Source organism: Paramormyrops kingsleyae, chromosome 11, assembly GCF_048594095.1.
Source record: "Paramormyrops kingsleyae isolate MSU_618 chromosome 11, PKINGS_0.4, whole genome shotgun sequence".
NCBI lineage: Eukaryota > Metazoa > Chordata > Actinopteri > Osteoglossiformes > Mormyridae > Paramormyrops > Paramormyrops kingsleyae.
The window spans coordinates 28,459,972-28,914,595 of record NC_132807.1 but is presented as its reverse complement, the minus strand read 5'-3'; the positions used below and the strand labels follow the sequence as shown (position 1 = coordinate 28,914,595).

Here is a 454,624-nt window from a genome sequence, read left to right as displayed (position 1 = left end):
TTGAACATTTTATCAATTTTTTCCCCCCATTCTAAAATACATTATATTCCACCTGAAATCCAGGGAAGTTAAATGTATTTTAGGACTGTACAGACAGTCTGGAAAATATTCAGTGTATTCAGAAAGGGTCTGTTCCTTTTATCTTGATGCAGCCTTAAACCACAATTCTGACAGGTACATTTAATCATGACGGACCGGATCACAGAAACTGTACCCAGATCAGAGTAATCTTTATTACATTACAGTTTTTCAGCTCCAGACACTGGGAGATAGAGCGGCGGCAAATCAGATATAAATCTGAAGTAGAAATGAAGACCGTCTGAGAATCTCACGGTCGCCAGGGAGACTCTTTCGGTCCCTGAGGCCTGGAAGCTGTAGCCACAATCGGGGGTGGGGTGGGGGTTTCCTCACAGCTCGTCATGACTGAAGGTATGCAAAACCAGGCGGGGTTACACACACAGACACGTAACCCCCCATCAGTGCGTGGATTAAATAACGATACCAGGGCACTTATCTTCTCACATCCCTGCAGCCACCCCCACCCCCAAAAACAGAAAGTCATTTAGAGGCATTCAATCTCAAAGACGATTGTAATCGTTATCCCCCCCGCCCCCCCCCCAAGCCAGCAGAGAAATTGCCTTCCCGTGTGCCGTACAATGCAGCTTCCGTGTCCAACTCCATCAGCATTAGCATGACAATGGCAGTTAATTCCACCATCGCCTCCCCCAAACACAACCCCCCCCCCCCCAACCGCATTGTACTGAAATCCCCTTTTTACAGGCATCTTATCGTTGAGTGCCACAAGCAGGCCTAGACCAGCAGGAGCACACGCACACCTCCACGGACGACACGTATGTGCACATGCCAGACTCCCTGTGGTGCACATACACACGCATATGTGCAGCTGCTTTGAGTTCATTTGCCCTTCCACTTGTCCCGCCTTCCCAGACCCAACCACCTGACCCCCTGTGACCTCCTGCCTCCAGATAAAGGTAAACACCTTCGCACTGGACACAAAGTGCTTTGTTTGCACGTAAACAAAGGGGCTAATTATATTGTCATGCCAGCAGAATGGCTACACATAGCGGAACCCAGTAAGAGTGTAAAGCATGCTGGGAAATGTTTGTAAATAGCCCCTATGTGTGATATTAATACTTGCTGTGTTACCGATTATCATGCGTGCCCTCGCCTGAGTCTTGCGTGAACCCTGTCAAATCCTCGCAGGTCTCTACTTACTGTGTAAACTACCCAAAGTGTGTGTGCTTTAGTGTCCGATATCAGACCTCCTTATGTTTGTCCCTTTACGTTTTGTTTGGTACGTGCATTAGTCTTTCTAGAGCTTAATAAAAGGACATTCTTTCCTCGTTAAAAGAAGCCTCCTTGTCACCTGCTGCCATCACAATGTCTTGGTCTGCCAAACACTAAAATATATTGTGTTATTGCATGTTGGTGACCAAAGTTTCCTTGACTCAGGTGCCAAGAATTGGGCTGCAATTTTGGGCTTGAGGAGCACTCAGGCTGCTGCTTGTATACATTTGTAAGATACATATATTATCTACATTTAAAGCACAGGTCAGTGGACAGAAAGGACGATCACACACATTCCAGCAGCTCAGGGTTAAATCAGAGCTCCAACAGCTCACAGTTACCTGTGGGAACAGACACATCTAGATGTTTTTTTGATGCGTGTTGTGTCACGCTGGAACTGAGACACAGTATAAATCACGTTCATGGGTCTCCAGCCAGAGATGTTTGGGCTATTTAGTGACTTTTACTGTTTTAGTGACTTTCACTTTTAATGCTTTTCGGTATTTACTGCAGAATCGATAACGTTTGTGCCACGGTGTAACAGATTACTCTTCATAAATGAAACCTATTGATTTTCCTACCCAGTCCCACAGAGAACATGGGGTCCAGTCCCACAGAGAACATGGGGTGGGCCACTTGGTTCCTCACTGTTTACCACTGACATGTTGTGGTGATGGTTCATAACGATGCTTTTAAAATCACTAGCCAGGGTATCAATCACATACCCAGCAGGGTTTTATGGTGGGGGGGGGGGTTTTCTGGATGCCCCCCCCCCACACACACACACAAAATTTGCTATGCCCCCTCTTTATAGACAGAATAAAATAGTATTTTCTAAGAATTTCATACAACTGTGCCCAAATTTTAATGGTGACATGTTTATCTGATTAACTTAATCACTATGTGGGGGAGAGGCTGGAAGAGGTGGAGGGACAAGAAGTGAGAGAATAAGGAAGGTTGCACAGTCTGAAGATCTGAGAATTTGGGGATTTGCTTTGCCAAATAATACCTCAGAAAATACAGCTGACTGGCCAATACAAAGCAGTTCTAGCTGGAGTATAATCTTCAGTCATTTGTTATTTGGAAAACTAACTCAAAGGTGGTGATAAGGATTTATTGAGACAGCTGAAATGGGGTGGGGGGGAGAGATTACCGAAGAAGAAGTGTAATTGATTCGGGGGTGCAAAATCATCCAAATTGTGCTATTGTCTATTATCACCGGCTTACAGCAGCACCGTGAAAAACACAAAGATTTCTGCAGCGTTTGTTGAAAAACCCATTTTCTCTCTCTCTGAGAAATCACAATGGAAATGCCCAGCTTAGAATCCATTCCCGGAAAACGACGCCAGATGGACTCGGCAGGGCCCATGAAGACGAGACACACCTGTCCTCGTCTAAATCAGCGCTAACTGGTCTGCGCTGCCACACTGACATTTAACAGCCCCGCCTCCTGCGTTATGCTAATCCCTAGTTACAAGTCTGATTCTGAGCATCCCCTGGGTAATATTGGCTACTTCCTGGGTCTCCAGCACAGCCGAAATCTAAGCCTAATGTTGGTGATGACCACTCCCATTGCTCTGGTGGCCCAGAATGCACACACACACACACACACGCACACGCACACACACACACAGACCTGTACTCATATCTTTGTGGGGACCATCCATTCATTTCTATAACCACAACAATGAAAACCTTAACTCCAACCAAGACCTAACCTTAACTATAAGTAACCAAGCAAAATACAAGACTTTTGGCTTTTTAAATTTTTTGATTGCAGATTTTTATAAAATTGCAATTCCCCTTGTGGGGACCGAAAAAATGGTCCCTACAACATCAAAATAAGTTTTTTATGACATTGTGGAGATACTTGGTCCCCAGAGTGCAGTGTATATCTGATCCACACACACACGCGCACACACACACACAGACATACACACAGACACACACATACACAGACATACACAGACACACACACACAGACAGACATACACATACATACACACACGCACACAGACACACACAGACAGACATACACATACACACACACAGACATACATACACACAGACACACACAGACATACATACACACAGACACACACACACATACACATACACCCACTTGTAGACATGCATGGAAAAAGACAAGTACAGGTATTATTCTAAAATTTATTGAAATTGTTTTATGAATGAGTAAAACAGTAATCACAGCATACATTCGGTGCACAAAATAAAACATAAGTTAACTAAAAGAGCCGGTCATAAGTACATTTAATCTATGCGACAGCAATCAGCAGCTGCCTTGGCTGACCTACCTGCTCACCTCTTACCGGCATGAGTAACGCGTAAGACGGCATATTGTGACTCAGCAGGTCATCGCACACAGAACGGTGATGTTGACAGCCAGCTCTACACCTAAGCTGTCGCCTGCTGGATAAAACTGAGCTCAGGAACACAGAGGTGGCAGAAAGGGGGACGGATCCTTCAGGCTGAGGAGAGGAAGCCCCCACATTCTCAAGCCCCATTGGTGGGGGGTGGGTATCTGTTTACCAAAGACTGGTTTGGGGGAGCTGCAGCCCACAGAGGGGGTTCAGGGCCCAGAAGATGTGGCAGCATGGTTTGTGAGGTGGAAGGGCATTGTAGAGTGTCTCTGTGAGAACCAGGTCAGTACAGATTAAGGCCATGAAGAGGCAGGCGCGAAGACACAGGCTGGTGTGAGAGAGGGAGACACAGGTGCTGAGCACATATCAGCGGAAAGAGGCATGTCCTCTTCACAGAGGTCTACAGGTAACAGAAAAAAATGAAGTGTGTAGCACAGCCTGCAAACAGAGGGTGCTGTGGAGCGACGTGCGTCCCAACAGCGAGTCACTAATGCAAGAAAGACTACAAAAATATAGATTAAGCATGTGGCCGTAGGGGTGGGTGATGAATAGTCAGCATGTCCACGGAGTGGGGGGGGGGCTCAGAAAGGTTTGGTTCCAGTAGGGACTGTCCTCAGCGAGCAGAGTTCCAGAGGGCTATGTGCTCCGGACCTGGGAACACACAGAAGCGTATGGAGTCAAACTTTTTAAATATGTGATGGCACAACTGAGAGGGAGAGCAAAGGCTCAGGGAAATCCGACACGCATCATCGAGAAGGCTCAGTATCAAAGGTTCATCTTCCCTGAGGGTCTGTGAGGTGCCAATCAGGAAGAAAATCATCAAGATTGGTTCATCACAAACTGCTGGTACATGAAGAGAATATTGTATTGTATTGGGATACATGATATATTTGTTGCAGAATATTAACTGGTTTGATTCTATCACATGTTCTACTGTGACATTAACAGCAATTTTTTTTGTGGCTAATCTCTTGATCTGCAGATATACTATACACTGATCAGCCATAATATTAAAACCACCTGCTTAAATTTTGTGTAGGTGCCACCAAAACAGCTCTGGCCCATTGAGCCATGGACTCTACAAGACCTCTGAAGGTGTCCTGTGGTATCTAGCACTAAGACGTCAGCAGCAGATCTTTTAGGTCCTACAAGATGTGAGATGGGGCCTCCATGGGTCGGACTTGTTTGTTCAGCACATCTAACAGCTGCTCAAGCAGAGTGAGATCTGGGGACTTTGGAGGCCAAGTCAACACCTTGAATTCTTCTTCACATTGCCCAGAGCCTCACACTGCCTCCGCCGGCTTGCCTTCTTCCCGTAGTGTATCCTGGTACCATCTCTTCCCCAGGTAAATGACACACACGCACCCGGCCGTCCACATGATGTAACAGGAAGCGTGACTCATCAGACCAGACCTCCATCTTTTATTGCTCCATGGCCCAGTCACACATGCCCATTGTAGGCGCTTTCAGCAGTGGACAGGGGTCAGCATGGGCAATGGTCAGCATGGGCAATGGTCAGCATGGGAACTCTGACCGTTGTGGTTATGCAGCTCCATACGCAGCAAGCTGCAATGCACTGTGTGTTCTGACACCTTTCTATCATAGCCAGCATTTACTTTTTCAGCAATTTGTGCTACAGTAGCCCTCCGGTGGGTCAGACCAAATGGGCCAGCCTTTGCTCCCCACACGCACCAGTGAGACTTGGGCACCCATGACCCCGTTGCTGGTTCACCAGGTAGCCTTTCTTTGACCACTTTTGGTCGGTACTGACCACTGCATACCAGGAACTCCCCACAAGACCTGCCATTTTGCAGATGTTCTGACCCAGTCGTCTAGCCACTGCAATTTGGCCCTTGTCAAAGTCGCTCAGATCCTTACGCCTGCCCATTTTTCCTGCTTCCAACACATCAACTTCAAGTACAGACTGTGCACATGCCTAAAATATAATGGCACCTTTGACAGGTGCCACTGTAACAAGATGTTGTTCACTTCAGCTGTCCGAGGTTTTAATGTTATGGCTGATTAATGTATGGCCAAAAGTATGTGGCCACCAGCTGGTTCTGCTCTCTGAAGCCCAGGGTTTTGATATGAAGCTGGGGCGTCTCTGTTGCTATACAGTAATAACTTTTCAACTTCTGCGAACGCTGAAACATTGAGGGTGGAATTTGTGGCCATTTCGTATAGGTATTGATGTTGGGTTATTGGGTCTATTTCTATGAGTTTGTGTGGCCACTGAACTATCTCCCAGATGATTCCACTTCACAATCACTCCACTTCCAGCTATAGCAGCACAGACATTTGGTGAATTGCCAAGTTGGAAGGCGCTCACCTTTCCTGTACGACCATCCACTGGACTGAAATATTTTTTGTTGCTGGAGAATGCATCCCTGCGCCAGCGATGGGTGTAGCCAAATTAACCAGTTCCTCTAATTAACACAGTCGTGTGTCCCTTAATGATGGGGATATGCTCTGAGCAATGCAGAGATTTTGTTGCTGTGCGAACATCATAGAGTACTTACTCAAACCACGATGGTACACCCTACTACACACCTAGGCTGCAGTACGCATTTCTTTGTAAGTAGAATGAGTATACTCTAAAAGAATGATAAAAAATACAGTATTGTAAATACATAAACTGGTAACATCATTCTTTATAATCGTCATGTATTATGTACTGTACATAATCACGTACTATACTTTTACGACTGGCAGACAGTGGGTTTGCTTACACCAGCATCACCACAAACACATGACAAAAGTGTAGCACTATGACGTTACAATGGCTACGATGTTACTAAGTTATAAGAATTTTTCAGCACCGTAACAGCATCATTTTATGGGACCACCGTTGTAAATATCGTCTGTCGATGACCGAAACATCATTATCAGGCATAAGACTGTATGGGTGCCGCATTCTTTGGGCCATGTAGCATTTATGTTTAGAGGTATAGGCTTGTTGATGTTACACCAGCAAGGTCGTATACCTTGGTTTGACTTATTATGCTGTTTTTGTTTAAACGTGATCTAACTGTTGTTGTATGTTAGCAAGCAGCGGCAGCAATAGAAGCTGCACATTTCAGGACAGCGGAGTTTACCGGAACGTTCTTCACTCTCTCCACGGCACTGGCAGCTTAATGCGCGTTGTAAAGATGACACCCTGCTGGCATTTCACTTTGAAAGGCTTTGTTACATAAATAAGGAACGTTATTATAATGCAGGGCTTGTTTTTAAAGATGCAGCCGCTGGGGTTTTTTTTAGGCTACGTCAGTTTGGAAGAGTGACTGAGGCGTAGAGATATGATTAATATGCGCATCCCAGGACAGGCAATCTACTTGTTCCCCTAAATATAATCTGTCAGACCAATATGGATGCCTGGGAACCAGTCAAGCAGCCGAAATGTACAGAATGTGTGCGGTTTTCTCCCTGTATGTCCGCCCACTTTAAGAAAGTCAAGGGGCTGCACAGAGCAATAATCACAATTACAGTCATTATACATAACTGCACTGGAACAATCAGCACAAATGGAGTTAGTTACAGGCACATAAGGTACCCTCCCCCTAATAAAAACCCCTTTACACATTAACACAACACTCATAACCAATTCCCAACACATGCAGACACATACAACTGAGCCCAAGCTGCACACACAAACAGACATCCCATAAAAAATCCCATATACATCCCATATACATCCCATATACATCCAACCTCTTCCAGCCACTTATTGAATGTATTGTTGAGGCGCCTGGATGGAATTCCATTCCATTGCAGGACTCATACACACAGACAGAGAAAACACTTCTTTACACACCGTGTAGTTAGAGTATAGTCTTCCTGTTAGTGTAGTGCAAGCTAAGATCGACCTTGGGTTCCTTTAAATCAGAGCTAGATAAGATTTTAACGACTTTGAGCTATTAGTTAAGTTCTCCCCAAATGAGCTTGATGGGCCGAATGGCCTCCTAAATTTCTTATGTTCTTATGACAGTTCAGCGGTATTACAAGCAGCATGGAAGGCAATTGTATTTCTATGGACTGCAGGAGAACGTTGGTGTGCCTAGAGGTAACCGAGATGATATTCTCATGTTGTGCTTGTTTATTCATCTTGTTTGTTTGTTGCTGTCCCCATATTCTGTCTATTTAGTCCTTATAGTGTGTTTATTGGACCATCGTCTTGCGTTGGTTTGTTACTCATGACAGTTTTGTTCCACATCGTGCTGGTTAATTCTCCATGCTATGTCCATTGGTTCATCATGTTGTATATGTTTGCTCGCTATGTTATGTTTGTTGGTCCCAAACGTTGTGTTTGTTTGTTTAGTGTTCTGTGTATTAGTCCCTATGGTTGTTTGTTTGTTTGTTTGTCTGGGGTTGTGTTTGTTGGTCCCTAGCATTGTGTTTGTTTGTTCAGTGTTCTGTTTGTTGGTCCCTAATGCAGTGTATGTTTGTTGAACCCTAACATTGTATCTGTTTGGTGTTCTATTTATTGCTGCCCAACGTTGTGTTTGTTTGTTTGGTGTTCTGTTTGTTGCTCCCTCAAGTTGCGTTTTTACGGGCTTGCACAGGGAAGCAGTTCTGAACTGCAGCAGGTGAAATCGGGTTTTATGATCTCTGTTCCTCAACAGAAATAAATTGTTTCTGTCAGAAGGTTCAGGGCGATATACAGGCTTTAAAGAACAAACTCCGAAGATGTCACCCAACAGCACAACTTGCATTAATATGCTCTTTGAGATCAATGTATCACCCGCCACAACACGAGCCACAGCACCCCACATTCTTCTTCATTTCCACTGTGACATCCAACACATAGGTGTTTACAAGTTGTATTTAAATGTGATCTGTCATCATGAGGAACTGATGGCTATTGATCACAAAAGGCACGAGTGTCGCTGATTAAAAGTGAAGGTTGCCAAAGTCCTCAGAGTTTGTTTAAAGTTTAGGGGCATGTCTAAAGTGTTTCTGCTTTTTCAAAAATGGGTGTGATAAAATAGCTTCAGCAGATAGCAATGCTATACTCTCATCAATTGCCCTTGCAGGCATATGAGTTTTGTTGAGCAATATAACTACATGGGAGAAGTCCTTACTGTACTGTGGGCTCCATCAGGGTCAGTCTAACATTTGTGCAAATAGACTGGCTGCATGTTCATGTCTGACTTTTGTATTAGAGATAGTAACATCCAGGTCTTATGTGGCCCGAGTGTGTTAATTGGAAATCTAGAGTGGACCTTTATACTTTTATGGAAAGATACCAAATAAGCGAAGATGGATGGATGTGTAGCTAGATGGAAATCAGCCTTTTCAACTGTGGGCATTGTACAGAAAATGCATACACCACTAACGGAGGAGAGAAAGTTCAGGTTCAGAAGGTACAAATCCACACCAAGATTTTGTTTCAACCAACCTGTGAGTATAAAGACTCACAATCATAGAGCATTCAACTGGCTGGCTGAAACAAAATCTTGGTGTGGATTTGTACTTTCAGAACCTGAAGTTTCCACCTCTTCTCCCTTGTATTTTACACATGAATTTGATGGTGGGTTCGCTGGGATTCATGTGAAGCAAATAGTCTTAGACCAAATATTTATACAATTAAATAAATATTGCTATATGTGTACATTGTTGTTGGTTCCTGCATAGCTGTTTGGCAGTCTGCTTACCGTGTGGATGTGGCAGAGATGCACAGGCACTCTGGCTATTACTTATTTGGCAAGATTGAGAATAAAGCAAATTACTCTACCCTGCAGGCTCTTGCTGCATTGCCCTTGACAGGGGAAGAGGGAGCAGAATGGGAGGCTCACCAAACTGGCAGATGTATCTGTTGCGTGTTTTACAGCGCTGGTCGTTCCAGTTGAAAGCGCTAGAAGCTTGCATCTCGACGCAGTTCCCAAAACTGCACCCAAAGGGTGAAAGGGAGACACCAAGTGGTGAAACAAGGAAACTGTACTGAAACAAAGGCAATGTTTTCTTTGACTATGCAGTAAACTGTTCCCTGACCAGGTTATGGTACTAACATGTGATTAATGCCAGATCATATAAATAAGGCAAAAATAAAAGATGCAGCTTTTAAAGTCCATGAAAGCATGGAACCAATCATATTCATTGAAAAGGAGCTGCATAAAAGGGCTGTCACAGAAAGGAAAGTGGGGGCCCAGAGTTTGTGGGAATTTTACTCAAACAAAAATATTCTGAGGGCAGAAGGATTGATTGGTTATCTTCAGAGAGATAACCAATCAGATTGTAGAGGAGGTGGGTCTAAGTGACTAGAGGAAGCAAAACCAAGACATCTGATTAGTTGGTCCCGCCTCCTGTAGTTGCTATGTAACCTCCTATAAGTGGCCAGACCACCCCAGACTCACCCTAGGTTGTCTGGCTGCCCAAAGGCAAAGCTGGTGAAAGTCGGCTGCTCTCCAGAGTCCCAGCGGAATGAATCCTTGGACGTCTTATAGGTCAGACCTGCAGGAGAAACATTGGTGGACACGCCTATAGGAACCCCACCTTTTAGTGACAGAGAAGAGCTGACAGCAGGCACAGGGGTCTTGGTGGTTGGGGGGTTCGGAGGGGGCTCTCACCAATCCAGAAGTTGCGTGTCTCAAAGTCCATGTCAGTGACCTCGTTAGTGGTCTCCAGCTGGCTGAGGTAGAACGCCAAGATGTCCTGAACCTTCTGGTTATGGATCTGAGCCAGAATTCCTCCTTTCTCCTGTGGGGCACCGGAGATCCAGAGGAACACCCTATCCTTCAGCTTCCCCCTCCACTTCCCTCACAGACAAACATCTTATCAGACCTACTGCTCGCTGCCAAGAAGAGCTCACTGATGTGCTTGCTCCTCAGTTACTCGGCTAACATGTAATCTTTACAACGGTCTGTGTAATGCAGTACAAGTGAAGCTGAGGCACATTATTCTGGCTAAACCAGGTTAAGCTGCCAAATCTTAACCAAAACTAATTAGCTGCACCGTTCATGCATGTGATTATTGCTCTGTACAGCCCCTTTAAATGCAGAAACAAGGAACAAACACCACACACACCTTCTGTCATACATCCTACAGGATGCCAGACATTTTCCATTTGTGCCTGCACTTTACATAAAACCCCAATTAGTTCCTTGTACCAATAAATATTAATGTCCTTTAATGCTTGGGCCCACCCCTGTGATCTTGTACAAGATAAGGAACTGGATGGATGGATGGATGGATGGATAATTCATTTTGTACATCCACTAAATGTTTTTTTTCTGTAAAGCAACTTGCATTTTTAGGTACAATGAGTTACAGTGCTGTGATTATCTGAGAAGTTCCAGATTTTACCGGAACAAAATGTAGGCACGGCCCTGTTGGCTCAATGCGCCGTTATCCCTGAGTCCCAGGTTATGCCTCTGAAGCAGAATATCTGGCGCTCGACTGGTAGATAATGCAGAAAACCAGATTATAGTGTGATAATGCGGCGGGAAAATGTGTGATTAATCTCCCAGCCACCGATACTGAGTGAAAAGCCTCAGTAAATGCGAATCACTCTGACAAGTAGCTAAGTAACTGCTTAAATGGCCCTTTTTACTGGGATAAAAGACCCTGAGACGACTGTACCATTCTGACGGGGGTGGGGGGGGACCTTCCCTGGCCAGAGCCTCACCTGGCAGCGGATTTTGGCCCCATAGTAGGTGTCTGTTTCCGGGGAGACCATGAAGCAGTCTCCGTCGATACGCACCCCACAGCTGTGGAACGGAAACTGGAGCTTCTCTGGTCGGGAAGCAGCATCAGACGGCACCACCGAGGCAAAAAAAACATGGGGTGTAGCCTCTGGAGGCTGAGTGGGTGCAGCACAACATGCACCACTGTGTGCCTGATAGTGGGACTTCCAGGAAACAAGGTACCCCCCCCCGCCCCCGGCCCGCGGCCCCGGCCCGCCTGTCACCTGCACACTCTGCTCCTCCGTAGCCCACATCACAGACACAGGAACACTCCTCCTCCTTGTATCGGCCGTGTACGCACTGCACGCTGCACCGCACTGCGGCACAAACACATGCCATTACACACTGAACCAATGCCACACCAGCATCAGAGACTAAAACACTGCAGCACAGACAGGCCATCACTGGAGAGTGAACAGACACCGCAGCACAGACAAACTATCATCAGAGACAAAGCAGACAGTGCAGCACTGACGAACTGGAATACAGCAGACATACAGAAAACGTACAGACGAGCATCATCATACTCTGACACAGCGGCACGGACACACTGTCACACGCAGCGGCACGGACACACCGTCACACGCAGCGGCAACAACACACTGTCACTCGCAGCGGCACGGACACACTGTCACTCACGGCTGTAAATGCTCTCTGCTTTTGCTACACAGCATGCTTATGATTAGTACAGAACACAGACATAGAGACGCACAGACAGCCTCGTACCCTGGCAGAAGCGCCCAGTGAACCCTGCGGCGCAGTGGCACTGGCACGTGGACACGTTCAGCTGCCCGTTCTGCCCGCAGCTCATGCGACAGGGATTCCGGGGAGTCTCTGAAAAACAACGTCACATGACGCAGCAGCCCTTCAAAGGGCTGTGGACCCAGCATATCTGTGGGTACGTCAGCTGTTACAGTCTGTGATGATAAAATCACACTTTATATCTTTATAAAATCCTTACACTTGAATCACTGAATGCATCTGAGGGGGGGGGGGGATTACAGGGGGACATAAGGGCGTTGTTTGCTTTTGAAAAACTTTTTTTTTTCTCTAAATTGTGGAAGTCTGCTCACCTAACAACACACTTCTTTGCGATGTGTGTTAATATTTGGCTAATGATATTTGGGTATAGTTTGCCATGCCTAAAAAAAAAAGATTTAAAGCTTTTATTGCTAAAGTTTTATGGTTCACATTACATAATTTGTATGTAATTTTCTCGTGATTGTTCATCACCGCAGTTCTAATGACGCTCCAAACAAAGTCCATGCTTTTGTACTTAATGGAGCCATTACTGTGTGTGGTGACAAGGCTACCACACCCATAAAAATCCAAACCCATAAAAAAAAGCATTTTAAAAATACGTTGTGTGAGACCATCACGGGTGCATGGGGGGGCTCACCACACAGGCCCCCCACGTGATCCCAGAGGCGGAAGCAGCCGGACATGTCGGAGGTGCAGAGCGAGCAGTAGGAACCCGCCTTGTAGGGCAGCACCATCATCCCGTTGGCCTCCCAGTTCCCCCTGCGCACAGGACAGTGACATGCCGGGTCACATCAGCACCAGCCAGACCCCAAGTCTGTCAGAACAGGTCACTGCGGACAATCCCACACACATTCTGGAGGCTGAAACTTCAGTTCGCTCTAAACACACTTTAATTCATTACTTCTAAAAGCCAATTAACAATTTATGAATGTAAACTAGTCTTGGATAAAATAAGTGTTATTTAAATAACTGTAAAATGCAGTGCACAGATCCAAACGCTAATGGAACATTCCTCAGAACTGGACGGCAAGTTATGGGACGACTGGGGAGTGTTTGATGTCCAGGGCGGCCTCTCACCCGGGCGAATAGGCGCAGACAAACAGCTCCCACTGAGAGGACCCGCTGGCACACAGGCACTGGGCACAGCCCACCTGGCTGGACGTGGCCCATACGAGCTGCGGGAACCAGGAGGGCACAGGCGGAGGGTTTTATTTCGGTCATGGCACAGTGTGCCGACTGCAGTGACGGTCAGGGCTGCAGCCGCCGGTGCTGATCACCTGCGTATAGTGCCTGCAGGTGCGGTTCTCCTGACACTGGCCACTCAGGTAGTTGTAGTCCTGCCCCTCCTGGAACCAAGAGTCAATGACCTCAGAGAAGGAGGCGGCCCCAGGGGCGGAGCGTTGGGCATTCCAGCCCACGTGATTGGGCATTGGGTCCCGGTGGGCAGGGTCTGGGTGGCAGGATTCTGCCCTCTCCTGGGCAAGCAGGGCCAGCTTCTCGCTCCACTCCTAGGGGTTGGGGGCACAGGGTGGGGGTAGGAGGGTGGTGGGGTCCCAATCAGAAAACAGCAAAGTACGTTACGGGTGGGTGCTCCTGACAGGGGCTGCGGACGGACGCTTACAGAGAGTCCCGCGGCCTGGCATCGGCACCGAGGAGCCTGTTTCCCTCCTCTGAGTGTCAGACTCGCCCCTTTGTGCCACCCAGGGAGACCCTGAGCACAGCTTTCTGGTACGACCTACTTAGCGTGACTGTCCGGTCCGTGGGAAACTAGGAAATGTCAGGATGTCAGGAACGAAACCACACAACATTTCCACACATGCCTGTAAACCATGGAATTTCTGTCTGGCAAGCAGAGCTGCATAATGTTGGCTCCAGAGAATCCCTGAGTCAGTGAGGGCTCGAGTCTGTGTCTGACATTGGAGAGCGGGACACACAGGCCATCCCACTATCGCATAACAGCCCCCCCTCCCTTCAGAGAGCCCCCTGGAAGCCTCAGGTGACCTATGTCACTTTTATTCGACTCAGCCCAAATTAGCCGGTAATGTGCAGGGAGACAGAAGTGCGAGATGATAGCCGGCGAACTCGCTCTCAGGTGCTGGGAACCTGCTAGTCCTGCCAAGAGGACCAGAACATGGGCCAACAGCAGCTGCTCCCAGCATGGAGACGCGGGCGGGCCGGGGGCCGGGGGTGTGGGCAGCTGAGCATCGCCTGGGATAGCAGGTCGGGCCGAGGAGAAACGCATTTCAATTATCTCCAGGGCGATGAGGAGATACAGGATCAGATTAGCCGGACCATTAGCACCCCAGTGACGGTGTGCCTTCCCAGGCTGTGCCGTGCAGAGCGCACTGCGAGCCGCCGGCTAAGTGATGCATTAGCAGGCCGCTTCCGTGACGAGGGTGAAACAATGGAAAGTCTGTTTAAACCTTTGCCTTTTTTCCTTGGCGCATGAAACGCCGCCGATTCGAAAGGAAGCACTCAGAAGAGTGACGGAGAATGTAAACAAATTTTTTTTTTTTTGCTACCCTTCACGCATGAAGACCGCACGAAGCAGAACGCGGGTAGGATCCGCCCTCCATCAGTCACGGGCGACTGGGTCCAGCGGTACACGTGTGCGAGACATGCTGATCAGGACGCGCTAACTCATCTGAATCGTACAACAGCACAGCACCGCATTCGCTGGGCCTGCCGCAGGGCCAAGAGGTGTGAACCAGCACCGGCTACGGTCATAGCAGCCCTCAAGATTATGGCAGGATTCCAGCTGGCTATGACTCAACCCCACTAACAGAAACATGAAGCAACTAAGACTTACAAGAATGCTGAAAAACTGAGGCTACCAACCCAAACACTGACACTAGCGGCAGCGAATGAAGGTTCAGAAAGTGTCAACATGACGACACCCTTGAACCATCACTGCCGATCCAGACTGGCCACGCCGTGGTGTCTTTGAGACCACTGAGCATGAGAGACCTGCTACGCGTTGCCATGGAAATTCCCTTCAACCGTCACTAATGTGGCGGGGAACTGCACCAAACTCCCTTGCGGAGCATTCTCCAGGGGAAGTGGGATGTCGGCAGAGATGCCTGGAGAGTCACACAAGTCATCAGACTGCACTGCGTGCAGTGGTACCGGTGACCTGAGGACACCGTGAGCCGCCCTCCTTTCCGGCTTTCTCCCTGTTCACACTGGACAATCTGCTCCGTCCTCATGCCCAACACCGGTGTGATGTCACAGGTCGGGCCGCTGTAGTTGTGCCGGCTGGTCGTACCGTCCCGCTCTCAGCACTTCATCTGGCTTCTCCTGGACTTTCTCAGAACCATCCAGTGACAGGTCCCCCCTCATATTTAATGACCCCCCTCCCTAAATCTCTCCAAGCCTGGTATTTTAGCCTGCCTATTCCAAACACACAAAGCAAAGATTACACCCATTTAACTCAACATACTGCCCTAAAAGCTAAAGTTGAACTTCACTTAAGAATGACACAGAACATTGCTGAAGGTTCATATACAGTTTGCCTGTTTGCCCAAAAGAAAATATTACACTGGCATTATTGAGATTATTAAAACATACACATAAGATCACCACTGATGACAATGACAATAATGGCTCTTCATTTGGACACGGGAACTTGGCAATGTCACTGGCATTGGAATGCCTTTCAATGCAGCAAATGTGTTCTACAACATCGATTGTCTAATTACTTTTTACGAAAACCAGCAGAATAGTTTAAGAAAACACATTCTTTCATCATAAAAGAAAGCGAAAATACATGCAGGAGTAGAAGATCAGAGAGAGAGAGAGAGAGAGAGAGAGCGTGGCAGCAACATTCTGGAGATGAAAAGACGGAAAGGTGATTAACCAGGGGGTGAAGAAGTGATTCTGTTCCCTTGGTAACATTTACCTATTAAAAACATGAATGCCGCCATGCATCTACTGGTCAGCTTGATCTGTTTGCTGTACTCATGTTCAGTATCAGCTCTTTATTTCTGAAACGGCAGGAGATGAGAGAATGAACTAAGAAGCTGCTTTCAGCTGCCAGCTCAGAGGAACCAGGCCTGGGACGGGCACCACTGAGTCAGGACACATGGCTGGTTAGACATGGCTGGCCTGTATGGTTTAAAGGAAGCTGTCTGATACCAGGGACAGGAAGTCTTCTGCAAGTAAAGCAGAAGAGCATCTTCTATACCCTCAGAGCCTACAGGCAGAGCATATTTCCTCAGTCCAATAAATGGGGTCGGGTTCAATGAAACCAGCGATGTTTAATACCCATTTACGCATTTCTGCTAAAGATGCTAGTTCAGATTCTGAGGTATTGATGGCAATACTCTCTGTTGGCATTTAAACCGTCCACCACTGGGTCTGAAACCTTCTCCCTTATTATCATGTCATTCATCTCCTTGCTTGCATCCCTATAGACTTGTGGCGCTTGAATCACACTGCTAAACTATTTACACATTACAGATGCGGTCAGCGTGATATTTACTGTAGTAATACAGGCAAAATATGTAATATCATCAAGGGGATAGCTGAAATGTCGGGACCAGAGCTCACACCTGCTCAGACAAAGGACAGTGTGTCAGCAGAGATGCTGTCCTTCACATATATTGCACAGTGACACCATGGTCTCACTTTTAAGAACAATAAGAGAGCTCCTCGCTGTATATTGAACTCTGCGTACATCAGAAGAATAACCCAAGTCTCTCCATCCCTTTGAAGTTTGAGTGCCAAGCATTCAAAGGACACAAGTCACCCTTTCCTCTGACATGCTCTTTGTAAGAACCGTGAGACAAATCGCTAGAAGAGAAATCAGTCAAAAGACAGCTGTTTTTTTTTTTTTTTAAATGAACGCCATCATTTTTATCTCATGAAAGGAGGGATGTGGCGAGAACTCTGATATCCTTAATGGTTTTACAGACAGGCGGAGCATGGTGTATGTCAGCGTAAGATCATCAAACGCAGACGGCCTGCAGCGCTTTACATCGCCAACACTTCAACCACGCATTTAATCTCGCCAACGATTCCACACGGCCACTTGCTTTAATGCACACTTCGAAGTTACTCCTAATTGTCCCATTTTATCAGTTTCATAGCAGCTCCCAGAGTGAAATACAAACTCCATAGACTCTATTATGGCTCATTTTCTTTTCTTGTTCCCTTGGATCCATGGTATAAATTGTGATGGTCTGACACGGAGCACAGAAATCTTGCCTGGCAAGGAGCCTTTTGGATTTAAGTTTAGCCGGCAGTGTACACTCACTGGTCACTTTATTAGGTGTGCGTAGCTCGTACCCAGCAGGACCCAGTGTTGGGAGGCATTTCATTTCAACGTTTCAAGCATGGTCCGTCGAATGCATCTTAACAAGACGGGCCCATGAAGTCATTTAATGATTTGCGGTTCATTTTGCATTTAATGACTTGTAGGTCATTTTTCTGTGATTTTTCATCAACGTATTCTTAATGATGGGGCCCAATATTTCAAGAGTAAAGTGAAGCCTTTCTACATGCCACTGTTGTACTGAGGTGGTCCTGCACAGCCATTCTCCTCTGATTAACAAGATCTTTTTGCTTATGGGAGTTTTACTTACACAAAAATGTTCTGAGGGCACAACACAAAATGATTGGTTCAGAGAGATGACCAGTCACATTGTAGAGGAGGTGGGCCCAAGCAACAAGGTGGAACCAATCAATTAGATGTCTTGCTCCCGCCTCCTCTAGTTGCTTAGACCCAACTCCTACAATCTGATTGGTTATCTCTCTGAACCAATCGTTTATCGTTCTGCCCTTAAAACATTTTTGTGTAAACAAACAAAAAAAAAAAAACAAGCAATATTTTTGCACGAAGAAATGGCACTGACTGCATGTTCTTTGCTCATACTGTTCTCTATAAACTCCAGGTATGGTACTGGGCGAGGATCCCAGCAGACTGGCTTTTCTTGAGACACAGGAACCATGTCTGGCACCAACAATCACACCATGCTTAGACCATGCATCTTAGCCATTCAAATGACTTCCCACACAGTAACTGAACCGGTCTGACCCTGACTGAGTGCCGTACGTGTTAAGTTGCATGCACATGATTCACTGTTTGGAGAAGCAGGTAGTTTGAATTAGCAGGTAGGCGTCCCCAGTAGGGCAGCCCCGCGTGGATACCAATAAAATCAAGGAAAGCTGAAAGCTGTTTGGCTCCACTGATACTTTACAGTGTTGGATGCTGTCGGGGATGATAACGTGCCCTAAATGTGCCCTTGAAATAATCCCAACAATTGATGCTTATTAACAATACATGCAGTGTAGCTGTTCATACAATAAAACTCATTATAATAATGAACAACGCAAACAATCTGGCAAAAAAATATAGACATCTCAATGCGACATTAAATTTCATCCAAAAATGCATCATTGATGACCAATCACATTTTAAATGACTGAACTCAAAGATTTCATTTTTGTGGTTTTGTAACTCATTGTCTGTATAATTTCTGCTTTGGTGCCGGAGTGGTGACCCCCCCAGCAAGGCAGGGCCAGGCGATGGACTCTCCTTTTCCTGTGAATTTATATTCTTACTCCACCCATGATCCAGCCGAAGTTCAGCGCTGCCTTGAGTGAGGAGGCTGGCCTATTAAAGCCGTGGGTCGGCTTATTGCGGATTCTCTGTCCACGTGAAACTCAGCACTCTGCTATGAAGGGGATGCACGCTTAATCTCACGTTTCCCTGCTGGCAGCACCGCTGATCCACCAATCATTTATATGCCGCTCGAGACGCACAGTCACCGCTGCAGCCAGATTTCTTTCCACAAATAGCATTTCCAAAGCTGAAAAAACACGGCTGCATTTCTGCAGATGTATTAAGCTACTAATAAGATTTCAGCACTTGAACCACTAACCTGTCTTTCTGTGCAGCCTGCAACTTTGCTTTGGCAGTGCTAACATCTTACAACCAACTCCATCATTTGAAATATTTTAAGGAAATTTAAATACTAGCATGTCGATGAACCATAATATTTCCAGGAGTGATGAAAAACTGGACATGTCTCAAAGCGGTGTAAATTCCACCAAAGGAAATGCTCTGATTTAACTTAAAATTGCTAAATCACTTCAGAAAAGACCACCTTCTTTTTTTACTAATAAATAAAATGCCACTAAAAACAAAAAAGGTAAACTATTACAACTGCTTTCAGTAAAGATTTATTTAAGATAAGTACAACAAAACGACCATGATTATAACATCAGAACACAGAAAAGGACGGTGGACATTAAACTCACACGATTCTAACACACGCTTGCTGTGCTTGCCAATCCAGTTCCTAGCGATTCCCTTACATCTTATGTATTTAAATCATCCTGCATTTTCAGTCACACTGAACAGGACCCCCCACCCCACCCCCAAGCCCCAAGGTTAGTGATTGGATTGTCTTTCAGCCTTCAAATAATTTAGACCTGAAATTCTGTACGGGAGATGGACTTTTACCAAAGTAATCAAGCAAAAATTAACGCAGAACAAAATCCAGCACCCTCTGGCTCCCCAGTGGACTGGAATTCCTTAAATAATTACGCTTGACTCAAGTTACTGAAATTTCATTTAAACTTAACATATATTTATGCGTACTAACTTTTCACGGTCAGAAGTGCATGTGCGCTGAAAGAAAGTTCAGATTTGCCTATAAGTTTAACTTTGTTTGTGCCCCTGATTTTAAGTGAAGAACCAATAATTGAGATTTGACAAAACAGCCATCATCCATCCATCTTATAACCACTTATCCTGGTCTAGGGTGCTGGGGGAACATATAAGCGTGTCTTGTTTTAAGGCTGTTTACCTTACATATGCTTTTAAATATGCCTGATATCAGGGACAAATATTTTGGGTAAATTATGATGAAAGGTTAACCACTATCACCAGTACCATTTACCCATAATTCTTCAAGTGGCAGGCATGTTACAAATGGTATCTTAGTGTCAAAAGCTATTTAAAAAGAAAAAAATGGAATGGAATTGCAGTATTGCGTAAGTTTCTTCCACTAATTGGCAAATATTTGGCTCGACAGACGGAGATTCCTTCATCTAAGGAATGAAAATAAAGGCAGGTGACCAACCATTTTTTGCATGTTTGCAGCCATAGGGGTGACCCGTGTCCTCAGCCGATTGTGCTGCGTTACAATCTGATAATGGTTCCTCAGTCCCAGCCCTAAAATAAAAGAAGGCGCGCGATTATTTTACCACTGGAAGGGATCCCCATGGTAACGGAATGTAGGGGGTTATTGGGGAGGAGGAAGAGGGGTGGGGGCATAACCAATTATGTATGAACTCATCAGAACATTGCAAATAAGGAGTAAATACGGTCTTTAATCTTTTATCATGTTGCCAGGGATTTCAAAGCAAAGACTGAAGGCAAATAACCATTATAAAATATCCATTTAACATTAATTTTAATATAAATTCATTATAATAAAAAGTAAGCCTAACAAAATAGTTTTAGAGACTAAAGCAAGTTTGGGGCATTCTTCCAGTTGCGGTCAGTATTTAAATTTAGTAAAGACATATTTCTAGCCAGTGAAATCTGTGAGCGAAAGCAGCCAAACTTTTTCTCTATTTAGAAACCGCAACGTCTCTCTGCCCAGCTTGCATTAAGGCTCCCCCGCCGTTAAAATGCAACGGTGCTGAAAGCAAGTGTTTTCTTTCTTACCCATGGCAGGTGGGTTCGAGCTAACTCGTTTCTCCCTCAAAATCCAGTTTCCCCGAGAAAACGACACTGGAAGAGTCACAATGAGAAGGAGAAGTAAGTACCCCGAATCCCGGCGAACTCCCATTACTGAGGCGGACATTACCACCAGCTACGACTTGTACGCGCAGTTGTGACACACCGCCTCCGCCGCCGTTGTCTCCCAGCCAATCCATCGACTCCCACTCAGTCACCCGCACGCATTTGGCCCGGCCCGCTTCATTATTCAGCTTCAAGAGGCTGACTGACATTGGTTACCCGCAAACCCTCACTGTACAGCCGCCGCAACAATAAGCATCGCTCTGGATTGTCTGCAAAAACAATGATGCCCTTGAGACTTAAATCCGGCTTTATGCTATTTTTCAATTTCGAGCAATATAAAACGTGGAATTTTAATCTAAAAATAATTTTGGTCTATCTTTATGGCGGTATATTTGTTAATTGGTTATTGTTGATAATGTCCATCTACATAATCATTTAATCTTTTTCGTTTCAATGATTAAAGTCAAAACATTATTGGCTTATAACATTATAAAAGAGATCTGAAAAAGCTATTCAAGTGACTGCTTGTGGAAGCATGGAAATCATTCCCACCAGACACAATGTGATATATAGCATGCTGTGGGATATAGCATATAAAGAACACTGTCCCATTGTGCCATACAGTCAGTATAGACAACCTGGTGTGGAATATAGCGTATGAAGAACAGACTACCAGGATGCAATTCATTTTCAAGGGTCCTATGCAAAAACCACTTGCGTTACTTGGTGAATGTTAAAATCAGACGGACGCCCTTTAACCAGTGGATGATGGACTATTGTGGTGTCATGAAAAACCATGATTGCAACGAACCTGTGTGAATATTCATTAATCAATTATGAGCTGATTCATTTTTTGCTGAGAGACTGAACAAATTGACTGATTCAAACAGATCAAACTTTTTTTGTAAATTTTGACTAATTTTGACTGTTTTATTGGTCAAGTTTGGCTGTTTGTTTGTAAATTACTTGAGCTTTCAGATGTTGACTATGCCTTTGGTTCGGCAGCCACTGGGGAAGTTAAAGGCCAACTGAGAGCAAAGACACAACAGCCAACTTTTGCATCTTGAGTACTGAGAAATGCAATCCAGGCCTCAACACGTACAACAGTAAGGAGCGAGAAATGGCAGAATCCATCACCTATCTTTGGGGGGGGGGGTGTGGAGCATATTGTAATAGGCTTAGAGCACATGGACACCCTACATGAACCCGTCACTGGGACAGAACAGGCTTGCACATTACGAGAGGCACCAATTCCAAGGAATGAATGTGAAATGTGCGGAAGCTAGAGAATCCCAAAAGGAACCATGCTGCACAAGCTGCCCCCCCGCCCCCGCCCTGCGAACTCCACATACACATGGGCTGGGATGAGAACCATTCCCACAACCCTGTCAGTCTGCAGTGCTACTTGCTGAGTCACCACACTGCAGTATGTAATAGAGGTAGCTGCCCCATGCAGGGAGGGGAGGTAGCTCCTCCGCTGTTACTAAAATTTTATTGTCATTTAAAAACACATTTCCTCTCTTCTCAGAAAAACTGACTATTGTGATATTATAACATGTATTATCTTCTGACCTCTTCATTTTTTTGGAGTAGCTAATATGAAGACGTCCTGGTGGGGCCACCCAGACTGTGGGCTGCTCACGAAGGCCAGGAAACACAATATCTTATATTTTATAACACTATAACTTGCTCAGTGATTCTCAGACTGTGGTGTTCATGATCCTGCCTGACTGTGGATTGAATATCGTGTGTGACACTCCCATGTTGGAACACAGTCCCCCTACAGCTCTGGTCATTTCTGAAGCTTTGATATCGATTGAGAGCAGCGCCTCTAAGCTTCACGTAATAAACACAAAGGCATTCCCTATTTGGTACGCTACGGCTGACAAAACAGAGAGAATTGCGAACCAGTTCTGCTTTCAATTAAGGCAGATCCTGCAAAGCAGAAAGCGTTTCACACCCTGTACTGGATTTTTAAGCAGTTGGTGCTGAGGACAACGAGAGCTTCCAGAGAGTTATGGACTAAACCGGTCCTCTGAATCCGAAAAGTGGGGAGTGAATACAGACTCTGTGCCACATTATTTATGAAGACATCATCCCTCTGTATCACAGGTGTTTTTCGGCAGATATCAGTATTACGTCCTGACAGTCTCTAGTATTCACCCTACAAAGCAGCTTGCTGCCATTTTGCACACAATCTGAGTTGCATAGCTTGCAGTTCATTGGATGGTCTTATATCCATATAAGGTATATACTCCTAATACTCCTAAGTCTAGAACCATTTGTTGAGCTGTCCAGCTGCTGCAGAGGGGCCCAGGCAGGTATGACAATGAACTCAGTGAATGATTCCACCGCGTGAGCAGTAACCAGAAAACGGAAGCAGGAGCACGAATACCGTGTGTTTTACAGATCGTTGCAAATGAACTCCAAGCCTGCAGTTAACAAGGTGGGATACTTACACTGAGAGGCTTACCCTGTAGAGGGCAGGCCTTTTCCATATTCTGGGTTTGAAACGTGTTTGTTCTGCATGAGGCATGGACTCTACAACTAGCATACAGTGCTGCACTCACGCCGAATAAACACATCTGGCATTGTAACAGACTGCAAGGCTCGTGAAATAGATGGGGACACGGTCTGAGTGCTGTTCATTTTGGCTTCTGTGCATTATATGCATATTCATTAAGTTTGTCCTTATAAAAACAGCCTTGTTAATACTAAACAGAACATACACATTCAAGTAGTGCAAACACAAATGTATATAAAAACCAGCCGCTGGACATAGTCACAATGCAGGGTGTCGGTCCTGCAAATTAAAGTTGTTTTCAACGTTTTGTTAAAGTCACTTATTTACAATTTTAACCTAATAATTCCATCCATACAACCATTTTCCAAACCTGCTTCTTCTACTCAGGCGTTCAAAGCCTATCCCCGATGCTACAGGCGCGAGGCAGGGAATAACCCAGGACGGAACCAAACCCATCGTAAATTTCATTTATTAATAAGTGCAATTATAGGTAGGCCTTATCACCCTGTAGGGGAAAAGTGATTGGAATTCACCACATAACCCTGTCATATAAAGAGCAGACACACATTACACAGACTGAATCACTTCTTGCTGGGTAGTCAAACAACAACTAAAAGCACAAAAATAATATTTCCAAACTGGAAATTGCATACACTTATATTCCTGGTACTCATACAATTGGATCCAAAATGATGTACATGTTTGGTTTTTTAGGTTTCACCAAACTAATTTGCTTAGTATATATGAAACCTTACGTAGGACCCCTCATGGAACAGTTCAATCCTTAGGTTTCGGTACCGTTGTTCAAATCCTATCCGAAAAACTGGGGTCCGGGACCCACGGTAGCGCCCTGTGACAAGGGGGCTACTCTGTCCTTCCGCATTATAAATCTTTTTCAGCCATTCGTATGCCAAAGGTAGGATACCGGGCGCTCTTATAAGGAGCGCTTTAAAACGACTGTTGGATTTTTTTTTACTTTTAGCACAGAAATACCACAACGAGGCGGTTTCTTATGGGGGGAGAAATTTGGCATGTGCTTTCCAAAAACGAGACAGAGAAAAACGTTTCGCCTCCTCCGTACTGCCTCAGGATGTACAAGGCGTCGTTTTAGTAGCACAAATGATTTAAGAGACACTCTGAATAGCGAAAATACGAACTCTCATTCGGGTTGATGCCACCTGAGTAGTCAAGACAAGTTTAACTTTTAATTTAATGTGCGCTTATCGACTGAACATCGGTAGCTGAGAAGGCATCTGCGGCAGGACAGTGACACAAGCAAAAATGAAAATGATTTGGATATACAGTGTCATGGCAATCTTGTGCCACAATGAGATGCAGAGCTCCAGCGGACAGGTGAGTGCATCGTAACCCATCATGACGGCTCATTCCGTGACTCCACGCGTCTTTTGTGTGATTCAACACTGGCATTATGCAATTACTGTGCAATTTGGCACAGCGGCAGATACTCGACGACTTCAATTAAGAATTATTGATGAATTTCTACACGATCGACATAATTATTATGTATCCAGTTTACTTTAAACGGCTGTCCGACCAGACTTCGATATTCGATATTGTAGATGCACCGCATAGTCCCGACACTGCGCGACACGGTGTAGCGCAGGGAGCGCGCAGCGCGCCCGTGCTGGTAGCGGCGCCGCTTAAATAGGACCCGCGCATCGGTCTGCCTCTGTAGCGCCAGGTTTGGAGGCAAATATAGCTTTCGACGCGATCCTTTTGTTTGAATACTTGGAAATGCCTCCAAGCTCCTGAATGCTCGGACGGGGCTGCTGTTGTGAAGATCCCCCGAGACTGACAGCTAAAAAATAGAACTGAGAAAATTAGTGTCAAATTGCGTCTCGCTCTGTTTTTTGAAATAGCAGCATGATCAGAGCAGGCTAACGTAAGCAATGCTTTCATGTCAAGGACAGATCTGTTTTTGGAAACATAACCACAGATAATCTCCCTAAGCTCTGACAGCGACCTGTGTTTCATTTTGGGGGTGGGGGCAGCTCTTTTTATTCAGAGAGGTTCTTGGTGTCATTCTCAGCCAATATACAAATAAGTTGTGGTTGTCTGACACTATGAAAGCTTTTTATTAGTGTGTAAAGGATAAAGGGATGTAAAAATGATGTGTCCAGGAAAATGAGGTTATGTGGTATCGAGGTTGGTTTTACCCGTTTGTCCTGAGCCAGAGCCATATTAACATGGTCAGACCCCCCCCCTGCCATTTTCTACAATGGTGTTGTTATGACCAGGGGGGCGGAGGGTGGGTGGGGTCTATGAAAGTTGTTGAAACAGGTTGGCAGTTAGCATTTTATTAAAAAAGGTTAGTTGATAGTGCTTATTTAGTAGAGACCCCTGCCTGCCCAGGAAACCCCATACACCCAAACTCCCCTGCTCTGAACGCCCAGGAAACCCCATACACCCAAACTCCCCTGCTCTGAACACCCAAGAAACCCCATACACCCAAACTCCCCTGCTCTGAACGCCCAGGAAACCCCATACACCCAAACTCCCCTGCTCTGAACACCCAAGAAACCCCATACACCAAAACTCCCCTGCTCTGAACGCCCAGGAAACCCCATACACCCAAACTCCCCTGCTCTGAACACCCAGGAAACCCCATACACCAAAACTCCCCTGCTCTGAACGCCCAGGTAACCCCATACTCCCAAACTCCCCTGCTCTGAACGCCCAGGTAACCCCATACACCCAAACTCCCCTGCTCTGAACGCCCAGATAACCCCATACACCAAAACTCCCCTGCTCTGAACGCCCAGGTAACCCCATACACCAAAACTCCCCTGCTCTGAACGCCCAGGTAACCCCATACACCAAAACTCCCCTGCTCTGAACGCCCAGGTAACCCCATACACCAAAACTCCCCTGCTCTGAACGCCCAGGTAACCCCATACACCAAAACTCCCCTGCTCTGAACACCAATATAACCATTTGCCTGTTCATTTTAATAACTCTCAGACAGCATTGCAGGTGTGCCGTAAACACGTTCTCTCACTTTCCCTGTTATGTATAATAAGGCCTCTTTGTAGGTTGGACTGCCATTGCGCTGACAGTCATTGCTTAGTTTAAACCAATAGCAACCAAAAAAAGTAACCAATGAAATGGGGTTAAACATGTGACTGACAGTATGCAAAAGTCCAACCCACTGTGGAATTCCAGACCTTGTTTCTCACATCACTACTCAACATTTATCCAGCTGCCTTTGCCTGAGATAAAGGCCTTCATTGACCAAACAGCAGCGACCCACAGTGATGAAAACACGACTTTTGGGTGAATATGGAATTCCTAGAACTTCCAACATTTTAGCAGGATTCCAGAATGTTTTGCGATACTGCCAACAGGGAAACATTATTGCTGAGTACAAACAAACTTCACCAGCACATCTCAGTGAAATCCTTCCAGAACTTAATCTAGACAGGCTATTTCACAAAAAAATCAAAATGTGTACTTAGGTTCTATTGAGTGAAAACAAGAAGTTGCTTTTCTTGGAGGGTGGGAATCCTTAAACTTCATTTCTAGTGAAATGAAGGGGTAAAACTGCTCTCCTGCTGCTCACCCAACATCACAGTGTCCCTCAGAGATCCAAATCTACTGGCAGGGGGGATAGGGTTGCCAGAGAGAGGGAGTAATTGGTCATGGCCAGCATTGGTATGAAGATACCAAGGAGCCTTTTCAAAGAACACTTTGATGAGTAGAAAAAAAAACTCACAAGCCGGGACACACAATACGCATTATACAAGAGGGACATCCCATCAAGAAGCCACTGCAAAATGCCAGACTGTACGTGTGGACGGGGTCTTTCCAAGGCACTCAAAACAAGCTGAATAATCGATCAATTTTAGCTTAAAAAACAGAATCCCGGTTTGAGAAGCACAACAAAGGAACTTTATTATTTCAGAATGAGACAGATAGGAGGGTCCATTTGACCTGTGAGGTAAATGAATGTTCTGATCTTCTGCAGTGGAATGAGAAGTGGGAAAGTCCAAGGCGCCTCTTACATGCAGCTTGGCTTTGATGTGAGAGGTGTGGCCTTAGGCTCCAAGGCTCATGTTTTTCTCCGAGCTGAATGCTCTCCCTGTCCTGCTGCGTGGACACACCACTGAGCGCAGTGTCCTGAGCGCCGTGCCCGTGCCTCGCACTAGCATCTCGCAAACACGAGACTGGTGTGAAAGCTGGTGCTGGAAGAGAGGACATACAGCAGGGAGCAAAAGGGGGCCATTGACACTAGATTCAGGAAGTGGGTTCTTGGCAGGCAGCAGGTCTTGCTTGCTCCTGTGTGCCGAGAGTCCAGGGCAAGCTATGCTGATGCACCCCTCTGGAGGATGTGTGACATATACCTACCCTCTGGAGGATGTGTGACATATACCTACCCTCTGGAGGATGTGTGACATATACCTACTCCCAAAAAGATGACTGATGGTTGCATCATTTTATTTGGTATCTGTGTATTGGGCCTGTTTCAGGGACATGGAAACTGGTGGGACAGGGGGATGGGTACCCCAAATTTAATTTGCCTTCATTCTCCCCCCCCCCCCCCCAATAAATACACCTTTGCATTTTAATTATGCTGTCCTCCCCTAATATCAAACTCTCTCCTGCACCATTGTGCGATGTTAACATCAACATCACATGTTATGCAGGTGTAGACGTAAACTGGGTGAAAACCATCAATAAGTTACAGTAAAACATTTTTACTCTGTCATAGAATACAAACCTTAGGAAGCTCTGAAATTTTAATGATGATTTCTTTTCAAGATTTTGCAGAATGTTTAATAAAAACTTGGTCCAAAGTTTATCATCGCTGCTTTGGCGTGAGTTCTGCTTGCGCTCTCTGAGACAATCATGATCATTTTCATCCTTAATATTGGACTCACACATAGACAGTGTGGCGCGTTTGTGAGGAATTTAACTAAAATGACTGAGGAGGAGAAAAGCGAACAAGATCCGGTCATGAAAAGACATTCGCCTTCAGCTGTATGGAAATATTTTGGATTCCGCAGAGACGATATTGAGCAAAAGCAAGTGATTTGTCAGCACTGCTTTGTATCTTTTGACACAATTGGTAGATAATAACAGGTTCTATTTGGCTATAATATATTTTGCTGCTCTTTTTTTGCTTTACAAATATCACAGTATTTCTTGCAGTGTGACTTCTTCCAATATCATTCTGTCCCTTCTGTGGGGTGACCAGGTCTCTCATATCAACCCCAAAATGTCTCCGCAGTCTTCTGTAAACCAGGTGTGCCCCCCCTGCCCCCCTCCCTCCCCGCGCAGGAGTGCTCCAGCACCCAGGAGCTACAGGCCTCGCTGCGGCAGGCCTACAAGCTGCTGTCGGCCCATGAGGCCTCCTACCTGCAGGGCCTGCGATCGCTCAGGAAGAAGCTCAGTCTGCTGCAGAAGGCGGCGATGATGGGACAGCCAACCAAACCTAGCAATGGTGGGCCCCCCCATTCCATCAACTGCCCTCAAGTCCTCTCCTTAAAACAGGCACAAGGCAGAATGACAATGAATATTCAGCCAAATAAATGAAATAATTATTCATTTTTTACATGAAAACTGTGCTAAGCACAGCTCAGCCCATGCGATGTTAACTTCACATGAGATGGGCTGGGGGTCACGGTTCTGCTCATGACATTACTGGACACTGATAGGAAACTTCAGGAGCTCTGTTTTCATGGTGTGCATGTGTTCTGCTGTTTCTCATAGCATCCTGCCCCCTGCTGGAGACACCCCCTAATGGCAGGAAGCTTGGCAAGGCCCTGGGGGTGGGCAACGAGGTGCACTTTCTGTGTGAGCCTGGGTACGAGCTGCTGGGCACGGAGAGTCGGGTGTGCATGGAGTCCCTGAGCTGGAGCGGCCAGCCGGCCCTGTGCAGGAGTGAGTGCCGGAGCCGCCCCCCCACCTGTCCGCCCCCGCCTTTGAAGAGCTTCCTTTTCGCTTTGTCATCCCCGTCATCTCTTTATCTTCTCCCCTTTTCTTTCATCTCTGTCAGCTCCCTGCCATCCTTCTCTTTCTGTTTCGTAGCCCTGAATTTGCACATTACGTGCATATTTTACGCGAAGACAGCGTATTTGCATCCAAATTCCATTTTCTGACTGAATTCCCTCACGCCTCCCTCGGCTGTCCAAGGAGAATAATGGCCCTGTACGTATACAGTTGCATGGCCTGCTGCTGTCTGCAACGCCTTGTTGACATTTGGATTCCGCCTCACCGAATTCTGGTCAAGGAAGAGGGGGAAGATCTAAAGACGATGTGCTTAAGTGCAGACATCAAAAACAAAAAGATATTTTCCATCTCTATTTTGGTTATAGCTTTTGCCTCTAATTAACTGATTTTTCCCAGACGTGGACGAGTGCGTTTCCGCGCCCTGTCTCAACGGAGGAACATGTGTGGATGACGTGAACCGGTTTATCTGCTTATGTCCCAAAAACTGGATGGGTCCTTCCTGCCAAACCCCAACCCTTATCTGTGAGTACACAGTGCTTCTCCTACTAATTGTGCCTCAGTTAAGCTGTACTGGGCTGGATTCCTTTCCAGTGTAGATCGATGGCACTGAAGCCTTGATTTTCTGTCAATTTCTATGTTTTGGTTAAGCTCAGCTGTACAAATGGACCTAAAGGCAATTAAATGGTTCATTTTCTGCCCCCACAAATTTGGAGTAAGTATATGTCTTTTGATGGACTGGCATCCCATCCAGGTTCACTGTGACTTTCTGCTGGACAGGCAGTTTTGGGAACTGGATGAATTTATTTCATCCACGTGCCAAGCATTGTTGACATTAAAATGCTGATATAAAATCCCTGTAACACTACTTAATGATGTAAGGTTATGCTGTTGTTGACCTACATGTAACTCACATGTAAATCGTTCTGAAAGTTTTTCAGTGAGTTTTGAGGGGAAAAAAAGTTTTCATTGACCAAACATTGCCTGGATGTGATGTTGATGCTATCTGTAGCTAATAAAAATGTAGTGTGAGTGATATACATGATTACATTCGTTTACGATCTCACTTTTAATGGCGACATTCTCCAGAGCCTTTTAGAGGCTGTGCTAACAGACGCTGAAGCAGACGGCATCCATTATATGCTTGTAAATAAGGAAAGGCAGGTATAAAGTTCATTTGCAGGACAGATGCTCTATCTGTCACCCTTGAGAAAAGGTGCTTAACCTGAAACACAGCATAAGCTACAAACAGCCCCTTTCAGGTCGAGAAGCTTTTAATCTCATGGTTGGGGGGTGGGGGTTGGGTAGTCTGATGCGATGAGCCATTATCTAGCAATCAGAGCAAGAACGTGATCACCCGAGTGGCTACAGGTGCTGCTCATTTGGAGCGATACGGATCACTACCTAAAGTGGATGCCGTTATGTTCCAGTCACCCATTCTGTAAGGCTGAGGGCAGAAGAGTTCTTGTTGTTTAATGAGGGTCCCTGATTGCTCCAGAGGTGTGTGGCAATGAGAATGGGGGGGCTGCCGGTGGTATACACAGGCTCTACTGTAACTCCTTATCCTGTATCCTGATTGGACGAGCAAAATCAATGTAGAGCTGTTTGAGTGTTGACTGAGGCCTCTGTATGTGAACAGGACCTGCCGGCTGTTTGGCTTCCAAGGGCATGTGGGTTTTTTTTTTTTAACCGGGACACGCTGACTCACATCACTCTTCCGTTCCAGTTCTAATCCTTTTAATTATGGTGGAGCTTGCAGCTGTGCTGAGGACAGGATGTCAGCCCCACCCCAGCAGCAGTGCATCGTGGGTCGGGGTCCACCTTTTTTTTTATCTGTTGGACGCTGTTGTGTTACTTACGTCTTCCATCTCCTCCTCCACAGTCTTCAGCACTGTAATCAATGGCTCCTCGCCCATCTCCCCATCCCCGCCTCCCTCGCCCTTCGTGCACCCGGCGCAGTGCACACAGCTGCAGGGATCGACCCGCTGCTCCTGCGAAGCCGGCTTCGCCATCTCTGGCCCGGACAACCGCCTCTGCACAGGTCCGACCTGGAACCATCCTACGCAGATGTACTATAACCATGCTATCACTGCAGTGCCTATGAACGAGAGTAAGAATCAGGCTTTCAAAAGGCAGAAGCACTGTGGCTTAGTGATTAAATAGTGATGCCTAATAGTGATGGCCGAAGCAACAACTCAGGAAATATTTGCTGTTTTTTTTCTTTTACCCCACTAAAGGGTGCTCTTAGGTTGCTTTGTGCCCTTTTTTGAGCAGAGCACCATCTAGTGGGGTGAAAAAATACAGCAAATGGTTCATGAAACATCATTTTGTCCATCACTACTGCCTAGTAAACAGAAGATCCTGGGTTCAAATCAAACCCCGTGGCCAACAGAGTGACCCCCAATTTCTTTGGGTATGCTGGTCAGCCAGGTGCCGTGACCCACAAACCTACTGTTATGTGCACCAAGCGTGATGGGTAGGCATAAACCCAGTTTACCAATGGGATAAATAAAGATTCTCTCTTCTGTGTGATTGTAGTAATAAGTATTTGATTTCCTATGCCACGTACAAGCCAGGTGCATTCTGGGAGTGTCCTGCTCCATCCACTGCACTGTTAGGGAATACTAAGGTTCGTTAAGGGCCAGGCAGAGATCTCTATCAGTGTCACTTGTATACCTTTGCATTATAGATGTCGACGAGTGCACACTGTTCCATGAGGGCCAAGGGGGACGTCTGTGCCTCCACAACTGTGTCAACACCCCTGGGGGCTACCGCTGCACATGCCCCTCAGGATATAACGTCACACGGGACAGCCGTGGCTGCAAGGGTCAGCATCATCCCCCTGGAGATCTTCCTATGCTAGCACATAGCTTCCTTTAGCCAGAGCAAACAGGCAATCAAAATGCAGGTAATATTATACTGACCGGCACTTTTTGTGTGCTATGCCTTAACCACTGTCTTCTCCGGCTGTGCAGACGTGGACGAATGTGCTGACAGGCAGCATACCTGCACCCAGGAGCAGCTCTGCGTCAACACTTACGGGGGTTTCCAATGTGTGCGTGTGGAGTGCCCCCGCATCAGAAACGCCACCTACTCCCAGACCTCAGCTACGTGAGAGCCGGCGCTCTGCATGGGGTTATGGCGTGCGGCAGGTTGCAGTGCATTGTGGGATTGGGGGATTCCTTCCTTCCTGGAGCACAAAACCCTCCTAAGGGTGCTGGTGCTTTTGGATTGTGTCATACTGAATGTGCACTGAGTGTGAATGTCCGTGTTCCATACTCAGCGGGTATGGAAGATGAAAGGATGGCACGTTTAGCTTCTTGTTTAACTTCTCTCGTGATCCAGATGAAGACTTAACAGCCAGAATGACACCCCGGTTCCCATGTCGGTCTCTGATCCAGGCGCTGTGAGCGGAACCCCTGCCCGGTGGATAACAAGGGGTGCCTCAAGGCTCCCAACTCGGTCAGCTTCCACTTCCTGTCGGTGGTGTCCAACCTTCCAGCCCCCCGGGTCTTGTTCCGGGTGTCCGCCACACGCATGCTAGGTGACACGCTGCGCTTCGGGCTGCTAGGGACACGCGGCCGGCAACACTTCACCGTGCAGCGCTCAGACCGCCAAACCGGACAGTTGATGCTGACTCGGCCAGTGGAGGGCCCCGCCACTTTGGAGGCCGAGGTGGAGATGAGCGAGCTGGAGAAGGGGAGCATGCTGGGCCGTTACATTACCCGGGTCACCCTCTTTGTCTCACAGTATCACTTTTAGAGCGGGGGGGGGGCGGGGTTAGTTATGGTGGGCGGAGTCAGGTGACTGTGCGCAAAGCTTCACACATATGTACCACACTTGACAGCCGAAAGACCGTAAGATGGTCTTTGCTTAAATGGCGGCAGCAGTTCATAGCGTCCAGCTGCCATTTGTGGTTGTTTGGGTGCCCCACAGACCTGGCTGAGAAATCTGTGGCACACACGTGCCTGGAGGGACTTTAGAAAAGCACCTCTGCCGCTTAGTGTGAGCAGTATCAGACTCACTTATGCATGTGACATACGAGTGTTTCCTTCGGTGCCAAAGAGACGCTTTCCCCTGTTTCTTCAAGGGCTGAGCTTATGGTTAAATGGGCCTCCCACCTTGGGCGGAAGGAACTTCAGCAAAAGTTCCTAGGTACAGAAACTCTATTGAAAGGGCAGTTATGGGTCACGTGAGAAAGCGTGTGCTGGAATGAACGTAGGCCTGCACATGTGTGTGACAGCTCAGCCCAACCTTTCAGCTGCACTCCAGACGGTGCCCTTTAACAGAAAAATAACACAGAAAAAAGGCTCTGGTGAGCTTAATTACATTGTTTTATTTCCTTGGTTAATACATATAATGCGATTTTTTAAAAACTTTTGGCCTCTGTATCACATTACTGTGAATAAAGTTAAAAAACAACCACAAGGCTGAAGTTGCAGGGCTTATTAAAAGCGCTGAAATGTGGCATTCATTTTTAAAAATGGCTGCCAGTTAATGTGGAGCGACAGATATGAGGTTAGAGCAAAGGAGCAGCTGTGTGTGACAGAGACGTCGTACGTAAACAAGAGCAGGACAGTACCGTGATATTGGGCTCCTCTGGCAGCAAGCGATGTAATTCTGTGGTTAAGGGGTGGGGGGTATTTTTGCTGCTTTGTGATTTTCTGTGCAAGCTGGACCCCCTAAAAAGGGAACCAGTCTTTACATAAAACTTTGCACTCTGACGAGGGCGAGGGCAGCAAATTTCAAAGAGTTCTGAGGGACTTCGAGCTCCAACAGACTTCCCCTTATGACGGAGGCGCATTTTTTTTGGAGCATTGCGTTAAAATGTTCCACCTCCCTGTCAGGCCGTGCGTGGCACTGGCCGTATGTAATCCGCACGTACTCACACGCTGAGCCTCTACACACCATCCCACGCAGGCGTTGCACACCATGAGAGCCCAGCTGTCCATGCAAGCCAAACTCCCTTTGCACAGTGGCTTATCAGCGACAGCCCCCCCCACCCCGAGGACAGGCTGCCATTGACGTGGCATGTGAGGGGTTAAAACAGGCCACAGTGACACAGAGGCAGACAATGTGCTCCAGTGGAGAGCGACGCCATCTAATTGCATGGTTGTGAGTCACAGTATGAGGCTGGTCAACCCCCAGCCCCCACCCCGATTATTACAGGATCCTGCCCTACATTCAGAGCAAAATACACAGGCATTAATAGCAGTGGTTGCAGTTGGGGAATGGAGGGGGGGGGGGGATTTAATGAAAGCTGAAACAGCATCAGATGCAGATTTCAGATCAGCACCCATGAGTCACGCGTCAAAAACTCCGATTACCGGCTGTCAAGCGAAGCGGCCTGTAAGATTTGTCCCAGTGACTCCAGACAATAGTCCTGGTGTCAGCGATGTCTACCAGCTGAAGCCCTCTGCAATCTCAGCCAATCACACCGGCTGGTCCCGATGACCTGGCTCGGGTAGAAACCCAACACCCGACCGCATGACACCAAAGAAGCGTTGCCCCCCCCCCCCTTTCCCCGGCCACAAAGCAGTCCAGTCAACATGGCAGCCAGGGTAACACAAGACGCGTCTTGGTGAACGTCATCTCCGCGTTCAGCTCCATCTGGGTGACGTTGTCGTCCTGAGTTAAGATCAAGCCAAGAACCGAAGCTCTCCAAGGAGAAGACGCTCCATACCAACAGCTGTACACACCAGAGCAGTGCTGTCCTTTATGCAAATACACTCTGAGTGCAATATTCTAAAGGCTTTTCCCAAGTTTAAAATTCCCAGGAAAACTAACTTTTCAAATACTTAGTCATGCAGAACTCAGTCCTATTAGCACTGTGGACACTGGTTTTGCGGTCAGTAGCCCCCTGTTTCTGGGGGAGGGGTTTCTGGGTCAGGAAGCCCTGGCAGAACCCCAAGGCTGGCAGTGCTGAGCAGGGGGTCCAGCACCACATCACAAAGAGAGGCTTGTTGAAGGCCAGCATACCCACCTTGCCCACAGAGCAGGTAACAGTGCCAGGCTGATGCCCACAGAGCAGGTAACAGTGCCAGGCTGATGCCCACAGAGCAGGTAACAGTGCCAGGCTGATGCCCACAGAGCAGGTAACAGTGCCAGGCTGATGCCCACAGAGCAGGTAACAGTGCCAGGCTGATGCCCACAGAGCAGGTAACAGTGCCAGGCTGATGCCCACAGAGCAGGTAACAGTGCCAGGCTGATGCCCACAGAGCAGGTAACAGTGCCAGGCTGATGCCCACATCCCAGGGAGGCAGCCAGGCTCTTTAGGTTCCTAGCGGGAGCCTCACTATACCCTGCTTTTGGCGTCATTCAATCAAACATAAGACATTAATTATTTCTGGATCATTAAAATCAGAGCAGTATTAGAAGTAAAATAAAATCAATCCTAAGAGTTGTCTTTTTTATAAGGAAGAAAACAAAGTTTTATTACAAAGAATTTTAATTACAATTAGTGACATATATTACTTGCTCTTTTCAGGTTTAAGTGTCCATTCAGCAGTACTGTGGATATAATTAAATTTGCTATGGATTATGGGGTAAAAGGGTGAACATACAGCTGCAAGTGATCACACTAAATTGCACGCAAAATAAAAAACAGCTAAATAATAAACTCTACTGTGTTCAGGAACAGGCTGCATAAAGGACGGATCTAATCCTAATCACAATGCTAGTGCTCTGGGTTATACTGCCACCTTGTGGTTACATGCTGGTGTAGCATATGCAAGTTTACTGCCCATCTCCACATTTAAATTTTACCACAGCAAACTCAACCAGGGGTATCATTTCAGTATTTTACAGGTTAAAACACAAGTTAAAGGTTCGATCAAAGTATAATCTCAGAAGATTTATAATTTGCATAATTTCTACCATCAGGGACATGTGGCATAACTGAGCACCTAATAGTAAAGAAAAAGAAAGTAATAATAAAATAATACCAAATCATACAGCACATGTCTACAGGGCCCTATCAACATCCAGTTCAAACTGCAGCAGAAATGTATCTATTTTTTCTTTGTTTTAGTTGCACTTTCCAGGAGAATTTCCCTTCAAACCCACTCTTGAAAACACACAAATGTCAATTGTGAAAAGTTTTATTTTTTTTTAGATCATATTTAATAGATGAATTTATTTCATCCACGTGCAATACACAAGAGGTCTTATTTTGGTTTGGGTCAACAACAGGTAACCATAAAAAGGAGCAAACTCTTGACAGAACAGGACACACACAAACACACTGCTAAACCTGTCCCACGAGTCCCCGGGGGGGGGTCCTGCTCAAAATCAGTGCATAACTGAAGCTCCTTCCTAACCCCCTGCACTTAGAGCAGGTACTGTAGGAGCAAAACGTCTGGGTTTTTGGTCACGGCAAATCTTAGTTTTACAGAGGCAAAGTCAGTAAGTAGGCTGTTCTGGCACAGCCCAGCACAGCTCCAATTTCAAGAGTGTGTTCTTTTTCTGTATTGTACCGAATTTTACCAAGCACGTCCAATTCCGTGTTACTGTTGGAGCTTGGTGATGAAGCCCAGGAGAAACACAGCAGGTCAGCCATAGTGCAATCACCCTTGGCTTCATACGGATTTGAATCCAAATCCAAACATTTGTGCAAAAAGCAGCAGGTTTCAGCAAAGCTGCTTGGTTGGCAAGAGATTTTCAGAAAGTCGAGTATTTCAAGTTAACATAACATCATTCAGCTTAACACTGATACCAACGAATCCTGCACATGGTGTTCAGGGCACTGGAGTCAGGAGAGGGACATTTGCAAATGGACGGCACTCCACAGAGGTCCTCGCAGCCCATCTACCATCAACGCTGTTTTAATGCAAGATAATAGTTTAAAATCACACTATTAAAATGTGAAATGACAACATACCAGTAGATTTAAGTGAATGATAAATTTAAGGATGTGGAAACAAACGAAAATGAAACAAATGCTTTATTTTTTTTACAATGCCATTTCTCAAAATATTCTTCCACAAACAACCACATCATATCTGAATGACATTTCCAAACAAACTCATTGACTGATAAACACACACACAAGACAGCAGGCAATTGCAGTGCTAGACAGCATAGTGCAGATTCAGCTCCACCAGGGCACCATCTCAACCACACTATGCTTGTACCTTCAAGGGCTGCAAACTGTGGCTGTTCATGACAAACAGCTCCCAGCACAGAAATCCAGCAAAGACCTTGAGACTATACTGGCGGTGTCTACCTATGAAAGACGAGCTTTGCCCATAGGGCACGGTGGCCCACAAAGAAACAATGTCTGCCCTTCCTCCCTCTGTGTAGTTTTCAAATGCCCTTGTTACTATAGGGGCAGAATGTAGGAATCAGCTGTTAATACAATACAATAAGTAGTTTACCTCCTCAGATCTGGTTCTGGAGAGCCAGAATCTGACGGTTTACAGACTTCCCAGCTGAAACATATCACAATCAGCTAATTACCAGGGTTAGTATGTACATCTGAGCAGGGAAATCCACAAACTCATCCGACTCGTGTTCAAGATGTTCAATAAACATGTTAAGTGCATATATATTCCCTTTTTTCTTGAGTCTGTTTGCTCATGCAAAATGAAATTCGATTAATATAGATTAAAAATGAATGATATTTAATCGTGATTAATCCACAGCAACCCTGTGATTAATCTGATTAAAATTTTAATCGTTTGACAGCACTAGTTTATATTAATCATCTCTGTGTGTATATATATGAAACTTTTGTCTTATTTTTCTTATTTGTTTCCATCTTCTTCCTGGAAGAATAGATATTGTATCTCAAAGGAACCTTCCTGATAAAATAAAATAAACGCCTAATGTTAAGGTGTGCGCCAGCCAAGTTAACATTTTTTATAAGTGTTTAATAGTCCATTGTTGCTGGAACGCGAGCTTCATTGACCTCGCGAAATATCTCATACAGACCGGGATGTCGGTCTTTAAGATGCTTCGGCAAATTTGACGTGCTACTTGACTTAATATCCTTAGGCTTTCCATGCTCGGCTGCAAAATACTTCCAAACGGCACTTTTGCCGGTTTTTTTTTTTATTATTAAAGCAGCTTGCGAAGTGCCTTCAACTGCAGCATATGCCATGATCGGCCAACTCGGTACGTGTGTGTTAACCAGCGCGAATGTGTTCAGCGGCTATTGGGAGGAGGGGAGGGGCCGCGCGAGTGTGTGCGCGTGCGTGCGTGTACGCGCTGTAGTGGTGCTGTGTGGCGAATGAGGCGAAAACCGCACTGTTGGTATCAATAATGGTGAAAATAAGTATCTAATCAGATACTAATTTTTAATATGAATTAGTATCTGAGAATCGATTTTTGACAGCGTGAGCTATATCTTCCGTGGTACATTTTTAGTGGTGCAGCAGTGAAAAAGGTCCCTCCCTAAACAGTTTCCAGCTGCGCTACTTTCCGAACGTTGTGTAGGCTATTTAAACCGGTATTGCGGTATAAGAAAAATTCATATCATAACAATAATAATAAAAAAAAAAGGTTTTCGGGATGAACCTTAGTGGCTATATAAAACTCCCAGGTGTAGATGATAGAAATTAACTTTGTCCTTAGGAACAAAACTAGCTAGCCTGATTTATCGCTAATGAAGGTTTCCATATATGACAAACCACAAGATGCCACTGCCTGAGCATGTCTGTTGAAATTAACTTAATTTAGAATGCCAGTAGCCTTATTAAGGGGGCTACTTTAACGGACAAGAACAAAAGCCCAATGAATTAAAATGATGTGAGTGGGATATAGGGCTTTCGAAGGAACAAACAGGCACGCTTAGGTCCCAACAGAAACACTTTATTAAAAATAATACAAAATAACCTTGCATTAAAATCAATACCAAGATATTGTATGAAAAGCAATGCAAAATAATCTCGTGTTACAAGTGTTATCAAATAGTATTATATATCATAGCCAATAATAATAGGTGCAAAGATACAAATAATTTTATTTATATATATTTATATATTTTTTAAAAAGCAATAATATATATAAAATGCTAATCATCATCACAAGCGGTGATAATTAATCCCAATAATCAATCAAATGTGGGCCGTTGATTGCAAACAATATTTGTTAATTCGCTCCCACAAAAAAGTAAATGTCCTAACAAATTCATTCAAGACCATGTTGTAAAAATGAGTACACCCCATTGAAAGTCTTAGGAGCAAAGCTAAATTTTAGACTTCAAAATTCTAATTAACAAGATATCAACCACAGGTAAGCCTAATTATTAAACAGGCATTTTGACTATAAAAGGGCATTAGTTCACAAAGAAGCCCCTTCCCATTCCATGCTGTCGGCGATGGCACCACATGGAACGGAAGAGTCACAAGACCTGGGAAAGAATAATTTCTTTACACAAGAAAGGTGAAGGCTACAAGATGATCAGCAAAGCTGTACTTATCAGTCAAAATACTGTAGCAAAAATTATACAAAAATTTAAGAAAGTTGGAAGTGCAACCGTCTCACAGAGACGTCCAGGCCGTCCACGGAAGTTAGCACCTTGACGGGAGCGACTTCTGATGAGAAGGGTTGAACAGGAAAATGATCCAAAACACACAGCTAAGGCCACTGTTGCATTTCTGAAGAACAGGGTGAAAGTGATTCAGTGGCCAAGCATGTTTCCTGATCTGAACCCAATTGGACGTCTATGGGGAATTCTGAAGAGCGTCACTCTCCATCTAGCATCCAGGCTTTAAAAGAAGTTATTCTTGAAGACTAGAAAAAGATAGATGTTGCAATATGTCGCCTTGAACTTGTTCATTCCATGCTTAGAAGATTTGGTGCTGTCCTTAAAAATCATGGGGGTTATACAAAATAATAGATATAGTAATTTTTGTTGTGGGGTGTATTCATTTTTGCATTACCTGATTTGAGTAAAACAGAAGATTTTGTAATCTAAGTTATATTATTAACCTTACTTTCATGTGCATTAGTTAAGCAAATGTTCTATAACTCTCATCAAAATTTTGGAAATTGTTCTTGTGTTCATTGAGATTTTGATTAAAATCATACTTCTGAAAGGGGGTGTACTCATTTATGCTGTTAATCCCAATAATCAATGAAATGCACAGGCAGTTGCAAGGCTATTCACACTCAGATGTGCCTTCATCACCTTCACACACGGACTGGGGAGCCCTTTTCAGTCCTGGCAGGAGACCAACATGTAAGTCCCGAGAAAGTGCCGGGCGATGCACACTCTATCTCACGGCTGAGCTCCGGTCAACACTGAGATCTCCCCCTTTCCTTTATACTAATTTTGGGCGCTGCATGCGGGCAGGGGATGAGCTGGCCAGGCTGACCCCTCCCCTCAGGCAATGCATTCTCAAATTTCCAATTTTGTCTGAGTACTGCTTGGAGTTTCAATCAGAAATGGTAAGTTTCCATAATCAATGCGTCCTCCTCCTCCCAAGGATGGGCAAGCGTTCCACACACCGACCGCTAGGTATGGTTTCAATCAGAGATAAGACAAGTATCTTTGATCAATGCTTTCCCTTCTCTCTGAAGACAAGGCAGGTGTCTCATACACCGATCAGTGGTGTGCAAAACATATTGGGCAACACCTTTCCTTCATCCTCAGGAAAACCCCTCAGAAAAACATGGTAAGCATCCTTGCACTGGGTAAAGCATCCCAAAACAAGGATTTTTCGGACAAGATACTCCTTTCATGAGAAACAAGTTATTTATGGAAAAACAAGTTATACAAGTGATCAGTAAGAAAAAACATGCTTATGCAGTTCAACCTTGACACAATAATATTATAGGTGAATCATGGATGACATATCTGAATCTCAGGATGATTAGTCCACACACGATCAGAATCAATCAATACCTCAATCACCTCATTGAGGTAACAGAAGGACAATGATTAATTCTAGGCGACGTAATCGTCCACAAGTTCATCCTAATACAACCACAAACTACAGATAACAGCGTACGAAGCAAAAGAAATGACAGACATTTAACGACAGCACTCAATAAACATCATGAAATACTCCGGAGTATTTTAAGATAAACACTCTTACGATGCAGGCCTGGACGAGGCTTGGGTGCGTTGAGGCCGAAATGATAATGGACGCTTCGTTCGGAGAAGAAAGGTAAAGGGCGGGAAAACCCCGCTCGTTACCTCCACTCTGCTTCAAGCTAGCTCCGGCAGTCTAATCCACCAAGCGTTCTCCAGCCCGTCCATGAGCTCCCACGACGGCCGAGGAACTTTGTGTGTCACCGGTAACACAAAGTGCTATCGGGATCTCCTTAGCCAGGGACTGTGCAGTCAACCAAACTGGCCCGTTCCGAACCAGCCGATCAATAGAGCGCTTTACACAGGGCTCACAACCCACGCTCTCGGCCCCAAATTAATATTCTCCGCCAAAGCTGAGTTATTACCCAACTGAGTAAAGCAGAACAATTTTTTTTTTCCCGGGACTCTACCCAAACAGCGATCACTCCACACTCCAGCCGTCTTCTCCCCCTCCTCTCCCTCTGAAAGGTACGTGTGGTCTGTTCGCTAATATTCTTTGCCCTTTATTTCATATGTAATTTGTGTAATTGTTTTAATGTTGGGGTATTAATTGTGTTTTATTTACATGCATCAGGACAGAGAGAAAGAGAGATGCCTTGTTAACTTATTTGTACCGGAAACACAGGATGGCAACAACTATGAATAAAACATATCTAATATGTTCATATAGCCACCTGCCCACAAACCTTTCAATATGCCAACAACTCAAGCCTGCACTCCAACTTGCCCACATATTTGTATTAAGTCTCCCTCAAGCTGCCTGTTCACTGGGCAGTCCTGCAAGGCTGAGAGGTCAGGGATGCAGGAGATCTGGGGGCATGATACTTATTAAATACTTATGATACTTATTAAAATGTCAGTTTATAGGAAAAAGCTATTGTACTTGTCTTTGGTGGTGTACTCATGTCTCGATTATGGTTTGTATAAATCATTCATTCATTGTTATGATAAAGTGCCGCTTTTGTGCTCTGCTTATGATATTCCCTTTCTGTTGTTGAGCAGAGCCATGGATGTAGTGAGCATCATTCTACTCATGGCAGAGAAGCTGCACGCACTGGGCACTACAGTGCGAAGAAATAATGAATGCTGTGAAAGGCTGGGGCAGCGGCTATCGGCGATGATGAAGGTGGTGGAGGCCACTAAAGTTTATGGCTCGGGGCCATATCCGGAAACCATTTCAAACTGCCTCGAGCAGCTAATGGACACCCTGATCTCTGGCCAGCATGTGGTGGAGACCTAGTTGAGGGGGAGGTGCGAGCAGCAGTGGAGGAGAAGAGATCCTGCAAGGCTGCGGGATTGAAGCAGCAGGGAGCTTGGACTAGATGGCAGAATGTTGAGAGGAAAATGACTTAGTCCAAGCTCTGGAAAGCCGAGCCTCACCACATTGGATTTCTCATTCAGGCAGTATACAATGTGCTTCCAAGCCCATCAAATCTGCACACTTGTGGCTAGGGCTGAACGATTCTGGGGAAAATATCTAATCGCAATTTTTTTCACAGACACTGCGATTACGATTTCATTTGCGATATATATTTTTTTATACGCCAAGCTTTAGTTCAATAAGTGTAATAAATTTAAAACATATGACGCAGCATTACTATATGAGATACCGTCAAAATATGAACTAGTCTAAATTCTAATGCAAGGATGAGAATTTAAATATGTGCTGTGTTAAGTTACATTAAGTAATAATTAAAACAATTGCAACAAAAAGAAAAACAATAGCGATCTTGCAGCAAACAGCTCGGTCCCATAATAACACTAGAACCACCTTTTCCCACGCCAATGAACAAGCAAGAACTATACTTCGGTGTATGCAGCCCTTTTGTTTGCGCTAATGTGTTATTAGTGTTAACAGCAGCAAATCTAACCCCTGATTTACACTGGATGCGTATCCGCTGCGGTGCGTTTCCGACACGACAGCCGCAGGCAATCGCCGCCAATAAAGTCAATGCATCAGTTTACACCAGATCCGCTGCGTTGCGTCTCCGCTAGGTCTCTGTTCCGTCACGCGTCCAGCAGTCCGTCGAGATGCGCATCAAGTCTATTTTTGACGGATACGGATCAAGAACGCAACACAGAGCGCATGCGCCAATTCTCCGTCACATCAAGGACGAGGAAAATTTAATTTTGGAGGTGGAGAAACACCGAATTGTCTACGACCCTAGAGATCCTTTTTACAAGGACAGCAGTAGAAAGGAGAAGGCGTGGAGTGAAACTTCAGAAGTTCTGGGATTTGACGGTAAGTTGAATCTTCCAATTAACTATGTATATACTTGATTTTTAATTAATGAAAGTGACCTGTACTGTGAAGTACTTGTAAACTCCTAATAAAGTGTTCAGTAACCTATATTGGATTGACACATTATTTTATCCATAGAAACATAGATAAATGTTATGTTAAATATTATTCTCCCGTGGTCATGTGATCTCGCAAACCAGCGGCGCGCCGGATCAGATACGCACCACAAACGCGTCCAGTGTGAATTGGCGGACGGCCTCGGACGGAATGCGAATGCAGTGCAGTCGCACCGCAGCGGATACGCATCCAGTGTAAATCAGGGGTAACACTCTCAACCAAAAAGCCGCAATGTTCATAATAGAGTGGCAGTTCTGAAATCGTAAAGCTGGAAAAAATTTCGAACGTAGTATGCATTTTATAAATTGTCTAATAAACAGACGTAGTTTATTGGTGATTTCATGTTGATCGAAGTTTCCGCTTTTTAACTGTATATGGTTATTCTCTATACAAAACAATTCAGGGGAAACAAAAAATGTATGTGTTCAGGGTTGCAAACTCATTTACAGCTCAGGAGCGTAATAAGTATTTTTTCGACACCGTGAATGCAACATTTTCTTCTGGTTTCACGTGTTTGCTGTTTGTGGGCGTATACTCCGTAGTCTGCGGTCACTTCTGATTGGTGACCATGACTGTCACATAGGGAGCCATGTCCTAAATCGCAGCCTTTGCAATTTACTAGTGGCGTTGTTTCAAATCGCGATTTCGATTTGAAATCGATCAATCATTCAGCCCTACTTGTGGCATTACAGACACCAGCATGCCCAATGTGTTCCAAGTGAGGGACCCTAGAACACATTATAAGCAGATGTACGAGGGCACTTGGAGAGGGAAGGTATCAATGGAGGTACAATCAGGTTCTGAGGACCATCGCGGAAGCAATCAGCAAAGGACTTGAATGGGCAAAGCCGTGCCGACCCTCAAAGATTATCATATCTTCATCAGAACTGGAGAGCAGCCAAATGCTGCCATGAGATCATCATCTGCAGGCATTTTGGCATTAGTAAGAGACTGGCAGTTATTGACGGAACTGATGTACCAGGGTAATATAGTTACACTAGATTAGTTAATTATTTCTTTAATTGTTGAATGTCTGAGTGATTCGTTTTTCTTTCAGCATATGTTTCAATTTAACGGACGAGTAAAAAAGACCAAAAACTGCAGATAACAGCGTAAGCAAAAGAAATGGCAGACATTTAACGACAGCACTCAATAAACATCATGAAATACTCCGGAGTATTTTAAGATAAACAGTCTTACGATGCAGGCCTGGACGAGGCTTGGGTGCGTTGAGGCCAAAATGATAATGGACACTTCGTTCGGAGAAGAAAGGTAAAGGGCGGGAAAACCCCGCTCGTTACCTCCACTCTGCTTCAAGCTAGCTCCGGCAGTCTAATCCACCAAGCGTTCTCCAGCCCGTCCACGAGCTCCCACGACGGCCGAGGAACTTTGTGTGTCACCGGTAACACAAAGTGCTATCGGGATCTCCTTAGCCAGGGACTGTGCAGTCAACCAAACTGGCCCGTTCCGAACCAGCCGATCAATAGAGCGCTTTACACAGGGCTCACAACCCACGCTCTCGGTCCCAAATTAATATTCTCCGCCAAGGCTGAGTTATTAGCCAACTGAGTAAACCGGAACAATATTTTTTTCCCCGGGGCTCTGCCCAAACAGCGATCACTCCACACTCCAGCCGTCTTCTCCCTCTCCGTTTCGCGCGCTTTCCCTCTCCTTCCCGCTTCCACTGTTGCCAACTCCTCAGCAAGGAAAATATAGCTATTGGTAGTGGTGGGCGGATCGATCCAAGTATCGATAATAATGTTGATATTGATCAATACCAGTTTAATAAGATCGATACAGTTTAAATTTCTCTCCCGAACGCACAACTGCTGCTTCCGGCAGTCACGTGACTCAACGCGCGAGGCAAGCAAACGCATGCTTGCGCGCGCCCACACATACACACAGTATACTATTTATAATAAAGTATTGTAATAGTGGGGGGCTGATCTATGCTTGCAATAATTAAACAGCATGGATAGTTCGGGGTTTAATCATTAGATGGTGTTTATTACACCCGTACTACTACAACCCACACACTCACACTGCCCACCGTGCTCGTCGCCCCGTTTACTCATACACACGGTGGGCGCACGCACAGATACACACTCTATACGTACAACAATAATCATTAACCACTATACATGACATAACACATGGCACTTATAATCACAAGCGATTACCGAGGACTATTTACAAGCTGGCATCAGTCCACCATATGCCGCGCCTCCGGCCTGTACCTCCGCGCTACAGTATTTATTTACTTATAAACTTTGCCCAAATTCTGTCCTGGGTTTTAACTAATTAATTTAAAACATCACAAACCACTTAAAGGTAATGAGAATTAATTCAGCTTTAGCAATTTGATGATGCATCCACCTTAATTATTGAAAACTATCGGTATCATATCGGCGATACTTGCCTTGTATTTACTTGGTATCGGATCGATAACAAATCTAGTAGTATCGCACATCACTAGCTATTGGTTGTCCCAACAGTCGCTAGAAGTCGCTAAATGACGGCATCGCCTTATTTGCATAATGTGCAATATGCATGTAATTGTAATGGACTCTGTAGGAGAGAGGAATAATGTCGTGGGAGAGCCAAAAAGTGGTTAAAAACACCATAAACATACGTTTAGAACTACATGCCAGCATAGAAGAGTGTTCATCCACAGCTAATGCCATGGTGGCCGCTGCCTTTTTCGCAGGATCAATTTTTTTAACAATTGATGGCAGTGTGGTTTGGGTGGAACTGTTACAAGGTTTTGCCTTTTGAGAATGTTTTTGAGTTGTCATGTGTTTTTTTTATATCACAAAGTTTGGCATAGAAATCAGCTTTACAATACAGGCAGCATGTCCGGATAGCATCTCCAATAAATGGCTTCAACCAGCCTTTGAATTCAGGGTTTGATTCCCACTCCTTTCTTTATTTCTGAGAGTACAGTTTAGACTGAGACATGATGAATGTTTAGCGTATGTCACAGAGAGGCGCACACACAGTGGATGAGGTAAGTCACTGAGGCTGTGTGAGTCAAATCTGTAGTTTATTTTAGTGCAGTCATTTATTTGACATAGAAAATTTTAAATTTACATCCCACCCTGAACTAAACCAGGGCAGGATCAGCCAGTGGAGGCTTCGCACATGCGCAATTCATTTGTAATTTAGACGCGGAGGGGTGAACATCTCCTGCTCTGACTGCAGCTGGGCGGGGCTGCTACGCGAGGACTGACCGTCTGAGTGCTTTGGAACAGGAGAGGAGCCCACGGCAGCACCCGCTGTTCGGTGAGGAGAGTATAACGATACGTGCTTTCACGTCAGAGTCTCCAAAAGTCTCCAATAACACCTGAAAAAGTCACTAGATTTGTCCCTAGTCTCTTTTTTGAAAACGAGTCGCTAGAGGGGTCTAAAAACTAGCTAAATATAGCGACAAAGTCGCTAAGTTGGCAACACTGCCCGCTTCCCCACACACCCCACCCTGTCTGATTGGGGTTCTAGCACAGAGTCCCAATCACATCACAGTCATTCTCTGACTGACAATACAGGGCTACAAATTTGGGTAAACCTCAACGAGTGTATCCAAATGATCTTTGTGCTAACTTTAAACGAAGCTGAGCAAATAAGAATAAAAAAAAATACATTACCACAGACTACACATGATTTTTGAATTGGCTGCCTGAGGACTTACAAAATCAGCAGAGGGTCGATGCATGATTGGCAGGCCAAACAGTTCGATGTTCAGAGCAACATCTAACACTACTAATGCTACAAGCCTTTTCCACTATGTTACTGTAGCCATGTTAATGTATAGTTGTTGAGTTTATGAAATCCTCCAGTCCTTTGTTTTATTTTAATTTTAAATGTACTTATGTATGACACATGGATTATTTGTGACTGTTTGTACTTGCATATGTATTTTGTTGGTTTAGTTTGTACTTTTTGGTTCCACCACAAAGGTTCCTACTTGAGTGTTGTAGATGTGGCAGCAATCAGCGACGCATTTTTGTTTAGTTTCAGCGCCAATTCCCGTTAGAATCCGCTTGGATTTGGCGCTGTGTAAATTGAGGAGAGGCTGTACGTCGCTGACTGCTCCGTTTATTTTAGGGAAATAAACTACGGCCTTCACAAATGCTACTGCGTGCCCGTTGTAGTTAAATCACCGATCGCTACATTAGCAGCACAAGAAATATTCATACAACCACAAAACTACAAATATTTATGATGTAGCAACTCATTGAAACAGGAGTGGATGAGTGCAGGAAGCAGATCTAAATGCCTTGCTAACAGCTCCAAGGACGACAGGGAAGCATTTGGGCCAACTGGAAGATGAATTTTAGGGGTGAACATGCAGACTGAAGCCTTACTCTCCGATGAAATGTGGTGTCATCTTAAGATACGCATTGCAAATCAGGTTGAAGAAACACTGATGCAATTCCTTTCAAATTACAAAGGCCTTTTCAGAATTCGCATGATAGACCACTGGCAATAGAACACCAGAAAAATCAAGTGTTTAACAGCTGGTTAAGATGGAAAAAAAAACATTATTAAGTTAATGGGATACATATCCAAGAGTGTCAGCAGAAGGCAGAAAGCCAGCTTCAACACAGTGGTCTGATTTCTATTTTGTGCAAATTTGAAAATGGGGGAAAGACAAGATCGTACAATTCTCACATTCTGCTACAGTTTGTTCACGTAGAATCCCAGAACCACAAAATTCCAAAAAAAAACAACTTTTCTGCAACTAGATTCCAATGTAAATTTGCTCTTGTTTCTTAAACCAATCCGAGCATTCTGGTTCTGGAGTTCCACATTGACAAAAAAACAAGCAGTGAACCATTCGGCAGATCTGGTGGTCAGAACATATGGATCACGCGTTGTGCAGTTTTATTCAGTACTGCGAGATTCCAAGGTGAAATGTCTTAAAACCAACACAGCCTTGTCCCCCCCCCCTACAGCTGAACAAAGGAAGTACTGGTCTGACTGGAGCGATTAAAGCCCCTGACTGAAGGAGTAAGCCACACTGCAATGACCAGTATCCAGGAGCAGCTTTTCAGTGATCAAATCTCTCCAGCGACCATATTCACTGGACAGCAACATTAATGCGTTTAACCTACTGCTGCTGCTGCTTCTCTCTCTCTCTCTTTCTCTCTCTCTCTCACACACACACACACACACACACACACACACACACAACAGTAAATAAAGTCCCCCAGCATTTTACAGGTTTACACCTTGCTTTGCCAGATACCAATTCCAAAAAAAAACATACCATATGAAAAAAAGACTAAAACTCACTAAATCCTGCACAACAGCAGGTACAGTATCTGGCAAACTTGTCTTCTATGTGTGCTGCACTGACTTCAGCAGATGGGTTCAGTCCTGATTTGTCACCCTGACGGTGAAGATTGTCTGGCTGCTTACCCCCCTCAGTGAAGGAGTGTTAAAAACAGGGAGGCAAGCTGGTGGACCAGGGGCAGTTGGAGAGCAGGTCTTATGGGTATTGCACTTTGGAAGGAGGAACTGGCTGCAGCCTTGTGAAGCCAAGAGGTCCTCTCAGCTCTGCAGAAGGGGGAGCCAGGAGCAAGCAGGGAGGCAGGTAGAAGTCCAGCCATGACCCCTTATTTGCCCTGGAAATTGCTAAGCTCCATATCATCCTTACGGCGGCGCTGCTGAGCAAAGAGAGAGCTGAAGGGGTACAATTTGGCCTTGGCTGGGTACCTCTGCCCTGCAATGTCCACCTCATAGTCACCACGGTTGATGAAGTCGGGGGTGATGACAGGAGGGGCGCCGGACGGCGGCGACACAAAGCCCAGGCACACGTGACGCTCCAGCGTGTAGCTGTAGGCGCTGCTGGTGGTGACGCCGGCCAGCTCCCCATTGCGGTAGATCGGTTCGCCCCACCAGGGCCACAGGTCCAGCTCACAGTCATGGTCCTCCAACACCAGCATGATGAAGCGCCGTGATACGCCCTCCTGGCGCTGCCGCAGCAGAGCGTCCCGCCCTAGAAAGTCAGTGTCCTGAGACAGGAAACAAGGAGGAACAAATGCAGAAGGGGAGCAGAAAGGTGTGAATGAGTCTCCGAATGAACCAGCGAGGACCGTGTCAAGGCCAAGGAAAAAAACGGGTGCCTGAGGAATCGTGTGAAATGGAGCAGGGGCACAATCACCTTGTCGAACTTAACCCTGAACTCACGGCCACACTCCAGGGGGGTGGTGAAGGTGTCCAGGTCCTGTCCCCAAAAGGCGAAGAACTTCTCGATGCGCAGGCTGCGCAGGGCATAGTAGCCGGCATTGCGGATGCCATATTTCTGGCCCACGGACATGACCTCGTTGTAGACATGGAGCGCGTACTGTGGCAGGAAAGAAAGAGTGTATGAAATGCATCAGCTCTGTGAGGCAGACCACTAACGGACACTGAGAATGTTCTAGAATGTGGAAGGAAGCCAAGCAGGAGGCCTCACCTCAATGGGGATGTAGAGCATGAAGCCAGGCTCCCCTGTGTGGGTCATGCTCATGACCCGGATGCCGTTGGCATAGCCTACGCTCATTTCCTGTTGAAGCAGTGTTATAAGACATGAGTCTTCGGGGGTTTATTGATCAGTGCACTTGACCATTCTTGTGTTCCTGCGTGTGACGTTTGACGCCATCTTCCATTGCTGAAGTACAGTTCGAAGTATGTTTCTCAAAATACAAAAAGCGAAGATCGCACTTGTGGTCTTGGAAAGAGCGGTCTTACTAACTTAATAATTAATAATTGATACTTTATTGATCCCCGTGGGGAAATTGTTTTTACGCCTCTCTCAACTTGCTCTTTGTAGAGCAAGCTGTCCGCGAAGGGCAGCCACCCATAGCTGGCTTTCTTGCTTCCCAAGATAGAACTTTGGGTGCAATGAACAATGGGGTTGGTCTTGTTTGGCAAGGATGCAATGAATGCATCCTTGATATTTTGGGCAGAGCAAGAACGACATCCAGGGATTTTTACTGTCCTCTGTACTTCAGTCCGTAACATTGGAATTGGAAGATGATATAAATCCGGAACACGGGAACACAAGTAGGGTCAAGTTTGTTGTACAGATGTACAGAGGACAGCAAAAATCCCCAGATGTTGTTCTTGCCCCAAATATCAAAGATGCATTGGCTGCATCCTCCCCAGCAAGATCAATCCCATGATTCATCGCGTACTAATTCATTCTTCGGAGGCAAGTTAGCAAATATGCTCATGCTAAGACCACAAGCATGATTCTTTGCAGTCTTGGTATTGAGAAACAGCAGTCCATCTTTACCACCCCACCATACACTGAAAAGGGCCACCATAACTGCTCTCCAGACAGTATGCACGTTAAAGGAATGAAGGGAGAAGCAGGCGCACCTTACAGAACAGAGAGGGAAAGTGCTCCGGGGTCATTGAGACGTATGACAGTTCGGAGAGAACATCCATCGCTCGCGGGCCAATGAGATTCAGAGCTGTAATGGTCAAAGGACAGAGGTCAATGATTCTGCTAAATTGAGGAAGGAGGGATCAAATGCCAACAGATCAGTCAACTTTCACCTGTGTATTTCCAGCTGACATCTTCTAGGTGGAGCTGTGGATCATTTGGCATGTGCTGTTTTATCCAAGCCCAGCAGCGTACCTGCTGGTCTGTGGGAGAGATGATGAAGAAGCTGGGGAAGAGACGAGGACAGAGTCAATGTAAAGGTCACTGTAGATGATCATCATTACCCCGTATTCCCCCCGCAGTCCCCTTGCGCCGACCTGTTCTTGTTGATGCGCACCACGCTGCAGTCGTTCTCGTAGCCGCCGCGCTCGTTCAGCATGCCTGTGTGCACGATGTGGCCCACTGGCACGTCCAGGTCATTGGCGCACAGGTGTTGCAGTAGCTCCAGGGCCTGGTCCCCAGTAGACTGAGAGGACGTCAGATGCCAAATAGGTCAAAATACGTCCCAATCATACCCATTATAGCAACATTATTGCTTCAAATAATTCTCGGCATGTGCAACAGTACCAGAAAAACCAACAGTAAAAAAAATCAGCAAGTTAAACAGATATGTGACCCCTAGATGGTCTTCCTCTTTTGTACTGCTGGCCTCAGCATGCGTTTAAAAGGCCTCAATACTTCCCCCTGGTGGACACTCACACTGAGCTCAAACTTTGTGAAGGAGGACATGTCGATAACGCACACGGCCTCCTTACAGCACTTGACCTCGGCACCCACGATGTCAAACCAATCCGGCTTGTAGAATGTTTTGCTCTGGTCCAGAGCCAGAAGGTCTACAAACAGGTAAGAGCCATCGTATCAGGGAATGCCTTCACCCACAACATTATTTGTTTAGTCTAATGACGGTGTGCTGTAAAAGGCAACACGGGAATACCAAGTGAAGGACGTCTTGTGACGGTAGTCTGTCCTCACCCACCTTTTCCAGCTGGAACAAAGTACTTTGCTCTCTCAAAGCCATGCTTCTCCATCCAGCGAGCGCCTTGCGCATCCAGACGGTCATACAGGGGGCTGGTGCGGAGCTGCCGGCCTGTCTGGAAGTCCCAGCGTGGAACCTTCAGCTCATACAGCAGGGCTGTGAGACAGACAGGCAAACAGACACATGCACACACTCACCAACCATTCAGTATCTGAAAGTCCTGTTAAAAAACAACCAGGGGCAGAGTCCTGCCAAGCAGCTTTTAGCAGTGTGCACTTGGCACACATCACACCATCGGTAGCCCTAGCTAATAAATGCCTTGAGACAATGAGCTTGTCGTTCCAAAACTGTTTCTATTACAATAACCCTAACCCAAAGTTTGTGAATCCTTTGGAGATTCCGGGATCCTCATCTGGTTAAACGGTTTTGATTTGATCTCCTTTTAAACACAACCCACAAAAGGGATGGAGAGGCATTCTACTGCACTGAGATACAGGGTATGATTGCCCATCCATCCATTTTCTGAAACCGCTTATCCTATTCAGGGTTATTCATATATATACAGCTCTAGAAAAATTAGGAGACAACTCTATATTTAAAAAAAAATCTGAATAGTTATATCCTGGTTCCTCCAGGCTCAAAATTTCTAAGACAGCAGTACACTAGAGTAAGGTGAAGCAGGAGACGCTGGGAACGACCAGCCAGGTAGAGGGAGGACGCGACTTCCTAATGCCAGTGTTGACCCTTTCTCATGAATCAGAGGATGACCTCAAGAGACCTTCAAAAAGAATGGGAAACATTAACTGGTGTGAAGTGCACTACTAGGACAGTTCATAACAGGCTCCAAGTAGCAGGACTGAAGTCCCATAAAGCAAGGAAGAAGCCCTTCATTAATGAGAAGCAGGGAAGAAGCCCTTCATTAATGAGAAGCAGGGAAGAAGCCCTTCATTAATGAGAAGCAGGGAAGAAGCCCTTCATTAATGAGAAGCAGGGAAGAAGCCCTTCATTAATGAGAAGCAGGGAAGAAGCCCTTCATTAATGAGAAGCAGGGAAGAAGCCCTTCATTAATGAGAAGCAGGGAAGAAGCCCTTCATTAATGAGAAGCAGGGAAGAACCAGGCTGCAGTTTGAAAAATATATATGTATTATTCATAGATGTGCACCCATAAATTGAGAAATCAGAAACAAAAAAAATTGTGCTGTGGTCCGTTAATTTTTTCCAGAGCTGTATATACAATTTACATATTTCACATCTATCCATTATTAAATCACTAATCCAATACAGGACTGGGGGGGATGGGGTGGGGGGACGGGGTGGGGGGACGGTGCTGAATCAGATATGGTACAGCTGGTAATTGGTACAAACTTGCCTGGAAATAAAATCAAAAGTGAAACATATGACTAAGCATGAGCACCATCTTGAACGACCAATGGAGATGAATTCTAACCTAAAGCAAGTAAAACCAACAGCTGGAAGGCAGGAGAAACCTAGATGGTTTACCAATCCACCAACTATCGTATCAAATGAAATCCAGGTATACTGAGGTACCCTGTCCACAAGAGGCTGGTCTTCACAGCACAGATCCGAGGCCTATATCACAAAGCAGGATTTCTCGCACAGCCAGACAGTTTGTTGGATTTAAGGTAGCTAGCCCAGTTTTCATGGACTTTATCTTTATTCGCTTACATTTAGCACAAACTACTGTAAATCTGACAAGCTATTCAGCAAAAATTCCAACTTAAGTCAAACAGGCCCAATCAACCTATAAACTTGAACACTGAGTAATTCCAAAAGGTCTAATAAATTTTCACAGCCGTAAAATAACCATAAGAATTTAATTTAGAATGAAAAATTAGACGGACATGAAAAAGAACTTTGAGGTATATACACTGCTGACAAAGAGCGCTAGAAAGTGAGTCACGCATGACACTGAGTGCCAAACACCAGTGTGACTCAGGAGAATCCAGACAATTAGCCTTTTGATGTCTTGAATTTGTGAACCACACCGGTATTTAAAACCTTTCACTTTCCAATTTTTTTTTAATACTGTTATTCATACGAAAATGTAATTGGTGTATAAATGCAACCTGACTTATTCACAGAAAGTGAAACCTGGACACAAATTATGGATCAAAAGTTATTCCAGTAATGATATTTCCATTATTTTCACTGGCCAAAAGCAGCAGTGCCGGCCAGCAGGCTGGCTAAGCGCTCGTGCTGCACAGCGGCCGTTTGGCAACACGCTGCAGCTACTCACGCATGACTTCCATGACGCGGTGCCTCAGGAAGGTGCGGCTGCTCTGTAGACTGCCAAAGCGCGTGATGTCCAGGGGCCACACGTTGGCTGTGGGGTAACCGTAGGTCATCCATTCAGCCAGGTACCTGGGAGCAGACAGACTCATCACACAAAGCTTCATATACAAACAGCCCTCAGACAGGTAAGAGGGTGAAGTGCAGGGGCTGCTGTATGAGCATTACTCTTAGGGCAGTGTTTCCCCAATGCGGCCCTTAGGGGTCAGGGATGAGGGAGTTTATCCTATACAATTGTTGAGCATGTGAGGCATACTTTGGATGCGAAAGAGTATCAAGTAGTTAAATGTTTCTGCTAAGAAACACCTTTGGGGACTGTAATTTACAGTGTGCAATGACAAATTCATATAGTAGTCGAGTTGAATTTGGATGATGCACACACAGCTGCTGTGATTCCTGCCCTGGAACGCTATTAACCGGTGGAATACAAGAGATCCAGCTCACCTGCCGGCACCCCCAGCGAAGGACAGCCCAGACGAGTTCATGCCAGCCAGGACAAAGTAGCCGTGGACTCCTGGAGTCTCCCCCATCAGACAGCGCATGTCCGGGGTGAACGACTCAGGACAGTTGACCAGCTGGTGGATCTCACAGGCGTCCAGGTTGGGCATGCGACGTAGAAGAGCACCTAGCATAGGTTCTGCAGGCACAGGAAAGAACGTCATCCAAGCGGCTGAGTATGTGGCCAAGTGTGTCTCTCTAATCCCAGATAGAAGAGACCAGTGCAGCATTAACCAATTTTAACTGCATATGTGAGAACACATGCCATTATTTGTCCGTTTCACAAATTACGGAGTAGATCAAGAAAATACCAGAACACACTGTCACGTCTGAACCACAAGACTCCTGGTTGGAGTAAATTACATGGCATTTTCAAGTCAAATTGGGCCTTTCATCTGAAACCACAATCAGGTACCAACAGGCAAAGCCTTCCTTACTTTCCACCAAACCTTCTGAGCAGATTCTATTGTTACATGGCACTGACACACTGGCAGTCAAGCGGATGGGTGGCGGTAGGGCATGTTGTAAGGGTGGCACGCTGGGTGACCCAGCTGAACACAGGGTCACCTCCGTCCCACACGCCAGGCCCCAAGGACACATGCTCCGCAAGGCACTGGTGCACAGGGAGGAGCGATAAAGCACCAATGCTAAACAACCTCCCCCACTCACCTCAAAATAAGCAGGCCAGGCACCCACTGTGCTTGTGTTTATTTTGAGCACTGCATATTCCTTCAGGAAGTGAGGAAGGCGCAGGCTGTAACATTGCACGAGCACCACACTGGTGTCAAAGTTCAGCCTGAATGACACACTGGCCGCGCTGACATGATTCCTCCTAAACGGACTTTTATTTCACCAAGAATGCTTAAAATCAAAAGTTTGTAGTATAATACTACCTAATAGCTTTGCACCAGTCATGAGTTACGAAGCAGAAGTTAAATTTAAATTCATAACGCTAAAGATTACAGTCCTACAGGGCTGTGCCAGGGAATTTGTTTTGTAGACTCTGCACTGACACTCCGGGAATCTGAAACTGACACCAATTCCAGATTCCACCTTTGTATCCTTTGTACCTGTATATGGGGAGTATCATCAACCAGTGATGTCACTTAATGTTGTTCTTACAGTCTTATTCAACGCAAGTCAGAAGGAAGCATGCGGTAAGAATTCATTCTACTACACAAGCAGAGGCAGACAGCTGAGGTCCAGAAAGTAAAAATCCAGACCAAAATCTTGTTTCAACCAACCAATTGAGTAAGAAGAGTCCCATTCACATACTCAACTGGTTTGTTGAAACAAAATCTTGGTCTGAATTGGTACTTTCTGAACCTGAACTTTCCACCTCCGCACACGAGACGATAAAGCTACACAGGCTGAAATGCCGAGGCTCCCCCTCCCTTTCACACCTGGCTTTCCTTACCAAAATGGTCCCAGTCCTCCTGCATGTTCTGGATCTCCAGCTGGTTCCTGCCCTCCGTGAAGATGGGTTTTGGATTCTTCTCAAAGCCCCCCGACAGGACCCCTCCCTGCCAGGCACGCACGTAGATCCTTCCGTCCATGTCCATCACCACTGAAGGGAGGAAGTTCTGTGCGTCAGCTGGTCCTCTGGGCCATGCACCGTGTTGGGGAAGCACCCCGAAGCGAGAAGCATTTCACGGCTGAGACACTCGTGCCGGCCTCTCACCTGGCGTGCTGGGCTGCAGGAGCGGCTGCAGCGGCTTGGTGAGCAGGTAGAAGTGCTCACAGCCGTGGAGGGGCACCGATACCTTCACCTCACTAGCCTGGCCCAGCTCGTACGCCCACTAGCAACACAGCACAGAGCTTGTGACATGCCTGGATTACGGCTGTCCCAAACCACTCACTCAAATGGCAACACTACCACTATCAAACTGGAAAACAGGCGACAATGACCACGTCAATCTAGGCAAGGTCTTAAATGTAGGCTGACCCGATAGTCCATGTCAGTGAGGACACTGACCCAGGACAGGATTTGTAAACCACTATTTCAATTAAAAAGGACCTGGATTTCACCTAAGCGCTGAGCTTTTACTGTGTGCTGATTGGCCAGTCTCCTATAATCATGCATGTGTCACTAATGTTAATGTGAAACAGCTGGATGAGTCTCTGAATCAAAGAAACAAACCAGTCAAAGCACCAGAAGAATTGAACTATTCAGCCAAGCAGAGGAGCCCTTCAGCTTTAGTTTGGAAAGCCTGAAGAAGCACAAAGTCCTCCCTGACATGTATTACCTGGTCACCCTACTTAAATCTGAGCTTTATGCTTTAAAAGAAGAACCTTTTTGGGAATGATTAAATCCATACCAAGTTACGTTTACTTCATTGTGAGTAAATTGTCTTAAATCACCAAGGTCAAAATAGACTGAAGCTTGCTGTACATAAAACTTCCTTTCTTTAACACATGAATCACGGCAGATAAAGGCAGTGGGCAAACAATAATGATAACGCACACAAACTAACCTGTCCTGCACAGTTCACAAAGTACTCGCACTCAATGGGTCCTCGGTCAGTCTCCACACCAGTCACGTGACCTCTCTCCACCATCACATGGTTCACACTCGTTCGCTCGTGGATCATGACCCCTGGGAGAATTTGGTGGCAAAGGTGTTTTTGTCAGAGCCAGCTGGGTATACCAAACCGGGCCGGCTGGGCATACCAAACCGGGCCGGCTGGGCATACCAAACCAGGCCGGCTGGGCATACCAAACCAGCCCCACGATCACACACTGACACACAATTGACTCACCGTGACTCGCCGCTGCCACCGCCAGGGCATGACTAACATCTGGAGGCGACACCACGGCATCCCCCGGCAGATGCAGCGCCCCCACCAGGTCATGGATGTTCACTAGAGGGTGCAGCTGTGCCACGTCTTTGGGCTTGATGACATTACAACTGATCCCTATCACCCTATTCACAAGCAAAGTTTACATAAGTGTTGGTTCATTAATAACATACTAATATATTACAGAATTTTTTTTAACCCTTTGACCAGTGACTTATTAAAATCTAATACATCCTGATACTGCATTAGCTGCGTCATGACTGGCCAAACTCACTTGAGGCGGGAGGCGAGACGCTTTAAGGACAGAAAGCGATCCTGGTTCTGAGCCAGACACAGAGAGCCAGTCCTCATGTAACCTAGGAGACACAGCCAGGTCAACAAGTCAACCTCTCACCTGCCCTTTCTATTTGATATGCAGTAAGCTTCAGTCTCTACTTTATATGCATTCAGACATACACGTTGCAGAAGCCTGGAAACAACAAGACTACTGTATTTATAATGTTTTTATAGTGATTAATTACCATTATTGACACACCACAGCACACAGTACACGACAATGAGATGTGTCCTCTACATTTAACCTATATATGACATCAAGACATAGCAATGGCAGCCATTATTTAGGACCCGGGGAGCAGTGCATGGGGGCGCTACCTAGATCAGGGTACCTCAGTGCTACCTTGTTAGTTGGGGATTCGAACCAGCAAGCTTTCGATCACATACACACTTCCCTAACCATTAGGCCACCACTGCCCAATCAGTTATACTGATAGATGGAGGTCTACAGCTGCCCCAACTCTCCGATACAATAAAACATTCAATGTCACAAAGACTGAAACTTCTACTGAAGCTGAACACCCCTGAAAGGCTCTTCTTATAATAAACAAGACGACACGGTGTAAATGTTACCAGTTTTCACGCCAGTTTCCTCCTCTAGATGCTCATAGAGCGTGTTCGAGTAGTCGGCCATCTTGCTCTCGATGGAAATAGGCTTGGCGACACTGACGATGCCAGCACACAGACGGGTGGTTCCAGCCCCAAGCCTGTCACAGACAAAGTGCTCCCCCCTCACTGACCGATGAACAGGCTGAGTCTTCACAAACACCAATCTTACTTTCCCATATAGCAGACCAAATAATTTTATTGCGAAAGGCAAGACACGACTCATCCATAATATGTACTCATATCTGTCTGATAATTTTGTTATTTTTCAGGTATGAGTTACACATCTCTATGTCTGGTGGAGCATTTCAAGATTCAAGCAATTTATTTATTGTCATGGGTACATAATGAAATTCTAATTTTGTTCAGAATTTTGTTGTGTACATGTATGAAAATAAAACTGTTTGAATCTCGAATAAGCATGATCCATTTCAAATTGTTCGAAGGCTACACAGCCATCTTACCTTCCCTGTTCGAGCAAGACCACCTCCGTCCAACCGAGTTTGGCTAGGTGGTACGCCACAGAGGTGCCTACGATTCCGCCTCCACAGATCACCACACGAGCCTGGCTTGGCAAAGGCATGGAACTCCCCTCCACCCCAGCAGCTGAACTCCTCGGGGAGCAACAAAGGCCACGCTGGGCCACTTCAGCCCCCCCATGCCTCACATCAAGCAGGAGACGAGGAAAGAAGACGGGGGACAGGGCCCGGGTGCTACGCACACAGCTGCGCATTCTGTCACCTGTGCAAAAAGCAGAACACGATTAACACAAGACTGAAATCTAAACATTTCTGCCCTAATAGGTCTACTGATAGTTAGGTTTAATGTCATGTAAAAAAGTCACCCTGGTCAACAGACACCACACACTAAGTTATACGTAGGTCAAAACAGAGTCTGCATAGAAAAGTGACTTGACAAAGAGCGCACAATGTGTCTGCTTAGACAAACCATAGTTAACAGTTTATATAACAGAAGTGGAATAATGAACAAAAGATGTCAGCTTAATTTTAACCCACACCCAGATGACATGTCACTTGCATCAAAGCCATATTTAACTAGTCAAATATGATCCAAAAATCAAACCTCTTTAATAACAGACAGTAAGCAGTTCGCATAACGGAATCATGTCTTGTAATCCTTCTAAAAGATTCAATAAAGAGACTGGAGGCCGTTCATAGCTGCCCTTGGCCACCATAAAGTCAGTACTTAAAAATAAGGTCGTAAACGGTCTTATGAAACTGTTATTCCGCCAAACCAGCTGGCCTCAGTTTCCTTAAAATCCTCCTCGACTTACCCGAATCTCCCCGCGGCCTTACCGCGACATTCTCTTTACACACAGTAAAGCAGCCCCGTCTAAGCTGCACTTTACAGAGGGCTGAAAAGCACAGAGGACGACGCTACTCACTCCTTCGGCCTAACAGCGGACAAAAATCCCCGGTTTTTTGTATCACCCTGACGCCCGGCAAACGCCGGGTCTTCACCGCTAACAAGCGACGTCTTCACCCCACAGCCCCGGACGCTCGCTACGCACCAAAACGTTTGCGTCTGTCTTTAGGACTACATTTTGACGTCACGGCACTCCGTTTAAGGAAAAAGAAATCCCCGCCTATCAGCCAATGAGAAGCGGCGCTCTGTTCGCACGCGTCGCATACGGTCTGCGACGTTTTCTTCTGTTATACTGTACGTAGTAGTTGTTTGGATATAAATGACAACTGCATATAAATGAAATTGATTATTAATATTTGCATTTTATTTTGCTTTTTCTTTTTGTGGAACACGGGGTGACAGGCTAAAAATACTCAGATGTGATAAAATATCTGCAGGTGTAACACTGCAAAACGATATTCGACTTTAGCTGGGACGTCCTGTCGCACAAGGCTCTTGTATAATGGTAAAGTGCGTATTTTACTTATAATACCCATAATAATCATAATACTTGATATCAATGATAAACATATGAGTTACGTATTTATGCATTTACCTCACTGTACTTTTGTGTACTCTGTCTTATGTAAAATATATTGCTTATTTAGGCAGTATGGGTGCAGTATACCGTATATTTTTGTATACAATGTATATGATGTTCGCATAGCGTCCAAGTCACCTTGCCTAGGCAGGGTATTGCCTAGGATGGGACACCAACCAATCACAAGGCACACGGGAAGAACATGGAAGCTCGCCACACATGGGGCCAGGGTGGAGACTCAAAGGGTGGAAATTCGAAGCCCAGTCCGAGAGGTGTGCGACAACAATGCTAACCAATGCACCACTGTGCCTCCCAATACTTATATTAATAATACTGTATTATACACTACATTTTTATGGCACACATTTTTTTTGAGAAAGCAGGGTCTGACTGTCCCTGGAATAACCTAATTAGAGATTAAGGGACAGGGGCCCAACATTGAAATTACTCAGCCACCCCTGGGAGCTCAACCAGCGACCTAAACACAGACACAGCAGCTGAACCAACTGAGCCACGACATAGAAACTTAATGTTACATCACCAGGTTAGTGGAAATGGTGCTTGGTGCAATTCTGTTGTTCCTTCTTATATAGTACAATAACATGCATTGAGAAGGACATGCAACATAGGTATACATTATATTACATGGACAAGGTGACATTCTGTGAGCAGATCTTAGACTACCGCTCAAAAGTCTAGACACACCTGCTTTTAATGCATTTGTCTCTATTTGATTTGTACTATTCACCTTATAGTAAAAGGCCTCAAGGCAATGAACTAATACATAGTAAGTATTTCAACAACCAAGAGAAGTGTTCAATGTCATTTTCTCAAATTTTAGACTCCTCAAATAGCCCCCTTCGATGACAGTAGTGTGGAAGGAAAATTGGACTTTGGTAGGCCTGGGAGCGGAGGCATATTGGGTCTGTTATGTCTTAGGCCTTAGGCAAGAAGAGATTGTTTTGAATGCTGTGTGACCTCGCTTTGTGATAGCTGCCTGCAGTTAGTTCCGCAGACCCTGAAGAGAGATCTGACCTTGGAGAGACAGACAGTGGAGTAAGGGGGGGGGGGAGAAACCACCTGCAGGAAGGGAATCGAAGCCGCCCCAACTGGTGCACAAGGAGTTATAGTTATAAAACAATCACAGTAGACAATGCACAATATGTTATGCGGTTGTGCCAATGTAATTGTTACGTTAATCATACTAATCATATGTTAACCATGTATTTGCAGTGATTTAATGACAATATGTTGATGCGTTAATCATTAATCAAAGGAAAACCAAATATTTATGGTGATTTAGTGTCATATAGTCAATATCTATATACATATTTCAAGTAGAGTCTAGCAGTCGACACAGATTCTGGTAAATTGAGCAAAATGGGTGGATTTTACCTTGCTGCCAAGGTGAACCAATAGAGCAGGAGGATTGTGTTTGTTATACGTTTGAGCCTGGTTTGCTGGTGTTTTGTGACCAATCAGTCCTTATAGGGAATTGGGAGTTATGGTTTATCAACTGGTTACTCTGTGTGCTCGGGGTGACTTGGTACCTAGTGCCAGAGTGTGACGGGAGCGCTTTGCTGGATTGCTCGAATAAAAGAGAGAACTTTACCTACCAACTGAGGAGTTTTATTCTAAGTGGCTCAACCAGAGTTATCAGAGAGGTTGATTTATAATTTAGCTACCACAGTATTGCAGCCTCGACATTTTCTTAGCCTCCTGGAATGTTTATCCACAGGTTTTGGGCACAGATTGGCTACTTTGCTCATATGCTGCATTCCACTGGAACTTGGAAGTCAGAAATTCTGAGTTCCTTGTCAGAAATTTCAACTGGAACCAGAACCAGAAATCGGAATTCTGACTCGGAAAGTCGGAGAAACCTCTGCAACCCCGACCTCAGAGTTCAAGATGCTTGAGCCCTTTATCAACGGAAGTGAAAACTGTGGTTGTAAACTGTTTATTAGCATTTATGTCTTAGTTGTATTTCATTAAATCAGTCATGCACACAGTACTGTCCAACCTCTATGTTTGGACATGTCACTACAGTGTTTGTATGTGCAAAATGTTGCATAATGCATTATCAACTGATATTGCTAACAATGGCTAACAATGAACCTGACAAGAAATGCGGCCTGTTTAGGAGAGGATCCTAATCCTGGTTTTTGAAGCAGGTCCTTGGTATTGTTAAATGGCTTTCTGACTTCTTGTACTGGAACACAGTTACCTCGGGTGTGACGTCATTTCCAGTTCTGACTTCCAGCCTCCAAGGTAAATGGAAAGTAGCATTATTCATTTATCCACCCAGCTTTGTGGGGTTTAGGCCAGAGGGATTGTGGGGGCCAAGTCATCCGTCGCAACACTCCATCTCTGCATGTTCACACTTAATGCATGACCTTGAGGTGTGCTTAGGGTTGTTGTCTTGTTAGAAAAACAAGTGATTTTCAGTAAGTGTGTCCAGACATTTGATTGGTACTGTACATGGGTGGGAACAAATAGGAACATACATAGTAGTTGCGCACATATAAAAGGTGAGTGTGAGTGCTGCACAGACAGAAATAAGTAAAATTGCCAGATACAAGTACCTACTGCTGAGTGTTGGGGGTGACGTAATTGTGCAAAGACAGGCAAGGAGCTGAAGTGACATATTAATTGTTCGATGTCCTGAAGGTGTACTTGAAACGGGAGGTTTTTGTCAGCATGGATCAGAGTCGCCTGCCAAAGGGAAGCAGCTTAACAGGTAATGTGCAAGTTGGGAGGAGTCCAAGATTCTTGTTGGCACATCTAGTGGTGCAGTGCCTGTAGACGGAGTTGAAAGAAGTGAAGTCATTGCCAGTAATCTTAGAGGTTTTGGAAATAATACATTCAAGTCTTAACCTGGTCTGTTGTACAGGCTACCATACTAGGCCTACTGCGTGTGCATGAAAATACACTATGGACAAAAGTATTGTGAGACCTGGCCATTACACCTACAAGAATTTTTATGACATCCCATTCTAAATCCATAGGCATCAATATGGAGTTGGTCCCTCCTTTGCAGCTGTAATAGCTGCCACTCTTCTGGGAAGACTTTCTACAAGACCTTGGAGTGTATCTGTGGGAATTTTGCCCATTCACCTGGAAGAGCATGTGTGAGGTCAGGCACTGATGTTGGACATGAAGGCTTGGATCACAATCTCCGTTCTAGTTCATCCCAAAGGTATTTGATGGGGTTGAGGTCAGGACTCCATTCGGGCCAGTCAAGTTCTTCCACACCAAACTCATCCAACCATGTCTTTATGAACCTTGCTTTGTGCACTGGGGCACAGTCATGCTGGAACAGATGGGCCTGCATACATATATATAAATATATATATTATGCATATATAAAATGTTGTCATACAAGTTCCTGTGAGTGTAATGGCCAAGTGTCCTAATTATTTGGTCCATAGTGTCTCTGTGAACACCAGATACATGGGAGCAGTAGGGTTGGGTATCGTTTGGGGTTTTTTCGATACCGGTGCCAAATCGATACTTTTAAAACGGTACCGGTGCCAAAACGGTGCCTGAACCGATACTTTACAAAAGCCACAAAATGATGGTGGATGACTCAAGAATACATTTTTATTGAACAAAAAATTGAATGCTTAAAATTGAACAATATATTAAAAGTTTAAAGTATATATGAATATATATGTAAATACAAAAAACAACAACAAAACATGCGCCACCTATGTAATGTTAATTTAACGTTACATTAGCCTATTACTAACCTGCGGAAAGCCTGCTGTCGTCATCATAATCGGTGGACTCCTTTTTGCTACGGCTGGTATGACTGGGGCGGGGGTTATCCACACCGATCGTGCCAGCTGTTGTCCGCAAGCTGTCAAGCACGGTGCATCCCTCTGCTTTTAAGTTTATTCCGTGTACCCTCAAATGTTTCATTAGATTTGACGTGTTTCCCCCTTTACACGCAACTGCTGTAAAACATTTGCTGCACGCCGCGGTGTTGGAATCCTTTCTTGTGAAATATAGCCACACTTTCCACCGTTTAGTTTTAGGCATTTTAACAAAAGTTGTTTAATTTAGCAAGCTAAGATAGCGGTAGACCACCTGCTGCCGTCAGAGCAAGTGTAACGTTAGTTGCTGCATTCACGCGCATCTCGGATGGTCTCATTTCCTGATGATGTCACGTGTGTGTTGATGGATCTTATGCTTATTACAACTGTGTCATCATAGCCCCAGAGAACAAATATTTCAATCGACAGTTCAGGCATCTCGTGTTTTGTTTCGGTCCGGTACATACCGGTTATATAGGTACCAGTGCCGTATTGGCACCGGTTTTCGGTACCCAACCCATGGGAGCAGTATGCTTTTGGAATATCAAGGCATGCATAAAAATGGTGGAGTTTAACAGGAAGGTCCAGAGTACCATCAGACGGATGCTGGCAGTTTTTTGTATTTGCTCATCTCATTGGGGCCCTTGAGTGACTTGTGGGCAGCAGCTGACGAAGGGACTGTTGCCATCTTATTGGTGGAACACATTTATTTAATAAATAAGTGTGTGTGCGCGCGCATGTGTTTTCAGCAAGGTGCTGCAATGACCTTTTAACCTTTGCACAAACATCTTGTTGTACAAGCTTTCATGGTAACAGAAGCCATTAGGTGAAGGTTGTCCAGAGAACAAGGGAACGATTTGCATGCACTTGGCAGTAACATCTAACTTGTAAAGCATTCTAAAGTAGATGTTAGATCAGTGGTCCATAATTTATTCTGTAGTTAGACTCATCTAGATCACTTACAGCAATGTACAACTGCAGTACAGTTCTTAAATATTTTACAATTGCAAAGTACTGCATCCAAATGCAAAATAGCCAAAGAAGTAGACAGAGTATGAAAACCTGCAGACCGTTTTTATTAATAAATTGTTCAATTATCTGTACAGAACAAAACCAAAAAATGTTTAAGAAACAAAATGCACAATGTTAATCTGTTACATCTCAGTAATACATGGTATAATCAGAGAGCAAAAAGAATAGCACATCCATGACTGTACACAAAAAAAAAAATTACAAAACTGTTTATCATCATCATCATCATCATCATCTTCATTATAATAATTTCAATTTAACTTGAGGAAGTCTCACTTTAAAACTGACAAAGACAGTAACTACTGATTTGTAGAATGACAATGGAATTGGAAGCTGTCTGTACAATGAGTAGAGGGGAAAACTGGTCAGTAGTGATTTTCCACTTTGGCTCCTGGTGTCATGTTGTCCTCTCCCCTCTGGAACAATTACACACACCCCCCCCAGTCACAGCTTTGGGGGGGGAGGGGGGGGGGATCACAGCCCACAGAATCTGCGCTCCTCCCCATTGAACAGGATCATGTAGGATGAAACCAGGGGCCTACAGGGGGGAAGGAAAACTCAGTCTGTGTGCCAGCATCTGGAAACCAAAGGACCAGGAAGGATAGGGGGGGGTTTAATGCTTTCTAGCTGATCAGCAAGACAAAATGTCTTCTTCACCTTTGGATGGAGTGTAGAGGGGTTTTTTTGGTAAGGGCCTCCAGAATGGTGTTGTGGCACTGATTAGGTACAAGACTTCCTGAATTACATCAAGTGCCCCTCCCCCCCCAGGAGGAGGGACCTTCGTTCCCTGCCCACCCAGAAGCAGGTAAAGACTTCATAGCTATAAAGCAGCTTTACAAGCTACAGTTAATGCAAATTAGACAGATAATGCTTCCACCTCTGCTGGATCACAGGTACCTTTGCGGTTTGAAGAAACCCCCCTTTTGCAAACCTTAAATTGTCATAGAACCCTAGACATTTTTCCCCCTAAATATAACGGGACCCTTCACACATACAACTCAGCAAAACAATTCCACTGTGCACCTTTGTACACTGGCAATCTTTCCATTGTTTGACAGATTCCAGTTATTTCACAAAGTATAACTGGATCATGTATCATCGCACCCAAATTCACTTTATATAGAAAAGCCCAAACCCCACCCCCCACAAAAAAAAAAAAAAAAAAAAAAAAAAAAAAAAAAACCTTTAGATCACCATGTAAGACTTGCACAGCATGGATTAGGAGGGGCCAGTCCGAGTAACAGTCAAATATACACTTCAGTGGTAGTGAGGCCCAGGTGATAGTCGCTCAGGTAGGCATACACAGACAGATTTCCAGTACTGTCATCATGGGAATGCAAAAGGAATTGTGTACATCCAAATTCCCATTAAGATAATTTAGCATAAGATGTCACAGGGATTGGGGAGGGGAGCCGATCAAATAGATAGGAGCAGTGACCATGGGGGGGGGGGGGTTCACATTCTACACAGGAGGTGACATACAAAAATGTTACTGTACAGCACACTGGTCATCCAAAACAAAAGGAGCAGTTCCTAGATGCCAGCCGGAACAGACATGCTCTGGCATCACCGTATTCTACTGGAGAAGCCAGCCCTGATCCAGGAGAGCCCAGAGTTTTATGCCAAGGTTTTCAGGATCCTGTTACCACTCGACCGAAATGTGTTCCATGTCTTGCGTCAATGTGTTTGCTCGCCGATGGTTTAAGACAAGTTGGATCTCTCTCGGGAAGGACTACAAAATTGCTCAAACCAGAAGAGCCGGCAGTTCTCTAATGTCCCACATCGTAGCGTGTGACCCCTTCGCAAACCCTATTTAGCAGTAAAACAAGACACTGACAGGCAGAAGGTATTTAAAAACAAACAAAAAAAAAAGTGACGTAAAGGCAACATGAGAACCAGCTAATCTCCCAATCATTAGTAAAAAATAAATAAGGCTATAGCCAGAGTTTTTATATGAAGTAAAAGTGTGCAATGATTGATTCTGTTAGCAATCAGAAGTATATATCCACTTGATTTGTCCCCCCCCCCCGCCCGGCAAACTGTATTCATGACAATCTGCAAAGAATCATGTACGATTTTAATGGAGAAAATGGCTGATCTCTGAAACTGGATGAAGTCCTACACCAACCACCTCTGCCTGCTCATGATTCCAGAGGTTAGATTGCAGGGAAAAAGTTGCTCAGTAAAGAGTCAAGCAAAGACAAAAAAATGCAGATGAAAATCCATCTTTGACATTAAGAAACACAGCTAACAAGGAAAAAAAAAAATAATTTACCTGCAGTTCAAAAGGCTGAGGGAAAAAGTGCCCCCACCCCCACAACACTGGAGGAAACCCTAACCCCCTCATCACACCCGATGTTTTCAGAGCCAGTGATCACTGCGGCAAGCCTCTGCTTCCAGACCGCTTCGTGTTATAGCCAGCGAACACCGAATCTGTGCCGAATCTGTCCAAACGGCGCAGGTAAAGTGCCGTCTGCAGTATCCTGGCACGGTTCCGTCTGTGGGCAGGTTCCGTACTGCCAGTCTCTGCTCAGTCCAGAACTGTCACACTAAAACTGGGCAGTCTGGCAGTCAACAGAACACACCGATAGGTACACACCTCCACCTTAACGCGATAAAAAAAATAAAAATAATCTAATAGCTATTCATTGAGGGGGGAGGATAATAAAAAGAACTTGAAAGCCCTGCCATCCTCCAAAAATATGACATTTTTGGTGCAAAATAAGGAGGAACCCTATATGCAAGCCAATAAAAAAAAAAAAAAGACTTTTTTATTCACTGCTTGTCCCATACTGTCTGTTGGCTAGAGAGAGCAGGATACACACAGATCAGGAGGCAGATACACAGCAGGGCCAGGAGACATGGGTGGCAATAAACCGGTGATCACATTTGTGAGCAGTCTTGGATTAGATTACGGATAAGGGGGGGGGGCATAGGGGTAACCCAAGGGGGCCCTCGGATGGCACAGGTGACGTGTAGCTTGTATGTCGCCCCCACGCCCCCTGATTTGTGGTGGAGGCTGAGACAACTCAGGAAAAGGTGGGGTGGGGGGGGGGGGCATGGTAGGTTGGGCCTTCGGCGAGCGGCTGACTCGTGGTAGTCCCCCCCGCCACCCTCTACCTGTCCTTCAGCTCGCGCGTGACACGTTTGGTGATGCGGCCGCACAGCAGGCCCACGAGGAACAGCAGGCACACGGCCAGCGCCATCATGAAGAGGATGTAGTTCTTAGAAGGCGAGAGGAGGACCTGTGTGGCCAGGTCTGAGAATCCCTCAGCGGGGGCCACCTGGGAAAGAGCAGGAAGACACAACGTGCATCAGGCGGTGCAGACGGCCCCGGGCACCTCCTATTGGGGCCTCAACACTGGCAGCATTACTTCTATCTAAGGGATGGGTACTAATTTTGGGGGAAGGTCATTAAAACTAAACTGAGTATCTTGAAAAGTAAACAGTACCGTGTGCATTAACAGCTCGTGCTTTAAACTGGAGGTGTACTTACAGAAATAGCCTTTTCAGAGGTTAAATTTATGGTTTGTGATATTTGAGAAACTGCTTTATGTTGAAGCGAAGGTTTTGCACTCGTCCGATTTCACGCCTTTATTTTTGTTCGGCAGACTGACCCATGTGACCCTGGAGAACTTCAGATTACAGACAAACAGCTGCAAGGGGCAGTACGTGCTTATACTGTACGGTCAGAATTCTCCTGGGGGGGGGGGGGGGGGGCGGGAGGGTAGTGTCCTGGGCTCACCTTGGCTGCGTAGCTCCACATGTCGATCCGGTCCTGGAGTCTCTTCTTGCACTCGGGCTGCAAACGAACCCTTTTATCTCCCAGGGCCTCCATTAGACAGGACATCTCTGGAGCAGAGGAAGGGAACCAAGTCAGTATACAAGCTCTGTATACCACCAAGCTCTACTCAGTTCAATTGCAAAAATATTTCTCCTCGAGGGGGTCTACTGCACCCCAATTTGCAAAGGCAGGGTGGCAATATCTACTGGATGCATGTATGATGAAAAAAATGACTTGTCAGCAGCCTACAGAAGGTGAGTAAATTGCAGTAATCTGATAAAATGTAGACCCATTGGCAGTGCCTCATCAGAGCCTGGTGCTGTACTCACGGCGCCCTCGGCCCGGAGGGATGGCAGCACAGTGATGCTTGATGTCCAGGGCGCAGGCTGTGTGGAGGACAGGGTCCACAAAGATATCTGCCTTACTTTCCTTCAGTATGTTCAGCACCTCCTGCAGGCAGAATGAGGCGGGTACAGTCAGTCTGGGGCATTTGCATGACAGCCAGGGAGAAGAGCCAGGGATCAACACTGACGCCATGGCAACAGCTACTCACCTTCTTACAGGGGTCGTGTTTGATCTTGAGCAGGTTGAGCTTCAGACACTCCTCCACCTGTCCCGTCTGCTCCTGGGCCGCTGCCTCCTCCGCACAGAGCCGGGAGATCTGACACAAAGGCGTCAAATGATAAATATTCCAGAGACAGTCAAGGACATCAAAACACCACATTTTATCACAAGGACAACTCATCCCTTAAAGTTTGATTTAAAGGTGCAAGGACTATGGATCAGGCCCCTATAAATAAGCAGTTACACAGAGAAACCGATGAAAATAATCTAGGAACATCCATCTAACAGCATTAACAGAAATGACAAAGGGATCAGTGCTTTCCAGGTCGTATCATCATGGTATGATGAACAGGGTGTGTCTGGATAAGCAGGCGCATAATAAGGAGAACCCAGGGGGTGGACTGCTATGAATGTAGCTCCTGGGAGTTTTACTTATACAAACAGGTTCTGAGGGCAGAAGGGAAGATGATTGGTTCACAGAGACAACCAATCAGATTTTACAGAAGGCAGGACCAACCAATCAGATGTCTTGGTCGCACCTCCTCATTGATTGAACCCACCCTCTCTATAATCTGATTGAACCCCCCCCCCCCCCCCCCTTCTGCCCTCTAAACATTTTTATGCAAGTAAAACTCCCATGAGCATAAATAAAACCATCTAGACGACTGCCCAAAATCAATGATACTTTGTGTCATTTATGCCATGCAGTCCAACTACCTCATCTGTACAATGCATCTGCAGTTGTGGGTCCAGCCTGTAGTCGAGGGCAGACTCTTGCAGAATGACTCTGATCTGGTCCTCACAATCAGGAGAGAGTCTCTGCAGAGAAACAGTCAACACATACTTTACTCAAGGGCCTCAACTCATCACCTACTGAAGACAGAAATGAGTTTTAAACTCAAAGAAGTTGGGAGTAGCATATGCTGCCAATCACAGCCTGGTTCGATCCAACGGGAGACAATGTAATCAATGAGAGGTGTGTAAACCCACTGCCAGTCTATGATCACCCCACCCACTGATTAGGGAGTCACCCTTCCTACATCCTCCTTCAATGCTGGATGAGGCCCAATCTGTCCTCACCTGGTCAGCATACTTGAGTTTGAGGCATGAGATGACTTGGCCCTCCAGCTCACTGTCATCAGTGGCCTTGTTCAGGACAGACTGGCAGAATTTGGGAATGTCTGCCTTGCATGCCTTACGCAGCACAGGGTTCAGTCTGTAGTCTGGAGCACAGGGGAAGAAACTTCTAGAAAGACCACCTTTCAAGCTATATGCTACAATCAATTTTGAACATAAATGGTGAAAAGCTAAAGTGGGATACAAGTTTACTCCATCCCGAAAGAGGGGTCGGTACCCGTGTTCTGGGTGATCTGTCGTTTGGTGATCATCTGCTTGCACTTGGGATCCATGAGCTCACTGTTCTTATTCTGCTTCAGGCACTGAAGCATGCTCTTGGCATCAGAGTCCGGGCAAAATCGCTGCAACATACAGAAGACACAAACTTGGTTAAGGCCTCAAAGCCTTAGGCCAGGCTCGCCCATTTGATTAAGGGTCAGAATGTCCTGCCCGGAATTCCAAGGCAGCAAACGGCATGGGTGTATCTGACAACAGCAATTACACTCCCACTTCCCATTGTCCCCCAAGTACAGGTTTTTGACTAGGGAAGTCCTTACCTTGATCATCTGCTTGCACACTCTCATGAGCTGGTAATCACGCTCGGGGTCCATCATCTCCACCTCCTGCAGCTTGAAGACCTTCTGGTGGCAAATCGGTGTTAACTGCTTCTTGTTCTCCTTCAAGCACTCAATCACCTGGGGGGTAAGATGGAGGCAGGAACTGGGTATTTTGGAGAGAGAGTAGTGCATTCCTCCCAGCCATCTTATACACACACATACACACTCACACCCCCCCCCCCCCCCCCAGAGAGCCCACCGCCCTACCTGGGCGTTACCAAAGGCAACATTTGGGCATAGTCTTGAGATGTCCTGCTTGCAAGATTCATATAACTCTGGCTCCAGGCGGATGTCCTCCGACTGAAAAACAAAAGGGATGGAAGATCAGGCCCTTTGGCTTCTACAGGAAGCTGCAAGAGGTGCTGACCATCTCCCTCCTGTTCTCCAGTGGCTAGGCTGACAGACGCATGTGCTTCATATCTCTATAAACTGAAGTTTCAGCTCAGGTAGCCAACACAGACATCTTCACACAAGGAGGGAGATTAGGGACTCAAATCCAGCACCCCAGCAGGAGGTTCAGCACAACTAGGACACCAACGAGTAACAAGACGGGTACCGGATACGAAGAACAGGTGCATTATTTTGTCCAAGCTTAATGAAATGCTTACAGCTAATCAGGGCTAGACACTTCTGTGTAGAATGAGTCAGTGTGATGGCATTCTGAAGACCCAGCAGGTTCCCCTGAAACTCACCATCTCCAGCTCCTCCACACGCAGCTGCTTACGGCACTTAAGGGCCACACGATGCTCCTTGGCATCCTGCAGGGTATCGTTCCTCACGGTGGTGCTCAGGCAGATGACCACGTCGATCCTGAGCAGAGCAGAGAGAAGTGTGAATGATGGAGATGCAGAATGCTTCAAGCCATAGGAGGGAGCACAGCGAGAGGCAACATATGGGAGAGCATTTTAAAAGGAAGTATAGTTAATGTATGGGGCTCCTAACAGCAAGGATAACCAATCACCAACAATCTGGACAAATACTGAACCAATCCCAAGCAGAGCTGAAACAGCCACAGTAACCAATCGGCACTCACTTCTTCTTAATATTGGGACACAGCTTGAGCACATCCTCCTTGCAGGCCATCTTGAACTTGTAGGAGAAGCGGAAGTCCTTCATTTGTAGCTGGCGAGTAAAGTTTCAGGTCAGTTGCGAGAAAGAGTGAGAAACTCACCCATCTTGGAGCATGGGTCTCCAGGCTGAAACGCTAGAGCTTAACTTAGGCTAAAAAGGGAAGTTTAAATATCATATTTTAGTGAGAATCAGACAAATTATTAGATATAAAAATGGTCACAGATGCAGTAGCGGATAAGGGCTTCTGAAGGTCACTGATTCCCATGCAACTGAAGTCAACACATGTGCTAGTGTCAATTTAGTTCCTTGTTTCTAAACACTGAATAGAGGGGGGTGGGGGCTTAACAAAAGGGCACCACACGACACCATGGCGTACCAGCTGGAAGTGAGTGACCCCCACTGCGCACTTCTCATTCATCTCCTTCTGGTGCTTGTTCAGCACCAGACATTCCATCAGGTCACCCGAGTCAATCTGGTTGTCGGCCACCTCCTAGGGAACAGGGGGCAGAGTGTGAGTGGGGAGGAGAGGGAATGGGCAAAAATGATGAGGAACATGGCACCGGTGAGGCCTCAACCATCCAGAACCGTGCCATTGTAAAGCCCTGAAATGGTGATGGAACCAGTTAACTTCTCTTGAATCAGCACGATTCTGTAAAATCATGTGCAAGAATCCTGAGGTGCTGGAACAATCAAACCCTTGACTTCAGGAAAAACTCATCCAATAGCATTCCAATGTCGATATCAGACCCAAATTAGGCTTCCTTTTTTTTTGGGGGGGGGGGGGGGGGGGGTGTCAGTTCATCTTCGAACCATTTTTTAAATACAGGTTAAGTTGTTGGTAGTCTAGTGGTTAGGACGCTTGCCTCTGGACCAAGAGATTGTGGGTTCAAATCCCTACTCTGGCACCTCCATCATTGGGTCCCTAAGCAAGACCCATAACCCCAACTTGCTCGAGGGGGAGTGATTTTAGAAAAATGTAAGTCACTCTGGGTAAGAGCGTCCGCTAAACGCTGTAAATGTTGAAAGGGGAACAACCCAGAACGTTGTCAGTCTATCACAGTCCGCACATGGCAATTTAGACACAAACGATACATTCAGACAAGGAGAAAAACTTCACACTCTCACAGCCAGGAAGGGAATCAAGCTTGCTAAACTGGAGCGAAGGCCACTGAACAGCATCCCTAAAGCAGAGTACAGAATAAAATACTGGCCTCAGGTTGCCTTTAGGGGAAACAAACATTTCTTATGCTGGTAAATGGCAAACTGTCAGACCGTAGACAGAATGCATTACAGTGGGACTGAGAACCCTCTGAATTGTGCTAAATCTCTTAATGCATCTACCATCAATTCCAACTACCACAGACTGTATAGCTAATTTCGGAATCCTGGTGACTTGTTTACACACCACTGTCAGATTAGACTTTGGCTAAACAAAAACAAGCGTCACAGCAATAAATAACTACTGTAGCTGAAGTGAGCGAGGGAGAAATTACACATTTCAAAGTGCACAACGGAAGCTGCTTATATGATTTATCGGCACAGTCGATCAGCGTATCTTCATGCAGGTGGATGTAGATCACGCTTCGAGGCTTACAGTGTGTGGCGTATTCTGCTGAGCAGCCAGCCAACTTTTTGGCCACAGAAATTTCACTTTGCTTACGTGGCACTGACAAGATATTTTAGGGATTTGTAATGATGCAAGTCAGACTCACTGCTTTCACACCCACACCGCTTTCCTGCCTGATTTTCGGCATCGCTCCAGAGTTCCTCAGTGTCTCTTACAGGGATAACAATGAAACTCAGGCTAACACTTCTGAGACTAAAGAGGTGCGAATGTTCTACCCAAAATGTGCAAGTTACACGGACATGCATTTAGAAACCCTGAGGCTGAATGTAGTTCACAGGATGAAATCACAATCTGGCAACTCCTAGTCAGCAGTTCTTTGAGGTGCAGAACAACCCAACTAGCAGAGGGGGGCTCAAAGCATGCGACAAAAATTGCCCGAAGGGAGGGAAGCCATCAACTTGGAGCCTGACCGAAATGAACAAATCACATAGAAGCAAGGAGGGGCCGGCAGGTGACTCACATGACAATGGGACTGGATGACAGGCTCACAAGCTCGGATAAGCAGGGCTTCAATCTGGATGTCCTGTAGGAGGGAGAGAAACTCAGAGAGGGGCCACGTGGCACCAAGAGCTGTCTGTACTCTGTCAGACATGAAAGACGTGAAGGAAGCCGACGGTCATTAGGGCAAAAATCATTCGCGATTTAATTTAATCAATCGAGAGCACAATTATTCATTGACTTTGGAAATATACTTTTATTAAAACTTTATTTTAAAAAATGTGACAAAAGTAGATTTCTTTGAACTCTAAATGGAATTCAACTGGGAATAAAAGGGGCTGGAAATGGATGCATAGATATAACAACAAGACAACCTGGGAGCGTCAAAATGAAATAGGCATAATTGTTTTAATCTTGATTATTTGTTTTGATAATCTTTCGAAGCAAATATCATAACTGAAATTAAAATTCGACTAATTGCCCAGCCCTAGGGTCTACCCAACCAATCACAGCACAAACTGGTCATTTCACACAAACCACCAGGCTCCAGGGAGGAGGGATTAATTAAAAATGACCATAACCCATCTAGAGACTTCAACAGCCCCCGGTCTATAGCACAGTCTGCTCCCTCTCCTCACCTCTGATTCCAGCTCCGTTAGGTTGCCCACAATGTCTCTGCAGTCCGTGCCCAGGTCTTCAAGGTGGTCCTGAAGGCACTCGAGCTCCTAGGGAACCCCAACACACAAGCAGACCATCTCAAAAACAGACTCTGGAGCATCTAGAAATCAGCCCTTCATGAGAAACTGAAGAGGGATAATATGTGGGAAGTACAGCTACAGTCACATGCTAATGCTAAAGGATTTTTACAGCTACAGTCACATGCTAATGCTAAAGGATTTTTTGCAGAACCAGCAGTGTGGCAGCATCAGACCTCTCCCACACACCTGCCCAGACTCGGTCTTCTCACTGCACCATTTTCCCAGGTCGGTCATGCAGCGCTTCTGTAGCTCGGGGTCCAGCTTGACATCGAGGGCCCTCTGGTGCAGGATCCTCTGCACCTCTACTTTGCAGTCACGGGACAGCTGAGGACGGGAACCCAATCAGAACGTGGCGGGGACAAGCTGAGCACATTTCCCTAGATCGAGAATCACGGAGAATCACCGTATGCATGCATTTCAGGAGCGCTCCTGGAATTCCACATTCTAGTTAACGTGCATTTGAGTCGGAATTACAGGAGCACACTGACCCAGCCCAATTTTTGCACACCCAATTATGTCCTGTGGAATCAGTGTGTCAAAAGTTGTGGGATTGCACAGGATTGGAGTTGCTCTGAGGCCAACAAGCACAATTAGGCCTTGTGAATCTCCACTTTCTTCAAGGCAGAATACCACTTACTAAGGTAGACTTGGAAGCCTCTGAATCCGGCTGTCAAAGTTGAGAAAACATTAGCGTTAAATGGCTCCCTTAATGAAGTGTTCTTGCTCTTCCTTACAATTAAAAGTATCTCATCTAACACTGTGCACTTCTGACTGTAAAGGAGACTGGAAACTGCCAGCTATGCTATAGATCTTTTACAGAATTGACAGCATTGTGAAAACCACCACCACAAACACCAAAATAATAAAATGACTCAAAACAAAACCAGATCATGGAGTTCTGCAACACTCTGTCATCGGCATTATGTACAGCCAGGTTTCCTCATTTATACAAAACCGCTCTTCAGATCAGCCGGAGCCACTATCGTGCTCCTTTCATTTTACTTAAAGCAATCATCATAATGCATTATAATGGTGAGTATAAGCCATTACAATGCATTATGAAGGCATTTATAGTGCATTACAGATGAGCTTCATAGAGCGTTTATAATGCATAATAAACACGTGACGTTATGCCTTATTATAAATAGTTGTAGCCATGTTTAACACTTTATGAATGCATGAAGACCAACAGCCAATCACAGCACTCCAAGCAACAGCTCTGCCCCAACATTGGTCAAAACTCTTAAACTGCTTATTTATTCATACCTAAGAGGAGGTTCCTTTGTCAGACTCGTCTTTTCTTTAAAGCTCAGCATCAGCAAAGCATGATGCTAATGAACTTTAGTCGACACTAAAATTAAATATCAAAAGCGCGGGATAAACGAACACTGAGAGGCAGACTTCTGCAGAAGAGTAGCTGAAGTTCGCATCGGAACACTGTACACAAAGACTGTCTTGGCTGCCATTCCTACACCCACTCTGGGAATCGTAACAAAAGCTCTCAAACGCCGCCTTTGTTTATCGAGTATCTTAATTAAGTCACTGGTGTGTAATCGTGTGCCGGCATCTGAAGCAGCTTTTCCTCTGGGCTTCCGTCCGCCAGCTGTACATCCGCCTCTATCTAAATTCTCAGTCGTGGGGAAAAAAAATTGTCTCCATTACGCTAACCTCATACTGAGGGTGAGGCTCGAGGGATTAGAGTTAAATGTTGAACTCCAGGAGGCCCCCTGGAGGAGACAATACGTCGCTACAGCAGTTGCCTGAAAAGCCGACCAATCCGGCGGCGCCACCTCACCCGTCTGCCTTGTTCCTCCGTGCGGTAGGCATGGCGGTACAGGCAGGAGAAGACTGCCCCGGGTGGCATGGCCTCGCTGGTCTCATTCCAGCCGTGCGTGTGACACAGACGAGCGGCGTCTCCCTGGCACTTCCGGTACAGGATGGGGTCCAGTCTGTGGTGGGGGGTGGGTGGGTAACAAATACATTCCAGCTTCCAGTACAACCTATTTAAAGCCCAATACAGCCATTGGTGAGCTGTACTGGAATCGGGATCATGTGACCAAGACTGCAGAATTAAAATGAAGCTAAAACAATTAATCTTACAAGGTAGTTTTTGACTACCACAGCCCTGGAAGAAAAAGCAAAAGCTAAATCTGCTGTATTTGTCTTAATATTTGATTCCTCACGCAAATGATTAACCCACTAAGGCAATATAAACCCGCTGTGTCACGGCAAACGACCCGTTTCCCAGCACATCGGCGTAACCCATTAATTACCATAAAGCTAGGCTAAAATAAAATCACCTTTTTAAATACCAGCTATGAATTTTCATGAGAACAAGAGCAGGACGACCTTCGAAAGCAAAAGATTCACAGCCCAAAATGTTGCAGAGGTGTGTTTAAAAAAAAAAAAAAAAACTCACTTCCAGTCACGCGAGATAAAGTACTGGAGCTCCAACAGCCTGTGCTCACAGTCCTCCACCATCTTCTCAGTATAGAGGTGCTCCATGAGACAAGAGAGAATCCTGCACACACAAAAAACATTTGTGAAAACGCAATACCGTCAGTAACCAACTGCTTTTAGATTTTAAAGGACCTCTCTGCTAGGTCTATATGAGATTTATTTTGAGATTATTTCCAGTGGTTCATTGTCTGCCGAAAAAAAAACGGCCTACACTACTACAATCAAGGCCTCCTTATCATGCACTTGAGTTTAATATTGCATGTTTTCCCCATACGATTGCCTAAAGGAGCCTGCTGTTGACATTACGGAGCTCAGCTTGCAGACACAGCAGTGTGCCAGGGGGCAAACATGCCACACCAGACGGCCAGCTTACATTTACAAGGTCGTCCTCACTAAATACAAGGTCGTCTACATGTCTGGTTGTAACCAGGGACACGCAGCCTGACAGCAGGCGTATAGACTTACATCGGATCCCCGCTGCGGATGTGCTTGCAGGCTGTTTGGATGACAGACTCGCAGGCCTCATTCAGGGCCCTGTCGATGCGGTAGTCTGCCCCAGGGTCTGCTTCCTGAATCAGGTTCTGAAGCTGGAGAGAAGTGGCATTAGGCCTCCGTATCACAACACTGCGACCACTAAGCCGCTGGGGGATCGATCCCATCATTACCAAACCGGCATGTCCCTGCCATCACCAACCCAGAACATCTGTACAGCATTTCATTAACCGGCGTTAATTAGTAGATATTTGAGATTACACTGCTTCATTTACACGTGTGGTTGACAATCATGAAGGCCAGCTGGTTGGGTGAGAGCCTAGACTTGAGGTTCAGTGACTGCAAAGTTGGCTGAAGCTGTAATGGGGGGGGGGGGGGGGGGTTACTCACTGAACGCTGGCACATTTCGTCCACGACGCCCTTGTCGCTACGGCCCACCCGCATCAGGCAGTGCAGGGTGCGGCCCTTGCGGTGCAGGCCGGAGCACTGGGTCTCGATCTCGCTGCGGCAATGGAGCACGATCTCGGGGCTTAGGGAGAAGTCCTCCATTAGCATGCGGCGGTAGTCCATCATCTCACCCTGGCACTCGCCGCTCACGACGCGGCCTGTCGCAGACCCACACAACACGCCAAGGTCGGCTCACTGCGCAGTGACTCCATCCCGTCCGCGCTTCGCGGCTCACAGACTGACCTCTATGCACGGCGGACTCCAGGCACAGAAGCAGGTAGGAGAGTCGGGCTTCGCGGGCTCGCGGCAGGTTTGCGTCTGCATTGCAGCGGTACTTGCGCAGGTCTGACTTGCAGGCCTTGGCCAGAGAGTAGCTGACCTTGTAGTCTTGGACAATGAGCTTCTGCCTGGTGGTGAGAGCATCCCTGCACTGCAGATAACAGCATGATGATTGGTTAGTCAGGGCCAAGTGATCGCTGACAGCCACACACAGATTATGTATGTATCCGTGTGGGAGCTCATTCCTGTGGGCATAAGGTCGTCATGTTTGGGTTAGGGTTAGGGTTAACGCCCACCCAGCCCTAACCTTAACCATAAGCAACCAAACTAAATACAAGTCTTTTGGCATTTTTAGTTTTTTGATTTTCAGTTATTTTGTTTTTTTATTTTAGTCACAGATTTGTATAAAAGTGAGTTACCCAAAAAATGTCCCCACAAGGTCTAAACACGTTTTTAATCACATTGTGGGGACATTGGTCCCTCAGTGTAACACACACACAGGCTGAAACTCACAGGACTACTTCCCATTCACTTCCACTGATGGAAAAATTCTAGATGGAAAATTGTTGTCCCGTCTGCAGTTTTGTTTTTTTTCTCTTCTTTTCAGGGTTTTACCATTTTGCCGAATCCCCCCTCCCTTCCCCCCACAAGAAATACTTTAACTGTCCCCAGACAGAGACCTCATCTGGAGAAGAGAATCTTTTAGACAACTTGCATAAAGTCAGTCATGCCTGACCAGCTTCTGGAATTACAGGGAGGGCATGCAGTCAAGGTCAAAAATGAGACACAGGAGCAGCTGCTATTAAATCTGTCACACAAAGACCATCCCCCCCCCCCAACACACACACACACACCTTTTCGGTCATGGCCTCCTCAAACTTGTGGTTGAAGAGACATTTGTAGACCCTGCCTTCTCCAGCTTGGGTCTGCAAGGAGATGAAGAAACCGGTACGATTTAAAACACAAAATCCACCTTGGCCCAAACACTCCAGCATGCACAGACAGCCAAAAGCCTCCCACTTCCAGGTACCAGCAGACCCCCTACACAGAGTGCAGCAGCAGGGCAGGATTCGCAGGAGAGACTGCAAGGCTGCTGTGTCCTCCTGCTCTCAGCTGTGTTGCCGCATCTTTCTCAATGAAAGCACATCCCTCTACAAGGGCTTATGAATGGAAAACGCTGCTGCTGCAAACGACTGCTTCACCACGCTGCAGCTGCGGGACGGAATCACGCTGTGGGACAATGCCGGTCCTTTTATACGCTTTCACGTGAAAAGGAATCCGTTGTGACTCACAAAAAAATGAACATATTCAGGCAGTACAAGTGTACCAGGGAATCAGGCTTCCACAAAGTCATTTATCAGTGATCCAGTACAGGGTAAGCTTCCTCAGAAGGTGCCTTCAAAAAGGTACTCAAGCACTATCACTTCAGGGATGTGGAACTTTTGGGTGAAGTAGATGCCAGTACATGTGTTGGTCAGTAAATTTCCATCACCCGACTTCTTATCTTCTTGGGTCTGACCGTTCCATCCCCTAGAGCAGTGGTTCTCAATCCTGTTCCTGGCGCCCTCCCTGCCTGAATGTTTTCATTCCAACCCTACCTTAATCAGGCTTATATGGTCCTTAATAGGCTAAAGCCGGTTACAGACCGAACGCGGCCTGCGCTGTGCTCACCCGCGAGGCTTCTGCGCAAAGAGTAGGCGTGGTTCTCAAAACTCTCTCCTGTCATTTTGGCTCGCGGTCAGTAGCGACTATGTATATTTCGAATTCAAAAAGACTCTGCGCTTGTGTGATATAGCTCTGGGAACTCAGACACGGACAATATAAGTTTTTCCTCCATTTTGTTTTCTGTGCCCGGTTCGGTGCCTTGTTTCTATTGATCGCGAGAGAGTTCATCTTTGACCACAGTGCTCCCCGAAGCTCCGTGAGCGGCGCGCGGCACGAAGGGCAGCGTAGTGCATGCCGCGTTCGGTCTGTAACCGCCTTTAGCCTGATTAAGGTGGGGTTGGAACGAAAACATTCAGGCAGGGAGGGCGCCTGAGAACCACTGCCCTAGAGATACCTAAAGCATGGTACCCAACATCAGCAAAGACAAGTCTGTAGTATGCAAGATTTCAAATGAGCTACGGAAGCAGGAAGTTGGACTGTAGGCCAGTCAACTGTGACACACAGCCTTGCATACAAACAGCTTTGCCCTGTAGCAAAAACACAATTAACAGGCTTGTGGTGGTGAGGGCATTTCTGCCAATCGACAACAGACAGAGAAGCCTGGCCATACGTTTTCGCAGAAGCGCTCACGGTCGTCACGACAGGAGAAGTAGAGGTAGCGGTCCAGGTGGAAGTCGTCAGAGGAGAGCTCAGCCACACGCAGGATGGCCTTCTTGCATTCATCCTTGACCTCTTGTCGTTGGCCCGGATCCTCCGCCTCACTGACCAGGCCCTTCTCCAGGCATGCGATCACCTCACCTTGCGAGTGGAGATCCTAATAAAGGGGAAATAGGGGAGGGGGGGGGGGGGGGGGGCACCTAATCAACACAAACTGTTTAAAACAGAAGCATTTAGAGAGTCACTGGCTCCAGTTTGTGCATCACTGGCTTCGCTACAGCTCTATGGCACTTTTCCACTGGCGCACAGGAACCAAGCCCTACAGTGAAGAGACTTACTACAGCACGAATCCAACTCACCCAGCACTGCTTGGTTTAGAGTGTGACACTGGTGTAAAACCAAAGCAAGGGAGAAGTCTACAGCCTAATTATATTTATTTTATATATATACTGTATACATATATAGCCTGCTTATAAAAAAAAAAGCATTTCATTTTCTTCAAAGCTTCAGTTGTAGTCTGAATACTTGTCTTTATATAATGTATGTAGCTTCCTATTTGCCATCACGGTGTAGTGTTTATCAAATTTTAAACAAAAACATTGAGTAACTATACACATTAAACAAAAATAAATAAACAATCACCCGGTTACATACAAGTACCAAATTATAAAGTAAAACATTTGCTAAATCAGCATATATATGCACCACTGCCTTCATGCAAGGTTTCTGGTAAAAAGCACAACCAGCCAATTAACGCGGAATCGTGTCAGAAGTAGCCACTGAAGCTAGATGTGGGCTAATAAAGTTAAGGAAAGTCAGGAATGAAGAATTTTGAAAAAACTGGTTGAGTTTTAAATCATCCGACAGAGTAAACTTCAGTATTATGAGAGCTTTGCCACTGTGTCACGATGGCACTGATGCACTGTCCCGTGCCCCTCCTTACTCTGGTACGTTACTCGGGATGGCACTGATGCACTGTCCCGTGCCCCTCCTTACTCTGGTACGTTACTCGGGATGGCACTGATGCACTGTCCCGTGCCCCTCCTTACTCTGGTACGTTACTCGGGATGGCACTGATGCACTGTCCCGTGCCCCTCCTTACTCTGGTACATTACTCGGGATGGCACTGATGCACTGTCCCGTGCCCCTCCTTACTCTGGTACGTTACTCGGGATGGCACTGATGCACTGTCCCGTGCCCCTCCTTACTCTGGTACGTTACTCGGGATGGCACTGATGCACTGTCCCGTCCCCCTCCTTACTCTGGTACGTTACTCGGGATGGCACTGATGCACTGTCCCGTCCCCCTCCTTACTCTGGAACGTTACTCGGGATGGCACTGATGCACTGTCCCGTCCCCCTCCTTACTCTGGTACGTTACTCGGGGTGGCACTGATGCACTGTCCCGTCCCCCTCCTTACTCTGGTACGTTACTCGGGACGGCACGGATGCACTGACCCCCACTCTCCTCCAAAGATTCTAGATAAGATCCAGGGTCTTTGTTCTCTGTCATGCACACGCACTTTTGCTCTAAAATGCAAATGTCTGGATGTATACAGTATAAATCTGCGGGCATCATGGGGCTGCAATCAACATGCGGGAGACTCCCGGAACTTCAGGAAGTCTCTGCACTTATATTTTAGTAGCTGGGAGCCTTGATGCTTTCATTTGTGTGTTTTTGTGTCCCGGATACAGGCTACAGGTTCACAGCTACAACATGCCAAAAATTCTTCTCTGGGTACTGCAGAACTGGTCATTTTAGTTTTGTTGTAGCACATAAGTTAAAGATTTTCGGGCTTTTTGCAAAAAAAAAATAATTTTTTTAAAATGCTGTTGATAATCTCCCATGTCTACCAGATGACAAATGATATATCAAGTAAGTGGAATGTAACAAAATGTTATTTACATAAAGGGACAGGAGATGGTATTCCTCACAGAATTTGGAAAACAAGACCATATAATAGTCACTGTCCAAAAAGTGAAAAATACCATGGTAATTTTTAGGTGATATTGCCCGCCCCTAAACCAAAGACACACGTATTTGCCTTTAACGCGGGATGTACACGCTATGTGCTAATTTCTGATAGCAAGTCTGCAAGATTCACCATCTTATGTTAGTATCTAGAAAAATTTGCATTTGCTTGCGTACATTTCAGGGTTCCCCAATTCTGGCAGAATAAATTTCCATAACTTTCAGTACCATAAGAAAAATTTCCGAAACACACAAGTTTGCTTTGATTTGATGATCATGCAGTTTCAGATAATACTACAATTTTCGGTAAGATAATAGCCAATCTACTTACCAAATAAACAGACGGTGCACAACTTTGTACAATGTGCAAATAGCGTTCAATTACGAAAATTAATCCCAATTATTAAAATTATATGTACCTTATGATTGGTAGAGGCAAACTGAGTCAAAAATAGGAAATTGGTCAATAAAATTCAAATACGTGCAAAAAAAAAAAAAAACTGGAATAGCGAGCAAAAAAAAAGCGGTCTCAAATGAAAATCTGCGCGGTAAAACGGATGTTTGCCAAGGTAGTTAACTATTGACTTCCGCTCGTACATTTCCGAACGACGCGGGAGACAAAAATGAACAAGGCTAGTTTCCAAAACTTTTCCTCTCTATCTAAAAATTGCAAAACTTATCCAGGGCCTGGAAAAATTATTTAAAAATTCCAAAACTTTTCCAGGTTTTCCATGACCACGGGTACCCTGACATTTGCTTTACAAACCCATAGTATCTATAGTACTTGTTTTGAGTAGGAGGTTGGAAATTTAAGTTCTAAGTTATCGGAAATACATCAATATCATGATGTGTGGTACTACCAATAATGAATAATGTATAAAACATGCCCTTTATTCCCTTTAGATAAGCCATGCATATCGACACAAAATTGCATCTCCCTGCACTTAGACCAATCAGATGGTGGTGATGCAACCAAATAATCAGGGCTGTCAGCTCGTGTGCAGCTCGGATAATTCACAATGGAAAACCGCCACCTCACAGTACAGCTGTGGAACAGCTCGGTTCTTGGCGGCAGTGGAAAAGCACCATTACTGTGTGACCAGTGGGTCCAGATCCTGGACATCCCTGATGAACAGGAAAACCCCCCTCAGACAGGAGTGAGCCACCACCGGCTCACATTGGACATGAAGGCTGAAGCTTAAAATGGTGAATTCTGTGAAGATGGCCAGGGGATACAACCACACCACACTCCAGAAACCAACATATAAAGGGAAGGAGGTTGCAGGGTCCCTCATCAGCACTACAAATCACTCCAGAACTCCCAGACATTAAATCAAAAAAGGAAGTAGTGACCCAAACCATTTCTTGGGCACATTAGTTATGAGTTACCCTAGCTAACCTTAATCTAGTCCAGGGTTCTTGAAATCCGATTCCAAATCCAGGCCTTGTTTTCCGTTCTCCCAGGCAGTTTAATAATTACGGATTCTGATTGGCCACAGAGGCTTCACACACATGGGTCAAGGAAGGCTGGAAAAGGAGCCGTGCTCAGACCTTGAGGACCGTGATCTGAACAGCCCTGATCTAGTTTCAAGTGTATAGGATGCAAAATTATAGGACATCATCACTGACTTTCACTTGCATTTCACACAGTATTATTACAAAAGATTTTTTGGGAGGAATTGCAGCCCTAGTGGTCACCACACCCTGCTGCACAAACCATAGACTCCACTCTCCTGTGACTGACTTATCCTAGGCTTCCTTTTGATGTCAGCAAACAATGCTGAAAATGCAGCTAAATCAGACACAAACAGGGCCAGACCGACCAGACGCTAGGGTCCCGCACAACCGGCGAGCAGTAGAGAGCAGAACGCAAGTTGGGCTTGCAGCAAATACCTTCTCCCCGGTGTTGATGCTGCCACAGTGCAGGGCATTGATGTCATCGCGACACTTGTCCATAAAGCCGCAGATCAACCGGTAGTCGCTGTAGATTATGGTGGTCATCTTGGTGATGTACTGGTGGCACTGATACTCCGAGATGTTGCTGCGATGATCCACCAGGCAGGACACCAGGTAGCCTTTCCCACGTGGCTCCTCTGCACATTCCTTGATCTGGGTCAAGCACAGACTCCGGTCAACCGTGCAACTGTCAGAGGAGTTAGACAAACTAACCTCTACACCAGTAGGAGATGTGAAGAATAGCCCTCAGTGCAGGCAAGTTAAACCCACTTATCACCTTTTATGAGTTCACAATCAATAGACGAGAGCTACTCATTTTCACCTGACGTGACCCATGCAAAGTAATGTTAAGCGAGGAGGGGGTAACAGCTGACCGCTAAAACAGCCTTCGAATGGTTGGCTGAAATCCCCAGTTTGCCCACAGGAATACTGCTCAGCATCATGATCTCTGTCCCCATGCAAACCTCGAGACAGACAGAAATAGCCCAAGCTTCTGATGCAGCCCTCGCGGAGGAGGGTGGTTCGTTAGAACCAGGGGATGTCCGGAGGTTGGAGACCTTAACTCTTCAGCCAACGGCAGCGTCTGAAAACTTCTCATCTTCTGTGGGAAAAGGAAAAGGGAAGGGGAGGGGGGGGGCACTCACCTCCGGGATGGTGGTCTTGCATACTTCCACAGCCACAGACTCAAACTTAGGGTCTGTTGTCAGATTCAACTTGTAGTTCCAGAGAAGCTGTAGGAACACATAAGAGGAAAAGCTTTCAGAGATTTTTTGTACTTTGCCAGTTTCAAAACGATTAAAAGCGCTGGCCATTTTGAATTTTAAAAACTAAAACATTTTAACAAGGAGAAAAGACTCCAGGATGGACCCCTAGTTCTATTAGACCCATCTGCAGCAGTTAAAATGAACTACTAAACCCTTATCTAAACCATCACTCAATGTCACGGGAACTGCTCAGAGACGGCTTATCGCATCATTTTGGTGTCCAAGTCACATGAGGAACAACTGGTTCATCCCAGAAAATGGACTGGTTTGTCCTTGGCCCTCTACTTTCTGTACACTCCCTGTTTATATCCAGTTACCAAGTCAGTGTTTTTTTTCCTACCACTTTTACACAGTAGACATCCAACTCCACTTTCCTGACAAAGGACACCGTAGTTCCACCTAACATTTCCGCATACCTCAGTGACATCGCAGCATGAAAATGAGGAATCGCCATCCTATAACCAAGTCCAACCTTCTCATCTTCCATGTCAAATTCACCATTCTCCAGGACATCACCGTGCAGCTAAGATCACCAACAATATCTCCATCTGGGTCCATCAAAAACCTAAGGGCACTGATGTATGCCCAGCTATATTTGATGACAACATTGCAGCTGTCTCCTGGTTATGTAGATTTGTACCCTAAAAGATCTTGTCCATGCACTTGTCTCACGACTAGACATTTGTGACTGACAGGGCTGCCAGTTGGCCGAATGACTGTCACGTGACGCCCCCCTCTCTCTCTTCATTAGCTAGCATAGGTCCTCACGTCAGCTTGACGGCCTTGCTGCTGGCTTTCCGAGCCATCATTGAAACGGCACCTGCCCCTCCCACTGAGTAGCTCATCAAGACCTACATTGCTTCTCACGGTTTCCAGTCAGCACGCCAACCCTGCATGGAGATCACACCATCAGGTGACAATACCAAAGCATCATGTTACTGCATTGTTGCATTTTATTATTACCGTACCATTTTTTTGAGCAATGAATTTGGGCATTAAGTCTCAACCCAAATTTTTAACATTTAGAACCGAAGAAAAATGTGGGTCCTAATGGTGAACTAGCCAAGAACCTACTGCTCTACATTTAACCAGTTTGGTGGGGGGGGGGGGGGGGGTGTGCAGGGTCCACACTTATTGAGAGGAGGGGACACTTGGGTGGGTGGAGTCCATCATCAGTGCCACAGAAGGCAGCAAAGTCTTCAGGTAAATTATGCAGGTGTCACCCTGGGGGCCACATCAGATTGGCCCTGCTCCCCATCCCCTTTAAACCAGGAACTGCAGGTTCCTCAGGCGGCTGCTTCAGAGACCAGAATAAATCGAGGTCACATTTGTCCCGTACTGGGATTTCATCTCTGCATCTGCACAATCGCCGCGTTGAGTCACGTAACAGAGAGAGCCGCCGTGGGATGTGAGATATTAAACTGACAAGGAGCAACACTTGTACCTTTTCACCAGCTTGGTGTGTGGAACATCTGCACAGGATGGAAAGCATCAGCTACTTAACACCACAGGCAACATAAAACTACAGTTTGACTGCTGACTTTCATTTCCAGAATTACACACCATATTTTTGAATGTTTTACATATACAAAAATGTGTTCAGTATAATAGTAGGGTTTTAGTAAATGGCCCAAGGCTGACAGAGGAGATGCTCATTGGTGGTTGGAGAGAGTCAGCAGCACAGTGACTGCTCTGCTCGTGCTGTGCCCACTGCTTCCAGCAGGAGGCAGTAGCCGTCTGGGAGGCTCCCACTGCCAATGATCATCTAACCCAGCCTGCAGCCAGGATTACTTTGCTCAGAACTGTTTGAATTTAGTCACTAGAGCTCATGAGATTTTAGGGTTGGGGGAGGGGATGGACAGAGAGAGAAGAGCAGAGCACACTTACATGGTTGCAGGCAGCGCTGATCTCCGATTCCTGGAAAAGAGGGGGGGAGGGAGAAAGTCAGACAAAATCGTAGACAGTCCTGGGTTTCGCATTTCTTAAGTGGGTGGCACAGGCTATGCACACATGGGTAACAAACAACACACAGGTGTAAAATGTGCTGGGGGGGGGGGGGGGGCACAGGTTCACCCAGTCAAGGCGTGGAACCATGACAGAGACTGGACTCCTGTGCGACCCTCAGATTGGCACTCTCAACCAACAGGGTCTGCCAGTTTAGGGGCAGCAATACCAGTAAGTCCTTCAAGCCATCTTGGCGAAATGGACGCAGGTATTTGTCCCCCCAAGCCAGTCACATACCCCACATCAAAATATGTAAGAATTTAGATAGTGGCCGTGGAGTACTCTGCCTGCCCAGCCCCCAGTGCTCACAAGGACAAGGCCAAAAGGAGGGGGGGGCAGTAATGGGAGATAGAAGGCTATTGACATCGAGTGACTGTAAACCACACTTCATACCAGTTTCCCTCCAGCATCCACACAGAGCAGGCCTTCAGAAAGATTACATCACTATACAATAATTACACCAACGCCAGCATGAGTCATAATGGGTGGTGATAGCAGCGCAGCACACAAGCAGAGGCAGCTCAAGCTCGACAGCCCCCCAGGTAGACTGCTGGTAGGAAGCCTCTACTCCATGTGCTGACAACTCAGAACCACGGATCACCAGTACAACCCACCCCCCCACACACACACCCCCCCCCACACACACACAAAACTGGAGCATCTTGGGAAAGCAGCTGATCTTGTTAAGCCAGTTCTTTCTAGACGGGCTTCATAGAAAACAAAGAGGCTCCTGTACATAGAATGTCATATAAACAAAGAAAATGCATTGCGTGCAGTGTGCTTAAGGTAAATAGGTGGAAGGCGGCTCCTGAGCTCCGCCTGGTCCCAGGCATGTACACGCACACTGAACACTGAATACTGAACACTGAACACTGAACACTACCGATCCACTTTCTGACTGATAACCCATCAATACTGGCTGGGCCAGAATATTCTACCCTGATAACTGTATTCATATCAGACTGGTTACAGTGATCTTATGGTTAGACTACATATAAACAAGTCATTGTTACTTCAAGGCTCAATATTTGCTTACAATATCCTCAGGATTCCAGAGCTTCAGGAAAAGACGACAAATTGAATGGACTGCAAACAAACCTAAAATTTTAAGAAATCACCTTTTTGCTGTAGAGCAGCGGTGGCCAATCTTACCCGCAAAGGGCCGGTGTGGATGCAGGTTTTCGGGGTGACCTTTAGGTCAGCTGTTCAAACCCAGGTGTGAGGACTCTTCAGCCAATCAGTCCTCTAATTAGTAATATAATTAGTGAGCTGCAGCGAAAACCCGCACACACAGCGGCCCTTTGCGGGTAAGACTGGTCACCCCTGCGAAAACCCGCACACACAGCGGCCCTATGCGGGTAAGACTGGCCACCCCTGCGAAAACCCACACACACAGCGGCCCTTTGCGGGTAAGACTGGTCACCCCTGCGAAAACCCACACACACAGCGGCCCTTTGCAGGTAAGACTGGTCACACCTGCTGTAGTGTGAAACTGGACAATGCTGACAATACAGTTTATTGCTGGGTTTCTTCCTCTGACTGCCTCACTGTGGGGAACAGGTGTCGTCGCTGGGAGAGGTATCGCCCGTCCTGCATCTTTACACGACTGTCCAGTACTGAAAATAAAAACGTGACCCATTTTATATCCATGGGGGAGGGGGTATCCTGCATTTCTTCAGATTGAAAGTGAAAATCCTAATTGCTAATGTTTGTGACTGTAAACACATGCATGTTCCACTAGATGGCAAAACTTCAGGTGGTGAAGTAAGTTCACAGCATTTCCTTTTTCAGTTAGCACAAATTTTCAGCACACGGGACCAGTCTGTTGTGTGTCAGTTTAAAATGACTGGGGGGGGGGGGGGACATCTTCTTGTTAAATGTTGCTGTGGAGCTGTTGCTCGCTCCCCCCCCCTCCCAACACATAAGTTGGTCTTGAAGCACCAAGAAAGGTAGTGTGTACTGCCACCTCAGCCAACCTTATGGTGCATTTGTTGGGCAGAGGCAGTCTTCTTTAATTACTACCACAGGATTGGTTGGAACTGCGTTCATTTCCATGATGGGAGGTCTGTGTGCTCGCCGTCAAGCAATATTCCTTATTGACAGTTCAAAGCTTCTCCTTTTCTTATTTGTTTAAAATTGTATATGCCAAGTTCATATATTTTATATGGCTGAGGTGTATTTTAAATCACAAAGGTGGCACCGATCACGTGACCAGTCACTGCTCTGCCCATCATCGATCCACATAACCGTAAAACATGCCGTTTGGATGAAGAGCATGACGTGCAAAATTTAAGGTCAACGTTTCCCTGTATTTTGGGCACCAGAGCTCAGACAGGAGAAAGACCTAAAGAACTGGATCACTGTCATTAGCCCAGCAGTCCACAAAGGAGCCGAGACAGAACAGAACAGAGGATGCAAAGTGGAAGGCTGGGGAACTTCTGAAGGGTTAGAGCAGAAGGGCAAAGCCTCAGGGGATATAACTAAGGGGCCCCTGGCTTTAGGCAAACTAACCATTTAGACAGCGGCTTTTCACACACGCACACTGTATGTATAGAGAACATTATTTCCGGAATAGCTGTTAAGCACACCTCACCACACACAGACACTGCAATGTATGTGAGGCACTCTTTAAGCTAAGTGTTAATGTAGCCTGAAATGCAAATTAATAATCTGCATTAAACAAACTAGAATGGAAGCCTGCGATTGGCATAGCTGTCACATGACTATGGGAGCCTGCTCAAGGTCTTCTAGCAGCTTGGGTATCAAGAGCACGTGTTTGTACATACAGCCAGTCATGTTTATCAAAGCAACAAAGCTGAACATACAGCCAACTAGTTCAAGTTAAAGCAAGAGGTACATCCCAGATCGCCCCTTCAGAGTTGTGTGCAAGTTGGGGAGGGGGGGGGGGGGGGAGAGGAGAGAGAGGGGAAATGGGACAGGAGGGAAGATCTTGATTTGATAATCACGTCAACAGCAGCCTGCAAATATCACCAAGTCCCACTGGGGCGAGCCGGTTTCCAGTTGCTTAAATGTCACCCAGTCGATCTTCTATCATGCAAATCGCTCATTAGCCTTGGTGTCCATCTGCTCAGAAAAGATGATGCGAACTCCACACAAAACCGTGCAGGGAGAACACGGCGCTTCCCAGTCGAGCGCCTGGAGACGGACCGGGGAAGAGCCCCACCCACTACGATGAACGTGTCACCCAAAGCGTTGTTTGTGTCACTTGAGTAGCTCAGACCAAGCCCTGGAATGTTTGTAGTTCAGCTTGGGAGATGGGGAGGGGGGAGATGGGGAGGGGGGGGGGGGACTCCATGACTCTCCCCCCCCCCCCCCCCAATCTAAGCACACAGTTACGCACCATCAGCAGTAGTGAACTATTTAAAATGGCCGCATTCAGGACTGACGTCAAGTCTTCAGTCCAAAAGTCTCTCTCACCACATTTCACTTCAGACTCCAGAGATTGTTGAGCAAGGGCAGCACATCAAGTTAATTAAGCCTCAAGATACATCCATCAATGTGCCAGAGCACGGAATCCTACCCGAGGGGTAGAGAGGAGGGCCCTGCGTGTAACGTCCAGGGAGCAGCAGGCCCGCAGCCACACCCACAGACGTGGCGACCGAAGGCATGGCCAGAAATAGCCGCTCCACTTTTAGAGGCCGCGGCTGGACCCAGCCAGCAGCAACGGCACTCCTGGGAAGTAGGGAGGCCTTCAGAAAAGCAAGGAGCCGCTCCCAAATTACGGAGCGAGTACAAGAAAATTTATAAACTTTGGTTAATTGCTCTTCCCACGCCTAAAGGCTTCCACGTTAAAGCGAAACCAGTCTTAACTGCCTGTAAAACATGAGACGTAAAGCCAGGAACAGGAGCGTGCGTTTTGCACTTTAGTCTGTTAATTTTAAAAAACCACTTTGATCCGTCTAATAGAACTGCTTTTCTGGTACAAGTGCACAGTAAGCAGGGCTATAAGCCCTTGAAGCACCAGCACATTAGGGAGAGGAGACCCAGACCGGCAAGCCGGCCCATTCCAGGGCACCAGCACTCAAACTGATATTTGAATTTTTTTTGATAAATATTGCAACATATTAAAGCAAAAAAGGGAGTTGAAATTTCACCCAAAGTAAACTACAGCCAAAAACTACTTATCTACCAGTAGACTGAGATAAATGAGCTGGTGTTGCGGCCAACACACACAAAGGAGCGCAGGCAAATCACCTGCTTTTGCTCAATATCGTCTCTACGGAATCCAAAATATTTCGATACAGCAGAATGTCTTCCAGTTCCTGTTCGCTTTTGTCCTTCAATTTTGTTAATTTCTCAAACGTGCCACTGTCTACGTGCGAGTCTGACAGCAAAGCCGAAAATGATCATGCGTTCTCTGAGCCGGTCATTAAGAGCTCATGCAAAAGTAGTGACATTTTTTTAAGTCACACTAGATAAAGGAAACAAAAAACATTCAAGATGGTTTCCATCGTGACAGAGTAAAAAATTTAACATAAGTTATTGATGCTCTCAAACCAACCATCCCGGCCATTACAATGAGACAGCTGCATATGTGCATGACATGCGCCGTTGATGTTGTTAACAACGTACGTCCTGCAGCCCTAGTCCAGATGACTGACACCCTTTATTGAATATTAGCTACAACTCAGAAACTCTGATGCAAAAAGCAGAACTTCCTCCAAAATGTGTGATGTTTGAGGGGGAGGGGGGGGGGGTGGGTGGGAAGAAAACCTTAATCTCGTGTGCATTAATTTGCAAGAGAATTGAAGAAGTGTCCTAAACCAGAGGGCCTCAACAACATAACAACCACAAACCCAGTAGCGTGTTGAATAAAATGAAATGAAGTTTTATTTGCCATGTACAAAAACAGGTACTGGAGAATGGGCTTCCTCCACATATTCCATCTTTTGCTCCTTTTCAGATACATACACATACAGAAGAGACCAAAGCTAGTAGTCAGAGCACAGGGTCAATCGTCTATCTGGCACACCTGGAGCATTTTTTTTTTTTGGGTGGTGGGGGGTGGTTTAAGGACCTTGCTAAAGGGCCTCACTGAGCATGGGATTTGAACCTTGCGACTACGACTGCATGATATCACATTGCGATTATATGACATGTGCAAATCACCAGGACTTCAGATGACTGCTGTAAACATTAATCTGGATGGCGGCTTCTCCGTACTATACGGATGTTTACTTATGCACACAATTTCGTAAGCAAATTAGCGGTACGCCTATGTTTAATAAGCGTGTTTTGTATTAATCTGCAAAAAGTCCCACCATGCCACCGATGTCATGTTTACCTTGTTTGACCACGATATCTCCTCTGTCAAATAATGTTACGCCTGTTAAGCCGGCCCTTTCTTCACTGCCACTTCAGTGCTTATTGCTTCCATAACATACCGAAACAGTAGCATGTGGCGTGCTCTGCTAACAAAATTGAATAAACATGATGATACGCTGAAATTACACAGATTACTAACCATACCCATATCAATGTTTTAGCCATATTACCTCAGGGCTAGACATAAGCCGCGGCACCGCGGCCAATGGCCGTCGTGCCTCTCAAAATTGGCCGCACGCCTCCTCAAAATTGAAGTACCTTACGGCCAAGATTGGCCTGCCTTTAATGTTTGTCTGGCCGTATGCCCCCCTTTTACCGAAAGTAACGTTCATTACACAAAAGACTTGCGCACGACACGGTCTACTTTACCTCGTCAACAATCGATGCATCTGTACTGAACCCGAACCCAACCTTCGATACGAGAAACGAGATCGACCCGCATATCTCGTAATTCCCAACTACTGAATGAACCGCAATGAATTCTGGACTAATACGATCATGTGTTCGTCGCATGATTGGCTGGTACGGTATGTATCGTCCAGCCTACTATGGAGCCACAGCAATGACAATGGTGCATCATAATCATCGGTAATCATCGTGTAGTTGTCGTCTGCTGCTTATGCTGTCACCATGCCTCGCAAAGATCGAGAACGTAAAAGAAAGCAAGCTGAACTCGCGGCTACTGCCGCAAAATGTTGCAAATTATCTACTTTGTTCAGGTAAGTGTCAGATGGTGTTGTAAAAAAGCATTTGCCGAGGCAGAGCAGATTTGACTCAGAGAAGTACCAAGCTCTGCTGGGAGGATATAGGACTGGTAGCGTGCAGTGTGCAAAAAACGAACGTCAAGTCAATTGTCATGTACACTAAAAGAATACGGGTGTTCTGAGCAAACAAATACAAAAATATTGACGGCTCCTTTATTGTTGGATTTTGTTTTTTGAAATAAAGCTATATATATATATATTGTCTAAACTTGGTAATTACAGTAATTTTGGCCTTGTGCCCAGGCTTAATGGCCTTGTGCCCTAGAAAAAATATGAATAGCCAAGGCCAAAGTGGCTGTGCCCTCCTAAATCCTTATGTCTAGCCCTGTTACCTATCTGCTTACCGAATCGTGGGCGCAAGTAGAAGGCGTCCTGACAAATGTATACGCCCGTCATCTAAAGCCTTGGTGATTATTGCGCATGCACCATAATCACAATTTAGCGACCTTCTGATCACAGGTAGAGACCTTGTTTGCTTTCAGGATCTGCAAGTGCAGATCCTAGGCAGAGAGAGGGCAAGGGCTGCCTTCCGTGGGCCACTGTCAGCTGCACAGCCTTTTATCATTAAACTCTGAGCTCACAGCAGAATGACAGGTACGGGAATCAAGTTACAAACCAAACATTTACCACAGAACAGGATTTAAGACACCTAAACCAAGGAGGGCACCTTCAATTTAAGGGCAGTCAGCACAAATGGAAAACTGAACTGTCACCATGAACTCACACACACACACACACACACACACACACACACACACACACACACACACACACACACACACACACACACACACACACACACACACTTTGGCCCCATCCTGTGAAGGAGAAATTTCCAGGTGTTTAATGCCGTTACTCTGCAGACCCTTGAAGTGCACTCGCTACAGATCTTTCTACAGCCCTGCATGATGCTGTGGAGGGGGATCCGTAGTCAGCACAGAAGCCCTCATTTGGTAGAGTGTTGGCTTCGACAGGCCGACATCAGCGCAAATGAAGCCAATTGTCCAAACTTAGGTGGCAACCAGTATTCCTGCCACCTCACTCAAACGGGCTCATCATGCTTACACCCCCCTCCCCCCAGTGAACCATTACAAGCACTGAAACTGCACACTGTCAGTTTGACTTTATCTAACATACCGCAGCCAGGAGCTGAGGAGGCTGGGGGGGAAAAAAAAAAATAGAAAAAGATACCCCAACGAAGAGCAGAGAAGCGACACAACAAGATTAGAATGAGTCCTCAGTCATCTGCAGCACTGGGAGACGGTGAACACCCAAAAAATGGCACCCCGGTATATTCTGTGGCTTTCTTTGGTCCATCGTAGATGCAAGACCCCCCCCCCCACACACACACACACACACACACACACACACACACACACACACACACACACACAGTTGCCCCTAGGCCAAGCTGTCAAATCCAAAATGTTTTGACCAAACACTACACTGCCTATCACACTCCCAGCCCCCCAGCACCACATCAACCTAAAAAACAAAACAAACCCATGAGTGAACAACTACAGGACTTAAGGCGGCACTTGGCTCTTCTGGGTGCCTAAACGTACCTGTAATTAAGAGAGAGCACTCATTCATTATAACATACAGAGGGAAGACTTAAACAGGAAAGCAGAGCTCGAACCAAAAGAAAAAAAGAAAAAAAAAAACCCAACCACTGATGATCTGCAAACTGATTCCTTGTTTCCTCCCCAAACAAGAGCTATGGTTTCAGATGGCGGAAGCACAGAGCAGAGACGCTTCTGACACAGGCGAACAGGTTAAACCAACATGTGGCTCACAAGGCGAACTGCTACAGGGACAAAACAAGCAGCATTCAGGCTGCTTACGCCACCGGCAAGGATGTAAAGACACGGCACCAGCCTCCCTCAACCTTAAACACTCATTTCCACCTCGGAGCTGTAATCAACTTACAATATATCCATAATTTAAGGGGGGCAGATGTCATGAGGTCTGATGAGCCTCAGTGAAGAGGGGAAGAAAATGATAGATCTCTGATTCATGCTAAGCTCATAAAAAGGGGGGGGGGGGGGGGGGGTTTGAAGTAAATGTCAGAACTGCACGTCCCGCAAATAGACATTCATTCAGGCCTTTCCTGGAGACAGGCATGGTGCAGAGCCCCCCCCCCCCCCAGACAGCCAAAGCTGTCATGCACAGACCTGGTCAGAACACCAGACCTGGTCAGAATTCCTTTCCCCCCCCTGTTAGGAAGACAGCTTCTTTGTAACAACCCCCCCCCCCACCACCACCAAAAAAAAAAAAGGGTTCCTACATTAAGCACTTTCAAAATGTGACCTTCACAGCATGCCCAGTGTCATTGACTGCCCCAGAACCTTCTCCATACTCACGGGCACACGGCAGACCAACCCTTCCCTTAACCTAGCTGTCAGGGGCTACCTCCATCAGATAGCAGCCATCTCCTTTGGAATGGTCACCTCAGCAAAGGCAGATCAGTCACAGAGGTCAGATTTCATGTTGTGTTACCTGTATTGTTACAAAGCAAAACAAAATACACCCAAGGGAATGAAGCAGTGTTGAAAGTCACCATCTACCAGTGCTTCTGTCCCTTAGGCATAATTAATTACAATCCTGCTACAGCACTGAACAAAAAAAATGTTTATTCCTATTCCTGGGTTACAAATGCCAGTACCATTGCTCATTCCAGTTATTTATTTTATTACTATGAAGAACACAATACTGTTGTTTCGTCTCCTCCCTTCATCATGCAGGCCTAACAGCACCCCACCCAAAATGGTAGCTCACAGCGCTGAAGCCAAGCCAAACAGGAACGCCAGTACAGCTGCCTGGTGACAGGCCGGGGGGGGGGGGGGGGGACGTCCCCGCACAGGCGTGTGCCGCTTCCGGTCAGTCGGGTTCGTTACGATTCCGTGTCGTTCCGCCAGAAGGATAGAGGATATACATCTGCAGGTGCCACTGGGTCCAGTTACCACATGCCAAATGGTCACAGGCTGCCCCACAAAAAGCCATGTCCTGGGGTATCTCTCACACACACACACACACACACACACACACACACACACTTCAACCATATGGTTGAATTATCTTCAAAGAAATTCTGGTTCCAGGCTTTGTTTAAACAATATATTAAATAACTCTGCTCAGGCATGCACACATCCTAGAGGCATACAGTAACAGGAGCCCGGCGTGTAGAGAACATGCTGACAGACCACAGCAGCCAGGGAAACGTCGGACCCAACCCACACCACTCTCCCTTATGTGGGAGTCGGGTTAGAGGCAGATGAGATCCAGTTACTGTGCCCTGGTCCCTGAGCTGCAGGTACAGAAAGATTCCCTCTCGGGAGACAGGCCCATACAAGCGGCAACGCCCTGGTCATCAGGGCCAGAGGGGCTTCGGGGTGCATCTGAAGGTCTCCTTCACACCTCACAGGTGCTGCACACTTACAGCGGGTGCAAACCGGTCTCACAGGCCACACCCAGAGCTAAGGGGCAATTCCTATACATCAAATTGCCACGGGTTTGGATTTTCACAGCATCATTCTCACCAAGCAGAAGGTAATATAAAACACAAAATACGACAAAAAACACTCCCACATCCTGTCGCATTATTCAGAACCGTCACCCTGCAAACAGCCACTACCACCCCCCCGGCCCCCAGAACTTTCGATACATCTGACCACCTTAAACACTGGCATTCACCCACAAGCCACCAACAGCCAATCACTTCCTGCAGAACAGTTTAGTGTCACTGGTTACCTTCAAACCCTCAGTTTTCAAGTAGTGTATTAAACAGCCACGATTACAGGGTCTGAGCATTAAAAATACAACCAGCCATCACCTCATCCGACATCAAAAGGACTGGTCTGGAACCAGAGTGTTCCCCAGAAAACAGAATCCAATTAATTATACGAAACTACACCAAAACCAGTAATGCTTAACCCAACAATGCACTCAATTAACACGCTGAGCCAAGAGAAAGGGATAGAATAAAAAGCTTTAATTGCAACAAAAAGAAATGCAGGACATTTTCTTAAGTATGTAAAAATTTCCATTTAGAATCATTACATAAGCATTTCCAGCACCTTATCTTGGCCTTCGTGCGCAGAATTAGCTAGTGTGGTACAAACTGCTAAGAGCCCCGTCATAGTAAACAGGCCACAGAGCATTTAAGCAGCTAGACACAGTAGGCATGTAGACAGAGAGACTAAACTGATTAAACCCCCTTTCCAGTTAAAATGCGAGGCAACCGAAAAGTAAATTCAGTCCATGAAATTGCTGGATTACAAGAACAAACGTGTAGGAGGTGCAGTCAAAGGTGGGGCGGGGGGCTTACGTGGGTCCACCCTTAAGAGCGGACATTCATAACAATGTAAATTCTAGCAAGAACCTCATAGCGCCCAGGCATCTAAATGCTCCTTCAAACAGCTTTCACGGCAAGAACTCTGCTCTTCAGCTTGCTTAAGTATTGCTAAAAATCTGACAGCCACAGAGGGAAAAGGGGGTTACATTTACAACTCTGTACAGGGCAGGGCCGTGCCGGGCTTGTGGCACCAGACAGAGTCAGTGTCAGGGATCATCCAGGTAAACTGCACAGGTTACCAGACAACACAGCAAGACTTCCTTCTGCCCCTCTTACCTGCAGCATGAAGGCCACGCAAATTAAGATACGTGCTGCTGTAGGCGACAAAGACTGTCGCCTGCAGCGAAACCAAAGCAGGATGCACTGCACAGAAGAGGCTGCGTGTGAACCAGGTCACCGTCACACAACCCTGAAAACACTTAGGTCATCCACTTAACTCTCAGACAGGAGCGCTACAGCTACAAGGAACAGGCAGGACGCCAACAAGATACATGCATAAAGCCAGCAAGGCAGAGGAAATACCACCACCACCCCCAACCACCTTGCAGGAACCTGAAAACATACTAACCAGTTAAAACTCATTTGTGTCTCAGAGGGAGTGTCAAAAACTAGTCTAAATAATAGGTTTTAACCAAAGCATAATGTCTTCTGGTTTCAAAAGGAATCCTTTGGGGCAAACTCACTGACGATGAAGCAGCCATGTCAAATACAAATAGATTTGACTTCATTCACACGTGGCTAAAATCATCACTACACATTTTAGAGTGTAGTTCTTGGTGTCTTGGTATATGCCAGGCCACCACGGTACAATTCACATTAATTAACCCCCAACCCCATACATGCACACACACAATTAATCGCGATTACAGATTCACATGAGTCACCAGATTCTGCCTGAAGAAGATCCCATTAGAGAGAATGGTAAAAAAAATAACGACAGCTTCAGGAGGGCTGCACGGCGAACTGGCCACTTCGCTCCTTTACATTTAAAACCATTTCTGTACAAATCGACCGTGCATGACCGGCATTCAGCATGACAGACGGTTGAAAGTTTATCGTTAACTTTTTTTCCTGGCGGATTTGTAAAACCGCAATGGATTCGAGCACCAAAGGCTGCAGTCCCAGTGACTTTAATCGGAAATGAGGCCCTGGGCATATAGAGGGGGAAGGCAGACTGACAGCCTGTAATAGCAAAAGAACCTAAATCCGACAGCAAAATGCAAGATATGCGATCGGCCATCAGGGTTTTCCAGGCCGGCGCTCGTGACGCAGAGGCTGCCGGCTCCGCCAGGCTGCGAGGCGGCCAAAGCGCACCGGGTTGGCCCACAACGGGCTTCTCCTCCACCGCATACATCCGCCAAACCGTCCCGGAGACTCCCCGCGGCTCACGGCCGCATCGACACCAGCAGTAGCTGTATGTACGCCACCTAAGCAACCTCCCCCCAACTCCGCCGCCATCCTCCTCCCTTCCCCGCTTCCTGCGTTTGCAGCCATCCCCCAGGCCCGACGGAGCATATATTCCCCCCACCATAAGCGCGCAGGAGCCCCCCAACTCACATCTTTCCTGTCCTGCAGGCACTCCAAAACGGCCAGGTTGTTGTTCCAGGTGTGTTTCGGACAGAGCCGGGTCAGGTCTTCTCGACAGGCCTCCTCCTCGGCCAGCTTCCAGCCGGCGGCCCGGCGGGACTGCGAGACCCCCGGCAGGTTCCCGCCGCCCGGTTGCTGCAAAATCCCGCGGGCGTTTCCGTTGCCGTTCTGCTGCCGTTGATCCGCCGTGGAGAATAGGCACGCCGTGAGAGACATCAACAGTAAGATAAGATGAACACGTCTACACGCCGCCATCTTCTGAGGGACTGCTACAGCGAGACGGGCGAGAACGCCACCCCTGTTTAAAGCGTCAGCCTGCGCCCGGTGGGCAGGCGCGCAGCTAGATCTACGGAGTGTAGATCGCGCCGATAGCGATGCTTAAGAAATATTTCACAGGGTATGCGCTACTTTTGCATTCATAATAGCAGTCGGATAACTTCAAAAAAAAGTTATTGGATTTTTTTAACGTTCGGTTCCCCAAGAAACCACTCTTCTAGGTAACTAGAGGTATCCAGGAGGAAAGGGCTGTGCAGCTCTAGTAATTGTATATCTAGTATCTGCCCCCAGTTCCCTTTATCCTCCTCCTCCTCCTTTTCTCCTCTTCCTGTGTGTTTTGTGGCTCTGCGGACCACCGCAAACAACATCCTGCAAATGCTTGCTGTATTATAAAAAGAAACGAAGGAAGTGTTTGCATGAAGTGGCGTATTTGTACGTGTTGTGTTATGATTTGGTGATCTCGGGTCTTTTAAATCCATATACATTTTTTCCAAGTGAATTAATTTGTGACTTTGGCGTAATTGTCAGATTACCATTCTACAGTGAATATAGTGTTTTTTTTTAATATTTCATATGTATCTCACGCAAACACAACTAAGCACTTAAAGTCCTATGTTGACCATAAAGTCCTATCTAGGTTGCGTCGTTTATGATTATGATTATCATGAAATTAAATATCTTCTGTTCGTTCACGCGTCTTCAGCGGTCTTGTATTGCAAGCAATGTAAAGCTGTGAAGACAGAAATATTGTCCTTAATTGACATTCAGAATAATAATTTAGCCTTAAACGCACTTAGCTTCGGTGAAAGGTCACACAAGAGAAACTGTAATAGAGAGATAGTTAAACTGAAAGATCAGCAACGTTACAGGCAGCGGTGTCACCTTGCATTTTATAAAATTCACATTTGTAGAAGTTCATAAATCAACTAGAATGAAATTTCTAACCATTATCGATCATGATATAATTCACGGCAGAACGCAAGTATTTAAAGTTTGAGTACCTGCGTTTGAAAAATATCTACATCTTCTGGTATTCCTAACAGCATTTATGTACTTTGGTTGGAAGGTGAATGAAAATAAATTACAGCAGGAATCGTGTTAAAACAAAAATGTAATATCTTCAGACATCAGAGAACACATCCCATTGAACATATGACCTGCCTTCGCACCGATGGTGACAGGAGCAAAATATTTTTAAAAAGGTCCCGTTTGTTTTCGCACAAAAGGTACTTTGAACTTGTTAAAACATGTTTCCTCATTTTGTAAATATTCTCTATTTAATATCATCAAATATCACACACACTTAGCTCTTGCAGGAGATATCCTTTTGCCAGATTAAACCTACCCTTCTGGTCCCTGGGAAGCTCCAGGTAGATTCTAAAAGGCACATCCTACCAGCCCCCAAACATCAATTTAATTGCTTTGTTGAGAAGATAGCAAAACAATGTCCCACTAAGTTTAAGTCAAGTGCCCATGTGACAAGGAACCATGACGAAATGAAAAGGTGCAGAATCAAGGAACCCAAATATGACAAGTGTCCCCAGGTGTTGTGAAATTTTTTTTTTTCTCTTCTCAAAGCATTGAAGGATGGAGAGATTTGCTTGTAGGTAGAGCAGGTGCCGGCAGCGTGGGAGTGTCACTGGGTCGGAGGTTTGCATGGTCATAACACAGCATATCACATGCGATACTGGTGGGGATTAGGGTTAGCTATCCTCGCAAGATACTGGTCACTACACAAAATCGTAACCGTAAAATAAAATATTTTATTGTAAAACAATAATACAATGGGAAGGAATACTTACATTCATACAAAAACACATACATATGTATAAATTTGTTTTTTTTTGGGGGGGAGGGGGGGTAAGGCAAAATCCGCAGTCAGGACCTTTACAACAACCTGCAAGGTGGGAGTTAAAAATAATCCCCAACTGGTCTGCAAATCCCTGCTCTATGGCAGTAACAGACCGGCACAGACCTGACTCATGGAGAAGTGGGTGAGAACAGTGAGAGTGGCTGTGATGATCTGGAGATGCTGCTTTTAGGGACACCTGCTTGGCAGGGGGGGTTTCTTCCTCTACCCAAGGAGAGTGATGTCATATTGGGGCATGGGGACTGAGTACTGCCACATGTCCTTGCTGGAACAATTTTGATTCTTCGAAGTGGCTAAAAGTATTTTGCCGCAAGATGCGAGTTAGACACCTCTACTTCAGCCACAGATCATTAACGAAGAGCAGTTTCCTCCTTCAGGCTACAGTGTCTCCAGTCTTCTTTAAAGGCCACTTGCACAATTACCCCTCTAGGCCCCAGATACTATCCAAAGTAAAAAGGACCACAGCACTTATTCCTTCAGGTTCGCAAAAACATTGTTAAAACCTGCTTTTACCACAACAGTGCATACTAGACCTCTTAAGTTTCTTATTTTCAGACACACTACAGCTGTTTCCCAATACAATCCTTGAACACCCACAGTCGGTCCACTTTTTGCTTCCTTCCAGCAGGGAACAAAAATGTGGAATTTCTGGTAAGGAGCTTGGAGGGAGCAAAACATGGACCAACTATGGTTTCCAAGGACTGGATTGGGGAACATTGCACTACAGTCCTGGAGGGAGCAAAACATGGACCAACTATGGTTCCCAAGGACTGGATTGGGGAACATTGCACTACAGTCCTGAAAATAATGACACTTCAGAAACCTACTTCTTTGAGGGATGGAACAAGGGCTCAGTTCAACATTAAAAATCCCAGTGCCATGCTGCACATAAACATTTGAACCAGCAGTAGGACCATCATTGGCTTTCAACTCCAAAACATGCTTTACTATAAGGCGTTTAAGTGTTTAAAAAGAAAAACCTGTGGTACAGCAAAAATACATACCAGATAAATAATATGCAGAATGACTGCCTAAGCTGGTGTTCCCATAATTGACTTTCGGAAACAAAAATGATTAGGTGTCGGGATACAGGGGCTGCTTGCTGGTAAGAGGCAGGAGAGAACCAAGAATAGAGATCTCACACCCAGGCCAGCGCCTCCATAGTGGCACGGATACTTGCACGCAATCCACAGCAGGTGACTTTCATTTGGGATCCTCTTGACAGCAGGACCACTGTGGTGTCTTAGAGATTCTATTTACAAGTCTACCTCAAGAAAACTCCTCTTCCGTGCAGCATGATAGAAGGCTGATGCAAACATGTCCACATCACAACTGAGCGGAACGGTAGTCTGCTGCCCAGTACAGACCGCTACCTTGGAAATGCGGTCCTCCACTCAAGATCAAAACACATCCCTCTCTCCACACCTGTTCCATAAACTGGGATCTTAGTGCATGTTTGAAACAAACGCAAAGGCTACTGCCCTCAGCCTTCTGAACTCTCAGCCATGGTCCAAGAGATCACTCCCACTTATAGATCTTCAACATCTTTTCAGTCAGGGAGGCCAGGAAGCTACCCTGGTTCACCTCAAAAGGACAGATATCCAGGACTGGCAGATCAGCCGGAAGCTTCTGGATTAGGGCCCTGCTACTTGCATCCCATACCTAAGGAAGAAAAGTGAAAATTTAAGGGTACTTTTGCAAATGGTGGGGGGCTAAATGCTGGAAGAATAGGGACTGTAAATTAAATTAGAAGGCTACAGGCTTGTTATATCACTAATATTCAAGCTCATACATCTGGTTGAGAAACCAGATTTTACACCACATGGTAACCTGCACAGTAACCACTAATTCAGATTTCTGTCATTTGGATTCAAAGCTCAGAGTCGTTCTCAACCTCAGAGTTGAGCAGGATGGCTCATACGCTCGTGGTTTCAGGGCTCTCACCATGGTGGAGCTGGAGGCCTCGTCCCCAGCGCACACCAGCATGGAGCCCTCGCGTGAAGGGCTGCGGAACACTGCGTTCTTGGTTAGCAGCTTGCAGGACGAGCCGGCGGTGAAGGTCTGGACCGGGCAGCAGAAGCAGGAGGGGTCCTGCGTGTCATCCTGTTGGGGTGTCCTGCTAAGCTCCATCAGAACACAGCGCAGGGTTGGGTTGGAGCGCCCTGGACCAAAAAGGAACCAAAACAGAGAAGTTGCTAAAGACAGTAGACTCCCTATCTTCAAGATCTCATTTACCAAGCACACCTGCCACCCACAAAACCCCAAACCAACACCACAAGTGTCTACAGGAATAGCTAAGAAGGACGTCCCCTTACGCACAACGATCTTCCCAGGCATGCAAACCACAGTAGTAATTGTATTGCTGCAGAAGCCTGTGAAGTTCAACATGACCAAATGCCAAAACCCAGATAAGAGACACCCCTGCTGTACACCAATGAATGAGGCAAGGAAACTATTACATTTTAATCCAATGTCATTGATTTGAGAAAAAAAAAAAAAACCCTTAACCAATATTGAGAAGGCAAAAGCACTTTCATCCACTGAACCAGCAGAAATGTATAATCTTTTCAGAAAGGGACCACGCACACACACAGACATGCACACAGACATGCACGCGCATACACACACACGCATGGACACGTACGCGCACACACACACACACGCATGGACACGCACGCGCGCGCACACACACACACGCGCATGGACACGCACGCGCACACGCATGGACACGCACGCACACACACACGAACATGTACGCGCACACACACACTCGCATGGACACGCACGCGCACACACACACGCACGCACACACACACACACACACGGACATGCACGCGCACACACACGGACATGCACGCGCACACACACGGACATGCACGCGCACACACACGGACATGCACACACACACACACGGACATGCACGCACACACACTCGCATGGACACGCGCGCACGCACACACACACACACAAATTCCATATAAGAACACTTGTCAGACTTGCAGGAGCAGAGGAAGGTAGCACTATAGATTTACAGGAATACTAGGCAGTTTAATGCGTGTCTGTATTGCCAAGACCCCAATTCTGACTCATTCAGTGGATCTAAAAATAAATGTATTCTGTTCTGCCAATGACTGAGCGGTCAGCCAGCTGAACCAGTCTACCTGAGCGACTGGTCAGCTGAGTAAAGGATTCTCACCAGGCCGGTAGGTGACCAGGCAGTGCCGGGTTTCAGGCTCCACCTGGATATCTGTACAGCCCCCCGTCTCCAGTGGAAGCACATGGGGCCTGTAAGTGCTGCTATTCACCTGCTCCCAGAAGCACCCCCCTTCCAGGGAGCCGGCGACGAGGCCCCCACAAGGGAAGGAGCTGGAGGCGGCCCGGGGCACATAGGACAGCGAGGCCACCGGACACCTGGAAAGGATCAGAAGTCAAAGGTGACATCACTCCGCTGGAACGCAAGACCTGTTCAAACACGCCAACATTTTCAGAACTGGCCCAAACAGGACACAATGTTGCCGTTCTTTGGGGAGTTGAAAACTGAGAGACTAGACATTCAAATCTGTTTCAAGTTTACATCCTTGGCTTAGGAGTAACAGGACAAAATTATTTTACAAAGAAATCATATTCCTCAACTAACCACTCTCCTGCCCAAGCCATACGACTTCCTTTCTGACCCAGTGAGACTCACCTGGAGCCCAGGGGTACCAGCTCCTGGACATGGGTACTGGTGTCCCGCGTGTCGTACACCAGCACGGAGCCGTTGCTCAAGCCGGCGTACACATAGTTGCTGTCATCCAGGCACCAGCAGCAGCTCCAGACCGGCCGGCCCGTGTTGTACGTCTGCACCACCGTGTTGGTCAGCAGGCTGCAAGATGCAGAAACACAAAGACAGGCTGTCAAACCAAGAAAATGCAAATCCTGATTTATTTGATGCCAACTGAACAAAAAATGAAATTTACAGGAGTCCATCTGCACCAGGCAGAATTAAGCCAATAGTACTAGACAGACAAGTCTTCAGGAACAATGGTAGTGTTTCTTTCAGGTCCACCAACGACCCACATATTGAAAGTGAACGAGCAACTGTTATGTTTGCTTGGATAAAGACACCAATGCATTTCTGGTTTTGCAGTTGGATAATACACGATTGCAACTGGTCCTTCATCATTCCATGTGAGCCATGATCTTTGTCACATCTGGAGTACCTACCCAGAGGAGTAGGAGCAGCCATTTTGGGTAAAAGCTCACACACTAGATCAGTGTTTCCCAATCTGGTCGTAGGAGACCCACAGTTGGTCCATGTTTTCGCTCCCTCCAAGCTCCCTGTCAGCAGTCCACATTTTTGCTCCCTCCTAACCCCCGGAAGGAAAAACATGGATTGTCTGCAGGTCCCCGGGGACTGGACTGGGAAACACTGATCTAGATGCTTGGCTGCACAGATTGTGACATGACTGCTTGACAATTTGATTAATGAAGAAAAGAAAATCACCATAATCTCACTATGGTTCTATATCCCAGTGACACATCTAGCTGCATTTGGAGTAGAGCCTGAACGCATAACAGGTGCAGCAGGCCCAGTACCTGGTGAGTTTGACCGTGTTGTCAAGAGCCGCGGAGAGCAGCAGGCTGTCTGCCTGCCGGTTGAAGGCCAGGCCTCTGATCTGCTTGGCGTGGATTGGCACATACTGACAGGCCTTCAGATTTACCACGCTGACCTTCTTTACCCCACATCCTGGCATAAGGGAGAAACAGCAACATCCAAAATCACCCCGTTTAATGACGGGATTATTTATTAATAGGGAACAAGTGCCAAGTCTATGATCACCAACAGACAAAAACGGCCAGTTCTGTTCAGAGAAGCTACAGTAGAATGAAAGTTTAAAGCATAACACGCCATGGAAAAGGATTGCCAAAAATGGGGGGGGGGGGCACTCACCCGGCACCAGGGTGGCCTGTGGTGAAGGCTGGGAGGCCAGCAGGCAGCTGAGGGGCTCGCAGTAGGACAGCACCCGGCACCCGCCCGTCTGACACAGCAGCACAGCCTTGGTGAAGACATAGTGACCACCGGCCGTCGAGGAGCCTGCGGGGTCTTGGTGATGGGAGGGGCCCACCTGGGAGGGTCCAGGACCCTGCGAGGAACTGCAACCCGTCTGAGCCATCAGACATTTCAGCTCCTGCAGAAGGAAAATATCGATTTACTTTTACCATCACTGATGGCATAACCATTGCTCTCCATTCAATAAGACCAAACTGGGCGAGGGACATCCATCCATCCATCCATCCATCCGCATTTCCGAGCAGCTAATGCACGGGAACTGAACCACAGAGACCAATACCTTGGGTCCACGGAAATACCTGCAGCTGTTTGCGCAGTTTCCCACACTCGTCCGTCAGCACCTGCAGCTGCAGCCGGCACTGCGCAGACTCCAGCTCGGCCTTCCTGCGAAGAGACTGCTCCTGCTCCAGGGACCTGATTGTGCAGAAATCCCGATTTTTAGCTTAAAAAATTAAAGGGTGCTGTAATATATGCAACACCATCACCTCAGGCTAACAGCCCCGTCCTCAGACGCACCATTACTGAGCATGCTCAGTGATCCACAGAGGGTAGGGTGAGGGAAGTGGGCCCCGTCCTCAGACACACCATTACTGAGCATGCTCAGTGATCCACAGAGGGTAGGGTGAGGGAAGTGGGCCCCGTCCTCAGACACACCATTACTGAGCATGCTCAGTGATCCACAGAGGGTAGGGTGAGGGAAGTGGGCCCCGTCCTCAGACACACCATTACTGAGCATGCTCAGTGATCCACAGAGGGTAGGGTGAGGGAAGTGGGCCCCGTCCTCAGACACACCATTACTGAGCATGCTCAGTGATCCACAGAGGGTAGGGTGAGGGAAGTGGGCCCCGTCCTCAGACGCACCATTACTGAGCATGCTCAGTGATCCACAGAGGGTAGGGTGAGGGAAGTGGGCCCCGTCCTCAGACGCACCATTACTGAGCATGCTCAGTGATCCACAGAGGGTAGGGTGAGGGAAGTGGGCCCCGTCCTCAGACGCACCATTACTGAGCATGCTCTGTGATCCACAGAGGGTAGGGTGAGGGAAGTGGGTCCCTTACCTCTTCATGCTTTCTTGCTCAGTGTTGTCCAGCACCCTTAGCTTGTGAGCATACAGCAGAACAATATCCGAGCGCTTAGCCTTCTTGTTACACTGTGGAGATAGAGGTGGGCTGGAATTCAGTGGAGCATACAGCAGGCTGTGGAAGCCAAATCTCATTTTTACACTCCAAAGACTTAAAAGGCTTCATCTGCACATCTGGTGTGCAGACCCAGCCCAGTATGACCACAAACAGCAGAGGCTTCTCCAGCTGTCATTAAACCACTAACTATCCCCACGCACCACGAGGGCAAAACAAACTGACGCAATTATGCTAACGAACCTCAACACCCAGCTGGAGCAAAGACCTGCAAGTAACCTCACACAGAACCTTCACTTCAGAGCTTAATTACGCTAAAGTTCCGTTACACTCCCCATATTACTTAAGAAAAAAGGGCTACAGCTAAAAAGCTGAACACTAAGGGCTCAGGATGACTTAAAAAGTACCTAAGACATGTACCCAGCAAAGTACCATAAATAACCGCTCATATATCACTGAACCCGGCCACCCCTGTAATGATGTAGCTGATGGTTCAGTCCGTTTCCAGAGGTGGGTGACATGGGGCGGGACCCCCACCTGGGGACACTTGGCTCCTTGCCCCTTCAGCCAGCGTTTGATGCAAGACAAGCCGAAGAGGTGGCCGCAGCGCAGCGTGGCGAGCCGGTGGTCCCCGGCTGTGGTCCAGGGTTCGAAGCAGATGGAGCAGATCTCCCCCTCTGTGTCCCGTCCATCCTCTTCCTTGCCGCTAGCAGGCAGAGCTGCTTCAGCCGGCTGAGATGACGGAGACAGACACGAGCCACAGGCAAAGACAAATCAGGGACGTTCCTGAGAAACTTTACTGCTTGGGAAACAGACAAACATTCAATAGTATCTTTACAGGTCCCTCTAACACGCAACTATTTAAGGACTTCAGCAAAACCTTTTAAAACTCTAAATTCTACATGTAACGCAAGACTGAGTATAGATTTACACATTTCCTGCTAAAGTTAATGATTAATATTTCCAGGCTAGGGCTTTGCTAAGGTCAATGATAGCTGACATATTAACTCAGAAAACGCTACCACCGGTCATCTGAACAGTTACTGAATAACCACCGCCAGAGTAGTCACAAAGCATTCTGTAGCCACATTAAAACAGAGCTAACAAGGTCTGCATCAAATGGCATTTGGCATGGATATACAGTTAAATAGCTATTAAACTGGAAAGACAGTGAAGTGCAGCAGCCGCGCCTGACCTGAGGCTCCTCTGTGGTTGCAGGTGGTGCCTCCTCGTTCCCCGCAGCGACTGCACCACCTGCAACACATGCACCACAGTTCATGCAGATAGTGCGTTAAACGCTTAAATTCGTATGAAATACCGAATATTCTGTGCATGTCAAATACCATTAGAGTTGTGTTTCTGAGAGGAGGGAGACGCATTTCTTGAACGTCGGCTGTCATAACAGGAAACGCATCGATCTGTCCTTATTGAGGGACATGACTTTCGCGAGCCTTGACACACTTAGTTAAGAGTAGTCCGCAGTTTATTTAACTGGAGAAATGTGAAATGGCCGTCTTGATTATTATTTAGGACATACTATTTATAACCCCCACAAAAATATCTGGAATTGCTAATTACCCTAATTGTCACAGGTGTCAACTGGAAACAGCCAAACTTAACAAATAGACTAACACATCTGTGCCTTTTAACATTCTATAAAGGCTTCTGCAAGACGTTTGTTGTAGCACAACCGGAGAAGCGCAAGATGGAATATTCTACATACAGCCCTAAAGGCAGCCGGTCAACAGCAGATCTACCCAATAGATCACAGATTTCAGTTCCTCGGGGGCCTCAGCCAACAAATCCCCTTTGTCGGACACCATATATGTCAATGGGAAAACCCCCCATGTTTTGCAGTGCTTGCATAGGTTAGTTTAAATGTTTCCATCTTCTCCATATTAACACAGTCCTGCACTCTCATGTCCTGCCTTTCCTTGTCAGTGAGGCTGTATCCTTGTAATCGTACCTTTTAAGGTACAGAAATGGACTCTAAGGAACATCCCAAAGGTACAAACAGCATTAATGTACCATCAATGGTACAGAAATGTTCCTCAGAGTCCACACCTACAACTAGGGTACAAATGGCAGACCCTTGAGGGTACAGCTCAAGTGGCAAGCAAAGGTACCAGTTTTTACCCTTTTTTGGGAGTGTGTGGTAATCATTCAACAGATACTTCATGGTTCTTCACACAATAAGCAGGACTTTAGGTGTTAGGTCCAACAGCACAACAAATTTAACATTCGTATAAGGCTGTTTCAAAGTTGAAAACAGTCATCATGTAATCACTTCTCCCTTCTACCAAATAAGTATATAAAGTCCAAATATGTCACTAAAGTGGAATTAAATATATATGACATCATCAGCAGTTCATAATGACTCATGACTTAAGTAAATTCATCTTGTTTGCTGAGGAGACCCCATAGGAAAGCATTCAGAGAGGAATAATACATTGTTTTAAATAGCCCAGCTGAATAAAATACATAGCTCAGATTTTGAGTTCAATGTTCCAGGCCAAACCAATTTCACTGGGATCAAACGGGGCTCCAGACTGACAAATCCCATTCGTGGCTCGTGCTCCTTAAAATTTAAGGAGCATCAGCACAAAATTTAGGCGCAACACTTAAATCAACAACGCAACACATTTAACTAAACTGTATTACTGTTAAATATTCAATTTACAGAAATAATATGTTTTATTTAGTAGGGTTTTAATGGAAAAAATATTTTTATTTGTATAGCGTATTTTCACAACATTACATTGTCTCAAAGCACTTTACATTATCCTGCCCAAAGCCCCCAGTGAGCGAGTCAGAGGTGACAGTGGCAAGAAAAATGTAAGATTTGAGTATCAATGCGACAGGATGGCACACAAAAGCACATACGAAATGGTGCTTTTTAAGACAAACAGCAAAAAATACATTTACAAAGGTTAGCACAAGGTATATGGTCAGTACGTTGTTGTCACTACAGCACGACAACCACAACAAAACAAGTAAACAAGAAACTCCTTCCTACAGCCGGTGCCTCTCCTTCCCCTCCTTTTAGAGGGCATTCCCCCTTTTCTTTTGAAAAATGAAATGATAATTTGTTTCATCATCACCAAAGGGCCAAGCGAGACCAAGTAGACATATGAACCAGACACTGGTCGATCACATATGGAAAGACATTGGGACAGAAAATGTGAGACTAAATACATCTGGACATGACATTTTTTCTGCTACAGAGGGGGCAAAAATGCCCTCATTTAGGTGCCATTTTTGCTTACGTGGCCACATCAGGACTTCAGCCAATGGACCAAAGAATTGTTGTGCACACAAGATATACTGTCAACAAAAGATATACATCCGTTTCAGGACGCTGTAGCTTCGTGATGCAGGTCCCTGATATTAGCAAATCTCTCATTAGTGTTAGAACCGCTGAGAGGTTGGTTCACGATCGGACTTTTACGACATTCTTATGGAAATGTCATCAAAGTGTGCATCATTAAGGTTCCACGCAAATTCAGGAAAAAGTTGTGTCAGAAGTAAATTACTAATGAAATGTTTTGGAATTCGCACAAATATATCTTATGTGCACTTTGATAATGCTTCAATATAAAAGCTGCCCCATGCTTTAAGGATATAGGTTTATTATAGATTATATATTCACATTATTATACACATAAACATCTGATTCCTTGGGCTGTCCGGGGGCCTGATCTCTGTCAGAAAATTCAGTCCTCAGTCCCTTGACTACTTTGCTCCTTTTACTTCACTTGTTCTAAGTCAGACATATAATTCACCATATCAGACAAACAATGAACCCCTTCCTTGAAATTTTAACAGATTGAGTTTCAGTGTTTATGATTAAAAGCCGAAATGTTATCACATGGTAACACAGGAGACAATACAGCAACCAATATAATGCATTACAGACTGATCCCTTTGCCCTTAAATGCAAAAGTTCTGTTTTTTAAAATCACACACAATTGTACCATATTGACATGGTTTAAAAAAAGGCTTTCCATAATGACATCGCACGCAGAACTGTCCCCAACCCGTGTTATGATGACAACCTCCATGACCTCTCTTCTAATCACTGATAGATTAAGATCATTGCAAATATCATTAATTACCCTCTTCCGATTCTGGGTCAAGACAGTAGACCGTAGCCCTATCACAGAGTTTTATACGGCTATCAAATAAGACACATTTACAGATCACTACAGATATCAAGCATCTATTAGGACAGCGGAGGTGGAGGTCCCGGGCGACCTTTAAGCAACTAGAGGCAGGACCAACCAATCAGATGTCTTGTTCCTGCCTTGGTTATCTATGTGAAGCAATCATTTTTCATTCTGAGGGCAGAACATTTCTGTGCAAGGACAACTCCTTGAGCAGTAAATGCAAAACGCTGTGACTGTAAAGGCACAAAGAGTGCAATGTAAAAAACCACGATAACAAATCATACCGACCGACAGAAGGTATAATGCAAAGTCAGATAATCAGCTTTTGAAAATGGTCCCTTTTCAACACAGCTTAGGCAGTTGCAAAGACAGCTAAACCTCTTCCTGACTATGTTTTCTACGTAGAAGATAAATGGGCATTATTTAGGGACCAAATATTAGCAAAGAAGTAAATGGTTTTGCTGAAAAAATGAAAATTGATTTGGCAAAGGAATTAAAACATGTTGAATGCATTTGTCTATTGGCCGATTCCATTAATAATGCAGTAACTGACCAGAAAACAAATTTTAAGGTATGCTAATGAATGTGGAGAACTTGTTACTAAACTAGTCAGCTGGCAAGATCCAACAAATGAGGTTGAACAGAAATCCTAGAAACTCTGGTCTGAGGTGGTTTGCCAACTCTTTGGAAAAGTTCTTTATTTCTTTTTAAAGAATGTCATTAAAATTGGACCTGGAGACAAATGTTCACTGACGCAAAGGGGACTACAGCTGAAAAACAAATGTCCTTTGATACTCAGCTTGTTGATGTAAATATCCGTTTCTAAGGTTTCAATGTTTCAACAATTCTCCCGTCTTAAATGTTAGTGTTCTCTTAGGAAATAGGCAGTTATCCTAATTGGCCTGCATGATATTGGAAAAATTTCAAGTACAGTGATACCTCGGTTCTCGAACTCACTAGAACTCGAATTTCTTGAAAGTCGAACAAACCAGTTTGACCTAGAACTCGATCTGAATATGAGAAGTCGAACCGTGAACGCTGACCTATATAAATTGTACGCGCCAGGAAATGAGTCATACTACAATGCAATTCTTACTTGAATTGATTAACCAAATAAAGTAGCACAACATTACAGTAACTAACAATAAATAAACCACTAACTTACATGTACTATTAGAGCATTTATGTCATTTATTTAAACTTTATTTTACCAGGTAAATTAACTGAAAATCAGTTCTCACTGCTTTACGTGATATTCCGGAGAAATAGCAGATTACGCATCGGAACTGCCTGGGATACAAACGTCATGCGTGTAACTAAACTCTTCAGCCAATAAGGGCAAAGGTGTGTCGTCACGGAGGCGGTTCCAGTTTGTGCAGCCGGGTGAGAGGTCGCAATCCATCTAACCGTAATGCATTGCGTCAGGATCAGAATGCGTTGCTTTAAGCCAGAGCTGTAAGCAAGTCGAACGCACCCAATGACCGGACTGGGGAAACAAACAAACGCGGACTTAATACAGAGGACTAATGACAACAACCAGAAACAGCTGATCACATGGGGATCCCACACGAGGTTAACGAGGGGGCGTGGCACACAGAAGGAGCGGACGATTGGGGCAGGACAGGGGTAATGTTGGGATAAGATCTTTATCGTTTTGGAAGCCATTAAGAAAAAAAAATGCTCTTCTTGTTTTATCCTGTTCATTTTGTGTTTAAACGCTAAAAAATAAAAATATATATATATATTTCGGTGTAATTTTTTTGGCCGGGAACCAATTAATTGGTTTTCCATTATTTCTGATGGGAAAAATTCGATCAGAACTCAAACTTTTTAGGATTCGATCCGGAGTCCGGAATGGATTCAGTTCGAGAACCGAGGTACCACTGTATTGCAATTGAAATTTTTTGTGATATTGTATTTGTAAAGCAAAAAAGTTGAAAATTCACCCAAAATAACCTACAGCCAAAACTATCTACCAACAGAATCTGTCAAATAAGTCGGTGGTGATGCTGCAAGTTCTGCCCGACACAAAGCAGTGCTGACAAGTCACTGCTTTTACTCAATATCGTCTCTAGGGAATCCAAAATATTTCCATACAGTGGAATGTCTTTTTGTGACCAGTTCTTGTTTGCTTTTCTATTCCTTGCTCATTTTTATTACATTTCTCATAAACACGACACACTGTCAGCAAGGGAGTCCAACAGCAAGGATTATGACTGGTTCAGACACCACATACAAACGCAGCGGCAGAAAAGCTAAGCTTTGTTTCCTATCACAAAGAAAAGATTTTTTGTTAAACTTACTGATGATCTCAACTAGGTGTGATAATACTGTATATTAACTTCATTACTAAATCACATAAGTCTTAGGTCTTACCTGATATAGCAGGATTCTGCGAAGTTCGGACCAAAGGAGTGTCAACACCCTCCAAAGACCGAGGTGGGGCAGCAGCAGGACTGCCCGGGTCTGTAATAACCTCCTGCTGCTCCTCCCATTGCACCTCCTCATCCCTGGCACCTCCCACCTCCACAGTGTCACTCACGCCGAATTGGGGCACCAGGGGCATACGAAGCATGAAGTGTGGAGGTTGAGAGAGGGTGGCCTGGTGACGCCCATCCAACCTGCAGCATAGACGACGTTAAACCTCAAGTGCTCATCTGCTAATAGGCCTGACAAATATAATCCGTATCCCGTCACCGAAAACCAGAGTCCGACAGACAGCTGTTCAAAATGTCACAGAAACTGTAGCAGGGCACAGCTGATGAACAGTGGCGTCCCAAGCCAATATCGAAGATAAGAACTGGGGCCGGGCCAGGCATTTTTACTAGATCGGTACTGGTTACAACAGCCCGATCCAAAGCCTGATCTGATTTCATTTCCTATGTCTGTTCAATTTTTCAAGATTGCAAGGTTCTGTCACACGCTGCAGTGAGCCTGAGGCACGTGGCTTGAAACTACAAACTACTGAGATGTCAGCCGTGTGGAAATTCTTTCAATTGGAAACACAAAGTAGCCCAACAGCTACCTGCGATGTCTGCAATGCCATCCTTTCCAGAGGAGGTAGCACCAGACCGTCGTTTAATGCAGCCAGTCTAATTAGGCTCTTGCAGAAACATCGTAAGGAATAATACTTTCAAATTCCGTATGTGTATGAAACAGTTAACAACAGATCGGATCAGAAATGGCAGATATAAATGTAGAATCGAATGAATCGGGGTACCAAAAAAAGTGGATTGCGACATCCCTACTGATAAGTATGATGATTCAACACAAACATTCTCAGTTTAGCCGAAAGACTTAAGCGATGCTAATTTGCCAGTCAGAGCTGTGGGCGCGGAGTCCTGCCCATTTTAGGGTTTCCCCTCATTTAACACTCCATATTCAACTCCTTGTACGAATTATCACACAGCTCTTGAGCTGAATCATTTGTGGTGGACCAAGGAAGGAACTAAGATATACAGAGTTCTGGCCCCCCAGGACTGCAGTTTGACACCCCTGGAGTAGCTGTTAAGACCAAGACGGTCTGTCGGCTCTATTGCGCCAAACTCGGATACATTTCTGGAAATGCATCTAACGTGCTCGCTCATTTCAGTCGACATCACTTCAGTGCGTCTGCTACTGGAGCAAGAGTGTAACAGCCGTGTTAGTCACCATGCATTTAAGGAACTTTTGCCAGGAAATTCAGAATGAGCTAAAAAATAACTACAGCCATAGGAGTGGTTATTGCTACAGATGTGTGACCATAGCTGATAGAAGAGAACATGAGATTTAGTTAGTTGTGATTGCTATGATATCTTTTTAATGTATTTTTACAATGTGCAAATAAGTGTCTTTTAGGTTTTGTTTAGTCACGTCAATAGTCAAATTGACTTTGGTTTACAACTGTTCCTATTTGGGCTTGCAGTTTTTATAACTTCAAAAGAAATAGTTTTCCCTGCTATATCGAAACTGCACCGAACCTTAACCCAAACATGAACTGTGTGTGCCGTTACACCCCTACTACTGACTGATCACAGCACAGGCGTACTCCTGCAGGTCACGCTACTCAATGCTATGTTGTAATTACCAACAGTCCCATCTAACATCATGCTAAAACTCCAAAGCCATTACACAGCAGAATAACTTAATGATACTGATAAAGAATACCCAAAAGATTAAAAATTCACACAGAAAGAGATCTGTAATTGTGCATTAGGTACATCAGACATCACCAAACATCACTCCTTCCAGCCCCCGTGGTACCTGGCAGGCCGTCCCCTGATGGTCAGGGACCCTCTCATGGCCCCCAATTGACCTGCAATCCTCTGACTGAATGCCCAGGAATTCATCAGGAGCTGCGGATCATGGGACTCGGGCTCATCATCCTCGTCCTCCTCCACCTCTGTGCTGCTTCCAGAGTCCAGGATGACAACAGGTTCAGATTCATCCTGCCCAGCTGCAGCAGTGCGTCCGGGAACAAAGTCCACCTCCATCTCCTCCATTATTGCGCTAAAAACAAACAACAACAAAAAACATGGAGGATGATTTAATCACCTGACAACCAACAGTACGACAATGAAAAAGATATTTAATATAATACTTCTACACTTTCCGACAGGTAACTATATTAAAAGTGAGACATTTAAAAAGTAAGGCGGTTTGGATGAGTTCATTTTGACAAGGCACTCCGCTATGATTAATACGTTGCTGTGCAGGTATAAGCGTGCTTTGGAAGAATATAATTGTAATAATAATAATAATAATATTCACATGGCTAACTAGCTACCTAGACATATAAACCAAAAAAATCAACACATACAGTGTTCAATTAGAAGCCGTGAAATAATTAACTGGAGAGACTGTTGATCTGAACCTAACAGATCAGGTCAGCCATAACAACCAGCCTGCTAACGGGCTAATGCTAATGGAACTAGCAGCGAGCACAGGCCTCTCCCTTCGGGGCGCTGCCAGTAATCAACGCCGAGGTCGCCCTGAGCGAAGCAGTGGTAGGGCCACAATAAGCCACTGGATCAGATAGGTTACAGCACTTCTACAGTTTACATGGCCGTCAGATCGGTCGGTTCAACACCGTTAGTTAGCTACCAGGCTAACGCGGGTTGCCGTATTAACCTCCCCGATAGGAAACGACCCCCATTTTAGGCATGCAAAACTTTACTTTAAGTCTTGAAATGCGGCCTTAAAGACCCCACGTCTTTCGGCTACCACGTTTCAGATGAGCGATGGCTGGTTTTATGGACCCATATGATCAGCAGAGGATTAATTCCCACGTTACAAGCCGAACCGGGATCTTCATCGCCACACTCGAATCTCCCCGCCAGCCCCCGATGTCCCGCCCACTCCAGAGGCCGGACTTTTATTGGACAATGCGAAACGCCAATCATCATAGGCACAGAAACAATGTACATCCGGTGTCTCTATACCCCAGTGTTTTTATAGCCTGATTGCGGAGCCAACTGGCCGTTGTTATCAGTTGCTTTATTCTGTCTGATTTCTGGCCTGCAGTTTTTCAGATATCAACCCCAAACCAACTTTCATCCGTAATGTCCCCGACATGTGTGCTTTTATGCAGCGGAAGGGTTTGAGGCACTGACATGACACAATGGCATGACACAATACTCCCATAACCATAATCAAAATTATCTTCCATTTGTGCTGCATTAGCCCTCTGCAGGTTTGTACCAGAAGAGCCAACCCGGCACCCAGTTTATGGTTTTTCCCTACTCAGACCACTCTGAGTAGGTATTCACCACAGCTGGCGTGTCACCCCACAGGCCTTCCCGTTTCGGAGATGCTCTGTCCAAGTCATCCGGCCATAATGATTTGGCTTTTGGCCCTTGTCACAGTTATTCAGATCTTTGCCGGGGTTCCCGCATCTGACGTGACGCTTACGCTATCTGACTCTCACAATCACGCAAGAAATCTTACGGCAAATCTATATTATTCCATTATAAACCTAAATTAGGTACATCAAAAGCGTTGAGGTAGTTTACAAACCCTACAGACTGTTTACAAGATGTAAATGCATGTGCATGTGTGTGCAGACTTGACTCCAATTGAATATTTTATTCATCATGTCGACTATGAATACCGAATGCTATCTTACCGTCTAATATATCCCACTTTGACATGCACCGTTTTACTCATCGGTGTATATTGGATATTTCAAATAAACGCTTTACAGGATTAATCCCCTGTATTATCTTAGTTGTTGTGTGTAGTATCTTTAGTCAATGTAACGGGGTCATGTAATGAAATTCAGTGCCACTAGGGGGCGGTGATGTAGCTTTTTATTTGCGAATTCTGAATGATTTTTTTTAGAAATTAGGAATGTTTACATAGTTGAACCTGCGCCATTTCCATCAATCTCCATAAAAAGAATGTAGCACTGTTTCTGAGTATGCAACACACAAATACTAAGTTTTCTGCCTAACATTTTTATATCAATTCAAAAATGGAAAGTTTAAAAGATTACAATAAACCACACAGTAAAAAAACAGGTTCTACAGATTTTATAGAAAATATTTCTTTCACTTAATATTAAACTGAGTTTAATTGGCTGTGGGCTTCTGAAATAAAGATTTTTTCAAGAAGTTTTTGAAACAAAGAAGAACGTGCAAAAAAAAAAATCTTTTGAAACGATAATACTGAAAAAGAGAATGAACAGCTATAAAAATACAACAGGTCACTTAAAGCTAATAGTGATGAAGTGTCTTCTTGCTGCGAGGAACAGGCAGGGTCTTGCGCTGGAACTTCGTTCAGCCATATCATCTCTGTGATGCCCAGGCCCACTGGGTCTCCACTCAGTCATTGTCCAACTCCTGAACCACATCACGTAGTTTGTCGACCAGCGCTGCAGCGGAGTAGAAAACAAGGTTATCTTCAGGTGGGTGGTTAATGATGACACTTGCCCAGTAGATGGCACTGTGGTTAAGGGCCCATAAATTAGTCTCCCAGCTTCCTGTGCAGTAGGATGGTAGTCCTATACCTCCGGCTGATGGCCTGTAGAAGGGCTCATAGGCACGGCAGGCATTGATCACATCCTTCAGGTTTCGGGGGCAGTCTGCTGGGAGGGGCTCCATGCTCCTCTCCTTACAGACTTTCTGGTCGATCTCGCGTGACTTACAGCCTGACAGCATAACAAAGACAGGCGTCCTGTACTGTCATCAAAACATGTAAACAGCAAGTATCCAGGGCCATCTTAGATGTAGCTTTTTCATTTAATGAGTGATAAGAACAATGATTATTCATGCATGAATTAATATTTCTAATGACTCTCCAACTGCTAAATGTACGTTAACACTTTTGCTTCAGGCTGTTTTAGTAGAAAGCTGAATATCATCCATATTAATGCAATTAATCAGGCAGGGAATAACAGAGGAGGCGGATCTCAAAGATGTACACAGATTTATATAATACATTTCTAAGCACATAGGAACTTAAATTCATTAGTCTCTGACCAGGACCTTTGAATGGAATCTGACGAGTAGCGATTTCCCACAAGACAATTCCGAAGCTAGAAAACAGAAAAAAAATTTAAGCTTTCAACTGAGTTTCTGAATGCTTTCTGTGGAAGGATCATTCCATTGTTTAAAAGCAGACATAGTAGGAGAGTAGGTTTTGTATTTATGGATCAGGGGTTGGCACTGACCTGTATATTTCACAGTTCTTGTCATAAGGGTGGTTAACATTCTCAATTTGCTGAGGGGAGCAGTAGATTATGGAACTGCCCTTCTTGTCTTTGTTGTTCTTCAGGGAGGTCTCAGTCTTCGCGAGTTCAAAGCCTCCCAGCTACAGAAGACAATGGTACAGCCCGCTGACACAGATCACACTGACAACGCACACATCAATCCTCCGATGTCACCCTTAATACAGTGCAACACAGAAATTAAATCACAACAACACTAATGATACTGTAACACAGAACCCTGATACATATTTTATATCCAATAATTTCTTGAGTCCTGGCTAACAGGCATAATTATAGTTGGCTTTTTACCCATGTGTACCTTTTGGTCCCTGGGACCCCTAGCCCTTTTCGGTCAGGATCTAAGGCGGAAAACCGCAGCACACACAGACACGTGCTTTCAAAGGCCCACCTTCACTCTGTACCCAGCATCCACCAGGAACTTGGAGCTGCTGACACACCCATGCACTTTAAACTTCGCCTCCGACTGGTGCAGCCTGCAGTGGAAACCAGTTAATCCAATGGGTAAAACAGTCCTGATGGAGCCTCATGGGGGGGCAAGCCGCTGCCATGAAGCCCAGCCGCACCTGTAGATGCCCTGGGCTGCGTCCAGGCTCATGCGAGCACGTCTGTCCCACGGCAGCCTGCTCTGTCCGTCCAGCACCTGCCTCAGGCTGCCCTTCTCGCAGAATTCCATTACGATGAGGTAGTTCGGGGAAGGTCCTGCCGCCGAGCGAGATGGGAACAAGATCAGAATCAAAATCTTTATTTGTCAAGTATCAATAACAAAAGTAGAAACTATTTTTTTCTTGGTGCCAAGTGGTGGCATGATGCATCAATTAAAGATGATGAAAGATGAAAACCTTGCAGGCACCTGGCAAACCCAGTACTAATAAATCTATCATAGAGGCAGCTGGCGGCACAGCGGTTAGAGGCGCTCGGGAAATAAATCTATCATAGAGGCAGCTGGCAGCACAGCGGTTAGAGGCGCTCGGGAAATAAATCTATCATAGAGGCAGCTGGCAGCACAGCGGTTAGAGGCGCTCGGGAAATAAATCTATCATAGAGGCAGCTGGCAGCACAGCGGTTAGAGGCGCTCGGGAAATAAATCTATCATAGAGGCAGCTGGCAGCACAGCGGTTAGAGGCGCTCGGGAAATAAATCTATCATAGAGGCAGCTGGCAGCACAGCGGTTAGAGGCGCTCGGGAAATAAATCTATCATAGAGGCAGCTGGCAGCACAGCGGTTAGAGGCGCTCGGGAAATAAATCTATCATAGAGGCAGCTGGCAGCACAGCGGTTAGAGGCGCTCGGGAAATAAATCTATCATAGAGGCAGCTGGCAGCACAGCGGTTAGAGGCGCTCGGGAAATAAATCTATCATAGAGGCAGCTGGCAGCACAGCGGTTAGAGGCGCTCGGGAAATAAATCTTCATCCTCAAGCCCCAACAAGGCCCTGCTGTTCAGTGCCCTGAACTGAGGCTATAAGAAAGTGTACAGCCAGCATGAAATGATAAACTGTAAAATGCTTTGGGTAATATTTCATTCTACATAGTTTTTTCATAATATACATTTACAACAAATTAGTTATTCATAAACATAATGAAATATAGAGCTGAGTAACAACAAAACCATTGAGTTGCCTTCAAATCTGTCTAATGACAGCGTCTAATGGCCTGTTCCTTAACCCCCTCCAGGTCAGTCAGCCTCCAGCTCACCGCGCTCATCCTCGACACAGATGCCAAACATGCGCAGGACGTTTGGTGATTCAAAGCGCCGCATGGTTTCCACCTCCTTAGTGAAGATCCTCCTTATTTCACTGTCAGAGTAAGACGGACATGTTAACAACCCTCTGCTGCTTCGCTGCTTTTCAAATGTCGTCTTTGTCAGACACCAGAACATAAAGCAGTATTATAAAGGTAACACTTTACTGGAGGGGACGCAAATAATATACGATTACACTCTTAATAAATCATGAACCAAGTCTTACCTAATATATTAATTAATCACAAACTATATTTATTCATGATTTGTACCCGAGTAGTAGCTGAGTTACTACTCTGTTACTAAGGAACCATATTGTAAAGTGTTACAGTACCTGGCACCAGCTGTCATTGTTGTCACCTAGCATGCAGTGTTGGGTGTCCCAGGGATACAGTGTCAGAAGCTGAACTTTGTCAGACAGTTTCTCTTGAGTGAAACAGCAGCTAGGTGACACTTTATAATACAGCTCCTTAATAACTTAGTAGTAACTCAGTTACTACTCAAGTACCAATCATGAACAAATATAGTTTGTGGTTATTAATACATTAAGCAAGAGTGAGTTCATGATTAATTAAGAGTATAATAGTATATTTGTGCTCCTTCAAGTAAAGTGTTACTGTATTAAAAATGCCTCAAGAACATCATATTATATTATAATATATCATTATTTGTGGTGGAACTACAATGTCAGTCCTCACACTAACATACTTGTGATTTAAGACATGAAATAAATTATGAAAGCTTCAAGCCACTAGACTAGGGGTCTCCAACTCCGGTCCTGGAGAGCTACTATCCAGTAGGTTTTGTATCCTACCTGGCTTTTGATGAACCACACCAGTTCTCAGGTAAATACCAGGAGCAGGTGTGGCTCATCAGAAGCCCAGTAGGACAGAAAACCTACTGGATAGTAGCTCTCCAGGACCGGAGTTGGAGACCCCTGCTCTAGACATATCACAAGGAACTCATACTCTGGGCTGCTCTGGCAGGTGAATCTCTTGATGGCCACAGTGAACTTGTTATATTCTCCCTTGAAGAGCTCAGAGGTTGTGCTCTTCACGATAGGAATCATTGGAATGCTGTAGCTGAGCTTATCTGGTTCGATCTCTCGGATGTCCTTCTGCTGGATGCTGGACTTCCTTACTGCCCCATAAGAAAACACGCATGTAGTGGTCTGATACAGCAGAGATACTGAACACATTATTCAAATGACTAAATAAATCAAGTCATTAACTAAACTATGAAGCACAGCTAGTAGTCAATTACACACAATCCAATAGACACAACACCACTGCCAAACTTGAGGAATAGTTACATACACGTGACTTTCAATGTATGCAAAAGCCACTCAAAATACTTTAAAAACAAAACGGCTAACAGTAATGCTTCAGAGAAAAAAACAAAACAAATGCTACGACCACTGAAATACAAATGAGAACTCACGAGATTCCAGTGAGGCTTTGATATCTTTCACATCTTCACTGGTGGATTTGGCGATGTCATGCACAGCATCTACACTCTCCTTCATCTCTTCCAAGGATTCTAGCACTGTAAGGAAAAAAAACTGTAAAAGTGCATCATCATGCCAAGCTTTATCTATTATTCAACTCCTATTAAGCTTTTCATAGTGGCTACCAAAGTTATATAAGATATATAAGTTATATGATATATCAAATTTTTCATTAAATTTTTTTAGCTTCATTTCAGTTGTTAAAGCAGCTCCTCGTGACATTTAAGCCACTTCAAAATATATGAAAATGACAAATATTCAAAACCGATTTGCCTGCTTTTCTGTAATCACCCAGGGCTGTAACATAACCTAACAGGACTGGGCGTCATCTCACACTTTTCCAGATCCAGGTCATCGACCTCCCTGTCCTCAGCATCCTCCTTCATGCACCTGACCTCCTGGAATATGTTCTCCAGCCGCTGCCGCTGGTCAATCTGCAGGGCCAGTGAGAGAACCTGCGCAGCGTCGTTGAGTTCCATGTTCAAGCTTTCAAACTCCTCACTCAGCTTGAAGGCCTTCCAGATGCGCTTCAAACAGCCAGTGGAGAGGAAGTTCTTCACCACATGCTGGGCGGACATCAGTGTGCGCTTCAGGTCATGAAGGCTCTTCTTCACTGATTCAGGATCGGGCCCCAGGCCATGAACCTTCACGATCTTCACCACGTGCACCAACGCTGCCACACGCTGATCCAGCCTTTTGCAGCGTTCCTTGTTGGCTTTCACCTCTTTGCACATTGCGTGCAGCTTCTCCGCTATGGTGATAATGGGATCTATGACATCCATGATTCTGCTCAACAACAGAAAGGGAATATCATAAGCAGAGCACAAACGCGGCACTTTATCATAACAATGAATGAATGATTTATACAAACCATAATCGAGACATGAGTACACCACCAAAGACAAGTACAATAGCTTTTTCCTATAAACTGTGACATTTTAATAAGTATCATAAGTATTTAATAAGTATCATGCCCCCAGATCTCCTGCATCCCTGACCTCTCAGCCTTGCAGGACTGCCCAGTGAACAGGCAGATTGAGGGAGACTTAATACAAATATGTGGGCAAGTTGGAGTGCAGGCTTGAGTTGTGGGTATATTGAAAGGTTTGGTTTGTGAGCATGTGGCTATATGAACATATTAGATGTGTGTTAATCATAGTTGTTGCCATCCTGTGTTTCTGGTGAGTGTCAGGTCTCTTTCTGCAATAACGTTTAACGACGGCATTTTCGGCCAATAAAATCGACTTTTCAATATGCCAACCTTTTGATAGGCCCACTACTCCAGCCTGCAGAGACTCACGTCTCAGAGAAGTGGCATAATAAATCATAATAAATGTGAGTACAGGCCACAGCTTGCTAAACCCGGTTAATGCTAAATTATGTTTTTTACTTTTCATGATACTTTAGCTCTGTACTGTTCTGTTGTATACACTGTAGCACCGGCGGGGCTCATGTCCCAGCATGCCCCGCGTGCAGTTGTAAATAGCCATTGTTGTGTTGTTGCTGTTATTGTTAATTAATAGGTAATTCCTTATTGTTGCGCATGTGTTTACATGTGTCTTGTGTGTACCTGGTCTGATCCTCGTGTGTAATTAGCTTACATAAATGTCCCACCGTGGATGCGTCTTACAGTTCGTTGTCTGACAACTTTGTGTTTCTCACATATTATTATGTTTGGTGCTCTTTGGGTGCCTGATGTAATCCTTGTACGGATTATTAATTGAGTGGATGTTCCCCGACAGAGTAGTCTTCGTGTTTCTCTGCTCGCGATACCTCCATCTGCCCGTCGCAGCAATACGTTATTTAAATTTAAGTTTTAATTGAAAACATGGTGAAATTGTTCATTTATATATGAATTTAGTCGAGACACGACATACACGTCTAAAATTAGTCTGCTTTTGGTATTATAAGACGTCCACAACGACCACATTTGGACTATAAATAGCCCATACATGGAGGTCCCACGGCCGTCAATACTAGAGGTTCATTAGACGTCAAAAAAAGACACAAAACAACCCCTTCAGTGGACCAAAATTGGGACGTCCAAAAACGACATATTAAAGACGTCATTCCGACGTCACTATGCGCAGTGGGATGTTCTCTGTGCCATGAACTATGGTATGGGACCTCTATTTAAAAACACAGGTTGATCAACACCGTGTGAGAATCATCAGTATCACAAAGCCCAGCAATGTTTGAGAAATCCAACACTCCATCTTTTAACAGCATAACTTTGTTAAAGTCCAGGATAAAGGATCACGACGCCTGATTTCTAGCCGGATAACTTGTCGTATTTAAGGTAGTCTGGGCCAAATGCAAGCGAACAAAGATAAAGTCCATCTAAACTGGGGTAACTTGAAAAAAAAGCTACTCGGCTTCATCACATGGCACATAAAAAACTTATTCAATCAAATTAAAGCCATCATTTTCAAGTCGAGAGAACAAAAAGACATAGAATATACGTTTTTCTGCTTCTCGCTCCTCGATCTCCCCTCCGCGCATTAAACAAGCAGTTACAAGCCTGAATTCCATTCATATTCAAGAAGCAAAATGCTTTCCATTTCCATACTACTGTCACTTCATGAACTACTCTTAAAAATTCGGTATGTAGCCTAGTAATAACACGGCGAATATAACTTTATTAAAGTGTCTATAAGATTTTGTATAGTTTTTCTATCTGTTCATAGTTACGGAAAACTGTCAGACAACAGAAAACAATAACGTAAAACAATTTCCGCATAATGCGTACAGGTAACTTATTAATTAAAACCGACCGAGCATAGCGTCCGATACCTTTTGTGACACTCCGATTGTCCTTTCCTGAAAACTAAATGTCTTCTTCCGCGTTTAACGTTATCCTAGCGTATTTTAAAGACGCTCCCACCGCTGAACCCCTCCTATAGTCGCCTCGCGCTGTTGCAATTCACGTCCCCTTCAGGCGGTGCTCATGCAGAATGTAAGGTAGTGTTTTCCTGGGGCTGTGTTGGTACAAATCCATGAGTCAGGTTGCGTGCAAACGTGTTTATCTACTCAAACAAGTCGGCTATGCTTACAAAGTATCCCTGTATTTTCTACAATTTCTTTGATTTATAATACTCAAGAAAACAGCATTACTCAACATAAATGTTTCCTGTCATATGACTTTCATTTTCTGTCATTTGAGCTTCTACCGGTCAGTGGCTCATATGTGATATTCAAGGTGCTCTGAATTACATCGATCGGCTTTTTCCATTAGAGCAGGGCCGCCCAATACTGGTCGATCGCAAATGTAGTGTGGGTAGATCGTATGGCATGAAAAAATAGAGGATGGATGGATGACGCGTTCAACCGCGCCAGCTGCTGCAAAACTCTAGAAAGCTACCGAGTCGCCTAGTTAGCCTCCAGTTTATTTCTACTAAACTTAAGGGTATAAAAATGAATGGGGGAACTGGACCAAGTAAGAAGCCAAAAACCTGCCACTTCCATACGGAACAGGAGGAGGACTGTTTGTTTTTCACCATGTTATATTCGAAGTGCATTTGCCTCATCTGTCAGTCTACCATTGCTATTCCGAAGAAGGGGAATGTGCAGCGGCATTTTCGGACTGTTCATAAAAACTACGACAGTAACTTCCCTCCGAAAAGCAAGCTGAGAAATAAAAAGGTGAAGGAACTAAAGTCCCAGTTCAATTCAAAAATACTTTATTTATCCCAAAGGGAAATGAATAATAGTAGTAATAATAATAAAAGAATACTCAATATTTTTATACATATAAACATGTTTAGCATTTTTATAGTAGGTAGATCATTTTGATTTAGTCATTTATAAGTAGCTCACAAGCTGAAAAAGTGCAGGCACCCCTGCATTAGAGCAACCGATATTTGTAACTATTTCCAGCAGTATCAGACTAAGTACAAATTTTGCCTGTTTTGAAATACAACTAAGTTGGAACATATATCTGATTATGCCTCAGTCTGCACACTTCACCTGGTTCTCCATCCTGACTTCTGACAGATGATAACCAGATCCACATATTAGCTGACCCTCCTCTCCAAAGCTTCACCAAGTGATCTTCCCACCGGATTGTTAACTCCACCAGTATGACTTGCTTGGTTGATTCAGACACATGATGGACAATGTCTGGGTGTAGCAGGGTGTGTCCAGCACACCCTGCTACATGTGACGTCGCCTCTACCAATGGCGTCCATGCATCCAGCTCGCCGTGCTGCCTGTGTCGTCTTCCTTGTATGACCCGCTCCCTGCCTTCTGGTTGCCTGGCGATTGGAGGGAGCGGTGGCACCGGCTTGCCATCTCCCCCCTGCTCCCCGTTCGTGTCTCAGATTTAACTGTATTTGACTCTCCCTGCCAGCCCCTGGAGGATGGGTCCCCCCTTTGAGTCTGGTCCCTCCCAAGGTTTCTTCCTTCTAGGGAGTTTTTCCTTGCCACTGTCGCCTATGGCTTACTCACTGGGGGCTTTGGGTGGGGATGCTGTAAAGCGCTTTGAGACAATGTAATGTTGTGATAATGCGCTATACAAAAATAAATTTGTTTGTTTGTTGTCTGGTCACAGGGTGGTGGCTGCAATGTGGTTAGGGAACTTAAACTGCTGTCTTAGTTCCACCAATAACTGCCAGTCTCTTACTAATGCCAAAATGCCTGCAGATGATGATCTCTTGGCAGGATTTGGCTGCTCTCCAGTTCTGATGAAGATATGATGGGCTTGGAAGCCCAGGGTGTCCATTAGCTGATCGAGGCAGTTTGAAATGGCTTCTGGATATGGCCCCGAGCCATAAACTTTAGTGGCCTCCACCACCACATGGCACTTTATCATAACAATGAATGAATGATTTATACAAACCATAATCGAGACATGAGTACACCACCAAAGACAAGTACAATAGCTTTTTCCTATAAACTGTGACATTTTAATAAGTATCATAAGTATTTAATAAGTATCATGCCCCCAGATCTCCTGCATCCCTGACCTCTCAGCCTTGCAGGACTGCCCAGTGAACAGGCAGCTTGTTAGTCATAGTTGTTGCCATCCTATAGATACCGACCATTCAAAAAACGTATCAGCGACGTAGCGCCGACGTACTTATGCTGACTGGGTGTTTCCGGTGAATGTCTGCGGCCTGTACTATGAAGCGGGGTTACTGGCTTTTCCGAGTAACTTGTCGGATTTAAGGTACCACAGTTTAAATGGACTTCATATTCGTTCACTTACAAGGGGCAATGGAAGGACATCTTCCATTCAGCTGTGTAGCGGATTTCAATCTGCGTTGTGTAGAATTTTCTTTTCCAAGTACTGTATGATGGACACGACCAAGTCAACAGTTATGAGTTTATTCCTGAACAGAGAGATTACAAATGTATACATATAAAATAAAAAGCAAAGAAAATTAGGGAGCAGACCACACATACCTTACACCCGCGCGCCATGTGTTGAAAGGAAAGAAAAATAGGGTTTCTTGCCCCTTGAACCAGGGATATGGATTAATCCATATCACAGAGGGGATAATTATGCAAGAAAATAATAAACACTCGTGACAGCACTTCAACAACAGAAATGCGGATTAACTTTCATAATTACGGGGTATCACACACCAAAAAAGCAACATCCGAAAGAATATAAATTAAAAAAATAAACAGATGTATCCCTTCCGATTACAAACCCCTCCAGCCACAGGTAAAAGTGACGTATGGACTGCGAAAATAAATAAACACAATTAAAGAAAAACGAATCACTCAGACATTCAACAATTAAACAAATAATTAACTAATCTAGTTCCACCAACAACTGCCAGTCTCTTACTAATGCAAAAAAAATCCTGCAGATGATGATCTCTTGGCAGGATTTGGCTGCTCTCCAGTTCTGATGAAGATATGATAATCTTTGAGGGTCGGCACCGCTTTGACCATTCAAGTCCTTTGCTGATTGCTTCCGCGATGGTCCTCAGATCCTGATTGTACCTCCATTGATACCTTCCCTCTCCAAGTGCCCTCGTACATCTGCTTATAATGTGTTCTAGGGTCCCTCACTTGGAACACATTGGGCATGCTGGTGTCTGTAATGCCATAAGTGTGCAGATTTGATGGGCTTGGAAGCACATTGTATACTGTCTGAATGAGAAATCCAATGTGGTGAGGCTCGGCTTTCCAGAGCTCGGACTAAGTCATTTTCCTCTCAACATCTTCTCCTCCACTGCTGCTCTCACCTCCCCCTCAACTACAGGTTAGCCATCATCTGAACACATGAATCTCTCTGCTGTACCACTTTTCTGCTCTTAATATCTTGAATTCTTCCTCCAAGGATTTGAAGGACAGTTGAAGTTTGTTGTTAGGACTGTAGCATGCAATGCTGTTCAGGCTCTTTGGCAGCCCCAGCCATCTCCTGAGATGACTACTGACCTTTCTCTCCAAGGTCTCTTTGGTTGAGAGTGGGACTGCATAGACAAGTAGGGACCACAAGATTCTGGGTAGGGTGTCATGAGTGTCATAATGGATGGTTGCCTTGCACAGATCTCATTCTGGGCCCTCTCCACTCTAGTTCAGCAAACTTAGTGAACAAGTTCATGTCAAGAGAAAATAGTGTCTTGGAGACAGTGCACCATGCAATGAAGCCAATCTTGACCTTGTCCCAGCTTGATGGTACTGCCCCTGTGGAGACCCTCATCCTGAATTGGTTGTAATAATCAGCAATAAGTTCTTGGATCCTGTTGGGGACGTGATGTTTAATCAATAGTCAATATAAGCTGCACCAGCCAGGTTACCTCTGTTCTGTGTTAAATCACTTTTAAAATCTGAAGCATTCTGGATAATTTAGTCATAACATTCTCAATGGTATAATGTTTTGGAAACGTCAATCTCATTATCTTTTGCATTATTCATTCTCGATAAATGAAATACATTTACATAAGGACTGAAATACTACTAAGGCAATAATAAAGTTTTTTTTAACGTATAACATCAGACAGAATATATATTTTTATTTCTACCAATTAAAGTGTTTGGTTTACCTACAACTCAATAGGATTAATTTAATTTTCAACTTCACAGATTTTATACAAGATATCACTTCGATTTAGTGAATCTGAAATGAAATTTGTCCTCTCAAGTAACAATAAATACAGCATGTTTCCTCCTTTGTTTGGTCCACTAATTTTATGCAACACATAGCTGTTTAAAGCACGTCTTTAAATAAACAACTAGCAGAATGATTTCCCTCTACTGCATGCCAAAATACTGCAATGGATACTTCCTGTTTCATAGCAAATGCATCCCTTGCACAATTTATTACACTACTGGGCAGACTTTTGAGGGACCGTGCGTTCTAACATCCTGCTACATCATCTGTGCAAATGAAAGGAAACTGTCACGGCCGCTGCCAAATGAGTGAATCTACTTGCTATATTATAATGCCGATTTCTTGAAAAACGGGATTGTGTGGGGAGACACAACTGTTTCATTTTATTCTCTTTTGCACATGCGGGGTCTTAAGAATGGTGAGGCTTGAAAGAGTTGAAATGTTCTGCGTATGCGTGAACCGGAAGGGGCCTGAGAGTTACAGATAAACTGTAACAATCAGTTATAGTTTATCATACTAATATAGTGAATCAGCCACCACAATTTTAGTATGTGTGAAACTAGTGATGTTAAGCTTGACACTGAAGCTCCGAGGCATGTGTAAAAAAAAAACGATACAGTGCGTTCTGAAGCAGAACTTCGATGCTTCTTCCATTCTACCCTAAACACGTGACCATTGTGATCCGAAGCTTCATTCTGTGCTCAACCATGTGACTGCTTCAGAAAAGTGAAAATGAGGCACGAACCTCAGTGACCCCAATATACCACGTACTGAAGACCCTTTGAGGTTCTGGGATATGCACCAGGCTGTGTATCCACACTTATACGAACTTGCAGTACAGTTTTTATGCACTCTAGCGTCCTCCGTTCCATGTGAGCGGGTATTCTCCAAAGCAGGAGAAGTGGTGAATAAAAAACGTAACCACTGTTGAACAAATACTGTTCCTGAATAATAATCTGTAGACTAATGGCCCCTCTTCAGTTACACAAGCACCCCTTCCCAGTTAAGTCAATGGTTTCCCAGTCCACAAGAAGTCACATTCAATTTACCAAGGACATTAATGTTCATGACACACTACAGACCATTAGAATTTTTGCCAATTGCTAAATATTCAGATTCACTGCACTCACTCAAAATTAAGTGTTATTTCCTTATTTGACCACTTGGTGTCACTAATGGTCACCATTTCGGAAGGCTTCGAGTACTGAACCATTTTTCGACACACTTGAAAAGGTAGCTTCAGTGCTTTGAAAAGCTTCATTTTGCCATCACTATGTGAAACTATTATGCAACACCAAGTGACCAATTATTTTGGATGGGGTCGTGGTAGGGTTACAACACACGACAGAGGTACACCCTTTATGGGATACCATTTCGTCACAGGGCACATACATACAGATGACTTTAAAATAGCTGGTGCTAGTGCACGATGCCCACTGGAAGATTACATTAGTTTTCTACTTCGGACTTTTAAAATAATACGTCACCTACTACAATATACATTATAGACTGATTACTTGGGAAATGTAAATCAAACAAATACCCACCCAAATGAACAGCTTCAGGTTTCCCGGAAGAACGCGAGAAGTGACGTACTTCCTGCGTTTGATTGGATGCGCAGGATTTCAAGATGTCTGCTACCATGGTGGAGCATGTTGTGGCTGATGCGGGAGCTTTCTTAAAAAAGGCACCGTTACAGGTGAGAGGGACAGCATTCTCGAACAAATAACTTTGTTTTACACGTGAAAAGATATTTATGAACTACTTATATCTGTTTAGTGCGCGGCCATTTGTTAATTTTTTTTTACACAATATACAGTTCTGTATCTTCTCGTGGAAATGTTTACATAATACACGGTAACAGTAAATCGATTTAATTCACAGCACTTCCTTGATCATTTTTCTTAAATATGTTTATACTTTGATAATGAGCTATGGAACAAGTTCATATAAAACATCTCAAACGGAACTTAATGTTCAAATCCTTACTCTATGTCCACACTGTCAGCTGTCATTAATCCCCCATCATTCTAACTCGGAATGTGATTGTTATTTACAGGATATCGGGAAGAATATTTACACCCTGAAGGATGTCGTTGAGGAAATACGGGACAAGCAGACCAGACGAAATCTCGCTTTTCTGCCATATAAACTTAATTTCAAGGAACCCTTCCCAGAATACATTAGACTAGGTGATCCGTTAACTTAATCTTATTGTTTAATGTCTAAAAATGCATTATTTCAATTGTGAGGAAAAACTTTAGACAGGCGGGACACATCGAAGTTTTCTTCTTTATTAATTGTTGTTTGTTATAGTGACTGAATTCTCCAAAAAAACTGGAGACTACCCCAGCCTCTCAGCCACCGACATCAAAGTATTGGCTTTAACTTACCAGCTAGAAACGGAAACCGTTGGATCTGCACACCTGAAAAAAGACCCGGACGTTAAAGTAAGTAAACCAGCTCATAGCGAAATAACTAAAAAGTTGAAAATTCATGGTATTAATAATACAGTCATCTGGTCACAGATCACTTTATGCGGCACACAGCGCCACCCAGAGGCCCCTGTTGACATTGCAGGGTTTCATCTTCCATCGAAGGTAAAGATGATCAGGCTAATCCAGTCAATACACTATGGGCCGGTTTCCCGAACTAGGATTAAGACTAGTCTTGGACTAAATTGCCGTTTCAATGGAGATTCACCATTGTAACTCAAAGCTAGTCTAGGCTTAGGCTTAATCCTTGACTGGGAAACTGGCCATATGAATAAAATTTTGCACTGATGATACTCAGTCCTTTTGACTTAAATATTTTTTGTAATGTATGCAAGTTAAAGTATTTGATCTGTAACTTGTTTTGTGAAGCCCTTTTGTAAAGTTCAGAGTAACACTAAAATGATTAATTGCATTGATCCTATGCAGGCAATACTGGGAAAACCAACTGCGCCCCCCCAGAGCGTTCAGGATACTGAAAGTGCAGAGTTCAACAGCTTCCAGTTCTGGAGGAACCCCCTGCCCGCCATTGAATCTGACCTGCTGGACCTGCTGGTGAGGAGAGCTGCTTATGGCCAGAATCGACATTGTTTGGGCCTTAATCGTACTGTTCCATCCAGGAGTGTGGAGCCCGTCCCAGGCAGCACAAGACAGAGTGCTTTATTTGAATTTTCTCATTCCCTGCAGAAAAGGTGTGATCTGCAACTTATTCTGCTTCTGGTTATGGATGAATGTAGATTGTTAAAATCCACAGTAACTTGCATTCTCATTACATATATATTTTTTTCTTTTACTGCCAGTAATTTGAGCACAATAGAAAACCAGTTGATATTCTGAAGATGTCAGCTGCTTACCTTGTCCCACAGTTTGGGGAGGGGCGGTTGTTTCACTGTGGGCATGATTATGTTCGGCTAAGGCTTTAATGCTGCAGTCGGTTCATCTCTCTTCAAAGGGACAGGATTTACAGCCGCAGTCTGAAGCGGAGAATGCTGAGGAAGTCGGAGGGTTCAAGGAGGGTAATGAATTGGACGATGAGGAGGAAGAGGATGATGACGGTGGAGGCTGGATCACTCCCCATAACATCAAACAGGTCCAGATGGACATGGGTGTGTTTGAATCTCCTACAGATATCAGAGTTGGCTGTGTGACCACTGACTTTTCCATGCAGGTAAGGCTGACTGTTCAAGCCTTTTAAATTACAAAAGCATGCTCTGCATTTGTCTAATGAAGATATTCCCTCATTTTCCAGAACGTTCTCATTCAGATTGGGCTACATGTCCTGTCTGTGAATGGGATGCTAATCAGACAGACCCGGAACTACATTTTGCGCTGCCATGCCTGCTTCAAGTGAGTTAAGCAGAGTGACAGCACATATGCTAAGGGTCTCCAGTAGACCGTAAGCTCTGAGTGGTTGGAAATGCTGTAGTGGCTTTTTTTTTGTCATCAAAATGATATGGCTGTCCATCTTAGAACCACAACAAACATGACCAAGATCTTCTGTCCGAACTGCGGGAACAAGACGCTGAAGAAAGTTGCAGTGACGATCAATGAGGATAGCAGCATGCAGATGCACTTCTCCAAGAACCCCAAAGTGCTTAACCCCCGGGGTCTGAAGGTTGGTTGGTGGGGGGTGTAAATACCAGAGGGAGGGAATCTGAGCCTCAGAAGTCCTGCGGTAAACCCTTTGGGTACAAAATTATACATTTTGTTTTACTCCCAATGCGATGGTAATGTACATCCTCTGGCCTTATTTCCGACAGCACTCCCTGGCCCTGCCGAAAGGGGGCAAGCACAGCAGCAATCCTCACCTTGTGGAGGACCAGCGATTCCCCCAGCAGCGACTGTCTCGCAAAGCCAGGCAGAAAACCGATGTCTTCGACCCAGATTACGTGGCCAGTGGCTCCCCTTTCGCCGAGAATGATATCTACAGCCGGGCCGCGAACCTGCAGCTGCGGGATTCTCAATGTGGAGGGGGGCGTCGCCGTGCTAACCCTAATGCGGCACGCAAGAAATTTGTCAGGAACAAGTAACGGCTGTTTGCAATGGGGGGGGGGGGGATGTAACTAGTGTCCTAAGGCCACCAGGTGTACTGCTTGTGATGCAGGGTTAACTTGGTTGTTTCTCAAACTCATCAACTATTCAGTTCAGTCCCCTAGTAATGGCTAAATCAAGCTTCATGAACCATTTGCTGTATTTTCTGACCCCACTAGATGGTGCTCTTGGTTAACTTTGGGGCATGCTTTGAGCCTTTTTTTGAACAGAGAGCACCATCTAGTGGTGTCAGAAAATACAGCAAATGGTTCATGAAGCTTCATTTGGCTGTCACTGCTGTCCCCCATGTTTATACTGCTGGACTAAGGCTAAAGCTGGTACAGGTTTTACTGGCTTGATTGTGCTGGAGGGAGGCAGACAGCCAGGTTGCCAGGAATTAACCTTCACGAGCTGCGAATTTCGGTCCAGAGAAACTTACGAGCATTAGATACTAATGCATTTTTTTTCAAGTTCTGAAATGTTTTGTAAATGTACACTTGCCCTTTTTAAAACTCAAAGCAATAAACCCATATTTAATATCAGAACTGATTTGATTAAATTCACACTAACAGACACAACATTGACCAATCAGCATGTTAAGTTTTTCCCACTTATCAAGACCCAATATACAATATATTCTTCAGTAGAGTCAAGCATGCTTCTCACAGTGCTCTGGAACAAACTGGACTTTTCTTGTGGGAAAGCCCATGTAACTTTATGGTTTCATTCAACAGTCACCCTGACAGCTCGGCAATCTCTCCAGCTGCAGATCCCTCCCTAACGGCTGTGAGCACAGTGTCCTCTGCAGATGTCACAGCTATCTTAGAAGCTGGGTCTAAGGGCATAAGGTCTGGGTTTGGCAGATCGCTCAGGTCAGCGACAGAAGAGTCTGTTTCCTTCTTCGGCAAGACAAACTCCAATGGCGCCAGTACCATGTCCACATTGATGCAGCCCAGACCATTGCACTTGTGGACCTGTGTTGGGGGTATACCTAAAAAAAAATAAAAAAGCCAAACAGCATATTGACAAATGCTCTGTGCTGCACGGCACATCTTATTCTAACCAGAGAGGAGATACCTGACCATCTTTTTGTGGTGTTTACCATGAACAGCCTGTAATAGTGGCTATGAATGCATGAAGATCTAATGAGTGCAACACATATGTCCTGCAGGGAAATTAAGAAAACAGGAGTGTATTTTGTGGTATGAAACCTAACTTTTATCCTACACGATATGTAGTATCAATTAATTTAGTGTTCTAAGAAATGCTTCCAGTAGCGATTTTGTGCTTGTGTGTGTATGTGTGTGTAACCAGGGCAACATCAGCATCAATGTTCCTACCGAGTATGAGAGCTAGCTGAGCAGGGGGGAAGACGATTTGCAGACAGCGATTGAGAAATGGCATTATGTCCTCGGCGAAGGCACAGCAGAACTGAACGAAGAGCTCGCGTTCCCGGCTGCTGAAGGCTGCCTCCTCAGCCCGGTGGAAAACCAGGATCAGTTTGGTCACCTGTGGAAGACTTTGGCTTAGACACCATAACACTACTCCATTGGCACATGATGTACAAAGCAGCTTAGGTGCAGCAGCATGAGTACTGCACAGACAGCTCTATGAAGCTCCTGCAAACCTGAAACCATATCGGTTTAATAAAGGAAAACATGGATCCTACCGATTGTGAATTTATTATTAGACTACTGTATTGCTTTTTGGTACCATCACAAAAATATGCACCCATTACCACACACGGGAGGGCCAAAGCCATTAGCATAAGCAGAATCTCACACAAACCTTAACGAGAGCATCTTCCAGGCATCTGGTGACACCCTGAGCCAAGGCTATGGGGCAGCACAGGCGCAGGTCGTTGAAGGCGGTCAGGATGTTGTTGAGAAAGCAGGCCAGGGGAGGGAAATCCAGGAGGGTCATGGGGGGCTGTAGTGTGCCGGGCTGCACACTAGGTGGCACAGGTGGGATGGTACTGCCTAGCATGGTGGGGAAGGAGATGAGCGTATAGTGATTCATGTCCTCCTGAAACTTCTCCACAGCCTCCTGCATCGCCCGGTGGAATGTGTCCTTGGCAACCTGCTGGAACATGGGGGCCAACTGGCCCCGAAAGTCTGCCCCCACCCGACTAAAGGAGAGACCAAAATACATGCACTGGCCCAACAGGGAGTCTAGGCGAGCACCGACTCCACGCTGCAGGTCCCGCTCCAGGGTCTCCAAGAACTCTGCTACCTTCTGGACCACCCAACCATGGAAAATGGCGCTCTCATTCACTGCCTGTCCTGCAGGGGCCAGCAGAGGGTCCTCGTCCGAGAAGATGGCTCGGTACTGTGTGATGATGTCGAAGAGATGCACGCGGCAGGCTTCGATGGTCTTGGTTATGTGGATGTAGGGGTCGTCGTCAGGGATAGCGGACAGGATGGAGCGCAGCCAACTGCCTCGCGTCTGCAGGAACTTCACTCTGAGCTCCGCCTCCGTGAACACATCCATTCGGCGGAGGTAGCCAATCACACGGAGGCAGACGGGCAGCTGGGCATTGCTGCGCAGCTGCTGCAGTAGCTGGCTCAGCATGAGCTGCGCAGATTGACGCACTTCATGCACAATGCTCTGTAAGAGTAAGAGGCACATCATTTATGTTTTAGGGGACAGTATGAGTAATGAAGACGGTATGTATGCTTTTGAAGTCGAGCCGTTTGCCTGTCACAGAATGGCTGCTACCTGGATAACAGGCAGGGAGGTGTGCTTCTTCTCCAGCCTCTTGACATAGGCTGCCAGCTCCAGGGCTTCCTCGTAGTAGCCGTTGCGGACACACGTGTCCATCAGCTGAGGGATCTCCAGTATCTCCAGGATCTCCGTGTGGCGATTCAGTGTCAAACTGTTCATGCGACGGCTGACCCCGATTTCCTCGGCTTCCTTGACGAAACCCCTGTGCCCAATGACACACAGCAGCAAAACTTATCAGCGTCACCAACTAAATTTGGTTAGCTGGCTGGACTGAGATTTTCCATTAGACACAAATCCGCACGCACGGGTGCTCGCATTTACAACAGTTGTATTAACTTTTACATAGTAAGTATGTAGGGCTTGCAAATTACCCGGGTTTTTGTTGTGGCTAATTCTAGGTTTATGATGGATTCCTATAGATTTGACGTAAGATTTCTTGCGTAAGAGTCAGAAAATGTGTCACGGCGGATGCGTGAAAGTAACTCTATAACAGGCATATGGCGGAAAACACACCACAACCGATTAGAAATGATAAACCTTTATTAAAAATTGTCTACCTAGTTGTGTCAGTGAATTTATATGTCAGTTGTCATAGTAATCCTTTCTTGTATTTAAATGATTGTATAGATGTATTATCACACACCTGCATTTTTCCCCAAAACTTGGCAGTTTTTCGAGTAACTTGGAGACGCTGCTCTCCACACGGCCGAAGTCCCGGTATATTTCCTCGGTGCAGTCCGCAGTGCGGATGAAGGTTTTATAGTTGGAGAAAGCCAGCTCCCGTGTCTGCTGCAGGATCTGCGCCCGCTCCTCCGACAGCCTCTCCGGTTCGCGGCTCAGCTTCTCCACGCCATACGAGCTCAGTTCCGACAAATACGCAGCAAAGTCTGGGTTCTCTCGCCAGTTGTCAGGAAAGCTGTCTTTGAAAATAGACGCTAGAATACTTTCATCTTCCACGTCCACAGCCGCCATCTTGGTAAGGTGCCACTTTTAATTTGTGCTGTCAAACTTTATTTACAACCTCTTCGTACACAGACAGGGAAATCAATGCAAGGAACGTCGACATTGACGTACAGACTCTACGCGACATATAATAAAACTTAGCATTTCGTTAAATACAGCATATTTCACGTCTAAGAATGTTAAATATTCACTACATTTTAGACCCCGCATACCGAATGTGTCGTCACACAATTGCTTCCTGTTTCCGGTTGGCCTCTTCCGTCTTCGGGACCCACGTGTGCCTGGTTTCTGCAGCAGTTGAGCAGCTAAAACCATTATTTTGTATTATACTGTACATTATAAACATGCGACCCTTAACGGATGATGAAACCAAGATCATGTTTGAAAAACTTTCAAAGTAGTAAGTGTCTGTCTGTATTGCTGAATTTTGTGTTATATTCGTGATACCTATTGTCAATGTGTTAACGTTCAGTTTGGAACTGTATCGCAATTAAGTGGCTTAAAAACAATAAGTTGATTGTTATCCCGAAGCCATGTACAATTATATCGAAATAATTTTGTCTTCTTAGTATTGGGGAAAATATTAAGCTGTTAGTGGATCGACCAGATGGGACATACTGCTTCAGACTTCACAAAGATCGCGTGTTTTATATAAGGTAAATACTAACACATTTAAATATACTATATTTAATTCACGTATTTCTTGTTAATTGGCGTTTCTCGTTGTTATATACATAAGTGTTCTCTACGTTTTTTTTTCACTAGTGAAAAGATTTTGAAATTGGCCACCAATATATCTCGGGATAAGCTGGTGTCAGCAGGCACCTGCTTTGGGAAATTCACTAAGACCCAGAAATTCCGCCTCCACATCACTGCGCTGGACTTTTTGGCTCCTTATGCAAAGGTAAATTAATCTTTTAAAACCCTTTTCTGCCGACCATGCAAAGTAGTCTCATAACGGGACTCGCAATGTTTAGACGTGTCCTGTTTTGGATAAATGACCTCTACACCGCAAAAGTAATTGGACACGTATACAAATCTGATTTGTTTTGTGGTATTTCTGTAGTTTAAAGTGTGGGTGAAGCCCGGGGCGGAGCAGTCCTTCTTGTATGGAAACCACATTCTCAAGTCCGGCCTCGGCAGAATTACGGAGAACACGGAACAGTACCAGGGAGTGGTGGTATACTCTATGGCAGACGTTCCATTGGTAAGGATTTTTCTCAGTTGTTTAGCATTGTTGCTACCAGCAGGGGCGTTGCTAGAGATTTTGGGCCCCATGAAAGCATATCATATTAGGCCCCCCAGTCCAAACCAATCCAGTTATTTTCCTAATTTTTTAGGGCCCCTGTCACTCAGGGGCCCTTGGAATCGTCCTAGCTTTCCTCCCCCTTACGGCGCCCCTGGCTACCAGTACATTAAACTAGCCGATATCTTCACAGAAGAGGAAAATGCACAAAACAGTGAATCACTCGCGATATTATTACTCTAAATGAATTAGTAAGTATACTGTTGTCTTGGAGGAACAGAGTGATATCAGTATACCACCTAGGAATGCTTGTTTTTCACTGAGTGTGTCCTCTCACTCCCCAGGGGTTTGGAGTGGCAGCAAAGTCCACACAGGTGTGCCGGCATGTGGACCCAATGTCCATCGTGGTGTTCCATCAGGCAGACATCGGGGAATACATCCGATGTGAGGATACTCTCACTTAAGACTGCAGTGAGGACTGGGGAGAGTGTGGAGATCCAGTCCATTTTGCACAAACGAACTGTTTTGGGATCGTCAGCATGGACAGTTGATTTGCGGCCGGTCTGCCTGGTGCACCTCCTATTGTCACTTTCTGCGGTTTCACCAGGAATTTCTGTCATAACCCAATATTCTTCTTGACTGAAATAAAACTTTTTTTTTTTTTAACGTAACAGACTGTTGGTTATCCTTCACAAATTCACTTCTTGGCTCAGCAGTTTGTGGTTTTGATGCCCTGTGAAATCTACCTAAAACCAGCTGATGTTTTGTTTAGGACAGTGGTTCTCAATGGGGGGGGGCACATAATTTGAGAAGTGTAGAAAAAAATAAAACATTGCTGGGGCTGGGAAGTAGCCAAAATCAATGTTTTTGCTATATCGATATTCACCATATTGAATCAATATTTTTTTCAAAATGAAATGTAGGGTGACACAATACTGTGTATCAATATACAATTTACTGTGTTAAAATTTGTTCTTTGCTAAGGATTTTAATAAAAATCAATAGGATGCAAACAGCACGTGAGCTTTGGGCATGATTTCAGGCTTCTGAAATTAGATTCATTTGCCAAATAGGTTTTAAACTTAGATTTTTGTTCATAAACATTCACCTTCTGTTTTGAGAGCAATGTCATAAATTGAGAGAAGGAGAGTCTTGGGGTCCATAAGGGAGTGAAACCTTGTATGAGTCATGTTTAAAAGAAATGACACTGGTAGTGTAACCAAATTAGATTATGTTTATATTAATAAATACTGACAACTTTTGTCATCATTGCGGAACGTATAGAAACGAAACGATATCGTAATCTGCGTAGGGGACCCAAATATGTTTTCTTGGACATAGGGGGTCTTTGGACGAGAAAAAAATGAAGAACCACTGGCTGGCTTTGGACACCCGGGAGGGAAACATCACAGCCCCCCATTTGTTAATTTCTCCATTTATTATTTATATGGTAGTAAATAAACAGCTCAGCAGAACTGAAACTCTGCATCGGCTTCAACCAGTCAGGCTGGAATCACTCACCCTGTGCCTAAACACTGCATCTGCTCCAAGAACAACAACCTCAGTGCCAGAAGCAGATATGACCTCAAAATGTCCCATGCACTATATTCCCAATGCAGGCTCCCTGTGGATGCAGAGTGATGTCAGAACTGCCTCCTCTACACTGGAATACAAGGAAACTGACTCAGTTAAGATGGACTTATATCTGAAGTTGAAGTTTCTGCGTGAAAATGTGGCAAAAAGAGCCGACAAATTAGGTCCAGGGAACATCACTCAAAAATATTTTCCTTCTTCCTGGGTCTAATTATTAGTACTCAATACGTTGCTTTTTCATAGTTTTGCTATGAAAACTCAATGCTTTCTTCCTGATGTCTGGATAACAGTGTAATTAACACTGAGGGTTTCCTGGAGGTGTGCAATGAATGAAGGTTTAATTAGAGGTAGGTTAGGCCATGTTGCAGATCCACCTGAATGTTCCTCTTAACATTGCCTTTGCATTCATTGGTGCATGTAACGATGCCATTCATCTGGACTGCATCGTAACGCTCCACATCTAGTCACGTTATTTTGTATTTCAAGCCCAGAGAGTAACACCTATATTGTATTTGCAACAGCCCTCTGAACATCCCAGCAGTGCTTTTGATCAGTGTTTCCCAATCTGGTCCTTGGGGGCCCACAGACGGTCCACGTCTGTGCTCTCTCCTGGCACCCATGTGTGAAAGAAATACACTACCTTCTGTGGGTGTAATTTTAAACCTACCAACTTTATTATGCAAAAGAATTACATGTTAGAAATACCATTAATGACAGACATTTCTCCTTAAAAAATTGCTGATAATTCACATTTAAACTTTACTGATAACACCTGGAGTGATTTTGATGAAAGTTGTCAGTGTCCCCTCGTGCAGCTGCTGCCAAGGGGGCCGGGGGGGGGGGTACCCCTTGACCTGGCAGGACCCAGAGACGGGGCAGCAACACACGAGTGCCAGAGGAGTCTGACAGAGTCGCCATTTAACACTTTTCTGTTTGGTTTAATAAATATGAGTCTTGTCCACTCTGATTGTACAAACAGCTATAACCTTCTCAAATCCCCAACTGCCAGTTAAAACAGACCAATGCACATTTTAATCTCAATAGAATTCATAGGACAAATTCTTATACTTCTGTAGCAATCCTTGGACACAGATTAAAGAAAAAACCACCAACATTCATTAGTAAAACAATTTACTTCATTCACAGGTCAATCCCATTAAGGTGATGTCTTAAAGGGGAGATATGACACAGAATAAATACTCATTGCTGCAGTTTCCACTCATAAATTGGCGATAAATTTGGCGTCACAGGCTGACATTTTCAAACATGCTGCATGAACATTGCTCCTCAGGAGTTCTTGGGACTCTTCTGGACCTTGAGGTCTGGGCCTGGTTTCTCGAAACCTTCTTAACGCTACGTAATTCGTAAGTTCTATGTTAAAAAATGGAACTTACGAACAATGTAGCATCAAGCAGCCTTTCAGAAACTCACCCCAGGTCTTTAATAAAATATGGTCAACATCAATACAGCACGAAAAATTCGCCGTTCGGACAGACTGGTGCACCCGTTATTAAAAGCTCTGCATCAGGAGATACAAGGGGTTAGATTTATGGGGGGACCATTGGTTTGCACAAGCTCCCTTATGTTCCAAATCTCCCACAATGCTTTGAGAGGCCTTGGTGGAACTCCAGCATACGGGCACCCTCGTACATCTGCCTAGGGACCAGGATGGGTTTTTCTAATCGGCAGCTGCGTGTGGCCCTATACAGCATTTCCAAGTCCATACCCGCAGCGCTGAGCACTCCTCTGTAAGGGATCGCAAACCAGCTGCTCTGGACAGAAATGGCTCATGGGCATCCAGTTTGGGATTTTTAACATCAGTTTGGCAAAGGGAAATTTAAGCTGGGAACCTGCCCTCCCATGTGCACATTAATATCCCCTGCCCTATTAAAATGTTAGGGGTAATGATGGACAAAATGACACTTCATGAACCATATGCTGTACTTTCGGACTCCACTAGATGGTGCTCTCTGTTCAAAAAAGGGCTCAAAGCATGCCCCAAAGTAAACCAAGAGCACCATCTAGTGGGGTCAGAAAAAACAGCAAATGGTTCATGATGCGTCATTTTGTCCATAACTAGTTAGGGGTAAAACAATCCATGTGACTAGTACTGATGGGGAAAAACAAGGTTCTATCCTCCACGTGTTTGAAACCACAAAGAGAGGTTTAATACACTTGCCTGTTTTTACCTTACTAGCTCGAGCTAGGTTAGTCCAGTCAGTGTCTAACAGAGCACTGTGATCACACTCATCCCAGTCTTCAAAACTTGCATTCTTCTATCCATCCCAAATACTGCCTTTACGGGGCTAGCCAACAAGGGGCCCACAATTCTGAAAGGCTATGGCCCCCCTGTCAGCCAGCATTTCATCTGAAATGTGGTCTGTCTGGTATTGCGGCTGTCCAGAGTAAACATCATGAAGCATCATAGGTGTCCTATTCATATACATCCTCTCATATATATATATATATATATATATATATATATTCCAATCAGCACATTGCTTTTTTTCTGGGTTAAATATCATGTCAATATAGCTAGTCATTTAAAATGATTCTCTTGCAATTACTAAAACAAAATCCATCTACAGAGTCGAATATGAGATGGATTAAAAAAAAAATTCAGACATGAGAACAGTCCAGTTACAAGCAGTGCCATACGCAAATGTGCCGAGCATTTCTTAGGGCAGTGTGTTCATTCACTACCCTCCCCCCAAAATCCCAGAACGCTCCGCAGCACAAACCGCTGAAGGGCTGCAATGCTGTCAGTGTCAGATCTCCAGTCAACCCCTCTGCTGCAGTCTCCGGCTGTATGCCTCCACAGATTGAACTTCGTCTTGAGAGCACCAGGGGGCGCCATGGAGTGTCAGCATCTCACGCAAAAAAAAACACCTTTGTGTAGTGCTTAGTACTACAAGTCTATTGGCACTGAACATGAAAAAAAAACTTCTTATTTTTCCCTTTTGTTCAGTACCACTTAAAAGCATGGAGCATTAAAGTCCCATAAAAGATTCTGTGTGTAGTGTGTGTGTGTGACAGAGAGAGAGAGCTCTACTGCCTCCCACACAGTCCTGTAGGACAGGCTGACCTCCTCCAGCTGTCTGAAAGCAAAGGTGCTCCCATCCTCCCCCAGCAGGAAAGCTCCCCCCCCGGAGGCTCACTGTGGCCGGGGGCGGCGGGAGAGGCCGGTGGGAGAGGCCGGCAAGCTTAGACCGCGAGCTCCGGGCCCCAGCGCGAGTGCGGCGTGAACAGGCGCCGCAGGCGGAGCCCGGCGAAGGGGTTGATCCAGCGCAGTGAGGGCTGGCCTCCGAACACGGCCCGCATGCCCTCCCAGCGCGTGCGGCGCTCCCAAGTGGGCTTCTCGTTTTTCAGCCTCTCGATCTCCTGTGGGCCGGACAGTGCGAGAAAGTGAGCGCAGTGAGGTGCCACACCTGCCGCCGCCCAGCATCGGCCGGCGAGAATGATCCAGTGTCCAGTGAGATGTATAAATAAAATAACGTGACGGCTACATACAAATGCTGACAGTGGTGTAGAACACTTTATAAGTATATATTTGTGTGTGTGTGTGTGTGTGTGTGTGTGTGTGTGTGTAAAGCGACCTTGGGACTGTGAAAAGCACTATATATTATTATTAAAATCACAACAAAGAAATTCACTGCAATAATTAATATTTTTAATAAGGTCCAAAATTAAAACTTTCACATACACATACCAACCTGTGCCCAAATACTGCTCAGGAATTTGTCCCCCCTTTCGATCCTCCTGGGGGGTTCGTACTCACCGTCTCGTCGTTGCAGATGGAGTGGATCTGCGTGCCGAACATGACGGCGGTGAAGGTGAGGAAGAGAAGGCCCTCCAGGCAGAGGAAGATCATAAGCAGCACAGCGACCGGCGGAGAGAAGTCGCTGCACTCTAGGAAGGAGGAAGACCAGAGGTCAGCCATGGGCCCTGAGGACTGGGCCGAACCAGCACAGCTCCATGTCCTTAGCGGCCTTCAGATGTTAGGAGGAGAGATTCATGAAGACAGGCATTAAATCCAAGCAGGGCCTGAGGGTGTGTGAACAAGCTGTATTTAATGACAAGCCTGGTCATCTCCAGTCCACCTTCAATTCTTTTTCTTTCCCTCCTTCCATCCATCCATCCATCCATCCAAACTGCACGGCTGCTAACGAACTGTCTCATTTCTGACGCTCTGCACAGCGTCACCACCGGCTGAATCCCGAAGACACGTACCGTTCCACTGCACTTTGACACAGATGAAGAACTGCATTCCACTCAAGCCAAGGGCGTAGATAGAAATCAGGGCTATATACATCTGGAGAGAGAGAGAGAAAAAGAGAGAGAGAGAGAGAGAGAGAGAGAGAGGGAGGGAGGGAGGGATAAGGAGGTCTGCTAGTCTGCTACACCTTGCAGGCCAGTGAACAGTAACACCTCAGTACGCTGCATTCATCTTCTCTGCATGTGGGGGGGGGGGGGGGGTTTGCTCCAGGGACTCCTCGTTCCTCATGGTGCAAGCCCGAATGAATCCATGGGGAGCTTAAAAAAAAATCACGCTGTAGGGCAGCACAGCTGCTGAAAGACCATAGTGCCGCGAGGGCGACCGCAGTGCCGCGAGGGCGACCGCAGTGCCGCGAGGGCGACCGCAGTGCCGCGAGGGCGACCGCAGTGCCGCGAGGGCGACCGTAGAGGGCTTATTACTGCACTGCTTACTTGACCCATTTTCAGCTACTCAGCAGCACAAAGGAGCCATCGGAGACACTTAATGTTTACCAAACAAACAGCTATTGCATTACAAAGAAAAGCAGACAAACAGGCTCCTACAAGCCTCTGATGTCTGAGGAGGCTTCAGCCTATAGGCTGAGATTTCATTTAAAAGGCATCGCTGCACTTGAAACGTTCTCCTGCAGGCTGCATCCGGACAGCCCGCTACTCAGATAATTAACTTGTTTGTCGCTTTCCTTCCCCGGGTCCTTATTTATATATTTAGGCAGTTATATTTTATCCAGTTTTCTGTTCACGCAGCAACATATTTCTGCAGATTTTTTCTGCATCGCATAAAGCGGGGCGCTTTATAAAATGTGGGCCGACAACTTTCAGCCTGGAAGTCCCTTTGCTTAACCGCTGCCATGGGCTACAAATGCTGGGGGGGGGGGGCGGGGGGTGTTAGCGGCACAGTAGTTTGTAGGCCTTAACAAAAAAGGGAAGTACTACAGGAGACTCAAGATCTGGCCGGAAACAACAGAAAGTCATCAAGTCACATGACATGTAGAGGGCGGGGCAAAGCGCTCACGAACCGTGAACAGGACGAAGAACCTCTGGTTGTTCTCCCCCACGCAGTTGTTGACCCAAGGACAGTGGTGGTCCATCTTGCGGATGCATCTCTTACAGATGCTGTACGAAGGGGGGGGGGGGAGGTTGACACAAGGGGGCATTTACTCACTGCAGACTGGACGAAAAAACAGCAACGCAGCATCATTCCACCGAGCGACACCCCCCCGCCCCGTGCAGTGTACCTGCAGTGGTGGGCTCTCTCCGGCTTAATGCTGCAGCACTTGGGACACTTATAGATGACGTCCCCGGGTTTCAGCTGCAGGCTGTCCATGTACTCCTTGGTGGCGTTGCCCTTGGGTACTGCCCCCTGTGTGAGGGCAGGTCACGTGTGAGGCACTGGGCTGAAATGGAGCCTTGCGACACCACACACGTCCTACTCTGTGGCTTAGGCTGCAGGGGGCACAGTGGGTGCCCTTCCTGCAGAAATTTAGTTTCATGATGGGGGGGGTGGGCAGGAGCGAGGACTCACATTCTCTTAGTCCTTGAAGGCACTAAGCAGTAGGAGGAGTTAAGCTTGTCTGTCACTAACAACAAAGAATGAACAAATCAGACTGTCCCTCATCCCTGCTGCACTGCGTAATTCAGCCTGGCTTCCTCTTCCTCACTTCCTAAAATCAGGGAGAACTCGAGCGTTACACCACAGACATACAGCCTGTCCTAATTAGGCGGTTTATCCGTGCTGACTGAACCACCGCAGGCTGGTGTTGCCCATGTGGCTACATGATGAAGAGGACGGCTGATTTACCGAAACTGACAGGGGCACAAATGTCGTTTAAGCTCAATACACCAACCGACTAATTCTGTCACCCGAGTATGTTGCAAGGTATTCCGAGTATGTTGCGAGGTATTCCGAGTATGTTGCGAGGTATTCCTAGCCTGAATGCCTATTTTGTACACTCGCGAAATGAGTTTAAAAAAAACCTAAGATGCAGTGGTGATTTTACTGAAAATGCAGTAGAACGACATTATCGATTGCACTAAAAGAGGGACAGCGAGTCAGACAGCACGGCAGCCGGATCCGGGCCGCTCACACAGCCTCTGCCTGCCTGCTGTTGGATCGATCCCGACGGTGATGCCAGTGTACTGCCAGTGTACTGCACAGAGCAGCCAGCGGGTAGATGGGCTGTGGCACATGTGGCGTCGAGCCCCCGCTGCACAGGATGCAGCACCGCGATCCACCACTTGCCATCTCCTGGGGCTGCACATTATAGAGCCACAGCAAACCCCGCGGACCTCCGACAGTGCCGACAGTGCACATATGACTCAAGCCTATTAAATATATAATTAATTGGCCAGTCCAGCAGCTGCTGTTGAATCCCAATTGCATCATTAGTATCCTTACTGATGCTGACTGCTACCCAGGCCTGGCTCCATGGGGGGTGGGGCACCCCCAGGCTGATCGGACCCCTCCCTAGCCTCTCCAAAGAGCCCTGTGGGCTAGGCTGGGGTCCTCCACACACGCCAAGTCTGTGTGTGTGTGTGTGTGCGTGTGTGTGTGTGTGTGTGTGTGTGTGTGCGTGTGTGTGTGTGTGTGTGTGTGTGTGGGGGGGGGGGGTCCCATGACAGATTCTTCCTTTTGCCAGATGGCCAGTCCAGGCCTGGGGCTGCGTCACTGTCCAATAATTTCACTGCACCTATTTTGCATTTTAAACTGCAATTTTGTCTTATCTGGCAAACTGATTGGTCATCAAAATTCTTTAACTTTCCATTTGTCCATTTTTGTTTTAAAATTCAGAATCTATCATGCTAGTATCCTAAGCACTGACTGATCAAACTAAACGAAAGACGAAGATGCATATAAAGCAGCGGCCCGGTGCTGTGCTAGCAGCCTGAGGTGCAGGGATCTCAGATACGAGTCGGCGGAGACCCTGAAGACCTGACCACAGCACAAACGTTCCGATGGCCCATGGAAACAGGTGGAAACAGGCAGATCCTGTGGGAGACTTACTCTCCCTACTGCCACTACTGCCAAGAGCAGCTCCCTGATGGATAGGAATCCCATCCATCTAGGGTAAAAGTCTCAGCATCATCACGGCCAGCTGCCACCACAGTGGGCAGCAATTGGCTGCAGTGGACAAAACTCCTATTGCTGTCGAAACGATTAGCCTGTCAGGCAGTTAATGTTTCTTATTTGAATCTGCGGAGACGCACCCTGTCCTGCCCTAGACTTTATACCCAGCGCATTCTGCCAATGGAATCCTTTAGGCCTACAGGGAGTGAAATACAAACACTACATCATGTGACCAGCCTTCAACCTGCCCTTACAAAGGCTATCTTGTAGCTGCCTCATTCAGGTTCTGCACCGACATCCTCTCTGGACAATCCAGTTGGCTCCACTCACCACCATTAACACCTCACCTCCGCCAAACCAATCAGATTATAGAGGACATCTGATCGGCTGGCCCCGCCTCCTCTAGTTGCTTGGACCCACCTCCTCTACAATCTGATTGGTTATCTGAACCAATTTTTCCTTCTGCACTCGGAACATTTTTATGTAAGTAAAACTCCCATGAGCCACAATTACAACATTCCAAGTCCTGAAAGGGATTTTTAGGAAGACTAGTTGAGCCAAAAAAAAAAAAATTGATTGGGGCCAATCAGAGACGCCTTATAATAAACTGAATCCCACACTAACTCACCGGGTCCGTCAGCATCGTGCGCAGGTGCGAGGCCAGCGCCAGTAAGGCCAGGCCATTGAAAGCCACGCCATTGACCAGGGAGTACCAGAAGCTTTTTGAAGGCAGAAGCATGACGAAGGTGACCACGAAGTCGGCATAGAGCACCAGGAACCAGGTGAGAACCGCACATATCATGCCGCAGCCATCCTGGATGAACCAGACCCGGTCGACGATCCTCGCCGACGCCCCGTGCGCTAGCTCCTCCTCCTGGCCCAGCAGGGGGCGGTGCTGTTCCATGTCATGCAGCCGGTGGCCTGAGGACTGCATTCTAATCTGGGGAGGGAACAAGGAAAGGGGGTTAGAGAAGAAAACGTTGGCAAAGTCACACCAAGGTCTCAGTATCCAGGTATGAGTCAACTAGCTGCACTTTGGACTCACTCAGGTGATGTCAGACTAGTCTTAAGCACCCTATGGCAGTGGTTCCCAATCCAGTCCTCTGGAAACCACAGTCGGTCTACGTTTTTGCTCCCTGCAAGCTCCCTGTCAAACTCAGGGAAACACTCCCCTACAGGGAGAGCCATTCATGTCTTACAGTAAGGACATACGTCTGACTGACAGCTTGTCTGGAAAGACTCTGGACATTACACCGAGAAAGAACTTGACTGCAGTATCAGCAAATGCAGCCCCATCATTAAAAAAAACAGACTTCTAGCGCTACAACAAACAAATATTTTGATAGTATATTGATTATTGAAACCGAATAATCGATTATTCAGATGAATCACCCAGTTACCAAATAACTCTTACTTGGTATCAGCTATCAGCTTTTAAATTTACTTTGAGGTTGTTTCAAGACAATAAAGCTCAAAACTTATTTTTAAAATGCAACCTTTTAATGAATGTTTCTGTTAATACAAAAGATAAATAAAAAAATCCAATATCCTGTTAAATCCGTCCTGTTAAAATTTAAAACCAAGGATAAGCAATATAGCAGCAGTTAAATGTGCCAAAACAGTATTCCATCTAAATCTAAAATTTAACACTAAGGACAGAAATGTGCTTTCTGTACATTGTGCATTCTGCTGTCTGTCTACACTTCGTTGCAACTAATCTCTACAGTCACACTTCTGTGTTGAAATGGAGGAAAGTCAGCATATGAGGCTGTTTAGGGCAAAATTACTGAAGCACTTGCACATACACATGCTGAATTGGTCCACACCACTGAAACACACACACACACTCAACACTTGCATTAGCCTATACTGTATACATGACATCAGTATAACAGTATAGGTTAATACAAAGCAGATCTCTCACTCTGTGGCTACATCTGTCACTCTCAATCGCTATCAATATGTGGGAGACACTGGGAACCTCTGGAAGAGGTAGTCACTATTTGCATGAGCTAAGACTTAAAACTTACGATAATATTAAACACATTCGATTTTATCTGAACATCAAGACACTAGAAAGACTGACTTAAGACAGCTATTTTGACCACCTTACACCCGACGATCGAGATGACAGAAACATGCTACTTCACGCAACTCCAGTAAAACTTTCATGATTTTGTCCGATGATGGATATTTTTCTGTGATGTTGAAATTTGGAAAAGTCGTTAGGTGTAAGACCAGCATTATCCAACTCCATTAACAATTCAAGTGAATGTGCTTTTCAAAATAGAAAATGTTACAGCTCATAACATGAGTTTTTAATATTAACATTAGCCAACCTGCTAGCTAGCATAACTGACTTGCTAAGATGAGTCTTCTTAATCCAGTGAGCCGACGTCTCCTCTCCAGATGCTCGAGTACAGAGGATGCGCTCCCATGCCAGCTAAGGTCAACTTTACAAATTATGCAACTGGCAACCTTTTTTTTTTGGAGTTTAGCGTGAAATGTTTGCAGACTTCTGAAGTTTTTGTTTTTGAAACTACCATCTCACTTTAACATGTGCAAAGGAGACTAAGGGGGGACATGACCCAGGTCTATAAGATTCTAACGGGTCTGGATGCTGTTCAGCCAAATGGCTATTTCAATATTAGTTTAAATACTAGAACTTGTGGCCGTAAGTGGAAATTAGCGGGAGAACATTTTAAAATGAATTTGAGGAAGCACTTCTTTACACAGCGTGTAGTTAGAGTATGGAATAGTCTTCCTGCTAGTGTAGCGGAAGCTAAAACCCTGGGTTCCTTTAAATCAGAGCTAGATAAGATTTTAACAACTCTGAGCTATTAGTTAAGTTCTCCCCAGACGAGATTGATGGGCCGAATGGCCTCCTCACGTTTGTAAATTTCTTATGTTCTTATGTCATTTAACTTCTCTCTAGTGAGCAGTAACATCAAAACATTTCAAATTAGTGCAAGAAACATTCATGCTGACAATACCAACCAAATTCAACTATTAAATTAGTTGGCAACTAATTTGGTTGTCGATTTTAGTCGATCAAGTCGATTAATTGTTGCACCTCTGCTGATTTCATCAAGAAACTTCCGGGGTCAACTTGAGTGTTCCTTAGAAAAGGGGCCCATAATGAAAGCAGTATGTAGCGTAGTGGAGAAGGAAGTGAAGCATAATGGAATACATCCGAATGGTTTTGGGTTCAAGGCCCTGACAAAAGATTGGGAGTCTTGCTCTTTTAAGATCATTTTTAAAAGTCTAATTTGAGGGCAAAATAAAAAAATAATTATGAATACAGATTAAAGGTGTAAAGATGCACAACACTCACAGTTCAGTACAAACATTGGGTCTGGGTTCATGGTTTGGTGCAATTTTGGTCCAGCACAGAAAAAAAGTTTAAATTTATTATTTTTTTTTTTTACTAACACTGCAAACATGAAGACAACTAGGGTCAGCTGGAAACCAAACAAAAGGCAACATGTTTGTTAATGTGTCTGAATAACAAAACCTAAAAGATTGTAAAAATAAATATGTAAAATAAAACTTAAAAATAAGACTGTCATAAAACTCATAAGTCACCTGCTCTGTAATACTGAGTAGGGGCACATATCTGTGACAACCAACAACTGTACAGCCATAGTTTTAGTTTTAGAATCTCTCTGCGTCTTTAATCTACACTTGTACTGTTTCCGCCGCGGTAACAGCCCCACAGGATATCGCTCTTATCAGCTCCTTTCTCTTCACTGGTGCAATACATTGGCCAACCAAAATGTCCCCAAACTACTGATTATAGTGACAAGGGGGAGTCTTTAAGCAACTTCAGCTTCACCACAACAAATTTAGCCACAGTTAGCATTCAATGCTGAACATCTACATCTGAATTTAGAACCTGCCTGTATCAAGAACAATCTGATTAATCTCCAAAAAGTGTTCCAAAAAGAAAATGATTTACTGACAAATATGTGTATCGTTACGGCCCGAATACAGGTATTTTTGGAGAAGACACAGAGCTGGGAGAACAGAATATTTTGTTCATTTGACCATAATCAGCCCAACCATACTATATATTTCTTGAATATCATCCCACCCCTGACTTGGTTAATTACTCAGCTATTTGCGAGAAGATAAGCTAATGAGAGAGAACAGACCCGCAAACCGCCGGCCGGAGAGGTGTGTGCCGAGGTCAGGGAAGACTGCCCCGAGGTCAGGGAAGACTGCCCTGATGCTAAATGTCTATATTTAGGGCAGATTTTCTTCCCAAAGCCAGTGGGAGGGCATGTAGTTTGGATAAACAAAACAGGGTGGAAATTTTGTAAATTGTGGGGACGGCTGTCCCAGGCTAAGGCAAAGCCATTAGGCATTAGCCTTTTTTCTCCCTCCCCCTCCCCTATAACTCCCCAAACCCTGGATCCCGTTTGGGTCTCTGTGTTCTTTCCACAGCGCTGAAGCTAAAACGGCTCTTCTTGTTTCACTACTTTGTAGTTAAAGTCTCCAAACACTGACAAAGTCCCGCTCCATCCTCCCATCGCCTTAATGCTTGGATCATGAAGGCTCACTATGACCGATTTAAGCGGCCGACTTCACCCAGGCCTGAGCTGAAAAGACAGAAGATGCGCTTTAATTGCCACTGTCGGGCTCTATTACCGAATACCTATGTTCTTTCAGAATGTGCTTAAAGACCCAAGGGGGTGTCTGGGGGGAGGGGGAGAGGCAAGGCTGTCCACAGAAAGACCATGTGGTGCGGAGGTGGGAAAGCGAATCAGCGATTAGGGCAGGCGAGACACTAACCGCCTTCACAGTCCATTTAACCACTTACTCCCTTGGCGAATACTCTGCACACAAAACACACAGGAGCATGAGGCAGCAGGTTTCCTCCAAGGGCATGTTTTATCCCAGGCTGCTCTGCTACACCCCCATTGTCACACCGACCAAACCTCTTCCTCCCAAATGACTCCACCTACTGGAAGCACAAGGTGTTGCATTTCCGTCAAGACCCTAGGAGTTGAGACTAACTCCTCCTCCCCATTCACTGGAAATTAGTTGCCACAGGAACCCATTACACGGCCCCCTTTTCCAAATTCATTGGGGGAGGGCACATTAAATATGAAACTGCTAGTTATCCATTAAGCATCTGGCAGACCAGTGAGGAATCTGCTCAAACGGGTGCAGTAGCAACACAGCCGGGCTCTCAGTGCCAACACACTGGAACCAAAATGGCGGAAACGCCTACGGGTACAAGCAGACAAAGACAGGTCGTGCAGTCAGGAAACCTCAGAAGCCGCTCCGCTCTTTCTCCTTGGCTATGCCAGACGGAGGGACGCCGTGTATAGATTTCATGGAGCCAATGCTCCGGAAAGGTCCTTGGAGTGTCCGGGCAAACTTGGGGCCCTGGGCGGCAGAGCAGCGCTCGCCATTTGGGGCCAAGATGATCCCTGTACACGCCACACGCAGGCAGAGCCTGGGGGCAGCAGTACAGGGGTCAGCAGCAACTAGAACTGCCTGAACAAATGCAGTTCGACGTCCCTGAGTGACCCCATCTTCGACTCCTTCGGCCTTCATACAGTGACTGATCCGGATATATGAACAAAGGATTGGAAATTGCACCAATGGGTAGACCTGTCTCAACAAGAATGGCAGGGCAGCAGCCCTTAACATCTTGCAATCTCCAAACCAATGGAAGCATCAACTGCAGAGACGAGAATAAACCAAGTCAATCAAAGGGAATCAGAGGAATTAAAGCAACCAAGTCAATCGATGCCATTTCAGTGATAATGGGTTTCTAGATCTGCTATTTGTGCGCCGCGAGCCTGCTTAGCACAATTTCTCACTGAGCAAACAGACAACTAAAATCACAGCCCTGAGCACCACACACAAGAGCTCCCACCTTTCCAGCCCAGTGCCTTGCCGTTCTACCTGCTTGGGTCTGCTTTCCTCAGAGCTTCCTTGAAGCTATTATGATAAGGGCCTCTATTCTCAGGCCATGTACTGGACATTAAACACATGCATTGTATCCATATGAGTCACTGGTGATTTCCCCTAAGAAAGAGCTGGCAGCTAATTAAGAGAAGACTCACTGCTTGAGTGCTCTTTGTGAAGGCAGCGCACCCCCAGCGGGACCCCCACCGACAAAGACCTCGGAGACACCACTGTGTCCTAGTACCTTCCAGATAGTGATTAAAGGGAAAGTGCAAATAAACAGAGAATACCAACACAGTCACATGGGCACACAGACACCCACCCACGCAAACACACACACACACACACACACACACACACACACACACACACACACACACACACACACACACACAAAAACAGACCCACCTCTGAGTCCAGGCTTCACAGTGACATGCCGTCTGTTCCACAGGTCTGGTTCAGGGTTGCCACATCCAGAGCCCAAGCACCTGTGGAGAGGCGGACCAGGGGGAGGGGGGTTACTCACACGGTGTGCTATATCTGCGCAGGGCAGGGCTCACTACAGCCCATCTGCTCACCGGCCCTCTCTCCCCGCTGCCACAGGCCAGCCAATCACATGGCGCTCTGAAAGCAGAACAGCTGGCTGGGGATTAAGAAGCAAAACTGTGGCTGTAAGCATGGGGGGAAATGGAAGCGGGAGGCAGACCCAGCTCCCCTCGCCCCCTCTTCCAGGACACAGTCATCCACACATGTACACGAACAGCAGTAAATGTCCCTTCAGCTTGCACTCTCACCAGCAGAGGATTAATAACAAACATAATGGAGGTGTGTTGCATCAAACCATCCACGCTGTTTTGTTACACATTTGTTAAGCAAAAAAAGGCAGATTCAACCACACAGCTGCGGCTTGTGTGACGTCTTCTAAGAGTCAGGTGGCAATCAGAAGGCGTCACAGGGCACCAGGACACATTCGGGGCGACGGCCAAGGCGAGGCGTACGGGGCCCGATCCACAGACCCTCACGCTGACAAACAAGTACTAAATGGCATATGGCAGGAGGCAGCGGGACAGCAAACAAGCTGATTAGCGCTAACTTTCCTTGCCTGGCCTGTCGGGGGTTTGCCCGTCCCGTTACCTATACCAGTGTTTCCCAATTTGCTCCAGACTGGGAAACGCTGGTCTACTGGGACTTGGGAGATAGCAAAAACATGGACTGTCTGGCAGGGAGTTTGGAGGGAGCAAAAATGTGGACTGGCTGCGGGTCCCCGAGGACCGGACAGGGTATAGCATCTGACTGAGAATCGTTGTCCTCGTCGGTGTCCCACAGAGGAACCACCACTGATCCCGAACCCTCGGCAAACCCTGATCCATCATGCAAGAAGCATCATATAAACACACATGTTCAATATTTGCTGATCTTACAGCTTTACACTGCATACGATTCCATCTTCCTGAGATTTGAGAAGTCTAGATGCACACCTTACATAAACACTTCAACAAGGAAAAGTGCACATACAAACCCACATACAATGGCCCAGTGGTAGAAGTTACAGAGGAATTCCAGTTTAGCTTTGAAGCCCTCAATTCATATTTCTTCAGATATCCTCCATTATTTGCTCAAGCACATATAAATCATTAAAAATGATACTAACAAGCAGACAGCACCCAGCCAAATACACAGCAAAGAACTTCCGAGCAAATCTCACGGATTGCAGTGAATATTCTGGCATCATCAAAAAACGATTTACGACATTGAGGAAAAAGGCTGGTCTTCAGATGAAGGCAGGTTTGCGGTAAATGAGGAGCCAGGGGGCCGGGAAGCGCTTCCTGGGGGTTACAGCGATATTCACACCCCGCCTTCATACACGTGTTCGTGTTTGTATTCATTTAATATTTATCATAGCATTGATTTATTAATCGCGCCGATTTGTCTGTTACCATTTCGTTTAACCAGACAGCTTGCGTCCCCCCGCGTCTTAGGCGTGGTTGCCATGACCTCGCGTCGCTTCCCCAGTGGACCCCAAGCGGACTGGAAGTCAAACATCCAGTTCAGCGACCTGGATTTCGGCTTCCTTGGGCAGCACGGCCGACACGCAGGGTGGGGGGAAGCTCATATTCTCTAATGCACCGAAACGACGCGGCGTGAGAACCACCCAAGGCGGCCACGACTCGCACCATCGGCGGCGCTTCTGATTGTCAGGACCCTGTTAGCACCGTCAGGAAAGCTGGCAGCGGCACGTCGGGGTGTTTCATCTCATACCCCCACCCTCGGTACGTGTGTCTCAAGTGCCACAGGGGCTGCTGCCAAGCGAACAAACCCATCATGCACCAAATAACGCGCACAGAACGACCCCTCTCCCGACAACCCACACCAGTCAAGTAAAATAAATTATTTCTAACGACGGAAGGGAAGCATCTCGGTTTTAAAAGCGGAACGGTGGAATCTGACCCCTAATGTTGCATGCTAATGATGCTAGCCTGCTCCAGTGGACCGTCACGTAGTAGGTAACGTAACTAAATACTCACAGCCTGGATGTGAATGCCAGGAGCCTGCGATAGTTAGGAAAAGCTCTTAATTTTTTGTTGCCGCTTCCCTCGGCCGTGTCCCTTTGCAGAGATTAAGTAAAAACGTTTTGGTGTGTGTCATTGTTTTTCCCCAGCGGTGGCCGGAGCGGACTCACACACTTCCGGGATTCTCTTCGGCTCTGCTTGGGATTGGCGCTTCGTATATTTCCGGTCACAATCGGCTATGTTCGGAGGACGATTCTGCAAGAGGTACTGCTTACTAAAGCAGGGTATTATGCAGACATTTACGCTGATTGCTCGTACCCTGAGGGAGTGTCTGCCTGCATCTGCACCCCTGATTGGGAATTATTACGAGCACCATCAAGAAATGTACCATATGAAAACAAGTCATGTAAATGCACCCATACATATCCTGGCTAGCATCTTTGGGTGGGGACCTCGAGGTTATCCCAGGCAGCAAAGAGCACGAGGCAGAGGCACATCCTGGACAGAATTCCAGGATGTGCAAGGAACACACGTGTCAGATGAATTATTTGCATAATTAAAATTAAACTAAATCAAATGCAGATTTTTTTCCCCTCATGTCTAACTACAGCTTTCGTGAAAGCTTGCCAGCTTATTTAAGGAAAGCTGAAAAAGCTCCACTTGAAACTGCAGAATGTAAAGCTGAGTATAGTGAGGTATGTTTTCCATCTGTAGGGAACCATGCAGCACTCAGTGCTTCCAATCCATCCTCAGATCAAAGTCCTACACTTACAATTAACATGTCAGAAACCTGCGTTTTTATTTATTCACAATCTACCTCCTACTGCTAAAAAAAATTCATCACAGTTGGGGCCAGGGATTATTACCAAGGTTTAAACTGCTTAACGGAATTTCTCTGCAACCAAAATAAGTATATAGGCATGTGCAAACATTTTCCTAATTTTTTATTAGATTTATAAACAAAAATATTCTACATAGGTAAAATTATTTTCAAAATACACATCAAAGTTAATTTCAACAGGGAGCTAATAATTTCTGTGCACAATTTTACTACTGCCCCATCTAATTTTTGTATGTCAAGAATCTAGCGAAGGCAGAATTTTAAATGATCCTGCTAGCTAATGCCAGGTATCTCCAAGCCCAGAGTATCCTTCAAGCTGATGTGTCCGAAATGACATTTGATCCTCGTTAAATAATGACAAAGGCAATTTTTTACAAATGATTGGTCGTCTGTTCAACCGGTGGGACATACATTTAAAAAATAAGCAGTCAGGGGAAAACTGAAAATGTTAAACATGCCCTAGAGCAGCCTGGCATTCAGCAGCATGGGTCAATCCATGCCAGGCACCTACAAGTCATTCTTTTTAAATACTTCAGTGCAACACAAGTCCATAAGATTGACACCTCCAACCTTACATGCCATTTAGGGAATATTCAGAGGAAACTGCTTCACAACAGTGCCCTCTTTGGATGTTCATGGCAATGCACAGCTTATCATTCACAAACCTGTACTGTAAGTACACCAGAAATATACACTCCCACAACACCAAATAAAAGTGAAGTGATTCTTCCTTTTACATGAGTTTATTATAGGTTATTTTGGCACAAAATTAAATAAGGCACATTCATTTGCTTAAAAATAAAATGACTAAATAAAACCGTATAAAAATAACCATGATTCTCCATCTGATTAGTGCAGAGAAATGACACCAATTTAACTACTTTTATAACAGACCACATCAAGTACACAGGAGAAAACCTTTTTATTTTTCACGACTTGACAAGTAATGTGTGCAAGATTTCTCTGAAAAGGGTCACCATCATTCTGTGGAGAGATCACTGCACATATTTCATTGAAATATGCAATACCTTTTTCCGCAAGACATTCGTTCCATTGCTATAAAGCCCCTGTTGCAGGTAACTGGTCAGTGGATATATTTTTTAACCATCACGCCAGCTGCTATTCTGTAAACAAACAAAAAAGCCATCCCCACGGTGACAGAATAAAAGGGGGGGGATGTGCTTTTATTTGCTGTTTAGCTGTAAAAATCAAAGCCCACAAAAGAAAAATGTTATTCAAACCGAAGTTACATCTCTGGTAAAGACGAATTTCAAACAAAATTGCCTTGAATGATCAAGAGAAATGTATTTTATATATTATTGGCAATGTGACGCGGTTACTGTAACTGGAACATTCAAGTTGGGTCAAAAACATTCAGGGAACTATGACGTCCTGTGATGATTCTGTGTTTTTCCAGTATACCGAAGCACTTCCTATGAAATGTTAAGAAACATAATGTGTGTCATATTATGTTTTGCAAGATTTTTTATTTTTAGTAGACAGTGCAGATTTGTGTGTTTAAGAGGTTGTTCTGCTCTCTCACTACACACTGGATGTGGTGTGGAAAGTGGCATGTGAGTGGGAGGCAGACACTCTCTCCTATTATACAGAGATCGTGGGTGAGATGGGATCCAGGCGGCCGCAGGCCTGCAGTAACACTGGGATCTCTGAAGGCTCCCTCCTGCATTCTCCTCAGGCGGCCGCAGGCCTGCAGTAACACTGGGATCTCTGAAGGCTCCCTCCTGCATTCTCCTCGGGCTGCCGCAGGCCTGCAGTAACACTGGGATCTCAGAAGGCTCCCTCCTGCATTCTCCTCGGGCGGCCGCAGGCCTGCAGTAACACTGGGATCTCTGAAGGCTCCCTCCTGCATTCTCCTCGGGCGGCCGCAGGCCTGCAGTAACGCTGGGATCTCTGAAGGCTCCTTCCTGCATTCTCCTCGGGCTGCCGCAGGCCTGCAGTAACGCTGGGATCTCAGAAGGCTCCCTCCTGGATTCTCCTCAGGCGGCCGCAGGCCTGCAGTAACACTGGGATCTCTGAAGGCTCCCTCCTGGATTCTCCTCAGGCGGCCGCAGGCCTGCAGTAACACTGGGATCTCTGAAGGCTCCCTCCTGGATTCTCCTCAGGCGGCCGCAGGCCTGCAGTAACACTGGGATCTCTGAAGGCTCCCTCCTGCATTCTCCTCGGGCTGCCGCAGGCCTGCAGTAACGCTGGGATCTCAGAAGGCTCCCTCCTGGATTCTCCTCGGGCTGCCGCAGGCCTGCAGTGACGCTGGGATCTCTGAAGGCTCCCTCCTGCATTCTCCTCGGGCGGCCGCAGGCCTGCAGTAACACTGGGATCTCTGAAGGCTCCCTCCTGGATTCTCCTCGGGCTGCTGGCTTCTCACGCCTTTCTTCTCTGGTTTTTGAGTTGGTGCAGACGAGTTCTAGAGCTGTTCCATAAATGCAATGCAACAGCAACTGCTTCTTTTAAACACCAACCCTGAGAAATACTGTGATTTCCAGAATAAGTGAGTCTATAAAAAGAAAAGAAACACAGAAATACACGTTGCCCATCTAAAACTGTTAAAACTGACTAAGTGTGTGGGGGGGGGGCAGGGTCTAGTGTCCCATTTCTTCCTTATAAGCTCCCCGATGTGGCTCTGGGTGTAACGCTACGCTACTCCGCCAAAGACTGCTACGACCACGAGGAGACATAGATGGGACGGGAGACGAGCGCAGGAGGTCCATCTCGCGTTGCTTTTCATGTCACTTCCCTTTTTGTGAAAGCGTAGAGACAGCGCTTTGGGGGGGGGGGGAAGAGGCAGATAACGAGGCCTTTCTCTGCTGTGGCTACGGGGCAATCGTGGGACCAAAGGTGCCTCGTATGTGACGTATATTTCAAGCACGTTACCCCACTGCGTGAGGCATGTTGGAGGGTAGTGGTCTGTGACTGATGAGATGCCTCACAGTGTTTTTGAAGCCACATTGTCCATTATGTGGCCTGGGGGCTCGAGACCACTGTGCTCCGGCTGCCCATCTGGCCAAGTTTCCCCATTGACCTGCTGGAGTGAGAGCGAAGGGGGGGCCTGTGGAGCGTTGCCAGTGTCCATGCTGCCCCTGCGTGCCAGTGCTAACCCCCCTGTGTGGGAGTCCTGTTCCAGTGCGACCGTGTGACTGCGACTCAGAGTCTTGCTGCGCGAGCTGGGCCTCTCCCAGGTGTGATCTTGGGCCGGGGGCAAGAGGCTGCTCTTCTCCAGCGTGCCCCCCCTTGGTCGAAGCCGCTCTCTCTCCAGTCTGCCGTCAGTCTGGCAAGAAGCAGCCAAGGTCTGGGGTCAGGGGTCAGGGGTCAAAATATCATATTCACACCCTCATTTATTTCAGCTTACACTTCTGTGTTTTGCATATGTGTCATATATATATCCGGCAAACAAAATAATAATTTTTTAAACAATGTTTTCAAAGCCGGAGCCCATGATGCCCTAATGACAACCCTTTGGTGACTCTGACTCCACTGAAGTCCCATCCAAAGGACAGGGCTGTGACCAGAACCTCACAGTTCTTTGTTTAATGCTGAAAACTCTTCCAGTGTACAAATATCAGTCAGATGGTCAGAAGGGACAATTACCTGGATCAGCGTCGCTGAATCCAGAGATGGGGCGGTCATGTCTCTTAGCATGGCTCTTTTCAGCTGCTGCACGCTGGGGCGGGGGGGAGATGACAAAGTAATCTCAGTCACAACTTCTTTATAATCATTCACCTCAATGCTGATTTACTTCTGGCTGTAAATGAGCGAATCATGGGAGAACTCAGGCTTTGTAGCCTGGAGCAACACTGCCATTCACTGCTTGGTTTAACACAAAGACAAGCAGTAAAGGAAGCAGTGAAGACTGGGTTAGAACAACTCACAGTGTCTCACAGTGCATGATAAACTCACCCACTGTCAGCTGCAAAGCCTCGTCGCTCTCCTCACTACTGTACTTACGAACAGACTGCCATAAAGCCTATTATATGCTGAAAATTTGAATACAATAGTTCATAATAACGAAGGCAGGTACTGTTTTGTGATGCTCGTGAAAACGTGTGGCTTGAGTGGTTCGTTGGCTTGAGGTACAGTGCTGTATGTATTTTGAGTGTTACTGTATTAAATAAATAAATAATTTGTAGAGTATTATTATTGTTCCGACTTACCTACACATTCGCCTTAAAAATAGACTTGTGGGAATGGATCTTGTTCATAACCCTGGTGACTGCCTGTAGTTTAAATGTAGACCTACTTGTTTTTTCCACCAGGAGGAGCCATTGAGCCATAAGTGCAATCACCTAGAGGAGCCATAATCCTATTTTCACTACCATCATTGTGGTAGAGCTGTCTATCTGTGCTGCCTGGAAGTGGACTAACACCCGTCTGAGATGCCCCCCCCCCCCCACCCCACCAGCTCTGCCCTCACCGTTGGATGGACTGCTCTGTGTCCCGCCGGCGGCCGCGGGGGTCGTCCAGGGCTTTCAACCGCTGCATGATCGATTGCGCTAATGATCGGGGAGAGGGAGCATTAGAGGACTGAGGCGGAGGCAGGTTCATGATGTACTGCTGACAGAGAACAAAAGCAGCGAGGAACTCTGCAGTATGAACACTGACACGGCCATGTCTGCATGCCCCAAATAAAGGCTCCCCCAGGACGGTTAAGTCATTCACCATTCTTCAAAAGAAACTGATGTATCCCCAAAAAACGTGAGAATCGATGCAAACACACGTCACACACAGAGCGCCTGCTGGAGACACAACCGCTAACTCGCCCATCACTAAAATGTCAAGCATTTTAATGAAAAACCGCCAACTGCTCCATGGACTGCAATAGGCTTCCTCCTGCTGGTTGTCATTGGATTGTGGCGGACATCAGCGCAGGTACTCACTCTTCCCCAGAGCTCCTCGGGGCACAGACAGCACCTGGATCGGGTTCTCCTCTGGGGAAAGTCCAGACGCTTTCTGAAGAATCCTCACAATCTCTAAGTTCTGTGGACGAAAGCAAACACGTCTGATGACACCATGCTGCTGGGTCTAATAACACAGTAGTTTTGCATACAGGTGTGAGAGTCTGAGAGTGTGTGTGTGTTGCATGAAAAATTGAGAAAGTGACCTTATATCTACGACTGAGTGTGTGTGGACGCAATGAGAGGATGTGTAAGTTCAGGTGTGTGTCTGCATCCTGACTGTCAGTGTTCTCTGCTCACAGGGTGTCCAATACTTGCAGAAACCTGAAATTCACTCCAGGTTAAAGTCAAGCTTCACCCTGATTCCCGTTTGGAGGAACCGCACCAGTGGTTCAGCCACGCAAATGGCAGCAATGAAGGAGAATCACTAGTGTTCACTTTCCCCTCACCGCTGTCCCTAACTACCACACATCAGGCTAGCAGGTGCACGCCACGGGAAAACTGAATATAATGTAACCTGAATAGTGACGTCACACTGGGTGACAATTCAGTATTTCAGGGCCTAAAATGCTTCTGCTTCATGAAATGGCTGACAGGTGCATGTCCAAGGCACAGCCATAAGGATGGAGAGGACCTAAGTCATGGTCCAGACGTAAGCCGTGATAGGCCGTCATCATCACCATCAGAGACTCAGTGACGTATGCAGCCTGACGTTAGCACACGCAAGCGGCTGTCTACGCAGAATTAATCACAGCCATCAAAGGACTGTTTAGTGTGGCAAAAGCTTGGCTTTGTGCTCCATTTGCAAGGTCATTTAATGCAATGTGCTTGAGGACAGCAGACAGGAAGGGGCAAGGAGAACATCTCCATTCTGCAAGTTCAGCAAGTGTGCAAGATCATCTGTCTTGGGGGGGGGGGGGATGCAAAAGCTTGCAGGAAGAAACCAACTAAGGGGGCTGGTTACAGCAAGCTGGGGGCACAAACCAGAAATGGTGACTGAGTTTCCCTTTGTGAGGACTGAAAAACGTCCCCACAAACTCAAAATAATAGGTTATCATCACATTGTAGGGACCAAATATATACATGACCACACACACACAAGCGTGTGTGTGTGTGTGTGTTTCAGCAGGTCCCCTCAATATAAATCTCTTTTTTTAAAAAAAAAAAAAAAAAAATCTATGAATGCAATCAAAAAACTGAAATGGCCAGAAATCTTGTATTTTGTTTGGTTACTTAAGGTTAGGGGCCGGGTAGGGGCTAAGGTTGTCATAGTTAGGGTTAGGGTTATGACCATTGAAATGAATGGAGAGTCCCCACAAAGATATGAATATGTGGACTGTGTATGTGTGTGTGTGTGTGTATATACACACACACGTGTGCGTGTATATACACACACACGTGTGCACTACCTTGCCCCCCATCTCCAGGGCACAGTCCAGGGCCGTCCTCTGCCTCTTGTTCCGGAGGTGGGCCAAGGCCCCAGCCTTCACCAGCAGCTCTACCAGGCCCAGGTGCCCGCCCTTGACGGCCTCGTGCAGTGCCGTGCTTCCCTGCTGGTTGGACACGTTCACCAACGCACCGCTCTGGGGAGCCGGACACGGGGTCAGAACCTTCAGCTGTGGCGGCCGGTTTAAGCACTAGCTTACCCTCCTCCAAACTTAACTGCCACCAGCTGTACTGTTCAAACTGCGCCAGGGGAACAATGCTGAAGTCTTCCCTGAAGCAACACACATGCAAACCCCTACTAGAGTTTGGCATCCCTGCCTGTAAAACCACCCAACTACCAGCATGTGTCACAGCGATTAAGCCCTGCCGCCGTACCAGCGACTTGCTGCAATACCACATGCAGCTATAGGAAGCTGCAGATGTGTAACAGCTGGAGAAATTGAAAGAAACGAAATGGGAGAATCACCGTGAGCAGGACCCTGGCCGCTTCGAAGTGGCCCCTGAGGCAGGCGTGTATCAGGGGGGTGTTGCCGAACTGGTCTCTCTTGTTCAGCTTGGCATTGCACTCCAGTAGTAGGGTCACCACCTGTGGGCAATCGCAGAGTCCGACTCACTATGAGAGTCCAAGGTCCATGAAGGTACCTCCTACTGAAGGGTATGTGGAAACTGGAGACCTTCAACCAAACCACGGCTGACTTATTAAAGTCAGAATTTGGGGTTCTAAATAATTAGACCCAGCAGAGGGAGGTTCATAGAGAGTCGGACCCCAAAGCTCTTCCTGAGTATGGCTCCGCCCCAGATTTGTTGATTAGCTGAATTATTCTGGCCACAGAACAGAACAAGAATAGCTGAAGTTCCCCATGAGACTGAATGACATGGGCAGGTGAGAATAGAGCGCTGAGGTGACCTGGAGGTGGCTGTTCTGGCAGGCCAGATGCAGCGGGGTGGCACTCTGCCCGTTGCGGGCGTTGACATTGGCGCCGTGACGGGTGAGCAGGGAGGTGAGGCCGGCGTGTCCATGCAGTGCCGCCACGTGGAGGGGAGTGAAGCCGTCGGCTGTGCTGCTGTTCACGCCCAGACCGCTGGCCTGCAGGCTGGACAGCTTCTGAAGACACACATGACCAGGAGTCCATCCAGATCACCAGAACGTTTACTACCCGATGGTGTTTCTGCATTGATGTCTTGTCAGAACAGCTCGAGTTACCAATTTAGTTATGCAGAAGTAGATCAGAGAGTCCAGCTACTCTCACATTACTGACAGTCGCATAACTGTACTAGACATAGTTTTGTGGTTGACATCACCAAATGCGTGAAGGACGGACATCTGCACAGACCTTCTGTGAGGGCTCGCACTGCGTGCACTGGCACAGCGGGTGGCACAGCTCAGTTTGTGGTGGTGGCGGTCCTGCCTCCTCGTCCTCCGGGTCCTCGTCCAGCCACTCCAGAAGGTACCGCACCTGCCGCACCGTGCACAGTTAAAGTAACGCTAACGGCACTGGCTGTGCGTGAAGGTGGTGCTAATGCACGTTAATGACAATGTGCGCGTGTTTAGGGAACGCTAACTATGCTGGGGATGCACACATGCTATGCTAACTGACAGTTGCTACGCTAACATGCAGACACAGACAACACACATTATTCTGTTATAAAAACTGTGCTACATTTTCATTGTCCCCTACTGGTCTTTTCAGAGTGTGATGTTAATGCCTGCTGTTCCTCTCCCTTCTTGCTCACTGGATTGGTCTGCAAGGGCAGCTGGCGCCGAGGTCCAGTAACCCAATTCCATCTTACTGCAAACCCACAGGAACGCAGCTCATGGCACCGATCACGGTAAGGTGCAGCATCTGGAGGTCCTTTGACCTCTGACCTTTGACCAAACATCCCACAGTAAATCTCACCTAGAGCCATTTAGAGGGGATTTTCTTGTAATCCTGTAAGGCTGAAATGGCGGCTTTGCAGCAGGTTATAGACCCACCCTGCTGCTTTCGCTCACTCACTACAATACTCACTACAATACTCCACAACACAGCTGTCTAGCCATTTCCTGTATGGGACACCCTACTACAATACTCCACAACACAGCTGTCTAGCCATTTCCTGTATGGAACACCCAATGTAAAACTGCAGGCTATGCATGTGCTTGTAGTTATTATTATTATTAACAACAAAACAACAATAATAATATTAATAATGATATTAACAACAACAAAACAACAATAATAATAACAACAATACAACCTATCTTGTGGGTATACCACATCAATAGAGTACTGTGAAAAACTGTAAAATACGTTCAAATTAGGCCTGGGTGGCATTACGATAATACAGTTTTTCTGGGTATACCACGGTATTACATAGAGGATACCACCCATGCCTAGGTCCAATAGGGCTGTGTTTGATGAATGTGTCATGTGACCACACTGCAGCGGCACACAGTCTCTGCTCCCATTTACCATGAAGCTGAGCCATGGCAGATGCTCCTTTGTGTAGGGGAGGCTTGGGGCTGAGGCCACCCCCATACACTGAGGCGCTAGTGCATACCCTAACAGAGGCAAAGTGGCTTCCGATCACCTGTCTCAGTCTACGGTTAAGATCACTGCCTCCAGAAGACCGTCTGGTGTGCATCAGGAAGGGGGAAGGTCAGTATGACTCACACCTGCAGCTGCACACCCCCCACGATGGCATACTGAGCCCTACAGAGTGCTTTGAAATATCTCAGCACCCCCTACCTCAAAGTCTGAGACCCTCTGAGAGGAACACTAACACCTGCCTATGCTCAATAACCACCAGCAGCCTGGGATTGCTCCTGTCCCCGGCTTTTACAGGATGACCCTTAGTATGCACTCTACATGGGCAGCCAAGCAGACTCTGTCATCTTCCTCGTTCAACAGTAACACATGTAACCCCGCCTGGGTTTCCTGCACCCCAGCCAGGAAAACAGCCTCGCAGTCAATCAATGTTGTCATCAGCTACTTCTTGTATTCTGTAGTGTAAGTTTGCCTCCACATCCATTTGGGGTGTGCACAGTATATATGTCTGTTTAGTGTGTGTGTCTGTGTGTGTGAGATGAGGTTTATTCAGGGTGGGATCTCACCATCTCCACGTCTCCATCAGCCACAGCCCGCAGAAGCTTCTCCACCTGAGCAAAAGAGAGTATGGAGTCAGAATGGGCGTCCCTTCGGCGCGTGCCACAGGAGTCAGAAGGGGCGTCCCTTCGGCGCGGGCCACAGGAGTCAGAAGGGGCGTCCCTTCGGCGCGGGCCACAGGAGTCAGAAGGGGCGTCCCTTCGGCGCGGGCCACAGGAGTCAGAAGGGGCGTCCCTTCGGCGCGCGCCACAGGAGTCAGAAGGGGCGTCCCTTCGGCGCGCGCCACAGGAGTCAGAAGGGGCGTCCCTTCGGCGCGCGCCACAGGAGTAAGAAGGGGCGTCCCTTCGGCGCGCGCCACAGGAGTCAGAATGGTCGTCCCTTCGGCGCGCGCCACAGGAGTCAGAATGGTCGTCCCTTCGGCGCGCCACAGGAGTCACAAGGGCCGTCCCTTCGGCGCGCGCCACAGGAGTCAGAAGGGGCGTCCCTTCGGCGCGCCACAGGAGTCACAAGGGCCGTCCCTTCGGCGCGCGCCACAGGAGTCAGAATGGTCGTCCCTTCGGCGCGCGCCACAGGAGTCAGAAGGGGCGTCCCTTCGGCGCGCCACAGGAGTCACAAGGGCCGTCCCTTCGGCGCGCGCCACAGGAGTCAGAATGGTCGTCCCTTCGGCGCGCGCCACAGGAGTCAGAAGGGGCGTCCCTTCGGCGCGCCACAGGAGTCACAAGGGCCGTCCCTTCGGCGCGCGCCACAGGAGTCAGAATGGTCGTCCCTTCGGCGCGCGCCACAGGAGTCACAAGGGCCGTCCCTTCGGCGCGCGCCACAGGAGTCAGAAGGGCCGTCCCTTCGGCGCGCGCCACAGGAGTCAGAAGGGGCGTCCCTTCGGCGCGTGCTACAGGAGTCAGAAGGGGCGTCCCTTCGGCGCGCGCCACAGGAGTCAGAAGGGGCGTCCCTTCGGCGCGCGCCACAGGAGTCAGAAGGGACATCCCTTCGGCGTGTGCTACAGGGCTAATCCCAGCCTTTAACACCATCACAATCCGGATTATGGGCAGCAGGACACACTATATGGATACACACTCACACCTCCATCCTGCCCTTAGCCCCAGACCATAGAGTGGACTTAGTGAGGTAAGTGCAAACTAATGGCCAGGTTGGTGTTAGATTTCCGGGACAGATGTTTCATAAATACTTAACGAGATTTAAGTGTTTAGGTTCCCAGAAGATGGTTCCCATAAATGACCTCCACCATCTTCTAACCCTTCAGCTTCAATGGGCTGATGGGAATGCTTCCCTGTAGCTGGGAGGTACTGGTTTATACTTAATAATTCTGTACTTGGCTGACTAATTAATATAACTTTCCTTAACATTTGACTGGATCTACAATCCTGGAGAAGAAACATTACACAATCAAACAGGGGTAGGGAATATGTGGGGCATCATTGTAGTTATTGGCAAAAATGCTAAAATCCAGTAGCACTGTAGCTTCCTAAACATACCTGCCTCTCCCATAATGGATGCCTCAACACATCATGCTAGCACTCAATGCTACAGTCACACATCCAGCTCTAAATCCCTGGTTGTGCTAAAAGGACCGGCCAGCATGGCCACCGGCCTGCTCAGGCACAGGGAAGGCCAGCTGCGGGTCCTCACCTCTTTATGGCGCACGCGGTCGGCGTCCGGCTTGATGTCAGTGTTGAGTGACGACGTGCTGGAGACGGAGGAGCGGCGGCTGATGCTGAGACTGCAGGGGGGCTGGGGGGACCGCCTGGGGGACTGGGAGAGAAGACCAGCTACAGCCGAGCCAGTGAGGAGGGTGGAACAGGGAGCTGCTGGCTCCCCAGAGCTTAAAGATATGAAACGGCCAGCTAATGAAATATCCCATCCATCCATCCATCCATTTTCTGTACCTGCTTATTCCATGCAGGGTTACAGGGGTCTGGAACAACCCATCGTAGGTCCACCCACCATTCACACCTATGGACAACTCCAATTCACCTTAACATGTTTTTGGACTGTGGGGGAAAGCTGGAGAACCTAGAAGACTCCTGACCCTGTCTGGTTATATTCTAGGAAACTTTCCTTGAACTGCAGATGAAAGGCAGACCACAACTCAGGCCCCCCTGCTGCCCCCCCGCGGGCGACCCCTACCTCCAAGGGACTCCTGTGTGAGCCGCTCCGCGTCAGCTCCAGCAGAGCCAGGATCTGCAGACAGCCGGCCGGGGAAAGGCACAATACCTCAACACGCGCTTGGTACAAATGACCCAACAGTGGCCACGTGGCTGCATGTACCACATCCAGTTACATACCTGCATTTCACTTGTTATTTTAATGCACCTGGCAGATATTCCTGTAATACTCAGTAACTTTTTACTTACACTATTATTACTAAAGTAACAAGTAACAAGAAGCCCAGTCCAGTCCAGTGATTCTAAATCCGGTCCGCAGGAACTTCCACATGGTCCACGTTTTTGAGGCAGCTGGGAGGAAGTAAAGATGTGGACCATCCGCCGGTCCCTGCAAACTGGACTGAGAAACCCTGAGCTAGCCTGACAGGTGCAGGCGGACTGGGTGGCTCACCTTGGCGTTGAGGGCGCACTGGAGGGGTGTGTCTTTGGCTTTGTTGGGGATTGCAGTGCTGGCCCTGTTCTCCAGCAGCACCTCGATGATGCTCTCGTAGCCCCAGCGAGCTGCGATGTGCAGTGGGGTGTCCCCCTTGTCGTTCTGCAGGTCCAGGCGGCAGGAGTGCAGGTCATAGTACACAAGAGCCTTCACGCACTGAAACAGAGCCACAGGCCGGCCAATCAGATCCCTTTGTTACTTTTCTGTCACCTTTCGCATGTAGACCTTTGCTCAGGTCAAAGGTCGAATCTCACCACCCAAGGCGTTTTTTGCAAATTGCTGAAACTGCCGAGAGTTCAACAGAGACATTTATGCGTAATGAAAAAACATGATCCTTCATTTTCTATTTACAAAAGTATGAGTATAGGTGCATTGGAATGCTTCTCTTCGCCTGCCCCATCTCGCTCTCCTTTGAGACACACACACACACACACACACACACACACACACACACACATACACAGTTGAGAGCGAAATTTAGGGCAGGTCAGGCTTTTTATCCAGCCTCCCTGGGGCATTTCTGGGCGTTAAGGGCCTTGGCCACGGGACCAATGGAGGGGTGCCTATCCTGCAGACGGCAGGACTCGAACCAGCGACCTTCTGACCTTCCTCTTAACCCGCTAAGGAGACACCAGCTCCTGCTTAGCCACACACAGCCCCCAGTTACTCACACTGGACTTCCTGGGACTTAAGCCAACAATCGTTTGTTTGCGAGTCCCAATTACCGTGAAAGAACAGAAGGTCAACGCACATGTCCTGTGTTTGCTGGAGGTATAAACAAGCATAGGTGTGTCAGAGAGAGGCAGTGTCATAATAAATAAGGGCACTCCAAGGTGAGGAGGAGCTGTGGGGGGGGCATGGGGGCTTACATCCTCGTGTCCATACATGCAGGCCAGGTGCAGGGCTGTGTTCCCGTTGTTGTCCTGGGCGTCTGTGCTGGCCTTGTAATGCAGCAGCAGCAGCTGGGACACGACAGTGAGGTCAGCAGGGGTTAGCCACCGGGTGCTGTGCGGGAGACCCTCCAGCAGGGGGCAGCCTTACCGTGACACCCTGGTATCCCTTCTGGCAGGACAGGTGCAGAGGTGTGAGGGCATGGTAATCAGTAGCATTGACCACTGCGCCCTTGGACACTAGCAGGTCGATCAGCTGCGACTGACCTGGAGTGACATTAACGGTCATTAAGAGGCTTAAAGAGGCTGAAACTTACACCACACCCTTCATAAAATTCAACACTCTGAACACTAATTAAAAATGATTTCTGGAGACCAAAAACATCAAAGTAATCTGATTTCTTTTTATTCCATCGAGATGCTAAAAATGAAAACAGAATCAATGTAAAATGGTGCTTCAAAGTGAGAAATGACCCCTCTGCCCACATTTAAACAAGAGCCGACATGAGGACCATCATCTGGAGCGGAGGTGTGACTCACCGCAGACAGCAGCCACGTGGAGCGGAGTGTAGCCTCTGTCGTCCCGGGAGAAGGGGGTGACGATGGAGGGATCGTTCAGTCTCCTGGGAAGCGACAAGCAGCCCAGTGACATTTAGAGGCGAGTGAAGGGGACAGATCACATTGAAACTGGTGCAGAAAAGACCAGGAACTGTGCAGAAATAAAAACTGGGCTGATGTGCGTTGACACGCACGCATGTGTGAGGGTGTGTGGGCAATGTACAGTAAATATTACATTGTGGAGACTAAATGTCCCCATCATGTGATAAAACCCTGTTATTTTGACCATTTCTTCACTTCCCACAGGGCGAAATACAATTTTATAAAAATCGGTGACTGCAATCAAAAAATCAAAAATGCTAAAACACTTGATTTGTTACTTATGGTTATGGTTAGGGGCTGGATAGGGGTTAAGGTTGTTGTTGTTAGGATTAGGATTTTGCCCATAGAAATGAATGGACGGTCCCCACAAAGATATGAATACAATCGTGTGTGTGTGTGTGTGAGTGTGTGTCACATGAGGCTTCTGAAGATATTTTGGGCTGTTCTTTGCTTGGACCTCATGACACAGCAAAGACAGGAGCGCGGAGATAAGAGCAGAGACGCTTTATTCAGCGCAGCCCTTAAGTAAGGCTCCCCCCAGCCTGACTGCCAGGTGCATTAGCAGAAGGAGACACAAACCCCCAGCCTGGAGCCAAAGGCCCGCATGTCTCCAGCCGCGAGGCAGATGCCGCTCCCCCCGGCTGATCCCCCCGGCGTCTGGGGGCCACACTCACCTTAGCAGACGTTTTCCAGGTGATCACCCACCTGCACCCAGCTTTGTCACTCATTTGGGCAGGTCAGTGCATTGTTATGGCACTTTGCACATTGAGCCACCCGGACACTGGGAGTGTACCAAATGAACGTGTGACGGGGGGGGGCTCACCCAGAGAGGTGACGCTCGCAGCTGTCACAGGAACACAGCGGGTGGCACAGGCCAGGGCCGTCCTCGTCACTCTCGCCCTCGCAGAGCAGACGCCGCACCTCTGCCTCGTTCCCGTTTGCTATGTGCTGGGCGGGGCACACAGCGTTAAGGCTGCCATTAGCCGTGTGTCAGTACGGTCCCCCCCCCCGCCATGCCAGCTATGGGTTCCTCCTGGGGCAGCAGCACACGCACACTGGAGAGGCCTGCGAGTGCAGCTCACCTCGAACAGGCAGTCGATGGGGGTGGCGGCGTTCTGCGACACCAGGTTCATCTTATTCCTGAGGAATGCTTTGTCGTTCAGCTCTCCGGAGCCCTGCCAAGCGAGAAGCCACAGGCCTACCATCACGACAGAGCCAGACAGGCCTACCATCACGACAGAGCCAGACATGGCAAAATTCCATTTTGGGGGGCCTATAGGACATTGTGTGTATAATGACAACTAATCACATTTTTTATAATGGTTAAAATGTGGCTTCAAGAAAAGATGATAGTATTTCAATAATACGGTGACCAAATGATGACCTACAGTCGCACCATTATCAGGCAGTAGGTTTCTAAAGATATAAAACGCCTTTGGGAGCATTCAAGAGAAACAGACGCTCTTCACCTGCAGAGTGAAGACTAGGCAGGCTGTATCTGACAGGGAGGGACACTGCATTAGAAAGAGGACCTCAGAGGGCACAAGCTCCGGACCAGAACCGGTTCTAACTTAGGTGAAGCTGCTGTCTTTGTCCCAGGCAACTGCGTGGGGCCGACACTTCAGGGAGTGTTCCACGTTTATGTTTTATCCAAAGTAATTTACAGTAGAGCGAAATGTTGCAATTTATGTGTCCCCCCCAGGATTTCAGCCCACGACCTTTGCATTGTTGCATTGCGAGCTACAGGAGCCCTGTTGTTTTGCTCTGGTGGGGAACCAAAGCTGGCAGACAGCCCTCCTGCCAGGCTGAACGTATGCCAGTCAGGCTGTTTCACCTCCTTGCCGCTGGTGCGGTCTGCGTTCGGAGCCGGTGCAGACCTCACACCTCGCCCGTCTAGGCTGGCAGCCACTAACAGAAAAGGCAGCAGCGTCTCTGCAGGTCTCACATCTCGTTGTGAGGTTATTTCTGCAGGAGGCCGCCGGACAGACCGCCCGCCGGACAGACCGCCCGGCCTCTACGCTATGCGGCGCTCATCTCTATTCTGACATTCAGGACACCAGGAGAAAAACCTATGACTGGCTACAACTGAGGAGGTTGCTGGAGGAATGTGCAAAGTCAACCAGGGTCATTCAAATTCCCAAAGACTCTGATTAAGTTAGATTAACTAGACCTACATAATGAAAGAAGCAAAGTCCACTGGCCCTTTTCATAAAGCCACACTTGGGAAGAGTCTGAGCGGAGTGATGAATGATGAAGGCCAGACACCTGGTCACCCTTTCCGAAGACTAAGGCATCCTTTTAATGTCCCTTCTAAATACACATACCTTAATTTCCTCTTTAGAACAAATTACAATTAGGCCTCTTACAAGCCATCATGAGTTTTATACTACTGAAAGGATTACACCTAATCCATGACGTTCTGTTGCAACCAATAACAATACGCAGCCACAGCCATGCCGCGTCAGGCCACGCCCTGGCTTGGCAGACTAACCGTGGGGTCCTGTGTGAGGTTCCCCTGGCTGACGTACACTATCGCCGCCTCGAACGACGTCATGCCCTGGCTTGGCAGACTAACCGTGGGGTCCTGTATGAGGTTCCCCTGGCTGATGTACTCTATCGCCGCCTCGAACGACGTCAGGCAGTAGCTCAGGTCATCCTTTGCCGAGTGACAGAACCGGAAGTTCTTGATGTAGCTGAGGTTGGCCATCCTGCAGGGATGGAAGGATCTTTAATAAGTGCTTGTGGGAGTTTTACTTACGCAAAAATGTTCTGAGGGCAGGACGAAAAATGATTGGTTCAGAGAGATAATCTATCACATTGCAGAGAAGAGGCAGGACCAAGACTTCTGATTGGTTGGTCCTCCCTCCTCTAGTTGCTTGGACCCACCTTCTCTCCAATCTGACTGTTTATCTCTTCTTCCTTCTGCCCTCAGAACATGTTTGTATAAGTAGAACTCCCATGAGCTTAATAAATACTGTATATATCCTGAGACATGCAGCACAGACAGTTATGACCTATGAAAGAGATTGCATGACTTGCCAATTAGGGATTTCCGTCTTCACCAGCAGATACAGGAGGACCGAGAGCAGATCATCTGCGCACATGGCTTCTATGTTGACTGCAGAAGATATGGAAGAGCTGTCAGCACGGATGAGACATAAGCCGCTTAAAGAAGCCGCACAGTCGATGGCAGGGTTCTGCTAACTGGATTTAGCTCGGCCTGCTGATTTCACTTCCCCGAGTCACTCACGCTGAGAAGCTGGTGTGGGACCAAATTGAGAAATTGCCTGTTCGACAAACACAGATTAGGAGCCGCATAAAGAGCACGTCTGTGAACGGCGGCTAACGGGTTGGCATTGCAAACACAGAAGGATGCATTCTGGGGAACAGCGGGCAGTTTGTCAGGCCGGCATCGGGGGCTAATTGCATTAGGGAGCAGCGTTTTGACTGCTGTCTGTGACAGCCCTGTAATAAAAGACCTCAGGGGCCTTGGTAATAGATCCCTGACTGACACTGATCTCTCCCTTGGGGCGTGCTGAGTGTTACCCACCTGTGCGGCTGGGGGACTGCATGATGGTGAGGACCACCAGCTGCAGGCAGAGCAGCTTGTGCTGTGGTGAGGTGCAGCGGTCCAGCTGGCTGAGCTCCCTCTTCGCGCGCGGGATGTTAATGCTGTCAGGGTGTCACGTGGAACATGGGGTCAAAGGTCTCATTGATGCATGTCTGACACCTTGCACACACAGACAGAGAGACTCTCCAACAGCCTAAACATTACACAGTGCCTTCTTCCTTGTTTGCCACTGTACCTAACAGAGAGCCAGAGGTGATACAAGATATTCTGTTACATTAAAGAACACACACATAACACAACAACTTATACAGGTTGCCAGATATATATTTAAATAAAATTTTATCTGAAAACTATGAATATATATATTAATTTCACCCTCACTTCAGTTCTTTATGAACAAACAGTGGATTCAGTCTAGACCAGTGTTTCTCAACCCGGTCGTCACACAGCCACAGACGGTCCACATTTCTGCTCTGTCCCAATTGCCAGGGAACTGGGAAAGAGCAAAAATAAGGACCATCTGTGGTCCGCGAGGACCGGATTGAGAAGCACTGGTCTAGACAGTTCCATGCCACCCAAGTGAACCAACAAGACTTGCGATTTTACAGCTGTAGCAACTGAAATCTAGTTTATAATCAGACTCTGTGGCACAGAGTACAGAGCACAGCCTCTGCTGAACACTCCCAAACTCTGGCAAACTCACCAAAATTCAGACTTCACACCCAAGTCTCTCTGCTGCAGATGCTGCAGACTTCTGGTGATTTTGTTGAAAGCCGCATCCTGTTAAATACAGATGTTAGCGCCCAAGGAGTCCGTGGCTAAACGCTGTTACAGGAGGTTAATGCCACTCTCAGGCACTGCATACCTGGCTTGCTTCAATACTTCCAACATACTTAAAGATGAAGTCATGGATACCATGATGAATGTACATCTAGGAAGCAAAAAGAACATCAAAAATAAGAACCAGACAGTTACAGTATATGCAAATGTGAACAAGAATGTCCGCATTTTAATGCACATAAGTGCCCCTAAGAGACAGAATGTAGAAAACCACACAATTGTTTTATGGTAAGCTTAATAACACAATATAATCTATTATGTCTTAGTGAATTATATGAACAAAAGAGTGAGAGAGAAAGAGAATTATCTAGAGCAGTGTTTCCAATGGTCCTCCTCAAGTTTGGTCCTTAGTGACCCACAGACAGTCCACATTTTTGCTCCCTACCAGGAGCTGGGAGGGAGCAAAAATGTGGACGGTCTGGCAGCGAGCTTGGAGAGAGCAGAAATGTGGACTGACTGTGGGTCCCCGAGGACCAGATTGGGAAACACTGATGCTGAATGTGGCTAAGTAAGATATATCTACCAATAGCCACTACAGGGGGGCAGTGATCTGAAGCCCATTCCAGGAAGGAATGAAGGTGGGACACACAGAGACCCCCAGGCTTCCACGAGGCACTTGGAGTTAACACTACAGTCACTGACATTTCAGAAATAAATTAAGAGTTTCTGTTCATCTGAATTGCATGTTTTTTTTGTCGGTGAGAATACAGCAGAACAGCCAGGCAGAGAACACAGAAAGACAGGCACACAGATTAAGGTTGGAACTTAAGCTGTGCAGTCAAACGCAGGGTGGCAGACTCACCTCCACAGCCTGCTTCAGAAGACACATCTGCCATTCCTGCTTAGCCAGCACTTTCTGAAACACGAAGGAAGGTCCCGTTATTCGCCCGGGGGGGGGGAGGCACTACAGCAAACCCCCGGGACACACAGAGAAGTCTGACTTACCAGCCGCGAGTCCCTCAGCAAGCACTGAAGACATTTTGTGTAAAGTGCATTCACAGAGTCCTGAGAGGAGAAGAAACACATCAGTACCAAAGACCACAGTGTCCGAACAGCGTTTTCCTCGTTATTAACTTTACACCATCGACATTAATGCGGCCTGACCGACTATGCTGACCGACCAGTACATTCCTCAACACAGATGAGTCACCCCACCTAGCCATCACCTCATTAGCAAGGGGCTAATGACTTGCCCAAAGGGCACTAAAAGACCCCCCCCCACCCCCCTACATCAGGCTGCAGGGGCATTCTAAAGCTCCAGGCTTGGATTTAACCTGCAAGCTTAACGGATGATCTACTTAGACATTCCCAACTCCTATGCTGGCGGCAATTTAGATCACAATTTGTTGGTTGACAGAAGACAGAAGCTCATCAGGAAACCCCCCGGGGGGGTATTTCTGCACAAATTCTCACTAAAGCTCTAAAGCCTTTTCACTACGAAGGACAAGTTGAGGATTTTCCCCACTGCTGTGACTATATGAGGCAGTGCAGATATTGTGCAAGTGTTAGGAAAGATGGCGTTTACCTGCTAACACCGGCACTACACACGTGCGGCGCCCCCCCGCCCCCCCCCTCACTTACGATGTGGTGCCGCAGCCCCTTCCGCTCCTGCTCCTTGTAGGAATGCCGGAAGGTGGTGATGAACTTGTCCAGCTTGTCAGTGTGGCGGCCCAGGAAGTCCTTCACGTCGTCCATGTTCTTCAGACAGCAGTGTGGGGACTGGGAGGTGGGAGCCGGGGGCATCTCTGCTGTCAGGGACATGGGTGACACTGAGCACACCCCCGCTCGCCCTGGGTGACACTGAGCACACCCCCGCTCGCCATGGGTGACACTGAGCATGTCAGAGCTGTGAGCTTTGTGACCCTTAATGTCTGTAGCATGTAACATTAACATGACTAATAACTATACTAGTGTACAGCTTACACAATAATAATTTAATACCATAACGTATTTTCAGTAATTCATTTCTATAGTGAAAACTCTAATCCCAGCATGACGACCTTAACCCCAACCCAAGTCCTAACCTTAACCATGAGTAACCAAATAAAATATGAGACTTTGGGCATTTATAGATTTTTTTTATTGCATTCACAGATCTTTGTAAGTACCTGAAAAATGGTCCCCACAACGTCAAAATAAGTCTTTATCACATTCTGGGGCCATTTGGACCACACAATACAATATAAACATCACAGATGGACAGACAGAGAGACACACACAGACACAGACACACAGAGACACACACACGCACACAAACACAGGCACGCAGAGTGACTCATGCCTGAACAGGCCATTCCAGATAACAGCTTTATGTGAATGGATAAAAAATTGATGGCCATTGTCTTAAGGCTTACTGTGACTTTGGTCGCAGTCTATGGGACGGGCAATACACAGGATGCTGTAGCTCTGCTCCAGTTCATTGTAGAAGGTCTCCTCAAACAGGATGGGAATAGAGGCCGGGGCCTGGAGGCCTGCTCCCAGTTTCACCATGTTATCCTGGACGACCACCTCCTGCAAGAGATCAGGTGATGCAATCCACATTGTCATACCACTCCATTGTGCAAACACCACAAAATTATCAACCTGATAGGGGGAAGACACAGATTATGGTCCCTGATAAACATCTGCTGAAGAAACAGGAGAAACTGAGTTACGGAAAATGTTCCGTAATGAGCTAAAGGAAGAGAAAAGAGCCGTTCCTGAAAACTAAACTTAAAACGCATGGCCATTTAGCACCGGGTTTAATATTAAATGGTAAATGGTAAATGGACTGCATTTATATAGCGCTTTTTACCAAAGCGCTTTACAATGTACGCCACACATTCACCCATCCACACCACACATTCACACACCGGTGGCGGAGGCTGCCATGCAAGGTGCCAACCAGCTCACCGGGAGCAATTTGGGGTTCAGTGTCTTGCTCAAGGACACTTCGATGGGGACAGAAGGACCCGGGGCTCGAACCTGCAACCCTCCGAATGGTAACACTACCTCCTGCACCACCATCGCCCATATTCATGGGTAACTAAAGGTAACTAAAGGTAGCACTTCACCAAGCGGGCTAGGTCCCAAAATAGGAAGGTGTTTACGTGCTGAAAAAGGAACAGTCCTTCCATGAACAGGAGTCTTAAGGACAGCGAGTTACCGTGGCCGTGTGCTGCTGAAAAGCTGCTCTTTAAATAGCCGGGAAGCACTTAGCGGCAGGCCGCGCTAACGCGCTAACACGGGCCTATACTTCACCAGTCGCCTCCTTCGCTTCCTGGCCCCTTCTGCTGCATGGCTCCTCGAGGCTCAGAATATTCAAGAATGGGCACTTAAGTGGAGCAGCCAGCAAGTGACAACGGATGTGTGGGGCAGTAGTGTCAGTTGGACCAGGGTGGGGACAAGGGAGGGATAGAGTAACACCCACCTTGCCATCCAGAGTGCGGTATCCCTCTTCCATGGGTTGTAAGACGTAGCCATCGAAGCGCGCCGCCGGGAAGGAAGCGGCCGGCAGGCTCCCTCGACACGGCACCAGCACCTGGCCAGAGATGGATTGACCAAGGATAGGAATACAGTTACCATTGATCCGCTGCTGCTTTAATCTGTGAATCTCTGATGTCCACAGGAGAGAAAATCCCTCTTAATTCTGGGGCTCACTGTGTAATGGATCAGCTGATGGACAACATGAATCATAAAGTTTAAAATGCCTACACAGTAGTTTTCTGCAGCTATGCATGCTCAGCTTGAAATAGCTGCTCTCCAGTCAGGGTCCACAGACACAGAGACACACAAGTGAAAAAATGTTCCCACTATGTCAAAATAACAGGTTTTTAATCACATTGTATGCGTAAATAACCAAGCAAAATTCAAGACGTTTGGTTATTTTAGTTTTTTGAATGCATTTGCAGATTTTGTCTTTTATAAAAGAGTGAGGTGAAAATTGTCCTCACAAGCTACAAAGTAACATATGATACCACACTGTGGGGATATTTGGTCCCCACAATGAGGTAAATAACACCACACCCACACACACACACACACACACACACACACACACCACCCTCTCAGCTGTGCAAAACAGACAACAATCTCAAGACTATTAAAACTCTGTAGATGCTCCAGGCAGAGCTGACATTTAAGGGGATCTATCACATGACCATGTCACATGACCATGTCACATGTCGCCATCAGCCTCATTTCAAACATCCCCAATGGCGTTTTCATTACCACCATGGCCACCTAGACTTAAATATGATCACTGGTAGAATATTAATACATGATTAAATGTTATTAATGCAACTACTTACAATTTTTAAATAAGTAATTTCACACTTTTACTGTATGGTGTACTGGTTACATTTGGTCTGAAAAGTAAAACATTACTGAAAAATTAGTACAGCTGCTGGTTACTGCATTATGCTTGATTTTAATACCCCACTGTTAACACAAGACAGAAAAGTGAACAAAGCACCCTATGATAACTGCTATCATTAATATTCATAACCTGTTGAACTAGTGGTATTATTTATGTTCTACTTGCTTAGCGGATCACCGCCCTTAACATATCTTTTACAGATTAAGTTTATGATAACAGGTAGCAGGTGAAGAATTGTCAGAGTAAATCCCAGGAAGGAGAGACCAGACAAATCCATAACAACAGACATTGTGACATATTCTAAACAATGAAATTACCATTTTAAAGGTGCTGTCATAGAAACCAGCTCCTAGCTTCGCTAATTTCACATGAATGCTTTTATAAAACTGGGTAATTGCTGTAACATTTAGAGACATTATGCAAACTAAAATAAACATGACCCCCCCCCCCCCCATTATTTGTGCAATATGGCAATTTCACACATTAAATACCTTTTACACTATGCAGTGTTAAATTTTAACCTAAAACCACGCAAGGAGGTACCAGAGCAGCAGACTAACTAAATGAATGGAAGTACAGAGGAAAGGCCTGTTGGAGATGAGATTAAATGCTGTGTCAGGTGAGATAATGTAGCCGCATTCTTTCACAGGGGAATTATGTAACAGACATAGCCTGCTTCCCAAATGCTTTAAAAATGCCATTCAGCCACGCACAGAGGGTCATCCAGCATCCCTGAAGTACATCTGTCCTGTCTTCTGACAGACAGCGCACGGTGGACACATTGGCACCCCCAGGCGAGAGGGCAAGGGTGTGAGAAAAGCAGGCTGGACTGAGGACCTCGGCCTCCTAGAACTCGCCCATCCCTCATAGATCAGATACACGGGGAGCACGTCCCCATGATCCTTCTATCAGGTTTTGGGCGATTTCACACGTCCACAAGCTGAAGAGAGACAAGGCATCCTGGTAGATTCCCCTACGTTTGTACAGGAATGAGGCTTTAGGTGCCTTTTCATGGTGAGGGGACTCACAATGCCATGGAGCTCCGCAACCTTACTGCATAGGTCCGGCCGCTGCTTCTCTAGCTCCAGGTAGAACGGGTTTTTCTGGACGTTCTCATCATACACAGCCATATGGACCGGGGACTCGAGCACCTGGAGCAAAGGGAGACCCACACACGCAGGAAAGTTTAGGACAAAGGCAGCAGATCCGGCTCTCCAGGGTGAGCCCTGCATATTGATCTTTTGTTTTTAGATAACATAAACTCTCCAGTTGACCCTGGACACCCAGAAACAGAGATCTGTGTGTGAGTTCCAGATTGCGGTTTGGAGGCTTTAGAGGCTCAGAAGTCCATATTTACCTCAGGCTGATGAGTTCGGAAAGAGTCTGTGTCTTTTCCCCATTCTTCACAATCGATTCTGTTACACACTGCACACAAAGTAAAGGGTGTGACTCGAATACTCACAGACTAAATGGAAAAACCAGCCTGACATATGGGATCATTCGAGCTCGAAATCTAGACAGTGAGATTAAAATCCCAAAAGCCGGCCAAAGACACAAATGAAGCATGACATCTGCTGCAGTGTGACATAAACAAGCCTAGAGGAACTGGACAGGCTCTGCTTGCTGTGTTCCAGCATTCTCTGAAGCAGCTCATCAAGGGGGCTTCTGTCTCTACCCTGACATCCCCGGCTTCTCCTAGTCCCCGGCATAACCAATTAACTCACAGGAAAACCAGACGAGAGGGGCATCTGCATGGGACTGGCGGAGGGGTCAGTCTTGAGATGACGGAGATGATGCAGAACTGGGAGTCTCTGGACGAGACCATGGTGTGACTTGTGGAGCGTTTCACAAAGGCCATTTATGACCTCTGGACCTCAAGGCATAGTCTACGTTTAACCCCAAAATATTTGTTAAACATGTGCCAACGCTGCAATCACTCCCTCCATACCCAAAACCTTCCCTCACCTCAAAGACCCTAAAGACTATGTCAGGGCTGTTCAAATCACGGTCCTCAAGGTCCGAGCCCTGCCGATTTCCCAGCCTTCCTCCACCATTGAGTCAGGTGTGAAGCCTCTAGCCAATCAGAATCAGTAATTATTAAACTAACTACCAGGGATAACTGAAAACAAGGCCAGGATTTGGAACTGAGGTCCAGATTTGAAGGGGGGGTATGTAGTTGTATTTTTAAAGCCATTCAACAGCAAAGGAGGTCTACAGCACAGCACACATGGTTCCAGCAAAAAAATCAAGCAGAAGGATCAAGTTATCAGCCTTACCTGGAAGAGTCAGAACTAAGAACAGAGAATGATGCCCTGTAGATGTGGAACGGCCTTTTCGCTTCGTCACTGTACCAGCTGTATAACAGGTTAGCTGTGTCCTGTGTTTACCGATATAAACTGACAAAGAATGCTACGGGAAGGGGCATGTCACATGGCTCTGGCTGGGAATCCATGCCCTTAAACATCTAAATAGATGAAGAGTGCAACACTGTGCTACAGATACAGCCGTTAGCCAGAGAAGGCTGACGCACTGTTTACATCCAGTGAGACAGCTGCACCTCGACCGGCGAGCGAGTGCCGCTGGAGAAAAGCTTTCAGTAAAATGGAATAAAGTGCTAATGCAAAAGCAAATATATGCCTCAGCCTCAGATCTTTTTCTTTAACCCTCAGCACCCTCCCTTTTGCTCCAGGTGTACAGAAGGGTACAGAAACCCTGCGCCAATATGGCACCAGTTCCCATGCGACCACACCGCAAGGCAGATTTCAGCGTTTCATTTTGGTGTCACCTAAATGCCTGAGCTGTTGATCGAAATATTTGCCCTCCGAAGCTCAGGCAACAGAAGCATCACTGCACCTCAAGTGTCGTCGCTCGTTAATGTTACACCTACTGTTAGCTAGCAGCTACCTTAAACGCGGCTAAAAGGCCTAACGCTAAACAATCTAAAGTGTGGCTGTATTTCACTGAAAAGGATTCCAGCACCAGGATGTTGTTATGTGAATTTGTTAAGTGTTTTGTATTTATATGTATATATTTATGGTGCTAGGTTAATATAAACCTATTGTTCAATTTTAAGTTCAAGTATGCCTTAGAAATAAAAAAGTCATTCTTTAATGTTGTCAACCTTCAATTTGTGCCTTTTTATTCAGGTACCATTTTGACACAGTTTTAAAAATGACATTTTAGCCCCGGTATTGAAAAAAACATAAACTACTGGCTCACGAAGTCATGTTAGCAAAAGGTACGGGTCAACCAACACACTGCTGATGCATGAGGCAGTTTGCGCACGGGGACGTAAACATACAACAACACAGAACAGAAATGAACAGATTGGTCCCAAAGATTTGCCCCATTGTCACTGATAATGACTCAGATAGCTGGATGGGGTATCGGACCGATATCCAATATCAGCATCGGACTGGTGCATCCCGAGCACCGTGTCATAGTGCTGATGCGTGTATGGAGAGGTTTGTCCAGGCTGTACTGCTTGGGTTCAGTCTCACCCATGAAGTCAGCCTGTACATGAAGCTGCTTGCCAGGGCTTGCTGATTTATCCGCTGACTCATCCAGTGGCTTCCACCAAGACAGAGTTAAAAAAATAAAAAATAGGCCACTGGTGACCCACAGTCACGAAACAGAATCCTATATAGAAGAATATTTCTACCATTCAAGGTGTGAGGAAATCTCCCAAAGAAAACACAACCCTCTCATCTTGCTCATCTTCATCCTTCGTAGGCACCGGGAGGGCAATGAGCATGTGCCCCCTGTAGGGGAGGAGGACTAGTGCACACTACACCCCTGCAAGGCCCCTAACCATTACAGCCTTTAAAGATAACCCATACAGAGCAGGTTCATGTCCCAGGTTTGTAGTTCCCTTAACCTGACCTGTTCCAGTAAAACACCCAAAGTCACTTTGGACAGTGTCAGTCTAGAACAGAGTTCTTCAAATCTGGACCTAGATTCCAAATCCAGGCCTTGTTTTCAGTTCTCCCAGGTAGTTAGTTTAATAATTACTGATTCTGATTGGTCAGAGGCTTCACACCTGACTGCCAGGTAAAGGAAGGCTGGAGAACCAGCCGTGATTTGAATAACCCTGGTCTAGATTCTAGAAGCTATGTAACAAACAAAACAGCAATAAACCAGGTGATACCTTGGACTGTCATACTGCTATTTGAGTATTAATTTTCCCCCTTCGCTGTAATTTTAATTAATTTCCCTGTATCCACCACATTTAGTGCCAGCCCAGAAAGCTCTGAGATGAATCTTCCACCCTCTGATATGTTAACAGCCAAGCACATTCCTTTCTTCACTCTCTATGGAATGTGTGACATGAGTAACACATGGTGCTGAAGCATGTCTCCAGCCACTGGTACCCAGTAACCAGCAGGCAGCTGACAGATCTGATGGAGGCACTTGGGCAGCAGTTACAGCTTCTGCACAGGTTGAGCAAAAGCTCAAGCATCACACAAAATAACATACAAGTATCTAAAAGAAAGCTTGTTCATACAAACACACTGGTGAGAAACTGAAGCTTAAAATGTCACATTCGTTAGTAGGAGCTGATTACTGAAGAAGCATAAGGGCATGGAGATTTCTGAAGTCAAGGTTCGAGTTTGGCTGGAGGTGCTGCGTTCCCCATGCAGAGCTCTAAACTACACATCCAGTCACTCCAGCCTTCCCAGGGACTGCAGGCCTGCCCTGGCCAGCTCTGACCAACCCCTACTGGAGGAGCCTCAGACCCACAACAGCCAGGATGGCTGCTTCTTAGAGAGCTCTCCAAACACAACAAAATTGCTTCGGCAGCAGGCGTTACCCAAAGGGGTAAGATGGACCACGCCTCCTATCTCACCATAAAAGACCAACTTTGTGTGGTTTCAGCTTTCTCTCCATTGCACAATGCTTTTGAATTTTTAACTGTTTGTCATATCTTTGGATTTTCAGGATGATCAAAATGTTAACACAAATGCTGTTAAACACATTGGATCGTTTTCATTAAGGTTTTCAATAATATTAAAATACGTAAATGACACTAACCCTGCCACCCCACCCCCCCCAAACAGCGCCTTGCTAACAAGCCCCCAGAGCATTAAAAAACAAAGGCACACCCTTACACAACAAAATTGCTTAAAAGTGGCTAAATATTCAATACTAAATTACCAAATCTATAGTGCTGAATAGTCTCTCGTGCAACAGACAGTTTTCAAAGTGCGAAAACACCTCATGCTGCTCACAGCTGCCGAAGGTTGAAAGCTGAGCAACCTTAACCCACTCCCCACCCCCCACCCTCGAAGAAAAGCTTCCTTTATAAAAGTGAAAGCCTGCAGCTTACAACAGGGAACAGAAACCATCCAATGCATTAACATCTATACTAGTCATGGCAAAAACCACAATGGCATCATGGATCATGTGCATAAGCGGGAATTATGTGCTCTTCTGGTTGCTGGGTGAAATTCTTTACACAAAACATTCAGCTGTTTATCTCAGCAGCTGTGAGGAAGACACTGTCTTCATCCCCCACGATAGAGCACCGTCCTAATGGTAAGCTGGAAGGTCTGGACACAACGAAGTGCTGAATCCATAATCAACATTCAAAAAAGTGGGATACCAATCATGCTCTTCAAAATGTAAACCCATGTGTGACACTCACAAAACACGCACACACATGCAGTACTCCTCAAATTCCATCCTGTTTACACACATACAGCATTCACCTTGCTCGACTGGCACACATACACAGCCAGTCAGCCATTAAAACTTCCTGAAAAGTTATTTCAAAGCGCCTTTTGTATTCACTTAATTGTCCCTAAACAATTTAACAATAATAATATAGGGAATAAATCCAATACACACCCAGCTTATGAATTTCTAAATTACTTTCACCACAGCAAAACCAAAGATGCAGTAAACAGTGATTAGCATCCAACACTGCAAAGTTACTTTGTATGTTCCTGTAATCTAGCCTTTGGGGCTCTTAATGGATGGGCGACAAACAGAGATGGACCAGTACGGGAAATGGTACCACCTGCCCAATCTGTCACCATCGGGGACAACTGAGGAACATCAAGTACAGCGGGGCAATATCATACAAAACGTTATGTTTGTCAGTAAACAGAGATTTCAGAAGAGCTGGAGTCTATTTTAGCTTCTCATGCTTCTATTCTAGCAATTACTGTAAGAGAGAAATTAGTTTCCACCTGAGCAAGCAAACATTACAGGATATTCTAAGAATCTCATCTGTGAACAGTAGTGTTACGATAATCAGCTGTCTTGGTCTTGATGATTACTGAAGCGTCTCACACAAATGCAATTTTCACAACTGTGCAATTTATTTGGCACCTGATCTCAATGTCAAATATCAGCAGGGCTATAACACACTGTCACAACAAAACAATAGAACCGATCATCTGCAATCTGAAACTAAAGCAAAAATTGGTTCAGCAATTAAAAATGAACACTCTGTGGTTATTTAAAACCCCTGCAGCCACATTCATTCTCTTCAACGTCCCCAAAATGTACGATGTACACGACACTCATCGTGCAAAGTGCATTTCAGTCATGCTAGGCTGTATGTTGTAACTGCATCGGTTAAAACTTGCTTAATACTTTAAGACAGCCGCCTGCCTCTGTGTGCCTAATCAGTTTGGCCTATTTATTTAGAAGAGGAATCCCCGTCCGCCAATAATACACGCATAAATATATAAATACAATATCTATACCTATAAACCGCGATGGCAAAAAGACGATGAGAAGGAAAAATAAAAATGGTTAGGCAGGGTCACCCAGGTGGTTATGGAGATAACCTGTCATCTTTTCCGACTTAACCTATAGAAATACAGTATGACGCGGACAACTTTTTCTCGAAAATTCACAGTAGTGCCAATATACGTGTAAAGCCACGGCGATGCACAACTAGCTAACGTGGGTGAGCAGCGGTTAGTTGCTGGTCAACCAGACAGCTAGCAGGCTAGCTTGGCGTGACTCAAAGTATCCTCTGCTCTATCTCGTAACAATTATACTTCTATGAAAACATTTACATAATACAGGTCAAAACTTTAGCCGGTATATCCAATATTCACAAACACACGACGTGCAGAGACTTACCTTTCTAGCTATACACCCCAGGTATACATAGCAATTTTTACACTTCTTCTAGCTACCAAAGTCATGTAAACACCGCAACCTCCGTCAGCACTATCGGTCTTTCCAACTTGATTTCAAAAGAGGGCGGTAATCCATTTTGAATGAAAGAGCATGACGACCAATTGTCGTAAAGGAAAAACGATGGCGCAAGGCCGTCCAATCAGAACAGAGTGTTGAGTGACAGTTCACATGTTGGGCTAGGTTGAGAGCCGGGCTGCTGAGCGCTTCCCTGCAATGAGCGCATGTGACCACACAGGGCGCTGAGGGGTATTTAAACCTGGACGGCGGCTGGCTGCAAGTGGACAGCTCCCTTCGCTGGGAAGGCTAACCATGCTGCGCGATACGGCTGAAGCGGTCGGAACTAGGCTGCCCTTGCGAATGGAGGGATTTGCTTTGTCCGCCACTGGCTCTACCTTTCCGTGACCACAAATTGAATTTATACATTACTAGTATTAATTATTATATACGTGTTCCAATTTACAAGCATCCAGATGCTTTAATACGCTTAGGTGAGTTTATGAGAGACTAGAAACACCTGTTACTGGACCTGCATATAGATAGTTAAGTTCAGACTTATTTTTTTTGCGCTCAAAGCGCAGATCACTGTTTATTTACTTTGAAGGCTAAAGCTGAAAGCCTTTTACGGAGCTAATTTTCTTCTGGTTTGCTTTGTTGATCTGCTTTATGAAATTGACTGGGAACATGGATGGAAGAGAATCGTCTACAACTACATCGTCTGGGGTATTTGGGCGGATCTGCGGATCCCGTGGAAACTAGAAGCAGACATTACAAAGCTTTAAAATAATATAAATCAGATAACGCGTTTGTTCTTGTGGAAGTCTCATACGAACGTTTTTCTTTATTCTTTATTGTTCGTAATAAACGGAAATCCACGTTGGCGAATAAAAATGGGGAAAGACGAATGTAAAACCATGCTGGATGCCCTGAATAAAGTGACTGCTTGCTACAGGCATTTGGTCATCACCCTCGGGAGCACCGCGGACTCTCAAAACCTGAGAGAGGAGCTGAAGAAGACGCGCAAAAAGGCACAGGAGTTGGCCGTGGCCAACAGGACTAAACTGACGGCTTTGCTGAAGGACAAGAGCATCAGCAAAGAGGAGCGCTCCGAATACGAGAGGCTATGGGTCCTCTTCAGCAGCAACATGGAGCTGCTTGAAGTGGACATGAAGCGATCTTTGGAAATCGGACAGGACTTCCCATTGAGAGTGCCCACCAAGCACCTCATTCAGACGGGGATGAATGGCAGTACTACTACCGTGGCGGCGAGAGCCATGAGCATCCAAAACATGAAATACGACGCGGACAATAACATCGACACGGAGGATCTGAAGGAGCTTGAGACCGAGATCACACAGGTCGGTCAGATGATCGAGGAGATGGAGATGAAAGTCCAAGTGGCGCCCTGGGCGGTGGAAGCCAAACAGGAGGCAGGTGCGGAGCTCAAGTCCACTGCTAGTGTGGGCAACTCCTCCGTGGGTGTCATTTCCATTTGCGAAGAGGAGCCCAAAGAAGTAGAGAGCGATGGAGGCATCATGAAAATATTTGCAGGAATCGTTTTCACTGCGGTTGTGTTAATTGCGGGCATTTTAGGCTACTTAATCATAAACCTCTGAATAAGCCGAACAGACTGTCTTTTCGCTTGGAGATTAGGCCCATTCTAGCAACATCCTGCTTTTTACTAGACAGGCACTGCAATGAAACGGGCTTTGAGAAGTTGGACATCATACGAGATCAGTGCCCATACCGATAGCGAAAAAAAAACAAAATGAGCACAAGTCACCATGTGCATATAATAAACAGATTGTTGTTCCTACATGCTTCTTAGATGCTCGTCAAACTGAAGGCAGGTATAAAACCATTAAAACGTTATCCTAAACGTCTGCTGTCGATCGTTCCAGTCTAGAAATATCTACGTGTAAGGGTATTGACAGAACCAAAATATCGGCCACTTCTGGTCTACAGAAAGCTCTGAGCATCCCAGTATGTCTAGAAGTTGTTCCATGTGAGTGCAATCGGACAATATGTTGTGCATTCAGTGTAAGTGTTTTGTCACAGCAACAACATGTTAGCCTAAAATGACCGCACTGTATGTCGCAATTAGTATCTGTGGTCTTACATGTTCGATGAGGTCTTCAGGTTTTATAGTGATTATTGACAGCCTGTTTCCTTTATTCCTGATGGCTTATGTTGTACTTATATGGATGCATAGATACGATGTTTCGGTTAAAAAAGTTGAGGAGCTGTACAGACTTTTTCCGTTTTAAATAGTGTATATAATGAAGTATATTTAATAGAATAAACAACATTTAATGACAAATCCAGCTGTTTGGGAATTTGATTTGTATAGAGGTTTGGTAGAACCAGTCAAAAATAAAAATGTTTTACTGTGGAGTATTAACATTAAACATGCATGACAAGGTCTTCAACTGTCAGTTTAGGAAATACATTACATCTAGATATAGATTTAACAGATCCGTCTGGCTGCCGTAGACTATATTACTGTCTTTTGTATGCCAGTGTACTGAAGTGCCTAGACATGGGACTGGGCGGTGAATCTGGCAGCTGATGAACTATGAGAGGAAGACAATCTTCCTTTTTCTCTTTGCACTTCTTGTGTTTGATTTTGATATTTCAGTGAGCCAGCATTCATGTGAAAAGATGCACCAAAACGTGCTTTGTGGAAATGCAACGACCTGCATTGCCCTCGTGTAGCTTGTTGTGGGAAAAATCAATTCTGGGGCACTGTAAATCAATTAGGAGGCTGATTTATAGAAACTGAATCTTTACAGAGGCTAGATGCTCTTTGACTGAGACCCCCTTTCCCCCTGGCATATATATCACGTAGAGAAGACTGAACCTCGCTTATGGTTTCTAGTTGCTGGAAGACACATTTAAAAAGTGCACTTAAAAGTAGACTGAGCTTCAGAGGTCTCTGTGTGCTTTGCCTCGTAATGTGATTATGTGCTAGACTTTCTAATGTTGTCTCAGGAGCGACTTTGTTTGGAACACCGGGGGGGGGGGGGGGGAGGGACTGGGCAGGACTGCTGCATTCCAGGGCATACACTGGGCAGATTGGCAGCAAGGGAGGGTACTGGATTAGAGAAGGCGTAGTGAGAAGGACCACAGAAACAGGAGAAGGGTTTTGAGGAATTAATTGAATAACTTGTAACTGGCCTCATTAAGGCTGCAGTGTGTTGGCATCTTGTCCTGGACAGAACCCAGTCTCAAAAGTTTTTAAGAAACGACTCAAGACTCATTTATTTAGATTAACTTAATGTGTATATTTTTCATTATTTATTTGTACTATTATTATAATTATTCTCTTTTTCACTACTTTTCTTCTTATTGATTCTAGCTTGTATTTTATTCTTTCAGTCTGTATTATTTTTCAACCTGCTATTACTATTTTACTTCTACTGTCTCTTTTTATTTTTCTTCTATACAGTAAATGTACATTACAAATACATTACAAATTACAAATACATTACAAATACAATTTCTTCTTCTTCTCATTATTATTATTATTAATAATAATAATAATAATAATAATAGTAGTAGTAATAATAATAATAGTAGGAGTCGTGTTTCCTGCCTTTCGTACACAGCTTCCGGGATCGGCCCTGGACCCCTGCGACCCTCCACTTGACAAGCAGATATAGAAAATGGGTGGATGGATTGATCTCATTAAGCGATTTGGCTGTGTTAGTGGCTTGATAAATTCCAGAACTTCTTTCCAACTTTTAAAAATCTGCACCTAAATCCTGTTTAAAAAAAAAAAACAGCTAAAAAAATCTTAACTTCTACATTAAGGATGATTAACAGGCTTGCAAACCACTGGGATTCTGCTAAACTGGGCCTCAAGTTAAGGAAGGCTGGGGTAGGCAAACCTGCATCCTGCTCAGTTCGTATGCAGTCTTGGAATCCGCTTGTGTTTTAAAACCTTCCAGGGCTGCGCTGCAGCAATGCTATTCACTCGCTATTATGTTACCTGGTCAGCATAAGCATCATGACAACAGCCATAGAAAGTGATGCCCTTAAAGTGTAGTAATGTGAACAAAAACAGCAAGTGTGCTCTGTGTAGTCAACCTGCATGTAATGTTACAACTGAAGAGACAAGGCATAGACCACAAGCACCATCAATATTTAAATCAAAGTAGGATGTCCATGTTTGTGCACACGTTTCAGCCACCTTGAATCATTTATAAGGGGATGGGGGAGGCAGAGAAGCTGGGGGGGGGGGGGCGGTGTCCCGCCTTATAAGGCACAGGTGGTAAATGACAGTGAAGATTGCTATGGGTGGTTCAGATGCCAGTATCCATACAGCAATTGAAGCTTATATTTAAGATGGAGTCTTATTACAGAACTGAATACAGATGAGGTTAGAACACATTCATTCAGATCTTTGTCTCAAGGATTTAAGAGCATTATAATCAGGGAGAACCCATTTTGAGGTGCCGAAGGAGGCGTGTGTGGATCCTGGTACGGCATTGCGGGGTAGCAGAGCCGACGCAAGCGGGATCTCACGCATCTGACATCAGCGGGCAGAGCCGGCAGCACATTTTCAGCTGGGTTGGTATGGCTACCATCCACAGCCTCAGCAGATGGCACCAATCAACACGCAGAGAAATTTCCACTCCCCCACAGATGGGATCGGGTGGGGGTGCTAAGGAGACTGACGCAGGACACTGTGAACTGTGTGAGGAGAGGATCTCTCAAGTGGAGTTTGAACAAACACCACCATAGACAAAGCTCATACATTTTGTTACATGGCTTATGTAATGTTATAGGGATCTCTTGTTAAATCTATCTGTATAAACTACAAAAAAATTCTTAAAATAGTTTTGGTATGGCAGAATTTCTGCTTCCTAACTTGATTTTTCTAGTGACATTAAAACATAAAAATTTTGTGTAGGCTTTGGCTCTTATAAATCTGGAAAGATCTGAATGGTCTAAGTAGGTTATTGAGCTTGATAGGTTTGTTGCACTATAAGAAAGGCTTTTGAAGGTGTAGTCAGTGTTGCAGCACCCCCTGCTGACAGAAATCCTGCTCATATCACAGGCAAGGTCCATAGCAATAGAGGGCAGTTGTTTTGTGTGACATGACACGGGCGTGTGTGTGGGGTGACCGGGTGCAGCTCCCCCGGAGGGCAAACACAGAACTGCACATGAAGGTATGTGCGTAAAAACTGCAGGATCTCTGTGTCTCAGATCTTCAAATGTCTAACAGGAGGATACCGGTGGGAGCAAAGGACACTAATATGGCGGGGCGGACCTCCGCAAAAGCCACAACCACAGCAGATGTTATAAAAGTATAGACCTCATAACACCCCAGATGTACATTTACCTATATACAGATCTTTATGTATAAAGTTATATTGGTAACCATACAGACTAAGACATGTACTTCAATCTATATAGACATGTTTTTATATAACGGTATATTGGTTACCATAGCCATCAGATATGTACATTTACCTGTATTAATAATGTGTAATAAAGGTTTCATATGTAACTGTGTCATCACATATTCATAGTTATGTGAAATGTAAGCTATTTTATTTTTCTAAGCCCATGTCTGTGGAGGTGGGGCTTGGCTCAGAAGGTTTGGTTGCTGTACCTGGGAGCTGATACTATCCAGTTCAAATCCTAGCGTTGGCAGAACGGCTGCTTCTGCTTTTTGGACAAAAGCATTGTCTAAATAAATAAAATGTCAGATGGACAGTCTTCCAAACGATAGTTCTCAGCTATCTTTAGTATTTGACGGAAATATATTTCTGCAGTGATTCTTCTGACAGGTGCATGAGGAAAATACGCTTAGCACTGTCCATTGGGGTTGTCTTAATGCAGTACAGTGACCTCCATACGCAGAACCTACCAAGAAACATACGTGTTTCATAATCACTTTGACTGCACACTCTGTCACACACACAGTCCACCAGGACCCCATGTGGATTCCACCCCCCCCCCCCCCCCCCCACCCACCCACTGGAAAACAAAAAAAGTATGACCATTAATAAATAATGCACTGGAGCTGCATAAGTATGTAGCCAGTGGTTACGGTGGTGATTAAGGATGCCGACTCATTAAGATTGCTGGCTGCTTGTACCCTTGAGAACAGTACTTCATTCCTCCAGTAAAATATCCATCTTTATTAATGGGATAAATTTGTAAGCCCCTTTGGGTAAAAATACCAGCCCTCACAAGCAGATTTAAAAACATTAATGAATAGTTTGTCTAACTGGCTCTAATTAGAGAGGCCTCCTACGTTGGTTATTTTAAGCACGCAGTCAAAGCGGGTGCACATAACGGCTCAGCGTACTTAGGTCAGTAAATGCAGCTTAAACGGCCATTTTCAGCTGCGATGCAGTGGACACTGCAAATCTAGCTCAGCAAAAACGTTATGCACATCTCTGTCAGGAAAAGAGTGGTATGCTTGAGCCCCCCCCCCCCCCCATAAAACTCCTCCCACTGATCTCATCATTTGCTCCCAGAGTGCACTTCTCCACCGCAGCGAGATGCCCGCTGTTGGTGCTGATTGCGCTCTCCTCTTCTCATGGAGGATGCAGTTACACACTTAGGCTTTCCATATGCACACAGTACACGTTCCATTTAAAGGAATGGAAGGTAAGTAGTAATGTTGCTGGGGATTTGAATCCTGCCTCCACACATTTCTACTTGCATTCCAAAGATGTACAGAGTAATTGGTGCCCCCCCGTACAGTTGTCGTACAGTTGTATATCAGTATTCGTCATTATCATAGCATTTTAAGGTCTGTTGAATCAAATTAAACCAATGTTTCTCAGCCCATTCGTCAGGGACCGCCAGTCAGACCACGTTTTTGCACCTACCAGGAGCTGGGAGGGAGCAAAAAACGTGGACCGGGTTGGGAAACACTGAAGTAGACTGTGCAGCAGCAGGACATCGCAGTCAGCTTCACTGAGGGATTCTCATACAGTATGACACGTCAATTAATTTATACTATGTTACTATGTCAACTATTCCAAAGTGTGCAGTTGTATGTTATGTTTACACAAATACTTCCAAAATACCAAAAACATAAAGGTGTTAAAAGCTGCTCTGTGCTGCTTCTGAAGCTGATCATATGAAATGTTATAGAGAAGATGATTATCGCTTTTCAGAAATAGTTGGAAAAAGATTTCATCATTGATCCTCCTTTTACTGATAGCAGATAATGTTTTACCTTTTATTTTTGGTATATTTCAACAGAAAAATGTTATAATAAAGTCTTTCTAGATTAATCTTATCACTGAATGAAACTGTAGCTGCATGCAGACATTACTCATGCCTCTGGTGATTTTGCTGCTGGTTGTTCTGTAACCATGACAGCACTGCAGAGATGAGATTTCATGGTTTCAGCTCACCTCTCAGTCAGTGAGCATTTCCCCACCTATCAGTGATTCACAGAAACTGCCTCCAGTGTCTTTGTACTGTAGCTCACCAGCCTGCAACAATGACCTTTGACCCTACACTTCCTGCCCTTGTCCTCTTCTAGAAAACCCACAAGCATTACAAACAGCAGATTCCCCCTCTTACTAGAATCCCAGAATTCAGGTTACCCAGTTTTCTTGTTTTAATCACATTAATTAATTTAATTCTTTATTATAAAATACTGTGCAGGCTGGAATAAGTGAAGAATTACAATGTTCAGATCAGTTTGGGAGATTTATGTAAATATAATGGGAAGTAAATACTGAAGCTTTACCAATGAAACACCAAAGATTCCCCAAGTGAGTAAATGAAATGAGTTTTGAAAACAAAAGACACAAGCTTTAGAAAGAGCTAATGGTGGGATGTACTGTAACCAACCAGCCCTGAATGTGTGAGACTATAGTGCTACTTATAGAGTCGACTGTTTAGGAAAAAAACACAAAAAAGCTGAAAAAATAATAAAAATCTAAAACATCTGGAACCTGAGTAAACTGCCCAAGACTAAACAACCACTGCAAGCAAACATGTGACTTTCCAAACCGAGGCCATCGTAGGGTCGACTCCCCAAGCACATATATGATATATTGTACTTATACAACTGCCAGAAGGTTCAGATCTGAATGGGGGGACTGTATAGATGTACTCCTCAGTAAGGAACTGACCACATTCTGTGCCAGTTAATTTGTTACATAAGAATCAATTAAAGACCCAAGACTATCATTAGGGTAGGTGTCATTCAGATAATGAATTCTCAGAAAGTTATAACCTACTGCCTCTGTGACCAAAATTAGTCACGCATGTTAAATCCCTAAAGGGTGTTAGAGGTTGGGCAGCCAGAGTGCTTGTATAAAACTGCTGTTCAGAGTGCAGCCACCTGTGTCACAAAGCATATCTATGAGCTCAATGTCCAGCCCAGCTGCAAATAAGACTCTGCTGGCTAAACCCACTGGAAAATTCATTTTTTTAATACAAATATTATTTTCTGTATGTTAGTTATTGTTTATATCTAATGCAAGTTCCCCTGGATGTAATGACCACATGATTTAATTGCAAAATTGCTTTGGCAGGTGCTAAGAAATGGTAAACTAGGCATTCAAAATAAGGATGGAACTAACATAATTAGAGCATAGACTATAATATAGGGGCTATATATGCTACAGGTCGATCCCAGCCATGTTTAATGCCTGACCTTTTGCTTTGTTGACACTGATGGTAAATGTAGCCACAGTGAAAGCTGAGGGCGTCTGAAGGGAAAGGCTAGAGTGTTTGGTGTAAGAGGAATCCTGTGGAGTGGAACACCCCCCTACCCCGGCTACAGCCAGGTGGGGTCTTTGCTTTATACAATAACCCTCCAATCTTTCCACTCTTCCCATTTTGAGGATGTCACCTTTTCAGGGCTCCTGCATCAAACAGAGGAGGTCCTGATGTCCGTTGGTTACGGTGGAGGCGTCCCAAGTATCTGCAGAAGACAAACTGAGATTTTGATGAAATGCAGCCACTCAGTGGCATGTTAATTAGTGCCTGGTTTGAATCAGTCACCATGACCACCAATTTAGCATGAGGTTGACAGCTAAGCACAAAATCTTTGACGATGTTGACACCCGCACTTTCAAGGGTCAAAATAGCTAGATTTTTACTAAGGGACAAAATCAGGAAGCAAGCTTCACTGCACACCAGTCATGAAGGTTAGAAATTATTTTTTGCAGCAGTTACAGTACTGCTTTGCTCATTTCAGTTACAGAGTTAAACCCAGTTAATGGGTTTAACCTTTTATGCTGGTAAAAGTGAGGACTTGTTGTTGTGAACCAGGCCATATATGGCATATACATTAAAATAAAAGCATTTTTTGTTTTTATTCTTAACATTTTTTGTCTGTCAGTTGAATGAAACCTGCACTTTCACAGTTAAGAATACAGCACATCTGCAATACGATTCTATTTTAAAAATTAGAAGTATATCATTTAAAATCAGTTAGATGCATATTTCTAATGCAAATCTGCTTTTCAGTTTAATATCTTCCAGAGTAAAAATGTATGTGTGTATGTGGGGGTGGGCAGATACAGCCAGTATGTAACCTGACACGCTTGTACAAATGGTTTTTTTCTGTGCGGGGTCAGCCAATCTGCGACTCTCACCGGCCTGCTGCTGTGACAGAAAGCCCAGCGGAGGAAGCCCCCATGGCGCCCCCCGGTGAGGGGGAGGATAACTGCGGTTTAGCGGGGCAGCATCGTGGTTTTGAAGTGCCTTCAGACATGCGGCGAGGCGCCTCATTACCGCGGCTGCCGGGCATGAGGCAGCTGCGATGCGGGAGGTGAATGGCAGGTATGTGAGCACCACAGGGATGCAGCCTGCCAGCGACTGGCAGGGGGGGGGGGCTGTGCCCTTGCACAATGGGCTCCCGGAATCTGCCAGGGTCTCCATGCCCCTCCAACACTCGTGCAAGTAACTAATTAAATTTCAGGTAATACAAATAAATAAATACATATAAGTCCTCATAAAGTAAATTTATGGTTAAAGGGTGTTTAAAGAAAAAACTGCATTCATCAAGTTGGAATTCAAGCTTGAACCAATTATCCCTGGGCTGTTGCATAGATGACTTGGTTAGCTCAAATCCCCAGCAGATCAATTCGATCAACTTTTGTAGGAACGCAGCGAGTAGTTATGCAGTGAGTAGTTATGCAGTGGTGTACAATACAAAGCCACCAGCCACCAAAGTAACATTTTACTGTTGTATCCACAAGAGGCCATAATATTAAGGGTCATATCTGTTAAAGAAATGACATCAGAAGAGTTTATCTACTGACAAATAATTGACCACTGTAAGGAATCTGAGAATTTCTGGTCAAAAAAATGGGTCTTGTATGTTCCTTTGGACAAATAAAATATTCTGCTAAATAAAATAAATATAACAGAAATGTGAATTTAAAATGATGCACTCCATTTTCTTCACATAACACTGTGACATATGAAAGGTTATCTGGCACTAAAAAATATAATTTTGAAATATTTCACATTTTCCTGACACTTTTAGCCAGAATGACTATATTTTACCTCCAGCACAGCGAAGTGAAGGTCTTTCAAAAGGCAAACCTTCACATGACAAAGAGATGCGGCGGAAAATATAACAGGAACACCTAAGAATGTATTAGCATTAAGTCCTGAGGTGTGTATAATGGGTTATAAGGCCATTCTTCAAAAGGTTATGCCTCTGGTACTCAGGGATCAAGGAAAGAGAAATCTGCACTCTGTTCTTCAACTTGGTGTTGAGGAAATGTAAACTTGTGTATAGGAATATGTATCTGCGCAGAACAGTGTCTGCACCATAGTACGCATCTGATCCTGTAAAACAGCTTCCAGTTCCTTGACTGTTATACATCGACGCAGAGTAAACATCAGACCTAATGACTCACATGAGACGGCTGCCCTTACGATTACGGATCCCCCACTATGTTTACGTTGACAACAGACACTGTGATTTGAAGGCATCTCTTGGTTTATTCCAAACATAAACCCATTTAGATATAGGGAAAAACGTAAGACCATCATTATTGCACAGGAATCCACATTTTGTGATCCTTATACCAGTTTACGTCTTTGTGCTTTGGCCTTGAATACAAACACCCCTGTGAAGCTGTTAATTGGCATTCTGCCTAATCTAACTCACCTTTGTAGCTATAATGGTGATTCAGTTACAGTAAAGTTTAATTTCATGTGGATTTTCCATTGTTTTGTCCGCCACCTGTATATAACAACAGAGTGATTCAGGTTATTATTTGAAAATAGAATTCTTTAGAACAAAGAGGTATTGTGGTGGATAAGAAAGCGGAAGGTGACCCATTTGTGCTCAGTCCATCGGCACCCCCTGTTGTGCACAGTCCATCGGCACCCCCTGTTGTGCACAGTCCATCGGCACCGCCTGTTGTGCACAGTCCATCGGCACCGCCTGTTGTGCACAGTCCATCGGCACCCCCTGTTGTGCACAGTCCAGTAAAGTTTAATGAGCCATTTCACAGTGCCTCATGGGGGCGGTTGTCACCTCCCCCTTCCAGGGCTGTGTCCCCATCTTCGTGTGTTTGTGCTTGCATATTGTCTGCTCATTTTCATATTGGTTTTCTCCCACAGAGCAAGGAGGTGCTGTCATGGTGACCGAAACCTGCCTTGACTATGTGACGCAAATCCCTGCTTGATCCTGAAGAAAAAGAGAAGGATGGAACGGTACAAATCGCTGTCATGGAAACACAGTGATGCTTTGCAAAAATCTCCCAGATGTGGAATAAAACTAAAATAAATGTAACCTTTCATTTCTTGTGAAAGGTCCCTTAAAAACAATGCATTAAACAGGCCTGCAAATGCACAATTTAATGCTTCAGCTAATCTGCATGTCTGCACCCCAGGCAGCGCATGCACTGCTGTGTACGTGTGCTGATGTCATGCACTCACTGACCTTTTCCTTCTCACTTTCCCTGGCTTCCTGTCCTCCCCCATTGATCTCCTCCCTTCCTCTATCTCTCTCACTTCTTCCTCCCACATAAAGAGACTAAAATATAGCCCAGGGTCTCAGGTTCAGAAGGTCCTGCCAAAACTGTCTTGCCCAGGGGCTCCTTCAGCTCCGGCAGACCAGCACAGTCAACCAGGCACTTCATCAGCCTCTCTTTCCTTTTCTTTTTTGGATAAGGAAATCTGGGTTATTATACAAATAAACTTTGATTTAGTTTTTGAACTGGTGCATTTGAATGTTCTTAATAGCACATTTAAAACTTCAGGAATTATACAGTTTTACAAAATGGCAATTCTTAGGGTTATTCATTTTTTTATATTGCACATCAATTGATTGTTCAATATCTGAAATTTCAGAGAAGAATCAGGACAAAATCTTCTCTTTCCAGATGCTTTTTTGCACATCCAAACCTTGTTGTTTGAAAGTGGCCAGGATGTGACCCTCTCATTTCTTCACCTCCATCTGATTAATCCAGTCTAAATGACTGTAAATCATTTGCTTTCTCACCTTGAGTTGTAGATCTTTTTAATGATGTCATTCTTTCATGTAAACATCAACACAATACCACTGAAATTGCAGGTTATTGTGTAAAGATGAAACACCTATTTACACTTTTTATAATTATACTGCATTCCTAGTAATGGTGGTCATGGTGACTGATCCAAACCAGGTACTCTTGAGACAATTAAGCTCTTTGTAAAGCACCAAATATCATACATGATATGGACAAAAGTATTGTGACATCGGCCATTACACCTACAGGAACTTTTATGACATCCCATTCTAAATCCATTGGCACCAATATGGAGTTGGTCCCTCCTTTGCACCTATAACAGCTGCCACTCTTCTGGGAAGGCTTTCTACAAGACCTTGGAGTGTGTCTGTGGGAATTTTTGACAGTTTATCGCGAAGAGCATTTGTGAGGTCAGGCACTGATGTTGGATGTGAAGGTCTGACTTACAATCTCTTTTCTAGTTCATCCCAAAAGGGTTCAGTGGGGTTGCGATCAGGGCTCTGTGCAGGCCAGTCAGCCATGGAAGCCCATTCCATGAAGCTCAGTTTTTGTGCTGCGGTTCATGGCAGAAGTAGTTTGGAACTCTGCAGATACTGAGTCAACAGAGCGTCGGTGACTTTTACATGGTACACAGCACTTGGCGACCCTGCTCTGTTACTTCACGTGGTCTTTCAGTTTCTTGTTGTTCCCAAACACTTCCACTTTGCAATAATAATACAGTTGACTGTGGAATTAGCAGTGAAGAAATTTCACAAAGTGACTTATTGCAAAGGTGGCATCCAATTACAGTACTAGGAACAAACAGTGCTTACACTGGTATGGGGAGATAGTCTTTGCTGACCACTCTTGAATTCACTGAGCTCTTCAGAACAACCCATTCTTTAGTGATGGCCAAATGAAGCTTCACAAACCACTTGCTGTATTTCCTGACCCCACTAGATGGTGCTCTCTGTTCAAAAACAAGGGCTCAAAGCATGTCCCAAAGAGAATCAAGATCACCATCTAGTGGTGCAAAAAAATGCAGCACATGGTTCATGATGACCTTCATTTAGCGATAACTACCATTCTTTCATGGATGTTTGCAAGCCTAACTGCATGGCTAGGTGCTTGATTTTATAACCCTTTGGCAATGGGTCTGAATGAAACACCTGAATTCAATAATTAGAAGGTATGTCCCAATACTTTTGTCCAAATTGTGTATTTAAATATTTGTATTTAGGTTTAATTATGAGTAAACATGTGTTTCCCTTGAAGTAATCTTTCCCCATGAACAAATAGTGGCAATAGTAGAACAAATTTTAAGGAACAGATTAGGTTACTGAAGGGACAAGTTTATAAGTTCATTGTATAAACAGAGCACAGAAAAGTGCACTTTTGATGTGTGTACACAGTGTTATTAATACAAATTCTAAATCCCACACAAGCAGATCTAATGCCTGGCCAGTTAAAAATCATTACCGAAATTCTATAAACATTTCATTAGAAGTGAAATATCACTTAGGGAATAGGTTGCAGTATGTTCTTCATTTTGATCAGACGGATGAAAAGCCATGGATTTTTGTGCTCATTCAGGTCTCATAAATGCCCCCAAGTCCAATCAGAAGCCCAGGTGAGAGGATGCAGTTCATTGATCCAAAGGTCCAGGAAATTTTCAGTGTCTGATGCTTGTTCCTAAAAACACTCATTTCTAAATTGCAAACATATTAAAAATATATATATCTTTATTTTTACAGCACCCAAACATATTGTCATATTGTGGTGAGAATGCAGAGGTATCTTTTCAATTTGTTCTCAAGTATACTTATGTTACACAAATATCCAGAGCTATTTATATGTATTTATTCCCACACATCCATCATTTAACCATCTATCAGCTAATAATACTACCTACAGGAAACTGCAGGATTATACACGACATGTTCATATATTGATTTTGGCTTCTTATTTACAAATCACAAAACATCCATGTAAAGAGCCTTGGGATGACTCTGTTGTGAAAGGTGCTATATAAAAATAAATTGGATAAATTGAATTTCCCTGATCAAAGAACAGCACAGCGATCCAGCCAAGCTGCCCCTGAAACGAGTAGCTCCAGCTCACAGCCGGGAGGTGCGTGTCGTCAGGGTGGAGCCAGTGGGTTTTGGGGTGGTACCAAAGGAAGGTCCAGGGAGGGGCACCAGATGCTTGTACTTGGGTGTGATGGTGACGAGCACGGCAGCGGAGTGGGGGTCGTGGAGGATGATGCGATGCAGTGCGTCGCCCTCGGCCTGCAGCTCCTCCAACCTCTGCTCTTTGCGCAGGATGATGTCAATCTGCTCTGAGCTGTCTAGGCCATCTGGGTACAGCACATCACCTGACCCCGGGGGGGGGGGCGCACATTTTTATGTTTAAAAAAATGCATCCAGTAATGAAGTTAAAACAGTTCTGGCTGTAATGTATTCATTATTCCCTAGAGATTAAAATAATGTCAAGTGTTTCTATTCTGGATATGTTCTGAACAATGCATCATCACAAAATGAAAAAACTGCCTTGGTAGGGCAAGGGTTCAGTGATCTTATTCAGAAAGGGCCGTTATGTGTGTGGGTTTTCGCTGCAACCCTTTAATAACATTACTAATTAGAGGACTGATTGGCTTTAATGTTCTCACACCTGGGTTTGAACAGCTGACATAAAAGTCATCCCAAAAACCCACATCCACACTGGCTCTTTGCAGATAAGATTGGCCACCCCTGTAATACAGTGCACTTACACAAACCTAGATGGTATAGCCTACTACACCTAGGCTATAAGGCAGTGTTTCCCCAAAACTTAGTGTTTTTGTACTAGGTCTGATTTTGCCACCTCGAAGACCTAACCAAGGCATCGCAGCGCGCCCTGGGCATGCGGCCACACCTGGCAGCAGGGAAACGAGGCAGTCCTTGGACACTAGGCGTATGGGCAGCCAGCGCTCACAGCCCTCCAGTCCCCGAACTGCAGCAAAGCTGTGCAGCTCCTGCAGCCGTGGGAAGCGGCACATGCGGCTTAGGTCGTAGAACTGTGGGGGCGCTATCCAGAACTCCCGGGCCTGATAGCTGTGCAGCACCTCCGAGGGCGTCGACCACTGCGGGGCAGACCGAGAGGGACAGTGAAGCGCCTCTGATTGTTGCCTAAGACTGCTGGGTCAAAACAAACAGTCCTGACATTACTGACTCTCACTCAAGTATAAATAAAGGTGACTACAACACACACGAAAGATTTTTAAAGCAGCACCCATTACTAATAACCAGGGACGCACATGACTGGTACGCATTTGTCGTACAAAGCGATATGCGCAGCAATTTCTTGGTGTATCAACGCAGAGGCACATAAAACAAGAACAAGAAATTACCATTCATACAACAAATCAAGTACGCCTTAGGCATAAAAAGTTTAAATGCACGGTAATTTCTTGTCATAACAGCGCAAAAGCGTACTTGTCTTATTTGCGTTGTCACGTCAAGAAATTGCACGTACTTGCGTATGAGTTACGTGCATCTTAATGCCCACAAGGCTGTATTGGAAGGCATGGGTGGACAACTTCACCAAATTCGATCAACAAGAAGCAACAGAAAGCGGTATACTATCCGCTTCTTTTTTCCCACGGGCATTCTGACATTATACCAATGAGCATGCAACACGGGACTATTTAAGCCTTAACCACAACAACAGAGTAAGTGGTTTTAAGCAAAAACGTGAAAGAGTAAGTGTCACTTCCCATTTTGCCCGGACCATTTCAAGTGACTCCCGTTAAAGGTATATATTTTGTGCTTTTAATCCAGAAAACATGAAGGGCCTACAGGCCCAAGGAGAGAAGCAAACGAGTCACCTTAAAATGCACAATTTCCTTTTCGTCCTGGATTGTCTCAGGGGCTTCTGGCAGGCAGCAGATGAAAAATGCGGTGTCGTACCTCCTCTGCTGCGCGTAGACGCCGCCGGGGGTCAGCCAGTTGCCCCACTCATGTAGGGCCCATATGTTGGGCATGCACCGCAGGGTCTCACACATCCGGATGAAATTGTCAGGATTTTCCATCACCAGCAGCCTCCACCGGGCCAATTCCTGCGTGTCCCAGGGCTGAACGGTCTCCGTCAGCGCCGGCGGGACCTGCTCGCCGGTCCGAACGGCGGACTCCGCCTCTTCCTTCATAGGCACAGCCAGGAGTACGCCGGCTTCCTCGAAGGTCTCCCTAACAGCGCATATCCTGAAAGCCACCTCCCCGGGAATGGGGGAGCCCAGCTCGGACCTGTCGGTGGCGAACATTGGAGGTCTCGTCTCGGGCGGCTGCCTGACGACTCCCAGGCCGAAGTTCGGATAGCGGCGAAACGCCTGGAAGACTCCCTGCCAGTCGGCGGAGAAATCCGACGGATCAACCAAGCCGCCGGGAAAGACGTACGCGTTGGGCATGAAGCCGCTTTTGCTGCTGCGCTTCAGCAACAAGACCTCGTAGTCAAAGGCCGACTTGTGGGGCCACAAGGGTGGGCTGCCAGCCGGTAAAGGCGGCGGGGAGACGGCGCGCATCAAGACTTCATCTCCCGCTGGCCTTCTGCGTCTCACTCCAGCAGCTAAGATGACGGTGGCCGCCTCCTTCCAGTGTTTTAATGCGGTGTTCATCTGGGCTTCACCAACACAGGGACGTCAATCACCCCTCTTGCTAAACTCCGTACAATATTTCAGATGTCACGGGGGATTTGTTTTGACAGAGGAGTTGAACGGAAACACCAAAGACATCCTCCAGATAAGCTCCCCGGACCGATGGAAACACCGATCATGGTGCTGCCACCTACTGACTAGGATGATAAAATACAGGCCGACTGATAATTAACTGAACATGATGTCTTTCCTGGGTGTCTCCTGCCTCGTACTACACGTTTCCGGAGAGGTTCCCGGCTCCCTGCAACCGTGTACTGAATAATGAGTTAGGAGATGGATGAATCATCTTTTTGAGCACAAAAACAGTTGTGCATTATATATTAATTTGCAATTTTTTCAAACACATTATCAATGTCAACTGTAGAGTTATTTGTTGTGCCTTTTAAAAGATGTATTTTAGGCTGGACTGAGAAGCAGCCGTAAATAGTAGGGGCAGTTAACCAGACCCAAAATCCTAAATAAATGTTATGTAAGAGCTAAGTCTGTAAATCTGTACTGTATGAAAAGAAATATTTGTGGGTACAGTAATAGCTTTAAACAAAATATGGCTTTGAACTAGAAAACTAGGATTTGTGAAAATGACATTTGCCCTGAAATTCCCCAAAGGCACAATTATTTAAGCTTAGTGTCACATGGTCACTTGGCACGGTTTCTTTGGAGCCCTGCTCCATTTTCTTCTACAAAGTGGTTTCGCAAAAGCAGTTCATGTTCGAGGATTGAATGTAAGGATGTAATTTTATGCCTTTGCTGCATACGCTGGGATCTCATCTCAAGCATGAGAAGCTGAGAGGTGTTAAATTTAAGGGAGAGAGGGTGAAACGGCACTCCAGAAAGAGACAGCTTCATTGTTTCCCCAGTCACCACTAACAGGGCTCTTTAAGCCACCTATTTATTGTTTTGACCAAACGCTATACTGGGAAGAGGTTAGGAAATCTTATACAGCTAGCCAACGACACAGATCACATTTAATATGCAATTGTATTAAAACATTTTCCGGAATGTTTTGAGCTGACCAGCAATCATTATTTTCTTCAGTTATTATTTGTGATAATGCAGTTCATTCCTCATTTACACTTAAATACATCTGTAAATGGACACAAATAAAAAACAATGATTTACTGCAATACCACCTTGTTTGCAGATTGTACTGGAGAGAGCACTAAAACTTCTCAAACTCTGAGAAAAATGACACACAAGGAACATGGTCCAAAATATAATTAATTATAAATCAACATGCCCAATTTTAGGAAATTACAAATGTTTAATATTCCCATTGCCAGTAACACAGTGACCAGTCAAACTGGATGACAAGTTTTAAAACTGAATAATTAAACACATAATGTAACAGATGGCTTTATGCCTCCCCTTTCAAGAAAAAACCACCCTGAACATCCCCGATAACAAAGGCATTCTAGTACAACTCGTACCCTTGTTAAATAATTTTTATCAAAATAATACATGTGAGCCTCAGTTATTAAATCTGTAGCATTTCTTAGTGCTGACTGAGAAACACCAGAAAGAATTACTTTAAAAGAAGCCAAGAAACATCAAAAGGTATAAATATATTTCTATCACCACATCAAAATGATACACTATGAATTATGAACGGTCTGTTAATCAAGTCATATGTTGCAGTTCAACAGCTTCCCCTTATGTCATAACCCAGATGAATAAATGACAGAAAACAGATCCCTGAATTAAAAAAGACAGAAGAAAAAAATACAGTGTAATATTCACTACACAGGCTAATAAAACTAATTGTATTTACTGTACATTAGCTATGCATTAATGTAAGGGATGAAATGAATTATCAGTTATTTGTAAGTAAATTTATATTAGTAAGATTTCAGTCCAACAATATTAAGCATCTCTGATTCAGCAGCTATGTATGATTATCATTCTCTCATTTCCTCTGTCATCGTGTGACTTTCTGCAGTCCATAACGAGAGGTGTGGTTCACATGCTTTATGAAATTCTTTCAACAGCTTGACTGAAGCACGTATATGTACATGAATTGCGAAAAGATCCTTTCTTGTAGAAGTTCCTTGGCCATTTCTACTTGCCTTCCTGTCACTGTAATTACAAATGTCTGTCTACACTTTTCCCACCTCATTCAGTCTTTTCTGGTGGAACTACTTCCATTAGTAGTTGAAGGTACTTGGTAACGGGTCCTGTAGAGGGAAAGGTTTTTAGGTTAATGGTGCTAACATTTAAGCTAAACACTGGTTCAAATGACAATAAACTTGCAGTTTAAAACCTTTGGTAACATTAACAGCACCTTCATAATGCATTCATTATGCAATCATAGAACACTGAGTGGACCTTTATAATGCATTCATTATGCAATCATAGAACACTGAGTGGACCATCATCATGTATTTATAATACATTTATAGAACATTCATAAGCAGTATGTCAGTATACCTTAAAAGTCATAAAAACATTGCATTCATAATACTGCTAATGAACAAGGCATGACAACTGTAATATACATTAATAACAAACATTATAATCATATAATCATAATGTTTGCTATTAATGTGTATTAAAGCTGTTAAGATATGTTATGATAGTACAGTATACTTACATGCTGCTTATGAATGTTCTATGAATCATAGCTGTCAAGTCTCCCGTTTTGGCTGGGGAACTACCGTATTTTACCCCTCTTTCCCGCCGTCCTCCCACATTAGTATTTTCCCGTAAATCTCCCGTATTATAATATAATTAAAAACAAATTCCTCTGCCTCTCCAAACTGAACTGTCAGTAGCCTCGCGAGAACTGCCACCTGCTGTAGCCTGCAGGTCATTTACAACATTAACCAGGTCATAAATGCGGAGGTTAAAATGACAATGCTGTGTGCGAAGAACACCGTTACTTTCACCTTCTGTGACGACTTCAACAAGGATACAAAGTCTGCAACAAATCTGTATAATAAGTCATTAGTGAATGCCAGAGAGCCACATGCGTGAACATGAGAAATTAAAAGAAAATGTGTAATGAAAATAGAATGTAAATGACAAGTGGTTATTTTAGATTTCTTCTACACCTGTCTTAAAATGTAAGGGATACAGGAGCTTGGTTGGGGTGGTGGGGCGTTTCGCGGCGGGTGCTGGAAAATTTACCTTATTTTCAAATCCAAAACTTGACAGGTATGCTATGAATGCATTACCAATGCATTATGAAGGGGGACTGAATGTTCTATGAATGCATTACCAATGCATTATGAAGGGGGATTGAATGTTTTATGAATGCATTATAAAGGAGTTAATGTAATGCGTTACCAATCCGTCTAACTAAGCAATTAAAAAAATATTTTAGTTTTTTTACATATATTTTTCCTAGAAAATGGTTCCTAGAACTGTTGTAGACTCTTTTCTGTTACTCTTAATAATGCTTACATGGTCTATATCATTACACTGGTCTATGTATTTACATATTTCTACATTTTACAAAAAACATTTCCAATACCACATTTAGGTATTCTTAAGAGAACACACTCATCAACATAAACACTAACCTTTGAGTTTAGGAGAATCAAAATGAATTCAAAATTCAGAAAATTAAAATGAGTGTCAATTAACAAAAGAATATCAGAATTTTCATTCAGGTAATTACTATTATCAGTTTTATTGGAGTAATTTAGTAATATTGCTTGGCAGTATCTCCAATAAGTTGATAGCCACCAGAGGTTTGTGCTTTTTGTCCTTCTACAAAAAGAAATGTCAGTGTTCTCACAGAGACATTATAAAACAAGGAACACTGAATCTTATGTTTGTGAACAGCAAATGCTCTGCAAAGATAAAATAGCTCTAAGTGTCCTCCCTGATATGGATTATCTGCTCAGCCTAAGTTAAAAAATAATTACATGTGCATTTTTTATATATATTCTCTGCTCCTATTGGCATTGACCAGCAGAACATTTGCTTTAGTGATAGTTGTATCCATAAGTTTTTAGTTTGCTTATTATTTCAGCTGAGTATTTCAGACTATTCAGATCTGTTACTTAATCCTACTGTCTGACAGCACAGGCAAGTGAGTGTTCAGCTAATGACAGGACAATGACGGAGTATTTAGAGGCGCAATGTGTAGGATGACTGGACAATAGGCGCTTTCACACCAAAGTTCTGGAACCTGGTCCCGGTTTGGCTGTCTCAACCAAGGACTTTTGTAACTTTTGTGTGTCACTTGCACGCCGCGCAACAGGAACTGGGACCGTTACATTAAATAATCATGGAAGACGCAAAAAGTTCGTAGGTTAAACTTCACACATAGTTTCATGTGAAACTACACTGCTACACACCAAAACAATGGAAGATAAGTCAGTAGTTAACAAATAACAAAGTAGTTATTTGTTAGTTATTGGGGAGATTTGTTGTGATCAAAATGGGACGCAGTCTTTTATTTATATTTCACTTAAACAATCTGCTTCATGTTAATTATGTTTCTTATTAAATGTGGTCAGCAGATTGATCTTTCGTTTTCCACAGGATAAAAAATTATGTAACGTTAATAAGCTCTGGCAAATGTCACCGCCAGCACCGGTAATATTAGACAAAAGTAAATTGTTTAGCGATCAAATTTTCTGATACAGAAATATGGAAAAGCAAGCTAAAATGTATTAAGTGATGCATTAAATGTAATTGAAGTACAAAAATAATTCCATCTGCTCAATTTTGCTCCGCGACATCTCTTCTTCCACACTGCGATGTAACTTCCAAGTTTTAGCGGTGGTGCTTGTGGTCAATCACCAGGGTAAAGCAGTAAGCATCTCCCCAGTAGTGCGTGTTTGAACGAAAAGTACCAAGCCTGGAATAGGTACTGAAAAAGGGTTCTGGAACTGCCTACAATTGGGTCGACTTCCTGTGGTGTGAACACGAGAAAAGTTCCTGGTTCCGGAAAAACGTTCTGGTTCAGGAAAAAAGTTCTGGTGGTGTGAAAGTGCCTATTATTCCACCAGAATTCAAACACTAGGAACCTGGTGAGATTTGAGTATTTGAGTACTCACTCATAACTCGTCGGGTCCAGCTCCATTTGTAGTGCACAAATAAGAAGTAAAAGATCAGACCACTAAAAATGAAGATGGCACAGTACAGGTACTCCAGCTCAGGCTGCTCGATGATGGGAGCAAGAACCAAGTAGCAAGACACAAGGAAGACCACTGCTGCAAGAAGAATGGGTACCTGTGCACAGTGCAAGAACAACAAGAACTTTAACCCATGTCTGATTCAGGTAATGCCATTAAAGTGTCTCGCATCAATGAAAAACATGCTTCTGGTGGTGTTTGTTCTACAAATATGTCAGAACCACTTCTGGAACTCCCAATGTTGATAGTAATTTATTGCATATTATGTATTAGGCACTACAGTCTGCAAGAAGCATGAATACGATAATTTACTTGTATTATGTACATGACACAAAAAAAAAACCTAGAAACTTTCTGTTTAAATGGGTCATTTTTCCCAGTAGCGGTTTAATGACATGCAAGACTGGGAGACACTGCACATTTCCTCCTGCCAGACTTGCCTTGACTGGTCTTCTGAGTTCCTTCCTGGTGAAGCGCATGACAATAAGGGCCAGAACCGTTAGACCATAGAAGGTCCACTGGGCGAAGCTGAAGTAGTTGATGAGCATATTAATGTCCGCAGGCATGATGTAAATTATGGACAGGATGCCCTGGAAGATTGACAACAGCATGCTTAGTAATTGTGGTTTAAAACTTAACTGGGGCCTCGTGATCAACCTGGATCAATGAAGACCTCCCCTGTAATTACCACATTTTTTTTTTAATCTAACCAGGTCTTTGACTGTACCAGGAACTAATCTACCATTATTTTCAACAACTTGGGTCTCAATGCATACCTAATCAAGGATCTTTTTTCTCTACCAGGGTCAAGTTGGTGTGATCACATTGAAAGAACAATAAAAAATAGATACCAAGGCAGGTTGGAAGGGAGAACTCACATTAAATATGATGGCGGGAGATGGTGTGCAGTGCCTTAGACTGATGTATGACAGGATCTTGACCATGTGACCTTCACGTCCTGCCACATAGGTCAACCTATACAATGAGATAGCAGGTTGTGAACATTCTCGACCTTGAGTGCATCACATATTGTTCTTGGTCAACCAGATCTAGTCCGCGATTAATCATTACCTCTATCCATGGTAACATCTCTTACCTGCCAGCGGTAAAGCAGCTGCCATTGGCAGCCCCAAAGGTGGAAAAGACCACAAAAAGGGGGACCACCCAGGACACTGGGTAGAGGACCCGATCACCGAACGTCTATGCGCCACAGAAGAAGGCATAAGATGGGACAAGAGTAGAACAGCTTGATTACAGGTACATGATAGACTTTCAAGCACACAAAGATAAGCCTCACAGCTAGTAGCTGTTAATTTGTGGTTATGTACACAAAGGCCTTATCCCTAAGCCTTACCACAGCGACTGCTGGGGACTGCAGCAGTTCTATAGGAGTCATGGCAGTGAAATATGCAATGTTAACAAGGATGTAACAGACAGACACCAGCGGTATCCCAATGATGATGGCCAGGGGTAAGTTTCTTGCAGTACAAGAGAGAAATAATATTCTTTAGTACCATGCAAACTTATAACAGGATGTTGCGGTCAGTCACATTTATGCATGTATTTTTAAATTATGTAATTTGACTGTAAACCTTACCTGTATGGGTTTTTAAGCTCCTCTGTAATAAAGTTGAGCTGATTCCTGTAGAATAAAATGATTCTTGCAGAAACATGTATTTAAAGGCACAATGACAACATAGATAATGTAAAAAATAGAACTGGCACCTGTTGCTCTTATTGTTTTATTCATTGACATTGTTTACAGCAAGTAACTGCTTTGTATGGGAAACATTTTTATTACCTTATCATTATTTTTCTATATCATCGTTGTCCAAAAGAAATCATGTGTCACCAAAATTCCATTATTTCAGGAACATGAAAAAATACATTTTCTCACAGTCTATGTTAGAAAATGAACTTAAAGCAAAGTAATGAGACAGCCTTCGCGCCCCAAATAGAAACCGATCTTTACACAGCTGTCAGTGAACAGTGTAACGATTTGAATGGACTTACATGGATTGTTGTCGATGAAGCAAATACTATATGTCATTGTCAAAAAGATACATACTAATCTCGCTATATATTCACAATTATATTTTAGTCAGCTATATAGCTATCAATATTAAGTTGTTTAAATAAGTATGAATAGTTCAGTAACACTTCACTTGAGGGGGCACAAGTAACATACCTGTAGTATCCACTATTGAGTACTACTCAAGTAAAAATGATGAACAAACATAGTAATGATGAACGAACATGATATCAGTACATAACTACCAGTTTATGGTTAATTAATTCATTAAGTAAGAGTGTACTACTACATTATTTGTGCCCCCTCAAGTAAAGTGTTATCAAATAATCCATAAAAATGACCATCATGAATGCAAAGGTTAACAAGTACTAACATATATACTAGTTTCATAGAACATTGCTTCATTGGCCAAACATTATCAGTAGTCAGAGGGTAATGGCCATATTCCATCTATAGTAAAAGGTTACAAAAAGTGGACATACGCGGTTTTCATCAGACAGTGATGATATCCTGGTTGAATTGCTGTCTCATATAATTTGATTACAGAAACTGATTATGACTGTTAAATAGTGTTATCGACTGTGACTATGGGACATTAGAAGAGGGTGGACGCTTCCAGGATTCATTGGCCTCAGTGGGTTTTACGATGTCTTCACATTATTTGCAAATATTCAGCTGAAACTCTAAATGGTATCTCAATGTTTCCCAACCCGGTCCTTGGGGACCCCCCCTGCTGGGAATTGGGAGGGAGCAAAAATATGGACTGTCTGGGGTCCCCGAAGACCCGGGTTGGGAAACATTGCTCTAAGCAACGGTCATGACTTTTGATAAAAATGTATGATGAAACTATGATGAAAGCTTACCAGCCATCATAGGCCCACAGGCCGTTGTAGAACGCCAAACCAATGGTGCCGAATGAGGGGGATGCACCTTCAAAGGCATTCGTCAGATTTTCTGTATTTCCTGCAACAAGAAACGATTGAAGTAAGACAGTCTCAGTCACCTGGGAATATCAGCTCCATTAAAAGATCTTAGGGATGTTCTATGTCATGCCAGTTGTCTTAGGTCACAGACATAGCATATTAGAATAACAGCCAAAAGAGAAATCTTAGATCTGAAACAAAACCACTCCTGTGACTCATGAGCAGAGGTGGAGATTTCAGGTCCAGAGAGTACAAATCCAGTCCAAGATTTTGTTTGAAGTTGAGCATAAAGAGTCACAGTCACAGAGTACTCAACTGGTTGGTTGAAACAAAATCTTGGACTGGATTTGTACTCTCTGGACCTGAAATCTCCACCAGACAGATACAAGGACATAAATCTCATTATCCAGCACAAAGGGTACCTTGTGCAAGCAGCACCATCCCAGCTATCACGATGATCAGGATGATGAGGAGCTTCGCTACTGTGAAGAAGATCTGCACATAGCTAGCCAGCTTGACGCTCAGACTGTTTACCAAGGTGATCAGCACTGGGGAGGAAATCCAAGTAAAGAGCATGCAATAGAGTATAGGTCTGTCATACACACAGACATTGTACATACAGTATATTGCATACTGTAGCTGTCCTACAGTATCAGTGAAGTGTGTATACAGTGTAACTTGACATTTAATAACAAAGGTTTGTTTCTTGAACTGAGTCAAGTTCATTTCCTAGAGAAGCAGCAGCAATCTTTCGCATTTCCATGGCAACTGCTCACCAGTGCCGTGCTCTTCAGTTAACAAATCCAAGCTGTAGTTTGCCTCTCACAAAGGGACATTGACCTTCTATCACGTGTAACTGTTTTCCTGTAATAAAGTCATTTGTTCGGCTCGGTCCACCCTTCCAGAGCCTCTGTCACCATTCACAGCACAACCTAGTGTTTGTAGGCTTATAGAAAACAGTGGTTCATTGTTCACTCTAATTACTGGAAATGAAACTAACTGAACACCGTTATGTCTGATTATTCATCTTACAACCTCTTATCTAGTCCAGGATATGATGACCCTGAAATCTATCCTAGCAAGCAGAGAGCACCAAGGCAGGAGAGATCCACAGATGGGAAAGACACACTAAAAGCCTTTCAGAGACACCATTTCATCTTTCTTTAGACTGGAGGAGTCCAGAAAGGAAACAGGAGCAACACTGGTTGAAAAAGACAAACAAAAACACATCGAGAACAAGGTGAGGATTCAAGCCTGCAGCTTGTGTGCTGGTGACTAAGGCATAATGCCAACTCAATTAATTATTCCAATTATTCCATATCTATTTCTGAGATCTTTTGGTGACACACAGTGATGTATGTCTTCGCATGATATTATAGTACGCCATTGAAGGAGTGAGAGGATCCAAAGGCACCAGTGTAATTTCAGTCTCTGTGAGTGTATCTTTGGCAGATTGCCTACAGTAAGGCATCATATAAACATATAAAACATTTAAACATTTAAATTAAATGAGTAGGACAATTAATATTATATGTTAAGTATAGTATAGTATTCCATAGTATAGTATAGTATAGTATAGTACAGTACAGTATAGTATAGTAACCACATTACCACACCATTAAAGTGTGATCACTACAGTGTGTGATGAAGGTTCAAATCATGTCAAAGCTGTAGTTTGCTAACCTGCTGACAATCAGTAACCCTCTGCACTTACTTAACAACCCACTTCTACTGGCGTCTAAGATTTATCGCAGCAGACTAAACAGGGACAGAAGACAATATACAACACCTGGAAATCCCCATCAATTACTGTCACTGTCTGCTACGTTTGGTATTTACACCCATGAATAATTAAAACACTTCTGTGCAGGATCTGCTTGGAGGTAAACAATCACAGAGCAAAGTATGCACACCCTTTGTACATTTGTTTTTTTCCAAAGCAACCACAAACAAACAAGCAATTCAAATTAAATGTACCATGAACTGAAGCATCAATCTTTCTTCAATAAATGATGTTCAGCCAGTATCCTGTGATTTATGTTTCCTACAGTTTCTCCTGGATTCACTTACAAATGCTGGCAGCTGCCTGACACTTTATAATGACTGCTGGCGGGGGGCATCCTGGGTAGAAGGGCACGGCGGCGTACTCGGCGAAGCTGAGCGCGATGATGGCAAAGGATGAAGGCTTCAGGACTATCACTGTGGTCCACGAGTAGAGGAAGGCCACAAGTGAGCCAAAGCCCTCCATTAAATATGGATATTCCCCCCCAGACTTGGTGATCATAGTTCCGAGTTCTGCGTAGCACAGAGCACCTGAGAAGCGGAAGACACAAACACAAACATACATACATGACCCAGTTAATCCACCGAACACTACGCACTTGGGTTTAGCAATCTGAAAGCATATTTGAAGCATTAACGTCTAAGTGATCCAGCACAAATCTTATGGGGCTCATTCTTATGTTCATTATTCACTTAGAGAAATGAGTGGCGATCTGTGGTCATTCATAAGGTGGCGTGATATCTACTGGTATCTGCGTTGGTACAGAGACATGCTGAAGGGTTTGTTTTTTTAGGGCTGCTGTGTGTGTGGTTGAGCCCGGTTTACTCACCAAGTGTTGCCAGAACTCCACAGGCAGCCCATACGGAGAGGCACGGCCCAACGGCACCCGTGCCGGACAGCACTGCCTTCGGGGAGATGAAGATCCCTGAGCCTATCATTGTCCCGACGATGAGGCATATCCCACTGAACAGCCCCACCTGTCACACAAAGGCATGGCTTTATTTAAACTCCCAGTGAATTGACTCAATCTCTCTATACCAGTAACCAAAAAGTTAGCAATATTGTTAGCTTGTCTCAAATAAAGCTCCAGAAATTATTCTTGTAGAGCACTTTCACTCATACCAATGCCAAAAACATAAGAAATAATCAGCAATAATCAGGTATGAAGATCTTCCATCCAGAGCCATTCAGGCTGTCTGTATGGGCACCCTGTGGGCCGGGTTGCCTCTTCGGAATTCCAGGTATGAAGATCTTCCATCCAGAGCCATTCAGGCTGTCTGTATGGGCACCCTGTGGGCCGGGTTGCCTCCTCGGAATTCCAGGTATGAAGATCTTCCATCCAGAGCCATTCAGGCTGTCTGTATGGGCACCCTGTGGGCCGGGTTGCCTCCTCGGAATTCCAGGTATGAAGATCTTCCATCCAGAGCCATTCAGGCTGTCTGTATGGGCACCCTGTGGGCCGGGTTGCCTCCTCGGAATTCCAGGCTTTTTGGTTCAAATTTGATCCCAGCTCTGAGTACACAGCCTACATCATGTCCGCATGTATTTGTTGGTTTATCCCATGTACTTTGGAATTATTGCAACATCAATAGTGTAGTAAATTTAAATGCCACCTCATTCAGTATGCAATCCACAATAAATCTTTACTGGAATATGCACTGGTTAATTGAAAGCATGGATGCAGCCATAGAGGGTTTTATACTTCTCTCTTGTTTGCATGAGTAAATAAACAAAAAAACTTAATTGGAACTTCAAAGGAACTATCTCTTGGTTCAGTTTTTGGACATTACAGAGTTACCAATTCTCTCTCTCTGTTTCATACACATTCACAGGATGCTTGAGAATAATTACTTAGGAAAGGACCTGCCACAGATCCTCATTTTAATGTAACTAACTCCTAAAAAAGTGTTGGCACTTTAAAAGTGATGTTTCCTGCCCTCCATCCATTCATTTCTATGGGAAAAACCAAAATCCAAAAATGATGACTTTAACCCTTTAACCCCTACCCAGCCCAAACCTTAACCATAAGTAACCAAACAAATTACAAGACTTTTGGCAGTTCTAGTTGTTTGATTGCATTCACAGATCTTTATGAAATTGAATCTGCCCTTTATAGGAACCGGAAAACACTTGGTCCCCACAATGTAATGTATATCAGACCCCTCCCCCCCCCACAAACACACACACACACCCACACACACAAACAAGCTCTCATCCCCACCTAAACACTCACATCCTTCTGTAGAGCTGCAGCCTTCACTTGATCCCCCCCGTATTGAGCCTGGGCGGGCCCATCTGGGTCCGTGCTGCTGTTGGGAGTTTCCCTGGTCCTCTTGGTGGTGTCACTCATATTTCCCTGATGGTCTCCTCACTAAAATGGAGGGACGTAACATGAGGGACGTTTCTGCACTCTCAGGAGCTCCAGGGATATCAGTAGCCAGAGCCACATGGAAGGTTTTCGCCCTGTAACCATTTATGTATGATTTAACCCAGATCTCTAGTCACTTTAAATACTGATATACTTTACATCTCAAAACAAACATGACGAGACACTTTATTACTAAGAGTTTAATTAGTTATTATTTATTTAACTGTTTGCAGCAACATAGTTATATAATTTTCTAGTGATAAATTCAAGTGATGGTCTGCCTGGGTAATTTAATACCCTGTGGATCCACAGATTTGTGTCTGTACGTCCTGAAGCGAAATGCTGGTGACTATAGCTGTCTCTCCTGTCCCATTTTGTGGGGCCCTCTTCCCACCTCTCTCTTGTGATCAACAGCTGGCAGGAAGCACTGCTTTGAAATATGTAAACATTTAAAGAGTCCTGAGCACAAGACTAAAACTGACTATCTGTGAAGCTGCTAATTTCATTCCTGAGCATATTCTTTTTCCAACAGAAATCCACGCTCCCCCATTAATTTCACAATTGGTTACTTACGCAGTTGGGATCACGTCGACCCCGTGCCTATCCCAAGATGTGTCAGTATGCTGTGCTGCAGAAGAGCTGCTTCCATTCCAGCAACCAGCCAAACAACGGAATTAATAATCAACCCTGCTCGTAACTCAAGTGGGTTAACAATTGATCTTTCACACATTTTATGGAAATTACTGCTGCGCTCAAAAGTATTTCTTAAGCTGTAGTAAACAGCCATTTCTTATCACATGACTATATTTTAGATACGGTGTTTTTGTTTTGACCTCTTCAGATGCAGTAGCCCTACTTTTGTATTTACAGTAAAATAACAAAACAATCACTACAGAAGTACAATTATACTAGTTATTATATCAAAAAAGAGCAAGCACAACACTCAAAAATTGTTAAATCCGTTGAAATTGTAAAATACTATCAAATATCTGAATTCTTGTTATGCTACAATATTGATGTCCATAATTAATATCCAAGCTCTTAACGGGTCTACAAATTGAAGCCTAATTAATCAATACCTTCCATGAATATATGTTAAATTTATCTCCTGTGCATTCAAACGTAAATGTTTTATATAAAATAAATCACTGCTTTGTAATACAATTTGCTGTTGATCATTTATCTATGGTTTATTGAAGAGTAAGATAGTTGACAGTACTGAGATGCTATGGAATATTATTTAGCACTATACAACGTAGAATATAATCATTATGATATTATGAAAAAGCATGCCAAATACCCATGATGTAATCATTACAATGTAATCAGTATAATGTAATCAACACAATGTAATCAATTGAGTATATTTGCACCTCGTGTTAGCCTAAGAGTTTCTGTTAGCTACTTTATGTTAGCCCTGAATGTATGAATATCCACCTTTATTAGTATTATACCTTATCACTACGTTGAAGGACAAATATATTATCAACCCTCTAGTTAGCCAATGTGCAACAAGCTGAAGCTGCAAAGTTTTGCTACTGAAGGAAGGGATTCATCTGAGTTCACCAAAAGTTCATGGCTGAGTATTTTAAAAAAACCAAGTGGAGATGGGTCGCACCACCATTATGTTTGGTCGAGGGACCAAACAGTAAAAGAAATGATTGACAAACTTATCACCTAGGGTTGTGGATTAAGGGAAAAAACAATGATTGTGAATGGTTGAAGGAATGATGATGCTCAAGTGACGAGATATTGTTAAATGATAAGAACTTGTATAAAAATTGGTGTAAAACAGTATTGGACACACTTGCAAGTGTCTGGCCTTGGTTGTAACCTCATTGTTGCAATAAAGACTGAATTTGGATCTACACAAGCAGCTTCTGACTTCTGATGTGTCTGCCTGAGGGTCACTCTAGTTACCTACACAGGATTGTGAATTATCAGGTATGTGCCTAACCAAGATGTATATTGCAGCAGAGGAGTAGGTATACTGTCAGGACCTCGGGGCACGGTACAAGCAGAAAAGGAAGGTGACAATCCACTTGCGGCGCCACAAGACAGCAGGGGTTTTATTACAGGGACTGAGAACACTGGAAACACTACAAACACACGAGGGGTCAAAATTATAAAGGGGTACAAAGTAAACTAATAGAACCAAAAAGACCTACAAGGGGGAATCTGGTAACACAGAGAACAAGCAGGGAAGCAAACATAGAACACAGCAAATCAGAATAATCACCATCAGGGAAGCAAACATAGAACACAGCAAATTAGAATAATCACCATCAGGGAAGCAAACATAGAACACAGCAAATCAGAATAATCACCATCAGGGAAGCAAACAGAACACAGCAAATCAGAATAATCACCATCAGGGAAGCAAACATAGAACACAGCAAATCAGAATAATCACCATCAGGGAAGCAAACATAGAACACAGCAAATCAGAATAATCACCATCAGGGAAGCAAACATAGAACACAGCAAATCAGAATAATCACCATCAGGGAAGCAAACATAGAACACAGCAAATCAGAATAATCACCATCAGGGAAGCAAACATAGAACACAGCAAATCAGAATAATCACCATCAGGGAAGCAAACATAGAACACAGCAAATCAGAATAATCATCATCAGGGAAGCAAACATAAAACACAGCAAATCAGAACAATCATCATTAGGGAAGCAAACATAGAACACAGCAAATCAGAACAATCATCATTAGGGAAGCAAACATAGAACACAGCAAATCAGAATAATCATCATTAGGGAATCAGGAAAACACAGACAATAACTCCACAGGGAATAGAGCAGAATCTTAAATACAGAGGGTTAGCAAGATAACGCAGGACAGGTGAGATGATCCTGCTCACGAAAGGCTTGGACAGTCGTGTGATGACATTGACACTAAACTGTCAGCGTGACATTTTTTCCAGACATTACTTCTACCTAAATATTACTCTGCTCCCTCTGGCTATCAGAATTGCCCTGTTCTCATGTGTAAGAGCCATAATTTGAGAAACGTAAAGGTCTCCATTATGGATAATTCATGAATTGTCTGTGTGTGTGTGTGTCTGTGTGTTTCACATTTCTTTATATTCACAGTATTACTGAACTTATGTTCTAATGTTATTTTCATCAAGAAATATATCATACTTTAAGATAAAACAAGATCTAATCCTGGGTATGTTTTTTTCATAACAATAAGTAAACATAATGGATCCATAATGGATCCTGGTAATAAAACAGCCAGACAGTGTGCTTGACTTTCAGTCTGCTTATCACATAAGGATTTGCTCGTATGCCCATCGATGCCGCTCTCCCCCAACCCCCGTTAATGGCCCCATCCTCATGGCCTGTCTAAAGCACGCTATATCTCTCATAATTATAAGCTGTTAAAATGACCCCCTCAAATGTGTAACATATCCCAGCAATGACCTGAGGTACCACTCTGTTAAGCACAGTATGATTATCTGACATCAGCTTCAACCAGCCTCAACCATTATATTTTGAAGATAACCTTATTCTTAGGTCTATTGCAAGACAAGATACAATTTAAGGCTTAAAATTCCATTCCATACATCTAACCATAAAAGCCATAAATCTCCGATGGCAGGGCTTCTCAATGTCAACAGGTTCACCACATCACATGTATACATTTATACATTAACACACACTGCTGTATCATCCAAAGTGGTTCACAGTTAAGCGGCCAAGGTGAAGATCCACCAAAGAAAAACTTTACCTGGCCGGAACGTCCTCCGCAGAGACACCCAGCACACGTCTCAGATGTGTCCTGCTGTGCTGCTGAGCGGCGGGTCTCTAACCCCTCAGAGGTAGACATACCAAAGGTGCTCTGAAAGAGGCTGCTCTGCTATTGGAGAGTGGGTGTGGGTGGAACCCCACCAGAGACAAGTGGACACAACTCACCCACACAATAGGCCTTTGTCGGGGATATCTGACACCTTCTGTAGCGGGCGACCCAGATAAATCAGGGGTAAGGGAGGTACTCTGCCGCAGTTACCAGAGTAGGTAGATAGAGATCTCGACATGTCTGAGAATTCATCGCAGTGCCCCCCCAATCAGATCCCTGAGTGGCACGCCCCACTGGCAGTGTTGATTCTCCTCCAGTGTTACAACATTCTGCATGGCCAATCCAAACATGGCGCTTTCTTGCTCTTTATCTATAATCAAGAGACAGCTGGGCTCTAATATTACAGTTTTTCTCGATTGCTAAAACACTATAACCAATCTTTTGAACTAAAATTTCAAAACCATAATGCTATTTTTCAAAAAGCACACCCATTTCCCTGAACTATAAACACTATTCCCCTGCTTTAACACATGAGTCAGATTTGGTGAACTGTTACTGCAAAACTCTACACACAAATGTCTAAATTTTTCAGTGCTTACACCATGTGGTCATTTAGAAAGCACTAGCATTCAATAATGTTAACTTAAGTCAGCAGAGTTTAAGCTCAGTTAGCACACAATTAACCAAGTGGAAACACTAGGAGTCAAAATATATCACACACCAATCAGAAACTTTGATGGATAGATAAAAGGGCCAAAGTCAGCTCATTCAGGTTTGAAACAATGGATCCAAAGAGATGCAAAGGAGGAGGTTGAGGAAGAGAAGTAGAAGGAGGTCCAGGACATCAGGGAGGACGAGGTGGAGGAGGAGGTGGAGGAACATAATTGGCCATCGGGCTATTGTAAATGTCCCTAGTCAGCGTGGAGGGAATGTCACTATGTGCGCAGCCATCAGCCAACGAGGGGGACTCCACCGCCATGCCATTCTAGGACCCTATAACACTATGCTTCTCCTTGCTTTTCTTGATGGTCTAAGACAACATATGTTCCAGCTGGACTACAGGGAACCAACACAGCCAGAGCAGCCTCACTACGTTGTTGTAGTGAGGCTGGATAACATCAGCTTCCATCGCGCTGCTCTGGTTCATGACTGGTTTACCAATAACCCAAGGTTTTCTAACATCTTTCTGCCTGCATACTCTCCCTTTCTAAACCCGATAGAGGAGTTATTTTCAGCATGGCGGTGGAAAGTGTACGACAGAACCTTATGTCCGTGTTCACCTCCTCCAGGCCATGGAAGAAGCCTGCCTAGACATATCAGTAGATGCATGCCAGGGGTGGATCAGGCATGCATGAGGATTTTACCCCCGCTGCCTGGCTAGGGCCAATATAACCTGTGATGTAGATGAGATTCTCTGGCCTGATCCAGACCAAAGACAGGATGCTGAGGTGGAATAATGTTTTTGGTGTGTGTTGTACTGTATAGTACATGAATAAAAATGTGTCACTGTATATACATTGGTTGCGTCTTTTGTGTTCATCATGTGAAAAGATTTTTGAGGGGAAGAACCACAAGCAACATAACTTGCCAGTTTTGGCAATATTGTTTTTAATTTATTGCACCAATGTGTAAGACTATGTTGTAGTGTGTGTGTTTTGAGGCCTTGTGTGTGATGTCTGTGGGCAAAGTTTGGTTTTTCAGCAACAGTGAATGGTTTTGAGTGTAGAGCTTCATTTTGACCTGAAAATACGATGTTTGGGAAATTGGGTGAGACGTTATGGATTTGTGTTTACTGTTTTGAGAATATGAGGCATAGTTTCAAGAAGTGTGTTTAAGCAATCGAGAAAAACTGTAAACCCGATAGAGGAGTTATTTTCGGCATGGCGGTGGAAAGTGTACGACAGAACCTTATGTCCGTGTTCACCTCCTCCAGGCCATAGAAGAAGCCTGCCTAGACATATCAGTAGATGCATGCCAGGGGTGGATCAGGCATGCATGAGGATTTTACCCCCGCTGCCTGGCTAGGGCCAATATAGCCTGTGATGTGGATGAGATTCTCTGGCCTGACCCAGACCAAAGACAGGATGCTGAGGTGGAATAATGTTTTTGGTGTGTGTTGTACTGTATAGTACATGAATAAAAATGTGTCACTGTATATACATTGGTTGCGTCTTTTGTGTTCATCGTGTGAAAAGATTTTTGAGGGGAAGAACCACAAGCAACATAACTTGCCAGTTTTGGCAATATTGTTTTTAATTTATTGTACCAATGTGTAAGACTATGTTGTAGTGTGTGTGTTTTTGAGGCCTTGTGTGTGATGTCTGTGGGCAAAGTTTGGTTTTTCAGCAACAGTGAATGGTTTTGAGTGTAGAGCTTCATTTTGACCTGAAAATACGATGTCTGGGAAATTGGGTGAGACGTTATGGATTTGTGTTTACTGTTTTGAGAATATGAGGCATAGTTTCAAGAAGTGTGTTTAAGCAATCGAGAAAAACTGTAAACCGGTTGAAAAGCATATCAACATAGCCATATTACAACATCTTTATTATCATTGTACATGTACAATGAAACTACGTGTTGAACTTCTTCCTCCAGTCACAGGTGCTATATAGACTTCCTGAAATGACAGCCCAGTGCTTAAAGACACAGACCTGTACACTGAAGATTCAAAAGGGGAGGTTCTGTTGTACCCTTCAGCACATGACTTCCTACAAGTTAATCACCAATGAAAAAATGGGCAAGAAATATGAATATCATCAAGTATCAGCTAATTAAACATAGGTAGAGGTGTGTTGTCGCCTATGGCTTACTCACTGGGGGCTTTGGGTGGGGATGTAAGTTCCTGCCTGTGTTCGTTTCCTCAGTGATTCATTGTATATGGTTGTGTAGGTTGTGTTGGTGTAGGTTGTGTAGGTGAAGGTTGTGTTGGTGTAGGTTGTGTTGGTGTAGGTTGTGTAGGTGTAGGTTGTGTTGGTGTAGGTTGTGTAGGTGTAGGTTGTGTAGGTGAAGGTTGTGTTGGTGTAGGTTGTGTAGGTGAAGGTTGTGTTGGTGTAGGTTGTGTTGGTGTAGGTTGTGTTGGTGTAGGTCGTGTAGGTGTAGGTTGTGTAGGTGTAGGTTGTGTAGGTGTAGGTTGTGTAGGTGTAGGTTGTGTTGGTGTAGGTTGTGTAGGTGTAGGTTGTGTAGGTGTAGGTCGTGTTGGTGTAGGTTGTGTAGGTGTAGGTTGTGTAGGTGAAGGTTGTGTTGGTGTAGGTTGTGTAGGTGTAGGTTGTGTTGGTGTAGGTTGTGTAGGTGTAGGTTGTGTAGGTGTAGGTTGTGTAGGTACAATGTTACTTGCCTGCTCTCGCCCCCACAGTGTCGCCTTGTTCCCTAATCTTGTTTCCTTTTGGTTTCTGCTTGTTAGTCCTTGTTAGTTCTATTTCCTGGTTGTGTCAGTATTGGTTTATTAACTTAGTATTTTTCTCTATTCATGACTGCTCGCATTCTATTTGGTTTTGTTGTGTGGTTTATTTTGTTATTAAACCCCTTGTGATCTTGGGGCCACCAGTGGATCGTCACTCTCTTCCTGCCCACAAGACGCCATGCTGTGACAGCAAATTCATTTAAACAAGTTGTCGTATCTATAGGCAGACAGACTGACCACAGTTAAGATGGACATCAGTCATATTAATTAATACTTATTGCCTTGGGTCCATATTTAGGACCTGGTGGATTGATAAAAATTATATGGGAACAACCCAGGATGGGGCGCCAATCTATTGCTGGGCACACAAACCATTTATGCCTATAGGGAATCTGGAAATTCAAATTAAACTTAGCATGTTTTTGGACAGTGGGGGTAAACCAGAGAACTCAGTGAAAAGCCCAAGACAACACAGGGAGACGCCTGATCCCCAGAGCATTCACTTCAAGCATACATGGATGGCTGAAGCACATGCAGTCATACCACCCAGCTCGAACCCAATCTGAGCAGGCCTGCCAGTCTGTGGGCACAGTGCCTGCTCTGTCCATCCACCCAGCTCTAACCCGATCTGAGCAGGCCTGCCAGTCTGTGGACACAGTGCCTGCTCTGTCCATCCACCCAGTTCTAACCCGATCTGAGCAGGCCTGCCAGTCTGTGGGCACAGTGCCTGCTCTGTCCATCCACCCAGCTCTAACCCGATCTGAGCAGGCCTGCCAGTCTGTGGACACAGTGCCTGCTCTGTCCATCCACTCAGCTCTAACCCGATCTGAGCAGGCCTGCCAGTCTGTGGGCACAGTGCCTGCTCTGTCCATCCACTCAGCTCTAACCCGATCTGAGCAGGCCTGCCAGTCTGTGGGCACAGTGCCTGCTCTGTCCATCCACTCAGCTCTAACCCGATCTGAGCAGGCCTGCCAGTCTGTGGGCACAGTGCCTCCTCTGCCCATCCACCCAGCTCTAACCCGATCTGAGCAGGCCTGCCAGTCTGTGGGCACAGTGCCTGCTCTGTCCATCCACTCAGCTCTAACTCGATCTGAGCAGGCCTGCCAGTCTGTGGGCACAGTGCCTGCTCTGTCCATCCACTCAGCGTACCCCGAGCAAACCAGCAGGTCCCAGGCCACTTGTTAAAATGAACTTGCACAAGGTTGTACTATTTTAGACGAAACAGAAAAATATGATGCATCGCTTGACTGAAAATAACAGATCGCTGGCGTTACTGTGATGACCTCCTCAAGAAGCAAAATTGTAAAGGTTACGAAACAGATTCACTGGAAACACTATGTGTTAGTTTAAATGTACCAGATTCTGATTTGTTATACATAGTTATTCATTGCAGAGGATACCGCTTCTATACATTTATGTGTATTTTGAAAATTACACATCGTGGTACTTCAAAGCATTCAACCACTCGAATTTCTTTAACGCTTTTCCGTTTGATTGCAGGAATTTACTTATTTAATCAATTGCTTTATTTGAAAGTCATTTGAACAGTGATATTTAATCAATATTTGTTCATTTCGGTGATTTCACTGATGTCTTGGTTTAGTATATACAGAATTTGTGTCAATGCATTCAGGTAAAAAATGTCAATATAAATATGCTATTTAGTACAATTGCCATTACTGACTAATCATCAAAATTAAAGTAAAGAATGATTTGGCTGTCTAAACGGCGTTATCCTTGGTCATCACATGATTATTTTATCCTGGGCACACTTGTACAGTAAGTTAGTGAGAGTGCACTTTAAAAAAGATACAACCTTCTACTTTTTTGCAGAGCAGTAATTTTTACCCGCATAAAAACTACGTATTTCGTGTTTTGCCGCATAGAGGAATAAAGCAGTTATTTTACTTACCAAAGTCTGGAATTTTACGGGACAAGTCGCAAGTGGGTATTTGCCGCGGAGCGGAGTGGGATGGCGACCCGTTAGCCTGCGTGGGCTGTAACTATCCACACTGCGACCGTGCGCGCTGCTCCGGGCTGCGCTGAGGCAGTCGAGGTAATGATTAATCTGTACTTTCCGAAGGCTATGTCATACACGTTTATTTAAATGGTATATAGCCTTGCATTATATGTCTGTACTTTGAAGAAGAGCAATTAAGAACGATGAAAATGAGTTGGAAACAGAATAATTTAAGATTTCCTATAAATAACTACAGACTCGCGGCTGGCTTGAGAAGGTCTGGTTATCACCCAGAAAGAGCAGGAGTGTGGAAAGAGAGGTCTGATGAAATTATACGAGATAAATGGGCGTGTTAAATATCATTCATCTTCGTTTTATTTATGCCAAACCTTTTCAGAACAACAAACAGAGGGGAGTACAAGTGATTCGTTTATGCGAGTAACTCATTTACACGTAAGAGTTAAATATTTCAACTTATCAAATTCTTGACAGTATTGGCAACAAGGAAACCGTGCAATTGTATCATATAAACATAGAGGGCAATGTTTCAGCTCGATTATGACCCTAACATGCGGCCCATCGTCATGGCAAAGAGCCTCTAAATGTACCTCTCTGCATCACAAATGAACACAAAGAGAACAGAACTTTATTGACATTTAAGTGGCCATTTCCAGTTTTGCAAAATTGATAATGGGTATTTGGAATATTTTTTGACTCAATAAACCGTTTTAACTTTACTGTATGTCTTGATTATTGTTGCCATTATTCTGTAGATATGGCTGGAATAGTGGAACCGTGGACATTAAATTCTCCCAGAGCTCATTCACATTTAGTAGGCTTAAAATAACAGGGTTTTATATCATAATAACCAAAATGATCAGACTGTTTACACATTTAGGCTACCTGATGGAAATTGTGCAGAACTTAAATTTCACCCAATAGTGGCCCTCACGAAAGGAAATCCTCTCTACTTCAAATTTCTAATTTACTGAACACTACAAACTGTACAGAAAGATCTTTGAAAGCATTGCACGCACTATACTGCATATAAACACATATAAGTGTGGTAACATTTGAGGGCTGGACAGTTTTACTGCTTTTTTGTTAAATATTTCTCAATCAATCAAAGCCTTCCGTGTTAAATGATTTTATGACACAGCGTTCCTTTCATTTAACCCATAAACATATTTCTAAGAAATCTTGCGGCTTCACAAGTGACATATCATTGTCAATTATGTCCATCTATGTCAATTTAAGCCCTTCATTACTGTACAGCTCAAGGCGAGGAAACCCAGTATGTTCAAACAATGTTTGGAGACTCTAATCCGACACCACGGGTAAGACCTGCTGCCCGGGCGTAAACCAATTTATACGACTGCATCTCCCTCTACAGGTATTCACTGTAAACTGCAGTTTCAATAAACTCATAATTACACAATGGCTCATTATAAATCGAACATTCCTTGGCACCATGCAGGTGGCACGTAGAGCACCTTACACTTGTTTGGCAGCAGGAACATGCTAACAGGTTAGCGTGAAGGATAAAGGCTAAAATGTATGTGTGTTCTTCACTCGCATTTGATCTCCTGCCGTTGTTCAAGCATGTTTGTGCCGTTAGCTTGCAGACACAAGAAAAGCAAGGAAAAGAAATATAGATCATCATTAACCAACAAATAACCGAGTTCACCATTAGGAAACACATCTCACCACTTCAGCTAGGCCTATAGCTCAGGTTATATTACGGTGAATGGCAGCATAACCTTATCGCATTAACATTTAATAAACAATAATAAAATTCCAATCAGTTTAGAAAACATTACCCACAGTTCTAGGGAACTACTGTGTTTCACTATTACAGTAAATATCCCATTATTAACCGTATCTTAGTTTCATTTCATATTGTTCAATGGGCATCTGTGTTTGGGGGGCGGGGGATGTTGAACTGCCTCAGTAAATCCACAGTTGTATAAATGGGAGATCGTGTAATATAAAATCTACCTTGTCAATAATTGAAGACGGTCACTAGATGTCACTGTTGCGTCTTCGATGTTCCCAGAAAGACCAGCGAAATTCAGCTTGTAATGTTTCTCATTACAACAGCCCATCCCCACCCTTGTTTTTGTCAGAATTATAGCAGGGCTGCCTTCATCCAGATGAGGTTACCATGGCTGCAGAGCTAACATGAAAAAAAGCTAATTGCACAGAAACTGCACCACATGGCAGGTATTTGCTTTTCGCTTTGCAGAATGCAACACATCTTCTCCTTCGTGGTTAAACGTGATGTCTGGATCATGTCATTTTATATGTGCTGGATTTGAGCTTGGGGTTCAAGCCCGGTTTGAGTAACATATGCAAATGTTTGCCTTTGCATGGAATTCTGGTTCATTGGCTCTGTCCTTCTTGGCCAGGGATGTGGACATCTATCTGTGTCTCCGTCTCTCTTTCACACACACACACGCAGGAACTCAAAGGTCACCACTGTCCTCATGTTTTTAAAATGATCAGTTTGCCATTTCAGTTTCCTCCTGTGCAGAATGAGACAGAGCCATGCAATCCGGGGAATTCAGAAACAGGTCATAAGTTTATTCTTGGGGGGTCTTTTGAGGGGTGCATGATCATCCATGGTGAATGGGGGGTGCATCAAAAAAGATGTTTGACTAAAAAATGTAGGGACATCACTCATGCTTTGGTGAAAAATGAAGTCTTGGTGAATATATTATCCCTCTCATAGAAAAGGACATTTATTAATTAAAGTTTTCCCTAAACCAAAAGCATTGACAGTTTATATACACCACCCATGAATATACACCCCTGCCCATAATCTTCTCTTTCCCTCTTCAGACTGGGCTCTTATGCTGCATTTCCTCCATAACTATGTAAATTGAGGAAAACCATTTATTAAAGTCAGTGAAGGATTCCGGCAGAAAAATGCGAAATGCTGCATATTTACTTCATCGGCACACCGACCTAAAATGTTTCCTTTATGTCTTTCTTCATTCATCCATTTTTAAATAAATAAAAAAAAAAACCAAAAAGCAAAATGTGTAAGAAAGCACTATCAAACTACTTAGGAGCTTTGAGATGTTATATAATATGGAGGATCCACAGGGAACACTATCCATGAAAGCAATACCCTGAATCAATACAAAGGTACTACTTCAGCGAACCCCCCCGTATCAGAGCTCCTTGGACAATGATGGATCTCCACTCTTTAAAACAGGACCTCGGGCATCCGTAAGTATGGGAGCCCATGAGCGGATGAGGTGGCAGAGCAGCAGGGGGCTATCGGGGGCGCCCTCTGTTGTTTTACATATTTCCGCTTTACCCTTTTCTCAGTCATTATGTCACCACAGGGGGCTCTGCTGTCTGTGACTGGAACCCCTGCGGGTTTCATAATCAGTCCCACGTTTTGTTATCAGTAACTGTATTATGCAGGAAAGACGGCAGATCTTCAGCGGAGAGAAAGCTGCTCTCACGGAAGAGATCAGCGCTCTTAACAGAGATTTTGGTGGCAATACCCTCTGTGTGTTATGTTCTGTGCAGGAGGTAGAGCTTGTCGCAGTGAGCAGGAGGTAGAGCTTGTCGCAGTGAGCAGGAGGTAGAGCTTGTCGCAGTGAGCCTCTCACCTCACGTGGCCCGACTTGGTCTGAAGCCACTGCGCTTTGCTGAATGCCACACTGAGCAACCCAGCAGCAGGTCGTGTCAAACGGCACACTCTGATCCAGGACGGCAGAATCCGACCTGAACATCAGAGAACAGTAACCCCAAGTGCACTACCCTAAATCTGCAGTAAGGATCCCGTTTGAGCTTCTAGAAGGGTAGAGGAAATGAAAGATAGCAGGAATCAGATCCTCAAACAGGACAAAGAGATAGAGTAACGTAAATGAGCGTAACATTAACCTTGCGGGAGGTGAATATTTATTTAGAATGATAGGACGAGCTGGAGCTGTAGCACTGAAATGTCACACAGCAGCCAGCGGCTTGGCTGTTTCATGTGAATACACACACATGCATATGTAGTCTGTTTTTCTCCCAGAATGCTTTGCGCCGAATCCACAGGTAACATGAGGCGGGGGGAAGGTGAGGAGCCAGGTTCTTTGTGTAAGACTTCCCAGATGTGTGTGCACTTTGAAGCATGTATCTCTCCAGAGGGAGAGCTCTGCTGAAAGCATAACATTCACCTGCCTGTGAAGCATCAGCTTTCCCTGTACTGGGGACGAAGCTGTTGGTTCAGACCTACAGGTAGGATTATCTTTAGGCTCCAACCTGAAGTAAATGCGCTCATCCAACCTATTTACGTTCACTAAGGAGCAGCTGATTGGAGGATAAATCGCCGCCTTAGATCAAGGAAACGATGATCTGAAACTCCTGGCCTGTCATCAAGCCATTCCTCCGGAATTTCCCCAGGCCTCAGGGGACGGTGAGGCAGCAGTACTCCCAGGCTGACTCTTCACAGCTCCTGGGCTCTGCCCCAGGCCAATGGATTGCATCTTCGCATTTTGACCATGAGCAACTTCTTGTGCCTCATGGGATGGGAACACAGAGAGGGGTCTGGAGTCGAGCCTCAACAACCTGTAGCAGCAGCTGGACCAGAATAAGTGGCTAGAAGAAGATTGGCTGGTAGGATCTCTGATCTGATCTCTGATCTGATCTCTGCTTCTGTGCCAATCTGACAGGACCAGTGACCAAACTCTGCACGACAGCCATGCTTTCCCCTCGTGGCTCTTCATTCCATTTGATGAAGCCTGCAGGATGACTGCCAGCGCCCACAGTGTAAGAGGTGTGTGCTGAGCTGTGATGAGTGTTGACGGGGGAAACACAATGAGGATTAATTACTAATTCAAAATCCCTCAAAAACTGGGTGGGGTGGACCAAAGAGAGTGAGGTAATCAGTATGTACTCAAAAGATAACCAATAAACTTGAAATGTAGCAGTGAGTAATTAAAAGCCCGATACTGTTCATTTGCAGTGAAATATAAAATGATAAACTGGTTCTCCATTGCAATGTGTTCGGGTTCCCCTCCCTTGCTTAGTCATGGCTTTTGTAAATGTGTTTGTGGCACTTATTACTTCACATGCTTTCTGTCATCGTGCTTCTTGCATCACTGTGCGTTTTGATCCAGTGCTGCACAAAACAGTCATTCTTGTTTTCTGAGGCAGAAACCTGTACTGTAGTCTTTTTGGACAAAATCATGCACCTGAGGAATGAATGGAAGTGTGAAATGTCCTTGGTTTTCTCAGACACCTTTACATTTATAAGGTCAAGCTTGATCTTCACTTCGTCAGTCTACCGTGTGACCAGTGTGGGACAGCTACTCCTCTGACATAATCCTTTTTAATCACCTCACTTGAAACCTGGCTTCTCTTCAATTTGGAAAATAGTCTTCAACTAGACTAAAAGGAAAGCTTAGCATTTGTGATGGTACTGCAGTTAATAATGCACTTAAAGCATGTCATATAGAGTGTGATGTTGTTGTAGTTGCTGTCTTGCCATTCCACCTGAAAAGTCTGGAATTGTGTTCTGGAAAGGAGCTGGAATCTAGTGCAAAAGGAAGCTTATGAATAGAAATCCAGGCAATTCTTCTCTCCCTCATCGGATGACTGGTTGTGTGGGTGGTCCGAGTCGGACTCAAACATAGGGCTGCGTTGAAGCAGGGGTTTGGTCCTGCCTTGGCCTGAAGCAGCGAGTGGTAGGTCAGTACTCCGGGAAGTCCGGCCTGGGAGTGGCCCTTCCGTGAAGTTCAGCATCGTAGCCTCTGCAGGGGTGGGCATCCGCTCAGCCCAGGACAGTGACTGGAACAGAGCCTCTTTGATGCGCTGGTTCTCCTTGGATGTGGCTTCCCAAACAGTCTCCAGCTCACCTTCCATTTCCCTGGAGAAAGTAAGATCACATGTGAGAGATGACCGTGTCACTATGATCTTTTCAAACCCACAAAAACCTAGGTGTTCTTGGCACCGTTTAGAGGGAGGTCATACACCCGCAGCTACTCTCAGCCCATACTGTATGCAGTACAGACAAACACCCCCATACTCATCTCTGGATCTTGTTTCCTTAGTGTGGAATGGTCTGCCTACTGCTGAAAATCGCAGAAACTGGCAGTCAGATAAATGATCTGTCCCATCAACCCTAAATACACATTGCAGAGCCCAGAGCCACAGCAGGGACGGAGTGTACACTGTGACAGGCTTTTCTGTAATTTGCCATAAATAAGCCACAGTGACTGCCACCATCTTATCAAGTGTGCTTGTTAGCCACTGCTGTAATCCACTGCTAATTGCTCACGGAGTAAACATCACAAGGGCACATCTTTTCGAAAGTGTGCTTGTGAGTAATCATCATAATCTGTAGGAAATCAACAATGTGAGAGCCACAAGTAGAGTGGGCCGTAACTGCTACGCTCCTGCCTGGTTCCACCTGTTGCTGCTAGGATTCTGCAGATGGCACCAATGTGAGTTACACTGTAGTCTCAGTGATCTGCAGAGCTACACTACTGTGGTTCAGTTACACAACCTTCAATGCCAGAGATAATTAACCATATGGATGTTTATTATCAACATCATCAATCACCCTCAAATTAACATATTCCTTTAAAAATGTCAATATTTTTACAGCTCTTTCCATGAGCCTTGGAGTTGGTCCTTGAAAGTGAGAGAAGTAACATTAATGAGGTCTGAACACATTCTGAGAACTATGCAAGGGCGTAACTTTGGCTGGAACACTGAGGGGGTCGAGGTCTCCACCCATTACTGGGGAAACATGATTATTGGGGGGGTTATATTGGCTGGATCTGATTATTGGGGGGGTCATGACCCCCCTAACCCCCCCAGAAATTACGCCCATGGCCCTATGCCTACTGAAGCAAGGACAGAGCTGAGCTAACGGCTAATGAGTAGCATCAGCCAGTCCAGCTGCTCCTTTCAGCCCAAGCCGAAAGTCGGCCGAAGTCGGGGGTGGGAGAGGCTCCGTTGATTAGTGACTGTGTGTAGGGAGAGACTCCGTTGATTAGTGACTGTGTGTAGGGAGAGTCTCCGTTGATTAGTGACTGTGTGTAGGGAGAGACTCCGTTGATTAGTGACTGTGTGTAGGGAGAGACTCCGTTGATTAGTGACTGTGTGTAGGGAGAGACTCCGTTGATTAGTGACTGTGTGTAGGGAGAGACTCCGTTGATTAGTGACTGTGTGTAGGGAGAGACTCCGTTGATTAGTGACTGTGTGTAGGGAGAGGCTCCGTTGATTAGTGACTGTGTGTAGGGAGAGGCTCCGTTGATTAGTGACTGTGTGTAGGGAGAGACTCCGTTGATTAGTGACTGTGTGTAGGGAGAGACTCCGTTGATTAGTGACTGTGTGTAGGGAGAGACTCCGTTGATTAGTGACTGTGTGTAGGGAGAGACTCCGTTGATTAGTGACTGTGTGTAGGGAGAGACTCCGTTGATTAGTGACTGTGTGTAGGGAGAGACTCCGTTGATTAGTGACTGTGTGTAGGGTTAACTGATGAGATATGGTCCACTGATCAATTCTATTGAATTGTTATGTCGGTGGATAAAACTGTTGATAATTATGATAATTGCACATTACAAGACAATATTAAGAGTATTGTTATGTGTATTTATTGTGTAGTTATTCGCATTTTCTTTACAATAACCATATTAGTTTTTCTAGTCTTTAAAAACCTTTGCAGTTAAGATGGCTTCCATGTCATGTGTATAGTAAAGCGTATTGACAGGTGTGTGGGTATGAAGATTTCTTTTAATTGGATTGGTCAGATCAGTTGTGGGGGAATGGGCAAAAATCCAGACCAAGATTTTGTGTTCAACCAAGCAGTTGAGTACTCTGTGCCTGTGACTTTTTATGCTCAAGTGGCTGGTTAAAACAAAATCTTGGTCTGGATTTTTACTTTCTGAACCTGAGCTATCCACCTCTGGAAAGGGCCATGTGTCATTAAAGGTTTGTAGGTTTGGGGAGGCCTGAGGTGCAGAGTGAGGTTTGTGTCCTTTGTGAGTCCATGTGCTCTACTGCGCTCTTCCAAACTTGAAGTCTGCTTGGTTTTTTGTGCATTCCTGCCTTGCTGGCTTGGGCTACTTGGCCAGCCCATGACAATCTTTTCTGTCTCTTTCACACCTAATCTGATGAAACAGCATAGCAGAGGGCAGTTTAGGTTTTGTATTAGTCTCATCTTCCTGTCACTTCATTCTTTGCTGCTTTATGGAACTTAGCAAAGGGAAACACACCCTTTTCATAGGCAGACAATACTACCGTACACTTTGTTCCAAACTGATCACATTTGTTATAGACCGATACTGGTTAAGAACTGAGTGTGAATCAGGGCCGCCCATGTCACACGTCTGGCCTAGGGAGCGGCCTGCCAGCGGCTGTAATTATTTCCGCACCCCGCGATGTATTCACAGCGTGGCGTCTCCACCTCTGGATGGAATCCAGGGGCGGAGACCACCGAAGACCTTCTCCCTTCCCCCAATGCAGATACAGATGGCAGGGAGAGAAGCAAACGCTCCTTTTGTCAGAGCAGCAGAGAAACAGCATAACTCAGAGATCAGAAGGACCCTCGTACCATCAATCCATCCCTCCATCCCTAAGTTCAACCACGCATGCATTTTTTAACCATTTATGCTGGTCAGGGTTGGGGGGGAGGGGGGGAAGCGGAGCCTATCCCAGGCAGCATAGGGCAAAAGGCTGGGGTGTACAGCCTGGATGGGATGCCAGTTCGCCATGGGACATATACACAGGTCATACACTCTCACATGCACAGTTGTGCACTACAGAAACTTAGAGACTCCAATTACCCAAACTGTACATCTGTGAGTTTTGGGTGGAAACTAGAGACCCTCATACCATCAACATCATTTTTAGGGAAGGTTTCTGGGGAGGGTGTGGATGTTTAGGGAGACGGGTGATTACGACACCTTCCTGAGTGATCCCAAACGAATAAATGAATGCTACACTTTGCTGAGTGTTCCCAAATGAATACGTAAGTACTGAGCTTTGCTGAGTGTTCCCAAATGAATACGTAAGTACTGAGCTTTGCTGAGTGTTCCCAAATGAATACGTAAGTACTGAGCTTTGCTGAGTGTTACTAAATGAATATGTGAGTACAACACTTTGCTGAGTGTTGATAAATGAATATGGCAGTTCAACACTTTGCTGAGTGTTTCAAATGAATACATGAGTACTATGCTTTAGGGAGTGTTAATAAATGAATACATGAGTACTACGTTTTGCTGAGTGTTAATACGTGAATAGCCGTTCAACAGTTGCTAAGAGCCACCAAAGACAATTCCTTGCCTCCGTTTTCACCTGCCGCTCTGCTGAAATCCCTCGAGATAATGCTTAAAGTGAGGTTAACTGACGTCTTTTTGCGGGAATTCAAAAAAAATACTTTTTTTGTTTAAATAAAAGGCCATTATTCCTGATAAGGGCAGTGCTGGCATGGCAGCTGAGGTTCAGAGAGCAGTCAAGGATGAGTAGAGGACCAGGTGCAAAGTCAAGTACCACCTTCCCCTCTGTCTGATGGGGCCCTTGGCAGGTCACATGACAGGACACTCCATGCTCCATAGCTCCCTAGAAGGCCACCATGCAGAGCAAGAAGATGGTAAACAGGGTGAACTCTAACTGACTGAGAGAAAGTAGATGCTGTTTCATCCAGCAGTTCATGAAGTACAAAATCTCTCTCTCTCTCTTGGGCAGGGATGTGGACCTATCTGTATCTCTCTGTCTCTCTCTTACACACACACACACACATACACACGTTTGTAATTATATCTTTGTGGGAACTGTCCATTCATTTCTATGGGGAAAACTCTAATCCTAACATGACAACCTTAACCCCTACCCAGCCCTAACCTTAACCATAAGTAACCAAACAAAATGCAAGGCATTTTTAGGTTTTTAATTGCAATCACAGATCTTTGTCGGGACCTGAAAAATGGTCCCCACAATGTCAAAATAACAGGTTTTTATTACATTATGGGGGGCATTTGGTCCCCAGGATGTAATATAAACCTGATCCACACACACAGACACACACACACCCATTAACATATCAAATCATTCATTAAAAACAATGTGAGAACTCCATAGACCGACTAATTAAGGGACCTTACATATATTAACCCAGTAAGCACCTTCCAGTACTTCATGCTCAAATACCTTTAAGTCTGCGTGCGAACTAATCACTATCCTATCTAAAGACCTGTCACACTTTCCCAGACATCGAAAGTAGAATTAAACTGCTTTTCTTTTGAAATGCTATATTTCTGAATTTCAGTCAGTATCCACTGTGTCTAAGGTCCCATTCAAAGAAAGACTGAAGCTGGCTGCTGTTCTCAGCAAAGCCGGTGTAGCTCAAGCATGGTGGCTTATCTCTGACTCGCACCCCTGCCTGAGCCTGATGATCAATGGGACCGTGTTTGGTTTCTCGTAGCTGTGGCTGCTGTCAGCCGCCAATGAGGGGAGCACACTGGAGAACGAGGTCGGGGAAAAACACTGAAAGTCAAGCGCAATTAGATCCAGGATCAAACAGGAGGTGGTATTGATTACTCTTTTTTTAGCTGGCCTGCGATAAGCCTTCAGAAGGGACACAGCTCTTTGGAAAATCAAGAGAGATTCTGGGACCTTCTTTGGACTCTAGCACTCCCATGGCTAACATTTAGGGACAGCGAGGTCCAACTGTATCCAAGAGAATAAGTAAGCGTGCAATGGCACCGAGAAATGGATCAGAGAAGCAGGTAGAAGTAGAAATGGTGGGCAGTAGGACCCAGGGGACCCACCCGCCCCCCAGGTGCGCGGCCATGAGCTGAGGCATGGACAGCAACTTCTGTCGTAAGGATGCGTAATCGGAGCTGACATCGGGAAGCAGGCACGTGATGCAGATGGACGCACATAAGAGGCACACGCTTAGATAAACACACACGTTTGTATTCATATCTTTGTTCTTTGTGGGGACATTTGGTCCCTAACCCCAACCGTAACACCCTAATCCCTACCCAGCCCCTAACCTTAACCATCCATCCATCCATTTTCCAACCCGCTTATCCTACTGGGTCGCGGGGGGTCCGGAGCCCATCCCGGAAGCAATGGGCACGAGGCAGGGAACAACCCTGGACGGGGGGCCAGCCCATCGCAGGGCACACTCACACACCATTCACTAACACATGCACACCTAAGGGCAATTTAGTAACTCCAATTAGCCTCAGCATGTGTTTGGACTGTGGGGGGGGAAATCGGAGCCCCCAGAGGAAACCCCACGACGACACGGGGAGAACATGCAAACTCCACACACATGTGACCCAGGCGGAGACTCGAACCCAGGTCCCAGAGGTGTGAGGAAACAGTGCTAACCTTAACCATTCGTAACCAAAAAAAATAGACCTTTGGCATTTTTATTTTTCCGATTGCAGTCACAGATCTTTGTGGGTCCCTGAGAAATGGTCTCCGCATCGTCAAAATAACAGGTTTTTATTACATTGTGGGAGACATTTGGTCCCCACGATGTAATATAAACATAATTCACACACCCATTAACATATAAAGTCATACATTAAAAACAATGCGAGAACTCCATCGTATATCCAATGTCCCTCTGCAGTCGACCTCATCCTTGCAGCCATTAACTAGCTCAATTTTGATTATTCCCTGAAGCACCATAGTTGGTGACCTTTGACCCAGAGTAAAAACACACCCACAAGGGGAGCAGGAAAGGCTGCAAGATCATCTCTCAGGGACATCCAGCCTAGTAATGCGGGATCAGCTGCGGCTGGCATGGCGTGACATCGTTGCCAGAAACTTCTAGAATTGGAGGTTTGAATCCTGAGTGCTACAGGTGGGTTTTCTCTTGCAATCCAAAGAAATGGACAGACCTCCCATCCCAGACCAACCCAGCCCTGTGCTGCACAGGATTGGCTCCCAGCCACCCAAAACTCTGCTAGGATAAGTATGGAAGATGGTATTGATGGGCAGTATGACCAAAAACTTTACATATAACTTGATAACTGGCATGTTTCATTAGATTATTAATGCATATTCGACTCAATAGTAACATGTTTTATTAGATTATCAATGTATATTCGACTCAATAACAACATGTTTCATTGATTATTTCCATATATTTAACTCGGTAACAATATGTTTGCTTAGCCAGCATGATTTTTATAAATATTATGATAAATCATTAATATTGGGAATTCTGCTTTACTGATATGTATTCAATGGCAGACCTAATTATATTACACATAATCCAAATTTTCAGGCGCAGACTGAAGCAGTAGATATGAATACTATCATGCTGAACAGTTATACATGGAGAATAAATGTGTTATAAAGTTAGAACTGTTGGTAAGAAGGTTACGCACAGCAAACAATATCATATAATTTGCTGTCTATTGAAGTGTTACTGCTGTTGTTTCAGCTCTGGTACGGCATGGCGGTATATAGAAAACGGGGTGTACAGGATGAACCAGAATAGCGTCCAGCACTAGAAGATGGATAGATGGAAATATATCTCCAGTAAGTCTCGACCCATTCTGCTCCGAGATATAACAAATTTGATATTCAACATGCGAAGCCTGACCTATATTTACCCAGGGATATAGAAAACCGACCTTGATGGAGGCAAACCGTAAGCTCGTAGAAAATAAATTGGTATCTCAGCTGCAAATACGGAAAAATCAGGGTATTTATAAAAAAAAGAAAAGAAAAACAGGATGAGCAATAATCTCAGCAAGTGCCTCTGAGGTGTGTTCAGTGGTCGGTTTTCTTTTAAGTGCCCTGCTGGAAGGGTTGGGCCCAGTTAGCTGGAGGCAAATGGAAGCTCTGGGGCAGCATTCAAACACGCCAGTATCACGCACAGGAACCCTGGCTGTGCATCTGCTGGCGTCGAAGCTGCAGCGACAGATTCCTGATTTCTCACACCAGGCCTGGATTTTCTGTTCATCAGTCATATCACTGTAATTGTGCACAAAAAATAGGACGTCAGAAACCAAAGCTTCAAGTCCAAATGTGTTAAGTAGCCCAGTTAGCAGGAGCAGACTTAGCGTGAAATATGCGTTTCACGGTGTCAAGTCTTGCTTCAGTATGAATGCCGAGAGCAGAGGAGAGCATCTGTTTCCACCCACATTCCGATTTCCTCAAGAATTTTATGTCATTATTTATTCCCTTGCATCTATTTCATATTGAAGATGACTGTATGAAAACAGACGTAAAAACTGCAACTAAAGCGCTGATGACAACAGGAAAACACGGCAGAATTCCAACAGGCCGGGCCCTTCAAAAGCGTCGACTCCCTGGGCCGTGTGCCAGGACGGTTTCTCTCAAGACGAATAACAACCTCGCGACGTTTCTGCTGCATGCAAAATGCACCCAGCGGAGGAGAGAGCCCAGTGGACCGGTCCATTCATTAAATAATAGCCCACAGTCCTGCGTACAATGGCCGCCTTTACCTCCCATCAAAACACAAATGGAATCAGTACAGACGGGCCTTTCATCATGATGGAATCACAGACCGGATTTTCTCCTCAAATATCAAGGAGTGGGAAAGTTTGTGCTGGTACCTGTGCTGGAGAAAATGGAGGGAGTCAATCGCTGGCTTTTTCAGACAGAACCTCTTTTAGGGGCCATTAAAGCTTTGTGCCCTGGTTTATTCTGTGACAGCTCCTTCCGGTGACGATGGTACGGGTCCCTGTTCTGCTCGACCCAGTTAATTTCCCCACCTGCCCCTGTCTCCCATACCCAGCCTCTCAGCTCTGTCTGGTGATAGCAAATTAGCTCTTAAAATTACTGTAAAAAAGATGCATAATCATGATGATAGAGAAGAGCAAGTTCGCTTAGCTTTAACTGGTTTATGATGGCTAATTAGCCAGTGGGGCTGAAATAACCATCTGTGAATCTGCGAAGAGGCCGATTTTTCCTCCTTCGTACCCTTTTACTCTAAATCAGTGTTTCCCAACCCGGTCCTCGGGGACCCACAGTCAGTCCATGTTTTTGCTCCCTCCCAGCTCCCTGCCAGACAGTCCATGTTTTTGCTCCCTCCCAGCTAGTCCATGTTTTTGCTCCCTCCCAGCTACCTGCCAGACAGTCCATGTTTTTGCTCCCTCTTAGCTCCCTGCCAGACAGTCCATGTTTTTGCTCCCTCCCAGCTCCCTGCCAGACAGTCCATGTTTTTGCTCCCTCCCAGCTACCTGCCAGACAGTCCATGTTTTTGCTCCATCCCAGCTCCCTGCCAGACAGTCTGCATTTTTGTAGCTGGGAGGGAGCAAAAACGTGGACTTTCTGGGGGTCCCTGAGGACTTGTTTGAGAAATGCTGCTCTCATGGGCTATGAATTGCACAACCCCCTTTAACTTTAATGGGCCGCCCCTTTTACATGGGCCAATCAGCTACGAGAAAGAAAAGCAATTACTGACCTGTGGCCGTTGGCGGCCCAAAGGGAGGACAAAGCCGGATGGCGGAGCCAGAGGAGAGGCGCCTGGGAGAGTGTGGGCATGGTAAGGGTGGCAGCATCCAGCTGTGGTGCGTGTGCAGCCAATGGCTTTATTTATTTATTTATTTTCTGACAGCCAGTTGTCGACGGGTGCCATTTTTGTGTTTGCATACACTGTATACTGTGTGTGCAGTAATAGCAGGTGTGAGCTACCACTAAGGTTTAGGGCGCTCAAAACCAGGGTAGAATTTCCAGAAGCGACATCATGAATATAAAATAATATAATTTAAATTATAGCAACATGGCTGTTATTAGGATTTTTAGCAAGAGTTTTCAGTATGAGCACCCCTCCCCAGGCTGAAATGGAACACCCCCATCTGAGACTCAAACTGGGCCTCATTCCTGTTTTCACATAGAGCCCCCAAACCCTTAAGTCCACCCCTGAGTGATAGATGCATAACACATAATTTTTTTTAAATTACTTACCACGGGTGGAAAATTCAGGTCCAGAAAGTAAAAATCCAGACCAAGATTTTGTTTCAGCCAACCAGTTGAATGCTCTGTGACTGTGACTCTTTATATACAACTGGTTGGTTGAAACAAAATTTTGGTCTGGATTCAGATTTTCTGGACTTGAACTTTCCACCTCTATTAATTACTAAGCTAAGCAGGTGTGTGTTTACATATACATACTGTGTGTGTGTGTCTATATGTATACATTTTGGTATGTCTGTGAGCAAATGTGTATGACATGCAGGAAATGAGTAGAGAGGCAGTCAGGTTTCCTCACAGTGCTGCGTTCAGGTACCCAACCAGCATCACTGGACCACAGCAAAGTGTTCAGTGCAGTGCAGTGCCGTGCCATGCCATGCCTCAGGAGAGAGTGCGGGACAGACAAAGCTTCACTGTGTGAGCTGCACAGCTGGCAAGGGGGAGATGAGAGAATGGAGGGGAACGGTGGGGAAGATTCGCAAACTGAGAGCCAACCGAGGTCAGTCCTCTTAGCTGTGTCACATGACCCCAGACAGGAGTGAAACACCAGCAGATCTCTGTAGGCCTCAGTCTCCTAGAGAGTGGTAAGGGAGGAACAAGACGAACCAGTACAAGGGTCTTTAGCTACTGGCTATTTCTGCAGCAAAGCAGCAACAATAAAATAACTAATTCGCCTTGAAAACATGAAAAGGCTTACAGTGCTTCAAGTGAGCATGCTTTGTGAGAGGATGGTGTAAAGTAGACTAATCCTGCTCAAATTAGGTTACCAGCTGACCCCCGCAAAGCAAAACCAGTACTGATACAGCATTTGCTACTTAGAGGGAATGAAAAATTGATCACAGAGGTCTTGAACCCACGCTAATGCACTTTACGGCCACAGGGAGCGTCCTGTATCTTTAAAATGTAGATACACTAAAACTAGCAGGGTCGGTCTTTAATTAAGAGGGCAGATAAATATTTCAGCTGCGGATTCAGTCAAAGTGCCTGTGAAATGTTGTTCTAGAACGTACAGAACTAGCTGGACACCAGACATGCATGTGATTGCTTACTTAACGGGGGACACGGATGGCGTCAGGGTCTAATTGCAGAGCTTGCTCCATCAGATGTTTGTGGGAGCACGGTCTGCTCACTGAACACAGAAGCTGATGATGCTAGCAGAGGCCGTAGACGGCATGTGAACAAACTGAGACCTTGCACGACGTCGCTATGATGTGTCACCACGGATCAACAGGTGACGTCATCGCTTGTGGTGCCCCCTTAGTTAAAGGCCCATGTCCAGCCTGCCGCGTCACTGGCAGCCTGAAGGCCTTGGGGGAGAGGCTAACAAACACTGAAATGCAGGATGAAGCAGCCCCCCCCCCCTTAGTTGCTCCCTGCTGTTTTAACTTACATGAGAGCCTCCACCTACACCCCCCAGCTGTGGCGATTCCTGCCGGTGCTCTGCTTTGAACGTGATTAGACCCAATCCAACTACTGAAGCACAAAGCCATATTGTAGCAGCCTGAATTATTCCAACATTTCACAGGGAAATGTCACATTTATCTTTGACGGATCGCATTCTTCTGGATAAATAATGGATATTGGCTCCTGATCATACATCAGTCACATGTCCCGCTTATGAAATGACCCCCCAGCACAGCACCACGATGATTGATGCCTGTAGAACCAGCCTCCCTCTGCTAAATTGCCTTCCTGAAAATGCCAGGCCCATTTGGGGCAGTGGTTCATTCTCGAGCTTGATGGAGCAGACTCCCCCCGAATCTGCTATGCTAATTACCCTCTGTACCGCAGAGGCACATCAGGCCGGCCGTGACTCAGGTCTCAATTACCTTTTACATGAGCGTCAATATACTTGATTTATTATTGCTTCTGCATCTATGATGTCAATATTTCCATGCTGTGGTGAACATCTTCAGCTGATCAAGCAAGGTTAGATCACAGGGGACGGAGTGCATCGATCGGCCATCTATTACAATTCTAGATCAAGCACTTACATGGTAGATTATGCTTAATGTCTTGATACTGACTGACATGATGTTAAAGAAGCAAATATCCAAGTTGAAACACCAAATCCGCCGTTTTTGACAATTCGAAAAACAACACACAGATGCGGTTATGAACTTAACCCTTTTCAATCTGTGTGAGAATGGCCCTGTGTTACCCATGGTGGGTGGGATTATTGTGCGCTGTCAATCACTGGCTGGTTTAACGGAATGGGAACCAATAAAGTACCTCACAGGAAGTGGGATAAATCAATCAGAGATCGACAGTGGATCTTAATCTCGCCTACTGCAAATCCCGTGGGCTCACTTCCTGCATTGGCAGCACAAACACCCTGCATTCATTCCAGCTGTCCCTCTCTCAAAAATGAGGGAGCAGGCAGTGCTCATTGGAGGAGAGGGTGGGGTCATCTGGGGATGTGTTTTAACGAGCCTTGACGTCAAGGAGCGGGGAGGATCAGCTGTCCACAGGACTGGTACGACCCAGACACTAACACTATACTGGGAGGGAGGGCTGTAGAGGAATATGTCTTCCTAATCGAGATAAACACAAGCCACCAGACGGTGCTGCATTTAGAACTGTTCTGGGCTATTGACCCCCCCCCCCCCCCACCCACCCACCTCTATGAGCTACAAATAGTTCTGGAAAGCTGCCAGGAGAGAGAGACAAACCATCGCATCACTCAAAAGCGGCGGAAGAACCTTGGTGATTCTGCTCCTGATCCAACAGCATAAATGGAAGGACTCCATCCTTCACTTCATCTACAGCTGTGCTGCCTTTGGTAAGATAAAAAAGCCACATGCACCCCAGTGAAAATCACCAAAGTCAAATCGATAAACGCCCTTTCATTCGTCACCGTCTGAATGTCGTATTCACTTAGTGATCCCAAAGCTGACACCTCAGACACCTGCAGGAGCTGCTCCTAACGATGATGTCACCCCGCTAAACCTGTCACTCTGAACCACCTGAAAGCATTTCCCGGTGTCATGGGGCGTGGCCTCGCGCTCGGGCTCCGTAAGACGGGCAGAGGGTGACAGTGAATGCTCTGGCTCCACAAGAGGTCACCAAGGCCTGGAATCAGTTAACAAGAGGAACAGTAACACCCCCCCCAGCAAAGAAGCATGCCAGGCAGCAGTAAACAAACAGAGCAGCTTTTTCTACACCAAATTAATGTATGGGCAGTGGGAAGAAAAGAAAGTCTAAATTAAATAAATCAACAGCACTTCAGGCAGAACCGGGATAATGTTTGGGTGCACAAGACCATTCACTCAAGAGGAGACGGCAAAATAGAGCTTAACAGCAGGCAAACCCCTGCAGGTCCACAGAGCCGAAGTTCCTCTTTCATTTGCATGGAAATAGAATGGACGGGGCGTACTAAAATAGCAGCGATGCAGTGCCAGTCAAGCAGAAACACAATCAATAAATAAGTGTAAACACACAGTTAAAAGATGCAATTAGACACTGTGACACTGGAATATTTTAAACCGCAAATATGCCCTCTGCATATTTTACAGGCAGACATATTTCAGATATACGTCACACACACGTACGTATTCCCATTAGGCAATGAACTAAGAATTTTGGATTACGCAATAAAGTAACCCAAAACTAGCGGACACACGACCAAAGTACAAGTAAGTGCTCTGGGTAATATCCCCCCCAAAACAGAACAGACAAAGCTGACATTGTATCAACAGGTGACTAAGTTACCCATCCGGGGTGTGGTGGATTGGTTTTGGACCGTACGTGTGGCAGTGGAACAGAACTGTACATTGCAGTGAGGCGGGGGTGTGAGGAAATGGGATAAGGAAGCAAAGTGTGGAGCAGTGACATGTGTGCTGTTTGGGTCTGTTCCCAGCATGCTCGCTGAGCAGAAAGGGGGGGGGGGCAGGTGCCCCAGGTCATCTGGGGGATGGCTTCAGGGGTATAGCCATGGTCAGGAACACGAGCCACAATACATATGCAGAGAAACAGTGTTACACACAGGCGGATACAAACAGGCCGAGATACACTGAGCTCAACTGGCAGTTGATATACAGCAGCATCGCTGAACTGGAGAACACATCCCAGAAATCCATTATTTCATGAATGTGGAAAAAAACGCAAAGAAAATATTTTCCAAAATAAACCCAAAACAACATAATGAGCATCACCAATAGGAATCTTAACACAGCTGTCAGTAAACGGTTTAATGTTTTAAATGGACTGAGGTGGAATGTGGTCAGAGAGGCAGATATGACAGTGTCAACAAGATACACACTAATCTCACTTTATATTCACAATTAACAATGATACTAGTTAGACAGCTATCCACATAATTACAATTAGCAACAAAAAGTAATCCATACCAATGACTACCATAAATACAGATGTTAACTAGTACAAACAAGTATACTAGTCAAATCAATGACTTCATAAATGAAGGTCACCGGTTCGAGCCCTGGCCTGGCAGAACAGTCACATGTCTGTGGGCCCTTGAGCAAGGCCCTTAACCCTCAGCTCCAGGGGCGCCGCGTGTTGGCTGAACCCCCCCCCCCCCCCCCAAACTATGGAGAGCATGATGGGGCAGGCAAAGACAAGAATTCCAATGAGCCTGTACTCATACTTGTGCAAATGGAAAATAACACATTCATTATTTTATTACTTATATGTCAAACACTGTCAGTAGACAGAGGATAATGGCCGTATTCCGTCTATAGCAAAAAGTCAAAAGGTGGACATACGCGGTTTTCATCGGACAGTGATGATATGTTAGATGTTCCCTTAAAGATGACTGAGATATTTTGAATCTGGAGAACATCTCAGTCTGGCCCTTCTGGCCAGTAAAAGCTCAGGGCTGCTCTCTGCCCCAGAGGTGACCTGCTGTTGTACCATTTAAAAAAGAGCTAATAATCTTTAACAAAATGTATAAACAGCCATTAAGTGTTATTAATGTAAATCTATATTAACTAAAGTGTATTGAATAAAGGAATGTGATGACAGCAAGATGTCAGTCTTTTCCGACCTCCTCCCTGAACAGGTTCTGCCAACCAGTTAAGCTCAGCTCAGCTCCAGGCTGCTCTGTTTCCAGGTCCGTTTCCATGTCGACTGGCGCTATCAAAGAGAGGCATGAAAACCACGTCTTTGCTATATTGTTCTCCGATCTGGCAGGGTTACCTAAATAAATTCCTTTAAAAGAAAATGTGACCCAACAGGACAGAAGGCAGCATAGCGATCGCACATGGCTGACTTACAGCAATGTGGCCGAGCTGGATTTCAAACTGGTCACTGATAACGTGAGCAGGTCTGGTGGCAGAAAACGTGCTGAAGGCCACCTGTTCATTGGGACTAAGAACGTGCTTCTCAGGGAGATTTGTCATGAATGGAATAATGCTGGAATACAAACGGGAAAGACCAGTTAGCAGTATCTAGGCTTTTGGTTCAGTTGTCGCATTTTTTCTGGTACATTCTCCAGGAATGTCATCACTAATACCAGCTGGCATTTCCCCATATACTATAAATGCAGTACGAAAAAAGAACATGAAGGACAAGTTCAACAAGTTGCCCACCGGATCCAGTAGAACAGCTCACTGGAAACCCAGACAGTGCCAGCCAGTTTGCTTTGCGAGACCGCTTCCATCCTCGGTTAAATTTAAAGGGATGCCCATAAAGATAATGTTTTTGGTGACATCACCTCGGAAAAGTGGCGCGCTTCATGACATCGGCGTAAGACGCGAGATCCATCGCAACGGAAGGCCGAAAAAGACACAGGAAAATTGCGAAGAAAATTAGAGAGAAGTAATATATGAGAGAAAAAGAGAGAGATACTAAGAATGAGAAGTAAAGCTTGTGATAAGATGAGAGAGAGACAGAGAGACAGAGAGAAAGAGAGAGAGAGAGTGAGAGCGAGCGAGCGAGCGAGCGTACGAGGCTGTGTGCGGCGCCTGCAGCTGCACTGGGCTCCTCCCCCTCCCTTCCCACCCCCCTAGCTGGCCTGTAATTGGTTTGTTGTGCCAGTGACTGCCGGGCTTACCTTTTTTGTTGCAGCACTTGGTCCAGAGCTTCCTGCTTGTCTCGCAGTAGCTGCTGGAGGTGTCGGATCTCTCCCCGGTAGGAGGAGGCCCTCCCCGCAAAGTCCTCCTCCTGCTCCTGCAGCCGGTGGCCCATGACGCCCAGGCTGGTGGCTGCCTGCCGTTTGTACACCTGTGAGAGCGAGGTCCGCCAGGCGCCCACCAGCACGATATTCACACACAGCGAGAGAGAGAGAGAGAGAGAGAGAGAGAGAGAGAGAGAGAGAAGCATGGCTCAGTTAGGGTGCTGGACTCCTCTGGAACACTGACCGCCACAGCTGGAATACCACCAACAACAGCTGGATTACAAGAACCGACAGTATGCAAGGTGAGGACACAAATCTGCCAAAACTTGTGTGTGTGTGTGTGTGTGTGTGTGTGTGTGTGTGTGTGTGTGTGTGTGTGTGTGTGTGTGTGTGTGTGTGTGTGTGTGTGTGTGTGTGTGTGTGTGTGTGTGTCATCTTTTACACGGTCCTGTGAAGAGCACCGGCATGTAACTATTTCTAAGCAGGAGACACTGGGAGAGCGACAGCGCTAAACGGACTCGTGCTGAAGACAGCGATGCGCGGCTGCTGGTTTCTCCGCATACGTGTCTCCCTCTTTTCAAAGCCTCCAAGTTTCACCTTCTGCTCCTTGGTGTCTTCACGGCACTGTTTGAAGAGGCTCACAGCAGGAATGCCTTGATGACGTGGCTTATCTTATACGCCGTTACGCTCGGAAGAGGGAAGTAGCCTATGGATTGCTGTCAGTCAGTTTTAAGGAAGTCGCCATGACCAGCGCAGAGGTGGCGTTCAGACTGAGCAGGGCTAATATCTTGAATTATCCCTGGTTCACACTGAAGTACAGGGCTGGGCAGCAATACTTATTTGCATCCGGAGACTTATTCTGAGGATGAGTGATGTTTATGTGCCTGTTGATTAAGCAGTTCTGAGATGGGGGGGGGGGGGGGGGGCCGAGGGGTGGATGAACGGGTGATGGCAGCTTAAATCACGGTGAACGAGATGCTAAGCAGGTCTAAGCCCAGCTGCCTCTGGTGTTTGGGACGCCGTGGGCGTGTCTGCCGACTCGCGTGTGCAACGTGACGGAGAGACATCCTGGCTTTGGCGCAGCCTGTTGAACCGCGCCGTCAGGATCGCAGAAACACAGAAAGAGGAAACCATGTGGACAGCGTGTCCTCGGCGGGGGGGGGGGCAGCCAGGAGCACGCGTGTAGGCTGCCAATTGATTACGGCACTAAGCCCACTGACTACAGAGCTGATTAAAGTCACGGTGGCGTGTGCATGTGCATCTCTGGGGCTTGCAGGTATCTTTCCATTTGGCTATCGATTAAGGAGTCGTGGCTGGGGGGAGCGTTAACTCACCCGTGACTAATCACTTTTGTCAGCTGATCTTTGGTTTGATACAATCGATCTCGCCGAGCTCAGTAAATAAATAAACATGCTTACTCGTCCTGAACATAAAACAGTACTAATAATTCACTGTCCAGTTAGGTGTGAAGCCAGCTGTTCCCCTTAACATCTCCTCGGTGCTCAGTTTAATTATCCATCTGCAGACAGCTTCATAATGTGTGGCGTTTAGACAGTACAGCCTCCTGTAACCGCGTCAGCTCTCAGGGAAGCCTGATGCTCACAGAGATGAATGTTTGTCTTCAGAATGTGCTACAGTCTGTCCTTCTCTATTCACTCACCAGATGTATCAATTACGCATCAATGCCGGTGAAGTCATTCATATCCTTTCATTACATGACTATGTCATAATTTACAATATCAAACCACAGATGACATTAAAGGCAGCACACTATACTTGTAGGAAAAACGGCGGGACTAAAAACCTTGTTAATATTTATCTGTGAGAGAATAACGTCAGAAAAAGGCAGTGGTTGGCATGGAGCCCAGACTCAGTCACAGGTTGCTATTGGGATGAACTGGGATGCAGGGTTAAGGTCTGAATGGAGCGCCCCCCAATGGCAGAGTAGGAGCACTGCACAAACACCAGTTTTGTGTCATGAGAGCCACTGAAGACTCTCATTCTTAATCATTTTATAACACGTATCCCTTGTTAGAAAATAAGAATTTACAACACAACAAATTTAAAAGACTTGTTAAGACGTCTTATACTATAAAAAGACATTTTACACTATAATTAGAACAGGTCTTCTGCAAAATGTAATTTAAGACGACTAATTGAAGTGGTTCTCACTTCAAAGAGTCATTCCATCACACTGTCAATATAAGAAAGCGCCCCTTAACCCTAATCCATTACGATATGCGAAATGAAAGAGGCAGCAGGGTAGAGACCTTAATGTGGGATTTATAATGAGCACTGGACACACTGGTCTGGCTGGTAGTTTCTTAAAGAAAGGAGATAGAAACTGACCACGCCTCAACACCCCCTAGAGAACATAAGAAATTTACAAACGTGAGGAGGCCATTCGGCCCATCAAGCTCGTCTGGGGAGAACGTAACTAATAGCTCAGAGTTGTTAAAATCTTATCTAGCTCTGATTTAAAGGAACCCAGGGTTTTAGCTTCCGCTACACTAGCAGGAAGACTGTTCCATACTCTAACTACACGCTGTGTAAAGAAGTGCTTCCTCAAATTCATTTTAAAATGTTCTCCCGCTAATTTCCACTTATGGCCACGAATTCTAGTATTTAAACTAATATTGAAGTAGCCATTTGGCTGAACAGCATCCAGACCCCTTAGAATCTTATATACCTGGATCATGTCCCCCCCTTAGTCTGCTTTGCTCGAGGCTTTTATTTAGAGGTGTAGTACCCCAGGAACCCGAGGTGTACCGAGATAACAGGAGGAAGGGTTAGTGGGGGGTGCATGGATACCCCCATGGTGGGAGAGGAAGGCATTGCATCAGCCGGCTTTGAGCCAGCAGCTTGACGTCAGACGTCCACAGGCACCCGGGGGGGGGGGGGGGGGGGGGGGGGCAGCTCACAGCTAGACAACAGAGGAAGAAGCTAACAGGTATTCAGGGGGCAGGGAGACCCGAGCCACACAAGGCCAATAAAAACAGGATGCGACACACAGAAGTTGTGAGAAGTCTTTGGTGGCCTGTGACAGTGACCTCACATGTGTCATTGTCACAGATGCGGTATGCAAATCATCAGATCAGTCCCCGAGCGGGACTAGCGCACGAGCGAGACGTGCATTTTCATCTGGCAGATGTGCACCTTCGTGAGCCAAGTTGCAGCATTTCACTTTATTAAATGATAAACGTGTATATTAATAAAATATTGAGAAGTTACACTGAGCCGTCGCTCCGATGCGCCAAAGTCAAAAGAGCGGCTGCATCATGACGCTCTGTGCATTAAAGTTTAAACAGCCATAAAAGCCAGGGAGCCATTGTTTACACGGTGCTTGATGTGATATTTCCCATCGTCTAGGGGCTGTGAAAAGTGTGGTACGAGGACTAGGCACAATAATAAAATAATAACGGTAGCAGCGAGAAAGAGAACAGCTCTGGGCCCACAGCTGATGCGGAGGGCGGATAAACGAGGCACAGCGAGTCCAAGTGGAGGTGGAGGCCCAGTTTGACCCTCCTGATGTTCTTAATTAAAAACTAAAAAAAATGTCTTAAACCTGAATAATCAATTGCTACAATTTCCTATGAAAAAATCCAGCTTTATGGAATGTATATTTTGATTTATGATCTCAGGTTAGATTTACAGTTAAAGGCAGGTCAGGAATGGCCTTTAAGATCAGCTGGTATGCTGTCAGTACTGCCCGCCTCTGTGCTGGAGCCTGGCACCCCTGCCAGCTGCGTGTGGCTTGTGGCATCATCATCTCCTCAACTACTACAGTTAGTGGTGGTGGCACTTAGAACCTCAGAGCCCTGGGGGCGACAGCTTGGCAGCACAGCGGCCAGAGCCCCTATAGAATTATTGTTCACCTGCAAAGTGCTAAGCCCGCAGGTGATCCCCGCAGCACTGAACTGTGGGTAACAGTGCCATTCAGAAGGGACAGTGAGGTCTGCAAATCTGTATAGTCAGAGGTGGAAAGTTCAGGTCCAGAAAGTACAAATCCAGCCCAAGATTTTCTTTCGATCAACCAGCTGATTACTCTGTGAATGTGAGTCTTTATGTTCAATTGGTTGGTTGAAACAAAATCTTGGTCTGGATTTTTACTTTTGGAACCGGAACTTTCCACCTCTGAAAATAATGATGTAGATTCGTTTGTGAGAAAAAGTTTCTGTTAGTGTTTTCTGGATTTCTGCATGAATAGCATTGTGGTCCAGTATTTACTAATATGGCAGAAATGAAGAGCAAGGCTAATTTAACGTCACACTAATTGAACATCACACACGTGCCTTTTCTTTGGTTTGCATTTTCATGTCAAACAGTTAGTGTTGGAAAAAGTATGTGAACCCGAACATTTAGTAATGACTGGAACCTCCTTTATTTGTGATAACCTCAACTAAATTGGGCAGCGATGGCTTAATGGTTAGGGAAGCATGCTTGAAATTGAAAGATTACAGGCTCGAATCCCCGACCAACAAGGTACCGCCCCCAAGCACTGCTCTCTGGGCGCTGAATTAGCTGCCCCCTGCTATGTCACGACATCACATATGGGTTAAATGCAGAGGTCACATTTCATTGTTGTGTGCTGTGGTGTGTCAACAATGACCACTGATCTCTAAATGCTTTACACAACTTCTGGTTATACCAGTGCAGCAGTCCGGAGATGTTTTCAGCCATTCTTCTACGCAAAACTTCAGTTCCATTCAGTTCATTAGTATTTTTCGGAAGGTCTGCTGTCGATCGTGCCACAAAATTTTAATTGTATTGAAGTGAGGACTTTGACATTCTTAAATACAGAATTTGTTCTGAGGCTCACTGTTGTTGAATTACATATATTTTGTTAGCCAACACATGCCCAAAGCAAGATATATCTGAGGAAAGCTTGAGATCAAAGAGCAGAGTCACCCAGCATCTAGAAAGCAGCGAACGTAGCAGGAGGTACGAGCCACGCTCAGGGGCCTCTGCTGATACATAACTGTACAGATCCGATCGTTGTCAGGTTGAATGACCCAACTGCTTTTGAGTATTAGCTTTGTAGTTTCCCAATACAGTTTGGTTTAGTAATTAGTAATTAGTTCCTTAATTACTGCAAGTCGTCTAGGCCCTAAGGCAGAAAAACAGCATCCACCATGCCTCACATTTACTATGGAGTCTTCGTTTTGCTATGCAGTTTTGGTTTTGGTATGAAGTCTTGGTTTTGGTATGCAGTCTTGGTTTCGGTATGCAGTCTTGGTTTTGGTATGCAGTCTTGGTTTTGGTATGCAGTCTTGGTTTTGGTATGCAGGTTCGGTTTTGTTTTCTCTAAACACAATGAAACTTTCAGCTTTCATTTCATCCATCCACGTGCTGTGGAACATCTCCATGTTGAAAAAAAAACAGCTTAACTGGTTTACGCCAACTTATGATAGTTGCTTCTGGTATGCTTTTGCATGATGGTTTGACGGTTTAACTGGCATACCAGCTTATGATTATCATTCTAGCTGGTATAGCTGGTCATATCAGCTTGATATGACCCACACCAGCTAGACCATCCAAGAGCAGCAAGAGTTGGGACATAACCATCTAAGACTGTCTCAGACCATCTTAGACTAAGCAAAAATGCAGATAATTCCTCATTCAGAAATGTTTTCTCTCAACTGTACTTTAACGAAGAAAGGAACTTTCAGAGTTCAAAGCATGATGGTTATTTGGGTTGAAGGGGAACTTCAAGTCAGACCCACTACATCCCTAACACAGAAATCTCAGATGAAATTGGTCATGACATGAGATCATTACCAGAACCAGTGTATTTCTCTAACTGGGCTGAAGTTCCTGCAGCCTGGCTTTGGCACATCCTGCAAGACTGCAGTGGGCCTCCCATCGCAGTTGATATTCTGAAGCCCTTCCTTTGTCACACAGATGCGGTTTAATTGTAATGTGAAGCACAGGGGAAAAAGTGGATACCATGACTGGATGTCAAACTGTTTCTGGGCTGATACACAATCCATTATCAGACATTAAGCACAGCACAACCATTTGCTCCAGGCCCATAGCCTTTCATCATGAGGAAACTCCCGCGGCTGGCCTTCTTGGTAGAGTGTCCCCATGAGGGCCACGGGAACACACCCCTCCCTTAAACACGCGGAGTGATCCATTACGTCCACCCCTCCCTTAAACACGCGGAGTGATCCATTACGTCCACCCCTCCCTTAAACACGCGGAGTGATCCATTCCGTCCACCCCTCCCTTAAACACGCGGAGTGATCCATTCCGTCCACCCCTCCCTTAAACACGTGGAGTGATCCATTCCGTCAGCAAAGCCAGCAAAGGACTGGGGGTGCCTGACCAGCTGGCTAACACCCTGCCTGGAATCCTCAGTGCTTGACTGGTACCCGTAAGTTAGACTCTTTGTTAAGTAAGGCCTTTCCTGAAGGCCATCTCAGGCACACTGGTCCCAACCAGTGGGCATAAACCAGGCAGCAGGTGGGTAACATGTGTCTGATCCTCCCAGCCCCGATCCCAGCGGCCCAACCCAAATATAACCAGCCATATTGCATCTTTACGACAAGGAAATGGAGCCTTTTTCGACTAAAAGTATTGTTCATCTAATTATAACCATAAGCTATACAAATAACAGGAAGCCATTCAGTCCATCTTGCATGGATATTTCTGAAGGGCGGCATCGTAATCGTAGAGAAAACAATTTGATGTATATCTCAATATAATCAGATCAAGAGGTGGGGAGACCCACTAATCCGGGTCAGGGCTGTGGGGGGAGGGATTCGAGCATATCCCAGCAGCACAGAGCAGGGGAGGACAACCTGGGTGGGATGTCTGTCCATTGCAATGCCCACAATAGTCACACTCTATGGGCAAATTAGAGATGACAAATCTGGAGACTGGAATACCTGGAGGAGAACCTCACAATAGAGCGAGAAGGAGACGAGGGGGAATAGCAATCTAACTGCCCAGCCCTCTAGGTGTGAAGCAACACTGCCAACCACTGAGCCATGATGCCACTGAGCCATGATGCCACTGAACCATGATGCCACCTTCTTTCTTCCTTCATCTCCTGTAAATCCAGTTTCAGGCAGTGGAACTAGACTTCCTACAGAGACAACCATCAGCTTAGGTCCCACGCTGCAGAGATGCTGATATCTCAGTTCCCTAGCGAACGTGGCTTTGTTGGTTGCTTATGGATGAAGCAGTCAGGCCCTAACTCACTCGATCCAAAGCCATCTTGTCAATACCTTAGCTAATGTCTTATGGGCAAACTATGAAGGCACCTCAAGACCCAATGTGCACTAGACTCCTAACAGACAAAAACAGCACAGGCAGGAAGGAATGGGGAGTTTTCTCTTGTATCCCAATACTCACACTTTATGTAGGTGGAAGAAACTGTGGTAATACTTTACTAGTATTAGCTGTCATCTATAATGTATTATAGATACTCCCATAATTCTTATACCGACCATTATAATGCATTATTTAAGCATTACAGTATCTTCTATTGACAGTCATAAGGCATTATAGTGTTGATTATAATACTTCATAAGCTCCAATGAAGCTTTCATCTATAAAGCACTATAGATACCTTCATAATGCTTTATAATGGTCAGTATAAGAATTAAGGATTCTTTGTACTGCATTATGAAGGTATTTATAGTACATTAAAGACGAAAGTTTCATATAGCATTTATAATGCATAATAAACATGGCTAAAACTTTTATAAAGTTACAGCCATGTTTATAATGCTTTATGAATGCATGTGAACATGTTAACGAAACTGTCACTTTGTCAAGGTCAAACATCTCTTATAACACAGCATGCTGGAACTGAAATAAGTTAATTACAAAGAAAGCTAAGGGTCCAGCTAACATCCAAGTGAATGTTATATGCCTTGGCCAACAAGGTGGCGGGGGAGTGAGAGATTTCCACTCCTCCATGCACCTGCAAGAAAAGTGCGTTTTTCATTCCTCTGAGAGCCCTCACATCAGTGCCAAAGCAGCTGCAGAAGTCTGGCACGGATAAGCGGATGCCCATCGTCACCGCGGACATCCTGCATGCCATAAGACGAAGAGCTTGGCGCGTTTTTTTCCGGTACTGCATTTTCTCTAAGAAGTCAAGCAGTGGCAACAACAGCCGTTTAAAACAAGGAATGCATAAGAATTATGATAAGACAAAGACGTGCAAAGATCCCCCTTTCTGTGACTCACACACTATCTGCCTGTGACTTGTTCCCACTGATTATCCACACTATTGTCACCGCTGACCTCAGAAGACCCATTATTAAAGTCAAACAGAAGGCACCAGCGAGGGCATGGAGGACAGGTCCTGTAGGTACTTTGGAAGAAATAAGGCAAGGAAATGCATGACTTATCTCCAGGGCTTGATCACATGGGCCAGTACGACCGTCTGAATAAACAGACACAGAATTGCATCTTCACGATGGTAGAGAGAGTCACAAGGGAACTGGAGAAATGATATGAGGCATTTGGATTCCCATTAACACAGCCTTGCCTTCATATTCCATGACCGCTTCTCCAGTAGCGGATTACGGTGGACCTGGATGGGACACCTGTACGATTTTATACAGCTTTTTCAACCTGTCAATAAAAGGTAAACACTAAGACTGCACAGATGCTTGCTTAGAAAGCAAGGCATTTAATATTTAATATGAAAATGGTCATACTTCGACAAAAAAACACAGATGATTAAAATTTCAAACAGTTTCCTGACACAGCCTACAGCAAGGTGTGATGACATGCACAGAAAAGGCAAATTAAGTAAATAACAAAGCATATTAGAGAAGTGAGAGAAGACAGAGCTGGTTCCATTTCACACTGTGACCTTGGTGACCTTCACACAATCATTCTTGAGTGGGAACAATATCCAGCCTGAGGCATTTAGCTAAAACCAATGAGGCAGTTAGAACAGCGGCAGCAGGATTAGGGAGGAATCAGCCCAGCTGTTGCTGCATCACATATGTCGGTCTGGAATAGTTTACCCTAATAATGGACCCTGTTAGGGTTATGTAAACAGATCCCCACCTGAATCCCCTGCAGTCCCTGCACCCTGTTCCCAGTGCTGCTTCCGCTGCAGCTCGTTAGCATTGGGTTAGTAGCTGCTGTGCTAAGACCAGGCTGGAACCGGTAGGTCTGGCTGTCATAATGAGCCTGCAACAGGTGGCAGTGTCGTCTCCTCCGGGTGGGAGGGTGGGGGTGCATTCTGAAAGAGCCTGTCACGTCTCAACCTTTTGGAACGCAGCCCGTTGGCCGATTTATACTCCTATTCTGCTCGGAGAACAGAGAATCACATTCAGGAGCCCAGACTGAGCTTCTGTTTAGCATAATTCTGCCGGAGGTAGGGACAGGGCTGGAATTTAGCACTTTTTATGTTGTCACGGAATGTAAATAACTTCAAACATTTTACTAATCCATAGAAGAAAAAAATCCAATGCAACAGTTTTCGATCCGTTTTGTGTAATTTCTGGAAGCTTTGAAATTGTAACAGACTAAATGGGAAAGTATTTATGACTTGTAATAAAGCAGGAACTGTAGATAATAATAATAATGTTGGCTAAATTCCTAAAGAAGTCTTTTCCTCAAAATGCATTCCTTATGACCAGGATGAATGAATGAGTGTTAGAGCACCCACATCATTAAACACATCTAACTCGGCACTCCCTGCCGCTGAGAAATTATCTCACTTAACCATTTAGTCTAATTTTCATTGTTGCAGTAAGAAATGAAAGAGTGCCGCTTGTGAGGGAATTTGGCACGCACTGTAATTGCATTTCTGAAGTGTAACAAGTGATGTTGATATGTGAACTGGTAGATGAGCCTTGGGCTTCCAGGCCAAAGAGCTGACTAGGCACAGGTGAGTTAACCTGCTTTATCAGCTGTGAGCAGGCGGCTTTTGTGAAAACGACAGGTTAGGCAGTGTAACGGCACTGTGTGATGGATGCAGAAGAATGTTTAAAAGCAAAGAAACTTTGAAAGAATTGAGAAGATAAAATGTGTGCTAAACATGACCTGAGTGTGGTCTCTGCTTAGGCTAGCCACACACACACACACACACACACACACACACACGTCAGCTCAAGTGCCAGGCACAATCCAAAACATTAATCAAAAGATCGATCCTGCTGTTGAAATACTGCAGCCTTAACAGGTGATTTCACTCGATACCACGGTACAAATTCACTGGAAGTTAAGCAGACAGATCTGCGGGCAGAAGGCTTTAAGAGATTTATATCGTGGACAATCGGATGCTTCAGTTCCAGGGCTTTAAAATATAATATATAGCTGCAAAATGTCACCCATCATCGTAAGATTTAAGGCAGCAGGTGCTTGACAGGGTGGACGTTGTACTTCATCACACCAGACAATGCTGTCAGACCTGGTTACAGATTCATGTCCTTTCCAGCAGCAGTGAATACTGCACAGTGAGCCTGCAGTGGCTTGGACTGCACAAATCTCCACTTTCCGCACTTCCAGGGCAACTTCCATTGCAACAGCTGGGATGTACAATTTGAAAAACAGCAACAAAATACAAAGAGAATTATAATCACACGCAATCAATTTCGCGCAAAGACGAGTCTGATATGGGGCACACAGTGGGTCAGAACTGCTACCTCACACCTCCAGGGTTCATGGTTTGACTCATGCTTCCACTCTGCATGTGTGGCGTTTGTTCTCTTCGGCCCACGTGGGTTTCCACCCAACCCACAGTCCAAAGACACACAGCCAGGCTGACTGGAGTCTCTGAACTGCCCTCGAGCATGATTAAGCACGTGGGTGTATGTGCTCTGTGATTGACTCCATTCCCTGCTGCGACCTTAATCAAACAGTTGGAACACAAGTGGATACTGTCGAAATTCAACACGTCTGACACTTCATGCTTCATAATTCAGTTAGCTAACCTGTATGAAGTTCAAAACCAGCCAATAATTAGAAAAACAACCTAGAAAAAAACTAAGTGGTGTCTCAGTATAAACAGTTTTTTTCTAGATTATTATAGATCAGCAGAATCTGGAAATGGCAGCCATAGGACACTCAGTTTAAGCACAAGTCAACAGTTCTCATTCAATCAGAGTACAGAGGACAAAATATAGTAATAGATCTTACTTATGTACCACTGATGCTACTTAATAAATTCCTAATTAATAAATCCACCCAAAACAGAAAAGATATACTCAGATTGCCCATGAAACTTAAATTGCCTTTGTCGGCACAGCTGACATAATCTGATTTTTGCAACTGCATGCAGAACGTGATGTTTTAATCTTTTATAGTATATATGCAAAGCCGTGGGCGATTTCATAAATTATTGCTGCCTGTCATTAGCCTGATATGGATCTGCAGACCTTGGGGGCAACTTCTTCTTTGAAACGAAGCTGTTTTTGGTCTGTGGAAAGGGAAGCTGGGTTTCTGCTCAAACTGCGTCAGACAGCTTCTCTAAGGACACCAGCAGCATTTAGGCTGTGAAGAGGACGTAGTGAAAAACAAAGTCGCTCCACGCATAAGGCTTCCACCCAGCCTTTAGCAAGCAAGTCCACTCTTTACTGTCCTCAGTAATGCTAGCAGGCCCGCGGGGTGGGGGGGTGAGCAGTCAGCTGACCTTGGACCCCCAGGTCTCCTTACTTGAGAGTTTTTGGTTCCTCTTCTCCGTTGTCACCTAACTATGTTTATATAATTTCTTTCCTTCTTTTTTTCCTGTTCTGTATTATGTTCTGTATAGGCTCAGTGGCATCTCTAATGATGTTGTAATGCATCACAACACATCTATATAAAGAGCCTTGGGAGGACTCTGTTGTGAAAGGCGCTATATAAAAATAAATTGAATTGGACTGAATTGAATAAAGCGTTCCAACAGAATATTGGTCAGTAGGGTCAGCAGGGACTAAGGCTGCTTGCACGTTTGAGATGAGAATTGAGGCCGTCTGCACGTTTGAGATGAGAATTGAGGCAGTCTGCACGTTTGAGATGAGAATTGAGGCCGTCTGCACGTTTGAGATGAGAATTGAGGCCGTCTGCACGTTTGAGATGAGAATTGAGGCCGTCTGCACGTTTGAGATGAGAATTGAGGCCGTCTGCACGTTTGAGATGAGAATTGAGGCCGTCTGCACGTTTGAGATGAGAATTGAGGCCGTCTGCACGTTTGAGATGAGAATTGAGGCCGTCTGCACGTTTGAGATGAGAATTGAGACCGTCTGCACGTTTGAGACGAGAATTGAGACAGTCTGCACGTTTGAGATGAGAATTGAGACCGTCTGCACGTTTGAGACGAGAATTGAGACAGTCTGCACGTTTGAGATGAGAATTGAGACCGTCTGCACGTTTGAGACGAGAATTGAGACAGTCTGCACGTTTGAGATGAGAATTGAGACCGTCTGCACGTTTGAGATGAGAATTGAGACAGTCTGCACGTTTGAGATGAGAATTGAGACCGTCTGCACGTTTGAGATGAGAATTGAGACCGTCTGCACGTTTGAGATGAGAATTGCTTTTCTCAGTCAGTTGCTGCGGTTGCACCGTGAGAAGCTGCAGCCACATGAAAGCCTGGAGTCTTCGTAGCACACTTTTAAAAAACCCTGTCCACGTTTCATCTGGTGGGTTCGATGAACAATCAGCTGCACTGATATGCCTGCCGTCACATAGCCAGCTTCTCCAATTGTATCCCACTTGTCTGCATTACACACTTCAATTGGAGAAAGTCAAAGGCAGCAACGATCCATGTTTCTCTGCTTGCGCTGCCGGTTAGTCGCTTAACACCTGCCGGGCCCTTCGCCTGCTACCTGAGCGGTCAGGGGCTGTATCTTACAAACACTGCTCTGCTGGCACTGCCTTGCTGTCTGCTGAAGTCATTTATCAGGCTCCATGTAAACACACTATGAAACTCTGTGTGATGTCACATGATGTGATGTGTACATTACTCAAACTACCATGCGTCCATGAAACACCACACATCGCTACAGCATGGAAAGGGTTATAGCTAAATTTCATAACAATTTATCCCATGTTACACTAGGAAAAAAACAAAAAAACAAAAACAGGTGTAAATTTCAATCTTTTGTAACCAGTACATTAAAATCCATTAATGAGGCTAACTATGGATTCAGTTTGTTACGACACCGGACTGAATTAGATCATGGAATGTACCCCACAGGGGTCCAGAGCCTGTCCCAGAGGCTACGGGCACAAGGCAGAGAACAACCCAGGATGGGGTGCCAGCCAATAGCAGGGCACACTCACACGATGGCCGGGGAGAACACACGGAGCCAGGGCAGAGACTCGAACCCTGGTCCTACAGGTGTGACGCAACAGTGCTAACCACTGTGCCACCATGCTGCCCATACACCAAAAAAATATTTTTTGTTAAGAAACGATGGACACGACATTAGAAAGGGTACTATGCAACCAACTTCTGAGAAATTATAGCAAAAATGGCTTCTAGGTCAATATCCATCCAAAGAGTTGTTTCAGGGATCTTAAAGACTTGGTGGTTCTCCAGTTCAGGCAGGTTTATGGTAATCCACATTTATCCCTCTTAATATAGATCAGTGTCCTATTTCAGTACTAATTCCTTGCCATTATACTACAGGCACACATTGCGTTGGCACCTGTCACAGTAATAAAAAATACATATAAATAAACAAGCTTTATAATCAACATAATATCTGCAATTCAATTAACAAGTGCATAATGACAATGCTAATTCTACCTTTGAAGGCAGGTAAACAAAGTAGTGGAATACAGCAAATTTGGTAAAAGATGAAAAGCCACACAACAGGCAATGGGATTCACGCGCAGATCATCATCTGGCATTTGGAAAAGGGCATGTCATACGGGCAAAGCCAAAGGAGCAAGCTAGTTATCAGACCGTTGGCAGCAGGAGGCTGAAAGACACCACCAAAGTCACACTGGAGAAATGAAACATCCCAAGTATGAGCAAACAGCAAATTAGAATGAAGGGTGGAATGAAGGGTGGTGCATTAACATGATCAGTGACAGAGTCCTCTATTATGTTGCACATTCCATAGGGTGGCAATGTAGCAAATATATCCTTCAAGTCTATAAATAAGGCCTTGAACCAATGATAAAACTCACATTTATAAATACAAATTAAGATAACATCAGTAAAAGTCATATTACTTTGCTGGGCCCCTTTTGACTCTTAGAGAAACCCTGCCATCACTCTGAGGTCTGACCAAGCCCTTCTCTTCGTCTTCCAGCAGACAATGAAGTGAAGATGGGCTGCAGCCAGCAAGGACCTGAGGAAAGGTCTGGCACCGATGAGCTGGAGTGTAAAATCTGCTACCAGCGGTACAACGCACACAGCCGCCGGCCCAAGATACTGGACTGTCTCCACAGGGTCTGCGCCCGCTGCCTCAACAAGATCTTAGACATCGGGGACGGCTCCCAATTCGTCAGCTGCCCCTTCTGCCGTCATGAGACAGAGGTCGCGGAATACGAGGTGGCTGGCCTGCCCGACGACTCAAACATCATGACCAGGTTGGTCACCAAGGACAAGTCCTGGAGCTCAGACAGCCAAGAGGTGGTGCTGACCCCAAAGAACCTGTCCTCCTCCAGTCCCTCCCATGACTCCTCCAACTGCCTGGTTGTCACCATCATGGAGGTGCCGCAAGACCTACAGCGCTCACCCAGCCGGCACGACAGCTCGGACTACTACACAGAGCAGAGCCTGGATTCCGTGTCGGTTGGCTCCAACAGCCCCATAAGCCAGGGCAATGTCTCCAAATTCTGCAACCACGTGCCCAGGATACTGGTCTGGCTGCTGGGATTCTTCTACTTCGGCTCGCTGCCGCTGGGGATCTACCTGCTAGTGATCCAGAGAGTGACGATGGGAATAGTGTGTGTGAGCCTGGTGCCCTCCAGCCTGACTGTGTGCCTAGTGTACGGCTTCTGTCAGTGTTTATGCCAAGGCATGTGTGACTGCTCCTCCAGAAGCTGAAGCCGGGCTGATTAGCCACGGGACCAACAGGACTAGTGACCCATTCCTAGCCGTGGTACTCCAAAGCTATGAGGGTACTCTCATCATTTCCAATTGTTTCCCAGAACAAGGAACATGTCAGAAATCACTGTGGTCCTAGAATTGCAACACTGAGTGCAGTTTGAGAGTATTGTAATCTGGTAAGAGGTACTTTAGTATTTGTACTCACACCTGGGAGAGGTACAGTTCTATTCTTTATCCTAGGAGTGATGTGTGCCTCGACATCTACTTCTACTTCTTCTTAGATTTATAGAAATCTTGCAGATCGATTCCAAAGTGTTTAGGTATGACTACAAAATCACCCAAAAGATTTCAAATCCAAACTTTTCACCATCCTTAACTGGATAACTCTACCTGTAATTTCCATATCCCCAAAATAAAATAAAATATTTAGCAGTTGTTTATTTAAAATGAAATAGCTCTTATATGATGTGGGGTAAAATTCATGCTAATGGGGGCACCCTTACGGACATCTGTGTGTCGCTGTTCTAAATAGTGACTTATCTGAAGAAACTCACATTTACGGTAAATCAACAGATGTGATTCATGTACCAGGATTACAGACATTTCTGAATGTTAGGTGTCAACCGTCAGAGCCGAGATCAATTAGAATTTATAAGCGATACTACTATCTGTGTGCATTTTTTAATGTTCTGCTTTTTTAATTAGGTAAGAGCAATTAAACATATGGTCTGGCAACCTGAACCAAAGCTAATCTCATGGAGCTTCATTGATTTCCTTGGAATCACAAGTTTGTACTTATTTCCATTCATAAATGCGGCTGTATGGGACCAGGTCAATCACACAAAACATCATAACACAGCAAAACTCACTACATGCTAGAGCACATAAACTGGGAGGAACAAACATGTAAATTCATAAAATAAGACCTAATCTTATAATGCTTTTAACGCGGGAAATCTGTTTTTCTAGCGTAAACACACAAGCACAAAAAATTATATAGAACTTAATGTCCACTAAACCATCAGTGTAATTAAAATACGAATAATATACTAAATATTTATTTTTTATTATTATTATTATTATTATACTAACAATACAATTTTCACTTTATGAAAAAATACTCAAGTTATTCAGAGTTATCTACAACAAAAAAAAAAACACATTTTTCTTTATATTGTTCACAATACCAACACATTCCAGTGCAGAGGGTTCTTTGTGATAAAAATATTTCCCCCAGCTAATAAAGAGTGAAACCATTAATGATTTGCCTACATCTTTTGATTAAATATAATTATATATTCTGAACGAATTTGTGCTGTGGTCATATTTGGAATACATGAAAATAAAGAGGAATTTCACATGACAGCACCCTTAGAATTTGCTCTACATTGTCCTCCACAGATTCCCCTCCACAGGTCACCTGTGCCATCAGTTTTTTGGGGGGGGGCACTAAAGCAGGACCCCAAGGCTGATCCATTTCATTACGGCAGAACAGTCCCCTGTTTCCATGTTATTTTCCATGTTAATTCATAGGAACATTGTTCGTAACGAAATAATTAGCGTATTCATCGACTTTGCCATTGATGGAATTCCTAACAACAGTTTTTTAATTCAGTGGTGGCGTGACGTGGGGAAATGGTACCCATAGGCGATGCCATTATGGAATCCAATCAGCCTTGGTGAATTATTATTTATAATCACACCTATACGACTTCCCTTCCTAAACCATACGTGAAATGTTTTCCATTTCGTCAAAGTCCAAGTAATCTAATCGTTTCCAGTGATACTGCACTGTTGTTTTCTATAAAAGAAAACAGAATACAGTCCCTTATTTACAGACATGGAATCTGCAGTTATTTTTCTAGGACTTACAGGATAGTTTGAAATGAACAATACAGAAATTTGAGAGCTGGGAAATATGTAATTTTGTGTATTATGTTGTCCCACTTTTCTCTCACTCCCATTTTGATCCCATTCTGACCCATGGGTCAGGATTTTTCTTCAGCCATTTATCACAAGCCTCTGAATGTCACATCATTCGGAATGCTCCACTAATCACGGCGTTCTTTATGGACCCTCTGCATTGGCCTGTTGCCATGGAGACCCTTGCACCTGATGGCAGTGGCAACACCAGGGAACCTCCTGTGACTGAACCTGATGGTTTGTGGGAGAGCAACCTATATATACAGAATGCCAGATAAAAGCCTACAGACCTTGAACTTATTCTGTCTTAGGTCCCCACACACACAAATGAGGCTTCCAGGCTTATGGGTAAAACCCCTGCTGTTCTAAAACACCATTGAAGGATATATCTTCATCGCATCAAGGAGCTATGCTAGATTCAGCACAGTACAGACAGGAGTCATGGCCATAAAAACTAGTCTGTAATACAACAGAAAATACTTAATTTCAGGGTGAAATTATACAGGAGCAGGCCTCTTTAGATGGGAGTGGGAGGAGACAAATTTTGCATGCAACACAAGCTCTCGATTATGCTAATATAGTAATATTTAAAATATTTATACAAGGCATCAGTTTCTTCCAAGTCTCCATATGCCTAGAGAGATCTGAGACATGGATAGGTGCGAATTTAGTACTGTTTACAGAAGTGAAGGCTTGACTATACACAAGACGCGTTCCAGATACGTTCACCGTTTCGGTTAGGTGCTATTGGCACCAAATACACCGAAACCCTAACCCCTGAAAGCACTTCATTCTTCCATGCTCTCTGACTTCACTCCCAAGCCCAACTGTGTAATTAGTCTTCCAAGAACGCTCCTCGATAGCAGTTCCTTGAAAAGGCTTGTGGTAAGAGTCCCGCGTTCCTGCGGGACGTCATTGAAGGCCTCCAGAGAGCAAATGCTAAATGAAGAACTAGCATATTTGCATGCTGCGACACAGAAGAGAAGCCAAGGACTGGTCTGAATTTGATATGCCCTTGTTCTGAATAGGACACATCACCCAAAATGCTCCACCCTCTTAACGCATCATCATAAACACCACTCCCTTTGCACACCCAAGACTTCCTTCCTTTATTTACACTGTATGCCCTAGCCACATCTGTTGCCTCTAATTAGTCATCAGGAGACAATGAGGAGATGCAGGGGTTGGTGGAAGTGCTTCTGGCTGGGCTGACAGCAGCAGATGGGAACCAACGGATACCAACAAAACACTAACAACACACCCTGAGGGCTGGTAGTGACCATTTACAAAAATAAGAACTTGTTCCAGAGGGAAATGAAAACAACGGAGCAGAAGAATGAGAGTGTTTTTACAACAGTATCAGGAAATGCAACAACTCCCATTGTGTGAAAAGTGGTGCATCCAGGAGTATCTGGACAAAGTAAAACACCCTGAAACCTGCTGTTTGGTGCAGGCGACTGGATACCAGCAGAGCTTTGCTTTCCGGACCTGTAAACACCCACAATAGTCCGAATACAGCTTTTAGATGGATGTTTTCAGGAACCTGCCTGACCACAGTGGTTAGCTGATGACTTGACCTTCCAAATGGTTAATTGTATATGTAGAGCTGGCTACTGAATTCTGCCCCTCATCACCTCACCTGCACTCCCCCAACTCCCCCACCCCCCCAGTAACGGTGGTGGAAATTTGTCAGTGTTTATTAGCAGAAGAACGTTACATCATTTGTTTTTTCTATGGAAAAGGAAAGACCGATCTTATGGCTAGTTTTAATAATGAATCATAAGCATGTTGTGCTTTGTATAAAAAATATATAAATGACAGTGTCCTGTTTTTAGGGGGATCAATTCCCTCAAATAACTAACAGATAGCTAACAAAACGACTTGCCCATCCTCCATTGCTTTGTATGAAATTATGTGTGAAGTTTAACAAACTGGCGTAACAGGATGTAAGGCTGTAAATTTATATTCATAGTAATGCAGAAAGAGATGACAGGCATGAACTGCATGGTGCCCCACAGTTCATAGGGTATGCATTGTCTCAACAATTCCAAACTGCAATCCATTTTTGCTAAATAATGCTACAGTATTATGAAGAGAGCAGGATTCTAAGTAACCCCCAGTTAGCCTGTCTAAATTACGATAAAGTCGCGAGTCACGTTGCATTTGACCCTGTTGCCCACCAGTGGTACCAGACTAAATTTCTCTGCCGTAAAACTTAACTCTCTCATTAAAAACTAACGATCCAAGAATCATTCTTAAACCTCCCTCTAGTTCACAGCCAATCCTAAAAGGAGCTCTTCTTTTCTAGAAAAGTTAGTTAAGAGAGGGGATTTGCCAGTTCTCCATCATGTGTTCATAGTGCAAAGATGTCATTAGAGCCATCATGATTTAATGCTACGGCTGATCGGTGTATGAAGTTCATTGAGAAAAGGACTGAAAAAAAGAAAATTCAATGACAGAATGTGAAGGATACGGCTACCATGTTAGGCTTCAGAGCTGCTGCTAAGTGGAATTCCTGCACTTCAATGCATAACATACTTGAGTATCATGAGGTTCTGTAGCATGAATGTGTGAGTGTGTCATTATAATATACAAATGTAAGTCAGCACTTGATTTAGACCTAAGCAAGTGAATGAGGCAGAAGCATCATTTAGGTGTAAAAAGACATTCATACAGTATATTGTGGCTGGCCTGTATATTGTATTATGGATATGCTTGAGGTGAGTATTAATGAATATGAGTATTAATGAATGAGCATCTACAAGAGCAAAATCAACAACAAAGGAAAATATTTTCTCCAGTGAAGGACAAACATATTCACAGCCATGCTGGTCACACTTGGGGGTGGCAGTCACTAAGTTTAGATGCACACGAAGGAAATCAAATTATTGTGTTAGTCCAACTAAAACTGCACTTTTAAAGTACATGTAAACATGTTAGCTTGACTGAAATCGCACTAAACCGAATTTCTCAAAGTCAGATTAAGACACCCAGATAATGAGAGTCAATTTACTTCTGCATGTGTAATAAATCGATTCCCCTCCCGTGCATGTATAGTGGGACAAGGACAGTGGTCCGATTAAATGGCGTAGTCGAGCTATAACTGAAGCTCGACTTAGCTGTGTATGTAAACATAGTGAGTGACAAAGAAGTGAGCAGTGGAAATGCTTGTCTGGGTAACGCTTTACTTTAACTGCACCTTTATAATGCTTTTATATTGCATTCATAAAACGTTCATAAACATCATGTATCTTAACACCCCTTAACAGCTGTAATATACATTAATATCAAACATTATATAATAATAACAAACATTATAATTGTATAACCATGTAATGTTTGTTAATGTATATTAAAACTGTTAAAGGATATTAGGATGTTAAGGTGTACTTGCATGCTGCTTATGAATGTTCTATGAATGCATTATGAAGGTGAACTGAATGTTCTATAAATGCATAATGAATGCATTATGAAGGTGCACTTAATGTAAAGCCTTACCCTTGTCTGTAAAAACACAAAAAGTTAGAGAGTGAAAACTCAGAAATGATACAGATGGCCACTCTACTCCACATGAAGGTACTGTGAGAAACTGCTAGCATTGTAAATCAGCACAGGACTGTTTAAGGAGGAGGCACATAATTACCTGCCCAGTGATACGAGTGATCATTTCTGGTGATACTCAAGGGAACCTCGAGTCAAACTCCATGAGAAAATACTTTGTAATTGAGCAACAGTACAATGCTGAGATGTAATACCTGAACAGTGAAAGAAACCAATCAGAAAGGTCAAACCAAAAAAACAGGCCCAAAGCACACAAATGCTACAGACTGTCATTCTTAAAGCTGCAGCAGAATGCTGGCATTTCCTGACATTTACCAAGTTAGGGGCACTGAATGCTAAGAACCTGTAGTATCCACCTACATTTATGATGTGTCTTTCTGATCATTAGGGTCTTCACAATATGCATTTCACACGATAAAAATGGTTTGTCCAACCCCCCCCCCCCATGTGCATGCGCATGCCAGCATGAAGGAAACTCCTACATTAAGGCTGGTGCTGAAGGATCCCTGGGAGAACATCAGGCTGGACCTGCTGATCCTCCAGCTATATCCATGCTCTGGGAGTGTCTACAGTACTTACTGGTCAAATTAAAACAGCACCACCATCCACTGGCTTTGAACTGACCGCAAAGTGGTTTCACACCTCAAACGTTAAAGTCCCAACAGGCCACAGGTGTGATCCTCTAAAATAACCTGCATGAATATAGTAACTATTTGCGATAAAAAATGCGTCAAAATTCATTAATGATGAACAAACATGAGATCAGTATGTAACCAAGACTATTGCGGTTAATTAATACATAAGTAATCACATAATGCTATATTTTTTGTGCCCCCTCAAGTAAAGTGTTACCAGAAAATCTACTGCTGTCCATCTCCTCAGTTTCACTCAATGGCCTAAAGGCAAGCAGAGGAGCCGGGGGATGTAGCCATGTGACTGATTGTATACACTGACGCTGTCATGGCTAATGCAGCCCTCGGCATTCAGCAGGGCCTTTCTGGTTCCCTTGTCGACTGGCATGTTCATTGGTGTCCAATCTTGTCATTGGACTCTTATCATAAACTAAGGTTTGTTCCTGGCTCAAGGTTCCACATATAAATGAAGGGAGAGCTTCATGGTTAAGCACAGCAGCCCCTGTTCATGGCAACTAAACTGAGATTACCTCACACAGAAGGAAAAGGCCCTTACATGTTACTGTCCTCCAGAATACCTGCTGGACAACATCAAGAGATCCAAACTGAACAACACAGCACCACTGTTGCCAAGTGATGCGAGTGCACAGTACCAGACAGGAGCAGATGTGAGTTTGCAGATTAGGGGGTCAGAACACTTTGCTGTTTGTAAAGCTTTAACATCTGAGATTTGCATAAACATGAACTTCCTTCATGGCTTTGGCAGAGTGCCTGTATTGTTGCCTAGCATGAATTTACCTCCACTTTTTCACTTTTCCCTGCCTTACATTCACATATTAAGTTACACCAAGACAATTGCTTCCCTCATGAACATTAGTTATAAGGAATTTTATTATTGGAATTTCATTATTTTATTATTTATTACTTCATTATTGTGGAAAAAATACGACACATTGAATTACTTCCAATTTAAGTCATCATCACTGAGCTGAGGTCAGTCTGAGGATTGCCCATTGAAATGTAGATGAAATATAGATAACAGATTCATGGATAGATGCCAACTTTAAAAAGATTTTCATCTGATATTTGTTCACTGATTAATTTGGTTTTGGTCGCCAGGACAATAGAATCCACAGATTAAATTAAGACATTAAACATGAAATGTAAATAATGGCTCAATTTTTCTCAAAAGTAAGCAAACAAGAACACCCAATAAAAAGCCTAGGGAATGAGCCTATGGAATGAGCCTAGGGAATGAGCCTATGGAATGAGCCTAGGGAATATGTTCAACATGTCTCACATTCAAACAGCTTTATCACCTGACTCTGTGCGTGTCATTAGCCAGCTCCCCATTGGCTGACGCCCCCCAGCTTAGTCTGCCTGGCCTTACCTTCACCTTTTCCTGGAGCTTTCCCAGACGCATGGTGCCCTTGATGACCCTGGTCAGCACTCCCTGCTTGTCTTGCTCCAGGATGGAGGCCTGCAGCAAAAAGGGCACAGGAGGGCTTATGTGATCCGGGAGGTCAGGGCAGTGGGAGAAACAGGGGGGAAGGAGCCTTAATCGTGTTCCCACCACACTCACGGCACTGGTTTCTTTGTCCTTCAGAAAGCCGCTTGAGTATCATGAACAAGACCCGTGTTTCTCAACCCCAGACGGTCCATGTTTTTGCTCCCTCCACTGAACAGGACCATAAAATCATTAAAAACAAGTCAATCCATCATAAAAGTCCATTCAAGTGGTTTAGACTGGTTGTCTTTTACTGAAAACCCTCAAGGAGTGAAGCAGTCCTCTCACTGATTAAAATCTCCACTATTTGGCATGAATTACCTTCATGCTGCATTTGTTTACTTGCCAGATGCTTTTTTCAACAAAAGATAGTAAGTGCATTTAACAACAAAGAGCATGAACACAGATACATAATCAGCCATTCTCATCCTGTGCATTACAAGTACCTCTGTGAGTTACTGATATATTTCTCTATTATACAGTGAATAAAACAGTGCGACAAAGCCAGCACATCTGTCAGAGACAGTAAATGTGCTTCAAAATTATGTCTGGTTCCTCCCAAGGTTTCTTCCTTCTAGGGAGTTTTTCCTTGCCACTGTCACCTCGCTCATTGGGGGTTTTGGGCAGGATAATGTAAAGCACTTTGAGACAATGTAATGTTGTGAAAACGTGCTATACAAATAAATTTGAATTGAAGGGATTTCAAAATTAGATACCAAAATACCTTCATCATAATGTACAATCTGGCAATAGGATAATGAAAATTAGACTGAATGTGTTCATGTATATACTGGGGGAATCTGATGTCTATTCAGCACTAGGACATCTTGATGTCTGACACAGTGAAGAAGCTCATTTTCCTGATTTTCTCTAGTTAGACCATTTGGTTCTGAACAAATATGAATATATACTGACAGCTAGTATAAAACATGCATGTCAAGTAAATTACTTTAAAAAGAATTAAAAATGCTGTTCATCTCTGAAGCTGATTTGAATTATTAATTGAGGAAGTCATGGTATGGAGGGCTTAGGATTGTCAGAAATACAACTTTATAACATAAAATATGAAATTAAGGCTCTCCAGATGCATGAAATAAAACATAGGTATACACAACTATGGAAGCCACAAGAATATTTCTCCAGGAAGGCGCCATCTTTATTCCAGAGATGAGACCAACCCCAATGCTGGATTGCAACTGACATGAAAGGCATTCTGGGAAATCCCCTTACACCTCCCATGTGTGGGCGTAGAGAGATGAACTGTGTAAAGTCGTGCTCCGAGATGCAGCCGTGCAGCTGGAGTGCCCAGAGCTTAGAGACATTAGTGACTATGTGAAAGTGGGACCACTGGCATCACAGTCAGCAGGCACTCGGGGTTCGCCGTGGGAAATGGGTTTTAGCGATCCTGCTCTCCCACTGTGCTTAAGCCTGGGGGTGGGTAACGGGCCCCGATGAGTCATGGCTCTTCAGCTGTGCCCATTCAGCTTAGCGCAGCCTTATTTTGGTGATGGGTCACACCTAGAGCAAAAGTGAAGGTCGATGGCCCCATCTCATCTCACCGTAATGTTAATCTTCTTAATCTGTTACACAGCAGTGAGCTGTAGCGGAAATGAAGGCCATGAGAGACTAACACCCAATACAGCCAATACAGAATGAAACGCCAGCAAGCAGCCTGACCATCGCCACCTCTAAATGGCCTAATAGTACGTTATACTTTTAGAAAAATATGATTTGAAAAAGCCTGAGACTGAACCTTCCATGATACCAGTATCTCAAATCTGAGACCAGGAAGACAGAACCACATCTGAAAAGCCAGGCCTTTGCAGGACCAAATCGTTCATATCCATCTTTCCTATGAAACCTCAAAGTAGCAGAGCAGCGCTGGGACCTGGTAACACGCCAGTCTGTGAGCAGAGAGGCAAGGTGCAGAACTCTCACTGGCCCCTGAGTACATGCAGCAAAAGTAGAATAAATACATTTACATAGGGAGAGAAAAAAAACCTTGTAAGAAAAGGAAATTCTACTGTCATGGTGCTCAAAAAAAACTGAGTGAGATCATGCAGGCAGTTCTGCTATTACGCTACTTTCCAAAACAGGAACTGGCTCATATGTGATCAAGGAAAACCAATAAAGAAATCCAGGAAAAACTGATAAAGCTGTTACAGAATGATGCAACTCCATTACAGGCAGTGCCCAGGTTACGAACGCGCTCTGTTCCCTAAATCTGTCTTAAAGTCTAATTTGTAGGCAAGTCCGAAAAATAATACTACAGTACATATTATTAATAATAGTAATAATAAAAGTAACTACACACAGTACTGTACTGTACCTTGAACTGTTGAACCACTGAAGCCACACAATGTTTTCATGAGCGTCACAAAGTAGTGCACGCGTTCGATATTACGAACTATCGTATTTAAATACTATCGTATTTAACTCGAGTTTTTAATACAATGCCTGGCCAAAAGAAGTCATGATTTTAGTTTAAACCAGCAAGTACTTAAGAGCCAATGATTGGATCATTATTACAGCTCAGCAACATTATGCAGCAATAAAGTGAAGTCAACTGAGAACCTGAATCTCCTGAATGACCAGGGTATCCCAGCAATGGGTTTTTCCTTTCCTAATGGCACGGGCATATTCCAGGACGATAACGCCAAGATTCATCGGGCTCAAATTGTCATAGAGTGCTTCAGGGAGCATGAGGAATCATTTTCACACATGAATTGGCCACCACAGAGTCTTGACCTTAACCCCACTGAAAGGGACCCAGGGACCGCCTGTACTTCAGTGCCATAAAAATGTGTGAACAATATTACAAGAAAGTGCTGAAGAGACATTTTGGTGAAATTTTAAGTGCTGAATGTAAAAGGAAAAAGCTATAAAACTTAGAGAATAACATAATCTTATAAAGCATTTAGAAGATATCGCTTAATGTTTTGTAGGTTCTGCCAAACAAGGTCCCCCAAACGAGCTTGATGGACCGAATGACCTCCTCTCTTTTGTAAATTTCTGAGCTATTGGCAAAACTTCATTTTCCTAATAAGCTCCATTAATTTAAGAGTGATGACAGAGCACTGTTACTCTCCTACGTTGGAGGTGCCTCTTATGCTAACTAACAAATAGTGCTCTGAATCTGATTGGTTATTTTTCCATGTTTTTTTTCCTCATTAAAAAATTATGCATGAGAAAAATAAAAAGCAAGCCATATTGTGTGTAATTAAAAGAAGAGTCACTTTATGAAAATGAACACAGTCTTCAAAGGCTTTGAAGTTCAGATATCATTGAATGATTCCTTAAGAAGTAGCATAGAGAGAAACATGCATTAACTGCAGTGATATTATGACGATGGGATGGCACAGTGTGACCTGCTGAACTCACGGGCCGCCCACAGGAAGCAGTGCCAGGACAAAGCATTAAAATAATAAGAGACCCTGCCCAGCCCAACAATGGGCTCTTCTGACTGCGGCGGCCGGGGAGGCAGTAATGCTGCCTAAAGATTTCGGGGTAGAAGTAGATCCCTTTTGTTGGTTCAAGTTGAGGAATTCTCACATGTACCGTACCTGGGCACTTGCAAGGCATGATGGGTTGTTACTGTGCTGTGCTTATCAGTACTTGAAAAAGGTAAACAGGCATGTGATTTACGCTGCCCATGGTCAAACCTTCCCAGCTGGAATCCCACTCTAAGCTGTACCACGGTCAATCAATTCCAATTAGCTCATTTTCCCTGGAAACGGCTGACTGAACGACCTAATAAAGCCGCCACAGTCGGCTCTCACCGGAGAACACCGTCAACTTCACTGCTTCCAATGCGTTTAGAAGCGCAGGTGAAAATCTGACTAAAGTAACAGGCTGAGAAGCTTCCGCTGCTCTGCCACCAGAGAATACAAATATTGGTTGATCAGCTGTAGGACTTTAATCAGCTTCTGTACCACTTTCCACAGTAGAGTTGGCAAGGTGACTTAGTGGGTAGACTGTTCCCTCACATCTCCAAAGATGGGGATTTGAATCCCAGCTCCACTCTGTGCTTTCCTGTTCTCCTTGGGTTCCATAGGCTTCTTCCTGCAGCCCAATGACCAGCAGGCTAATCGGGGTCTCTAAATTACTCATAGTGTGCATGAATAGTACTACGATAGTAGAACTAGGGTTATTTGCACAATGCTGGGGCAACATCAGCTTCATCTAGTCAAGTCTTGCATACCTACACCTAAGTGGCTCTGTCAAACATCCAGAAGACTTTAAAGTACGACGAGAAGGAGGCTATTAGTTTTTCATTTTCTAAGGCAGGAGAATATGGCTCATATTCATTGTCTCCTAATTCCCTACCAACTGAACAGGCGGTGAGGACACAGCGACACACATACCCCACAGCAGCTCCTCTGGAATACGCGGAGGATTCACTCTGAATCAAGCCTCAGGTCCTGATGTTACAGGTTACCTGCTAGGAAGGTGGCATACCATGTGCACAAGCTGGTCCCTCTCGTGCTTGGTCTTCTCAGCTGCGGCCACGATGCTGGTGAGGTACTGGTGGGCTGTCATCTCCCGATCCATGGAGTCCTCTACCTGCACCTTCAGCAAACAGATCTTCTTCTGAGATTTCCTGGTTCAGAGCAGTTAGAACAGGGCAGAAGACATGTTTTCACATTGAGTTGCCCAGATATTATAATACTATGATTATAGTCTGGGAATTACACTGGAAGAAATACCATCAAAGCCTCCATCCAGAGATTAAAAAAAAATCCTTCTGTCATGGGTTTACACAATGTATCTTGGGAAGATCACTTTTACCCTAAGGGATGTACAACTGAGAAAGCAGGATCTGACAGTACCTGGAACAATTGGGGGTTAAAGTCCTTGCTTAATGGCCAAAAGGTGAAATCATTCTGCTGTCCCTGGGGTTTGAATCAGTGACTTTCTGATCACAGGCGCCTGCCCACTGCTATGTCTGTGGTTCCCTTATTTTTAAACACTATCATAAATCACTCCAAAGCACATGTACAGTGTGTGAAACTGTAGTAAATAGGGCCAAAGGAGGAGGACTGAAAGCCATTAGACATACCTGTTAGCTTGGTGCAGTGCTTCCAGTTCCGTTTCCATGTTCTTCATCTCAGCCAACAGGCTGCTCTTCTCAAGCAGCAGAGACGTCTTCTCTTCCTGGACAGAAGCCATTCTGCTTGTCAGCTGCTCCAGTTCACTACTCCTCTTCTCTTCCTCTTGTTCCAGCTGTCTGCAGAGCAAACAGCACCCCAATTAACAAGCCCCCACTGCTTACACGGTGGGCAAGAGAGATGCCGGGCTGGACTGCATCTCACCAACAACCAAGCTGCGAGTTTCCTGCAGCCTGTAGACCAGTATAATGGACAGGTGATGAGAGCAGAGGACACAGTACACAGACAAACCAGTTTCAGACAATCAGGCGTTATGCTTATAAGGCTTAGTAAATTCAAGAAGGCTGATTTTACTCAATTTATATTGCACTGATTAATGAAAACAACACTGTTAGAATAATAATGGTATTAATTCATGATGGGTCAAATGGAAAAAAAAATACTGTGGCAACACTATACTTGAAGCTGTCATCTATAATGCACTATAGGTACCTTCATAATGCGTTATAATGGTCGGTATAAGAATTAAGGATGGTTTGTACTGCTTTACGAAGGTATCAATAGTGCATCATAGATGAGAGCTTCGTGAAGCATTCATAATGCATAATAAACATATAATGTGTTATGCCTTTTTATAAATATTTAAAGCCATTTCTATGATGTAAGGTATTAGGAATGTGTTCATTGATTCATATAAACATAGCATTCCTAGAAACTGTTACCAGAAATGTCAGCTCGCAAGGGCTGAGCTGTGACGTTCGTTCTTGACATCATAGTATGACTCAATTTTTTTCCAATTCAATTTATTTTCATATAATGCAGAGGCACCCTAAAGCACTTGACAATTTAATGACCAATGGCAATTTGCTTTAGGACAATGCCTGTCATTCGGAATGGAGACACCTGAAATTCATGACATTGTCCTGCCCAGTAATAACAAGGACTATTCACTGACAGCCTAGAGCAAAAACATATCACACTGCTACCAAGAAAATATTTAAAGAAGACCGACATAAAGAGGATGGATCCACGCATCTCACACCCATCACTGAGACAGCCACCCTCCAGAGCCTCCACGGCTGCATCAGCAGGCCCTAACCCTTACACTTCTGCCTTAAAAGCCCCATCTATCAGGAGCAAGATGACGGTGAAAAATCCCCTCACTGTACCCCATACAAATTTAATGAATCCTCTTTTGAATGACTTTTTAATAACTACCTGGATGAAAAAATGTCACACTGTCAGCTTCCCTCAGCTGAATCCCAGGTATTGACCACACTGCAGTCACAGCGCTCCTTCAGAGTGCTTCACCTGCATATCATGGTCATTGTAGATCTTCATCAACACCGCATATTGAGGGACGCTTATTCTGTACCTAAGCCAGTCCCCATAATGTTATCTGCTTATCTTTTACTTCTAGTTCTGCGCTTGCCTGCTTTAGTGATCCTGCTTGTTTTGTGGTACATTCTCCGCTACTTTAGGTGTAAATTGCACGATATTTACAATGCATCATAAAACTGATTGATTAAAGCCTGGGTCTCCAGTTCCAGTCCTGGGGATATTATATTCCAGGTAGAATATAAAACCTGCTGGACAGTAGCTCTCCGGGACCAGAGTCGGAGACCCCTGGGCTACAGCAGCCCAACCTCCTTTATCTTTTACGCTCTTTCTCAATCTGTTGTTTCTATACAAAACCCTAGTGCAGAAGTACCTCCCAATCCTTTCACATCAATTTTAAATCAGTTGTTAGATCAAAACTTTCACACAGACAACCTACACAAGAATCGCTACATAAAGTGTTCAGAATGAACCTTTGGTGCTCCTCTGTTTTGCTTGATTTCACTGAGATAAAAGCTGCTCTCTCATGAAGGACTAGTGTGGGTGAAAATTTATTAAGACAATATTTTATGGGTGACATTCAGGTCTGAGTAACATGACAGAACAACATGTCATTAGTGGCAATGACACAAGGACACTTGGGTAAAATGCAGAGAGCATTATCCGGCATTTTGGGATACGACATTCAGTAGGATAGGACATACAGTGGGATAGGACATACAGTGGGATTGGACATACAGTGGGATAGGACATACAGTGGGATAGGACATACAGTAGGTCCCATAAATTTGTGTGCTCACTGATAGCTTGTCACTGGTCTACTTAACATGAAGGTTACTGGCAGTCAAATAACAAAAGAACAACAGAAGGCTGAGACAAAACAAGCAGAGTGACTGGGCCAAACGACACCAGATACTATGTATGTATGTAGTACGTAATGGACCATTCTGGGAAACAGTGCTTCACACAGGTGGAATTCATACTCGAATGCAGACATGTCTCCACCCACCTCAGACTGTATCGTCTAAGTCCAATGATAAACAAGCATCTCCAAAAATCCATTATTTCAGGAGAATGAAAAAATTCTCAGAAACACCTTTACAAAATACACATAAAACAACTTAATGAGATACCCTTAGCACCGCAAACAGAAACACAAAAACAGCTGTCAGTTTAACGGTTTAATGTTTTAAATGAACTTATGTGGACTGTTGTCAGTGAGGCAAGTGTCAATGTCAACAGGATACAAAGTAACCTTGCTTTAATTTCATAATTAACAATGATATTGGTCAGCTAGCTCTCAACTCTAAGTTGTCGAAATTATCGATGAAAAACAACCCTTAAAAAATGACCATAATGAATACCAATGTTCAGTAGTACAAATACTAATTAAATATATAACTTCATAAAACATCTTTTCATTGATCAATTAGATGTAAAACGCTGTCAGTAGACAGAGAAGAATGGCTGTATTCAATCTATAGTAAAGATCCGAATTGTCAAAAAGTAGACATATGTGGTTTCCATTTGACAGATATAGTGAATTATTTGTATACTTATAGGGGTTTCTGAAGTGTAATGCACGGTAAAATACGCATGATCTCTGATTGGCTGAAGCAGACAGAGTGGACACCCACCGATGGAGTTTGCCGACCAGGGCAGCGTGTTCCTCCTGACTCACTGCGCTCTCCAGTGTGGACAGGTTTTGCCGGTGCTGCGTCTGAAGAAGCTGCAGCTCTGAACGTGTCTTCTCCAGCTCCTCCTGCAAGCACTGCTTCTCTGCCTCCAGCAGCATCACCTCCTTGGTCACTTTGGATACTGAGCAAGTGGATGGAACTCAGGCTTTAGAACTATGTACACTCAGCCCTGTCATATCATGGGCTGTTAACTATTTTAAAATGGAATCATGAAGCTGAGGCAGTCCTAACAGCTTAGTGCAAATCATCCACATTCATTCCCAGGAGCCTGCACTTATTACACACTTACAAACTGATTACAGATCAGTACATTCATTTAACTCTGCTGGTCACAGTTGGTTCCCATGAGGGGGTAACCTGATCCCAAACCCACTGTTAATGAGCTGTACCTTCCTGTTGGTGCCGATTGTGGCTCTCCTTGGCTTTGATCTGCTGCACCTCCAGCTGCTGCATCAGCAGTTGGTTCTCCTTCAGAACCAGCTTGGCCTGATCCTGCAGCTGGCGCCTAGGAGACCCACAAACATGTGACACACACAGAAGTCCTTTGGTACACCTTGCTTTGCTCCAGAACTCTAAATAAATTACAGTTACCTTCTCGCTGTTTGGGTGCCTAAAAAAAAGAGCATATAAATCTGGCATGCAGAAAAAGGATGGCGGCTTCAATCTCTAGACCAGCGTTTCCCCAACCTGGGCCTTATGGACCGCCAGACAGTCCACGTTTTCGCTCCTCCCGAGCTCCCTGCCAGACAGTCCACGTTTTCGCTCCTCCCGAGCTCCCTGCCAGACAGCCCACGTTTTCGCTCCTCCCGAGCTCCCTGCCAGACAGCCCACGTTTTCGCTCCTCCCGAGCTCCCTGCCTGACAGTCCACGTTTTCGCTCCTCCCGAGCTCCCTGCCTGACAGTCCACGTTTTCGCTCCTCCCGAGCTCCCTGCCAGACAGTCCACGTTTTCGCTCCTCCCGAACTCCCTGCCAGACAGTCCACGTTTTCGCTCCTCCCGAACTCCCTGCCAGACAGTCCACGTTTTCGCTCCTCCCGAGCTCCCTGCCAGACAGTCCACGTTTTCGCTCCTTTCGAGCTCCCTGCCATACAGTCCACGTTTTCGCTCCTTCCGAGCTCCCTGCCCGACAGTCCACGTTTTCGCTCCTTCCGAGCTCCCTGCCCGACAGTCCACGTTTTCGCTCCTTCCGAGCTCCCTGCCAGACAGTCCACGTTTTCGCTCCCTACCAGGAGGTGGGAGAGAACAAAAAAGTGGACTGATCCCCCCAAGGACCAGATTGGAAAACCCTGCTCTAGACTGTAAAGCACTAAACATCTCTCTATCATGTGACCTCCCTGCATAACACCACATCCAATCAGACAGTCCAGAAGACTTTAAGGCCCAGTGGGCACATCGCAGTGGCCTTTAATCCAGACCGTAGACATCTAATTTTTGAGGCACTTCTAAAATACCACAGTGAATTATGCAACACCTTTTAATATTAATGGCCCCTCCTTAAGTACATGAGATGTGGCCTTCAACATCCTACACTGCAGGCGGAAGCCATTTTCCTTCTGTGAACTTCCTCCTCCCAAATCTTTGCCACTCTGAATTCCTAGTGTGGCTGAAGACCAATTAAATTATTTAGTTAGCTGCACTTAATTTTTAACAACTGTTAATTAATTCAATGTACTAGATGTTTACTAGACATAACGCTTTGCTGTATTATAATTTTGACTTCTCATGCAAAGCTAAAAGCTTTTTCTTCTAACCGGACCACCAATTATTCATTTGTTGTGAATCTTTAGAGAAAGAAATTCCCTAAAGGATTTCTCTTCTGGCATGGAAATTCATGTCATCAAATATGAAATGAAAGACTAATACCCAAATCAGGGGCATCGTCAGGCCTATTTCAAGGGGGGTTTAGCCCACCTAAAATGTTTTTTAGCCCCTCCAAACAAATGTGTATTTATTGGCTTATGTCATGAATAATTTTCCATCAGCCTCCCCAGTGAAGACTCAGCCCCCCCTATCCATTCATCGTTACCTATGCCCCTGACCCAATGAATCCACAACAGAAAAATTAAAGTACATTTCAGCTAAAGGCCATCTAGGTTTTTCTTAAAATGATCATTCTGGTTTTATAAGTATTTTACAACTATTATGCTAAGCAGAAAAATGCAAATCATAGTTTCCCATGAAGCAGAGAAGATGCCCAGCAGTGGTGAAAAACACACAAATCGTAAATGAAAAAACAAAGTGTACAGCCAGCATGTGGCTGAGGACTGGCACTCAGAACTTCAAGCTTGTAGGTTCTCGTCTCATGTGGGGCCCTTAACCTTGTGGGAGATACTTAACCTGCTTTACTCAAATAAAATAATCATTCATCAGGAATTTGGGATAATACAGAGTCCCTTAGGCGTCATGGTAGAAAAAAATATTAGCTAGTAGTAATTTGTGCTCTCACATTACTAACTCAAGTGCACAAATTTGACTTTAATGGAACAAACTACTAACTGAAGAGCATGAAATACTAACTCGAGCGCAAATTACTAACTTGAGCATGCAACTTATGAATCTGATGGAACAAATTACTAGCTCAAGAGCATGAATTACTAACTTGAGAGCAGAAATTACTAAGACATAATATTTTTTTCTACCATGACACCTAAGGAGCTCCGTAGGATGAAAAGTTCCTTCAGGTGAAATATCGTCTAAGACTGATTCGTTCAGAATAAGAAGCTGAAATGAGAAATTACAAATCACCATGCACCAGCTGACTGCATTGTAAGTCACTAAACCTACTGGGAGTGCAATTAGCCATGAAACAGCAGGGCTCACAACACAGCACAAATATAGACAAAACATGCCCCTTTGCAGCTTCATGTTTGGGGCCTGAAAGGAGGCTCTTCAAGAGCTTCAATTAATTGTCATGAATATTTATTTAGTGGAGATCACTGCATTGTACATCTCTTGTAAGATTCAGTCAAGAGGGTGCTGAACTAATAAAATCTTTGCATTTTGCTGTGCTGTTCTCATAGAGAAATATTCACAGCCTACAGAAATTACAGCAGCCAGCAGATGGTTATTTTGGGGGTTTTCCTGGAATCAACTGGCATCAGTCACCTTCAAAGGCATGCCACACTGCCACACACAGACCGTAACAAACACTAAACACCAAAATACAGCACATGTGGTTTTTATTATGAAACAGCTGCCCTTTATTTGGGAACAGCTTGTTTGCCGGATGTGGTATTCCGGCGGTGAAAGACAACAATCGAAGGCAGTGCAGAAACATGACGGCCTACAGGAACGATGGAAGCTGGCACACAGGAGCTCATTGGCACAGCATGTTAGCAGAGGGCGCAAACACGCACATGCATACATTGTGGGGACCGTCCATTCATTTCTATGAGCATAAACCGAATCCCAACAATGACAACCTTAACGTCTACCTGGTTCTAACCTGAACTATAAGTAACCAAACAAAAGGGTTTTTTGATTGATTCACAGTGCTTCCCCTTGTGGGGTCCCAACAATGTAATATGCACAAACCCACACACACACACACACACACACACACACACACACACACACACACACACACACGCACACGCACTCACACGCACACACACTCACACGCACACACACTCACCACTTTTTCTGGCAGGTGCCCCCAGCTTTGCTCAGCTGCTGGTGAAGGCTGTCGTTCTCCTGCACCACCTCCTCCACCCGCTCCCTAAACCTGCGCGTCTCCTCCTGGGCAGAGAGACAGACAGAGTGCAGTGGCGCTGACTAGCACCTCAAGCAGAGCTTGCTTCCATCACAGCCTCGCAGACAGGCCCCAGCCTCACCATGACCCTGTACTAAATCAGTGTTCATACATGCACACAATCACACATGGCAGGCAGCTCACTTAACTGCTGCTGTAAGTGGAGTAACTGTACCTAAAGGGAACAAACCCACGCGGTGAAAACATGGCTTTTCATAGCGGTAAACAGACACAAAACTGATAAGCAAATGGAGCAATACACAAAAATATCAGTTTTTCTTCTAAAATATATACGCTCATAAGGTTTCTTTTGAGATGATGCTAAATTATCATGGCTCCTAAAAAAATCCAGAGAGAGAGATGACCTATAAGATCTTTGCAACATTTATAAAGGAATTTTGAAGGATACTTATCAAAATCCCATGCAGATATGTTTCAGATACAAAAACACTACACAAGACTGACTTTGCTTCTGGTAGAATTTACAGGTACACAATTAAAACCTTGGGTTAGGATGAAGGAAGATAAATTTGAAATTTGACAGGCAGAATGTTTTGGTATTATTGCTACACACCCTTCCACCCCCAAATCTCCCACTGCTATAGATAAGCCTGTGATTCTTCCGCTGCAGAAAATCAGGTTGTTGGTGGTAAACAGCCCTGCCCAGACACATAATAATATTGCTCAATATGACGTACATCTCTGTAAAGCCGCAAATTTGTGAGAACAACAACAAAACCACAAAAGATTCTGAGGGCTACAATCTTCAGGTGCTGGGGATGAGACTGTTCAACAAAGCATTTCAGTTTGGGAGCTAGCTTTAAAAAACAAACTCTGCAAACTCTGCAAATGCTGCAGAACGCCTACCTCTTCCCAACAGATATGAGCTTAAAGACATACAAATAAATTCAAGTCAACTGCATATTGCTGCCTTGAAAGCAGCTGAAATATCTCTTGCACCAGGCTGAAATGCTCACAGAACTGCTATAAAAGCTGAACAAACATGTCCTTCAGCAACTTTAAGTTCCCCCCCAAATCATTACAAATTCCATAAAATATATGAGATTGTAAGATGCTAAATACCACTCACCACATGGCTCTGCAGAATTGAATCCTTTTCGTTCAGCTGGTCTTCGTATGCCAGCAACAGCGGCGATAAGTATTTCATGTCCAGCTGAAAGAGATGTAAACCACTTAGAAGCACAACTTCAGCCTGCAACAAAAATAGCCGGCATCATACTTCATGTACGTAATAAACAAACCAGGCGAACAAGCAATCAAAGCTTAATTAAAGAGTCATGAATCTACATGGATGCGATTTGATTGGCAAAAGGGACGACATGAGTGCACATGATTCTATCAAGATAGAATATTACATTCTATTCTAGCTTGACGTACATGTAGATCATGTAGATGTCGTATACTAGACGATTCTACAATGCATTAACAGCATTCTCTTCTATCACCTAGGGACAGCTATCAACTTTAATTATCTATTAACAGAAACTAAATTGTCACAGTCTGTATTGAGTTGCCAGCATCACCAGGCAAAGCTGACTCCATCATTAAATTACATTAGTGCTTACAAGTCTGTTTTATGGAGATGGCTGAGTCCTTCACAGTGAAAGGGCACTTCTGCCTGGCTAAGCCTATGATGGCCCTGGAGTTAACTTCACCTCCTGACTGGCATCCTGGTGTCTGGCTCTCAGCTATGGAGCAATCAACTGTAATCACCTTTTTCCATTCTGAAGTGCCCAACTACCGAAAGAAAAACGCAACTTGCTCAAGAGCATTTTCCATCTGAAACCAGAACACGTCCGTTTCCAAATTACCCACTGAGGTAGGCGCTTGTGTCCTGCTTAGAAAATTATTAACAAAACAACAGCATTGGCAGCATGCAGGAATAGCCGAAGGGCTTTACCAGCCAAGGAGGGGATGGTCCTTTCTTTGGCAGGGCACTGATCCTTGGGCTCTGGAATATAATAAAATATATACATTAGTGTAACAACACTGTTGCTCCACACTACTGTGGCTGGGGGTTCAAATCCGGCCTCTGTGGCCTTTGTATGGGTATCCGTTCTGTATTTTCAACCCTTCTGTAGTCCAAAGACATGCAGTAAAGTACACTGGTTTCTCCAAACTGCTCATATTGTATGATCGTGTGAGACCCATATGAGGCTCCAGCACCCCGTCCAGGGTGTCCCCATGCATTGTGTCCTGTTCTGCCTGGGATAGGCTCCAAGTCTCCCTATGACCCTTCTCAGGATAAGCAGTTGCAGTTTAGACAGAAGAAGCACGAGTGGATACTGACCCCAGTCTGCTCTAGGGGGACAAAGAGACCCCATCTCATACTGTCTAATGAGTATTTCTCAGCAGAGCTATCTTGAAGGTCATCACAGATCTAACCTCCCACCAGCTTTAAATTCCCAACCTTAACCCCCACATCCTACTGATGTGTTATGTAGCTGATAAAGGAAGCTGGGAAAGAAACAACATTGTGCTTGTGTGCTCAGTATGTGGTCACCAGGTTTAAGACTATAAGATCTCCCGTTCATCGAGTCCAGATGTGGACGATTCCTCCCTATGGAAATCCACATCGCTTTTTACCAGCACCTACAACTATTTGTATAGTCCCAGAGTCCCTATTTATTGACGACAATCCAGAACCGGAAGAGAAGCCACATGAATCCCCCCAGAATTCCCGGCCCGACACTTACGCTTGACCCGCTGCATTAACAGAAACCATTTGGACTTCTCATTTCTGACAGTCAATTGGAAAACCTCAAACTGAGTTGGGGGGGGGGGGCATTCTTTCACACAGTCTGAAGTAAACTACAAAGCTATTACTGTGCCCTGGGCCCACTCCCCGCAGCCTTTTTCCAAAAGACTCCGACACAGCAAGTTTAAATATACAGTTTTGGGAAGAATGTTGAAAATATTTGACCTAAGAAGTGCTTAATTGTGTTCACTTAGTAGGTGAATTGTTTGTTGATTTTCAAATTGTTCAGAATTATGTTAATATATTAATTATATGATTATATTAATAGATTGATAATTAATCATTCCAATTCACTACAAAAAAAAACATTTTCATAGTACAAGTTAGGGTAGGATTTCAGCAGAATGAGCTGTTTAATGGCTCAGTAGGTAGAGCTGCTGTCTCATATCTCCAGAGGTAGAGGTTCAGATCTGGACCCAGCCTGCTGTGTACATTTATCTGTGAATTCCTTTCAAATCAAATCAAATCAAATCAAATAAAAAAAAATAAAAAAAAAACTTTATTTGTCCTCGAGGGGCAATTTGAGGCACGTAGAGCAGTGTTCTATAGACACAGAACCAGACATTAAAGAAATAGAACAAATAAATAAAACTAAAAAATTAGAATAAAGTAATAATAATAATAAAAAGAAATAAGTAATAAAATGGTTCTCAATATATACATAATGTGCAAAATTGCAGTTGCAGGTAACTAAATTAACAGATTAACATAAGGTGCCAAAATGGGGAGGTCAATAGGTAGTGGGGAATGAAATGTGTTATACCTTTATGGGGTTTAGTGCATAGAGGCAGAGGGTAATAGTGGCTTTGAGTTCAAAAGTTGAACAGCCCTTGGAACAAAAGTGGCTGTTCTCCTTTGAGTCCTGCAATCTGGGCAGCGGATTCGGCGCCCAGAAGGAAGCCACTCAAATGCTGGGAACAGCCCATGTGAAGAGTCCTGTAAGATTCTGTGTGCTGTTCTCAGGGTTTACAGCTCACAGAAGGAGGACAGAGTTCTGATTGGTGATCCAATTATTTTAGAGCACACTTTGACTGTCCTCTGCAGGCGGGCTCTGTCATGCATAATGGTGGCATGGAACCAGCAGGTTATTGAGAATGTTATGACGCTCTCAATGAAGGAGTAGTAGAATGTCCTCAAGATGTTCTTGTTGACTCCAAAGTTTCCTCAGGAGATACTGCCGCTGCTGGCATCTCCTTAGAATCTCCTCAGTGTTGGAGGCAAACCTGAGCATACTCTCAAAGATAGTGCCCAGGTATCTGTACTCCTCCACAAGCTCCACAGTCTTCCCATGGATTGTGCTGGTGTCTCCAGGTGCCAGTTCCCTCTACTTGTCGGAAAAGGTCACCAACATCTCTTTTGTCTTCTCCACATTCAGCTCTAGTGAGGCGTGGTCACACCACTCCACAAACTTGTGGAGCACTGTGTTATGGTGGTGACAAGGACCAGAGGGGAGACACAGAAGAACAGTGTCATCCGCATACTTGATCAGATAACAGTCAGGGTGGGAAGACCTGCAGTCATCTGTGTAGAGGATGAAGAGTAGAGGTACGAGGACACAGCCTTGAGGAGAGCCAGTGGAGGAGTAGGAGAGGTCGGAGAAGATGTTGTTAACCAGCACTCTCTGTGTTCTGTTGGTTAAAAAATCTAGGATCCACAGAACTAGCTGGTCATCCAGGTGGAAGCGGGAGGATAGTTTCTCTGCAAGGATATGTGGCTGCATAGTATTGAATGCTGATGAAAAGTCAGCAAACAGAAGTCTAGCTGAGGTGTTCGGACGTTCAAGGTGCCTGTGTATGGTGTCCATGATTAATAGTTTTGCATCATCAACCGCTCTACCTGCCTGGTATGCAAACTGGAGAGGGTCCATCAGAGCATTAGTCACCTTGACGATGTGCTTCTTTATGACCCTCTCCATGGTCTTCATCACAAGTGAGGTCAGAGCCACAGGCCTAAGGTCGTTCAGAGCCCTGACTGAGCTCTTGTTGGGGATGGGGACCACTGTGGAATGCTTCCATAGCTGGGGAACTGTGCAGCTCTCTATTGATCTTTGAAACAGGAGCTTAAACACACCCCCCAGCTGCTCTGCGCAATGACGTAGAACACGGCCACTAATATTGTCTGGGCCCGGTGCTCTGTTCTCCTTGGTCTTCTTGAGGGCTCTCACAACCTCCTCAATGGAGAAGGTGAGATCTGGTCCAGTAGGCAGTACTGTAGATTATATCCACATTCTCTTTTTTCCTCCTGCAGTTCAAACATGCTTCTCTAACTATAAATGTTGAAACTCAATCAAAAATTTCTTATATTTCAAAGAACAAACATATTTGTATATAACTTCATTTAGTTGTTTTTTTTTTATTTTACTTCTTTTTAAGCATGGGATACATGGTTTCAGTTTTAACTCAGGGAGATGAGAATGTCTGTGGCAGTGTTTCCCAACCCGGTCCTCCACGTTTTTGCTCGAGCTGAGAGGGAGCAATAACATGAACCATCTATGGGTCCCCGAGGACTGGATTGAGAAACACTGGTCTATGAACATTAACTACTCATTTTATAACCTTGCCACAACTTTGCAATGGGATTTACGACTAGACTGGAGAGGGTCATGACAAAAAGCAGGTCATCCAGGAATTCAGTAAAACATCTCCAAACGCCACCATTACCATGCTTGACCATTGGCATTATTTTTATAGGTGATTTCTATGCTGCTTGTGAAAACAGCGGGAATGACAACAGTGCATTGCCAGTTAAAGATGGAGCTGGACAGCCAGGCTGCAGGATTGTTTGCCACATTTCAGATGTCTGCTTACAGAACCACAGCCTTCATGTTTTTGTCCATTATTGATGTGCTTGACCTTTGAGGTGATCATTTAAAGATAGCTAAGACCTTGTCACCATAACAGATCATCCACGATATACCATGTGGCATGTTACTTTAATAAATATAAGGATACATCGAATATACAGATTACCAACTTCTGGGCATCAGGATACGCCTCTTATTAATGGTTTAACTGTACTACTAATCTGCTTACCAAATTGTGGGTGGAAGTATACGTCCGTACAGTACCGAAAAGCCAGTGTCCGGACGAATGCTTACACCAGTCATCTAAATCCCTGGTGAGTATTGCACGTGTCTCACCGCGATTATATCACAATATGATATCATGCATACCTCACTTTATGTCAGATATAAATTATTATATTAAATGCAGTAACTCTAGATATAACGTAATATAACGAATGCCTGACAATTTACAGGCCTTGAAAACAACAAAACTGATTTGCTTATTGTCTGCAAAAGACAAAACTAAAATGCCAGTTACCTCCCACTAGTTTCATTCTGAATGCTTGAATCTTTCAGAAAACCCTTACCAGACGTGTTTTAATCATCGTCAGATTGTGAGCTTACAAAACAACTGAATCATATTAACCAATAGCGCTATACATCATTATGGAATTAAACTGACAAATCCTATCCGTATCAAAGACTAAGCAGGCGACTTAACACCCTACTACACCCAAACAGCAGTAAGCAGTGACTGAAATGTGAGCCTTCAGTAATGACCGATTATTTCATTTTGGAAAGCACACAGACTGGCTCAGTGCACTGAAGTAATTACCTCAAATGGTTACACCTGGGTTTGGTGTGAGGCTACATGTGGCAACGGCAATTCCTAAAGGTGCCTGGAAAGGCGTAATGCTATTGCGGAAACCTTGGCCACCTGTTCCCTTAATGGAACAAGTGACTTGCTAGTTAGCAATAATTAACCGGTTTGTGGAGCCTGAGATGATGTAGGGGTACCTTAAACTTCCACCAGCGCCATTCTTTGTCTATCAATCTCTTCTAGGAATGGAGTGGCCGTTTATCTACATCGCCGAGTCGCAAATATTAAGAAGCCATCTGGCCACTAATGTGAAGCAACTGCACTCTCATCTCTACACTGGAAGGAAACTGGAAAATGTATAGTACATATTGAATCGTAATCTGTGGTGGATATTTCAGGTCCAGAAAGTAAAAATCCAGACCAAAATTTTGTTTCATCCAGTTAGTTGAATATAAAAAGAGTCACAGTCATAGAGTACTCAACTGGTTAGCTGAAACAAAACTTTGGTCTGGATTTTCACTTTGGTCTGGACCTGCACTATATACAGCTGACATCCTCAAAACTGGCTATGAATGAAACATATACCACACATTAACAGCTGATTTAATGACTAGATGGTCACATCAATCAAGAACAGCCAAGAGACTGGTTTCTTTAAAGCTTAGTAACACAACAATTATAATGACATCCGAGAGGAGTATCGTCACAGCACTGTAATGCTTCTTGGAAATAGGTGCCAGGAATAACCACATGAGAAGCTAACACACGAGTACTGGCTGTAACTGCCATACTCGCAGCATCAGACCAGAGCTTTTGGGATCAGGGTTATGCAATGCTGCAATTCAAAGTACTGTAACAGTTGTTGTTTGTATTATAAAGCCTAAAATGGAGGAAGAAGCTTATTAATTCAGCTGAGAAATCACACCGGCATACAAAATACTTTTCAGTACAGAACAAAATCCACTGAGCTTCATTCAGCATTTTACACACAGGATACTGTACAGATACTGCATGATTATTCAATTATTATTATTCAGATGAAACCATAATATAGTACATTTTTTTATATGAAAATGTGAAAATTTAGAATGCATTTTTCTGTAGAGTTGTTCACACGTAACTACAGCTGCCCTGCTTCGGAACTTAATTCTCATTTCAAATTAAATAACATGAGGCATTTTTTCCACCACTTTTCAAGATGAAGATCAAAGCTGAATATCATATGTGCTCTGTACATCATCCACCATAAAAATCAACTGCTAGCAAGAGAGCCTCTGCTCCACTTCCCTTGTCCCAGAGGGTGAAAATATCTAAAGCAGCTACGTTTCTAAATCTCTGTCGTTTAAGTGAATCTCAGTCATTCACTTAAATCCTATATCTTCCTTCCAAATCTTCAATTCCTTAGCCAACCGACATCCTTGGGACACAGAGCCCAACGCGTCTCTCTCCTCAGTGTCGTCAACATGTGCATGGTGCCGATGTCTCAGAAGGGGACACATCCACAAGGGCACACATCCACAAGGGCACACATCCACAAGGGCACACATCCACAAGGGCACACATCCACAAGGGCACACATCCATAAGGGGACACCCCCTTTCAGCCTCTGGGCTTGACTGCTGATACTGCTCAAGAGCTGCTCTCAGCTTCTGTACATTTTTAAAGAACAACACTTTGCTCTCATGCTGCGGCATGTTCTGCTGTGGTTAAGTGTGGTGCCAGAATTGAGGCTCCTGTACTCATTTCTACAGAATACCATGGACCACCACTGAAGAGCAGCAATACTATAGGTTTCTGAGTAGACCGTAATTAGCACCTGATTCACACCTGCAGCTTGTGAGGTGAGTGTGATCCAAACACTTATTTTATTAAAGCAATTCAGAGCTGAGCCAGAGCTCCCCAGCGCCAGACATTTACCTCTTCCTTGGACAGTGGCTGGAACTTGGCCTGGTACCTGCTGAGTTCTGCATTGAGGCGGTGGACAGTCATTTTCAGACCATCGTTTTCATCCACCAGCTCCTGGTTCTGCTCTCTGAGGGTACGCAGTTGCACCTGCTCACCTGCGAGAAGTGCTGCATTTAGAGGGGGAGCTGCACCCCATCAAAACACGTCAATCACATCCTCCACACATCTGCAGACACAGGGTTGATCACGCAGCTATTCAAAGAGAGGAAACAAAAATCTAAATATACAGTACTGTGCAAAAGTGGTAGGCAAGGAAAATGATGTTTAAGAGATCTTCATGTTGATGCAAAACCAAAATCAAAGTGTGTGAGCTCAATCACTTCAAAAGCTCTTCTAAAGTCACCTCAGTATTTGCAATTAACAATTAATACACCCACATATTTTTTTGACTAGACCACTAGCACACCTTGTATGGCTAGTCAATAGCTCATTGACTTTTTATACTAATTAAATGAGTTGATGGTGAAATTTAACAAATGCATGGAATGGCTGAGGTGCTCTTGAGGGGAGGTTTGGGACCCAAAGCCGTGGTCATCTAGCCGTCCAAGAAGAGAAGAAATTTACAGGTTAGTGTTTATTGGGTTACCCTTAATTTCTATACGTTCTAATGTTAAATTATATATATATTTATTTTGCACAGTACTGTATGGTTGCATGAGGTACTTGAAATTTCAGCTAAGGTATATATTCAGTTCAGGGGTTGGGAGGCACCAGGCCTTGAAGCAGGACTGGGATAAAATCCATTCGCGTACATATTCCCAGGCCTTGTAAAGCCGTCTCGGAGCTACTCTCCCACCTGCAGTGGAGCCTTGGTCTCTTACGGCTAGTAGCCAGGCTTGGTTCTGCTCTAGCTGTTTTTCCAGGTTCCGCTGGCGCCTATGAGCCTGCTGCAGCAGCTGGCCCTGCTCTTCGCACCTCTGTGCCAGCCCCTGATTCTGCTCCCGCAGGGCCCTGACCAGCTGCATCTGCGCCTCCAGCAACTCCTTGTGGGCCTCATCAGCCTCTGGTGTGGCCCAAACACAGCACAGCACAGCACAGCTCGGCACAGCACAGCACAGCAAGGCCAAGCACACAACACAATCAAACATGCAAAACCAAACAGATAAATATTGACTTACAGAGAACACATAACACACCATTGTATTAGCATTTAAAATATAAAATGTATTCATTTATTTTGCCAAAAGCATCAGGTTTAACTCTGCCTAACTCATCTCACGGCACAGATAGGGCTTTAGAGCTAATGAACGGCCATTAGCTAAATCTCCATCCAGGGACGTTTGCAAGCAATTTCCTTTCAAAATGTCAGTGCTCATCTCTCTTTAATGAGCTCAATGCAGAAACATGCTGTTCACAGATCAACTTGCGGTGGGTTTTCAGTCTAATTGAACAAGGAGTCCATAACTCTGCAGTAACACAGCACCACTGAAACGTTCCAAATTGCAATACCATTAAGAAAAATATCAGAAATTAAGGGAAGAAACCACAGCGAAAAATGAACGGGAAGTGGAATGAGCAGAAGGTATTCAGGGCCGATTTTACGGACATCTAGCAGCCTCTGTTCACTTAAATGGTGGGACTGTCAAAGCAGCAATGATAACACTGTGTTTAACATCACAGGAAACATGCCCATGTCAACTAAGATCAACTGCCATGCCCACAGACCTGTAAATCACAGCCGTCTGCTGAACTCCAGGGCTGGTTTACTGCAAATCCCATTGTTGATTTAATTAGCCTGCGCTAGTAAAATTACAAAATGTCAGAGGTTCATAAAATTAGCTTTGACTAAACACCCAACAAGAAATGAAGAGACTGGGTATGGCTTATTCAATCGTATCTATGGTGAGCAGAGGCATCAGACATCAGCGGCCTGTTGCTGACATAAGCACGTGTCACAAACTTGTCCTCTTACCCGGCTGGCTGTCCCTTGCAGCCATCCTCTGTGATGGTCCTGTCCTCAGGGGGGGTCCTGAGTTCCCTCTGGGAGACTCTGAACTCAGGTCTGAGGGATGATGGGTAGGACACCATGTATATAGTCAGTCAAAGCTTGCATAAACACCAAATGGATAAATGATTTCAGGAAAAGCTGTAATTTCATTCATACCCCATACTCATCAGGTCCTATGTGATAAACAAGTTTGTGTTTGGTTTGTCGTCTTTTTTAAAGGTCTTAAAATCAGCATATAATCAAGCTGATATATCCTGATACACATTAGCAATAAGCAAATAAATATAAACCAATGATTCTTGAGATTATGGACGAAACAGGATTTGATTAAAATATATATATATATATATATATATTATTTTCAAAACCTATGTATACATCATTTTTTTTTAAGTAAATAAGGTTTTGGCCATCTAACCATTCTTTGGAACAAACCTCCCAGTTATAACTTTGTTTTATGAATTACATGTTTGCTGGAGCACTACATTTTTGTCAACACCATCAGACACATAGAAACGTCTATAAAATTATTTTGAATTAATGTATCACTGATATTTTGAATCTTACGAGTTTTGTGGTTCTCATTCTTACGCACATGTTTTCAAATGAATCATAGTGCACTCTAAATGTGACATTAGTCATCTGATAATACCGTATTAATTCCATACAGTGATCTCAAAGCCTGTGGAAACAAGGAAGTGCTAAAGAGTTCCTCAGAGTTTTAGTCACCGACAATTATTCTTGATTTTTTTTTTTAAATTAAAAAAAATGTCTGATGATGTTGACAAAAACAGCACTCAAGTTCAATCGACTAGAAAGTACATTAAAATCATTCATTAATCGTAACTTATAATGCTTTTTTTTTTTTACTAAACTACTTACAAATAGTAATTATGATGTTTATTTTTACATACTTTTTGAGCTGTTGTAATAGACCTTCAGGACAAAAGTTTTTTCACACACTGGTCACATATTGTATCATTTTGAATACAAAATATTGATAACACTTCCTATGAATACCATGTCTATAAAAATCTATTAACACATTCATAACACATTATAATGCATTAATAAAGCATCATAAAACACAACTATAAATATGTATAAAAAGGCATAACATTCTATCCATGTGTAATATGCATTATGAATGCTTTATTAAGCTCTTATCTATAATGCAGTATAAATGCAGTACAAAGTATCCTTAATTCTTATACCAACCATTATAATGCATTATGAAGGTATCTATTGTGCATTATAGATGAGAGCTTTATTGGAGCCAATGAAGTATTATAATCAACATTATAATTCCTTATGACTGTCAGTAGAAGTTGCAGCAATCCTTTATTAATTCTTATGCCAACCATTATAATGCATTATGATGGTGTTTATAATGAATTATAGATGACAGTAAAGTATTACCAAAATATTTAATCAATCACTGGAACATTTCTACTGTGAAAACAATGTACAGGAAAAGCTTACACATAAATTGTAACAGTGTGTCCTCATTCCCATACTTTTAGCGGTTATCTTTACATTTAGTCCCGATTAAGATCCAAAATAATTGCTGTAAGGTGTTCATAACAAGATCGTTCAAAAGAAAGCAGCAAGTAAGAATTGTTGCAAATCCCTCTTATCTCTGCCTTTTAAATTTCACTTTAGAAAAACACATGGAATCCAGTCAGAGACATTAGATCGTATTATGAATAATCATCATTTATAATCAGTAATCTTGTTTTATACCTTTTGAAAAGCCTCCCCAGAAGAGAGCATTGCTGAGATATTGTGAATCTGAGCCAATAATGAAATTAGATGGACTAACATGAGACAGAGCTAAGATGAACTCCGCTTCTGTGAGAAGCCTGTTACCTGGAGACTGCCGTGTCTTCTCAATCACAGGCTCCACTGGAGATGAAGCCTGGGGAGGAAGCAGAGAAGTCCCTGTTCTATTAAAACACACGACTCCATTATAAGTGTACTATACCAAGTAAACAGTGAAAACACCAGACCTTGCTTTAATTATTTAAATCTCTGACAAGCTGTCTGACCAGCTTTCACGACCAGACTCACCATTTCTTTTAAGAAGAGCACAATTCCACTACTTCACACAAGGCATTGGTAATTAATTATGTATGAGCTGGTATTAAATCGAATTATTCATGTCCATACCATGCACCTTTTGGCAATAAATGCGCAAAGAACACAGGCTGCGCAATGGAATTTTGGGTAGTCGGTGGTTAAACTTCCATGATGTAGAGCAGCAGAGAGAATACTATGCCTCCAGAGAGGGCAGGAAGACTTTGTAGGAGACAGTTTGGACTGGGAGCAGTAAGGGCAGTGTAAGGAAAAGCCAGAGAGAGGAACTCGATCTAGTGCCACAGTCAAGTCGACATGCTAAACTGCTCCTGCCACCCAAAAGTGGGCCTAACGAGCCGAGAATAATGACACGTTTCCTTCAACAGAACCAATCCTAGCAAAGTCAAGCACTGGAAGCATGCTCAACTGCCACTGGGGAGGGACAGCTCAGTTTTCGATGCGGGTGACAAACTGAACAGGTCCCACTGACAGCTGTTAAGAGACCCAGCGGTTCTACTTGGTCCAATGGCATGATGGCTGTGCATGGTAGCATGTGGTTGCATGTAAACTCATACTGGCCAAATGTCAGAGGGAAAAAAAAGGTCTGCACCCATTATGATAAATTACAAATGCACACTGTGACCCTGTACTAGATACCCAGAAAATTAATGGAGGGATGAATGAATGCAGGGAATCCCTTATTTAGAATATAACTCAGTGACAGTTGGATTTATCTAGATAAGCATATGCTGCAATTGGAAACATGTTTCCTATCAGAATATCCCCGTTCTGTGGGAAACGTAGAAAGAACAATCCACTTTGACACTGCTGTGAACAAGCTAGTCAACATAAACAACTGAAATTTCTCCCACATCTTCACTGGCTTACACTGCAAACAAAGCGTCAGGCAGAAATGCTCAACAAACTTATGGTCCCTAAGACAGCCGTGTGTCACAACACGCCACCTCCAGAGCCCGCAATCTCTGGCCAAAACGCAGATGGCTGCCAGCCCCAATCAGCACCATGGACAGCAGCCACCTGGCAGCGCTTGACCTCAGTCTCGGACCGGCTGTCAAAACCCGCTCCACCCCTAATCCTCCACGCCAGGCTTCCACTAATGGCTCCAGGTGGTTCACGCTGGGAGGGTCTCGCTCAGCAGCAGTGTGGCAAGTGTATGGCTACTGCCTACAGCCTGACTGTGTCTGGGGAGCGTTTACATCGGTGAGAACGAGGCCCTGACTGGGGACAATTACTGACCCAAACTGGCTGGATCATGATACCCATCATTACTTCCCCTTTCCTGTCCACTCAACTTGGCACTCGTTGTGTTCCTATATATATTTTATTCCTACCTTTTTAAATGTCTGTTCCTGCGCTGCAGTTTTGTCTGAAATACAAGAAAGAAAACAAAACTTTTTAGTATAAATTAATCGACATTACACTCACTGAATCACTAATTCATATAGTATGGGCCAGTCATGATTACACTCACTGAATCACTAATTCATATAGGATGGGCCAGCCATGATTACACTCACTGAATCACTAATTCATATAAGATGGGCCAGCCATGATTACACTCACTGAATCACTAATTCATATAGGATGGGCCAGCCATGATTACACTCACTGAATCACTAATTCATATAGGATGGGCCAGTCATGATTACACTCACTGAATCACTAATTCATATAGGATGGGCCAGCCATGATTACACTCACTGAATCACTAATTCATATAGGATGGGCCAGTCATGATTACACTCACTGAATCACTAATTCATATAGGATGGGCCAGTCATGATTACACTCACTGAAACACTAATTCATACAAGATGGGCCAGCCATGATTACACTCACTGAATCACTAATTCATATAGGATGGGCCAGCCATGATTACAATCACTGAATCACTAATTCATATAGGATGAGCCAGCCATGATTACACTCACTGAATCACTAATTCATATAGGATGGGCCAGCCATGATTACAATCACTGAATCACTAATTCATATAGGATGGGCCAGCCATGGTTACAATCACTGAATCACTAATTCATATAGGATGGGCCAGCCATGGTTACAATCACTGAATCACTAATTCATATAGGATGGGCCAGCCATGGTTACAATCACTGAATCACTAATTCATATAGGATGGGCCGGCCATGATTACACTCACTGAATCACTCATTCAAATCACCAGCATTTAGTCTGGAGTAAATTTGGGCTCCATCTCTTTCATTTGCATTTCAGTCATCTGCTTCAGATGACTTTTAGAACAGTTTCATGTTAGCAATTAATCCAAAAGGCATGATAACATTTACATTCAATGGTACTTACTTGTTGGATATATAAGTTTTAGTCAAAATGGAGAAACACAGTTTGCTTTTGATAATAAGAACGGTGTGTGACAAAAAAGAATTAAAAAAAATATTAGAGATATAAATCACAGCTAAATCATTAATCAAATCAGCTCTTAGCTTCTTCCCTATGAATGGATTTGATATATCCATTAATCACTGCTGTTCTGCGGGATTCTAAGTTTTGGTCTTCTGCAATCTTCTATGTCGATTTTTGATCACATCGCAAACTGAAAAAATGATATTTTTGACCAGTGCTGTAATATTTTAATCTGTAACAGTCTTTCAGAACATGGTCCACAAAGAAGAGAAACAAAGTCTTTGTTTTGCACGGATCCTTTATAATCACACAATTAACAATATGCTGGCTCATTATTTAATGACCACTAAGCACTAAGCAAGTCCACAAAAGGAGCACCTTGGAGAAATCTGCTAAAAAGCAGCTTTATGGCATCGGTGATCACATATTTTGGAAGAAATATGCACTTAGCCAATAATAAAAAACACAAAGTGCTTCCAGTGATAATGACTTTCCCTATACAGACAATTGTCCAATGCTTTAAAAGACATTACTAGGAGATTAGAGTAACTACTGTGATAGTGTCTGGAGCAAGAGGGCTATAGAATACGGTGGTGTTTCCCAACCTGGTCCTCGGGGACCCACAGTCGGTCCACGGTTTTGCTCCCTCCAAGCTCCCTTCCTGACATTTTTGCAAAAACATGGCCTGTCTGAGTCCCAGAGGACCAGATTGGGAAACAATGCTGGGTAATACAAACCCCAGAGCCCACTGATTAGATGCTATGCCCCCATTCACTCAGCATCTCTCTACACATCTGGCCAGGGAGCAGGGGCCTGACCCTGAGGCCAAATACAAACCCCTTGCGTGTACAGCAGACACTTCTTCAGCCACAGAGCTGTCTGTCACACCGCCGGTCTCGGATTGGCAGGCAGCCTGCAACAATAAACAGAGGGTTCTGGGGACTTCAGATACACAGTTTTACATAGGCTTCCTAATAAGACTAATTCATACCACTGTCATGGTGCTGGGTACTGCAGTGCTACAGACTACTTGCTTAGTTTGATGGGAAACTCTGTGCTAGCATCTACGTGAAATGTATACAAATGCTGAGACACAGATATTTTTGAAGCTCATTGAATATCACACTGAAGCTCACTTTAAAGATAAAATTCCTAACTGACCTCCAGCAAATCTTAAAAATGGAAAAACAAATGCCGTTTCAGCACTTTTACATCTATTTTTCCACTACTGACCTTCCTTGTTTGGAATTTATTTTTTCCTCAATGGAAAACAAGGTGCACACAACATTTCATTGGCTCCATCTACTGCTGTATGCTGTGCTGATTAATAAATAAACTTTGATTTTATGTGACATCATTGCCTGGTTAGGTTTCTGCAAATCTATAACTTTTCCTTAAGAAAGACCTCAGAAACAAAACTTACAATTCTGTATTTTTCTGACAATGTTCAGTGAGATTCAGGGTACATTTCATGTGCTTTGATGTGATTTCACCATGAGGCTTACAGAAATATTTTCCTGAGGGTCTGTTATGATAAGACAGACAGCTCTTAAAATGCCCTTGCATCATGTTTAACATGTCCCTCTAAAAGTACTCGTGTCTTTTTCAAAAGACAAACCCTTTCCTTGGTCATCTCTAAAGGCTTGTTTTACTAATGAGCAGCTCATCACAGTGCCAATCTGGCAGATTCATGGGGCACGTACAATCCTTTCTTAATTGATAGTCTCTGACGGATAGTGGGACTTTTATTCATTAGTTCTTTGTGTATTAACATATACCTATCATCCATAACATTAAAACCACCTGCCCAATATTGTGTAGGCCTCCCTCGTGCCGCCAAAACAACTCTGACCCATCGAGGCATAGACTCCACAAGACCTCTGAAGGTGTCCTGTGGTATCTAGCACTAAGACGTCAGCAGCAGATCTTTTAGGTCCTACAAGATGTGAGATGGGGCCTCCATGGATCGGACTTGTTTGTTCAGCACATCTAACAGCTGCTCAAGCAGAGTGAGATCTGGGGACTTTGGAGGCCAAGTCAACACCTTGAATTCTTCTTCACGTTCCTCAAACCATTCCTGAACAATTTTTGCAGTCTGGCAGGGCACATTATCTGGCTGAAAGAGGCCACTGCCATCTGGGCATACTGTTGCCATGAAGGGGTGTATTTGGTCTGCAACAATGTTTAGGTAGGTGATAGTGTCCATGTCACATCCACTGAATGCCAAGACCCAAGGTTTCCCAGCGGAACATTGCCCAGAGCCTCACACTGCCTCCGCTGGCTGGCCAGTCGCTCACATGATGTGACTCATCAGGCAACTGTCTTCCATTGCTCCATGGCCCAGCTCTGACGCCTGTATGCCCATTGTAGGTGCCTTCGGCATGGGCAATGGTCAGCATGGGCAATGGTCAGCATGGGCAATGGTCAGCATGGGCAATGGTCAGCATGGGCAATGGTCAGCATGGGAACTCAAACTCTGCAGCTACATGCAGCTCCATACACAGCAAGCAGCAATGCACTGTGTGTTCTGACACCTTTCTATCATAGCCAGCATTAACTTTTTCAGCAAATTTGTGCTGCAGTAGCCCTCCTGCAGGTGGGGTAGGACCAGACAGACCAGCCTTCGCTCCCGGCTCCCATCAATGAGACTTGGGTACCAATGACCCCGTTGCTGGTTCACTGGTTGGCCTTTCTTGGACCACTATTGGTAGGTACTGACCACTGCACACAATGGCACCCTTCCCAGGTGAAAGTAAGACAATCAATGTTATTCACTTCACCTGTCAGAGGTTTCAATGCTATGGCTGATTGTTGAAAGTACATAATGTAATTTCATTTCTCATGAGAAGCTTGGATTATTTTCAGCAGCTACATTAATTTCTGATAAATGACACAAGGGATCCAAAATACTTAACAATAACAGTATTTGGTCAAATAGAATCTTCAGGTAAAAGATATGAACAGCAGCTCTCAACTTATTACATGAAGAGCCTCAAGCAAGACAGTTCCTTGGTGGAATCATTACAACTACTAACAGCAGTACAGCATGATGCAAGGATAAGATCAGGATCTCCTGCCAGGAACAGCCAGGCTAACAGAGAGCCAGTATTTCTGTGTCCTTTCTATGAATATTCCAAGATGTCTCTGGTCGGCACGTTCAATCATTTATCTGCCTATAATACCATACTCAGCCTTCCGGTAAACACTGAACAATAATCATTCAATTGCAGACTAAGTACACAAACATGAACACTAGAACACAACAGTAATACTCATTATTATCCCAAGGAGCATATTCACAACACAGTTGCAAATGCTCCTTAAATGCATCATTGTTTTAAGTATGTGATAAAGGGGATGATGCCATCGGTTTCCAAAAAAATTCAAATGACGTTCATATTCCTTCAAACTTTCCATTTCTCAATGGTGGCGTCTCTTTACATTGATATGTGTTGCTTCAGTTTTGGCCTAGACCTGTTTGTGTCCACATATGTAACGTTTGTTACCCCACCATCAAACTTCACCCAGTAGTCCCCCTTTTATCACAACCTCCTGAAAAGGAAAACATTTAATAAACATTTATCTGTACTATAGTCCCATACCACACATACTAGCCAAAAAATGTCAAAAATGACAGACGATGTCATAAATGGTGCCACACAGATGTTACAACTAATTAATCTCTGTTGAATGATTAACAAAAATACATAATCCTATCATACTTTCAATCTCAGAACTTCAGAACAGATGAAATGTTGAAGAGGTATGCCTAAATCATGGGCATTGATGATTGTCCTAGAGAAATCAATGCCCCTTATTAAACCACCCTGTATCGTCTGAAATATTCAAATATCAAATTTCAGCAATGCTCTTTGTACAAGGCGTTTATCTTATTATGCACAAGTTGACCTGTATGATCAGACTTGTTCAGAAAGGTTAAATTCATGATTTAAAACATTATCTACATAAGCTAATTGATGCATTTATCTCAGTCCCCGTTAGACTGCTATCAGGTGCTTCAAAACAAGATGATTTTTATAAAGTTTTTCACTATAGGGAAAGCTGCTATGCAGCCATTCAAACACTAGTTCATCATGTCATATTCACCAAGCCTCCTTTCTCACACTGCCTGCAAAGCGGTTCACCCATTATCTGCAAGACTGGCATTCATGCCATCTGCAATTCAAACATAATCACGCAGCAGACTAAAATCTGCTCTTACATGATTGTAAGACTCAGAAATTCAATCATTCCTTAAATCACCCAATCAGTTCCCTGGAGCAGAAAGCACTCGTCAACCACATTTATCTCCAGGATTCATCACCTACAATTCAAAGCAAGCCCCCATGATGTCTCTATGGCCATTGAATCTATGTGCTCAGAGTCATGAAAAACAGCTTCACAAGTTATGGCTTTTGATTCACTAATATGGTCTGCTGCAGTCTGAGCAGCACGGACGCTCAGCATTTGCTGATTTAATCATGCTGGCAGCTTTACATCAACAGGAAGCCTGTATTAAAGGTCAAGCTATAAAATATGACCTACATTTTCCAGGGAGGGGGCCATTCCCTACTGTATCTTCCACCTCTCTGAGTGAAGCAAACACAAATAATAAAGGCAATACCAATGCATTTCACCTGATTCTAACTGATGAACAAACTGTTCTTTTTCTAACAGTATATTACATTGATAAATATTTAAGTTTCCCAAGCAGATGATTTTGGCTCATGGGAGATTTACTTGCACAAAAATGTTCCAAGGGCAAAATGAAAAATGGTTCTCTCTCTAAACCAATAATATTGTAGAGGATGTAGAGGATGGTGGGTCCAAGCAACTAGAGGAGGCAGGACCAACCAATCAGATGTCTTGGTCTCACCCTGCCTGGGTCTTAGTCTTGTCTTGGTTTTGCCCTGCCATGGTCTTGGTCTTGTCTCGGTCTCAATGTACTCTGGTCTTGGTAAAGACTTGGTATCGGGTTAGTTGGTCTTCATTACATCACTAATTAATAATAGTACATAAATAGATATACTTGACTCAAAATATTGAGCATTTATTTGAAACAACGTCAGTAGGAGGAAATGTTGTGCTGAAATGAAAGCAATAAAATCCAAAGATTATCTTCAGTGAAGTACTAGAAGGCAGCAACCACCCCACAAGACTCTTGCAGCAAAACTAATTACATTCCAGTGCTGGCCTGCATGTGCACACAATCATTTCGTTACTTCAGCACACTCTTCTGTGATCAGTAGGGCCCCTATTCATTAAAATGCTCTAGTGTAGTGATGGCAGGCCACTGCAAAGCCAGGTCCAATTAGCCAGAAACCCAGTAACAGCAACCCTCAAGAACGAGGGCTCTGCGGCATGCGATTCTGCGACTGCTGACATTCGCCATCTGTGACAGTAGTGATGCTTTTCCCAGCAGCCCCTGGAGGGCCCGTCATGGCACTCAGCTCATCAATGCAGGTCGCTAACATCTTTGCACTGACTGGCCCCGAGCACAGTGAGCAGATAAGAACAAATTGAACAATGTAAACTGGATTGAAGCCACCAGGAGGCCACAAACCAAAAACGAAAGACACTTCTTTGTGTAAATCGTAAAATCAGAGCAATGTTATCGTTTGACCCATGTTACACAAGTATACCATGACATCATAGCGATACTCTCACTTTGAATGTAAACAGCGACACTGACATTCTTGACAAAATACCCGATTATGAGTGCCATCATGTTGCATACTTAAATAAAAAACACAAAAAAATAAACTTGCCTTTTGGAATTTGTTAAGGTAAACTGGGGAATCACAGAAAAATGGATCCAGGAACAAAAACAATTAAATCAGATGAATTGTCTGATTTAAGAGTCTGCAGGGAGCATATAGCAGTAAAGCCACAGGGAGTGAGAGAAGCTGTGAGCTTTCTTTGCAATCGTGAACCGAACAGCAGCTAACAAATATCTGGTGTTAGGCCTCTCGGTTGGCACATCTGTGAATTGGCCATTCTGAAACTGTGTTTTTTGCACTGCACTTTAACGCAACGTAATTGACCTACAATTCGTATCTTTTGACGGTTACGTTGTTTTAAAATGTCAGACAGCCAAAGCCAGACACTCTTTCGCAATGTGTATCTACGTACTAAATTATTCTCCTATGCTACTAAATTTGCATTAAATAGACCCCAGCTTCTCCATTATGGCACATTAAAGCACATTACACAGGTATTATAGATAATTAACACCCTTGGCAACCTTTTGGTGACATACTGGGGTTAAATCGCTGCACTCTAAACCAAATGTACAGTGCTTAGCTGCTTCTGGGCTGAGCATGGTAGCATGCGTGAAATAATTTCAAATTTGCAACCTCCAATCTACAAACATCCATTTAAAATGGCATTTTAAAATGCCATAAAAATGGCAAAGCCTTAACATATGCCAAAGCTTGTCCAGATTATTTCAAAATGTGTTGTGTAGCTCCACCCACTGGCAAGATTATGCACTGCATAGTCTCAAATTAATTACTGTCAAGAAATTACCCTTTAATAAATGAGTTGGGAATAAAAAATTTTAAAAATTGCAGTATTTTAACGGTAAATTCCTTGTAGATACCATACCTGCTTATGTGGCACAGCATAGATGTCGTTTGTGACCAGAGCAGCACCTTGCCTCTCCAGAGACTGGTAAATGTGGTCTTCGTCCGGATCCGAAAGCAATCCTCCCTTTACGCCTTCCTCGTCTTCATCATCACTGTCATCATCATCCTCATCACATGGGTCAGAATGCTCGGGGGAGGGTAAACGGGGCCTGCCTGCCACAGATCGATGCCATCTGTCCCTGCAGGAAAAGGGGGTTAAAATGCTGTGACATCTGCCCTTTGTTTGACTTTTAGATTGTGCATAAAAGGTTGTGGTGCCCATTAACCATGAAGTACTAAGGGAATATCAGTGAGGAGACGAAAAGGCCAGGCCCTGACAGCATGGTGCAAGTGTGCTCTATGTTACCTGCTATACTCCGCGGTGCTGGTGTAGGGCTCCACCTCCACGCGGCTGGCTGAGCGGGAGCAGTCACTCACTGACAGAGACCGCTGTCGTGCTGGAGGAATGGCCACCGTGCGGCCAGTTAGGGAGGAGGACAGGATGGCTGCTGCCAAGGCAGACCTAGAGCATTTATGTAGGTTCGTAAAAATACAGATTTAATACTCTTTCCGAGACGATAATTTGTGCGATTGCAATCTCTATGGCAAAGCATAAATAAAGGCTGCTACAGTTTATGCAAAACAAAAAAATGCACATGGCATCTCAGGATTGTGGGAGAAAATGTAGGAAAGGAAAAAGAAGAGAAAAGGGGGAAGGAGGAAGAAAAAAAGACTGCTGGATGAGAGACATGAATGACGTAGGTACCTGGGTCTCTCTGGAGAGGGGTATGGGCTGCGAGGGGGAGGGGTGCGGGGAACAGCGGGTCTGGGAGCAACGGTGGCGGCAGGGATCAAACCATGAGCTATGTGCTTCTAAACAGACCACAGAGAACTCTGTTAGACACCAATAATGAAGGAACATTAGCTCCAAGTCAGCTGTGAGAGTGACGGTGACGTCACGGTGACGTCACTGATGACCGTGAGATGCAGAGTGACAAGGATGTTTAAGGGAGAATACTATTTGGGGTTTGACTTGTCCGATTCGTATTAAAACCTGCCAGAAATGACCTAGGTGGTGTATATTTAACCAGCCCCCCCACAAAACATACCAGAAACATCATAATGCAGCGCAAAGGATTATGGGAAAGGACCTGGCCTGGTGTGAAGGTCAGGGGTCATTGTCAAAGGGAAGGCATGATATAGTACCTATTTGTAAGGTACCTAATCTACAGAGTATATGGTTAAAAGCACCAGGAAGCACTGGCTAATAAGCCTCTCAGTCACGTTTACTTGTAATAGTTCCATTATGTGCTACAGAAACTTCTATTGTAAACATTTCAAAAGGAACCCTGGAATGAAACTCCTAGCAGTTCCTTGTTATCAGCATCAGTTTTATGCAACCAGTCATCACTGTAAATTCTGTAGGTTACCGCCCCCCATGTTCACATTCCGTTTTGTTATTTATCCCCAGATGTAAGTTGTTCCATTACATACATTATTTACGAGAAAAAAGATAACACTCACATAACAGGCCAAAAGACTTGAAAAGGGCTTTGAATAAACACACCAATGTACCAAAATAGAGGAGGTTCAGTTGATAAGCAATTATTTAAGGTTTTTAACTTTTTAAAAAGCAGATTAAAATATGATGGGTTTTAAAGTAGTTATGGTAACCATGTTAATTATTTAACTCCTTTATACTGCCCTAGCTGAAATTTTCGTCCTACATGTCCTATTCTCCTCTACAGCAGCCATTTTTGAAAAAGCAACTTAAGGTTACATAGCTCAAAAAAGTAACACCAAGTCACAGAAAGGTCAACAAAAAGTTAACTGCTTTACTTGTTAGTCCTATAAATGAACGATATGATTCGCCACCCCTCAACCCCTTTCGCTACCTAAGGCTAGCCGTCAACAGGATTACGTCACATCATACGAGTATCTACAAAAATGTAACAATATTATAGGGACCGTACAATCGTCTTTAGGTTAGTATCTTTTTATAAAAACAAGAATAGCATAGTCGATATTCGAAAACTCACAAATGCCATTTTGTCCTTTCTCCTGAAGCTGAATTTAGACATCTTCAGAAAGTTCCAGCTCTGTGACTCTAAAATAAACGCAAACTTAACGACTGCTATTTCAGCTGCAACGTTTATGGCCAATAAAATGCAAAGAATAGACTGGATTTCAATGAAAACGTAAATATCTCAATAAAACAGTGACCACCCTGCTACTCAGTTTCCTAATAGTATTTTCCTCATTCTTGTATCCAGACGCTAAAAAATCACAGTGACCCCTTTACAACGTGCACTGTCATTGGTTTAAGTCAGACACGCGGCCCAATCACCAACGAGCTTTAATCCTCCTAGCAACGCCAGCCGTTTGCAGCTGTCAACCATTCAAAAGTTGGCGGAGAAGGAAGAAAGGCGCTTCATTGGATACAACGAGAGGAAGCTGCTCGGGTTTCAGTTTCACTGTCTCTACCTTCGTTGACTTCTACGAACTTGCTGAATAATTTGTGTTCTTTTACGGATGAAACACGAAACCAGTATTCAGTCTTATATTAAAATGTGTTTCATATTTAATCGGCAATTAAATTAGCGAGAAGAATTAATCGATTGTTTTTCGCCGGCCGCTTAATCTACGGTCCAGGGCTAGCGCGATGGACATCAGCACGCCGGTGCGTGCGAACGCCGTGCCCCCCTATGGGCACATTATTGTCAACGAAAAATGGAGAGGTTCTGCGATCGTACAGGGTTTCAGAGGTATGCACGTAAAATCTGTGTCTATTTACTCAATATCTACCTGTCATAAACATTCTATTATCTACACAACTGGCTGAACGTCTTAATGCCTATTTATGCGGATATTTAAAATGTTTCTTACTGAGCTGTTTAGCGAACCTTTCATATGAGGTGTGAATGAAGTTGCAGATGAATGAAGTTCTTAGGAAAATTTTATTCGAGGCGTTAACATCAATAAAAATCGACTCACTGTTGGCTTAAGTTTTCCTGCAGGTGGCGCCATTGTATAATTCCGGCTTTATCTGCCCACCACTGAGACAAAATAACAAATAAAGTACAGTATTTCTGTTTCTCGTGTATTTTTTTTCTTTCCTTCATTCTTGCTTTTTCCTCTAGAAGTTTTAAGTGTTTCACTCTATTGCCAGGAAGTATCAAACCAATCTTTGAAGAAGAACTCGGTGTAGTGGACTTTCATCTCTCCAATAAAAGCTGTGTGATGTATGTGTCTGAAAGTGACTTGGTGGCGGGAAGCACCTACAAGAGGAGACTTGTTAAATTTAGAAATGTAAGTATATTTCAGTCTGTTGTCTTGGTTTGACATTTTCAGCTGGGAAGATACCGTTTTTTGGGAAACCCATTGCTATTTTTCAGAAGAAACAAATGCATGTCTGTCTGGATTAGCAGGTCGCGGGCTTTTAAACATCGTTTGTGGTTTACAGAGTATTATTATTCAAGTCTCCACAAATTTGTTCCAGTTATAAATACACAGCAGGACTCAAGGGGAAAGTGTTAATTTGCACCAGTATGGCGAAAGAGACTAGTGACTCCACTCCACTTTTACGTGCTGTGCTGTTTTCCGAGCCGTTCTGCGTGGGTGTGCCGCAGGCCCGGTTCAGCACGCATGGGGTCGTGCTTGTGGAGAGGACCCGGCTCAGTGAGCAGTACTTCCTGGGCGTGCAGAAGTTCGCGGTGTTCGAGCTGGGCCTGGCGCTGCTGCCCGTGGCCGGCCAGACGGAGGCCTCTCAGCTAATAACACAGCTGGTAACTAAACCCTCATCCGCGTAGCTTTAAACGCAGGACTGTATGATGTCATATTGCGACATGTGACATTTCCCCCAGTAATATCGCGATATTTATAAACCAAACAATTAACTGAAATTAACCGAGATGAACTATAGCCAAATGGAATTTATCAACCAGTAGAGATAAATTGGTGATGTTGCAGCTAATTGTGCCAATAGACACAAAGCTGCCCTATTTACACGTCTGGTTGAATGTCCTGGCACTGGTTCTTTTACTGGTATTTCAATCAGCAGCTTTTTGTGCTTTTTAAGTACTGAGTCACTCTTTGACTTGATGACCCAGTTATGATGTTAGGATTTATGCCCATAATTTTAAGTTTACTATTTCAGCTCAGTTGCATGTGATAGCTTTGTGTACAGAAGGCAGCACAGACTCCACCCAAGACTTATGTTTGAATATACTCATTATGGGAATGAGTGCAGTTTGATAAAATTTTGCAAACAAGAGTCCATGAGGATAGTTATGTAATACTTGGTGACAATGATGTCACACGACTTAGTCACATGTGCAGGTAGAAGCAGATTTGAGGATATTTGTTTTGTAGGTGGGGTGGGGGTGCAGACTTACGATAATGAGAATCATCCTACCTTTAGGCCCATGACAATGGCCGGGAGGCGGGGAGCAATCCCTTCCTGCGGAGGAGCACAGCACGCCTACAGGACCCGCTGGTACTGGCCCTGGTGCAGCGTATCCCTGCAGTGGGCCGGGTGAAGGCTTTGGCTTTGCTCCACAACTTCCCCAGTATCCACCAACTCAGTCAGGCGAGTGCCCAGGACCTGGAGCTCGTGGTGGGCCAGACCACAGCACAGCATGTCCGGAGCTTCTTCACGCAGAATTGATGAAGGCAGCCCCACTGCATTGTACCTATGCTAAATTGCTGTGTTGATAATTTGCTTGACCTCCCCTTCACAAACATGCACCCGGAAGTGAGAGTGTAAATATTATGGTATGTGGACCCAGACACATTCTGGATAGTGTTTCTGTGTGTCTGGGGGGGTACTATATGTATATGTGAATACATGTGTGTGTTTTTTGTGGTATGTTTTTTGTGTTTTCCATCTTATTTTTATGTTGGCCATTTGAGATGTCTTAAATAAATGTCTTATAAACCCGACAGTATAAATGGGTGCCGAGATGGACTAATTTAGGCCATGTGGTGAGCAGGGCTGTCGTGAAAGGAGAAAAAGCTCTAAAATCGAGGCCGTAGGCCAGCCACCACCACCACAGCCCCCTTCCCTCCACTGACATCACCCCTGGCTATGAGCAGCGTTTTGTAATGGTCCAACCACATAGCCCTGGTCTAGAAAGCAAAGAGGTAAAATCTGTGAGCAATTTAAAATTCATTACATTTCCATTGGACTTTTGGGAGCAGAGGTGGGAGGAGCCGTTGACATGAGGTAGCCTGTACATCCACAAAGTGAAACTTTTTGTTTGTAAAGTGGGTGTTGTGGGGTAGGGGGGGATCGGGAGTGACTTGAGTTTCTCGCTTAATGACTCAGCAGCCACTTCTTGCTGGATAAAGCGTATGCATGGCTGTGTGCTTTCCATTCCCCTCTGGCTTCTGTTTGTCAAGCTGCATGTCTGCTTCTGCTCAAAACTTCACATCAGTGTCGTCGCCCCCCCCCCCCCCCCAAGAGGCTTCCAGCTAGTTATTAGACAAGGGGCAGCAAATCCCAGTGGGAGGTGGGAGCGATGGCAAAGAGGGCAATCGAAGGCGGTGGTCTCGGAAACTCCTACGAGCCGCATGCTGAGGCCTACGTGACGTGGGAGCCGGGATTGAATTTCATGGTGGTCTGCTGAGGAAAATTGTGTGGTTTCCCAGGGGAATCGCTTAACATCAGGACGGAAAAGGGTGCGTCTTCTAGTGCTTTCGGGAAACCGCATTGACAACGGTACCGTTTTGTGTTGCTGCCCAGATGGGTGGGGGTGGAGGTGTGTCTGTTAGTGCTGGTCCGTTCCCATCTCTGCTCTGTGGGAAATCTCCTGCATGACCTTGTCAGGGTTTGTTTGCTAATGCGCCAGGAGGCTGGATTCCCATTCGCAGATGACATACCCACCACTCGCATCTTACGTTCTGTATACCTTTTCAGGGCGTGACCTGTATCCCACATCTGGGTCAGCAACTTCATGATCACATGATGTCAGCTGTTAAGGTTATTGACTACTGTTCTTTTGGATTCAGTTTATTTTTGACTTAAAGGGGAAGTCCTACCCACACTGAGGACTTTGTAAACATTGCAGTATTATTGTCACTGTTAGAATTCTTCCTCATAAAATGAAAATGAGGATTAATTGCTACTAGCCATATAATATAAACTAATAAACAGGCAAACCTTTAAATTTTACCCCATTTTTATTGAGATTCCAGTTACATATAAGTGAAAAACAAGGGAATGACCATTGCACATACGAAAGAATACTTCATACATACATACATACATACATCTGCCTGAGATACTGTACATGAAACAAAGGTGACAAAAACTATGGATACAAGTTGTGTTTACTTACAGAGCAGGAGGCAAGTATGGCAGTAAGTTGAATTCTTCACTTTAAAAGCACAGTAATAAAATCCACACAGACTTGGTCATTAACTCAGAAACACAGTTTGCTGACATTTACAACCTTACTGAATAAAACCAAAATGTTCAAAACAAGAACCCACGCCTTTGTATGCAAAGCACTACACTATTCAATAGAAATATCTTCGGTATACTTGTACTGTGTGTATGTTCCTATTGTATTTTATAATTAGACACTACAATTTGTATATAAACACTGTTTAATAGCAGATAAGAAATAAAAATTTAAGCATGAGAAAGTTTCCGAAATAAGTTTGACTTCCAAGACAGCAAATCTAATACATGATTTGCATACAAATATTTTAGGCAAAAACAGTTTAAAGTGTTTAAATGTACAGTGGTATTTCTAAGTAGTTCAAATTTTCCATATAAATTATTTGATTATCAAACGTGAATAAATATCTACGCTGTAGACAGTGAAATACTCCAACACTCAAGGTGTTGGCATTACTCAGGGTGGTGCGAGAGATCAGGCTGGCAGGGGTGCTCAGTGTTGATTAAACTTACCATGGCCATACTACCATTATAACCGAAAGCAGCATAAGTGGCAGGTAGGACCCACAGCCGTCCGTCTCTCCCTCCCTCCGTCTCTCTTGTCCAGTTTTGTTTAAACCGCAGTCTCTGAAGTGCACCTATCTCCAAATGTGAGATGCTAAGGCTATAATCCTTCATTTAATCGCCTCCCCCTCTCCCCCCTCGTTAAAATAACACAAAAGTTTTCCTTAACGATTCAGCAGCTTACAATGTGTGGCACGTCACTTTTACACTACACCCTGTCCTTCCTGCAACTGTTAAAATGTAAATTTCCTTCTTCAGTCCTGCTTCTACTGGCACGGGTGATAAAAATCAGAAGTAGTCATTTCAGTTGCAGTTAACGCCAGACGCTTCCTGACTTGTTCCTTCTCTCAAGTTCCATCTCCCTGTTAGTGGTTTGTTTAGACACTCTAGGACTCCAGTTAACAAAACGCACCCTGAGATACAGACACAACCAGCAACATAAACCTAACCATCTCTCAACCAGCGAAGCAGTCAGGGCTGGAACCGGCGTTTTTAAACAAAAGGGTTAGCTTATCACCGACGTTCCTACACCAAGAAAATGTGTGCAAGGTTTTTTTTTGTCCTTTTATATATATATATATATATATAAAATGCGCACGTGTGTGTGTGTGTGTATATATATATATATTCTTGTTTGGTGTCCCCCCCCCCTTTATTTCAATGTAATTGCATTTGGAAGGATCAGCCAATCAGGAAGGCACAATCCCAGAGCTGACCTAGTAGAGGGCGCCGTTGTTGGAGCTGGGGAAGGTGGCCCGCTGCTTGCCCCAGGGCAGTGTGCCGGGGTAGTCAGCGGTGGGCAGGCTGAGCGTGCTGGCACTCTTCTGCTTGTTCTTCAGGCCCCAGCTAAGAAAGGATGGCTTCTTGGTGACCTTGCGTGCTTTGGATATCTTATCGTCCTCGTCGAAGGCCAGGCAGATCATGGAGTAGGTCTTGGGGATCCCACCGCAGTAGGTGGCGCTCTTGGCGGACTGCATGGGAGGAAGCAGAACGGAGTCAGATATGGACAATGTCCACAAACGGAGGAGGCTTCTTGTATCCTTTTAACATACCATATTGAATCATGCATCAGTCTTACTGTAAAAGGCATGCCGCCATGTACCACAAACAGTGTACGGTGTCAGAAAGCTCATAAATATACATACATAAATATAAATATACTACTTGTTTCACCAGTAGGTGTCCCAGCCTAGAGAAATAATATTCTGTTACAACCTTGTAGTGTTGGCTGGAAAAGTCTTTGTTGAACCATTTCTCCTGACTCTGATACTGCACCATGTACATCTCTGTTTAAGGTATATTCTTTTCCTAGCCAATGAAACAGAGACTTTGAAAAACAGACTTGAAGGATAATGCCTGCAAGGTATTTAGCATGAACAGAATGCTATATTACATTTCAGATGCTCCAGAGTGTACCTGAGAAAGAATGGTTTGAATGGAGAAGGGAAAGTTTAAAAAAATGAGAACAAACATTTCTCTGTGACTTTCTTCAGGGATAGGAGGGCCGGTGGTTGCTATGTGAAGATGACAATTGACAATCACGGGAATCTGATCTTTATGTGGGGTTTTGGCTAACAAATATGTGGAAAACAAAGAGCGGATTCATAGGGGGGATGTGCCAGGTGAGAGAGAGGGAGGCGGGACTCACCATAGGCAGCCCACTGTCCATCATGCTGACTACTTGGATGTCCACGCCCTCTTCGTCCACGTCCTTCAGGAGCTTCATCACCTCACCCACACCCAGCCACTTGCAGTCTGTGTCCTTGACGGTGACGATGTAGTCACCTTCTTTCAGTCCCTCTTTCTGCAAACACGGACGGCTCAAATCAGCCCAGGCTGCTCTCACCCCCACCACCATCACTCAGCTGGGTGCCATTTTTCCAACTCTCACCACTACAGGGAAATTCAGCATGGCTATTTCTAAAAATTAGCACCGTCCCCTAACAAAGTGCAGCATGGGTTTAAAAACTGAAAGTGAGGAGCGTTTTAAGCAGGTCAGCTTTCATATGAACATCTTGAATAAAGTTCTGAAGGCGACAGGTTGCCAGAACCAAAGGCGACAGGTTGCCGGAAGCAAAGGCAGGTCTGAGACTCTGGAAGCTACAGGCATAAGGCAGGGAATAACCCAGGATGGGGCAGCGAACCCATCACAGGCTGATGCACCACTCACACCTATGAGGGAATAACCCAGGATGGGGCAGCGAACCCATCACAGGTTGACGCACCACTCACACCTATGAGGGAATAACCCAGGATGGGGCAGCGAACCCATCACAGGCTGACGCACCACTCACACCTATGAGGGAATAACCCAGGATGGGGCAGCGACCCATCACAGGCTGACGCACCACTCACACCTATGAGGGAATAACCCAGGATGGGGCAGCGACCCATCACAGGCTGACGCACCACTCACACCTATGGGGGAATAACCCAGGATGGGGCAGTGAACCCATCACAGGCTGACGCACCACTCACACCTACGGACAATTCAGCAACTCTAGCTCATCTTAGTATGTTTTTTTGGACTGTGGGGGGGAAACTGGAGAACCCGGAGGAAGGCCCATGATGACACAGGGAGAACATGCAAACTCCACACACATGGAGTGAGGGCCGAGGCTCGAACCCTGGTCCCAAAGGTGTGCCTCAACAGTGCAAACCACTACGCCATGCTAACCATACTAATTCTCACCATTTTGAAATTAAGGTCTAAAGATTGATCAAAAGAGACTGTCCTTATTTACTCTAAACAACGAGCTTTTAAGAGACCATTTGCAAGTATTTGTAAAGTAACAACAGAAGTATTATCCTACAGAAGCTGTGGGAACTATTATGAGTGCTTAACCATTCTCCGTTTTCAGCAACAGATTTCCGAAAGGAACAAAGGCCTCTTAAAATAAGACCCATATCACATAAGAAAATTCACTCATAGTGATCGAGCTTGGAAGCAGCCTTCATATAATCTCCGAAATCCCTTTTTAAAAGCAGCCTGGTGGTTTTAATTAGGGTCTGGTCTTTGTTCCTGCCTATTAATGAGTATTCGTGCAAAAAGGCAGGTCTCAGTGAAACTTTCACATGCATAATTGTACCGGAGGATGTCAGGAAATGGGTATTCGACCGCTGAAAGAAGCTGCGCGCACTGATGAAGCACCAAGCGCCGTCACTGGAGGGTGAAACTCCCACGGCGCCGCTAACATTTTTCCCCTCAAACTCTAAATGTAGCTACAAAACTGGTGGAGTGGGTTGTGCTATCTACTTTCATGCAAAAAACTTATGAACAGTGGTTCCTGAATAGAGAAACAGAGCTTCTTCTCTACAAGGACCATGAGAAATGTGTTTACATTATTCTTCAGCAGTTTAGCAGAGACCAATTTAAAGGCACTCAGAATTCTTTTGTAATATATACTTCTTTAACATGGCTGGGGCGTTTTTCCCAAAGGCCTGCTTTGCTAAAAATGGACTTTGCTCTTTGGCACAAGTCCAGCATCAGTTTATTTTGCAAATCTAGAACCTTCCTTGTTCCACCGGCCGCTGGCATAGGGGTCGGGGGGTGGGGGGGGGGCACTCACCGCAGCAGGGCAGAGCGGATCCAGGCACTGGACCTGTGTGGGCCCATCACCCTTAAGTGTGAAGCCCAGGTCGTGGTCCTCGGTGTGCAGCCGGATTGTGCGTGGTGCCGTCCAGCGCTGCTTGGCTGAAAACATGGAGAGGGGGCCCTGGGAAGCGGAATCGTAACAGTCATTAATGCAAAACCGGTGGCCCAGATGGGGGGGGGTCTCTGTGTCATAATGATGGGAAAACCTGACCCCAACTTCCAGCCAGGTGCCACTACCAGCCGCTGTAAGACACTTAGGAACGGGACCAATTTTTGGCATGCAAAAGTATTCATAGTCATATTACTCATGAGTCTAATTTTAGCCCTGCATTACTGTCCAGTTCAGGGGTCCTTCAGTCATGCAGACGGCAGCTTTCTCATCCTGCTGTTTCACTCGAGGACAGGCTGAGAAATCCCAGGCTAGCCTGTCGCTTTAGCCACTGCTTTCCTTTTGCTCACCACAAGATGGACACTTCACCACATTCTAATCACCGGCTATTGGGGAGATTCCACAGGATCGCCAGACCAGCCCTGAATGTGAACTGGTGTACTGGGCATTTTCCCAATGGGCCAAGGGTATGTAGGCCAGCAAAATATACGTTCATGAGAGTTTTAGTTACACAAAAATGATTGGTTCAGAGAGATAACCAATCAGAATCTAGAGAAGATGGGTCCAAGCAATAATAGGAGGCAGGACCAAGACATCTGCTTGGTTCTCTCTCTGAACCAATCATTTTTAATTTTGCCCTCAGAACATTTTTGTGTATGTAAAACACCCACCAGCAAAATATACCCACTTGACAAAATTTGCCATGAGGAATCCCAAAGTCCAGGGCCGATTTTTAATCCTAGCCTAGCCTTCATCGCATCTCATCCTTTTTTTTTTTATCCCAGGACTTTCAACTACTTTTCCAACCATTTGGGAGCAACTGAAGGGATACTGTTAACACATAACAGAGAAACAGAGGAGGACAGGTGTTTACAGAGGTAACCAGGCCCCTCTTTTTGGAGTGAGCTGCCCCCACCCCCATCTTTGAGGGAATATTTGAGAGGTTTCAGTTTTGTTTCACGTAAAGACAAAAGCAGATACCTAGAGCTCCCAAGGACTGGAGTGGCCAGTCGACAATTTTCAACAAGCATCAGGCACCCATTTCACTCTTGATCCCAGAACAACCAAACAGCAGTGAAAGACCTGAACTATTGCTTTGATTTAGAGGAAAGCCAATTAAAATCTGAGAAGGTAAACAGAACAGGAAGGACAATCTGCTCATATCATAGGAATGTCATTTGTCATTCTTATGCTGAGTCACTTTGTAATTGTCCCTCTCATCCCATTTGTTTTTCTTTCAGATTAATGATGTTAGTAAAGCCAGATCCGACCGGAAATGTTCATAAACTGCGCAGGCAGCACTGCACAGGCGGCACTGCGCAGTTTCTGAACAAGGTGCTGGCTCTCTGTGTGATGAAAAGGAAGGTTATTTACGAGAATTAGTGACCCACATACCAGCTTGTGGAAAAAGTCTTTGACTTTCACCTTTGTGGATGCTGGCATTTCCATTTCAGCTTTGTGCTCAGTTTTAGCTGTGAAGTAAAAAAAAATAACAATAATAATAAAAATATTGCCCCCAGACAAATCTCCAAACCTCATGTTAAATGTAAAAACATTCCCCTTACAAGAGTCATAAACTGCATTAATAATATGTGAGTGCACCTTGATGGTGGGGGTTTGTGCAGACAGATGTTGCATTTTAATCTACCTGGTGATTAAACATTTATTCTGGGCACACACTGAGATCAGGGCTCTTACGGACGATGTCGGGCGCGTCCATGTGGTCCGTGAACTCATCCTCGGCGTCGTTCTCCGTGAACTTGGCCAGTGAGCGCTGATGCGCAGCCTGCAGGATGTCCCGCAGCACGTCCAGTTTGCGCAGGTGGCGGCACAGGCTTTGACAGCGTATGGCTTCCTCCTGGGCCAGGATGGCCCTGCGCAGGTGTGCCTTCCCTGGACAGAGGCCACAAACTTCCTTCAGAAAAACAAGTGACGCCCAGGAGAACTGGCCTGAGCCTCCCAGCACGTGACGCTAAAAGGCCCGGAGGAAATGTCGCAGCCTCTCACCGATGCGCCGACGTTCCTCCTTGTTCTTGAGGATGTATGCAGGAGAATTCCCACTGGGAATGCTGTCGTACAGCTGAGCCAGGGCCTTCTCCTGCTTGTCCTCATCATCCCTGGGCCCTACTGCACAGACACATCAGTGCCGTTATTGGACTGCACTGAGGCTTATGGGTAATGTCCTCTCTGTTGGGAGCCCTGATGTCCATACCTACACAGGCAGTGCTCAAAGCAACTCTGAGCTCATTTTTCTCCAGTGACAGAAAACCAGACCAGAAGTGTGATACTGTGCTACTGTGCCGGAACGTGCAGGAACTCCCTACTGAGGTCACTTTTATTGCAGAGAAAAAGAGAGAGAGGCTGGTTTGTTTGAGCTACAATAACAGCATTACGTAACTGGAGTTGTTTGACCGTGACGCGTCTTCAGGCGCTACTTCAGTGTCCCTTCGCTACAAACCTCACAGGGAAGCCGACACTGGCTGATATCTAATGTCCCTTTTGAAGAAAGATAAACCGTATCTCAGAATTCACCATGGCGTCCCAGTTTGAAGAGAACTACAGAGAATGAGGCCTTGCTCTCCAGCGCCTTGGGAGTGACGTGGGGACCCTGCTGCCGTCACACACGCTCGTCTGTGTCACCAAGCTCCATCCCTGCTCCCTGGCCAATTAAATTGTTTTTTTTTCTTCCTTAACTGTGATATCCTCAGGGACACGCTTAAGGCTTCATTTAATTAAGTGGGGAAATGGGTGGCTCCAAATTTTTTTCAGGGGAGGGGCACAGGGGCACAATAGTAAAATGGGGAGGGAAGCATTCAAAGTTAAAATTAGGGCTGTCACTGACTTTCAACAAGGACACAAAATGAGACACCATATTTTCTCAAATTATACAATAACCATGGATATAATGCCGTGTTCTTTATCCAGAAACGTTATAGCAATTAATATTCTGCTAATTTCTCCTATTATTTAAATAAACATGGCCTCAATATTATTTTCTAATGCACTCGGCACTCTTTGTTAATATGCATGCTGCACAAGTCAGCAGTCGACTTCAAACAATATTCTGCAGTTTCTGCACTGGTTACTAAACAGCCTAATGAACTCCGTGACTAAAGCACTCATGTTGTTTTTGAGGTCAGATTCTTACTTAAAGTCTTAATTGAAAGTCATCCCTTCATATACATTTTTCAATAGCAGAACAATGAAAAGCTTATGAATGTATCTCTAGCGTAATTCCACAGAGATGATGAAAGGCAAGCAATTACTTGCAACAATACTGCTCACTTGGGCTTCTTTATTTGTATAAACTAAAGGAAAGGCGGTGCACAGATCTTATGGAACAATTCCATGACTTCGATTTGCCTGTGATGGTTCTCATTAGCTAGACACTTGTTGCTGCATTAACATTAACTGATCCACCCATATCCATGAACTACCAAGCCTGCCACAGATCATTAATATGTAATTCTAGGAACTACTGATATTATAGTTGCGGCACACCTGTGCAATATGTGAAAACTATGTTCTTGTGGTTGACATCACTCAAAGTCAATGAGAATATGGGAGCACCCAGGGGTGGCAATCAAATTTTAGGAGTGAACGGTGCCACCCAATGCCTCCCCCCAGATACAAACTACTGTCCCAGCAGCAAAGGAACTTCTGCAATATCAAATGGCCGGGTGCCCATACAAGGTGTAAGAAAGAACAGGAAGAGTACTCACACTGGTGGTCGAGAAGAGCCGTGGCCACAAAGTAGTGGGCCAGGGAACGGTAGTGTGTGGTTTTCACACGCGCCATGGTGGACCAGAAGAAAGGGACGTTGTCTTTGATGGGCTGCTGGATCATGGACTGGTGAGCCTGCTCATATGTATGGGCAACCTGAGGATGTTTAAAACACCACCAGCCAATGTTACACCCATCCTGGCTTCAACGTGGAAACCATCAAGTTCAATTATAATCTTTGTAAAAATGAAGCTGTAAACCCTTTACCACAAACAACCTCACAAGTTGACCAAACTGCTTTATTAACAGCTTTTACTGCTGCGTTCAGAACACATAAAAACTCAGTGTTGTTAAATCCACCCCTGGATCCACGCAACAAATACATGCTGATCCCAAACTCCCAAGTTTTGTCAATTTCCATGGTTCTGGTGAGTCTCACCTTCTCGGCCTCCTGAGCCATCCGGACCAGGCAGAAGAACTCATTGCGAATACCAGGCAAGACCGTCTTCTCGTTTAGGCACTCTTGGACCTGCGCCAACATCATCCGGACCAGCATGCTCAGCATGGCGGGGCTCATATCGTAACTGGGCGTGTGCGTGAACGTCTCTTTCAGGTAGTTTAGCACCCCTGTGGCAGTTGCACACACCATGAGTATCATGGTACACACACACACACACACACACACACACACACACACACACACACACACAATAATGGTAGAACCCTCAGTTGCACCTGTCCATTGTACTTTCAGTGTTTCTTTGATACACATGATCAAGTCCTTAATGGATAATATGACGACAGGGAGCCCTACAGCGGGACCTGCTGTCCTGATGAGTCTCCACCCTCTTGGCCACCAGACTCACTGTCTGCAAACTCACATCCACCTATTTCTACACTGTCATGAGTTTGCAGATCTTCTACAAGATCCAAGTGTAACTAGGATTGCAAAAGGCAGCGATGGAACACAAATTGATATATATTCTGGTTCTGAGAAATGTGATGTCTTCTATAGATATACCATTGTAAAATTTCTGCCTGACTAGATCTGTACTACAGCTTTTGCAGGATAAGCATGTAGAGGATTTTATTTTAGTCAAAGAAACTCGTTTTTGGAATTATAATATAAAAAAACATCTGAAAACATACAGACTGCCCATTCAAAAAAAAAAAAAAAGAATGTTGTTTGGTCTATTGAAGGTTAATGACTTCAGTAACAATTTCTTTTGTGCCTTTGTTTTTTTAACACGTTTTTCAAGCAAACCAAATTCAGTTTCAGTCCAGGAACCATAATAACAATGCTGTCAACTCTGACGGTGTCACCAGAAAAGATTCTGGGGAATTTGAAATGGTGACACGAGGAAGCTCGTGCAGTTGGATGACTGGCAGTTGATTCAATAAGGCCAGGTCATGATGTTAGTATGAAACACACCAACTGCTAGCTGTTATTAAACAGCTCTGCCAAACCCTAAGAACCAAACAGGTGTTTGTGTATAATATGGTCACACTGAATTAACTATTAAACGTTTACTCCAGCTTCTCTGCAAACAGCCACCCATGGGTATGAGGGCTGTGTACTTAGACAAAAACCTACATTTCCAGTTTATAACAAGTAGTTACTAGCTATTATGAGGACATCCGCTGGTCACAACTTTTAGTGTCTGATTTATGAGCATGGAGATGGTGCACATGTGATCTCCCTGCCCACCCACCTGCTGATTTCTGGAAGGCGGCAATGGCCTCCTCCAGCCCAGAGGTGGTCTGGCGGTTGCAGCGTGTGGCGATCTGCGTGTAGAGGGCGCCCATGTTGAAGAGAAGGCTGGCCTTCTCTAGGGAGATGTTCTGCTGGCATGCAGGAACCCCGGTGAAGGAGTCATACCTGACAGGGCACATGCAGCAGGTTAGGGGGGCTTGACAAGGGACTGGAATGGCTCGTGTCGTACCATGCGGACAAGCATGTCATTACCATGTAAAGAAGATTCCCATTTGGCCGGTGTGGGAGAAGAATCGGCTGTCAAGAAGGGACAGGTGGCTAAAGTAGGTGGAGAGCAGCTCAATGCCAGCCTCGCTGCGACTTGGTGTACGACATGCCTGGACACATATGGAGAACCGTGAGTAAAACGCAATAAGCCTGTAACGCACTGAAGTCCATGGTAAGGGATGTAGGCCCTTCACCTGTCTCAGGTCCATAAGGTCAGCAATCTCATCCTCAAAATTGGAGCCATCTTCACTGTAATGTTGTTGGATGAAGTCCTATGACGGAGGAAGGGCAGGTGAAACCCTATTAAGCAATAATAGAGTCTACGGGAACCTCTGGTGCACCATGCTCTGTTTACTGTAATCTGGACGCTCCTAAATATGTTTGGAGGCGTTGAGCAGAAGAGTCCTCAAAATGACACACCAGCTACAGACCTGAATCAGCATGTTGTAGCTTTTCACAATCATATTTGGCTTGACCCTCCACCCCAGAAACCACGGCATATCTATGCTTGGTCAGTGTGGTGCGTTCATGAGTGTCAGTGATAAGCATGGATCTTTGCGCGTTTGCTCAACGCTGTAGCCAGGGGGCCGACCAGAGGTCTAGGACAGCTTCCCTTCCGGATGACATACCTTGAATGGCACAGAGAAGTCCACTTCCTTGGTCTCCTTCAGGCCTAGAGGGATCAGGGGGATGCTGGTCGACTCTCTGCACGCAGAAACGGAAAGAAGGGGAATAACGTGAGAGACCGAGCAGAGATGTGTGGGTAAAACTGAACTGATGTAATTAACATTACAGCATCATGACTGTAAAACCTGTATGTTTTGCTGTCAGCATTTCTGATCCATTTTTTTTCCTGTAGCTTTTGTTGGGGAGGTGAGCACATTGATTCTATACCCACAATTTAAGGTCAGATAGAAACCCAGGTTTAAGTGTCCATGGATTAACTAGAGAAATGTTACACCTCAGACTGAGCAAACAACGGGCCAACTGTGGTTTCCACCCTAAACAAACAGCCCTTTTATATACGAGGAAAAGAATGAGAACCGGCAACAAAATACAAGTCAACCTTCTGATCCATTTGTCCATCAATGTCAAACATTGTAAATATTATGAATGTGGTCACATTACATGTGGCCACATTATTAATCAGTCATCTGACCAAATTCCAGAGTGAAGTACAGCTATGTACTGCACAGTGGGGAGAGCAGTCACACCTCCCTTATAAAACACTGTCACCCACTGCACTGCGATGAAGGCTTTACACTCAGATACAGAACATTTTCAGGTGGAAGTAGATATAATCACCTGGCTGTAGCAGTTTCCTCAAAAGTTTAGAGTTTGATATCTATCCACCCAAACACTTCACCCTACCACAGTGACCAAAAGATAAACGGAATCCTGCTAACAATTTACAAGATAGAACAGGGTTAACGTTTCAGCCATGCAGCCAACTCTCTACGTATAAAACAGTGCTGCACAGCAACCTTTAACTTCAGGGTGGGTGACCCAGTATGACGAAGGCGGCTCATGGTTCGCACTTTATAACTTACGAAGTAGTTTGTTATTATATCTAGATTACATATCAGGTTTAGTTCTATCTTTCATTACAGTCAACATCTGGAATATAAAACAGTTGTTTTGATCACAAGACCTGGAGTGATATATGAGAGGGAGAAAAAAAATTCTGTGAAAGTATTGTGCTAGATGGGGAAAACAAATCGAAAGTTTCTCTCCTTAGCTAGAAGTCATCCATGGATTTCTTATGGATTTCTTCCACAATAGACTTGCTGAGGAACATTTGTTGCAACAGCCAGAAGGGGAGTAAGACATTTTCGCTGACTTCAGAAGGTATAACCAAGTCAAAAGTCCCCATTCATTTTCAGTGACAAGGGCATGATGTCGAGTTGGGCTCAGAAAAATGGAGGTTCTAAGAACCAAGAACCACCCTCATGAGAGAACACAGTCAGGGTGGTATAAACCCAGCAGCCCAGTTTAGGTCCTGGGCTGCCTTTGAAAAAGTCCTGTCACACGCAACTTGAGAGCATCATCACGCATGATGAGTGACCTACCTGGCATTTCCTCTTCTCTGCATTCTGCTGCATGCCACAGCTTAGCTGTCAGTCTAATGCCCTCCATGCAAAGCCTGTCACTCACCCTCAAACGCACTTACTATGCTGGTGGTCACCTCTAAAATTCCGGCGAAAGTTAACAAGAATTCCTATTAACCATGGGGGAACCATGGGCCATGCAACCTCATTTTAAGGAACTTCCTTCTTCTCTATTATTATTTCTGTTTACCAAACTCAGATGGGACTGTTAGTGACACTTCTCTTCTCACCGAGGCATGTCTACTTCCTGAAAGCAGACTATCTTTAAAAGGGTAGAAGGAACTAATCCTTTCATCATTTCCAAAAGAAGACCAAAGGTGTTATGTTATTTTACCCCAGAGCATTTATGTCTTGTGCAACTGGTTCTATATGCAAAGGTAGACCGCTCCGAAATTCCATCTCCGGTTCAGAGGGTGTCCAGGTGATGATGTATGTCGAAAGGCCAGTTTTGTACACTTACTGGACATTCTGGTAGACTTCCACAGAGCTGTTTAGGCCCTCCAACTCCTCGCTGAGCAGCTGCAGGTTGGAATTCACGTAGCTCAGCTCCAGGACCACCATTTCGCGCACCTTGTTGTTGGAGGTCGCCCTGGAAACCAGAAAAGAGATCCAGTGTGAGTGAGGAGGTATTGAAAAAAAAATGGTAAATCAAAAAAGGCACGTGAGGCAAAACACAGATAGCAGGTTAAACAAGGAGAAGAGTCGGTCTCGTGATTAATCGTGTTGTTGAACGGTATTTTCCATGCAGGCATGCAACCGCATTCACCATATAGGTCAGCCAGCCGGCCAGCTCTTACAACTGATGATGGAAAACAGGGTTAATATTTACGGCATGCTTCATTAGTTCCTGCAGGGGCCTACATCATTCTGTCAACTGCTCCTCTATTTACTGCTGACCACACAGCACTTAACACAGGGTGAGAAACTCAGGGTCCCGACCACGCCTGAGAGTCCACCCTGAGACACGTCTGCCTTTCTTACTGGAAACACGTCTGCTCAGAGGAAACTGGGTAAGTGTCTCCGTTCAGGACGCTGTACAGGTGACACCATAAGAACATAAGAAATTTACGAACGAGAGGAGGCCATTCGGCCCATCAAGCTCATTTGGGGAGAACTTTAATAGCTCAGAGTTGCTAAAATCTTATCTATCTCTGATTTAAAGGAACCCAGGGTTTTAGCTTCTGCTACACTAGCAGGAAGACTATTCCATACTCTAACTACACGCTGTGTAAAGAAGTGCTTCCTCAAATTCGTTTTAAAATGTTCTCCCGCTAATTTCCAGTTATGGCCACGAGTAAATCACCATGGATGCTGGCAAGTCACACACCAGCTTCTGGGTGCCACAGAATGGGGGGGGGGGGGTCCCTGCTGTGTAGCCATGAGCCCATTACTCATCCAAACAGAAAGAGCTCAGCCTAAAATCTTCCCCATCATTTAACAATTTGCCATTTTTCAGATGTACTCCGGTAAACTCCTATTGTAATTCATTATTCTGCGATATGTAATTTCTATAGTATCACAATATTCCTTTTTCACAATTGTTTGCACTCTTTTTACTTTGCACTACATGGTTCTGTTAGTTTTGGACCACAAGAGTGTTCATCTGTGCATACACTTGCTGTCGGACGCTTCCCACTGGGATCAAGAAAGTTCATCTTAACATTGATCTTAATCTACTGAACGTCTTGTGAAATGCTTCTTCCATGTAAGTACAGATGACCATGCCAGCAGGGAAAGGCCACAGGTAATGGCATTTTCACCAACTCCTGAACAGGCGCCAGGATCCAAACATGCCGAAGGGTTTGATCAGCTGGGCCTTGGCAGTCGGAGGCGATTCCCTTTTAGCAGAACGTGAGCTGCTTCCATGCACAATACTGCCAAATCGAAACATTTCCAGTTTCAGCTTCTGCTATGCTGCTACCCGAGAACTGGGCCCAAACAAAAAGGCCAGAAAAGGGTTTAAAGATAAAACAAAAAAAGAGCAGGCATGACATTAGCCGAATGGGAGCCAATCAGATTATAGCACCCAAAACAAACTAAAGTTTGTAGGAGAGCAGACCGTCAAGTAAACATTTAGCGAATGAGAAAATTAAAGACACCAGGGTGTGGACCGAGAAAGCTTTACATGAGACAGAAGACTTAAGGGGCCGCACCTGGAAAGGCGGACGTCCTTCAGTGTCACGATGACAACGGTACATTAGCAGGCGAATTTACGAGCGAGTCGCCTCAGTGAACTTGCACAACATGACACTCCAGCAGTGACTCAAAGACATAAAGAGTGCAAAGCTCCGTCACTGGGCGGTGGCGGGGGGGTGGGCTAAAAAATGGGGGGGGGGGGGGGGCGGTGGCAAAACGGGCCCTTCGTTTGCCAGATTCCTTGAGTCAGGGAGAGCAGGATGATCTTTGACAAGACATCAGTCCCTCTCTAAGAATACGGCAGCTGAAGGAAGGTGCATTTAACTCCTCGAATGTCTGCTTTGTGGCGGTGAGTTCCTCTCGTTTGGCACACATACACATATTATACTCACATCTTTGAGTGAATAATTAGTGCACCATGAGCTGTGTCATTTTCTATAACTCGCATTCTGCTTTAGGCCGCCTTATTGTGTATGACAGGACCTTTATGATAACGTTAGAGGGTTTAGGCTCTCTGGTAAACACAGCGCCATCAGCGAGGGAAAGGGACAAAAGTCAGTGTGGTATGGTTTTAAAAAAAAAAAAGCACTGCAAGTACAATTATGATCAGTGCTCAGAGTATCTTCCTTTAACAAACCTGTTTGGCTCTGTGGCGGGGAACGCTTGGAGAGGAATGTGAAGTTCAGAACGCACCTGAATTCACGTGGGGGGGGGGGGGGTTACTGGAGGACCGTCGCCACTGCAGAGTAACAAGGTCACCTGTTATTCATCTGCTTCTGGACTGTTCCACGGCAGGAGTCTCACAGCACAATCACAGAACAAACAAGAAGCTCACGTGGGGGGAGGTCCATCCTCCGCCTATCGACAACACTTCTGTATCGCTACGGCGAGGTTGGCAAACAGATACTGTTTGCCCTCACAGGAGCACTTCCCCCCAAGCCCATTTACATGTCCTGCTTTATTTAAATTAATATAATATATACTGGACTGTTTTATATTTGGTTGGAGCAAGATGGCCCCTTTCCCAGCATGCACTAGGGTCTGGGCTGAGAGAGGAATGCAGAGGGGCTTTGAAGTCTGACAGGTGCTGCTGCTGTGGGTCAGGCACACTTACTCAGAGGTGGATAAGAGCACGCTGGGACTGCAGCGCTGGGAGAGAAGCACTTCAAAAGCTCTGCCTTCCAGAAAAATTAATAAGCCACGAATTCCTGTAAAATGAGCCCACGCTTAGGCATTAAAGGTAAAACTAGGTTTTGTGGACTGTTACTGGTTGGGCATTATTTGCCATCGGCAATGCATTTAACTGCACAGAGCCATGAACAAGCAGTTAGGTTAACGGCATGTTATGGAAATCACCTTAAGTATGCCACAATGGAACCGCCTGACCAGGCAGTGAACACAAGGAAACTGAATGAACTTTAAGCAAAATTAGCCACAAGCGAGAACTGGCCATGACAGAGCTGGTCATGGTCTAGGGCACGGTTCTGACCCTGTGACCCCGTGCAAAGCCGCGCCCCGATCTGCAGAAGAGGGACACATGCGAGGAGGAAGGGAGTCTGGGGTTAGGATCTGAAAACCTACGACATTCGTTAAGACATTCATTGACATCAACAGGGTGAATGTGTAGGTGGGTGTCAGAAGCTCCCCAAACCTCAAATGAAGAGCACAGTGCAGGGTTGCAGCAGACAGCAAGGCTGGGCACAAACTGACCACAGGTCAGACTCTTCACTTAAATAAACTGTCTAAGAGAGCAGAAAATACACAATGGAGTCAGGCACACGCACTAGACAAAGGACGACTGAGCTTTGTGAACAAGCATTGGCTTAAACGTAATATTAGATGTAATAAAATAACAATAATAATAATAATAATGCATTGTTGGCAGAGGACGGTGCTCTTTTATGGGTTACGCCTGTGGAACTGCGCCAGTAACTGATGGCATTAAAATTTTACAAGCTACTTCATGGTGACGAAGTGTCACAATGCGGACGGGAGGGACTAGGAGTGCCATTGGCGGTGCCCCGAGTGTCATGGTAGTGGGTGTTTGGCGTGGCTTTCCCGCCGCCCCCTGCCCTCGGCCCCCGTCCATCTGGGGGATGCTGACGCACATTCCACACTCCATCCTGAACTCCAACACGGTTGCTTAACATCAAAAGCGGGCGTGCCCGAGATCCTGCTCCTGGGGAGGAGGGGGCCATCTAACCACAGGCTCCTCCCGCTGATAGCGCCAGGCCTGACGTCAATGTGACGGGCACCCGGCGGGCGAGGAGGGAACGGGGCGTGTGGCGTCTCCTAGGAGACCGGAATCGCTAAACACGGCTGTGCCTGATAAGCCTGGTCAGAATGACCAATGTTTATCGTCCCTGCTGCTTGGGAAACAAGCAAAGCAAAGGGCTGTAATCCTACATTAAGGATTCCTAGCAGAAATACGGCGCAGCACTGGGAGCTGACGTCTACGAAAACCCATGAACTGGGAGCTGATGCTTCAACGGAGGCCCTTTGTGGTAATCTTTTGGCTGTACCGGAAGGTTCAATTGGTTGGTGAACGTTATTTAGAGTATAATCTTTAGCAAATGACAGAATACGCAAAAAGCCTTGTTTGTTTCTAAATAACCTCTTCTGTCGAACCCTACCCCCCTCCCCCATACTGCCTCTAGGTTTTCTGAGGCAGGCAGTACTGTAGTTTGACCTGTTTGCATGCATGAACCATGATGTCACTGTCTTGTTCAACCTTGTCACTTTCGTGCCTGGGTACACGCCCACACTGTTCCTGTCAACCACAGATGGCTCCTGAAGAATGATCTACTGGCTGTCAATTGCAGACAAAGCAGGTCTCGACCCTCCCCACATTCCATCCCAAGGGATGTTCCCATGAAACCTGTGCCACGCCAGCTTTCGGCTCCCCGGGCCCAACTCGGTGTCACCATGACCATGAATTAGCTGCCCTGGTGTCAGTCCTGGGAGCTGAAGCAAAAGAAAGCACTCTTTTCAGTCCTGGTAAGGCCAGTTATAATGGCCAGTCTGGACTGTCCCCAATGTTCAATGAACAAGGCAGAATCCTGTCACAGTGATCGCACAGTAAGCCCTCCCAGCTCAAATATACTCCCAGGCACTCCCCCATAACCCCTCGAACAACACTCACAGTGTGTGTGCCACAAGGCCTTAATCCTCCCCCCCCCCCCCCCCCAACACTTCTGGTTTTCATTGTACTGACATCTTTGAATGTGTCCATCTGTTTCTGTTACTGATTTCTTGTAGAAATATTATACATGAAAGATATAAAAAAAAAAAAACGAAACAAACCAGCAATTAAACCAGCAAAATAACTGGCAAGGTCAAGCCCACTTACACCTGCATGAGGTCATTTCACTGCGAGGCTCCGGAATCCCCTGGTTTTACCAAACTGCTTGCATCACAGTGAGATGTAACTTATACAATCCACCCGTCTCACCAGATAAAAGGGTCATCAGCTCATCTGCGTTTGTATGGCCGTAAATAAGTTAAGGTGTCTATGAATCCACAACAACAATGACATCATTTCAAGGAGGGGGGGGGGGCGACTCCCCATCCTGGAGACATGGGGTTTGAGTGTTAGTAGACTAATCCATTGGCCAGGTAACTTGTTTCAGGTCTGGAGAAGCAGGTTTATGCCCCAGTCATTGCCAGACTGTCCACCTGTATGCGTGCATGTGAGAACGTACCGGAGGAGATTCTCAGCACCAGCCCTCATCCTCATCTGCTTAATGATCTGCTGGTTGAGCGAAGCCCTCCTGTTCTGCAGCTTGCTTCGGCCCGTCTGGGCAAAGGGGTTGCAGCCCTGCAGAGACGAGAGAATGGCGGATCAGTGGCGAAACCCCAACAGAGAACCAGTGATCTCTGAGAGCTGCACCAAAGCAAAAGCGTTATTCCAGAAGCAGGGAGAGTTTCGGTTCTCCACCCCCATTCCACCCCCCAGGCCTTTGCAAATGCAATCTGACACCTTGCTGTTCCCAAAGCATCCAAGGTGACAGGGCCAATGACACCGTCCACGTCGACCAGCTACAGACACCATGGGGCAGGTCCCATGTCACCATAACTGGGCGAGATATGTTGGGAGATACGATTGTGACAGAATTTCACCAGAGCGAATCCGCGATACCAGATTCTGTACTGAGTGAAGACTACAAAGGCAGCGGATGTGGAAGGTGGAGTGAGAGGGATCTGTCCTGATCTCATGAGGGATAAACAGCTAACATGGCGGACTCATGTGACCCGTCCTCACATGCACAGATCTCCCCTCCCTGGAAGGCCTGTCAGTCTAACGTGACGTCAGCAACAATGGCAGCAACCTCAATCCAGCATCACTTCTAGTTATGTTAGCTCTGGTCAAAGCACGGCTAGCCTAACACCTCTGGGTCATTCTGTGCTGCCCCTATACATAGACCAAAGATTTTGGGGGGGGGGGGGCTTAATTAGGTCTTCTGATCATCACCCTAGAGCAGTGCGTTTCCCAATCTGGGATCCATAGATGGTCCACTTTTTTGCTCCCCCCCAGGTCCCAGAAGGAGCAAAAATGTGGACTGGATCTTCAAGGACCAGATTGGGAATCACAGCCCTAGAGAAACCCTAACTGGTCTTCCTCCAGATTGATCCCTGGTCCCAACATCCTGCCATCCCCCAGTGCCTTTGTTAGCATGGGGCAACTTATGGGGGCCACAGGGCTCACTGGGACAGACCAATTACCCCCAGAAGGATGCCAACTATGATCAGAGGCCACCACAGTGACAACTGCTTAGGACCTCAAAGGACATTCATTTTACACATAACTGAGCAGGAATGCACTACTGAGCACAAGAAACGTCAGGGTGGAACTCAGGGGAGGAGACTTGTTACCCTTTTCTCTGCCCGCAAAACACTGCACAAAGGTATGTATGCAGCTGAAAACAAAGGAGCAGTACTAATGACTTGCAATTAACAAGCCAGTTACTCAGCGTGCTTTAGCCATTGTGCCGATTCGGCCAAAGCTGCTTCTGCCATTCCCTGTATCTCGGTCAAATATCTGACCACATTTCCAGCGGGTGGAAGCCTTGCCGCTTCCAGACTCCAAACTGACGCACATGTTGTCAATTTGTTTTTGCGGCCTGGTTCTGGAAGAGCTCTGGTAGCTCCTACGTCAATGTCAGGCCTCGACTGCAGCCTGGGCCAGGGCAGACCGTGGGGCCAACGGGCGCTCGCAAGGGCTGCTGGCAGGTCAAGACCAAGGGCGAGGAAGACAGGGAGGGGGGAGGGGCTCAGGTCACAGGGGGGCTGGTCCAAGTGCAGCGTGGGGCATCCAGAGGAGGGGGCCCCTCCAGACGCAAAATGGCCAGGACAGCTGCTGATGGAAAATCCTCCAAATGGAGAATGATTCCTGCCCCCAAAACCTCTTTTATTTCCCAACTCCTTGTGAAAAAAAGAACAAATATATTATACAGACACACACACTGGGTGTCTCTGCAACGAATTACTGAGTATTTGATAAAGGCCCCCAAGCCCCCTACTAGATCTAATGTTATACATGTACTAAGTGTGCAGGAACTGGAAGTGCGGGGTCGACAGTGGCAGACACAGTTTGCTTAAAAAGTAGAAACTTACTGGAACAAAGGGCCCTTTTCAGAGTCCTTCAAAACACAGTCAACATAGAAATATGCCACAGTGCTGGTTTGGCCGCTTTATTTCACCCATACACAGGTGATAACCCCACGACACACGAGAGATTACCATCTTTGTTGTTCCATATGAATTTCAAACATTTTCTTCTACATCCAAGTCGGATTAGATCATAGCTTCAAGGAAAATAACCATGAGGTTTATATAATTTATTAGTTCGTATAAATACATCAACTACATTTTTCTATAATGATAAGCTTTAATAAGCTTTACGTCACTGTGTTAGACTGGTCGTTGAACACTGACGCCAGTTCTTTGATTTTTGTGCTGAGTTCACTGTCGGCTCTGAGGAATGTGGATCTCATACCTGCAGCTGTCACTCTCAGCGCGGCACTGCTGGCCGCCCTTTAGCTCAGGGTACGGCATTCCGAGGATACTTCACGTCTAACTTTGGGGGCTCAGAGAACAGCATCAAGGTGCCGTCTGAGTTTCATTCCCCCCCCCCCCTCCGGCCGCAGCACTTCGGGCTAAATACGTTCAGACAGAATTACTAAAGGAAGCCTTTAAACTAAATAGACGCGTAAACAGCAGAAGATCCCTGTGCCGACCTCGCCATGCTGTGCTTCAGGAACAGGCAATAAATCCACACCATCTCTTCTTCTTCACCCTCACCTCCATGACAACCCCTCGTAAACAAAGATTGTATCCCCGTAATCCCTGGCTGTGAATAATGAAATTATTAATATTCGAAGACGATTTTCAGGCTCTAACACTAACCCTAACCAATTTTTTTCTGCAGGTTTATGTATAGGCGATCGAACAATTGTAGGCCTACTATATTATCATAATACTAGATTTATGTACTTTGAAAAGAAAAACAGCAAACAAGCAATTTCTATAAATATACGTTTTACATAAAAATCGCTTTGATAAACACGAATTCTGAAACTTTTTTTCTAGGTTTGCTAAACTTAGATGAATCACAGCGTCCTTTTTAGGACGAGCTGTTTTTTTTGTTTTTTTTTTTAAATCACGGTTCTTGTGTCTGACCAGCTGACTCCATTTAGTAATTAATAAACACACTGAAGAAACGCGCTGATCGAATAGCCCAGCTGTCCATGTCCCCGCGTGTTACGCAGTTTGAAGCCTTGGGGACCAGATTTAACCTGGTGAGCCTAGTTCTTATGAAGGAACAACCTGAGGCACAGACGGCACACGAGCAAAGCCTGCGCCGCCCTAAGCCCCGTCCTTTGTGCCCCCCCTTTAAACATCCACTGCGACTGACTGTAGCCGGAACTTCTGCAAGCTTAAAAGCTGATTTTACAAACCACACACAACAGATTCAAATGCATAACGAAAATATATAAATATACAGTAAATAAGCTACTATAAGCCAGTCACTGCAATTTCGGAATTTTTCCATCTGAGCACCGCTTTTCTCGTTCACGCAGATAAAAAGCAGTTATTTCAACCACATAAAAGATACTTTCGGGATTTTGTGGTCGATTCTCTTACTAATGCCAACAGTAATATCCGGCGTCAAACTTCCCTCAATTGCCCGTCCACGCTTACCTTTTTAAAATAGCCATTTTCAATAGCCCGATTATCCTCGTCCGGTAGTATTGCGTCCGTCATTCCAAGTATCTAAGCGTAAAAGCTGGTAGAAGAAATCTGCTGTAAATGACAAGCGCCTTTTCTTTGCGTGATAAACTGTGACTGCGCGATTCTCCGCCGAGTCCGCTTTCGGTCTTACAGCTCCGCGGCGGCCGAGGGGTATTTCCACTCCGGGATCCGAAACTCCGCCCCGAGATGGTGACGCACTTCGCCCTGTGCCCGGTCTGGCTGGGAAAAGGTTCATCTTACGCGAAGCTAACCTCAGCATCACCTGGTGATCTAAGGGACAGGCACACGTCAGAACTTGTACGAGCTGGGAACAGAATCAAATAATGCAAACATATATAAGCCACCAAAAGTTAAAGATCGGTAAAATATAAAAATCCATTATTGAAAGTAAAATGTGACGTAAATGATGTAAAAATCTGAATAATTGATATGACAACATATAGGCCTAGATCAGATATAGATTGTTTAATTTGGAAATATTTGTGATGCAATAATTTGCTCAAATTTTTCCAAGCATAACAGGACCCGTTAAAGTCACTCTCCTTTCAGAGGTGATGGATGCATGCTTCTTGCCAGTTAGTCTTGACCTTTGTCAGGTGGGCCAGTGACCCATGAATGACCTTTACTGGACAGGCCAATACTGGAATACGCAATAGTGCTGGTAACCTAATATGCCCAGTGCCAAGATAAGCAATGTATGTCCCGTCCTGTCTCAAGATGATGTGTTTAAAAATAGCTCTTAAATCACAAAGTAATGCTTCACTAGCTAAGTTTTTTTCCCCACAAACATTTGGAAAATCTTTTACTAGAAGAAAGTGCAGCAATTTTTAACTTAGCCAGTCGTTTGACCTATCTTGTGACCACCATATACTTTTTCATCCATGCATCCATTTTGCAGCCACTGGACAGGGTCAGAACTGGACATAGGGCAGGGCTACAGCCTGGATGTGACGCCGGTCCATCAACACGCACACAACGGGCAATTTCGAGATGCCAGTTAACCAAAGTGCACATCTGTGAATTGCAGGTAGAAATCTGAGTACCGACAGGAAGTACAGAAAGAACATACAAGCTGCAAACATTCTGACTGCCAGGGGGTGTGAGCCTGCAGTGATGCCTCCCCAGCTGCTACCCAGCTCATAAGACTATTTACCCATCAGACTTTCAACTGGTTATCCTGGTGAGGATCAGGACCCCATCACAGGCAGCACAGGGAAGAAGACAGGGCTGCACTTCAGGTAGGATGAATAGCCATACATCGATTCATTTTCCATACCTGCTTGTTGCCCGGTTGCAGGGGTCTGGAGCCAAACAACTATTCACATTTCAGTAACTGAAATATATGTTTTATTTTCCACTACTTCTTGTCTCAGTGCCTGTCAGCCTTAAATCATAATTTCCAACCGGTGCAGTATCAGCCAATCGAGTGTCGCTATTTCCTGACAACCAGTTGTCAGTTTGGTGTTTGTAATACCAGTGAGTGTGTAATACCAGTGAAGGTGTAGTACCAGTAAAGGTGTAATACCAGTGAGTGTGTAATACCAGTGAAGGTGTAATACCAGTGAAGGTGTAGTACCAGTGAAGGTGTAATACCAGTGAAGGTGTAGTACCAGTGAGTGTGTAATACCAGTGAAGGTGTAGTACCAGTAAAGGTGTAATACCAGTGAGTGTGTAATACCAGTGAAGGTGTAGTACCAGTGAAGGTGTAATACCAGTGAAGGTGTAGTACCAGTGAGTGTGTAATACCAGTGAAGGTATAGTACCAGTAAAGGTGTAATACCAGTGAGTGTGTAATACCAGTGAAGGTGTAGTACCAGTGAAGGTGTAATACCAGTGAATGTGTAGTACCAGTGAAGGTGTAGTACCATTGAGTGTGTAATACCAGTTAGTGTGTAGTACCAGTGAAGGTGTAGTACCAGTGAAGGTGTAGTACCAGTGAGTGTGTAGTACCAGTGAGTGTGTAATACCAGTGAAGGTGTAGTACCTCTTCACCAGCTCCTAGTGCATAATTCGTTTGAATGCAGTCCATTCTAGGTTATCACAGTTTCTAGTGTTCCATAAAAGAACACCAAAAGTGATGCTAAATTAACCACACATATTTGACAAAAAGATAAAAGTATGTAAGTAAAATTGTCCAAATGCACAATCAATTCAAAATACAAAGATATCAAAAATATAAAAAAGGGAAAAAAAAACATTTAACTGCTTATCACTGTTGCTTGCGGTCATTGTCAACAAATGTCAGCTTTCTGTGTTGACGAAACCAGTCTGACTTGCAATGCAAAGAGTATCTTTCTGCCTCTATTTTGTGCCCTTATGTCTTCAACGTTTTGCCTGACAAATCGTTTGTCAAATTATTCTAGCCTCATCCTCATATGGAAATTCTTCCTGCACATGAAAGCATCCGTCTAATCAGCCTTTATTAACGCATATTAAGTTCCTTACACTACATTATTCTATGCTTGTACCTCCACAAAGAATATAAATAATAATGAATCAATGCAACTTTCCACCTAAGAACATCGGGAGGACTTCTGAAAAATAAATTTAACAGGTTTATTTTTTAATAATCTTGCCAAATAGGTGGGTATAACAGTACTGTTTTAAAGTAGAAAGTCACCACACAGAGATTTCCATGCTCACAAACAAAACAAAATGCAATGAGCAATAAAAGAAAAACCACATAAAGAAACAAATTATCAACAACTAACAAGGACAGGGGCATCAGAAACATTTTGAATGTGGGGGGGCACACTGGCGGGGGGGAACCCTCCCCCAGAATTTTTTTAATGAATTAGATGCCATTTCCTGCATTCTGGTGTATTTTTAACAGGTTTTTAAACACTTAATTTTACCTGCAAAAGTGACTTAATTCAATGACTATTTTAGAGACATCGTGCGACGGCCATGGGGCTGACCTTACCTCCTCCAGTATCCAGCAGCCTGCATCTTTACTGTCTATGGGCTGCACTGACGATTCACTTCACCTGCGTGTGGTGAGCTGTTGTCGGTTACCCGGAAAACCTGGAGTGGTCTTTCAGTGGTATGTGTATTCTCATATCCATCAAGTGGAATGGATTCTTTCGTGAAGCAATAGAAACAGCGCTGGGTGAACTAATATTTTATGTTAAATGTGGAGGGGGGGGTTCCAAACGAATAATTATAAAATGTGAGGGGGACATGTCCCCCTCTGATTTAATGGTGGCGACACCCATGAACAATAAAGATACATTTATAATATTACAATACACAGTACAAGTAGTATTTGTGTTCTGTACTGCAGTCCCATTTGTGATGGGTGAAATCAGGAATTAATTAGGTATTAGAAAGATCAGGATAATTGCATTCACTGTGAATTCCTCCCAGATCTAACCTTTTATATGTGTCTTGCATCCATATTTCTCACAGTACTATGACACAGTCTGCTGCATATTACGTCTGTTTTAAGCATTGTCTGGAATAATGTATTTATCTTTATTCCCTATCTTTGATTTGTAAGCCAGGGGCAAATAGCCAAGGCACTTAAACGTTTCTGGTCTTTGGATGGATCGTCTCTTCGGGCTTAAACAGGACCACAATCTGTCACACTTTGTTAGAGCAGGCTTTCAGATTCTTACTTATGGACAAACACAAAGATGTGTGGAAGCTGCACAGATACCGTCCCCAGCACTGTGTCTGCGTCTGGCTTGGCTGCCTTGGAACTTTCTGATAAGCACGCGTCCAATTGTTAGCTGGTCTGCGCAGTGGCACAAATTCAGGGTGATTTGGATGTCAGCCCGTAAATTGCTAGGACACTAAACAGTTGCCCTGTCATCCACGGGAGCATTTTTAATTGTTTCCAGTGTTGTCAAGGTTCCCTGTAAATTATACAAACCCCTTGTCATGGGTTAATGTAATCAGCAAGAAGAACAGCAAGGACAGCTAATGGAGAGGTGCACATGACCTCCAGGCATGACTAGATATGATAGGCTATTGTGTCAACCGTGTGACCTTCAGGTATGTTAGAGTCTGATTGGCTGCTGTTGCCGTCATGTGTCTTTCAGGGGTATTAGGCTCTGATTAGTGATTGTTGCCGTTTGAGGAACATCTCAAACGTATCCTTGAGACATCTTCAATCAACAGCCGCACTTACGGGTGACTGCTGCCAACCCTGGTATGTTCAAACAGCACCTGCCACTGGCTCAGTCATATGACAGCATTCAGTACTGAACTGTGCATATAACTCAACAGAAAAATTAGTTCACTTCATAAATATCCAATTAACTTATTAATGTTATTGAACTCTTACGTAGGCTTTGTACTAGAAATGTAACTGTAATATTTAATAAATCATATAAATAAATGTATTAAAATGTCTATGTTGTCAATTTAAGCTTTTAGTTGTAATAAAACGATGAATATAAAATGGGATTGGTTAAGCTATATTATTTTTTGGGCTATTTTACGTTATTATATTCACCAATCAAAAAATGAGCCCGGAGATGCTAACTGAAGTGATGGTGTTATTTATGTTGCTGTGGTTAGGAGGGGACTTCGGGAATATTTTGGATGTTTCCATGACGGTCCCACAGGATCCAGAGGTGAACACGTTCAGTACAGTGACACCATGCCCCTTAGCTGACTGGGCTTCCAGAGCTTCATTTTTTAGTTGAATGTGGATGGAGTGGTGGCTCTGAGGCTAGGGATCTGTGCCAGTAACTGGAAGGTTGTAGGTTCAAATCCCATGAATGCCCAGAGTGATTCTACTCCATTGGGCCCTTAACCTGCAACTGCTTCATCCTGTGTATGACTTTAATGTACATCCAGTCCTATAAGGAGGTCCTCCAGCTTACTGGGAAAAACTTGGGGGTTGGTGGCAGGATTGGCACTCCAGCCACTGGAAAAAACCTCACACTGGTCCATTTGGACTGGTGTGGTGCTGTGGTATCACCTGCCACATGGCTGCACTCAGATTCTCCTTCCTGAGGTGGTTTGTCATGTGGTGGGTGCAGCAATGCTCTGTATCAGCCAGCTCCTTACCTTATGATGAAGGAGATGGTAGAATTTCAGGTTAATATTTGTCTAAAATACAGCTCTGGAAAAATATTAAGTGACCACAGCAAATTTTTTAGTTTAATTAATTTCTCAATTTATGGGTGCACATCTATGAATAATACATATATTCTACATATACATATATATCTGCAGCCAGACTCTATGGATCCCTCTGCTGACTTTATTTAATAACAAAACACAAGGTCAAATGTCCACTCCAAACCATTCACATAATTTTGGTTAAAATGTTATAACCTATAATCTAATCAATAATAATAATACATTATACACTCACGTGAAAAAGAAGGTACACGCTCTTTCATTTCCATGGTTTTATGTATTAGGACACAACAGAAAAGACATCTGGTCCTTACCAGGTTCTATAATTATTTAAATCTACCCTCAGGTGTAAAACAACACACAACAGATTCCACAGTGTCATTATTTATTTAACAAAAAGGAAGCCAAAATGAAGAAGCCATGTGTGAGAAACTAAGCACATCCTATGATTGTAGAACCATCTTTAGCAGCAATAACTTGAAATAATCATATTTCTGTATGACTTTATCAGTCTGTCACATCATCATGGAGGAATTCTGGCCCACTCTTCTTAACAGTGCTGCTTCAGTTGATTTCAGTTTACAAGTAATGCAATTCTTAATTATAAATAAAATTTAATATAATTAAATATTGTGTACTTATCAGCTGTAGTCCTGATTGTGACTGTCAATAGTGACCAGATTTTTTTCCCCTCACAGTATTATATTGAAGCCTTAAAGGCTGCAAAATTATGCTTCTCTCAGACCTTTTCTCCACATACTTCTGTTATTCTAAGATAATGTATTTCCTACATAAATAAATCACTATACATAATTTGGCAAACAACATTTTATTTGTAGGTAGCGTATCAATGTATAATTAAATTAGAACGAATGTGCAAAAAAGCAGTATAATGAACAGAATAAAAGAATGAGGAAAACAATTCGAGGGAAGAGGGAAGTCTGGGTTTCCCTGGTGAGACTGCTGCCCCTGCGACCCGACCTCGGATAAAGCGGGAGATGGTGGATGGATGGAAAACAATTCGTATTACGCAAACATGGCATGAAGTTTAAGACCCATCCCGTCAACACAATTAGAGATGAAGGTTTCCATGTCCTCCCTATTATGAAAAATAAATATAACCTCCCTGAATGCTTCCTGTTGATCCTCAGCCTCCATCTGGAGAACGGCAGCTTCTGTCACCTTTCCATGGAAGAGGGAGTGATTCTTGTGAATCCAGCACACGGCACTGCAGAGGTCCCTCATGATGCGCGACTCCTATGACACTGGAAGTGAATATCAGGGATCGAATAAGTTGATCAGTTGCAGCTGGTAGTCAAAAGGAAACCCCCACTATTACACTTTGTAGAGCAGTCAGTTACAGCTTGCCCACCAGGTCTGAGAACAGCCGGAGAGGCTCCAAGCTCCAAGTTCGCTTTCAGCAGGTGTGAAGCTTCCTCAGTCCAAAAGGCAAACCTCTGTCCATGTCTGAGTAATACAACATTGAAATATTGAAACATAAAGTCTTGGTAGTGTATCGTCAATGGTGTATCATCAATGGTGTCATTAATACCCGTATATGCAAAACCTCTCCATTAGCTGAATGCACTAGTACCACTGACGAATTAATGGAATATCACCCTAAAAATAACAAAAAAAATAATATTCAGCCTCGCTGCTGGGCTTCACCTGGTATTCTATATCTGACAGAAACCTCCTTCACTGCAAAGAAAGTGCACTTGATTCTGCATCTGAATGCATCTCAATGTAAAACACAATGCTTTACATACATACTTTTCCAGACCACTGTTCATCAGTTAGGCACCTCCATTTCCTTATCTTTGGCATGTCAGACTGAATACAAAAAGACAAAAACCATGCATTCAGAATGTTTGAAAGGACACATTTCTTCATATGGATAACTCTGCAACATTCTACAGCGTTGAAGAATTTCTACAGATGACATACCTTGGAATGAAATTCCGTTCTTTGCGTGTGACTCTACATGCATTTGAGCACGTAGTACGTTGTCGGTTTAAACATCGTTACTGGGCACATAAGGCAATGGAAACGATTGCAACAGTTAGCACATCTTGCTAACTGAGGCATGGTATTCGCCAAATTGACCTGTGCATCTGTTGGTCAAAAAACAAAACACCATGAAAACGATTGTGTATGCATTTATGGGCTTTTGAAGGAGGGAGATTATTTGAATGCAAATCAGCAACACAGCGATTTGAGTCAGGCTAACTTACACTTACTGTATATATGCATTTGAGCGGCATGAAAACACCATTCAACTGATCAGAGTAATCCGCACATGAAAATAAGTCAAGCTTTTAACTGAAAGTAGTAACAACCTAAGGACGAACTGTGTTTTATAGCAGCCAAACAATAGCGAACAAAAAACCATTCCAACACTTCTAAACACAACGAACAAAAACCATTCCACTTCTAAACATAGTAAACAAAGAAGTTCCCATCCTTCCTGAAGATCTAACAACTGAACAAATTCAAACCTGTATTTACCATTCTACTTTCCTTCGCCAATGTCATGGTCAACACCACAGAAACAGCAATTAAACAATGGACGCGCTGCCACCGCTCGTGAGTAAAGTATTGTCTTGGAATCCACCAAACGGTATGCGCGCTTCGGTGGAACTACAGTGACGTCATTTCCGGCTCCTCAGTGGACTTCCTGCGTGTCCGTGGACGTGAGTCTCAGTGGATGTCTGCAGCCCGACCCTTCTCCTAGAGTGGAGGACACAGGGCTGTTTGCCCCTCTGAGCCCCCCAACGTATGTAAACAGCATGACCATTCATTAAATTTTAAAAGAGAACACTTTAAATCAGGAAGAATAATTTGTTTTTAAATGATAATATTTTTCATTCAGAAACAAAAGTACAAAATTTAATAACAACGTTTAATTCAGCAGGAAGGATATATTATTAAATAAGTCTGAATATCGATGTGTTTGTGTTACTTTACAGCGCTATGGTATGAATGGTGTAAAACTATCAACTGCATTTTTTTGGTTTAAAACCACTAGATGGCGCTCGAGGCGCAGCATCTGTTGTATGAACGTTAGTTCTATTCCTGTTTAATTCACAATTTCAGTTCTTATTTGCATACAAACAAGGAGACTCAGCTTTTATTGCAGTGGGTTATTTCCCATTTAATGTTTTATAAGACTGACCTGGCGTCCCAAGCAGATTGTAACTAGTGCTGCATCCCCCTCTTTCGGGAATAGGGTTTGGGTCAGTCTCACCACACTGCATACAGAAAATGCACCAGTGGAAAATGCTAACTGTCCATTGAGCATTTTACCACTATTATGTAATTAAAGTAATTTTAGATCATTTAAAATTCATTAAGGGTCAATTTCGTAAATGTTTTGGTGTTTGGAATCAAACCCGTCAGAGCTTGTAAATGCAGATGTGGCTGTTAGGATTCAGCAGCTTCAACACTAGTGGTTTTTCATCTGTTGTGTGGTAGAAATACATCACAAGATAGAATAGCACTGCCAGAGCTTAAAGTCCATTCATATTTTAAAACCATTTAACCTCCTGAATTTATCTGAAATAAACCCCCTAGATGTCCAAACACCCAGCCCGTTTTTGCAGGAGGAGGTACAAAATGGGTCTACAGCAGATTCCTTCTGCAGATTAATGGAGGCGTCTGAACTGTACAGTTTTAAGGGCTCTACATGCGGAATAACTGAGGTTTCTTTTTCTGTGCTTTTCTCCAGGAAGGAGTAGGGCAGTAAATAACCCGACACCTAACCCTCCTTAAGAGGAAACCCACAAGGCTCACTGCGCCTCCACAGTCCTGTTGCTATGCAGCGATGGCCCCCACGCGAAGAACTCTTGCCTTTTCCGGCAACAAATAATTTTCTTTGAGGGAACACAGCATTCCCTCGTTGCGGAGAGGGGGTCCTATCACAGAACACTGGCTAGGGTTGTGATTTTTTTTCCGTAGGGGTCAGATGGTTGGTGTGTCAGGTCGGTGGGCCACGGATTCCGGCCAGGCCTGGGGGAGTGGGCCAGTCTGCTGATGTGTTCTGGACGTGGGCCGGCCCGCAGCCAGCGTAGCAGGGTCCTCACTCCACTCCCCAAGCCCTAAAGCATTTCCCTTCAATGAGTGGGCACTTTCTTGGCAGCCTGGTTGGGCCATTCTTCCTGGGCCATTGTCAGAGCTGCCTTTTGTACCAGTTAGCACCAGGTTGCTTGGCTTCCATGTGACAGCTTCCTTCGGGAGTGTAAGCCCGGTGCCGTACCCCCCCCCCCCAGCATCCCCTCCTTGGATGCCCTGGAAAACAGGAAGTGGTACAAGAAAGAGCTGTTTTTCTTCTTTGTTGAGAGCTTGTATCTACTCAAGGGCTTCTCATCCACTCAGAGTGCAGCTCCATGAAGTCGAGCAGGAATGTGTTTATGGGGAATGAAATGTACTCTTTTAGCAAGCACACCGTGAAATAACTCTATGGTTCACTTCATGTGTGCGGATACTTAAAATTATTTTTAAAAATCCATACTTTTAAAGAGAAAAATCCTAAGCCAGCTTTTATTTTTTAATTTCCTAGCTGTCCAAGTTAGTTACACAGACTTCCAAACACTATCAATTTGCCTGAAAATCCTTTTTCTCAAATGGTTGGACTTTGGGGGAGGGTTTTAAAGACAGGAACTATTTAAAAAAGTAAAACATAAAACATTTTAAATTGACCAAAACTAATCCAACTACAAATTTGCTCGCATAAATCGATTTTGTCTGTGAAACGAGCTGACAGAGACCCCTCTTAGTCCAGGGGATAAAAAAAAAATTTGGAACAACAGAGAGGTTGGCTAGTGAACAACCTGGGGGGGTGGAGGGCATCAAAGGTGGTGCTGTTGCCTCCACCCTAAATTTGCCCAGAATGGGTGCTGCAGAGGACCTCTCTTCTGCTCCGCTTCCCCCTTACAGGCCTCGCTCAGTGCTGCCTGCCAGCCTTCGGGCCCTTCCTTTCCAGCAACAAAGACTCTCCTCTGCTTAGAGGCCCCCTAAACTGGATTCATCAAAGTCAGGGCCTTCATTGTCCCCTCAGAGCCATTTGGGAGTAAGATGGTAGAGTCCCACGATCCTGCTTCGTCGGCTGCTCGTCGGGGCTCCGTCCATGAGCGGAAGACAGAAATCCGAGAGTAAGTTTCCTGCTGAAGGTAGCTTCCCCAATCCGTGATCCCCACAAACATGAGGGTGGTCTATACACAGCCCTCTCAGGTAGAAGCTCTGGATAAGGCTGTGAGGATCACACAGAGGTTTTTGTGTGTCACCATGCAACACCTGCTTCAGGTGGACATTTGTAGTGAGATGTTGCATGTAGTATAGATAAACCAGTTAAAAAACATGGATTCCGTCCTTGGAGAAGTGGACCTCTGTGGAACTAAGCTTATGGGACGGTGGGCCAGCAAGGGCGGCCGTGCCTCGTTTTTCTTCAAACAAAAAAACAAGATGGCAGAAGGCTGGCCAGGCCTGACAGAGATAGACTGGCTTCTCCAGAGAAGGTCTTTCAGTTGCTGTGCTGCCTGATTAGTCTGTATGCCTGGATTACTTTCGGGAGCAAAGCATGGTGCTCACGTGTCTTGGATGGGGCTACCGGGGGGGTGTGAGCATGATTATCTCCACAAACACAAGCAGGAAGAAGCACCTCCTGTTCAGGTTGGTGTGACATACATAAACATAATTCTGGATTATCTTAAACAGTCATACCACATGTCAGCTCACCTTCTACATCTAGGTTTTTGTCTCATTCCTTCTGCACCTTAACTGGCCTTTTTTAGAAAGGCATTAAAGAATTATGAAATACTCTATGGGTGACCAGGTTCATAAGTTTGTAGCACTGCGACATCAAACTTTGCAGGGTTGTTGGTTCAGTGTTGACCCTGGTTCTGTGTCTGGACTGTGCATGTTTTTCTTTGTGGGCATTTCCTCCAGGTTTCTAGTTTCTTCAGATTTTCACTTTAGAACCCTTGAAATACCTCAGCCAAAGTAGTAGATGACATTCTTAGGATTCCTCTGTACAGGAATCCAAATGCCAATACCAAATGGATTAAACTGTGTGACATGATATTTGCACTTCGATAATTTCACAAATGGCTTGTACTCAGGTACTCGCTTTAGTACCAGATGCACAGGATTCACTATCCAAAGAAGTACATCAGTATGTTGCCTAAATAGATGATGATGAACCAACTAAACATTTTCCTAAGGATTCCAAGGAATTCAATTGCAAAGGCCTGGAATAGGGTGAGCACTAACTATCCCAAAAGACGTAACCTGGCTCTGCTGGTGCCTGGTGGCAGTGTGGGATGCCATCCTCCAATCAACGCCCCTCACAACTGGGTTGAATGCCCAGTGGGGGAGCAGATTGCAGAGGATCAAAACGAGAACAGGGACAGACACTGGCCCATCATGACAGGGGGAACCATTGTAAAATTAACCAAAGGCAACACCCGCCCTCCCCCCGCCCCCCCCGGTTGGCAAATTTTACCGATTGCCCATTTCACGACAGACGATCACTCAAATTTCACTCAAAATTTGCAACAATTTACCACCCCCTCCAAGGGGGGGGCCCTTGTCGCCCCCCCCCCCCCCCCTGTGAGACCCACCCTTCTTACCTGCAAATAAAAGGATGAGAGAGGGTGGTGCATATGGACTCTGCTGCTAAGCCTGTGGCTCTATGAGACTTCATGGTGAGACCAAAACATCATATATATATGGTTCATTGGGGGCAATGTGCCAGCACCAGGTCTATAACACAAATATATGATTAGTCTGGGGGCAGGGTCAGTGCCCTCTGATAGCTAAAGACCTCCTTAAGGTCCTGGCAGTGGGTTGAGTCAGACAGCTCTGCTTCTGTAACTTGCCCCTCTAAGCCAGTGCTGCTCAAGACGATTCCACAGCAGGTGCTACTCCAAGCCATTCAATCACCAAGAAAGAGAGGGGTCATGAATTCATCGCAGTGTGGAGCAAATTATATAAGATGGTTAGAAATCTTCGCAAAACAACAAGCAGCAATGGTGACTTCTTGCTGGTTTGGGCTTGCAGAATTCAAATTCCAGAAGGTTGTAATGGTCAAAAAAGGCTCCCTGGTTATCAAGAACCATCCTGAACATCTGCACTTCTGCTGGATCCATGTGATTGCTGAGTATTTTGTCATGCTAACAGCAGAGAGCACTGCAAGCTAGTACACAGCTGGACCTCACAGAGTAAGATTTGAGTGCAGAGTGTGTGTGGGCCAGGTAGCTGGGTAGAATGTGAAGTGAAACAGGGATGTTTGCAGACAGGAATCTGGACATCAGAATTCTGCAGTCAAGACTTAACACCAAATCCAAGGGATAAAGACAAAAGACTAGAGAAAACCAGTAAGGCAAATATAATATAGCATATGGAAGCATGGAAGCTTAGAAACTGAAGCTGACTAGAAATAATACTCAGCAGTGAGATTTTTTCTTGCTCGGTTGCCTGCAAAATCCAGCGTTCAATTAGCCAGGACCACTTCTGACTTCAGCCAGTCATGGAGTAGTTCTGCGACGACCACAAGAATGCTGGCCTGGTTCACACTGCTGAGCTGGTGAAAAGGCTTTTTAAAAGGTGAGTGAAATGAAGGGAGGAGCAAACAGACTCCCCAACCCCGCACCTTACTCACGGTACAAATCTCCGTGTGGAGTCATGGAGAAAGTTGAGCTTGTAATTGAACTTGCACTTGTAACCTGAGAAGTCTGAGACGATGTGAAATGTAGAGAAAATTGCATATGGGGGGGGGGGTAGTGGAGGTCACACAGGAACCTTTACTTACACGGCACAAAAAATATTTGCCAAAACGCTGGGGGGGGGGAACCCAAAGACCAGTAAAAGAAACCCATTCAGGGCCAATTTATGCTGGAATCCAACAAAAAGACAGACTGGGTAACATATGTGGCTTCATCAGTTAAAATGCTCGTATTCAAAAGCCCCTTAAACAGCTTGGCTGAGTCAAAGAGCTGCACTGTTTCTACTTTGTGTGACTCGGTTTAATTCTGGAGAGTAAAGCTCATGTTTGTTGGATTGCCGCCCAGGTACGAAAAAATTTAATTAAGCGCTAGATAGGTTGAACATTTGTTCTGGAGCCCATGGATTAGTTATTTTTTTCCTTTGACTTAATTGTAAAATCAGGACTGATTTTTACAGCTTTAGACTTCTGGACAGTGGAGGTTCCCCTGGGTAAATAAAGTTCCTTATACCGACATCAGGTGGGTCGATTCTCTTTCTTTTTAGTATTAATGACAAAACGCGTTAAACGAGATGGCACCCTGCGATCATGGTGATTTACATTGTATGCCCTGTTCTGCACATGATGGCCTGAACCATAATCTGGTCATCTGTCACACGGAAGCCTCAGGTAGCAGAGGAACAATGCAGGAGTTCACCCCGGCCACGACACTCGAGCAGAGACGGCATTCACGGTCCCAACCCTGCGGATGCGAGGCAACAATGTTACCCACTTACAGCCACTAATCCAGGTCACAGTCACAATGGGGTCTGGAGTCCATCCCAGACAACAGCACAGGGCACACCTCAGAGAGGATGCCAGCCCATTATAGGGTGTGTGTGCTCCCCCCCCCCCCGTGGGTAATTCAGAGATGCCAGTTAGCCTAACTGCACGTCTTTCTGCTGTGGAAGGACACCCACGTGACACTATGAGAACATGCAAACTTACTACTTGCAGGGCAGAGGTGGGAATCCCTTTGCTTCTGAGATGCAACAGTGCTACCTATTCAGCCACCATAATTGTTCTTACTTTTGGGAGAAATTTTTCACTGTATCGAAATAAAATAAAACTCGAAGTGAAAGCGTCTAGCCCAAAACAACGAAACCAACAGATGCGAATCAAAGGATTAAACGTCCGGATACAACGATCAATTGCATACGGCTCTAGTTAGTATTCCATACCGGACAACGAACGGCTTCTGCGCATGCGTTCGCTTTTCACAGCGCTCCAAAGCAGTATATGAGCCCAAGAGAGGGATTCGAGGGAGTTTTTTAAATGGGCGCAGAGATGGATGGAGCTACGCGGAACAGGGGCGATTGCGCCAAGCAAAAGATGATGGAAAATGACAGCAATAAGCGTGACAACGTCCCAGAGAGAGTGACACTCAAAAAGGAAATCGGACTCCTAAGCGCCTGTGCTATTATTATAGGTGAGGTTTTGACAGCTCCATTGAGAAAAAGAATGCATGCTTGGTTATGGCTGTTAAAAGTTATTTCAGTTTTTCAAAAAACTTATTTTTACTCTGCTTGACCAGTTGCATTGTTAAAGTGGGATAGGCAGAAGTGAAATAAATGTGAAAATGTAAAGATGACAAATGCGGAAGTAATTATGAGACCGGGGGTCTGTAAATTTTGAAGGTATCAGTTGTGCATATTTGTCAGATCATTACTGGTATTACAAACTGTCTATTCAATAGCTATATTACACATCAGATAAGTAATGAATCACTTTCTGGGCGCACAGATGTTATCGGTGAAATTTAAAATGGCTTAATACTGATCATAGGTTTCTGTCATTTTTGTGGTGCACGCGACCAACAGCTGGCAGGAGCAGCGGACACCTCGTGCTTTCCGTACGACTGATCGTATTTTTAGACGAATTAAGTAGCCCCGAATTTCAGCATTATGCAAGTACAAGCAAGTCAATGCGAGCCAGCCACTACCTGCATCACAAATCATTTTACACGAACTATTTATTATTTTATTTTGTGAAATTCTCTTAAAATATCTCAATTATAGAGGAACCTTATTCTATAAACACAGATGTCTGGAGCAAAAATTAAAAAAAATCAAGTGAAAAATATGATTTGTACTCTTGCACACGTGTTCAAAAATGGAGTCAGCTTCTTTTCTTCTCTTTTCTTGGATCGCATCCCATTTCGTCATACAAACATTTTCCAGTCAAATAAGCCAACTCAGACTATACCTTTAATAACATCAGACTAAATATACAACTCACTTTCATAGCTTTTCAAAGCTCTTCAGAAGTTGTCTGTTGTCTGTGTAATTTGTCACTAAGACCCGCCGTTGCGTAGACAGGCTCTTGTTCTGATTCTGAGATTTTGATGCTGGATTTTTGGTAGGTACTCATGAGTTGCCTCCCTTGTCGTCCCATTCCCCACATTTAAAGTTTTCTGGTCTTTTTAAACTAGAGTTTTGTGTGTGTTGCGAAGCTGATGTTGCAAATCGCCAGCCGGCCAGACTGAATTAATAGCAACAGACTTTTCTTTCATGGCACTGCAAAGCTACAGTGAAAAGAACAATTTTGTTATTATTATTTTTTACAGTGAACAGAAGGAATATTTTTGAGGCTTTAACATTGTTTTTCCCTCCAGGTCCTGCAGAAAATGTTATTGTATCTGTTACCTGCATCCTTGCCTGTCTTGGATAGCAATCGTGTCAGTGTTCCGAGAACAGTGCCGCGCGGATTGTTCCCGCGAGGCAGGTGGAGGAACAGGGGGCGTGGCTTAGGGGATTTGGCGTAGAGGGGGCGTGCCTAATGGGTAAATTTACCGACCGGGGGCTGGAGGGGGCGGAGCTTGATAATGGGCGCCTATAGCGGTACGCACTACACGTACCCTTGGTATTTAGACTTGTTATTTGGAGAATCGGTTTAAACTAGGCAGGCAAGAATGAAATTCATTAATAGGCCAGTAGGTGTGTGTGTGTGTTTGTGGGGGGGGGGGGGTCTGTGGTGTGTACCCTGAGATAAATCCTGCAGGTGCCTCGTGACGTGATGGTTGGTTAGGTTATTGAAAAGGGACACTTACAACTTCAAGAGGGGGGCAATATCAATCATTCAGGCAAAGACAGGTGGGTGCTCACATCCAGCCCCCCAGATGAGCAGGATGGGGAAAGTGCGATGGTGACACACAGGCTGTAGGATCGCCCCTGGTGATAGTGTCTCAGCTGCCTTTATCCAAGCCTAGTCAGAGTCCATTGGTCCATTGCCTCTGGCACATGCAGATTGGTGCTGAAATATGAGGGAAATGACAGCCATATGAACAGCCAATCTGCCCTGAGGTGATCAGAGATCATGGGTAAGATATGTGGAGTGATAAGTAGGTTATGGTAAAAACTGTGCTGCTGTGATTTTGCTGAACACACGGCTCAGTAAGGACTGCACTGGGACTGAGTGTGCGGTCTTTGTCGCACTGCTGGGAACCTCCTGGGACAATAAACGTATCAGGAGTCAAAAATCACCCGACACCGTGAAATGAAAAACATCTCCAGACATTTTGTGAATATTCAGCAATGGCGTGTAAGGTACCAGCACTAAAAAAGGAAAAATATAGTGCAACTCTCAAAATCTAATTTGACAGGTGAAACTTTTGTTATTAAATGCGTCTCATGCAGTTTCTGTATAAAAGTTTTTATAAAAGTTAAACTTATTTTTGTAGCAGGGTTTATCCAGGGAGTCATAATTACATGTGATGTAGTCTCACTGAGTCTGATGCCAGCAGAGATTTTAATTAAGTATGAATCTCACCGCAATGGTCTTTGGTCATTTGAGGTCTTTTGCTCAGCCGTGTGACAGAGATGCTGAAAATACTGGTTGCTTGCTCAGGTGCACAGAGTGATGTTTGCAGTCTCTGAGAACAACCCAGAAGTAAACTAGAGTGATTACTTCACTAGGATAGCAATACTGATCTTAGATAGTATGTTTAATTACCACCAAGGGCAAGTTGAATAATTGGTCAAATAAGTCAGGAGTGGGCAATTGTACCCGCAAAGGGCCGGTGTGTGTGCAGGTTTTTGGGGTACCCTATAGGTCAGCTGTTCAAACCCAGGTGTGAGGACTCTTCAGCCAATTAGTCCTCTAATTAGTAATCTAATTAGTTTGCAGTAAAAACCTACATACCCAACTGCCCTTTCTGGATAAGATTGGCCACCCCTGAAACAAGGGATAAAATCAAGTGTTACCAAGTGTTTGGTAATCCAAACAAGTAGTGAACGAGGTTGTGGTATCTGTCAATCTTACTATTCCATTTTTTCATTTGACAGGTAACATAATAGGTTCCGGAATCTTCATCTCACCCAAAGGGGTGCTGGAACATTCTGGCTCCGTGGGCCTGGCGCTGATCGTGTGGGTACTGGGTGGTGGTGTCTCTGCTTTGGGTTCCCTCTGCTATGCTGAGCTGGGGGTCACCATTCCAAAGTCAGGTGGGGACTATTCCTACGTGACTGAGATATTCGGAGGACTGATGGGGTAGGTACACAGCAAACCCGAAGGAAAAATGTTTGGGAATTGTGACGTCCTGACATGAATGGAAAGGCTGCTTGAGTGTCCTACCACAACCGATAACGGAATTCAACTTGTAACACTGGTATAGCCCAGTTGCGCATGCATAGCTCTGTAAACATCAAGCCACTTAAGTATGCCCTGTATAAAATAAATAAAAATGAATAGAGTAAAAGCTTGCATGTTCTCCCCCTGTCTCTGGCTTTGTGCCCTGAGATAGACTGGCATCCCATTCAGAGTGTACCCTTGCCTTGTGCCCTGTGCTGCCTGTGATTGGCTCCAGGGCCCCATGTGACCCTGACCAGGATAAGCAGTTGGATGTTGGATGCATGAATGAATACTATGATCTGTAGCACACTTAATACTGTTAACTTACTATCAGGACATAGTCATTCAGGGTAGTCAACAGTTTAATTGACATGTATCTATTGGGCTGTCTTATTCATCCTGTAAGTTTAAGTCAATTATTTGAGACAAGCAGTGAGCGATTACTCATAAGTTTATGAATATTTTATATATAACTTTATGAGTATTTTGCTGTTAAATAGTCACAAGTGTTAAGTAACAATGGAGATGAATGTTAACCCAATAATAATTGAGTTATATATAAAAATGACTGAAACACAAGTCATATGTAATAATGTGGGATTAATTTATGATGCATGAGTACAACATGATATTAACTATAGGTAATGACTAAGTAATATGTAATTCGTCACTGAAAGGTAATAACAATATCCATCTATCTATCCGTTCGTCCATCCATCCATCCATCCATCTTCCATAACCCAAGCACAGGCTGCACACATTCACATGCTATAGGAAAATTAGAATTGTCAGTTAACCAATGAATGCTTATGTAAGAATAGCATGTACGAATGATTTGAGTAATGGATTGTGTGATGAGTGAGAAGGTAATATTCTCTAGTGATTATAATCAGTGATTAGTAAACAGTAATTAATACCATGTGAACCAGAAGAGTGAAGAGCAAGCAGTGCTAGTTGATGGAGTGATTATAAAGCACCGCCAAGGCAACAGTGAGTGATTATGAGTGATAAATCAGCAATGATGAGTTACCAAGGGAACAGGAGTGACGAATCGATCAGCAAATGACAGTGGTGGATGAGTTAGACAAAGAGAACTGATTGGTGAGGTCACCTTACTGGCCTTGTCTCCGTCCAGGTTCCTGCTGCTATGGAGTGCCGTGCTCATCATGTACCCCACAACCCTGGCTGTTATCGCCCTCACCTTCTCCAACTACGTCCTGCAGCCAGTCTTCCCCTACTGTGTGCCGCCGTACGTCGCCACCCGCATGCTGTCCACCGTCTGTGTCCGTGAGTGTCACCCACCACTGCGCTCTGGCCCGTCGGCAAGACCCCACCGTGTTGCGTTTACTGTCTGCTTATAGACTGACTACACCTGAAATGGCAGGTGAAGGGACTGTCCTCCTGGGACAGGTGGGGGACCTCAGCACCCTGGGGGCCACATCGCTGCCTCACACAAGACACGGTTTTCGATGTTTTACTTCACAGCTCTGTACTGGATAAGTATTTGGAAGATGGATGGATGGATGTATAATGCTTGTGTAAGAATAAGATCCCTTGGGTTCTCCATTGTTGTCACCAAGACGACTGTAATGTTTGGACCAGCTGCTGTCACTGGTGTTGGTGTGTGATGTGCTTGTTGAATTAAGGGGGGGGGGTATTAGGAGGTCAGTGTGGGGAGAGGAACAGGGCTTGTGTCTTCAGGTGGCATTCAGGCATGCGATTGGCTGGACGGTCTCTGCGGGTGGAGTAAATGCGGAGCCAGCCGCTGCTGTGTGGTGTCTGGGACCAGTCTGGAGGACATGCTGGCCGGCTGGTTCTGGTCTCAGCTGGACAGAGCTTGGAGTGGCACGTGGGCAGAGCTGCCACTGCGGCCACGGGCATTTGTGGCACTAAGAAGCTTTTTATAGCACCGGTATTTGGATGTGCACTAGGCCTGTCTTGCTGTTGACTTTTTTCCATACCTCAGTTGTGAAACAGCAGCGGAGTCCTGATGGGGGCGGGGGCAGGGGGGGGCTCACCCATATTTTATCATCCCACTTATTCCATAATGCCTATTGGTTGAAGTCAGTGTAGGTTGAGCTGAGGGGTGTATCAAAGGATTCACAGAAACACCCCAAGCAGTGCGGAACTCGGCTGCCATGACTCGTGAACTCGGCTGCCATGACTCGTGAACTCGTGACTCGTGAGCGTAGTGTAAAGCAGGAGTGTGCAGCGATATTTAGAGCAGTTGGCTTGCAGACGTACCACAACTATACAGCACTATATTTAGCTAGATTATAGTAATTATATTTAAGAAACGTATCATCACTTAAATCACAGGACCAGCAGGGCCTGTATGTTTGGACCATGCAGCCAGGAATAATCTTTCCTCTGCCTCAGAACCTTCTTTGATGCTTTGTTAGATCTTTGCATCTCGTCTTTAAAAAGCATTTGCAGCTTGGTGCTGCTCATGCTCACCTAGTGCAGCCCCTACAGGTGCCCCTCCCTTGTGAATGTACTGTATGAGAGCCATGACCACATGGCCCAGAAGCTGGATCACAAACACTGTGTTCCCACATCCCAGAAGGTCAGAAGCTGACCTGTAAACACAGTGTTTATTTTCAGAATCCCATCTGTGTGTTTGAAAACTGACTGACTTCCCATGATTCTAATGAAACCGGCATGCCGACTGTAGGCTTGACAAACACTGAAATACTGTTGCGGGGTCGCTTTGTAGTCTGAGGCTCTGGGAAACATTGTTTTTTTTTTCTTTTATGGGGAAGCATAAATGAAAATCATCATATTTAAGAAAATTGTGTGTGGAGTTTGCAGGTTCTCCCATGTCACTGCAGGGTTCCCTCAGGGTTCTCCGGTTACTGCCCACAGTCCACAACCTGGAGTTGGAATTAAACTCTCCCTGATATTCAAATTCAATTCCAATTCTGTTCTCCATAGCTTTTTTTCCCAATCCCAACTCCAGTTCCATTTGCAGATTTGGATTGGAATTGATGAATGGATTCTATAATGACCCCAGCCCTGAATTAGGGTATGTTTTAGGGCTGCACAATATTAGAAAATATCGGGAAAAAATCAGATTGCGATATCTCGAAATATTTGCAGTTAGTATTGAGATGTTTATAAAACAAAAAATACCCGAAATAAACTATAGCCAGATTGAACTTATTATCTAGCAACAGAGTCTGTCAAATAAGTTGGCAATGTTTCTGAGTTGTGCCAACAGACACAAAACAGTGTCTCTATGGAATCCAAAATATTTCCATACTGTGGAAGGTACATCCCTTTTGCTGTTCATTATTCTCTTATCTCCTGTTGGTTAAATTTCTCACAAAAGGGCCACACAGTCTATGAGTGAGTCCAGCATTAAGAACAAGAGTGATTATGAATGCCTCAGCACAGGCAGAGCAAATGCAGCAACAACAAACTTTAAACAATTCCCTTCAGGATAATGTAAGTTTTTGTTTCCTTAGAGTAAAAATATTTTAGCATAATTTAACCCAGCTGACTGTCACGGTCCTTATGATGTGACATTCACGTGTTTAAACACATCCTACAGACCTCTTCCCCAGAGCACAACGTTTTGTGGCCTGCAGTGTGGAAAGGAAGCGGTCAGCTTGGCATGAAGCATATCAGAGGAGAGCACGGCCTGTGTTGGAGAGTGTGAGGTCATGGAGTTTGACAGAACCAGAAAAGCTAGAAGCTGTGGTGGCCCTTCACTGGGAAGACTGGGGCTGGTTCGGGATCAAACCTTCAGCTATAAGGTGGCACTCGTCCAATAGGTGCCACCAGCAAAAGCCATGGGGGCGTGTGACACTGGCCACCACCGAAGGCCTGGCTGCCTTTTTTTATTATCATTTCACTGAGTCGGAAACAGTTTGTATGTGGGGTCTGACAGGCCCTATTCTGTGGTAGTCAGAGGGGCCCAGAGGGGCGGCAACAGAGATGGATGAGGTAAAAATGCATTCCCAGGATGTGTTGGTGTGTAAGGATTGCTTGTGCAACTAGTTTAGGCCCTTGGTTTTACCCATGCTAGAAAGACACCAATATATAAGTTCATAGTTCATAGAAAGAAAATGCAGTGTGTCGTGGTGCTAACGCACTGAACGCACTACTAACATTAACGCAGTGCTACCATCAACAGTGTGTCTGTCTTTGTTGCCCTCAGTACTCCTGACCTGGGTGAACTGCTCCAGTGTGCGCTGGGGCACCAGGATCCAGGACATCTTCACGGTGGGCAAGCTGCTGGCGCTGGGACTCATCATCGTGGTCGGCCTGGTACAGATCTGCAAAGGTGAGCACTCGCTCAAGTCTGCCCCCTGCTGGCTGTCACGGGCACAATGAACAAAAGTTCCCTTCTCTACACTGCTTGACGTTATCAGCTGTTTTTGTGTAGGACCTGTAATCGCAGTCAGGAAGGGGAGCACATGCTGTTTTTTTGATTAAACTTCTTTAGTAAATATTTTAAACTATGTAAGCTATTTTGGGAAAAAAATGTCTCCTTGGTGACTAAATAGCCAAACAGCAAGCAGTCCTTTAGCACTATAATCTCGACTGCCTGTTTAAACAGTTGTGGGCTTAATATGTACTGGTTATATATACCATATAGAGAGTAATCAAGAGCAATAACTTTGCAGCTGGGGCCTAATGTTTTAAATACACTGAAGACAATGAACACTGGCCTCTCTCTGGCTAAATTTTAACTTCATTGCACAAGATTATTCATAAATGCAGTACAGTCAACCACAGCTTCAAATGCAACAAGCTCCACTGGGGCTTGTGGGTCTACTTCTAAACAGGACCAACCTTTGAATATGAACCCAGCTAGTGGCAGCACATAGACATTTATAGTTATTCACAAAATAAGGTATAGGTGTGAAGGAATAGGTCACATGACCTGACCACATGACACATTACAGAACCGTATCAAAACAGTGTGACTGTCATGAACTACAAGCATGTAGTTGTTTTTCCACTCAAAATGTCTCCTTGATCAGGAATCACCCAGAATGATTTTAAACTCCCCAGATATATTAGATGACCTAGCTCTTTGTTCAATGTTAAAACACACATCATCATCATCATCATCATCATCATCATCATCATCATAATATCAGAACTGAAGATAAAAAAAAAAAAAAATTCTTAAAACAGGGAATCTGTTTTATAGGGAATCTTACCCAGAAAGGGCCGGTGTGTATGCAGGTTTTTGGGGTAACTTTTAGGTCAGCTGTTCAAACCCAGGTGTGAGGACTCTTCAGCAAATCAGTCCTCTAATTAGTAATATAATTAGGGAGCTGCAGCCCGCATACACAACTACCTTTCTGGATAAGATTGGCCACCTCTGTCTTACTGGTGCCACGGCTCCCCCTGCAGGACACTACGAAGCACTACGTCCGCAGGCGGCCTTTGAATTCTCCAAGCCTGCCTCGGTGGGGCAGGTGGCGCTGGCCTTCCTGCAGGCCTCCTTCGCCTTCAGTGGATGGAACTTCCTGAACTACGTCACTGAGGAGGTGGTGGACCCACGCCGGTGAGGTTCCTTTCTACCCCTGACAGTCATCCAGTGGCTGCACGTTCTTGGCTTGTTGATGTATTACCGTGTTTTGTGCTTTTGCTATTGAATGCTAAAATAATTCACCATTGCATCATCTATAATCAGTGTCACAAGCTATATATTAATATACAGTATATACACAGTAATATGTCATTGATATGTAATAGTGGTGGACAGTGAGGCTTTGAAATTCACACTGTGGGGGATGGGGGTGTGTGTTATGTTATCCTGTCAGACTGATTGCTTTAATTCACTTCCCCTTTTACTCCCATCCATCACTTTCTTAGTTCTCATTCGGTGAATGTCAGCGGTAACGAACAATACACGACAGTCTCACCTATCATCAGTTTCAAAGCCTAGGTCCTTCCCCCCTAATGCACAGGTGTATTTACTCGATGCTTGTACGCTTATGGTGATGTCACGATTGGAGATACTGGGCTGCATTAATGTGCAGGGTTGTCTAACCAGGAACCTGCCTCGTGCCATTTACATCTCCATCCCGCTGGTCACTCTGGTGTACGCTCTCACCAACATCGCCTACTTCTCCTCCATGAGCCCCCAGGAGCTGCTGGCCTCTAATGCTGTTGCCGTGGTGAGTGATACCCCACCCCCCATCAGGGCGGCACACAGTATGGTGGCTGAATAGGAGGGTCCATCAGTTGTACCGTTGAACATAGTACGTATCTTAAATTTACCAAGTGAAATATTCCATCTAAAACAAAAACACAAAACATGCTGGGCATAAGCTCACATTTTAAGCTGTGTAAAGTCTCTTGCTGTCTGTTATCCGTTATAGACACGACTGGTCCATAAGTGATGGTGGTCAAAGAACCCAAATGACAGGATGATAGTGTTTTTTGTTGGGGGCGGTGTCACAAAATTCCAGTGACACCAGAAACTGTCAGGATGAGCACCCTGCCACACGTTAACGCCGTCTTAACACCATGTCTAATTATATTGATTAAAAACAAAGCCTAAGTCTCACGGAAATATGTTGCAAGAAGGAATGCATACACATGGCTTCTTCTGAAGATGAATCGAGAAGAAGGGTGGAAGTGAGGGCTTAAGGTAGCCCAGGTCTCCTGCACCACACCCAGCCCTCAGTTTCAGCCCCATCAGTGGCGGCACCTTAAACGCCCCCTGCCGTCTGACTGATGCATCCGTGCGACGTGCTCCGATTAAAACAGACTTGGGATCATCAGCTCTAGTGTGTGCAACATGTTGAAGGCTGCGCTCCACACTGGAGGAGATCTCATCTAAACAATCAATGAAAAAACAAACGTGGCCACTGACCTGACTGATTGGAAAATGACAGGGTACGCAACACCGAGCTGAATCTGGCCGACGAAGATCTTACCATGCTGATCGTTAAAGTGATAAATTAACCGTTTTAAATTGATTTGGATTCTCTTTTATGGTCCAATATTATTTCCTTGAGAATAAAAACTTCTACCATTTAACCTGAAAAGGATTCACCAAGCGTACAGAAGTGCATTCTTGAAAGTGCTGAGTTCTGAATTAAACAGAGGCATCGCATTAATTATTTATCATCCTCTTCAAGACAAAGAATTTAAATCAGGAATGGTTTAGCGATTCTGCGAAAGCAATTTCCTAAAAACAAGAAACATGTAACTATTAAGGTTTGTCTTTCCATTGGGCTTACTGACCACAGAAAGGGGTGTGGGCAAGGGAGGAGGGGGGGGGGTAGTGAAACATACTGGGTTTGTCAATCCCTGCTTGTGTGCTGCTCCGCAGACCTTCGGGGAGAAACTGCTGGGCGTCTTTTCCTCCATCATGCCCATTTCTGTGGCTCTGTCCACCTTTGGGGGTATCAATGGGTACCTGTTCACGTCCTCCAGGTGCGTGAGGGCGTCCTCTTTTATTTACATCACACTGTTAATATAGACTCTGCTGTGGGGAGGAATATGGGTATGTTGGGGCACGTATGTGTGTGTGTGTTTATATATATGAAGTTAACAGCATATCTGTCACACCGGCTTGGAGCTTTCACCATGGAAACGACCCCCCAGACCGGTGTGTGTGTGACTGTCTCCTGTCCTCTCAGGCTCTGCTTCTCCGGGGCCAGGGAGGGGCACCTACCCAGCCTGCTAGCCATGATTCATCTGAAGCACTGCACGCCCATTCCTGCCCTCATGCTTTGCGTAAGACGACACCACCACCCTGGCACCCCCTTCAGTTTCATCCCCGGGGGGTGGGCTGTCATCTTGGTTGCTTAATCGCTTTGTTATTCCTGCAGACGAGAGGGAGGGCTTTGCGTAAGAAAATGAGCCAGTTAACAGGTTTTATTCCAACCCCCCCCCCTCCCCCCCAGGTTATTTGTCAATGTTTCATTGTTTGCACATTTTTCTAGCTGTATACAGTCCTTTCAGACTTGTTGCATTATGTAAGATTATGAAGGCAGGATCCATGAAAGCACAGGTGTGTTTCCCATCGGCAGTGTTCAGCCACCATCATAATCCTGTGCATCGGAGAGACACACAACCTGATCAACTACGTGTCCTTCATCAACTACCTCTCCTATGGGGTCACCATCGCCGGGCTGCTGTACTACCGCTGGAAAAACCCCACACTGCACCGGCCCATTAGGGTGAGTCCTACCCCGCATCAGAGCCCCCTCGCTCCCTCCATCACCTTCTCAAGCCGTCCCCTTCCTCTTCCCTTTAGGTGAACCTCCTGGTCCCCATTAGCTACCTCTTGTTCTGGGCGTTCCTGTTGGGCTTCAGTCTGCACTCGGAGCCCGTGGTGTGCGGCATCGGCCTGGTCATCATGCTCACTGGAGTTCCCGTCTACTTCCTGGGGGTCTACTGGAAGGACAAGCCAAAGTGGATCTACCGCGTTGTCGGTGAGACCAGTCTGGCTGCTTTTCGTTCGGTTTCATACAGCTGATCTGCTGCAGCATCGATACCAGAAGACGCCACTTAGCTGGACAGTACTGCCAGCCCACCTGCTGTGCGCTAATCGTGTCCCATTCTGATCAGGGAAATCCGCAGAGCTCGTCTTCCTATATCACTGCTTCATGGGTTCCTGTGTATGAAAAGGCCATATGGTGACTGAATGGTTTTGGGTTGAATTCCCGTCTGTGTGTGTGTGGACCTTGCATGTCCTCCCCATGTTTGCACGGGTTCTCACCTTTGCACTCCAGAAACATGTGGTCAGCCAATCAGGTGTCTGTAAATTGTGTTCCCTGCGATGGACTGGCATCCCCTCCGAGGTATTTCCCTGCCTTCTGCCCTGTGCTTCCTGGGAGAGGCTCCAGGCTCCATGAATCCGGTTTATCCGGTTGGAAGATGGATGAATGGACCAAATGTCACCACTTCATCAACACTAGAGGGCAGCAAAGTCACAGAAAATGTCTCATGCTGGTAGCTAATGTCCTCACAGCTGTCGTGGGCTATAATGCAGCCTCTCTTCCTGCCTCTGTTTCAGAATCGGTCACCTACATGGGCCAGAAGGTGTGCTTTGTGGTGTTCCCCCAGATCGACCCGCTCGATGACACGCCGCCCCAACAACAGACGGACAAACTTCAGTCGTGAGCCGTCTTTCCCCACACGATTTTCCAGCCACGCCGGTCTCACTTCATCCTCTGCACCAGCAGCTCCCAGTCTCCAAACTATGCACAGGTGGAAAATGGGTTTTCCATCTGCATGGAGATGGACGCGTTTTCCTTCATAGTGTTTCCTTTATATTATTAGTTTTCTGTTCTCTCCCGTTTACTGAAAGACTGTACCACCACATTGCAAAGTGACTGCTTTTCTTTCTGAGGGAACAATGCAACGTTTCGCTGTCTGTATTGACACACCGTCTTGGTGATTGTGACTGCGTCCATTATGCTCGTCCTCCTCCTCCTCCAAGCACTTCCTGCATCACGCTGTGGAACACGGATCCCCTGACCTGTCTGCAATGTGCCCCAGCGGGGGGGGGGGAGGGGGGGTGCAGCGTCCCTCTCCCTCTCTCAAACCCAGTGAGTAGCATTTCGCACGAGAAATGCATACAAGGGAAGGCCAGTATCACAGCAGCTTTGCCTTAACAAACCCCAGATGCAGTATAACTACAGTGCACTAACCACAACGTGCTGTATGAAATGTTTATTAACTCATGTGTCTGTAGATGCTAAAACCAGAAGGATAGCACTTAGCCATATGGCCAGGCACCACAGCCGGTTAACTGAACCAAACTAAATACACCAAGGTGCTTTTATTCCTGCTAGAAAGGTAAACAGTAGCACTTATGTCAACTAATAGCCTTCACATCGTGCTGACTGTTCTCCTGCCGCTTTCACCCGTGCAGAAAGATCAAGGCTTTATGTAACAGTGTTACCAGTCAGCGTTTCATCCTGCCTGAAAGGGCTGGTACAGTTACTTCCGAGGTGCTGGATTTGTTCTGCTGCTCAACCTCGTGGATGCAGCTTTTAATGATTTTATACATTTGCCCACAGTGCCCATGTTAAATCAGAGGTGCCCGCTGCCTCATTCAAAGTGTCTTCTGGGCCTTTCTGCGTGTCGGCGCTGCCAACCCACAGCGGTTTAGGGATTTCGTGTCATGTGGCAGCCCCCAGCGCGTCTCGATCCTGCAGAGCGTTCGTGCAGCATCAGGACCCTGTGGTGTCACGTGTTCCTAGAAAGTTCGCCTATGCACTTGTGGCACACATGCACGTGTAAGAAACAGAAATAACACTAGTGTAATAAATTTGACATGGAAGAAAAACAGTTTTGTTCTTAACTGGAGATTTCTGAGCACGTATCGCCTTAGACGTCCCCATTCAGGCCGAGGTTAGTGAAATCAAGCTTTATTAAACGCAGGCACAAAAAAAACACTGAGACAATCGCAGGTCTGCACGCCGTTGCCACAGTAACCCTGTCAATAGACACGACAGTGACTCGCGGCAATGTTCAGGTTTACACTGGGGGTGATGTAATGCGACTCTAACAAGGAGGCCAGTTGGGGCAACATACCAAATGGAAATGTGACAATGACACTGCAGCAGGTGATAGATAGAGTCTGCTTCCTCCCAAACAGGAAATAGAAGAAAACTCGACTGAATGAAACATGACTGTCATACAGATTAGGCGCTCTCCCATTTGGCCATCCACTGTTTTTGTGAATTCTGTGTCATACACTCTTCTATATTACAAATATTTAAGGTTAAATTTATAAGGTAACATTTTACAAATGGCTTATTTTTGCCCACAGGTTCCAGCAGGGTAGCAAATCATAAAATACGCGGAATGAACCGGTCAGACATTGTGCTCCAAACAGAAGCTTTACCATTAGTTGGCAGAGTGTAAATTCAGAATTTACAGACATGATGATGGTGATAAAATATTACAATAGACCAAACATGTCCTATTAGTAATTCCCTTTTACCACTAGGGGGCAGCCTGTATGTTTCTGTTTCTGTCTTTCTGACTGTGGATGATTTGGCACCTCACCGCATAGACCAATTGCAGCACATTTATCAGGTAAATAATTCACAAAGCTTTGTTTAAATGGGTTTGCAAAGAGTAAAACCAGTTGTGATCTCCAAACAGAGAGCTTGGAGGACCAGGGCTATATTCTTTACCCCTATATCTCACCAACCTCAGTTTGTGGTTAATCTTGCAGGTATATCCTAACCTTGGATGCCTTCCGGAAATTGTAGTCGTGATCAAGAATCACAAAGCACTTCACATTTCTGATTGACAGTACTAACAGCGGCCACACTCTTAAAAGTTAAAACACAGTAAAAACAAATGAACATGAACCTAATAATTTTGAGACCTACATAAAGGTTTTCGTTAGATGTCGATTATGTTTGATCCATGAAGATCTATGGCTGCCAAACGGAGACCGACCTCCAGACCTGCATGGTGGCCTCATCAACCCTTAATTTAAGGGAACTGAGCGGAGAACCTGAGGTGAACGTGGTCCTAAGAGGTGGTCGAGGTCCTTGTTGGAAGGGGTCAGGGCAAAAGGCGGAAAGGAGCAGGTTCCCAGAAGGAGAGGGGTGCCTGGTCCCATGAAGGCCACATAGAAGCTCTTCGCTGAATGTGGAACAGGCTAAGCTCTCCTTCCCTTTGAACACATGCTAAGAAAAGCCACCGTGACGATTCTGACTCTGTGCTTCCTGTAATGATTAGATATAGAGTGACACAGCTCAAAATGCATGATAAGTGACTCTTTACCAATGACATTGTATTTCACCTTTAGCCTGTGAGGGGGAGGGGGCAATTCTTTCCAGGACATGATAGGGCTAACTTGGCAATTCGTATTTACTGATTGACACCTATCAATTTCAGAGGCACAACACGAAGGACTCCGTTTCTGTAAACCTTACACAGTACTGCATAAACTACACAGCCATGCGAGTTTGCTGTGTTCTGCCTGGGGGGGACCTGCATTCAGTGCCCCCCCTGGTCAAACCCCGGACACCCAGACACATACACTGAACAAAACCCCCACCCTGCTCTCACAGCACCCCTCTCCTGTAGGACGAAATCAGGTTGCTTTGCAAACTAGCCGCCTTTCATCCAAAATCGCTTGTAAAAGACTGATATGCAAATCTACAAAAAATAATAAAAAACCTGCAGCCATCGCTCCAATATCACCACTAATTTCCTGGCTGTATACAAGCTGTTTAGGGGCATCCTGTGGGAGAAGTGAAACCCAGAGATGCAAATCCAGCTGCTCCTGCTACCAGCGACCCACAACTGATCTCAGGTCAGTCATGTGGGGTTACTGGGTATGGCATCCTAGGGAGCCAAGATTAAGTTTAGTCAATGTTTAGGGAGACTAGTTAAGGGGCAACTAGGAACAGTTTCTCTCACGAGTGAAGGAAATTATTGCTTCTTTCACACTGCAATCTGTGTCTCCACTAACACACACACACACACACACACACAGGCCTGTAGGGGGAGATGTTTCTATAATGAGTCCTCAGCTTCTGCTCCAGCTTTTTAAGACGTTCTGTCCTCTGTGCAGAAGGGGACTGGTGTCAGGGTGACTGAGCTTGTGTAAATGCAGAGTAAACACGCCAAGCCACACCTCCCTCAGTGCTGTTCCTTTAACGAGGGCGGGACGTCCTGTAAAAGCAAACACAGGACCTACCAAGCTAATTATTCAAACTGATTCAAGTCAAGGTTCCACGTCCTGACTCTCCCACAAGGTGCAAAAGACCATACAGAGTGTGTGTATAGGGGAATGGGAAAAATGACGTGTTCGCAAAACCTTCACAATGCTGCAGGGGGCAGCAGTGAGCAAATGAAGAAGGAGGAATGAAAGCAGGAAACTGTCTCCCCTGATTATACAGCCAACTAACGCGCCGTTTTAATCAATGCATGTTAAACATATGATGTGAGAATGTGACCTCAGACAGACAACCGGAACAGTGTCATTGATGTGATGATCGGGCGGTGACAGAATGAGGAAGGGCGGGGGGGCGGCAGAAGTAAAAACTGGCAAGTGTTTCTGTACGGTCGTGCCGGGGGGGGCGTGGGATGGGGCTCAATGGCTGTATAACCCTCCTAAAAACCTCAGGAGGAGAAGAGAGGAGATCAGCAGTCTCCTAGCAGATGAGGAGAGATTCATCATCTTCATCGCTGCTCAGCCCCCCCCCGTCGGCACAGGTGCTGAGCCCCTCCTGTTTTGGCACCACAGACAGGCACGCACGGCTATCTCCATGCAACCCTGAGGACTCCAGGCTCCGCGATGGGGCGTGGCTGTGTCCCTCCACCTGGCCTGGGGGCGCCGGAGGGTCCGTGACAGAGGCCGGGCCGAGTGGAGAGTACCGTCTCATAGCCACGCCGCGCAGATTGGCCGCCAGCCCCCGCACAAGCTTGCGGGAGGCCCTGCGGTTCAGGGAGCGTCCTGCATTGCCCGGCGTGCTGCCGTGGGAGTTGCCAGATGACGCTCCCTGTCGCCTACCTGATCCCCCCGTGCTCGCCTGTGCAGAACAGGGCATTCTGGGGGCCGGACAGCCATTGTAGGAGCGCCTCTGCTCCAGCTGCGCAGACGAGTTTGTACACAGCTCCTCCTCCTGACTGTCGGAGGCTGACGGGGGTGAGGGAGGGCTGAGCGGTGACAAAGGGGAGTCTGGGGAGCTGGCAGGAGGGTGGCACTCGTCCTCTGTCGCCCCCTGCAGGGCTCGGCTCATGTTGTCTGAAGTGCAGGGGTTAGGTGCCCAGCCTATGCCCGCAGTGATGCCGGTCCTTCCCCCAGAGCCCACTGCTTGGTAGCTGAGTGCACTGCCATTGGTGCCAAGGGAGGGCCGGGCGGCCCCAGGGGCCGTAAGCAGCGGGATGTGGCCCCGCGGACGGGCCCCGCGGTGAAAAAGCCGGCTCCAGAGACGTCCCAGGCGGCGGCGAGACGAGTGCCGGCGGATCTGCCTGCGCATGGCCGTGCGGATGTTCTGCAGCATGGAGGCCTGTAGGGGGCGAGGGTCACATGTCACCGCTGATAACACGCTCAGACCAATCAGATTGCCGTATCACTGCACCACTATCCGATCTCTCCTTCAATAATGAATCGCTGTTTTCATGTTATGTTATGTTATGTCCACTTTTACTGCCATGCCAGCAACTAGGGTTATATATGTGGGGAGAGTATATGGATATTAAAACAGACTGATTTACCCAAAAATCTTCATAAATAAGAAAGAAAAATTGCCAAGTTTAAACAATCAAATGAGATGCTTAAGAACAGTTTTTGACAAAAGATCTAAAAAAAACACTGGCTTGACTTTACTAAAAGCCTCTTTTAAAGAGTCTGCTATTTTCATGTCTACTTCACTTTGCAAAAAAACCAGATTAATCAGCACGGACTCAAAGACGACCCGCCCTTACATTTCCCCAGTCAGCGTCACGAAAAGCCGTCAGCAAGCCGAAGAGTACGGCATGGAGGAGGAGGCCTGTTCCTTTCATGGAGGAGGAGGCCTGTGCCTTTCATGGAGGAGGAGGCCTGTTCCTTTCATGGAGGAGGAGGCCTGTTCCTTTCAACAGCTCGCCGACTCTCATTTCTCACAAGAGAGACGCTCAGGTGAGCAGCTTTGGGAGCTCAGTCGGGCGGACATTAGGAACGCGGCCGGACGGAGGCACTCATGAATCCGCGGAAGGTTAATGCTTCTAAAGAACAACCCCTCCACCATAGACTGTGAACAGGGAAGCACACAGCACCTCAGGATGAGACAGCCACAGTACATTTAACACTCCGGAAGCCTCCCAGTATTCCCGCCTGTGACCCTGAAGGAAGGCTTTCACTGAAATACAGCAGGGAATTAACACAACCAGATATACGACTTGCCTACATCAATAATCAGGCCTGTAAATGCATGGCCCACTGCGTACATCCTTTTCACAAAACTTTATTTATTGTGCCCTGTGCTTCCTCAGTTATGGCCTACTGGCATACAGGTGCTGAGCTGTACTGTGAAGAGACGCCAGTGACAGTGCAGTTCCAGCTCACTTTGGTTTTCCACTGCACAAGGGTCAGTTCAGTAAAGGTGGTGATGGATTTGGAGAGCGACAGTGATGTAAGACCGAAGAGACGCTTATTTACTGTTCACACACAGCGTCCATCATGATTTACTATGCGCTAGTTTCTGTTAATATGTCTGTGACAATCATCGTGTTGTGTTAGCATCAAAGGCTAGCAGAATCAGCAGTCACTTGTGAAAATTCGCATTATGAATCCATTCCGTTCGGTTGGAAAGTTATCCAGAATGCATCAGTACATCACAATGTGCGATGCTACTAATAATGAATTAAATATAGAATATGCCCTATTTTCCTTCAGATAATCCATGTGCGGAACAGCAGTATCTCATTTCGACCAATCAGATGGTGGTGACACAACCAGCTTGGCTTAGTCATGTTTTCGGCTCAGCTATTTATCACTGCCAAGTCAGTGTGAGTATGGCTCGGGTACGGCTTGCAAATTTCGCAATGTAAAACTGTCTCTTCACAGTACGGCTCTGTTTTTGGTGGCAGTAGATAAGCACCACTAGTCTTCAAGTATATTGTGCTTCTGCGCTGGATACATTTAAATATGTATTAACGCCGTCAACGTCCACTGCAGAGCAATACTAGGCAGCCTCAGGAACATTATTACCTGAGAGGGATTGTAGACGGGAAAGTCCTCCACTGGTGGGATGAGACCTTGAGCGATCAGCTGACCATAGGAGGGTGGAGCTTCCCTCCTGACAAACTCCGCCTCCAATCGGGTCATCTGGGTTTCGAACGCCCTGTGTGAACGGAGGAGCACTATGAGAGGGGAATGCTGGCAGATAATGCTGTGGCCGTTTCGATGGAGATCAATACGGATGGACCTGCAAAAACTCTCATATGCTCTTATTACAGCACTACAGAAGATGGGGATGCGACGTTTTCAGAAAGAGCTGAAAAATGGAGACACTCAGAGAGAGGTCTGAAGCGGGGGACGGGTGTGGACACGCCAAACTCCATGACCATCCACCCAGGGCTCACGGGGGCCGGACGCTCACAGCCACCCCTCCCTGCTTCCCGTCCCAACTTCCCAGAGACCAGATCAATATGAGTCAGAACAGATAACAGGCCCCCACAGCTCGGGCCAATTAGCCAGGTCACAGAGTGAGCAGCAAAGTGGCTATATTTATCTCCCTCCCCCACAGTGTGGCGTGTGCCTCCTCAAAACACCGATGGAAGTGCCATTGTTAGGGGGAAAGCATCACCCCCCCCCTCCCCACTCAAAGATGGGTGGGAGGAGAGAGGTGACAGATAGAGAGGGATGCAGAGAAAGCAGGTCCGAATGGTTTAAAGGACGACAGTACAATTCCCATACGCTCCGATAGGATCACTTTAAATACACCCAAAACAAATATAACGTATAATGAGGCTGCTGGGATAAAAATTAAATTAGCGATGCGGACCTGGGTAACAGGACAGCACAGATTACGGGAAAATCAGCGGTTGCCATGGAAACTAGGTACAATCGACCGCTGCGATGGGAGGGGTGAAGGGTCTGCAGATACTGATCAAAGCCGCGCCCCCCCCCCCATGCTCGCCAGCGAGACCCAGCGTCCGCGCCGTGCGCGTGTCTCGGCGGGTGGCGGCCGGACGCACCTGTACTCACGCGTGCGCAGGGAGTACAGCTTGAAGGCGCAGCCGAGCGCGATGACGAGCAGCAGGCCGCACACCAGGCTGCCGATGAGCGCCGCCGTGATCACCTTGCGGGGCACGGCCACCAGGCAGTCCCGCTCGTCGCTGCCGTCCTGGCAGTCCTCCTGCCCGTCGCAGCGCCACGTCTCCAGGATGCACAGGTTGGTGCCGCAGTGGAAGTTGCCTGGCTGGCAGTTGAAGCAGTTCTTCTCGTCTGAGCCATCGGGACACTTCTTCTGGTTGTTGCAGCGCTCAGTGGCGGGGTAGCAGGCCCCGCCGGCGCCCTCGCAGGGGTACTCGCCGGCCTGGCATGCGGGGCAGCCCTCCTCGTCGCGGCCCGACGGGCAGTGCCAGTAGCCGTCGCAACGCTGGTGCTCCGAGAAGCAGCCCTGGTCGGCACCACAGGGCCGTTCGCCGGGGAAGCAGTAGCCCTTCACCTGGTAGGTGGCGTTGAAGCCGTGGCCCGAGCTGTAGGGGGCGGCGTGGTACAGCACGGTCAGCTGACCGCGGCTCGACTCCACGATGGCGGGCCGGCGGTTGTCAGAAGAGGACAGGCTCTGCAGCAGGCGGTCGGCGCGCTCGCCCAGCCCGTCGTAGACGCGCACAGAGTCACCGGCGCCCAGCCGCAGGTCCAGCTGCAGCACGATGCGCTTGGGGTCCTGTGTGTCCACCAGCCAGGCACAGCGCAGCTCGGGGGAGCCCCGCTCGGGCCGGAAGAAGTCGGGCGAGGCGAACGAGCCGTAGAAGTTGCCCAGGCGCCTGCCGCAGGCCGTGTCGGGACAGTGGGCCTCGTCGGTGCCGTCGGCACAGTCGCGGGAGCCGTCGCAGAGCCGCGTCTCGGGCAGGCAGCGCACAGACTGGCCCTGGGGGCACGGCACGGTGCCGGGGGGGCACAGGCTGGGCCGGGCCTCGGTGGGCGGGGGTGCGCAGGCCCGCTCGTCCGAGCCGTCACCACACTCGTCCAGCCCGTTGCACTTCCAGGCCCGGGGGAGGCACTTCCCATTGGCACACAGGAACTCGTCGCCCTGGCAACTGCTCTGTCCTAACTTACCTGCGGAGAGTGAGAGGAGAACTCAGCCACACACACGTACACACGCACATGCACATGCGCACGCACACACATGCACGCGCGTGCACATGCACGCAGACATGCGCACACACACATATGCGCACACACACACATATGCATACACACACGTGTGCACGCACACGCACACACACACACACACACACACACACACACACACACACACGCCCTGATTCAAGCATCACACACACAAAACAGAACTCATTTCGCCAAACTGCTTCTCCACAGTGATAATATTTCAAGGCACTGGATGGGGGTGCGGTGGGAGGCTTTTCCCCTTTCGCTGACAGATCCTGACATGAGAGGGCTGACACTTTCCCCAGCAGAGACCTGGGGCCTCATTTGCCATGTGGAGGCTTAGCCAGCCTCTCTGCTCTGCTGCTCACAGCACTGTCACCTTTCTGTTAGCTCTGCCGATCTCAGGAGCAGGCAGATCAAACCCTAATCCTCGCAGGGCTAAAGCTCCCACCGGCAACTGAACGATTCAGCGTACAAATGCGCTAATTAAGCAGCACTTCGGTAATCTTGAGATACCAGTGAAAAACTGCAACAGAGAAAGTTTTAATTGGGATACTGAATTTAATAAATACTATAGCTACAACCATTATGACCACAGATAGAACTCTGCTGACCTTTGCGTGTTAAATGTGATTTTAAACTGTGCTGAAGGCTTCAGCCAACAGATCAATGAAAGCAAACAGTTTGACCATTATTTATCTGAGAGCTGAATGAGGATTGGCTCTGACACATACATGGGACGGCCATCTGGTTATTGCCCCCCAGGTGCTGACAGCACCTGGCACATGTCCTCTAAGTCGCCACGGGAACAAAAAAAAAAAAAGAAATGATAAAAGAGCTCGCAGTAGGGATCACCTTGGCCGGAGCAGGCGGTCACACATGCCGGCTGCCATGTATATGCCGTAGAAGCAGTTTAATTCAATTTGCTACCAATGACACAGCGGGTATCAGGCCACACTGTGTGTGTGTGTGTGTGTGTGTGTGTGTGTGTGTGTGTGTGGCAGGTGAGGCTGTCAACTTCAATCCCTCCCCTGGTTTTTGTGAGGCGTTTCATTAGCAGCGCCAGAATTTCACCTCCATCCCCCAGACCCCTAACAGGATGAGACGCACATCCCTCTACCACAGACTGGTTTTGGTGGGAATGCTGATCAATCACCAGCGACTGTTTCTCGCGGTAATAAGCGGGAATAACTTCATTTTGGCATAATAATTCTGATTTTATAATCTGAAATGAATTCTGGTATTTTTTTTTTATTTAAACTAATAGCATTTGGTTAGTAAAACCATATATAATGATCATATTGTGCGTTGAATGTGAGTAAAATCTGTCAAAGAATTAAGTCTAACTTCACTAGGGTTACGGGTCCCTTTCCAGCGGTAATGACACCATGTCCTGTATTTATATAACATTTCCAAGATTCTAAATGTGTTTAAAACGTATCTCATCCCTACAGCTGTAATTCTGCTCGACAGCAGGTCCGCAGGGGCCATGATGAAAACGTGGCCTGTCAGTAAATCAGCGTTGTGCTCCAGGACTGGGGGGCAAAGGCGTGGGTGTGCAGAGCGGCCATCATGCCGGGAGCTAAGAGCAGACACTGACAGTCAGGCCGAGCCACGTCCTGCTCTATCAGACATGTAAGGAGAGGCAGGTTCCCCCCAGCAGGGCGGCGACGGCGACTCACCGCGGATGTATGAGAGGCGGAAGCCCTGAGCCTGGCCCGAGCTGTTGGCCTGGGAATGGAAGGAGAGCCAGACGCGGCCACGGGTGGAGATGAAGGGCGGGGGCAGCAGAGCCCCGCACATGCGGTACCCCTCCCTCCACGTGGGGCCCAGCAGCAGCCAGTCGCCCGAGCATTTCCCGGACTCAGCCAGGTCAAAGTTTCGGAAGCTGCGGTGGAGGGTTCAAAGGGTCAGGGAAGAGAGAGGAAGGAAGCGTTAGCAAGCTTGACTGACGAGGGTGGCTCCATTGTAATGCCTGGCTAAGCCCCGCCCACCTCCCTTCCGAGGAAACAATGACGTCACCAGGAAAAAACAGTGCCTTCCGCTCTGAGGGGCGTGGGACAGCAGGCAGGCCAGTCTGCTGCCAGTGGCCCCCGCCCAAAGCACCACTACCCCCACCCCCATAACGCTCCGGCCACCATCCATGGTAAGTCCTGCGGGGGCTGAACCAATCGTATCCATTTCCCATAAGGAAGGTAACTGCTGATCTCAGACTCTCATTACAGGACCCCCCGTGCCCCCCCCCCCCATTAGAGTGTCACATGGTGCAGACTGCATGAACTGCAGAAATGGAGGGGGCACCGCTGTTCATCATTAAGAATGCAGTGATGAACAAACGAAAAAAAAATTGCCTGGAAATAATGTAATGCAAACACATAAAACTGAATTATATCCAGAATTTTTAAAACAAAAGGTTACAACTGAGTTTTTCCAAAAGCAAACAGACAAGAGGACATTTCTGTATGCCCCCCCGCCCTTGTTCAGATGCATGCCTCATGGCAGACTGGAATGCAGGGGCCCCCAGGGACTGGCCCTACTGAGCATTATAGGGAGCTTGGGCAAACAAAAATAAATATTTCATTGTCAGAAACAGCACTAATATAAGTACACCGGGGGGGGGGGGAGGGGGGAGTCCCTGTCAACAGCAAACATCCACGACGGCCCCTACATCCTGTGGGGGGGAGGAGGAGGGTCGTGTTGCCATGGGAGCATCAACAGACAGCGGGGACAGGGTACAGCTGGGGGGGCTGATCATTCAGGCCAAACTTTTCCGTAGAGCGGGCATGTTGATCACCAGCGGCTGCACATTAGCCCCTCCCACCAGCGGAATGTCACACGTCTCGGAGACGGCTGAACCTGGAGCACAATCATAAACTGCGGCGCTGACAGCCTGGCGACAGGAGAAGGCAGCGCACGCCGAGCCCGGAACCATCTTCAAAGGGGTTACGCCGCGCACCTCCGTGTGCCGCGCTGTACCGGTAACAGCCGGAGCGGTGCAGCACATGAAAGCGACCTGCGGGGGGCGTACAGATGGTGAAACCCGGGACACAGCCCCCAGCACGCCGCTCTCCCGATTTATCTCGGCGAGGGACCTGAGGGACGCATCCTAATCAGATCTTCGGGGAAATGCCAGGGGTGGCGGGAGGCCGTGATCTCCACCCCCACCGAGAATAAACAAAAGGGCTGGGTAATCACCCTCTGCTACGAATTTACCAGCATAAATGACACACAAACAGGTAAACTAGGGGGGGACCGAGAGACCGAGACCCCAGTAGCCGCAATCACAGACTCAAATTCCCACGTCCTTAAGCATCACGCCACCTGCTGGCTCGGGGTGGAACCACACAGGCTCCAGCTGAAACAGCCCTGCTTGCCTCAGCTTGGTATCACACAGTGTGCAGCAAAAACAGCAAACTGCAGCAGGAGCTCAAATGTCAGACTAGCCCTAGGTATCCAAACACAGGCGGGGGGCGGGGGGGGGGTTCCCTTTGGCGGTAAACACGATCCTCCAAGGATCCTGCCAGCTGACGCCAAGCCCTGATTTAAATAAACAAGCTTCGGTTTGTCTGCCGCTGCCATTGGTCAGACATGCTGCAGCTAAAGGCAGCTGAGCTGGGGGATGCGAGTGTGGCATGATGCAAGCTTCATTCCGCTAAGAGGCCCCATATGCCGTAGCCATATGCTAATGCCATTAGCTGAATTAAAGGCACTGTGGGACAGGCTCGGCAAGTGACCCGCTAATTCCGATCCGATCTCCATTAAGGGTACAGCGGTGTGGATCATTCAGCAGTGTGAATCACCCCTGTCCTGATTCGCCAGAATATTAATGCCGTTCCCGTTATAGCCGGGGTCCCCAAACACACTCCATTCACAGGAACACGAAGGAAGACGAATTATGATTCAATTAGGCAACTGGCAGATGCAAAGTGAAAGCCCCACGCAGGCCACAGGCCTCAGCTCCTCCAGCTGATCTCCGCAGACGTGCTAGAGAAGGGCTAAGCCTGTCGGGTTAACGTGCAGTAAGAGTATAGCCCCCCCAGTGAATCCTCTGGCTGTGCAGGGTGGGGAGGGGGGGGGGGGGGCTTGACTTGTCAAACTGCCAACAGGATCTGCCAGTTAGGAGTGCCATTTCCACCCCCACCCCCAACTGAATGCCAAGCCACCGCTCACCCCCCCCCCCCCCATGATTCTATTTTTTTCTTGGCCAACACCCCCCTCCCCAAACTATCTAGCTGAGCTGCATGCCTGTCTGTTAAGCTCACACTGCTTAAAAGGTCAGCAATCTGGAAGGGGAGGTGAACGGGGCTCCGCCTCCTCGCGCTTAACGCCCCCCCACCCCACCCCACCCACTATTGATCACCATAAATCCACGGCCTGGGAGTCTAAGCTACTTAGCACAGAGCGGCATCATTTGGGTGCTGTAATACTATAGATATCCCTTAATTGCACCGGAGTAACATATATATCCCATAATTAACACACTGGAGCTCGGCCACTGGACATGATGTCACCATTGGCTACCTCCCTGGCATAACAATGTCCACTTCCTGCATCGATCCTGCTTGCTCTATTTTAATTCCTTCCATAAAGATGCACTAACATTACTGAAATAATATCTTTGAATATTTACATTTATTTCAGCTGGCGCCGGTGGGGGACTGATGAAAGCAATGCTAATTTTTCACATCCCAGTGCGGGTCCAGTGAGCCTGGTGGTCTTCCGCAGCTCAAGATTGCTTAATTAAAGTCATCACATGAATAGTGAGCCTCCACACCTGGTACCTCTAGTGCAAATGGGGTGCTAATTAAAACGCAGCAGTGGACCTGCTGGACAGAGACTCTGAGGACCAGAGCTGACGGGGTCCGGCTGCAGGACGGTCCAATGTTATTTTTGAAGTGGGGGGGGGGCATCATGAGAAAAGAGTCACGGAAGATATGTTTGGATAAGCAAAGGATTAGGTATGACCTGATCATGGAAACCAAGGAAACCAATCAGGAGTGAGCGTCCTCAACCCTCCCCCCCCCCCCCTCCAAACACCTAAGAGCCCAGACAGACACCATTAAAAACATTCACAAGCACACACTGGAGAGAACCGCACCCCCACTCGCATACGGCTTATTATGCAACACAGGAGGGGGGCAAATGAGCTCAGGGGTTCAGCTTTTCTGGTGCGTGAAGCCAGCACAATAAAAAGGGGGGAGTCCTTAGTAATAAGAGCAGCCGAGCTGTCGAGGCGCATTGGGGGATAGCGGCGAAAAGCGTGAAGAGCGGGGCGAGTCGGACATCTGTGGGCAAGTCGTGGGTCTTACGGCTGCACTTTCCCAAGATCTTTGTTGGAGCTTCTAGTTCCTCATCTGCACCACTTACAATGGAGGATGCTCCCACCCAAAACACAGTGCTGAGACTGAATTTCCTGCTGTGCATTCAAGAGGGGAAAAAAAGCACGCAATTTTTTTTTTTAATGAGTAAGCCAATTCAACAATTAAGGAACATCATTAAAACGAATCCTAAACAAATATCTTGCCCAGAATTGAGCTCTCGGCACCCCAATAGGCCAATACCCGAGAACAAAAAAAAAACACATGGATACTGTTAAAAGAAAAATATTATGTCTGCAGGGACACAAAATCCTAAACCCAAATCCAATGCACCTTTTAAAGAGGTCAACGCACAACCCAGTAGCAGAATTCATTAGGGTTTTTCCCTTGAGCAGATAGAAGCACCACAGTCAGCCATAGTCCCCAGAAGCTGAATTTCTCAGATGTAATGTTCAGAGCTTCATTTCCTCAGCAGACTACAAATAGCTGCAGCCCAATTTAATATTCAATTTAAACGTTCAATTACCATAAACATATAACTTCAGACGAATGTTCTGAACGGTGGGTATGTCTTGTGCGCACCAAAAATCATCTCTGCTTTGATTCGAAAACTTGATTCGGAGCTTCAGTGACGGACCCGTAACTGAATAAGGAGGATTTCCGTGGGATCCGGAACTCCCGGCTCGGCTGACAGGATGTTCGCTCCTCTGTTTTCAAGCAGACTCGATTACAGCGAGCTCAGACTGGTCACTGCGGCTGTGGGTGTAACGCTGATACCACAGAACAGACAGCCAACATAGGAGAAAGCAGTGTTGTGAATGACATGCAGCACAAACACACAGACACACATACACACAGACAGACACACAGACACACACACAAAACATACACACACACACAAAACATACACATACACGCAAAACATACACACACACGCAAAACACACACACACACGTTTTCATGAAAGGAGAAGTGAATTTGTCGAGCTCAAATGCTGGAAGCCCACTCTGAAATGTAAAGGGCAGATTGTGTGTGTGTGTAAGTGAGTGTGTGTTTCACATGTATGCATTGCACTGTGGTGAACAAATGCCCCCTCAACGTGATAAAAACCTGTTATTCTGACATTGTGGGGACCATTTTTTCAGTTCCCAGCAGGGGAAACTCAATTTTATAAAAAATCCATGACTGCATTCAGAAAAACTAAAAATGCCAAAAGTCTTGTATTTTGTTGGTTACTTCTAGTTAAGGTCAAGGCTGGGTAGGGGTTAAGGTCGACATTGTTGGGATTAGGGTTTTTCCCACAGAAATTAATGGAAGGTCCCCACAAAGATATGAATACAAGTGTGTGTGTGTGTGTGTGTGTGTGTGTGTGTGTGTGTGTGTGTGTGTGAGAGAGATCGCTGGCAGGTGAGCGGATGGCCCATTACCTGATGGTGATTACGTCTCCCTTGTCCCCCTGGATGTTCCAGCTGCAGTTGACACCTGGGGGGTAGTTGAGTGGCCAGGAGGGGCTGTAGATCACTCCTCTCCTCTCTGTGTGCAGCTCCACCTTCCCACTGCAGGCTGCTGTGTGTGTGTGTGTGTGTGTGTGGGGGGGGGGGGGGGGAGAACAGAGATACAGTCACAAACTTATCCTGTCATTCGAGCACAGGAATTAATTACTACGTCACACAAATAATAATAATATTTTTGGCAAGATATTTTTGAAATAGGTATTATACCTCATGAGGAATGGTCTGGATATTTCAGGGGATTTATGATTTTACCAAAAATATCCACAAGGTTAGAAAAGCAAGTACCTATACACAGTAACACAGCTGAACAAGGACTCAAATACACAGGAAGCCTGTAAAACAAGCTGTACTGTCATGGGGTCGTAATCCCCAGAATCACTGTGTTTTCAAATTTTTCTCATCTTTTTGGTAGTGTGGCAACCGATGTCATGCATGTTAACTGGTGTGCGGTCCAGCCCCAGTAGGACTGTCACCCAATGCATTTGCATGTTTAAGGAATTTCGGGAATTTCCACAATTCTGCATCATCTGAATTCATTCATTTTATAACGTTTTTGCTTCCTGTTCAGCTGGGCTTCAGTCTAGCGGTCCGTGAATCTCGTATCTTCTCCAGCTGAAAACTTTCTCCTCTGATTATGTGCCGCTATAAATCTCAGATCCCTATCTGTTGGCTGCTGTCAGCAGGAGCTATTGCCCATGGGGGGGGGGGGGGGCAGGCTGGCCACAGAGAGAAAGGCCGCCAATATATCATTACGAGGCTGACAAGGGCACAGCGTTCCCTGCAAACAAGCATCTCCATCACCTAAGTGCTGTTATAAAGACACGCTTCAAGTCAGAAAAACTCAATGTTTCAGCCCTGCCTCTCCAAACCCATGTCTGTCCTGAAAAGCTGTTTTGCGTATACCGTGCTATTTTGAAATCTCGGTGACAAAGTTACATTTCCTTTTTAGCAAAATATATGGTCCCCCGACCACGACAGAGAATTTGAACCCCCAAGATTTCAAAATTCTGCAATAGCGTTGCTCTGAAAATACCGTCGAAAACCAGATACTGCGGTATAATATCTAAATGGAATGACGGTATGAAAAATTACATATCATCCAAGCCTAGCTATACCTGCGTCCAATCAGAGACAAATGTCCTCTAGAGCCAAGTAAGAGCCAGGCAGCGGGTTTTCAGTTCATTCTCAACAGAACACAAGAGGCAACAGGTGGTTGCTCAGATGTTAAAGAGCTGGGCTTGTTAGGCAACTATTGTGGGTTCAAACCTAAGGAAAACCTGATGGACGTACCTGAATCAGTCAGAGAATCATTTCAGGGTTAGACGCCTTCCTATTGGCTGTCAGCAGCATGGAACAGCCCATCAAGCAGCTCGGGGACAGGCAAGCCACAAGCCTGTAGGCTAATCAGTAGCCTGTGACCCATTGACTGCAGGTCACCCCAGTGCCCCAGGGCTCTGACCTCCAAAGCATTTGTTCACCCCTTGCATCTGTTGCAGACATGCAGCTCCCATGCCATGAAAGCTCTCCACACACCCTGGGGTGAGACGTCAAAAGCACGGCCAGGGGACGACACACAGCAGCACGGCCCGCAGGGGCAACAGCTCAGCGCCCTGCTGGTGAGGATACAGCCTTCAGCTAAACGGGTGGGGTGGCTGAATGCCCCCCCCCCCCCCCCCCAACTCCAGCTACCGAATGACAAGCATCTGGTTGGGGCCATAACCTCAGACCGATTTCCTCACACCAGAGCGTCTGAAGAGGGCAGGCAGCAGGTAGAGGGATGCAGCAAGTCAGCGTTACACACTCAGACACCACCCATCATTAAACTGGTACAGGATAGCTAGGCTCTCACTTTACATCTGAAATTTAAATGAAGGTAAAAAATGAAGGTAGGGGCTTTGAAAGAGACAAAAGGCTCATTAAGCAGGGAACTGTGTACTGAAAAATCTATTCCAGATGAAGAATACTCTGGCATAGTGTTTCCCAAACCGGTCCTCGAGGCCCCACAAACAGTCCACATTTTTGCTTCCTCCCAGGGAGGAAGCAAAAACATGGAGCGGCTGTGGGTCCCCGAGAACCAGATTGGGAAGCACTGCTTTAGAACACAAAATACTCCAATATTACACAATGTGCCAGTAACAACAATGAGCCTTGGAGTAACAAAGTTAATTTTATGGCTCTGAAGCACACCGAAGCACTGGCAAATTATATGGAAGAATCGCTAAGAGCCGGCGGCAATATTTATGTTTCAAGATAGAAAGCATTTTACATCTCCTTTCAGTTTTCATGTTCATACTCCTATAAGAGTAAAATAGCAAGTGGACCAAAAGAAAAAGTTACATTACACCATGTGTCGTCTGGTGCCTTCCTGACACCGGTGATGGTGTCATGGACTCATGTACAGACAGAACAAAGGAGCGAGCTAAAGCTAGTGCAGGCTAATGTGCCGTCAAATGACTAAAATGTCACTGACTGTATAAGACCGGCTAGCAAGTCTGACTGCCCTTACATTGAGCGCAGAAGCTCCTCTTACTAATAACTGTTGGTTTTACAGCTGCACCTTTACTGTCAATAAGTCATGCATTAGTGCAAATCTAGGCTAATTAATGCTACATTAATTGTTTCATTTTGCCTGTTTTACTTGGCACTTTAAAGAAAGGGGACGGCTGACAACTTCACGATGATGGACAGAAATTTTGTACCGTGTTAGATTCCGCTGCTACACCCTTAAAGCAATGAACCAGACCTGAGACACTTTGGGAGGAAGGAGTTTATTTCCAGATGATGTTCTCTGGTGCCATAGACACTGTTACAAACCTCCTTCTTAACCTTCTCCCAACTTGTGTGATACGGAGTCTAATATTACAGGAGGCCACACAAGCTAGGATTTCCATGTTACAAAGTAATAGAACAAGCAGCAATATAAGAAAATAACCCCAAAATCCCACAACAGTCAAGATCTCTGCTAAGACTTTCCTGAGCTTTTATTTAATGAGTTTGTTGATTCCAGTAGAGAGAATCTCCTTACCTACCCCAGCTTGCTCTCTCTGACACTCAAGTATGTGAGAGTAAGCCTGGCAGTGAAGGGCAGCCACCTGCAGTGACATCTATGGAGCTGAGGGTCAAGGGTCACCCATAGACGTGACTATTCCACCAAGGTCAGGCTCGAACCAGCGACTTTCTGATCACAGGCTCAGAGGCTTAGCCCGCTGAGCCAGACAATTCTGAGGCAACATCTCATGCGCCATTGCTCTAGCAACATTACTTGATATGCAAAAAATCAAACCTCCCCAGCATGAAGTCACAACCCACACCACCCAGAAGAGGCATCTATGTTCTCCACTGGTTTCAAAAACCGCTGCAGCTGGACATGCTCCGAAGACGGATGGTGCTCTTTGCTTCCGTCTTCATAACAACAGGCTTTAACGACCTGGCCTTTAACAGTCCATAGACACACAATTCAAGTGTTTTATCACTTCGGTAGGGCAGCAGTAGAAGAAAACAAGGACTTGTGCCCTGTTCAGAAGAGGGTCTTCTGTAGTACCATCGGAGCAGGTTAACTAACCTACAATGCAGCATGCTCAATTTGAACTTTTTTATACCAATGACCTCATTCTATTATGCATGTGCACAATAATAAAGATGACTGACATTTTTGGGGGTAAAAATGTCTTGGCCACCAATACTGCACAAAACAAAAGCTGAAGCGCTCACACTATGAACTGCATCCTGCCCCCCACCACCCACACCGCACACCACCATCACATCAAGGTGAGAGATCTCATCAGACCTGAAGGATAGCAGGGTCAGCTCTCTGGTGCACTTCTATCTAACGATTTTTCAGCCTGTTAACAGACGTCTAATCGCGAGTGCAGAAATAGACACGCGGGATGTCGACCTCAATGACCAAGGGAGGAACAGAGGCAGAAACATGGGAAGCGAGGGGGAAAGGCCCCGAATGCAGCTCGGCCAGCTAGCAGCCACCGGAGGCACCTGGACATGCACTGGTGGCATTTGAGAGCTAGAAGATGAGAAGCAGCATGAGCTGTGCAGTTAAAGACGTGCATCTTTGATGTACTACTACTGACTAAGACATATAACCAGAACAGCTCTAGTAAAACTATGTCTCTTTGGACACAGAGGTCGTGGCATTCACCTGCTCAGTAGTAATACCAATAAGATAGAGAGTAACTTCTGAAATGCAATCAGCTCGTATACGACACCATGGGGCACTGTTGGCACAGCAACCAGCGTGTTCTTTCCCTGCAGTATTGACAGTATGCTTTAGCTGTACCTCATTACTCTTCTGGTCCTTCAAGGACTTTCCAGAAGAAGGGAACAGCAATGGTAACAAGGAAAAAATGGAAGAAGTGCGAATTTCAGCGGGTGTCCACACAGCAACTGGGAATTCTCCCTTCTACATGCCTGGGTGTCCGCCTGCTTCCTCTGCTCCTTACAGTCACACCATTCCACTGGCTTACATATGGCCGTTATATATAGAACATATAGAGGGCACTGGTTCATTTTTACTGGTCACTGGAGACAAAGCACCAGGTATTTGCCAGTTTTTGCCGCTTCATTGACTTCATTGGGTGTGGGACCTCAGTCATCCTATATATAACTCACAAATCCCAGTTATGTCCGCGTTTAAATGCTTGTGCCACCATCTGTTTCACTCTCCCATAACAGCGGATTTTGAAAAACAACAGATGAGTGTTCTTTCTGATCTAAATTGATGTGAAATGTGTTGAGTGTGTTAGAAACACACACATGTTTTGCAGAGTATCGAATATATTTTTTCCAGTAACACTTTACAATAAGACTGCCCTTATAAAGGGTTTATAAATGGTTTATAATCAGGTTATTAGGTTGTTACATTTTGTAAATCATTAGTAGATAATTATAAACACGCTATAACATAGTTCTCTTTTTATTAATGAATTCCTCAATTTATAAGATGCAAAAGGGGGCCTTATTGTAAAGTGATACATTTTCCCCCCTAGTTGTTCTTAATGTTATGAATCTTCGCTGAAACAATCTTCTTTATTTACTGAGCGTCAGTAATTTTCAAGAAAACAAACGCTCGTTTCACAGCTTGGTCGTGGTTTAAGAACGTGTACTGATGCACTGCTACAATAAGCTCAATTACCTGGGGACATTTAACAACAGCAAATAAATCCATATATCACTTCCAGAACCCATTTGTTTATATTTTAAAAACCTCATCTTCCATCTAAATACTAACAGCATGTCGAAAGTGGAAAAGCCGGAGCATCGTAAAGTCCTTTCAATCACTGAAAAAATAAAGAAATAACTCAAAGCAAGAAGCATAGATACCCTAATAATAATTTCATTGCGCTATTTTCTTTCACGGTGCAATTATTACTCAGTACTCAATGGGGGGTACAGTTATTTTAGTGACTTCTAAGTGAACTCAAAGTCCACGGTTTGACCGTGAATTTCTACATTAGCAACCCGGAAACTTCACATTCGTCCTTAAGTAAGGGAAGAGGCGCTCACATTAATTGATTTAAGCCTTTTTGTCAATGTTGAGTATATCTTGGATTTGAAACACTGAAAAAACATTCACAGTGTACCCTGAAAGGGACGAAGGTCCCCTCTTTATGGGATGGGACACACGCCACGGGGGAGCGTCTAACCAGCTCGGGTCCCCCTAGATTATCCTGATGTACTCAAACCTATATGCGTACGGTCTTCACTCCTATTCCTGCTGATATTAATTTAGGCCTAACACTGAGTGTGTTTTAATGCCATTCTAGGATTTTAAAATATCGGTGTCAAATGGTGTTGCCTTACAGAATTCACACTGCCAATATTTGCTTAACAACTTGCCTAAACAATACCCGTTAAACTGAAACTGCCAAATACATATCCAGTCACCTTCTGCGGATGCAGAAAACAACAACAACAAGTACCGAAGCCAAGTGTCAGGCGGTAAGCAGGCGCAATGTCGCCGGGCGGCGGCGGGTGGGACGCAGCAGCATTACGGAGAGTGACGGGACCCCGCGAGCCCCGGGCGCCGCAGACAAAGCAGCGCAAAGCAAATCGCATCCCGGGACGAAGACACGGTCACGCCGTCAGCTCTGATTCCCATCTGCAGTCCACACGCTAAAATCATTTAAACTGCCGCCCATAAAAATACTCAGCAAAACAGGGAAGCCACGCATTAAATTGCAGCGCACCCAAATTCTTTATTATTGCACACAATTAGGTAAACTTGAGAAAGATAAGGGGTGTTTTGTTTAATAATTATAATAAAACTTAAAATTCTGCAATCGATTTGCATGTTGAAACTCAATTAACCCCAACATTATCCAGTACATTACATTACCGCCTCTGTAACCCGCAGCTGTTATGCAGGTGAATCTGCAACAAGCAGCATTACATTACGTTTATGGAAAACAAATGCAACAATGCCTGGTCGTATTGACTTTTCCACCTATCAAAAGGCAAAATTTAACGTTAAGGAACGCTTAATTAGCTTCTTCTTAAAAGAAAAATGCAGCAAGAAAATGACTGAACGGCTTCCTTCCTTTAGCAGAGACGCCTTGGATCCTATATGCAAACGGGGAAAAAGCAGCACACCCTTAAACACCTACCGACACAAACCACGGTGAATCGGACACACATCCATTTCACCAAAAGCAGCCCCGGCGTCCCCTTCCATTCCATCGTTCAAAAAAGCCTAGGCGATTCTTTTTGCCATCGCGGAAAACGCTCCATCGACATGCACCGCAATCATCCCGAGTGCCCTGCGGAGCACACAGGCTCCGATTCACCCTGAGCTTCTGTCCTGCTCACAAGCAGCACCGAGGCGGAGAAAGGGGGATCTGAGCTGTACGGAGGCGTGCAGCGCCCGCAGCCCATGCCGGCGGCTTGATGCGCGACGGAGAAGGATGCACGCCACTGCCGTCCAGTCCAACTGGTGACTAATGTTTTCCTCCGTGGTCTGTGCTTGAAGCCTCTTTAAATTAATGCATATATCTGTATGATCCCCAGTGACGTGGGATTCGGGAGAGAGAAGGAAAACACACACCTCCAATCTCAACAATGCTGTTTGATCTTCCGCTTTTGTTTCGCACAGCTTTGAAATGCATGTTTATTTCAGTTGGGGGGGGGTTCTTTTGGGGCGACGCTGCAGTGGGTCCCTATTCCCGTCAGCTAACATCGCATCTGGCTCCACAAATGGAACAAATGTTTAATTTAATTCCGATTCTCTGGGACAGCACAGACAGGAAAGCCGAAACTGATGGATTCGTTTACCGTTTATTTCAGACAACCAAAGGAGAACTTGGGAAAAGATAAATAAGAGGTGGCAGGAAAAACACACTGCCTGCACGAATCCTAATTTTCTTTACAACTTCCCGTGTCATAACAGCGTAAGCAATTGAAACTACAATAAGTAATACACTGAGCCAGCACACGATCCGGGAAACTCTGGGACACTATTTCATTAATAATGCGCGCTTACAAAAAACATATTACGACTGTCGCTGTATTTTCGATATTAATAAGACAGTCCTTTCAGATGAACAACTGAACATTGGTGAGAAATACTGCCCCCGACGGATGGAGGGCGGCATAAGAAATGTACGAAAGAGTCGAAGCTACTTTGAAAATGGATTTTCAGAATGAGATTTACTCTGATACTGAAGTTTTTCTGCGAAACTTCTACTTCACTTAAAATCGTATAAGTCTTTAAGCGGAAGTATTGGCTGTTCGTGAAACGAACTGTGAATATCGCAATGCGCAAAAGCACAAGAGTCCTGATTACCGTAGGCATCTCCAACGCTACGCATTAGTCCTTGCTCCAGTACTTATGACGTAACTCCACAACAGCGTACGTGTGCCCTGACTACTGATTATTGAGTGGCTGGCGTTTTGCTGTTACATGCAACGCAAACTAGTTCTGAATAAACCCACAATGGTAAGACATATTATTTAACCCCAAAACGGAAACACAAGACCCGAGGAAATTTAATTTATTTCCATATGAATAGACAAAATGCATGATATACACCGATATAAACAGTATTTTGTAATAAAAAGATAAACAAACAAATACATGTGCCTAAATGATCACAATGCTTGTTTTGTCGGACTGACAATTTAATATTCATGTGAAGAGATGGTCTTGCTACAGAAATTTACAATTACTATACAAGAACAGATGGGGTATGTGTCAGTATTTCCACCACCGCAGACCACATGGAGAAGCAAAAAGATAACATTTTCAAAAGTGGAAATACCTGTAAAATTTCGTAAGTGAATACCTGATAACCCGGTGTTAATACCGCACATAGTGTGGTGGAGACAGGATGGTTACTGACATGGATGGTGGGCAGGACTGGCTACCGTTCAGTGAGGTCTGCTGGCTTTGCTACACTTCACCGGAAAGATCCAGGGCTTATGGGTACTACTAAACCCTTTACAGACTAAAAAGAAAAACATCAGTATTTGTTCAGTAACCTATGAGGTGTGGATAAGGTTGTATCGAAAGCTTCTGATATCTGATTTTAAATATGAATACTTGAGAAAAACACAGAAGAGAAACACTGCGGTCTGTGATGAAGAACCATCTGCGGTTATAATCCAAAGATCACTTCTGAGTCACCCAGCCGTCTGTACCTTCTGAGCGTGCTCAGAGTAATAATCATCCAGTCATAGCCCTAATCAGGCATCGTGTAATTAGTACAGATAGGGCATTACTAACCCTCATCTACCTCATAGGCCCCCTGACCTCTAGAGCTCGCTGCAGAGTCTCGTTTGACTTTGCAGTGATCGCACCGAGTCTGAGCTCACAAATCGCTGATGAAGTCCTTAGTGGTTACAGAAGCAGCAAGCACAGGACCAAAAGAGGTTAAGGAGGGATGGCCCGTTTTACCCTTCTGCGCCTCTTAGTGTTTAATTATTTCAGGCCAGAAGCACAGAAGGCTCACAACTTTTATCTGCACCTATTTTGCTGGTTCAGGTCCCAGGAGGAGTCGTGCTGTTGTACCCCTGAGAGTCATTTACCATGATTTGCTCCAGTAAAAATATCCAACTGTACAAATCCATAAATTTTTAAGCTACTTTGCATAAAACTGCCAGTGCAGAAACAAAATGTACACACACACACACACACATATATATATATATAATACTGCAAAGTCAGTATTAAATTATCTAGAAGGTGGGCCTATCCAAAATTACATGTGGTGAAAATGTACACGACCGCCAATCTCACGTTCAGCATTAATCTCAATAATCTCTGGCATGCTTAACTGCTATTTCTATTGAAGCCTACAACTTCGTTAAATGATTAGATAATGAAACTATGGGAAATGAAAAGTACAGTTTATAGCAATTCAACTAAAATCAATATATATAACCAACTCTAGTAATATGCTATAGTACGTTTGACCGAATTACTTTTTCCCCGTTTATATATACCTTGCTCGTTGTTTTTGATACTCATTTGTATCAATACCTGCAATAAAATACGTAACAAGAAATTATACATCAAATTAAAGAATGGAAATGAGAAAAAGGCACCGCTGGGATTCGAACCCAGGATCTCCTGTTTACTAGACAGGCGCTTTAACCAACTAAGCCACGGCGCCGCTGCGTAAGAGTGCGCAAAAAAACGCTTTTTATGACAAGCAAATACAACATCTAACGTATATTGAAAAATTAAATATTTTCTATAGTCGCCCCAAATATTGCGATTATCTCAGTGTTGGTAATATTGTAACTAATTTGCTTGAAACTGCTTGTTTCGCCAGTCACTGTCAACTTCCCGATCTCGTAGTCGCTTCCATTGTTGTACAGAATGAAAATAATATTGAATAAGTTTCCACGCTCGTTTATTAAACTTCATTACTATTCATGCACGCAATAATCTAAGACAATGTGATCCTGGCGGATGACATCTGGAGGACGCCTTGTCATTGTGTCAGCAGAAAACACATTTGGTGTTGAGTTCTCCAGGTGGGTCACATAAGTCCTACCACAATCCTCACACTGCATGAAACTTCGCCCCTAGGACACGAAATACAGCGCGTACAAACGCTCTTCTTAGGTCTGGGCAGTCTTCGTTTTACCTCAGCGTCTCAGTTACAGCGGTATACTTCATTATCCTACTCGGCATCCAATACTCCGGACACCTCCGGATAGCCAAGTATCAGGACAATCCTCTGAATCTTCAGTGTTTCACAGCCGTAACATCGCGTCCTAGAAATATCTGTTTATAAATTCAGTCATGCTATTCAAAAGTAAGTGCTGTTATGTATTTGCAGTAAAAAACATTTTCTTACCAGAAAATAAAATTTGATTTTCTACATTAAAGAATGCTAAACATTTTAGTCACATACTAATTTTTAATAAGCTATCGATTATGACATTTTTGAAACAAAAAAATCTGAGAACATGTTAAACTGTGGGCTACATTGTTCCCCCAATCTTTCTTTCTCTCTTCTATCTCCTCTTTTAAGATATCTCTAGAAATTCATTAGCCCTTTAGGTCAAGGCCAAACCTATGAAGATGTCTTGACGATAAATGAGGCTCACAGGATCTACCTTGGAGGCTGAAGAAACCCACTTTTTGCGGGCATCAATTGCCACATCCATCACCCAGTCCTTATGTCCCTGGAGGGGGGGGTCACACACAGGGCAAGTCATCAAATGCATGCAAAACATGAGAGCAATTTCCTATGGGAAAATTCATCATCATGATGGTGACCCGCTTTGTTCTATAGCAGTATCAAGGAAGACACACGATGCAGCATAAGGGGAGCTGGCTGGCGTGTGAACCAGGATGAGCTACCTTACCTTACAGGGTCGGTTACCACACCAGATTTCTACAGAGTAGAAACTTGGTCAAAGGCACCAGACACTAGAATAGAGGCTAGCAAAAGGGAATATGAACAAGGTTTGCTAGTTGCTGTTGGTAACCAAGGAGATCAGTAACAGCGTAGAGGAACAACAGGACCAACCTTATCATCCAGACACCTCTCCTTCACAACAGCCTGCATATTTCTGTGGTTAAAGCAAAATGAAGGTCCACATTTTACACATACCTCTGCACTTTACCAGAGGTGGATGGTTCAGGTCCAGAAAATCCAGACCAAGGTTTTGTTTAAGCCAACCAGTTGAGTTCCCTGTAACTGTGACTCTTTATAGTCACCTGGTTTCTTGAAACAAAAACTTGGTTTGGATTTATATTTTCTACACCTGAATATTCTGCCTCTGCACTTTATTAAATTATTACTAACTAGTGTGTGTATGCCACAAATGATCTGTTAAATGCAACATGTTTGAGTATGTGATTTAATGAGATGCACTTGGGTGCCTGAGTGAGGACTGAGGCTGTTTACTACAAAACCATAGAAAAATGAAACCAATATATTGAGACACAGGATGATACAATCCCATTTATATCATTATATGTTTATTATGTGTTAAAATTAGTGCTGTATTAAAGATTTTTTAATTGAAACTAACAGTATTTTTTCCTGGTTGTAAACAGTGTGAAAGCTTTGGTTGTGGGTGTTACACACAATCCTTCACAGCTAAAGTCGGTTAGTGGCCTTTCACAGAGAAGCTGGTAGAGGGCAGGAAACATTACGTGGTTCATTTTGTTTGAATACATTGTTAAAAAGGTTTATTCTATTCTATTCTAAAAAAAAACCTTATTTGCAATATTTGTTTGATTTTGTTGAAAGCTAATACCTTACATGAGGGTCATTTCAGTTATTAAGCACAAACTAAATGGTTGGCAGGCTTCTGAAGTTGGAGTCATTTGCCAAACATAACATTCACCTTCTGTTTTGAGAACAATGTCATAAACTGAAAAAAAATGTTTTGTTGGAGGTAGTGGAGTGAAACTTTGTTTGAGTCATGTTCTAAAGAAATTACATTGTTTGGTGGAAATCAAAGTAAAATATTTGTATATTAATAAACATTAACAATTGTTGTCAGGATTGCAGAACACATACCTGAGAAACAATATCATAACGAGGGACGGACATAGCTGGTACGCAAGTACGCATTCACCTTTAAAAGTGATAGGTGCGACAAACGATTGTGGTAACAGTGTAAATGTTTACTTATTTTATATACCTACAAAGCACGATTCTACAACAGGTTTTTCCCAGCCACAGTTAGACTGATGGCTAAAGATATTAAAGTGGGTAAGAGATACAGCAGCCCCCACTTCCCCCGTGGACATTACCTGGACACTTAGCACTCCAAAGAGGCAACCAGACACATCAGAGCACTACAACCCAGACTCATTCTGTCTTCCTCTTAGGTAGTCAAATAATTCTTTCAGTGCAATAGCACAAACATATGTGCAATGTTCCACTTTTTGTGAAATAATTCACTCATGTACCCAGGCCATGCAATCTGTATCCTGTATCTGCATCTGTACACAGTGTGTATGCACTTACTCCGTCCTGCAATTAGTGTGTTTGCTGCTTTTATTATTTATATTTTTAATATTATGTTATTTTATGTTTAAAAAACTGACTCTTCTCCTCTGTCCCTCTATTTTATAAAAATGACTCTGGGTTGATACGCACAAGAATTCCAGTGTACTTGTACTGACCTGTACCTGTGCAAATGGCAATACAGATCTATCTATCTATCTATCTATCTATCTATCTATCTATCTATCTAACTATCTATCTATCTATGTGCATTTGCGCTGACATGAAAACAAATTATAATGCATTTTAATCTTTATTTGCTAACTCTACTTAGCATAGGTATTTTCTTGTCATAGCAGCGCAAATGCACATAAAATAAGTACAAACAATCGATTGTCGTATGTATCGTTTTTAAAGGCGAATGCGTACTTGCGTACCAGTTATGTCAATCCCTGATAATAACCTATGTGTGGGGAGGGGGCAAACATGTTTTCCTGGCCATGGAAGGTCTTTGGATAAAAAAGGTTGAGAAACGCTGGTTTAATGGATATTGAGAATACCCTATTATACCATATCATACACTATTTAACGATACAGACGCTCCTCTACTTACGCACGAGATACGTTCCGAAAGGCCGTTCGTAACTTGTAATGTTCGTAAGTCGTTATTCAGCATCATTTTAAGGGTATACGCAAGTACTAAGAGCTAGGATGCTGGGAGTACGCACGCTACGCTGCTGCGCGGTGGGAGTAGCGGACAGAAGTCTTAGTAGGCGGAATTGGCGCACAAAAAAAAAAATTGATGTTGCGGCCAGGAAACGGGAGCCCAATGAGCACAATTTGGACTTGCAGTTCTCTTCGTTCGTATGTCTGAAAGTTGGTAAGTAGAGCAGCGTCTGTAATCTATTAAATACTAAATACATAGCTAAATACGTGCACGTGGAGGCTTGCACTATTCTTTATTTTATTGATTTAATTTTCCTTAAACATACTGAATAAGAATGATCTGTTCTTGTCTTTGTTTAGGCATATCCAGAAGGGTGCCCCTCTAGTGTATTTAATACTTATTAGAACAACATATTTTGAACTTGTTAAATACTCCTCAAGGCAAAATGATATACAAATCTGACACTGTCTACCTCATCATCTATTTCAGACACCATAACAGGAGAGAAAAATGCCAATTTTACTGCAAGTGTGACATTTAAAGATGACTAAGATTAGTCACTGACACACATAAAGAGAACAGAGAGCACCGGTCATTAAAAGTTAACTATGAAATCTAACTTTAAGTAAAATTGCAGGCATTGAAATCTGCAAACAAATTCAGCTAATAGCTGTATGCCTGTACATGGGAAATGGGAGTTAGGTTCTCAGTGCTGAGATGTGAGGGATGTGACGGTTTTTTTCTGTCAACAGAAGATACAAAGAAGCCCACTGTGTTGCTACTGCCACTGCTGAGGGCCAGGCCACCATGTGTGTCTGCACATCTCAAAGCTGGGGAGGGACTGGTGCCATGATGCTGTGCACAAGAACTGCCCATTTTCGGTGAAGCAACAGTTGGCGCTGTGTGCTGAAAGCAGAAGGACAGACCCAGTCATCAGACGACTGATGGTTGTGAAATGGTGAGATGGCAAGTGTGTGTGCCTGGCTTACGGTGATTCCACATCGTCATGCCAACTGATCTTCAGCCCCCATGCCACAGAAACCACGAGTAAAGAATCCCAGCCAGAATCCCAGGCCATGGTTAGGATATATTTTTGCTCTGTTCCTATTTATTTGATCATATTTATCAATGTTTTGTTACAGCTTTGGTTGAATTTTGTTTTACCCACTGAATTACCCCACAGATTTTTGTAATGTGATGATACGCTAAATCGGTGTTTCCCAATCCGGTCCTCAGGCACCCAAAGACAGTTCATGTTTTTGCTCAGGTAGGGAGCTGGGAGGGAGCAAAATATGTGGACTGTCTGGCAGGGGGCTCAGAGGGAGCAAAAACATGAACCGGCTGTGGGTCCCACAGGACCGGGTTGGGAAACACTGCCCTAAATGGTAATGCAGGTAGTGAGAGATTCCATGATGCTGTGCTCCTGTAGAATAAGATCATGGATGAAATGTTCCTGACACTGGGACAGATATAGAGCGCGGTACAAAGCTGCAGTGGGTAGCTGTGGCTGACGTTCTAGGTAATCTCCCATCAAAGGCAGAAATCCCATTTAAAGGGGACGTCTGTGTTATACTCTCCAAAACATGTGTGATCCATTGGTGCTGGACCATAGGACGTAGCTCAAATCCCTGAAAACCATGGGAGGCCAAGCCCCCTTGGTCAAAGATCAGGCTCTCCTGCTGCGATCCTTCAGTCTGCCTGTGCTGCCTGGATCCAGATTAAACCCCAGGGAACCATAAATGCACTGAATGTAGACCAGGCCTTTAGAACGTCACCGGATCCCTCCGGTTTCTCTTTACAGGGCTTATAAAACCAATGGAGGGAGAATTCATAACAAGCAGATTAACAGGATACCAAATCTGTGACACGCTGCTTCAGTGCTTAAAAAAGGAATGAGATCAGAAAAGCAGACACCCAGCTGCGTTTTCCTCTGGTCTTTTCTCATGACAATAGAGGGGTTTTCCATAATGGTTCAGTAGCAGTTGAATATTTTCAGTAACATGTGAGCAGTAATTTTCATAAGATTGCACTTGATCTCGGCTCGCACGGACATTCTGGTGAGACAGCTCTGTTATATAACTGAAAACCTGGCATGGAAAGATACACTTGCTACAACTTTCTATTAAATAATTCTTGTGCCATAGTAGTATCCATCTATCACTCCATTTTCAACAACTGCTTATTCAATTGGGTTGCGGAACTCTGTGATAAAAAAACAATCTATTGCAGGAATACCGACCGTACAATAAAATAACAGGACACGTGGCATGACAAAATAGAATAAAATGACGGTATTAAAATTTTATGGAAGATTAACATCACACTTACAACAATGCAATATAGATGGCAAAGTTTTTTGACAAATGGCTTTAATGTTGCAAACACACTCACTTTGGGGATCAGACTAGCATCTCGTGATAATCAGATTGTAATGGTCTGCGGCACAACCATCAATGAGATATTTATCTCCCACATTGAACCCTTCTACTGTTTTTAAGGTTTGTGTAAAGCATTTTATTTTACATTTAAATTGCATTGCACTTTTGTATTCATTTTAAAATATCATTAAATAATAGCGTCAAATATCTGGTGGAATAAATATACCACATAATATTTTTTGACATCACACAACCCACAAGTACTGTTTGTTTAATTGTGATCATGAAAGTACGCATTTGGAGTTAATTTTGGTGAAAGTAATGAAATAATTACATGGATCAATCAATATAATTTTAAAGGATATTCACTCAATTTTTACGAAAGATTTATTTTCATTTATTGTAATCCTACAAAAAAACTATGAGAACAGTGGGTAATTTCCCTGGAATACTGGTACCAGATGAAAGCTGCAGGGATTAATCATAAAAACAGACAACAAATAAAAACAAAAGAAGCAATACAATGTACAGAATACACAATATAGGATACAAGAATATAGGAAACAGTAGTAAACAATAAAAACTGCAAGACAATAATTGGTATTGTAATACTTTGCAACATTGTAATACATTGTACAAAAGTACAGACGATAACAATAATAACACTGATACTAATCGTTCATGACAACCATCTCTAGTTATTAGAAAAAATATGTAGTTTACAATGATAAATGTGTACCTCACACTGCATCTTTTTCCTGTAAGTTGAATGTCTTTGCATCCTACCCTGAATGTGATGAGCTGTTTGTGCTGTGTCAGTACAGGTGAGGTAGATGGCATTCTCAGTGTTGGTGGACGACGCTGCCAGCTCCCCCCTCAATGAGATGCTGCAGGAGGTGAGTGAGCCACCTTGGGCTGCTGGACACTGCAGCAAAACACACATCCAGAACCTGACTGTCCCAGCAGCACAAGACACTAAAGGACCTCCTGCCACTGGGACTGAAATACTCAGAAGAACCTCCAGTCTTCAGTTCTGAAGTGTGAGTATTAGCTTCCAAGGAGACAACATCGCTCCATAAGTTATTTAATTAGCTCGTTAGATAATTTTGATACATGAAGTACACTGGAAGCCTATGACTGTTTTGCAGCACTCTCAGGAAATAGCAGTTTTATTACAGTATTCCAGGGGAAATCTGTTGTATAAATGATCTGCATAATTAACTACAAATTGGACCAATTAAACCAGAGGAACAGCTTGGAATAAAAGCAGGCGACACACACAGCGAGCCAGGAATTTAATCTGGTTCTGCAGTTCTTTTGCTGGAAGCTGAAATGTTACAATATTACAAAGGAAACTGAAAATGACTCATGAGAATTTTGCTGCTTTCAGTGTCCCATGCAATCAGGGTTTTGTCCCAGGATACAATGAATATCCCATGAGAAAATAACTTTATATGTCACAATGTTTGCATAGTTACATGTTTTCAGTGGTAAAATATCTATACATATCTAACAAATATAGTCCCAGCATCAAATAGCAGAAGTCTACTCCAAAATGTGCGTTGCTTGACAGTGATGAACTGCCGTATAACCATTTAGCAAAAAACCTAAAGCTATATCGCTGATCTTTTGGAAGACTGCCCGTGTTTAAGCAAATGTTTTCCTAGCGGAGTTGAAGATAACATATTTTCGATGATCCTTCAAGTGCCAAATGCTTTCGGGTAACCTTATAGTTTTGATTCTATGAAAGCCATTGTCCCTCTATCTAGGGACAGCCTTTGTTACCAGGTTGCCTGGCAACAGACATTGACTGCAGAGAACACAGCCTTGCAGGAACTAGCTTTCATAATACCAGATATTTCTAGCTTTTGGAAGAGAAAGCTGTTTTCTTAATTTGCTGCATATTAGATTTGAATACGAAAGTCTGCCATCGCAGCACAGACGTGCTAAAACTACTAACATCGATGTTAATCTATTTTATGGAACTCAAGTTGCTTACACAGAAATAATCCCCTAATATCGTCTTCCTTCCTGCACCTGTTGGGTGATGATGTGTAGATTTTTTTTCCCATTATTGGTTGTTTAAAAACAATTAAGCTGTATTAAGTATGCAAGGACAATACTTTTCTGCCTTAAACACAGAAGTCACATGATCCAACCAGAGTCGACACATTTTCAAGCCATCTGACTTATTCATAAGGCAATTAATGGTGGAAAAGTGGGCCTTGCCTGATCTACTCATTACCTGAAGGTTCAGGAACCACACTTTTATCTTGGAAATAGACGAACTGCACTGCTCTTAACGCAGGCAGATATCAGCCACGATTGCCGGTAAAAATGAGCTCAGAATCCTCCACAGAAATGTAATCAATAAGCTGTGGTCTGTGTCTTAATACAGATAGTATTTTTTTGATATCAAACACTAAACAGGAGAAACACTGCGAAATGTGCAGTTACATTATGAGTGTTCGGTTCTGGTGGCCTGTCAGGAATACCCAGCGCATTGTATTATCGTGGGAACTTGAACACATCCTAGTGCATCCGAAACAGAAGCAGCGTTGGCTGATTGCATCAGCATGGCCCCTAAACACTACGATGGGAATCAGCAGGAAAAAGAGGAGGAATATTACTTTGCCAAGCTGTATATTAAAACATGATCCAAGGTTCTTTTAACAAGGTTTTAACAAACTATTAATAAAGCACAAACAAGCTTTCAACAAACTCAGGGGTGAAAGATTACAAACTCAAAAAAGAATTTTGGCAACTGACAATGGAGTCCTGGCAAAAATCCACGTGCACTTTTCTTTGGATGCTAGACTAAAGCTTATCTAACAAGACGCTAAAACAATTAGGAAACCTGAGACATATTAATGTGTAACCCATCTGTTTGAATTGTTATTTTGGAAGACAGCTAAATGTGTCTTCACTTTCACACAATCGCTTGTACCGATGTTCCCTCACAGTCGCCTTGCTTGGCTTGTTCACACCAACATTGTCGTCTAAATGCAGAGGATTGCTGCTTTAACACAGATTTTTGTGTGTGAAATTGCCGTCCGGGTAATTAGTAGCAGATCGAACACTCCAACCGAAAGGCGGTCCCCTTCAGCGTTTCTCATTTCTAGGGTGATTAATCATCGGACTTTGTTACCATTTGCCATAAGTGGATTATTGCCTTCTCATGCACTTCAGCTATTTACAGTATCTTCCCTGTATAATATCTAGTATTAAACAGAAACCAGAATCATAAATGATTGCTACCAAGAATGAGAAAAGAACAAAGTATAATATACGTCTTATTCACTCTAAAAAAAATACATGCAGCTTAATGCCGATGTACCAAGAGAAAAGATGAGTCTCCATAACTTATCTTTGAACAATAAAGCATTTACCCAGTAATGAAGTTACATAACTTAAAATCTCAGATCAGAGGCCTCACTAGGAATCTGAACAAGCCCCAAAAAATTGTTCAAATGTGTCCCGGATGTAAGATTCTAGCTTAGCTCCTGCTGTGCATGATGGTCTACTGCAAGGCATACCCACTCATACAAAACCACAAAGTACATGTAATTTAGAGAAACAATAAAGCAATTAGAAATATTTTCAAAATACAAGGAGTATTTTATTTAATAAAAGTTTTGTTTCTTCAGATGCCAGTTTGCAATCACATTTAAATCAAATAAATCAACCAACCAAAAAAATCTTCCAGAAGGGTCAGCGGCCCTTTAATAGGCTGGCAAAGTCAGCCAGCAGCGCAGCTCCCCCACATACAGGAAGCAGGCCGCTCTCAAAGCAGGCCGCTCTCAAAGCAGGCCGCATCGGGGGTGATCCAGACGCTACATTTAGCACAGTGTGCCATAGCAACCAGCGCGGGTCACTGTCCTCATAGAGGACACGGGCTCTCTTTGGACGCTTACTGCAGGGTCACTCATATTTTTTCCCACGGAGACTCTTCAGCCTGCATAAGAGGGAAACAGCCATGTCAATACGTTACTCTTGTTACTATAGTCATGCCGATTGAAGCTGAGCTGTTTGGAGAACTAGGACATGAATAAGAAAAGAGAACGTGATGGGGGGCGGGCTTAAGCTCACCTTGTCAACAGCTGTTCTGTGGAGATGCTTCCAGGGAGGTCATCTGCGTCACTGTCACTGTCCGCAGAGCCATCGGAGGTGCTGTCAGACTCCTCGGGGATCGGCTTCTTCTTCTTCTCCTTCTTCTTCTCCTTCTTGCCCTTGTGCTTCTTGTGCTTCTTCTTGTGCTGAAAACCAGAGGAGAGAGTAGATAAGGGGGGGGATCGTTACAGCAGCCGGACCCCGGAAGGCAGCAGAGGGGGCTGTGGTTGGGGGGGGGGGGGGGGCGGTCAGCTGTCCGGTTTGCAGTCTACCTTCTTCTTGGCCTCCTTCTTGCTTTTATGCTTCTCCTTGCATTTCTTCTTGTGGGCGTCGCCCTGGGGCACAGATGATGATGCTGGGAGCTGCGGCCCTGTGAGATTAAAATGCGATTCCTTTTATGAAATTGAAACAAGAGATACACGGTTCATCAAAATATAAATACTGGATGCGTTACGGCCTTTGACACCTTTGAGAACAGAACTGGGCTCGAAGCTATAATACTGAATCTGAAGATTTACTTTATTAAATTTTCTTCACCATCATTTGTCATTAGCTGATCTTCAGTACTCATCTGATCAGGCTACAGAAGGGGATGCAATTAATCAGGAATGTGTGGACTGAACTGTTTACTGGCTCATGAATGTCAAGGTTTTGTTGATAAACACAACTGACATGAAGATGTTGGGGGCGGCAGCTTTGGTCCAAACTCTTCCTCTTCCTGTCTCTGTTCCTTAGAAGGGGCAGCGGGCAGCTTGGGCTGTTCTGGGGGAGGTTTTGCTTCTGAAAGACCAAGCAAACCAGCAAAAATGTCCATTTTAACAACAGGCACAGCCATTAGCCTTGAGGCTGCAGCTACATTTTACTGTGCATGGGGGGGGGGGGCTGCCATCTATAGCAGTTTCACCTGGGGCAGCACCTGGAGCAGCACCTGGAGCAGCACCTGGAGCAGCACCTGGAGCAGCACCTGGAGCAGCACCTGGAGCAGCACCTGGAGCAGCTGAACTTGGGACTGGTAGTGCTGATGGGTCCATTCCAGTGTTGAGTGGCCCAGGTGGCTGAAGCTCCATCTGCCGGTGGCCATCTTCATCATCCTCTTCCTCACTGTTGTCTTCTGACGATGATGAAGACTTCTCATCTGATGAGCTGGCGAAAATGGCTTTGAAGAGGTCCATGGGAGGCCTGCTCTCCTCTTCCTCCTCTTGGAGCTGCTGTGTTTCCGGTGGCAACTGAGACAGAGAACATCTGCTGCATCTACACACCTGCTGCATCTACACACCTGCTGCATCTACCTTTCAAGACAATCTCACCATTTAAAATATCAAAACAACTACTACACATTACCTGGGACACTGAAGTGTGTTTTATAATAGTAATATTAAAGATAAAGAATTAAGGACAACACATTTCAGATTAAATGGTTCACTATTGCTTTTAAGTTCTATAAAATGAAATTTAAGTACATTATTGGTATTTTTATATTAAGGAATTAAGATTTATCCTTTCAGATATTGCACATGACTGAATGATGTGTTCAAATATTTCTGCAGCTTTAAAAAGTTTAGTGACTGTAAATTTTATTACACTATAGAAAGGGCAGGCAGTCCTGATCCCGGAGTGCCGATACCCAGCAGGTTTTCCATCCTACCTGGTGTCTGATGAACCGCATCTGATCTCAGGCAGATAGAAACTCAGCAGGTAGGACAGAAAACCTGATGAATACCAGCACTCCAGGATCAGGGTAGTACTTTCTAGATGATAATCTCATCAGGGTTACGGAGTGCAGGATGTCGGAGCGCTGGGCACAATGTGAAGTGTGTGTGAGGCGGATCAGCGCAGCACCTGGGACAGTGCTGGGGGCTCTGGGGTCAGGGAGGGGGCGGGGGCTGGCTGGCTGCTGGCGGGCTGCTGTGATGTGGAAGCCTCACTGCGTGCCTCGCTGAGGAACTCGCTGAGGGCGTCCTTCGGCTGGCCCGCACGTTCCGACATGTCCCACCTGGACTTCTTTCCTGGCTCCGCCCTCTTTGGTGGGCCTAACAAGACAAGTGCGAAGACAGGGAAGTGTCCAATGCTCAGATACAAGGGAAATGTGTGTTATTCAAACGTGGGGGGGGGGAACGACACACCCTATGCTGTTAAATGCATGACGTCATAAAGGCCTGTTGAAAATCTGCTTGCTGAAAGCTCACGGGAGTTTAACTTCTCTTTCTTACCCGTTACGTCGATGATTTCAGCAGGCAGAAGGAAAAATGATTGGGTCAGAGAGATAACCAATCAGACTGAAGACTGAAGGCGGGACCAAGACATCTGATTGGTTGGTCCCACCTCCTCTAGTTGCTTGAACCCACCTCTTCTACAATCGGATTCTCTCTCTGATCATTTTTCCTTCTGCCCTCAGAACATTTTTGTGTAAGTAAAACACTCATGAGCCTCCTGAAATCATCAATGAAATGGACTTAAGGCAGAAGGTAAGAAAGAGTGAGTTAAAGCTGGTGTATTTAAGTCTGCCTGGGGGAGGGACATACCGGCTAAAGGTGACGAGTCAGGCTGACTCTGGGCCCCCATTGGCCCCCCGGACTCCGGTCTGCTGTCTGTCAGGGTCAGGAAGTTGAACACAGAATACTTGTCCTTCTTGACCTTGGGTAATCCCACTAAGCCAGACCTGGGGGTCGAACAGAAAGGACAAGCTCTTGTGCACTGCCTTCAATGTCGCCATAGCTACCGGCGAGGCCCACGGGGGCGCCCATGGTGCGTACCCCGGGTAGGGGTCAGGAATGTTGAATCTCTTGCAGAGTAGCTTGTCGGGATGCCACTCAAAGGTGTCCCTTGTCAGCTTTCCGAACATTTTCATTTTGACCGCTGACTGCTTGTCATTCACATCGCCCTGGGATGAGATGAGCAGCAGAGGGGAGAGAGAGAGAGAGAGAGAGAGAGCTATAGTCAAGGCTGCCCAGAAAGTGACCTTTCCTGCATGGGCTGGGGGGTTGTGGCCCTACCTCCTGCTCCTGGGCCACCTCCACCATGTCCTCGTTGTCCTCGTGCTTGGCCCTGGTGAACCTGGAGGACAGGCTGGAGCTGCTGGGCTTGTAGAGCATGGCGGCCCTCACGAACTCGTCCCTCTCACGGCCTCGCTCCCATTCCGTCATGCTGCCGTCCAGGCTGGACTCCAAGGCATCTGGACCAAACCAGGAAACAGGGGCGCTGTGACTTGTTAGCCCTCGGTGTCAGCTGGCTTTTAGAAACCAGTGCAAAAACGCTACAGCTCTCATGTGCTGGAACACCTCAGCTTCTCGCCGACCTCAGCCCTCAGGATCGGCAGTAAGCAACAGCTGCTGGGCAAGCCAGCCTGAGCCTTTTTGCCTTAACATTTATTAACTGATTAATTGCAGTAATTACTCAGACAGAAAGCTCCCTGGCAGCGTTTCCGCTGTGCGTCACGCACAGATTAAGCACCTTTGTGACCCTGTTTCAGCTTGCTGATGTATTGGTCGTAGCGCGCCTGCTTCGGCGGATTCTTCTCGAAGGGTCTGAAGGAGCGGGAGGTGTCGGCCGTGGGGCTACGCCAGGCACTGAGCACCTCCTCGGAGCCGGGCGTCTGGGGGAGGCTGGAGAGGGCGCTCTGGGACGCCTTGGCGGCGGCGGCGGCCACCCCAGCTGCCACAACGGCCGCCCGGCGCTCCTCTGTCATGGCCCCCGATGCGCCGACCCCAGCCAGCCGCCGGATGCCTTCCAGTCGCTCCTTGTCCTTATTATCCAGCAGGTCAAACACTGAGGCTGGACCTACAGACCGGGACACCAGAGATACAGGAAAAGCTGTTTGTATCGCCAATTATCCAACAAATTTCTAAAATATCAGTACAGAAATTCCTTCTATCCATCCATCCATCCATCCCCGCCTGTTCTATGCAGTCATGCGGATCTGGAGTCTATCCTGGAAGACACAGGCACAAGGCAGTGAACAACCCCGGAGAAGTGCACACCCATCACAATGCAAGTAGAAAAATTTAAAATTTATAATAATAGCAGCAGCCTATTAAAGATTTACACTAAAATACCTAAAAATAACAAAGAAAAGCATTGTGCAACATACATGTCCACTCGTGTGTATGCCTATGGAATGGCAGGCTTTAGTAGTCTTTGCCCTACCATCATTCACCTTGACCTCGTGCTGTATCAAATATCCAACATCATTAATGTGCGTTTATAAAAGGATTCAAGTACATGTAAGATGTGTGATAAATACAGAATTATTGCGGAATTACACTGAACTACGTGGCAGTACCGTGGTCCCGAAACTGTCGGACTGAGGACTTTTACTGCACTTCACTGCAGCAGTCAGTGTGGAGAATGACACACAGCAGCTTTGATCCAGAGCAACTTCAAAAACTTCCCATTTTCCCTGGTTGGTCACTCAAGCAGAAGCCTTCCTCCCCACCCACTGCACTGCTGACTGTGATGATGTCACTCTGTTACATCACGCGGCACGTGACGCTTTGACGTTTCTAAAAACTCAAGTAAAACTCATTTGTCATTTTATCAGAGATGTGAAGGGGGCTGTAGGCTCAAATGGCCTCGTGTCCCTACAGCTACGCTGCCAAGGAGAGTGGCTATGAGATAAGATTAGAACATCCCTTGTGTTATCTAATGGACAGCGCCAGATCTTCGAGAGGGCTGTCATCTCCTCTCCAGGGGAGAGTGAGTTTATCTCTTAGCAAGAACAGCTTTAGATTTCCACCACTGAACTGGGAGTGTAACATTTTATTTCATTTTCTCTTTGTGTGCCACAGGAAGCTTGAAACAACAGGTTCATACTCAACACGAGCGTTTACGCCAGCCTATTATCCACGCAAAAAATATGCCTGTATGGTTTGCCGTTTTATACAGCGGGGACATTTTTTCTTTAGTAAATCATATTAATCACCCTGTTTAATGAGCAAAGCAGTCAGAGAAACCAGTCAACCATCTAGTAACTCATTCAGGTCCTCAACTGGGAAACTTTCAAAGGTGATGGTCCACAACAGACGGTCTCAACAAGTCTCTTTGCCTGTGACCAGCAAGCTTACGCTTACCTGTATATGTGGCCGCGTGTCCCATAGAGAACAAGATGAAGTAAGTGGGGGGGAAAAAATTTCCCCATGGGGATTAATAAAGCATCACTATACTTCAGATTACATTTGGGACTGCATGTTCCCCATTTGCCATTACAAATATTTGTCCATGCTGTGAAGCTAGCGGACATCTGGGACTTGATTCATGGCCCAGTAGCTGCTGTTGAAGAAGCAGGAGCGGCATGAAGGGAGGGCTGCTTCACAACAGGGGCCTCGGGGGTCCAGGCTGGCGTGCAAATTGGCAGGACCCTCGTGGATGGAAGGTGCCCGGCGGGGGGAGAAAGATCACCCTCATTCCTGACTCCCGAGCCCCGAGAGAAGGATGGGCCATGTGGACGAGCGGCATTGACGTCGCCAGCCAGCTCAGAGCTCACACTAAGCTAACGGTTTGGTTAAATGTCACTGTAAGAAACCCAGAGTCCACCAAAGCATATATGCCTGGCAAAACATCGCATAAACTCAGGAAAAAACAGAATTTCCATGCTCCGCTTCCTGGCCAGTTCACCTACATTTCAATTAAGGGGAAATTCCAGTGAATTCTATAATTTTATCACTTTGTCCTGACTGCAGGGTGACTCAGATACACAACAGAAAACATTCACTGTTTCACAACAGCAAGGACTCATGAGAAAGGATCAAGAACCCAAGGGGATAAATCTCTTTTGTATAAATGAATGTTTTGAAACCTAGTGATCATCAGAAGACAATGCAACACATGCCGGGAGACCCGCTTGCGGAGACGATGTCATGTGACCTGACCCGAGGACACCCCCAGCATCTGAAGCTCAGGGCGGCTACAAGGAGATTCGCTGATCCAGCTGACAGCTGAGTTCAAGAGTCAGAGCTTGTTCTGATCAGGCACAGCGGCCTCTATGGGACTCATTAAGGCAGAGCCTTCAAACACAGGCAACAGGAGACAGAGGGGCAGTTGGTCCTGGATGCGAATGAACAGAATCCTTGTTTCTCTTCTCAGTGAGCAGAGAGCATACGAGGACACCACCATCTTTCATGTTGACATTTCGGTTTTCATAACATTATAATATTTAATTTTTTGGTAAAGGTGTCAATAAAATACCAGTTTTGACCAGCGGACTGCCAGTGTTCCAATGTCATCCTGCCTGGAATATTTCTAAGGAATGTTAAAGGTGGAGGGAATTGGGACGTCTTCACATTGTTGGAGTTCTGCTTTAATACTGATGCTAACAGTACTGGTGTATAATCTTATAGACACATAACTGCCACCGCGTTTCTGAGCAAGAGGGAGAGTGATGATTCCCAGCATGGCCATGGATGAATCCTACAAGCGAAAAAGGCAGGAGAGTGTTGGCACCTGTCAGAGAGGACTCCCCCAGCAGGTCTCTCCTCTGTGAGGCATCCAGCTGGTGCCGCCCTTTCTCCTGGGTCTGCTGGGGCATGTGGCCCTTTGACTCCATGAGAACCTGGGCTACCATCGGGCTGGTGCTGGCCAGATCCACCACTGGGCGAAAATAGTGCACTGGCCTGTAGTTCCGGGGAAGCTCTGGAGGAGGAAATATCTGGGGAGGGTTTAGAAGGTGCAGAGAGGTCAACCAATCATATCGACACGGTAATCTCGATTTATATTGAATGGGAGGAGCCACCTACTGTCTTAATCTCAGAGGCCTGGGAAGCCAACGTAAAGCCCTCCAGGATTTTGCCCAGGTATGACGCATCCCTGCTAGATCCTGGTAAGCAAGCAGAAAAACAGGAGAGAAGATACAATTAACACATCAATCATTTTAAGCAAGTTTTCTAATCACATCGCGTTTGTCAGTCGTACTTTGTGTCTGTTGAGACAACTCAGGGCAACACCGACTTATTTCACACACTTTATTGGTAGATAAGTTGCATTTGGCTACAGTATATTTTGAGTTATGGCTATATATAATCATACACACACACACATACATACATACACACACACGTATGTTACTTAATTTTCTAAAATGAACCAGTGTTACAGTAATACAAAATGCACAATGCGTTCTTCCACCGCGTCTCATGGTCCTGATTATTTTTAGCAGTAAAAAGAGATTCTGTTCATGTCGGCTGATGAACCTAATCTTCCTCATAGGCACTGGCTTGCGAAGCCTGGTCAAAATGAGTCATTTCTCAAATATCATTCTCTGTCATCTGCTGAGATATTTTTTAACATTTGCTGGACTTCATCATCGATGCCCACTCCCTCATAACAATCTCAGTAGAATCTTCCACAACAAGTTAAACTGGTCATTACTGTTAGCTGTAAAAAATAAAGCCTTGCAGTAAAGCACACAAAGTGCAGGACAATGAACTGTTTAAGCAGGCGGACATCTGCACGGACAGACGGCTGTCACCCTCTGGCCAGATGCTGAACTATCTATCCATGGATTAAAAATGGAGAGAGTTTTGTGCCTTAGGGTAAATCTTGAGTGCTATATGAAAAAAGGCACGAGTTCTGAAACCAGCTGTATATTATAATATTACAACTAAAAGCCTCAAGATAGCCAGGTCCACCGTCAAACACTGCAACCATCACAGACAAACTCCTGCCATCAGGGAATCCGCATCGGCGTGTCAGCTCACGGACAGTGGGTTCCGGCAAGCAGTGAGGCCTCTCAATAGCGGATCAGGCTGTTAGTTATACTTATACTTTTATAAATCTTATTACTTCTATTAAGCATTACCATCACGTATATTGCCTGCATCTACTGCTGTCTGTTGTATTGTTGCACATTTGATAAATAAACTGAAGTTTCCCCATAAGCGTTCTACAAGGAACAGATTGTGTGCATGATGATAGAGGATTCCCAAATATAACAGCGCTTGATGCAACAAAACTAGAGACACACGGGAGCTAAAGGATGAATTCTTCAGAGCAGATACCCATCCACACAGCGACTGATGCTGTGGGTCAAGATGAGCCTGAGATTGAGAGCTGGCACCTTTCGTCTTCTTGTTGTACTGCGCTGGAGCCGTCCAGCCAAAGAGCCCGTCGCCCGGCTCCTCTCCCCCCAGAACCGAGTCGTAATTGGAAAGTGCGTCTCTGTCATAGATGTCAGCGTCGGCATCTTCCAGCGCCCCCACTCCAAACGCCTACGAACAGAGCCCACATTAGGCTGCTAAGTACAGCGACACAGTGGCTCATCCGCGAGACTATCGCCTGTGACAGCACATTAACTGTGTTCTCCTGCTGGCTGCTCCACCCAGAACTCCATCCGGAAGCTACATTAAGTCTGACTTCTAAGCCACCAGGGAACCGTAAGGAACCGCTTGCTTACAAAATCTTCAGTAATGACACAGGCATCATTAATGATAAAGCAGTTCCATGAATTACAGAAGTACTTTTGAAAGCGAATAACTGATTACTTTCACGACCTCGACGTCAGTGAGCAGTACTGATGCACCAGAAGCTCCAGCGATGGGTCTTCAGCCATACCTCTCCTGATATGCCTCCCTTCCGCCGGTGCTTCGGCCCACCGGTTCCCAGGAGGTTACTGGTCCGGTCAGAGTCCAAGGTGAAGAGGTCAATGTGCCCCATTCCTGGTAAGCCTGTCAGGGCTTGATGGGGGTCGAGGCCCCGATAGCCCAGGCCATGGGGGTCGTCTTTAGGCGTGAAGTCAATGGGCATGACATCTTTCGGGGCAAAGGTCACATTTTCAGGAGTGTACTCATCCTCCTCTTCCTGTCAAAGACAAAAGGATTTAATATACGCATGGCATACACAAAAGTATTTACTTAACACATAAGCACTGGGTCATACATTCATGCCTCTTCCAGCTGTTTCTCCTGGCCAGGATCATGAATAGTGTGATATACAGTAATATTAATTAATTTTTTTGTTCACAGTGTATGCATGATAATACTACTAATAAAATTGTGTTGCATGTGTCTGAGCTGGACAGGTGCCTTAAAAGCCTTTAGCCCTTGTGAATATGTAAATAAGGTGGAATCGGCATTTATGGGCGATACGTGGCTCTGCAGGTTAGGACTCAAAATTCATTTCCCTTGGCTGGCAGAGCGATGCCACCATTGGGGTGCAGAGAACGGCCCTTATTCCCAGTTTCCCCAGTGCATGAGGGCTGGCCGCTGTGATCCCCACACTTCTCTATAAATGTCTGCGTATCTCACGGAGAGCAAGATGAGGTAACAATTTTCCCACGGGGAAAAATAAAGCTACACTTCTACTGACATCCATCCATCCATAAGAACAGGAAGCTAAAACAGGATTGCTAGGTTAGGGTTACCTCTGATTCCTCTGAACCGTTCGGTGGAAGAGCACAGGAGTAAATCCGTGTCCCGGCCTCTGCTGAGAAACGGAACCTGTGTTACTACAGCTGTAGCTGTAGGCTGATTAAAGGTGAAAACCCAGAGGTACGCAAAATCAGACAAAATTAGCATGTGCGCTGTGGGGAATAACACAGGCTATAGGTGGGTCATTTGGATCCAGCAATTTCTGGAGGGTGCCGGTGACCCACCGACGTTCTGCTTTCGAGGTTTCCGCTTTGCTCGCGGTCCGATGCCTTGCCCCTCCTTCCAGCCCATTTTCTTCAGCATCTCGACACCCACTGATGTCCTGACAGACAAAGACCACACGGAGAACAGGTCAGCACCTTTACTACACATATACTGACCAGCCATCAACTATTATTAAACAAAGAAATTTAATTAAAGACGGTCAGGAGGTTAACTGTGATACTGCATGCACATATGCAAACTGAAATGGGGTTTTGAATTCAAGCAAAATGCATAATGGAACATCTCACCTGGCTGGTGCAATGAGATCTTCCAAGACAGTGTCTCCAGGAATGGGAGCAACCAGAGAGTTCAGAGCTCGGGCCTTGTCCCTAATTGTGTCCTGACGGCCTGAGGTAAAGTCTTCAGTAGTGGTGATTTCTCTGGGTGCTATTCCATGCTCACTAAAGTCCTGGCAATCAATTATGAATGAGACAAGTTATTGGAAGAAGATCTAAAGAATATTAATTAAAACGTACACATGGACCACAGCCCAGGATATTTGCCTGGTTTCCGCAAACCACTGATTCACCGAGAGCTTCAAAAGGTACTTCAATTAAGTAGAGAATTAAAAACAGTTCAATGTAAAAAGTGCTGTCAGGTTTAGCTCATTCAGATTCCCAGATGCACAACTTTGCTTTTAGAAAGGATTTTGTTTGATTTGATTGGGGTCTGACTGTAAACACTTCAGAAAATGGAATAATTGTGCAAGGCCGCCTATGCAATGCTAAATAAACCCCACTGAGGTGAAGATGAGCAGAGTCAGGCTATGGGGTCACAGGTCAGGCTTATTCAGCACATTGTCTGTAGCCCTTATTGCCCTTCTACTGCTCTCTCACTCCATGTAATGCCAAAATCCCCTCATTCCAACACAGGCTCATTCACTGTCCTTGCATTACTGCAGAAACTACTAATGTTATGCCACCGTGGTTAACTAGGTTACAGTAGTATACATTTAGATTTATTCAATCAGCAGACATTGTTAGGATCATATACAGGGCAACTAGAAACAAGCCATCAGCACAAACAGGAAGCATATACTTCACAAACCGCTGAAGTGTCATTTTTGTTTTCATGCTTAAAAAAGACAAAAAAAACACAATAAACACATAGAATGATTCCAGTCATGTCCCTTTCAATGCGGAAGTGGAAGCAAAATTGAAATGAGTCTGGCACTCCTATGAAATAAAAAGAGCTGAGGGCTGCTGGGATTGCTGTCAGTGCCTTAGGCCTTGTTCACCGCGAATGTGACTATGTACTGTGCTGCATATGTGCTGCAGATAAGAGAACAATGTATCCTGGTGTGCTATAGCATGATCCTGAGTTATCCTCCCTGTTGGGAGGGGAATGCGGCCCCTAGTCTGTGTAGAACAGAACAAGAAATGTAAGATTAACTCTTGCTTTGCTGGATTAGGGAGCATATGCAATATACCTAGACTCAGTGCTAATGAATCATTTAGTTATAAAATTGATGAAGAAATTGATTGTATAACATTATATCTTGTAAGAAGATGTCGTTTTACGCTGAGTAAGTGCCTGCAAGTTGTCAGAAATAATGAGAGCAGGAGAACTCTTTGCACAAGATAAGGGAAAATAGGGAGTGAATGACCAAGGAAGACTGCAGGCCAAGCAACAAGAAACAACAATAAGGAACATCTGGTGATCATGTGCAGCGACGTAACTCACAGAAAATGTATAAAACGTATGTTGATTCCTTTTTCTCAATTGCATGGGGGATAGAATACAACCTATTATGGGTATAACACCATCATCTCCCACAACCAATGAGTCAAACACAAATTTGTTTATCCTTGTTAACTAACATGGCTGTGAGGTAGAGGCTACAGTCTCCTCTGAGGCAGGGGCTACAGTCCCCAGTGAGGTAGAGGCTACAGTCTCCTCTGAGGCAGGGGCTACAGTCCCCAGTGAGGTAGAGGCTACAGTCTCCTCTGAGGCAGGGGCTACAGTCCCCAGTGAGGTAGAGGCTACAGTCTCCTCTGAGGCAGGGGCTACAGTCCCCAGTGAGGTAGAGGCTACAGTCTCCTCTGAGGCAGGGGCTACAGTCCCCAGTGAGGTAGAGGCTACAGTCCCCAGTGAGGTAGAGGCTACAGTCTCCTCTGATGCAGGGGCTACAGTCCCCAGTGAGGTAGAGGCTACAGTCTCCTCTGAGGCAGGGGCTACAGTCCCCAGTGAGGTAGAGGCTACAGTCTCCTCTGATGCAGGGGCTACAGTCCCCAATGAGGCAGAGGCTACAGTCTCCTCTGAGGCAGGGGCTACAGTCCCCAGTGAGGTAGAGGCTAGAGTCTCCTCTGAGGCAGGGGCTACAGTCCCCAGTGAGGTAGAGGCTACAGTCTCCTCTGATGCAGGGGCTACAGTCCCCAGTGAGGTAGAGGCTACAGTCTCCTCTGAGGCAGGGGCTACAGTCCCCAGTGAGGTAGAGGCTAGAGTCTCCTCTGAGGCAGGGGCTACAGTCCCCAGTGAGGTAGAGGCTAGAGTCCCCTACCGAGAACGTGGGTGATTAAAGTCCTGCGTTTTTGGTAGTAGTATTATTATTATTATTATTTTGAAATTGATGCCATTTTTTTCTGAGCTTATTGTTTTTCTTATGCTCATTTTAATTCTTTTCTTTCAAAAGTCTGTAAAACATTTTATAAACCATGCAGTTAAAACAGTGCTACATGAACAAAGACTGATGACACGTGTATCTTCATAACCTTGTATCAAAGCGATTACCTCATCATCCATGAAATCCTCTGGCCTGGAATTAACTTTCCCGGCTTTTTGTTGTCGAGATGATACAAATGTTGAGGGTGCCCATCCTGGAAAACCACAACACAGCCACCGTTAAACAAAGGTCACCCAAAATTATTTCCCTAGAGCTATTAAAGAGATAATTCACAAGATCGTCACATACCTTCTTTGGATCCCACAGTATTAAAATAACCTGCTGAAAATCCCCCAGTGAAAGCGCCATGGAATCTCTTGAATCGCCCCTTTTCATCTTTGACTGTCTGATCATGGAGAGGTACTGGCTTTTTAAGTGGCTCATCTACAGAGGGAATGAAAACACAGGTATAACCAGGGTGAACACTCTGAGATGGAAAAGATGTTTGTTTCCAAACTGTTCAAATTCTTACAGAAACTCTTATAGCTGTAAACTACTTCAGCAAACCATGCAAACATTTAGCCAGTTAAAGAGGCTAACTCGGACGCATGAAAAAACAATACCTAGAACGGTTAGGATTCCAAAACAGTGAGCAAGTAATTTCAATCAGTTATGGTCAAGTTTTATTTTCTTATCTTTAAGTCTGTGTAACCTAGCTATCGTAGGGAAAGTGTTCATTCTGATAGCTGCATCCCGAACAGGGAGCTAGCTGCTATATCTTCCCTTGTGCTACACCCCGTGTCAGGAAAGCCCGTCCAAAAATGCAAGCCAAATAAAACAATAATTAAGCTTCTCGACATATAGCTTCAATGTCAGAAAGTGAACTTTAAAATAGCGCTACCTTCTTCGATTGGGTCTAAAGGGGTTCCATAAGTCACGAAATCCTCCGTATCGCTGTCCGCCATGTTTACTACGCCGACGGTGGCCCGTCAGGTCCTTAAAGCTCAAGGAGTGCTGCGACATCGGCGTTTCTGACTGAGGGCTGTTATTTAAGCAAGATTATCACCTAGTCTACAACCATTTATAAATTGTCTTTTAAGTATCAAATAAAGCGTTAAATATGATGTAACCCAACGAAAACTACAAAAAAGTATTCATCCAAGAAATTTTACGTCGTTGCTCCATCTATTGGCAAAAATATGTACTTCATACTCGGGTAAGATTATGCGAAATGCGCGTCTATTCCTGTAGGGCTCCACTATTTATCACTTAAATAATGGTTGTAAAATATAAGAGTTGCATTTAACAGTTCAAGAATGATATTCAATTGTACCATTTATGCCCAATAATGGGGAAAAAAAACTATTTACTATTATAATTACTATTGGTTAGAATAAGCAGTAGTTACAGAGAAAACAATAATCTTAATGAGGTGATAAACACTGTATTATATAAATTTCTCCCCAAACCACATGAGGAACAATAAACAAATATTACGCGTTTCCCCTGAGGTGCATGTTACGATTTATGCAACAAAATTACGAGATGTTTCTAGGAGTTAAGCGTCAGTCTGTGCTCTGATTTGTCTTGAAAAGGTGTGAGTTAAAGGTTAAGCACTATCAACCTGCTTTGCTTCCTGACCCTAAAAGGCATCGTTCCATTTAAGCGAAGAGTAGGGATCTAATTATTTCCGCAGTTCCTTCGTGACTCGGACTTGCCTACTTAGGCTAGCGCGCATATACGAAGCCCGACATTTGGCGGTCTCGGTTCACCCGGTTCGCCTGTGCCAGTGCGGCCATCCAACACCAACAGCTTGTGGTTATGCCCCGGAAAACGGTGCCACTATCTTAGACTGAGCAAATTATACTCATTTCGCACCGACGGGAAGTGCAAGCCATTCACAAATACAAGTTAGTTCGCTGGGGGTAAAAAAAAAAAAGTTAGCAACTTCGTTTTTAGGTTATACACGGTCTATTTAAGTTAGAACTACAAGCCTGCAATTCCTGTCATGCAGCCCCCTCATTGCACTAAACACATAGTATATTTTACAAATGACAGATAAGCTTTATTTCTCTGCTTCAGCAAAAACTACATCCAGAGTAAACCTTTCCGATGTATTTGTGGAAATGAAACGGCATAAAACTTATCTCATGCCTGAAATACATCGTTCATTCAGTGCTCTGCTTTTATTAATGTGTTTTGGTAGCTATATTTTTTAACAGTTGGGCCAAACGGCTTCACTGCCCAGGCAGGTCCTGCAGGGATTACTCACTCACTTCCAACATGTGCAAGGCGCCCGCGATGCTTTTGTGCCAGCTGGTCACATCCCGTGAAGGTGATGCCTGTGGGCCAGGCCTTGAGGAGTAAGCTTGCACCCCGCAGAAGACAAAGTTCAGTGAATTTTATTGAATTTGCTCCGACTATACTTACCGCGTGCCAGCTTTGGACTGACCCACTTTCCAAGGAGGTTACTGTCACCTGAAGGGCTTGGGTCACGCTGGCCTTGTTTCAGCAATAAGCATCACGTTGGAAGCAGCAAGTATTAGGAAATGTGTTGCGGAGTATGTGCCATTTACTTTGCTTAATGTTTGGATTACAGCGTAAATGAAGCTTAACCCTCCTTCTGAAAGCTATTCACTCACAAAAAAAACTTAAGATTTCTATTCGCTGCTTAAATGTGATGCATCGCATATGACTTTGTGGAAAAGGGGGCCAACTGCAAAATTTACCAAGGGGGACCTCCTTTGTCCCCCCCCAGCATGCAAATTGTACTGAGAACCCCACTGTCCAGGTCCATCAGTTTAATTAAGTGCCCCTTTTGATAACAGACAATCATGCAAAGGTTGCAACAATTTACCGAGAACTTACATGAAAACAAGTTTGTAAATGCAGATTGATAAAATTTCATATTCAAATCCGGATCATTGGCAGAGCTATGCAGAGGGGGGGGGGGGGGGCGCCTGACCGTTTGCCCCTTTGGCACGACGGAAAGTTCCTCCCTTCTGTGTCCTGAATTTTACCAAGATTGGCAAATTTTACTGGTTCAGCGCCTGCCTCTTAATAAATCTCTGTGCAGCCTTGGGCACAGGCCCTGGAGCTTATCCCAGGCAGCGCTGGGCACTGCCAGGCAGAGATGGATATTTCAGGTCCAAACAGTAAAATCCATACCAAGGCTTTGTTTCAATCAACCAGTTGAATTCTCGGCATCTATGGCTCTTTATGTTCATCTGATTGGTCAAAACTAAATCTTGGTCTGGATTTTTAATCTGTGAGCTTGAACTGCCCACCTCTGCGGCCAGGACAGGATCAGGCCAGTCCTGCACAGGTCATGTGCACACTCACACTCTATGGGCAATTTAGAGAGGCCTAATTGCATATCTTTTACCTGCAAGAGGAAACCAGAATTCCCTGTGGAAACCTGTGTAACAGAAGGGCAACATGCACACAGAGGTGGGATCTCAATCCTCAACCCTGCAGCTGTGAAGCGATACAGCCCACTGAGGCGCCATGCCTATAAATAAACCCACAAAATATCTGATGTTGTTGGACATTCCAAAGCACTTTCAGTTTTTTTTTTGACAAATCTGATCTGCCTGATCTTTCCATGCTGACTGAGACTATCTGGACATTTGTATCTTTCTTTTCCAGAATAAGCAGTGCTGTTCGCTGCTCTTGTTACCTCCAGGGCTGCCCCGTGTGAGTGAAAACCCTGGGAGGAGAAGCATAATTTATCTGAATCTGTAAATAAATGCATGCCACAGCAGAGGAGAGGTGTGAGGGAGCCTTGGATCTGGGTTTCAGAGGGTTGATGCTGTGCTCATCTCCACAGAGCGGCAGAAATATGACCAGGGCCGAACGGCTCTGATACGGAGCAGGAAGGATTACGGTATTCTGAGCTCGGCTCTGCCTTCGTAAGGCTCTGTTTCCTCTGGCACAACTGTCTGCCGCTGCAGTTTCGGGAAGCAGGAGAAATATGGTGCCATTTCATGTTTCTTTCAGTTGATTGGCCAGTTTTGTGTGTGTGTGTGTGTGTGTGTGTGAATTGATGGGGCACTGTGCTCTGAAAACCATGATGTTTTATTGAAGTTTCCCCCTGCTAATCCAGGATGGCTGCAGTGCATTCACAGCAAATTGGCAAAATTCCTTATGTACTTTACTAATTTGTCTTTCTTTGCACTACAGATAAAGCAGGATGGAAAATCTATGTATGGAAACTGAAAAGTTACATATTAATTACGTTGTTCAGGAGATGAATGTTTTGTCATCGACAAGCAATGGTAGAATAATGCTTGCACTATGATTTAGTACAGTTTCACCACTAGATGGCAGGCTCTGCATCTTATTTTGGGCAATTAACTCATATGTAGCTTATGCTGAGTCGTGCACTTTTCCTAAGGTTAATACTTTAAAAGGCTGCTCCTTTGCCAGGTCCTTCATGCAAATCCCTGTTTCATGCGAAGAGAACGGCTCTATTCATTTGAAGCATGTACCTTCTTGTTCGCATCCCAAACCTGATGCCCCGTTCGGCCCAAACGTGCTGCAGTCATTTTTATCCCACAGCCATTTGGCGTGCGGTGGGCTGGCTAACTCTCCCCGTGTGTCACACTCACGCCTGTTGATGTTTGTATTTGCTCAGAGTGCGAAATGAAGACACCGCTGTCGTTTCCCCGACTACAGGGCCCGACTAATTATCCGAAAGCGGCACGGGAACCTCGCCACATTACCAGACCCTAATTACACGCATCTTCCTTTGCAAGTCTGGGCACCAGCTACTTCCTTGTTCCCGGACAAATCCTTGAGAGGTGGTAAACATTTGCATGTGTTTACAGTTTATGTGCATTCATTTAATGTAAGTGAGAGGCTCATGCGAAACCTCTAGTTCTCAGTAAGAAGCCATTTATGAAGCTCTCTTCTCGTCTTCATCATTCCAAAGCACGATCCAACTCATCAGCCAGAGGTGGCAGAGTGATGGTAGCTGAGAGCTCTCTGTCACCCAGGGTTTTTCACGAGGAGTCCTCCCAGGCTACAAGAAATGCTGGAGATGACAGGCCCCTTGCCCCAGCCCCAGGTCTCTGCTCTGCTTTTATTAATCGGTGGTGGAATGATGGAAGTTCTGATCTCCAGTTCAGATCCGTTCATTCCCCAGCTGTCCGCAAAAGCGGCAAACAGCTAATGTTCCTCAGCATTCTTTCTCAATCCTGTCTCTTCTCGGCCAGTCCTGGGACTTTTTTTTTCATTTTATTTTTTTTTAGCCTGTTTCACTCTGGTGGTGAACACTTTCAGCGCGATTACACCCCCACAACCTTCTCTCTTTGGAGAGCTTCCTCCAGGCTCCAGCGCTAAGTGGACGGGGCTTTTTTTAACTGCATTTTTTCATTCATTACTTTTCCTTTTAACCTTCAATTCATCAACAGTTTTGCTGGTACTATCTTTTTTGGGGGGGGGGGGGAGGGGGGATGGACAGAAGTGAAGGCCACATCATTAAATAAAAGGAGGCTCTATGTAGCAGAACTGAATTTATGCCGTAAACAAACCTCTCAATCAGTCTCCCGTTTGTGGGAAAAACATATTGCCTCTTTGCTACAGCAGTACTAACAGAGCCTGAACAAGGAAAATGTTACTGCCAAATAGATCCCATTTACAAATCTTCCAGAACTACTAAGAAAGCAGGTTTGTCCTGAAGTGTAGCAGTAATGCGAGGATTTTGAATCAGACAGTACCAGTTATGTACTAATTAACATAAATGTTTTCAGACCTCAGTTATATAACAAAGCAAAGGACTTTAAGTATCTTTTTTGGAAACAAATGCGAGGGCAATGTCGTGTCTAGCAATTGGAGGGTCGTGCTGGTATCCCTGGGAACTGGAGGCGTCAGGCTTTTTGCTGTTAATGCACATTTTCTCATGTTGGAATGTGAATTTTTCACAAGTAATAAAAACAGTAGGGATAAGTTGGGGAAGGATCAGGAGGGTTATTTTATTTTTTTTTGCCTCGCCCCCAGGATCATTCCTCTTCGCTTGCACGATGCCGCGTGACCTGAGGCTGGCTCGTGCGACGTGCTCAGCGCTGAGTACGATGAGAAGCAGCCTAAGCACCGGAGCCCCGGAGAAGCCGCAAACCAGACGGGACATAATTACTCTGGATTCTCCTGTTCATCTTCATCATCTGACAAAATCCCAGGCGGCTTATCGGCCTCAGAGTTGTCTGCGTGGCACTACCTACAGACGAGATCCCTGCCGACAGCGTGGGCATGAGTGTCACCACTTTTCTGTTACTGGTGGCCCGTCTTGTAGAGTGCATTTAGTACGATCCATCCAGGCCATCTCTGCTAACGAAGAGGTGTTCTCGTCCTACTCAGGCCAAAGTGTTTCACGGGCTAACAAATGAACCTTATAAATGATGGAAATTGATTTTTTTTCTGCCTATGAAGAGGCCCCAGCCTAGACATGCATGCATGGAAATAATTAAGTCCTTTGCCTGAAAAGCGAACATAATCTGCTGAGGAATGGTGCTATCAACAGTGGGGTAATCGTGTGACAGTGAGCCATGCCTTAACACAGCCCTTTTAGCACCTGGCATACAGACATATTTTCTTGGGATTATCCAACTCCCAGAATCAAGGCGTGGTTTGAGGATGATCACTTTGGTCATCAGATCATAGCCGTGAATGGTTGAGAAGGGTGAAAAGCAGCACCATTGTTTAAGGGTGGCTTTGAGGTACCATCTCGCAAGGGTAGAGGGACACTTGAAGAATGACCCCAGTGTAAATTACATAGCCCAGTGGTAGGGAACCTGATTTATGGAGATCCAGTGTGGGATGCAGGTGTTTGGGATGACTTCTCAAGCAGCCAATCACAGTGGGTCCCCAGGACCAGAGTTAAGAACCACTGCTTTATTATTGGCTGATTGAGACGTCATTCCAAAAAACCCGCACCCACTCCGGCCCTCCATGGAACAGGTACGCTAGCCCTGATCTAGCTTGACCTACCGTTGGACCAGTCGCTCACAAGTGGCTGATCCCCACTTCCACATGCCAAAGAAGGCTTCAGCCCCCTCAAAAAAATCCACATGTAACCCCATGTCCTGGGACATCTCCACGAATGGTGAACCCTTCCAGATCTTTCCAAGCCTACACCCCCAGCTCAGTTGCAGTAGTAATGAAGGTTAAAGATAACAGCACCTTGGCCTCTGAGACCGTCGGCCAGCCGCACTGTGAATCCCAGCCGTAAGGACAATATTACTAAACGCCTGCAGCCTTTTGTGTATTTGCCACAGACTGACAGAAATGTTTTGCATATTTATAGGTAAGAAGGCACTGGCAAGGTTTCTGCCCAGAAAACATATTAATCACAATACTGGGACATGAGGCAATCACACATTAGCTCTCCATGCTATTGAACAGAGCAATAGGAAGATAGGATCGTTTGGATGTTCAGGGACAGCTTCATTCTGGCTTTTGTTTAACCAATTACTAGACCCACAAGCACCTAGCCACCAATTCGGTGAACGTGTTAATATCTCCATTGTAGCTCCTCTACCAAAGAAATAGGGCCTTAATCAAGGCCGTAATGCTGACACAGACACTAAGGGAGTCCTGCAGTAGGAGTCTCCATGGAGCTGCCAACATGGCCCACGTGCCAGCATGGCCTTGTCAAATGGGAGCAGCGCCATTAGCTGTGAGCTCAATCCCCTCCCCCTGGCAACCTCTCAGGCCTGTCTAGATGTGGGATAAAAGTACACAGGGTCACTCGCTCTGACTGGGGTGGGGGGGTAGTCGAAGGGCCCGGAAACAATTGCTGGCATTGTCAATGCATATGAGGGGCGGGGCCTGTGGTTTCCAATGGCAACTTGGCGTCAACGAGACATGTGCTCCAAATGCCAGGTCCCCTGAATATACCCAGGTAGGTCTCAATCTACCACCTTGACAGACAAGCTCAGGTGTCTGAGGAAATGGTGTTATCTTGCGTACATCTGCGGAACACAGAGCCCATATTGTAGTTGATGACAATGGCAAGTTCTCAGAAAAGTGGAGGAAAGTTCAGGGCTGTCAGGTAGACCTCATATCAAACAGCACAGCTGTAAGGGCCTCCATAAAATCAAGGAGTACAATCTCATTCACTTCCGGTACTCTGCCATTAGCCATATATGGATGGAAGGACTTGAGTCAACATTCAGAACAATTACCGATTGGGATGTAGCATAATTCGCCTATATTTATTTCAGCGTGATCTTATGTAAGCATAGTGTTCACAGTGACATCACTGTATTTGACTATGAAATGGTACTATATAAATTCTAGGGTTTTCGGAAAGTTGTTTTCTTCAAAGAAGCATAGACTTCCTCTTCAGGAAATACATATTAAGTGTCCTGTTCAATGGCAGGAAAGTTCTGAGACTAGAACCTGCAACAGCTTCCTCATGTCTTTAATGGCTTCCAGCTTACCCCATGATAAAAGAGAAGCCTTGTTCACATGTGCTATTGTGTAGCTGGAACGTTCCAGAATCTCTGGTGTGTCCTGGGGGCCCCGGTAGGTGTGCTGCCGTATGCCAACTGAGTGTCGCCTTATCGCTCAGGTCAACTGTCAGCGGTGGTGTGACCTGAGATGGCACTGATGGCACTTGGGGACGAGGTGGCAATGTTGGGCTGCGGGAAATTGTTCCGGGCTATCAGCTTGCCTTGGCTGGAATGGGCTGGATCTGGATGGTGTTGGGGGGGGGCATCTCTGTCTTAACTGTCCTACAACTCCAGCACCACAGGGGGTCAATAAGCCATTTCACCAAATCATCTGTGAAGATGGAAGCAAAATTGGTTGGATGTAAATTGGTTGGAGTAAAAAACAGAGTGAATGTAACAAAATGCCAGTGTTTGAGATCAGCCCTTCTTAATCTTGTAAATATAAAATCAGATATATCTGTATAAATAAACGGTTGGATTAGATATATCTGGAATGCGGCTCCTCAGCAGTGTCCAAACCCCCCCCCCCCCCGCCCAGTACCGTTCATCCGCCATCACGCTCACGGCAGCTGAGGGTCTGCCCCCCCACCCAGCCCTGTCACTGGAGGACACGGCCTTCATGTGGCCTGTCCCCGGGACCCTGTTCTGGCCGGGGGCCGCGTGCTATCAGTCCGTGCTAAGGCGGGGGCTGCTTCAGGCGGGCCTCCAGGAACACCCCCCCGCCCCCCCCCAGGCTTTATGGACCAGCGGCGCAGCTCATTGGCTCAACGAGGTCCCCCCAGGTCAGCAATCTGGGCATGCACATTTTCTGGCCCCCCGCCTGCTGGAGTTTAGCCTTTGGACCAGAGTTAACCGGCCCAGCATGTCTGACAAGCCTGTGTTCATATCCCCTGTCACTGCCTGGCAGTGTGATCTCTCTCGCGCTCTCTCACTTTCGTTGTCTTGCTCCCTCTCTCCGGCACGTGGCGACTCCCTGCCTCCCGCAGAGCCCGTGGGGGCCCATGCGGCCTCACGCTGTGACCCCCCCCCAGCCCGAGCGCGCTGCACATGCACTGTAACGCGGCCCGGTCGAGGTCCGGCGCTGCCGCTCAGGGTTTGAGCCCCATGGGATTCACCCACGCTACTTGTCAGCCAGCTGTAGGCGACTAAGGGTCAGCGCAAATTTCTGAACGCACCAGGCCAAATTTAGGAAGTGTTTCATGGGTTACGATTGGTCGTTACAGTGGGTTGGGGTCGAATCCCCGCCCCACAGATGTACAGCAGCGGCAGCCAGTGGCAGCTAGTTAACGCACAGCTTTGTCCAGATGATGCACAACCCCAGTCTTTCTGTTAAGCCCTTTTATAATAATTCCGACTCTACTTGCACCGCACTGACCCATAATGCCTCATAAACTGATGCTCTTTCTTCTGTCCTGTGGCTCATGAGTCACAGTTTAACTACAAAAGATTATTTCCTAACATAACATTGATCTGCTGTTTGCATCTGTATAAACATTTCCTATATAACAACATTATTTTCTTATAGCCGTAGTTTCCAGCTGAAATGCTTTGCAAGGACAGTGTGACTCTGACGCCACAGAGCATTATCTATGTTTTATTGTAACATCAATGTAGGAAGTCCAGCTTGTGCTAATCGCATATTAAATCCAGCTTTCAGTTTTACATATTAAATCCAGAGCAACACACTGTCTTCTCAAAAGGGAGGCAATTTTTTTTCTTTTGGAATCTGAAATAAGCATCTGTCATCAGCAGGCAGTTGGCTTGGTTCACTTCAAAGTGACATGCCATGGGAAGGAAACAAAACCGTTTAATTAGAGATGTTCTCTTCCAGTGGTCTTTTAATGAACTACAAAGGACGTCAATTAAAGCGTGCACAGGAATCCAAGCGCTCCAAGACCGTCGTCTGTTTCGGTTTGGCTCTGTGGCGAAGGCAGCGCAAAGAAAGTGATCAAAAGCTTTCGTTACTCGCGGCCGTCCTCCCTCCCCCCGTTCCTAAATCTGACATCCTGCTCTCCTTTCCAGAGCTTGTTCCGCCTCCACCCTACAAGCTGGATGCCTGTGTCCACAGAAGATCGGCCCCCACCCCCAACCCAGGGCTGTTCCACCAGGCCAGAGATCTCTCCTGAATATCGTTCAGAATCTCCCCTCTGATCAGCTCTGCCAAGATCGATTAATGCCGTAAAGCATGTAGTATACGGCCCTTATATGGTCAGCAAGGAGAGTCTGAATGATGTCAATAAGCCAGAGTCCATCTGCATGGAGGTGATTGGGGACTCTCGTATTAATGAACACTGAGACTTTGTAGAACTCCACTGCTGTGCTTATTTGTCATTGCTGGACATGGACGGCGAGGCATGTTCAGCTCGTGTTTCCTAATGCTCTTTTGGGGGCTGTGCATTGACAGACTAGGGGAGGTCTCCCAGAGCTTGTAGCTAAGTCATGAAAACGTGACCTCCCTCGCCTCCCTCGCCTCCCCGCCTTCCCGGAGATACGGGAACACACCCCACTGATGGTGTCAAGCACCTGAAGGCTTACGTGTTCAGTCCAAGAGGTCACCCCCTGGATCCCATGAAGGAGCCATTGTCTGTAGTGTTGGGATTCCTATCAGGCGTCATCTGTTCCGCTTCCCCAAGGAGCATCTCTGCGGAGGCGGGGCAGCAGTGAGGATCACCATGGAGATCAGGTGACCAATGCCGTCACACGGATCCCACATTCCCAGCCCTCTGAGATGATGTCACTCACAGGCCAACAGAACACTGAGAAGCTCCAGTTGCGACAGCAGCAACAGGAACAGCCCTGGTGTGTTTTATTACAGCCTTAATTAGTATCTCGTTTGTAATAGCTGATGACAAATTTCACAGTATTGTATTATATTGCATCACAAAGGAGCGTTTCAGGCGTACTGTGGCGCAGAGCCAGGGAGCGGGGGAACTCTGCAAAGATGCAGTCAGGTGTCTCAGTCAGGGTGCATCACATGGACACTCAGATCTCAGCACTGATATGAGTTAAACATGGGGAATCATATGGGTCATGTTACATGCACATTACATCATATCAAAAGCTCCTTTCTCATTAACCAGGGGTCATGTTACCCAGACAGTCACTGACAGTCACTGCACGGGGTACCTGCTGTCACTCACAATCCATTCCCTTATCATCCTGTCACCTGCTGGCATGGATTAACCATATGGGCATTTGGGCATGTGCCCAGGGGCACCACGTCCTCAGGGGGCACCAATCAGGACAACCCTCCGTTCACCCCCTGGTCCCATTCATTAATGTCTTTTAACAAGTTAATGTGATTTGATGTCTAATATATTTAATATGCCTGCCTATTGTCCTTTTAATATGGCACTCACTGAAAAACCTGTGTAACTTTTTCTCCATGTTAAACACATTTCTAAATGTTGTCAGCCACCAATCCGGTGTCTCTTTCTGACGTTATGTCATGTGTGCTGTTGCCCAGGAGCACTTAATACTCCTTATCCGGACCAGGTCACTTGCACTGGTCATCTGCGATCCCAGCTCCAACGGACCAGTTGGGGCGCTGGACCTTCACGGGTTCCCCTGACTTCATCTCATCTTGCATTAGCAGGCTGCAGAGAAGACTGTGTCGCAGTAACACACCGAAATAATCCCAATCACATGCGGCGGAAGCGAGCCATTTTCTCGCTAATAATGGCCTCAGCCTCTGCACCGTGTCGCATGTTCGTTTTTGAGACACTGTTCCCTCCAGAGGCTGGGGGCAGCTGTTAAAGATGCACACAGGATCCCACTGATCATAAGACCCTCCGCTTCTTCCCCATCAGACACGAAAGAGGAAGTTTCAACCACTTCCCAGTATGACCGGTACAAAAATGCTGACTCACCTTTGGAGTGTTTCTCACAAAACGATTTTATCACTAAAAACCAGCCACTCTTTAGATCAGGTTTTCTCATTCTAAGCATGGATCGCATGGATCGCTCCGCATCTTGTATACTAGTGTAGACTTCCTGTTGTATTTAATAGACTGCTGTAAAGTGTGCAGACATTAATATAATCATGAACAATACCGCACACACACATATGCACAAACATTCTGTGCAAATCTGAGCACCTCTTCAGCCAGGAATCATGTCTTAGGTTAAAAAACAAAAACGAAAAAAAAAAAAAAAAAAACTCTGCAAATGTAACCATGTCATTGGTTGCTTTTTTTGTATCCTGTTTTCGTCTCTACCCAGGATTCCAGTTTTGACACAGTGAAATCAGCAGACTGCCACCTTTAACCAACTTGGCTTGTTCTCTTCAAAGTTTTTTGCAGATTAAAAAAAAAAAGAGCTTGCTGCTTTTGGATTTGCAGAATTACTTCTTGCCACCATGGTCCCATCATACTGGGAGTATGACCCAGTTATGGGATTGTATAGGGTGCCAGTCCGCTATTCCGGAATGCATCAGTGCCTCTTCACAGGAAGTTCCTGCTGGACCCAATCATGAAGTGACCAGGGATGCCAACTTGCCAAGTCTGCACACACATGCACATGTATGTGAGCATTTTATTACCTTGTAAATAATCTGTAGGCTTTGCAAACTGCCCCAGCACTTTCGATGCGGCTAATTTTAGGTTTATAATGGAATAATATAGATTTGCCATAAGATTTCTTGTGTGAGTGTCAGAGTCTGAAAGCGTTGTTGGCAACCCTGAGTGACCTTCGTATGAAACTTGAAGGTAACGTTCACAATACAGTCAATGCAGTGGTTATGGTCATATAGATATCCTTTCATCGGTCTGCAGTTGTTTTATCAAAATATAAAGGCTGTTGGTTCTTGGCTACTCATTTTACAGCAGCATTGAGAAAACAAATGGCAGCACTGCCCTAACATCTTTTACATGATGAACACAACAAAAATCCTTTATTAAGCCACAACACTCCCAAACATACACAAACATCCATCACACTGATACTGAGTCAAGCTAATGCAGTCTGTAATTACAGTCACCACAACAGTGGGACAAACGGGAGCATGATGGCGTTAGCTGTAGGGCCTAATTAAAGATGGCACTTCCTGTGAGGAATGCAGGCGTGACTTTTCGTAAGGGGATGCAGCGTCGCCCACAGGAGCTGGAGCCCGGTTGGTTGACAGGACTGAGTGCTTGTGCGCCTGAGCCTTGGGAGGATCCATGTGATGATGAACCTGCCCTGAAGGAAGGGAATTATGGTAGCTGCAGAGGCCCAAAAAGCACAGCGGACCAGGTGAATGCGGGAGGCACTCAGTGATAAGCGTGCAAACGTCTGTGCATGTGCAGTATATCTAAGGACAGATGTGACGGAAATATGATGCGCTCAGTGGTCCAGTGCAGTTCGGATCACAGTAAACATTGTACCCCTTTGTGTTTCTGCATCATTAATGCATCAAATCACTGCTGCTTTAGTAAATATCCCAAACAGAAGACTGCAGTGGTGGAAGACACCGCTAACATGTTAGACACACATGTGCTAAAGTGTGGGGACTGAGGGTTTTGCAAAGCAGACTTAAAGGACTTAAAGAAGCATATCAACTTTTCTCTGTTTCTCTCGAAAGCCTCTTCTTCCTCCTCCGTTCTGGTATGTCTGCCCAAGGAGGTTGTGAAATCCTCTGAGCATGGCAGGAGTCGCCCAATTGCCGGCTTTTGGTGGGTTCCTGTCTTTGCACTGTTAAAAGGAGAAAAACTATGAACAATTAAGAACAGAGTCCATTCATATAATTTAAGCTAACTGCACACTGTAAAAAAATCTGGAAGCTGGACATGCTTATATAAGCAATGCTGAAGCTTAATAGATTGCTGAAAACATTACAATAAACGCAGGTGCCATTTCCTGAAAACGATGCTGTATTATTGCTTTTATTATTTGTCGTTGTTGTTCCTGTTGTTGTTGTTATCCTGCTTTGTGCCCTTTGCTGCATGAACCTCTGCTATAAAAACATTTGTTACGTATCAATTATGCATCTGTGAAAATCTGTTCTCCGGGCAGCAAAACCAGGGGACAGACTCACCTCCTTATTAAGAAGATCGTATTTCCATTTTCAGGTTTTAAAAGAGCTAGAAAAGGACGGGGTTTCCCCTTCACAGGATCTTCCAGGGCTCGGCGAGGGCTGGGCTTCACTTTCGGGTGTTTAACACGACGAGGCTGGGACAGGGTCAGCATACCTACAGTCACTTGACAACTTGTTCAGTGCCACGTGCCATAACTGCTTGAGCACAAGACTTTGAGGGGCCAATTGTAACCCTCGGCCATCTTATCTGTGTGATTAGTGCAGGTAGGCTGAATACCTAACCTAACTGAAACAGCAGTGATCACATGGAATTAGGGGAAATTAAGCACTCTACTCTTCAAGTTGTCCTGAAAGCAGTTTTCTGGGAACATGCCGGTGCTAACCCTCTCAGATACACCGATGCTCTTGAACGTGGTTTCCCATGACACATCTGGTTACACAAGATATGATTTCTTACCTTTGAAGTCAAAAAATGGAAGAATCTAAACACGCTCGTCCACACACAGTGCACCATCTGAAACGTCATCTTCTGCTGCCGCTGGCCTGTTTGGTGCGCTTCCGATATGTGTGGTTAGCTTAATTAGCCGTTTAGCATAACAGACGGCAACGCCCGGAAGGAGTCCTGATAACCGGCAGCTGAGCCGAACTTATATCCATTAAATTTATGTTTATTACCTCAGCTGTAAAAGCAGTACAAGTCCTCGCTACTCAGGGGTTTTAGTTTGTGTTTGAATACATGTAGATGTAAATATATGAGGCAGCCTCTCTGTAGTTTGCGGTGAAACAGAGGTAACAAAAGGCTTTTATTGGCAGTTGTGGAGATTGCTAGGCTGCAAGCCCAAAGCCAAAACAACAAAATATTATTGAATTATATATCCTGGCAACATGTAGCAGCCACATGACAACAAAGCAGCTGATGGAAAGCATATTGGGTTTGTTTTTCTGTTTGTTGTCCGTTTTCCCAGCTCTTCAGTCCTGTCCCCTCCGATAATATATCTTCAGGAGGCGAGGATGATGTTCGCAGTGCGTCTAGAGGAGAGCTCAGGATCCCACAGACTTTGACCTGATATGACAGTGAATCGACTATTATGACAAGGTCTTCATGTCTCACGGGTCGGGTTATACCAGCGAGTCATTCGATTTCCCTCCTCATTGCAAACCTCAAACATAGCAAGCCGATAACAGCCTGCAAATGGCCTACCGGCCTGTTGGAGGCGCTAATGAGGGGCTGTCAACAAGGTGGCCTAGTCAGCTGACACAAATCTGCATGCCGTGTCATCGAAACAATGCCGGTAATGTTCTGCCTGTGTAGCGTGCTGGGATATAACTGCTGTGTGACACAGCCGGGTCACCTGGCAACACCTTGGTGACATTTTTTCTGGATCACCCATGCTGGAGCCAGCAGATATCAGTTCTGATCCATATTCCATTTATGAAATGCCACAGATTTATTGGCCTCATCAAGTGATGCAGCTTTGTACATTAATACTTATTGTAAATCTATGAACCTGAAAGGCTCGCAAAAGCATATTTGGAAGTGTGACTGTCAAAGTGAGTATAACCCTGTGTGAGGTTGTGGCCTGGAAAACTGTCCCAACGTGTGGCAGATGTCCACACTGGGTGATTTTGAAACCGAGGGTGAAGACATTGACTCCGTTATTGATGTTTGCGGCGAGTCAGTTCTGTAAAACCTGTGAAGAGGAGCTTGACCTGAGTCCCCAAACATAAACTGATCACATGTTATTATAGACAGGCATTTATGATCACAAACAGCCTAACATGTACATTATTTGAATTTTAAATGGTTTGTGAGCCTCCAAATACGTTTTTTTTGGTGGGAAATCCCACTTGTTGTTTAAAGGGGTCAGCGCCTTGAATGTAAACAATGCCCCCTTAACTGTGCATGCTAATGCACTATGACAGCTCTTTCTGGGATCAAGTAGCCTGAGTTTATGGGGCGTCCTGGAGTGATTGGTATAGTGCCGAATACTTCAGTAAGAGCTAGATGTTTTCACTGAAGTCCAGGTTGCTTTGATTAAGCGGTGCAATCACAAGTCTCACCTGAGACATGAAATTTCACCCTTCTGGTCACCAGCCAGTACATGCTCCCTCTGCCTGCGTAATACAGTCAACTGACCAGATGTTTTCGCAGTGGAGCATTACAAAAATATATTTTGTTAACATACACAAAAGCAGGATCTCATAAGGAATTCTGCAATCAAAAGTGCTGGATTTTTTAAACACTTTTTTAGACAGCCTACAAGAATCAACACCTATTGAGAACTGGCTGCTTGCAAATCCGTGCTTGGGCAGCAGGGGGTGTAGTGATTAAAGACATGGGCTCATAATTTGAAGGTTGTTGAGTTAAGGTTAGGGTCCCTGGAGAAGCCCTGTTGAAGGATTCTTGAGTGTGGTGCTTAACCTCATCCGCTTCAGTTAATCAACACCACAGATGGGCAGTATTGAAATTTTGGGCAGGATTGTGAGCTTATACAGCATTTTTTTTCTGAGGAAATGGGACAAAGTGAGATTCCAGGCATCCTGGGCCATTGGGTTTTGCTCTACCCTCTATTCGTGGGTACTGAATTATGGAGTGAAGCCATAGTTTGATGGCAGAGGTGGAAAGTTCAGGTCCAGAAAGTACAAATCCAGACCAAGATTTTGTTTCAACCGACCAGCTGAGTACTCTGTGAATGTGACGCTTTATACTCAACTGGTCGGTTGAAACAAAGTCTTGGTCTGGATTTGTACTTTCTGGACCTGAATATTCCACCTCTGCTTGATGGATTGACTAAGGGCTCTTTTATTTCCATCTGCATCCATCTGGCATTCTGGCCCAGCTGAAGCTACATAAAATGTTACAGAGAGAATGAGCTGCATGTAGCCTGAGGAAAGTTAGATGGAAAAATTAAGCATGAAAATGAGCAGTTTCTTAAACAGAGAAGTCAGCTGATAAGAGGCATCAAATTCTTGTATATCTTTCGGAAATCGGTTTATCGGTTAGTCAAACAGTGAGTGAATGTCTTTATTCATCGCGGATGATTAACACAAATCACTGTGATTTAATACATTGAGGTACTTTTCCGTAACTGGATTTTTCGGCCTGGAACTTATTGCATGGCACTTGGCTTAAAGGTACAACAGCAAGCCCAGCTCTTCTGTCAGGAACTGCCTGCTCACGGGTCCAAGTCCTTAAGCGCTCTGGCGCCTGGCCGTGGCCCACGGCCATTAATGAGCCAGCGGAAGCGCGGCTTGCGTGGGTGCATTTGTGACGTGCGAACGGCCTCCCCAGCTCCATCAGAGCGGGGCTGCAGTCAGGCCTGCTCTGCATCTGTGCCTCGTAGGTACAAAATATGGTTTTAATTTCCCATCTTGGATCCGCTTCGCAGAGTCAGTGTCTTTTTGGATTTGGTCGGCATCCACTGGATCTGCTGTCAGTGTGTTGGCTGGCGGTCCTGCTTCCCCTCCACTCTGCCTTCATGCACAGCTATTCCGTCTTTTGTTTTTTTTTGTTTTTTTGAGAGTGGTAAGAGATAATTGGGCTACAAATATTCGAAATGTGACACGTCCGAAATGTATAAATCACAAGCTTAGGGAGACTGAGAAAAAGTTCTCAGCCTGGGAAATTCACAGGAGAGACATAAAATACTTTCAGAAACTGTTAATCTGTGCATTAAGAGTGTAAAACCCAAGGAGGGCGTGGGGGTTTCGGGGGAGGGGCGGAATTGGAAGACAAGTCCTTCTGCTCACCTGTAACCAATTACCCTGAGTGTACTGCCAGTTTGCTGTGTACCTGGGTTAGTGAGGGATGGCTGTAAGCTACAGCTTGCCTCCCTTTTATGGTTTATGGTTTGGCAGGTTTACATTAGATGGCAGCATGGCGGCTCTGTGGTTAACACTCATACATCCAGCGTTGGGGATTTGAGTTCTGCTCAGTGAGTCCTGTGATGCCCGGCATCCCATCGAAGTTGTAGCCCCGCCTCGTGCCCTGTACTGGCTGGGACTGGTTCCAGGTCCCCTGTGATCCTCTCCCCGATCCATGGTTAGAAGATGGATGCATAACACGCCCTTGGTGACAGGAAACTATGCAAATTTGTCAACTGGCAAGGAAACGAACGATGAAAATTATATAATAAGAAAACTGGTAGCTCACATCACTATTGCCCCATAGCTCCAGGGCAGGGTCCTCGGATCCCACCGAGTGCAGTGTGTGTGCAGTGTGTGTGCAGTGTAGATGCTCTCTCTGATGTTTTTGTGTGAGAATTCCACAGCGGAGCCAAGGTAAGTGTGGTTTACTTTTAAATTCTGTAGGCATTCTGTCCCGCCAAGAGATACACTGCACACATGCAATAATAACAAATGCCATATTACATCTAATACGAGCAACAGATAACCTTACCACATCTAATACAACAGTGTCAATATACTACATTCTCCGCATGTTTGCGCTGGTTTGTCTCCCACAGTTCAAAAACATGTGGTTGTGGGGATGGCTATCGCTAAGTTGCCCGTAGCATTTGTGTGTGGTGGACTGGCATCGCATGTAGGCTGCCTTCCTGTGCCGGGGCCTGTTCATATTGGGACAGGCTCAAGGCTCACAGAAACTCTGTACTGGATAACGAATAATAAATGGATGTATTGGATGGATGAATAATACAATGCAGGGCACAGCATTTAACTGCTCTGTGTCCAATTCTCTGGACGTTTAAATCTCTCTTGTTTATACATTTCCTAAGCCATTGTGCTGAAATATATCTGAAATGTATAAAGGCTGGTGTTTTTGATCAGCAGGTCTGGCAGCCACAGACCGGTACCTGCAGCGTGTCCCGCCAGTCCAGGCACTCGCCGTTCATGCTCCACAATCCTCCACTATTCAGCAGAAAATTACATCATGAGATTCTATTGCACCACACTTCAAATCCCCATCACAACATTTTCAAGAACATAATACTATTATGGTTGATGTGACCCCCGTGACCCTAACCCCACACCAATCCTGCCATGTGCGTTTGGAGGGATTTGTGCCTCTGGCCCTCATGTGGCTGGGCCATGTGTGTCAGAAAGGCGGAGAGCAGGTGCATATGTGGGGGGGTTGGGGTATGCCTTGCCTGTTTTTTTTTATCCTGGTGCTCCCTGTCTGCTTCAAACAGGAAGCCTTGGTAAATGGAAGATGCCGGGAAAGACAGATATGTGGTGTCTCGCTCTCTCTCTGTTTGTCTCTCTCCCTCTCTCTCTCTCTGTTTCTCTCTCTCTCTATTTGTCACTCTCTCTCTCTGTCTGTCTCTATCTCTCTCCTCTTTGTGGATTTGGACAGCGAGGCCCAGCCCGTTACATGGGGCCGACGTGCGAGTATTTCAGGAACAAGCTGTTCACTGTGACTGAGTCCGCCGCTTCCAGGGAGGGGGTGATGGTGCGGGGGAAGAGGGGAAGGAGTTTGTGTGTGACAGGACCGTTCGCAGGACATGAGCCAAGTCCTGTGACGCAAGGCCGTGAGCAAGTGTCACGGTAGCATGGGGAACTTTTTTTAATGTGGTGCTAGACCGCCCCATGGGATTGTGGGTCATGGCAGAGGGTGCAAAGAAGGACAGCAGCTCTATGAGTGGATACATCCTCAATGTTCTGTAGCCTGTGTTAAAATGTACGTGATAGTCCATATAATGCCGTGATTGGGCAGGCGATTGTGTCGGTCACCTCACAAATCATTAACGGATGTCCTGCGGCCTGAACTACGAAGCAGGGTTACTGGCTTATCGGGGTAAATTGTCGGATTTAAGGTACCACAGTTTAAATGGACTTCATATTCGTTCACTTACATTTTTATCTTAAATCCGACAAGTTACCCCGACAAGCCAGTAGTTCAGGCCACTGGTGTCCCAGTTAGGCAGCTGTATTAGTGAGTGACAGTTTCAGCTCCAGCTGGTGTCAGATGACAGCGAGTTTCTAAGGAGCATCTGCTGTTGTAGCAGAAAGGTGGTCATTTCAAGGGCTTAATCTGAAATTTATGAATGTAAACAATAAACTCTAAGTCAGCCTTTCTTGCAGTGCGAGCTACTCTCACAAGAAAATGTTTTGCTGATGGGGGGGTTAGACTTTGCTCTGTGTGACGGTGACGATCTGATTGTCACGATCGACTCTTTGTCGCTCACTGCGCTAAGATACAGAAGCTGCTTTGAATAAAAGTGTATAAATTTAAGAAAGAAGCAGAACTAATACCATGAAGTCAAAGGAGTACACAGGGTATGTCTTTTCCTGCATGGGGTGCGGCTGGGAGGGGTAGGGGTGGCAGGATGGGGGGTGGGGCACGGGGGTGGTGGTGGGGGGGGGGCGGGGGAAGAGTGAAGTGTCACTGTGTGACAGGGCGGGCGAGGGGGATCATCTCATCCAGATCTGCCCAGACCTGCCGCAGCCACTCTGCAGGGAACTGAGGCTGAGGAGGCAATCCCCGGGGGGGGGGCATGCTGAGGAAGAGAAGCCTTATCTAGCAGATGATCATATGTGGGCTGCCAGCCAGACCTCATGAGAAGATTCAGACACCCAGAAGGGGCATCAGAAATGATGGTGTAGGAGACACTAGTGTTACTCACCCTGTCTACCATTCCAGCATGGGACCCCTGGTGGAGAATATGGAGGGAGGGTTCAATCCACCTGCCCCTCATTAATATCTTATATTAATAGATATTAGTAGATATTAATATTAATATTAATATCTACCTTTGTACATGTATGGTTCCTGTTCTGACTTGTCCCCAGTAAAGCTGTCCTGGTTCCTGTCACGTCGCTTTGTTCCCTCTGGACACGCCCCCAGCTCCTGTCTGTCTATGTGATGCTCACAGGGGAAACCCCGCCCCCTATTAACAAGGGCCTCGCCCCTGTGCTGAATAGAGTAATAACAGAATCTTAGAATCTTCCATGCAGCCAAGACGGTAGATGAATGCGCGCCATATGCATTTAGGAAGCCGTCTGCTCTCCCCAGCTTCCACCATCAGATGATGACAATATACATCAGCGCCCCAGCCCCCCTCTCTGTCCTGCAGCCTTAGGGCCTTTGAAGAAGCATGGCTGACTGATACATACCTCAGTCACGTTAAACTTCCACACAACTTGTTTACGCCCCGTATGACCCAGTGCTGTGGTCTGTAATTAACACCATTGTCTCTGTCTGCTTCCGTCCGACATCACACGCAACAGGAGCGAGTGTTGGTGAGGTCACACCGGAGGGGACATAAAATGACAGCTTCATGCTGGGCATTGTGGGTAGGAGGGCCAGCCATCAAATGGCGACATGTGTAAAAACAGATACAGAATTGGGGACTGGCTAAAAGCGGAATGCTTCACAATAACAAACCTTTCAGGAATGTCACAAACTGCCATTGTGTCCGTGCAGTTATTTCTGACAGCTTTAGTTCTGTTTAATTCCATTCCAGACATTTATGCGGAAACACAAGCTCTGTGGCCGAAGTTCAGACTGTTCCTTTTACAAAATACTCATAATTAAGCATATAATAAAGCCACTTCAGCCATTATTTTAGTAAAAGCATTACACACAGCTTTATAAAAGATTTAAATCGACTAACAAAGAGAACTGCAATGGATTTTCAAATAGCAGTTCACTATTTATACACACACACACACACACATATATACAGTATATATATAAAAAGAGAGATCTACATAGACATAGACATAGATATAGATATAGATATAGATATAGGAGCACCAGTGGCATTAACGTGGCTGCTAGGCAGGAAGAGTGGGAGCTGTATGGGGTAATTTGTTGAGTTCCATCACTGGAAACAGTGGTGCCCAGCCGTGCCAGACCCACCAAGGAGGCAGGACTGAACCCCCTCTGAGGCTATCTCTGCTCCAAAGAGAAACAGGAACAGTGCTGGTCACATGCTCCCAGTCGGCGTCGTTAATGTCGCATTGTAGCTTCTCCTCACCCACCACACACGTAACGACTTGCGTCTTACACCCCAGCTGAATTCCCCATGACCTCCGAGACCCCTGATTCGACAGCAGCCAGCTGATGGCTTGATGTCTCAGTTCAGATGTTCTGAAAAAAAGGTGAGATTGTCCTGCTGAATAAATGGAGACCAAGAATAGTAGTTTGATTTCAACTTAATTAAATGAACACGTGGTAATAATTAATTACTGAAGGCCTTGAAGGTCATACTCTATCCTTACTGAAGAGTCAGTCCTACTTAATGCTCATTATCTTTAACGAGGTTTTGGGTCCGCTGTATTGGAATGGAGTGTCACATTTGGACTCAAAAAAGTACAACAGCATAAGAAAAACATGATTGGTAAGTAAGCTTCCCTTCTCTTACAAAGCAGGCGTCATAAATGGGAAATAGAGGAATGTGGGTTCAAGTGAGAAAAGAGGGAACGTCGCTGTATCTATCAGCTCATACTTCAGCAGAATTGATCTCACATACAATCTGTTTGTATGACTTTGTTAAATGTCAACCTTTCAGCCTTGATATTTCAATGGGATGCAAATGCAAAGCAAGAATATGATCCAGGTATGAATCACACAGCCCGTCCATGTTACTCTGTAGATGATGTCATGGACAAAGAGCATCGCCGTGTGCCTAAATGTCAGTGCAGGGGTGACAGATAATGCACCCAGCATTCGGATAATTTTAGCACAGACACAAAAACAACAGCGGGCGGGAGGGGGTGGGGGAGACCCTCCTGACGTGATGTCAGGCACCGTGACAGACAGTCACACGGATAGGCGGCAGGGGTCCCGTGGTAAGCTGGATTTGAGGAAGAGCTTGAATGCTGAAAGGACATTCTGAAAGGAAAGGACATTCTGAAAGGAAGCTCGTTCCCTCCTGCTTAATTTGCTCATCGTTATGGAGCAAATTCTCGTCCTGGCAGTAAAGCCTGTAAAACACGGCGTGGAAGCAGACAGTCCACAGCAAACGGCTGAAGGGAGGGAAGGAGAACATGCCACGATATGTCAAAGTATTCCCTGGCACACAAGCCTCTTCCTCGTTTCATCATCACCTTCGTCATTATTTACAGTCACTGCCCGCCGGTCGGCCCAGCCACGCCCCCGTGCCAGTGCAGTACGTCTTCAGTCACGGCCACTTTCAAACGTCGCCCCGTTTCAGTTACTAGCCAGTGACACTGCAGTGGCGTCATCGCTGACGTGACACTAACGTGGTCGCATCCGTTTCACCCTTTTCCTTATTTCTCCGTGTCGCTCATTCCCTGGGTTTGGCACCAGGGCATTTATGTGCATTTAAGCAGTGGAACATTGTCTTTTACAGTTTAGTGCCTCCCATCAGCGTATAACTGTGTTTTTCTTACTGAATGACGCACCCCTGCATTGAAGTCCAGCAAATTCCAGCATTTGCCCTCTTATTACATTGGACTGATGCATTTATCTAAAGCAACTTACAATCGAGGGCAGAGTTGTGATTCCTTTGTGCTCCATGGCATTTTGTTACCACAATGCTGTGCTTATTGAGCTAGAAGAGCTTTATATTACCAGCCCACTTTTGCTCCTTCGGTTATGATAATGTCATACAGATCACTGTATATGGCAGATAGCTGGATGTCAGCTTGCAGCAGACCGACAAACGTTTTTAAACAGGTTCTCTTGTTTGTTCCTCTGTACCGCTGCACACCAGTCATTGCTGCGGCACAAAATGTATTTTTGGTCTGGTGCTTTTGAGGCATAACTGGCCCAGAAACAGCTCTGTACATCGGATAAAACATTTTTACATTCCTCTGATTTATTCATAACAGGAAATTCAGTTTTAAAGTGTGAGGGTTTTACTGTCTATGTGCAAGAGGATCAATGACACGCCCCTCCCCCCCACCTCTTCCTCTGCCATCCACTGGGGATTCTGGGTAGCACTGCAGAAGGTTCTCTGCACCTTATAGGCAGTGAGGCAGTGTCCCAGGTCTGTGTCTGCAGAGTATCTGAGTGGTCACCTCACTCCACACAAAGCCCGCCTACAAAAAGCAAACAGTCTGGCCTGATCCACAAACCTGGGTGATCGATACTCAGCCAAGCCAGGACACGTGTTGATTTTGAGGACTTGCATGGCAAAGTGCACACTCTCAAAATAGAGATGGGGTTAGTAAAGTACAGAGAGAAACAAAGAGCAAAACTCAGCAGATCACCGGCTGACAGTTGGGATGAGCCTGGGGCATGTTTAAAGCTGACCACTGCATGCATCCCAGTGGAATAGCTTAAAGCAGTGATTCCCAGCCCAGTCTGCAGTGATTTCCAGCCAGTCTACATCACTGCTGCCTCCTAGCCCGCAACACACCTATACCAGGTATTTCTTGTTTGTGATTGGCTGGGAGCTGGGAGGAGGCACAAATGTGGGCTGTCTGGGGGTCCCTGGGCACTGGGTGGGAAACACTGGCTTAGAGGCTTACTGGGGAGCACGTAATGGTCTAGTATTTAATATCAGATTAGTGCATACATTTCCCACAAGCTATTAAATTGTTTGCTTGGGTGTGTGTGTGTGTGTGTGTGTGTGTGTGATTTTTTTGACTTGCTTCATTTGGAATCAAATAATCGCACTGGGCTAATTGAACAAAAAACACAGAGTGACATTGCAATAACAGGAGGAAGGACTGTATTAAACCCCAAATGGCTGTAGGCCAGGCAGGGGGGGGAGTTGGGTGGAGGGGTGGCCTATCGGGTTGCTGTTGACAAGATCCAGGCAGGCAAGTAGGAAGAACCTTTCAAAATCCCCAAAAATGATACTAAAATAGAAGTTTTTTGGGGAGACTTTTCAACAGTGGTTTCGAGATTATTGAACACAGTTGTTACACTTTCTATTGGCTTGTGGTTAAAGAAGTCAAGCAGTTCACACCAATGCATTCTTCAAATAGCAAGAAGAGATCAGGTCTCTATGGAGAAGTACAGCTTTCAGAGATGGTTTCCAGTGTTTTCAAGGCCGGGCTGCGGGGCTGCAAGAAGCTGAAGTGAAACAAATGAGTCTGCTTTCTTTTTCTTTCATCTCTGCCCCTGTTCACCACAAAAAAACAGACAGACACACACACACAAACACGCCGACCTAGCACATGACAGGATCATTCAGGCTTCACCCAATGAGATTTGGAATCAGCCGATGTTCTTCACTCTGAAGCTGAAGACCAATTCTGCAGATAGAAAACAAAGCAGTTTTTAAAAATCCCCTTCTAGAGGAAGTGAGATTTAGATCTTAAACATCTAAAAGATTAGGTCAATCCCCTAATTCTTTTTTCTTGCCAGGTTTACAATGACTTTCCATTTTTCAGTTTCCCCAGGATGAATTTGGTCAGGTGCTCCGACACATCAGTCCATCGTAAATGAATCAGAGCGTATAAGAAAGGCATGATGTATGTTTCCATATTCCCACTTCCCCATGACCACTTCATGTCCTCCCATGATGCCCTTCAGCGATGCCCAATGAATGCCAATAGCGGGACAACATTTCAAACTGGATTTAAGGAAGCACTTCTTTACACAGTGTGTAGTCAGAGTATGGAATATTCTTCCTGATAACATAGTGCAAGCTGAATCCTTGGGTTCCTTTAAATCAGAGCTAGATAAGATTTTAACAACTCTGAGCTATTAGTTAAGTTCTCCCCAAGCGAGCTCAATGGGCCGAATGGCCTCCTCTCGTTTGTATAGTTCTTATGTTCTTAAGTCCCGTTTGCCTGATTTTTAGATGCCGTCCTAGGAGGCAAAACGAGCCAATGTTGTGATGATGTTTGTGCCTAGAATTCCATTGGCCTGATTATGATAATGACCATTGACCACCGAGACTGGTCACTGCAACTCTTGACTTCAAATCTGAATGCGACTTAAATATGTTTCTCAATGTCCCCCCCCCCAAAGAAAAGTCCTCTAAATATTTCACTACTGAGCCATCATCTTGATGAGGGCCTGCGTGGTGGGGGAGGGGTTACACAGCACCATTATTGAGCATGCATTTGAGTGTGCAAAGCGCTTGGAAATTGCCTTCAGATAATTTCACATCTTCTCTCCACGACTGACCCACCATCGCGTGTCTCCATCCTACCTCCAAAGTTCACCACCTCCTGGAATTCAAAGACGGCAGGCTGCCCTGCAGATCAGGGTAAATTTTAAGGCTTGAGCCATCAACTGAGGCTGTAACAATCAAAGCTCTTCTGCAGTAAACCATCTAACCACAGAACTGTGTGACTTATTGGCTAAACACATATTATAATGATAATGGTGATAAAACTGGGCCTGGGGAGGCTTTATTGCAGAACTGCACATCCAGGCCAGCCAGAGTAATGCCAGAGTAATGCCAGAGTAATGCCAGAGTAATGCTGAGGGCTCCTTGACAAAGGAGGTGCTTGTTTCTACATGGAGCGTTGAGCAGAGTTGGGGTCTGCATGAAACGGTCCCAGAAGCGACCCCCCTTTCTCTCCGTCCGAGGTCCGGACCGGTAACTATGCCGATGTAGACGGAAAACGAGCGGAAAGCCATGGAGTCCCGCTGAAGCACCTTCCGAAGCTGCTCCCTGTGCCGACCGGGGGAGGGGGAGTCGGGAGCGTGCTCAGTGTTGAGCCACCAGGGTCTGGGGGGGGAATGGGGGGCTCTGTGCCAATAGCTGGGGCTGCTGACACGGTGCCCAGAGAAACCTTTCGTTCTGGCAGCTTCTCCCCGCATTTCATACAGCTTCCTTTTTTTAAGGCGCATTTTGGACTCCCTTATCGGCAGGCCGCCTCAGCGGCCGCAAATCATACAGAGATAGTTTAAGAAACTAATTTGTTTGTTGCTCTGTTCTGGTGTCTTGGGGCAGAATGGTAGCAATGACATTTATGCGTCCCCTGTTTTCTGATTCTTCTGCCTCACCAGGGTCTCGGCCTGTGTGCGACGGCTAAAAAGGGCCACTTGGACACGTGCCAGCTTCATGCATGTCATCTGTCAATATTTATGTGGTGACCTCGGATGGGGTAGTCCACGTTATATAAAGCCGTGGGGTGACATGATTCATGTGTAGGGGTTTTATTCAAATGCATCGTGTTAGGATAATTTATACAGGGCCGAGTACGAGGCCAATATCTGGCACGGCTCAAATATAAATTATAGAATTAAGCAGCCAAGGACACACATTTTAATAAGATGCTGAATTTGCTGTCCAAAGAAGCAACCTCAGAGTACAAATAACTGAGGGACAGGATGGGAAAACCCATTTTGTTATCATGTGAATAGATTTTTTTTTCAGTTTTTTGAGCGGAAAGTGGACCAGGCCTCTGGGCCCACAAGCACCACTTTGTGGACAAAACCAGTCAGTTGTGCCATGACTACAGTTCGATCCACTCTCTCGCACAGGATTTCTTGCGAAACTCACAGTTTTTTATAATTGAAAACCCGTCATTTCGTTGCCGTTCGTTTCCATGGTGGGTGACACAAGCAGAATCCATCGGCCAAAAATACAAGGAAAAACGGATCTCGGGCAGCAATGCTGGTTCCGAACTGAGGTATATTTGGGTGCCGTGTACCATCCAGCTTTCATAACCACTTATCCAGTACAGGCTCAGAGTGAGACTGGATGCTATTCCAGGAAACGCTGAACACGAAACTGAGAAGCATCCTGAATGGGATGCCAGCACCAGTCACAGAGCACGCACTAACACACACTTACACTATGCACAATTTAGAGATACCAACTGCATGTTCTGGATCACTGCAGCATGCCCAACGGAACCAGGGTGCTGTCCTGCTTCTTTCCCTTTTTTGTTCTGCTCACAGAACAGTTCCCCTGTATATATTTTGTTTGCTGCAGGTTTACTTAACGAAGGTTCTTTCTCTTTCTGTTTTGTAGTTGGTGCGAAGGAACTGGGAAATAAAGGAAACTGATCAATATGGGTAGAGAAAAAGAGGAAAGTCGAGGAAGGGAACTGTATCCACATGCAAGATTTTATGCCTCTTTTTTAACCAAAGCTTGGTGTTTGGGAGAAGGTGGTCAAGACAGAGGAACTGCAGTCCACCAAGAGCCGAGCCGGTCTGCTCCACTTCCCCCTTGAGCACACGCGTGCATCTGCAGCGTGTTGCGTGCACGAAGAGTGGCGCTCGACATACATGCATGTGTGTACTTCCCTGTTCTTGTTGTGCTTTTCCTAGGCCCTGGCAGGATGTGGTTACTTAAAGGAGTTGCTTACCGTAAGCTGTGAAGTTTCTGTGTATGTTTGTGTGTGTGTGTGTGTGTGTGTGTGTGTGTGTGTGTGTGGGGGGGGGGGGTTAATGAAACTTGCATTAAAAGCCTTTTCAAAAATGATACCATTGACACCCACTGCTGCTCTCAGGGGAGTCGGCAAACACAAAGCCTCACCTGTCATCTGGTCACTGTGTGATGCATGATGGGAGTGGCCAGGTGCAACTCCTCCGCTAAACTCGGTGAAATTCCTGACTAAATGCCTGTTTGATACACCTACACAGCAGTGTCTAACACCCTCTCCCTGCTGTCTTTACGATACAAAAAAATTAAAAGAAGCAAGTCATCTTCCTGTCCTGCAACCAGTCACATTTGCACTGAACAATCTATGTAAAAAATGTGTAAAATGCATTTTCAAAGAAATGCACTGGTTTCACGCTTCTGCTGAACTGTAATCAAGTAACTGAGCCTGTTCTGTGTGAGCCAGAGGTAGTCGGCTCAGAATCCAGTGGTTGCTTGATGCTTGGTCGCTGTCATTGCCGTTTCGGCGTGAGGCTTAAAGCTTTCCGTGTTTCCGATTTTGGTCTTGTTTTAGGTTTGTTGTGGTCATCTTGTTTTTGTATTTCAATCCTATTTCCTAGTTGCCCCAGCGCTTTGCCCATTAGCCTGCCCCTGATGCAGATCCTCTCGGAGCTCCCCATTCATTCGGCATCTCCTACTGGTTACTGTCCAATCGTCTCAGGGTTCACCATGCAGGAAACCTGACGTTAAGGATCTAGGACCCATTTTTCGGGTGGCCTGCTTTGGACATGTTATTGTTCACAATTGTGTTTCAACAAAGTGCTTTGAGTTTTGATGGTGGTGCTTGTTAAACATTCATTAAACAGTTTTGTTTCATTGGATATAACATTTAATCAAGTAAATGTAAAATGAAAGTGAAGCTCATAAAAATACTCAATTAATGGATTATTTCAAGCTTTGTGGATTATGTGTGTCCCTCTCCAGGACTTCTGTGATGTCAGTCACTTTGGGCGGTTCTGGGATTATTCCACTTCTCAAGTTGCCCTTTGCAATTGCATGCCTCAGATGTTTAGATAAAGGTAGGGTAGTTTATTTTTCTCCCTGGAGAAAATCCGGTTAGGCCAGTTCGGTGAGTCAGCCGATCCGCTGTCACCCCAAGTCCTTTTCTCGACGTGGTGTGACCTATGCCGCGAGCGCTCAGGAAACGTGCTCGTTTCTGTCACTCTGATGCTCGCAGAATGATTCGAGCAGTAAAACGGTCGTGACAAGAAGAGGCACATTAGCAAAGTGTCACCAAGTGAAAGGTGAGGACAAACACTGCCGGCGCCGGTGTCACGCCAGCAAGTGACAAATGTGTGTGTTTCGAAGACAAAAGAATCACGCTCGCGACAAAAACATGCTAATCGTCAGAGCGTGCCTACCTCCAGAACTTGGGCGTGGGCTTAGGTATTGATTCTGCTCGTTGAAGCTGCCATCCATGCTAACTCCACCGTTCCTGTCCGCTCCGTATGGACTGCTCCAGACACACAATCTTCCTAACCGTACAACTCCGGCTGCGAAAAATTTTTCCTTGTTGTCCTATGAAAGAAGATACAGGCAGTTCCCTCAGACAACCAGCTTGCTGATAAGAAATACAATAACCATTCCACTGTAATAACCATTCCACTGTAATAACCATTCCACTGTAATAACCATTTCACTGTGCATTCCTGCACAAATGACATCAAGCTAACTCCCAGAATGTGAGATGTTTCATGTAAACATTAAAAAGAACACCTTGACATAAATGTCTTATTGTCGCTTTACACGATTTTACCGAAAAAGCCCTGCAAGGTTCCCTTCCTCCATTCTATGGTGATTTTCTTCAAACTGCGTAAAATATAAAAATGAAATAATTATGCTATCTTGTTTCACAATGGTAACATGCTATAAATACAAGACACTAGAGCGAGAACAAGCAATGGCAAGAAAAACCATGGACCTGCAGATTAAATATTGCTCTTGGCTTTGCCAAGAGCACTAAAAGGGTGCCGTATAATGGGGCTCACTCCCTTCCCTGCTTCCCGTCTCCTTCCATAACCAATCCTCCGTTGCTGTGGTGTAGACGCCCTGCAGTGGCACCCTGAAAAAAAATCCCTTTGTGCATCGGTGGTGAGGTCTATCTGCTTGGCAATGGTGCTTGGAGTTCCTACCCTCAGTAAAGGACACCTGTGAGTTCAGGATCTTGTCTTCTTGGGACACAGACACCTGCACTCTTAGGCCTGTGGATTTCATTCCATTCTGCCCTGGATTTCAGTCATAATCTGATTATAATCCCTGTCAGTGCACAATACCAGTGCCAACTTGGTAGGGATGAAGGCCAGCATACACCTTCTCTGCACATCGAAACACGTTTGCAGGAGTACGTCATTCACTGGATATGCAAGCCCAAGAGCGACATACCCACAGGCCTATGGGTGCCTGCTACACCTCTCTGCAGAGTGAAGAGAAGTGCAAGAACCCGACCTATAGCTTTTTAAGGCCAGCTAAAAAAACACGGCCTGATTATAAGATCTGTAGGCCCCCATCCCACTGCGGCACAGTAAAAATCAACCCGTGGTCCTCACTGCAGGCTGCAGCTTGGGGATGATTTTAACATGCATCTCCAAAGAGATCTTGCCTTACTATGGCATATCACACAGATTCATCTTTCACGCATTCTGTCCATCTTATACCTTCAGTTCTCCTTTAATATCCCTTTGGCTTTTGCTTTCAAAGTAATCGGTATATTTCCACCGCAGTAATAAGCTCACTGCTATCCTATTCAGTATTTTTAATGTAAGTAAAACAAGTAAAACAAAGTAAAACAAGACGACCACAACAAACCTAAAGCACACCCCAGCTAACAAGGAATGTTCCCAGAACTTTACGTTTCAACACAGGTTTTGTCAATGTGATCACGATGGCATTATGACCTGAACATTCTTTTAACGGAATTAATGTAGGGAAATATTGATTATAATACAATATTATTTTATAAAAGTGCTACATGTGTGTACTGCAGGCAAGCCAACCCGTGACTTTTGAGGTGTAACATGACAGTATTACTCGCTGATTTACTGTGTCCTTCATTTGGTTTCATATTATTAGTATTCATAGTTATAGTAGTTATAGTAGTAGTTGTACTGGGATGATGTTCTGGACTCTGAACATTTCAATATCTTTGTCGTAACATTCAGCAAACGTTCCTAGAACAAGAAATTGTGAGCGGGGACAGGAGAACGCTCAGTCAACACACAGAAAATCTGTTACATGTCCAGGCCACTAGAGAGCGCCATCATTAACGATGCTTAGCACTAGACCTTGTGGAACTCAATAACACAGGCGCACAGGCGTCCTGCATGGGCTCTAAACTGCTGTCTTTAGACAGTGAATCACCTCATCTGGTTCCAGGTATCAAGTTCTGATTAAATGTTTGCCTTTTAAAACGTGCAGGACCCTGGACCTCAATGAGCAGAGCTGAGCTGGTTTAATACGATTGTAAATGATTTAATTGTGATGTGAAGCACATGGTAAAAACCCAGGGACTGTGGTATGAAAAAAGTAAGTCACTGTGATAAGCTGATTCACATAGAGCTGTAAAAAAATCCATTTCAGTTCAACAGTGTTAAGCTTCTGAGATAGCAATAGGTTGGAGACCAGGTCCAATCAGCAAGTCTGAACTGATCATATGACCCGTGTTCTGAAGTTGGGTGTGAGATAACTGAAAAATCTTAACCCAGGAAAATTGACGCAGACAGTACGGGCACAACTTACGTCAGCACTCTGAAGTGATCAATATGCAAAGATAACTTGTCTCTTTGTTACTTTGGCCCAACATTGTTTTATTAAACAGCAGCGGGAGACCTGATTGGCTCCCTTCTGATCACAAGATTCTAACCCTGGTTATGTCTTAAAGGAGGGGAGAGATATGGAAACACAGACAGCAAGGTTACTCTAAGGTCACCCTGGCTTGAAAAAAGGGTTGCAAGGCCTGACATTTAGAATACAGCAAGCAGGAAGGGGATTGTCATCGATATTCGCAACACAAATGCAAGCAAACACACTTTTTTAAGCCTTGTTGGTTATTCTGATCCGTAATAGAGATCATTATTGTCATCATAGTTGTCGTCACAGTTTTCATACCAGCACTGTAGTAGCTTTTAAAGGAAGTCTTTAGTGCATCAGTTTTTCTAGTGAAGTCAAAGCAAAGCATGAAGCTGAATTTCTCAGATGGTGACCAGGAGTATAGTATACCCAACGCCACAGCCATCCCTTCCAGGAATATAGTTTACCCAAAGCCACAGCCATCCCTTCCAGGAGTATAGTATACCCAAAGCCACAGCCATCCCTTCCAGGAGTATAGTATACCCAAAGCCACAGCCATCCCTTCCAGGAGTATAGTATACCCAAAGTCACAGCCATCTAAATATACCCCTCCAGCTGACCACTTATGTACACGGAGGTCAACTTTCACTACACAGTCTTTGCTGTTTTGCACAGATTGGTGAATTAAGGTGAATTCATTTGGTGAATGAACGTGCACATAGACAAACAGAAACACATGAGCTCATATAAAACAAATACATAGACAAAAGCAAAAGATGCATTTATGTAAAACGAACAGCAGCTTGATGGTAATTGAAAGCTGCCTGTGTGTGTGAGTGTGCTGCTATGAGTAGGACCCCTTGACTGTGTGTGTGAGTGTGCTGCTATGAGTAGGACCCCTCGCCTGTGTGTGTGAGTGTGGTGCTATGAGTAGGACCCCTCGCCTGTGTGTGTGAGTGTGCTGCTATGAGTAGGACCCCTTGACTGTGTGTGTGAGTGTGCTGCTATGAGTAGGACCCCTCGCCTGTGTGTGTGAGTGTGCTGCTATGAGTAGGACCCCTTGCCTGTGTGTGTGAGTGTGCTGCTATGAGTAGGACCCCTCGCCTGTGTGTGTGAGTGTGCTGCTATGAGTAGGACCCCTCGCCTGTGTGTGTGAGTGTGCTGCTATGAGTAGGACCCCTGGCCTGTGTGTGTGAGTGTGCTGCTATGAGTAGGACCCCTCGCCTGTGTGTGTGAGTGTGCTGCTATGAGTAGGACCCCTTGCCTGTGTGTGTGAGTGTGCTGCTATGAGTAGGACCCCTTGACTGTGTGTGTGAGTGTGCTGCTATGAGTAGGAGCCCTGGCCTGTGTGTGTGAGTGTGCTGCTATGAGTAGGACCCCTCGCCTGTGTGTGTGAGTGTGCTGCTATGAGTAGGACCCCTCGCCTGTGTGTGTGAGTGTGCTGCTATGAGTAGGACCCCTCGCCTGTGTGTGTGAGTGTGCTGCTATGAGTAGGACCCCTTGCCTGTGTGTGTGAGTGTGCTGCTATGAGTAGGACCCCTTGACTGTGTGTGTGAGTGTGCTGCTATGAGTAGGACCCCTGGCCTGTGTGTGTGAGTGTGCTGCTATGAGTAGGACCCCTCGCCTGTGTGTGTGAGTGTGCTGCTATGAGTAGGACCCCTTGACTGTGTGTGTGAGTGTGCTGCTATGAGTAGGACCCCTTGACTGTGTGTGTGAGTGTGCTGCTATGAGTAGGAGCCCTGGCCTGTGTGTGTGAGTGTGCTGCTATGAGTAGGACCCCTCGCCTGTGTGTGTGAGTGTGCTGCTATGAGTAGGACCCCTTGCCTGTGTGTGTGAGTATGCTGCTATGAGTAGGACCCCTTGACTGTGTGTGTGAGTGTGCTGCTATGAGTAGGACCCCTTGACTGTGTGTGTGAGTGTGCTGCTATGAGTAGGACCCCTCGCCTGTGTGTGTGAGTGTGCTGCTATGAGTAGGACCCCTCGCCTGTGTGTGTGAGTGTGCTGCTATGAGTAGGACCCCTTGCCTGTGTGTGTGAGTATGCTGCTATGAGTAGGAGCCCTGGCCTGTGTGTGTGAGTGTGCTGCTATGAGTAGGACCCCTCGCCTGTGTGTGTGAGTGTGCTGCTATGAGTAGGACCCCTTGCCTGTGTGTGTGAGTATGCTGCTATGAGTAGGACCCCTTGACTGTGTGTGTGAGTGTGCTGCTATGAGTAGGACCCCTTGACTGTGTGTGTGAGTGTGCTGCTATGAGTAGGACCCCTCGCCTGTGTGTGTGAGTGTGCTGCTATGAGTAGGACCCCTCGCCTGTGTGTGTGAGTGTGCTGCTATGAGTAGGACCCCTTGCCTGTGTGTGTGAGTATGCTGCTATGAGTAGGACCCCTTGACTGTGTGTGTGAGTGTGCTGCTATGAGTAGGACCCCTTGACTGTGTGTGTGAGTGTGCTGCTATGAGTAGGACCCCTCGCCTGTGTGTGTGAGTGTGCTGCTATGAGTAGGACCCCTCGCCTGTGTGTGTGAGTGTGCTGCTATGAGTAGGACCCCTCGCCTGTGTGTGTGAGTGTGCTGCTATGAGTAGGACCCCTTGCCTGTGTGTGTGAGTGTTCTGCTATGAGTAGGACCCCTTGCCTGTGTCTGTGAGTGTTCTGCTATGAGTAGGACCCCTCGCCTGTGTGTGTGAGTATGCTGCTATGAGTAGGACCCCTTGCCTGTGTGTGTGAGTGTGCTGCTATGAGTAGGACCCCTGGCCAACCTGAACACCTATGCTCCATGGGATTGATGACTTTTGATGGATAGATATTTACTGATGCTCTTCCCAGCTTGTCAGGGTAATGTTTGCCAACCGACTACAACCTCATTGCATTGGCTGAGGAATATCAGCAATAATGTTCATTTATGTAACAGTGTCTGCGGCCGTGATGACAGAATAAGTGGCCGGAGCATGTCGTCGCTTCTCAACACGCCTTATTTCCCTTTCAACAAACCCGTGTTTCTGTCCTAAATGTGTCTTAAAGATACTATGCACAAGCCGTAGAATCTGAAAACAAAAACTGAGCTGCGAAATAAAGGACATAAATTTCCTTTTAAAAAATCGCCGAAAATTTCCTTAAAATGCATAGCTATATATAGGCAATTTAAAACGTTCAAAGTTGACATGATATGACCACACCATGTTTGCCAAGTAAACCGTCACTCCTTCTTTCCAGCTTTGATGACGTCCTGCCTTTTAACTGTCCAATATAGATCAAGCTGATCGTATGAGATGGTGTTGCAACACTGTACTACACATCTGCAGCCTGCAGAAAGACCATTAAAACTCGATATTTATCCTGCCGTTGGAGGCTGGAACTGGCATAAAGAAGCTTGTTCTCTTTCTTCAGCCCCCAGGGTGAATCATAACTTTATTACATAAACTCATCAAATAGCTGGAGAAAAGTACGCTGTGAATCGCTCAGCATGGCGAGACTCTGCCAGCTAAACAGAAAGGCACTGCATTATCCCTGAATTTTAACTGTTGACCTTTGCCCTCTGGATGGTTCGGTGACCCTGGCTGAAGGTCACTGATAATATTTCTGGTTTTTTGGTAAACATGCTAAGCCAAATGGGTTAAACATTAGCTAGGCAGATTAGTACAAGCCATAACTCAGCAACCAACCTTTTGCACGAGTCGATTCAGACACTGGTTTCCTGTGCCCTCAGCAGGTTCTACATTTATGATGTCATTCTCTTATTTGTCCACCCTGTGCTATCACTAATTTATGTCACTTGACGGCGTCTTGGGTAAAAATTTTTTGGCATAGGCCGTAAGTCTTCTGAAATAACGGCATATCACGTGGCTGTAGGTTAGGGAGATCGGAGGAAATGTCTATTATGCTGACACCCATTGGTGCAGAGACGGACCCCAAGGGTGGGAGAAACCCTTGTCTCTACTTCATTACCAGCTTTCCAAAGTGCAGAGGGACCTCTGCCAAAGTAAACATTCACCTGTGTCCCTTACTGATGACCTCACTCACATTCGCCCTGAGCTCAACATGAAGCAAGCTGCCTGAGACATTTGTTAACGCGTCAGAACAAGGGAGAACGCCCAGGTCAAAGGGACACCTCTATCAAGTTTTATTGTTTTTCTAATTTTATTTAATTTCTGAGGTCACTTATACTGCAGCTTGCCTAGTTGTTCTGTCACCACGAGAGTTCCAGCGCACAGCTGAATTTGGGTTTGCTCCCCCCTGGGAGGTGCACTCAGAACAGGCAGCCCTAATGTGGGTCAGTTGTGATTACTGCACTTCCCAACGCAGTTGCCCCCAAAGCACCTAACAACGATTTTGCAAGAGCATTACAAATTGATTAAAGCCAAATTAAGAACTCCATCATGGACAGAAATAACAGTTGTTATTGTTAAAACATATCAAGAGTCAGTGTGGAAAAAAAGCCAGTAGGTGACAGAGGAGTATAGAGGAAATTCTCTAAGGGTATCTGAACGAAGGTAAACAGTCTCGGGTCCAAAGGTCAAATGGCTGCGCCCCCCACGCCCCCGAAACTTATGGTGTCCGAGTGGTGAATTCAGTTCACAGACTCTGTAAGGAGAAACTTAGATGAATAACAGAAACAATAACAAATTACTATATTTAATTTCACCTTAATAAAAATGTGTTTGTGGGTTAATTTGCCCCTTCCATGGTCTTGCTCACTGTCCTGTGTTGTTCCCTGCCCCTGCACCTGTGGCTTTCTGGGATAGACTCCAGACCCCCGCAACCCTGCATAGGACAAGTGGGTATAGAAAATGGATGGATAGATGGATGGATTGTATAATAAACTGGAAATTCAGGGAATTCAGACAAACCATAGATTTCACTTCATATATGTGGCTTGTAGCTGTGTTGCTGTTTTCTGTTCTGCGTGACTCCTGCAGGGAACAGGAACTTGCTTTGAAGCATGCTTAATTGTGGGCCAAAATGTGTGTGTGAAAATTCAGTAGTGTTACAGGCTGACATTAACTTTTGCACCACAGAATCCCGTCTCATGGTAATCTTAATATGCTTCAGAGGGAGCTGATGTACAAACAGTGCCCGGTTAATGATTAAATCCAAAGGCAGTCCTCACCTTCGACCTTCTTGCACCCCCTTCCCAGTTTTCACCAGTCTGCCAGTTTTGGTATTCAAAAAATATATCCATTCAGCTGCCTAATTTACCCTCCTCCCTGCGGGGTAAATGTCCACGGCAGAGACAGCTGTAATTTTACCTTTTCCAGCGTAACTTTAGTGCTGTTAAATTACTTGTTAAATGATTGAGTTTATTGTAAATGCTTTTTTTCCACTCAGTGGGCCTACAGTGCATCTGCCCCATTCGTGCTTTTGCACATTCCGTGTGGCTGCTTTACAGAAACCCGTAACTTGGCTGGATACAGCCAGTGACAACATGTGGCGGGACCCAGCGGCGCTCTCGCAGAACTGGATGGTGTCTGGGACACTAGCCTGTAGGCAGACGACATGCTGGTAGAGCCTCGAGCAGCAGTTGGAGAGGTTTGACCGAGGGCCCCGTATCTCTGTGTGAGAGGTGATCATATAGCCCCCTGTTATGGGGACAGAGGCTAAGCATTAATGCAACATGGAAACGGATTGCAACAAAATGCAAGTAAAACAGGGAGGTAACTATTTCTCCACAGTTTGTATATTCACGCCTGTGCATGAAGGCCCAGACAGTTATTAGATTAGATTGACCGTTAAATTCATGAGTGTCACTAGAGATTTATACAAAAGCAACCTAAATCTTTACTGGGGGCCTGATTTTACTGAAAATTTAAACTAATTAGTGTACATTGGGGGATGATAATGAACATTTTAGTCTAGAGCCAGAAAACAGAGACTCTGTTGTATTATTGAGCAAGGAATCAAACTACTACAGTAAAACATTCAGCTGTATAAACAGATAAAAACACATACAGTACTGTGCAAAAGATTAAGGCGGTCAAAGAAAATGATGTTCAAATGATTTTTATGTTGGTGGAAAACTATGATATTGTGTCTGTCGAAGTGTGTCAGCTTGGTCATTTCAAAACCTCTCCTAAAGTCGCCCCAGTATTTGCAGCAACCATCCAACACAACAGTGTATTTTTTTAACTCGACCTTACATGGCTAATCAGCACTTCATTGAATTACCTTATGAATTAAGTTTATTAATTAACTGAGAAAAAATTGGCAAATAAGTATATTGGCAGAGGTGCCACTAAGGAGAGGTTTGAGGACCACAGCGGTGTTGTTCTAGCAATCCAATAAGACATCAGTAAGTTCTTGCAGAGCAGAAGACATTCTTATTAGTTTTAATTGTGTTACTGTGTTAAATTGTGTTTTTTTTTCTGAGCATATATGCGCATACGACACAGATAAAGGCCTTAAACATTGTCATTGACTGCCAAAGGTTTTTGCACGGTATTGTATGTTTTGTAAATTAAAGGAATGTCCTTTTCCATGCCAGCTCTTTGTGCCAGTGGTTTTACTATCTAGAACATTTCTTTGCCCATGGCAGTGCTTCAACTATCAGATATTCCAGCAGCCTACCCACGCCCGTGTCCAGAATGTACTCGGTTCAGACTTTGCATTTTGTCCGGCTTCTCTCGCATGTAAGCATGAGCAGGAGTGGTCAAGGCGAAGAGCAAATGGCAATGAAGTATGATGTCAGACATCAGAGGAGTAACGGCACTGTGCTGGGATTCACGCTACACTGATCCTGCGAGCAGGAACCCAATCCATCATTTTTAACCCGATGGTGTTTCCTCGCCCAAGCATATGACAATTGGTTACAAGCATTCTGAGAGTTCAAAGGTGAGACTGAATAAGATGCAAACAGGAATTGAAGCATAAGGGAAAGAAGGGCAGAGAGCAGGCATACGGGCTGAGTGGCGAGGGAACGGAGAAATGCCGTAGGTTAAAGCGGGTCGTCTGGATTTGGATGAATGCGAAGTGGACATTCACCTACGGGATGTAACATCAAATGTAATATTTAGCATATATCCAAGAGAACAAGCCTGAAAAAATATTTTTTTTTCTTTGTCAAATCTGGCACACACACAAGACACACACTGACACGGATCTGGCAAAGGCACAATAAAAATTATTTTTAAAAATGCTTTAACAAGAGCACTGCTGCGGTCCTGAAGGTACAATTATACAGAACACTAGTGTACTGAGACCAGCTCCATATTCACACCATAGTTTCTGCTGTTGGAAATTTGAGTCACTTCTATTTTTTTCAAATTGGATAAAACGTCTGCTAATTTTAAAAAATGGTAAGAGTAAACTTTCTCTCCAGTCCCAAAAACACCAGCCAAAACCCTTCTCCTGTTGTAACTTTCCCAGCTTATTATACGTTTCTTACACATGAGAACAGAACTTTACTGAAGATATCCAGTTCCTTTCTGGTGTTTAATCATAAACAAAGAGATTCCTCAGGAACTAAATCAGTGGTATTGGAGATCCTCTCGAAAACTGAAAAAAAAACAACATGATTTTCAGGGGTCTTCGATGTTTCACCCCAAAGTGCTGCACAGACCAAAATGAATCATTTTACTGAACACATAAACACAGTCGTCTTGGTCAGTCAGGTCCTCCACACTAAGCAGCCCTCTCTGCTCTCTGAGAGTCAGGACGGTGAGGCCAGCATGAGAGCACTGATAGAGCCCAGAGCAAAGTGGATCATTATCTCCGGCGCTTTCTAGAGCTTTGGGGGGTGTCTTCAGCGTGAGGCAACATTATCATGCGCTGAGTGACCTGCCAGCCGCGTCCCGTCCACATATCTGCGCCGTGACCTTAGCGCCTGTCATGGAGAGAAGTGCTAACTGCCCCCCCGCATGTGTAGGATGCAAGTGTGTCTGTCTGTGTGTATGTGTGTGTGTGGGGGGGGGGGGGGGGGGTATGCGGCAGGGGGCGAGGGGGATTAATGAGTTGATGCCTTTTCAGCAATGTGTTCTCCTGTTGTTTCAGAAGGGAACTCAGTAGGGTTCAAAAGAAAGTCAAGGCTCCTAGAAAACAGAGAGAGCAAGGCTCAGCGTTAACTTCTGCATTCCATTTCCATGTCCTTCCAACTGCCGTTGGGGATGTTTTCAAACTGGCCTCTCGCTCCCACCCACCTGTCCCTCTCGTACAGCTGACTCACCATGGTTAATGGCGGTCACTTGCTCCGTTTCTGCACTGAGGAATGACAAAATGACAATTGCGCGACATCTACGTTCTTCCCAAGCGATGGACGTGGAAATGTAGAAAAACACAAGAGAAAAACAGAAGGGATGGGTGGAGAAGTGGAGCACCACCACAGGAGAAGGAGTGGCGTCCATAGAGCCGGGTGTGATCCAGCTTTGTACCACCTTCCCGAATTAAACACAAGGAGGAAGAGAGGAGAGAAGCCCGTGCTGCCCTGTCAGCCCTTTCAGTTCCCCTTTCCAGCTGATGTCCTCTCTGGTGGAAGCCCTGAAGCTGGGCGGCACTGAGTCACTCTACCATGGTGACCTGTTACTGGAAGAAAAACAACAAACTGCAGTAATAAGGGGGAATGGGGTGGGTGGGCGGGGTTGCGTAAATAAATTAAATAATACATAAATAACATACTTTTATAATATTTGGAGGTGGTGGTGACTCCCCTAGTTGGAAGATAGAAATTTAACTCTGAAACAGATTTCACAGTCTTTTTGATTGGCCAGTACTAACATATTTAATGGTTGAAACCAGCACTTTAAAATGTTTTTTTTACAGTATGACTTCAAGCCTATCAGTTATGAAAGAATGTTTAACGAACCAAGACGATGAATAAATAAACTGATATCATGTACTCTGCCTCAATCCAATTAGGCTGATTTCCTGGTTGTGATGCTGTCATGGCCGCTCATGGCTTGGGGATGTCTTTCACAGAGAACCTGCAGAGAGTCTTTAGGTCTTATAGTTGATTCGATGCTCTCCACAAACACTGCTTCCCCGCTTGTGGTCAGGACCCATCCAGAAATGAAACCTAAAACTACTTTACACAAGCATTTCTTGGCCCCAGCTTACGGATCACCCCCAATCCAAAAGACCAAACAGCCAAATATGATCTGGGGATGGTTTGCTAGAGGTGCCATGTCAGGTCTAAGTAACCATTAACTTTCTTTAAGGGGCCAGTATAATCAGGTATGAGTCACAGACTGACATAATTTGAACAGAATTAAATACAAATGTGATCGTTTTAAACCATAATGGAGTGTAGACTGGGCAGTGGGCCGTGGGTGGGGCAACATGATCAGTCCCTTCATTCAGTGAATGTTAAAAGATACATGATGTTTCCTCTCTGATTTTAAGCAGCCAAGATGACATATTCACCCCCTGTATGCTGAAATCTCTCTGATTTTAGACTGCCTTCACCGCGTATTCACCCCCTGTATGCTGAAATCTCTCTGATTTTAGACTGCCTTCACCGTGAATTTACCTCCTGTATGCTGAAATCGCTCTGATTTTAGACTGCCTTCACATGTATTCACCCACTGTATGCTGAAATCTCTCTGATTTTAGACTGCCTTCACCGCGTATTCACCCCCTGTATGCTGAAATCTCTCTGATTTTAGACTGCCTTCACCGTGTATTCACCCCCTGTATGCTGAAATCTTTCTGATTTTAGACTGCCTTCACCGCGTATTCACCCCCTGTATGCTGAAATCTCTCTGATTTTAGACTGCCTTCACCGTGTATTCAGCGCATGTATGCTGAAATCGCTCTGATTTTAAACTGCCTTCATCGTGTATTCACCCCCTGTATGCTGAAATCTCTCTGATTTTAGACTACCTTCACCGTGCATTCACCCCCTGAATGCTGAAATCGCTCTGATTTTAGACTGCCTTCACTGTGTATTCACCCAGTGTATGCTGAAATCTCTCTGATTTTGACAGCCTTCACCATGCATTCACCCCCTGTATGCTGAAATCGCTCTGATTTTAGACTGCCTTCACCGTGCATTCACCCCCTGTATGCTGAAATCACTCTGATTTTAGACTGCCTTCACTGTGTATTCACCCAGTGTATGCTGAAATCGCTCTGATTTTAGACTGCCTTCACCGTGCGTTCACCGCTTGTATGCTAAAATCGCTCTGATTTTAGACTGCCTTCAACATGTATTCACCCCCTGTATGCTGAAATCGCTCTGATTTTAGACTTCCTTCACTGTGTATTCACCCAGTGTATGCTGAAATCTCTCTGATTTTAGACTGCCTTCAACATGCATTCACCCCCTGTATGCTGAAATCGCTCTGATTTTAGACTGCCTTCACTGTGTATTCACCCAGTGTATGCTGAAATCGCTCTGATTTTAGACGGCCTTCACTGTGTATTCACCCAGTGTATGCTGAAATCTCTCTGATTTTAGACTGCCTTCACTGTGTATTCACCCAGTGTATGCTGAAATCGCTCTGATTTTAGACTGCCTTCACTGTGTATTCACGCAGTGTATGCTTAAATCTCCCTGCCCACGCCACATATTCACCCCCTGTATGTTGAAATATTTTGATTTTCGACTGCCCACACTGCATATTAAGACCTTCTATGCCGAAATCTCTCTGATTTTAGACTGCCCACACTGCATATTCACCCCCTGTTGTCATTCCCTGCTCGTCCGATCCTCCTGTGTGCCACGCCCCCTCGTTAACCTCGCGCGGAATCCCGATTGTTATCAGCTGTTTTGTGTTAATTCCGATTAGTCCTGTGTATTTTAGTCCACGTTCGAGTCCATTTCCCCAGTCTTGTCATTGAAGTGTGATTGTGAAGTCGGATGTCCAGTAGATTAATGATTGCTATTTTTGAATGACCATTGATTACTATATGTTCAATATGACTTCTGTGTAGGGAAAACATGCTTGATTACTTGCTCCATAAATTTGGCTCACACATCTCAGCTTGCGTTTATCTTTGAACGGTGACGCAAAGCAACTGAAAACTGAACCAATCTGGCCAATTCGAAGGGAAAGTGCAGTATTTGTGCGTATTCGTGTTGTAATTGTGAATGACACGTTGTAGATGAGATGAAAGGGCACGAGAGAAGAGATTCGCCCCTCTCGTAACTGAACACGTGCAGCACGGGTAATCCGTGACTGAACCCGGGTCAGGGAAAGAGTGCGTGCTTATGACGTTTTAATGCTCGTAATTCATTTCCCCATTCATTTCCCCTGGACAAACTGTTCTGTACTATAAGGCCCTCCACAGATGAACTCCCCCCCCCACCCTGCAAGCAGATGAGGATGTCAGTGTGGTTAGTTAGGTAAACTTGTAGTCCTGGGATGTGAGATAGTAATCGAGACAGAAGCGTGAACATGAGAAAGAGTCTGTCAGGGCTTGATAGACAGAATAAAAGAGGAAATTTAACAGCAGCAGGGGGGCTGGTCTTCTGGGAACTGCGGTCCGCAGCATATTGCTGCCCTGCACATTCCCTCTATCTACACTGTGCGGTCCCTGATATTTATTTACCAAATCTACTCCCAAAGCACTTTAATACTGCAATATTTAGACAGCTTGTAGTATTTAGACAGATTGAAGAAATGAACAATGAAAGAAATCTGTCTAGACTGTATCTTACCACACCTCAGCATTCTGGGTCTTCGACCCCCGGAATGGTCCAGGGCTGCTTTAACACAAACTCTGAGAAGCCTTTGCCAAATTCAGGTTACCGAGAGACCCGGGGGAGGGAGCCGGGCCGCACGATGGCCGAGGACTGGGTGGACTCCTGTCCTGCACCTGGAGAACCTCTACATTCGAAAAGTTACCTGATTCTCACACACTGCCATTGGCTCCCCAGAGCAGCAATGACTAAACAGGATACAAAAGATACACAGGAAGAACAAAATCCGCCACACGCCCATTTGAACTTGTGGGTCAAGTTCAGTACCCACTTCTCTCTCATTTACTGAAAAGCAGTAAATGCTGGAGTTGCACAATCTCCCTACAGAGCATATATTTAAATATATATTGCACACCCTTATTACAGAACAGGAGGTTTGTTGCTTTACAGCAGAGTGGATTTTTCCTGGTAAAACCCAGTGAGAAAAGGGTCGGTCAATATGCTTTGTGATGTCATAGTAATCTATAGATGCCTCGTCTCTGCAGACACACATCACTGCCCCAGTGTCACACACTGCACTGCAAAGTATAGTATGTAAAGCCTGATTAAAGCCTGATCAAGTAACCATTTGGGTTGGGTATTATTCCTGTTCATCATATGATTAATTAGAGGTCTGACAGAGCAATGTAAAACAGACATCAATAACTCCAGCTTTCTCTGGAAATACTTTCTGATTGTCTTACACTGGAGCATTTAAATGCAATAAAATGGATGCAGTGTGATTACTACCAAGGAGTCAGCATTATAATCAGGGAGGTTTGACTCCATGAAGAAATCACCCACTGGGAACCCCGTGGTTAAATTTGTGGGGGATATAAAATTGAAATCCATATGAAAATACTTGACAGTTTTAGACAATCTTTTCAGTGGGGTCAATAGAAAAAGTAGGGATGCTTAAGCCCCCAAAACAGGGTCCAGAACACAGAAGAGCCTGTGTCTTTAATAAAGCTCCGTGTTATGGTGTGGACCTGGGGGCGGGGGGTCAATCTCTCGGGCTTCCCTGCCTCTGGGGGTACAGACACTCCCCATCCATTGCCGTCGCACCACTCGTGAAGAACAACAGAATGATTAAAAAAATAACAGACACACGAAGGGAAGGCGTGAGCAGCCCCATGCCCAAAATAACAAAAATGGTGGAAGATTATCTCAGGTTGCCCCTGTGTGTGGCCTCAGGGACGGCTGCCCGGAATAATACAGCTCAGTATGGCGGGGGTCGGCCACGCGATCTCGCTGTCTCGAAGCGCGGGTTGTGGGGAATACCAGGCTACAGATTGCTGCAGGGACGCAGCCTATGGCATGCTGTGCAGGGTGGGCACTTTAACCAGCCTGGGCTGTACATCCGCTTGATGGGCACAGCGCCGCCCCTGTGGAGAGTGAGCGCTAGTGCGCCATATACAGTTGCCTGCTTTCTGACTGCAGCAGAGCTGCGGAGGAGCAAATCTGAAGGTGACTTTCTCGGATGACTGTTAAGGGTTGGATTATACCTACTGTGGGTGGTGCCATAACACATAATACATGGTGAGGTTTAGTAAAATACCGATTTTCAATATCTAGCTTTGACATCTTGCTTTGTTGTATGGGGCCATTTTAGCCCCGGTGTCAAAGTACATGGTGGTCAGGGGTGATGGTGCAAGAGGTAATTAGGTCCAGGAAGAAGGATGGTTTGGCACTATAGAGTGTCTGTAGTAGATATAAACCAGTGCTCAGTCTGTACTGGGAGATCTGGTGTGTTGCAATGACTCAGAACACTCACTCTTTGTTTCAGGTTATGATCTGCAACGCAGCATAGTTCCGGCAACAGACTGAATGGTTTGTTCAGGTATCGTCCAAGACTGAATCAGATCAGGAGGCACAGCTCAGGGAGTTATTGGCAAACACGCTCTATGGAGATGGCCTATGTAGGAAGCTCCCCATCACAACACCCCGGTCTCGAACCCATGCACGATGGGTCCACTTCATTCTTTCCTAAATTTCTGCTCTGAAAGCTTAGACTACCTGTCCGAGGGATGGCCGGGCTTGGCGGGAGGGTCGTTGAACAGCAGGCCTTCTCCAGACAGACGTGCGTTGAGAGCGGGTGGGCGTTACTGAGGCGATGGCATCGAACGCTGCGGCACACCCACTTCTGCTCTGTGGGCCGCGGAGGTCGTTTCGCCGGAGCCAGGGCGCCACTATCTGCGAGCAGCAGGACATCCGGGCAACCACAGGAGAGGCTGCCATGGCCCCCCAGGTGCAGAGTGGAGACCCCATGGCGTCTTTATCGCGGCCCCCACCACCTCCGCCCAGCTCTTACCGACACCCCCTGATCCGGGAGATAACTGCTCTCCCTGCTCTCTGCCCCTCCCTTTACCGTCAGCAGAGTGGAGTCCACCGTCCCCCTGCCCCCCCCCCAACACCTTAAAGGCTGTAAATAGCATATTGCAGAACAGCATTTCCAGTCATTATGGCCACTTTCCGCACCGTCTGCAGCCGCTGCTCCGTCTGCAGCTCGGTGATTATGAAATCCCAGCAGGTCTGCAGACACCCCTGGCCTCTTCTCGCTGTCCTGTGCTTGAGATATCACTTCCCAGCCCCAAAATTCCCAGAAGACGCCGTGTCAGCGGCTGCGGGTAGCCTAATGCCCAGCTCCACACGGGGTGATCTTTCAGGGCCCTAATGTGAGAAGATTCACTATTCAGGCGGACGGCCGAGCTAACAAGCACGATTTATAACCTGGATCTTTTTAGGTGTCAATGACATTAAACATTTGCAAAACTGCATTTGCATTTGTACTTTATCTATATGATTATTATATTTACATTTAATTCTGCTGCTCCTCTGCATCGAAAGGAGCCAGTGGAGGTGGTTGGGTGTAGGACACCTTCTGGACGGCTCCCTGGGGAGGTGTTTTGAGAATGTCCCACCGGGAGGAGGCTCCGGGGCAGACCCAGGACACGCTGAAGAGATTATCTCTCTGGCCTGGGAACGCCTCGGGATTCCCCCGCAGAAGCTGGAGGTTGGTGAGAGGGAGGTCTGGGCATCCCTGCTTAGACTGCTGCCCCTGCAACCAGACCCCTGATAAGCGGCACAAATTGGATGGATGGCATTTAATTCTGATTTTATCAAAGCCACTTATAGTAAAGGGACGGGTGCCAGTCTTTTGCATGTTTGCTCCCTGAGATTTGAACCCACAACCCTTCCCTTGTTGAGCTAAAGGCATCATGCGGCCATATATCATCCTACATTCTCAGTCTTTTTAGCCACCAGTCACTGCTATCTATCTATTTCATTGTTCTGATTTCCCGGATTCCTCGTCATAGTTCATCCCATTATTTTCATTGCTTCATTAAACACTATTTTCAGTTTAACGTTCAGTTAATTTTTTTATGCTAAGTGCAGGTGGCCAATGATTAGTGCACCTGTTAATTAACTGTAGTTTAAAATGGTGTCAGGTTAAGTCAGAAAGCTTGCTTGGTGTCCGGCTTCTTTGACACCCTGCCTGCTGGCTGTCAGCTTCACGGGGGCCTGGGGGGGTTGCAGTTCGGAGTAAGAGGCGTGTCCCCGGATCATGACTGAACGGGAAGGTGAGCTGGCTTTGATTCTTCACTCTGATAATAAAACACACAGACCGGACACACAAAATTCAACTTGGTCATTTCCTAACGACACTGTGCCACTCCCATTACGTGCCCCCCCCCATGTGTGACCATCGATGCATGCGGACGTACAGAGACAGAACCACTCCCCCATGCCCTCGCTCTGTGCAGAGCACGCTGACCTCTGACCTCTTGCCGCTTCCTCTGACATTCAGCAGAAACATCCTCTTCTGCAGTCCATTAAAATAGCGCATAAATTATTCGATTTTTTTCCCCCTAATGGAAGGCATTAGAGGATTGGTGAGATTAGAAATTTATTTTTGGTATTTTTCACTATCTGGACACGCTGTAAATCAAAATGTCCCCCTCACCAATTCTTAAGCCAAAGCGACGTCCCGATCACTCGACGGCGGAGTCTCCATGGCTGAGACAAACCACAGGCCGCGCTGCAATTGTAGTCGCCCGTCTGCTCTTTGTGCAGACACTGACTCCATTCCAGTGCTTGGGTCAGGGGCCAGAGGAGGGCGTTTCGGGAATCAGAAGTGAATCGAAGTTCAAACGGCGATTGCAAAAATGGAAGGAGGTAGCCTGGGTGCCAAGCGGAGTGGTGGTGAACAGTGAACGCTGCGCTTGAAAGTGTGTGGCCTTGGTTACGGTGGACCTAAACAAACCGGGGAGGGACGCCCAGGTCCCTTCGGAGCGATGTTCTCGAATACGGCCGCCAATGGTGCCTCCGAGCCGTGCCGAGACGAAAGCTGCCAGCTGAAGATTAGTACCGATCCACTGCAGCTGCCCTGGCCGGCACTCACAGGAAGGGCTCCCCCAGGAGAGTTTAAAGCTAGGGGGGTGCTTCGCCGCCCGGGGTAGAAGTACCCCCTGAGGTGGTAGAAATAGGGCAGTTTTAATGCGGTGACAAGAACTTCTTCTACAGAACCTTCAGAATCAGTGCAGGCCGCAGCACAGTTATTTTGTATGAGAATGTGGTGCCTGTGCTTCATTATCAAGCCCAGAATGTGATGACAATCCAACTTGGGGGAAGGAATCAGGTAACAGTCACTGAATTGGACCGTAAGAGAAGGACATGCAGAAAGGAGAAGCAGAATTAGCTGCTGGGTGGTCTGGGTCCCTGTGATCTTGTCAGTACTGTGGTGCACGAGTGTTTACATCCAGGCGAACCATTGGCCATCTCTGCAGACCCAAGTTCTTTTGGATTGATATGTGAGCCGGAAACTCGCTTTGGACCCCAACAGGGACAGAGGTCACAGTGCAGACAACCCTCATCCTGGTTTTTCAGTGATCCTAGGGAAAATAAAACGAGCGAGACCAAAGGTTGTAGAGACAGAAGGTGCTATTGTTCATGTTTCAGAGGGACCGCTGCTGTTTGGAGATGGTCCTTCTATGGCTGAAAGTGGGTGGAAGTGTCAAGCTAACAACTGAAATTACAGGCATTCTGGATAACAGCCCGCTAAGCAACTGGAAAATAATAAAACTCGTCTAAAAATAGGAGTTTAAAAAGGCCTGGTGTGTCTGGCCAATGCCCCCTTTATCAAAGTGCCGCTGTTTCACTTTTGAGACGTCGTGTTTCCTCTTCAATGGATTGTTTCCAGTAAGAGTCCCACAACAGGCACTAAAATGGGCTCTCAGCACACGCCAAGTGCTCATTGGGCTGCGCCTGATCAGGAGACCTCAGACCAATGCAGGTCACATGACCATGAAATGAAGGATTCACATGGTGCCGGGGGGGGGGGGGGGGGCGCACCGGAGCAGTAGGGAGCCCACATGGAGCCAATAATTTGCAGATGGCAGCTCTCCACACACAGAAGGCAGATGGTGGGAAAGTGGGAAGGAGGGTAGCTGGCTGGAGGGGTTGGAGCATGCAGATAGGTTAATGTATTTGTTTCTCACCAATCAT

The 454,624-nt window shown here is 45.2% G+C and overlaps 21 protein-coding genes, 4 long non-coding RNA genes and 1 other non-coding gene across 55 annotated transcripts; 9 read left to right on the top strand and 17 right to left on the bottom strand.

Annotated features, from left to right (window-relative positions):
• Positions 1-3,463: 3,463 nt before the first annotated feature.
• LOC111832760 (C-type lectin domain family 18 member A-like) lies at positions 3,464-21,029 on the bottom strand. Its single transcript, XM_023790445.2, has 12 exons — positions 20,808-21,029; positions 20,218-20,309; positions 13,408-13,638; positions 13,208-13,305; positions 12,768-12,889; positions 12,095-12,202; positions 11,593-11,685; positions 11,311-11,417; positions 10,253-10,382; positions 10,040-10,136; positions 9,482-9,573; positions 3,464-4,340 (listed from the first exon to the last, which is right to left on the bottom strand). The coding sequence occupies exons 1-12, from the start codon at positions 20,944-20,946 to the stop codon at positions 4,303-4,305; spliced, it is 1,347 nt and encodes a 448-aa protein (XP_023646213.1). The 5' UTR covers positions 20,947-21,029; the 3' UTR covers positions 3,464-4,302.
• Positions 21,030-24,315: 3,286 nt separating this feature from the next.
• Positions 24,316-35,502, top strand: LOC111832761 (fibulin-7). The gene is made up of 8 exons (XM_023790446.2): positions 24,316-24,762; positions 28,708-28,870; positions 29,140-29,310; positions 29,776-29,901; positions 31,259-31,417; positions 32,066-32,203; positions 32,352-32,487; positions 32,778-35,502. Exons 1-8 carry the CDS (start codon positions 24,691-24,693, stop codon positions 33,136-33,138), a joined length of 1,326 nt encoding a protein of 441 aa, XP_023646214.1. The 5' UTR covers positions 24,316-24,690; the 3' UTR covers positions 33,139-35,502.
• Positions 35,503-46,798: 11,296 nt separating this feature from the next.
• pdpr (pyruvate dehydrogenase phosphatase regulatory subunit) lies at positions 46,799-60,287 on the bottom strand. 2 transcript variants are annotated; one of them, XM_023790374.2, is made up of 18 exons: positions 60,023-60,287; positions 59,193-59,469; positions 58,696-58,829; positions 58,061-58,142; positions 57,748-57,911; positions 57,463-57,584; positions 56,670-56,787; positions 56,406-56,555; positions 54,935-55,127; positions 54,438-54,562; positions 52,181-52,336; positions 51,904-52,037; positions 51,522-51,670; positions 51,318-51,430; positions 51,138-51,232; positions 50,230-50,319; positions 49,936-50,118; positions 46,799-49,786 (listed from the first exon to the last, which is right to left on the bottom strand). In XM_023790374.2, the coding sequence occupies exons 2-18, from the start codon at positions 59,459-59,461 to the stop codon at positions 49,388-49,390; spliced, it is 2,676 nt and encodes an 891-aa protein (XP_023646142.1). In that variant the 5' UTR covers positions 59,462-59,469; positions 60,023-60,287; the 3' UTR covers positions 46,799-49,387. The 2 variants fall into 2 exon arrangements, with proteins under 2 accessions (XP_023646142.1, XP_023646141.1); XM_023790373.2 differs by having other exon boundaries at positions 60,134-60,287.
• Positions 60,288-65,562: 5,275 nt separating this feature from the next.
• glg1b (golgi glycoprotein 1b) lies at positions 65,563-100,589 on the bottom strand. 2 transcript variants are annotated; one of them, XM_072718370.1, is made up of 27 exons: positions 100,233-100,589; positions 88,095-88,124; positions 86,088-86,174; positions 85,381-85,596; positions 81,470-81,673; positions 80,049-80,120; positions 79,159-79,345; positions 78,859-79,073; positions 78,442-78,563; positions 77,936-78,037; positions 77,312-77,465; positions 75,703-75,840; positions 75,397-75,483; positions 74,781-74,843; positions 73,070-73,183; positions 72,656-72,744; positions 72,315-72,432; positions 71,830-71,922; positions 71,563-71,700; positions 71,244-71,367; positions 70,970-71,112; positions 70,607-70,708; positions 69,879-69,986; positions 69,655-69,775; positions 69,287-69,393; positions 68,662-68,825; positions 65,563-66,079 (listed from the first exon to the last, which is right to left on the bottom strand). In XM_072718370.1, exons 1-27 carry the CDS (start codon positions 100,515-100,517, stop codon positions 66,016-66,018), a joined length of 3,447 nt encoding a protein of 1,148 aa, XP_072574471.1. In that variant the 5' UTR covers positions 100,518-100,589; the 3' UTR covers positions 65,563-66,015. The 2 variants fall into 2 exon arrangements, with proteins under 2 accessions (XP_072574471.1, XP_072574472.1); XM_072718371.1 differs by having other exon boundaries at positions 65,563-68,825.
• A 1,692-nt stretch (positions 100,590-102,281) lies between these two features.
• rfwd3 (ring finger and WD repeat domain 3) lies at positions 102,282-118,084 on the bottom strand. 2 transcript variants are annotated; one of them, XM_023790442.2, is made up of 13 exons: positions 117,919-118,084; positions 117,006-117,251; positions 115,140-115,384; positions 109,793-109,851; positions 109,135-109,329; positions 108,520-108,611; positions 107,761-107,875; positions 107,342-107,579; positions 106,987-107,137; positions 106,097-106,273; positions 105,605-105,819; positions 104,353-104,570; positions 102,282-104,070 (listed from the first exon to the last, which is right to left on the bottom strand). In XM_023790442.2, the coding sequence occupies exons 2-13, from the start codon at positions 117,242-117,244 to the stop codon at positions 103,927-103,929; spliced, it is 2,088 nt and encodes a 695-aa protein (XP_023646210.1). In that variant the 5' UTR covers positions 117,245-117,251; positions 117,919-118,084; the 3' UTR covers positions 102,282-103,926. The 2 variants fall into 2 exon arrangements, with proteins under 2 accessions (XP_023646210.1, XP_023646211.1); XM_023790443.2 differs by having other exon boundaries at positions 117,966-118,083.
• A 952-nt stretch (positions 118,085-119,036) lies between these two features.
• LOC111861185 (mixed lineage kinase domain-like protein) lies at positions 119,037-126,663 on the bottom strand. 2 transcript variants are annotated; one of them, XM_023845569.1, is made up of 11 exons: positions 126,510-126,663; positions 124,051-124,502; positions 123,650-123,754; positions 123,178-123,349; positions 122,164-122,264; positions 121,035-121,170; positions 120,860-120,944; positions 120,412-120,551; positions 120,227-120,276; positions 119,749-119,889; positions 119,037-119,613 (listed from the first exon to the last, which is right to left on the bottom strand). In XM_023845569.1, the coding sequence occupies exons 2-11, from the start codon at positions 124,496-124,498 to the stop codon at positions 119,564-119,566; spliced, it is 1,428 nt and encodes a 475-aa protein (XP_023701337.1). In that variant the 5' UTR covers positions 124,499-124,502; positions 126,510-126,663; the 3' UTR covers positions 119,037-119,563. The 2 variants fall into 2 exon arrangements, with proteins under 2 accessions (XP_023701337.1, XP_023701338.1); XM_023845570.1 differs by lacking the exons at positions 119,037-119,613; positions 120,227-120,276 and having other exon boundaries at positions 119,756-119,889.
• A 2,362-nt stretch (positions 126,664-129,025) lies between these two features.
• LOC111832728 (uncharacterized) lies at positions 129,026-132,474 on the bottom strand. Its single transcript, XR_002835577.2, has 2 exons — positions 132,330-132,474; positions 129,026-130,411 (listed from the first exon to the last, which is right to left on the bottom strand). It is a non-coding gene; the product is annotated as an uncharacterized lncRNA (long non-coding RNA).
• Positions 132,400-135,850, top strand: nob1 (NIN1 (RPN12) binding protein 1 homolog). 2 transcript variants are annotated; one of them, XM_072718369.1, is made up of 9 exons: positions 132,400-132,481; positions 132,842-132,974; positions 133,099-133,232; positions 133,311-133,382; positions 133,704-133,829; positions 134,233-134,442; positions 134,524-134,621; positions 134,745-134,889; positions 135,035-135,850. In XM_072718369.1, exons 1-9 carry the CDS (start codon positions 132,413-132,415, stop codon positions 135,302-135,304), a joined length of 1,257 nt encoding a protein of 418 aa, XP_072574470.1. In that variant the 5' UTR covers positions 132,400-132,412; the 3' UTR covers positions 135,305-135,850. The 2 variants fall into 2 exon arrangements, with proteins under 2 accessions (XP_072574470.1, XP_023646157.2); XM_023790389.2 differs by having other exon boundaries at positions 134,227-134,442.
• On the bottom strand, positions 135,809-139,001 carry cog8 (component of oligomeric golgi complex 8). The gene is made up of 5 exons (XM_023790387.2): positions 138,673-139,001; positions 138,024-138,231; positions 137,094-137,912; positions 136,646-136,814; positions 135,809-136,296 (listed from the first exon to the last, which is right to left on the bottom strand). Exons 1-5 carry the CDS (start codon positions 138,999-139,001, stop codon positions 136,040-136,042), a joined length of 1,782 nt encoding a protein of 593 aa, XP_023646155.1. The 3' UTR covers positions 135,809-136,039.
• Positions 139,002-139,168: 167 nt separating this feature from the next.
• On the top strand, positions 139,169-141,251 carry nip7 (NIP7 nucleolar pre-rRNA processing protein). The gene is made up of 5 exons (XM_023790390.2): positions 139,169-139,392; positions 139,562-139,648; positions 139,758-139,896; positions 140,059-140,199; positions 140,583-141,251. The coding sequence occupies exons 1-5, from the start codon at positions 139,169-139,171 to the stop codon at positions 140,700-140,702; spliced, it is 711 nt and encodes a 236-aa protein (XP_023646158.1). The 3' UTR covers positions 140,703-141,251.
• Positions 141,252-142,483: 1,232 nt separating this feature from the next.
• zdhhc7 (zDHHC palmitoyltransferase 7) lies at positions 142,484-157,824 on the bottom strand. Of its 3 annotated transcripts, none has more exons than XM_023790430.2 (8): positions 157,775-157,824; positions 155,501-155,580; positions 149,799-150,110; positions 147,342-147,466; positions 147,123-147,219; positions 146,062-146,143; positions 145,610-145,740; positions 142,484-145,212 (listed from the first exon to the last, which is right to left on the bottom strand). In XM_023790430.2, the coding sequence occupies exons 3-8, from the start codon at positions 150,102-150,104 to the stop codon at positions 145,036-145,038; spliced, it is 918 nt and encodes a 305-aa protein (XP_023646198.1). In that variant the 5' UTR covers positions 150,105-150,110; positions 155,501-155,580; positions 157,775-157,824; the 3' UTR covers positions 142,484-145,035. The 3 variants fall into 3 exon arrangements, with proteins under 3 accessions (XP_023646198.1, XP_023646197.1, XP_023646199.1); XM_023790429.2 differs by having other exon boundaries at positions 157,618-157,819; XM_023790431.2 differs by lacking the exon at positions 157,775-157,824 and adding an exon at positions 156,744-157,010.
• Positions 156,983-158,179, top strand: LOC140593469 (uncharacterized). The gene is made up of 2 exons (XR_011993878.1): positions 156,983-157,362; positions 157,752-158,179. It is a non-coding gene; the product is annotated as an uncharacterized lncRNA (long non-coding RNA).
• A 350-nt stretch (positions 158,180-158,529) lies between these two features.
• ankrd27 (ankyrin repeat domain 27 (VPS9 domain)) lies at positions 158,530-188,034 on the bottom strand. 5 transcript variants are annotated; one of them, XM_023790359.2, is made up of 30 exons: positions 187,912-188,018; positions 182,171-182,238; positions 181,842-181,964; positions 179,866-179,976; positions 178,811-178,967; positions 178,038-178,204; positions 177,402-177,461; positions 177,259-177,312; positions 176,482-176,547; positions 176,320-176,396; positions 175,596-175,717; positions 175,085-175,163; positions 174,621-174,753; positions 173,128-173,220; positions 172,869-172,993; positions 171,926-172,008; positions 171,537-171,652; positions 171,365-171,457; positions 170,454-170,651; positions 170,025-170,078; positions 169,527-169,649; positions 167,891-167,935; positions 166,131-166,253; positions 165,704-165,901; positions 165,263-165,382; positions 164,760-164,933; positions 163,333-163,432; positions 162,870-162,948; positions 162,047-162,119; positions 158,530-161,747 (listed from the first exon to the last, which is right to left on the bottom strand). In XM_023790359.2, exons 3-30 carry the CDS (start codon positions 181,941-181,943, stop codon positions 161,385-161,387), a joined length of 3,288 nt encoding a protein of 1,095 aa, XP_023646127.1. In that variant the 5' UTR covers positions 181,944-181,964; positions 182,171-182,238; positions 187,912-188,018; the 3' UTR covers positions 158,530-161,384. The 5 variants fall into 5 exon arrangements, with proteins under 5 accessions (XP_023646127.1, XP_023646130.1, XP_023646129.1 ...); XM_023790362.2 differs by having other exon boundaries at positions 158,530-161,726; XM_023790361.2 differs by having other exon boundaries at positions 178,038-178,201.
• A 227-nt stretch (positions 188,035-188,261) lies between these two features.
• LOC111832740 (regulator of G-protein signaling 9-binding protein) lies at positions 188,262-190,968 on the top strand. The gene has a single exon (XM_023790409.2). It carries the CDS (start codon positions 188,859-188,861, stop codon positions 189,582-189,584), a length of 726 nt encoding a protein of 241 aa, XP_023646177.1. The 5' UTR covers positions 188,262-188,858; the 3' UTR covers positions 189,585-190,968.
• A 9,458-nt stretch (positions 190,969-200,426) lies between these two features.
• nudt19 (nudix (nucleoside diphosphate linked moiety X)-type motif 19) lies at positions 200,427-205,326 on the bottom strand. The gene is made up of 3 exons (XM_023790400.2): positions 204,277-205,326; positions 203,325-203,532; positions 200,427-202,785 (listed from the first exon to the last, which is right to left on the bottom strand). The coding sequence occupies exons 1-3, from the start codon at positions 205,057-205,059 to the stop codon at positions 202,529-202,531; spliced, it is 1,248 nt and encodes a 415-aa protein (XP_023646168.1). The 5' UTR covers positions 205,060-205,326; the 3' UTR covers positions 200,427-202,528.
• Positions 205,327-206,298: 972 nt separating this feature from the next.
• On the bottom strand, positions 206,299-226,755 carry slc7a9 (solute carrier family 7 member 9). 4 transcript variants are annotated; one of them, XM_072718368.1, is made up of 14 exons: positions 226,417-226,755; positions 217,862-217,927; positions 217,154-217,383; positions 215,750-215,897; positions 215,208-215,450; positions 213,560-213,685; positions 213,078-213,177; positions 211,780-211,824; positions 211,537-211,660; positions 211,279-211,382; positions 211,061-211,157; positions 210,623-210,772; positions 210,105-210,279; positions 206,299-207,269 (listed from the first exon to the last, which is right to left on the bottom strand). In XM_072718368.1, the coding sequence occupies exons 3-14, from the start codon at positions 217,268-217,270 to the stop codon at positions 207,208-207,210; spliced, it is 1,491 nt and encodes a 496-aa protein (XP_072574469.1). In that variant the 5' UTR covers positions 217,271-217,383; positions 217,862-217,927; positions 226,417-226,755; the 3' UTR covers positions 206,299-207,207. The 4 variants fall into 4 exon arrangements, with proteins under 4 accessions (XP_072574469.1, XP_023646164.1, XP_023646165.1 ...); XM_023790396.2 differs by having other exon boundaries at positions 217,154-217,291; XM_023790397.2 differs by lacking the exon at positions 217,862-217,927 and having other exon boundaries at positions 217,154-217,291.
• A 99-nt stretch (positions 226,756-226,854) lies between these two features.
• cep89 (centrosomal protein 89) lies at positions 226,855-305,622 on the bottom strand. 2 transcript variants are annotated; one of them, XM_023845592.2, is made up of 20 exons: positions 305,380-305,622; positions 304,107-304,213; positions 303,708-303,863; positions 303,321-303,540; positions 297,552-297,627; positions 295,664-295,698; positions 294,105-294,153; positions 292,200-292,289; positions 291,084-291,290; positions 290,240-290,382; positions 283,860-283,910; positions 283,029-283,112; positions 281,822-281,925; positions 278,577-278,692; positions 278,128-278,308; positions 275,104-275,271; positions 274,503-274,644; positions 269,928-270,017; positions 247,397-247,566; positions 226,855-232,336 (listed from the first exon to the last, which is right to left on the bottom strand). In XM_023845592.2, the coding sequence occupies exons 1-20, from the start codon at positions 305,419-305,421 to the stop codon at positions 232,021-232,023; spliced, it is 2,547 nt and encodes an 848-aa protein (XP_023701360.2). In that variant the 5' UTR covers positions 305,422-305,622; the 3' UTR covers positions 226,855-232,020. The 2 variants fall into 2 exon arrangements, with proteins under 2 accessions (XP_023701360.2, XP_023701361.2); XM_023845593.2 differs by having other exon boundaries at positions 281,822-281,922.
• LOC111832677 (E3 ubiquitin-protein ligase RNF182) lies at positions 247,562-263,177 on the top strand. 2 transcript variants are annotated; one of them, XM_023790313.2, is made up of 2 exons: positions 247,562-247,761; positions 261,682-263,177. In XM_023790313.2, the coding sequence occupies exons 1-2, from the start codon at positions 247,755-247,757 to the stop codon at positions 262,416-262,418; spliced, it is 744 nt and encodes a 247-aa protein (XP_023646081.2). In that variant the 5' UTR covers positions 247,562-247,754; the 3' UTR covers positions 262,419-263,177. The 2 variants fall into 2 exon arrangements, with proteins under 2 accessions (XP_023646081.2, XP_023646080.2); XM_023790312.2 differs by having other exon boundaries at positions 261,679-263,177.
• A 116-nt stretch (positions 305,623-305,738) lies between the features above and the next one.
• On the top strand, positions 305,739-308,281 carry faap24 (FA core complex associated protein 24). Its single transcript, XM_023790314.2, has 4 exons — positions 305,739-306,105; positions 306,510-306,649; positions 306,970-307,125; positions 307,761-308,281. The coding sequence occupies exons 1-4, from the start codon at positions 306,003-306,005 to the stop codon at positions 308,004-308,006; spliced, it is 645 nt and encodes a 214-aa protein (XP_023646082.2). The 5' UTR covers positions 305,739-306,002; the 3' UTR covers positions 308,007-308,281.
• A 1,220-nt stretch (positions 308,282-309,501) lies between these two features.
• On the bottom strand, positions 309,502-331,379 carry rhpn2 (rhophilin, Rho GTPase binding protein 2). Of its 5 annotated transcripts, XM_023845594.2 has the most exons (15): positions 331,160-331,377; positions 327,661-327,776; positions 322,284-322,412; positions 320,345-320,420; positions 319,910-319,987; positions 319,701-319,825; positions 319,447-319,613; positions 318,174-318,361; positions 317,734-317,890; positions 316,019-316,138; positions 315,710-315,904; positions 315,407-315,483; positions 313,877-314,023; positions 311,956-312,111; positions 309,502-311,278 (listed from the first exon to the last, which is right to left on the bottom strand). In XM_023845594.2, the coding sequence occupies exons 1-15, from the start codon at positions 331,220-331,222 to the stop codon at positions 311,024-311,026; spliced, it is 2,049 nt and encodes a 682-aa protein (XP_023701362.1). In that variant the 5' UTR covers positions 331,223-331,377; the 3' UTR covers positions 309,502-311,023. The 5 variants fall into 5 exon arrangements, with proteins under 5 accessions (XP_023701362.1, XP_072574465.1, XP_072574466.1 ...); XM_072718364.1 differs by having other exon boundaries at positions 319,701-319,987; positions 331,160-331,379; XM_072718365.1 differs by having other exon boundaries at positions 315,437-315,483; positions 319,701-319,987; positions 331,160-331,379.
• A 5,738-nt stretch (positions 331,380-337,117) lies between these two features.
• LOC111832679 (uncharacterized) lies at positions 337,118-338,939 on the bottom strand. The gene is made up of 5 exons (XR_002835569.1): positions 338,813-338,939; positions 338,252-338,418; positions 338,078-338,137; positions 337,677-337,771; positions 337,118-337,569 (listed from the first exon to the last, which is right to left on the bottom strand). It is a non-coding gene; the product is annotated as an uncharacterized lncRNA (long non-coding RNA).
• Positions 338,940-345,013: 6,074 nt separating this feature from the next.
• slc7a10a (solute carrier family 7 member 10a) lies at positions 345,014-358,907 on the top strand. Its single transcript, XM_023790350.2, has 11 exons — positions 345,014-345,492; positions 348,347-348,551; positions 349,768-349,919; positions 352,795-352,920; positions 354,003-354,156; positions 354,649-354,772; positions 355,936-356,039; positions 356,246-356,342; positions 356,639-356,788; positions 356,866-357,043; positions 357,628-358,907. Exons 1-11 carry the CDS (start codon positions 345,339-345,341, stop codon positions 357,732-357,734), a joined length of 1,551 nt encoding a protein of 516 aa, XP_023646118.1. The 5' UTR covers positions 345,014-345,338; the 3' UTR covers positions 357,735-358,907.
• A 2,566-nt stretch (positions 358,908-361,473) lies between these two features.
• lrp3 (low density lipoprotein receptor-related protein 3) lies at positions 361,474-381,070 on the bottom strand. Of its 5 annotated transcripts, none has more exons than XM_023790348.2 (6): positions 381,036-381,070; positions 373,157-373,295; positions 368,094-368,299; positions 365,271-366,357; positions 364,282-364,414; positions 361,474-362,599 (listed from the first exon to the last, which is right to left on the bottom strand). In XM_023790348.2, the coding sequence occupies exons 1-6, from the start codon at positions 381,058-381,060 to the stop codon at positions 361,742-361,744; spliced, it is 2,448 nt and encodes an 815-aa protein (XP_023646116.1). In that variant the 5' UTR covers positions 381,061-381,070; the 3' UTR covers positions 361,474-361,741. The 5 variants fall into 5 exon arrangements, with proteins under 5 accessions (XP_023646116.1, XP_023646114.1, XP_023646115.1 ...); XM_023790346.2 differs by lacking the exon at positions 381,036-381,070 and adding an exon at positions 380,298-380,486; XM_023790347.2 differs by lacking the exon at positions 381,036-381,070 and adding an exon at positions 380,298-380,486 and having other exon boundaries at positions 373,157-373,292.
• Positions 381,071-382,789: 1,719 nt separating this feature from the next.
• trnat-agu (transfer RNA threonine (anticodon AGU)) lies at positions 382,790-382,863 on the bottom strand. The gene has a single exon. It is a non-coding gene; the product is annotated as a tRNA-Thr (tRNA).
• Positions 382,864-392,310: 9,447 nt separating this feature from the next.
• On the bottom strand, positions 392,311-406,143 carry gpatch1 (G patch domain containing 1). 6 transcript variants are annotated; one of them, XM_023790421.2, is made up of 20 exons: positions 405,947-406,143; positions 405,355-405,489; positions 405,174-405,259; positions 402,692-402,852; positions 402,404-402,501; positions 402,173-402,234; positions 401,365-401,610; positions 400,871-401,021; positions 399,552-399,631; positions 399,259-399,463; positions 396,274-396,600; positions 395,817-395,995; positions 395,577-395,704; positions 395,346-395,482; positions 394,663-394,853; positions 393,740-394,049; positions 393,496-393,603; positions 393,096-393,193; positions 392,803-392,969; positions 392,311-392,668 (listed from the first exon to the last, which is right to left on the bottom strand). In XM_023790421.2, exons 1-20 carry the CDS (start codon positions 406,008-406,010, stop codon positions 392,635-392,637), a joined length of 2,967 nt encoding a protein of 988 aa, XP_023646189.2. In that variant the 5' UTR covers positions 406,011-406,143; the 3' UTR covers positions 392,311-392,634. The 6 variants fall into 6 exon arrangements, with proteins under 6 accessions (XP_023646189.2, XP_023646192.2, XP_023646194.2 ...); XM_023790424.2 differs by having other exon boundaries at positions 393,752-394,049; XM_023790426.2 differs by having other exon boundaries at positions 393,776-394,049.
• A 21,332-nt stretch (positions 406,144-427,475) lies between these two features.
• LOC111861194 (uncharacterized) lies at positions 427,476-433,646 on the top strand. Its single transcript, XR_002842192.2, has 3 exons — positions 427,476-427,575; positions 427,737-427,814; positions 433,326-433,646. It is a non-coding gene; the product is annotated as an uncharacterized lncRNA (long non-coding RNA).
• Positions 433,647-454,624: the final 20,978 nt, after the last annotated feature.

Bases quoted from the DNA above. Each gene is read 5' to 3' on its own strand.
- slc7a10a (XM_023790350.2), top strand. From the start codon at position 345,339: ATGGGCGCAGAGATGGATGGAGCTACGCGGAACAGGGGCGATTGCGCC. The intron at 348,552-349,767 runs GTAGGTACACAG...GTCTCCGTCCAG, and splicing joins ATATTCGGAGGACTGATGGG to GTTCCTGCTGCTATGGAGTG. The intron at 357,044-357,627 runs GTGAGACCAGTC...CCTCTGTTTCAG, and splicing joins GTGGATCTACCGCGTTGTCG to AATCGGTCACCTACATGGGC.
- nudt19 (XM_023790400.2), bottom strand. From the start codon at position 205,059: ATGAACACCGCATTAAAACACTGGAAGGAGGCGGCCACCGTCATCTTA. The intron at 203,533-204,276 runs GTGACTCGTTTG...TCTGCCCCGCAG, and splicing joins AGGAAATTGTGCATTTTAAG to TGGTCGACGCCCTCGGAGGT. The intron at 202,786-203,324 runs GTGTGGCCGCAT...CCCCGGGGTCAG, and splicing joins CCTCGTTTCCCTGCTGCCAG to GTGATGTGCTGTACCCAGAT.
- nob1 (XM_023790389.2), top strand. From the start codon at position 132,413: ATGTCTGCTACCATGGTGGAGCATGTTGTGGCTGATGCGGGAGCTTTC. The intron at 133,233-133,310 runs GTAAGTAAACCA...ATCTGGTCACAG, and splicing joins AAAAAGACCCGGACGTTAAA to ATCACTTTATGCGGCACACA. The intron at 133,383-133,703 runs GTAAAGATGATC...GATCCTATGCAG, and splicing joins GGTTTCATCTTCCATCGAAG to GCAATACTGGGAAAACCAAC.
- rfwd3 (XM_023790442.2), bottom strand. From the start codon at position 117,244: ATGGAGGAGATGGAGGTGGACTTTGTTCCCGGACGCACTGCTGCAGCT. The intron at 107,876-108,519 runs GTAAGGGACCCA...CTGCACAATCAG, and splicing joins GAGCAAGAAAGCATGAAGAG to GTCCCTGGAGCAGGAGCAGT. The intron at 107,138-107,341 runs GTGAGTGCCCCC...CCCTTATGCCAG, and splicing joins ACAGGCCACCCTGGTGCCGG to GATGTGGGGTAAAGAAGGTC.
- nip7 (XM_023790390.2), top strand. From the start codon at position 139,169: ATGTTAAATATTCACTACATTTTAGACCCCGCATACCGAATGTGTCGT. The intron at 139,393-139,561 runs GTAAGTGTCTGT...TTGTCTTCTTAG, and splicing joins TTTGAAAAACTTTCAAAGTA to TATTGGGGAAAATATTAAGC. The intron at 140,200-140,582 runs GTAAGGATTTTT...CTCACTCCCCAG, and splicing joins CTATGGCAGACGTTCCATTG to GGGTTTGGAGTGGCAGCAAA.
- cep89 (XM_023845592.2), bottom strand. From the start codon at position 305,421: ATGTCTAAATTCAGCTTCAGGAGAAAGGACAAAATGGCATTT. The intron at 303,541-303,707 runs GTAACATAGAGC...CTTTTCCTGCAG, and splicing joins AGCACCGCGGAGTATAGCAG to GGACAGATGGCATCGATCTG. The intron at 247,567-269,927 runs GTAAGGCCAGGC...TCGCTCTCACAG, and splicing joins AGCTCCAGGAAAAGGTGAAG to GTGTACAAACGGCAGGCAGC.
- slc7a9 (XM_072718368.1), bottom strand. From the start codon at position 217,270: ATGAGTGACACCACCAAGAGGACCAGGGAAACTCCCAACAGCAGCACG. The intron at 213,686-215,207 runs GTAAGTGAATCC...TTTCCTCCCCAG, and splicing joins TCAGGCAGCTGCCAGCATTT to TGCTGATCACCTTGGTAAAC. The intron at 211,383-211,536 runs GTAAGGCTTAGG...TGTGGCGCATAG, and splicing joins AGTCCCCAGCAGTCGCTGTG to ACGTTCGGTGATCGGGTCCT.
- gpatch1 (XM_023790419.2), bottom strand. From the start codon at position 406,010: ATGGCGGACAGCGATACGGAGGATTTCGTGACTTATGGAACCCCTTTA. The intron at 399,464-399,551 runs GTAGGTGGCTCC...AACCCTCCCCAG, and splicing joins AGGCCTCTGAGATTAAGACA to ATATTTCCTCCTCCAGAGCT. The intron at 396,601-399,258 runs GTGCCAACACTC...CCCGGTCTGTAG, and splicing joins GGGGGAGTCCTCTCTGACAG to GTCCAGCCTCAGTGTTTGAC.
- ankrd27 (XM_023790360.2), bottom strand. From the start codon at position 181,943: ATGGCTGTGTATGATGAGAACGTCCAGAAAAACCCGTTCTACCTGGAG. The intron at 177,313-177,401 runs GTAAGTCAGACT...TTCGTGTTTCAG, and splicing joins TGCTGAGGGACTCGCGGCTG to AAAGTGCTGGCTAAGCAGGA. The intron at 170,079-170,453 runs GTGAGCCACCCA...GGCTGTCTGCAG, and splicing joins AGTGCGCCCTCAACGCCAAG to ATCCTGGCTCTGCTGGAGCT.
- cog8 (XM_023790387.2), bottom strand. From the start codon at position 139,001: ATGGCGGCTGTGGACGTGGAAGATGAAAGTATTCTAGCGTCTATTTTC. The intron at 136,815-137,093 runs GTTTGTGTGAGA...AGTCTTCCACAG, and splicing joins TGGAAGATGCTCTCGTTAAG to GTGACCAAACTGATCCTGGT. The intron at 136,297-136,645 runs GTAGGAACATTG...ATTTTTTTTTAG, and splicing joins TCAGCTAGCTCTCATACTCG to GTATACCCCCAACACAGGTC.
- pdpr (XM_023790374.2), bottom strand. From the start codon at position 59,461: ATGCGCAGCTGTGTGCGTAGCACCCGGGCCCTGTCCCCCGTCTTCTTT. The intron at 51,431-51,521 runs GTCGGCGCAAGG...TCTCTTCCCCAG, and splicing joins GTGCGCATCAACAAGAACAG to CTTCTTCATCATCTCTCCCA. The intron at 51,233-51,317 runs GTGAAAGTTGAC...TGACCATTACAG, and splicing joins TGTCAGCTGGAAATACACAG to CTCTGAATCTCATTGGCCCG.
- zdhhc7 (XM_023790430.2), bottom strand. From the start codon at position 150,104: ATGCAGTCCTCAGGCCACCGGCTGCATGACATGGAACAGCACCGCCCC. The intron at 147,467-149,798 runs GTGAGTTAGTGT...GCCCTCACACAG, and splicing joins GCACGATGCTGACGGACCCG to GGGGCAGTACCCAAGGGCAA. The intron at 145,741-146,061 runs GTACGTGTCTTC...CCTCCTTCCTAG, and splicing joins TGTCAAAGTGCAGTGGAACG to AGTGCAGCGACTTCTCTCCG.
- LOC111861185 (XM_023845569.1), bottom strand. From the start codon at position 124,498: ATGGATGTCATAGATCCCATTATCACCATAGCGGAGAAGCTGCACGCA. The intron at 123,755-124,050 runs GTGAGATGACGC...TTTTCCTTACAG, and splicing joins TGACCTGGATCTGGAAAAGT to TGCTAGAATCCTTGGAAGAG. The intron at 119,890-120,226 runs GTCCTGGTCAGA...TTATGCTGTCAG, and splicing joins TCGTCAGATTCCATTCAAAG to GCTGTAAGTCACGCGAGATC.
- faap24 (XM_023790314.2), top strand. From the start codon at position 306,003: ATGGACATCAGCACGCCGGTGCGTGCGAACGCCGTGCCCCCCTATGGG. The intron at 306,106-306,509 runs GTATGCACGTAA...CTCTATTGCCAG, and splicing joins GATCGTACAGGGTTTCAGAG to GAAGTATCAAACCAATCTTT. The intron at 306,650-306,969 runs GTAAGTATATTT...GGTGTGCCGCAG, and splicing joins GACTTGTTAAATTTAGAAAT to GCCCGGTTCAGCACGCATGG.
- lrp3 (XM_023790345.2), bottom strand. From the start codon at position 379,933: ATGGAATGGAAGGGGACGCCGGGGCTGCTTTTGGTGAAATGGATGTGT. The intron at 366,358-368,093 runs GTGAGTCGCCGT...CACTCTCCGCAG, and splicing joins CCGCCTCTCATACATCCGCG to GTAAGTTAGGACAGAGCAGT. The intron at 364,415-365,270 runs GTGCGTCCGGCC...CCGTTCACACAG, and splicing joins CTGCGCACGCGTGAGTACAG to GGCGTTCGAAACCCAGATGA.
- LOC111832740 (XM_023790409.2), top strand. From the start codon at position 188,859: ATGGGGAAAGACGAATGTAAAACCATGCTGGATGCCCTGAATAAAGTG.
- LOC111832760 (XM_023790445.2), bottom strand. From the start codon at position 20,946: ATGTCCGCCTCAGTAATGGGAGTTCGCCGGGATTCGGGGTACTTACTT. The intron at 13,306-13,407 runs GTGATCAGCACC...TGGTTCCCGCAG, and splicing joins CCTGCAGGCACTATACGCAG to CTCGTATGGGCCACGTCCAG. The intron at 4,341-9,481 runs GTGAGCCTCCCA...GTGTGTTCCCAG, and splicing joins CAGATACATCTGCCAGTTTG to GTCCGGAGCACATAGCCCTC.
- rhpn2 (XM_072718364.1), bottom strand. From the start codon at position 331,222: ATGACGGACGCAATACTACCGGACGAGGATAATCGGGCTATTGAAAAT. The intron at 317,891-318,173 runs GTGAGACTCACC...AAACATCCTCAG, and splicing joins TGGCTCAGGAGGCCGAGAAG to GTTGCCCATACATATGAGCA. The intron at 316,139-317,733 runs GTGAGTACTCTT...GTGTCTGTGCAG, and splicing joins GGCTCTTCTCGACCACCAGT to TAGGGCCCAGGGATGATGAG.
- glg1b (XM_072718370.1), bottom strand. From the start codon at position 100,517: ATGGCGGCGTGTAGACGTGTTCATCTTATCTTACTGTTGATGTCTCTC. The intron at 75,484-75,702 runs GTGTGTGGGAGA...GGGGTTCCCTAG, and splicing joins AGAAGACCGAGTCTGGGCAG to GAGCTCGAGTGCCTTCAGGA. The intron at 74,844-75,396 runs GTGAGGAGAGGG...TCCCTCCTACAG, and splicing joins TAACGGAGCTGGAATCAGAG to GACATCCAGATTGAAGCCCT.
- LOC111832761 (XM_023790446.2), top strand. From the start codon at position 24,691: ATGAAAATGATTTGGATATACAGTGTCATGGCAATCTTGTGCCACAAT. The intron at 28,871-29,139 runs GTGGGCCCCCCC...TGTTTCTCATAG, and splicing joins GCCAACCAAACCTAGCAATG to CATCCTGCCCCCTGCTGGAG. The intron at 32,488-32,777 runs GTGAGAGCCGGC...TCTCTGATCCAG, and splicing joins TACTCCCAGACCTCAGCTAC to GCGCTGTGAGCGGAACCCCT.